The 545,043-nt window shown below is 34.4% G+C and overlaps 26 protein-coding genes, 4 long non-coding RNA genes and 1 other non-coding gene across 54 annotated transcripts in view; 16 read left to right on the top strand and 15 right to left on the bottom strand.

The window, feature by feature from the left end:
• The window catches only part of LOC115448365 (RING-box protein 2-like), a 35,113-nt gene extending 21,317 nt beyond the window's left edge, over nt 1–13,796 (bottom strand). Inside the window, exon 1 of the mRNA XM_037442615.1 lies at nt 13,541–13,796. Within this exon, the coding sequence (XP_037298512.1) occupies nt 13,541–13,694 (154 nt within the window). The 5' untranslated portion in view covers nt 13,695–13,796. The remainder of the gene's footprint in view (nt 1–13,540) is intronic.
• Nucleotides 840–10,340, top strand: LOC115446770 (facilitated trehalose transporter Tret1). 4 transcript variants are annotated; one of them, XM_030173553.2, is made up of 4 exons: nt 3,598–4,641; nt 4,975–5,020; nt 7,384–7,503; nt 7,589–10,340. In XM_030173553.2, the coding sequence occupies exons 3-4, from the start codon at nt 7,408–7,410 to the stop codon at nt 8,855–8,857; spliced, it is 1,365 nt and encodes a 454-aa protein (XP_030029413.1). In that variant the 5' UTR covers nt 3,598–4,641; nt 4,975–5,020; nt 7,384–7,407; the 3' UTR covers nt 8,858–10,340. The 4 variants fall into 4 exon arrangements, with proteins under 4 accessions (XP_037298511.1, XP_030029413.1, XP_030029412.1 ...); XM_037442614.1 differs by lacking the exons at nt 3,598–4,641; nt 4,975–5,020 and adding an exon at nt 840–1,068; XM_030173552.2 differs by lacking the exon at nt 4,975–5,020.
• Nucleotides 13,797–15,232: 1,436 nt separating the features above from the next.
• On the bottom strand, nt 15,233–26,122 carry LOC115446757. The gene is made up of 13 exons (XM_030173540.2): nt 25,841–26,122; nt 21,678–21,921; nt 21,155–21,332; nt 20,530–20,684; nt 20,159–20,457; nt 19,826–20,085; nt 19,535–19,733; nt 19,186–19,455; nt 18,907–19,101; nt 18,397–18,552; nt 17,679–17,904; nt 17,241–17,431; nt 15,233–16,809 (listed from the first exon to the last, which is right to left on the bottom strand). The coding sequence occupies exons 2-13, from the start codon at nt 21,911–21,913 to the stop codon at nt 16,667–16,669; spliced, it is 2,508 nt and encodes an 835-aa protein (XP_030029400.2). The 5' UTR covers nt 21,914–21,921; nt 25,841–26,122; the 3' UTR covers nt 15,233–16,666.
• Nucleotides 26,123–27,550: 1,428 nt separating this feature from the next.
• On the bottom strand, nt 27,551–27,632 carry Trnas-gcu. Its single transcript has one exon. It is a non-coding gene; the product is annotated as a tRNA-Ser (tRNA).
• A 19,083-nt stretch (nt 27,633–46,715) lies between these two features.
• LOC115446759 (GILT-like protein 2) lies at nt 46,716–49,673 on the top strand. 3 transcript variants are annotated; one of them, XM_030173541.2, is made up of 5 exons: nt 46,716–46,943; nt 47,232–47,299; nt 47,690–47,848; nt 48,534–48,704; nt 49,395–49,673. In XM_030173541.2, exons 1-5 carry the CDS (start codon nt 46,883–46,885, stop codon nt 49,611–49,613), a joined length of 678 nt encoding a protein of 225 aa, XP_030029401.1. In that variant the 5' UTR covers nt 46,716–46,882; the 3' UTR covers nt 49,614–49,673. The 3 variants fall into 3 exon arrangements, with proteins under 3 accessions (XP_030029401.1, XP_030029402.1, XP_037298509.1); XM_030173542.2 differs by lacking the exon at nt 47,232–47,299 and having other exon boundaries at nt 46,737–46,943; XM_037442612.1 differs by lacking the exons at nt 46,716–46,943; nt 47,232–47,299 and adding an exon at nt 47,339–47,383.
• A 2,970-nt stretch (nt 49,674–52,643) lies between these two features.
• On the top strand, nt 52,644–55,343 carry LOC115446774 (GILT-like protein 2). Its single transcript, XM_030173557.2, has 5 exons — nt 52,644–52,835; nt 53,132–53,205; nt 53,310–53,468; nt 53,859–54,029; nt 55,094–55,343. The coding sequence occupies exons 1-5, from the start codon at nt 52,775–52,777 to the stop codon at nt 55,337–55,339; spliced, it is 711 nt and encodes a 236-aa protein (XP_030029417.2). The 5' UTR covers nt 52,644–52,774; the 3' UTR covers nt 55,340–55,343.
• A 1,290-nt stretch (nt 55,344–56,633) lies between these two features.
• Nucleotides 56,634–60,568, top strand: LOC115446773 (GILT-like protein 2). Its single transcript, XM_030173556.2, has 5 exons — nt 56,634–56,804; nt 58,157–58,224; nt 58,952–59,110; nt 59,533–59,703; nt 59,830–60,568. Exons 1-5 carry the CDS (start codon nt 56,741–56,743, stop codon nt 60,085–60,087), a joined length of 720 nt encoding a protein of 239 aa, XP_030029416.2. The 5' UTR covers nt 56,634–56,740; the 3' UTR covers nt 60,088–60,568.
• A 114-nt stretch (nt 60,569–60,682) lies between these two features.
• Nucleotides 60,683–65,174, top strand: LOC115446771 (GILT-like protein 1). The gene is made up of 5 exons (XM_030173554.2): nt 60,683–61,380; nt 62,639–62,703; nt 63,301–63,471; nt 63,818–64,006; nt 64,250–65,174. The coding sequence occupies exons 1-5, from the start codon at nt 61,293–61,295 to the stop codon at nt 64,478–64,480; spliced, it is 744 nt and encodes a 247-aa protein (XP_030029414.2). The 5' UTR covers nt 60,683–61,292; the 3' UTR covers nt 64,481–65,174.
• A 9,343-nt stretch (nt 65,175–74,517) lies between these two features.
• Nucleotides 74,518–75,689, bottom strand: LOC115446779. Of its 2 annotated transcripts, none has more exons than XR_005113038.1 (3): nt 75,562–75,689; nt 74,744–74,963; nt 74,518–74,592 (listed from the first exon to the last, which is right to left on the bottom strand). It is a non-coding gene; the product is annotated as an uncharacterized LOC115446779 (long non-coding RNA). The 2 variants fall into 2 exon arrangements; XR_003938948.2 differs by lacking the exon at nt 75,562–75,689 and adding an exon at nt 75,094–75,464.
• Nucleotides 75,638–77,150, top strand: LOC115446778. The gene is made up of 2 exons (XM_030173560.2): nt 75,638–75,838; nt 76,587–77,150. The coding sequence occupies exons 1-2, from the start codon at nt 75,709–75,711 to the stop codon at nt 77,120–77,122; spliced, it is 666 nt and encodes a 221-aa protein (XP_030029420.2). The 5' UTR covers nt 75,638–75,708; the 3' UTR covers nt 77,123–77,150.
• Nucleotides 77,151–119,573: 42,423 nt separating this feature from the next.
• LOC115446760 (ras-related protein Rap-2c) lies at nt 119,574–121,462 on the bottom strand. The gene has a single exon (XM_030173543.2). It carries the CDS (start codon nt 121,108–121,110, stop codon nt 120,565–120,567), a length of 546 nt encoding a protein of 181 aa, XP_030029403.1. The 5' UTR covers nt 121,111–121,462; the 3' UTR covers nt 119,574–120,564.
• An 817-nt stretch (nt 121,463–122,279) lies between these two features.
• LOC115446783 (phospholipid scramblase 1) lies at nt 122,280–134,184 on the top strand. 4 transcript variants are annotated; one of them, XM_030173563.2, is made up of 6 exons: nt 122,280–122,410; nt 125,013–125,369; nt 129,128–129,393; nt 131,480–131,704; nt 131,925–132,086; nt 132,347–134,184. In XM_030173563.2, exons 2-6 carry the CDS (start codon nt 125,021–125,023, stop codon nt 132,404–132,406), a joined length of 1,062 nt encoding a protein of 353 aa, XP_030029423.2. In that variant the 5' UTR covers nt 122,280–122,410; nt 125,013–125,020; the 3' UTR covers nt 132,407–134,184. The 4 variants fall into 4 exon arrangements, with proteins under 4 accessions (XP_030029423.2, XP_030029427.2, XP_030029426.2 ...); XM_030173567.2 differs by lacking the exons at nt 122,280–122,410; nt 125,013–125,369 and adding an exon at nt 128,283–128,651; XM_030173566.2 differs by lacking the exons at nt 122,280–122,410; nt 125,013–125,369 and adding an exon at nt 128,283–128,716.
• Nucleotides 134,185–136,429: 2,245 nt separating this feature from the next.
• Nucleotides 136,430–141,983, bottom strand: LOC115446782. Its single transcript, XM_030173562.2, has 3 exons — nt 141,668–141,983; nt 139,349–140,246; nt 136,430–136,690 (listed from the first exon to the last, which is right to left on the bottom strand). The coding sequence occupies exons 1-3, from the start codon at nt 141,787–141,789 to the stop codon at nt 136,472–136,474; spliced, it is 1,239 nt and encodes a 412-aa protein (XP_030029422.2). The 5' UTR covers nt 141,790–141,983; the 3' UTR covers nt 136,430–136,471.
• A 409-nt stretch (nt 141,984–142,392) lies between these two features.
• On the bottom strand, nt 142,393–144,445 carry LOC115446784 (regulator of microtubule dynamics protein 1). Its single transcript, XM_030173568.2, has 4 exons — nt 144,151–144,445; nt 143,850–144,032; nt 142,986–143,240; nt 142,393–142,870 (listed from the first exon to the last, which is right to left on the bottom strand). Exons 1-4 carry the CDS (start codon nt 144,244–144,246, stop codon nt 142,520–142,522), a joined length of 885 nt encoding a protein of 294 aa, XP_030029428.2. The 5' UTR covers nt 144,247–144,445; the 3' UTR covers nt 142,393–142,519.
• Nucleotides 144,446–147,224: 2,779 nt separating this feature from the next.
• Nucleotides 147,225–194,489, top strand: LOC115446786 (septin-7). 8 transcript variants are annotated; one of them, XM_030173580.2, is made up of 11 exons: nt 147,225–147,362; nt 152,017–152,018; nt 176,777–177,109; nt 178,041–178,200; nt 178,448–178,658; nt 179,119–179,374; nt 180,350–180,545; nt 182,712–182,880; nt 186,463–186,541; nt 188,690–188,910; nt 191,779–194,489. In XM_030173580.2, exons 1-11 carry the CDS (start codon nt 147,350–147,352, stop codon nt 191,828–191,830), a joined length of 1,692 nt encoding a protein of 563 aa, XP_030029440.1. In that variant the 5' UTR covers nt 147,225–147,349; the 3' UTR covers nt 191,831–194,489. The 8 variants fall into 8 exon arrangements, with proteins under 8 accessions (XP_030029440.1, XP_030029438.1, XP_030029437.1 ...); XM_030173578.2 differs by having other exon boundaries at nt 147,236–147,284; XM_030173577.2 differs by lacking the exon at nt 147,225–147,362 and adding an exon at nt 151,081–151,435.
• Nucleotides 194,490–195,371: 882 nt separating this feature from the next.
• On the bottom strand, nt 195,372–271,213 carry LOC115446785 (alpha-catulin). 2 transcript variants are annotated; one of them, XM_030173569.2, is made up of 14 exons: nt 271,097–271,213; nt 261,310–261,490; nt 218,089–218,231; nt 217,245–217,454; nt 209,400–209,537; nt 205,314–205,343; nt 204,262–204,519; nt 203,717–203,891; nt 203,489–203,571; nt 203,113–203,391; nt 202,873–203,042; nt 202,562–202,715; nt 202,272–202,478; nt 200,520–200,660 (listed from the first exon to the last, which is right to left on the bottom strand). In XM_030173569.2, exons 1-14 carry the CDS (start codon nt 271,181–271,183, stop codon nt 200,520–200,522), a joined length of 2,256 nt encoding a protein of 751 aa, XP_030029429.2. In that variant the 5' UTR covers nt 271,184–271,213. The 2 variants fall into 2 exon arrangements, with proteins under 2 accessions (XP_030029430.2, XP_030029429.2); XM_030173570.2 differs by lacking the exon at nt 205,314–205,343 and having other exon boundaries at nt 195,372–200,660.
• Nucleotides 271,214–271,556: 343 nt separating this feature from the next.
• On the bottom strand, nt 271,557–315,139 carry LOC115446756 (myosin-IIIb). 4 transcript variants are annotated; one of them, XM_030173536.2, is made up of 23 exons: nt 314,903–315,139; nt 287,229–287,417; nt 286,097–286,252; nt 285,747–286,028; nt 285,264–285,566; nt 284,884–285,165; nt 284,461–284,649; nt 283,694–283,896; nt 283,029–283,209; nt 282,689–282,839; nt 282,350–282,560; nt 281,840–282,135; nt 281,482–281,768; nt 280,976–281,250; nt 280,264–280,429; nt 278,693–278,912; nt 276,818–276,952; nt 276,068–276,243; nt 275,555–275,733; nt 275,049–275,135; nt 273,946–274,053; nt 273,845–273,856; nt 271,557–273,432 (listed from the first exon to the last, which is right to left on the bottom strand). In XM_030173536.2, the coding sequence occupies exons 2-23, from the start codon at nt 287,391–287,393 to the stop codon at nt 273,078–273,080; spliced, it is 4,419 nt and encodes a 1,472-aa protein (XP_030029396.2). In that variant the 5' UTR covers nt 287,394–287,417; nt 314,903–315,139; the 3' UTR covers nt 271,557–273,077. The 4 variants fall into 4 exon arrangements, with proteins under 4 accessions (XP_030029396.2, XP_030029398.2, XP_030029399.2 ...); XM_030173538.2 differs by lacking the exon at nt 275,049–275,135 and having other exon boundaries at nt 314,903–315,138; XM_030173539.2 differs by lacking the exons at nt 273,845–273,856; nt 275,049–275,135 and having other exon boundaries at nt 314,903–315,138.
• An 11,117-nt stretch (nt 315,140–326,256) lies between these two features.
• Nucleotides 326,257–329,139, bottom strand: LOC115446777. Its single transcript, XM_037442915.1, has 3 exons — nt 328,626–329,139; nt 328,031–328,132; nt 326,257–326,427 (listed from the first exon to the last, which is right to left on the bottom strand). Exons 1-3 carry the CDS (start codon nt 328,818–328,820, stop codon nt 326,287–326,289), a joined length of 438 nt encoding a protein of 145 aa, XP_037298812.1. The 5' UTR covers nt 328,821–329,139; the 3' UTR covers nt 326,257–326,286.
• An 803-nt stretch (nt 329,140–329,942) lies between these two features.
• LOC115446781 lies at nt 329,943–332,388 on the bottom strand. The gene is made up of 4 exons (XM_030173561.2): nt 331,988–332,388; nt 331,466–331,520; nt 330,636–331,047; nt 329,943–330,110 (listed from the first exon to the last, which is right to left on the bottom strand). The coding sequence occupies exons 1-4, from the start codon at nt 332,002–332,004 to the stop codon at nt 330,025–330,027; spliced, it is 570 nt and encodes a 189-aa protein (XP_030029421.2). The 5' UTR covers nt 332,005–332,388; the 3' UTR covers nt 329,943–330,024.
• Nucleotides 332,389–333,809: 1,421 nt separating this feature from the next.
• On the top strand, nt 333,810–334,264 carry LOC115446775. Its single transcript, XR_003938947.1, has 2 exons — nt 333,810–333,947; nt 334,026–334,264. It is a non-coding gene; the product is annotated as an uncharacterized LOC115446775 (long non-coding RNA).
• A 1,034-nt stretch (nt 334,265–335,298) lies between these two features.
• On the top strand, nt 335,299–343,475 carry LOC115446765. 2 transcript variants are annotated; one of them, XR_003938944.2, is made up of 6 exons: nt 335,299–335,329; nt 335,842–336,073; nt 336,716–336,877; nt 338,766–338,811; nt 341,202–341,331; nt 343,274–343,475. It is a non-coding gene; the product is annotated as an uncharacterized LOC115446765 (long non-coding RNA). The 2 variants fall into 2 exon arrangements; XR_005113014.1 differs by lacking the exon at nt 335,299–335,329 and having other exon boundaries at nt 335,768–336,073.
• A 1,659-nt stretch (nt 343,476–345,134) lies between these two features.
• Nucleotides 345,135–346,846, bottom strand: LOC115446762 (proline-rich extensin-like protein EPR1). Its single transcript, XM_030173546.2, has 3 exons — nt 345,963–346,846; nt 345,578–345,883; nt 345,135–345,307 (listed from the first exon to the last, which is right to left on the bottom strand). Exons 1-3 carry the CDS (start codon nt 346,305–346,307, stop codon nt 345,260–345,262), a joined length of 699 nt encoding a protein of 232 aa, XP_030029406.2. The 5' UTR covers nt 346,308–346,846; the 3' UTR covers nt 345,135–345,259.
• On the top strand, nt 346,562–347,615 carry LOC115446763 (small proline-rich protein 2H-like). The gene is made up of 2 exons (XM_030173547.2): nt 346,562–346,829; nt 347,375–347,615. Exons 1-2 carry the CDS (start codon nt 346,596–346,598, stop codon nt 347,561–347,563), a joined length of 423 nt encoding a protein of 140 aa, XP_030029407.2. The 5' UTR covers nt 346,562–346,595; the 3' UTR covers nt 347,564–347,615.
• A 1,114-nt stretch (nt 347,616–348,729) lies between these two features.
• LOC115446764 lies at nt 348,730–349,667 on the top strand. Its single transcript, XM_030173548.2, has 3 exons — nt 348,730–348,881; nt 348,965–349,179; nt 349,368–349,667. Exons 2-3 carry the CDS (start codon nt 349,004–349,006, stop codon nt 349,561–349,563), a joined length of 372 nt encoding a protein of 123 aa, XP_030029408.2. The 5' UTR covers nt 348,730–348,881; nt 348,965–349,003; the 3' UTR covers nt 349,564–349,667.
• A 114-nt stretch (nt 349,668–349,781) lies between these two features.
• On the top strand, nt 349,782–359,329 carry LOC115446761. The gene is made up of 6 exons (XM_030173544.2): nt 349,782–349,990; nt 354,435–354,474; nt 354,956–355,344; nt 355,422–355,636; nt 357,910–358,111; nt 358,387–359,329. The coding sequence occupies exons 1-6, from the start codon at nt 349,951–349,953 to the stop codon at nt 358,596–358,598; spliced, it is 1,098 nt and encodes a 365-aa protein (XP_030029404.1). The 5' UTR covers nt 349,782–349,950; the 3' UTR covers nt 358,599–359,329.
• Nucleotides 359,330–361,298: 1,969 nt separating this feature from the next.
• LOC115446754 lies at nt 361,299–363,155 on the top strand. Its single transcript, XM_030173533.2, has 2 exons — nt 361,299–361,578; nt 361,831–363,155. Exons 1-2 carry the CDS (start codon nt 361,456–361,458, stop codon nt 363,004–363,006), a joined length of 1,299 nt encoding a protein of 432 aa, XP_030029393.1. The 5' UTR covers nt 361,299–361,455; the 3' UTR covers nt 363,007–363,155.
• A 1,017-nt stretch (nt 363,156–364,172) lies between these two features.
• Nucleotides 364,173–369,590, bottom strand: LOC115446755 (guanylate kinase). 2 transcript variants are annotated; one of them, XM_030173535.2, is made up of 5 exons: nt 369,398–369,590; nt 369,037–369,304; nt 368,315–368,538; nt 367,637–367,744; nt 364,173–364,477 (listed from the first exon to the last, which is right to left on the bottom strand). In XM_030173535.2, exons 2-5 carry the CDS (start codon nt 369,291–369,293, stop codon nt 364,461–364,463), a joined length of 606 nt encoding a protein of 201 aa, XP_030029395.1. In that variant the 5' UTR covers nt 369,294–369,304; nt 369,398–369,590; the 3' UTR covers nt 364,173–364,460. The 2 variants fall into 2 exon arrangements, with proteins under 2 accessions (XP_030029395.1, XP_030029394.1); XM_030173534.2 differs by having other exon boundaries at nt 364,174–367,428.
• A 488-nt stretch (nt 369,591–370,078) lies between these two features.
• Nucleotides 370,079–377,490, top strand: LOC115446753 (G2/mitotic-specific cyclin-B2). 2 transcript variants are annotated; one of them, XM_030173530.2, is made up of 8 exons: nt 370,079–370,334; nt 370,423–370,628; nt 371,327–371,462; nt 371,847–371,888; nt 373,807–374,238; nt 374,420–374,542; nt 374,916–375,136; nt 376,160–377,490. In XM_030173530.2, exons 1-8 carry the CDS (start codon nt 370,305–370,307, stop codon nt 376,542–376,544), a joined length of 1,575 nt encoding a protein of 524 aa, XP_030029390.1. In that variant the 5' UTR covers nt 370,079–370,304; the 3' UTR covers nt 376,545–377,490. The 2 variants fall into 2 exon arrangements, with proteins under 2 accessions (XP_030029390.1, XP_030029391.1); XM_030173531.2 differs by lacking the exon at nt 371,847–371,888.
• Nucleotides 377,491–443,824: 66,334 nt separating this feature from the next.
• Nucleotides 443,825–446,794, bottom strand: LOC115446766 (secretory phospholipase A2 receptor). Its single transcript, XM_030173549.2, has 5 exons — nt 446,669–446,794; nt 446,347–446,598; nt 445,669–445,869; nt 444,762–445,004; nt 443,825–444,067 (listed from the first exon to the last, which is right to left on the bottom strand). Exons 1-5 carry the CDS (start codon nt 446,778–446,780, stop codon nt 443,886–443,888), a joined length of 990 nt encoding a protein of 329 aa, XP_030029409.1. The 5' UTR covers nt 446,781–446,794; the 3' UTR covers nt 443,825–443,885.
• Nucleotides 446,782–451,249, top strand: LOC115446767. Its single transcript, XR_003938945.2, has 2 exons — nt 446,782–446,862; nt 450,985–451,249. It is a non-coding gene; the product is annotated as an uncharacterized LOC115446767 (long non-coding RNA).
• A 3,625-nt stretch (nt 451,250–454,874) lies between these two features.
• On the bottom strand, nt 454,875–522,998 carry LOC115446776 (lachesin). Its single transcript, XM_030173558.2, has 9 exons — nt 522,633–522,998; nt 505,804–505,995; nt 486,607–486,740; nt 483,248–483,433; nt 482,849–483,041; nt 472,794–472,922; nt 466,469–466,588; nt 456,748–456,918; nt 454,875–456,263 (listed from the first exon to the last, which is right to left on the bottom strand). The coding sequence occupies exons 2-9, from the start codon at nt 505,883–505,885 to the stop codon at nt 456,040–456,042; spliced, it is 1,239 nt and encodes a 412-aa protein (XP_030029418.1). The 5' UTR covers nt 505,886–505,995; nt 522,633–522,998; the 3' UTR covers nt 454,875–456,039.
• Nucleotides 522,999–545,043: the final 22,045 nt, after the last annotated feature.

The following is a 545,043-nucleotide window of genomic DNA, read 5'->3' as shown; positions in this document are numbered from 1 at the left end:
TTCATATAATTTAATTCTAGGAACATTGGTTCATGTTTTACGAGCTTATGGTATTGACCACAGAGTATCTTTCCACTGTGAACAAAACTTATTTGTAATGGCTCGTGTATTACATACATACATGGTTTCGTTAATTTCATAATGAATATGCCACTGAAATTTTTGATTCCGTGTATCTCCTCTTGTCTGTAACCAACACTATGTGACAAACCAACTAATAAGGATTATTTTGGTATTTAAAAAAAGACCTAATGTTTGATTTTTAAAGCTATGATTCATAAGTATTTACATATCCCCACCCGTAATTGGTGGCTCGCAAAGTGTGAAACGATTTGTTCAAGATCCTCATGTCCAAAGAACCCAAGAAGTCTAGGTTATTTCAAATTTTCGCATTATTTGATACTTCATTTCTTAATTTTATCTTGTCGCCATCATATCATCCTATTTATTGGTTTGTGTTAAAATATTATAATGTTCCAGAAACATTTGATTAAAAAAAAACTAATAAAAACAAGAGAGGTATGTTGACTACTAATTCTAAAAGGCAGGGGCCTTACCACCATCTTTTACAAAACCATCATATTGCAGGAACGTTTTGTTTCAAGCTTAAAGTAATATTACTCAGATTCGTACTATGACCTCATAAAAACAATATTGTTTTACTCCTGCGTAGGGATGGAAAAGAACGAATGATTGTTTATTCCCTGATTTAAAATGGCCAAACATTTTATGTACGTTCCAAGTCACGCATATACTAAACTGTTCAAATAAATATTAAAGTCAGAATAATATATTTCTATGTTAGTTTTATAAGTGCATTGTGAATAAAAATAAATAAGCTGTATAATTATAAAAAAATATCCCTGTGGTTTTAAGCAAACATTTTGGAAATCGGAAGTTTCGTCGGGTATGTATGCGGCGGGAACGGAACGGTTTTACTAATGTCATTAGACCCAAGTTCGCGGTCGCAGTTTAAATGTTTATTGTGGCAGTGGTGTAATAAAATATTATTTAATACATTTGTTTATAGTTTAAACTTGATAGTGTCGATATGATGTCAAGCAGCGAGTGAGTATAATATGCTTTAATACTTTATATGCTAAAACAATGAAGTAATTATTGCACAGCGATACTTCGAATACATTTTAAATAATAATTGCCATGAGAAATTTGGTTTAAAAACATTCAATAGGTAACATATTAATAAAAATACAATAAATATGACGAGATACTAGCGTATTATGCCTAGAAATTATATAAAAATCCTAATAGGACCAATATAAAACAAAGAAATCATAAATTCATGTGATTTCGACATTGGAATTTCAAGAGGTTTTTTTCATTAAAGTGGTTTGCATTTTTTTGCTACGGCAGAGTTCGGAGAGTTTCGGGGCGACAGCTACAGCTATTATGGGAATATTAATTACTAGCAGCATTGTCTTACTCTATAAATTCGAAGATTTCGTATTCATTGGCCATCTAAAATCACACCATATTCATAATAATTATGCTTTAAGGTTATAATAAGACTGTTATAAGAGATGGTGGTAAGGCCCCAGGTTGTTAAGTTTATTGTAATAAATTGACACAATATGCTATTTGTAGAGTTTAAAAAACGTTAATCAATGAATTCAATTTGAATTATTATGGTACATTAACTTCAAATGCAATAATTTTCATCATTTTACAATTTGTTTCACATCTCCACTCAAATTTAATTTAATAAATGACACGTTCATTCGTAATGCCAACAATAAAATGATGTTAATACATGGAATATAATAAATGATTTCTATCTTTTCAAGATTTTATTTAAATCATGCGAACTCACCCAGTTTTACACGTATGCAAAGATTAATCTTATAATTTCATCATAGTTACTTCCAAAAATTAAATTCAATTTTTATTTTCTACAAAATTGGCTATAAAACAATTCAACTAGGTTAAAAATGTTATCATTCTTTAATTGCTGCTAATTTAACTAAACAAAGTATATTTAGCATTAAGAAAATCGTACTAATTTTAGCTACCTCCCTCCACTTAATGTTGAACAGTAGAATGTAACGCAATTCTTTATTCCACAATGATTTTTGTAATTGATAATATGTATTTAGCGGTAAAATAAATAAATAAATTTGATTATTATTGTAACGCTTAAGATGTGACGCCTAAGCTGAGAATATTTAAATAACTAATAATTCGTCATTCAATTAACTTTCAAGTTACAGTCAAGCGTGGCCTATCATTATTTTTAGTCGTATCCTGAATATAGTTGTTACAGTGGTGAGTGGTGATACAAGACCTAGTATTACCCACTTTGCAAAACACCCATACTTTTTAAATGGCTGAATCCGTGGGTTTTGTTATTGTGTGGCGATTTTGCTGCCACTTAGCAAAGACAAGATACACTTTACAATCATCTCCATTTGTTCCACGCCGCTATATTATGAGCCCTTATTACACACATAGTAGTGCATCACACGTCGCATACAGGACGGCACCACATGGCACTGCTGTGTGTGTATAGAGGCCCACGGCAGGACATTAAATTCTTTAGCGAGAATGCAAGGAAAATTTTATTGCAACCCGCTGCCTCTGCCTTGACCTGTAACGTCTGGCAAAATCGAATAATTGATAATCGCACAATTTTGTACCGACTCTATGAATGTGCTCAGAAAAAACGGGATGGTAATATAGAATATAGTTAGTCAAGCTACAGGTAACAATTATTGTTTAGCCTCAATTTAACACGTAGGTATAAGGTGTAGGCATAACAGACTTATGAGACGACTGTACAACGTACGATTTATTGTTGATGCAGAGCCGGTCATCAAAACATCATATAACTGATTCACATTTGGATCTAACACATGGGTGATCGCTACAACAACTCTTTGTACCTACAGTTTACTAGAAATTGTTCGTATTATGTCGAGAGTCAAGACGTAGATTGATTTACTGAACCTGCTATGGGTTTCACAGAGTGAACTCAATATAGAGACGAGCGAGGTAAACAAGAAATTGCAAAATACGTGAATGATAAAGCAGCGACCTAAAATTTAGAACAACCATAATCGTGTTTTAGTCAAATTATAGTTGTTCAATGCCACAGAAAAAAGAGCCAAAGGTTTATGACAGATATTTTTTTTTCTGCCACTATAACAAATATTTTATCGTCGCATATTGTGGCCACTATTTGTTGTCATTACCATTGCAGGAAACCAAGGCTTTTACCACATGATTACATCATGCATACTATAATATTTATTTTTTGGTACGTACTTAGCGGTAAATTATGCGTGTTTAAATGCAAATAAATTTGAAACGAATATTATTTTTTATACATTTTCAAACTTTTAATTAATTCAATTCCAAAATATTCATATAAAATTTTTGGGAAGTAAAATTACATTTACATAATTAAATAAAATCTTTGATTATACTTGAACATAATTTCAAATACTAGCAGCATCTTGAAAAAGTGATATTATCTACTAATGGCTCTACAATCTTAAATTTAGATATTTATTTAAAGTTGAGTAATTACTATAGCAAAAATTTTTTTTACTATTGAATTTTAATAAGTGTGCTACTTTAAGGATTAACTAAATTTATTCTTGGTACTTATTCACCAGTCCTTATATTAAAATTATCATTTCTAATCGAACGGTTTGCTAGCGGTTTTATATATATATCTTGGTATAAATAACTTGAATGATTTTTATACGAATTTTACGTTAACCTTCGTTTTGAGTTTATTATTTACTGATATTCTAATTTAGGATAGCATGTAATTACTAAATTACACTTATAAGGCAAAATCTTTCATTAATGATAGATAAAGTTAAATATGGTTTATATAAACTTCAGTTGCCTTAGAAAAATTTTTTGTTTTTTAAAACGAAAAGGTAACGATAGCTAAACAGAGAGACTAAAAATCAGAGAAATTCTCCTTGAAATGAAAAAAATATTTGGTTGAAATGCTTTTTATCTGTGTTTCTTGGGGGTAAAAAGGTAAACCAATAAATTAAGATGAAATTTGGCATACTGTTAGATCACCCCTGGATTAACTTGGACCTTTTTATACTCGAAATGTGCACAGAAATTTTTATTCTAGGAAAAGTGTTTCTCGCGTGTAGGTCCGTAGAATAAGCTAACAGCAATTAAATATGATTACTATTTTTTTTAAAATACAAAGACTCAGTATTTCTGTTTTTTAGCAAAGAGCAAATAAATGAGAAAATATTGTCACTTTATGATTATACTATAGCTAAAAATAATTAGCTATACGGGCGCCACAGGCATAATAGTCTGTAAGTGGAATTAGTTTCCATTTACTAACTCTTGTGTGAAAGGGATAAGAATTAATAAAAGGAATGAACCGATATAATATAATTTAGTGTGAAACAAAAAGTAAAGAACAACAAAAAAATACGTAAAACGTTGCTGTAATTAAAGATTTCTATCTTTATATAGATTCTAAGTTTCTGAATTATTTTTTGTTATCTGTATAAAAAAATTAAAAAATATACCTTACAATATATTTCTAGTTGGCCAAGTAAAATTTACTAATGTCGATTATTTACAAACAAGGTAACAATTTTTTATTCCCATATGTCACGAGGGGTATCAGTTAATCAGGTAATTAAAATATGATTTTATGAACTTAATTCGTAAATTATTTAATGAATAGCAAAAATTGAAATTGACTTCAGGAAGTTTAAGCACATTGTTTTGAATCACAATATAACCTCGAACCAATGAGTTTTGTCAATCAATTGTGCCCATATAAATCGCACTGGCTGGACCGCGACATACTCATTTCTTGAGTAGCCAATGCTGGGTTGATACACTTTTCACGCGTTCGCAACATTACGGACATTAATGGTGTGGGACGTGGGGTATATCGTATGTGATAAGTGATTAAAAAATTTACAAAATGAAAATTTTGATGAGAGCTGACACTCATTACAGCATTGCGGTGAGGAGTGAATGTGAACCCAAGTACACATTTTCACAGGTAGGAAGAACGTGTTTGTTGTTATTTATTTGAATTATAAAAAATAATTATTTTTTGTGGTAATCAAATAATTAATGTTATTACTATTATGAAGTTGGAACTATGGTATTCGCTGATGACAATGCCGACCAATTGCGTTCAATTAAGTAAGTAAAAGACTGCCTAATTTATACAATCATATTCAATAGAATTGTAACGGCTTTACTCAGCAATTTCAGACGGCGCTTTTTGATAATATGGATATTATACAGTCTCATATTAGTTAAAGGAAATAACAGTTCAAAATGCATGTCCATGATATATTTATACGCTGACTTCATATTTTTTAGGAACCGTGTAAAAATTAACGTCGTTTATTACATTATAAATATGGAAAAATTAAATGCACTGACCGCTGTAACTACTTGTAACAATTATCATAATCAATACTAACAGGAAAGCCCCTCTTTACAGGCAAGAGGATGGTCTAATAACTCCAAATTCGGATTATTAGTATAGTGACGTAAAAACATAACGTAATGCGAAATAGAATGTCAGATATCTATTGCCTTCTATTAATGTCACAAAAAATCATTTAAGGAAGTGATAAAAACATTGTGTAAAAAGTTCAAAAAATATTATGTGAATGGTCAATTCATTGAATTTAATTATTACTTGAATTAAATAGCTTTGGTATACACAGCACGTATGTAATCACAATTTAAAATTCCGCAATTGATTTACCGTGTTGAAGTTTAAGTGGCTGCAATCAGGATCGATGATTGTTTAAATTAGTATCGTAGGCGTTTCGCATCACATCGGCGCACACACCTCCAAGTGAATAACGTCATGCATGTCTACAATTAGTTACGTGACCTGGTAACAATAGTGACGAATGTTTCATACATTTCAACTAAAATAATTTAAAATATGAACCGTGAATCTTTCCAACATTATCCGCACCTTTCAGGTTTTACAATTTTGCAATTTTTCTATAGCCACATAATAAATATTAAGTATATTTCACAATTATGTGTTCTAAGAGACGTAGCGCATGTTAAAATAGTTACTATATAATAATATAATAACTTATTTAGAATTTTATATTAATTTTTATTTCATTTTTATATAAGCCGACCAAAAATCTAGAGTTTTGCATAGCCCATGAGCGATGCATTTTATGTTTTTTTTTTGGGACTTTTCATGTAAGAGCGCCTTCATATTAACTTTGCGACTGTAACGTTGCAGTCGCACTGCAAGATCCATATGAAAAAAAATACTCGCAGTGGTTAAATTGGAAAAGCTCTTAGGTCTTCCATTTTAGCGTCGTTTATATTGTGTCAATTCAAATTAGCAGCCACAGCTCTGCAGCCGTTAATTTAAAGGCCCCCTTAGGGTTGTCTTAACAAAACTTAAAGTTGTCAAGATATATTTTTTTGGAATGTCTAGTATTACTCATTCCAGAGAACATTAAAGACTCCAAAATTTAAAGGGCTTAAGTGTTTACGGCCCTGGATTCGGACCTGAATATTCAATCGAAATTATAGCAGGTAGAAAGATAGGTATAAAGAGCTATTATCAATTACCTCGATAAATACTATGTAACAAGATATCCAAACAAACAAACCTTAACTCTTTTTTCAGGCTATATTAAAATACAAATAAGATAAAAATATAACAAATAATTTTGGCTCTTATTGCATAAAGAGCCCGTGAGTCAAATCAAAGAAATTGTAATTAATAACTTGTGAATGATGTACTTTTTATAGGTTATGACATATAGGAGCTAGCTGTAAGTTGGCATATTTTAAATTAAATTTCATGTTTTGTTATTAGTTTAGACGGCATGGCATGAGGCAGCAGTTTAATACCTAAGTTTTGAAATGAATGTCAGGACACAAGCATATTCAAATAAAACTCACCAGATTTATATAATATATCCGATGAAATCAACCTCAGGTCGATAATATTATCTCGAAATAAAGGACATTAAGTTGAAAATTTGCATAGACCTTCCTATTGACTTTCGAATAACTGGGTCAAAAGTCAAATTAAATCAAATAATGGATTCTCAAGGTATCCGCAGCAAAATATTGTCAAATAATTTTATTACGTTTATCTCATTTCCTTTGTGTTAAACAATGCAAATTATGTTATAATCGATAAGATGGCAGAATGTTAAATCGATTAGAGCAATACTCGTGGATGTAAAAAGTTACTGTGGGGAATATCATTAGAAGAAACTTCTTGCAATCCATAACATGTGAATTTAACAGTCACGACAGATTAAGACAGATTTGTACTCATTCGAAACCCTGACACAGTCAATAAGTTTGTGCACGAAATTATGCAAATTAAATCAAAGATACTTTTTACGAACACAGGTATTAGCTGCTGTAGCCGTATCGATGGGTTCCATGATCATCGGCTTTTCTTCAGCTTACACTTCGCCAGCTCTTGAAACAATGCAAAACAGCACTGTCATATCAGTATCAAAAGAACAGGTAATTTTCTTTAGTTTTTACACCTAAAATCTTATAAAGTATCCGTTGAAATGTTTATTTTAAATATATAATTTAAATGTTTCAGGCAAGTTGGATAGGCAGCCTTATGCCTTTGGCCGCACTCGCTGGTGGTGTCATTGGAGGTCCCCTAGTAGACTACATGGGTCGTCGAATGACAATATTGCTCATCGCTCCACCGTTTTTTATTGGGTGGATATTAATTGCCTCGGCGAGGATAGTACACATGGTGCTTGCTGGACGTGCATTATGCGGATTGTGTGTCGGAATAGGATCGCTTGCATTCCCTGTATATCTTGGTGAAACAATACAACCTGAAGTCCGAGGTACTTTAGGGCTATTCCCGACGGCTATAGGTAATATCGGTATCCTAATTTGTTACTTGGCGGGTAAATATCTAGACTGGTCCCAACTTGCGTACTTGGGAGCTGCTTTGAATATTCCATTTTTTGTTTTAATGCTTATAATACCGGAAACACCTCGTTGGTACATTTCCCGTGGCCGTACTGAAAATGCTCGTAAAGCATTACAATGGCTTAGAGGCAAAAATGCGAAAATTGATACTGAAATGCATGAGATTGCGTTATCAGATGCCGAAACCCAAAGTGATGATTCTAATCTAAGGGAACTGTTTACTATGAAATACATGAAAGCAATATTGATATCCCTCGGCCTAATGACATTTCAACAATTGTCAGGCATAAATGCAGTTATATTCTATACTGTTTCTATATTTCATTCATCTGGAAGCTCAGTTGACGAAAATTTATCAACTATAATAGTTGGTGTTGTTAACTTTGTATCTACTTTTATTGCTACTGCACTTATTGACAGGACTGGTCGCAAAGTATTATTGTACATTTCATCAGTAATAATGACGATCACTTTAATTGTTTTGGGTACATTCTTTTACGTAAGAAATCAATTACATCAGGATGTATCTAGTTTAGGATGGTTGCCTCTCATGTGTATCATGATATATTTGCTAGGTTTCTCTCTAGCCTTCGGTCCTATCCCTTGGCTCATGATGGGAGAAATATTGCCAGCAAAAATTAGAGGTAGCGCTGCTTCAATATGCACAGCATTTAATTGGTTGTGCACATTTGCCGTTACAAAATCGTTTCAGAATATTGTAGACGCTATTGAGGCATCGGGCACTTTCTGGCTGTTTGGATGTATATGTTTTGCAGGATTATTTTTCGTAGTAATCTGTGTACCAGAAACTCGAGGTAAAAGTCTCGAACAAATTGAAAACAAAATGACAGGACGACGGAGTGTTAGGACACGTAGAATGAGCTCGATTGCTAACATTAAACCATTGCCTAATGGTTGTTAGTCAATGTGTAATAATATGACTTTAGTATTGTTAACATTATAGTTACTTCGGTTGCAAAATAATGCGATAGTAGGCGTAAATTATATTAATAAAAAGAATTATGTAACACCACAGATATTAAATTATTTAAATACTATGTTTTATCTGCGGCTGAGTCCACTTTCAATAAAATATTAGTCTAAAAGTTATTTAAGGCCCTTCCCTGAGCAAACATCATACATTTTTGGCGCACAAGTTACGGATGGGAATATGCAAAGATTGATGAATAATTTAAGGTCCTTTAAAAAATTTTAGACTACCACAATTATATTCCTATTGAATAGTCGACCCAATAGTATTGGTTGCAAATAAAATTTAAGTGTACTTGATGATTAACAAATTTAATGACATTTTAATAATGAAATTAACAAACCGATATTAGAATTACAAAAAAAAATTTAACAACCAAAGTAAAGAAAACATATTTTACAAGTATGATGCTGAATTTATTTCTATATTTGTAACAAATTTCGAATAGATAGCTTCTAAACATAATGAAAGTGTGAGTTGTTATGCTCGGGGTCTGCCTTAAATCAATTACCCTTATTAGATGATATAGATGATTTTACCCTTTAAATTTACAAAATATTATTGGCTGGGCACACTAAAAGTGAACCACCATTATAGATTAAAACAAGCTGTGATGAGAAATTTATGTAGTACTTATTATGTTGTTTATAATTTAAGGAAAAACTTAAATCCTTATTTAAAAATTGTATGTTAAGAGATGCAAAAAATCTATAGATTTACCTGAAATCATAAATCATATTTTCTTATTTATAATTTAATTTTAAATTTTATTGGATTTTTCTATTATTTATAAAAAAATAACTACAGCTTTTAATCAATGTAATAAAATCACAGAAATTAAAGAATTATTTAAATGTTTTGTTCAATAAATTTTTGTAACATTGTAAGTAAATAATTGATCAATATAACTTTCTAATTAAATTATTATTTATTAGAATTAAGGAATAAAATAATCAATACCATGACGTGCCAATGTATACACTGTAGCATTCACTGAATAGTTTTACCCAAGCATGTATATGTATAGTATATTATGTATCTTTTTTAATTATATTTCATATTATGTTGTGTAATAAAGTCGCTAAGCGTACTTAATTTATTATACAATGTCATAATGTAATAAATGGCTACTTTGTATAAATATATGCATTTGTCACCTCTTTCTGGGTTATAAACTTCTATTTCAGTCCTGTACTTGAGATAATACTCAATCACCCTTCAAATTGGAACCCATTAGTGCTTGTAGTACAATGATATTTGGCGAGAGAAATAAACAATACAGTGGTACCTGCTACCTACGCAGCTACACTCTTGCATACAAGAAATGTCAGTCAGTAATCATCTAATATATTGATAACTGTTGATATTTTGTGAATACTTTATTCAAGGAATATATAATAAACTTTATACTGATTTCAGTTTTGATTACTAATAAATGAATACCAATCTGGATGCCATGCCACTCCACTTACCATGAGGTGCTGTGGAGTCACTTTTCCTTCCTACTAATGAAAAATATGGTAAATACTTAAATACCTATAAGAAGAATAGTATTAGTAGAAATTGCACCTACACACTGCTGATTTAAAATGAATACCTACATTGGCTGTATCATATAGATTACAGACACAAACAATAATTCTTCTTAATTAAAGAATAGAATGGATTGTTCTGTTTTGTTAAATCTACAATTATCAATGTTTGTGTATAAAGTGTGACAATAGGTCTAAATAATAACTGCTAATAATGATTTGTTTGTGTTAATAGAGATTTATTTTGAATAATACATAAATTGCGTATTGTGCCTGTATAAACTAAAAGAAAATTTCAGCACTTCTAATAAATTACTTATAATCTATAACCCATTCCTTAAATATAGTGAATTACATAAAAAGAATACTTGATAGGGTAATTCACAAAAGGTAGCTTTCAAATCATAAAATACATTCTTATATTATTAAGTAAGTTTTATGTCTCTCACAAAATTGCACTATATTAGTTGTTTCATTTTACACAGTTCAGGGTCAAGTAAATTTTACAAGATAAACATTACCTACACTATTCATTTAAAGTTCAGGGGCAAAATCATTTGATTTGAGCACTAGTAGAGCAATCTATATAAAGAAAAACACAGGATGTAATTACTTACATGCATTTCTTGTAACTGACTAGATTTATTTATAGCTTTTACATGCAACCACAATAGAATGGCAACACAAAATAATTGTTCACCAGGAAAAAATATTGAGATCTATCCGAAAATGGCTTTCAAAGTAAAATTTAAAAATGTGTTTAGGTATGAAGTAATTAAATATTAATAAAATAGCATTTTTATCCAATGTATAGTAGTCACACTCACCAATACGCTATAACAAAACTTCTATGTTAGTTACTCCTCAATAAAATCATAAAGCATAACATGCTGTTCAAATATTGTAGAAGCAAATTAATTTCAATTCACTATGTGATTATATATATTATATATAGTGGTGAATTAATATTTAGTCTAAAAATGTAAACACAAGTACACATACTTACATATTTTCAAAAGCAACCTGAGTTTTTTTTTTTATGTAGCAAAGAAGGTCAGACATATTAAAGCAAAGGAATGTGATGATACAACAAACATTCAAAGTAGTGTGGCAAATATTGTCATTACCTATAAAGATTGACTATACTACTGCCCCAACCAATAAAGAGTTTTCCTCATGCTGTTTGCCTAAAAATTTAGCAATTGTTGTTTGATTCTGATAATTTAAATTAAAAAGACATTGAATTCTTAAAAAAAATATGTAATTGGATTGTTGTATGTACACAAAATATATTGCACATACACTTTCATAGACAAAAACAATTAGAGAAATATATTGTAGCATAATATAGCATAAGTAAAAAGTCTCTTAAGGAAGAATGTATCCTGTTCACACCTATGATTATTGTCCCAGTTATAATTAATAGCTTTTGCCCGCAGCTCTGCCCCCGTTATACAGTTTTTCGGGCTAAAGCTTTCCGTTAGAAAAGTCACGCTATATATTTTCTCGGGAGCCTATGTTCTTCCCAGGGTCTCAAACTGTCTCCATACCAAATTTTATCCTAATATGTTGGGTAGTTTTTGAGTTTAACACGTTCAGGCAGACAGATGCAGCGGGATACTTTGTTTTATAATATATTTTTGTAGAACTTTTTAACAGGAACAATCCCGTCATACATTATTGTTGCATAACTTTAACTGTTTACGCAGCGCACGCAACAGAAGCTCTCAAAACTAATAAATTTTCTCCGTTTTTGCAACATGTTTCATTACTGCTCCGCTCCTATTGGTCATAGCGTGATGATATATAGCCTATAGCCTATAGTACTCCAGGAACAAAGGGCTATCCAACACATAAATATTTTTTCAGTTCGAACCGATATTTCCTGAGATTAGCCGTTACTGCTCCGCTCCTATTGGGTATAGCGTGATGATATAAGCCTATAGCACTCCACAAACAAAGGGCTATCTAACACAAAAAGAATTTCCCAGTTCGAACCGGTAGTTCCTGAGATTAGCCATTACTGCTCCGCTCCTATTGGGTATAGCTTGATGATATATAGCCTATAGCACTCCACGAAAAAGGACTATCTAACACAAAATGAATTTTTCAGTTTGAACCGGTAGTTCCTGAGATTAGCCATTACTGCTCCGCTCCTGTTGGGTATAGCATGATGATATATATCCTATAGCACTCCACGAATAAAGGGCTATCCAACACAAAAAGAATTTTTCAGTTCAAACCGGTAGTTCCTAAGATTAGCCATTACTACTCTGCTCCTATTGGGTATAGCGTGATGATATATAGCCTATAGCACTCCACGAACAAAGGGCTATCCAACACATAAAGAATTTTTCAATTTGAACCGGTAATTCCTGAGATTAGCGCGTTCAAACAAACAAACAAACAAACTCTTCAGCTTTATATAATAGTATAGATTATCACATTTACTAAGACTGGGACTAAGATTTATAACATTATAAAAGAAACATATCTTGGCATAGAAGCCCTAGCTTCTTTTAGAATTAGGGTTTGACAAACAAAAGCAGCCCAAACACCAGAAAACACAAGTCTAAAACTGGATTATTATTTCAATTAACAAATAAGAGTAGGTAACGAAATAGATAATGGAATTACAATTGAATTTCTAACAATAGTTGTCATTAGGTAGGAAAAGGTGTTTGATCTCTTGTATGCAGAAAACCATCTAGTTAGGTTGCATTTTACTAGGAACCAGATAAATGTGTGGTAGCACTATTGTGTTCCAGTTTGAAAGACTTCTACTTAATGTAATTACTGGGTTTCACGAGATTAACATCTTAAGTCTCTTGAAACCCAAAAGTTACACAAATAAGTATACCTACATCTTAAATTTATTACGATTAATCACTTATATCTAAATTTGTGGATTTTTGATATTATTTAATCATTTCGCTTGCAATTAGTCGAGCAACTAGCTCGTCTTGTCATTCATTTAGCCAGTTTAGGTGGTAAGTATATACTTATTTATCTCCTTGGAAAAGCAATAGAAAATATAACTATTGGTTATACTGTGACTCATATTACGGCAATATACACTTACCCATGACTTGAACGCGGCAAATTGCACAGGTATCGCACTCTACATCCCAGCTCCACATTGCAACAGCATTCCACTTTTTCAAAGTAAACATTTTATCCAGTTTCTGGCCATCATTGTCTACACGGTCGAGAGCATCACAATCTTCTCCAGACATCTTGAGATTCGTAGATAAACTTGGTAAAAAAATACTTTTTTCAACACAAAAGTTTGTTTACAATACACGGCTCAAGATATTTGACGTTGACACTGACATTGACAAGTGACAGATCATGGAACTTCGATTTATACTCTGAGACTAATACATTTGTATTAGAATTCAGACAGATTTCAGATAAAAAAAATTGAGGATTGCTCACACTTGTCTTAAAACTATGATGTATTTATTGTTTCTCCTATAGAAGTTGTATTATTCTAGAGGAATAAGATTGAGTGTTTCGTAACTATTATTTTAGTCTAGTAGGTATCTGTTATCCAGAATATAACAAAATTTTAAACTACCAATATAAAGACACCATGTTGTACTAATATTATGTTATAGTAGCTTTTGCCCGCGGCTCCGCCCGCGTTATAAAGTTTTTCGGGCTAAAGTTTTCCGTTATAAAAGTCACGCTGTATAATTTCCTGGGAGCCTATTTTCTTCCCAGGGTCTCAAACTGTCTCCATACCAAATGTCATCTTAATACGTTGGGTAGTTTTTGAGTTTAACACGTTCAGGCAGACAGATGCAGCGGGGGACTTTGGTTTATCATATATTTTTGTAGAACTTTTTAAGAGGAACAATCCCGTCATACATTATTGTTGCATTACTTTAACCGTTTACGCAGCGCACGCAACGGAAGCTCTCAAAACTAATTAAAAAAAAAAACCGTTTTTGCAACATGTTTCATTACTGCTACGCTCCTATTGGTCATAGCGTGATGATATATAGCCTATAGCACTCCAGGAACAAAGGGCTATCCAACACAAAAATATTTTTTCAGTTTTAACCGGTAGTTTCTGAGATTAGCTATTACTGCTCCGCTCCTATTAGTCATAGCGTGATGATATATAACTTAGAGCACTCCACAAACAAAGGGCTATTCAACACAAAATTATTTTTTCAATTCGAATCGGTAGTTCTTGAGATTAGCCATTACTGCTCCGCTCCTATTGGGTATAGCGTGATGATATATAGCCTATAGCACTCCACGAACAAAGGGCTATCCAACGCAAAAAGAATTTTTCAGTTTGGACCGGTAGTTCCTGAGATTAGCGCGTTCAAGCAAACAAACAAACAAACTCTTCAGCTTTATATAATAGTATAGAAAGTATAGATAAATGGCTTCTATATACACTTCGCGCGCCGTTTTGCTTTTGAGCTTATTAAATGGACTAGGGCTTATAGAAATACTTAGTACGTACCTACGTCATGTTTATATCCTGTATGTTAGGAATAGGTTTTTATAAGTCTAAGAATGGGTCAGTAGGTTAAAATCCATCACTTTGCTTGTACAAAATATCAAAAATTTAACATCGTGTTAAATTGCTTCTTTTAAATAAATTTTGTTCGTGGCTAAACGGTACTTATGTTAATGTAAATTCACATACAAAATACCAATCCACGTTATTTTCATGAAGATAACGTAACATGGCCGTGTTACGGGTTTACACTGTCATAGAGTCTGGGCCAATCCAAGGTAGGTAAAAAAGATGTTCAGGTAATTTATTTATTTATAAAAAAAACGACACATGTATACATAATAAACGTATTAGGTAATATTCTTGAAAGGTGGTACTTTTTCGTGAATTCGATTTTATGTTACCCTGTATGAGCGATAAATATGTTATTATACAATATAGATACGTAGATACCTACATACTTAAGTAATTCCTTTTTAAATACAAGTAGATAAGTACACGACAGTTTTTAAGTACCTTAATAGATAGATACTTCCTTTCCCTGAATGTAGTTAGTAGGTACTCAGTCTAAGGTTTACATCATTAATACTTATCAACCATTAAATTATTTCAAGAAACATTAAAAATTTAATCAATTGTCGTTTGCCAATGTGAAAAAAAAACCTCGGATTTTCATTCCCACGTCAATTCCGCAAGTGTTAACTCGCTTATGGAATTGCTAGATGACCGAATATTTCGAGTACCAATTCTTTTGTTTTTAATAACAAACCTACTTAAAGGTATAACTTTGTGTGATTTACAATTTTTATTGTTAAATAAATATTTTTATCCCGCTAATAATTACATATATGTATTCAATTATTTGAAACTCATAACCTTAGCCTAATTGCGTGTCTATGTATCTACCTAGGTACCTACATTTATACATATTATAAAACAATTACGTATAGATAGAGATGTAGATAGGTATTATTTTATTTATAAAAATATTTTTTTAAGATATTTTAATTATAATAACAATTTATAGGTAATTTACAAAATATTATTATCTAATAAAGTAGGTAGTCTCATAAGTAATGTCGTCATTTAAGTATTACTTAAAGTAGACCACGCCACGTTTTGAAAATATTAAGTTACCTATTTGTAACTTGTAGAGTCTTTATTTAAAACTTCAATAGAGTACCTAAATGAATGCTATCAATTACAAGACCTTTTGTGGATTCCATTATTGTACTCTAACTAAAAACGTATCGTGTGATTTGTCATCTGAGAGTATGACGCACAAATATCGGACCGATAACGAAGAGCAAAGATGCACACAGCCCATTTGGGTTTTAGAAATATTCATTTCGTCTTAACTGTGGCGCGACTATTTTTTTTATTTAATGCATCTCATAGTAATAATTTAAAAAAGAATAAAATCTTAATAAAAATAACGCGTAAATATGATGCATATTTTTCGTTTTCATAATTATTATAAATAGTTAATTAAGTGTTAATTTAATGACAACGAGGCTATAAAGTTATAAACCATTAAAAAAAGTGAAAACATAAGCTACCGAAATGAAAACGGAACCTTCAAACCGACATTATTTATTAGACACCCTTAAGACTATTATGGTAAGGCCATGATATTGTGTGTTTATGATTTTGTTACATCACACAGAATATATGAAATAAATACCAAATTTCTACGAACTAATCGGTAGGCTATGGTGTCTAACACCTCTACAATCTAAAAATACTAATAAATAGAGCAGCAAACATAAATATTACACTGGCTCTTATCGTTCCTGAGCCACTAAAGCATAAAAGTTCTTCAATTTGCACTTGGTACCGGATGTTGTAAGGAAATCTGCACACCGAAGGATCTGCAAAATACAAAAATCGTACTTAGTTATATTACATACCGAAATATACCTACTTATCGTAATTAATTTAGTCTTCACTATGATCTTTGGGTGCAGTTACTAATACAATGCTTTATGACTACTATTTATTTTTCACCCATGAACGGTTCCATTCGCTACAAATTTGCCCGGGATGGGCATCCGGTCATAATAAAGTCAAATGGTTTCCGAAACATGCGTGATAAGTAAAGTCTCTTAGTCAACACCGTATCCATGGAATAAAAGCAGGTGGAAGAGAATTGTTTATTTTAATGGTTATTTAATCAATGTTTTTAAATACCACACAATGATAGATGGTTTGAAGTCTCATCGAAATAATATAAGTAATCGCCAATGGACTATTTTAACTTGAAACACAATGTACCTACTGTTAACTGTATATTAAACTTTACCTGTGCATACAGCGCTTGATGCCGCGTTTCCACTTGTGTCCGACTGGACAGATAGGTAGAGCATAGGACACTGGCCTATTGTCCAATATGGGTCACAGGCACCTTGTAAACTAATTTCTACGTTACCACTGGATGCCAAGGTCTGACAAATAACAGCATTTTCCTCAAGGCCTACTATCGTTGCATTGCGTCTGCAAATATATAAAATAAGGATATTTTAGCGATCAGTTTTATTTGTAATGTAAACAAGCAGGTATATTTTTCTAACAAAAAAGGTAGCCTCTGCGTAATACCTACACATTTTAATTACCACTGCACTGCAATCTGTATAGTGATTGAATCTAATTATTATTAATTTATAGTTATTTACGAAATAAAAAAAAAATATTTTGGCCTTGGCAATTTAGTAATAATATATTATGGTTTTAAAAATACTACCTTGGATGAACAACGACGCGCGAATGGCAAATTATCAAGCTTCCTGTGCCGGCGCCGCTGCGAGCAATTCTTATTCTGCTGTTAGCGTTGTTGGTAAAGAAGTAATTGGGACTAACAGAATAAAAATTGATGTAGCCAGGTTCCACAAAATCATCAAACTGTCGCGTACCAGATGGACCCCCCGTAAAATGCGATCCGCATGTTGGATTTATAATTCTTCTTCCAACTGCAATAGTTTGTGTGATTAAATATAATACACTTAATATAAATTATATAATACTTAATAAATATGTCTTGAATTTTTATGGAGCGATATTTTAAATTTAATTTAAAAAAAAATATGGCCCTTGTAATGAAAGAGACCAGGCACGTTGAACGTTCTAGAATTCAGAAGCAATGCTAATAAACAAAAAATTGATTAAATCTTTGCAATTCGTAATCCGCATTCGACATTTAAGCTTATTTGAATCCGTAAAATGTTATACATTATTTAGATTCCGTCAATATTGGCTCTACCACCAGTTCGAAAAGCAGTTCTCATCAGAGAAGAACACGCAAAAAACTCTGGTGTTGCTCTTACAGAGACGGGTTTCGTAGTACCTACTATCCTAATATGGCGATAGATACGTCAATGCATGTATTTAAATATGTTAAATAATTATCGTGGCATCTATTCTCTTGGAGCGTCTGTACCACAATATGATATTTTATACTTCACCTGATTGTATTCTCTCCACAATTCCACTCATCGCTATTTCAACATTTATGCCTCCAGGTGATAAAGCTACCTGTCTGATGTCATTGTGCATGTCACGCACTAAATTCCACAAATTGTCGAATTGATTAGTGGATGTCGCAAATATAAGCCTTAAATCTGAAATAAAAATACAATTTTAATAGATATTTGAGCTTTTACAAAAACATGAAGATTAAATGATAGTGTATACTAAATTAAAAGTAATAGTTTTTGTGTGTTCTTTAGTTAACTTTTCTGACACAATAACAGATTATTGATAGTAGGTACGTTTGACCTAGTTAGACCTAGAATTATAACTTGTATAATGTTTTTATGTGCTTATTCACCTACGTTTTCTAGTTATCAATTAATTTTACAATACGCGCGGAAATTTTGAAATTAATGCAATGTATTAATTGTTTCATATTAAAAAAATAGGCAATGTGTTGTAAATACATGAAAGGCATGCGTAAAAAATATAAACTAACTTACCAGGCACAGTTTCATTAAGTAGGCGTGCTTGTTCAAATACTTGTTCATTGTTTTGCACGGGTCCTGAATTAAGCAAAAACAACACAACAGTGGAATTTCCGCCTACATAATTAACAAGACTTTCGTCTCCTAATCGTGCTTGCATCATTACCCTGATGTTTGTAAGTGTTGTGAGCAAGTTTACACCGGTCAACACTGAAATAATCACAAAAACAAAATATGAAGAGCCCTTCATAATAAAAACTTATAAATTTATTAATTGAATAGGTAGGTACTAACTGTTTTGATGAGCCGCCAATGTGTAGTTTGAATGGAACTCTGCAGGCGAAAATGTAGTGTTGACGACAGCGTTTCCGTTAAATGCGTTCAACAATGTTATACTAGATCCGTATTTTCCAACTTCTATAGCGTCCACCAAGTAAGATATAGCTGGATATACGGCATTGTATTCCCACATTGAATCAAGCACTATGTAAAGATTTGTTCTCAAGCGAAAATCAACACTTACTGCTTCAGTTGTAACACAACTCATGTCATTGAGATTGTTGCCTAAAATTAAGATATGGAACATGCATAATTACATTGATATATAATTAATTAATATAATTTTAACTTTACCAATACTTACTGGTATAAGACTGGAAGTTATTAACTGCACTATTCACAAGTTGTTCCAAACCCCCAATAATAGTTCCCCTCAGGGGCATATTCGTGTCCAATGCTGCGGCAAAAGCGAACGTTTCACTGGCTAAATTAGTACTCGTTATATATTGCTGGATTAAATCTCGACGATTACAGGCTCTAAGAACAGGATTAAATACACCATTCTGAAATGTAAAATATATAATAAACAATTTGCTTTCATGAATACATTATAGATTATAATTTAGTGTAAGTACTCAAAAAATAATAACATTACCCTTGCTGAATAAAACATATCCAGATACTGTGAAAGTCTCATCGTACTGAATGTTCCCAAAGCTGATGGAACAGCACTACCTAGAACGAAACCGTCAATATCACCACGGATTTCTGGATCTGTCATTTCGACATTCGTTCTACTGTGAAGCATGTAATGTCTGGGTGGTTGTGTACTATTCCAGTTCCCCGCTGTACCAATAGAAATTGCCGAGCTTCCTCTGTCCGTTCCTTGAATAAGAACTGCTTCAGCCAAGTCACCTGTGAAACAATAAATCAGTTAATTTTTTTTCAAAAAAATTACGCAATTCAACTAACTTTTAAGAAAACTAACCTGAGAGCGTGGCTGGAAACAGCGATGTTACTGTTTGTTGTACGTTATTGTAGTTAAGAACGGAACCTTTGGCAAGTTCTAAAACAGGCACTTGTTGCGGCTGAGCGCCTGCTGCCACACCTGCTATGAGGTGCCCGGCAGATATAGCCCCCCATTGAGAGAATACAGCTCCGCCTAATAACGGGCATTGGCTATCTCCAAGCAGTTGACGTGCTGACTTAACTCCATCATAGCTGGTAAATTCTACGTCATCGTTGGGGTTAAAATGGTTCATCTGGCCATTCTTTCCAGTAGATTTTCTATAGAAATATAAATACATAAAAAATAAGGAATAAAAAATTACTAAACCTAATGAGACCTGTGCAACTTACAGTACAGATTTGTCTATAATTTCAACATCGTCGCTTATTGATCTTGGAGATCTACCACTTCTCAGTGCTCTATATTGCGACAATTGGTTGCAACTGCTCTCATCACCTCGGAGTCTTGCATCCACAGTTGTTGACAACATATGGTGAAGGGTACACTATAATTAACCAGAATTAACACTTTTACACATTTATGTTTATTTTATTTATTTAACAGTGGAGGCTAATAAAACTATATCAGACACAATTACCTCGTATGCTGAGAATGCAGGTCAGTAATCTCAATCAATCTCTGGTTTATAAGTGGTACTTGAGATTAAATCTTACATATATCTTAGAGCGACGAGCGCAGTGGAGTGCCACGCAGTACTTTGTAATCCAAAGTTCTAGATGGTTACTTACACTACCATTAAATGAGCGGCATGTACGTCTCGTCATTGAATTGCATTAAAAAAATACAGTCTCGGAAAAAAATTACTCAAGTATGTACCTACGCCTCAAGAAATAAAACAAGTACCTACCTATTACCCACGGTATTACTGCAAAGTAAGTAGAGTTATGAATATATACTTACTAGGTATAATTTACGTACTTACTTTCTTTTTATATTACTTCAAACTGTACCCACCTTTAAAATTGAATTTACGGTATTATTTGCTAAGACTTGCAAGTTGCTTGGAATAAGTCTCGTGAGCAGCAGCCTGTGACGATGGAATGAATGGAACGTGGGTGCGAAAGGCAGCACCATAGAAGACGACACTAAGGTGGTTTCTGGTCTATGGAATTCTACGCCGTCTTGTCTGTACCTGATAAAACAGAATATAAAATATATTTAATTTATTGATGTGTAGGCGTATATATTCTAAAAAAGTTAACACACATATCATGTGATATGAATGGGGGCGAATTTATCGCCATATGAGGCAAAAATTTCAGACTCCTGGCTGATAAGACAGAAAATCTCAATATCATTTGCAATTGTACGACCAGAGATTGGAACCCGGGACCTCAGAGCGGTGTCATACCGCGTACGCAATACAACTACGCCACCAAGACAGTAAAAACATATATTTATCACAATATGTACTTCGATAACAAACTAAATAAAATAAAGAAATGTAAGTAGGTACAAGGAATACAATGCAACTTACGTGTGCAACAATAAAGCGGAGAGTTGCCGTAAATCCATGTTGACGTTAGGATTATCTTCAATCTTACGAATAATGTCGATCAGGATTGAAATAGTCATCGGCGGTAAATTATTTCTGTTTACGAGCATAGGGTCGATATAACATTCACGCAGTTCTGGTGCTATACTCGTTTGAGCTGTTAGTTGAGCTTGTGCGTCGCTCAAGGCGGCCACCACAAGCACAGCCGCCCACAACATGCTGTGTTCTAAAAAAAATAACAAACATCTTTTTACAAACATAAGTAAGTACAACAAACACACGATTATTAACACGTGACCTCATTTGTTTCTCGTTTTCAAGGGTAGGCAAATGTGTATCTCTCATTCATTTTGCCAGATATGTTACGTACAACTTAATATTGGCCATATAAAGCCGATAGCTATTTACTGGACCTAAAAAACCCAATATCAAAAACAATTATATCTAAATTTTGTTAATTATCGTAAAATTTCTAGAAGCTAAAGCGAAGTAGAGACATAATTATTGTATTCTTGTCTTCTCAGAAGTAAAATGACTTCTATTATTGAGTACCTGGTTTATTATAATTTATGTAACTAATTATTCATTCACAGTTAACAATAAATATATGATGAACGGAACATTTAACTCTAAGCCATGATTTATCCACGGAACATGAGATAAGTATGTAGTAGGTCGGTACGTATACAAAGTCTAATTACCGGTATACAAAATTTAAGTGCCAGGTGATGAAAATATATTGGTACTAGTATTAGAAAATATGAATTGATTGTATATATTTCATACAAATGTCTAGGTATAAAAATTCATACATTCTTTGTCTATTAAGTATACGTTTTATTCAAACCAATCTGTTATGAATACGCGTTATTATAATCGAATCATTTAAGGCCCCTGCCAAACCAAACATCCTTAAGCAATTTGTTCCATATTTAGCAGCGTGATGCACGAGTTACGGGTGGGAATGTGCAGATTTACAAATAATTTCTTTTGGAAATAAATTTTAAGTCTCTTTGAAAAAATTTAACTAACAAAGTATTCCGTATTAAATTGTCCATATAAAGTTTTCGTTGGAAATCAAAATGTGTGTACTTTCGGAAATGCACGGAATCAATCAATTAAGTGGCATTTTTATTATTTAAGTAATGAATCATTATGCACTTATTATAACTTTGGGTTGAGGGTTTGATAAAACATAGAGAATGGATTGTTTATTATTATCCAGCCGTTTTGGCATGTATGTAATGGAATGTATGATATACTTGGTGTCGTTCGCAGCTTCGTCTGCGTGAAAAGTACTTCCCGCTATAAAAATCTCCAAATCACTGTGGAAATCCACAGCGTCATTTGTATGACGCCAGGGCCATCTATTTCAAAATCAGAATTCAAATAACTCTGAGAGATCAAACTACTGGGATAAAAAGTAGCTTGCATGTTATTCCAAGACATGATCTATCCGCGCGACAAATTTCATCCAAATCTGTTCAGCGGTGTCTGTGTTTACTTCTAACAGACATCCGAACATACAACTATCAAAACATTTGCACAAATATTCGCATTTATAATATTTGTAAAATAAGATAATATTTTTAAGGCAAGTTGTTAACTACCGGAATCATGATTAAACAGTGAACTATGTGTAACTAACTACAGGATTTTTCAAGAATGATTGAAATGGTTCAGATAAAGAAAGATAAAATAATATCAATGACTAATCGCACATGCCGTTCAGTGATTACATACAACATTTATCAGTACAGGGAGCGGCCAAGTACATCCTTGTTCTAAAACCAAAGATTGCAATTATTTAATTTTGTAGCCCTAATAACTTAAGGTGGTAGCTCAAGGTCCATTTTCATACATTTTGTTTCGGCTTTAATCTGGGTAACTAAACAGTTGGCAGTAGAATTCACGTCTAGTTAGTGATTTCGCAGTTGAGAAAAATGTAAAATAATTAATAATCATGGATATTTCTGCCTTTAAAATTTCGTCATATTAAATTTTAAAGGCCGAAATATCCATGATTATTAATTATTTTTACGTTTTTCTTTCAACTGCGAGAACTAATCACTAACTAGACGTGAATTTAAATTCTTTACTTGCCAATACTTGTTTAGTTACCCAGATTAAAGCCGAAACAAAATGTATGAAAATGGACCTTGAGCTACCACCTTAAGGGACCACTTTTTTTGTGAATTAATTACCTACTCATATAAATTAGGCATTTTCGCTTTACTTATTATTTTCTAAAGTTGAAACCACCTTTCCACACCTCAACATTGACACTTCATAGTTAAATTCTTTTAATGTTTGAACCGCTATGGCATGAAGTTTACATGACTCACGTCTGATTACGTCTTATACTAATCCTATTTCTATAACGACATTCAATGCCCTTCTACATCATTCCAGATATGTCTGAAAATTACCTACAAGAAAGATATCAGAAAGCTATTTTCGGAAATGATATTTTTGTTTTACGCGCGCCTGACGATTTATAATAACTAGTTATATATGAATAACTCATTAATGTTATCAATTCCTATAAATAAGTCTACTGTCAGATTAATAAATCCATAAATTATTTAGTATCTTCATTAATTAAGATGATTTACGCTAAAGAAAATAAAAAAAGTAACTAGACTAACAAACAGTGCCATTTGGAAATATTCCAAAGGTTACGAAGTAAAGTAAAGCAACTAGAATGCACGGGTGCATAAACTGATGCGGGATAAAAGAATAAAAATTATAATAGCCATACCTTTTTAACCCCTAACGGAAAAATAAAGGGTGTTACAAGATTGAGGTAGCATCATAGCTCCCAAATGAATCAACCCATTTTGTTACGGTTTTTTCTTTTGTTTGTAAGCTGGTGTGATTGTCATCTATATAATTAAAATAAAGTTGTGTTAGTTACACTATTTATAACTCAAGAACGGCTGAACCGATTTGGCTGAAAATTAGTAGGGAGGTAACTTAAAACCAGGAGACAAACATAGGATACTTTTTATCTTGTTCCCACGGGAACGGGACGTGACATAAAACGTGGTATAACAAAAAGAAATTTGGAGTGGAGATATTTTAAGAACCTGGGAAAATTATAGGCTATCCCGGGAAAATATATAGTGGTAATTTTATCCCGGAAAACTCCTTCACGCGGCGAAGTCGCGAGCAAACGCTAGTATAATATAATGTAAACAGTTTTAATAAGCCTTGCTAGTTGTTAAAGTTGAATCGCAACTTGCTAGTCTAACGCAATTTAGTGACTGTAATACATCGACTGGTTGGAAGTAAGTACATCACCAGCCATTGTGTTATTACCTATACTAATAGCATAGATTTTGTGTCAGTAGATAGTTATTAATACCATTAACAAGCAAGTACCATTATCACTCAGATCACCGTCGTAGAGTGACAGATGGATGTGATTGCGTTGTCTTTTGGTAAGTTCGACTTTCAGAAGCCTAAATATCCAACTCTTTCGCCATTCCCCACCCCTAAAAGCTGGTAATAAGATTGATCATCAACATCAAGCAATCTACTTGCTCATTTACGGACTTATGTAATGAATGAGAAAAATAAGAGTACAGACGCCACGTGGTAGTGAATCTTAAAAATGTGCTAAAATAAAGGTACTCAGGATACAAAAAATATTGTGATGATAAAATATTTTTAAAGGTAAATGTAAAATGGCTTTTATGACTGCATTTGATTTAAGATCATCATGTTGTTGTTACGATTTTCGCATAAATTCAAATTTTAATGGTGCCTCATTTTTATTGAAGGTGAGATACTCAGTGTACGTATTTGAGTGCCCTAGTTAGTAATTACGATAAGGGCCAATGAACACTGGCATTAGATAGATATTATCTACCAATTGTTATAAATGTGAGTCAACGTGTAGTGCGTCCTATTTCCGAAATATTTTATATTTATATGGGTATGATTGAACTAAATATATAGTTATTTGATGCTTAATCTATCATTATATTATCGACTGCAAAAAAATCTTCATAGGAATCGCAAAAGGAAAAAAATATTCCCAACACAACGTTTTTTGCAACTACATACATAATTTAGCCACCTACATGTCCAACAACGCTTTTGAGTATTATAAATCATAGTACCTACTTTACTTTACTTACTTATTGTTTACTTCGATAAATAGATAGAAAAACCTGCAACACCACACACTTCCTTGGTCCGTTTAACACAAAAACACACAAACGTAATCACTTCAACATCAAAAGACTGCTCATCTGACCTTACTTCCAAAAAATAATTGAACTTCTAAGGAAATTTCTACAATATAATGGGCCTCAACCAGTTAAGGCGTGCCCAACTCATAACGAACTGTAAAATAAAGGGTGCCAGGTATATCCGATAAGATAATGAAAAGCAGGTCTAGATAAATTCGTAACGAATGATAGCCTCACACTGGTACCTGTGTCCGTATCTGTTTTCGCTGGCGATTACAATGATAACACCGATTACAGCCAGTGTGAGTATTGAGCCGCTCTAAATAAATAAAGATATGTTTGAATTCTTATGCATTTCCAATCTATTGTAAGTTTTATTGGTTCATAATAAAATTATACTTATCATATTTTTTTATGACATAAGTACCTAGTAATGGCTTGTTCCAGCTTCCCATGGACACTTTTTTCTTGAGACACCTTTCCCAAACATGCTTATTAATTTTATTTATTACAACTTTTGTAACTATTTATGTTGTTCGTTACACTTACTTTATATTGTCGGTAATTTATAAAATAAGTAGTTATTAAGTATATCACGTACTCTTTATGATTCGCATTTTTTAATTTATTTCCCGCAGTGTTATAAAGAACACATATCTTCTTATATACACATATAATTGCTAAAAGTTTATCTACACGTTGTTTTCTAAAAAATTCACTATTGGCATGTTAGCAATAATAATCCATACTTATTTAAAAAGAAAAAATAATAAAACATAGGTATAGCACTTTACCATTGCAATTTACAAAGCAGTTTAATAATTGAAAAAAAAAATATGTTTACGTTTAATTTATAGTAACTATTTTCGTTATAATTTTGTGCCACGTTTTCTTTGTGTGCTTAGTTTATTTATCGTAGATAACCCACAAAAGAGCAAGAAATTCGCCTAATCGTTAATGATCACTCTGACCATGAAAACTGATAAGTGATCGTTAGGTAATCCTAAACCGATCATGCATGAAATCCAGACATATTATGACCAAGCAGATTTAAGAAAATACAAAGATACCTACCTATATTATTGAAAACTCTTCAATGGTGTCTCTAGTATGACGTATCGGACGAAGCCTTTCCGCTTTTAGGAATATTTACAAATAGGTATTTTGTTTTTATTCCGTTAAAAGCGGAAACGCTGCCAGCTTTGCAAATAGATGATTCTGCGCTGTGCTGCCAAAGTTGGACGGGGTGGTATCTACGTCAAGGACATGTTATACGGCAGACATATTTCTATTTTATGCCCTACAGTATCTTACACATATATAGGTACTGCTAGATGATGGATTATAATGGATATAGATAAGAGATAAAGTTATAACTAATTTTGTTAGTTTGTTGTAAGTGTTAAAACATCAATCACTTAATGAGTGAATATTGGCTAGGCAATAATTGGCGACATTTCCCTTGGATAAAATGCTAAACTCGGATAATAATAATAATATGTATCAAGCATTATGAACATCAATATGTTATTATGGTAAAATCTAAGAAAAAAAGGAGTTTATTTATTTATAGCGTCAAATATAAATATTCGTACAATGAGAGCGCTAGTGATTAGTAGATAGGTCTTAAAAAAAGAGCAAAAAATCCAAAACATTCGACGAGGATGGGATTCGAACCCACGCGTGCAGAGCACATTGGATTAGCAGTCCAACGCCTTAACCACTCGGCCACCTCGTCGTATGACAGTGTGTTCGAATTTAGTGTTTGCAATATATAGATAATTTATATTACAAAGATTTGTCACTATAAAAGCAAATTTCAGTTTCTACTTTAATTTTAATTTCATTACTTTTTTATGTATTCCTTATTAAATTATTTTTTAATAGCGTCCTACTAATAAAATGTACGTAACTTTGACTTATAACGCCATCTAGTAGCACAATACATGACTACTTAGTTACGTTTAAATATTAATAAGTTTATCATACTAATATTTTTATAATGTTGAAATATAAAATAAATAAATAAAGCTTCATGAAACAATATGTCTTGCAAAATCTATACGCATAATAAATTAGTTTAGACTGCATTTTCATGCATGCATATTAAAAACAAAGCCCGCTAGATGCCGCTATATTCAATAATCCATATTAAAATAAATATTTATAATTACTTTAATTTATAATATTAGACATAAATAAGTATTTTGAGTATATTTATCTATAAAAATTACAGGTATATTTATAAACTACGTACACTAAATATACTAATTTACCTTAACCTAAAAAAACTAATATTTATATGGCAATAACATAGCGCATCTGTCAAAAACGGAAAACGTAATGAATTTGTGAAAAATGAAAATAGAACTCCAATTTTGGAATAACCAATGGTTAAAAATAATAGACGAGTAGTAATTATTCAATTAATTTAGTGTCCTTTGGTTTTGTGCGAACACATGGCCGGAATATGGCAAATACCCTATATATTGATATTACATACTACAGTACTTATAAACTAAAAGTATTGTTTTTAGAATTAGAAAAGAAAAATCATAGGCATAATTGTGGTTTATTGTAGGGGTTAATTTCCGGAATCTAAAATACCCCGGTGTCGGCACCTAAAAGTATACTTTTAAAGCTAAAGTTAAGATCATATTTTAGTTGTCAGCTAGTGTCTATTGTGGTGGTATAAAATGTTTATGTTGTTCTCTACATTTTATTCAGAACTGAACTCTGAAATAAAATTATTTAAACATAAATAAAACATTTTATTTTTGGCAAATATGATATGTCCAACTTAATATAATTTAATAACTTGTTATTGTTCTATTTAAAAAGTGTAAAGGATAACTTTAAACTTTATCTAAGGATAATTTGTATCCTTATTCTTTTAAATAGAAGTACTTTCATATTATTAACAGTTATTTTTGAGGTTTGATGTTGTTCTTAAGAAAATAAAATATTTTCTCCATAACAAAAACAATAGTTTGCTGGGTTTTGAACAATAATGTAGCAGGATACTTAACTGGATCTTAATATAATAAAATATATTTTAGTATTAAAAATTATCATTTAAAGTATTTATCTAAGATGTTGTTATTAAACGTCATTGGTACTTATATCTAACATCAAATTTACATTTAGCATTGTCTCCATTTTTCCTTCTCAACATCCATTGTCTGTTAATTAAATATAAATTATTTTAGTATTTTTTATCACTAAGTTCAAATGCCACATTTAAGTTGAGTAAAGGAAATAAATTAGTTTAATTACTTATTAATATACATCATTTTATGTACTTTTATAATTAAATAGTAGTTACTTACTTAAGGTCTGTTTGTAGGAGCTTTCATATTAGCATAAGGGGCATTCCACGTGAAGCGGGCACGAAAAAAAACTCGATGTCTCAGATTTTCGTAATATTTGATTATGTTATACCTGTATATGTCCTCGATCCAGATACAAAATATTATTAAAGTATAAAGCCTGGTAAGCGAGTTAAAGGACTTTTAAGTTTTGACTGGCCGGCTGGTACACGCCACTTCGAATCCAATTATCAAGTTTTTAAATGTTACAATAAAATAAATAAAGCAATGAAATAAATACTTCATTTATTGAGCTTTTTATTGTATTTTTGGAAATTGAAAAATGTTTTTTTTTCTTTGAAAAAAATATGTTTGAAAGTTTCAAACTTGAATTTCACAAAGTTGGCATATTTGTATTTTTTTTTATTTTTTTTTCTAAAAATAGCTACTATTGTATAGATAACCTCTGCGAAGTTTCATAATGGGCTGAGAAGTAGTTTAGGAGCTAGACCGATTACAGTGCCGAAGCGCGGCGGTCGCCAGAAAGAGCGAAGTAGTAAAAACTTTCAATTAAACTAAATACTTTCGATTAGACTATTTTATCATGTTTTGCATCGCTCTAACGATTCAATTACATCTAATTATAATATAAAAAATATATTTATATTACTGACGGTGCACAACAACATTTTAAAAAGATTTAATTGTATTAACTTGTTATATTTCAAACAGGATTGTGGTAAAGATGCAGAATTTCATTTTCGTGCCACTTCACATGGCAGAAGGGCAATTTGACGGTCTCAGTGGTAACCTAAAACGCCTGGAGACACAGGCTAGTTTACATAACGCATCAAACAAAAGCCTTCACGATACCCGACCGCTTATACATATAGGCTAGAACATCAATGCCACAAACTCATATTTATTATTACTACTACTATTTATTATTATTATTCATATATGTTTTAATGTTTCAAACTTGTATTTCACAAAGTTGGCATATTTATATAATAACGTTTTTCTACTAAAATAGCCAATATTGTATATAGATTATCCTTGCCAAGTTTCAAATGTTGTTGTACACCGTCAGTAATATAAATATATTTTTTTATATTATAATCAGATGTAATTGAATCGTTAGAGCGATGCAAAACATGATAAAATAGTCTAATCGAAAGTATTTAGTTTAATTGAAAGTTTTTACTACTTCGCTCTTTCTGGCGACCACCGCGCTTCGGCACTGTAATCGGTCTAGCTCCTAAACTACTTCTCAGCCCATTATGAAACTTCGCAGGAATTATCTATACAATAGGAGCTATTTTTAGAAAAAAATAAAAAATATAAATATGCCAACTTTGTGAAATTCAAGTTTGAAACTTTCAAACATATTTTTTCAAAGAAAAAACATTTTTCAATTTCCAAAAATACAATAAAAAGCTCATTAAATGAAGTATTTATTTCATTGCTTTATTTATTTTATTGTAACATTTAAAAACTTGATAATTGGATTCGAAGTGGCGTATACCAGCCGGCCAGTCAATACTTCAAAGTCCTTTAACTCGCTTACCAGGCTTTACACTTTAATAATATTTTGTATCTGGATCGAGGACATATACAGGTATAACATAATCAAATATTACGAAAATCTGAGACATCGAGTTTTTTTTCGTGCCCGCTTCACGTGGAATGCCCCATAAGCCAATGGGCAATGAAATTGCGCCATTTCTAATTTCTAAGAAGAATAGCAATCATGCTGCTTGTGACTGCAAATTTTTATGCAGGGTTAAATGAAAAATAAGAGGGGTACTTGTAAAATGTGTTCTAGGAGTTGGTATTTTGTATGTGAGATGATATTAGGGTAGGCAAAATTGCAAATTATATTTTAGTTATGTTTCCACCGTCAGAATGCATGCACTGCTGTGTTACAGTATAAACAATTGAAGAAGTTCTACAACGTTTAATGCCCCTCCGAAGCAAATGGCCTTGAGCAATTCTTTTCATATTTGGCAGCGTGTATGTTACGGCCAGGAATATGAAACGATTAACGAAAATATTTCCTATTAATCATGTAAGTAATAAAAATGGTGTGTACTTTAGGTGAACGAGGAGGTGCACGAAATCAAGAATTTTAGTAGAATTTTCACTATGAAATTAAGGAAAAAAAATCACATTATAATTAAATTAAATAATCAAAGTAAAGAAAACATATTGCAGAAATATGATCGTTTATTCTATATATGTTACAAATTTCGAATAAATAGCGTCTAAAAATACAGTTAGCGTGCTGTTAGGGGTGGGGCTTTTACGACACCAGGAATCGAACCGAGATAATACAGTTCATAACTACTATAGAAATGTATTAATTCAAAGCCATGTAGCCCTAGTATTATAGTAGAGTTTTAAACCTATAGCTACATGGCGTTGAGGTTATTTGAAATTATTAAACAAAACAAAATTATCTACAGCATATAAGTAGTACCTGTGCATTAATGCTATCAACTTTTTCTGTTAAGTACTTACGTATATTTATAACAACAGGAATAGAATATCGGCAAAATGCAACAGACAATTAAAAAGTAAAATGCACGAACGTGTATAAACTTAGAACTTACATTAGGCTCCAATACAGAACATACTTTTATTTAAGTCGGTTCCCTACACACAAATGTATTAATTAGCAATTAGGACTAAGTACATAATGATTTAAAGCCTTTTTCAATAAAAAATCACAATCTCAATCTTCAATCCGACTTCGAGAACGAACCAATTAAAATAAGTCATTTGTAAGTATATTAACATAAACTTTGTTCTGATTGATCCATTTTTAAGATAAGTATGTATATACATCGAAGAACCCGATTGGGATCCCAAATTGAAAATGACGGTTAAACGAATAATACAACATAGAATATTCATCCATTTTACTAAACAATAATTTTATTATCTATGAATCATCTTCATCGGTCTTTATCGAGAAATCGACAATTGTTTTATGTAGCATGGTTAAATAGGGTCTGAAATATACATGGCGAAAAAACTGTAACTTATTCTTCTTTCATTATTCCATACCAAGTCAACAAACAATATACATACCTACCAACTAAAATCACAAAAAAGCAAATAATATTTAGTATCTAATTGTAATATACCTGTTACTTACCTTGTAACATAGAAAATATGTATACTTTGTTTCTATCGAGTAATAGTTTCATTGATGTGACTACATTTTTATTTATTTGCGGGCTGCGGAAAACGAGTGGAGTGGTGAAACGCTCAGTCGCACAAATCAATGTTTTAAAGCGGCACCCTGTAAAGAGGCTAGACGATGCGATCTAAATGAGAAGTCCGTCTAGACGGAAGGATGCAACAAGCCTACCCCATAATAAAATCAATTTCACCTTAAATGGTCAATAAAACATAATATTTAATAAAAGATCTTATCTATTTGCTCTAGATAACTATATTATGAATATTATGAAGCTTAGGCAAATGATCGATCATTGTCGTCATTATATAGTTTATGAAAGTAGTTTGTCATTTTTTTTAGAATAAATTAGTAGATATTGAAGGTTATAAAATATGGAATTGTTCTGAAATAATTTAAACGATTACAATTTATTATTCAAAGGGCTACAGAAAAATAACTCTCGTGACAGTCGTGTGGTTCCAAGATTTAAGGTGGTAGCTCAAGGTCCATTTTCATACATTTTGTTTCGGCTTTAATCTGGGTAACTAAACAAGCAAGTAAAGAATTTAAATTCACGTCTAGTTAGTGATTAGTTCTCGCAGTTGAAAGAAAAATGTAAAAATAATTAATAATCATGCATATTTCTGCCTTTAAAATTTCGTCATATTAAATTTTAAAGGCCGAAATATCCATGATTATTAATTATTTTTACGTTTTTCTTTCAACTGCGAGAACTAATCACTAACTAGACGTGAATTTAAATTCTTTACTTGCCAATACTTGTTTAGTTACCCAGATTAAAGCCGAAACAAAATGTATGAAAATGGACCTTGAGGTATCGCCTTAATACAATTTTATAAGTACTTACTTATTGGGAAATTCAACGTTTATGACAGCCTAGCGCAACAAGGAACAAAAAATCTTTTGTATGGAATTGACATGGCATTTAATGGCGGATACTGCTATCTCTCTCTCTCAGTACAGTTTCTCTTTCTATTCCTCACCGCTATTATTATTGTTTGTTTATTTCCTGACGTTTTGGAATACATTTGTGTTTATTGATTTATGTTTGTATTATTTGTTATTCAAACAAGTAAAAATATACCAAAAGTGTTTTTGTTGGTGTAAGTGAATACGTTTTAAAGACATGCCACCAAAAAAACGTTTCATTACGTGTGAAATTTGCGGAGATCGAGCCAGTCGAATAAATCACAAAAGCAGAATGTATATGGCGAAATTTCCATTGGATGAGGTCAGGTAAGCATTAATTAGATGTTTTTAGTCATCGCGCAAATAAAGTAGCTTAGAAATAATAAAAATTCTCATTTTCTAATTACCATTATGTTACTAGTGATGTTGTTATGATTATCGATATCGATACCTGTTTAAATTTATTAATCAATTTGCCCTCCGTAGTTTCACCCATTTAGGCCCAGATTCTGTGGGAACATAGTCATAAAAAGTAGTAATTCTAACTATCTACATACCAAGTTTAATCGCAATCATTTTAGATTTTTTGCGGGTACGAATAATAAACATACAATTGCATGCACACGCTTTATAATATTAGTAAGACGACAGTGGCGAAGCGTCCATACAAGCCGATTCCCACCGGCTTCCCTTTTAGGTTTTCGGTAATACTAAACAAAATATTTAATAGGCAAATATAAATTTACAACATACCAGACAGTGGACAATAATTATAATAGCTTAACTTATTAATTAATGATCACTTAATAATGACATCTATCGGCGAATAGCCCATTGTTTGTTAATTTAATCGATATCGATTACCTATTTTAAATAACGTTAGATGGCGCACTTAGTATTTAGTTCCCCAGAAATTCCGTTACCAAAGTGAAATTGTGACGCCACTGGCACAAGGTAACCCGCTGTCAAGCGGCTTAATGTCGTAGTATGTTTTTTTAATATAGATGGCAGCACTTTGTATGACTTTCTATGCCAGTGTTTGTCGGAATCGCGCGGAAGATATGGGCAAAGGTAACCCGAGCATTTTCGGCTTCATGTTAACCGACTTTGTATAGTTGTCACTTTTTACGTCCATTAAACGTCATAATTTATTATGCTACTAAGTTGCGGTGTTTGTAAATTGTCATGTTCATTTTATTTTTTGATAGTTTTGTGATATTAAGTAACCAGCGCTTTGTTTATTTAGAAACTACAAGTAAATGTGTATTATAATGGAATTAACTACCTGTGATCAGTTTAATGTCTACCTTTACGTAAGTATATTATTAGTCTGTAATTTCACATATTAGTATTTAGATGGTTAAATATTAAAAGTAGATCTGAAAGTTTTTGATTTTAGACACAAAATGTGTGTTAGAAGAAAATAAGCACTTACTTATTATATTTTACTGAATTTAAAACGATAGAAGCAAAAGTTAACGTATAACCTTTCTTTATTATTTTAATTGATAATTATATACGTTTATCATGAAAGTATCTTTAAACTGTTGGTCTGTTTGACGATCGTGATACCTATTTCTATATGGGGTAATTACATTTAAAGTTTTATTTTGAAAAAAAATAACAGATATTTATTTGGAGGTAGTGTGGTTATAATTTTAATACTTACTTTGTTGCTTTTATAACAAATTAATAGGTAAGTACTTATGTTTGTGATTAATGGAAGGAGAATTATCTACATTTATTGTTCGATTTTATAAATTTTTCAATTATTTACGCATAATAGGTAATTTAGTAGGTATGTCAAAGTTAGACGATTTCGAAGCAAGACTAATGCGTTGTCTTAGTTTTTGTTTTCCCATAAATTGCTCCCGATATCTTAACTGACGCCAAATATTTCACACCGGGTTACCTTTTGAAAAATTTCACCCTTCGCCACTGTAAGACGATGACTGATCATCAGGACAAAAAATACTAAAATCGTGTATGTGTCGGTGTGTGTGTGTGTCTGGTGTGTGTGTGTACTTAAAAATGCGTTGAGCAATCAATGTGCCTGGTCACTGTTTATGATTTTAGGCTTAAATATAATTTAATAAGCAATTTATTTACAATTAAAAAAATATTTCCAGATGCCGAAAGTGAGTTCAGATTGTGGGAAAAGAAGATTTGATATATGTTCCCATAGAAAAGCTGCATACTTTGAAATATGTGTGTGGTTCTCACTTTAATAACAAAGATTTTAATAAAAAGAACAATCGCCTTAGGAAGTCAGCCATACCATCGAAAAATTTGAAAGCTGATCCACTTCCTGATGAAATGTTGTTTGAATTTCCGTGCCATGTTTTTATAAACAATTATTGCACAAATGATAATATCTTTCAAGAGAAGTGCGACAAAGAAGTGTCACCATCCTTTGACTTTATAATTAAATATTCTCATTGTACCTTGACCTATCATAAGTGCAACTATATTCGCCTACATGGTGAATAAAGGATTTTATTTTAAAATACAATTATTATTCAACATGTGAAAGCTTTTCATTTTATTTCGAGTCCTCATTTTAGTCCAGCCTTGTAATTATAGTGCTAAAATGTTCACTGTATATTGTGAGTTGGATTGATAATATGGACTCGAAAATACATTATATGAATTTTATCAAAGTAGCATTAGCGTCGATTGCCACCCAGTAGAATTTATCGATATCGATAAAAAGTGCTCACTACTATGTATTTTGTTCAGTTGGTAGTATTGTTATTTGACGTTCCTGTCGTATTCTTCCGTGATATTGGTATTGATACGCCATGTAAATTCGATTTTATTTCTTTGTATTAAGTCCTGTCTCTTAAAACGTAGTGATTATATTCTCTTTGGTTTATGAATGGAAAGCGTCTGTCGCGTCGACCAGTCTGAGAGGTTGCTAGGCAACGCACCCCTCCCCACTCACCGTTTGACCCTGGAGGTCGCTCATCCCGATGCCATTCCCCTGTAAGTAGACATGTTTATGTTTACGCGCCTAACTTTAATCAAAAACCGACGGTATTTCTTGGTATTTTTGGTTATTGGGCAACATAGTTAACGGGTATCGGTAACGCTTTTTACCATAATCATTATATATTAAATACAGGTAGTTATTATAAGTGACACCTGAGTGATATTTAATTTATATATTATACAGTTGTATTTATTACATTAATTAGTTTTTAGAATGTATGGTAGAGCAAGAAAAATATTTATTGTGATCACAATTCTAATTAGATGTCCCTTTTTAAAATCAGCATTTTTAATATCACAGAGATATTGGAACAAAAACAAGCAGCTGATGGACAGATTGACAACTATTATCTGGATTAGGGGTGTTAGAATTTCGTCAGTGTATAGCGCTTGTTGCTATAGATGACTGATAGGATCTATGGTGCGTAGAGTCGAGTGGAATACATTTCCTTTTGTTTATTGTACGACTCAATGAAATAACGCAACAACTCATTCATCACGTGGAACGGCCCGGTGCGGGTAATTGTCCTCGTACTGTCGTTGACGCTGAGGACGCCCTTTGGTGCGCAAGGGGGAGGCTCGTTCCCCCAAATAGAGAATAAGTACAGATCGCTAGACGGCGCAGCATCGCGTCTTAAAAAGAAAATTGCTGATATCACAGTATTAATTGAACCAGAAGCCAAAAACCATCCTCAACGTGCTGATGAGACTCACCTCGGTGTACCTATAAGGACTTCATAAGGAGTGTCTAGTGTTACGGAATTTTATCATTCATTTGTTATCTTCACTTGGGGTTTAATGCCAGTATCTAAAAACCGCTGAACCTAATTTATAACTGTCCAGACGCCCTTCGAGGCTGGGCAAATTGGTGTTACGTTCTTGTAGCCAAAAAAATAGTTTATTTAAAGAATACCATTTAACAGAAACGACACGACTCTATTTAGTATAAAATTACTATTTATATTTATTTTTACCTTACCTTAGTTTTAGCTATCGACGTGGTAGACTCTCCTTTTTATGCTTAATAAATAAATATTGGCTCCCTAATAGTAACAATCAACCTTTGATAGCAACAATTTGATGACAAAATTGAAATTGATAATGATATAGTTACATGAATAAGTGATTGCATGATTTTTTCTACCGAGACGTGTAGATATATTCGGCGTTATTCCCTGTGGATTAAGTTGCGTATTCCCTAATACGAAATCAATATTTATAACTCAATCACTGCTGCTTGAAATGTTTCCGCGGCGTAAAAGCTTAACTTATAGGTGTATCGCTGGCAAGCAATAACATTTAGGAAGGATTACTTATAGACGTGACTTTTATTATAGCTTAGATTTACAACGCCAAGAAAATTGTAATGCTCTTATATCGTAACGTCGAATAAATATTGTAAGAAAACATTTTTGTGATCGAATAGGTAAACTTAACTGCTACAGAGAAGCTGATTACAGTGATAGGTAACGTTATATACAATCTAATCCGAAAATGAATATAATTTTTTGAGGCAATAAAATATTGCCAGTTTATTGGAAATCAGCACCATTTTTGCTAAGAATGTCAACTATTTTACTAAATTGCTTCATAGTGTGATAGCGAAATATCCACCTTTGTTTTATTGTTTTTAGCTTGGCCGTAAATAAGCATTTCTAGCTGGTATATCTACCTTGCTTAATAATATTATGTCTTCGGCCCTTTTAAATTTAATAACTACGTCATAGGCAATACTATGTCGAACATTGCATTAGATTTTACTACCGGCACCTTTACTGCCAATAAATCTCTAAGAGATGAAATCCAAGGAAAATTATGTTAGAAATACTCGCCTGTTGTTGTCCCACCAGATAATTAAACCCCATATTCCCAAGTTGAGAGCTCATAGACGCCTCCTCAAGATTAAGGTATTATTTATGTTCCTTTTTTCGTAATCGGTCGGTCTTATAAATTAATACGTATACGAAATGGGCGCCTTGAAAGAAGTCGTAAAAATGCGACGGTCGGATTTGCAGAATAGACTGTGCAGGTCTTCATAATGAATGGTTTGCAACGGATTAGAATCGATGTATCTTATTTCTAAGGATATACTAAAACTTAAACTAAAAGTTTTAGTATTAATTATAGAACACTTTAGATTCTTTTGTTGTGAATATCAAAAAAGTAAAATTAGCAAATTTGAACAAAACTGAATTCTTGTAGATATGTATGCAATTGATCCCTAACCACTAAAAGCTTAAATGTATTTCACAATCAAAAGATCACGAGCCTCTTCAAGGATAGTTACCCCTTGCGGAGATATTGATATAGCTTTCGATAGACGTGCCTTTAACGATTTTATTATAGTGATAGGCATTCAACGGTGGTACGAAAACCTCTTATATTATATTTCAAAGGCGCACCGCAGAGACGAGGTCTGGCTGAAGGATTATCCACTTTGCCGAGATAGATTTTCCGCACAACTCCTTGCAAGGTTCAATATGAATTTAATTTTCGCTAGCGGATATATTGCAGGATATGTTAAAATTTTAAGGTTTATAAAATATATAAAACAAGTTTTTGTTAAGAGATTTTTCGTCCTCTTTAGTTTGTTTTTATTTTATTTTCGGATGCATTTGTAAGTAACGATTTGTTTTAACAGCGTGATTACTGTCCTTGCAAATACAATGTAGAGACAGATTACTTGCATATCTGATAGAAATTGTTCAAGGAAACAATAATAGTTTATAACTTGTAAGGACATGTTCACACGACTTCAGGTCTCTAAAACCCTAGCTTAAGTCCTCTGGCGTATCTGATTCCCGCTGAAACATTGGGAATATTAGTTTCAATGTTGGAAGCACCAAACGAGGACCAAAGCAAGGTTAATCTCTTTATACGTATCTGGCGATACCGCTATTGTTCCGTATCTTGGTGAACCTAGAAAGAATAGATTATCTTTCACAATGCAAAACATCAGGTAGCTAGTTAACAAATTAATAAAATCACAGTAGGAAATTGCCTGCCGTATAGGTTAACTACTAATATTATTTGTTTATTACTTAATTGGGTATTTAAAAAGATTTGCCTACGCAGCAGTAGATTATAGCTATTCAATCCATGAACTAGCAAATTGTTTGCAGAAAGGGCGGAAATGTGCGGTGAGGCGAGCAATAGACGGACGTCAGCCCACTCAGCCCACAGACAGGCGACCCCGCGACAAAGAAGCACAGACAATTGTCGATCAAATGTTGTCTTTAAAGCATTCTACATTTTTATTTCTGTGCAATCGAATATCTGTAACAGCCAGTTAAGGGAATAAAAGTCTTTAGCACTTTCAAATCAAACATTACCGACGTTTTAAGGAATTAAGGAAATTGTATCTATTTCATTTGATTTTCTGTTTAAAATGATTACAATAAAGAAACATTGTATTTTAGTACTAGTACAACCTGATAGGTGCTTACAGGTTATAAAATCAGTTTATTGATGGTTGTAGAAGTGTTAAAATAGCATTAACTAATATATTTAACTGATAAATCTTCCTAATAGTGCTGAACTTTCACTACTGATTGATTTATTCATCATACATCATTCTGTTATTAGGTACATCTACAATGTTCATTGGTGTAAGTTATTGGAAAAACTCACGAGGCTGTTGAAATTACATCCCAATGGACTGTATATATAACTATCAAATATTTAGTTAAGCACATTGAGTCTGAATAGATAAGACAATTAACCCTTCTAGTTTAATTTACGACATAGAGACAGCTGGCTTATTTCCACGTGAACTCCGCATTCAAGCTTTCACCAATTATAATATAAACTTATAATTTTACCACTCCTTTGTATTTTATATTGAAATGCTCACAATTAAAGGTGAAACTAAGTGGAAAAAATATTTATATACATCAACGACTTGTGAACACGCAAGTATAAATGTAAGGTCGATAATAATATATTTTTGGGCAATAACATAATTCATTAGTTGGTACCTAAGTATGTTTTTTAAAAACTAACTAATTTAATTTGTATAGTTTGATATAGGTATTTAAAGATGAAGATTATTTTTAAGAAAACAAATGACAACTCTCCACTTGAGAAAGTACCTATACAGAAAAGACAGTGACCCTCAATCTCACAGCCTAATAAAGTTAAAAAAATATGTGAACAACCTCACGACATTGGTCCCGGGAGTGCCGACCCAGGCGCAGGTCTTCGCCCCGGTGGCTTGTCCCTTCGCCCGTGACGTCGGATTCACAAGGACAAAGGTCCACTAACCGCTACTCGTATAGCGGGTCATGTCTGTTATTAATTATTTCACGCCATTTTTACTGTTTGAATTACACGACTATATATAATAAATTCTTTATTGATTCATACATGAAATACTACATATCTGATCGACAGGCAATAATGAAACCATATACAACATAAGTCACATAAATTAAGAGTAATGCTATTGACCATCAAATGTTATTTGATATGAGATTTCTACCTTATCTAACCTAGGCGTATTTAAAAGAGATATTAATTCATAGGTAGACCTATTAAAACACTATTAACAATATTTCCTCCAAAACGTATTAAATGTTTATGCTTACTTTATGTATTAACTAATGTATTTATAATTATATAAAATGTAAAGCAATAAGCTGCATTTACGACGCCCGCATAATAGAGAAACATGTGTATTCATAAACATTTCAGTTGGAAATAGTACGGGCTTACCTTTCACCATGGGAGTGTGAAAAGTCGTAAAACAGAAACGTTTTTTTCTCCTTTCGTTAGGCGAGACAACAGTTTCCGACGTTGAGCGAGATATACTAGCCCCGGGCCTTTGATAACTCATGAAAAATTCAAGTGCTCCTGACAATATTCCAAGTATGCGTCTACGTCGCCATAAAAATCGCCGCAATTTTCAATGCTAGTGAAAAGCGAAATAACATAACTAACTTTTGTAAGCAAAAGGGGTTGTTTTATGGAAATGCAGATATTTATAAATAAATCTATTCAGCTCTTAACAAGCTGTGGCGGAATGAAATATTGTTGAAAATTTTAAGAGCAACGAAACTGTTTTATGATTGAAATAGTATAATAATTATATTCTAAATAGTCTTTATCAATTACGTTCATTTTAAACTATCAGTGCCAGAAGGAATATCAGTTTCATTATCTACAGCCATATGTTTTAATTATAATACAAATTGCACAATACTATTCTCGCATGTATGTACTTAAAATACGAATAAATACAGTCAGGTGTTAGGTAATGTAAATTAATAATAATAAAAGCATATTTTACGTTCAAAAATACTAGATTTTTAAACGTACTATGAGTACCTGTATATGAGGAATTAATGCTAATTATTTTCTGCAGAACGTACCCATTTATAAGATTGCTAAAATGTATTTTGAAGCCATTAGTATTAGAAATACTAAAAAGGACATACTTTAGTGTCAGGTATTGCACATACCAGTTACAAATTATATTTTTAGGAAATAGATCATATACAAATAGCGAATATAGTATTTATATTTAAATTACGTGTTTTAATTATAAATTCAAATAGGTACTGCCCAACCCTGGCTACGCTTCATTACAACAAAACTTTTTAGCTAGGCATTCTGTTCTTATTTGGGGTCAAAAGCATAAAAATCATAAAAAATACATAATACGCACAAGTGATATTTATAAACATTAATTATCCTTGTTTACGTACATTTACAAAATCTCATTTTTCTCTCAGTTGAACGTAGGATGGTATAAAATATTATATAAACGAAACATTACCTATAAGTAATAAATTGGCTAAAAATATAAACCTCTCATACAACAAACTAATGCTTTCTTTACATTTCGTTTAAGATAAACACCGCCGAAAAGAATTATAGGTATTTTACGAGCACATAAGTTTGTTAATATGCCAAGGAAAAGGTATGATGATAGAATCTTCGTGGATTCGCATATTCAGCATATCCATAATGTAATCAAATATGTCGGATTGCGAATTGGAAAAGATCTTTATGTTAATCAAGGCTTGAGTAACACGATATTGGTTACATTCGAGGAAAAAAATATTATGTGGAGAAAATTTCATCGTTGTAGCAATTTCTTGTGTATTAAAAAAAACTGATTTGTTTTCATTCTCTATTTTCAAAGCATTATAACAATTCTATAAATTGATGTGCTGAATTTTAATCCATGTAATCTTTGATAATACTTATCCGAGATACAAGTATTCTCCATGACTCTCCACACGGGTGAAGCCATAAGCAAAGGCTAGTAGAAAATAAATATACACGAAAGAATAAAGTTTAAGTTCCAAGAACCTATTTGTAAAAACATTATCGTCTGTGCAGGAAACAAACAATATTAAAGATATAAGTACTGAAATTTATACCAACACAACACACAGCTATCACTTTAACCATTAAATTTTCCCACATTAAGAGATAAACAAAATGTATAGTAGTGTAGCAAAGACATTAATTATACTTTAAAATTGCTTGACGTCAAATGTATTTAAATAAATAGCCGACTACAGGTGTAGCGTAGTAACCAGTAATTAATTTGTCTGTTTCTGTTTCATTGGCCATCGGTTCAGCCGGCGTAAATAAGAGTGGATGTAAATCATGTCATTAGAAGCGGCTGCAATCGCGCCCCAGGTTGTTCCTAATTGAAAATAAATCTCATTAGGAGATAGGTTGGCAGAGGTACATTTTGCATTTAAATTTGCCTTTCATTAGCTTCCAGCATTGCAAATAAAACATAGGCACAATGTAGACAATGTAGTAGAATGTTCAAATTGAGCCGAATTAGTTGAATTATAGTTTGTACTTTTCAGTTTGTGACGAACTGTTTGCTTCGATAGTTAACAAAAATTTTAATGCAAAATTTTGTTTATTTCTAATACCAATAATGATATTATAAAAAGCAATCCTTTGTAATTAACTTCATAGTTCATAGAGCTGCTCTTTTAACTGCAAAGTCATTGACCAATGAAAATATTACCATGCTTCGTAATACTTGGATATATAAAAATTTCAGGGCAACGTTCTCTTTAATTTTTCATTTGACTGCAGATAAAACGAGTCGAGTCCGCACCGACGCGACCACCTGCTGGCGAGCTTTTCACTATGTTTATAATGGTTCACTTTCATTAAATTTCCACTAATGTCGGAATCCACATAGTCAGCTTTAGAACATTGAAAAATTCAAAACAATCCGGTAAAAGATATATTTAACATGAGCTAAATTATTGTGATTAAAGTTGAAAAGTTTAATAATTAGTAAGCAATTTTTGTTGAACATTCAATAGCTTTGTTCAATTATTTTTATGCTAATTAAATTGATCTCCACAAGCCGCGTTGAAATCAACTTAGTTTTTAGGTTTAATTAGTGATCACTGAACTCTGTCTTAATGCAATCAGAGGTTCAAAAGTTTCTAATAGCTATGATAAATAAGGGTATATGATAGGCATTATATGCGCTATTGTGTTTTGATTCGAAATGTTAACAATATATAATTATGATAAACATGCAAACACGCGAGCTGAAAACTTCCACCATTTTGTAAGTCAGTTAGAATAAAGATGAAATATTACCAGGTGAGTACACGCTACAAGACTATACCTACCTATGGATTGTCAATATCTCTACATGTGACGGGAAAATGATGAGGCAGCGCTAAACCTCGGCAGTTCACAAATCAAATTCAATTTTCTTTCTACTATTTGCTTACAGCGGCAAATATCGCACGATATAGACTTAAAGATAAATATGTTTTTGACGTTTAGAGTTTGTACGAAATTTAGTATTGTAATCATGTCAATTATTACCTATTAGTAGAGAAACTTACTTTGAAGTTGCAAATCAGAAAACATACTAAACAACTTAGTATTCACTCCTTCCTAAAACTTCATACGTCTTGCTCTTACTTCTGGAAAATAGTATTTGTATGTTTAGAAAACACATTTTACCAATGCCATTTATTCTACAGACGAATAACAATATCCTCCAGGGTGTGTTATATCGAGTATAACGTAAAGGTAACAAAACCGAGACAGCTTGCCGCAATGGCATTGTGAACGCTGCAGACTGCAGCACTCGGCGCCCGTCTGCCCTTCTCTTGTATCACAATAAACTCCTTATGCTTACATATACTTAGGTTCCTTTTATACTCTTTTCTTATAAGAGTTCTAACATCATAAATTAAATGCTAATATATGGAAAAGCGTTTTATTGCGCTAGACCGAGAAAAATACATTGAATGTTAAAACAAATACACGTTGAACGTGAGAAATGCAATGAGATTGATTAGGTCTAGAATATTTATGAGGATAGAAATTCTAAATATAAATATCGAAAACAAGTCCAAAGTGCACTTGGCCGTTTTGTATATAGGTATAGGCGGAACGTTACAAATTAGCCAAGCCGAACACGATAATATGCGTAGTATATTATGAATAATGTCACGGTATATATGAACAATGGTTACGGAAATATTCCTATTTCACGCTATCCATTTTCAAACTAAAACTTCAAAATAAATTGCAATATGGCAGGCATGCTGTGAATATCTATAGTGTCATATCGACCGTACATACAAGCTATTCAGCTAACAAACAAAACCAGAAAAAAAATATGCACACATTTTTTCGCAACTTTTCCATCAGTGCCAGGTGTTCAGTGTACTGTTCCGGGAAAAGATAAAATGTTTGCTATGGGTCGCAAAATGAATTTCATGTATTGTATAAACACAAAACTAGGGCCAACGAATGTGCATTGAACAATGGACGAAAAAGTAGACTAGAGTCGAATACCGTTTGCCTCTTGTGACATTGTGAATGCGCAATAATATTTCATACAAATTTATACACGGTAAATATAATAATATCAGCCCTGTATTATATACCACTGCAAGGCAGGGGCCTCCACCTCGCAGACTTTAAAATTCCTCAAAATTCCTATAGATAATTTCTCGGGTATGCAGATTTCCTCATGATGTTTTTCTTCACCGTTAAAGCAAGCGATAATTCACAAAGAATATACACATAATTTTAGAAACATTACAGATGTGTGCCTTTTTATTTCGAACCTGGGGATAAACATCTCGGCAGGCCTTTTCACATCCAACTAGGCTATTGCTGCTTCCACATGGTAAAGAATGTTATTAAATTCAGCAGTTTCGACATAAAGTTCGTGGGCGTGCGAAAAATATTATTAACGTGTGTAAATATTCTCAACATGAAGTTAAAATATCGTAAACTTTGTAGTTTTATGGTTATTGCAAATACAAATGTTCGTACTTACTAACAAATTACAAATAACTGGATTATCAAGGAAATAAAGATAATAAAACAATATTAATAGTCGGTGGTATGCTAATAAAATGTTTGTTATGTTATAAATTATACTTAATATACTGGGTTGAAATATTGGAAAAAAAAATCATTACACAACTACGACAATTCGATGCACAATGTATTGAGAAATAATGAAGTTAGTATACTTAGTTAACTTATTATGGATAAATATGAAAAAATATTCTATAAATGCGGTAGACTGATTTCTAGTCACCGTGCTGCCCATTCAAAATGACTACATGAGAACTGAATGAAATTTCACTATAAAGTACTATGATTTACCTACTACTGCTGCAGGATTCATAAACCTAAGATTGTAACTATAAAACTCGTACGACGCCTGCATGTGTCTAAGGCCATGATTTCAGAGCGGTATATACCCATTTCTTTGAGATACATTTTTTCCTACTTTAGGTCGTCTTATAATATTACAAATATTAAGGATATAATGTACACAAAGGTTGCAACTTGTACAATTGTGTTTGCTTTAATCGTTTTCCGTTTTCATTACACCAATTAGATTGCCTTTTTATGCAACTGCTGTCCATAAATATTAGTTAACTAATTATATATATTTTAATAATTTATTGATTGTAATTTTGACCTTTGTAACCTCATCTCACCCACTATCAGTTGAACATTGTAAATTCCAGTAATTTAAATATTTTAGGTATACACTATTGGTTCAATACACAACTTTTCACTTTGTTTCGTTATAGTTTGGGCACTATAGTATCTAATAATAACGTAAATAAACTTATTATAATTTTTATTTTAATGTACTATAATATAAAATTTTGCGCAATATGCTTGCAATCAAAGACAGTAACGTCATGTACTTAAGTACTACCTATTAAATTAAACAAGCTTAATTTTAATGATTGAAACTGTTTACTGAAACATTTATTTAAACAAAAATATGGTTTTAGTTGCAGACCAAAAAAATCCATCCAATAGGTATGCAGACGAAACTCATTTAGATTTACTTCATATTTTCTTAATTACATTCTAAATATACAACAACAAACAGATTTCATTTTATATTAGATATAAATAATAGGTACCTATATAAAAGGAAAACCATTTAGATACTTAATAGTCAATCGTTATCTTTAGTACAAACCTAGTGAATGAACATAATAAACAATTTATAATATATAAAGACTTATACTGCGAAGTCTAGATCGTTTAATATCGTGTAAACTGTGCTACTAAACTACAATGTATCTTGTCAATTTTTGTATAGCAATAAATATAATTTCTGCATTTGTGCAATGCGATGGTAAGTTAAAAAAAATAGCGTCTTAAATTATGTTATTAGAAATTGTTTCCTTTATAAATTATTTAAGCATTTAATGTTTGGAATTAGTTAACAAAAAAGACGGTTTTTTATTTTATAATTTCCCTTAGTGCTTATTCAGAAATCAGAACTGGTTTTATCTAATACTTTATCTTATTAACATACACTTCTTATTGTCAATCGCCTTTGGCTTTAAATTACCAAACATTAAAAACTACATACAAAAATAAGTGTAATAAAGAATATATATATATATATATTTTTTTATAGATATTACTAAACAAAGTGACCTCTCATCAACGATAAAATCAAATGATGAACACCAAATAACTAACGAGGTTGGTCAATTTAAATATACACATAATTAGATAAACATGTAGATACTTGTATCTATGCCCGGAAGAAAAAAAAATACAATACAGGCAAGATAATATTTAATAGTCGTATTAAAATAACTTTGAACAAAAAGTAAATGTTATTTTAGAACTATTCTCGGAATAGTGTTCAAAAATTAATAAAATATCACAATAAACAATTGCTGATTGTTATGTCACTTTACAGATACGTAAATATTTTTGTTAACTTTAAATGAATTAAAATAATAAATAAAAGAAAATGGACGAGTGATGTCCGTACTCGATAAGTCGAAGTATGCTACTTGAATTCAAAAATATTTTTGTTATTAGGCTCACATTGATGATGAAGATAATTTTACGTTTTTATTTCAGGATACAGACATGACTGCTGTAGAAAAAGTTAATGTAAAAATTTACTACGAAACTCTTTGTCCATATTGCATAAACTTTTTTGTTTATTATCTGCAACCAGAGATTGTCTCATTGCACAAGTATTTAAACATTCGACTTTATCCTTATGGAAATGCTGAAGTAAGTGTAATGATATTTTAATTATTATTTAATGATATTGTATTATCTTCAACTTGATCTTATGCAGGGAACTTAGGTTCTCAGACCAAAGTAATCACAAGTTCTACTCGCAACGCAGCCAAGTTTTTTTGTTGTTCTATTTGAGAGCCAGTTATCAATCACATAAAAGTTATTTGCCAAGCCATTGTATCTTGACGGAATATAATTAGATTATTGCAAACAATTGAACTAATTTATTTATTCAATTTATAAATTGAATTTCCTTATATTGTTTTTTATCTATCTTTATTTTAAAAGCGGCGATAGCCTAGTTGGTTTTGGAACGGACTGCCGTGACGAATGTCCGCAGGTTCAAATCCCAAGGGCACACACTTGACTCTGACTTTTCTAAAAAATTATGTGTGTATTCTTTATGAATTATCGCTTGTATTAACGGTGAAGGAAAACATCGTCAAAAAACCTATATACGTGAGAAATTCTCTATTAGGAATTTTCGAGGGTGTGTATCAATCCGCACTAGGACAGTGTGGTGGTCTAAGGCCTATTCCCTCTCAGTAATAGAGGAGGCCCGTGCCCATCAATGGGACAGTATATAAGACAGGGCTGATATTATATTATTATTTTATCTTTATTTTATGTTTAAAATGTAATGAGTGTTTTTCTTAAATATAATTCTCTTCGGCAGACCAAGGAAGAAGGTGACCACTACGAAATCACCTGTCAGCACGGAGAGAGCGAATGTTACGGGAACAAACTCCACGCATGTGCCATTGATATAATAAAAAATGTCACAAAATCAACCCTGTACAACTGTTGCCTTATGGGTAACCAGTCAGACGACAACGCTGCTACTGAGGTTAGCATACGTTTCCCACCTTGTTTTAAATATTTATTAAGTTCAGTTTACTTTTGAATAATATTTATTAGGTTCGTCACTTACACCATTTTTATTTTAAATCGACAGTTCCAGAAATGAATTGTAATGCGTTATTTTCTAGAACCTAATAATTATGTGGCTTTATTTGGTAACGCAATGTATAAGAAAGATAATTACTTACAAATCAACATATTTTTTTTATAATATTAATAAAATGATTCAGCTGTTTTTATTGTCCACCAGTTTACATGAAAATTAAACCCATACCTGCAACTCTGTAAAAAATTAAAGCTTAAAAATTAAAATGCTTGATATTTGACACTTGATAGGTTCCTCATAAAGTGTAGGGATCCGTTAAATTTTGGATGAAAGTAAACCGATGAACCGATTTTCTATACCTAATTGAGTGCAAAGGTAGCTTGAACTCCCAAAATAGATATTAAATACCTATTCATTTTTAAATCTGCCTGAGGAGATGATAAAAAATTAAAACAAAGCCCTAAGCGATGGAGCGATGTACGACGGCCTGGAGAACTTTAATAATCACTTTCCATCTGACCATGACATACTATCAGGCGGAAACGGGGACAAAAAGGATCAAGACTACGTGAAATCTTGTGTCAACTTTCAAAACAGTTATATATTATAATTAATGCTTTAATTTTTCAGTGTGGTGTTCAAATGAAAATTGATGCTGATCCAATAAAGGAGTGTGCAAAGAGCGATAAAGGGAATCAACTGTTGAAAGACTATGGCGAAAAAAGTATGTACGTGGGTTATCCCGGGGTACCGTTTATACTTGTGGACGGTAAGACCTCCTCCGCGGACGTCTTTAAAAAAGACATCTGTGAGGCTTTCATAGAGCCACCACCACCTTGTAAGACATGAAGACAATGTTTTAATAAGTGACAATAATTTGATGTAAATTATTAAATTGTAATAAATAAATATTTTGCATTACTTTAAATTTTATTTTCCTTGGTAATTTTATATATATGCAGAAGGATTTTTAAGTAGGTTTGAATGGTGAAATCCGAAACTAAGTTTTTCGCTGCTACGAATACAGAAAAATACTTACCAAAGGAAGCTCGGGGCCGATTTAAATATAAATCTTCATTAGATTTTTGAAAAATCGTTGGTTTTGACAAAAAATTAAACACACTGTATCAATACCTACACTACTCGACCTCATATGCGACAATGTCGCTATAAAGGATATAATTTAAGGAAATAATGACATACGACGAAAAGAGAAACCTCATTTACTTAAAACAAATATTTTTCTTATGTTGCCTATCTATATATAAATGTAGTAATATATACATTTTGAATTCCTAAAAAATAAGTGAGTAATGAAGTAGATATGTCATTCAAAACGGATTTAAGGAAAGAAGACCTGTAGTTCTGTGAATTTTTTAGAATAAAACTTGATTATGTCCCGTCATCTTATATGTATATATTATACAGAACGCAGCACAAAAATATTCTGTTTGCATATTTTTTGGTATATGCACAGCTGTACGCGATAGCAGGAACATTTAAACATTTGCCTACATCATAGTTAATAACATGAGACTGTTTACACAAAAAACGTAGCAGCCAGCTAAAAATGCAAATTATTTTAATATTTCATGTGCTCACGGTGAAACTCTAATGATAAAATACAAACAAAAGTAATGAGGAATAAAATAAAAACGTATAATATTTTAACAACTGTGAAAAGTAAGTGGAGTGACGACAGCAATAATTAAAACGTTTCATCCAGTAACACGTCGCTCTAGCTATATTTTTAATCGATTTAAAAAAAGGAGGAGGTTCTCAATTCGATATGTATTACTGTTATTACTTGTATGTTTGTCAACTCAGAATTCAATTATTTACTATTCGATTTAAAGATTTTTTTTCCTACTTTGATGAAAAGTACAATTTTAGTCCCCTGTACCTACGAGGAACAAAAGTGCCCGATTCTCTCCCGGCCAGACGATATTCATGCGCATGCATTACTTCCCAGTAACCTAGCAACCCTATGTTTATCAAAGCCTTCATAAAGGAAGATACACGAGATGAATTATTTTTTTATCAATCTTGATATAACGTTTAATTCCAATAGAAAATTAATTCAGATAACGCTTATAATAGTGAAAAGACGGAGAAGAAGTAGTAAGAAATTTAGAACAAGAAGGACATGCTAAATTACGAACGATTTGCTACTTTTCAAATCTAGAATTATTATGAAAGGTTTAGTTTTTATGTTTATAGATTTAATTTGAGAGTAACCTTAGCATGATAGGCATACCGGGTGCGCAATACACAAAGAGAATTATAATATATGTGGAAACAATACCACTACGCCACTGAAGAAATCTATTAACCCCAAAAAGCATAAAATAAAACCTTCTTAACAAAAATGACATCGCCACAAAAAAATTACCTATATATCGGTTACCATTACCAATTTTTAAATCGGTGCGTAATTAAAAAAAATGACTACTTTTTAGTGCGGAAAAAAATTAACACGAGCCAGTGGCTAACAACACATTGTTAATTACAAAAAAAATCGATAAGACTTGCGGACGAATCTGGGAACTACAGTATAGCTACAACCATTGTGACAAAGCACATGGCAGCGGCTTGTTTATTGTGTGTTGAATTGCTATATGTGACCGCACTCAATTTATTTAATGGAATATATCCATCGCAAACTGATTGTTAATTTAATTATTTTATGAGGTATTCCAATTTACTATAGACCACAGTCCAAATTGTAGCTAACATATACAAATACATCAGTCGCGAAGGGTCCATATAACCCGGTTCCTGCTGGCTTCCCTTTCGTAGTCTATGTAAAATCTAATTATCATTAGAATGATTTGCGGACCGCCTTTACGCATATTATTACCTATATGTTGTGTTGGGTTATCTTTCGGAAAACTTCCCCCTTCGTTACTGAAATACATGCCCTACTACTTATACATCTCGGTTGATGTATAAGGTAATGTGAATGAAGGATGCCCGGTCCCTAACATGGCCCAACTTCCATGTTTTTTTTAACATTCTACCATTTTTGTTAGTTCTTTTATCATTTAATTTTATAGTGATATGTTGCAATTTAATCAAAGGTATATCTTTATATTTTTTCATGAAACGATTATATAATGATTTTAAAATTATATGACCCTTCAATAGTTCTGTTACCTTATATTATATTATACGCAGGCTCAAAATTGACAATTCTAGATATAAATAGAGACAGCGATTATGTGGTCAATAACAATGATATAAAAAAAAACTTATCTTTGTAAAAAATAACATATTGATCTAAAATATGTTTTGTGTGTCAAATTGAAGTTTCCTGCATTTTATATAATACTATTCTATATCTTTATTTTGATCTTTCGCTTTTCCTTCCTTAATTCTTGCTTGTCCCCATTGTTTATTCTCCTATAACTATTACTAACCTACAAAAGTTTATCTTTACGTAGATAACAGATAAATTGAATATAATATTCTTATATCTCATTTATTAGGTTTTTCCTTTTTGTCGGAGATATATATTTTATCTTAATATTCTGTTTTATGCATGTTCTGTATACATATATTATTTCACACTGTTAAGTTTGTTTATCCTGTCTTCTTTACAAGTTAATACTCATTTAAATCGTCTTTTATTAAAATTAAAATAATTATCTTCAATAAATTTGTTTTAACATAATAATCAATAAAGTTAGTGAAGATATTTGGATATTTGTGGCGTAGATAAAGTAATTTCTGGATTGATAGATACGCTATTTCTGAACCTAACACAGAAGAACTTTTATTCAGCGGACGAAACCGCGCACAAAAAGTTATATTCCATATTTCATCATAATTATATACATAATATCTACATTTCTTAAGAATTACACACATATTTAAAAGCACAATTTTCGATCCACAATACATAATTATAATTTCATTAATCAAAAGTAGTCGTTTGGAAGCGGAAAAATTACTCATTTTACTATATTTTAAGTGACATATTCATCGATTAGTATTATTTAGACTTTACAATGGATTTATTATTTATTTTTACTGCACTTGTGACTATTTCTGTGGCTGTTCAGTGTGACAGTAAGTAAATGTCCTTTCTCTCTCGCTAGTTTAATATAATTATTAAGAATCTGCAGTACGTCTTTTCTTTGTTATTTCCATTATCAGTTTTATAACTTTTAAATATTTATTGTATACTCTGTTTGCACTCTTGTTGTCATTCATATATTCTAATACCAAGCCTACAAAATTAATGCTTACCATAATTTTTTAAGAGTTTTATTTAAGCCAGTTCTGTCATAGTAATTTCAGGCTAACTTCAACGAGAATAATATTTGTTACTTGATTTAAAAGTATAATACAAATTTTCATTACAGATCTTGCTCAATTGGCAGACGTATCTAACCAAAGAAGTATTAATGAACACGATAATGATCCGGTCACAAACGAGGTAAGCAATGACTGTACTTTATTAATTCAATCAAAATAACCCTGTATATTTAGTTTAAGTGTATGGTGAAGATTTGTGAATCAACTAATTATATTTTTTTTCAGACTATAAAAAACACTGAAACAGAAAAAGTTGTTGTAGATATATATTATGAAAGCCGTTGCCCAGTTTGCATAAATTTTTTTGTTAACAAATTAGAGCCGGAGATCCCTTCATTACACGAGTTCTTAGACATTCGGCTGTATCCATATGGAAACGCATACGTGAGTACCACTTTTTTAAATATGTAATCAAAATTGAATTACTTGATATTGCATCTAATTACGAAATTTAGTGAAATGCCATCTCCATGAGGAGTTATCATCTACAGCCATTATTAAAATCTACTAGTTATATCACTAAGTTTAACATACTATAGTGATTATGATCACGAATATTTATTTATACAAGCGGACAGATACAATCCTAGATCCGCCAGAGGCTACTCTATCCGTTATTTTTTTAATTTTTCTCTATCTACAGTAGGTTGTACTAGACATGCTATAGAATCTTATTTGATGTTCATATAGATTTTTATCAAAACAATATTTAATGCGACAAATATAAGAATGACGTTAATACGATGCTTCCATTCTTACTAACTCCTTCAACAGACTACCAAGAAAGGAGACCAGTACGAGGTCAGCTGCCAGCACGGGGAATCTGAATGTTATGGGAATAAGCTTCACGCATGCGCTATTGATATACTGAAAAATGTTACAAAGTCAACACTTTTCATTTCTTGCGCTAGTGATTGGTATTCAGACGACAAGGCCGTTGATGAGGTACCTTCAATTTTTATTCATCATATTTTTTTTAATTTTATTTTATTTCGTAAACGGATGAAACTAAATGTTCATATGAACTCCTGTCTCTCTCATCTGTTCTCCTCTAGGTATTCTGATCTCAGAATACCTAAAGGATATAAATGCCTGAGACTAGGCATTTTTGTGTGATTTTATTTGGAATCATGTCACTTGATCGAGATATATATTTCTTTCTCTTTATTTGTAATATAACTGTAAGCGGCTTGGGTATGAAATACTCTCTAACTGTCTACCTGCGGCGGCGTCGTGTGACCGGTCGGCCATTTCCCTACAATATGGTTGAGGAGGCCGATGGCTGGCACATGCGTCATACTCGTGAACGGGTGCTGCTTGTGTGGACTGTTCTGCCTATTTCGCTTACAATTTCTAATTTCTAATTGCTAGAGGTGCTGGGAGGAAATAATTATAAGAATAATAGAGAAATTTCATGATTCCTGAGAGGATTGTGCAGTCATATAAAAATTTAAACAATTTAATAGTTATTTCACGAGCCTATAAATGAACTGCTCTAAACTTTTTTTTTTCTCTTCTCACTTTATCATGTACTGTAGTCTTTACCCTAAACTGATTGAGCAACACCAGAGTTTCTTGCCCGTTCTTCTCTGGTGAAAACTGCTTTCCGAACTGGTGGTAGAGTTAATATTGACGGAATCTAAATAATGTATAACATTTTACAGATTCAAATAAATCATTTCATTTCTTTTCATTCAATTTTTATACTCAGAATGAAAGTCCAGCTGTGTACTTTTTCCTAGTAAAAAGTATGTTAAACTAGGATTTGTCAATCTATGTACTATACATTCAATTTCATGCTGGAGTTTCCGTTTTATTTATTTATAATTTTTTATTTAAATATTTACATATTTATTAGGTTTTCCAGCAGACTTAACACTACGATAAATATAAACAAACATCCAAACATGATCATTAAGCTTTTCATGTAAAATGAGTAAGATAATGATATGCTAGGTTTCAAAAATATTTATTTATTATAGGATTACTTTATGTTATTCTTTTTACAGTGCTCTAAATGGCTAAAATTTAACGGAGAACCAATAAAAAAGTGTGCCAAAAGTGACAAAGGACACCAGCTGTTAAAATACTATGGTGATGAAAGCAACAAAATATACTACCCAGGCGTTCCGCACGTACGCATCAATGGCATTCATGCTCCTTGGAATCATTTTAAAGAAAATGTCTGCACGGCCTTTAAAACCCCTCCACCACCATGTAGAGAAAATAGAAATAAAGAAATAATTTCTGAATAAAAAAGCTTTTTACTTATTTAAAAACCTTTAACAGGGACAAGTTACGATAAAAACATAGCATTTCTAAACTCGTATTTTAAATTGTTAAATATGGCTAAATAATTGCACCCGTAAGTGACCAAGAAAATGACTTTCTTGAAGTAAACAAGAAAACAAACACAAAACATTTCGTACGCAGTACGAGTTATAGGGTTGTGGTTTTCGGTTCGACCCCTGAGTCGGGCAAAGTGATATTACTCAGAGTCTAAGATAGTAGTCGGTAAATAGCAATTGCTATAGTTTAATTAGTGTATTATACCTCTACTACTGAAAAGACAAAAGGCATAATATTTGTTTTAAAGAAATTAATATCCAGACTAACCTTGAGGAAATTTCAGGAAATTATAAATTTTTTGTAAATTAAATTACAATCCATAACAATTATATATTTCGGTAAAACCTAGAATAGGTTTTGCATCACTGTAAATTCCAGTATCTGTTAAAATATAAATTAAATAATAACAATGAATGTTTATATTATGATATCGAATACGTTTTAACGTCACTGATATAAATACATAACTTATTCCTCGGTTTTACGTAAACGTTTCTTTAAAAGGCGACCTATTTATTGTCGTTATTATAACAGGCAATTTCATTACTTCCACTCTTAAATTCATCGTTAAGAAAGAAAAACTGATGAAGAAAACAAAAGTAGTGACTATATTAACATACGTACTCATCATCTTAAATTTTGGACCCGCTACGACTCAGGTAAACTAACAATATGGGAGTTAATAAATAAGTGTAATAGAATATTATCAAATAATATTATCAATGACATTCTAATCTTTATATTCTAGGTTGTATATTTATTTGTTTTTTTTTGTTTATTTGGTAAGTCATTAAATCTAACTTTATGTTAGTTGACTATCGTACCTAACATTATTAATTATGAAAAAATAATATAACCATTTTTCAAAATCTAATACAAATTTATCGAACTGCAAAGTTAAATTTGTCAATTTTGAATTTATAAACTTAAGTAGATGCCTCATCTATAACTTCGTACAGAACCATCAGTGCGCGAGTCAAACTCGCATTTGTCAAATGAGCAACCCTATAACATTTAACAAAATGTATCCGTGCTAGCAAATTTTCTTTTAACTTAATTCAACACAAAATTATATATATTAAATACATTTTAATTTAAAGGACAGAAATCTATCTGAACAGTTTAAACGTTCTATTAGATATCAATTGTTGCCGATACCTACTACACCGATATATAAAATATGAAATTACGATTACGCGCATAATTATTACTCAAACGTTGTCTGTTAAACAAACACAAACAGTGGATAGGCATAATAAATTATATTATTAAATTCTGCATCGTCTAATATTACTATTACTACAGCAATGTATTTCTTTAAGAATTTTACTGTACTAGTGGCTATTACTTTATATAATGTGCGTTGTGATGGTAAGTTAAATATCCTTTATATCGTATTTTAATTTATACTATCCGTGTTTCAAGTCTCATCTAATTCCATTTAGATATAATGCGTTTATTTCTCTCAAACATTCAAACTTCTAAAACATATACAACGTTGCATATTATAACATTATAAGAGTTTATAGTGAGATTATAATCACAGATAAAGCTATTTACATTAAACATTTCTGTGGTTAGAAAGCAAAATATTTTTATTATATTATATTTGATATCATCATAAGCCTATTGCAACAAAGTACTGTGCGCAAACGTGTCTAGAAAATCTAGTCTTTTATTGATTTAAAGGCGGCGTTTATCTACATCACAGTGATAAATCGAATAAAAATGGTGTCCCACAAATAATTTAGGTGCTAAAAATATATAATAAAAAACACTATTAATTTTATTCAAAATTTAATAGAAAATTATGTCGTAAAAATTTATATCCTTCGAATTCAAACTGTTTTATCCCCTACACTCTTTAAAACAAACTATAATTTTTTGGATTACAGCAAGCAACGTTTTTTGAATGATTACTCCCTTTCCTTGCTGGATATTTTCTTTTAAATCATCTAAGGTTGTAGTATTAATGCTGTAAACCCTTATGTGAGGTATTCCCTTAGGAGATAATCGATTAGCGTGGAGTCCGGGCTTCGTGGAGGGCATTTGATGTCAATTCTTCTGGATATCAATTTATTCGGAATCAAATCACAAACGACTGGAAAAGATGTGTTTGATATATGTGATGTTCCCCTCTTCCTAAAACTAAGACCTGTAATTGTGGCCAACGACATTTGGGCAGCAGAAATTAAGAAATTTTGATACATCAGACATTCACGCAAAGTCGCGCCAATGATATCGCGCTCCCAAATTGCAGCCCGATTAAGGAATTGCAGCGATTTCTCATATTTAATAATTTGAGTATTTGGGACTTCACTTGAAATATAAATGATAGTGTTTTCAACACTCACGTCGCACAGAACTCGCAGAACCATTATTTTTGTAATACGTAATCGCATACGCAGCACGCAAGATCCGTTCCTGTAAAACCCTCCATAGCGGTAAAATTTCAAACAACGTAACCTTCGTACGAATTTTGGAGTCGGTGACGTAATTAAAAATGTTAGGTAAGCAAGTATGCTAGTAGCTACATAAATTAAAAATGTATGAAGATAATGTTTAATTTTATTAGTCACCGACTCCGATATTGGTAACTACTTGTTATATTAAATTATTGTTTGGTTTTTAGTGGTTGTGGAAAACGGTTAAATTTTTTGTTAATGTGCAATAGACAAAACAAACGTGACTTTTTTAGGATACCTTGTGCTTAATAATTACAGGAGTCACAGATGTTGTAAATGAGAGTACCACGCCTCTACCAGACCTAAATGAAACGAACTCTATCGAGGTACTTTTAAAATTTACTTCTTACTAATCACCATCTAAAAAAAATATATCAACATGTAAATTGCTGAAAATTTGCACTGTCTATAATCTAAGAAATACATCCATCCAAATCCATTGATTCAAACATCTTCATGTACCTACTTTCGCGTTTATAATAATAAGGACTAAAGCTTTGGCTTGTACCCTTGAAAAAGTAGGCGGTGGTGACATTATTCGCATTCAATTAAAAAGACCGAACTTATAGGTATATAGAGTATGAATCCCACTCTCGATCATCTCAATTTTTTTTATCACCTTCACTATAGTCCGTGACGAAAGCGTAACCGGAATAATTTTTATAATACTCTACCTTCAGACTATCAAATTGCCCGTCTAATGTTAAGCGCTATGCCTGCCCATAAAAAGCAGCGCTATCCAGTAATTGAATAACAAATTATTGCATCACTTCACTGCACTCATCAATCATGTTGAGACAAGAGACATCATCCAAGCGCGATACCTACCACGGAGTAATGATGTTACCGGGATTTTTCATTAATCTTAACCTGACTGTATTAACACATTCGCATAAATATAACAGCGATATCAACTTATGCACGGGTGCTACAGAATTAAAAAATAAATAATGTTAATTAATTAAGCTAATATTGCATCTATTATTTATAAAGGTACATAAAGAATGGATATTTGTTTGAACGCAATATTAAAACCCGCGTTTCTTTTTTCAGACAAGTACAAGCAGCGAAATTGAGACGGTTAAAGTGGAGGTGTACTATGAGAGTCTCTGCCCATATTGCGAAAGATTTTTTGTCAACAAACTAGAGCCAGTAGTGCAGTCAATGCATCAATATCTAGACATCAAGCTATATCCTTTTGGAAATGCTGACGTAAGTTCGTATTGTTTTTAAAAAAGGCTGTGTGGAATACAAAATTTTTACAGTACCCAATAAGCGATACTCATATCAAATATGCCACACTAGATAATAAATACTTAGGCAATTGTGCTGAACTAAAGATCAATATCTTTAAAAAGTACAGTTAATACAATAATACTCTTTTGATAAGTAATGTTTATACGCCAAAGTGAAAGAAAGCACAATTAACCTTTACACTTGATTTACCTCCCCTTATAAGGTACAAACACTTTAAAATCATCTTATATAATTACTAGGTAATAAGCTTCAGGGATACCGCCGTATCTGACTAATTTTCATGTACAACGTGCATGACGTTGATGGTCTTAATACAGACCTTATGCCACTGCTGTTTAATGACGTTCATTAACAAATCTTGTGATATTTATTATCAGATCATAGAAGAAGATGACCATTACAGGTTCAGATGCCAGCACGGGAAACTTGAATGTTACGGGAACAAACTCCACGCGTGCGCCATAGACATACTAAAAAACGTCACAAAATCAACACTCTTTAACTGTTGTCTCTTTGAATTTTTTTCAGACGATGAAAGTGTTGACGAGGTACGGTTTTATTTTATTATGATTTTATTTCAAAACAAATTTTCAGATTACTGATTTTAGGCTAAATGACCAGTTTAAAGTTATTAGAGCAAATATGGTCTTATAAAACCTCTCTTCATATTTCAGTGTGCTACAAGGATGAAACTGAATGGTGATCCAATAAAAGAATGCGCCAAGGGTAGCAAAGGAAATGAGCTCTTAAAATATTATGGCGACGAAACTAACAAAATATATTTTCGAGGTGTTCCACACATTCGCCTTAATGGCATACCATATAGGAATTCTTCTAAGAAAATATTTAAAGACTATGTCTGCGCGGCTTTTAAAAACCCACCGCCACCGTGTAATACTGTAAGCACTACTAGTGCTTCTACAGATGAATAATTTAAATCGGTGGCGATAGTCCTGACAATTACAAATAAATTAACAATCGTAAACTTCTATAGACACTATTAGATCATAATATTGACAGTTAAATCGCATCGGTTCATACAGATCCCTGTACGATGTGTAATTTACATATATCAAGATTTGCTCTTCAGTGTATCGATCATCTTCTGTACTCATTATATTGAGTTTTAACATTAATATATTTTTATAAAATTATTTAAAACTAAGATATACATAGCGTGATTTCTGCATGCAGCCAACGACAGCCGAGGGGCGAGTGGAAGGATTGCCAAGATGGAGGTTGTGGATCCTTATCCCATCTTCTTGATTTCCATTTAAAATGGGATAGTAGAGATAACTTATATATTCATTTATAATTAAATTAATACGTGAAAAATAACTTTTTACCCCTTTTTGAGTACATTGCGCGCTCCGATGAATGTAAGATTTGGCAAAATTAAAGTTCATAAAAAGATGTGCAGTATTTATGTATAATATCCCTTACAAATATAATAAATTCGATGGTCGAATGTCAATTTAGAACAATCAGGCAACTCCAGTGGGGTCAACCTTAAGCATGTGAATCAATATTTGTTAACTACCTCTGGCTTTGGTAAGCAAAACACAGGAGGTGGCCATAATACATAAGTATTTTTTATAAGAAATTTGGATTTTCTAATATATACTAACTCATTCAAAAGTGTAAAAACGGGACCCCATAAATTTCTCGGTATAGATATGAGTTATTGTTTTTGTGCTTTAAACTCAAGCTGCTGAAGCTAGGGGAAAATGTACCTGCGCGGTTGTCCTTAATTAATGAATAAAAAAATACCTTCATTCGGATTTTAGAAACAAAAGTGAAGTAAACATGAAACCACAATTACAAATAAACTATCAAAATATATGTATTTCTACACGTTGGTACATGTCATATCTTTTTGGTCACATGTTTAATTTTAATTACGTAAATGTAAGCAACATATTATTTTTTATGATACATATATTGTCTACAGTTTTGAGGTATGTGGGTGAGTATGTAAAGATAATAAAATTATCTCGTTATATGAATTATCTCATAATATGGTCAGGCTATTGAGAGGCCAATGACCGTAAGTTAATAGTAAAATATACATTTTTACTGAGTTTACTTTATACTGTCTGCAAGATGGCTATTTTAGTCGCGAACTGACAGTGGTACTATGGATTTCAAAAAAATATTATTTTTATTAATAACTATTAGTGCTGCACTATCTAACCGAGTTAGCCACACACATCAAAAACGGCAATGTAAGTTTAAAATATATTCACTTGAATTAAAAAAATATTTCTTTGTGTACCTACTTTACTTATATATTTTAAAATAGTATACAGAGTCATTTAAACATTGCGTTACTAAATAAAACCTCTCCCCTACTACTACTACCCTCTTGTTACAAATGACACTTAACAATACTTTACTCGAACTCGTACACTTTAATTAAAGAAAAAATGTAAATTCTTAAAGAAATGAATATCACACACACACACATCATCACGCATTTATCCCCGAAGGGGTATGCAGAGGTGCAACCAAGGCACCCACTTTTCGCCGAGTGCGTTCCGTCCCAGGATGTGATAGGGGGCGAGCCTATCGCCATATCGGGCACAAATTCCAGACTCCGGGCTAGAAATGAATATCAATAAAAAGTAATTTTAATTTAACTGCGCCCTAATGCCATTACTACTACCACCACTGAAAAAAATGGCCGCAGAGGCAACATCACACTTTTAGTCAAACCATACATTCAGGCAGACGTCATATTCCTATTAACTTCAAAATGATTTTGAAAATCAGAGAGAACAGCCGGTATTTTTTGTGAAATAAACTGTTATTGATAGATGATTTTTGGCACAATGTTGGCAGAGGTAAAATCGAGTATGTGGTTTAATTTATTAACGCAATGTTAAAATAACCCTGTATGTATTAAACTATGTATTAAATTTATCACCTCATCGTTGTAGTGACAGCTCACTTAGGCTAAAACTATGAAATTCTGAATTCAGTCCCGCCATAGTTCATAATATCTCGTTTCGAAAACTCGGGTAATGGAGTGAGCACTGAGCCCACTTCAGGAATGCATTTCGGCAGTTAGTTCTTGGTATTGTTCAACGAGGTAATGACTCTGATGGTCTACCTTTAATTCGGAATGCATTTTGTTTTCTTTACCTTAATTGTAATATGAGCTATATACATTAAAAAAAAATTACATTAAAAAGAAATTCGTATAAGTTTTCCAATTCAGAATACAGATTTCCCTCGAATTCGATTCTTTTTCAATTTCCCAACGGACCAACACAATATTAATCATATGACAGAGAGTGAGATCGACAAACACACAGAACACAGGAATTCATATATTCTGTGGACAAAACCCGTGGACGCCTTACCCCACCACCACCACCACCACCACACGGTGGGATACGGCGGATACGAATAAGAACCAAAAACTATATAATTTTGGCATTTGTAACAAATTTTGTATTCATTTCCAAGCATTCTTCACAGGGAATGTCTACAACAAGAATATACATAAAAGGATACATTCAGACGACATCAATACAACTACAACAGTAAGAGTTTTACAAACGTTTTGCATTATTATTAGTCTTCATTATGAACACCCGCTTACTAGTTAATCAAACACAATTTACTTTGTGCCAATTGAAACAACTGCACTGAACCCTAAGCAACTGATAAAGCTCCTGTGACTCCCGACCCGAGTCTGCATGCTGCGATGCCGAAGATATCTAAATAAGTACTATATTATTACAAGTTATAAGGAAGTAAAGTAACAATCTTATATATAAATATAACATTTGTTCATATAGCATATATAATATAATATGCAAATGTTATTAGAAGGGTATTTCCGTCTCGATTAGGAAAATTAAAACAAAACAGGAATATAGAAGAACGACATTTGACATGAAATATAATAAATAATTAAATAATAAAACAGGGCATAAAAAATCTAGAAAAATGAAGAAGAATAACAAAGCATGTAAACTGTTGAATTTATAGTAAGTAATAAATATAGAGAAATATTAATGCAGCCATATAAAACAAAAAATGTCGCAGATATGAGTGTCCCATATATCGTCAACAAAATACGAGTGTCCTATATATCGTTATAAATCCATATTTAATTAAACAATCTTATACTTCAGGTTACATCAACAACAGCAAATACACCAATTGAAAATAAAGTAAAAATCACGGTTTATTACGAGACGTTGTGCCCGGCAAGCGTGAGGTTCCTCACGCACCAACTGAAACCGGTCGTGGAGAAACTTTCTTCATATTTGGACGTACAACTGGTGCCATATGGTCACGCAAGGGTATGCATTTTTTTTTTTGGTATAACTATTTTCAAAATGAAATTTAATCTGCGAACTCTACATTACAAAAGATTAACTTGAAACTGAGACTTAGAGAATCGGATTTCACAATACTACGTTAAAATCTGTTCTTGAAGGAAAACATATTACTATGTAGTTTTCCATGATACATGAAATAAACGGGTGCTGGCATTATAAAAATTCTACCAGGAGCTAAAAAGTAATTTAGAGTATACAGCTTGCAGGTAATCTTGTAAAATCAATAAAAAATAAAATAAGGTTTTCAAAATTGGAACATCCAGACACATTAATGTAACTTTAACTAATTTTCCACCTAATGTTCCAGACGTACAAATCGGGCGATCGTTACCTGTTCAGATGTCAGCACGGGCCTGCCGAGTGTTACGGCAACAAACTGCACGCGTGTGCAATAGACGCGCTGCAGAACAACACGCAGGCGGTGCTCTTCAACGCCTGTCTTATGCAGTACAGTTACAGGAGCTACAGAGTGGATTATATATCCGTGCTTAATTGGGTATATACTGTTATCAGTCTTTAGCTTAGATTCTAGGTTCCTTATAAAGTAACGTAATACGACGTATTTGGGGCAATACGCAATACAACTACGCCACTGAGTATTTCACGTACCATTGTATGTTGTCAGCACAGCCACGGATGAAGCATAAAAATCCTTAATCCCCAAAAACAGCTTGGAATCTAGCCTAGTTTTTTTTTAATAACATTTATGTAAAAATTAATAAAATTATTTTCTTTTCAGTGCGGGTACAAGCTGAACGCTCCAATCAATGGCATATGGGAGTGTGTCAATAGTGAACGCGGTTCTATAGTGCTTAAAAATTTCGGGGCACTAACTCATGCGCTGAGTCCTCGATACGTGCCTTATTTAGTCTTCGACGGATCCTTAGACAATCAAGCTCGAGCAAACTTAATGTCGGCAGTATGTCGAAGACTGCATCCTGCACCTCCGTCCTGTTATTACTACATATAGAAAATACCAGGAAATCGATAAGAATACCTACTCTATGCTAATATTTCTATTGAAGACTAGCTTATTCCCGTGGCTCCGCCAGTGTGTAAAAAAGTATAACATGAAGCCTATATTTTTAGTTAGACCTCTAGCTATACATCAGTAAAACTGCATATAATTACATACAATTTTATTATATGTAAAGCTTCATTATAAAAAGATACAGATAATGCTATTTTATAGAAACTTCATAAGTTACGCAACGAATATAGCAAATAGGAATTGTTTTCCGGCCATATGCGTACTTACGCCTCTGAAATAGAATCTACTCTCTCATGATATGGAAAGCTGCCTTCGTATTACAATGTACAATCTATCTTATACTGTATCCGACGTATCGAAACAAGGAGAAATCGATTCACATGATGCAGGCTTATTCCTGCACCACAGGGCAAAGTAATGTAGAAATTCTAAGGAGTTGAAATTGCTGCTCTATCGAATTATATAAGTTCATACAGAGTTTCATCTTAGCAATTCTGTGATCTCAAACTTTTTAGGCACTTTCTGAAAGTCCTCCGATAAAGTATGTAAATGTACTAGAACGCTAGTATTATGCAATTAATACCTTTATTATAATGTTGTATGTGCTAAAATGGTTATATTAATGTCACTTTTCAAAATAAACTAAAAATATATGTTAAAACAAAGAAATTCACGACTGCGTGCATTAATTATTTCCTGTTGGGATCGAAAAACAAAAGGAAGTACAATAAATTTAATTACCTTTTAGAAATGCAATATGAAATTGTAGGAATATCAATTAAAGTTACATATTCAACAATAACAATTATTCACAAACGAATTTTAAATATACATGAGGTGCGATCTCGCACTTTGCTCATAAGTTGCAATAAGGCGTTTCATTTACTGTTTTCTTTTAGTATGAACCGTTCTAATATAAGGTAATATACGCGGAAGCCTTGGAATGCAGTCGTGTATCGATGAACCATTTGGTAAGCATTCCAACAATCCGCGAGGTTATGACTAACTGCCTTACAAACATGGAACATATCAAATAGATTTGTTATTCTAAGAGGAAACGTCACGATGTAAATAACATTTGCTTTGTATAACTACCTATGATCTATAACTTAAACATTTTATATAATCTAAATATTATAATTATTCAAATAGAACATAATATAGACTTGAAAATATTTCACATGATATAAGCCTGCAATCCATATGTCCTAGTTAGCTCTATAAGCTCTAGAACTTTGCGTATAAATCCTACGATATTTTTCTTTTTATTGCTTTGAATGACGAGATGAGGTTGCCGGTCGCCTGATGTTGAGTGATACGACCGCCCATAACAATAGAAACACCATCCAACACCTTGAATTACTTTATATTGTTTGGTATTCCTTTGCGCTTGCCATCCTGAGACATGAGATGTTAAGTCTTATTATGTCCTGTAGCTACACTGGCTACAATGTCCTTCAAACCGGAACTCAACAGTGACTAAATACTGCTGCTTGACGGAAGAAATACTCATTGCGGTTTTGTCCAGTAGTAGTTAGTTGTGTTTTTACATTTTTTACTTTTGATTCTGTACTAATAATAGTCGAACGTGTTTATTACGGAAACGATGTATGGGCATCAAAATTTTGTTGCTGAATCCAAATCTCAGCGGGAGTCAAACTAATTAATGCTCTGAAAGTCTGGACCTTGTTCAAACATCGAAGTCTGTCTGGTTATATCGGATACCCTGAGGCCCCAATTATTTCACACAATGTAGTTACCTGGCAAAATTCGATAGGTACAATTTTCCTATTATGACATTAATTTTTTTGATAATCATACGCGTTTAATACCTAGAGTGTTATTTAGTTAACTAGTATGTTAACTAGTGTTGTTTAGTTAACTTTAGATGGCTCGAAATTCCTATTGCGGGAACGCGAATTATATATTGGCTTTATCCTGCGAAATAAGCAGAAAAAATATGCATTAAACCGTTTAATTTACCTTTGTTCTCTTAATTTCATAAAAGTATAAGTATCTGTTTTTTGTTTTGCACTTTCTAACTGTCTGTCAAGTATTTATGATTGTTTAAATCAACATAATCAAACTCAAACATATGTGAAGAAAAATATTCTAAGTTTTAATAGTAGCAACATTATAAACCATCGTGAAACATTGTAGTTCGCCTTTTGCAAAGTAAGTAATCTTAGAAATAGTGGCAGTTGTCTTAAATTTTATATTTCCTTAATACTAAAAACACTTCCGCTATAATTTTAATTTAACAACTAATAACTTCGCTATGTGAAGTTTAATTCAAGTGGTTTAACGGTGAGGGAAATTCCAATATGCTAGAATCTTAATAGCATGTTCTATAACCATGTAGGTTCAAACTATTTATCGTATAAAGCGTGCAGTAAAGCATACTTCACCTTACCCATCTTATTTTAATTTTAAAATGTTAATGTTATTTTAATACATACAACAAAAGCTCTGCCATATTGACATGTTAACCAACAATTGTCCTAGTTCATAATTTTTGTGACGATTTCCCTCGTGATAAGTCTATTTATGGAAATAATGAGGTTAATTTTTTTAACCATTGTTAATATTTTAATTACAAAAAGTATTTCTCTGCAAAATCACTTAGAAAATACTTAAGTGTACTACCTTGAAATCTAATATCATCTCCCCATAATATCTAACAAAATGCAGGAACATTACGAAATTAAATATAAAATCGCATTATTTGAGACAGTCCTGCGTACTCTGTATAAGTAATCGGCAAATGTACACGGTTGGATAAAGGTTCACATGTCAGAGTAGTTACACAGTTCCCGGCTCGTTTTTCCCTACGGCCCATATCATACCTATCGTAGAAAATGCTTCGAAGCCTACGCACCGTACGTGTACTTAGCCACAAGTACCGCTCGTGTATGGATTTTTCATTTCAAAGTTCGTGTCGGGCACGAGCACATTCATAACTATTATGAGCTTTGACAAGCCTTGCATGTTAATTAAAAACTAAAATATAATATTTCTACATTAAAACAACTAGGCCTCCCTTATTCATGATTACACTAATTAGGTTTCGTACTGTAAAATGTTGACTTTACAAAGAAATTTCCTTTTCCTTCATTTCAGTTCAGACCATAGAAGATGGGATGTATATTTAGACTGAGAAAATGTTATTTCTATTTTCATAATATTCTCTGTAGTGCGATGACTTTCTTTACTACAAAAACACCAAGAACTATGTTGACAAACACTGACTATCATCATCATCATTCATCAATCATCAGACTATTTTTAAGCATGTAAATACATGACAAAAGCATCAATTACGAAGCGCATTTTATTATTAAAATTTCAGACAGTATGGACAAACCATTTATACAACAATTTAGTTTACAATGACGTTTTATGAAAAAATAATCCCTTTTTTTTTTGTCGTAAAAAGGGTTGTAGCATAATCTCTTCATACATACATATGCATGTCTGTGCATCACAACGCAGCGACGAATAACGAATGGACCGTTTCAATTGCAGTTTTTTTATTTGCTCGCTGGTTTCATCGCTATGACATATGTTACCTTTGTGTATTCATAAAATGTAGACAGGAAAGGTAAATGTGATTAGCTTTATTTATTTATATGGCTTAAAGAATCAGCATTTAGCTTCTGGAATTTTGTGAAAGGCGGTGAATAAGTACTTTTAGTTCGATATAAATATATTTTGTGAAGCGGTTCTTTTATTGCTCTGTATACTATTGACACAATAATGATCAATAGATATTTCAAAGCCTGCTGATTGATATTTCAAACATTGCTATAAAACGGTAGTAAACGGCAGTTTCCTAACAGCCCGAATAAAATCCTTAACCCTATAATATAACGAAAGTATCTGAAATAACACTTGATTTTTAAAGTCCTTAATTAAAATATTTAGATAATTCAACTAGATTTTTGCACACCATAACCTATTTATTGACAACTATATTATGATCTTTTGTACATGCTCTATTTTTCAAGCCGTTCTTATAATAATTATTCATAAATCGCGGCAATGTCTCACTACAAACAAAACTCATTTAAAAGACTTCATTGTACCCATAATCTTTACAACTCGCTGCAATTGTTTGTTCGTTACAAGGACATTTTTCCGCCATTGAAATAGAACACTGCTACCGCAAAAACTGTGAAACTAAGAACAGCCATTCGATATCTGTTTGTTTGTTACATTGTGGAAAATGCAAATGGATAATTCTTATTTATGTTGATAGAATAATTATGAGGAAGTAAGTAATTCAACAACAATTAAACTAAAAAAAAAAAATTCATACGTTGTATATCTATTATATATTATATAGCAAGCGGTATTCAGTAGGTAACGGTCATTTATTCAAATTAGAAATCACCGTAGCTCGCTTGTCATGGCATTGAGAAGTGGCACGAAAAGGGCACGAATGATGACGTTCGTGGAGACGCATCGAAGGCCAAGGCCTGAGCTTTATTATGTTAATTATGGTGTTCCACGGCCATAGCTAATTACCGCTCTAATTAACAAACCGGTGATGAATGACGATTCGTTAACTCAAAGTCCTTGCGAACTTAGTCTTAAAATAGAGTTACATTCGATCTTTTACCATATTACCAAAGATACCATTTATAATCTAGTTTATAAATATTTTTTTCTAATTATAGTATATGTAAATTAAGTATATTTTCTAACTAAAGCAAACTTCAAACTCATGCGCTTAACTACACTATATCCGTTTGTTTTTAATCGTAATGATGATATTGTCTTTTTAATTACAACATAAATTTGATAATTTAAAAGTATTGTAATAACCTAACCAAGGTAAACGTTGTAAAACGTATACTTAACTATTTATAAAAAAGTAATTACTACTTTGCTATACCATATAATTTAAAGACAATACCCTAAATATGTACATATTCATGTGTGTTTTAACAGTTTTTATATGTTAGAATTCGAAGATAACTTCGAGATTATAAAATTTTGTTTGTCAAACACACATTACTTATAGATATCTATGGATAAGTATGTAGGGCAGGATTGTGTGATTTACCACACGCAAGGAAAAATTATTATTACGATACGTTACAAAAAGTTGTTGCAACTACAGGAAATGGCGTCGAACTCTGTTTACTACGTATAGTTTCCTTGAATTTGCGTGTGGTAAATTAAAGTACCCTGGCTTACATCAATCAATTAAGGATGTTACTTATTAATTTAACAGTAAACTATATTCAACAACAAAGCCTGAAATTATAACAATAATTTAACAATATAAGAACATCAATAAACAAATTAAATATAAATCGCGACGAAAATGAAAAATTAATTAGGAAACCAAACGCCCAGCCTCGGCATAGTAGGCATGAGTTTTATCGTAATGTCCTTGTTTGCTCGATTACTCGTAGAAAAAGTGGTTATTTTTCTTGCCTCATTTACGTCCTCTATTGTAGCCAATTCCTCACAAAATATAGTTTGTACATCATTATATTGCCTGTAGTGTAGTGTGTGTGCTATTCGTTCTGCATTGCATACATTTTACTTTTAGGGTATATCGTTTACTCTTGTAGATAATCAAATTACTTCCTATAAGTTTAACAGTATTCCAACAAAATCAATCTAGTAATTTAGCAAACAGCAAGCGAAAAACAATCCTTTGTCGCATTCATAATATTAGTAGGGATAAAGGGTAAAATTGTATCCCGAGCGTGACTGGCAGCCTGCCAACTCGTATGCCAACAGTCAACAGCCCGGCCCAGACGGATAATGAGCTTTCATACTGAACTTGTCATTTATCACCTGTTTTCCTGTTTAAAACCTACTATAATTATAAAATCATTACTGCAATTAAATAGACTTTTTTGTAACTACAGAAAAAGGCACCTGGAATACTGACATGGTTACAAATAAAGAGCCATGCAATGTGTTTTCTAATGTCTGTTTGTATAGGTTAGCAAAGGGATTTAGGTTAATTAATTTCTAGTACCTGTATTATATTGGGAATTATTCCAATCAGAAATACATATCTTGTCTGCGTTTTACTGAATAAAATTGGTATATGAATTGAACAACTTTACCACTGAGTCTATCTTTTGCACCAGATTGTACCGCTAAGTACCTTCGTTCGTACATTGCATCGATGCCATGCATGAAAACGCCGACTAGATATAAGTATTTTTCTCAATGCTTCCCCTGTTTCAGGAGATAATAATATTGCAAATGTGGTTCCGTGTCTACAAAATGTATTCGTTTGTATCAGACTCTACACGTTTTTTATGTACGGTATAGGTAGAATGCCCAGATGAAAATACTGGTAAGAAAAAAAATCTTCAATGCTATGATTACTTTAGGAAAGATTAATTTTTAATGAAAATGGGAAATGGAATTTCTCGTTTTAAAATCTATCACTTAATAAACACTAAATATAACATAATAATGTTTTTTAATCCGTACAAAGTCAACACTTATGAGGTCATGTAAGAGATAGATATTGCATAAATAACACAATTACTGAATTACAGAAGGGTTCTGTTCGAGAAGTAATTTTTGGAATGACTAATTAAGGGCTGATTTGTCAATAATCAGATATAAGTTGTTAGTAGAATATATTACGACACAAACGCTTAAAAAAATATTATTTTATGTAATAAAGTTGTCAATTTGTTCACAAAAGGTTATAATTAATTCGATGCATAACTTTTATCTGACGATTGAAAAATTTGCACTAAGTGTCAAGAACTTTAATCGCTCACTACACACATAAAATATGTCGGGACACGGTATCCTCATTATTATTTAGACTTATTTCACAGATTTTTACTAATTTTGATGCAAAATGAAACAAAACATAATTTCAATGATTTAGCACTTAAAATACATGCTTACTTATTTAGTTCTCATTAAAATACTGTGATATGATTTATTAATTTATACAACAATTACAATATATTCCATGAAATATATTTTGCTACATTTTTATGGAATCATTGTTAAGCAAATTTAGTATGAATTTAAAGCGATAAGTTCGCATTATTATGCAAAATATAAAACCAATGGAGGGTAGTCATTATATTTGTGAAGTGGTCTTATTGTGTACATACAATAAAGTGTATTACGTTGTGTGTTTATATTTTTAAGAAGAAAGAACAACTACTAAAACTACGTTATTACCTATTTCGTACCTAAATATCATAACCGTATTTAACATTACAAGTTATAAACAGGTACATTAAAAGAATAAAACAAAACATAACCTACGAAGTCTTATAACTTTCATAAATAAATATTTCTTACGAACACTCTACCTCTACCTTTTACTGCTGGTTGAAATAAACTGCGCTTAGGTACTCTTAATGCACTCCTGCGGCAAACGAGAGCCTTGTTTAGTATAAAATGTTTTACACCACGACCATTTCGTAATAGGCATTAAGAAATCATTTATGAGAATTAGGGCAGATATTTTTGTAAATCTCTCTAATCTCTGAAAACCATTTAGTTTAGCATTTGCTGAACTTAGTCAAATTTGACCGGACTTTTATAATTTCCATAAATTAGACGTTTGTTAGAACGTATACGTCCTGCAGCGATGTAAAGTGGGTTATTTCTGTCGAAAACTTTTAAACAATACGATGATACATAATGTTTTTTCACACCGCAATTAAGCAATATCTGGGTCGGACGCAGTGAGGTCAAATTTTCATTAACGATGTTATCATATCTACGATTTAGTCAAGGTTTTGAGGAAATCTCAATTTCATCAAGGTTCACAATTCTACAAAAATCATTTTTGCGCAATGATACTGCATAATATAGGAACATACGTAAATTACGTTTACTTTTCTGTGAATCATAGAGCTGATGTTATATCATTACGCAACGACTCGTATCATTTGATTGTTGTTATCACTCGTCTAATGGAGAATGATTTTACGGAACATGCTAACCGAATTTTACCGAATGGTAATATGTGTTCAATATAATTAGCGTACAGTCTGTGTTCTCGCCATTCTGCCTTATGTTATTGTTTAAGTTGATTTTTTGTTCCTCGTTCGCAGTAAATTAGAAATTTATATTGGAAATTATTTCTTGCTTCGTCACGCCGACATGGCTTCAAATGAGCAAAAAATTGTGTAAGTGCTCCTGTACTTACCCTAGAAAAAGTTGTATAAATTATACATTTTTAAAACCAAGACTATATTGATTGATACGCTGCATTACAATATTATATTTTTAGCTGTAAACAGATTACTAAAAGAAAAGTTTAGGTCATTCCTGAGAGCATTGATTATAGTGATCACAATATCACATTAAATAGTTGATGCTTTTAAATTGTTTCTTTTTTTAATACTCATCCAATTTAAAGCTGGTTATTTTTTATAAACGATGTACAATATCGGTCTATGTTAGCATAACCAACAAGACTAATTATTTTATTGCAAATCAAGTTAGACCAAATATAGACCGTACGTCTGATAAAATAAATATTTACATTCATGACCATAAGGCAATATCATAAGTAGCAGTAGTGTACCTGTTTTGTTCTTAACACAGTAAAGTGGAGTGCGCCTGATTACACCATATCATGACGCTACTGACATCCTCTTTGTCGACAAATATATATCGTAGAAGCAAATCTATAGCCAAGATAAGAGCTGAAAATACTTTTATTGCTTCAACGGTTGAAGCAAGAATTTTGTCGTTCGTTTCGTATTACTAAAAAAAGGGAATATGTAATCTAGATTTAGAAAAGAAAAAAAATTATAAGTTGCCTAGGTTCTTTTTATGCTTTTAAATGGTATGTGATCGTGTAAGTAGTTACAACGTTATATTATGTTATATATAAACCCAAACATACATACATAAACTCAAGCATTGATGCCCAATAAGTTAGGCAGAGGCGCAAACTTATACACCCACATTACGCTGTGTTTTTATCCCACATGACACTAACGTTACATCCAGCATAAGAATAACAAAATATTTTCGAATAGAAAATTTCTCAAATTTATATTATCTGGAATGTAAATCGAATCCAAAGCTTCCCGGTTTATGACAGTCCAAATACACTGTCCCCTTTCCAAATATAATATAGAGAATATCGAAACAGATATAGATTAGTAAGGATAGGCTAAAGGTCAGCCTGTTAACCAAAAGCTGCTCAAGCATGCTGAAACAATTTACTGTTGTACAATAAATGTGACTGTAAAATTGTAATAGAATTGAAAATAGCCTGCCAAAAATTGTTTTTTGCGAACGTCAGCGTACAGCCACGCAAGTGTTTCTTGAATACTATTTTCAGCTCTATTGAAGTAGCAAATAAGAATCTCACCAAGGCGATACAAGATGTATGACAATTTACTGGTAGCACGAAGACAATGCCGTGCTACGTTTCAGTAATCACTACCCACGGCGGCATCAGTAATTATACAAAAACATTGAACAAGTGTTGCAATATGCTGTTATTGTAGAGAAACTAGGCAATTAGACTTCGAGATATAATTTTAATACGCAATAAAACTGCCTTGAGTTTTTAAATCTTTTTTAACTTACTGATACCACGAATTAATGTTATTTATCTAAAGTACTGATTTCTTATGTTTACGCGAATGTTAGACATTGAAATTAGTTTCGTTTCAGTCCCCCCCGTGACCATGAAGGCTGCAAAGTCTTCGAAACGTCGGGAGAAAATAAAACACTAATACCGCGATAGAATCCGAAAATTAGTTTAATTTTAAAGTACTGATTACAGTAGTTCGCCGGCTAGGGACTTATTTAAATTACCTTCCGTTTATTTCTCATTCATATTCCCGGGATTTCCCAAAGCCAAACAATGTCTGTTTCCCACAATTTTCCAGGTCTAGGAACTTAAAAAAACCCCTACATGAAACTTTATAAACCATAAACTCCTTAAATTATGGAGAGTATTAAAGAGAGTTGAAAATAATCCGAAAATAAATAATATTGGTAGGTAGGTAGCTACTAGCTATAAAATAAAAGATAGGTATAATAATATTTTTTACTCATTACAATAACTATTGTTAAACATACTGTTTTGCCGCTTTCTCCCGTCGAATAATCTGAAAGTCAAAGATAACGCTGATTATTGTAATCATTGATTAAAATATTAATTGATAAAAGTCATCGGTTAGAATGTCATTGTTTCTTTTTGATGTCCTTAATAGACTGCTTTTCGACAAATATAAGACAAAATAAAAAAAAATGATGTACCTTTATGTGAAGAGCCATGATCGATGGAACGTTACAGAAGGTTGAAAAGAACACGCCTTCTGGATTACGTCACGGTGCGATAGCCAGCGCCTGCGACGCGCTCGCCGCTCCGCGCCGTTGATTCATTCATCCGCGTTTACGCCCGACATCGACCATAGCCGCAGACCGATGCGCTTACGCATTCAAAGAAAACCGTCTGCACTGTGTACTCTTGCCTGACCTTAATGATAAAAATAAATATTTTTCAATTCTAATTTGTTTGAAGGAGTATGTCAGTAAATACTACAACTGACCGTACATTATAAGCATTAAAACTTAAATATATATATTTGAATATACTTTATACATACATATTATAGGTATCCTTAGTATGGGGAACTAAGACTTCGTCATACATTGCCTAGTCTGTTACCGTCGTGCAGGGTAGATATCGAATCCACGGTCGCGACTCCTATCTCAGCATCTAATGCGCATCGGAAACTGACAGAATTACCCATTAAATTTATGTATACTCAGTTGATAATACTGAATGTTATCACCAAATATTTACTTATTCGTCTACTTACACTAATGTAATATAATGGGTTTTAATATTTGTACACTGCAGTTACATTTAACTCGAAATATTTGATAAGCCCAGAAACGTATCTACGTTCATTATCAATTGTAAATTGTATATGTGTGTAGTTTATCTGGGACAGAGTTTACTCTTTTAACAATAACTTGTTAGTAAGTTGGGACGATGGTGGCGCGACTTGCTGGGTAAAAGGTTGAATGACCCACGTATACTTAGATGTAGGTAAACGAACCGCACACACCTGGCGGCTAGCGGCTGGCCGCTGGCGCTGGCCGCATCGCGCCAAGCGAGCTCCCCTCGGCCCTCGCTAGTTACCAAGCGACTATCTAGGCGACACGTCATGTTTTGCGCCGCTCTGTTGTGAATATATTCATGTAATTTGCGAGGAATGGATAATTTGTTGATAGAAGCTGTTCACAGGAGGGACCCTCTATGGAACTCGTCCAATGAGCATCACAAAAATTCTAATATTCTAAAGAAACTTTGGGAGGAGGTAGCTGAAGAAGTCCAAGGAGATGGTTAGTGGCTATAACTAGTATATTTTATTTCCAATAATTTTGTAGTTCTAAGTATTCATGTAACTTAGATAATTAATTTGATTCAAAATATTTAAAGAAAGTCTACGTTGTTTTAATTGAAACATTTAAAATCATGTTTTACAAACTATGACTAAGACAGAACGCACTGTCAAATGATTGTTTACATTTTATCGCTTCAAACCCAGTGACACGCAGTTGGTGCCATATACAGTTCTATTCTAGTAAAATTATGATGAACGTACTAGAACATTGTATGATTTAGTCGCTAGGAGCCTTTAACCGCCATTGTCTTTCTGCTATGATATTTTAATAACAACGTCAACAGCTAACAAAACAATAACTTTTTTTAAAAGATGTTTTTCTGAAAATCCTTTCCCATTACGTTGGGTTCGGGGGTCATGATCACGTTATAAGGCATTTACTTTTTTAGTTTACTAAACAATTGCGTAAGTTTCGGGACAAATGTTACTAATAACTTGCATAAAACTACAAAAACACTTCATTCGTTTTGTATGAATAAAACTCCGCGCATAGTCACACGTTCGTTTACTTCACTAGCCGCTAGGCTACTAGTGAAGGCAGGGAGCGTCAAGCGTGCACAGCGGCCGGTTTCTAGAATGTTTATTTCAATTCGTTATACGTCAGATGACTCACTAGGCTCTTGGCACTAAGCAAGTCACCTTGTCAGTGCGGACGTAAGCTAACCAATTAATTGACTTTGTTACAGTTAAAACTTTAAAGACAAGATGGAGGAACTTAAGAGCTTATTATATCAAAGAATGTCAAAAAATAGAAAAGTCCCGAGGAAATAGCTCCAGCTCGTGGCAGTATTTTGATAAACTTCGATTCATCACGAATAATATGCCAATATCGAATATACTAAAGTATAATTGTGAAGAGAGTTATATGTCCATGAGTCAGAACTATTGCAATCCAGTTGAATTTCTAGAATCGCCGTCCCCAGTGCCGTCATCTTTGTCAGACTCGGGCACGTCTCCAGCAAGAAAAAACAAATCTGTGAACAAAACAAATTTGAATGCAAATGATACTATCGCAGATTTAAAGAGAAGGAAAATAGAAATATTGGAGAAAGAGGCCATCCGAAGATCTAATGATGATTTGCTGTTCTTCGAAAGTCTCCTACCATACTTAAGTGAAATTCCTCGGATACGTAAATTGCAACTTCGTTCAAAGATTCATGAATTAATTGTAAATGAATTAGTAGAACTCGAAGGGAGAGACACTTGCCAAACAGACACTTGAATGCATAATTAAATATATAAGAAATTTATTGGCATATTTATTTCGATACATCATCGGTGGGAAATTGTAAAATTCTAAAAGCAACTGTATTCAAAGCAGAGGTTTTCCTCTTTAAATTGATTATCTAAAAATGGCGGTCATTAAAAAACGTATTATTTGCGTTCTCAGTACCACTGACTAAAAGAATGCAACTGATTAATCGGAACCAAGTATGTCTCAAGCTGTCGGTACGTGGGAGGTGTCATGCCAGAGTGATATTATTGTTACTTATTAGCTTTTGTATTGACAATATAACTACTTTATATGCCTTTAAACACAAACTGTGTGGTAATATTTATGATAAAATTTGTAAAACGTAGCACGTACACATGTCTCCGGCTCGCATTCTTCTCAAGACCTTTACGGAGTCTGTCAAAAACAATATAATTTACTATAAAGCAGTTTACATGAAAAATGAATCCTGTATTATTTTGAGGAAATGTCTAACCACATTACTTATATGTTGGGACTTCATTAAAGTATAAAGATATTACAGTTCGTTAACCTTTGTTTTTGAATGCAACAAATAACAATAAAATCGTATCCTGTTCATTAATTAGGGCGTTATTTAAGTCGCACATCATTTCAAGTTGGCATTAATCAAAACATTGATAAGGAGTTCAGCATGTGTAGATATTAATTCCAGTAAATCACAGCGTCTGTTATTCTGATTACAAACTATATATCAATCATGCTTTATATAAATGCGTAAATTATAAACACGTCAATACAAACGGACAATATTTTAGGTGTTCTCATTTTTTTCAATATTACTTGAGTTGTGACGAATCCCAAAAGAAGTTGTTTGACATTCCATGCATAATAAAGGATTAACAAATTGGCAATACGTCGATATGAATCATGATTTTTAGTGTCTTTTTTATTACCAATATTGCAAAATGTTCTGTAAACCACTAGCAACACTATAAATGTTTTACCTCAACTAATTATTACTATTATCCAATATAATTTCCTCTTAATATTTTTCTCTAAAAGATCCCAATTTACTAGTAGCGTGAAGCGGCATTGACTGCTAGGGACGCGCAGTAGTGACTAGTGACTTGTGACTAGTGAACAGGGGTGAAGAACCTTCGGCGGCGTCGATAAGCCCAGCACTCTGGGCGATCATTATAAATCATACACGTAAACTCTGCAGTCTGACCCTCGTTAGCGTTTGACGATTTGCCCCGGCCTGCTCACTGGACCAGAAATAGAACGTAAACGTAAAAAAATATTTAATGGTACGTGATCCATCACTTGCGAAAAGTTTCTTGCCATTTTCATTGACCTCGGCATTTTCTTAATGTTATTGCGAAATTGTATAAAGATATAAATGTAGAATAGGGCTTCAAGTAAATACATAAAAGGCCTCTTATACCGATTTTTGTCATTTCTTTCTCTTGATCTTAATTATTTTTATTCAGCTGCTTAATGCTTTAATACCTTAAAACACTTTTATTCTAGATACAATTATGTTGACATCAAAACACATTTTTTTATTATATTACGTATGAGAACTTTGTAATAATTACATAGATTAGCTGCAGAGAATGAGTCATATAAATTGTTTGTCTAGTTTGTAAAAAGACTTATGCACACACGGCGGTCCTCTATTATTAAATTAGAAATATCCTTACAAAATTAAAAGAAGTCCATTTCAGTCAAACGAAGCGAATCTGAAAAGCATACATCAGCATTCACTGCCTTACACGATCCTCATACAAAATAGAGAAAACCAAATTTCCCGTGTCTGGAAACCAGATCGAAGCTATTTCACTTTCTATCTTTACGTGCATCTTTTTCTTTTAAGAAAGCCATTTATCTTCCTTAACATCGTCTATATGGAATCCTTCAAACCAACTAAAATGTTTTATCGGAATTCCAGCGATAATCCAATCTAAGCATTTAATCAAATTACATTTTCTTTATCACGTAAGAGACTAAGATAAGCGTTTTATCTTTTTATGTAACGAAAAAACACAAAATCAAAACGGTTTGTGAAGATAAAATATTTTTCATTTAAAATCTTTTATAAGTTTTTTTTTAAACGTCACGGATTGTGCCGCGATGACGTAAGTAAATAAACATTTACATTGCAACGAAATAAATAATCTTTCGTAAAACTCTACGGATAAAAGTGATTATTTGCTTCACAATAGTTATTTCAACAGCGCGTTATGTAAACACCAGCACACAATAATTGCTCATCAACGGACTTTATTTGCACAATTAATTATAAAAGCCTGTACCTAATGGCACTGGCGTTGACCAGAGTTTCCTGTGTGATAAAGCCGCTGTACGCTGCTCTGATAAACGCTTGTCGCACGATTTCCGTCTCGGGACGATGTCCCATATCACCGTGTACTCTTACTAAACATAATTACTAATGTTGGAAATGTTGCAACTTTTGAACCTACTATAAATTATTTATGTGTTAAACTCGTCTTCACTGCTATTTTGTCGCATGATTCGTATCTACCTATAGATTTCTCAATTATCTTTAAATATTTGAACTTGGAACAGTATAGTATGACGATTTGTATTTAGCGAAACAATGACTCCCACATTACGATGCGACGAAATTAACCTTCGTTCATCACACCTCTGCATATCACTGAGAATACACATGTGACTCTACATTATGTAATATTTTTGTTGCAATCATTTACAACAAAGGACCCACATTAAAAAAATATGTCATAAACTAAACAAAATGTAAACTAACATCTTTCTACTTGTGTTTAATTGGTGAAATAAATCATGTATGGCCTTTCGGATGCAAGTATCGTACTATCAAATTTAAAAACGTCTTTGGTGTAAGTGGCCCGGTCTAATGTTGAGTGGTGACAATATGTTGTCGGATATTAAGGTCAATTGCCGTGCTTGATGTGTTGGGCTAGTCTCCGATAACACTGTTTAAACTGGCGTTATTGACGATATTTTAAGTCATTGAAATTGGTTCATTACATAACTCGAGATAAACATTTCCAATGACGGTAACCATGTCAGTTTATGTAGTACATATAGGTACTGTTATAATGCAGGTATCTACATTCATAATGTATATGCAACGTCATATTGTAATTCGGCAATGACTGAGGAAAAAACTGCCTTTTTTATTTGGAACCGATAATTAGAAATTGCTCAAACAAGACTTGTTTATTTGCTTGAGTAGGTACAACCTCAAGTTTTAATAACGTTACTTGTAATCATCGCGGGAACGTGACGGCGTACCATTAGTGCTGTGGTGTAATAATTCATTTTTTCTCCATCCAATGGTGCTTCCTGCTTTGTATGATTTGATTGATATTAGATTTGGACAAAAACTCGTTCGTACCTGCTTTAACCACTACAAATAGAAGGGTGTTGAATCAATGTTGAATCCTTTCTTGTTTCTTTTTGTTTTGTAGGTAGGTACCCATTCTGATATCTGATGGATGAGTGTAATAATAACGTCTAGTTAGGTATATTATGTTGCACTAGTCGTGGCTTCACTCCGAACGTTGCAAGTGATTATTATGATTGATTCAACGTGGGCTACTTTTAATAGTTAAAGAAGTCCACTTCACAAGTGTCTGTTTATCTTTGTTACTAACTGATTTTAATGCCTGAAATTAATATTTGCAATAAATTAGTGTCTTGACAGCAGAAGCATTAACCGAAACAGACATTAATTAAAAATAAAAATTATAAATACACTGTACCTAAAGGTAAATAATTGTTCGGAACTTATTTGAATCATGCATATAACGTACCAATAAAAGGTAAGTATGTCTGAGTATTTTAATACAATATAAGAGAATATTGATTATATTTTGCCTAAGCTATTTCTTGATTATTTATCTTTAAGGTATAATTATTACATAACTTATTAGGTGTACTAATAATATTGAAAATACATAGCGCATATTTTATATTGTTCACACGGTAATGCGAAGTATGACATCCCCATTCAAATATTTGTGATTCACCTATTGATTGTATTGTGACGTGTCCTCGCTCGTTCCACTTTACTCGTGGTTTTAGCAGTCTTTTCAACAGCATATTATGCGAAAATGTGTCCATCGATTCATCTTAACAGTCAATGCGTTGGCGCTAAACTGTTGAGTTGTGATGTCATGGTCACGCGCGGTTGCGTCACAACCAACAACAGCCGACTGTCGAGTGAGAAGCGGATGATTAGCTTCGTACAATGTACCCGCGGCCTTACCATGCCGCGCCCGTCCCACTGGCCTGCCTAACCACTGATCTGACTACTATTAATCTGGGTTACGAGGACTCTAATCAGCCTGCCATTGATTTAAACAAAAACTTTTACGCTCACGACTTTGCTGTTTACTAATTTACTGATGTCTGTCAGTTATTAAATTATACGAATTTTGTAGAAATCATAAAAACTAAACAAAAAAGTAATAAATCATAATATAAGAGTGATAAAATTGATACAGCTATCATATATGACAGTCACATATAGAGGTATTTATTTTTAATAAACTTTCTTTGTAGACACGCCTGCGTCCAAAATAAGAATGTTCTGAGAAGAATAAATTAAAGGCACGACAAAATAAAACGCGCCAAATATGGACGAACAGGATTAAATTTAGTATACTATCGAAGTAGCGAAGTAACTCAGAATGCCTATTAATATTCAAGGCGATATTAATTTATACACACATTATCGGTAGCTGGAAGCACTAGCTATGGTAACTAATTGTAAATGGTCGGGAGGTTGCCTTTTTACATACTAAACGATTCATCAAAGGAAACACTGGGGCCTTTTATCACTGTCGTCTACATAAGTCACTTTACTGACGTGAAATAGCAGTGGAATTTTTCACATGAGTTTTTTAAAATAGTACTTAATTAAAATAATAAGACAGCATTTTTTAAATTACTTAGTTACTACTTACTAGCTTCTGAGCCGTAGAGGTTACAATCATTTTAAGTGAACCTGTCGTACCAGATTTCAATTCTACTTCTAGAGAATTTGTATATGTGATCATTATTTTAAAACTTTTCTTTATTATAATACAATATTTAACTATAAAACTTATAAATGTGTACAAGAATTGCTATAGTGTATTTGGGCCGGTCACGTGCGTTATCATAACAGTCATGCCATCAAACGAAAGCATGTGCTTCGTAGATTGGAGTCGTGGGAATTGAATTGAAATACATTGAATACAGACATTCGCGTATTCTAACAACCTAGTTAACTTACTCACGCTAGTATACCCGACGGGGAGGGTAGTAACGCAACTAGCATGCCATGACATTGGCCGAGTTGAGTTCCGTCACATGATATGACGAATCACATGATGCATCTGATTGATCCTATTGAAATAATATTGAATCTTTATCGATGTACTACAGTCTAGTCTAGACTATGATGCTAGCATCATAGTGCTATAAAATATGATGTTCCAAATGCGACGCAATAAATGAGACATTTCATCTGAATGAGGTTCAACAAATTCTTAAAACTAAGTGATATGATCTAATTTGTTTTATATATAGTGCACACTATAATAGTAGCTTTATCGCTGCCGTTGAGAAAGTTTGTTGGACTGAAAGGTTTAATCATTTTGCAAGTATTACAACTACCAAAACCGCTCCTATTTACATTTTACAACTTCCTCTCAGTAATTTACAAAATCCGGATAAAGCCAAGGTGTTCTTGCCAAAGTATTTGACAGACGTCTTGTTCAAGCTGTTATGTGATTGAACCAGCGTTGATAAGTGAGGTAGCTCCTCTGTTTATTATTGCATCATCTACGACGAAAACTAAGAATTCAGGGTTTATACTTCTAACAATACATAACTTTGTAAGCAGTTTGTAAGTACCAATAACTATTAAATAGTATTAAATTGGGGCTATTCTTAATTATTATTTTGTAAAAAATTACAGGAACGACCGAACACGTGAAAAAGTTTCTGCAGTATAAATATTTTTCCGGGATATAAAGTAGCCGTTAACACTCAGGAGTAATATAGCTTCCTATTAGTGAAAAAGAAAACAAAATCGGTTTAGTACTTCCTAGGATTAGCGCGTTCAAACAAATAATCTCACTTTTCAACTTTATATATTATTATAGATGATAATAAAGTTACGTTTATATGTGCCCCAAACAGTCATTAACTATTTGGTCATACATGTATTGAGATCATTGTAACCTGTATCACAGACAAGCCTATTGTTGGCAATAAACCTGATATGGTGCTAGATGAAAGATTAACACCCCTGGCAATGATCACCAGAATTGATCATGAAGATACCGTTAACGCCTAGATATAAAAAAAAACTATTTTTGCCACAAAAGCAACAATAGACTCCTCTAAAGACTCCTAGACAGGTCAGCCCTGGTCCTCAACCAGATGTCGAAATCTGCAATGTAGAGGAAAGGTGATAGGTAAAAGTAAATACTTACATTGTCTTAATCCATGATTCGTGCCATCCGGCATTTATTTTTAGTCAGCCAAAAAATTTGGACGCCACCATAAATTCCGACCCGCATATGGTTTTGTTTATATTTAAACAGTCTCATCCCCGTTTTAGTTTTATTAGGGCAGCCGATAACACAATAAAATTATTATTATAAAATTTAATCCAACAATAAGCAACGATGTCCATAATAAATGTAGCGCAAAACTATACCTAAAATAAAGCTTGGCATCAACGCTAATAATTTGCATTTGCGTTCATTTGTCTATTGCATTGTGGCCTTGGACTAAAACAGTATTCGAGAAGTGTTTTAATTAGTGTAGTTAGCGCGTCAGCTAGGAGTTAGGCAGCTGGTGGTAGGGCACACATGCAGGGGTTAGGTAGGGACAACGCGACAGTAATTATCGTGTTGTCGGCGCGCGGCGTGGCGACGACTCCCGGCAGAGCGTTCACCCCGAGGGTCGTACAATGCGCACAATACGCGACTGTCGCATGTCGGGACCGCGCCGCTATCACCGATATGGGACTTACCAGCGCGCTACACTGATTGACCAAATATATTTTTGTAATTAAATTTTGACAGCCTATAGGAAAATACTAACCATAGTTGCTTATTTTTATAAATTGTTATGCAAGTGCCTTAACTGCCTCTGAGTTTTAATATTACAAGTTAAACCTAACTTTTAAATTTAGCTACTTATTACGTTAGTTAAATATGCCGGTAACTAACACTTAATTGTGATTTAAGATATATGATCTGAGAATGCTAAATATGCGTAATAATAACTGACAAGCCCACGGACCCGAACAATAACTAGTAGGTGCGTAAGATTCATAAAGGCTGGCGAGTTAAGTAGAAATCATTAATACAATAATTAGTGTACTAGATAAGTGCAGTGTTGCAATAATAAAGCGCAAAGTTGTGAGTTGCTACCAGCCAGTGCCAAGAGTTGCCACTCGGCTGATCGTGCAAGCCGCCGCGCCGCTCACGGCCGACAGCCGCCCACTCGCCGGTTAAACCCATATAAAGTATTCGACTCTCAGCTTTACAATGATATTCATTTTTTATGCATCCGATTCTGGCAAACGCTAATTGGGAAACAAATGTATTTTTCTTGGTATCTGCGATGCTAACGAATGCTTTTTATTTTTTAATGTTCCCATGGCGTATTTAAATCCATAGTTCCAACATTAGAAAAATCGTTACGAAATTATTGTACGTAAATCATAATGCTAAAATAAGGTTATTGTAAATTATTTGGATTTAATTCATGCGCTTTTCTATTCCTTTTGTTAATATAAAATAAATATATAAATTATAATAAGTATATATAGTATATATGTGTTATCATAAACATTATGCGCAAAACCGTTAATGTGCTAATTAATGATCCATATAAATTAATGTACGGATATAGGTATTCTTGGAATATTATCTAGTTAATCTGTAAATTCAGCGCAATAACAAGCAAGTTCTGACAAATAAGTGTTTAAAATGACACTTGTACGACTATCGCCAACTGCCTGTTAGGAATGTGGACCCCTTTAGCGATATAATTATATTGTTTCAGAAGACAGCAGGGGTGAAAAAAAAAAACACTAGTAACCTCGCCATGTTCTTACACGCAAACCTTGTAGGATACAGTGAAAATAGCGCGGAAATGTGCGTTTTTTTTTTCTTTTTATCATAATATTTTCCATTAATAGGTTAGAAACGATAATCGGTAGATAGCGTATTTGATTTGCACGGTATACTTACATCAAATCACTTTTCGGAGCAACATAAGTACACAACATAAATAGGACGAGACGCATTATTAGAGCTAGGTGCAATTAATTTAAAAATAAGTTTTCTCCGTAATAATACTCGCACTGCTTTATTTTTCCATATTACTTATATTACTTAGAACAAGTACTCCAAGTGCAATTACTAGTTTTTGTAAAAGCCTCTTAGTTATTTTTAATAAACACAAACAAAAATATTCACAACTAGTTTTTAAAAGAACACTCCAACTGTTGTTACAAGAAATTACTGGTTGCAAAAGTTAAAAAAGGCTCAACAGGCGAATGGAACCAGTGTTTAGTACCTTTTAAGTAGATGTAAAATATCATTGTTCTAGCTAGTCTTCAAGTAGTCTATCAACATTCCTCATCGGGTGTCAGTAGTCAAGTTGTATTTGAGTGAACACTAAATCCGATAGCAAACTTGCTGCACATTTTAACGTAATAAGTTTCTTGGTAGGCAGCCAAGTTTATGAAACTAGATTTGTCACTTTACTTCCTCTGCGTGGATTACCTAGTTTATGCAGTGCCGACTGAGCGGGTAATCTATTAAGAACGAGATATCAATTTATGCAGAGTCACCAAAACAGTATATTATTTCAACATGATAATAAAGGAAGTAGCTTTATTCCTTCATATCGTTTTACTGCTAATCTGATGTACGGAAAGTTCAAAGACTTGCCTCAATTTTGCCATAAATACGGAGAAAACTATCACACATCGCAACAATACAGTTAATAAAACTGTTCAGTGGCTTTAAGTTGTATCGAGAACAGAACGGGAAAATGAAGTCGAAATACATTTTTACTAAGTAATTCAATTGTGAAATCCTGCAACTAATCTTATGTTTCAATATAATATTATTATATCTGATATTATTTAATTAAACACTAAGTAGGTAAATATTCGTATTGATTTTATTTTACAAAATATTTATGTAAACTTTAAAGTGTACTTATTTATTACAAATTCGACTTATTTGCACGCATTTATATAACTCACAATAATTATTTGTTTATTGCCATGCCATAAGTAGTAAGTATTTATAACATAAATGGTCATCGTGGTGGTACCATTTATCAAAGAAAACCGACGGGATGTTTAGCTGTTGCACTACGTGCAGTGAGTGACTCGCCGGCGAATCCCCGTTCTTGTCCTTAAAGGTCGACCACGCTCCCACGTTTCCTTTGGCATTGTGGATGTTCGTAGACAGTGGACATCGTCAAGCATCAATATTTTAGTTTTCTAATAGAGTACCTATACCTAAATAATAACGAATTTTATTAATTACTAGCTTTATTTATTATATTATCTCAAATTCAAATCCAATGGACGTAGGTTTTGGGACCGTAAACCTCCATACTTCTTATGAATAAGAATGTTCATAGGCATTCAATTAATTGTTACTGGTAAATTTCATGCCAAGTACAAAAGTCTGTATTTATGGACACGGCACGCCTTACACAGGAACCACCGTTTTCCTTGTGGATTCATCTGTAAATTACATTGAAATACTGTGATGTAAATTAAAATTATAATATGTAAGTAGGTAACGTTAATTATTTTCCAATAAAGTGTACTCGGTTCTCCTTGCCCCCTAATTGGATCTGTACACGCAATAGATTTATATTTAACGATACAACAAACGCGTATAATCAAGTTTAATTTAACGTGTATACTCGTAAGGTTGATTGTGTTCTAACAATACGTCATTTTGTGGACCGAATTCCCGCAAGTGCGTCAACAAACTATAAGTAATTACACAGCGTGTGCGGTGCACGACACTTCTGCCAGTGAAAGCTTCCGACACCACGTGAAATAGAAACCATTATTTCTCGTTTATTAGTTTATAATGATCTTTATCCTTTCGTTTATGCCGTTAGCATGTAACACTTTTTCAGAAATGTCGACATGTTTGCTAATCGCACGTGTTTTCTGCGAGTTAATCCTCGTATTTAGCTGGCATTGATGCGCAATGCTTGATGAGGAATATTGCATCAACTATTCGATTGTAAAAAATGAACATTACCTCAATAACACTGCTTCAAGTGCTTTATTATTATAATTTAATATTTGTCCTGATTCGTTGCAGATGAAGATTAAGATAAAGTGGTTGAAAAATATATATCACTTTTGTCAGCTTTAGTAACACTTATAGGTACCTAATTCTTAATCCAAACTTCAAACTTCACTTTATAACGATATTTCTATCCAGAATGATAAGCAGTTGTGAGTTGTGACAAATGATTGTCGCATCACAAACAAAAGCCCTTAAAATACGAGTGTCAACATTTCAAGTATCTTCTATCCTTCTCCGAACGCAGCTAACAGTTCAGTTATAATCATCCTTTCCACATTAACATGCTTTATGTATATTGTTTGTTTTTATTTCTATAATAATGACCACTATATAACAATAATACAAACGTCCGCGACATGGAGTCTAATTGTCTTTAAAATTTTTCTATAAGGAATAAATAACATGGACTTACGGATTATAAAACCGCCGCAAAATTGATGCACTAAATTGTAATATTGGAAGCGACTTATAAAAATAATTCGTATGGAATTTCGTACAAACGTCTTTATATTTCAAGAGCTCAAAAGCAATGAAAGTTTATTATTGTCAACTCTGCAAATACAGATCCTTTAATAAGTTAGCCATGTCTTCAAAACCAAGACTACGGATCGTTGAGGGTTTAATTTTTCAAGGTTCCATGGAAGGCGAATAGTTGTGTGATTAAAATTGTTTTTTGATCTATAACTTCAACCGGTTATTTTTATGTAGGTATGTGTTAGGTAATGAAGATATTTTTTTAGAACTAGCCTTAGATTGATCTAGTAATAACGTCTGACCGCGAGGTCGCGCTGGCGGAATTAGAGCGTCTGATTAGATTTAGCGAACGAGAGATTAGTCCTACGCGAATGGACCAGGCTGGCCTCGGCATCGACGAAACATGGACATAACTGATGGTAATTGGACTCAAAAACCAATAACTAATCTCCCACATTAAGAACATTACAGAGACAGTTTAAAAAATAGCATACCTAATAATGTTCGCGTTTCCCCCAAACTACATTATTCAGAACCTGACAAAATTATCTCCCCCTAATGAAGACTGAGTAAACGTCAAGAGACCTAGAAGGTTCAATCGCTGTAATGACCCTCGACGCTACTGGCTCCTTATCTATAGAAAAATTCTGAAAGATATATTATGGAGTTTCTGTTTTGTTTAGGTTATAGATGTGCATGTTTCCGTCTATAGCACTAAACGATTTTACGTAGCTTCTCAGTTTGCTCAAAATTCTGACAGTATAATTCTCACTTTCATTAATAGGACCGCGAGTCGTCTAAGGGAATGTAACTGAAATCGTTAGCAAATAAGCCGCGATCTGGACGCTTACAATCAAACTTTTATCGTGCGTTACTCGATCCACTATATAACTTCATACTTTCAATTCTTTGATAGTATCATGGATATATTTGCTCGCTAAGTAATCTTCTCCACAATTGTGCTAAGAGCACTGCCTTTACTTGTTCTTCTTTCGCTACTTAAGAATACGCTCCCTGCTACGCGTCAATGTAATTTTGATGGAGTGAGTGGTTCAATTTCCAAGGAATTCAATAAAAACTGTTAGGTCTGGAATCAAAATCATTTGTTTATTTACTGCACCATCAACAGTTGACTAAATGAGAATGTCTTTGGTAACATAATGCCTACTCTACAGTGGTAGAGTAGGCATTATGTTACGCATGTGTAAGTTACCTTTATCATGCAGACATGCCTATGGTAGTTAAATGAAAAATACATCAAGAGCACCATGTACAATATGTTTGTGGATTTACATGACTCAAAAACCATCCATGCAACCAAGTATGAAATTTCAAATAGCAAAAAATGGACTTAAACAACTAGTGTAAAAAATGGCGCCACAAAACACAGGCACTTTTCCTATAAATACAAAAAAACATAATTAAGACAAGGCTTCTACAATTTACACACTCATTTCACCGTACAGAGATTCATTTGATTCCCTTCGTTGCTTGGAGTTCTCCTCACTGTCGCCTGTAAACAAAAACTACCTCGCTCGCGAATAGATCCCACTTTATACACAGGTATATCAAATCGTAGTGTGTAAGCTATTTGTTTTTAAACAACATCTTCTCGTTTTTAGCATGTGTCTATGGGCTTCCAATGTTTAGAAACATTTTTGAATTCTGTAGTTATTTCTAGACATGAATCTCGATCATTCCACACGAATATTATTCCGCTATTTGATACTAGATGTCGCAAACAAACGTTTATTTGCGTAAACACCGTACGACATAACAATGCCATCGCCCGTGAATTCTTTGCGTCCTTGGTCCAGCATCAGTCCTAGTTTCATTATTTATTCTTTATAACAACTATCCAACGTAGTTCTATTTCTCTACTACTCATCAACGATATTACCAAAAGCAAATGGCACTTTATCCACACTAACTTACGAACTATTTATCCATGATAAAGTTCAAAATCTATGTTATCATATCATACCTGAATTGTTAAGGAGGGAGTTCTTTGTTTTGAAGTTCGACGACCTCGGTTGGCCTAATATTGCGCTAGTATTATAGCTACTACTATGTAAATATTTTTTGAATTTACGATATTATTGGTTAAGATACTACGGATGCCTTGAGCAAGGCTATAAATGAACCTTCGAAATGTTTTCTCTCTCTCTCATTCCATCATAAAACTTGTTTTCGCACGACAACGCTGAATGCCCTTGTGTGTATTTCCCCTCATCAGAAATTTACACGCGAGTTTCTTTTCATTACAGTTTTCCAATTTCATGCCCCTTTTAAAGCGCATGCAGAAATAATTTAATTGCATGGCTTCTAGGAAATGTGGAATACATAGTTACATTTCGCAACATTTATAATTAAACTAATGAATGAAACACTTAAAAGAAACTAAGTTATATAAAAAAAATATATTTTAATACCAAATGACAGTGGTTAAATAAGGTATGCAAATATTAATTACCTACAAATAATTATTATTACATAAGCGCTGATGTCATATCGTGGACCTACCACAGATACAGGTACAATACATTGACAGAGCGTAAACATGCTAAAAGTAATCAAACATGTTTGTGGTATATTGTTATATAGAATATAACTGTAGAATATCGAGCATATGCTTGCATATTGCAAGTGATACAGTACACAGTATACTGGCGTGTGTAGTGAGGCAGTGTTTGTTTGGGCGGGCGCCGTGCCGGTGCCGGGTGCGGCCGGCCGCGCTCGTCCCTGCTTAATAAATACAACTTTATAAACGAGTTAATTATTCATACAAAACATTGACTAATCTACCAATTACACTGATGTAATACCGCGCTTAATTTCACTAATAGATCCAAAACACTCATCCTAAACGGGTCTTAATTGTGAAAAATTATCTATTATTATGCGTTTGCATGGCCATTTCAATAAACAGTGAATCACAATGAATGTTATGATTCGTTAGGTATTCTTGTTGTAACATTCGATAGAGCAGGGCCATAGTTTCCTTACCCTATGTAGACTATAGTTTGTAACTACATACCTAACTATAATTATCTTTTGTGCACGTTGTATATCACATGAAGTCCATATTTACACTCTGTTCCAGATGTTTAGTAACCGTAACCGAATTCAGAAATTTCCATGGAGACCTATCTATAACACGATAAGGGCTCTAATTTTCTTATTGCTCATTCAAATTGATACAATATGATGGATATGAATACTTTTAATGATTATTCGTAAACTTGAAACAGTCCATTATGTTCTGTCAAGGAAAAAAAATCCGTCGAAAGGTCTTCATTGTTCAACAGATTAGTCACCAAAATTAGTTTGTTGCGGGTAATTTAAACAAGGGAACGGAAGGCGAGGGGCATGAGGCGTCGGGCGCGAAAGGAGTAGAACGAAAATAGCCACGTGACCCGGCCATTGACTCGGTTTATCCTAATCCGTCCCACTAGTCCAATTCAGCCTTCGATAAACGAGACAAATTGAACCGATCTTGCACAATGTTTACGAACATCTCACTGTCAATAACTAACAAACAATACATGTAGCTGTAGAAACAATGACATGTATTTCTGTCTCATAAAACTAATTTGAAGTTAACAGGTGGAAGTTACCTTACTCACACTTCTACTGAAATGAGGAAAAAACATGTAGTCTTTTATATTAAATGTTACGAGTGATCGTCTAGTAGTTGAAAATGGACCGTCGAATTTAATATATTTTTAATACATAACACATATTATAGATTTAATTATCCTTTATATGAACTATAATTATACTAAATCTCACACTCATACTTGCGCGCAATGTCCTTAAAAAGGGGGTATACAGTTCTTTTTTCACGTATATAGATTAAAACTTTGGCGTCATTAGATTTTTACATAAAAAGCCCTAATTTCACAAAGGCAGGTCTTTATAATAAAGATAAACAGATACGTGTAATATGTATGCATATTTACAAAGTGTTTGTAATTTGGTTTAATGCACCTGTTTACTAAATCTTTGCTTACCTTTACAGATTGCCCTAAATACATATTGTACTCATTCATTAAAAGAAAAAATAATTAAGACAAAAATCAAAAGAAAGGCGCGCAAGATGGCCCATGTTACAATATTATTATACGTAACAGATGTGAAATGCTAACTTCGCGGCCGCAGCTGAATGAAAATAAATATCTCCTCATGGTCTACGCAAACAAACACATCAACCTACTTTTGTATTAGATACATAGGATTTCAAACGGCTTTTATTTTTCATGGTTTATTACGATGTGCTCACATTTTGCGATGTACTAAGTACAACGTAATATTGTGAATTATATGTGTAAAAAAATATGCTTAGAGCCACGTTTTAGTCAGTTTCGGCTACAGCAGGAATGTGCTGAAATACATTCGCACAGAATAGATGCAGCTTTGTTATTTTAAGGAGGTTTTTTTTTCTTTTAACCTATACCTATTTTGTTTTCTCGGTACGATTTAATAAAATTTTTATTTAATAGATATTTAAATCGATCTTACCAATTTATACAACTTACAATATAAATCTGTATTATACATTCTAGTATTTCATATCGAAGTACTTATGTTTTAGGCAACCATACGAACTCAGTAAGTACTGCAACATTGGAAATCATAAGCCGATTTTGTGTAAGATATTTGAATATAATTATTTATATTGAGTTTCAAGATTTATTCGTTTAAAGTAAATCACTCGTCATCTTTAAATAGAGATATCCGGTTTTATATTTTGTTTCCAATTCCACGACTTTTGTCAAATGTTTCAATTAATTTCGTCACATTCGAATTTCAAAATCTTCGTATCTCTTCTTTATCGGACAGTATTCATAGGGGTCAAATTGACGGACCTGCTTTCCGTTACAACCTGTATAATGATCGTCTTTTTTCGAAAAAAAAGTGACGACACAACGGCTTTTTGAACGGATGTCGTGCCACTAATCTTAATAATTAGTTGGTGATAGACGACTCCTTGAGTTACTATTCTAACAAAACTATTTAAGTGTAGTTGTGATAGTTCTTTCCTCTGGATGCCCCGAAGCAGTTTCCTTTCTTTTCTTTTCACTTTGACATAATCTAGCAGCCAATGTTTAGATTTCTGCTTTATATAGTAGGAACGCGAAGCAGAAACAGAAACCATGTTAAAATACAGTTGTTACTGGATTCTTGTTGAATGTTGAGCGATACGCCTCGCCGTCAGACACACGCTTTCAACTTGGAAGTTCACACGCTTTGTTCGGATACAATGACTCTCTACGTTCTTTTTGTTTTCATTCAGACGACCTTTGTTGATAATAAACAATATCGCGACTAATGAAAGAAATCACGCGGCGTGAGATTTTTATAATATTTATTTTGCAATCGACACATTAGATTCTATTCTATTGTTGGGGTCCGCATGGGCAAGCGTTGGTTTCCACATCCGAATGTTCTAAGTTTTTTCATGAGCTCGTTAAACAATAAATTAAACTATATTGTATTTAATAATTTGGTCTGAATATTTTGAAACTGCTTCTTAATGCACCATAAAACTATTCAACAACAAACACAAGGATTTCGCTGTGCTTCCCACGTCCGCCGATTTGGTTTACGTCAGTGTGGCTATTACGCCCAAAATACACGCCACGCGAGCCCCAGCTCCGCTTTAAAAGCGTGTCAATCAATTTACTTTAGGCATACTATATACTCAGCGATATCTAGTCCAGAGTAACTAGTACCATATCTACGCGAGCATACGGAATGCTTTAAGAAATGAAACAGCTGCCAAACACATGTACCTACTAAGAACTTTACGTATCTAGGTACAGGTGAGTAACACAACAAATGTAATATTGCATGTTTATTCATCATGAGCAGACATGATACGCTGCGTCATAACGTACATGGAGTATATCCATCCATCATTGACTATATTCATCCAATACAGAGCATAAACTATTTCAAGGTTGCTCACTGATGGTTTTCCGCGCATCATTCCGCTTCCGCAACGTCAGGTCATCTAGCCAGTGAGCACAAGTCCGACCTACATTATGCTTGAATAGATTTAAACCGTCGATTTAAATAACATCCACAGGGTGTCCCATAAAATAATATATACCTAAAAATAAAAGGCCTTATAATCCCAATATCCAATTATAATTGGATGGTTTTGGATTAAATAAGCAACAATGAAAAAAAAGGTGGTAACCTAGTTTAGAGTAGAGCGGTCTGTCGAGATGAATGTCCGATTTAGAACCCAAATGTAAGCATCTCTGACTTCTGTAGTTATGTGTATATTCTTTTTTTTGAATTATCACTTCCTTTAACAGTGAAGGAAAACATCGCATGAGATCCGGAATACTTGAGAAGTTTTCTATAAGAATTTTGAGGTTTTTGAAGTCTGCCAATTCGCACTAGTCCTACTTGGTGGACTAAAGCCTAATCCCTCTCGATAGTAGAGGAGGCCCATGCCCAGCAGTGGAACAATATATAATATAGGGCTGATATTACTATTATAAATTTGACACTAAAACCATTTTATCTTGGCAAAATAAGCAGTGGGCTTTTATGCTGTAAAAGGACTTTCACATCGTCAAAATCGCGAGGAAAAGCTGATTAGGTACTCCAATATCAAGTAGATGCTGTAAAATATATTTTTTAGCCACATAGAGGCATGGTAGAGTCAACCTGTGACCAGTTTTATAATAAGTACAACTGACAACAAACTGATTCGATATAACAGGATTATGTTGATGGTCACACGGTCGATTCCGGAGTTCAATCCATCAGCCCCAATTCTTTTCTTAAATAAATGCTACGTCATCGCAACCCAAGCATACTCTAGTTTGTTTACTCAGCTACCAATATAAAAAATAATAAACTGCTTACACCCTCGCATTTACGATAGCATCCATATCAAAGAGGGAGGGCGGAAATTCCGCACTCCTAAAATTCAAATATAATCTTAACAACAAATTAAATTACTGCGCACGTAAAATGCACGCTATTCCTGATTCTAATGCTTTTAAAAGGAGGCAAATAAACTGTTCGTTATTGACCTGTTGTTTTGATGCTTCGAGTACCTGCTTAGACATTTATAGCATTATGATGTAACTATACATGTGTATTACATAGATATTTTTAGAAACAATATTAAATAAATGTAAACTAAAATCATTTTAAACACATTTAGCTTTTCAGGTGAGTTATAGAGTCATCTTATATACATGGTACTGAGAATACTCGAAGTTTAAAGGACATTCTGAATAATAAATGCCCGAAGTGTAAATAAGTCATTACTTATAAAATATTTAGCTGCGCATTCGCAGCTAAATATTTTAATAATATAATAATGCCTACAAAAACAACACTGTCCACATAATTAATACTCATTCTCTAATTGACTCCAATGTACCGGCAAGCAATGGAGTTTTCATTTTGCAAATTACGTGCAGCGAACCGAATAAATCTGCTCATATTTGTGTCTACGGTAAAACACATAACATAATTATATGCATTGATTTCACAAGAAACTGTGTTGCAGATTTGGTAATTGTACCATTGCATTGTAGAAAAAGGGTATGAGGTTGCAAATACAGGTTTGGCGACCGCAAAGTGCCAGCGGCAGTAACGAGGCCGCGATGACACATGTCTAACGGTAATTCGATTTTTACACGGGCTATACGCGTGCGCGCGTGATTTGCAGTAGGAAAATCATACAAGCAAACACAAAGACCTATTCTGCGATGGACTGTTGACGTAAAATATTAAATTAAATCAAGGTCATAATTTATTATAAATGTATATCACTTAAGAACGTCAATATAGCAACCAATGAATGAAGAAATTGCAAAAAATAAACGTTGTCTGACTGTGTGCTTACTTACAATATCAAACATGTACAAAATATGTCGATTTGTGTACCAAATCGCTCGACCGCTTATAACATCTCTATCAGTGCACATAGGGCACTGATATAATTAGCACGAGCTAGATTTATTCGACATCACTAGATACGTACATTTTGATAAATTAATGTATTAAATGTAAAGCATATTGGAGGTGATAAGCGTGGTGAATAGCGACCTATTTCGATATATTGCGATGACGTCTGGCGACGGAGCCTGATAATCTGTCATGTAACAGACTCGTCGGTTGGTGGTATGTTGCAAGCGATTGGGCCGCACAATAATATTATACATGCATGCCGTCGAGGGCTTTCAATTGATATATTTTCAAAACCGGTCTTCGTTTTCATAACACAGTCCATATGTTTCAAACTCGAACCTCTGCTGAACGAATTGCAATCGTTATAATTATACAATTTAATTTAAATAGATATTTTCACACTGGGTGGTAATTTCATAGTAGAGTCCTTTAAGGAAAAAATAATATTAAATGTTAACCCATATCTCTATGCGCCCATAATTACAATTAAGTGTTTTTCTGAACATACATCAAAATTGCGCCACCCTCTACCTCTAACTTCTTTTATTCTAATCCTACTCTTAAATGCGTGGTTGGGCAACACATTCTTACACGCATGTTGCAGTAACAATCCAGCTTATTTTATGCCTGATTTCACTTTGAGGATTTAATCCCAGCCAAATCGTATTGAAGAAACCCACACGAGCTTTACCAGACTTTGAAACTCTAGACCGAGAAAGCTATATTAAAACTACGACATCGGAAATTTGCTACACCACACTTATTGGTTTTATACATTATTTATGTTATCATAACATAAATAATGTATAAAATATATGTTTAAAATAACATATAAATAACTGATGTTAAAATAATACTAATGAGTATTACCATAAACATATAAATACGAAACGACAATTTAATAAATTCGTATGTTTGATTTACTACCATAAATTATCCAAATGAAACGGACTGAATGCAAGGAATTCCTGTGCATTGTTGTCAGTCACATTTCGAAGAATTTTATAATTTACTACTGAGTTAGGCGCATAACTGGACACCAATGAGTCAACTTAATGACGTTAAAACAGTAATGGACTTCCAAGGTAAACAGTCACCGTGATTCGAACTGCAGTCTACAGTTATCGTATGAAATATAAATAATGCAACGGTTTAAGCGATCTAATTGGCCATAGTCACCCAAAATCCACGTCTAAAAATAAAAAATAGTAGTACAATAGCGCAAACTGGAACTTGAACGTAAAGCCAGGGGCAAACAGGACCTTCCAGGCGCACTGAGTCACACGTGGTTATCTAATCTGACCGTTTCCTCTACTGCAATTACACATTGATATCGACGATGAATGCTTCTTAAAACAAATTTAACTTCACAGAAAATAAAATGAGTCAGCAGAGGACAACATTCATGACGTATGCACGTACTTTCGAGAAAGAAAAAAAAATGCCATGAATAAACTTTGACGTTCACTATTAACGTGCTAATTAACTCCAGTAGGAAAGTTTACCATAAATTTTGCTTTGAGTTTGATAGCATACGTTCAAGTATTTTGCTATTACCTACATGAATATCATAGTACCACCGAAACATAACTAATAAAATGTTTTAATATACGTAGATACTTACTATATATTTTTTGTTAAACTTTTCTTGCATTTAATTGTTACATTTTTGAGAATAGAAACACTTACGTGTGGTTGCTTAAGCATATCGCTGTAATAAAAATAATGACAGTATTCACAGCAGTGAACAAAATAATATACCTTCAAGTCGAACACAAAAGACATGTATAGATATGAACTCGAAGTATCCGAGCTGTAGACATTACTAGCTAAAATATTATGTATATTAAGTATGACAAGGTGTGTCTGTGTGAGTAATGTATTGTGTGATTTGATATGTTATGTATGAAGCGCTTATCGTTCGGCAGGAAGTGGCTTGGTTTATTATTCGTGTCGTGCGTTGTGCGGCTGCGTGCGCTCTGCGCTGCGCACTCGTTTGCGCTGCAGGATAAAATTGCTACGCGTCTATCCGACGAGATAATATTCAAAAGATTTATTAACACTCAACAATTATGTATCACACATACCCTCATACCTGTACCATGCATTCTTCATTAATGTGAAGTATTACTGTAATGACTAATGATTGATCTATAAGTTGTAGGTACAGTTATCTTATTACTGTTTCTTTTGTTATATCTTATAAGTTTAACGCTGCATCTCAACCCGTTATATGAAGTATGAACGATTGCTAATAAGGCAGACAGGTACAAACTACTAATGAGTTAAGCTAGGATTTACGTCTCAGTCTACAAAGCGAAAGGAGTCTACTCTATCCGGTAATCATGGTGCATCGACGATGGCGGGATATTTAAATGTTATGATATCTAATTAACTTGAAAACTAATATCTACATGACAACATCTAAGTGGGTGATATAAATATGTATTTTAAATACATAGTAAGTGCGCAGTAACTAGCCGGCTTGATCAATCAGAGTTAGCCGGGACGTTGAAATGTTGACTAGGAAATTGATCAGTAACTAACTGTCGTCAGATAACATTTCCTGACAAGATAAGTTCTAATCAGTTGTTTACGTTTCAAGTTTATCACTACCCTTAGATTTCTGAAAATAGAAATAAGATACAGATAACAAACCCAAATGGGCTGCGAAGCTGATCCCGGGAGAAACTTCCTCGGCACTTATTCAATGCGAGGAGTATTCGAAAAGTTTTATTTAGTTAGGATTGCAATAACGTGATGCCAAACTAAACACACATTGGGCTTTATCCTGATAAATGGAGGTTCGATTACTTATACATGTATGTTTATAACATATATGTATGTATGCGTTATAATTAAGAGATGAGTTATAAACAGAATGTTGTTCATAATCAACTATAAAAATAGCATGGAGCCAGAAACAAAGATAACATAAAAACATTGTTACGCTTTGAGCAGTATACTATCACTCACAACTAACAGTATACACAGTTGACATGTTTATTAATAAAATCGATTGTTTTGTTTATTGTTTTACAACGAGAGAACTGGAAGGTGTGCAGGAGAACCGGCACAAACCTGGACCGACTGGTTTGACTGCGGAGTGCAACTGCAGGTCAACAACTCACCTTACAGCCTTACTGATCCAAACACGTAGGCTGATCGGCGAAAATCCACCGCCCACGCCGTTTTACTTTCTGATCGGTATCAAGATGCTGTATAACTTCAATTGGCTTTAGACATTTAATTAACACCTACTAAGTAGTACCAGCGATTAGTTGCATAGACTTACTAGTAGATAAAAGGTGTTGGATTTAAAGCAAACGATGTGAAGACATGAAGATATTATGTAGCGCGTAATAAGTAAGTTCGTACTTGTGTATAATATATTTACTAACTACCCCAGCCCAACTTTGTCAACTCTACGAAGCAATTTTTTGAAACTGATAAGTGTACGAATACCTAAATAGATAATATATTTAATTTTTTTGACGTGAATACGTTTTCAAATTTGCTTTCATAGTGAAAAGAAATATAAATTATCAAATTTGTTGCTGCAGATAAATCTAGAGATCAAAATTAATACAGCTAAAATCTACACGGAAGAACGTATTGTTAACCTGTTACGGAAGCTTATAATAAAATATTCATATTTTAAATATTCCACAATTTTAGCGAAAAATACCTTCCATAGTTCATATAAGTCGGTATTATAAATCAATAACAGTTCCGTAATGAAATTTTACAATAATGTGTATTATTTCGGTACAATGTGGTAGAGTCCCCCTGTAGAAGGTTTTGTCTAAAGCATGAATGGGGCAGCTTGCTGGGGGTCATACCACTCACAAAAAAATGGCGTGAATCATCGCATTACTTTTGGGTTTCGTACGGTTAGTATGTTTGTCCGGAACCCAACTTCTCCCTTATCTACCTCTCCTTAAAAGTACATAATGGACCCGAAACATAATTCATGTAACAATTAGGTTATGGCGAGCGATTATGTTCGCTTCATCTGCTGGCCTTTGATAAGTTCGTAGATTTCACACAATTTGTATTTTACGACGCGTGTAAGTTACGATGAGTAGTGCAAGTATTGTTTTACAGAAATTAACTTCCAAGGAAAGTTACAAGAAGTTGAAAAAGCGTTTTTGAACTAGGTAAGTATATATAACATTCACAAACCTGAAACAGAGTTTCTCTTATGTTAAGTACATACATAATAAATAAATTGTTTCCTAGATATCGTTATCTTATTTGGGGAGATATGGGTACTGGTTATCAATAATTATAAATAATATTTGCTTATATTTTATAGAACTTTTGTTCCTGTCGGTTACCTATTTAGCTTTTAATCGAACTTGCCATTTAGGTATGTGAATCAAGCATCATAGATGCGCTTTATACGGGATGTTCACAAAAATCAACCACCAAGAGAATAGCTAAAGACGTAAAAATAAATATACTCGATTTCGCAATCTTGTAGAAATACTGGTAGGAAACTTTTCGATGCGTCATAGATATTCATTAGGGAGGATTATTCATAAAATCAACTTCAAGGCATTTGCGGTGTGATACAATATAAAAAACCTATACTTAAGGTATACAATATAAATGTAAAAAATGGGAATGAATTTCATAACTAACAAGGACACAAACATAACATTTGTAAAATATGATCACTGGAAGGTGTAATGTTCTACATGATACTTCCCACACGCCATAGACAATAATGCAACTAGCACACGCAGTTACATAAGTTTATGCCTTTAACCCCGAAGAGTTAGGCAAAAACGCAACTAGTAGATCCTCATGTCGCGGTGACATCCTGGGATGTTATGGGTGGCCACATGCCACCGACCGGACCTGAGCAGCACTATCAGGCATAGGTATTGAACAGTAAGAACGCTGCCATTTGGCAAATGAGCGTATGAGACGTTGAAAAATGTTATGTTTTAATTTTCCATGCCAACATAATATGTATTCACCTTGCTGTCCTTACACAAGTGAAAAATCTGAGAACTGTCTCATAGTAGATAATAATAATAGACACACATTAAAATCTTACATCAAAAGTGATAAGTGTGGAATCACGACCAGTACATTTAAGTGCGTTTATTTTTAATATTATAGGTCCGCTCGTAGGCTACGAGACCTTGTTCAAGTTAAATATAAAATAATAAACGTTTATTGCGTATACACTTAGTTTGACTTTACCGATATCTTTTGTACTCAAAAATATAAAAAATGGTACTGTAATAAATACCCAAGCATCTGGAACAAACTATCTTTGTAAACGAGACGAGAACCATTTGCATTTGCACTTAGTAGTGATGCAGGGAGCAAAAAACATAAAACAAATAAGTGAGGCAGTTACTCCGCCCGCAGCTAAGCCGGTGCGATGCGCCTGCGCAGTAAACACACCATTGACGCTCTAAAACCTCCCAGAATATATTATTATGATTTTGCGTTCGAAATAACAATAATATGCTTAAAAATAATGAAAATCGCATTGACGTTTCTTGTTATTAAGTAGACATGTATATTGTTTAACGCCGATAAATATTTACATACTAACAGCCGTGGTACAGTAGTTATTAAAACATAAAAAATAAACGTATGTCTAGTTAAAGAGTTGAGATGTCTGCAGGGAGCCGGATGAGCCAATCAGCGTTATGTGAGTCACACGCATTCAACGAAGAACTGCGCTCGGGCACCCGACCTACATGATATTATGATGAGCCCCCATTCTGTACACACTTACTTTATACACTCGACAGTCGACAGTGCTCTCTCTCACTCGCTCTGACGAGGCAAGCTGTAACACCAGCTAAAAGTAGTTTTAGTAGCTACGGACAAACAGATCAACATTACAAACCACCGCATTAGTAAGTTGTTTCTTGTCTTGTTATATGGCAAAATTAAATGTTCTGAAGAGTTGCTACTGTGTTTGCAGCGTCTTGATACACCGTGAATATCGCTTGGCATATCGTGGAGCCGTTTTGTTATACAATAATATTATGGTTATTATAAAATGATTTGAAATTATAATTAATATACATGTCATTTCAAAAGACAACTTCTAACAAAAATTTGAGTGAATTCTGAAACAACATTTGCAATAATACATCATCTCAATAAATTAGATTAGTCATAATAAGACACCAACCTAGATATGTAGGTGCCTATATGTAAATATACTAAGTACCTACTTCGCTGTTTGGATAATTAAAACCGAATAAGTAAAATAATGGAGACTTGAGATTACTCAATGTTGAAATGAATTAGGTAAAAAGCAATTAACGATTTCGCACACTCTGTCGTTTTTGCGTGGGCTAATTTCGTTTGCACAGTTTTTTGTTGTACATTTAGGTATGCAAAAACTTCGCAGTGTGGTCAATTTACAAGTGCATAAGTCGATAACAATGCTACATACATACGATAACTTACTTACATTGTACGTAAGTAATATTAATGAAACGGAACCGAAAATGTTACGTAATTGTTCTTGAAAATCGCTTTCTACCGGCGTCACCTTGTCGACACTGTGATAAGCGAACCTTTACTTACGTAAAACGAAATGATTGGGGATGAGGATTATTAACTCAGTAGTCAGAAGGTACCTTTATTGGCGCCACACAGACTTTTGTCCACTGTCTTAGATCCTGTTATATATAACGTAAAACGAACTTTGGGGATATTGATATTTACAAATATTTAACGGTTAGAACAAAAAAAAGACTTACAATTTTAAACTTTTCAGACCCATTAGATGATTTGGTACATTTGTTTTTCGGAAAATTCACACAAGGAGATAGCAGTTTTCCTCTTGCATTTAGCAAGAAGTAACGTCCTTCGGTGAGATATCCGAAGGCCGAAACACAAACCAATCATTTCCTAAAGTTCGGCATTGGAATCCATGGTTCCCCTAGCCATATGAGGTTCACGGGTAGTGATTATCAATTACCATTACGTGGCCCACTTGCCCATAATCCCGCGTACGGCTATCTGAGTTGATACATTGCATATATGTTGCACTGGTCGTTTTTGAAGTTTATATGGTGTAGGACGATTACCGCTTTTTGTGTTGTGTCTCTGCAATTACCAAAGGGTCCCTGCTAATGGGATACTGGCGTCTGCCTGATGTTAGCAATTGCAACGGATAGGTTCGCGACGAGTTTGAGCTGGTGTTCACGTGCACGCAAACACGTATAAGCGCTGGCGAACGCGTCTTCAACTATATTTACGCGAACTAGTTTGGGTCAGTCAGCAACAATATAGAAACTAACCAAAAAAGTGGTAAAACCGCGCTTATAAAGGTAAGCAAAATATGTAGACTATATGTCGTTTCTTTTTAATTTGTCTTCTAGCAGCATGTCGTGACCAATTTAACGAACTCTCTTGGGTCTATTTCGATAAGGGTAAATTTCTGTGCCGAACTTCCTGTTCCTTTTTCAAACTTTACAATACCTATGTAAATGGAATTTTCTTATTTTGTAGTGAACGGCTAACGAAGTGACTCATCAATAAATCAGGTATACCTTGGTTATATCACAGACGATACTTTGTCTTCGTCATAGGTAAGATAATTGCGGAGAAATGGGAGGGGTCAGTGACTGACGTCACTCAACTCTACGTGCGCCCGCGCCTGCGCTGCCAACCTTGCACCTACAATGCACATTCACTTTCTACCGACTTATCTTTGTGGATAGATACAACTTGTTACTTGCTAACTTCTAACGGTTTTAAACACTTCTGTGTGCAACTAACCTGGTAGTATAGTATTACAATTACTTAGTAGGTAAAATTACAATAAGCAAACAAAGGAAACATTACGTAGATATTAAAGAATACACTGTTTAAGCACTATAACATTGAATAAGATAGGTACTGATTACTTAGAATATTTTTGTCGGCTAATAAGATTTTATAATGTTTATGAAAGACCTCATTTTGTGGTTTACCTATTTTCATTGACAACACCGTCTGTGCCTACTACTCATAGCTCAATAACCTGTGTCCGGCACATTGGCGATGTGCCATTACAGCAATTATTGTGACTCAACCGTATAAACACACCCGATTCTCGCCTATGGTGAGACGCGTCTCGCATATTTCAATACAATTAACGACTTACAGATTTCTTTGCTACTAGACTAGTGTGAGAACACACGCGTGATTTCACCGCGAACGCTATATGATGATACCTTTAGCTCAATTGACGCCAGATACTGAACAGTAAAAACGAGCAGTGTGCTACTTCCCAATGACCTTTATTACAACTAAACTACCTGCTGGCAGCTGCTGGCTGCAACTGGGTGTGCGTATTGGCATAGATGTCGTTAGTTACTGAGAAATACAAACGACAAAGCACGATGTGAATCGGGAAAAATATGTTTTTACATCACTGAATGACAAGCCTACAAGGTCACTCGCTTCACCATAACAGTCGGGCCTATCCATAAATAATGTTTATTACCTGTCCAGAACTTTGAATTAGAAAGTATTTCGTGGCACTTTTACACGTCCGATGTTAATTCATTTTTACATACATACATAACATCACGCATTTATCCCCGAAGGGGTATGCAGAGGCGCAACTAGGGCACCCACTTTTCGCCAAGTATGTTCCGTCCCATGATGTGATAGGGGGCGAGCCTATCGCCATATCGCCATTAATTCATTTTTATATTGTCTTTAATGTCCTTCGAAGTGGAAAACAGCCTGCACTAGTGTGTAATGAATGGAGTAGTCTTCATGGTGATTAGTGGCAAATTTAAAATGCGGTACTTATCTATAGAAGTCACATAAAGGAGAACCGATAGTAACTGGGTAACTACCTACCCTTTTCGGCATAAAGATGTGATTGGTGTGTTGTTTTTATTGTTAACATTCGTGCATGTGTCGTGTTTGTTATTAAAACAACAAATATTCGCATCGTACACCCATGTTGACATTGAACTTATTGTTAAAGGCAGCTGTGCAAGGAAATTGGCAAAGAACCAAATGCTTAAATCGAGTCTTACGGAGGGATTTCTTTGTTGTTTTCGTTAACTCGCCACCGATATTGGTACCTATACAATATTTTGTACACATCTTTTAAATAGAATAAGGGAAATGTTCATCACAATCATTGTAATTTGTTGCTTGCGTAGGTACGTCTCACAGAAACTACGACTTATAATGATATCTTATTTTAAGCAACAACTGCAACGCCTTGTAATTTGCCAGTCTGTCGTTGGTCATAAGTACTATTTGACAAATATGTAGTTTAAAATGGATCGCTAGAATTAAGAGTTTGCAATACGAAATAATGTTTATAAAATATAAGGCAGTCCAACTGTTGCCCGTAAGCAATTAGTTTTAGGTATGCAGACTATTATCCACAATCCTAACACAATACGAACCCCTATATGGGTATAGATAAATAAATATTTATGTACGCCCGTTTTAAACGAATATGCAAACAATATGGATTTATATTCCTGTGTCATTTTCCTGTTAAATGATATTAGCCCTATATAAATTGATACGTTATAAATACTTCACATATCATTATAAATCGTAAACAATTTGTCATATCGAGTACGAAGGAAAGCATCAAATGTAAATGGTATAAGGAAAATTATGAAAAATAACAATAAGGTAAAAAAAGCATATTAAGTAAAATAACATAATCATTATTAATATATAGGGTACACTTCCTGTTCCCACTTACTTAGTAATATGTAACATTAAACAATGTTTTACATATTGTAAACTGTACAAGAGATAGCAAAAGAGATAGAAAGAGCATGTATTATAGTACCTAATATAAGAAAAAATATAAATGTTAAGTAATTTTATGAAATAACAACAATGTGAAATAATCTTGGCTTATTAATAATAATAATTACTTACTTGTCCTGTTCCCTATGTACTGCGTATTTTAAATGGGCTTTATTGTTGTTGGTGATACATATTAAAACAATAACGATGTGGGTATAACATTAATAGACGGAAAAGACGTACAATGATACAAATATAATAGAATTTTGTTGGTACGCGAGACGTACCGGACAACATTTATAAGTACTTGTCTGGATAACGACTACTGCACAAAAGGTGAAATCCTTCTAAAAATAAAAAAGGAAAGTAAAAAGCATATTTGTAAGAAGAGAACGCATACACCGCTAAATAGACTTGAATAAAATTAGACACACAGATAGATGTAATTTTCATGCGGGAAGAGTGCCCAATGGCATAATTCTGGCCATCATCGAAGGACAACATAACGGCGAGCATTGGTGTCTACTGTCGATATTAAGTATGAAGAATACTACACTCAAAATCAGATCCGGTGCAGCCCTTTCGCCGTGCCAGGATAAAATACTGATATTTTAGTGTGATTGTAATCTCGAACTGGCAATAAACCTAATGTTGTTTTTGTCGCATTCAAAATGCCTTATCAATTAGACCGCTACATATTTTATTTATCTACATTGGATAGTGTTACATACTAACTACATGAGGTGCTGATATGCGAATATCACAATACATAGGATTAAATTAACAACTAACGACCCCACAGTAGTTGCATGTAAACAGTAATTTATTTCCAGACGCTAATTAAGTAAGGAATGGCAATCTAGAAATAATTACGTTCCTAAGAAACTCAAGTTTAACAATTAACTTGAAGAATAGCGACGGCTCCAGTCCTCTTAGCCTTTTTTGTTTAGGTACTTATAAAAAATTATAAAAGTATATTTTCACTTTTCAAATCTCACCTTACATTTACTCAACTTCGACTTATTCGGTAGTGAAACATTCAATCGACATTGCATGTTGCACAGTACGACTAATTCGTGCACGCAATCTTATAATAACTACGAACTGAAACGACCGTTCGTGATATATGATTGGATATGGTTTCACTCCTTATGAATTTGCTGTAAGCAATACATTTGCCGTTACACTTTTTTATGCATTTTCAAGAAATTCAACCCCGCATAATGCATACAGTTTAGTACCAAAAGATCCATTTGAAAATCCTCACACGATACAGACAAAAAACTAAGAAGATACATATTTCGTTTTACCCTGTGATCCTAAAAGAACACAAAACATAGTTATATTCTTACCCAGAATATATTTGAAAGTTTAGAACAAAGAGCATCAAATAAATTTATAAAATTAAGTCAGTATCTGTAATCACGGTTTAAGCATTCCGTAAACGAAGTTAATTTACTAGATCATCATCGTAGCTATTTGCCTAATTTATTTCTCAAACGTAAAATGATAATTTGCGTAATAAATTTGATTAAATTTATAGGTCTAAATAGGTTCTGCTCCAGCTTCTTATTACATACTAGCTTCCGCCCGCAGCTTCGCCCGTGTGGATTTCGGACTTCAAAAATGGAGGAGGTGCTCAATTTGTCGGGATATTTTTTAATATATGGTGGTATGCAGGTGGTCCGATTGTCCGGTCAGGGTCTGATGATGGGATCCTGGTGAAATCGAAGGAAGCATATAGCATGATTCAGTATTCACGCGTGATAGCTTATTATTAGCGTATTTCATGTATAACTTTGGTGTTTCTATACCGATTTCTATGATTCTTTTTTATGGAATATTTAATAATGTTAACTCTTTTAATTAAGGATGACTGAGAGTGTTATAAACGTAAGAGTAGACAAATATAATGAGAAAGCTTCGAACTGCTAAGCTATCAGGAGTTACACGTGTTATTGTGAGTCAACCATAAAAGATAGACATATGCTGTCGTGGGATATTTCTTCTATAATTTTAGGAGAAAATTTCCGTCATACATGATTTCTGTGTAGCTTTTACCATTAAGGTTGCACACGCGACGGAAGCTTAAAAAATGGAGTAACTTCTCCCGTTTTCCCAACATTTCCCTTCACTGCTCTGCTCCTATTAATTGTAGCGTGATGAAAAGTATACTATAACCAGCTCAGGAGTATGAAAAATAATTGTACCAAGTTTCGTTAAAATCCGTCGAGTAGTTTTTGTTTCTATAACGGTTATACAGACAGACAGACAGACAGACAAAAATTTTACTAATTGCATTTTTGGCATCAGTATCGATCCCTAATCACCCCCTGATAGTTATTTTGGAAATATATTTCATGTACAGAATTGACCTCTCTACAGATTTATTATAAGTATAGATTGCCCACGTAAAATTCAGTTCTTGTATTAAAATTCATGTAAGTACTTACTTTCCTAAAACTCTTTTACTATTTTATTATAATTTTAGCGTAAATAAGTTGCAATTATATTAATCTAATCGAAGTCAATATCAGTTTATAGATAATGTGCTGACCAACATCAAACATTTTCACATTTTAATGATCTGAGTTAATAAAAAGAATATTATCGCATTATCATCAGTATCATTTTCAAATATCAATAAACATTTCAACATAGTGGCATATCATCTACGTTATATATTTCCAACGTTGTAACTGAGATTCCGGTGCGTCCTGAGCCCTGACCGGTTCCCGAATACCGCTTCACATCCCGTTGCCCCAATGAGACACCTAATCGTCAAACTATTGTGATAATGCCAACAATTTCATTTCACTTAAGTAGATATAGCATTATTTATTTTATTTTGCATTATATTATCGCATATATATCCGAATTAAGCAACATCGTAAGTACGTCGAAAGTTTTTGTATAGAGTCTTCTGAATATCACTACTTTTAATAACTTATCGCAAATTATAACATTGGGCCGATCAAAATGATTGACAGGACATTAAGTCAATCAACTAACGGGCACATTAAATTTTCATCTACTTTTAATGATTTTACAACCAGCGTTGGTCAGATTTAAGTAATAAGTAGGTACACCTAAATTATAAACCCAAATATTTTTATATCAACTGGGCAAATAAAGTACCTACATATTTAATAACTAAGTAATTGAATTTAGACATAATATTTATTTATTTTGTCTGATGCTAATATAGGTACGATACTAAATTTTAGCTATTATATAATATATTATACGGTAACGAATAGACAGTTGCACATACACAAATCAAAACAGTTTAATTTATAACCAGGCGCGGTCAATGTGCATCGACCTTCCAGAACGGAAACAGCCCGTCTGGTTGACGGCACTATCATCATGAAACACATTTTAAAATGCTTACACAGACCGTAGCCAAAGGGTAAAATTATTGACAATTGAAACTTTTAGTCGAGTATAAAATTAATAATAAGAGCGTCGGGACATGGTAGGTGTAGCCTTCCGTAAGAATCCGTTCGGAAAAAAAAAGACAAATCGTATTCTAGGTGTAGTAAGGCTTATTCCTATTTTTAAATTTAAATTCAGACTAGGTGCCCGTACTTAATCTATTCTATTATTATTTTTCAGATGTTCCGTCTATGTTGAATCCTGATATAGGTAGGCACCTATAGTATATAAAAGCTTCTGTCACGGAAAAGAATTTCAAATATACCCTTGGATGCGAAAATTGTTTTAAGCAAGATAATTTTAATTTTCAACGATACTTTAATCAAAATGTCCACACCTAAAATGTATCTAATATCTTTTTACATAGCAAAATTACGTGTGTGTACCAAGTATGAGCGAATGGGTAATTTTATAAAATGTAAGACAGCAGAAACACCTACCTTAAATACCCCAAAAATATCGAATCCATTATCATCATTGCTATACTACACGATAGACCACAATGCTGAGCAGCAGCCACATATCTTTGTGGTTTACACTGTAATTCTGCATACCGGTTTAATATTGTTTTGTGGATGAATGTTTGACTCATAGCCAAATTCTATTGTCAGAATCGCACATCATCGATTTATCAACTACCTCATCGGTGGAGAAGATAAATACTACAACTGCACCTAATGTCAGAGAGGTGCTGAATTGGATACTGGAGGACTTAAATTTAACTATGTCATTATTTTTAAATAGATTCCTGTGTAATATACCCAGGTAAGTACTTAAGGTATACTGGTTTAAAAGATTGTTATTGTTCAACAAAATAAAATAATTGTTGATACTTAATACTAATCCATCCATATTCCGTACTCAAGAAAATATATCCATAAATATGATTGTGTTAAAAAGTAGAAAAGTACAGACATTGCTTGATTCTTGAAAATTAACACAAGCACAAGACAGGCATTAAGTATGAATTATGAAGATGATGCAAATAAATAATATTTTGTGTAAGTAAGCTGGGCCTAAAGAATGAGAAGAATGTATTGACACTAAAGTAATATAAAGTTACACTATTAATTATATACCTACGCTTAACTTCTTACCCCCTTATTCATAAACGTTTTTTATCTAAGGACGAAGTAAAGTTGTGATAACAAACCTGTTTCTCATTGCCCAACGGCACTGAGAAATAGACATAAGGCCGTTGTGATTGGTTATTATTGTTGTATTTCAATATTAGCCAATCACAACGGCCCTACGTCTACGCACTGTGAAGACTGCCATGTCGTCAGCACTGAGAAACAGACTTGTTATCACAGCCTTACTCGGTCGTTAGATAAAAAATGTCTATGAATAAGGGGGTTAAACGATAAATAAATGGTATAAGCTATGACAAGTTTGTCATTACGTATATCTAACTACAGGTAAATGTTATATCACGATAAAAACGTCAGTCTGACTAATATACCTATATCTACATATACTCTTTGCACAAAAAGTGTATATTTAAGGACATAATTCATTCTAAAAGGAAATTACGAAGATGGAAGTTGTTAAAAACGTGGCAATATTGAGCAACGACAAAGGCCTAACATGTAAGGAACATTACACAATAGTCTCTTCTCATTTCGTTATTGTGACGAGCCGCCGGGCGGGCCGCGCCGCTCGGAAGCATAAGCACGTGTTCCACATCCCACCCGCTAACTCATGCACTTACTCTTACAAAACCATAATATTTTATTTACATAAGCCATAAAGTAACACACTAGTGATACCATAAAGTAAAAATTAAAGACGTCCCTCATAGACATTTAGATGAATACTCAAAGGTCTCCATAACTATCATTATTGCTAAATGACGTCAGTACTCGATGAGAAGTTAATTTGTCGTTGCTAAAACTGCAACAAGACGACCTAAGAATTAAAATAAAATCACCTTAAATGATAATTACCCCTGATTATTCGTGATTTTTGGCATCGCTTTCCAAAGACATACCGCTAGAGGCGAAGACTATAGGTAAACTTAAATAATTTTTCTTTGTTAATTCAGCCCATTACCAAAATCAGATTAAGAATTTGGCCTAAAAATTTGCAAGTAATTTTCGGCATGAAATGCACAAAAGTCAAAACCAATTAATAAACGTAATATACGTGTAAATTATTTTTAATACTTTTTAAAACCATAACCGCGGGTTAAATTCATATATCTATATGTTTAATATAATATAAAAATGAATCCCTATTCCCCTTGGTCACGCCATCACGCGTGAACGGCTGGACTGATTTCACATTTTTTTTTGTTGTGTTTGTTATTGTCAGAAGCAGGTTCTTATGAAAGAAAAAACTCAAAAAATTGCGCAGAAAATTAGAAATTTAAGAAACTTAACGATAATATTAATTTTATATAACTGTCAATTGTTTGAAATAATTCAGCGATTGATAGAATGCGCGCTGCAAATTCATAATTAAGACGGGACAACGTCTGTCGGGTCAGCTAGTGTATATATACATATAATAATATATACATAGCAAATCCAAAATCCCTGAATCCCTAGAACGAAACATGCAAGCTACTCATCCACTCTGCAGCGCGTTCTTCTCGATCTCCTATGATTACCGCACGAAATTACCCTCAAAATACACAGTTTTATAATCAACACTATTAAATAGAGAATTGAATAAGTAATATTATAGTGATTAAAATTTTCAAAAAGATATTAAATTTTTTTTTAAAGAAATGATTCGTAAATCTTTGGATATTCCTTCCCTCAATTCGTGCGCTGTAAATGTGTACAACGAATGCTCAAGGCCGTTCGGCCGAAGCCCTTAAGTCTGAAAGAATACAATAATATACTTTTATCTTAGATTTAGCATTACCACAATACTATTTGTTGACTACCCCGTTAATATTTATGGTAAGTATAGGACAATAGTAGCAAAATATTTTTATCAATTCATAACTATTTCGGCAGCGACTTTGTTAACTGTTTTACAATTTTAAGGTTTAACTCATCTGTTCCGTCTTTATGACTTCTGAGGTATCAAAAAGAATCACAAACATAATGTATAGCAGAAGTAACATCCCAGTACATAAAATATGATATTCCGATAAAAAATTGATAAAATGGTCTTGCTTTGTGCAACAAAAATAGTACGAAACTGAACAGTTTTGTTACACGTGCATCCTAATTTGTCGGTGCAACCATACGGTTGAAAATTAATCAATTTTGCAGAGCGTACTTGGCCTGCATAGAATTATTATATAAATGAAAATTGTAAATTAACTGATCACCCTTATAACGTATAGGCTAAAAGACAAAGAAATGATGAGTATAAATCATGAAAAATCATACAGACTGTTATATTATGCCATAGTATCAGTTAATGTTATTAAAATAAACACGAAGTGTAGCGTGTTGCGGTTATGCTTAGAAACCAACCATTTATATATCCATAATATATTATAATTAATAGATATTCAATTCAATCTCTGATAAATGATCAGAAGCGCTATCATTTTTAACCCAACATGGCACTGGCTTACGTCATAAGATAGTATAGTAGTATATTAAAATTATAAGTAACCGAACGGTTGCCGTAGGTACTACCCACTTATAGCCAAGTAAGTTAGCTATATTTTTACCAGACTGTCTCAAATGTAAAGTTATGAAAATTATTTTCATTAATCAAACTTGATCAAAAATATTGACCTACTCGTGCCGTAGGTATTTAAAAACGTAACGACTTACTTTCTTTATTTATTATTATCTAAATTAAAAGAGGCAGACAATGATCTTGTTAAGCAAGCTGCGCCGTGTAGTCTGGACCGTCTGCGTGATGACAAACGAACCATGTTAGGAATTCAGTCAAGGCAATCGCTTCCTACACGAATTGCAAAATACAAAATACTAAAATTTACATTTACATTATTACTTATACAAATACAAACAAAGGGTAAAAGTCCATCTTTATAATAATATTTCTTTACATTTATCCTCATTATAGTTTAATAATACATTAACAGGGCTTTCGAACAGATTGTGTTCAAACTATTGATACGTCTATTGTACAACAGGGAAACAATAATTTAATGTTAATTCATAACCATTCAATTTGTACAGTAGCACGCCCGTATATATTGTTTCCATGAGAATGTTTGGCATGAGAACTGAGGAGGGTACGATTCATACAGACGATAGAAACTGTGTAAGCAATTATTTTATGAAACTACTTAACTGTTCCGGTGTTTACCACATAAATACCCATTTCTCTTTGTGTCCTTAAGCCTGGTCGAAGAGTATAGAGAAAAGAGGTTATTTTATTTTTCATATTGTTGTTGGAAACAATAGAAAAGCATTTTATAGTATTCGTATCGAGTGGACTTATAACGAAAGTTATGTGTATTTATAGCCCCTCGGCCCACACGCAGCATTACCCGACGTGCGCGGGAGACTCATCGAGACGTTTCTATTACAAGCGGGACCTTGCACGCTCAGCGAAAATATTTCAAGTGGACAAATATCCTGTTCGATAAACCAAATCACCAATTAACCAACCTACATTACGTTATCATAATGCACATTGTATGAAAGCCATACATATGAACATAAACTATTACGCACATAAAACATTACAATATGATATATTGTATCAGACGTAAATGTAAACTGTTACGCATATTATTATACATTTATAGGCTACGGGTTATAAATTAATGTTAAATTTCATTGATAATAATTTGGCCAATTTAAAGAAGTTACGGCTTACTACGATTCTGTAATGAAGCGATAACCCAAAACTTAAGCATTTAACACTACGTATACTATAATTTATCTAAATATAATTGTTGTGAATAATTTAATACAATGTATAACCGTCAAACCGTGTGTGTATTCGGTAAAGCATATTTTATTCACGTACGTTGCTAGGAAACTTCGATGTATATTTGTATGGACGTTAGAACAAATTACAAAGTAATATTTACAAGGACGCACAACGATTCGTGGTCATCGTCCACGAAATAATTACATATATTGAGCGTTGTAGACCAACAACGGCATACGAATGTGAGAGCACAATGTGACTTGATTACATCTGAATGAATAAATAATGTTAGACATGACTGCACCTTATTATTGTGTATATTAGAGTCTTAATCGGTTCAGCAACATCGACCAATAGCTTTGTGACAAACAAAATATACGATTGAAGTATTCGTACCTGGGATTGTAAGTTAAAGGTCTTTACCTGTCCCGACGTACCATCGTATGTTAAATTATGTAAAAGCAATGAACGTTGTGCGTTACTGCACTATTGTGGTAAAAAATTTAAGTTAGGTACGAGAGAGTAAAATATGCATTTCTTATTCTTAGTTCAAAAAAGATAACCGAACTGCAATATAGCATCGCTCTTTTGGCAATTTGCATGTTTGATCACAAAACATTACACGGTCCGTCAAATAGCTACTTTTGAACTCCTAAAGGCACTACACACGTCTTGTAAGAACTATTGTGATAATTTAAACGATAATAAGCATTCGCACAAGTGCTATTACAAATATTATGAATTTACATTAAGCTTTGCGCCGAAAATGCACGTTGAATGTAGATTATAGATCATGTATTGATACAATCTAGACAGTGCCCGAAACGAACACGTTTTACTGCCTAGCACTTCACAAACATTTTTATAAATTCAAAGGAACCATTTATATTAATCTACGTAAACGAGATACAGACACGAACAAGGAATAAATCTTAGCGGCAGTGACACCTACGTATTTCCTCGAGCGTCAATTATGTCTCAAATGACGATGAACCATACTCCACTACAGTTGCACAAATTACTTATTAGTGAATTAGCTATTGTTTCCAAAAGGATTATTACAAAACTGAACAAAGGTTTTAGACGATTTCGCGAAATTATTTCTATACCAACCTACAAAAAGTCTTAAGTAAAAAATATGATGTATATCTAATGGTATTTTTATTTAAAACTAGCTTTTGCTCGCGGCTTCGCCCGCGTGAAGAGTTTTCCGGGATAAAAGTCCCACTATATATTTTTCCGAGATAGTAGCCTATAACTTTCCCAGGGTCTTATACTATCTCTATACCAAATTTTGCTTTCTTATACCACGTCTTATGTCACGTCCAACGGGACGTGAACATAGGATTCTTTTTATGATTAAAAGTATCCTATGTCCGTCTCCTGGTTCTAAGCTACCTCTCCACCAATTTTCAGCCAAATCGGTTCATTCGTTCTTGAGTTATAAATAATGTAACTAACACCACTTTCTTTTATATATATAGATATCTAATAAAGCAATTTAAAAAATAAATAGCAGCGATAGCCTAGCTGGGTGTCGAACGGACTGCTGATACGAATGTCCGCAGGTTCAAAGCCCAAGGACACATCTCCGGCTTTTCTAAAAAAATATATGTGTGTATTCTTTATGAATTATCGTTTGCTTTAACGGTGGAGGAAAACATCGTGAGGGAATCTGTATACCTGAGAAATTCTCTATAGGAAGTTTGAGGATGTGTGTATGTGATCTCTCTCAGTAGTAGAGGAGGCCCGTGCCCAGCAGTGGGTCAGTATATAATACAGGGCTGATATTATTATATAATACTATAATTATTAAAAATGAGAAGTTACCGTAAAATCTTATTGTTTGTAGGATCATTTTCACCCATCTCATGGCGAGTCCAAGTAGAGAACCAGTAGTTTCCGTTTGAAGAGAACACTAAAAATGTATCGTTTACAAATAATTAAGTGCTTATGATGTAAATCATGCATTTTTAAAAGACCTATCATCAACAAATATGTAAGAAATTGCCCATTACTTTATAGAAGCGTTGCTTTTATTGAAGTCCTGTTGTCTGTAAAACGAGTATGTGTAGGCATTTGTAAACACCATAATAAATACAATAATACTCACATCACTTTTCCTTCTAACCGGTGGTAACGTAGCATCGGAAAATCCAAAACAACTTATTCAATTTACAATATAAAGTTCCAGCACAAATAAGTACAAGTATATTCCCCTTAAATATATCATAAGATCAAAAATATAATACCTACAGTCTTTCTTCTTTCTGATGATCAGATCATACTAAGTATAACATCAACGGAAGACAGTGGTCTGAAACTAACGAATGCACAAGAAAGTAAACATGGTATTGCAACACCCTGCCGTCACTGTCCGAGTGAATTAGCTCTTATCTGGGCCACTAACGGCACCTAAACAGCATTGGCGCACGAAAACACGGCAATCGAAGCATGGCCTTAAACTCAATAACGTGCCGCCTTGCTGAAAGTTGCATCCTATTTACACAGGGCAGCATTATATTCCAGAAAAATGTTCACCTCGAAGTGACGCAAGTAATTAGATGCTTAGCAAATTGCTTTAGTTCGGTTAATATCGTTTGCGTATTGCGTGAACAATCATGATCGAACCCTTAGTTTCTTTTTATGGCTAGAGTATTACTATTATTTGGTAAAAAAACGGTGTCACTTTTTAGAGGTTTTTGCAGTTTATCGTGTTTGATATTTTATGACCTCATGTGGTATAAAACTAGAAAAGGATTCATTATTATAATATAAATTGAACGAAGTTTTTATTACCCTTTTTATCACATTTAATACCTACATAAACCGAAAAAGCACATTGTTTTTTGTGCGTCGGCAAGGTTTAAGAGATTTTTTAAAATCTATCATAACGCCCAATATTTCCATCGAAGGTCAACGATATAAGAAAACGTGTCAAGTACAAAATAAAAGACAACGAAACGATTTATTGTTTATATGTGTTGCACGTCGTGAAATCGGTTTATGCATGTTTTAAAAATATTGCAATAAAAACTTGGTTAGAAACAGTGGATGGTTGCGCACACAGTACGTCACGGTCCACCAGCTGGGTGCCGTTTACCAACACGCGCCTAGGCGTTTACCCGTGCCACGCTGCGATTGCCTCAAGGAACTGTCCCGTTATGTCCGCAACAATATATTTCTGATCAATAAATATTTGTACTGTAGTTGTATTTTTTTTATAATTGACCAAAATGCTTGCTTTTTAATGACCTACTTAGTTTGCCATTAAATAACACTGGCTATTATTAGACATATATTATGAAATACTTTTTTTAGACAATTATTTATTTTTTTAAAGGGGGATAATTGTTAATTAATTGTTCTAGTCTACAATCTTTTTTGTATTATGTTTCACTGTAATTAAAGATTTTGCAGACAGCGTTATGAATGTGCGTAATATGGTTCTATGTAATATAATGTTGTATTGTCTGAAAACCTTGATTTTGTCCATAGTAACTATTATATTAAAAAGTGCATTTTATTAACCCATAATGTTATTCAAACACCTCCAAAACGTTTTAACAACATATAATGGTTTATAGAGTTCCTGAATGATGTTAATTGTTTTGAGTGGAGCAGTAATATAAAAAAAACTTTATAAATGCGAGTTGAACTTACGCACCTAGAATTCCAAACTTATAGTTAAGGTGTCTAAGTATTATACATTTCAAATTTGACCACTTAACTTTGCCTTTCGGTTCGATTCGTTATTGCATCAATCATGAATAATACATTCTTTTTTTGCTATTAAAGTATGTATTTATAGTCACTAGATTTTTTCTTTGGCACATGCTGTAAAACATTGCTTCTTGCCAAATTTCATGATGCTTAGTCAACAGGAATTATCTATAGGTTTTGCTTAATTTGTCAAATATGCAACATAGACGGTTGTCCCTTTTGATCCTGTTGACTTTTAAGTTTTTTTATAGCTAAAAGAGACCCAAGTATTTGACATAAATTTCAATTTGATATGTCTACTCGTTCCTGAGTATAAAGGTTTAAATAAACAAATGAAAAACAAAGTCATCCTATAATAAATGTCCCTTTGTAGGTACAGGAATCCTAAAAATGAATGAATAATAACTATGAAATATTTATATAATATTATAGGCAACTATGATCAAAATGGTTTTTCAGTTTGTCTTGTACCCCTATACATAATAAATATTTACCTAAAAAAGAAAAAAAGTGCTATATTCCCTTTAAAGAACTTTTAAATACTTAACAGATTAGTTACGAGTACAAACATTTTTTATTGAACTCATTTGTGGGCATTTTACTTTCTAACTCCATTTCTTTTTTCAAATTTCAATTTTTAAAGGACATTAAAGCCTTCTTATTCTTCCACCATAAGGAAAAAATTGTGTTTCTACACACAGTTTTAGATGAAGAAAATAACATGTAATTTTGACTGGTTACGAATATGTATTTTTGTTGATTATAAAAAAATCTTAGATACATCTATTTCCTTATTGACAGCAGATTTATTGATAAATGCAATATGAGATTTAACATCTTGAACCCCAGGGAGCGAGCACAGTATAATGCAAAGCGGTGTGTTGTTTTAAAGTTCTGGATGGTTTGCCTATTGTTTAATTGCAGTTGTGTCATTTGTCATCATAATATGAGTTGCATGCTTGTCATTTTGTCATATGGTAAGTTTCCAATCAACTGTTTGGTATATTTAAATTTTAGACACAAAAGGAATTAATGATACTGGACAATCTAAATATAAAATGGAACTTAATATAGTAAAACAATACCGACCAGTGACAAGAACAAAACTGTGAAAACAAAAATACATATCAATAAAGAAAAACTAAAATATTAAGCATTGTTTGATATTTCATTCTATTTTTCCTTGATAGAAATATGTTATAGTAAGAAATATTGAGATCATATTGTACCTGGAAACAGATGTACATATAGTCCTATCATTATCAAAAATGTCAGTGTAATACCACATAATGCATAATGTCACGTCTGTAACCCCAAAAATAAGAGTGTAACCAGCTCTAATGTACCTGTTTTGTAAATTTCATTAGGTGCAGGTTCAATGCATATTGCAACCAACTGAATTCTAATATTGTTATGTATTTAGTGTTGTAGGAAAGTAATTACAAGGGATAACTATGTTTAAATTCCAAATTTCACTCAAAAAACACATAATTATAGATTTTTGGTTATACTGTATCCTTTAATATGCGACTTATTTCCATATGGTATACATCTTACCCCCATATAGTTTAATATAGAGTATATAAATGTTAGTTGGTAGGTCAACCATACATATAGAAAATTGTTTATGGAATTGCGGGTGTATTCATCCATGTAGAAGGAAAAAATATAATAGATATGTTTTAAAATAGTTTTTCATTACTATCAAAATATATTTACAATATTACAATATCCATATTAATGTTAATTAATGTACAATTTCACAACTGATTAACAAACTGTGTTTTTTGTAGTAAGGTTATGTTTAATGTGTTTTTCTAAAACTGTACTTGCAGAACCAAGGAAAGGCAAACATTAAGTAATGTCTACAAAAACTATTATTGTAAGAAACTTCTGTCAACTTAGTCACTGTGATGTGTGCACTTCAGTAGAATTTACTGATGTTTAAAATTAACAAAGCAATGCTATATGAATCAATTTATGAATTTGAATTCTTTTTAACACAGTGTATCAGAAAATAGAATTGGGCCATTGAAACATGTACAGATCTATTGCAGTACACAAAGCTTTGTTTGTAACAACTTGACAAATTATGTTGTTTACAAAACAATAACAAATCTACATTTAACAGTAAATGTGAAAAAATCAAATGAGTAAGAGCAAAAACTGAATGATTACCTTAACTGGCGCAGAATAAAACTTCACTTGTTAATCTCCCACTTAAAACTTTTATTATAGATACTTTGTTATATGTATTATCACAAATCCTGGTAGACTTTTAAAACACAATCACACAACTGACAAAACTTATGGTATTTCCTCGATTATTGAATTCTCATATAAACTTAATTTACAGTACACAATAAAACACAATTCACAGATTGACTTATGTGTAAACTCTTACGCATCCCACTCCTCTCTATACAATCATAATATTATTTTTATTGCATATTGGATGGCTTTTTATTCTCTAAAATAATCATCCTTGCCTCTTTAATCTCATGAAATTATATACAAAGTTGACTAATATTAGTTTATATTACATGCTTTCCTTTAGCCATATGCAACATCTGCATGCATTTCTTTGACAATAAACAAAATCAAGCTGATCATGATTCTTGTCTGCATTTGAGTATGTGTACAAAACGTTTTTGTTACTTTTATGCGATTATCATAACTGCGGGAGTATCTACCAGTACTAAAGTATGAAAATATAAGATAAAGCACCTCGATTGGACAATGGTATGTATCAAAGATATTAACAACGTGATATGACGCGCGTCGAGGCCGTCACAGGCCCAGCGGCCTGGGCCGGCGCGCCGCCGAGCGCCCCGCTGGAGACGAGCGGCCTTCGAGCCAAGGCGGGCAAACTCCCGCCACCCACCTCGTCCTTGCAGTCTTACGAGAAATAAATGCCACATTACACTCTAAATATTAAAGCACTGTACAACAACAATAAGGTTTCTTTTCATTTTCGGGACTAACGTTCATTTGGCGGACGATTTCGGCGAACACTTCGTTTACGTTGGTGCGGCTTTTGGCTGACGCCTCCATGAAAGGACAGCCCCAGACCTGGGCGAGCGCCGAGCCCTCCATGTGCGACACCTCGCGCTGGTGCTCGAGATCAGCCTTGTTGCCCACCAGGAGAATGGGCACGCGTTCTGAACCCTTCACGCGCGTTATCAATTCCTTCATAGGCTTGATGTCTTGGAACGTTTGGTGATTTGTTAATGAGTATACTACGACGAATCCTTGGCCATTTTTTATGTACAGGTCTCGCATTGAAGCAAACTGCTCCGTGCCGGCGGTGTCCAGTATTTCTAAAACACATGGTGAATTGTCTACTTCTATTTCTTTCCTATAGAAATCTTCTATTGTCGGATCATATTTCTCCATGAAACAACCAGACACAAATTGCACAGTCAATGCACTCTTCCCGACCCCACCCGAGCCCAGCACAACAACTTTGAATTCGCGCATTATTCTGCTCCGTAAATCACAATTGCGAGTCTTCCACACAACGTTTTAGAAACGTATTCACACTGTGTGCTATAAAAATGTCATTGCTATGTTGGTTTATGACTCACTCGGATGCGATCACTGAGTAACGTCCACATAAAGCCAGTTAATTGATAAACACCGACGCCATTTTAGTTAGATGAGTAGCAAAACAACTTTAATTGCATCGCGATGGTTACATCAAAGATACAAACACGGAAGCAAACATATATTCAACTGTGAACTGACTTGTCCCCGCTATCTAGAATCGGCAGGAGTAGCAGGTTGGACAATGCACCTTGTTGCAATGGTTTGATTGGTGAATGGAATATAGTCCTAACCGGATGTCAGAGTTGCCAATTTCTTTTAAAAACATCCACTATTACATTTCTTTATACACATTTTTTTATTGAACCTCATTTAAAGTCTAATTCATTTTTCATTGAAGTTATATAAATTTATAATCCTATCACGTTACCTATTAAGAAAGTTTTATATAATATTATAAATAATGAAACTTATGCCAAATATTTCGTTCAGTTAGTTCGTTTTACAAACTATTTTATGCATTTATTACTTTTCAAATTTTATATATTTTCATTCACCAACTATTTTTTTATAATTTTTAAATTGGCAAATAAGATTTTATGATAATATTATATTTATAATAAAATATTAAACAGCACCTTGCATTCTTTTTGGGTAAAATTTAGTAACTGGCAACATTTTACCGGAAATTTATTATCTGAATGTTGGTCGAATTGCTTTGTGTTTGATTGGAGTCAGAAAGAATACCATTCATAAAAAAACACTGTTTATATACACAATTCTAGTACGCATTTATGATATTTAAGTTATATTTCGAAAATTCTGCATTTATTTGTCTTTTTTTACAATTCGTGTGAAGCTCCATTAATGAACAGTCTGGCTGGATCTATACAGATTCAAGATAAACTCTGTGGACTAACTATGTTTTTTTGGGTACAGTTAGGCTTACTATTTCAGCAAGGTGAAGTCTGTCAAACAAAGATATTATGGATAAAAAAGGCAAGGCATACGGCTATTCAATATGAACGTATTGAAGAATATGAAGTTAACTTTGACTCGGCATCGTACCTTATAACCTTAGCCGGGTCCTTATACAGCAAATAAAAAAAAAGATTGTTGTCTGTTAAAAGTTATCATCTGTGGTCTGTCAAAAAAAAATAATTTTATTATTTTGTGTTGTGATGCAAAAAGGGAAAATATCGGCGTATTTTCTAATATTATACATCACTTGTTTGTAAGTTAACACAACTTCTATCTTTGTTATAATATTTCTTCGTATAAAATAACATATTGTGCATACTTATGGAAATTGGACTTAGAATCTTTTTCATGAAATACTATTTTGTTGTTATAAACTTTAAACTAAAATATGTAAAGTTTTAGGGCAACGACGATGTGTAAACTAACTGTTTCATAAATTAAACCTATTTTTATGTCCAGATTTCGTAAAGTAGAATAGTTGTTAAGATCATTATACAAAAGTCGTTTAGTTGCGCGACGCAATCTAAGATCAATTTTAATTATAATCTCACGAACCAGCAAATATAATAATTGAGTATTATTTATAGTTGTTTTCTTTTTGGTAAAATAATTTTCTTATGCATTATTATAACTATAAACGTAAACTATATAGATAAAACAAACCAGGTTCGTTACACTTTTTATAACCCAAAAGTGGCAGGATAGATTTTTATAATATTTAATTTGTTGCATCTGTCTTGCAACTACTGAGACATTAACAAGTTTACAAAAACTAAAATTATGTAAATACTTTTTTTTATACAATTTGTATGAATCAGCTTTTTTGATATCTCAAGAACAGATTGACTGTATTTCATGATTTTTTTATTTATTTCGGCTTTGAGTACTGAAATGACTATTTGGATTGGATTCCCTTGTGGCCAACTTTTATGCAATACAAAGCTGGATATAAAATGTTGCTATTTCAAAGGTATACAGACTATGTTAATAAGACAAACTTATTAGTGCAAATATGTCTCTCATTTTCATGTATTTGAAATAGGGATGTGCTACATTGTGAAAAATCAAGATTTGCAGATACAGACATGGCTACGGATAATTGGCATGAAGAGATCTTACGTTTTTTACCCTTTTGGTGTACAATTTACCATTACTTAATTTTTGTTATGACATATAACTTTTTAAGAGTTCTTAAAATTCTTTTTTATTTATGACTAGCTTCCGCCCGCAGCTTCGCCCGCGTGGATTTCGGGTTTCAAAAATGGAGAAGGTGCTCAATTTGTCGGGATGTTTTTTTAATTTATGGTGGTATGCAGGTGGTCCGATTGTCCGGTCAGGGTCTGATGATGGGATCCTGGTGAAATCGAAGGAACTTTTAACCATTAAGGTTGCACACGAATTGACGGAAGCTTAAAAATGGAGTAACTTCTCCCGTTTTCCCAACATTTTCCATCACTGCTATGCTCTTATTAATTGTAGCGTGATGAAAAGTATACTATAACCAGCTCAGGAGTATGAAAAATAATTCTACCAAGTTAAGTTAAAATCCGTCGAGTAGTTTTTGTTTCTATAACGGTTATACAGACAGACAGACAAAAATTTTACTAATTGCATTTTTGGCATCAGTGTCGATCCCTAATCACCCCCAGTTATTTTGGAAATATATTTCATGTACAGAATTGACCTCTCTACAGATTTATTATAAGTATAGATATGCAAAAGTAGCTCAAAAATTGTCCATAACGAAAACATGCATTTTAAAGTAAAACAAAAGAAATAATATCGTGAAGCCAAGCAAATAACTAATGATATATTAAATTTTGTGACTGTTCAATTTAGTCGGGTCTGCGATGTCACTTTTGTTGAGTTTCAGAACGTGACATTACATTATTATATTCTGTGCTCCAACACACACACCTTTGATGTTAGGAACACACCTACATTGCTTAGACAACAGTGAACTTTATACAATAGCAATAAAGCTCAAATTGACTCTACGTATTAGTTAGAAAACGTTTGTATGGGAAATAGAAAAATGCTGTTTTGAGGATTTTCCCGGCAATTATTCGAATTTTTCTCACCTTTTAAACCTTCCCTAGACCTCCACGAATAATTCAAGACCAAGATAAGATAAATCCGTTCAGCCGTTCTCGAGTTTTAGCAAGACTAACGAACAGCAATTCATTTTTATATATATAAATAATATTTAGCTGTACCCTGACAGTTTTTTAATTAGTATAGAACACTCAGAACAAGGAGAAACAATAAGAACTTCGAATTTTGAGATTTCTAATTATGTCGCATTTTTTATAACCCAAAGGATAATACAAATTATACGAATACTCTTGAATAAACGCTTTGCCTGAATAACCTGTAGCCGTCCCTAATGGCCTCTTCAGGATTTTGCTTGGTATGCAAGTGTAGCGTTTATTAGGGACTGAACCCAATAGGGACCTGATGTTAACCATATTTCCAGGTGTCTTAATGCTATATCTTATGACAACAGTCTTATTATACAGCATAGAGACCCCAACATAACTATTTGTTTAATGATTTCTTATGTTTATGCAAAGTTAGGCTATTAATAGTACAATTTAGAAATGTAGGTAGACTTTGAAACTTTGACAACCAACACCTCAATCCCCATTGTGATAATGAAGGCGGCAGTCTCGAAACAATGGGAAAAAATTATCAGATAATGAGCTGTGATAAAAAAAATAATTCCATAACTCTGTGTTGCCCCTTAAATAAATTATATTATGATTATTCCTTTTGCATAGCAACATAGACAATTGTTACTTTCATTTTTTTATAGATATTATTGTACATCAAAACATATAAATGATGATTTTCAGCTATCAAAATGTCGCACATGCCAACACCATATTCGCCAAACTTTCCAGCAAGCCAGGGATATGCACCACCGAATGAGACTCCCAAAAAGGAGGAAACATATCCATTGGTTCCTAGGAGTGGTTATCCAGGTCCTCCGCCCGGACCGGCTCCACCTCCTGGACCTATTCAACACCAGGGACCAACGCTACCACCTGGAGCTCAGCCATTACCTGGGATGCAGCATGGCTTCCAACCAGGTTTTCAACCTGGGTTTCAACCTGGCTACCAGCCTGGGTTTGCTGCAGGATACCCACATCCGCAGCCAGTCGGATATCCAATGCCAATTGTACAACAACCGACACCTCAACCAACTCCAGGTAAATAACTATTATTAGTTCAGTCATTTAAGCTTAAATTAGGTAAGAATCTCGGAATTCGAGATACCCAGCTGTAAGTCTGTAAATATTTGTAAATTGACACCCTAAAAGTTGTCTCAAAACCTACATATGGTAGGGTGTACGCAACTATTAAATTTAAAGGTGTTGTTAAGTAAATTAATACTGAATAAAAAGTGGATAGGTTTGGAAAAAAATAATAAAATGTAATATAATCATTGATTTATAGATAGTTCATCAACTATACTTAGTCTGGCCATAAATACTGTTACACTTAATTATAAAAAAATATTACATTTGAATTTCGAATCTGTCATTTTTATACGATTGTTCATTGTGTTTTCTCATTTTGGCGCCAATACATTGTAAAATATTTTGCGATATTAAAATGGTGTGGGGTGATAAAGAGAACCGAATCGCTGTGATAGCATTACACAAAGTAGGTATGGAGCCAAATGCAATTTTTAAAACTCTCCATACACTTGGTATTAGTAAAATGTTTGTGTACCGGGCTATTAATAGGTACAATGAGACCTCCTCTGTTTGTGACAGAAAAGATCTGGCCGTCCACGTAGTGTTCGTACGAAAAAGGTGGTCAAAGCAGTAAGGGAAAGAATTCGAAGAAATCCTGTCCGAAAGCAAAAGATTTTATCTCGGGAAATGAAGATAGCACCTAGAACCATGTCGCGTATTTTAAAAGATGACTTAGGACTTGCAGCCTATAAGAGACGCACTGGCCATTTCTTAACTGATAATTTAAAGAAGAATAGGGTGGTAAAATCGAAACAACTACTGAAGCGGTACGCAAAGGGAGGTCACAGAAAAATTTTGTTTACGGATGAGAAAATTTTTACAATTGAGCAACATTTTAACAAACAAAATGACTGTATTTATGCTCAAAGCTCTAAGGAAGCTTCCCAATTAGTCGACAGAGTGCAACGTGGACATTATCCGACTTCAGTGATGGTTTGGTGGGGTGTTAGCTATGAAGGAGTGACTGAGCCATATTTTTGTGAAAAAGGTATCAAAACATCGGCACAAGTGTATCAAGATACCATTCTTGAGAAGGTAGTTAAGCCCCTTAACATCACCATGTTCAATAACCAAGTATGGTCCTTCCAGCAAGACTCGGCGCCGGGTCATAAAGCTCGGTCCACGCAGTCTTGGTTGGAATCGAACGTTTCGGACTTCATCAGAGCTGAAGACTGGCCGTCGTCTAGTCCCGATCTTAATCCGCTGGATTATGATTTGTGGTCAGTTTTAGAGAGTACAGCTTGCTCTAAACGCCATGATAATTTGAGTCCCTAAAACAATCTATACGATTGGCAGTGAAGAATTTTCCCATGGAAAGAGTGCGTGCTTCTATTGATAACTGGCCTCATCGTTTAAAGGACTGTATTGCAGCCAATGGAGACCACTTCGAATAAGCTTTTTATATTTTTAATTGTTTTATATTTATGTATTAAACTGACACACTGTAAAAGTAATAAATGTTATTTGCAGTTAACAATTTTCTTTTTTCTTTATTACAATATTTATGGCAAGACTAGGTATATGGCGCGTTTTCGACCGGAGGCACCGGTTGACCTGAAGTGATCCTGTGACCGCACGCTCTCCGCCCTCTATCTCGAAAACGGTTCACCGTATAAAATTGTTCTTTAAACACAATTTGTAGAGAATTTTGTATTCTACAATATTGATAATAAATACAAATAGCAAAAAAGCCATAGGAAATGAGATATTTATAAAAAAAGGCGCAAAAAAAGGTTGTTTTTGTGACCTTTGACCTTGAAATTGAATAGTTGCGTACACCCTACTTTTAGGGTGTCAATATACAAGTATTTACAGACTTACAGCTGGGTATCTCGAATTCCGAGGTGAACTTACTATAATGACTGGACTATATCCCTATAATTTATTCTTCGCATGCACTGGGTAGGTACCTTTGCTAAAATACAAGATTCGAAAACTTTTCCTATATAAATTTATACTAAATGTATATGAATAAGTGTCAACCTACAAGCAACGGTCGAGGTTTTGTGCCAGCAGCGACGAGTGAGCGAGACAGTTTTACGGTTGAATAGGAAGGATACTTGACACAGAACAGTACAGATGGCGCCGTCTTGTTCTTAATGCATCATTGGCAGATTATTTTAGTCGAAATTATTTTTATGTACTACGGTTCTTTGCTCATTAGGTAAACAAGATTTTGTACAATTTATATTTTAAGATCTTGGCATAATAGTAAACACAATATTATGTTATAAATGCAAACTGCATTTCTCTGTAAAAGTAACATAAAAAAAACAATTGAATAACCTCTTACACATAAACCTCTAAAAAGTCGAACCCCGGGGGAGGAAGATCAAAATACTTCATATCAGTTTTAAATAAAAATTTCCAAATTTTTAAATAACTTATTTGTCCTTCGTGGGCCCCGGTTATCATCTAACCCCTATTCTTATGAGTCCAAAACACGCTATATCTGCTGTAAGTGTGTAACGAGTTGGGTATCTCACAAAATAATTGACGCTGCAGCATCAGCGCATGGATGCCATATTTTGACAGTAGAGTTCCTGGCTTGTCTAACGAGAACATTCAGCAGGACAGAGTCTTAATCAGAAGCTAGTATTACAAATACTGTTAATACTTCCTTGTAAAGAAATATCTGAAACTATAATCACCCAGAAAGCATGTATATCTTATCAAGCATTTACGTGTTACGATTTGATCTTATTACATAAATAACTAACGATAAATTACGTAGGTATTATAAAACAATATTAAACATGGTCCTTGTGGTGTTTGTATTGTCTCATTGAACATAAAGCTAATGACTTCTTACACTGATAACGGGTGTTTACTGTTGATATAGTCATGTCTTGTACTCTGTCTGAGTATCAATAGATGCTCATTTTGTATAATATACTTTGCTCAGTAGTGTACCGTCGATCGAGTGCTAATTTGACTCAAGTTTTTCTACAATAATAATATAATGGACGATAAAACGACAAATAAGTTACACGCACTTCATGAAGAATTATTTAGTCAAGATATCATTAAAACAATTCCAACGAAACGTTCAAAACTAAAGGCTTATTTCAACAAGAAGCGTTTTAATTTAGCAAATATTAAAGATAAACGTATATATTTTGATACATTAAGTGTTTCGAGTGTTAAGAGAAGTCTATACAGAGCATACAGACGCATATTCAAATCTACTCGTAAAGGCTACGTTGAATTTTTGACCGACGAAGAAAAGAGGTGTCAAATTATAAATATAGATAAATACAGTGTGGTGGAGGGAATTTACTAAGAAAAAATATTTTGTGCGTATTTATACTACTACTAATATTATACCAACATTAATTGTATGTATGAACCTATTGTTTTGTGGTTATGCTTACTGTGTTAATTTAAGCCATGTGCATAAAAAACTAATTAAAAACTACTCCAAAAATAAAGGTAATCTTTTTTTCTTTATTTAAATTGTAATTAATATTGACTGTCTTCGAGATTTTTGTTCTATCGGTCATACGGTAGGTAAACCCTTATATGGTGGCAGATTTTTGTTTCTGTTGTACTCTGCTTTGAAGGACATAGAATATAGTGTCATTACTGGAAAGTATACAAATGAACATAGCGACAACGACGGTGAACTGCAGTGATATTACTACTGCACGCTAACGAGCGTGATTTTGGCCTATTAGTTTAATTTGGTTATTTAAATTGTGTTTCAGGTGGTTGGATGACTATTCCGCAAGGACCCGCCAACTGTCCGCGCGGTTTGGAATACCTCACTTTGATTGATCAATTGCTGGTTCATCAGAAAGTTGAGTTGTTAGAAGCGTTTGTTGGATTCGAAACGAACAATAAGTACACTATAAAGAACAGCGTCGGTCAGAAGGTTTACTATGCTGTTGAGGATAATGATTGCTGCACAAGAAACTGCTGCGGTCCCATGCGCCCATTCGACATGAAAATAATGGATAATTTCACAAATGAGGTACCTACTCTTTCATTTTACACCCAGAATTTATAAATTTAAAGCACAGGACGACAAACAAACAAGTTAACTTATATTAAGTGATCATCACCTTACATAAGTTGAGTTGAATTATGAATTCGCTGGTAGCTTTTAAGGGGAATGACGGGAATTAGGAACCAGAGTGGGTTGTTTGGACCATCGTACAAAACTCAATAGCGGCGATAGCCTAGTTGGGTGTGGAACGGACTGCCAAGACGAATGTCCGCAGGATCAAATCCCAAGGGCACACACCTCTGACTTTTCTAAAATCATGTGTGTATTCTTTGTGAATTTATCGTTCGCTTTAACGGTGAAGGAAAACACCGTGAGGAAACCTGCACATCTGAGAAGTTCTCTATAGTAATTTCGAAGGTGTGTGAATTCTACCAACCCGCAGTAGGCCAGCGTGGTGGACTAAGGCCTAATCCCTCTCAGTAGTAGAGGAGGCCCGTGCTCAGCAGTGGGCAAGTATATAATACAGGGCTGATATTATTATATATTATATATACAAAACTCCAAAAAAAGCTGCCCTTTCACGTCGATCTTCATTAGCTCCTAATAAACCATGGCAACTGTTATTACTACGCGTCACTACGCGTGCCACTGTACTTAAGAATAAACCGTCAAAATAATTCACCTGTAAGCAAGTCAAATAAATGTATTCTGTTTGATCTATTTACTCTATGGATTCGATAGTAGTGGTTAAAATCATTTATAGGAATAGGCCGTTAAAGACAGCGGTAACTTAGCCACCTGGGTCGTGCCGCCACGCCGGTCCCTTTATGCTGAACAATAACAGAAAATATATAAATAGGCACATAATATAATCGAATGTTTATACTAAGAGGAATGTCAAATTGATAAGTTGCTATGTATGGTACAACAATGTTACTACAGTTCAACTTTATATTTATACCGTCATGCTTTGTCAATACGTACCTACAAACTCACAAGTGAGTATTAGTTATAATTATAATTAGAACGTTTTTAATATAGTATATAAAAATCAAGAAGTATTGTAGGAAGAAAAACATGATATCTACCTACGTAACTATTTAATAAATATGTACTTAACAATCAAATACCTAATAGAAGTGCGACTTATACGTACTCGAATAATCTTTATTTGCAGTTGTTATTTGTTTGTAAGAAATTGATATGTTATTCAACTATCTCTGTATCACTCCGTGCACATACAAATTCATATTTTGGATCTTTAATTATAATTCTGTTTTATGCGAATAATTCTTTAGTACTATGTACTTACTGACTTATATTATGTAAGTACATAACATACCTACTATACAAAGTATTTACGAAGCTGAGTTTTATTGCGACGAAGCAATTACTGCCATCATTTTTGAGGTCGTCATTATCTTCTTATTCATGTTGGTATGTTCTAGTTTATCACAGTACATTTTATATGTGAAAAATATTAATAGCCAGACAATGTAGATATTTATAATAGGTACTTGTTACAGTCACATTAAATGTCATTGAATTATAAAAAGCTTTCTTATTGTCTGCGCGGTAGTCGGTATAGTCAAATGATACGGTTAATCTAATAGGTGCATCCTACACCACCATATCCCGCTAATAAACTAAGTTATCTGATGTTGCAGATTTTTACTTCCTTATTCATAAACGATATTTATCTGAGGACGGAGCATTGCTGTGATAACAAGTCTGTTTCACAGTGCTGAAGGATGCCAGCTTTCGCAGTGCGTAGACATAGGGCCGTTTTGATTGGCTAATATTGAGATACAACTTTGATCTAGTAGGTTGTCAGATAATCAAACCTGAGCAAACAGCCAGCTGTCAGATAAACAAAGCTGAGAAACAGACTCTTTATCACAGCAATATTCCGTCCTTAGATAAACAACGTCTATTAATAAGGGGTCAAAATTTAAATAACACGCGTTTTTGACATTTGACAATCACACCTTCACTGACACAAACAAGTGTTATGTATATACGTCAATGGTTTTGTGTAACGTAACTTGATGAAATCACTGAATGACAATAATAAACAACATGGAGTCAAGATATTATCATCACATTACAGGTTATTCATCTCCATCGTCCGTTGGCGTGCGATTCTTGCTGGTGTCCGTGCTGGCTGCAAAGCATGGAGGTGTCCGCCCCACCGGGCACGGTCATCGGCTCCATAGAACAAGAGTGGTCGATCTGTAAGCCGAATTACGTCATCAAAGACGCGGTCGGTGACGTAGTCTTGAGAATCAAAGGACCTTGTTGCACTTTCTCAATCTGCGGTGACGTCGAATTTCATGTAAGTTTTAATTATAAAAAATAATTAAATTGTTTAGAGAATTCTTTATTTTATAAGTACTTATATAACATTATTATTATTATATCATTTACCTTGAATACACACAAAACCTTGGCTCATTAAATATCAGCATTATACTATTAAAAAAAACTTTTCTATGATAATTAAAAGGATTAACCCATGTTATGCGCTGGTAGTTCACTTTCATGTTATTTTTAAGGTATATTCAAAAGAAGGAGAAACTAAAGTTGGCAAAATAACAAAACAGTGGTCGGGTTTGGCGCGCGAGGCCTTTACGGATAGCGACTACTTCGGAATCTCTTTCCCCATCGATCTGGATGTCAAAATAAAAGCTGTTCTCTTAGGAGCATGCTTTCTCATTGTAAGTATTATAATATTATCACACTAAGTTTGGCTCCGTGTAAGGTTGATGACACGAAAGCGGTTAGGTGTAATTTTCAGTGATTTTAAGTGTTTGGGACTTTAAAGAACATTTTAAAGAAGCTATCGTAGTTCTCTCAAATCTAGGTTATGTTTGGGACGAGCAATTACCTATCTTATTTCAATTTCATTTCAACCAACTCGTTCATTTTTATTTCTAGGGTGGGTTTTCTCTTATTATTTTTGTGTTTTTATTTATAGGATTTCATGTTCTTCGAGAAAGGTGACAACCGATCCAACCAACGCACTCAACTTTTGTAAACGTAAAGATTTTATTTTAAACCTCGTACTATCTCTGAGATAAAGTTCAACATCAAAATATAACGCAACAACAAAATAAGTACGCCAAAATGATTATAGCGCTTCGTATAGTGCACAAGTTACACAAAAAGTGTTTGAATTTTGAGGAGAATATAAACTTCCGTAATTATTGTCCTATATATGAAATCATCAAAATGTGCCGTGTTATTCGCAGTTTCCAAAGTTTTAATTATATTTATATTAAGTACACACCTTTATATTAAAAAAGAATCTCACTAATTTTTTTTTTGTTATTATTATTGTATCACTTTTACTTTTATGATGAGATTATATACAATCATTATAGTGTATTTTAAACTTTACATTTATCGAGGTTGGTTTTTTATAATAATATATTTGCAAAGCTGGAGTTTAAACATCAAATGGCGTAACTCTAAAACTAAATCACTTTTGTAATATTTTTTTACTGTTAGAACCGTGCATTTAAAATACAATTATAGTACCTACAGGAATTATTTATTTACCACAAACTGTTATATTAACATTATTTGAAATGGGGTGTCCAATGAAAGACTTACAAAACAGGATTTTAAAGCATAAGCTATGTTCTGGTAAAAATGGACAATGGACGGAAATATCTAGCCCTCAAAGACTGTATTATGAATGCAACTATCCCTATCTAGTCCTGCCTATGTTTATGAAGTGATACAAAACGTGTATGATGTATTTACAAAATAACATAATATTTTATTTTATGAATTGAGTGTTTATGAATTTTTAACAATTTTATTGTTTGCATTTTTACTAACTTACTTTTGATGTTGTTTACATTTACTAATATAAGCACAAACTAATTTTTCTATGTAATTGACTATACTCGTAAATGTGGTGCTATGCGTTAATTTTATATTTATTTAATTGCAATTTATTTTTATAAAATTTTTAACCTTATCGATGAAATGTGTAGTTATCATCACCTCTTTGTTGCTGCTATTAAAAATAATCCAGGGCGGATTTAGGGGAGGGCCATAAATTTTGAAGCCCCTAGCTCGCAAATTACGTATAATTATAGCATTCATTTATCAAATAGTTAGTCCAAAAATAAAAAAGTTTAATAATAACCCCCTTATTCATATATGTTATTTATCCAAGGAGTGAGCATTGCTGTAATAACAAGTCTGCTTCTCAGTGCCGACAGCATGGCAGCCTTCACTATGCGTTGTGATTGGCTAATAATGAGATACAACTTGATTCTAGTTCGCTGTCAGATAAAGAAACCTGAAAAAACAGCAAACTGTCAGATAAACAAAGCTGAGAGACAGACTTTTTATCACAGCAATGCTCCGGTCCTTAGATAAATAACGTCTATGAATCAGGGGGTTGGAGAACAAATGCATTGTGACTTGAGTATTCATTGAGGCTATCGTGGGAGCAGGTATTTTAAAATATCCTACCTATTTTCAATTAGTGCTTTATTTGATATTGCCGCGCTACCAATGTAGGCTTTACCATAGTCTCTTACGTCACTTTGTTCCTACCTACTGATTATTTTAATCCATATCATGGTATGAATTGAGGTGAAATATAATATTCGTATCACGAAAAATGTGTTAGCTGCTATTAGTTTTAAGTCCATCTATTATAATTTACCTACGTTTTATTCAAACAGAGCTTCAAACATTTAAATCCAGCCCTGACGGCCCAGTTGTATTGTTATGAATTATTATTTTAGCATGTAATAAAATACTTATGATTTTTTTATGTTGTTTCTGTAAGTATTTGTGATGACTTTCAACTTAAATTTTTATTCATTTATTATATCGATATGACTAAAACTTCAAACTGGATAATCCATGATGAATTGTCATTAGTATCTCGAATGACAGTGGCAAAGGGTCCATATAGCCCGGTTCCTGCCAGCTCGGCAGTTATATTCGGGTTACATTTTGGAAAACTTCACTCTTCGCCACTGCGAAGTATAAAGAATTCTCTAAAGTTTGCAAAAATGTAGGAAATGTTATAGTCATAGGGAAGCAAGAATGGAGCTAAGCTTTTTTGTTATTTTCTGTCTTATTCCAAAAAGTTCCTTTGTATTCGTTCTATAACGGAATAAAATAGACATTCAGCAGTAAGCGCTATATCAGTCAGGCTCTAAAAATCATTAATTTTTTATACTTATCAAAATAGTGCTTCCCTTAGCTAAAAAGCAAACCAGCACTAACTCTAATAATAATTTGCTAAATTTGACGATTTCCTCTTGTCATGGATTGTTGATGATGATGATGGTGTCGTGTTTGAACCAGCTTATAGTCCCATAATACTGATATCCTTTTCAGTTTATTTTCTGTATTACGTACAAAGCTATATTTATAAAAACTATTATATTATAGTATTGCTTAGGTTCAAATAATGAAGCTTGACAGTCGTACTTTTGATAATAATCATGCTATACTCTGAATGCTGTCCTAAAGTTACCACATAGGTATATAGTATTAAGACTGTTTCTCCCTAGGTGTAGTCCAACAATGATCAGTTAAGGCGATTATCTGTGCAACGAGACATTCAGAATCATAATTAATAAGAGACATAAAAATATATAACGAAACCAAAATAAAGGCGATTACTTTCTAAAAATTCTGAATCGCTCGTTGTGAAGGTTAACACGAACTTTTACTACAATCATGTAACAAGACATCATAACAATGCAGTCCTTTTGCAAACTAATTATGTCGTATGTCTTAACTATAAGTGTGCGTATGAACTGAAGAACAATTTTTGTAATTGCACAGTCCTACGTGTATAAAAACCTAAGCGTTGTTTAACTTCAGAATTTTGATTCTTCCCAGGACCTTGCAATCCATAGCTGTTCATCGCCTTACCAAGAATTCGATAAAATATATAGTTTCTTCCTACCTATTCTGAATAAGGTCAGGTGGCCTTATATACTCTACGATGTGCTTCAGTATTTTTGCAATTACGGACTATCGAATTAGAAGATAGACTGATAACACCAAAGTTGAATTGTTTTTTTTTACTATTTTTACTATAAGTATGGTTCTATCAAAGCCGTCCAACTCACTATTTTTCCAGTTTTAATACAGACGTTTTTTGCTAGATGCTGCTTGTGTCTTCGCCTGCCTGATAAGCCTTTGTCGCTGCAAAGGTCCCCTAGCCTCCCATAGGAAATATTTTTCTTTCTCGAATTTATTAGTTGGATGATGCTAGCTTCGTACAAATAGCACTGTGAATCAGTACAGTGATTTATGAAATGAAATAAATATGTTATTTAGTTTCATTATATACGGATTTTAATATTCCATTTAAAGCAATTACCGGGATAATAAAACAGTATATATGCTAAACCAAGAAGTGTGTGCCAAATATCATAAACATTAATTTATCGGTTTATGCGTTTACTTCTAGCAAACATCCAATGATATTTATAATTTATAAAATTAGTAAGGATTCATAGATTACAACATGAAATTATTAGTTACTATTGATTGAATTGTGGCGGCGATTGCAACAGGCTAGGGAAACTAAATGTACCAATAAGTCTTGGCAACGAGCTTATATAATTACTTATCCAATTTCTTAGTTATTTTTTTTCAAAAATGCCTATTCAATCCATACGCACAGTAGATAAGTGTACGCGCAAGAACATTTAAACACCTATTTTAAGACAATACATATACCTAAATATTAATTTTATAATAAATATGTAACATAAGGGTATTTAAAAGATGTAATCATAATATTATATAAAATATGCATGTTAAAGTGTCAGAAGCATAATTAATGATATGGCGTTTATAATATTCTGCTTATAAAACTGCATTTTATTACATAGAACTTTTTGAGTAACTATTTATTATACTGTAATTATTATTATTGTAATAAATTTGAAATAAAATTCTATATTCAAATTTGAGTTTTACACTGAAATTAAATCACCAACTTTGTCAGGCGAAAACAAGTCAGTTTCTGGGATCCACCAGGTGCGTAACTTTTGAAAAACAAATATCATTATGACTTAACAATTATTTATTTTAAGTACATTTGAAATTATTTTTTATTTAATTTAAATGCTGTTTTTTGGGTGCAGACAGATACTTCGGCCTGTCGATACGGAAGATCAGCAAAACTCTCCTCCTGCATTAATGATCTCTTTGCTATATCCATTTGTCTATGGTTGTGTTTCATAATAACTGGCTTAGGCAAAGTAGATGTCATTTTCTTTACCCATTGACTTTGTGGTAATTTTTCTTCATCAGGTATTTCAATCTAAAAATGAAATACATATTAGAAATATTTAAAATATATTATGAATCCATACTCTTTCTAATAACGAATAATAATAATATATTTTGCTCGCCGCTCCGCCAGTGTGATAAGTTTTTCCTCGATGAGAGACCCGCTATACATATATTTTCCCGCGATTGGAAGTAGCCAACGTCTCCACCCAGGGTTTCTAACTATCTTCGTACCAAATTTAATCGAAATCCGTTGTATAGTTTTTGAGTTTATCGCGTTCAGACAGACTTTTGAATATATTTTTTAGAATTTAAAGTGAAACTTACGAAGCTCACGCAACGAAAACTCTCAAACGAAATAACATTTTCCTGTTTTTTCAACAATTTTTATTGATACACTAGCTTTTGCTCGTGGCTTCGCCCGCGTGAAGGTGTTTTCCAGGATAAAATTCCACTGTTTGATAAAAGTCTTGCTACATATTTTCCCGGTACTTATAGGTTCAAACTAATTTTATCCCCAATCTATAATTTCAGTTCAATCAGTCGAAAATCTAAGAACATTTATACAAACTTTCATCCCCTATTTTATCCCCTTAAGGGTAGAATTTATCAAAATCCTTTCTTAGGGGATGCCTACGTCATAGTAGCTTTATGCATGTAAAGTCTTAGCCCGATCCGTCCAATGGTTTGGGCTGTTCCTTTATAGATCACTGTCAGTCACCTTTGAGTTATATATTATATTAACAACTGAAGTTAGCTAAAATTGAGTTTCTCGAAGCCGACCACTATTTATGTACTATGTATTTTGAGACTATGCAATTTTGTCGCGTTCGCGATTCACTTTCACTTTTGTTGAGTTTCAGAACGCGATATTAGATCCTCCAACGCGCACGCGAATTTGAACTTTATGCAGCGGTATTAAATTACAAATTGACTCTCCATTTTATTTAGAAAATGTTTGTATTGGAAATATAAAAATGCTGTTTTGAGGATTTTCCCGGCAATTATTCGAATTTTTCTCACCTTTTAAACCTTCCCTAGACCTCCACGAATAATTCAAGACCAAGATAAGATAAATCCGTTCAGCCGTTCTCGAGTTTTAGCGAGACTAACGAACAGCAATTCATTTTTATATATATAGACTAGCTTCCGCCCGCAGCTTCGCCCGCGTGGATTTCGGGTTTCAAAAATGGAGAAGGTGCTCAATTTGTCGGGATGTTTTTTTAATTTATGGTGGTATGCAGGTGGTCCGATTGTCCGGTCAGGGTCTGATGATGGGATCCTGGTGAAATCGAAGGAACTTTTAACCATTAAGGTTGCACACGAAATGACGGAAGCTTAAAAATGGAGTAACTTCTCCCGTTTTCCCAACATTTTCCATCACTGCTATGCTCCTATTAATTGTAGCGTGATGAAAAGTATACTATAACCAGCTCAGGAGTATGAAAAATAATTGTACCAAGTTAAGTTAAAATCCGTCGAGTAGTTTTTGTTTCTATAACGGTTATACAGACAGGCAGACAAAAATTTTACTAATTGCATTTTTGGCATCAGTATCGATCCCTAATCACCCCCAGTTATTTTGGAAATATATTTCATGTACAGAATTGACCTCTCTACAGATTTATTATAAGTATAGATATGGAAAAGTAGCTCAAAAATTGTCCATAACGAAAACATGCATTTTAAAGTAAAACAAAAGAAATAATATCGTGAAGCCAACCAAATAACTAATGATATATTAAATTTTGTGACTGTTCAATTTAGTCGGGTCCGCGATATCACTTTTGTTGAGTTTCAGAACGCGACATTACATTATTATATTCTGTGCTCCAACGCACACTGCTTTGATGTTAGGAACACACCTACATTGCTTAGACAACAGTGAACTTTATACAATAGCAATAAAGCTCAAATTGACTCTACGTATTAGTTAGAAAACGTTTGTATGGGAAATAGAAAAATGCTGTTTTGAGGATTTTCCCGGCAATTATTCGAATTTTTCTCACCTTTTAAACCTTCCCTAGACCTCCACGAATAATTCAAGACCAAGATAAGATAAATCCGTTCAGCCGTTCTCGAGTTTTAGCGAGACTAACGAACAGCAATTCATTTTTATATATATAGATAGATTTGGACGTAGCTTATATTATAATGTATAGCTATTCGACACTAAAATAATTTTAAAATTCGAACCAGTAGTTCAAACGAATTTTTCAGCTTTATATAATAGTATAGATTATAAATTAACTTACTGATGCCGCAGTGCGACTCACCAAACAATACACACCTAGGTCTTGATCACCAATAGCACAGGTTTTTTTTTGTTATTTTGCCAGTTCCTACCAATACGTTTATGACTATTGAACCCTAACTACGAAGGAAGGTATGTGGCACAGCCATGTTACAAGATTACACTGTCATAGGGAATAAGGACCCACGCGTATTGTTCGTCAAAGGCATAGTGAGCTTTAACGTTAATCAACAACACACCCTACGTTACGTCTGCAAAAATTTGCGCCAGCAGCATGCGACCAACACAACATGTGACTACACAAAGGATGTGTATTGTCTACTTCTGCACCCTTATAATTCTGTTTAAACTCTCCTTGACTCACGCACATATGCACGCACGCACGCACACTAGTAGCCACCATTAACATACAGAAAAATGAAAATTATTACTCACCACTTTTGTTTTTTTTGCGCTCTTGTAAGCTACTGAAGGTAATAAGATATTTTCCTTATTTTTTTCTATAATGCCTTTTGTGAATTTAGGAATAGCAGAAGGTCCCGGCAATGGTTTCTTAGGGTGCACATCTTTCAGTAGAGGCACTTGCGGACAGTTCTTGATATATGATGCTACAGGACTACTGATGTGTTGATAAGAGTTTGGTTTAGCTGGAGTTTTCTTCACAGAAGTAGCTAATTGTTTCTTTTGTGACAGTAGTGCAGGAGTTTTAAAAACTGGTGTTTTGGATTTTAGATTTGTAGATGGTGTGGCAAAGACATCAAGCTTTACCTTAGTGGCAGATCGAGGTGTTTTCAAAATTTCAGTCTTTGATGGTGTTCTGAATTCATTTTTTATTGGAGTTACGTAAGGAGGGGAATCAGATTTGGTCTTGATTTCTTTATTTGCCTTAAATTCTGCGTGCCTCAATTTAGATGGGCTCAAAATAGTTTTTAAAGGCTTTATTGCAGTTTCTTCTCCAAGGCTTTGTGTATCAGTTGCTTCTTTCTCAACTTTTACAATGTCTTCTGTCTTAGATTCAGGTCCATTATTTAGAATATAGTCAATAACATCTAAAGTATTATTCAATTCTACCTTTGTGTCTACATTATTTGAAATACATAAATTATCAACCATATTTTCTATTTTGAGAAAACTATCTTCAGATGTCCTGGCACATGGTGATTGAAACTCTGTAGAAGTTCTATGTTGATTTTTAGGACTCCTTAGATTAGGCTCAGAGTGTGATTCTAGGATTTTAGCTCCATAATCATCAATCATATCATTTGATTCAATTTCTTTTTTGATATCCAAACTTTTATTGTGGTCCATTGGAATATGACATATGTTTTCAGGTCTGGAAGATTTAAAGCAGAACAAATTGAATTTATATCATAATGCTTAGTAAATTTTTATAAAGATACTAGATAGTAAAAATAATACTGATACTTATGTATCATATTTGTTTTTCTTTACCAAATTTTAAATGCCTGCTGAGACATTTTATTCCAGAGTTCAATTTATTTTCAAAGAACTACTAAGAATTATTTCATCTTTGTTTATAGTAAGTAAGTTATAGTGAAACACAAAAGTATCTGAACATTTTCAAAACACTACTAATTTAAACATTAAATTCAATAAAATATACTTTGTTCCCTATCTGAATTTAATTTAAATTATTTGCCTTAAAGTTATCAGCAAGGAATTCATCAATTGTATAATAGCACTTGTTTATTAATAAATTATGCAATTGTCTTTTGAATTGTATTATATTTAATTTTTTTATGTTCTATGGTAATTTATTATAAATCTTTGGAGCCATGCAGAGGACGCTTTTATGCAACAGAGTTTTAGACTCTCTTAAAGGAAAATTATATTGATAATTGGATCTTTGACTTATTTGACGTTGTTCTGATGCTTTTTTAAACATGTTGCTGTTTTTCTTTATAAACAGTGCGGTCTCATATATGTAAAGACAGGGTAAAGTACAGGAGGAATATTTATCCTGGAAAAACCTTTTCATGCAATCAGAGCCTCACGCAAATGCTAGCTTAAAATAAACTCTTTAAAAAATATTTTAGTGAAGAAAAAATTATTGGTTCACAATGACAAAAGATTTAAGGTAATTCAAAATTTTGAATTTGTTCAGCTATTTATGTGACTAATTGTACATGCCTTTTAAGTCTTCAAATGTACAACCAATATCTTGGATGATTAATATTGCCATTTCTTTTATTTCCAAACACATTGCTATAGACAGATTTCATGTCATGAATGAAGTTTGAAATACTCACTTGGATTGAAGTTTCTTTAGCTATATAATATTGAATAATAGGCACCAATAAAGCGATAGGCCATCCCCTGTCACATGGGGCAGAACACACATGGTGAAAAGTGGGTGACTACCCCTTCAGGGATAAATATGATAGACGTAATTTGTATGGTGTGTGTATATAATAGACATCAAAATAAATGCGAGAGTACAGAATGATAAAAAAAAATGATTATTTTACACTGTCAGCATTACACTACATGTATAATAATTGTAACCACTGATATGAAGATACATAACTGTGATTATAACTTATTTGAAGGAAGAGGAGTTTAAAATCTCAATTTTTTTGGCTGGTGTAATTAGTAAGTATCTGTAATGCTAATATGAACCTTTGTTCAAAAGTAACTAGTTTCTAAATATTAGATCTTGATCGATAAAGATGATTAAATGAGGTTTGAGTGCAGTAGCAAAGTTTAAAGATTATGAATTCAAAGCAAACTTACATCATACTGGAAGGCTTATAGTTCCACAAAATATGTTTTTTAAGTTCTTTGAGAGACAATTTTCCAAAAAAGACTTCGTCGTCACTTTGTTCCTGTAGATCTTCAGCGTGTGGCAGTTCCATTTCTAAAGTCTTTTAAGTAAATATTACGAAAGCAAAACCAAATATTTTTTAAAATTCCAAAACAGTTAAACCAAAGACTAAATAGTAAATACTTCTTAGTTTTTTATTCGTTCCATAAAGAACCGACTAAAGTAAGAGACCATACTGCCAAGTCATAAGACAAAACAATTTTCCTAAGGTCGCTTACACATTATAAAGGACTCTTAACGGTCCAACTATTTTGAGAACGAAAGATACGCAAACAAAGAGGGCTGGCAATGAGGGAATTGGTGAGGGGCAATTGTTTAGAAATAATAATAATTATTCTTATATCATAAGTGCAACTTTGTTCGCCTACGCGATAAACACAGTATTTTATTTATTTATTTATTTAAAATCAAGTTAGCTTACGTAAATTCACCACTTATAACACATTTACTAAAAATTTACATATATTAAAAAAGTGCCAATATGCAGAGTTCAGACGCATTTCAGAATAAATGTAATTCGATTTAGCGCATGTCAATTAGGTCTAGGCATTGCCAGCCTAGAGTGCTGTATTATATATGGGACACCTATATCTGTTTGTATCATTAATCTCTATGATGTATAATAAAAAAATAATTATTACATAATATAGTTGTTTAGTATAAAAGTAGAAAATAGGTACATTAATAATATTGAAATTATTACAATAAATACATGAGAGCTTAAAACTATGATTATGGATGATTTCTAGTTAATCTGTTTATCACTGTAATTTCTTTAATAATTCAGCAGCTTCTTTATTTGCAAGATGATCATCATTAGACTTAGCAGGATAGCTTGCAGCCAGCTTCAAATAATACTTGGCTTGATCTTCCTTCTCTAATTTCAAATAGCAGATGCCTAACCTAAGAAGATTTAAACTGTAAAATCTAGGTTGTACAGCTTCAGCTCTTAAGAAATATTCCAAAGCATCTTCATAGGTAGAGTGTGGAGGTGAAGCGAAAAACACTTCAGCTATTTTTCTTTGATGCCATGGTAGTTCAGTGATCTGATAACACCATTCACCCAGCATGTGTAATATTGTAGCATCGTTTGGATTCAATGTGACAGCTAGCTATAAAAACAATCTAAATTTAATTGTAACATAAAACAAATATATAGTTAATGGGAATTTTATTACATGGTTATTAAAAAAAAAAAAAATTTTTTGAACTGTATACAAAACTTACATCCATATGTTTTTTAACAGTTTCCAACTGCTTAATTCTCTCTTTAATGCCTTCATATGAGCTTTTAGAATCCAATAACAATGCATACCACTTCTGCACTGCAAAATTATCTTCATGGAAGTTTAGTTCATTAGCTATGATCTCATATGCTTGGAATACAAGCTCTTTTTTATATTTACTGTCATGCTTTGGCTCTTTGGACATATTGTACAGTGCTCTGCAGATTCTCCACTGTACTTCTACATTTTGACTGTCCTGAAATATAAAATATAATTTTCACCACCCATTGAACCACTTGAAATGTCCTCTCTGGCTAGAGCATTAAGGATCCACAAAATTTAATTTAATCAATATTTAACAGAGTCTACAAAGCCATGTTTGATTCATGTGTCAAAATTCCTTCCAATATTCATATAATTAATTAATGCGTTTAAAATATTAGTTAGAAATAAGATATATCTTTTGATCATAATGACTTCTGCTTGTTCTCTTTGTAATAAATTGTAGCAGAAACATCACACTGACTGCCTCGGTGGCGTAGTTGTATTGCACGTCCGGTACAATAGCGCTCTGAGGTCCTGGGTTCGAATCCCGGGTCGGGTAAAGTGATATTTGGGTTTTTCCGCTCAGTATCAGCCCGAGTCTGGAATTTGTGCCCGATATGGCGATAGGCTCGCCCCTATCACATCATGGGACGGAACATACTTGGCGAAAAGTGGGTGCCCTAGTTGCGCCTCTGCATACCCCTTCGGGGATAAAATGCGTGATGTTATGTATGTATGTAGAAACATCACAAAATTTTATAATAATTTGTATTATTATTGTTTCCCAAAAATAAATTTAAAAATTATTGTAAACACTTACACCAGTTTCTTTTAATAATTCATAACAATCTTTATAATGGCCATTTTCAAACATTTCATCTGCCTTTTCTAGTACAGATGTTGACTGTTTTGCAACAGGCCCAACTTGTTTGCTTATTGTTTTGATAGGCCACAGAAAAGCTAGCGCAGATGACATAAAGAATGCATGTTTGGTCTGAACAGCCTGCAAAAGTTGATGGATAAATAAAATTTTATGATAAGTAGGTAACAACATTTGTATCAACAAAATAAATAAAATTCAGTTGAATTGCTGACGACGGAAATTTTATTCAAATACCTACATTAATTTTCGCAGTGTTTTTGTAAAAAATTCTACAGTTTAGTGAAAGTTGAAATAACTTAAACACAATAGGATTAATTTTCTGACTCAAATTCATTGTTGAATATTCTATTATTTAAGTTTATCCAATCCAATTTATTTTGTTTGGTTGTAATGATTTAAGTTGATGTAAATATAAAACTCTATTGATCTTAGTTTTTCACAACTAGAAAACAACAATTAGACATCAATAATAAACAGAGCCAATAAACATCATAGACTAATATATAATAAATAAACATAATAAATAAATATGACATTTGAGATTTGACCTGAGTTACCAGTTGCGAATTGACAAATTCTCAGAGAATCTATTTAGTATTCTTCACAAAGTCCTGTTTCTTTACAAATACTGCACTGTTATGAAAAAGCAAATATTACATACTTACTACAAAATTATTATGTTTATTTATTTATAGTCGTTCATTATTATTCTTTCTTTGTTGTATTTTTGTGATGAGACTTAAATTTATTATATAAATATTATAAATTATTCTCATTATAGTATTAGTATAAAGACGATATCAAATTTAGACTTAAATCATATTCCAAAATAATAAAAAAGCAGCAGCTGCATAGACTTTAAATTCTGTACAATTTTTGTACGTATAAAATTATGTGCACATTTTTTTAAGGACACGCGTTGTAATAGAAATAAATTAATAAATCGTATTGCGCATGTACAGATTTTTGCACTTATCCTTTCCACTAGGTATATTGTTTTTTTTTGTCTTTATTCAGATTCCCACGTTTTAGAAATTTATTACAAATTGGCAACCCTGTATTTGACAAATATTTTTTTTCAGAAAGGCAAAGGGCAGTCTTGTACAGCTTTGCCTTCCAAGCACATTGGGTGTGTATCCAATTTCATGGGTGATATAATACCGCTTCGAAGTCCCTAGTTCAGATATCGGCCGGGCAAAGTGATTGGGTTTTTCTGGCCAGTTTTAACATGGACTCTGGAATTGCAATTAAACATTATTTTCGAACATTGATTTCGTATACTTGTTTGTAATTTACTTTAGCGGCGTTAGCTTAGTTGGGAGTGTAGTAGCTCCAAACCCTAGAGAACGACCTCTGACTTTTATAAAGTTATGTGTGCATTTTTCGTGAAATATAGTTTGCTTTAACGGTGAAGGAAAACATCACACGGAAACTTGCATACCTCAGGAGTTCTCTATAAGAATTCTGAGGGTATGTGAAGTCTGCCAATCCACACGGGGTCAACGTGGTGGACTAAGGCATAAACCCTCTCAGTAGCAAAGTTAGGCTCGTACCCAGCCGTGGATCACTATTACAATACATCCCCTGAAGCAATTCTTGTGCGCTCGGTCTCCACACCAAATGCACGCCCAAACATGAGGAGACTTTTGTCGCGGCCCTAGGCATATTGTTATGTGTGTTTACCTCATGGTTGCCAATTTATATTGAGGGCTATAAGGGTTTGCGAAGAATTCCTGGGCATCTTCCCTCTTCCCATCCTAAGATAGTTCTTTGTTCTTTCTCCCACATTTCCTTCCTAGCTTTTCTCCTCCCAACTTTCCTCCAGGGCCCTGCTGTCGCTAAGCCTGGGGAAACAGTATACCGTTCGCAGGTTTCCTTCGGTGTAGACTACGGGGCCCGATACACAAAAAAAAAAAATTCAATACAAACCTGATTTTATTATTTTATTGTATTATATATCTTAGCTAGCAAATTTACATTAGGCACCGATTCTAAAATATAATGTGCCTAATATAAACATAAAAACACGAACAGGAAAGAAAATCACATTGCTAGTTTTTTTATAATTTCTTATTAACACTTAAGTACATATATAAAATTTTAATATGTTTTTTGTTTTATACTAGGTTTGTTGTCGGTTTTAATTTTTGTATATAAGTTTTTATTGTTTCCTGTTTCGTTAGTTATTAAACCCATTTAATTAACCGATTACAAAAAGAATAATTCTCATCCTATTTTATTTTGAGGAGTCCATTGCTCCATCTTCGAATTTCAAGGCCAAACAACAATATTTTTTATTTTATAATAATTTGTTTAGACCATGAGAGCCCAAGACAAAAAAAATCGTCAAAATTCTATTTCATAGTTCAACGTTCTATTTATGTATACTATTTAAAATTGTGGGTCTTGTGGCATGGGGTCAAAAGAGACTCACGGGGCAAGTAGTTGGGGGCCGCCCGACTACAGCGATTCTGAGTTGAACGAAAATGTGAGTCGTAAATGCCAAAGGCGTCTTTCAGCTTGTAAGTAGAGCCATCTTAGCCCCTCCAGGAGGAGAAACAATGCGGTATCGCGCAGAGACGGTTCTGAGCAGCTATCTCAGTGCAACAAGATACCCCGGGACCATCTCGTATGCGCCGAAGAAGGCTATCTCGGATTTTGTTTGGTATGTCGATGTGGGGTATATAAAGGTTAAGGACTCGATCCAATACTCACTCGGATGATGCTATACTCCCGAGTATCGACATTGAACTGTAAGACCGGTGAAACCAACATAACCGTTCCACTCACCCCGCATGGAATGGTAGCGATAACGCATTTAAAAAAAAGTTGAGAGTCTCAGTGTGATTTTTGAAGTTAGGTGGGCCTCTGAAATGCATCATCGCCCGCAGGTTGAGTATAAATGTTCTAGAATTATCAGTTTAGGCCGTGCTTTGTTAGTTATACTGAACTTAACTTATACCCACGTTTATATTACATGAATAAAACGTGACGATCTCGATTCTATAAGAAGGTGACGTTCCGGCTTACACGTCATAGTCAAATATAATAATACAGCGCCATGGCCTTAAATGTTATTAACCAGCGCCGCCACACCACAGGGAGATAGAGTTATCAGCATGCATTTATAATTTACTAGAAATTTGTGTCGTAACTTGCAGACATTTCTTTTCACTAATTTAATTATTTTGTAACACTAATATAATAATCAATAATATTATAAATCAGATATTATCATGGAACTTCCAATAGAAATTGTGCTGTCTCTACTCTCTATTTCTATTTATTAGCGTTGGCAATGAAATTCAAAAATCAATTTCTACCCGGTCCAAGGGCGGATGAGACTGTTGAGTGTTGACAGTTTAGTTAAAAGTGAGTGAAATTCGTGTTCTGAGAAATGTTTTTAGTTTGAATATAATTTAATAAGCATTATCATTATGCAGAGATCAGGTAATACAATTCTACAAAGTAGTTATCTTAGTTTACACACATATATATTCTCTATTCTTTGGTAAATTCGCGCCAATTATATAAAATTTTACAGTTTGAAATGCTTCTTTATAGGAACATTTAATAAAAGTTAAAAAAACTGCAGAAATATACTCGTAATACAGAGTTTCAATTTGAGAACCATCAAACATTTTACCATTAATACAATAAACAAGCAATACACTATAAATTATGATCAGTTTAAGCATTTAGAGAAAACCGATTTGATTTTAACATTCAGGTTCAAAATGCAAAATGTGTATAACAACCGGCACCGGAATTCGACGCCAAGTGCTTAGGTCAAGGACGTTACATAAAAGAATAAAGCATACGAGAATCTGACCTAAATACTGTTGTAAATAGGTCTAGTGCTATATGTTACATGTAAGCTTGTAAATTATAATACCTACAGAAAATAAACATTTCAAAAACATCTTAAAGTACATGGGTTATGTAGGTAAATGTTTTAAATACTTTTTGATCTAGCTATGTTCATATTTTGAATAAAACTACTTGAAAAAATAATGTCAATTTTACAATAGTTATTATGTTTAGCCATTAAGGAATTGTGAATCGCATTCAAAATCTAATTAAACTAAAGCAATCCTATAAATGTGAATTGTACTATTGTTTTAAAAAAAAATTATATAATTTATTCACAAATTTAACCACAGATCTAACAATCAATTTATCATTGTGTCATAAAATTATTTATATTTCTTAAAAGCATCACACTTTAGCCAACAACACTTCTAGATTTAATATTTTAGGTTATTGCAGTTCACTCAATGGCCTACACCTTTTTATTAACATCATGCGGTTCCATTATTCAGTTACAGCTTTCTCTCCTTACATGTATAAAGTGTGTCTTTTTACACTTGGCTTTGTTGTGTGGGTATTGAACTATAGTAGTCTAGTCATTGGTAGTCAATAGATTGGTATAATTTAATATTTGAGTACATTTGTGGCATTTTGCATTATTGATCACCAATTTCAATTCTATTTCCAAAGCTATGAATAAATTGAAAATAATTAATTTACTATATTTTGGTAATGTTACTGTTGAGTATTATTTATTTGTTTCAGTATAAGTTGCAATTTGCAAATATTCCTGGTGTGCATGTATGAATGGGCTGATGTAATTCAAATTAAACAACATTTTAGATTACATGACAATTGCAAATCATATTTTAAAATTTTGTTTTTAATTAATTACTTGTAAAGTGTAATTTTGACTAAAGTGCCTAATATGTAAACAAATATCTATGCATATTTCAAATAGTTTTAATTGTTTAATATTTGTAAATTTTTCTTATGTAACTATGTATAATATAGTTTACATATATGTGGTTGTTTCTTAATTATACCAATTACCAAATAAAATTAAAATAATCGGTAGGTGGGTACATATTTGTGTACATTTCCGCTGAAAAACTGGTGATTACAGTGTAAATTGAGTCACCAGTTTTTAGATAACAATAAAACAGGGTTGTATAATATTTTTTGTTGGTTTTAAAAAATTATCAGAGGATAAAATGTATACATAATATGCGTCACATATTTTTGTGTATAAATCTTTAATGAAATCAAGTACATGATGAACATTTTCGATTATGGAAAATTTATCATAAAGTTGATGCAATAAAATCACAGGTATAAATTTAAAACTTTTTTGCATCATGTCTTCTTCTTTTTTTATTATGGCTGCCATTGTTTATGTATCGGTGATTTTGCAAATGTTGGGTAATAATAGCAGATACAAAACAAAAAGATACAAATAAATCAGGTAATAAAAAGAACTCCATTTTTCTTAATGTCTTTTGTATTATATTGATGCGTCTATGTCAAATATAACGTCTTGAAACTATAAGCTGCACATTGACACATCACACAATTTGTCACCCCATTTCATTTTAGCCCAGCAATAGAATTATAAAAAATATGTAATAATATATTGTAAAATTATTAGCCTTTAAATTCCACATATATCGAACATGATATAATATGATTATATTATGTCAGTCATGAAATTCTATTGGAAAGGCCTAGAATTAATGGAGATTTCAAATGATTATGGATGAAGATACTGTTATACCATTATGGTCTATGATTAGATTTCCCAGATCATTTATCTTATTTGAAGGGGCACTATCACTATCACTCACACTTAGAATGCATGACTAAATTATGGGACAATATTCTAAATGGAAACTGTTTTGTTTTTGTTTGTGGAAAACAGCTTTTCCACAAGAAATGGGAAATCTGGTCAGGCTATCTATAATGGAGGATGTTAGTGTTTATTGGCAAACACTTAATAGTATTTAATATTTCCAACTATTTTATAAACAAATGATTTTGTTGCAATAAAGAATTTTGCAATAAAATTAAGTATTTAGGTACTACTGAACTTAGTCACAGTAATTTTTCGGAACTTGTTTTAAATTGGAGTATGTATTTAAATATCCCAAATTGTAATTAGTATAATTTTTATTTTCGGATCACATAACTATTTGATGTAAGAAAAGTAACTAATGAATGTGGCATATGCATTGTATTATTTTTATAAATGTGTTTTTCAAGAATTGTATGTGCATAAAAAGAACTTATTATTACTACTTATATACCATTAATATATAATATTTTTTGATTTTGTTTATCATACGAGTATAAATTTTATTTAGCTTAGTAAAATTCATCACACATAATAGTCCCATAAATGCGTTGGCACGTCGTAAACGTATTGTGTCGTGCTCACGAAGCGTGTGACCTCATCCTAGGATAAGTGCCCTCACGCGGAAACTGACCACTCCAACGCCCTGCGTTGTAATCGACACCATTTCTTGCCTTGTGGACTGTGGTACAATGCAAATACCAGCTTTTACCGCGGTAAATAAATCCACAGAAAGTAATTATCTAAGCAAATTGTACATGACCATAGTCATACATAATGCATACGAGTATAATGAATGTGCAGTTTGTTAATTTTTCGCGCATTACGTAATAATGGCAGGATTGCTCTCGATGTAGATTTTACTATTGTGTTAAGAGAAACTCGTAATTAAAACGAACTTACATATATTATGTATTTTTATTACCTATATAAAATGTTGCAGTAATAAGATGGGGAGGACGAAATTCTTAATGCAAATAAAATTCCACACGGACAGTCACTGACACAGCAAATGTTAATACAATGCGCTTGCAATCAAATACCAGTATAATCGTTCTTAAACAACTTGACATCGTTCTTAAATGGTGGTATCGAGACGATATTAGTCTGATCAATTGTAATTATTAGAATTTATGAGTAAATTCAACTGCACACAATTTTAGTTCGTTAATGATTTCGACCTCTGATTGTTCATATTAATATCAAGCTCGTTACAACAATTGAAAAAGTATACTGAAAAATACATATTTTAATGTTTAAACGATTTATAGAACTTTATTGATCATTACGTATTAACGTTTATAGCATAAGACACGGTACGATTCCAAGTTTGTGATCGTGATTGGCAGACGTTTAGAAAGAAGATCTTTGAGAGTTCGCTGCGTTTGACGGCGGCCACCCAATGCAACGGTTTGGAATCCGTCGAGTTGCAGATTCCCTACACGTATTGAAATAGCTTGTAGTGCAATTGCACGCGCTTACCGCGTCTGCCTGTTCAGTACCCGCTGAGGAGCGCGCACACCGCCTGCTCTCCGACACTACCGCAAAACGCGTATTTAGCATCATACGTTCACACGTTAATCTGTAGCGACGAGTCGGGATCCTATCTCTCAACAAAACATATTGTAAACTTTGTCACACTGTCAATATTTACTGGTAACTCGGTCGAAAAAGGTATAGTCATTATTGACTCACCCGACAGTCGCCGAATTAGTTTAAAAGTGCTGTGTGATTGATTTTTCTTGTTATAAATGTATTTTTCACTAATTGCGCACATTTGTGTTTATTTTGATATGTAGTTGTAATATGGTTAGAGGCGAAAAAATTGCCGACATGGAAAATGTGGAGACATCATCTTTGTCGTGTAAGACAATTTTATCTAGTTTCATAAACTATATTTATTTATTATTTCCATTATCATTATGCTTAAAATACGTACAGACTGACAACACTATGCCTTTCAATTGCTGTTTGGTATTAAATTTAATTTCGACGTGATATCAATATTTAAGAGGTCGCGTCATTTGTTTAATTTATCCATCAATGTTGGCGTGATCGACATCATTGAAAAACAATCGGGATTTAAAAACAATGCCTAGCATACAGGTCTAGTGAATCATGTACGGCGCGTTGACTCAGTACCCACTGAGCGTATATAGTATGCTTTACTTTGCCGCATATTGCTTGTCGTTTGTGTTTGATTTTATATTATAAATAAACCATAATATAGTTTAAAAAAATTGTTAATGGATGTTGACTACGTGAGTGATAGTCTTGAGGATGTAGGGACATGTTGTCTTCCTTGTCTAGGTACGTGGAAAAAATTTAAAACACATTCCTCCGCTGTAGTGTGCCATAATGTATGAAGCCAATTTGTATCAATTTAAAATTAAAGTACATATTTTTTGTTTCATGTGCTGTTCCTCAACGTGTGAAAAAATTAAGCGGTAAGTCCATATGTGAATTAAAAAAAAATAATTCAAACAATAGTTTTTCATGCAGCAGTTTGTCTTAGTAATTCAAATGGATACAGTAATTAATTTATGTATTGATATCGTATGCAATATAGCGATATAAATTAGAAATTATTAGGTCACCAGGACCGTTTGTCTACTGTGCACGTATGCATAGCGTGCGTCGTTTGAATTACGAGTAGGAATTCGCGACCGCTATTCGGCCCAGGAGCGGCGGCAACCAACAACCACCATGACACCGATATCGCCGTCCCTCTGGTCACTGTTGTCATTGTACGACACTTGCACATCGATGGCGTATGAAGTGACGAACGCATTTGGGTATCACTGCGCGCGTATTGTTTTATTGTCAGTAAGCGAATTTGTAATCGCAGACCGGTCGTTGTTGTGCTTTTCATATCTCGTCGATATTAAAACCGATAAAAAGAAATTGTTTCTATAAATATACAAGTCATTTAGTCACGGTAACATCAGGTTGGCGTGGTGTATTTATCGCGCGTGTTCTCGTAAAAGCACTATATTTGAGTTTGTACCGCATTTAAACTTCGCTCAACGATTTACTATTTATGTTCTTGGAGCTGTAAATGGTAAAGCACGCAGAAATTTGCATTAATGCGACAATAATACTTATCTATATTAAAGGAGGTGTGTTATTCATATTTATTTGCGTCTTTCTTCTAATAGTATAAGAAATACAGAAATACATTTTGATTTCATTGTTATAAGTATCGAGTCGAGTGCATAAAATATTGTTATCAGTGATAGTTTTAGTCCAAGTTTTGTCGTAATCGGTTGAATCACTCGCGCGAGCTTCACAGAACGCTCCTCCGGATGTGATTTGTCGACGGAAAAATGTGGTATCGCGTATGTTCGTAGTCAGTGGTACTTACATAGTGCTGTAATTGTAACAGTATGTTTTCCTCCTGAACGGCCGATGGGTGTTATTTAAGAACGTTAATGTATTAATTAAAACGTATTGCAAAATCTGGTGTAGTGGCTATTTATCAGTGATAGACAATGAATTCGGTATCGGAATCACCTCTGAACAGGTCTAGGAACAGACCAGTACTAGCTCGTTACAAACCAAACGCTGGCTCTACCGATCAAGTAAGTGGTTGATTCATATCATAATACATTATAAATATTTAATTTGTACTTACAAAGAGGTATTCATCAGTATAATATGTAAAAATGCATTCACTATGACTGCTAACACGCAAATATGTTTTGTAAAATTCCAATGCACAGTGTCCTGTTTGTACCGTGGGCTACAATTATTGTGCAGCGTTTTCCTATTAGTATGATAAGTATTTAAGACGTACCATGCAAAATTTATGCAGAGTACGAAACCACTCTGAATTCGAATATTATTTTTTCGCCATACAGAGTATTCGGCTGTGTTTTCAGTTACGGTTTAAGGCTTTAAGGTGCAGCAGGGATTACCTTTTATAATATTAATCAAATGAAACTCTACAGAGAGTCGAGAAACAGGAAAAATGAATGAAATCACAACACGCAAAACATACATTTCGAGGAAAGTCATATATCTTTTAAAAGTTGCTACGAGTGACTAGTTGGTCATATAGATTCTACAAAATCATCAGAGCACTGCTATCCTAAATGATTTCCAACACTCGTTTTGTGTCTAAAAATGTATTATGGCAACATCAGTGTATTTCATCAGTAAACGTTAATTATAATTATAAGACATTGAAATACTTCACAACATTAATAAAATAACTAAAAAAGCAGGGAATTTACTAAAATATTTAAAATATTTCACCCTCAGTTACTGTTCTCAGTAATCCTAAATATGCAGACAAGTTTGTGTAATATTCAAAATATTCCATATAAGCATAATTGATATGGCAGGTACAGGCAAATTAGTACGATTAACCTTAAGATATAATGAAAAAAGGGAGCCAAGTTCGTTACAAACGAGCGACGCGACGCGGTTCGGGTTTGTCGGCGTCGCGTTGTCGCGTCGCCACGCCGCGCCGCGCCGCGCCGTTACGTTTTGAAGAGTTGAGATTTGGACATACACTGTACTTACATGTAAGTAAGATAGGTACATGTACTAACAGAAACTTAAAACAGAGGTAGATGTACGGTAAGAAAATTGTAAAGCGTACTTTCAATTATTATTTAATTCTTGAATAACGTCCTTTGATATGTCTCTTGTAGAATAGAAGAGTTTTTTACATTTCAATCATTTTATTTATATTAACGTTTGACTATTTATCTAAATGTTCTTCTTTCTATGTTCTACATATTGTTAAGAGTATGATTACTTTTGCTTTAGGTAATTAATATAACCACGCTAATAAGCTCAAACTGACCACCGCTAATTTGTAGCCGACACCTATCAACTGTTTCTCAATAACATGAATAGAAGTGACAGGTTACTAATAAGTAGGGATTGATAAAAATGTTATGACCTTGACAACTCAAAAACTATAATATAGTTATTAATTATATTTGGATTTTTTAGGCGTTCAAAAAGGGCTTTACCTTCTTGTAGTTTCTATTTATTAGGATGTCGAAATTGGTTCCTAGTAATGGTTCATAAAATTTTACACAACCTGTACGCACCCGATTTATTGAACTTGGTTCACACAGTAATGGTGTGCCTAGATTATGTACAAAATTCATATCATCATACGTATTTAAAACATGAAAAAAAATACTACATTCAGAAAATAACTAAGAAGCTGAAAGCATATTGGGTAATACTCGAGACATTTCTTAATTACGCATCTATTAATAGTTACAAATGATGAAATAGATCAGCTGTATCATAATGACATGCCACACCCATACGCGTACGCCTCAATTAGAACGTCCTGTTGAAAAGGATAAATTCATACATGTATATACTGTATATTCATTTTTATTCGTTCCTTATATTTAGTGAATTCAAGTATAGCTGACAATAAGGTATGATTCAAAGTGGGTGAAGTACTTAACAAGTAGTTCCTTTTATCGCTACGCAGTACACTAATGATGCAGAAGTGGACGCGATGCGTGTATACACGAGTGCCGGTTCCAAACTAAGATATGAATATTTATATTTTCTGCTGATTAATTTGGACTTTGCTATAGCACTAGCCCAATACTTAAAAACTTAAGTTCGTTTTACCATGTATTCAATAATAATTTATTCGTGATTACAAGACATTAACTTTTTTTTTTATATGTTAAGTAAAAGCAGGCACGTGCAAACTATGTTAAAAGAGTTTTTAGCGGCTTTTGTCGTTAAAGTGGTTGTTATCTTAATATAACCCCAAAGCGTCCCCTAATTCTTATAACTCGCAAGTAACATTCAGCAAGCTTACAAGCCAATTTTTTTTTGTATACGTTGCGAAAATCCCAGTCGACTTTATGTTTTTCTAAAATCTGTACACCTCGGTCAAAATATAATATATCAAATATTAGGCGTCTTTCTAAAAACGATTGCTTATAGTTACAGTGCTAAGTTAGTTGCTCTCATTGTCCATCTCAGAAATGTTTTTTTTGTCTTTTTATTGCTTTGAATGACGAGATAAGGTAAGTGATACATACGCCCATAAACAGTAAAAACACTATCCAACACCTTGAGTTACAAAGCATATACTAGTAAATATTGCTCACATTTCCATTCGGCGGCCTTATAATAATTCTTTTGTATTTGTTATAATTTATCGTAATTGAAAGTCATTATGAGTAAGCAAATAGGTAGTTAATTGTTTTCTACCAGGTAAGCAGGTTGCTCGTCTCGGTAATTCTGTTGTATAAGCAATCCGTGCATTTTGTTTTTTATATTGTTTAGATATTTTGGTTTTACTCCCACTTGCACTAAATTGACAAATTCGTTAATATTAAATGCCACTATAATTGTCAATAAAGGAGAATGCCCATTTTTGTATGAAAGTTGGGCTACGCTTGCGTCTGTACAAAACCTTCACTAATCTATAGGGAATATATCCTAAATCTTATATAAATTTAAAACAGTTGGATATTCGATGGGAGTTCTGAGTAATCAGAATTTTATTAACTTGGTTATTTTGAGGTTAAGTATGGACTGCAATAATGTACGGTAGAAAGTACCTACGTGCCTAATTAAGTTCAGTATTGCAGAACCTACTTGATATTGCTATAAACAATTATTGGACATTCTTTTCACTTAGCTTTAATCGCCCTTATAAGAAATTGATAGGTATTAACATATCTGATGAGACGAAGCTCCAATAAAACTTCTAAGATAGTATGGCGGAATATTATTTTTTCCACGGAGCATATACTACCCGCCCCTTTGTGTAAGTACATATTTTTCTGACTTATGACATATTCTATTACATGGATTAACTTAATCTTTATATTCACCTACCATTATCTCATTTCAATATGGCGTCAACACATATTGTAGAATAGATTCAGCTTAGTTTTTATGACCGGCCGCATGCCTGACGCCAACCCTCTTTGGACGATTCCGATTCCAGGCAAGTCATGTCAGAAACACCGAGATAAAATGTTGCTTGGCCTGGAAATCGAACAGGAACCCAGAAACTAACTTCACAGCCTGATTAGGCTAATAGTTACTTATCATAGGAAAAGAAAAATAAAACAAATACGAAATCTGATGTATATTTTTATACAGATGTGTAATTTGATAGATATGGCTATCCAGAAAACAGACAAGAACTTGATTTGGCCGCAACACGCTTATAATACAGCTGAAGTGAGTGAATGACTTCTTGCAGTGCTGGTCGGGTCATGTCATGTCGTTGTTGTCTGTGAAACTATTAACTGATCTGCAGCAGGCAGCACAAATTCGTTCCAGCCTTGAAACCTAAAATATAATGTAGAAGTTCAGTAAATATGTTCAGATTATTATTATTGTTAAACTGTGTTCTTTAGTTTTTGCAAGATTTTTCACACATTGTGGGTAGGTTAATAACAATCTACATAACTTACAAACTGGATAGCCTGTCTAAGAAATATACTTATCGTTGCTGTGGCATCGCAATGGTGCAGTTAATACACCGCCGGGATATGTCGTCTCGATTAACTGTCCTGGGTCTAGGTTCTAGACGACATTGTGTTGCTGCCTTCCGTCTCAAAGTTCGGAACACACACTATATACCTTGTTTCTTAACAGTGAATTTCTCGAGTCAACATTAAAATACATAAGAATAACACTCTGATCTTGAGTAAAATATTTTAATAATTAAATATTTTCACTGAGACAAATCTAAAGTGTCAAAATGTCATTAATTTCAGTTGCCAGTGTGCCATTTAATCTATACTATTATATAAAGCTGAAGAGTTTGTTTGTTTGTTTGTTTGTTTGAACGCGCTAATCTCAGGAACTACCGGTCCAAACCGAAAAATTCTTTTTACGTTGGATAGCCCTTTGTTCGTGGAGTGCTATAGGCTATATATCATCACGCTATACCCAATAGGAGCGGGGCAGTAATGGCTAATCTCAGGAACTACCGGTCCAAACTGAAAAATTCTTTTTGCGTTGGATAGCCCTTTGTTCGTGGAGTGCTATAGGCTATATATCATCACGCTATACCCAATAGGAGCGGGGCAGTAATGGCTAATCTCAGGAACTACCAGTCCAAACTGAAAAATTCTTTTTGCGTTGGATAGCCCTTTGTTCGTGGAGTGCTACAGGCTATATATCATCACGCTATACCCAATAGGAGCGGGGCAGTAATGGCTAATCTCAGGAACTACCGGTCCAAACTGAAAAAATATTTTTGCGTTGGATAGCCCTTTGTTCGTGGAGTGCTATAGGCTATATATCATCACGCTATACCAATAGGAGCGGAGCAGTAATGGCTAATCTCAGGAACTACCGGTCCAAACTGAAAAATTCTTTTTTGCGTTGGATAGCCTTTTGTTCGCGGAGTGCTATAGGCTACATATCATCACGCTATACCCAATAGGAGCGGGGCAGTAATGGCTAATCTCAGGAACTACCGGTCCAAACTGAAAAAATCTTTTTGTGTTGGATAGCCATTTGTTCCTGGATTGCTATAGACTATATATCATGACGCTATGACCAATAGGAGCGGAACAGTAATGACTAATCTCAGGAATTACCGGTTCGAAATGAAAAATTCTTTTTGTGTTGAATAGCCCTTTGTTGCTGGATTGCTATAGACTATATATCATCACGCTATGACCAATAGGAGCGGAGCAGTAATGAAACATGTTGCAAAAACGGGGAAAATTAATTAGTTTTGAGAGCTTCCGTTGCGTGCGCTGCGTAAACGGTTAAAGTTATGCAACAATGATATATGACAGGATCGTTCCTCTTAAAAAGTTCTACAAAAATATATTATAAAACAAAGTCCCCCGCTGCATCTGTCTGCCTGAACTTGTTAAACTCAAAAACTACCCAACGTATTAAGATGAAATTTGGTATGGAGCCAGTTTGAGAGCCTGGGAAGGACATAGGCTCCCGGAAAAATATATAGCGTGACTTTTATAACAGGAAACTTTAGCCCGAAAAACTTTATAATGCGAGCGGAGCCGCGGGCAAAAGCTAGTTAAAAATAAAGTCCAGACATGTTTTAGCTGACTTGAGTATTTCTGTCAATGCAAGTACAAGTCGCCATTTGTTTGTTTTTAGAATGATTAATATTTTATCTTTTTTACCAGCTATTTGGAGTTTGGTCATAATTATTAAGTAAAATATATTTTTTTATAACAATATTTTTGTTTAATGAATAATATATTTAATCTATATATTATAGATTCAAGTACAAGTACATTTATCGTGCATATTAACTTTTTTATTCCATTTAAAACGGGATTTTGTTATAAATTGGTATCAATTCGCCATATTGGCAGTAAATTATCCGGTGTTTGATTTGCAACAATTAAACAACTTTTTTTTTCATATCTTTAAAACCCCTATTTGCTCATGACTGAAATAAATACAAATGAAATAATAATTAAAATTATGATTTTACATGGTTATTTTGTTAAGACGCATGACTGACGCAAAGATAGCCTGGTTTTGGGCATTGTCCTTTAACATCTTAATCGTTTTTGAGTTGTATGATGCAAATTAATAAGAAATAATTTGAAAACACCTGTGTAACGTTTATGTCCATATTGCTTTAGATTATAAGATTAATCGTGCCCACAATATAATTACTGTAATATTTTCAATTATGCAGTAAACGCTGAACAATTAATATATTTTAATTATATCATATTTGTTGATTAATAAAACTGACTTCATATTCTAATAATTTTAAAAATTAAATCCATTAATTTATTTAAATAACAATACCCATGTATTATGTAATGCAGTTTCCGTTCAGGACCGGCTTCGCCGAATTATTTCAGTTGTTATTGACAACGTTCAAGTGTGTTCAGGTTTTGTTTTAGAAACACTGGCTGTTAGTGCGATCGCACGTGCCTGTTTGGTTTCGCGGCACGTTCAGTGTTAGTATTTTTGCAGTAAGTGATAAATCACGAAGTTTTTGGATCGTTATTGTTCCCATTATGGTTTCAAATAAATTTTACGATCCATTTCTGGATGTTTATAAGCTAACTACGGCAGCTTGTTGTGGTTACAAATAAATAATTTATTTTTGGAACAACCAGGACTATTTTAAAGTAATCTTTCTCATTACTTAACAAAATTGTAGTAAATACTATTAAATAGATATATCATGCTCGGTCGTGGCACCTTATAATAGACGCGCACACTTGTTCGGTAATTACTAACCTAAATAGTTTTATCTTGGTTAATGTCCACACGTAATATTGACTTGCCGGAAGGTCTTACTTATCGGTCCAAAGCACGTCGTGCACTCAGATAACTAATAACCTCGGTAAACATTATTATGACTCGGCTCGGACAATGGCTAAATATAAAATATAAACTTTTTCATTTCGAATAAAAAATATGTTGACTGAAACGGGGATCTGCCTTAACTAAGTATTTAAAGAGCGATAATAATTTATACTTTGAAAGGCGAATTCATTAGTGGGTTTCATGAGGATTGGTATTTACTGCACCCCAGGCACATTCCTCGATGTTCAGAAGTCGCTTATGACTTATTATTACACATTAAAATACTTATATATTATTATTAACAACTTATGTAGTAGCATCGTTATGAGTGTCACACTCGGTCACAAATGTTTCTAGACTTTAAAGTCGTATTAATCTCGCCATGATAATCTGTTAAGCCTGGTTCATGATTGGAAATTAACACGTAGATGCCCGCATTTCTGTGTGTATTCGAAGTAATGTTGCTTCTAAACATAGGTGTGATTACATGAGAGTTGTTTACGTTTGCTCCTGCGTTTACAAGCTATGCGTAGGTCCACATCTTTATAATATCTTTCAACATGTTTACAGTTCAACAGCCTTTCTTTATTACCTCAGCGAGAACGGCGAATTGTATGTTGCGCGATGAAACCGTTTTACTTTCTTTGCGTTTGTAATCTATACAGTTTCTATTGATGACACTACAGCGTAATAAGTACTCTACAGGTATCAATTTACAGAACGTTATTATTAAAATATAACCGTGAATATGATTAATAATGTTTTAAACACATTTTTTTCCTCGTGTAGTACTGCTCGCAAGCCTTTGCAAAATTATATATTGCCCCGTCCTGAAAATCGGAGTAGAATTGCGTATTACTCAGACGTTTGTTTAATATAATGTTCAAAATATAATTTTGGGCTAAATTGGAACAAATTCAAATAATTTCCCGTTAATTGAGAAATCCGATTTCAATTAAAGTTTGATTGAATCAAAACTATCAAAGTTGTGTAGCTTATTGGGCAAGGTAAAATATTATATTTTTGAGGTTATTTTCGGGAAAAATTTAAACCTACATAATATACTAACAAATATGTATAAGTTTGATTTTATATTGTAAGTAATATTCTGCAACAATGATATCCTCATGACCGATTTTTATTTTTCGCACATGATAACAATAATTTCGGACTTCACCTACCACTATATTACTCATGGTCTAGTATTTTTATTTGATTTTGTTTGTATGGAAGTGTATACTTTAGTTTAACGCCACCTAGCGGATCTGTTAATGTTTTTATAGTCATTCAAACACGTATGCCACTTAATGCCCTGCGTCAAAGCGATGTACGGTGGGCTGGTTCATTTGAATACTAACTACCATGCACCACGTTAGGTGGCGTCAATTACTATTTGTTACAAAGCGGTATTATAGTATTTACCTCCATCCCTTTAGTTTACCTTTTGAACAGTTAAAATTTAACAGAGAAAATCTAGTGACAGACTAGCTTGTGCTAAGTTAATAAATTTTAGATTTCTAATGTAACATTAGTACGTTTAAATATTCGTTCAGGAAGTACTATTTCGCTTTTATTAATAAAAGATGCATTGGCATAAACTTAAAAGTATGGATGATGCAAATTTGGTATGTCGGTAACACAGGTAGACAAGACCTGATAATCATGTTTTACTTTCTACTTGCAATGTGACCTAAAAATACGTAACCGTGTAGCCTGCAGTGTCAATACCTGACATTTTGTTGTTATGTAGACTGTAGCAGGAAGAGTCAGGATTTTTACAAGTTATATAATTGATAGTATTAGATTTGTTTGATAGATAGTTTATTATTTCGGACAGCTTTATGCTGTTTAAGTTAACTAGTTGTTCTTTGATTTGTAGTCCACGATCATGAATGCCCTAGAAAAAGATATGTTATTTTTTATTTCATTGAGAAATTTATTTACCTCTGCTGCCCAGCTTTCACGGAAGGCGACTGGACGGTTTTGTTGGCTTCGCCGACCTTACGATCCGGGCGGTCGGGATAAATGAAAATCGTTGGCAGGTTTAGTGCCAAACTCCGTAAAGCTTCCTTGAAATACTACCAGGCTGTCTTCGCTTACAGCTGAAGTCTGAACAGGTGCTGTTTTGATCGATGTAGGTGATCATGAGTTATCGTTATTTTGAGCAGCATCTATTGCTTAAATGTTATACATTCCGCAAAGAACTCTAATAGTTGTGAGAGCAAGTGTCTCCCTTCCTCCTTATTGGGGCGATAGGTTCTTATAGAGTCTTGACGGATGCTGTTACTATTTACAGTCATTGAACATCCTTGTAATATATGATTGTGTTACCTAGCATGGAAAGGCTTGTCGGCCCCTATCCACCATTGATATCAAAATCCTTTTTCGTCGTGCTAGTTTTATGAGCCCTTTCTTATCCGAAGACATAAAAATAAGAAATAGGTGACTTGTAACTGACGTTATTCTTTAGGTAACACTGTGCTTATTCATGTTAGGTCCTCAATTTTATATGGAATGTTTTTTTGTGTCGTGCTATTGAGTTCGTTTTCCTAATTGGATTTTTAATCCCAAATTCCATATGCAAGTATTTATGATTACCGCCATCGTTAAAGTAGTAATTAGACGCATAATATAGGAAATGTTTAAAGTGGATAATATCAGAGATGTTGTATTGTGTACTAATGGGTTGTGCAAGTCGTGGGAGTCGCAAATACAGCAACAATAATTTTTCATCAATGGTCGCTACTCGCAACATTGAGGGTGCCGCCACGCATGCGTACTTCTGCGGTCGATCCGCATGGCATGGTTGTCACATGCTGCTAACACGTGCTTCATAACAAGTTAAAATTGCTAAAAATAAATCTTGCTGCATAATTATATTTTATTTTATCCCAATTGGATACCGTTCTCTGGTGATTGTGGCGATACTATACTTTTTATAGTATTACAGTAACAGTCAGTACATGGATGTCAGTAACCTAACTATGCTCATTACTTACCTTAAACGTACTTCCGTTAATAGTTCCATAGTCGCCTCATTGATTCTCGGATTCAGGCCGATGAACTAGACGTCGTCACTTCCTTTTCATTAGCTGTGGCGAGAGTCGAGACGTTCTAGGTGTTTATTGTGCAGTGTGCTGTGCACTGGAAGTTGTTACGTAAGCTGAGAATCAGCTGAGACGTTGAACATGAGCTCAGTATACATTTTCTGTTGAAAGTGAAATTTTGACGCGCTCCCGTTGGAACAACATTTCTTTGTATTTTTTCTTGCTGTTGTTATACAGGGCTTTTTGCATCTGACGGCTGTGGTTTTATCTGGATTAAAATTGAACACAGTTGAGTTACTGTTTGCGCATTTTCACAGTATTTTGAGAGCCAGAATTGATTTTGCTCGTAGTTAGTACTTTCATTCGTAGGAAAACTGGTATGGCGATTAAGCCAAGTGGCTAGATCTCTTTAGTTAAGAGTCATGAAGCAATTATGTTCTTATATCCTTTCGTAAAGTAGTTGCATGGAATAATGTTTATGATATTAATTTACATAGATCTGTAAGAGTGACAGGTAACTTATTTTACCAATAAAAATTTCTTCAAAGTGAAAATCTGCTCTCGAATGTAAAATATAAATCGTTTCAAAAATATACTGTTTCTTGGTTATGCCTCTTGAGCAAACAATACTATTATTGCGTTCTGCATGTGCATTCCAACAGTCAATCATCTTTGAGATCATATTGTTAGCTAACCTGAATAAAAGTTAACTAGAGGTATTTCTTTACTATTTCAGAATTAAAAAAATTAAGAATGCAATGTCTGAATGTTGTGTAGCGCGCGTGGTTATGAGTGTGGATGTTGACCTTGACAGAGCGAGGAACAATGGATTTTCAACCCTCTGATCGGGCAGTCGTGTGGCAATAATCCTGAGCACTATTGGGGTCGACAGTGGCGGCGAGCGGTGACGACGGCGGCGGCGTCGAGCGCGGGGCGCCGTACGACTCCGCCCGCGCGCTCCTCGTCTGCATCGCTCGAGCTGTCAAACCGCCTCTGTCGGGCAGCCGGCTTGAACGCTCCTACCGCAATCGCTCGAACACGCGATCGTATCATAGTGACTGTGACTCAGTGTGTGATTTCGTAGTATTCGCATGTCGAAAAACAGATTTAAGCGATGAACGGGAGTACTACGACGTTGAATAGTGGTACCGTCAACGGATCCAGTGGTGCCATTAATGGAATCGGTACTGCACCGCGTACAGCCACACTTGGCACTCCGAGTAGCTATGCTTACACTTCTAGCGGTTCCTTACTGGGCCGCGGTGGATCTGCCAGGCCAGTGCCACCGCCGACTTTGCCGAAATACAGCGGCTCATTCAGTGCTGGCAGTACAACAGGGCTCAGGGAGCGCGACAGAGAAGGAGCAGGCGGGTCTCACCGCCTAGCCAGCCTCGAAAGACTAGCACTTCGTCAACGTATCATAGAACAAAGTTCTAACAACCAGGTGTCAAGTGTGTCTTCTCTGAATTCTTCCAATGGCGGGCCCACCTCTGCCACCGTCACCCTCACTGATACGGCCACGGTGAGTCCCCCGCGCATGTTGTGCACCCTCTCACTATTCCCCTAATCGTATTTAACGCACCCCGAAAGCGATGTACATATCGTTATTTTAGTGTGACAGGCCCTCTTGTTCTCGATTTACAACTGTATACAATTATATATTTTGTACGGAGAACAATATACAAAATTTACAATTTCTTGTAGTTTTAGCATAAAATTATTAAAACCCATGCAAACATTTCTTACTAGAATCGTTACAATAAACCAATTCAGTCAATGTTATATGTTTAGATTCTTCGTGTTATAATATAATCAAATATTTTCTTTAGTGTATAAGTTAACGCTGCACTCAGGCCGTTTGTTTACACTGAGTACACCGATGCCATAACCACATAGTTGTACCTATCAGGTGTTGTATTACATAAAACAGTACATCAAGCAGGTATCAACTATACCGGACTGTTCGCCTATTATTTACCTGATAGCCTTGGGGATAATTATATAATAGATCACAAACTTTGATTTAAAATTTGCCTTTTTTACGTTGCTATTAGGCATAAACTGTTTTAAATATTGATATTCTAAGGCTGATTAAGACGTAGGCATTTGTAATCGTATTTGATATTTACAAAGGAATGTTTAGTGATCAAGTTCCCGAGTTAAGTGGTCACGATTTGAATGCTTACTAAAAATTAAGAATAGTTTTGAAAGTAGGAGTAAATGGTTACTTTATTATATTTTAAGTGGGTTAAATTTTAAGTGGATATTGTTAGGTCACTTCACGTCAGATAAACCGTGAAGTTTTGATACTTGTGTGTTAAGTGATTTATAAAGGAGTTTTTGTCGTGGTTGACATTCACGATCGCATTATGCTTTGCTTTTTCGAGTTATTCAATTCTGAGTAAGGACATGGCTGAGCTTACCATATTCCCACGCAGTTCCTCAAGTGATAGGACTGGTTCGTGGTGCGGGAGGGGTGAGCGGGTGACTGACCCCATGTCTACAGGGTTAAAAATAACCACTGGCTGTGGCGGCCATTCTGCTTGCATGTGTCGAATTCACTAAACAGACATTAACTGTTTCACGGTCGCACCCTGACCTGCGCCTTCTCAGAACATTAAATACTTTTAGCTTCTCATCCAACACTCAAACTTTATAACTCATCATTTTTCTCTGAAAGTAGGTGCCAATAAATAGTGTATTACGTGAAAATAATTTTAAATTATTGAAAGTTTTCTACTTAAACTTGAATGATAAATTATATTTACATAATATAAACTTTACTTATCGCGTAAAAGGACAAAAAAAAAACAGACTTAAGTAAACGAACATAACACTGGTCTTTGTTCAATAGAATATTATTAACATGTACGATTTAAAATATTACAAAAAATGAATGTACAATCATTGTTCTATTATGTATGAATGATTCTTTATTCTGTGCATTAGACATTTATTTCTTGGTATTTCCGTTATCACTTGGATGTTATCTGGGTGGCTGCATTGAGAAAGTCGTAGATAACGGAGTTGTTCCATCTTTAGAAGTGTATTTCAACTGTGAATAATGTTTGCCTGATGAAATCACCGATTTTATGAACAAAACGAATTCGTTTTAAACTTTTTCACCAGCCGGCGAAGCGGTTGTGGCACGTTCTCATCTTGCGTTGCCCGGTTCGATAAACAAAAAGTTAACTGCATTTAAGTAACCACCTGTTTTCAACTTTGGTACAATCGAGTTAAGATTCATTTTTCTTTTTGTTATTCATTTAGTTTGCCTTCTTTGGAATATTCGTTCCCTGCTTTTGTGTGTCTGGTGGGTATGAGTGTGACAGGGTCCTTTTGCGTCTATATGTATATGTAGGCATAATTATCTTCGCCGTACCTGAGTAAATGTGTTCCGTTTTACACGTGGTGATTTTTTTAAAACTAATTGTTAAGTTTAAAAATAAGTTTGTTTTATTTTATATACGAAATTCTGCATTTTATATATTGTGATAGATATTTATGTGCAATAGCATTGAAATTAAGATTCCTTAATTATTATTTAAGTTAATGGAATGTAAATTATTAGCATGTCGCAAAAGGCGCCAAATCTTTTTTTTAATAATATGGTTGCAGGTTGCAACACAGGTGACATGAGTAAGTACTCTACGTTTTAAATGCTTACATACGATGTCTGCTTTTTAAGCATTCATATTTCTATACTGCAGTAATATAGGTGACTCATGCGCTAACATGATTAAAAGTGCGACGATAGACCCACGATAAAATAACATCTGCCGAAGTTTAGAAAAAAACTTTAAAGTTTTCGACCCGTGTGCAATGCCCCCGAACTATGCTTGTGTGCCGCACCAACCGGCAGCCGGTATCGCTTGTAACTTAACCTCAAACTGACACAGTCGTGAATGGTGCTTCATATTACAACGGTTTATCCGTTTTAAAATATTGCTGAAACGTGTAATTAACTCGAATGACAATATTTTGTTGTGTTTGTGAAATACTAGTAAACTATCCACTGTTTGCAACGAACAATAATTGCATAATGGTGTTAAATCAATATATTGAAGTGCATCGCGGACCGTAAACACGCGAAACTCGAAGGACTCCCACGGCTCTAGTGAAACTTGTGTGTTGTGTGCGATTTAAAATGCGCAACATGTTGTCGCGCTTATGTGTGTAAGAAACGTGCAATGTTTGTGAGCGTGCCTACATTTTGACTTTTATCAGTGTTTTTTTTTTTATTTTCGACGAGTCAGATTTGTATGTGTTCGGAATGGCTAACCGACCCCTGGCTAACGGCAATCAGACGAAATTAACAAGATGCTCGAGCAACGTGGCTGACTGCGCAGGTGATAAAGCAAAAGTGGGATGGACGAGTCCTCGCGATATCTGGAGGAATTTATCGTTGCGCAGGAAAGCAGAGGTAGTTAAACCTTCGCAATTTGCATACGCAGGCGGCCATTACAATTGACGTGGGGTTAGCGATCGAGTTGGGATCTAGTAGCGATGGCACCAGCCTGTTATTGATTCCGTCGCTATCTGGCAAAGTGCACGTTCACCAATGGAAACCTTGTTGGTTTGTCGCCTGTAGATAAACTGTATTTGATAAGGGAGTCTCTTAATATCCAGAATGAACTCGCTCTTTGCACATTCCTTCTTTTCGTTAGATACCTATGTAATATAATGTTATGAACATAAAATTTAAAAAGGTAACCAAAAAAAATATACAAGCATCGGCAATCTTTATATTGATCATGGAGCACATATTATATCATTTTTAATCCTCGTCAGTGGCGGGGTCGTTGACTCTTTTTGTAACATAGTAAGTCCCAAAGGCATTCAGAGCCTTAATTTGATGTACTATCTGTGAATTATGTCCCTCGTACAAATTTTGCTAAGCATTTTGATTATACACTTGGCGGTAAGTAATCATCGCTGTTCACACCAGTCTAAAGAATTTCTCTGTCCCTCAGGTTAGCCATTCTATAGTGAAAAACAATAGGGATTTACAAATGCAATTATTGATCCAATAGGTGTATCGTAAAACATAAAAACAAACAATACACATCAGGTCTTTATCCCTGAAGAGGTAGGTGCAACCAGGGCAATCACTTTTCGCTTGTCTGTTTCCCAAGATGTGGTAGGGGCCGAGCCTATCGCCATATCGGGCACAAATTCGAGACTCCGGGTTGATTGGTACTAAGTAGAAAAACCCAAACTCTGTCAAAGCTACACGCAATATAACAACGGCAGTCATATTGTATTGTAAATGAACATTGATAGAACTATTGAAATTTGTTTAGAACAAGAACATTTGAACAACCAATTTAGCGATTTTCGGTATGAAGGTCTTAAGTGTTAAAATAATTTTATACAGCATGTGTAGGTTATAAACCACACTGAAGGTGTAATATTTCTTTTAGAACACACTCAACAAATTACACTAAAGTTAAGTTGCGACAGTGAAGCTCGTGACTCGAATTAAACGTGACTTAATTTTGTTTTGGTGATTTTTTAACATCACATGCATTCTGGATCCATTCTCCATGGCCGAAAGGTATTTATTATTATTTATTTTTTTACTAAAAATTATACATAGCGGTGATTTTATTATATTTGTCATCTTATATGAATTAGTCATTGTCACAGTATCTGTGTAACAAAGTAAATGTGTTTCAATCTATTTGAACAGTTAGGAGTAAACGCTGTTTTTCTGTTAAATGGAGAAAACGATTGCATAGAAATATTTAAAGATATTTATTTTTTTCATTCTGTCACATAAATAGTTGCTTAACAAATCCCCGCACATACTAGATTCCAAATAGTCATAATTTATAAATCATTCTTCAGTTATCATTTTTGTTGCCCCTGAGTCTTATATTTATACAGTTTTTTTCAATAATTACATTCAGGCAGAAAACTCTGGTAGAGAGCTCCTGAAGTTTCGGGATCGTTGGTTATTTTCGATGTTTTTATTTCTTATTCAAGACTTCAATATCCTTAGTAGCTTATAGTTACACCGTTGTAAATGGCTCATGTAAATGCGTATTTTTTATTTGAGTCATCGAAATAGTTAATCTAGTTGACGCATACGTATTTGTCACCTATTGCAGCATGAAATTTGAAAAAAATTACATATTTATGGTGTACAGTTTTAAACCATAAAACAGGCGAGTTCAACTCATCCGTTCAGCCTCCTCCCTCTAGAGTTGGGTTGTGATTAACTCGATATTGCCACGAATAAAATATATTCACCCAATAAAATTTAAAACGAGGAATGTTCATGTTTCTTACTTTATATTAAATTCCAAACGTGATGCCAAAAAAATGTCCTATGAAGTTTACAGAATATAATATTGTGGTTCCTAAAATGCGCTGATACAATTACTAAGGTGATAATGTTGGTTGGAAGGGCGTCGTGTTTTATCTCAGCTATTTACGTCGTAATTTAAATACATTTAAACAAACCGAAACTATTTCCTACATAGAGTTGATTTGGGTATCTTTGGCGGTACCCTACCCCTGAACTTCCGCCTGAGATTATTTTCTAAGAAATCTGATTGAAATAGGGGTGCAAGTATAAATATTTTACTCAAATATGAAAATGTAGAAATAAGATTGTAAAACTAAACATATCATTGTTGATGAGTTGTGTTGAGTTTCTTTTACGATAGCTGTACGCATTAAATGTGCGTTGATTGAATTTTCCTGCATTAATGGTTTAATTTATGCAAGTTACAAGTTCACAGTGTTAATTTGAGCGACAATTAATTTAACCTCAATTAATAATATTCATGGCCAGCGGTCAGTCGTGTGTCGCGTAGCTCAAGTTATGGCTTTACTGAGGTGGAAATCGGTGAACGTTTGTGTATATTTAATGTAAAATTAAAACAATCATAAATAAAGTACGTTTTTGTAATATGAAAAAAATAAAGATTATAGAGTTAAAACATTGCTTACAATGAACTACACAGTTACTATTTTAATTATTTTAATGTTTTATTTAGCACCATTTTTGCTTTGTTTAAATCACGTGTAAACTTGAGATAGTAGACCGTGGAACTATTTAACAGAAGTAATTAAACATATACAATCATGTCAACTTTACTTAACCTCTCAGGCAGACCCTGCGACATGGTAAATGTGATAATCTCAATGATGTCCAGGTATATTAATGACTTCAATGCTGTTTGGCGGCAGAAATAGACGAATCTGTAGCCCCTACTCAGACGGACTCTCGCATATGAAAGATTAAGCACCTAGCATAAATATAGAATTTGTCATTGAACTCTATGTATCATGCAGCAGGGAAAGGGGAGGGGGGTGTTCCATGCATTCAATGTGTCGCCAGTGCGCGGGACAAGGAGAGCGCAACGTGCCCGTTTGTCCTTGTCCACATCCGAAAGAAACCAATCTATGTTTAAAACCAATCTAACGTCACGATTTGAGGTTCTATTACTTACTTTATACGAGAGGTCAGAATAATAAATTTCGCAACACATGACATTAATCACGAGTTTGCAGCATTTATAAAAATTTACACAATATTTTAAGGCGCTTATAAACTGGGCCATTATCCTATGAATTCTAAGAGTCTCCTCCTGTGATGAACCTTTGGTCCCTTAGATGGACCTACCCTTAATTCGGTCTAGTTTACAATATCTAGTATTTAGTCTATTTCCTACTCCATGCGGTATTTAAACTCTCAAATACAAAGTGCAGAATTATTAAGTTATTGGATGTAAAATAATAAACAGGTTAAATTTACTGGATTAGTTTTCCTTGCATCACGTACTAACAAGATTAATAAAAGTAATTATTCTACGAACGCTGTCGAGCGACACCAAAATACATTAGGGCAGACTTCTTCGTAAACAGCTACATGCTGTATATTGATGTTACAGTATGGCATGAGTACGAGTATGCCTGAATACGAACTTAGTATCTTGACTAGATTAATGTGTAGTCAGGGCTATAATAAAACCTGTCATATAGACTTATAATTTGAATTCTTAAAAAATGGGGCAAGTAGAAGAGTTAAGACATTTTAAATTTTCAATTTTGAGTTTTTCTTGATATCTAAATGATAAAGCTATGGCAAGTTCAAAATTGCATAATTCCAGCATAGAATAAATCATTTCACTAATAGTAATTTTCAAAAATAATTTATATGAGTAATAGACAAGTTAGCTTATCTATGTTACGATTGATTTACAAACCTGTTATTTTTGCGGTTCCGGTCGTGTTTTCTAGCATTTCTGGGATAAAAAGTTGTGTATAGCTAAATTCAAGGTAGTGAAGCTTCCGAGTAATGATGATATCTAGATATCTGAGCCTAAATTTCAGAGATTTGTGCATTAAAACAATCTGTTTAGATCTACAAAATAATATAAAGGGTATATAAATAAAATATTTATAAACAGTTGTTACATAAGTTATTTTAAGGATTAATAATAGTAGTAATAGAGGCTATGTACAGGAGTGGGCACATAGACGTATAAATAGTCGGTTTAGTCTTCACATCACACGACCGAATATGAATAATGCAGTAGCGTGTTGTGAATGCATTCTGTTCGATTGCAGGGAAATCAGCCTTTTAAAACCTGCCTGGTAAATAAAACCTTTACGCTTAATTCGTAGCAATTTATTAACTTTCACGAAAGTAACAGTAGAATTTAGTACGGTATTCAAGTATCACTGTAACATACGCATGTTTTATATAACTGTTCTATTACGTTCGTTACGAGTTACGTTTTTACTAACTTTTACTTTTTAGGTGTTGCTTGAGTGAAAATAAGTACTGATTATAATAATGCGGACGTTACTCTGAAATATCGTCACTATTAAAAGGTGCTATGTTAATTTTGTTTATGTGAGAAAAATGAGATTTAAATTGTTTTATTAGTAAAAATTAGACGATAACTCACGGTTTTTCTTTCGGAATTAGATTTTTTTTTTATTAATAAAAACATAAAATCATGTGATAATTATAATCCAATATGTGCAAAAAATGTAACAGAACTTTATTATGGTTACACAAGCCTTTATTTTGTAGTTTTATATGATGTTTGCTTCGTGTCCTCTTATGATGTACAGAATGCTGCATGAATTATCTGTGAAGAGCTCTATTCATTTACCTTAATTCCGGTTTGGCCCACGCGGGAGGATCCAACGCCTACTCTCTGTCACTGTACTTGTGCTGATCCAAACATTAATAAAATCGTAACTTCTGTAGGCCACGATGTGCTCACTATTTGATTGCGTAAATTCGCCAGTATGAATTGTACGGGTGCTCAATGCTCGTGCAACGCTTGCCGACATTTATTTGATTCTCTTTGAAATTCTCTACTTGTGCGTTCGTCAACCTTTGCGATACCCTATACAATAATACACCGCAGTGCATAGACACTTCAATTATTTAGTTTAATTAAGCACAGTTCTCATCGCGCAACATATACAAATCATCGAACAATATGTAGTTATTAGCTACATACTCAAACAAACCATCAATATTAAATAATAATACGTAGTAAAATAGAAAAATGTATGAATATAAAAACACTGAGAAATCAGTAAATACTGTTATTAGCTAGTTAATACATACTTACCGGGCTGTACAGAGAAAGTTCTATTATTATGAACAACTCTCCGAAATGATCGTCTTTGGATGTGCAGTGAAATCGGTGCAATTGAACTTGTTAAAGCAATTTTAATGCCCTTTATGTTGCTATAACCTTTAGTTTGTACCTACTGTTTTCATTGATATAGCTAGTCAGTACTGTGCATGTGCTGGTTTATGCTAATTAAGTTCATTAGCCTATCAGTTATAAATAAGTTAATTGGGACTTTTGAAATATTATTTTTTATGTTACACGGTGTTTGCATCATTTTCAAATGCATTGGATTGCCGGTTAAAAAGATAAAATAACCGGCATTAACCTGTGTTGCTTCCTCAAACATAATGTTATGTCAGGGATTTAAATAATAGGCTGGTAGACGAGCAAGTGCTATAGACAGTAATAAAATCGCTGGATAGGACCAAACACCGATATAATGATGTTACAAATAGTTCTTACATTAATTGGTTATAATTTATGTTTGTCACCGCCTGGAACGCTTTATATCTTTAAATTAAAAATATGGAGCTTCTTATTGCTAAGGGTTTACTGGTAATGAATTGCCTTAGGTGACAGTGTTATTACGATTTTCATAGTTAAGAAGTTCTTTCTTGCATTAAACATTGTACTTGAATATGCATAACAATTGACAACTTTATAACATCTTGACTGGATTAAACGTAATTCATTCCGCATGTGCCACAGCATACAGGAATATAATATAATTATAGCATATAAATTGCGATAATGGTCACACAGTGACAATGAGTCAGACAGGAAGAGTAATCGTGGTTTCTCGACGACGAATCATGTCTCAAGCCTGGCGCCGCGGGCGAAATATTGCAATTATATTGCCTCTGTGGAGCCTGTGAATGGCCAACAAAGCGTAGCTTCAGCCGAGGACGACAACACTTTGTAATGCTTTCTTTAAAAATATGCTATTCATAAATGCCAGAAGTTCTTTGTAAGATTATAATTATACCTACGGTTTGAATTGAGCACGTATCTGTTGATCATAATTGTATATATTGTATATACAACGATAAAACAGTTATTTGTTCTTATACACATTAACAAATGAACCGAGCCTCTGTATTCAATGTTTTCGGTTATTGTCGCTTGTTGATTCTGAGCACAATGAAGCATTGTCGCGATCCAATCACTCGTGTAATGACTGCCTCACTGTCGCTATTAACATTCGAAAACGTTTGATAAAATTTCAAGAAAGTCAGCTGTTTTAGGTGTGCCAGGACATTAAAACAATAACACCGTGTACAATCGCACTATACCTATATCTACTGATAAGCGATAATTATAATTAATGTATTACTGTACAAGTATACAGTTGTGTACGATTATTAATTTCGTTTAGCGTCGTGGTAATAGGTCCTCGCCTATATTAGTCATTTCAGTTTAACTGCTATGTGTCAGTGTGACGACATTCGCTGAACAATATAGTATTGAACATTTTTTAGTTATGTAAACGAGTCCACCGCGAAGGTTACTCAGTCAGTACAGAACGCTGTGTGATATAGACCTTGTTTATCCTGTTGTTGAAGAATATATTTCCTGTGTTGATTATTATATTCATTTTACTAAATTCGACAATACATGTGCTTTGTGCATACGAATGCAGTGTGTTCTTAGTATCAGTTATGTTTAATTCTCTTAAAAAGAGGCTAAGTTTGCGAAAACATAACAAGAAGATTTCTGTTCTGGATGAATATGATGATGATGTAAGTTGTTCATTTTTGCGATGCAGTTGCGTTTATCAGACTATTATTTAAATGAATAAAATGTTCAGTAACTTGATATTGTGAGCAGTGTACTATGTTGTTTACGGGTTTACTTTGTCAACAAACAAATTATTTGTAAATTTTAATTGCGTTTATGATTATTTACGTTACTCTACAATGTCCGTTCTCTTGTAAACATTTGCCGGATGACGTGCGCTGGACAGTACCGTAGCGCGCAGCGAGTCGTGGTTTTGTCGCAGGTTGAGTTGAATAAATGAAAAATCAATAAGTTTATATTTGTTGTCACCTCCACCGCATTTAATTCAATTAACCCTATAAGTTATCTAACTATTTACTTGACGAGTCTGTTGCATTGCGGCTGTAAGTATCCTTTACTGCTCTTTTATAATAATTATGTGGTTACGTTTAAATATATACATTATAAACGTTTAGCAATAGGCAGATATTAGAAAAATCGGTTATTTGTAGGATCGTAGTAGCAGAACCTGTATCTAAATTGGTCTTTTTTACTGGATGTGTGAACAGATTAAATTATTACAATAATTATAATTGTTGTTACAATATGTAAAGATTTGATCACCTCTGTAGCAGCCAACGAAGTTTTAGTTGTGTATCGAAAAGCGACGGGTATAAAATTTACAACTACATATTAAGGTAATTTTCAATGTTTAATTCCTTGTATGCACATAAAAATATCTTCTATTATTGTAGGGTTATGGCTATGTATGTGATTGTAAGGATTTATTATGTTATTTCCTGTCAGTGAAGCGGATAAGTTTAGATATTCTATGTTTATGCAGTAAATAGCAGGTGATAATTATGGTCTTGCAGAATATATTAATTTTGCTATATGCTTAGTATAAATTATGAAATTATTTGATTCTTGTTTTATTTACATTTGCGTATACAAGTTGAAGGTTAGCGCCGTTAGTTGAAATTAGTACATTGGTGATATAATTAGAACCTACCAACACGAGCAAACACTCGGTCGTCGCACTTCGCAAAACATTGCACGCGTGTATTTTGTGAGTTGTGACTTGTGCTTGTTTGATGTATTCAAATTGTCACTGTTTTTACTGTAATTAATTTCGGTTATGTACATAATGAATAAAAGGTACACGTAGTACATATCTACTCAGTTCTTTTGAAGTGCACTTTTATGTTTACTTGCTTTTAAAATGTCTTAAAGTTTCAGTTAAACTGTCTTTGTAAACTAGTTGACATTTGAATGGAGCGAAGAAATCTCGAATCGAAATATTTATGACTACATTCTTATGTGCATTGTCATCCGCTCCAGAATATCTGGCTTTGTGATTATAAGCCATAAAAGGGCCATGACTGTTAAATGATTTACAGTTTATTCGATCGTTCAGATTGATTATTCAGGTGGTGTCTACTCGCAATACATTAGTGCGTAACGATATTCTTTACGCTAGCTATTGACACTCATATAGTAATAATGTCATAGATTGATGATGATCCCAGTAATGTTGATTGAATTCCCGCGTGCGGTAATGATGGACCGTTCAGAGTTCCGTGACTCACCGCTTTCCTTTTTCGCACCTGCATAATTACTAGTTAATGGCAAGCCTGGTATACGTTCTGCTTTTATACGGTATGTTGACGGTGCGTGATTGCGCTCAAACTAGGTTTGCGTTCCTTTTCTTTATATATTCTGTTATAACTGTGTATCGCATATAACTCTTTATTTTAACAGAGATTTTTATGACTATTCCTTTATATGCTTGTGTTTTAGCTTCCGATCAATGTTAGTCATGTCCGACAAAGATGATATTTATGTGTATAAGTATTGCGGCAATCTTCAGACACGGTGCCTTTACCTATGAGTCATCCGACGCCAGAGCGTGTAGTCGGCTAGGCCGAGTTGTGTGTGTACACGGCCCTACCTACTTTGTGACTGTACAACCGCACGACTGTCGACGGTAAAGTATATCGTGTACAGAACGCCACGTGATATGGTGCTGCACTATAGAGAGCGAGTTTATGTTTCCGTGGCGAGGGCCTCATTAGCAGTGCCTCTTCGACACGGCTTTAAATTAATATTAACCAAAATAAACATTTATGAATGCTTTGTTACCATAATAACCACATATTGATATTTAGGTAATATCTATGGCTTCTTTTTGGGTATTTAACCCCTTGCCAGTTACTGGTAAACGTTTTTAATCAGTGTTGTAATAAATCAGTCATTATTATCTTGTAACTTTCTTCCTCATGTCAAATTAAGTATAATTTGAGAGTTAATTATATAAATTATAAAAGACTAATAAATTTAATCATCTATTAAAATGTTAATAACTGTGATTCTAGATCGAAACTCTATAAGTACTTCAGCATTAGAGCAGCTGCATAATATAAACACAATACCTACTCTGTTAAGTAACTACATTCTAGTTTAAATGATATCGACACGACGCTGGCTGATATTGTTTAAATATAACATGGTCTAACTTAAATATTAATAGTGTTTATTTTGTATTGTTTCCAGTTACAAAGTAAACGCGAGTTGTTCTTCAAGTCGGACACGGTGAGCGGCGGCGGCGTGAGCGCGTCGGTGCCGCCGGGCGCACCGCCCGCGCCGCCCTCCGCCCTCAAGGATGCACTCGCCAAGCGCGCCGCCACGCTGCCCGAACCCCACGAGAACAACCACCACGAACCCAATGGCACCGCGCCCAATAAACTCAGCAACAGCGTCTCTGTGGATGCCGCCAAACCCCCGAGCACGGCGCCCCCGCCGACGCCCGCCCCGCCCGTGCCCACCGTAGCACCGCCAGCAGCACCGATGCCCGCGCCGCTTAGGAGTACAGAAAATATTATGAAGGTAATATTTAATCTTCCGTTTTGGCTCCGCACTCTTATTATCGAGATTATTGTACACATTACCGATCTAGAAGTGGTGTTTTTTCAGGGTATACATTATTGACAATTGATATTTAAACAAGTTAGAAATCTTTGTCGGTGAAATAGTTAATTCTTTGTGTATTCTGTAAATTTATTTATAACATTTAATTTCACCACTTCGAACACTATAGGACTGCGCCACTGAATTTGTTAGTAAATTGATTTAGTGATAGTGATGACAATATTCTTTGAAACAATGTTGGTTGTGTGCCCTAATGGTTTTGTCGTAACATGGCATATTTAATTTAAAATATTCAATACTCATTCACGAGTGACTATTAGTTCTGTTGCATAAATACAAGTTCGTAATTGGAATTTCAGCATACTTTTGTAACACTCGTTTGATGAGCTTATTTGCATATTGCGTTCAGACGTTAATAATATCGCATGATTAGGTAAAATGAAACTTGCAATGCAAAAAAAATATGACGTATCACGTAGCTACACGTAGCTAGGCATAATGGTGCCGTGGTACAATGGTAGTCATTTGTGGCCATTTGATGACCATATTTACGTTGCAATTTATTTTACTGACACAGTTTTGAAGAATGTCTATTGATTATATTGTAAAACAATGTGTCAGTTAGAAATGACTAAACTCATTTTGAAGATACATTGTAATATTTTCTTCAATATTTGTTTCAGTAAATCAAAAACTAAGCGCTTATATGTTTTTTCTTGTAATATTTGAATAGAAATAATTATAACTGGATTTAATTTAACATAATAGACCAAAATTTACTACATTTATTATTATTATATACATTTTAAAGTATTTTACCGTTGATTTGGTCTATAATGTAAAATAAACAACAAAATATTTGGACTGTATTTTGATGTTATTATTTCAGAAACCTGACCACCCACCTGTTGCACCAAAACCGGAATTACCTAAAATAGAAAAGCCAAAAACCAAAGAATTAGACGGATACGTCGGATTTGCAAACCTACCAAACCAAGTCTATAGGAAGGCAGTAAAAAAAGGTTTCGAGTTCACGTTAATGGTTGTTGGTGAGCATTTTTTTTACTTTTTTTACAATTACTCTGATATCTGACATGCTTAACAAAGTAGCAAAATTTTCATGATATTTATAGAGTGGACTAAGATTCCTTTTTAGTGTAGTGAAAACTGTCATACTTTAAGATTTAATTGGTATAAGTTAAACTTTTCCTGATTTTGTGGGTACGTGTGTCATGATCTGCTAAAGTTAAGAAGACTTGATTTTATTTTAATTATCAAATTCTTATTAATTTTCAGGTGAGTCAGGTCTCGGCAAATCGACGTTAATAAACTCCTTGTTCTTGACCGAAGTGTACGACAAGGACAAACATCCGGGCCCTTCATTGAGGGTTAAAAAGACAGTGGGCGTGGAGACCAGCGTGGTGCTGCTCAAAGAGAACGGCGTCAACCTCACGCTAACGATCGTCGACACGCCCGGCTTCGGTGATGCCGTTGATAATAGCAATTGGTTAGTATTTACATAAATCACAAAGCAATGATAGCATTGCTTTGTGAAGTGGTGTTTCTTCCGATTACAAAAATAAATGATTTCATTTTATTATAAGTATTTTAATACTAGACTATTTCTTTATACCGGGAATGATTAGTGTAATAATCGGTCTTACGAATTTCCTCAGTAGATTTATTAACACCATTGCACAGTAGTGTATAAAAGCCGGAAAATATGAGCACGTACCATCATCCTGGTGCGCATCACCGGGTATCCAATATATCTGTCAGTTTTGCGGTCGTCGCTGTTGCTCCCACATCGGCCTTAATAGTCATTCTCAAGTGCCGCATTTCGTAAACAGATTCTGCTTGAATCAGATAGACGGAAATAGGACAGAAGAAGACCACGCGCTAGTGTGTTCAAGTTGGTCAGAGTTGACATTGGAGTGGTATCTCAATAATGATAATTTGTGTTGTAGTTGGCAACCGATCATCGACTTCGTGGAGTCGAAGTACGAGGAGTTCCTGAACGCGGAGTCGCGCGTGACGCGCAAGGCGGCGCCGCCCGACACGCGCGTGCACTGCTGCCTGTACTTCATCGCGCCCAGCGGACACGGACTCAAGCCGCTCGACGTCGAGTTCATGCAGCGCCTCGGCGACAAGGTCAACATCATCCCCGTCATCGCCAAGGCCGACACCATGACGCCCGAGGAGTGTAAAGACTTTAAGGAACAGGTGACACTAGCCACTAGCCACTAGCAATACCATAGTTACATATTATAGCGATAGAGAACAATTTAGTCGCCTATATTCAAATGTTTGTTCGATATGAATACTGTCCAAAATCGATATTTATGATAACATAAAGGTCAAAATAATGAATTTGGAGGTGATGAAATTTGCCTAGGAACGTTGTTAATTTTGTTATGATCTGTATTATTATAGATTACCTTAGATATTCGGTTTTCGCGGGTAAAAATATGTCGCTAATGTGACTAAGGTTCAAAATCTGTGAGATAAAATGTTATTGAAAACATAGTTTCAAAATAAAAAAGGATTTAAATGTTCTCAGATTTGAAATATGAATGAAAGAGTTTGGGGAGGTAACAAATATTTTTACTTATTTACGTTGTTACATCATTTTTAATAATTTATTCTCACACTGGTTGCATTACAATGCGTCCGTCAATAAGAACTTGGAATTGTAAATATTTTTACACAAGAATCACGTTGTATGGCGGCGAACAATAGGCTGTTTTTATGATTTATTTGTTTGTTAAATTATCTACAAACAAATATTAATTCTTATCAAACGAAGCTGCTCAAATAATATATAAATTAGTACAATTATTATGTGACACGATTCGGTATGATGATATGACTAGTAATGCGTACTGTCCTAATCTTCAATAATTTTCCTAGCAAGTCTGGGCGTGAAAAGTCGCATTGACTGAATGTTTATAGGCTTTTCAACAGTTGTTTATGGTGTTTATAAGTTTTAAATAAATATTTTTATTGCGACAATTAAAAATACAATATTAATTAAACTTTAATGTTAGTTGAATTTATTTTACGTTGACTTTACGCAGCATATTATAATATCTATATTACGACATTGAAATAAATCATCTTGCCCATTGTCGATCACATCAAATCGCTCGTCAGTTTCAGTTAATTCGTATGTATGTGTAAAGTGAGTTCCGTTTTCAGATAATGAAAGAGATCGGCCAGCACAAGATCAAGATCTACTCGTTCCCGGAGAGCGCGGGCGAGGAGGGCGAGGCCGCCGACGCGACGCGGGCGCTGCGCGCGCGCGTGCCCTTCGCCGTGGTCGGCGCCAACACCGTCATCGAGCAGGACGGGCGCCGCGTGCGCGGCCGCAAGTACCCCTGGGGCATCGCGGAGGGTCAGCACACCACACACTTATAGCCTTTACCTGCGTTCCACCCGCGAGAATGCGGGAATGATAATATATTAATATCAGCCCTGTATTATATACTTGCCCACTGCTGAGCACGGGCCTCCTCTACTACTGAGAGGGATTAGGCCTTAGTCCACCACGCTGGCCTAGTGCGGATTGGTAGACTTCATACACCTTAGAAATTCCTATACAGGAACTTCTCAGATGTGCAGGTTTCCTCACGATGTTTTCCTTCACCGTTAAAGCGAACGATAAATTAACAAAGAATACACACATGATTTTTTAGAACAATCAGAGGTGTGTGCCCTTGAGATTTGAACCTGCGGACATTCGTCTTGCCAGTCCGTTCCACACCCAACTAGGCTATCGCCGCTTGCGAATGCGGGAATGCCGAGATAAAATTTAGCCTAGAACACATTGGAGTAATGTAGCTTCCTCGTAGTGAAAAAATATAAAAATCGGTTTGGATATTCCTGAGATTAGCGCGTTCAAACAAACAATCTCGTCAGTTTTATGTATTAGCATAGTTATAACTAGTACACGTAGGAGTGGGCTCACGTGTCTTATTCGCGTCCATTTATTAACGAACTAGCTTTTGCCCGCGACTCCGCCCGCGTTATAAAGTTTTTCGGGCTAAAGTTTTCCGTTATAAAAGTCACGCTATATATTTTCCCGGGAGCCTATGTTCTTCCCAGGGTCTCAAACTGTCTCCATACCAAATTTTATCCTAATACGTTGGGTAGTTTTTGAGTTTAACACGTTCGGGCAGACCGATGCAGCGGGGGACTTTTGTTTTATGATATATTTTTGTAGAACTTTTTAAGAGGAACAATCCCGTCATACATTATTGTTGCATAACTTTAACCGTTTACGCAGCGCACGCAACAGAAGCTCTCAAAACTAATAAATTGTCCCCGTTTTTGCATCATGTTTCATTACTGCTCCGCTCCTATTGGGTATAGCGTGATGATATATAGCCTATAGCACTCCACGAACAAAAGGCTATCCAACGCAAAAAGAATTTTTCAGTTTGGACCGGTAGTTCCTGAGATTAGCCATTACTGCTCCGCTCCTATTGGGTATAGCGTGATGATATATATAGCCTATAGCATTCCAGGAACAAAGGGCTATCCAACACAAAAAGAATTATTCAGTTCAAACTCCTAGTTTCTGAGATTAGCCGTTACTGCTCTGCTCCTATTGGTCATAGTGTGATGATATATAGCCTATAGCACTTCACGAACAAAGGGCTATCCAATACAAAATGATTTTTTTTAGTTCGAACCGGTAGTTCCTGAGATTAGCCATTACTGCTCCGCTCCTATTGGGTATAGCGTGATGATATATAGCCTATAGCACTCCACGAACAAAAGGCTATCCAACGCAAAAAGAATTTTTCAGTTTGGACCGGTAGTTCCTGAGATTAGCCATTACTGCTCCGCTCCTATTGAGTATAGCGTGATGATATATAGCCTATAGCACTCCACGAACAAAGGGCTATCCAACGCAAAAAGATTTTTTCAGTTCGGACCGATAGCTCCTGAGATTAGGCATTACTGCTCCGCTCCTATTGGGTATAGCGTGATGATATATAGCCTATAGCACTCCACGAACATAGGGCTATCCAACGCAAAAAGAATTTTTCAGTTTGGACCAGTAGTTCCTGAGATTAGCGCGTTCAAACAAACAAACAAACAAACAAACAAACTCTTCAGCTTTATATAATAGTATAGATGATTTGGTTAAATTGTTATGATAAAAATAAAAATTGCTCGTAATGAATTATTAACCACCACTGTGAATAATATTATTCGATGTGGTCTTCCCCTATATAACTACAAACCCATTTACATGTGAATTGTGATTCATATAATGTTTACCAGGAAGTAAATACGCTGTTTTTATATTACTCATTAATGAATATTGAAGGAGTAAAATATATTTCTATTATGTTAATAATATGATACGATTCTATAAACTTTTATATAATATTTTGTATTCGTAGCTTTGCCCGCATGTAAAACAATTTTTAGAATGAAATTTCTACTGCACATTTTACCATAATTCAGCGAAACGTAAAATTTCAGCTAAATGCATATAGTGATTTCTGCGTGTCGTGTTATTAATTTATAATTGTTTACCAATTCGCAGTGGAAAATTTGGAACACTGCGACTTCTTAGCCCTTCGCAACATGGTCATAAGGACGCACCTGCAGGACTTGAAGGACGTCACGAGCTCTGTGCACTACGAGAACTACCGCTGCCGCAAGCTCGCCGGCCTCTCGCACGACGGCAAGCCGCACCGGATCAACTCCAACAAGTACGTTGTGTCTATAGCCTTGGTGTTGTACATTTTATATTCAACTCTTATACATGATAATCTAATTGAAATTTTTGGATTAATTATTATCATCCGGAACAGGCATGGTTAGATCTTAACAACCTAAGTAGACAGGGTTGGTAAACTAATATTTACTAATATGATAATACTCAAACTTATGGTCGTCACCGCATTCAAGGTGACCAGACTTACCATACCATACATTGTATCAAGTGAAATATGTCGATGAGTTCTCTTTGCTTTATCATTGCTGCATGTCTGGTCACCTTTTACACTATCTATATAGTACTGTATCTGTTGACTGTCGCGTTCGTAAGCTAAAGAAAAATTATTAGTTTTATTTATGTTTCTTACATTTAATAGCTCAGTGTAACATTCTTTTTATTTGAATGTTTTGTGCTTGGGCATGCAGAAATGAAATAATCATTGTTACAATTAGTCATTGTGTTTGTCGTGGATTTTGAGAAACAAATATATTTTACACGGAATCAGAAATATATTCTCAGACGCATTTTATATTTTATGTTATTGAATTAAAGCGCATCGTAATGACGCAAGAGTGTTGATAAAATCCATGACAAACATAGTTTAAATCATAACCGTTTACAGTTCATTCGCTTTCACAGTGGCATTTATAACAATTTATTGACAATTGTGTGCTGAGCGGCGATTTATCAACAGAGATAAATTGCGTGTGTCACACATTGTTGCACAGTGTGATCTCACTCGATTGTGTTTGAACACCGAAACAAAACCTCTGACGTACTTAACGGTTAATTAGATCATTAGTAACAGTATTAGATTGAGTAATAGTCGCCGTATTGACTATAATTATACTCACATTTGACGTGGAATCAGGAATTGTTCACACAAAACAATTTTATTACCAATTATATTAGAATGTTGGCATTATAGATTTTACTTGTGTCTTTGTGAATATCCCTTCGTTGTGAGGTTTTTTTTATATTGATTGCTGTTTTTCTGTTCGCTGGTTATATTTAAATAAACAAAATCTCAAATATATAACCTCTACATGACATTTATATTTTATTATTTAGATTAATGCAACTTGAAAGTTCGTTTAATTGGCCAGTTATAATAGTTGCTAGTAAATAGAATATTGGGGTGAAATAGGGTAATTTTTTTTTTTGTTATCCTGGTGAGAGTACATTTATGTTTTATAATGGTTTTAGAAGAAAGAACTTGTTTTTAAAGTTTAGCGAAATGAAATTGAAACTATAATATAAATAATAAATTAATTAAAAAACATTATGGCAAGAAAACTTCCATTTATAAATAAATGATGGCGATTTCAAAAAGTAAACACAATGCGAACTCGGTATTGTTTGATCACTACACAATAATACTAAGTGTGGAGAATCATTACATACATAGATATAAAATCATTTTTTCAAAATGTTACTTAACCCGAAACTCGAAATTACCGTCGGCAATTAAACCGAGGTTTTTCCTTCTGCTTTAATTTAAATTATGCGTAAACATATGTGTACAGTAATAATTATAATTTAAACAGATGTGACAAAAATAGTCGTGATAAAGAAACCGATAAAACCAGCCGAGACATACATATTTATTCTGATTTCCATATACAAACAATGAATAAATGCTTTTATTTTGCCACAGTCCCGTTGCCTTGTACTTTATATTAGGTCTTCCTGTCAAGTATTAGTTAAGCCTTCAACTTGCAATGAAAATAAGTATTATATATTTTCATTTTTGGAAGTTAACCTTAACTATATCGAATATGACTAAAACATAATATAAACAAAATCTAAAACTTGTAGCCAACGTAATGCCAGAGATATTGTATTAAATAATTTAGGGTTAAATAATATTGCACATATTCACTACTATTTGCATCATCTGACCCTAAATATTTGATCAAACACACTTGTACCGGGTTGAAGTTGGTAATGCCACTGTGTGTGTGATTGCGCGAGCACAGCTACTTGTGTCGTTAACTATGGTTGTGTTGGTGTTCAGTTTGTGCCCGCAAGGACTGATGAACAGTTTCATGACCGTATGGTAAGTTCCGTTGCGATCGTCATTATATTATACAGTTTTAGCACGGTATGTTATAGTTTGTGAGTTAGTTATCACCCCGCATCTGCGTCTTTCGTCAACTCTGTACAACGTTATTAGAGACTAAATAATTTTTAACTGGCAGTGTTATTAGTAAAGTATTAAATACAGGTTATATTTGAAAAGAGTGGAGATTGTCGTCGATGCGGGTTATTAGATTTTTTTTTTTTGTAAAACATTGTCGGTGGAGGGTTAACGCATGATCTTGTTTTGTTTTTATATTCATCGTGTTTGTGTGGAACATGTTCTTAGCTTAGTTTTAAGATATGGTATTATTTGGTGTTGTGATTTGTGAATAGCTGGGGATTCGTTATTAATAACATTGACACTTTAGTTCAAATATATAAGAAACACAGTTCATACTACATCGCAGATCTTTTTGGCTCCGTTGTTTGGAATTTTCCTCGTCATGAACGGACAGATTCGCTTGACGACTGAAATTTCATACTTAAAGGCTTAAAATGGAGGCCGATCTACCGCTCGGCTGATAATATCAAAAGTATTTTATTTGTCGTATCCTTTTTGAAATTAAGCAGATGATTTAGTAGTTCAGTTTTTACGAATTCGCGTTGGTTGTCCCCGAAGGGGTATGCAGAGGCGCAACTGGGGCACCCACTTTTCGCCAAGTATGTTCCGTCCCACGATGTGATAGGGGGCGAGCCTATCGCTATATCGGGCACAAATTCCAAACTTCGGGCTGATACTCAGCAGAAAAACCCAAATATCACTTTGCCCGACCCGGGATTCGAACCCAGGACTTCAGAGCGCTATTGTACCGGGCATGCAATACAACTACTCCACCGAGGCAGTCTAGGCAGTATAATCTGAAATGGCTTGCACAAATTAATTCTGGGCCCTGTTTGTTATTGATTAGTAGCCAAACCGTTAGACATTTTATTTATAAAGTAATTAAACTAGTAATTATTGTAGTACTTATTCCTTATCCAAGGTAAAAAGCGAAGCCAATATGTTATATCCTCAAATTTTCTTGAGTTTTACAATAATTGAAAAGTGTTGAATGAATTTATTGTTGTTATTGTTCCGTTTTTTGGTTTGTTTTATAATACATTTTTCATAAAGTTCGTATCCTGCATGCTCCATTTAATGTTTTTACATCTACTTTATTTATGCATGTTTTCGAAAATGCTTCGACGACAACACAAAAGTTTTTATGACAATGCTTTATACCATTTACAAAATGTTAATATCCGAATTTCGTATCCTTGAGACCCTGAACACTCAAATTTAAACTTGTACGTCACGATTTTTACTTAGTTTAATTACAATGTTGATTTAGTCGTATTTGATAACAAAATGTTATATTGAATACAATCGTGACAATGTTGAAAAGGTTTGTCTTGCATGGTTTTTTAAAAACCTAAGTTTGTGGACTACAAAAGAGCATTACAAGTTGCTGCCTTGTTGTTTTTATTTTTATAAATTGAACATTGTTCGCAGGAATCCGCTGGCGCAAATGGAGGAAGAAAAACGGGAACATGATCAGAAAATGAAAAAGATGGAGAGTGAAATGGAACAGGTATGTGCATTTTATGTATTTTTATTATAGTTTTTAGGGTTCCGTACGTCGAAAGCAAGTGGCGACTCCCCTTATAAGTTACTAGCTTTTGCCCGCGGCTCCGCCCGCGTTATAAAGTTTTTCGGGCTAAGGTTTCCTGTTACAAAAGTCACGCTATATATTTTTCCGGGAGCCTATGTTCTTCCCAGGGTCTCAAACTGTCTCCATACCAAATTTTATTCTAATATGTTGGGTAGTTTTTGAGTTTAACACGTTCGGGCAGACCGATGCAGCGGGGGACTTTGTTTTATGATATATTTTTGTAGAACTTTTTAATAGTAGCAATCCCGTCATACATTATTGTTGCATAACTTTAACCGTTTACGCAGCGCACGCAACAGAAGCTCTCAAAACTAATAAATTTTCCCCGTTTTTGCAACATGTTTCATTACTGCTCCGCTCCTATTGGTCATAGCGTGACGATATATAACCTATAGCACTCCAGGAACAAAGGGCTATCCAACACAAAAATATTTTTTCATTTCGAACTGATAGTTCCTGATATTAGCCATTACTGCTCCGCTCCTATTGGGCATAGCGTGATAATATATAGCCAATAGCACTCCACGAACAAAGGGCTATCCAACACAAAAAAAAACAGTTCGAACTGATAGTTCCTGAGATTAGCCATCACTGCTCCGCTTTTATTGGTAATAGCGTGATGATATATAGCCTATAGCACTCCACGAACAAAGGGATATCCAACACAAAAAGTATTTTTCAATTCGAACCGATAGTTCCTGAGATTAGCCATTACTGCTCCGCTCCTATTGGTCGTAGCGTGATGATATATAATCTATAGCACTCCACGAACAAAGGGCTATCCAACACAAAAATAATTTTTCAGTTTGATCCAGTAGTTCCTGAGATTAGCGCGTTCAAACAAACAAACAAACAAACAAACTCTTCAGCTTTATATAATAGTATAGATTATGGAAATAGGGGTGCGTGAGTTTACTCCTACTCGTCCGGCTTTTTGAGTGTAGGTATCCAAATATTTTGTTGTGATTCTTTGCTAGTAATATTCATTTTGTACAGGATTATATTTTGTGTTTGAACTAGGGGGTTGCTTAATAGTACTAGAAAAATCCTCTAAAAAGTAAAAAAATATAATTTGTTAATTTGTCGTTTAATTTTGTTATAAGTACCTAGTATTATATTTTTCTTATATTTTAGAGGTTTTTTTCATATGTCGGCTATTTAAATTGTTTATTGCAATGTTTTCAAATTACAATTTTATCCACCGCGCCGGGGCCTCGAGTCATCATTTATCTACTATTCTTATTGAGTCTATTCTTATAAGCCCAAACAGCCTGTATCCGCTATATCTACTGTAGGTTTGTCCGCTATATCTCTTTGTGAATTATCGCTTGCTTTAACGGTGAAGGAAAACATCGTGAGGAAACCTGCATACCTGAGAAGTTCTCTATAGGAATTTCGAGGGTGTGTGAAGTCTACCAATCCGCACTAGGCCAGCGTGGTGGACTAAGGCCTAATCCCTCTCAGTAGTAGAGGAGGCCCGTGCTCAGCAGTGGGCAAGTATATAATACAGGGCTGATATTATTATTATTATTATTACTGTAGGTTGCCGAGGAATAAGGTATTCTGTAGATTACGATTTAGCAGCCTTAGCTCAAGGTTACCATGTATTAAAAATACCACCGAAATAATTATACCAAATTTCAAATCAATCGAAATGTAAAAGAAGCAAATAAGCCGATGGTCTTTAAACATGTGACCAGATCTTTGTAAATTATAGTTATGAACCATTTCGATCACACTAGCTTTCAAAAAAAAACCATCAGTCAGTCCATTTATTTGTGAGCTACGATGTCACAGACAATTTTAAACTACATAAGTTATATCCTGGTACGTGATAAATGCCAGAGAAAATGTGGTCAGCTGATGCGCGCGCACGGGGTCAACGACCTTGCACGCATGGTGCGCGCCGCGCTGTGCGCCCTCTTCGATACATTAGTCAAATTTTATTATTGGGCGTGTTTTTTTTTCTTTTTATTTCAAGAATAATGAGTGCTATCTTCTGTCTTCTTATTTTTTAGTAGTTCCCTTCTAGTCAGTATAATGTATGTTGTGTGGTTGTGTGTGTAGGTGTTTGAAATGAAGGTGCGTGAGAAGCGTGCGAAGTTGAAAGAGTCGGAGGCGGAGCTGGCGCGGCGGCACGACGCAACGCGGCGCGCGCTGGAGGCGCAGGCGCGCGAGCTCGACGAGCGCCAGCGCGCGCTGCACGCCGAGCGCGCCGCCTGGGAGCGCGACACCGGCCTCTCGCTCGACGACCTGCGCCGCCGCTCGCTCGAGGCTAACAGCAAGGAGTGAGTACCCGCACACTGCACACTGCACACTGCACACTATACACTGAGGAGCTGGCGCCGCACGACGCCACGCGGCGCGCGCTGGAGGCGCAGGCGCGCGAGCTCGACGAGCGCCAGCGCGCGCGGCACGCCGAGCGCGCCGCCTGGGAGCGCGACACCGGCCTCTCGCTCGACGACCTGCGCCGCCGCTCGCTCGAGGCTAACAGCAAGGAGTGAGTACCCGCACACTGCACACTGCACACTGCACACTATACACTGAGGAGCTGGCGCCGCACGACGCCACGCGGCGCGCGCTGGAGGCGCAGGCGCGCGAGCTCGACGAGCGCCAGCGCGCGCTGCACGCCGAGCGCGCCGCCTGGGAGCGCGACACCGGCCTCTCGCTCGACGACCTGCGCCGCCGCTCGCTCGAGGCTAACAGCAAGGAGTGAGTACCCGCACACTGCACACTGCACACTGCACACTATACACTGAGGAGCTGGCGCCGCACGACGCCACGCGGCGCGCGCTGGAGGCGCAGGCGCGCGAGCTCGACGAGCGCCAGCGCGCGCGGCACGCCGAGCGCGCCGCCTGGGAGCGCGACACCGGCCTCTCGCTCGACGACCTGCGCCGCCGCTCGCTCGAGGCTAACAGCAAGGAGTGAGTACCCGCACACTGCACACTGCACACTGCACACTATACACTGAGGAGCTGGCGCCGCACGACGCCACGCGGCGCGCGCTGGAGGCGCAGGCGCGCGAGCTCGACGAGCGCCAGCGCGCGCTGCACGCCGAGCGCGCCGCCTGGGAGCGCGACACCGGCCTCTCGCTCGACGACCTGCGCCGCCGCTCGCTCGAGGCTAACAGCAAGGAGTGAGTACCCGCACACTGCACACTGCACACTGCACACTATACACTGAGGAGCTGGCGCCGCACGACGCCACGCGGCGCGCGCTGGAGGCGCAGGCGCGCGAGCTCGACGAGCGCCAGCGCGCGGCACGCCGAGCGCGCCGCCTGGGAGCGCGACACCGGCCTCTCGCTCGACGACCTGCGCCGCCGCTCGCTCGAGGCTAACAGCAAGGAGTGAGTACCCGCACACTGCACACTGCACACTGCACACTATACACTGAGGAGCTGGCGCCGCACGACGCCACGCGGCGCGCGCTGGAGGCGCAGGCGCGCGAGCTCGACGAGCGCCAGCGCGCGCTGCACGCCGAGCGCGCCGCCTGGGAGCGCGACACCGGCCTCTCGCTCGACGACCTGCGCCGCCGCTCGCTCGAGGCTAACAGCAAGGAGTGAGTACCCGCACACTGCACACTGCACACTGCACACTATACACTGAGGAGCTGGCGCCGCACGACGCCACGCGGCGCGCGCTGGAGGCGCAGGCGCGCGAGCTCGACGAGCGCCAGCGCGCGCTGCACGCCGAGCGCGCCGCCTGGGAGCGCGACACCGGCCTCTCGCTCGACGACCTGCGCCGCCGCTCGCTCGAGGCTAACAGCAAGGAGTGAGTACCCGCACACTGCACACTGCACACTGCACACTATACACTGAGGAGCTGGCGCCGCACGACGCCACGCGGCGCGCGCTGGAGGCGCAGGCGCGCGAGCTCGACGAGCGCCAGCGCGCGCTGCACGCCGAGCGCGCCGCCTGGGAGCGCGACACCGGCCTCTCGCTCGACGACCTGCGCCGCCGCTCGCTCGAGGCTAACAGCAAGGAGTGAGTACCCGCACACTGCACACTGCACACTGCACACTATACACTGAGGAGCTGGCGCCGCACGACGCCACGCGGCGCGCGCTGGAGGCGCAGGCGCGCGAGCTCGACGAGCGCCAGCGCGCGCTGCACGCCGAGCGCGCCGCCTGGGAGCGCGACACCGGCCTCTCGCTCGACGACCTGCGCCGCCGCTCGCTCGAGGCTAACAGCAAGGAGTGAGTACCCGCACACTGCACACTGCACACTGCACACTGCACACTATACACTGAGGAGCTGGCGCCGCACGACGCCACGCGGCGCGCGCTGGAGGCGCAGGCGCGCGAGCTCGACGAGCGCCAGCGCGCGCTGCACGCCGAGCGCGCCGCCTGGGAGCGCGACACCGGCCTCTCGCTCGACGACCTGCGCCGCCGCTCGCTCTCGAGGCTAACAGCAAGGAGTGAGTACCCGCACACTGCACACTGCACACTGCACACTGCACACTATACACTGAGGAGCTGGCGCCGCACGACGCCACGCGGCGCGCGCTGGAGGCGCAGGCGCGCGAGCTCGACGAGCGCCAGCGCGCGCTGCACGCCGAGCGCGCCGCCTGGGAGCGCGACACCGGCCTCTCGCTCGACGACCTGCGCCGCCGCTCGCTCGAGGCTAACAGCAAGGAGTGAGTACCCGCACACTGCACACTGCACACTGCACACTATACACTGAGGAGCTGGCGCCGCACGACGCCACGCGGCGCGCGCTGGAGGCGCAGGCGCGCGAGCTCGACGAGCGCCAGCGCGCGCGGCACGCCGAGCGCGCCGCCTGGGAGCGCGACACCGGCCTCTCGCTCGACGACCTGCGCCGCCGCTCGCTCGAGGCTAACAGCAAGGAGTGAGTACCCGCACACTGCACACTGCACACTGCACACTATACACTGAGGAGCTGGCGCCGCACGACGCCACGCGGCGCGCGCTGGAGGCGCAGGCGCGGAGGACTTCAAATATAATTTTATAGAATTTATTCGTAAATTTTTGCATATACCCCGCTAGTAAATCGTTCGCCAGTAAATGTATGGCATGAATGGTTCAAGCCGTTTGTTTGGCGGAGGGCCTTAATTCGTTACTTCCATAAATATTTATGTTTTCTAACTCTCGATGTCAATGTGAATCCCGGAATAAAACGTGCCATTTTCCCATTCCAGGACCGTTGACGGCAAAGACAAAAAAGACAAGAAGAAAAAAGGTTTGTTCTAAATTAGTATCCGATGGCTTCGCAACCACCGTGACTCACGCGTGACTAACTCTGTGTCGCCGCGGCGTGGGGATGGACAGCTCATGGTTCCCAAATGTGTGGTCTTATGGGTGATTAAATTATTTCGCCGAAAGAGAACAAATCCCCCTCACGACACAAGGTACTGATTGTAAAATCTTTTATCTACATTTAGATTCCGTTAGTATTACCATATCTTGATCAATCGACCTGCTTAAATGCTATACGCATCACATCGAATACGGACGAGGATTTGTTCGCTGTCGGCATAATATGTTGTGTATTTTAAAACTTCTAAAAGTAAAAGTGGTAGAAAAGCCTTCGAGACGAATACGCGTGAAATGTATGTCGGATGTTAAACGACTTCGGTCTTTAACATACATATTGAAATGTAAAGTTTACTCAAATGAAATTACCTTTATTATAATTAACTCTACTCAAACAAAAGTACCTTTGTCCAGAAACACCGTTTTAAATGTAATACGCAATTATTTAACTTATTATATTAATTTCTTGCACTTGATCTTAACCATGAGTTATAAGTTTATTGTGATTGTACATATCGTGTTAGAAATCGATTGGAAAGTAAAGTTTTCGATAATTGCTGATGTATGTTTCACTTGCGATAACTCTCCTGATGCAATATCCGATACGAGACTTAATGTGAAAATAATTCTGGGTACAGTGCCATTTCAATGTTGTGACGAGTATTGTTCTGTGTGTCAAGTGAAAATACCTTTGTCTAGTGTATGAATGTTGGACTAACTGGCGACGTCGATAATCGGTACATTGACGCTAATTTTTCTTACGCATGATATTGTAGTCACATTTTATTTTTGTACCTTTGTAAATATCAGTTTTGACACCATCCCATTACTCACAACACTATATAACTGTTGTTAGCAAAGTAATCTGCCGCGGTAGTACTCGTTGATCAGTTACTAATAATACCTAAACTAGTGTGTTGCTAATAGACTCCAATGTGTATGGTATTGTGCAGTCCGCTGAGATTCCTCTGTGATTTGCAGATTGGTCCTTTAAGAGTGTTGCGACCGGCATTGTAATCTAAAGAGGACTATCGATAAACATCACACATTGACAGTATAGACATTTCTAGTTGTAGCGTTAGTACGATGGAACAACGATTAAAGAGACTTGAAACGTTCGAACCAAGCTCAGATCCAACAATAGAGGAAATTAATCAAGTTACAGGAAATTACAATTACGTATATAAGACTTACTTCATGACAAAGCATTTATTTATTACATTAAGTGTGGCCTAATTTTTATGTGTTGTGTTTTCAAAAGGATTTTGTGAAACATCTTTTGTAGATTCATTTACATTTGGAATATTTTATTTAAATATATTAGCTGACAATAGAAACCATTGTAGCACAAATATGTTAACAGCTTATGACTAGACATTTACGTCCATGGAGATGCCAAATAGCTTGTAATAATTGTCTGCTAATGTAATACGAATGTCTAATTGTACGTCATTGTATTAAAATATATTATTATTCTATGCTGTTATCTATAGATCTAGATAATATAGACAACTAGACACAGCCACGTGATCATTTAAGCTCAAAATCTGGTTATCATTAAAGTTAAGCGTTAAAATTTTTACTGGTAAATATAGCATAATAAAATTATTAACAAAGCATTTTGGTCAAAAATTCATTTGCTTATTTTTTCATGTATGTAGAGATTGAGAGTGTGTGCTGTAGTTATTTGAAAATTAAGTATTAAATCATTCGAAATTATGAATTAGGTAAGAGATATTTTCTACTCGTGTAATATTAAAAATATCGGTAAAAATTTTCGGCTTAAATTATTGTGCAATCGAACAATACGGTGAGGTCTGCACTGCGTTTGTAACGATATACGTTTGGTATATTGTGCTTAGTGATATCAATAACGCTCATAGCTCAGAACAGAATCTAGCCCTAGCTAGCAAATAGCTTCTCTTTCTAATATTACGTAAAGAAACGGAGTGGTGATGATCTCTCAACAAACGGTATACTAGAATTTATGGAATCACGCGATTTCCATTATACTAATTCAACTTTCTCGGCAATTCCAATAAAGAGCAAGTATCCATATTTTAAATATGTTATATTTTAGTATAAGATGATTTTGACAATGTTGCATCATTGTTGAAGTTTTAACATTGTTCGAATGAAACAGGAAAGGGGACATAAACTGTCGCGTTGTAAATAAACTTACAAATAATGGTCAAAGGTATTCCTGGGATAGGTTCCTGTCAATAGATTCTTTTTCTAGTCGGTAAAACAATGTTGGAACTTGAACATTGATCGTTTGTGTAAATAATTTTCTTTAATCATTTATAATAAAAACGAAATGAATATACGCAAGTTATATTATTCAATTACTTCAGGTAATTTTGTATGTTTATTCTATTAAATTACCACAGATAATCTCAATTATTTCCTACACTACAGTATTGAGCTCTCCGTTTAAGTTAGCAGTGTTAGGTTGTAAGGTAATACTTAATTTTACCATAAACAATAATCGTTTACTCATTATACTCGAGATGTAACAGGTTGAGAGAGCAACGGAGTTCCGACGATGTAATATATTGTGTCTGATGAATATGAATAAATACGTAATATATAGGAATATGTTGTTTGATTTCGGATTTACTATACATTTTTTACACAAATTTTTTCTTGCTTATATATTATGCACCTGTGTGTCTGGCGACTTAGGGTTTTTAATTAAATTTAACTGGTTCTAAATATCTGCACTATTTCCCGTGATATATTGAAATATCTAGTGTAAAATAATTCAAACTTTGTATGATAGGATATTTTTCTTATCTTTAGGTTTTCATAATAAAGGATCAAAGGGCTAATCTAATTAGCTACGGACGAATATTTACTTACCTTTATTGTTTAGTAATATCTTTATTGTTTCATGTGCATAATATCTGGGCACTAGTGCGGTGACGGCCTAGTTGGGTGTGGAACAGAGTGCCGAGACGAATGTCCGCAGGTTCAAATCCGAAGGGCATACACCTCTGACTTTTTTTAAAATTATGTGTGTATTCGTTGTTAATTATACCTTGCTTTAACAGTGAAGGAAAACATCGCGATGGCTTGCATAACTGAGAAGTAGAAGTTTGATGGTGTGTGAAGCCTACTAATCCGAACTAGGCCACCGTGGTGGACTAAGCCTTTATCCTTCTCAGTAGTAGAGGAAGCCTGTGATATTTTTTATTATTATAAGTACTAAAAGTTTTTGTGAAACCATACTCCGTTAATAACATTATAGTAACCTCGTTCCTTACTTAGAAAAGTTGTATTAAACAGGTAGTAATTTTTGTAATGGCTAGTCCATATTATGAGTAGGTTGAGTCCTCAGACTTAATTTCTTTTTCAGTTTAAGAATCTAGACGTCTGCAGTACTTTACAGCCTTGAAATGGCATTTAACATTTCTATATCATTATTTACTGTGACCTTTGTGCAAGCAAGATTATAGGGTAAAATAAAAGTCAAATATTACTTGTATGAATTTCTTTTAATTTGGTGATGTATTAAATCACATACACAGTGTTATTACATTCGTCAACCACATTAAAATACACTCCATATATTCATGAACAACCTCAAAATATTACGTTATGTAAACAACATTACTACCTCTATATTATTAATATTTTTGGCAGCGCTATGGAAAATATATTTCTACTTAATTAAGGTATTGTAATGAAAATGCAACTTCAAATATAACAACCACAACAGTTTCCACCTTACAACGACGAGCACAAAGTATCCATTTTGACTATATATCCGACTACTACAATCCGCTCGATTAAATTCTATCAAAACTATTTACAGCAATTACTCGATCATCGGGGTTTTATTCCTTCAGGATTACAATCATTTACACAGTGTGTTCCAGTAAGGAGATTGCAGTAATAACAGCACATACGGAACGATGATTCGTGCTTACAAACCCCTAAAATACTACTGCTTGAGGACAAAAAAGTGTGATATTAATAGTATTTGCATATTTATTGCGATACCAAAAAAGTATTGTAATTGAAATAACCTTATGTATCTTAAATACGCATTAAAAAATGTCGTAGTGATCTTTTTACTTTTATTAACAGTTTTACGGATCAATGTAAATCACTAACAATTATAACGTGTAATACTTAACATTACAAAGTTTAATATTTGCGTATCTGAATGTTACTGGCAAGTTATCGAACACTTTCCCCGCACGTGTGGTTTTTACTGCACCCTTTCTGAATCACCTGTGTATTTGAGACTTACTTATTTATTACGCATACGTATTTGCACCTCAGCATATAGTAATTTTCATTTATAAGGCTATATATAGGTATTGTATTTTTGGTTCATTTTCTTCACGCTGCAATCGAATACTATCCTTATAAACACAATTTAGTTACAAATAATAGACTAGCCATTGCCATTAGATTTATTTTATAATGTATAAGCAACTAGAACTTGGCAATGCATGATTATGCATGTATTGCAAAAAATGTAACGAATCTTATGTTTAAATTTCCAAAAAGAAGTTTCGTTGGTGCGTAGATTGAGGCTTAACGTGCTTCTATAAAGATTTGCAAAAGATCTTTAGTATTAAGCTGAGTAAAAAGTTTAAGAAGACTAGACGAATAAATCAACAGTATAGACAAATTCCACCACTTTACTTTCCACAATTTCCCGTAATACTTAATTATTGAAATCCTTATAAGTAACTTATGTAAGTACATTAGTATTAATGGTAACTATTATTGGTGTTCTTTCGTGTCATTCTAAAGTTAATAATAACTATAAAAATGTTGAAATAAAAGGACGTTGTACTAAATCTCGATAAGTATATTATAATATCACAAATCACTGTATGTCTAATCTCTACCTACCTACGTACTAACCAATAAATATGCAATGGAAGTTCCTGATTTTGTATCTCCCTATTATTGTAGGTTGAAACCAAGATTTTGCTCTGAGTGTTATATAATATGTATTTTTATAATATTATGTACGTATGTTTTTAAAACTTTAATCCAATACTCTACGCAAGTAGGCACAATGGCACAGCTATTGTATTAAACTACTATATTTTTATTCTCCATATATAAATATCATTAACAATTAAAAAATAAATTGGCGTAGAAACGTGCTCGTATGGAAGCAAGGCTTTATGCATTTTTAAAATTGCGTCTTAAAAGTAGTGCGTGATTGTTGAATTTTCTTATTTGGCACAGTACAATAACTGAGTTTGTTTATTTTTTACGAATGAATTATTTTCTTATGCAGTATATAATTTGGGGGTCAGTCCAATTCAGTTCCAGGTCAGTACCTTTATGTGTTGCCCTAACAGTTAATTATGTGAATGTCGTATTGAAAAGATGTTCGCCAATGTATATTTTTACCATCTGATTATGCGATAAAATACGGCAACAGGCATTTACGAAGTCTTGCCAATTAGCTACATAAACTAATAATTATAACCTTACACTGAATTTACAGAAAACCTTAATAAACTTAATTGGTATTAACAGTCAAAGCATTTAAATTCTAATATTGAATCTAAACGTTAAGTGGCCACAAGTTCGATTCACAACACTTCATTATAAAGCTTTATCAAGCTCTTTACATTATTCGTAATTATATATTTTAAATTGTGAGTAACTATATTAAATTATTCGTATTACAATTGAAACTGACTTTCTTATGACTAATTATACGTTTGGATATAAATAATTAAGAAGGCAATGAATATACTAACAATTAGATACAAAGATAGAGTTACAAACAGATATATCGTAAAATCTAAAACCGAAAGTCGAATTCGTTAACGCAGTTACATTTATATATATTAAAGTAATGCTTGAGACAAGCGAAGTGTTATATAGACCGTTAGATGGAAACGTGAGGTCGAGCACAGACAGCAGGCATCGTCTTATCAACGACAAATAGCGGTGGTGTGAACTGTAAAGCGTTAGTCAGTATTTCAAGCAACCAGAGCAACTGTTCAACACTTTTACATATTATATTTAAACCAGAAACTATATTCTGTTTATGCGAAAACAGTGTCATTACAGGCATATATACTAAACGAGTGCATTACACATATAGAAAGTTGGAAGTGCGTTAGCAACATATATATGCGTACTTGCTAATGTTCCTACCTACTTGTCTAGCCTGGACTGGCCAGTAGTTTTCAATTTTAAATCAAAGATTATTTAAGTCTAGTAAGCTAATTCAGTAATAATTTAATTGATAAAAAGAAGTCAGATTAGCTTTTAATGTGACAACGTAACGTTAGGTAATATAATCAAAGTCGGTTACTTTTATACACTATCAGAAGTCATTAAAATATACATACATACATAAGTACATCCTTATATTCCCAAAGGGTTAGGCAGCGTTGCAATAATTGCCACCACGGTTCGCGAAGCTATATACGCTCCGAGCATTGAGATATATTTACACAAGTCTCTTTCACGATATCAACACGACCACCCACCATTCTGAGACATTTCATAAGTGTATATAAGTACTACACATTTTTAAACCCTATCCTAAGAATCAACCCTAGGATCTCAAAGGTTTTACAGTCTTAGCTGCAACCAGATCAAAGAAGCCATTAAATACAATCATCACTTAAAAACTAAATAACGACTTAGTCGTGGAACTGTAGACAGCAATAACAATAAATCTAATAGTATTGATATGTTCATTATTGCCGAAACGGATAGGTTTAATATAGCATTGCATTGCAGACATGCCGGGCGATATAAAATTTATGCTCACGAGCGAGACTTTTAGCCAGGCGATGAACAACATTTAACATGCATGTGTGTGCATTTCGCAGACGCCTGCCCGCAGTCTGTGTCGAGTGTGCACTCTGTAGTCTGCACTCGGTCGTATATAACACTGCGTTACTGGGCGATGTGGGAGTTGTCGTGACAACCACCAGAGTCAATTTCCCCCATTTTAACATTAAACATCCTCCGTCGGAAAGATGACGTACGACAGCCATAACGATAGTCACGTTAACACACATGCAACACACAGCTATTTGTTCCGTTTCACAATCATGCAATGTCCACTCGCCTCAAGGGCATTAAAAACGAATTTTAAATATTTAAATATTCACTATGATCGCATTCTAATGTATTTACACGAATTCGTTGAAAGAGTAAACGGCTAGTAGGTAATGCGAGAACATCGAATGCAGGAGTAACACTGTGTCGTTCAGAAGTAAAATGTGGTAGAATAGTATGTGAAAACATAATGACACATCAATGCTAAAGAAACAGAGTAAGCGTGCGTGCTAAACAAAAAACAATGTGCAACAGGACAACAGAGTGCAGGTGGGTGCATCGACAGATAGAATAGATTCGGTGGTAAACAATATCTCTCGAAGATAATACAGGTAACGTCTAAGGAATTCAACTATTTGTTATATACAGGTTTAAGAAAGGATAACTAAAAATACATAGTATCTGTGTTGTTTACGTATCAATTATGTAACAATGTGTAACATTATGTAAGTGTAACAAGTATTATTGTACGATTTCACTCTTCTCTTAATATTATTGATCACAAATTTGTCTATACGAGGCAACATTCCTAATATAGCTGAAAACACCTGTTCGTTTGCCTTCTAATCTAGTAAGCTAAGTACAGAAGATAAAGTTTTAAGTGATAAAGTATGATATTTAATTTAATCAAGTCATTTTTGTTTAGTATTTAAAGGCATACTAGTAACAAAATATGTTACATACGCAAATATATGAGTAAACATTAGACCCACAGCCATTGCGTCCGCACGCCTGCGATCTATCAATAACTAAGACGAGGCTTTGTGTGTCGCAAGTGCTCTCCAAACACTTACTTTGTATATCGTACTGTCAATCTATATTTATGTATTTATTTATCTGCAATCTATTTAATAGGGCCAATATGGTTGAGCACATTAAATAGATTGTCAGCTTCTGTGGTCGGTTTCATTTCAAGTAGCACACACGATCATTTAAGTACTTTTGTTCGAATTATTATATAAAAAGTCATTGCTGTTGTAAATGCATTGCGTGTGATACCCGGGGTCAACATCGATCTGGAAGTGCATAAAGCTGTTATGTGTAGTTACGTGTTTATAATAATGCGACGTAGAATCACTTCACTGTTGCAGTTAGTATAATTATTTGAAAAAGTGAACTTATAACTTGGTAGTTACTATTAACTTCTTTATGGAATTGGAATTGAAATCATTAATTAAAGACATTTGTACTGATCAGCAATCTGCGATTTGCAAGTCAGAAAATATTACTTATTAAAATATAAAAAAATCATACATGTCTAATTATAACTGGTCTCCTCTTTTTTGATGCAGTGAAAAATGTACGTATTCTGTAGATTCAAGAATATGTATACTATCAAAATATTTAAAACTCGTACAATGTAATATTTATTGATTAATGTCTTTTGTGATTACCTATTAGATAGAGTTATTAATGTATGTGTAGCTTTATGCAACTGATCGGATGGTGACCCTCCTCCCTTTAGGCGACGAGTTGTTTTAAGACGTTCAACCGTTTAAAACAAGAGGAAGCTGACCCTGGTCCGGCGCGCGTCGCCCTTGCCGCGCCGGCCCATGCCGTACTGTCACATGGCGGTGTCGGAGCTGCTCCCCCCCGGCTTGGCGTCGCCGCCGCCGCCGCCCCCCGCCTCCTCGTCGCGAGATGTGCCGCGGCCGCCGCCCGCCCCGGCTCCGCCCGCTGATAGGCCCGTGAAGTCCAATTTGTACTGCATCACGTTATATTTAGATTAGTAACCACACTTCAATATTGATCACAACACCGTCTGGGCACCTGAATTCACCAACAGTAGCTTTGAATATACTTAGCGCCTATTACACATAACAGAGTTGTATGAGACGTTTAGCGGTTTTTACACTATACTGTTGGTGAATTCCGGTAAGCCTACCGCTAATAATTTAGATGACGAGAAACACCATGCACGCGACATTTTTCATATAAGCTAGGTGCCTGTTCGGCACCGCCAGGCAACTTGACAGTTTTTCAATTACATATTTTTGAGGAAAATGTTTTAAATCCAATATCGAAATATTTGAGCCAGACATGTTCTAGCAAAAATACTGTAAACGTGAAAAACATTAGGCTTGCTTAAAGTTTATAATCGAGTTTATAAACTCTAAGACGAATAATATTAATACAATACCACACAGATTCTAATCTAGACAAATTATCATCGCAACACCACATCAACAACATCCAAAAATTAGCTATAGATAACACCACCAAACAAGAACACTACACTAATTGTAAGTTTCCAAAATATCACGATCAAGTAGTGTTAGTTTTTGACATTAATTTAGAGTTTTTTTTTACTTATAGGTACAAGCGGAGATTAGAACAGCAAATTTTCAATTCTGTATCCACATAATACCTACTTCAACCATTCAAAACACTATTTTCACTTTTATATATAGATGCTTTTTGTAAATTTGGTTTCCAATGCATGGGAACTCTCTGAGGCATACACAGGGAATACTGAAAACGCAAATAAAATACATAAAAGAAACGTAGAGAAACAAAAATAAATAAACAGATTTTAGATTTAGAGCGTATTCAATGTGTAATGAGTAATTTAGCACCAAATCAAAATGTCCTAGCATGATAGCCAGCACTGTAAAGTATGAAGAGATATCGTGTATTGAGCAAAACATTAACATCGATAATTTGTATGATCATGATTACACATAACATGCTTCTGTAACTACACACACAGAGTGTACATGAATACTTGAATGATGTTACATGATAGTGCAACAGAGAGACAGACCGAGTTGTCCCTTGCATTCGCTGAAGTTTTGTTTATCGCTTTGTCCAGTGGTATAAGACCCTGATGGATGTACCACCCGGTGATTAGCAAAACGAAAACAGAAACAATAACAAATAAAACAATTGTGAATTAAACGGGAACTTAATATATGTATATCACTTGTTCTATCGCTATACCAAACTAGTTTCTAATCAACTAAGAAGATTTATTCTTGATTATGTTTACTTATATTTTTTTTACTATAGAAAATGTTTATAATTAAACCAAGGATAAATCTTATAAATCTGATCACACTGTTTCACCCTTTTTCGAAAGTCTAACAATCATGTACGAAATATAATCTTTAAAGTACTTAACAGGTGCAACACTCTGGTGCCTTTTAACCACTCCCACACGGGCCTCCCACGGCAAAGGTACCTAAGGAACATTACGTTCCAATGCACTAAAATCTTTATATTTCCTATAAAACTAAAAATTTTAATATGTGCGATGTGTTCCTCTGTTTTATAGAAAACTGTAAAGCCATAATACTTAGAAGACAGGAGTTATCACCTTGTTAGCGCAGTCGAAGCACGTCGTGACCACCTTGCTTATGACGTTCATTAGGTGCTTCGTCTCTTGTATAACGTTATCTACTTTACTAAATGTCGCCGCGCGGCCCACTGTGGGCTCCTTTACAGTGAACTGAAGTTGTTGAACATAAGTGGGAACCTTATCTAAATGCTCTAGCAATTCTTTTTTCGTTGATCCAGCAGGCACCTTAAACAATTTTAAATGTATTAAGAAATCTTTATTCACCAATGTAATAGGAACTTATATTTTCTAAGTATATTATAGCTCACCTGATAAGAAAATTGTCTAACAATTTTGTATAATCTGTTCGCTTCTTCAGCGAAGTACTCTGCTTGTGTGAAGAGGTCTTGCGTAGTGTTTAAGCGGCCTTCACCTTTCGTGAACTGATACATTGCGAAGGCCATGGAAGACATATTCTTTGCCCTGAAAATTTTTATTAGGAATATATTTTTTATCTTTTTACTCTTAATTTCTTATATGTTATTCAATATAAGTGTCGGTAGGGCAAGTGCAATTACAATTATTAAAAAACTTTTAAAGAATTAAATTTTAATGTAGTATTTACATAGCACACTTATACCTCTTTACTATGTCGTTGTTTTCGTCGGCAGCAGCACCTTGCCACCTATCCGTCTCGGCGTCCATTTCCGACGACATCATTTTCATTTCCAAACCCGATTTCGCTATTTTTGCTTGCTCATCAGAATCAAGTCGTACTGCTTTAAGCGGTTTACTCGTTGTGCCATGTTTCTGTAAATATATTAATTTTGTTAATTATAAATAATAAAATAATTTTTAAATTTAACATGAAATAACTTACCCCAGGCCTAGGTAAACTACTGTATTGTTGCTTATCAGGCCGTTCGTCGGTGAGGTCGAGCAATTCTCTAGCTAATCGTGCCGCATCTGCAAGTAGCCACGCCCACATGTCGACAAACACGTCGAGGTTCTCCCTCGCCGCAGCACTACCGGGATGGGCGGCCAGCGTCCTCGCCGCTGTTACTACTTGAGGACCGTATATCCTCAGATTTATTTCTGCGAATTTCGCGCTCACTTGAAGGGTTTCGGACATTGCTATATGTCTGAGCAATTTACATACCTATAAAAGAAAGTGATGTTGAAGTAACTTGGTAATATTGAAATATTATCACAATTTTTCACTGTAGCTTCAGCTACTAATATAATGTGGTTATTACCTCTATAATATGATCTAATTGTTCATGGAGCTGGCTCGCAATGTTGTGCAGTCTCTCTGATTCTCTCTCACCACAGGAACTGGCTGTAAATGTGTGTCAATTTATCGTCAATTAAAGAAAAAAAAAAACTTTAAAAAAAGCATTACGTATATAGCGAAAATATTCTGTTTAAAATTTTTGAGAGTAGATGGCGTATTGATATGATAATTGCCGCTAGGCAAATGTTACCTATATGAGCAAGGTCGGAGGCGAGTTTCTTGGCGTCATCGGCGAGCGGAGTCAGGTCTCTCGCCTGGTCTCGCGCCGCTGCGACCAGCGCCCGCTCCAACTCCGACGCCGCGCCCGTCGCGCCCGTACATGCACTCTCTAACGCGGCACCGCTTCCCATAGAACCTTGCTCTTCCTTTATAATGTAAAAATGGTAAGTTACTTTCATACAAAATTGGTTATAGATTGCTTGGGAACATCGATTCTGAGTTAAGCTAACATACTTCAAAACTTTTATTACAAGAAAACTTTATAAAATAATCTCTTCTTCCTAGTAGGAATTAGGAAGAATGTTTTGCAACAATACAAGCTGGGAAGAACTGACCTCGTTTGTCTAATTGTGGCTGATGTTATAATAATATACACACTTCACGTCTATCCTGCCTTATCCCACTCCAATATGGAATCAGCGCGATAAACTTATCCAAGCATGTTACAGAAGTTATGTTATACCACATTTGGAGATAACATAATCTATTAATAGAAATCCAGTTCTCGCATCTTACCAAAGATACAGCCACCGCTACGAGCCGTTCAAGCTCGTACGCGATCCTCTCTGCCAGCGCCAGTATCCTCTGCCTATGCTCATGGGAGGTGTATGCGGAATCAGTGAAGTCATGCGTTCGTTCCACAAGAGCCCTCAATGTAGCAGCTAAGGCGCGTCTCCGAGCCGCGTCGGCGCCTCCCCGCGCCCTCGACGCCCTCACTTGTGCCGACAGACCCCTTAGCGCGCCAAGCGCTGTTCCCGCTTCCCACTGAGCAGCCTGTATATGAATAAATATATGTAACATGGAAGGATGACAATTTTATATTATAAATCGAATTATGTTTGATAAAAAATTAAAACTGCTTTAGGACTTGTAATTTTAAATGAAAAATATGTTTATTATTTTTTTTATGAAGGGGAGAATATTGAAGTAGGAGGTAGAAGAGGAAGTGAAGATAAAATTACTACTTATTTACTCTTACAAGCATAGATTTTAATAAATTATGATAAGGTCTAAAAGTCGAAGGGCTTACTTACATTACCTACCGTATACAGCGAATACCTTTTTACTCACCTTCAGTAAAATGCATCTAGGTTCTAGCAATGTTTAATTTTACAGTTCTTGTAGCGTAGCTTTAAGCTTGGCCATATTTTTGCAATTTCAAGCAAATTTGAGCGTGTATCTTAGCAATTATTCATTGTAGATTTTTCATTACAAATAATATAGTAATTAATATAATATATTAAGCATTTAAATGTATCCTATATTTTCTTTTAATAATTTCATATTTGTTATTAGACCTATGTGTTTTAACGATTTGCGCATGATTTCTCCTAACAGCTCACAAGCGTGGGAAAAAATATTATTTAAAAAATCTGTGATATTTAGTGAGGATACAGTGCATAAAATAATAAAATATTTAACTAATACATTACAATAAGTAAAGCTTGAGTTTTTATTAAAATCTAATTACTTTAGTGCGTATGGAAAATGTTAGGTATTAACTATTAAAGTATAATTTGCGACAAAGAAAAATTTTGGTCTTCTACCTGGATTTCATGAAATAATACCTGGTCATGACTATCCGAGAAAGGTTTCAACTACAGGAAAAGAAATAAAAGTATAAATGCATTAAATCAATAAGTATATTAGGGTAGGAAACACAGACTACAGAAGTTAGAAAAGTCAATTAAATAAAATCGTTCTTAGAAGTTTAGTGTATTTATAAAATTTATTACAGCCTATTTTATTGGGTACTCACCTATTAATATTCATCCCGGTAAATTATTTTGTTAAATTATTCAACAGAATTACGATAAGCTATTTAGGAAGGTTTCAAGACATAAAACAAAGTTGCTACGTTATACATATTTGTTAGTGTCAAAATTATAATATAAATCATACACATACAATGTATGTATAGGTTATAGATTGATGGAATATTTAAAATCATTTCCACATAGGCAATTAAAACAGGAAAGTTAGGTAAATAATTGCCTTTATTGAAGTTTGCTACTAAACAGATAGAATTACTTATATATTTAAAATATGTAGACTTTTCGTACGCCTATAATTTTTTTATAGTGCTAATAATATTCACTATACACATTTTTTATAAGTGGGACAATATATTTCGTTCTTGAAAACAAATTAGGCAGAGGTATCCATCGCTGCGTTAGAAATAAAAAAATATAATCAAAATCAATTCCGTAACTGTCAATTTCCATGACGCTCATGCTTTTATCTTAATTAAAAATTAAAAGGCAGTGCTCATCGGTTTTAAGGGCACATAATATTTTATTAAGCCAATATCTACAAGTATAATAAATATTTAAGTGTATTTTTAGTTTCATTTTTAAATTAGCGTGTAACTTTTTAAATCTTTTAAAGATAAGATACAATATTGTTAAACTATAAGTTTTCTTATTATAGAAATATTATACGCAGATGAGCTAAAGAGGCTGCCCATCGCGATAGAGCGATCTCTATCGCTCCCACGCTGACCTCATATATAGTTTTAATATTGCTCTCAATTTTGTAGTTTCTCCTTCTGTATCAGTTGATACTATATGTACAAATTGCAAGTGTTATATGTAGTTTTATAGTACCAATAGTTTCTTACTCTATATATTGTATATGTGTGTAATTTTTAGTGTTTTCGTAAAGTAACAAATATCATATTGTCACAATTTTATAATTTCTACACCAATATCGTTCAGAAAATCATAGACGCTTTGTAGAGACATGAAATATTTTTGCCAAGAAAGTTAATATACATTGCACTTAATATTTGAATGAAATTATAAATTACATCGATATGTTTACTTCATTCTTTTATTATAATCATTGTATTTCTTTTTGTCCATTATATTTTAGCAAATATTAGTATTGTTGCGGTATTCGACAACTTGCAAACTTTAATAACCGGTAGAATAGATGAGAAAGAATTACTTTTATGTATTCTGCTATTACTATTAATTTAACATTTATCTAATGTGACTTTATTAAAATATGAGAAAAGTGGTATCAAATACTTAATTATTATTACAATCGAGAATCTATACTATTATATAAAGCTGAAGAGTTTGTTTGTTTGTTTGTTTGTTTGTTTGTTTGTTTGAACGCGCTAATCTCAGGAACTACTGGTCCAAACTGAAAAATTCTTTTTGCGTTGGATAGCCCTATGTTCGTGGAGTGCTATAGGCTATATATCATCACGCTATACCCAATAGGAGCGGAGCAGTAATGCCTAATCTCAGGAACTGTCGGTCCGAACTGAAAAATTCTTTTGCGTTGGATAGCCCTTTGTTTGTGGAGTGCTATAGGCTATATATCATCACGCTATACCCAATAGGAGCGGAGCAGTAATGGCTAATCTCAGGAACTACCGGTCCAAACTGAAAAAATCTTTTTGCGTTGGATAGCCTTTTGTTCGTGGAGTGCTATAGGCTTTATCATCACGCTATACCCAATAGGAGCAGAGCAGTAATGGCTAATCTCAAGAACTACCGGTTCGAACTAAAAAATTCATTTTGTATTGGATAGCCCTTTGTTCGTGAAGTGCTATAGGCTATATATCATCACGCTATGACCAATAGGAGCAGAGCAGTAACGGCTAATCTCAGAAACTAGGAGTTTGAACTGAATAATTCTTTTTGTGTTGGATAGCCCTTTGTTCCTGGAGTGCTATAGGTTATATATCGTCACGCTATGACCAATAGGAGCGGAGCAGTAATGAAACATGATGCAAAAACGGGGACAATTTATTAGTTTTGAGAGCTTCTGTTGCGTGCGCTGCGTAAACGGATAAAGTTATGCAACAATAATGTATGACAGGATTGTTCCTCTTAAAAAGTTCTACAAAAATATATCATAAAACAAAGTCCCCCGCTGCATCTGTCTGTCTGAACGTGTTAAACTCAAAACTACCCAACGTATTAGGACAAAATTTGGTATGGAGACAGTTTGAGACCCTGGGAAGAACATAGGCTCCCGGGAAAATATATAGCGAGACTTTTATAACGGAAAACTTTAGCCCGAAAAACTTTATAACGCGGGCGGAGCCGCGGGCAAAAGCTAGTTTTCTTATAAAAAGAGTTTATGAAAATGAAGAAAAAATATCAAAGTGGCCATCGCCTTGCCTATGCAATGTTTTTACATTAATTTCAAAAACCTGCTGCGATGTTGCAACATACGACAATTTAGGCCAAGATTTCTTGCTCTTTTCTCTTTGTATGTATGGCTTTTTAATTGGTGTCATAGATGGGCTACACTCCATAACAATTAGGATTGCTGGCTAGCCAATGCATAAAGAAATACTTTCTGTTATCTATGTAAGTAGCTGGCCAAAAGGCGACAAGGGCGACATTAATTAAGTAATATGTAATCACAGCTTGTGTTCAAACGTACTCATAAAGTATGGAAACAAACGTACGTCATAACTTTCTTTCCGCATAAAAATAAGTATTCCGGTTGAGTGCTTGGATCCGCTTTCTTAATTAGTCCTTGTGATTTTACACCGGTAAAGTCCAAGAGACTACAGAAAAATTTTAAGTTGGTGTCAGTATCTTCCGAAGTGGGTAAACTTTAAAACATCACTCGTACCACTTGTAATATTTTGTGATATTTGTTTATTTAGTGATATTATAAGTTCCGCAGGGAAATTCATAAACTTAGCAATAAAATATAAATGTTTACTCCACGCCCGGCCCGGATAGCAATTCCATGTTTTACTGCAGCTACCTAAATTCTTGTAAAATTACTTTTTTCAATACCGTAGGATCTAAGTATATTTTCGCAATCCAGATTATTAAAAATCGTCGTGGGAAATGTATAATACCTAATAAATAATTGATCTAAATACAAAATCATATAACATTTTAATAGTAAGTACATAAAGTAATAAGTTTTTATAGATCCGATTGCTAAGGCAAGTACTTATGTTAATAAAATTAATAATTAAGTCAGGCAAGAAGTGCTGAATATTGCTTAGTAAAGAAGATTTACTATATACATTATATAACAACTGATCTAGCTACGTTTTGCTTTCAATTATTATTTTTAAGTAAGTTAATCGTAAATAATTTTATAGCTAGTAGAATAATTCTATTCAAGTTTAAACCATCAATTCCATCCCTTTGTGCTTATTTTAGCAAATCAAAGGAATTCGTACGTAAAATAAGAACACTTATGTTGACGAACATGTTTATTGTTGAATACGCTGAGAATAACTGCGGCGAGGCATGATATATTTTCAAAAATATCTTTGAAAATGCTTTCACAAAAGTTAAATAGCGACAAAGAGAGAGATTAGTTTGTGGCATTATAATGGTACCAAAGACAAGAATTAACCGAGATTATGCTGAACAAGACTAATTAAACACTACACATTTATAAACTTGATGTCTCTCGGCGTTGTCTTTTCATTTCTCCAAGAGTTATGACTTAACCCGAACGTGTCAGGATGTAAATTTGTATTCCTTTTTTAATATTTTATGAATATAATTTGTAATTTAATTCTTTTGTTCAGGAAAGTTGTGGTTAACATTGTGCACTTTGACAAACTATATGTATGAACTTGTCATGTTAAGTACGTTAGTTAATTAGGTATTGGTATATGACGAATAGTTATTAGTATAAATATGTTAAAAGCAAACCTCTTGCGCATGTTCCTCATGGCCCGGCAATCCGTCTCGCACCACGTAGTGTATAAGGTCCATGGCTCGTCTCATCTGGCAGAACACAGTGTCGCGGTTTTCGCGCGCCGATGCGCTGCCCGGATGCCGCAAACAAGTCTGAGTTATGTAACAATACGTCAGTTTCATATACTATTTTTGTGTTAGATAGTTTCAGTACTCATTCCTTAAATTCAAAGACTGACTGACAGTAGTAATTAGACAAGAATAATAACGTGCATTATATTTATTCGGCTACAGCTACTACCAGATAATAAATTAAAAACAGTCATAATTTAAAAACCATTCTATTAGCGTCAGTCTTTAAATTCATGGACCTCGTGATATTTGTCAAATGATAAAAGCGAATATTCCGAAAGCTGTTATCTGGTGAACTATTTGCCACAATTTGTGAATTCTATGAAAAAGGTTTGAAAACATTCTGTAGAGTAGATGCTACGTGAAAGGTATCGGCGCCGATCGCGGTCGGTCCGCCGCGCCGCGCCGCTCTCCTGGGAGCGCGGACAAATTGCGGGCTTTGCCGTTTGCACAGATTACTGCAATTGTTCACACATGTTACATGTCCTTTTTTATTTTTGTACAATTTAACTTTTACTAATCGTTTTCTACTATGAATAAACGACAAAGGGCTACGATTAAAAGTACATTTAAAAAGCACAATTTAGTTATGAGTAAGATGGAGAAGGTTAGCTAAATACTGTAAAGTTTTTGTTCTATAATTTGTCAAGACTAATGAATTTAAAAAGGTACTATAACCACTAAACTAAATAATAATAAATGAATACAACGTCCTAAAATATATCCTACTATAAATCTACGATCCTACTAGAAAAACTAATTATATATGTTAAGGACGTGAATTTTAGAACATAAATAATACACATTTTATTCCAATCAACTTATCTTTTGGTGGATCAAAATGATCAACAATAAAATACAATTTTATTATATCTTCATAATGCAATAGTTAAATAAACACCTTAATCATAGTCACAGTTGAATTAATGACATTATTATTTACGGTACTATTCCGGCACAGTTGCGCAGAGATCCGACTAACAGGAATTAACTGAGATTCGCAGACCAGGCTTAACGCTGAAACATATTTATTTGTTACAGTTGATCTCCAATTACGCGCTCAGTTGTGAAATGCTTTTGTATTTTACACGTTTCCTGTATTTTAACTGAACATTTAGAGCAATTCATCATGTATTCCGAAATGCTATTTGCATTTTGGATAAACAACCATTTTTGAAACTAAGTTTAATGAGTTTCGTTCTTCTCCTAATTTACTTTTTTTGACGCAATACATTGGTGATTTTCGACCGACGATCCCCATAATTAAAACAACCTGTCTTGCGAGATACACACTGGCTTACCTCGGAACTCACCAAAACCTGATGCTATGGTGGGTTTCCTACTATCTAAATGGTAGGCACTAGTCTAGTGGGTAGTCCCATTCGTGGCTAAAATATATCCGTCACCCTTCCACCACATAAACAGTAAATATCTAAAGTCTAAACATGTCTTAGTTTTTTTATGCTGTAACGATTATTATTAAAGTCTTCAATAGTATGAAATATCCCTTAGGAATAATCAGGTCTTAACATTTATGTAAGTGAAAAAATATTAGCCACAGATGGGTAACTGCCTACTTGGCAATTGGCATTATGCCATATAACTGTGGCTTGAAATAAATACAAATATTTATTTAAGCCGAAAAATTTCTTCTTTTTTAACTAAACCGATGACGCAAACTTTAGTTTACGAAGGCATTTAAGACGTTATTGCTTTCATTTCACTGTTATTAAAGTGTCATTATGGAGTTTAAGAATAAGCTCTGAGGGGCAAAAACCTTCTGGCATGGTGAAAAAGACGCCTGCAGTAAATGAGAAATAATAGCTACTCCTTTCAGTATTTAAATTATTATAGTTCTACACAGAAAAAAATGTTTTAGTTTCTGGTATTTCAGCAATTTAACACGAATAATTGTTTTTAATAGTGAGGTTTAAAATATGCTAGCAAGTTCTATATAATTTTAAGGGGAACCTTCTGAGTTTATTATTTCATGACTTCTGTGTGCATAAGATGTATGTTCTTCAATTACAATAAATATAATCTAAATTGGTTCGGTGGATAAAGATATATAATTAATCCAGAAGGGTGCAACGTTATTCTTTATAAAACGCATATTCTGACTTTGTCACTCTTGAACTCTGGTTGCAATTATTAATTAATACTAAATTCAGTTGTCCGTAATAATTATATTAGAGCTGACATATAATTTTTTGCGGCCTTAATCGGCAAACGGCTAATAATTTATTAAGTAAGCTGATGGAAACACTCGATTGACGCTTCAAATGACGCGTAACCTTGACATGACACGTACATAATGCCACGTCGTAAACAGAGGTGATGTTAATTACAATCGGAAAGGGCTTATTGTGTAGCGTGACTAAGTGTATATTTCTATAAATTAAATGGGAAACGGTAATAAATGTTGAATCACAAACAAATAATTACGGGCCCGAATTGGCGTGGTACTTTCATAATTGATAGAATTTGCGGGCGGGCGACAAGGCTAATTTACGTGAGCCACGAGAACCGACGGACACTCGGATTGAAAGTTTATTGCTTCCCATTTGTGTTAATAACAGTCCTTTGTGTGCTTGAAGTGTTATCTTTAACACATAATACTTGAACAGCTCTTTTAAGAGCGTTTACGTGCCGCGCGTGAAGTCAACTATAGGTAATTCTTCGCAAAATTCACTCACACAGAGCCGTTGCGTAGCTGTGTGCGTAGAGTTAGCGCGTCGGCTATCTTTATAGTCAGACCAACCAATTTTGATCTTTTCGCTTTAATTATCTAATTGGAATTTAACTTATGATTTATGAATTTATGATAAATGAAGAATTCTATTATTAAATATATAAGAAGTCATCATGAAATAGTTTATATGTATCATTTTGTAATTATAAAAAAAAATAAACATTTTTAAAAAAAATTAACGGCAATTTTACAAATTGTTATTTTTAATTTTTAAAGCATTTGCATTTAGAAAGTACCCTTTAGTAAAGTGGAGCTCATCATGAAGCCGAAAGATAGGCACCAGAACTCCGTAATCAGACAATAAATCAGGAAAATTACTGTGCTACGATGTTTATAATGGACCACATAATTACTCCATAGATCTGCAGTTTTTAATATTTAGCGTATTGAAAGTTTAAATTAAGTCATTAGAAATTACATATTGGAATTTATATTTTGAGTCAGAAGGTGTATGTAATGAGATGTCATTTTTAGGTGTATAACTAAAAAGTGAGAAATAAAAGACTTCTTTTTCGGAAGTTGGTTATATTTTTTGGATAGTTTTTTTAATAGGTATTGCTTCTCAGTGACATCGATCATCAATCGATCGATTGTACATCCATGTATAACAATTTACCAGCTTTATATCCATAGTTTTGCATAATATTTGCGACACACGACGAAGCAAAATAGTTGGTTCTGTACTTTTTGACCAACAGCAGTCATCTTTGACTGTAAGTATGGGAATACCGTCTTTTACATCGCCACAGGCAACATCTTTATCAGTTTGTTCCCTAGCGGCCTCTTGCATCCTGTCCTCTGCAGCTAATTTCAATCATTTAGCTAACTCGTCGTAACATTTCATGTAAACATTTTGCGTTAATATTGGTAAATCTATGGAAGCTAACTGTTCGTTTAAATTTGATCTACCAACTTCAGTCATCATAGCTCCATTCACAGTTCCACGATATACGTCCATACTATCAGTATATCTCTTAGCGCTTAAATAGCTTAAATTCCATATTGCACATATTACACTTCATTAAAAATGGTGACTGCAAGCAAACATTATTCTCTTTCAATAGTTGTAAATGTTCGATACTACAACCTGTTGCTCTGTTGTGGTTATTGAGTGTTTTAATTTGATCCAAAAAATATTGAAAATCTATAATTTTGCGGCTTTTAATAACTTTATTTATTTTGAGTGTAATATCAGGCTCGATTACCTAAAAATTAAAAAAAATATATAGGATATACTATTATTGTTATCGAAGTTTACGCAAACACTACATACTTAAGTAAAACTGCATATGGATCTAGACGCGTTTAATTTATACAAGTATAATAACGCCGAAATCTGCACAGGGTTAAACGTCAGGATAAAATAATATGTAAAATTGATGTGAGCGTGTAAACCTAAACTAGCCCAAATAGTTAAGAAGATAGGTATACTAACTCCTACTAGTAGTTTTATTCACTAGCTACATAAATTACCAAATCCCTTATTTCTAAGGTTCAAAGATATAGGATTCCGTCTCTCGTCACTTGATTTTCTTAACAGTGCGCATCAGTGAACACAAAAACCTTGTTATTTGAAAGTAAGCGTACCTATGCATTATGCAAAAAAATCAGCCAAGTGCGAGTGGGACTCGCGCACTGGGTATTTGGCGAGTTGTAAACGTTTTGACAACGGGACAGCAAAGTGATTCTATAAGGCTAAGAACTCACGAAGCGGTTTTTTACTCGCGCCCGCCGTGGTTGAGAAACGGCTGTTTTATTTCCAAACTCATGACGACCGGAGATCTGTGCGATTTGTAACCACCGCGGTCCCGATTATGTCCTGCAAACTTGGCGAGCGATTATCGCAAGGCGGGCGGTTACAAGATGGACAGTTAACGGTCAGTTGAGTTCCAGAACGCCATGGACACATATCAGAAACGATCACGATGGAGGAAAATGGCGTCAGATTTCTGTAACCACCCTCCCCTACCGACTACAGCAGTCGCCCACCTACTAACCACACAGCGCGCTGGTGCTACCGTGGCCCGCACGATTCTACTAGTTGGCCGCCAATACAGCGGGTACCGCATACAACCACGCACGCCGCGGGCGTAAAACGAGTTTTGAAATGTGCGTTTAGTCCATTGAAATGTTACAATTTAAGGACCGAATATTGCATTTCTTGGAGGACGCAATTTTATTTTTGGGCCTTGTGTGGGGGGTCAATAGAAGCTTAACCTCAAGTTTGTGGGGTCGCCACCCTTGTCCCCGGCCGCCATCTTGTAAAAAGGGGTGAAAACACTTTTTTCGCGATATCTCGGAAACTATATGTCTTACAAAAATTTTGTAAAGCCATAATTTGTATCAAATTGTTTTGCCTGCAAATATGTTTTTTTTTCTCCTTTATCCCGAAATGGTAACTCATACCTTTTCTACCTGCATAACATTCGATAAGTTAAATTTGGTAAGTTCTATGGCAAAGAAAAGAGTTAAGAATAAATAAGTAAAGTTGTACGAATTTAACAAAAAAAATGTAATAATATATTTACAATAAAAAAAATCAAAAATAAGTTAAACATTTTGTTTCGACCAGATTCTCATGAGCATTGACGAACCCGGTAAACTTTGGAGCGCTGTAACAGCGTTTTAAATGAATGAAATAAAAAATTATAGGGAACAATTTTCCTCAAAAGATCATTTACAAGTTAGTTTGAGGTAATTTTTTGTAAAATGTAAAAAAGTTATAGAGCAAAAAATAAAACTTTTATAAACATTTTCTCACATTTTTGCTTATAACTTCTTTAATTTTTAATTTAGGGCAAAAAGTTATATAAACTTATTTGTAGGCAAAACAATTTGCTACAAATTATGACTTTACAAAATTTATGTAAGACGCATAGTTTCCGAGATATCGCGAAAAAAGGGTTTTCACCCCTTTTTCCATGATGGCGGCCAGGGGACAAGGGGGGCGACCTCACAAACTTGAGATTAAGCTTCTATTGACACCCCACACATGTTCTAAAAATAAAATTGGGTCCTCTAAAAAATACAAAGCTCATGTAACATTTAAATGGGCTAATTGTTTTTAGCTTAAGGTTAAATTTTTTTCCTTCGAGTAACTATGCTCAAGTGTTTAATGAGTAAAAAAAGCAACAACCATAACTACAGACGCATGTTATAACATTAGTACATCAATCTTTTAGCTTTTGCTTTAGCCGAAGTTTCAGCGTTGTTACGTTTCCTTTTCTTGCCTAGAAATAGCTTTACTTCCCATTGTGTCTGAAACATAATAATATAATAATAATTTATAGTAACTACTAAATTTATTGTCAATCATTAAAGAAAAAATATTTTACTTACTAAAGTACTAAGATGTGGCAATCACTGTATACACGTGACTATTTTTCTACGCACAGCAAAGTCCAACTGGAGTCTCGCCGGAGCGACGAGCGATACGTCCTCTCTCTAGAAAGCCTCAAGGCGGACTAATTTGAAACGATTTGCGCGTTGCGTTTTATAGTGGTATTTAAAATATTTATAGAAAAATAACAGAACTAATTTTGTAGAATTTTTAAATTGTATGTTTTTAAGGAGATGTTCTTCTATTATAGTAATCCAATATTATATTCAATTAAGTAAGATATAGTGATAAAAAATCATTTAAATAACCAACATTTCTGAAATTTTCGAATTCTTTGAATTTTTATTTCTCATGAATTAAACATAAAAAGATATTTTTTCTCTACTAACTTTTTTCTTCAGGATCTTTTTAGTTAGATAAAAATAAGATATTGTTATGTTCCTAAGTGGTTTAAGATATTTTGAGCTTCGAAATAGACGTTCGAAGCGCAAATTTGAAAACCTCTGTTCAGTAATCATTAAACAATTTACAAATACTCAATAAATCTAAAAATTTTCTCTACTAACTTTTTAGACAACAAAATTTTCTATAATAATTACTAATTCATATGTTTTTAAAATAATGTTTTGATGGATATTATCTCCTTCGAAAAGTGCTGTTTTTGAGACATACGGCGCGCGGATGCGTAAACGCTCTTAATAAAGTTATGCGTTTCATCATTATATATTTTGGACTGTATTTTCAAATAATTACAAATTAAAATATAGTTTTGTTTGAATCGATATTACATATGCCACTTAGTTATTGGTGTTTCAGAATGCGGCAATTTATTTTTATTGCCTTTAGAAATAACTGTAAAGTTGTTAAAATTTTTAGATTTTCAAAATTCGAACGTCGAATTGAATACATTAGTAAAACATGGTATACATAATATATTATGTATTAACTTTATTTTTCTACACTCCTTTTTTTATTATGAATTTTACTCGTAATTAGATCAAATAGTACATTTCGCCGTGCGCGCAATGTGCTTAAAAAGGAGGACAAGTTTTTCTTTACGTATTAATTATAATATATAGATTATAACAACAGTATAATATTATATAGATTATACTGTTGTATCGAAATTGTATTAGGTAATCTGTATTTATTTTTTTATTGACAATGTACAATATTGTATAAAGCCGGCCTTAATACCAGAGACATTCTAGTTAACTTACCTTCAGAATTCTGATCATGCAGAGATAAGGTAATGCGCGAGTATAAAAACCCAGGAGAAGAATATACTGAACAAGAAATAAGTAAACAAGGTACTGATAAATAAATGTACATACTAAAACACTATCGAATACTCATTTAATAAAAATATGCATACCTATCAATATAAATTATATTAACGTAACAATACCGTTTGACTAGGCTGAAAGTGTTTTACATAGAATATTATAAGGAAATTCAAAGTTAAATATAAAGCAAAAAATATTGTAAAATTAATCATTGTTTAGCACGATTTAATTAATATTTATAAAAATAAGATCCAAAACCACAGTTAATTCAAAAAATGTTTAAAAGAAATTTACAAAAAGGACCATCTTATCCCGGTCATATGCTTACATAATTGCTATGGAAGTGTTACCTTTGATGAGGTAAGGAGCATGAGCGTGGATCGCTCAAGGACGTTCCTTGCGGCGGCGACTTGCGCTCTCCGCCGCTCGTCGCGCAGGTCGGCGCGGCGCTCGGCCGTCAGCCTGGCCAGCTCCACCATGCCTCCGCCGAACTCAGTGAATGCACGCACAAACTCTGCGAAGTTCGATACCGACTCTAGCCGGTCCAGCGACCGCGCCACCTGTCCAAATAGCCAACGTAATCAAAACACAACTTTAACTTCTTTTAAGTTAAGAAAACCCCTAAAACCAATACATATACGCTTTGACGCGATAACAAAATAGGTCGATGTCGCATTGCTTTGACATGAGTTTGCCGTTAGGTGAGCACTTAAACTAAGTACGATGGCTGAAAACGGGCAGAAGTAACAAGTTGGAACTAAAGTCTAAAACTTCCATTAAGCTACTGAAACTGTGTACGGAACTAGCACTTCCACGTGTATATTAAATTTCTACAATTCACATGAGGTCGAGATATGAAATCCCTATGAATATTCCCGGTCTATGTTATATCTAGAGGCTATCGAAATTTTATCGCTGGGACCGGATCGACATGGCGTCATATTATTTTTTCTTTTCTTCCGGCTAGGGGTGAAGGTTTTTATTAGGGTAAAATGTTGATAGAATGTGTTTGTTGGTGTTTTGATAAATCTTGCTCCATTCTCCGTGTTCAAAACGGGAAGGAAGTTTTCTGGGATATTTCCCTTAATTAAAACATTGTCCCGAAAGAATGATAGTATTGTTTTGGGAGCTATTGTTTGAAATGTTCCAGAAAATAACGAAGTTTATTAATAATTCAGTGCCGAATTATGGTACCTTGTCCTTAGCGAGTAGAAGTTGTCGCACTACAACCATGTCGGCGAGCAACAGGACCCTGGTGACGGCGGCGAGGAGGGCGCGCGCGGCCGAGACCATGCCAGCGCCGTCCGCGCCCGTGCACACCCGCTCTATAGCGCGACCTGATAAAACACACTACAACTTAAATATCGTAGTACTTATACCAATCAATAACTCATTTAAATAGTATTATACATATCGACGCTTGAAAGGCAATCATATCTAAGCGACAAATATACTGAAAATGTATTCTATAAACATTTAGAATCGCCATGTTTTTCGGTTATTTGATCTAGGTTTTGTAGTTCTAGGGCAATTTTAATATCATTAGGCTATATCTTTATAAATAAAAAGTTTAATTGTAATAAATTTTCATATTAAAATCGAAACTTTAAATCACTCTACTCAAAAATTTACTGATTGTCGTTTAGATATTATTGCCTTTCAAGCGTCGATATGTATATGTGTTATGATGATCAAGATATTATGCTTTGTTGTAATAATGTATGAATATCTATGTATCATGATTGATGCTCATTGCGAGCCATGAATGTATAATATAAATATTGTGTGTAATCTTCGGCAAATCATTTTTAATATGTTAAACTTTTTAGTGCACAAAAATGAACGAGTGTCTGACGTCAAATTGTCTAAGTAAGACGTTAATTGAAAAGCCAACGAAACTCTCTCGTATTCATTATCACGCTAACATTGCGTATTTTTTAAAATGATTTCCTTAAATAGGTATTAAGCCTATGTGAAGTTTCTGCGCATTAAATTTGGCTAAGAATTAAATAGTCATTTTCTAGATGAAGAACATCGCAAGGTTGAGTAATGGACAGTAAAACAAGTTTAGTCTCTCTCACTCTCTATAAACCGTAATAAAATAAAAATTTGCCGTAACATAATTGCCGACGCGATTAAAATTATTTTTAATGCGGTTTTAAAACACAGGTGCTGCAATGTTTATAAATGGGTAAATGAGCACTTTAAGTGTTGGGTCCGTAAACATATTAAATTAATATTTTAAAGGCTTGGACCGCATTGCAGTGTACCGCAGTCTGGTCGGAAAGACCGAGTTGCGCCATAGATTTGATTTTACGTAGCGATAGACTGCTTAGGACACACAAATGTGCTTAACACGTTATATAATTGCAGCTAATGTTAGGGTAATCTTGGTATAATGTTGTAGTAACACAAATGAATGTTCGGCATTTGTGCCAAGTTACGACGGAAGTAGAAGATTAGAAGCAAACGTCCCTTGGGCATTATCTTGAACATTGTTTGATCCCTGCATGTAAAAGCATTTATGGTTTATTTAAACCTAGGTTTCAATGATATTGAAAAAAACTAGGAGGCAAAAAATGAATAAAACCTATTTATGTTACATCCGGCGTGTATCAAGATTTGTTCGGATTGTTACCGAATGCTTTTTTGTTTCTAGTAGTGGGCCACGGACGGCCGACGTTGATTTGGATTGGAAAAAGCTAGCAATTTATTTGGAAATGTAAAGTTGGATGACGTTTATTATAACGTCAGAATTTTATATTCAGGGAGACATTTTAGTAGACTTTTAGATCAGGGTATAGGGAGATATGTCGTTAGTAATAGATTTTAAAAATAGAGGTATTCATCCCACATCAAGGTTCGTACCTGATCAATTTATGAAATAATAATATTAGCTTAGTACATAAACATTAAACACCCCGTTCCATTATCACCGGGTGCGAAACTCTTCTAATAGGCAATAGATAATAAAATGGTTACCAAAATACCGTAATACTCGTGTACCTTTCGTCTATCGCTACATGACGGCGATTGGCAGATTTCGCCTGTTATAAATTATAATAATAAGGAATTATTTCATTAGACAATATGTAATGAGTGATTTTTTCTCCAAAGTCAAAATAATATAAGTACGTAATTTGTATAATACATATTATCTTACTTCTTACTTATGAATGTGAAAGTTTGTGAAAATATTTTGATTTTGTTCGAAGTATACGCATAAACAGCAGAATGGATGTAATTCCTGTCCTGGACGAACACTTATATCCTGGTAATTTGATCCCACGGAAAAAAAATATTTTTTAATTATTTTAGATAGTTGACCAATGACGTGATATATGTGGTCGCAACAATTGTATTAATGTTAGGGACTTATGTAGCGGGAGAGGCTTTTCACGCGGGTTAAGTCGCGGGCAACGCCTAGTTATCCAGAAAAGCTACATTACAATACTTCTTAAGCTACATTTTTCTTAAGTTTTTAAAGCAACACATTTTTTTTGAAATGGTCAACAATAACCTTACTGGATGAAAAGCCCAAAGTATTCGACATTTTAGTAAAATCCAGTATCCACACTTAAAATATTTATTTATTTAAAAGACGTTCCTGTAACCGACTGGAATTCACAAATCCTGTGGAAATTTCTCACGGACGATTGGAAAGGTAATCAAGCTTGAATGAGATTAATAAACGAGGCTAACGGTGCGTAGTTTGTCCACCTCCAATAAATCAGTTTTATTCGAGTTTATACTTATAAATTATTACGGGTTTTGAATAGGAATGGTAATAATTATTATCCTATTGTATTTAAACGTTATGGTTCTAGACTTATAAATGCTATATAAAATTAATTTTGCATGTTTATTTTGTAAACGCACAAAAAATCTTGTATAAATACATAACTGTAATATAACATTTTTTATATCTACAAATTTCTTTACCTATAAAAACAATTTTATTTAATTATATTTTATTATTCGAGTAGCTCTACAGCTGAACCAATTCTACAAAATTAAATTAAACGTATTATTGGAAGATACTTTAAGTAGATTTCTTAGAGCTCTTACGATAATCGATTAGCTTCATCAAGCAAGTGGCGCCTAGGGCAAGGGCTAGTCGATTAGCCTAGCCAATATAGTTATATTTCTATAAAGCATTGAACATTTTACGAACATATTATGCACATAGGTATAATACCTATGTGCATATTATAATAAAATTGATAAAGATCTTTAACACTTTGTTTTCAAATGTATTCATATTTGTATGCTATGCAAGTCGATATAAAAAGTACATTTTCATTATGTAATCATTGCAAATATGTATCAGAGCATTAATGTGCCAATCATTTTGCATTAAAAAAATAAGCACTTTACTTTAAATTGATATACATTAAAGAATCAGTCTCTGCAATTATGTCAATGGTCCCAAATTAATGGTTGAAGCTATAGCGTCGTTGAACAATGGTTAGGGAAGTAATTTGAGTATTAATACGTCGTAATTTGACAATATAGAATATTCATTCGATTTCATACTATACCCATTAAGCAAAGGTAACTTGGTGAAGAAGTAACAATGTTCCGCATTAATAGTTAGTTATGTTTAGGTCCACAACTTATTATTCATTCAAATACAGTGAGGTTGAAATTTAGTCAAAAGTTTGATTGCAAACCTACTACTAACTCAAAATTTAACTATATCTTATAATTTCTATTAAAATAAAAGTGTTAACATGTATCAAACAAAAATGTTTAAAGTAAAAATTTTAAAAATAAATTATTGTAAAATTCCAATATTCTAGTTCCATTGTTGGAAGTGGACTGGAAATGGTTGTTGTGATTCGTGTTCACTTTGAACGACACGCAATGTTTGTTCAAATGGGTTAGTGGACTAATTGCGAGCCAACAAACCGCTTATTGCTAAATTGACTGGTGTGTGAGCTTGTGTAAATGATAAGCCTTTATGATAAATGAATTTTGTTTAAATGTATGAGCCACAATAACCTATTAATCTTCAGGGAGCTTCGATTAAAACGATTTAGGAACACGCATAAATGGGCCGGTCACGTCCATTGTACTCGTAAAATATGAAATGCCATTTAAAAAATAGCAGTGCGGAATTTTGATGGCCATTTGCAGGACAATGAAATATCTTTACATTACTTTTTAATAATATTTAATGGCTAAAAATATGAATGTGATTGTTATATATAACAATAATATCGTTGTGAATATATATCGTCCGAATTATGTTTGAATCAATACAATATATTTTGTTTTCATCAATCATCCCGTAATAATAACTTAGAATTTCAATTGAATAATAATTGTTACATTTCGCAAGCGCAAGTTTTGTTTTAATTAGTTTCAATCTATCTGTAATATGTATTATATCTAGATAAAAGTAATTTACTAACATTATAAACTTAGACTTGTAATACAACTAGCACACTGAAAATGTTGATAATGAACAATTTCTAAATAGAAGTTGGAATAGTTTGCAAACCAAGGATAAGTTTTAAGCCATCCAATATCCAATAAAATGTAATTCGTAAATTTACTGCTTAAAGTGGAATGAGGACCTTTTATATACTGATATTTATATTAATACTGATTAAAATTATAAGTAACGTGGCCTCTGAAATCGAACTGGAATCAAACATATCGATTTGTCATCTCTGTGGTTACTATCGATTAGGTCGAAAAGATAGCTTGGATTCTGTGCATGACTTCGACATCTGAATTATATTTCAGGCGATAAGGGTATGTGGGAAGGTTATATTACACGTCTACACGCTAATAAGATCAACCTCTTATCACTTATATTTAATAATAATATTATAAAAAAATGGACAATTGATGACAAAAAATAAATCCCGGAGTTTCTTTATGCCTTTCTTCTTCGGGTAGTCATCGCTTAGGTAGTTTGTGAAAGGCTGGTAGGTTAGCTAGGTTAGGGCTTTTATTGTCCTCACCGGTGAGGATCGTGACGCGTTTCTCCCTTATTGCTTATTTAAAAATACATATATACATCATTTAATTCCTTCTTCCCTGCCAGCCCGTGCTGGCTTCTTTGTTTAATAAGTATATTTTTCATTTATTTTATTTTCAATATAAATTGTGTTTGTTTATATAAGCTAATTTAATTAAGTAATAATTAAATATTCTGATGTACCTTCACTTATCATAAGTGCAACTATGTTCGCCTACGTGATGAATAAAGCATTTTTATTTTTTTTATTTTTTTACTGGAACATGATATTCGTAATCTGTTTAAATTTAATATTATCTAATTAATCTGTTTATCAGTGGTGAAGGGTCCATATAACCCGATTCCTGCCGGCTTCCCTTTCGTAATTTATATAAAATCTAATTATCATTATAATTATTGGCGGGCCGCATTTATTCATATTAGTACCTATTTTTTATACCTGTATTATGTTGTGTCGGGTAAAACTTCACCCTTCGCCACTGCTGTTTATTTAAAATTAGCTGCTTTCAAAATAGATAATATTCATCTAATTTTATGTTAGATTTACTTTGTTTGTAATAAAACCAACTATATGAAGATGGATTCTCTATACTAAAATATAATAATATTATGATATAGCTTACATAAGTCGTATACTTATATTTGTTATGGAATATAGTCACGTAGATTTTCTCGTTCAAACATTTTACGTCTATCGAATAGGCAGATCAATTTTAGATTACGCATTCCAAATGTTCTAAGTTATTCTTTCTTACTTGAGCTAATTTCTAATATTATATTTAGCTTCCAGGGTCCCTCTTACAATAAATGTATTTCTTACGTGTATTACACATCGATCTATTGCACATTCAAATGCAGATTGTCCTATAGAGAGTGTTAACATAAATAACGGAACAAGTCAGAGACACGTGCACAAAAATGTAAACAGTGTACGCGCCTACTTCGTGAATTACATTTAGTCTAAGCGACCTTGTGTTTATACGCAGAGTCGAAGAAGCCATAAACATAAATTTGCTCGTAAACCGTTAATCTCTTCAGAGACTTAATATACAGTTACGTATCTAACCTACCACGCCGTGAGGCGAAATTATCTATCTATTTAATGATATTATACAAATATAACATCTACATTAAGTCTAATGTAGCGTGTTTTATTCATAATTTACATATTAGCATAGAATTTGCACGACGCAGTGTTATATAAAGCTAAGTGTAAATTACCAGAATACACAAATAATATTAGATTTTAAAGAAATGAAAATAAAGCTGAATCTATCTATCTATCAAAATATGTTTCACTGTGCATAGATTCGATATTTTGTTTGCAATTCCCTGCTGTTGGTTGGCGTTTGCTCGTAGACCGGTGTGACCTACTGCATGAGATTAGGGTACAGAAGCAGATTTGCGTGGATAGGTTGTTTTCATGTTGTATTGAGTGGAAAATTAAAACAACCTCGACACACACAAGTTAATAATGTGATTTTACTATAGTAAAATCACATAATATAGGCTGGCTTCTCAGTCAACATTATAATGTTGACTGAGAAGCCAGCCTATATTATTTTAACTTAGGGATTTAATAGCATATACTATTTCTGTGTGGTATTTAAAAAGATACAGTGCAAGGTTGGACGATTTTAAAATAATTTTGCGATGCAAAATAATACGCTTACTTGTTGACTTATATATGATTTTCAAAGGAAATTTTAAACAGTAGCAATAATTAATATAATATAAACAGTTACGTGTGTTTTGAAGATGTAAAATAATTTTTCACCAAAACCGTTATGTACTCTCAGTTACCGGTCATGTAACATTACTTTGTTCGTAAAGCTTGCTACGCCCCCACCTTATTCCTGTTGAGAGGTCGCTTTATACCAGACGGAAAAAATCTTTGACACCGCGCTATAAATACATAACATAGCATCAAGGCTTTTCACTTTTAGGAGAAGGTGATTATCACATATATAATATTTTTAATTATTTCTATGTAAATAACTTAATATTTTTAATCATCAGAAAAAATGATGATTCACAATGGATCGAATCTGGTTGTAAATAGATTGAAACCATTAGTCATTAGAAACAAATCATTGATTTTAATTTGTTCTCTTAATAACAAAAGCTTCGAGTCAAAGAAAAATGAAAGTTAATTGAACGTGCATTGTGTGCAGATTCTATTAATTTATATATCAAGCATTGGACGCGGCAGTCTGTGAAATAAACTGATAGAGCAAAGAAACCAGGAATTGTACGCTGAAGTCCCGTTTAATCGCTGAGTTCTGTGGCCTTTGAACGTAACCTAAATGCGGATTGAAATTTATCGCCTTGTCTAATTTATGTTATTGCAAAACTCACTCTGAGTGTTATAAAATATTGTTATTACTAAAAAATATATTATTTGTATGCGTATCTGGTCACGAACGTAAACGAACAGACAGATGATGTGAATTACAGGGGCCTGCACCGCCATTTGCGAACGATATGGCAAATTCGTATAAACAAATTACGGTCTATTACAGGATGAGCACGTGCGGGATTTATACGTTTTAAAAACCTAGTATTATTTCTCTTTTGGTGCATAAATTTCAATTTATCACACACACACACAAAATCACGCATTTATCCCCCAAGGAATATGCAGAGGCGCAACCAGGGCACCCTTTTCGCCAAGTGTGTTCCATCCTATGATGTGATAGGCCTATCGCCATATCCGGCACAAATTCCAGACTCCTGGCTGATATTGAGCAAGAAACGGTAATATCACTTTGCCCGACCCGGGATTCGAACACAGGACCTCAGAACGTTACCGTACCGCGCATGCGGTACAACTACGCCATCGAAGTATTCCGTCTATTTATACTATATTATTTATATATTACTACTCGATATAATCCTGATAATCTTTAAATAAAAATATGCCGGTGGCATGTGTATTACCGGATGAACGACATGGTTAGATTATACGGATTCCTTGTCTTACTTGTTATTGTGGAACGTAACAAATGCATATATATAACAAATTAATTCAAAGATAGCGACCACACGATATCTATTTTTGAGAACCTCGTACATACATACATAACATCACGCATTTATCCCCGAAGGGGTATGCAGAGGCGCAACTAAGGCACCCACTTTTCGCCAAGTATGTTCCGTCCCATGATGTGATAGGGGGCGAGCCTATCGCCATATCGGGCACAAATTCCAGACTCCGGGCTGATACTGAGCAGAAAAACCCAAATATCACTTTGCCCGACCCGGGGTTCGAACCCAGGACCTCAGAGCGCTATTGTACCGGGCATGCAATACAACTACGCCACCGAGGCAGTCCTCGAGAACCGAGGACCGAGAGAGAACCTCGTATAATACGCTCAAATCTAGGAAAAGTCTTAAACGGCAATTTACCATAGTCGAACCGGCTAGCGCATTATAATATGTCCAATTTGGTGAAGTCTAAAGCCTTTTGAGTAATAAAGTTGATTTTATTGCAGGTCTTGGGTTTCGTCGCAGCACTCCTAACCGTAACAGTCGTGCTAAATTGTTATCCTTTTTTCCGACAATGTACAGCAATGGGCACATTTCTGGTGCATATACGTAAACATTGAGCTATATTACTTGTGCGTTATAACAGTGTTAAATATTTTTACATTCTGACAAAAGTAAAGTAAAATGTAAACTAATTTCTTTTGTACTACGTTCTACTATCAAGCTATCATTAGTAGCTGAAATAAAGTATTTGAATTTATTATTTCATTTTTACGTATAACATTAAGTCACGTTAAGCCTTACGTGGTAATGCATGCTCATACTTTGTTTAATTAATATACTTTTAAGCGTCTACTTAAAAATCGCATCTTATGAATTAAACTACAGCTACTTTATGCCGAATCTACCAAATTAAATGCAAATGTGCGGATTTAGAAAACATTTGAAATAAGCTTTCAGTCACGAGAGACGGAGAGCTTTCTGTAAAGCGTGTGTTCTTCTTGTTTGTATTCCAAATAAACCTCTCAAATTCAGGGTTCGCGTTAAGTAGCACTTTCTGTTTTCCGCTTATAAAGGTTAGGGTTTTTATTTTCATAGAATTTATGCTTTCTGAGAAAAATCTTTTTAAGGAATATCTTCGTGAATATACAATTTTATGGAATGAGGATGCATGACTTCAATTTGTAGTTAGCGTAGATCAAAGAAAAAGAAGCTTGAAAACTTAAATCTCGTTTAAAATTCAGCTGCATTGTAATATAAACATTTTAATTTCTAATTAGCAACGTCGTTATACGCTATACTAGAAATATTATATTAGCCGTGGCCAGGTTTATTTAATTTTTGTCACTGAAATTATTAACAAATTCGCTTCGACTTTCCGTAAGTTCCCATCACTAAACTTCGGGTACATGCAAATTTTGGATTCCTATTAAAAACCTTTGTCCACATTTCATAAAAGTACTTGAATATTTGTAATCTCGCTTATTAGCCTATCGCTAAAAAGCATTCACTCGTACCAATTAAACTCTGTGTATACTGTATTCGCTGTCTACTAAATTATTTGCAATGGCTTGGGAAATAGGTCGATGATAAATAACACAGCAAAGGTATTGTGGAAAGCTGTAAGTCGGGTGATAATAGACTTGCCTGCGATTGACGGTACAATAAATCGCATTTGATAATTTTTACCACGCCTGAATCTAGCGATATTATTGACTAGGGCTATTGTTTTGTCAATTATACGGAATAAAAATTTTATAATTTACTAGCTTTTGCTCGCGGCTCCGCCCGCGTTATAAAGTTTTTCAGGCTAAAGTTTTCCGTTATAAAAATAGTAGTTACCCGGGAGCCTATGTTCTTCCCAGGGTTTCAAACTGTCTCCATACCAAATTTTATCCTAATACGTTAGGTAGTTTTTGAGTTTAACACGTTAAGGCAGACAGATGCAGCGGGGGACTTTGTTATATTATTTAGAACTTTTTAAGTGAAACAATCCCGTCATACATCATTGTTGCATAACTTTAACCGTTTACGCAGCGCAGGCAACGGAAGCTCTCAAAACTCATAATTTTCCCCGTTTTTGCAACATGTTTCCTTACTGCTCCGCTCCTATTGGTTATAGCATGATGATATGCCTATAGCACTCCAGGAACAAAGGGCTATCCAACACAAAAAGATTTTTTCAGTTCAAACCGGTAGTTCCTGAGATTAGCCATTACTGCTCCGCTCCTATTGGTCATAGCGTGATGATATATAGCTTATAGCGGTCCACAAATAAAGGACTATTCAACACAAACATTTTTTTTCAGTTCGAATCGGTAGTTCCTGAGATTAGCTATTACTGCTCCGCTCCTATTGAATATAGCGTGATGATATATAGCCTATAGCTCTCCACTAACAAAGGGCTATCCAACGCAAAAAGAATTTTTCAGTTTGGACCGGTAGTTTCTGAGATTAGCCATTACTGCCCCGCTCCTATTGGGTATAGCGTGATGATATATAGCCTATAGCACTCCACGAATAAAGGGCTATCCAACGCAAAAAGAATTTTTCTGTTTGGACCGGTAGTTCCTGAGATTAGCCATTACTGCCCCGCTCCTATTGGGTATAGCGTGATGATATATAGCCTATAGCACTCCACGAACAAAGGGCTATCCAACGCAAAAAGAATTTTTCAGTTTGGACCGGTAGTTCCTGAGATTAGCCATTACTGCCCCGCTCCTATTGGGTATAGCGTGATGATATATAGCCTATAGCACTCCACGAACAAAGGGCTATCCAACGCAAAAAAGAATTTTTCAGTTTGGACCGGTAGTTCCTGAGATTAGCGCGTTCAAACAAACAAACAAACAAACAAACAAACAAACAAACAAACAAACAAACTCTTCAGCTTTATATAATAGTATAGATTTTAAAAAGTTATATTCACGCTCGAATACTCGCGTGGTCTGATTCAGAAACCTTATACAGTAAGATGTTTAAAAACAAATGAGGCAATATTGAGAATGCTGCGCGGCATGATTGTAACACAAACGTGATCTTATTACAATCGACCTGCGTTTTATAACACGAGTAACTCCTGCGCGGTAGACAATTTACCCCACACATCCCTACTTATTATCCTATTACGCGTATAAAATAATAAGGAACACGGTTTTACAACGCATTTAATGTACCCGGAGGTTGTGAGGCAAAAGTTATGGTTACAATCTAATTTAGAAGATGAAAATAGGTGTTTCGCTATAGGTACTTTCCTGTTTGTTTCATGTTTTGAGGCCTTAATACAATGTTAATGTTTGATCTAGCCTTTCTATACACAATTAATATCATTTAAATAACAAAACAATACGGTGTAGCTTCCTTTAGCATTGTTTACGGGCCTTATAATGTAGTAATTGATAGTCTATCGCATCAGATTCATGTTTTAAAAAATATAAACTCAGACTGCTTATAATGTTATGAATTCGTGTTATTATTGACGTGACTTATAAGATTTGGCGACAAAATTATTGCCCACTAGATATATTCTAGACTAGATATATTTAATTGGTGGTAGGTCTTTCATATGTGAGAGTCTGCCCGGGTAAGTATTACCAATGTCTATTTCTGCTGCCAAGCAGCAGTGTGTACTCACTGTTGTGTTCTGGTTTGAAGGATATTGTAGCCAGGGTAACTACTGGACATAAGATTCTCATGCCTCAGAATGGAGAGCGCAGTGGATACCAAACAATACTTTGTAGTTCAAGGTGTTGGATCGTGTTTTTTATGTATATGGGCGTTCGTATCGCTTGCCACCACGTGAGCGGCAGTAAAAAAAACTATATATCACCAACGACAAATTGTTAAATTCGACAAACATAGACACATCGGTGGCGCTACATTTATTTCTTCAAATGTTTAATCTTTGCAGATATAACACGCTGAAGCTTTAACATGTTATGGGTTGTAACGGCTGCTCTGTCAATAAATTGAATATTTTATTGCGCGAGTGTCTGCGAGTGGAGCCGAATTTACGGCGGTGTTGCCACTCCGGAAAAGAAATAAACGACGCAAAATTATTTATGATCACTGAGAATTGTGGTTTATACGATAAAAAATATAAAAACGCATCTTTTTTAATGACAAAATATGTCAAACAAAGGCTTGGCGAAGTAAGGAAATTAAGCAGAAAGAAAATTTGTACAATTTGGACTTCGTAGATAGTGTATAAAAACAATATGATTTTTTTCTCCACGCTCCTAATGTATAAGATTTACCCGATTGTGTAAAAGAGTATTTTACACGGCAAAAAATAAAGCCTTAAAGCAGCAACTGGTAGCAACTGTTGATTGTGTAATTCGATTTCGCGTGAAACAATGTATTTTCCGCAATCGATTATCTACTTTATTTATCACGCTTTTAATCTTATTATTTATCTATAATTGTATTTTCGTGTCTATATTATATAATTGCTTCGCTAAATGATCAATATCATGGCCTCAATAGTATTGTATGCAGAAACCTGAATTGTTCTAGCCACGTGAATAGCGTTTGACATGGGCTGGTGGTGATTGTCCTGGCGATAATAAATTTGATATATGATCAATTTCAACAAACACGGCATGTATGACAGAAATCGATTTGAAACGTACGCAAATTTGCATACGGGAAATTATTGAGGTTGTATTGAATATTTAACATTGTGTTGATCCATAGTATTGTTTCCTAGATCACGGAGTTTACGTTACTGGAAGTGTGCCTTTTAATTTGCGCCATTTATTGTTAGAATAAATACGTAAATGCAAAATGTATAAATATTATCTTTGTTATGAAGATTGTCACATGTTACGAAGTATATTGTTCTTAATCTGATCTTAATTTTATTGTTCCGGGAATATTTCGTGTTCATTATAACAATCTATTTTAATAAGGATTAATTAAAAACTTGAATAAAGAATCTAAACACCTACACACATATACACCATCATAAAGACTGCAATATTTGTCTAGTGCTACAGTTTATTAGAAAGTTCTAAAATGTGTAAATGTAAAGTTATAAAATGAACTATCGTTTGCAAATGAACTGCTTAAACAAAAAACGCCAACACTTTATCCTAAGTCATAAACATTAAGTGTACTAGATGTAATGACCTTTAAATGCAAGGCGAAAGAAAAATGAATTCAAATTGCAGTATTCGTTCCATTACGAGATGGAACTCGCAAATAGAATATTTTAACACCGGTGCATGAATTGCCGCAGCAAATGATCCAAACTAGCCGCAAATAACCCGCGCCGTGCTTGAGCAGTCTATTCGCGCTAATATTAAAAGCGCTCTAAATCTTAAAGCACCTTTCTTTTTCTCTTTAGGCGTAGGTTCAGCGGCCAAATAAACTTTCTTTTCTTTTTTTTACTTTATGAAGCAGAAAGGTGATCTGTTAGTGTCATTGTTTTTATGTGTTGCTTCGTTGTATTGTTTGCCGCAGTGTGCCAAGAAATTAAGAAGTGTACTAAATACTCTCGGAGATAAGGGAAAATATATACAAAGGTATACTGAATGTTACTTGAGTGCGGTTTGTTTTTTCGTAGTCGACCATTGCATGCTTGCGAGTGCTTTTTCGTGCGAGATAGCGAGGGATTAATGAACGCTTTGCGCTTTAGTTCTGCGATTATTTTTATGAGTAAAAGTTTCAAAGATATTTAGTAAAGTAATATATTTTTGCCATATAACACAAAATATTAAAAAACATTGATGTTGGGCCATCATTGGGCTATTATTGGTACTACCCAAATACATATATGAAAGAAGAAAGAACAAAGAAAGAGTATAAATATGCATTCAAAAATACGGGCACAAAGTAAGGACAGGTCCTTACCTACAGGTATCGCCCTGCATCCAATAGCCTGTCGCGTCAATAAGTTTACATTTTATTGCTCGTCACATTATCGTATAATGACGATAGTGTAACGTTGATTGTTATACTACCAACAGTTGCACCAAATAGTGTTCTGTCATGACCTGGACTGACCATTTATCAATAGTTAAAATTTATACATTTCTATAGCTAGAGCTTCTAGGAAATCGTTTACGGCTACAAATGGTTTGGAATAACCCATTCTTATGCATGTTTCACCACCGCACCGACGAGTAAGCAGGCGGCTATCGGCTATTTTCTCGCATGAAACTTACAACTGTCGTATAATTAGGTACAGCAGTAAAATTTGCATTTAAATGACACATTTGCTCCTTATCGGACACGGAATACCGAGCGTAAGGAGCGAGGAGTCAGTAGCTTTTAGTTCATATTATAAAATTAACACATACACGCCTTTTATCACATAGAGGTTTTTTTTTAAGTACAGACCCCGCAGTCAACACCGCGGGAAACCGGCAAACAGTATACTGGTTTCCCCTGGCTTAGCGATTGCGAGGCCCTAGAGGAAGAGAGGAAGAGCAGAAATAGGGGAGGAAAGAAGGGGAAGGAAGAGGAAGTGGTAGAACGGGCGGAGTGAAGTGGAGCGGAAATGTTCATGAGTCCCTCATTGGCCCAATATGAAATTACAGAATTGGAGGGGGGGGGGGTAACCCATACAGGTTAGCCAGGGCCGTAAATAGTGCACTGACTTCTTGCCACGTACTTTGTGGTACATAACATTTGTCGCATGACGTGATAGAAGGAGAGTCTATCGCCATATCGACTACAAATTCTGAAATCCCGGCCCATACTGAGAAGAATAACTCAATACCATTTCGCCCGACCCTAGTTTTGAACTCGAGACCTGAGAGTGTAAGTAGTATCGTGCATGTGTGTGCACTACGCCACCGAGGTAATTCTGTAGAATTCCAAAAATGTTATAACTTTGACAATATCACAAAAATGTATAATCTCATCATTAGCTTTGTAATAAGAAGTGGCTGGAGTTGAGTAGTTGCCTGTTTTGTACGCGAGCGCGGATTATAATGCATGATGTGTCGACCCGTTACTGTAATGACGCCAGAAATTAACCACTGTTGCATCAAAGAGAAAGGCAAATTTAGGAGATCATATTATCAAGAGTTGGTTGGTGAGTAGATTCTGTATTACAGTGGCAATAGACTTCGCATTACATGGGACCTACGTAGTTACTGAAGCGTGCGTGTGATGGATCCTCTGACTAGAATAAAAAATGGCTAAAGCCGTGACACTGGGCATATGAGTATAATATTCAGTGTTATTTTTTTCTTGTTATTTGTAAAATTGTAACCTGTAGATAGATATTGTAACTGACTTTCGGAGGACCAACACCTTAGCTCCCCGTGACCATGACGGCTGCAAAGTCTTGAAACGTCGGGAGAAAATTATAATATAAAATCATTCCAATACGAATTGTTTGCAGCAAAATCGATTGAGACCTACATTAAATCTCTTAATAATCGCTGATCTCTCACAGATTAAATAATTTACGAAGCTTTCAGTAACAGTTAGGGCATTGCAAATGTAATTAAGTTGTTATTGGATGTTGTCCTCTTTCCGGAACTTTAGAAATTATGTTTGAATTTATTTATTTGAAGTGGTATTACGAAATTTTAAAACTACGAAAGTACGGTCGGTGTCTGTGGAGAGGAAATCGAAGTTACGTAAGCGATTATGTAATAACCATTGACTGTGAAGTCAGGGCCTTATATGTGTTTGTATATAACACGTGCTCGACTAACCGTGTTTAAATGTGCGATCTATTCTAAGTCTACATATCAAAATCCACATTGAGGCAACTATACTTATGTTTAATATTTGTGAGGTCGTGTTACTTTTCTTTCCATTTGCCGCTTTCTTTTCGTATATTTTGTAAACAAATACGTCTGCTTAATGGAGCTATTTACGGGAGCCGCAGCGAGTGTAGCTCAGGGGGTCAAAAGCGAACTAAAAATAGACGACCGCCATAGTGGGGCAAGGCCGTGTACTGATGCCTTAACCCGACACGCCAGGTGAGGCTTAGCGACATCCTTGTGATTAATCCGCCCGTGTTTGCGACTCGAGTTTCGGATTTTCGGATTAATCAAATATAACGAAACGTTTTACGTCTCTGCTATTTCCTTATATTAAATATGGAACGTAAAATATATTTCAAACATGAATAAATACTTGACTATAAATCATATAAAAACGGAACGTAGAGATTGATAATTTGTTTTCTTACAGAAATAGATGTCTTTTTAAAACCTTGGCACAAGTCAACTCACAGAATATAATGAGCAAGGATGATGTTTATTAGTTATCGATTCATAATTTTACTAAAGTTTATTAAGGACGTCGCAATTGTCAGTTAATTATAGTTGGTGAAGGATGACGCGAACGCTTGGAGGGAGACCGCTTGAGACAATTCTTTTAATGACGCTCACTTTTTGTTATCCAACTCAAGATTAATGCGACGTTCAACCCTTTTTTAATTAAGTACCTTTCGTACTGAGATTGGTTGAATTTATTATACGTCGGCTAAGTTACGAAGCCCGTATTGTATTAAATTATCGTGTTGGAAATAAGTTTCTAACGTCCAAAAGCATGCAAACTAGTTTGGAGCTTTCGTGTGGTTCGCTTTGATAATGAAGCGATAAGCGACAGAGCTTAGAAATATTTCAAAGGGAAATTACTCATGCCTTGTACTGATTTAACAAATTACACGACATTTTAAGGTGAAATTGTTTCGTAATCGTACATAATAACCTTTGTGGTTTTTCTTTTTGTAACTTATTTCTATTAATGTCAGTCATCACTCACATATCTAATAATAATATCAGCCCTGTATTATATTCTTGCCCACTGCTGAGCACGGGCCTCCTCTACTACTGAGAGGGAATAGGCCTTAGTCCACCACGCTGGCCTAGTGCAGATTGGTAGACTTCACACACCTTCAAAATTCTTATAGAGAACTTCTCAGATGTGCAGGTTTACTCACGATGTTTTCCTTCACCGTTAAAGCGAACGATAAATTCACAAAGAATACACAAATGATTTTTTAGAAAAGTCAGAGGTGTGTGCCCTTGGTATTTGAACCTGCGGACATTCGTCTCGGTAGTCCGTTCCACACCCAGCTAGGCTATCGCCGCTTATACACGCTATATATCTACTCGCACAAATAAACATTTACCAAGACAATCGTATAATAGATATACCTTCTTTAAGGCATTATACTCTATGCACTCTGAAAAATATACAGACTGTGTTCATAAAAGCAAAAATATATTGATGAAGATGTGTTTCTTGGTATTGTTGAGTGCTATTTCGTTCATCCTCTAGATGGTGTCTGAGAGGTTGTGAATGCCGTTTTCGACGCGAGTTATGAAAAGGAAAAAGCGCTTTGCAAGCACCTGTATGTATTCATTCCTTTGTTCGTTCGAGAGCGGTCGAGAGCATGCGACGAGCTCACTCGCACGCGCGACCATACAATTTTCGGATGTAGCATGTATCCACCATCTTTTTTCCACCTTTAGCTTCTGTCAAGAATGTTAGGTGATAATTATTGAAGTTTTTTTAAGTACTAATGCCTGGTTCAATAAAAATATTTTTATTAATATCACAGTAATTAAGATAAATACCCTAGCTAATGTAATAAGTAGTACAAATTTGAGATGTTTTTATTTTTTAAGAAGTAACGCACAAATCACAAATCGCTTGATGGATTCGAATGATTTTTACATTCGATAAATGTATATAGGCTCCTTTTAATCAGAAAAGTGAACGGAGATACACACACGATATCACAGATATCACGAAATTTTACCTTGGATTTATTAATTAACTTGGATTTTGTTAAGAATTGATTCATTAAGCGCTTGGAATCTAACCTCAGTTATCAAATCAAAGTTATTCTTTACTAAAGTTTATGTAAGTCTATTATTACCACAATTGTGTATTGGGAAATTAAAAAAAATTACCAAGCAAAAAAAACAACCCTTTCCCCGCCACGAATTTGATCTTGGAACTTCAAAGCTACCCCTCCGACTACCTTAGTACAGCGGCCACAATACTGCTATGCCTTCGATGCATACAATACCTTTAACATAAATATGTTTTTGTCGTGGGCATTTGTTGATTGAGGTTTGTTTTATTGGCAGTGGTAAGTATAGTATATATACTGTTGAAGCAACTACACCATAGTTTTATTTAAATTTTAGACATTCATAAAAGGTACACTAGTTTAATGAAAGATAAACAATAACCGACGCGACGGCAGGGCCCTTATTCTGTATGATAGTGTAAACGCGTAACGAGGCCGTGTCATGTTATCTTCCAGAAATGTGTGTGGAATGGTATTCTGTAAGCCAAATTTCTGTAGTCCTAAACATGATGCGTTGTGTTACGTGCTTGTTACACACCGTCAAAATAACGTGCGGGATAGAGAATAAAGCCCCAGGAACAACGTCGAAACACTTTTAATAGTCAATCCCATAAACTTTATAATAAATGTCAAAATTTTGACCTCTTCGTAATCCTTTTTCTGTGTTTTAAATTTCTGGAACGCATCTTTATTTCTTCTGGAATTTAATCACTTCCTATCTGGTATTGTGTTGTTATACTGACTAGCTTTTGTTGGCGACTCCGACCGCGTGTAAAAGTTTTCTAGGATAAATATTTTCTTGAAATAATAGGTAAACGTTAACTTACTGCACTCAGGAGTAATGTAGTTCATAAGTATTAGTATCCGTATCCATTAGTGCATCAAAATCGGTTAAGTAGTTCTTGAAATTAGCATTCAATCAAATATACTCTTCAGCTTTATAATCTCAGTATATAGTCTATACTCAGTGTATATCTCAGTATATACATTCATTATAATAGACTTATATCCCGCCCTTCTATGGACTAAGTACGGAAAAAGGAGCCCCTCAACAGTTCAATAGATTTATGCACTTAATATAAGTGATTTATTTGCTCGTTTATCTGCATATCTTATTAAAATGCTTGTTTTAATTACGATACGATGAATGTGACAATACTATTGGCTTCTAAAAGTAGCTTGTTATTTTTTGTGGTTCTTAATATGAATAAACATACAAAATCCAACTGACTTGATAGAACTAACCGTTTGGCATCATGTTAAAACAGTCAAAGAAATCATGGAGCAATTTTTGATCAAAATAAGGTAAGTTTTACCTATATGCAAGATTTATAAGTACTGAAATTGAAACTTATGATTTACGGCATCAAATAAAAATCTGCGTTTATCCAGCAACGTTTTCCAGTATTTATGCATTAATTACGTGCGTTTGAACGCTACAGTAAGGTCATGGGTTCGCAGCACGCTGTATTAACGAGCAACATCCACTGCCGCCGACGCGGTAATGAGGCCTTCAGGCTACGTGGAATATGCAAACATCTTTTCCGCGCCATTTTCCACGAATTAAACTAAAACTGCTCACGTTAATATTTTTAATTTCGGTTATTTGATTTTGAATTTAATGTGAAGGAATTTGGTCAAACTCAATTTTAGAGAAAGCAATATATGGCTTGGAATGCGCTGTAGAGTACAGAACAAGAGTGCATTTAGACCGGATAAAATCCGATAAATTTAAACATGTAAGTTACTCAAGCTCATTACATATTGTACAACCGTCATAAAAACAAAATATATTATTATAATGAATACTTGTCGCTTACAGAGAAAATCACTGAAAGAAGACTTGGTAATAGTCGCGACTCGCGAAAAATATATCATTGCTTAAGAAGAAGCGGACGGTAAATATTTATTTTCTCACATATAAAATGCACAGACGTAGGTATTGACATGTTTTGAGAATGTGCTCGTATAAATATTCTCGAGAATGCTACGCCGTAGCACTCCGTAGCCAACCTTTTTCCCCTTTCTACGTAGCCAAGTTTTTATTTTACACTCGTGAAACGTTGGCGTAATTAGTTTCTACTGGATGTCCCATTTTAAAGTATTTTAGCATATCTTAATGTTATGTTGCTGGCTAGCTAATGTAAAATAAATATGCAGTGTATGATTATTTATATTCAGAACATGATTTGTTTCCCAGCAATTTCTTTAATATTAAATATAGATTGGGTTATTTTCCAATGTTTGTTATTTGCCAAACATATTTTAAAAATATTTGCCAAACACACACAAAGCAATAAACTCGTCGTTATTTTCCAAACGGACGTCCATGTGACGCACGATGATATATTTATTCAATATTATTTAGTAGAAGTCTGCAAAATCATTTGTCTTATGAGCGACATTAAAAAACACTCAGTTATTAGCGCGCTGTATGCGACTCGATAGCCGTATTGTTGTGGCAGTGTGCCAACGAACTGTCTTAAGGTACCTACAGATACGCTCGACTTTCGTCGATCTCTTTTGCCACAGGCTGCGTTTTCAATCAAACAGCTGTCAGTTTTGCTACAGACTTGCTTTGTCCGTCGTTACCCTGATTGATATCGACTTTAACTTTGTGAGATCGATTTCTATAATTAGATTTTGTTATAATAAATTCGACGTCTGTTTAATGCACTTCGTTTGTTGGTTAATTGATTGATCTGAAGAATATCTGTAGTGAAATCTTTACCCGATGTTGTTTGACGCATTTATTGACGAGCGAAACTTGAAAAAGTCTGTAGGGTCCTTAATCTTTTCGTTGGAGGATACAATTTTTTCCCTTTCCTTTGGGTGTTTGTGCGAGCGCGGCGGTCAGGGACATTTCACTTGGGATATCCATTATGTAGGTATTTCAAGTATTTCGAGACTTTCCTTCTTGGCTTCAAGTACTTGGTTTCAGAACGTACTTATACCAAAATATTTTCACATATACGTTACGATGTAAATAACAATACATTTCTGTATAAAAATAATTGTGAACAAAAAAAGGTTTTTTAATTAGTTGTGGTTTGCTTTTGTTATGAAAATATATGAAAGATCAAAGACGTTCAACAATATAGTTCGTTATAGAAACAAAAACACAACTAATCTTTATCTTCAACTCTTTATTCAAGATAAACATTTGTTTTTTGTAAAATTATTGTAACTTAGTAATTCAATTTATAAAATAGATCTTAATAATTAAATATACAAGTACGAAGCTTTATTACCATTACCATATTATCAGATTCATTTTTATAATAATAATAATTACGTATCACATTATTTATTTTTATTGCTTTGAATTACGAGACGAGCTTGCCCTTCGCCTGGTGGTAAGCGATACGACCGCCCATAAACAGTAGAAACACCATCCAACACCGTGAATTACACAGTATTGTTCGGTATTCCACTGCACTTGCCATTCTGAGATATGAGATGTTAAGTTTTATTATGTCCAGTAGTTACACTGGCTGCAAAGTCCTTCAAACCGGGAAACAATAATGACTACACACTGCTGCTTGGCGGCAGAAATAGACATTGCGGTGGTAGCTACCCAGGCGGACTCTCACATATGAGAGACTTACCACCTGTAAGTACATATTAGATATTGATTTCTATTTGCGTAAATGTCGTGACCGCTGGCTTTCAATTAACCATGAAATTATCTGTGTTTATAGCTATTACTGCCCAGTAATCAGAATTGCGACGTTTATTTATAATCACGAAGAAGTCTACGGCCGTATTCTATAATTTGGTAAGGAAACTCTTACTGCTTTGCGTGTCTATATTTTACACGTATTATGATAAAAACAGTGGTATTGTAAAGAAATTAACTTATCGTGCATGTCTCAAGACATTATCCGAAACCAATGAAACGTGAAATCTATAGCATAATACTCGTAAATTAGTCGAACAACGGCGTCGGTCGCGTTTTACGAGCGCGGCCCGCGGTGCGGTCGCATCCTTCCGCCATTTGTTTTAATATTTATTATAACCTATCCCGCGTGTGGTGTTGCGGTGTACCTAGTTGATGATTCTTCTTACTTTGTATAATTTGTACAATACTTTGTAGTGAAGTACTTTAAAATGTTATACGGGCAGCACCCCTTACAAAAACTTTATACAACTCACATCTTTACAAATTAGTTGACCTGCTGTAAGACTTGGCAGGGAAGAAGGTTATACAGCATAAACATATTAAACAATATCTTGAAAAATAGATATATTAATAAATAAGCCGTCACGATGAGTAGCAGCCGTTCAGTACAATCCACACGCATTCTATTATCCAAAGCATTGCCCTTGACAGGTCGGAATTGACTTCGAGAAACATTGCCTGTTTATAGCGAGTTAGAGAGGTACTATAAATACAAACAATGGTCGAGGAAGCCGCGCCGTCTCGTGAGTAATGTAAAGAAAACTTATCCAGTTAAAGTTTTGCAGCCATTTCGGTGCGGTTGTCCCATTTAATTTTTTTTTTGATATATTATTTGAGTTTATTTTGCATCTGCAAATAGAATTTCTGTTTGTCTTGGCCCTGATTATTATATCACCCCTGTGCATATTACTTTTATTTTTATTGGTTACTGACTCTTAAAATACTCAGTGATGACTAAAATGTAAAAAATATTCTTAAATTTATATTATTAAATAAATAATAGTGATATCGTATTCCGCATAAACATTAAACTAATTTGATACAATATAATCAATCAGAAAACGAAACGGTGTCAATAAGCCGACGGGCAATGATATTATTTATTCACGCATCGTAGATGTAGTGCGGTCGCTCGATGTACTACATAAAATATGGCGGCTAATACCTGGAGCCAGCGAAGGAAATTGCAAGTACGTGGTGCATACGGATGCGCCTCCAGCTATTTCCTACGGTTTATTTACGGCCCGCTACAGGTATACTTGTCACGTCCTTAAGTTTCTCACGTTTGCATTTTACGTGTCACAATTTGTTGAGAAAAATTTAAGATGTCTCATAAGATACGTACGTAATACCATAAATTCAATGTAGGCATAATTACTTGTGTTAAGAACTTCGAGGATTAAGGAAGGTCCTGCAACGTTAACATCTGTGTGTCTATATTTTGAATGTTCAAATATTATTGGTCGCAATCACGTACTGGCCCATAAAACAATTGGAGATCCAACCATACTGATATATTATTTCCGAAACGCATTTCACAGAAATGAGCCAATAATTTGAAATACTCTTGACTGCATGAAGTGTGATCTTGAATTATTTAAAATTGTTCTATTGACCTCTTGTGATTGTCATCCATAATCTATCGATCACCATACTTAGATAAAGCCGGAGCCATCTATGTAGACCGAGATGTCAAGACATTTGATTTATGGCTACCCTTTAGTTTTATATAACCGTGTATATTGATCGTCTATGCGCATCTGTTTGTATTCGATGACGAAGCACTAGTCGCCACAAACGTGACCACGTTTCCACAAGCTGACCCTTACGTTTGCTATTTCTTGTACGTCCCTACATTCTGCGTAAGTAATTTCTGCAAATATATTGAACGATTGATTTACCTAGCAGTATGTCATCTGAGATTTTTGAATAAAGGTAAAAATATATTAAAATTATATTTTTATTGGATTTCTTTTTAAATTTTCAGTTTTTTTAGATGATATAATGAACTTAGATTAGTATTGCCGAAGGGACAGATGAAGATTACACTAGTGCAAGAACTAATTTTTGTTCTAAGACGTAATAAAGGATAACTAATAATCACTATCAGACAATAGTTTAATCCTGCACATATGTTTATAGCATTTAAATGGAATTACAATAAATCATCACTTAAGTTATAAATAAGACTTCTTTTCAAATAGGAAATAGTACTCTCCATTCTCCTTATAAAAGTAAAGTACTAAACTAACTCATTTATAAGATCGTACTTTAATCTCCAAGGGCAAAGTTAGCAAGAGGGAAATACATAGGAATAGGCATAAAAGCGCTACCTAAGCGAATATACCTAGTTTAAGTGGCAAACTTTGCCATTGGAATGTCCTTCGCAGAATTCACCCGAAAATAGTAAAATAGTAATTGAAGTTGAACCCAGGCAATAAATTCGGGCCCGCATCCGCCGCTGGGGTTGCCGCCTCTCGGGAAATTATTGACGTTTCTCTTCCAACAAATTGCAATGTTGTTGAAAAGAAACTCTCGCTTTGAAATGTTTTAATGTGACATTTCACAAAGGAAACTCTAATAAATTAAATTGTTGAACTTTTATAAAATGACAAAATGTTTTGTACAATGTATTTTCAGGTAAACTGTCTGGATAAGAGTTTTATATATAGATATGTATATTAAGTAGTAGGTAACAATGGTAATTCGGGAAAAAGGGAATTCAACTTATTTAATATAAGGTGATAGTTGCTTGGATAGATGGTTACATTATTACTATAACAGATATTATATTACAAGTAGGGTACATCGTTATTTATAAAGTAAACTATCTTATTAGAAATCGGGTCTGTTTATATTATTAGGCAAAGAACACATACGATAATACCACCTAAAGTATATATACATATAATATCCATTGTTTAAGATATTAATTATTCATGCGCGGTTTTGTGTATAGGCGTTTTCGCGACCGCAGGAAATTGGGAACATTACATTCACCTGGTCCATAAGTTATTGCTATTTCAGAGCTCGAGCGTAAATTAAAGGTTAGTGTAGTGGAATGAACCATTCACAAGTCTCGATAACCGACTGTATTATGTGTCTTCGGCGAGTCTATCTTGCAAGGATTTCCGCAATTTATATTCTAGCTTCCGTTTGAGGAAAATAAGGGTTTTCTCAAAATATATGTTATGGTTCATAGTTTATTGAAAATATATTTTGTTTTTTCATTAGTATATTTCAATTAATAACATACGCTAGGCGGGTTAATGAATAATATAATGGCAAAATAGCAGCCTTGGTATAGTTATTAATTATATGTATTTTTTTATAAAATGAATTTATAGTTTATTCGAATAACACGTTCTTAATGCCTTTCAGAAACCTAATTGTTTCACACCTTTGTGTTAAAACGCGTTACATATACGATACTAACATTGTCACGCATTCCTGGGCCCTTATTCTGTATGATAGTGTAAACGCGTAACGCGGCCGTGTCATGTTATCTTCGAGAAATGTGCGTGGAATGGTATTCTGTAAGCCAAATTTCTATAGTCCGGAGCGACATAGTCGTGAAATAACGACCAAGCTCCTTAAATAAAGATTAAAAAAAAAAAAAAAAAACATGATGCGTTGTGTTACGTGCTTGTTACACACTGTCAAAATAACGTGCGGGATAGAGAATAAGGCCCCTGAAAAAGTAATAGTTACCGCGCGGTGAGAAACAAAGACCTTATTAAAAATATCTTTAGGTACACATTGAATATTGCGAATATTTATCATTAAGAGATATAGGAATTAAAGCGTTTATATTATTAACAGTTGATATAAATAATTGAACTTCCGTGAAAGTAGGGCGCACAATTAGCGCGGCATCGTTACACTGAAGTCACGCGAACCGCGTCAACATTTTCTAATGGGCCTGGGTGGCTATGCTGAAAACAGAACCGAAGAAACGAAGTTTAAAACGCAAAAACAGAAACTTGGAAAGAATACAGAGTAATCCTTATATGTTAACCTTGTTTTATGTTACTGTTAAATTTCTATTACTAAAAAAGGTTGGGTTAGTGTAAATACAGTTTACCAGCTTTAAATCCGCCTTTTGATGCATATCACTATGAGATCAGCTTATCCTCTACAGTCATGTAGTATGAAAAAGTATCTAAACAACTTTACTTTCTTTATTTTTTTTTCTTTTATTTCCGTTACAAAAGAATGAATAAACGTGAAAGTATGTTGCCTAGTGGTGAATTCTCCCCATGGACTATAAACAATCATAATATCAGCGGTATAATTGATGTTTCGGCGACCATAAAAGACAAATTTTATTTCATTTTCGTAGGTATTATTTATTGTATTATATCTCTGGTAGTATTAATAACGTCTAAACAATAAATATTATTACGATAGCTATTTCAAATTCGATTCGTTTTCGAATTTCGTTGGATCGTTTCGATTTTCGGCAAAGCATCCAGACGCGGTGAATTCTTTTGTTCACGATTCACTTTTGTCAAAGGACGTAGATTAATGCGGCTGGGGGATAGTCCATAACATTGATGGAAACAACTTTCCTTTTAGTGTCCCCTAATAACAGTAAAAAACGGAACACTAACGAAATCAACTCAGTGTTTGTCTCTGGCGGACAGAGAATTTATATCAAAGAATTTCTAACATATTGAAATTTGGCATGGTTTTCATATATCGTCACACAGACACGAAATTTTTCCAGTCTGTTTTCAGTTAACAGTCTTCTTTTGAGGCACTAGGGATGCTAAAAAAATAGCGGTTATTATGTGTAGTCAAAAAAGTATTAGAATAAGCATTCTAAAATTTAATACTTATATTATCATCTGATATTGGATTTTTAATTTCTGATTGCCAACTGTACTCAGGGTTTGCTTCTTATAACTGTTACGATAATATTAATGTTTACCGAACGACCTCTTCTAATTTGTCTCTTACATTTTGAAAGTTGTTTTTTAATTTTTTGTTGTATATCTTTAAAAACATTAATGCATATAAAAATATTTAAAAAATATTACTTACTTACTATTTACAAATTAAACTATATTATTTTGGCATAAACATCAATCATCTGCTTTATAACTATAGTTAATTGCTTATAATTACACGACAAGACAGATTCTATGCCGTGGGATGACGTCCACGTTAAACTCAACAGACAGTCCCTCTAAATCAAAGTCTATCTACACCCCATGTCACACATTCTAATTTGATAAACGTGTTCAAACTAGCGCACATGTCAATTCTGGTCAAGCTAATAAAATCTTGCGACCCACAATTTGCAATAGACCCTTCGAAAATTCAATTCCACTACAGTATTCGCAAACAGTAACCACCAACCAGGATTGAATGTTATTGGATATATTTGTCATTTGTACTTTCCGGAATCAGGCGTTTGTTGACATATCCCAGCGGTTTTTAACCACAAGGAAACCAACCTAAATTATTCCTCACCAAGATATTTATTAGCTAGCAATATCCAAAGTTTCGCAGTAAACATCCACCGCGTATTACTCAAAGTCCTATCGCTCCACTAACGTAGGAACGATAATAAATCACACGCAATCGCGACAGTTTTAAAACTTTTACGTAATTGTTACGCCATAGAAAATATGTTAACGCAATAAACTGTGACTTACTGTCATTTGACCCAGAAAGGACCGCCCGTGCTGATACAAAACTGCATAATGATAGTGGCTAGTGGCTAGTAGGAATGGTGGCATGATATCGACGGTACAGTAATGATTCAAAGGAGTTAGCAATTTGCCGTTGTGTTCAGTTTGTGTCAGTAGAATTGACCGCAATTACTGTAGCTGGACGTGGCGTGTCTTTTTCTGTTATTGATTGGTGTCTATGTAGCTGACAATGTAGTGTTTAAACTTGTAGTCCTAGTTTTGATCTATCACTAATATATGAAGCTGAAGTATGTTTTACTCTTAGGCACTACTAAAATGAATTTGATTTTTTTTACTAATAGGAAGCTTGATTACTATTGAGTGCTATAGGCATCTTTTTATCCTGGAGAAAATATTGATCACGCGGGCGGAGCCGAAGGCAAAAGTTAGTCATTAAAATTAGGTACATAAAAGATTGTTTTTTAAAATTATATTACACAAAATAAACACCAGGGCCCTTATTCTCTATCCCGCACGTTATTTTAACAGTGTGTAACAAGCACGTAACACAACGCATCATGTTTAGGACTATAGAAATTTGGCATACAGAATACCATTTCATGCACATTTCTCGAAGATAACATGACACGGCCGCGTTACGCGTTTACACTACCATACAGAATAAGGGTCCTGAATCGAAATTATAATTAATGAGCCTATAATAATTCTATTGTTAAATGAATAATTTCAAAATATTAAATTATATCATGAGGAATAATGCATATGTGGACATTAAAAGCAGTGAGTCATTCATTTGCCTAGTCTTTATGCATTTAAAGCGTCGATAACAGTAGCAACGGAATATTTTAGTCATATGCGTGTGGTAGCAGCGCATAGTAAAATAGACTTTTATGACATTCTCAATGGTTTCATACATTTTTGCACAAGTTTTAGTAACCACATGAAACATATTAGTTAATAAACAGGGCTACTTTAATATACCATGTTAACTATAATAATATAACCCCGTTTAAATATTCGTGATAAAAAGGACACATTCATTCCAGAATAGATTGTTATAAAAAAAAAATCGGAAATGTTGAATTTTCGTATTCCGAGTTATTTTGATACATATTGTTAGTAGCGTTTTGATAAACAAGGAAAAGGCTAACAAGTAGGCAGTGTTTGAAATACATCGCAATTTCTGTTTTCAAATAACGTAGCATGTAGCAGTCGTACAAAAAGTTTGTTTTGTAAAACATGTGTGTATTTCATTCTCATATTTTTTATTTGGAATCTTCAAAAATTAAGTAAATATAGAGGGGTTCCTATTGTGTTCTATTCATAATGACTTGCCTATTTGTTTTTTCTAGCTACGAGTTTTAAGGCAATATTTTCCGTAGTACAAAGTATCTTATTTTTAGCCATACACTAAGAAAGTTGTATCACATTCTGCAGTGTTTTAGCATGATGGGTAACTAAAAGACTTTTAAAGTTTAACCTGCTTTTTATTTCATTATTATTATTGATCTTCGTGTTTGAATCTGCACAGACTTTGGCGATAGACCAATGATGACCAATGTAAAGGTTATTTTAAGATGATGGTAAAGGGTGCATACTGGCTTTAATTAATATTTTCCACTTTTTCATACGGTTTATTACTAGATATAAACACCAGTAAGTCAATTTAAGGTGTCCCTATGCTTCTTGATGTTGGAAGTGATGTCAAAGATGTATGACTTATTTCATTAGTGACAAAAGACGCGCTTCCAGCACAGCGTTTATTATTCGATTGACGTACCGACAATATAATACTTAAATGTAACAATTAGTAAAGCTGCTTTAATCCATTCTCAAAAATCAACCCTGTAATGCAACAAGCATTGAAAATGCATTGAGAAAGGCCCGAAATGGTTTCTGTAAATGTATAGCGCATTTTCTGCGCGTAGATAAAATTAATACAACCATTTTTCCGCAGACGATTTATTAATTCAAATATATCCTATAAGTTATTACTTAATTTCCATAAAAGGTATCGAGCCAAATTATTATTTCGAGAGGCAGAGAGGTATATTAACTCGTTATATGCCATATCGTGGCGTTGAATATTTTATACACGAGGTTGAAATGGATTTTGCCACCTCTTCTCCCTCTGTATAACAATGCATATCTTTAATCCATTATTACCACTCAGTAACAAAGTGGAATAAATTATATTACAGCATTCAATATTATTGTGTAGTTCTCGATTATATAGGTTATCTTGTGGAAATGGGTTTATATTTACATTTCGTATATAAAAGACTAAGACAGTCACAGACAAGTGCACTCCAGAATTTGAGGATTATTTTATTCATCCTTACTCTTTATGACATTAAAATACGTGGTAGGTGTAGTAGTAGGTGTGTTTGTGTAGACCTTTATTACATTTTAAGAAAATCCATAATTAGTAAAGTATAAATTAGTCTAAGTAATTAGTTCAGTCTCATTTAAACTGCATCCAATTAGATCTTCACGTGGACTGGTCGTAAATAACAATAAAATATTGACATTGAGAGGTCTTTAATTTCTCATTATTGTATAAGATTGTACATGAATGTTTTTAAGTTGAAATTTTTTTAAAGTTCACTAATGACCAGCAATTTGGCAAGGTCAGGCATTTGGGACTAGTTTCCTGTTGAATTTTCAAACGGAGTTACAAATTGCGCGAACCTCCAATGAATTTCCGGCGGCCGGCTCCACATTTCCGGAAAATGACGAAGCGTTCACATGTGCCGGGAACATAAACGTACATAATAGAGCCTTCGTGATCACCTCACATTAGATTATCGCGATAGAGTTTTCTTCACTTTAATGTTATTTGACACCCTTCGAAACACAATAAATGTGCAACCGTGATTTGATTTGGATGTAATTGTAAATTACGAGTCATTACAAAATGTTTTTAACATAATACGATGAAATATTTCAATAAATAGTGGAATTGAAAAGTCAGTAAAAATTTATTACATCACTTAGTTTTTCTTAAAGGATAAGAACGTAAAGATGATTGTGGCAATTTAATAGAGCAGCGATCCGTTCCGAAGGAACTCAGACTGAAATTGTCGTGAGCTGGTGGTTACGAAAGATAAGTTTGGATATTTTGTGAAAGAAGGTCATGATATTATGTTTTTTTTTATATTATTATCTGCCTTATATATTTTCATAAGCGTAAGTCAGCTACAAAATGATATTTTTAGTGATTCGCAGCCGCCTTTATTATGATTGATTTAAATATTTTTCCTAGCATAGGTATTTCAAATACGAAGTATGTGTCTGCATCTGTAAATAGTGAAACGGTTTGGGCTCTATTGTTCTTATTCTGTAAAAATCCAGATTATGAGGACTGATTAAAAAACAGTAGATAATATATATGCATACTATATTAAACTGATCAATCTGTTTAGCCGCTTTAGTGTCATATAGAAATAAATTTATATAAAAAAAACATTGTATCTTTTGTATTATTTAGTTCAATGCATCGGAAATATATATCATTCTGTTAGATTTTTGTACCGACGACAAACACGCCTAAAATGTTGATGGGTTTTACGAACGTGTTGCAGCAAATTTATGATTGTAGAAGCGATATCTTATTTTCGTATTGGAACTTCCGTGAGTTGTGTTATAAATATGTCGACACGATACCTTTCGTTTGCGCAATAAATAATATATAATTTTATCGTTTGAAGTTAGTGATACATCGAAAATAATTTTGTGTTGTTACTTTTATTAAAAACATGTTTCACCGGCACGTAAATGGGTTGAACATTGACAAGTTTTAAAATTCTAACAAAGAAAAATGGCCGTTAATTTTACTGGAATTCTGCGTCCAGAATGTGCAATTTTGAGGATGGGTCACAGATGTTCTAACAACGCTAGTCTCGATCTCATATACTACAGATAGAGGGAGGCTAGAAACATGACAATTGAGTGACATCCATTTCCTTGCGTCTTCAAGTAATAGTATTTATTTTAGTGTATTTAGTATGTACATACGCAGGAAATGTTTGCGTTCATTCAATTTGCAGCGTGAAGCCCCTCGTGGCGGTAATCCAGAGCTTAGGCCTGTTGCGTCCCGCTTTTGATATTCCTTCGTGCAATGTATGCTTATCGAACGTTTTTGTCCACTGTTCCTTATTCTGCCGTAATGAGGCCGTCTTCCTACTTTCAACATTAACCCGCTGGCAATATAGTCAACTTTGGCTATTTCTGGCTTTAAGTACGACTGTATTACGGTCTGGTTTTCTTTATTCAAGATTATTATATAAGTTTATTTTGGTAGTGTTCACATTTATGTTTCACAGTTCCGCTTATTTAAGGTACAATCGCCGAAATATTTGGAGTGCGTTATCCGCGCATAAAAAATTACAATACATGTTAAAAATTTGTCAATGTAAAGTTTGGTAAGGAACAAAATGACAATTTTCTACCACATGGTTGTGGTATCCCAAGAGGCTAATCCAATTTAAATTAAGTGGAGCAAATGGTTGGCGTACTTTAGACTTAAATATATATCAGATATAAGCAATTTCCGTGAAGCAGTTCGTCCGCCTAACTTGAGTATGCTACGTGTCTGCGCTTACTAACACCGCATTCGCCCCTTAAAAGATTTATCTTAAGTAAACATCTTTAGAATATTCGGTAACACTCTTATCGTACGATGTGTGCAGAAAAACGTGAGGTGTTTCGTTAATACTTAATTTAATAATATATTATGGGGTGAGTTTATTACAGTTTGAGGCGATCAGCCCGTCCCCATAAAAACAGATGTTTGACAAGCATTTTTAAAACATTTTCTTTTTATATTCAAATATTTATAATTTACATGTTTACAGATTGAGTGCTTTCGCACGGAGCTATGTGGCAGTATGAAAAATCGTTCTTAGAAAACCATTATGTCATGTGAAACGTTGAAGGTACGTGGTTGTGACAAACTTTTGGCGCAGCAAAATGTAAGATAACGCAAGAAATAAGAAATGATTTTCGGGTTTATCCAATAGTTACTCAGAGATGCGAAATTATTTTAGCGTTTATTCCAATACTTGGACATTGAAAAACTAGAATACGCTTTGTGTATGTATAATTTCAACAGTCGAGATCTCTGAAAAAATAAAACTTATATAACTTGTTGTAAAATTTGTCTGTACCGTAAAATAATATTCAATTTTACACATGTGGCTTACAGCACCACGTACAACACCAAATACGACAGTATACGTAGACAACACATGACAAAAAGAACATAATATCTGAATCCACTATTATTAGTTGGCGTAGACTACAAAATCAGTGCTAATACTATTATATAAAATCGAATGGAAACTGTTAAATAATAACATAATTAAGATCCCAAAGATACTCTATATTCATACTAGACCTTGATAGGTATTGTATTTGTCGTTCAATTCAACGGCCATTGTGAACCGAACAGATCTCGTTGGCTGCATCACGAAGGTTTTTATGTAGTTGGCCAAAAATCATAAATAAGATAAAAACCAACCGGACCCAAATAGGGCAATAAATTTTAAAAGAGCAATACTTTAATACAAGCAGCAGAACATTAACCTATATAATTTAGAGCAATAAAAAATTATTAATTTATAAAACTTTTAAAGTTTTAAAGATCCATTTCTTTTGCTCTGACATAAATAATTACATATATTTGAAGTTAACACTCGAAATATAGTTCAACTACATATATATTAAATTTCAGAAAATACATAACACACGCAGAACGCGCAACAAACAACAATACCCGGCTAATGTATATGAAATTAGTTCAGTAAAACTTCGCAAATAAATGTACTAACGCAAAAATGTGCAGTTTTGTATATAGAAAATTAGATAAAGGACAGGCCAGCGGGTATAAAAAAGTTATTTGGCCGCGGTGCCTGTGCCTATAATCTACAGGGTGCGGGATCTAGGGCGCACTCAAAGAGCGCATTATCACGGTATTATGCTGATGCGTAGCTCAGTACTCGTCGTCCGTGACGTCACATTTATGGCGGATTTATGCCAATAATAGAGGGTTTCGCCTTGTCTCGAGAGGTCTTTACCGACAGATTAAATGATACTTGTCAGGGCGTGTGGTTAAAATGTTCATAAATAAAATAATAATATTTTTTTAAAACAATAAATTACTAAATATTTGTTTGTGCTCTTTTTCATGTGTCTTATTGTGCTCAAAGGAAAAGTTTTTAAAGTTAGTCTGTGTTATCGGCATCAGGAAGTCAAATGTTAAGTTTCCTGTTTGGATATACGTAACTTTGTATGGAAGTACGCCCTCGCAGTCATTGTTTATACATGAATAGAATAGGGAAGCAACGTAAACTAAGAATTCAATTCCTTTTAAACTCTTGAAGACTGAGCTCTCGAATGAGTTTCCGTAGTTACAATGCATGGATAGAAGAAACTAAAATATTTTAAAAATAAAACTGCAATATACGTATTTATAAAAGGTTATTTTTAAGTAACTAAAGCTCAAGGGAAATGGCCTTAAGATAAAATGTTCAATGAAAACATCGCTGTGCAAATGAGAGCCGTAAAATTTAATTGAAGTGGAAACTTATGGAATCTGTCTGCTCACTAACTATGTAGTTAGCTGAACTTTACGAGGCCTTTATATCTTTATTGAAATATTCTAGGGCGCTTTAAATGAAGTCGCACGTAGAAATGTCATTGTGTGGAAAGGTCAACTTCAGAAGTGATATTATATTGATGCCTCTCACCTTTATAGGCAAATTACCTTTAAATATTGAAACTAGCATTGTTGCATATTTAGTAAAAATATTGGAGAATAAAGATAAAGTGTGATTAAGCTTAATTTGTCAAATGTGCCATCTTGGTTGATGCAATCGTGTGTCAATGACACATAGTGGCGCGGATATAAATACGGGGTCTTTTATTGTGATAGATAGTAAGCGCATCATAATTATATCATCATAATTCGTTGAGACGCGTAGAAACCCTCACCATTATGGAGATTTGTCGCAAGCTATTGTCACGCAGGTACAATTTCTGGCAGTGTACTGGTTTTCTTCCAGTTTTTTCGGCTCACCGATACTCACCGTGGTACATAGCTTGCTGTTACAACATGCGTGTTACTGATCGGCTTACAAAAGTGGCAGTGGTAGATATGAGGTTTAAATAATTACATAGTAAGCTGATATCCTGTTCGCCCCGAGACCTCAAAAGATTTTAGTTACAATACCTGTGTAATAAATTTTGCCCAGGTACTTCGCGGTCGCCCGGATGACTCTATTGGTCCCGTGCGGCCCGACGCAACCGTTCTTTCCCCCGAGACTCAGCAGGAGGGATAATCACGATGTTCCCCGTAAAAACAAAAAAGACAGATAAAATGTTGAACTTTACACCGACGTCTCTATCTTTGCCTCACGCTTGGTTGGATTTCATTCAATAACAATGTGCACATTTTTCATAGTTAATGAAATGAAATTTCTTGTTAAGTTGGTTGGTGGCTATAAAGGTTGTTATGGATATTCTATAATAATTATAATACATTAAACTCTTATTAAGAAAACTAATATAGCCTCTATAAAGTAAACACGAAACAAGTTTCGTATTGTTTATAATTCAAAGAAAATAATATGACGCTTAAGGCGTAATTATCCATGTACCGTAGCATATATTATACAGTTTGAAACACAGATATAATTATAAAGCTCGTAATAAGATACGAATTAATAACAAACAAGAGCCGACCCGCAGCGAAATCTTTAGAGAAATGTAAAACTTTTCTGTGCCAAGTCGGCAAGTCAAATTTAAAAACAATGTAAGCGTGCCAGTTATCCAATAAACTTCTCACAACTTATTTTTACTGTCATCTGGGAGTACAGTTATACAACCTTAACTGTTACAACCCCTCTGTAACAATAAAATCGTGGTAAATGGCGCAACGGGAACCATATTTCATAAATATGGGCCAACATACCGTAAATGACACGCTGTGTGTTTGAGCGCGTGTGTGTGCGTGTGTGTATGTGTCATTATGCATGAAGACATCATTGGAAATGTCAATGGGACCCCTATAAATGGCTGAATGGCATCGAAATTTAGCCGATAAAGCTATAAAGCATAAGGCACAGGCCTCCTCTACTACGAAGAGGGTTTTAGGCGTTAGGCTAGTACGCGAATTGGCAGACTACACACCTTCAAAACTCTTATGGAGAACTTCTTAAGTACGCAGATGGAATGAAAAATGACAAATCTTTATTTAAATATAAGAAAGGTACCGAAAAAATTGCCAGAGGTTCTCAAATTAGGCTGAGCCTGTGTCTTGAGAAATCAATTAAAATTAAATGAAATGGTTTGTTAAGCGCGAGTTAGAGAGCGTCATGTAATGTAGTGGAGTTGTTTCTCTTTCTTTTTACCATTAATCTAAGCAAAAATTACACACAATTTTAGAAAAGTCAGAGGTGCTTGCCCTGGCTTTTGAACTTGCGGACCTTCGTCTCGACAGACCGTTCCATTCCCAACAAGGCTAGCGCGGTTTAAAAATAAGCAATAATTATCATTCTCATTAAATTTCATTTGGAAATAGTATTGTATAGAACCACTATAATTGTTACTAACCAAGGGCACATAAATTATAATAACCCTTTGAAACATGTTCCAAAATAACATTCAGAACAAAAATTTTACATGATAAGAAAGTTAACGATTTCATTAATATTAAACGTTTGATAGGGCCGTATTCATGAATAGAAGGGATAAAATTTTGTTGAGTTGATTTTACGAGCGTCGCGTGTAACGTACGTAGTAAACGTTTTAAAGGGTAGACAGGTAGGCTTATGGTAATTACCACTTCGAATATTTATAAAATTTACCATCGCATGTTTTGTATAGAAATACAAAGTAATACTGAATTTTCTGTTTTGACTTCTACATTTAAAATGCTGATGTGGATCCTTACAGAAATATGGTTAGCGTAGGAATAAATCGCGTCGAAACTGGAATTTGTGCCATCACATGTTGGATATAAATGAAATATTTGTTTGAAATGTATAGGGTCATTTTGTCATTGCGTTCCTAAATGAAACCACATACTCGTCTTCACCTTTGCTGACATTGTACCAAAAATGATCCATAAATAATTAATAGTTTCATGAAAAATATTGGTTTTCGTTTTTTGATTTTTTGATCATTTCGTAGTTTAATGCGAATATGACGTGTGCGTGTGTGGGTGTAGTCCTGACTGAAAGTATAATCTTGTCACTGCAACGAATTCTCTTAGAGTAGTAGTAGTAGTAGTGGCTTTAGGGCGCGTAAAACTAAAATTACTTTTTATTAATATTTATTTTGTTCGAAACTTACACTTTTTATTTTACATCTACGGCTCAAGTAACTTATTGTAAAGTGTTATTTCCAAGTATGTGGTTTCATTTAGTAACGCAATGTCAAAATGACACTGTATAAGTGTTCACTACATGTAATAGATAATGACACATTAAATATTCTAGATATAATATATCCATATCTGAGAGCATGCATGATGCCTCATTTTCACTGGTCGTTAACTCAGTCGTTATACCGAATACGGGATAATGACTAATGAAAATGGCTGCCCCACGGGCCTTAAGCGATGCTTAAACTGAAATCTCTCGTTTCCCGTATGAGGTCTCCATTGGCTGACGAAAACGATTACCACGTGGGGATCCTATGGCATGCGTGAATAGAAAATCTCCCGCACCCTGCATGCTTATTCTAACGACCATTAAAAATGAGATAGAGCACATCTAATCAAATTTCTTATAATAAGGATTCCATTACGCTTGAAGGTAACAAAAATTGGGCTAAAGCTAATGTTACTGGAATGACTGAAAAATGAAAGAATGTATAGCTAGAAGAGCGCAGTATTTTTTCGAGAAACTCGAACAAATTACGGCACTCAATTCGCATCACCGTTCCAAGCAATAATCGACGGGATTAGTAATTTAATTTAGAAATTTTACCGGCTTAAGTTATTTATTATTTAACCTGTACTTGATTTTAATAAGAAGCGAGATCTGGATAATATTAACCGGGGGCGGAGGATGAAATTTTCCAAAAGGAAATCGGCCTTACTTATACTAATAATATGCATAAATGTAGTCTGAAAATCGTTCTAGTGATACTTAGATTTTACGTAAATCACGAAAGGAAAACCGGCAGGAATCGGGTTATAAGGACCACTGATGTTAATCAATTCCCAAAAGCGGATTTAAATATAAATCGCTATTTATGGACAGTTATTTTAAACCTGGATTCTACAAACACGCACCGGTAATTAAGCTGATGGAATAAACAGATTGAACCCAATTACTAGAAGTTACCGTAAATGCCATTTAATGCTTAAACTAAAAATGATTTGCTTTTAATATTACGACATTCACTGCCAAAACTTTTGTGCTATAAATGTGTCGTGCCTCAAATATACTTTGTCACGTACAAATTTCGTTGACAATATTTTTATATAAAATACTGGAACAAAAAACATTTAATACATTTGAAATATTGTTTTGGGCTAAAATATCAAAAATTCACAAAATTGTGAGCACACTGCATAACGAAACGACGCATGTATGAACTGTCTCTAAAATCTATTACAGATTTGTATGGTGTCAGGAATAATCACTAAAAAATATTGCTATATATCATTTCTAAATTATATCTAGATATATAATATACCTATGATATACATAGTACATCGCTTGCTTATATAAACTAGTGAATGATTACGGAATTCATGAGATTGAATTTTTTAACTTATGAAAAGTAGGTGTGATGTAGAAGGCAGCCGTCGACACCTGTTATTTATTAGATTTGTTCCAATCCAGGATAATCTCGTTATTGAGCTAGTGCGCATGCTCCGCTCAGCGAATACGCGAATTTTTCGTTGAAATGGACGCCTGTAAAATATTGCAATGTGCCCTTTGTACTTCCGTTCCTTTACTTTTATGGATATCCTTTGTCTGTTTTGATGAAGTCGGTTGTATGTCTTGTAGTATTAGAATAGCTGTGGAGATTTATTCCTCAGTATATTTTCATTATTTTCAAAATGTTGGAAAGTATGTTTTTTTGGGTTAGTACGTACAATCGATTTATAGAAACTAATTGTCGTCCAGTGATCGAAATGAATTGAATATATTTGTAACTCATATTATACATAAAGTTTATTTTTTTGCACTTCTGTATACGAACTTTAATTATACTGAATCTTACAATCCAGTATTTTTACATTTATGTATTCTTCACATCTTAATAATGTATAGCTGTGTCAAATATTTGATTCCTTTAGTATAGCACTCTCATAACATTAATTTATTTTTTCAAAATTAGAAAATATCATTTTACCATACTATTGTACTTTCACTGTTTGAAAATCATATTGGGTTTTCATCAATGTACATAAACGCTACACGCACACACGCATCAATCTGCAATGGCTCTGTTTGACGGTGTGTGGCTTTTCATATCTAGCCTGTGTTTGCTTAAGCGCTAGTCAAACATTTTCCTGGGGCAGCTAGGGGGCGGGCGTCAAGTAAGCGAAACCTTTTTTCCTTTATCGCTTGGATTCTGTAAGGGAATATTAAGCTTTTAATCCCATATTTGATAGACTATATAGATTATCTTTGTGCCATGTTTCATCGAAACTTACTTAATAATAATAATATTAGCTCTGTATTATATACTGTCCCACTGTTGGGCACGAGCCTCCTCTACTACTGAGAGGGATTACGCCTTAGTACACCACGCTGGCCTAGTGCGGAATGGTAGTCTTCACACACCCTCGAAATCCCTATGGAGAACTTCTCAGGTATGGAGGTTTCCTCACGATGTTTTCCTTCACCGTTAAAGCAAGTGATAATTTACAAAAAATACACACATAATATTAAGAAAAGTCAGAGGTGTGTGCCTTTGAATTTCGAACCTGCGAACATTTGTCTCGGCAGTCCGCTCCACAACCATCTAGGCTATCGCCGCTACCAAACTTATTTGACGGTATTTAAACGTTAAATAAACATATAAAACATTTATACAAACTTTCACATTTATCTTATTGTAGTATCAAATTCCCCGTTTTCATTTCACTGGTGCTGAATTCTCTATTCAGAAATTTTATCTTTAATATTGCATTTCGTCGACAAGTTCTGGACAGATGTGAACGGAGTGAATTTAATTTCACTGCCGTTGTGATTGATGACTGCCGAGTGCCGGCATATCAATTATACGGGTTCGAATCATATCGATTATCATTGTTCGTTTTGTTGGTGTTGAAACAATGAATTTCGCTACTTAGTACTTATGACGTGTCTACATAATAAGAGGGTTATTTCAGTAGTTCAAAGGTACGTAGTACTTAATAATTCAATGATCAAACATTAGAGAAAAAGAGCAGGGCGTAAATTGAAAATCATATTATAAGAGTTTTAGAAGACGTTACAATTTGGAAGCAAATAAAAATTATATTTAGAAAAGTATAACAAATTAAATTAATTGCAGAAATATAGATTAGAAAGAAAATGGTGGAACTAATGAATATTGTTATAGTGAAATCTATACTGTATTACAGTTATTAAGACATATTGGTAAAAGCCAAGTCATCAAAAATGATCAAAGTCGTTTATGACTGATTGTTCGTTCGAATGTAACCTAGTTCTTTTACCAGTGTATTTATTACTCGTAAAGTGACCCCATAAAAATGGAGTAAAAGTGATTCATATCAAAGTAACGTTGATGTTATCGAAGTGTGCGGGGGCTAAGTATTCAGCTCAGACTTCGGGGAAATGGTAAAATATAACGGAAAATAGGATTGCATGTAAGATAAGAAAAAATACTTTGAATGAAAATAAGGCCAAAAAGTTATAACACATTACTTTTATATTCATTTTACTTAACGTTACCATTTGGGTTTTGTTTAGAGTTTATTTTTATAAGTTTTCTACAATTTTCTAATTATTTTCAAAGCTACTAGCTAAGCTAAGTACAAGACTAGTCATGGTGTATTGTATGTAGTATAACAATACATAACTCACTACGTCTAGTTGCGACTATAGGTAGAGCGATAGAACATAGTACATAGGTTTATATCTAAAAGTACTTATACAATATACATATTATACACAACCATTTTGTAAGGATTATACACTTGTATAGAATCATTTCTTTTTATAATATATTTCAACTTTAGAATCTCGTTTCTTTATTTAAAATTGCTGTGTTATTATTTAAAAAGGTTACATTAATGTAAAAGTGTACCTACTACCTACTCGCCTCATCAAAGAGAATCGTTCGTGGAAAATCAAATAATTCGCGATGTGAGCTATTGTCTACATAATATTATATATTATATAACATGAGAGCAACAATAGCGTCCCTGTCAAAAACTTCACCGAGTTCCCGATAGCGTACATTTCAAAATGGCGAATGTTTCAATGCAAATGATTTGGAATATAAAACAATGGCTACATTTGATGTGAGGTCTATACAGCTTTGTCAACATTCGCTTTATTTGTAAAACGTTCGATGTATCGTGTAGCATTAAGAGCTTTGGAGCAGGTTCGTATATAAGTAATATTTTTTTTCGACAAACAAAACTGCCAGTAGTAAGGTTAGCGCGGATATTAAATAAAATTGATTAGTGAAGCCGCGACCGCGGGCGGGGTTGGCTATTGTTTGCATCTTTTGTTTGTTGGCATGCTGGATCCGGTAATAACGTTCGAGCATTAACATTCGGGTCAGGCTGTTGACACAAATTTATGAAGCATTTAGGGAAGGGTAGCTAGATTGTACGTTAATGGGGGTATTTTAAGTCATAACAATTTTTACTAGATTGCTTTTCTTTTGAACTTTTTTCGTCTTGAAAACACGAACTCTTAAGGTTTTTAGTAGCATGTCTCTATTTATGTTTTCGTTCTATTTTGAGTCGAGCATTCCCTCGGTTATGCGAAAACGTTGTGTTAGGCTTTTAACTTTAAAAACACACGACGGAAGAGCTTGAAGTTTAACTATAAAACAATATTTTATTTTCGTTTATGCGTTCATTAGTATTTTTATAAAAATACAATAATAAAAAGTATAGTAAATAAAGGACTAATATTAAAGTTATCAGACCCTATTTCTAAGAAATTTTGTCTCTGAGGTTAGAGGTACCAAATTATCTTACGAAGCGATATGCGTCTAATGCATCGACGGTCTAATGTAATGTTAATATCTTTTAAATAGCATCTTTTATAAATATACATGTATCATACAATGAAACTGTATATAAGTTTATATAATACTAGGTTTTGATCAAATTGATCTTTTGTTGACTAAGCGATGACTATGACGATTTATTATATAATATTTTTATTCAAATATCAACAACAAATAAAAAGGGTTCTACTTGCTTATTTATTTAATTATGGCCTCCCATTAATAGCCTCATATAAATATAATATGGTGTTTGCTCGATACCCGTGTTTCAATTGCGGCAGACACCCAACACGTCAGTTTTCATTATTTTCATCATTTACGTAACCGGTTCAAAATGGTTAACCGGTTCACCACAGTTCACAAACCACGTGTAATTTTAGCCGTTGACTCGTAGTGTATTGCTATAAATACACTCGTATCTTTTCAATTCACTGAATATCTGCCTTAAGTACACAATAGAGATATCGGAGAGGTTTATAGGTCACGCAAGCCTTGATTAAAAAACCTTCTGAACGGCTACCTATAAGGGTGAGTTTAATTTGACGGTTATCTGTTTATTCCATTTTCTTGAATTAAAGGTTTTTTGTGAATGATTCTATGAATATTTTTCTTTACCACTGACTGATCACCTTATTTTGGTTGTATGAATCGTATAAAACCTCAAATACTTTTGCTATATATGTTAATTGTATAGTTTATGTATTCGAAATTTGATTGGAAGAATTAAAAGAATTCCAAAGTCTTATTGGAAACAAAAAAATGACGATATTTTTATAACAAATAAAAATTAAAACCTTGTGCTATATTGGAAAAGTTCTTCATAAGTAAGTTAACAGCCTTGAAAAAACATTAAATTAGTACTTCTATTGGCAATTAAAACTCATGGCCCGAGAGATGTCACTATTACTTTGTTTGTTTTAAATTGAACGGCCAAGGAACTCTCGACGTAATGGCGTACTGAACGCAAACTATCCCAAAAGTTGCTCACTTTATATGCAAATTTATGTCCGTTCTCTTGCCAGACAATAAAACCACTTGGAAGAACTATTAATAGCCAACTTTAATTAATGGTCAGGTGATGAAATTGCTTTTCTAACACAAATGCCACTTTCATAATCTCCTTGTTTGTTAACTCGTCTACTCTTTTGTAAAGCACGAATGGTTTAATTTGAATTTTTCAAATGTTTGTAGGTTGGTTTGTGTGTATTGTGCAGTCAGTCCAAAGTTGCAGAAGAGATACAAAAATCAAATTGCCTACATTATTTTGCCTTGTTAGCAAAAATTTTTTTTCACAAAATTGTGTTTACTGCAATAGAAAAAAATAAACATATTTATATCTCAAGTAACAAGTATAGATATGATTTAAGTTTTGAATTGGTTAGCTAACTTTAGTGGCTTACTGTTTACATTTGAAGATACCTTAAAGTAGTAGTGTTGTGAACTTAGGTGTACTTATGTGAGCTTAAATTATAAACAATAATTTTAATCCCGTGGTTTCGACGTTTTCACATAGAATTCACGTTTAAAAAGAAGATACTTATACTCCTATATTACCTATTTACCTCCTACTATTACCTATTTTGGTCTTATTTAGACAAGTTATGTTCTGTTAATTTTGTTTGGTTTAAACCTTCTACTGTCCACATAGTAAACTAGATAAAACTATGGATCCAGCCTGTCTCCAGTGTTCCTTCATTTCATTTTTGGTTAATTCAGAGACCCTTGTATGTTTTTTGATAAAACGGGCCATAGCCTTAATCTATCGCAAAACATGTTATGTAACGATTCGAAAACATCTCTGCATTCGACTGCGGAATTAAACTGGAACCTCGGAGCTATCACAATGTTTTCGCATATACCTACCTACCCCAAGAAAACGCATATATGTATAATGGCCGAATGCGACAACCTATCGTAACCGCTGACTAATCATTAATAGTAAGAATCTACCAATGAAAAGAACTCATCGATAAGCAGGTCGAACAAATTTTACTTTAATCCATGTTCTCCATGTCTCTTCTATACGTCGGTAACAGTTAAGCTTACGGGAATCGGTCATTAGAATTCTTATGTTGAGACTTACCGGCGGCTCTCGCCTCCTTGCAGGCGAGCACCATGCTGTGTCGCACGTCGGGGTTGTCGTCCGCGATAGTCTCTCCCACGGCTACGAACCGCTCCACGGCGCAGCAGACAGCGGCGCCCACGCGCTGCACCGCCGCGCCGCCCGCGGCCGCCTCGCCGCGCGTCGCAACCAGGCTGCTGATCTGTAAAAACGCTAATATATAGCACATGACATTTTTTTATTGTTTTACGGCCAATATCTTCACACACAGTAAAAGTCCAAGTTTTTTTGCCTTTTATTGTGTTGTGGTAAATTTTATGGATTTTGTTTTAAATGCTATTTTTAATTTTACAGCTCATGAAGACATTGGCCGTTAGTACGCAGGCGAGCGAGCGTTCCGCACGATGGTAAGCTGCTCTGCCTATGTACTTTACTAAAGCCAGACCCACAGCCGAGACATTGTCTAATTTTTAACGGTGTACAAAATGGCTTCTATATCTATTCAGACGGTGTTCCTTAGGTCGAATCTATTTTACGGAAGCATTACTAAACTGCGACCATTTTGTCCGTGACGTCTTAAATTCGAGTAAAGGAAAGCGAAAATATATGTGATTTATCGCTCCCTAATTTTGCCGGTTGTCCTCTTCGTATTCTTAACGCGCGGGACTGTATTTTCTACGATTAGATCCGTCCCTAGAACCCATCGCTAATTGGTCTATTTTTGTATTATACGCGTGCGGGAGGTCTATGGCAATACAATTGGGAACCATTAACTTTTGTCTATACATGCGGAAAGTTTATTACAATACAATACTTGTAACTTGATGTATCGCTAATTCTATTATACTGGGTTACTAAGATAAATAAAGTTGATTGTTGGCTGAATCTTATAATACTTTTCACTATAACCAAGTTTTTGTGTTGAAAAAGACTTTTAGTGGTAGGAATTTAAGTCTTGGTTTATTTTCACTACAGAGCAACACATTGTTTTCAACACAATTTAATATGTGTAAGACCATTTATAATATAAGTATACATAAAAAAATAAAAAAAGCCTTTTATTCCTTATTACTTAAACTAAAAAATATGATAAGATACTTAACTAATTTAACTTTTTATCTCTAACAATATTCTTATATATACTTAATTGATAACTAACTAATAAGAACCCTTCATTTCGAAGGTGAAGGCCTCCTCTAGAGTTTTCCATTTGTCCCTATCTTTCGCCATGTTCATCCAACTTTCACCCGCCACCTGCACTACATCATCTGCCCACCTGGCCGTTGGTCTACCTCTCTTTCTGGTGCCTGATGGTCCGGTCCAAGAAGTCAGTCTTTGAGTCCATCGATTGTCGGTCAACCTGGCTATGTGACCAGCCCAGCGCCACTTTAATTTCTTTGAGTGGCACAGTGCATCTATGACTTTCGTCTTTTCCCTTATATTTTTGTGAGGTATTTTCTGTAGTCTTTTTACTTTCGAAATACTCCTCTCCCTACTTCTTTGGCATGATCTAATTTTGTTCTCTATGCGCTTGGTAAATTTCCAAGTCTGACTGGCGTATGTCAGAGAAGGGAGAATGCAAGAATCCATGACCTTTTGTTTTATTCTTAATGACATATCACTTTTTAATACTTCTTTTAGGCTCCAAAATTTCTTCTACGCGTTTGTTACTCTCCTCTCTATTTCGTGTTCATTGCTCAGTTTATAAAATGAAATTTGCTTACCCAGGTAGATAAAGGAATCAGTATAGGATAGCTCTGTGTTTTCTAAGTACAAGGGAGTTTTGATGCTATTTGTCATAATAACGGTTTTGCTCCGGTTTATTTCTAGACCAACCTTTTTACTTGCTGTGTTAAGTGTGTTGACCATTAATTGTAGCTGTGTGGTATTCTCAGACATAAGGACAATATCATCAGCAAATCTTAAGTGGTTCATGAAATTAACATTTATATTTATACCGAATGTATCCCAATTTAGTTGATCAAAACTGATTGCAATACCGAAATAAAAATCGTTGGTGATATAGGATCTCCCTGTCTTACTCCTCTCTTAATATGTATAGGTGGTCCGGTTGATTCTAATTTAATTCTGCTCTGAGAATTGGTGTAGAGATGTTGCAGAACTTTTATATATGCCATTTCAATATTCTGTGTGTGAAGAGCTTCCCATATTGAATGGTGATATAAAGTATCAAAAGCTTTCTGATAGTCTATAAACAATAGGTAGAGTGGCTTGTGGTACTCTTGATATTTCTCAATAAGCATTTCAACTGAGTGGATATGATCCACAGTGGAAAAACCTCCTCAGAATCCAGCCTGTTCAAAAGGTTGATGTTTTTCAATTATTCTTCGTATTCTCTTCTCTAAAACTGCTGAAAATAATTTATAAAGTGAAGGAAGTAAACTAATCGGCCGATAGTTACTTATGTTATTTGGGTTTCCTTTTTTATAAATCAAAATTATATTTGACTCTGTCCATTGTTTCGGAGTCGTACCTGTTTTCAAAACCAAGTTGAAGAGCTGTGTTATGGGACTGACTAGGTAAGGGCATGCTTTTTTAGGGCTTCATTGGTTATTTTATTAGAACCTGGGCTTTTTCCTACCTTTAATGTAGCTATTATCTTTATTACCTCTGACTCTTGTATATCTGGTATTTCTGGCAAATAAGATGTTTCATTGGAAGGTAAATAAATGTCATGAATTTCTGAGTTATACAAGTTGGCGTAAAAATTTGATGCAATTTGCAGTATTTCGTTTCTGTTACAGGTACTTTTATTTGAGGCTTGGAGTCCCTCAATCCAAGTTTGTGAGATCTTAATTCTTTATTAGCTTTTTTTAGGCTTCCTGTTAGCATTACATGTTTTTCAATAATATTTGAACGATGATTTTTATAGTCGTAGCGAATATATTTGCTAATAAGTTTATAGAGAGCTTTTAATTCATTTTTCATACTTCTTGTTTTTGGTTTAGTCCTTTGTAACTGTTGTCTTCTCGTTTACATACGGGAACTTTATCATTGTAAAAGAATAAAATAAAAATTTATTAACCTTCTTATGTATAAAGGAACAAAACCTTTTAACTATTTGTTTATTTATTAACTCAATTTAAAGATAACGGATATATAGGTATTATATAGTTCCAATAAAACTTTAAGTTACAACAATAAATGGCATGAAATCATAAGGAAAAAAAAATACCAGACTCAACTTTTTTTAGCTCCCCAGTCTAGAAATAATGTTCTAAGCATCGATCGATAATTATCATCGATTTATGGTAAGGTTAAGTGTAACCGAAAGAAGCTAGTTCCTAATAAGGCCCACCATCCATGTTTATGGTATTTTTTGTGTTATAGTGCAAAAACGTACTACGATGTTTTCTTAGTGCTTTCATGTCGCATTTTAATTAATGTTATTTTTAACATTTTTATATGACATGACATTACTACATCATAGTGATAATCATGACAAAATAAAACGAATAATAGGAATATGGCGTCGACGCAGTATGTGTGGTAATACTTTTTAGGATATATAACATTAAAAACAAACCTGAGTTCTGTATTACATAATAGTAAACCCCATTCAATAGTTTTTTGAATGAATGTCATTCGTTAAAATAACATAAAAATCCTTTCTATATTCTACCTTCAAAAATAAGTCTTGAAGCGAGTTACGTATTTTTTTAATTCATTCTTACTCAAGGCTCGTATATCTGAATAGGCTGTCGTTGCATCTTGATGAATGAATGTCGAAATTCTTTTGAAGGCACGGTCTAATACAAAGTCCCTGTGCTATTTTAAAAGACTTTTTACAGCCTCGTCAGCCAGTTCATCATGTCAAAAGAGATTGCATGACATCCCAACACTTTTGCTCGAATGTTAAATACACGTTTTTCAAAATGAAAGGCTTATTTATGTGCAGTGGTTTGTTTGAAACATGTAAGTATGTAATATATATATATTGTGCACTATTATAGAACTGAAATCCACCTAAAAAGCAGTAATAAATACGAAATTTAAAATTTCTATTTATGTATGTAACTGAAACATTTTTTTTTGAGAATGTATCCAGATAATTGCCCAATATATTTTTATATTTCGCTTCACTAAATTAACAGATTTTATTTTATAAATAAATCTGCTATATGCTTTAAAAGATATAGTTTGTAGTTAGTGTACATAATATGTTTGCGGCCGTGAGTCGAGACATTTGCTTACAAAAAGTTTTCTGCCCCTCGACTGTTTCTTTAAGATCTCTTCAATTTTGCGCATGTCGGTACCTAAAATGTCAGAAAATTCGCAATAGCTTATTCTTTGCCGAAGTTACACTTTGTTCCATTGTGGTAGTTTTATATATTTCCGTGGATATGAAACTTCGAGGCGGAATACATTTTGAATTATTTAATTCACCGGTAAAGGATATCTGTTGGAAAGATTTCATTTTCCATTACATTTTAATGCTTGTATTCGTTTGTTTCGTATATTTCAGTCTATTGTGAACTTAGATTTGCACAAATACTGTTTATTTCAAGTACATGAACAATAATAACTTAGAAGATAGGATTCATAAGGTGGTTTATACTCAAATTAAGATTTTATATAAACTGTATGGTTCCGTCTGAAACATGGTTTATAATTTTAATATGCATGTTTATTTTTATATGGATTTTATTATTATAATGTGCATTATAGTTTAATAGTTTAATTAGATAATGTTAATTACACATCACTTATTCTTTTATTTCACTTTATAACTACTTATCACAACTGAAATAAGACCTAAAACCACCGCACGTTTTAGTTAACAACTCGTCAAGTGCCGATCACCATGAGCTGTTCTTCGTTGTCAGTACTGACAGAAATACGCAAATTTGAATTTAAATCGTCAACCAAGTGTTAGTAACAAACGCTGCATTGAACAAAACGAATTCACCTTTCCAATACAATTTGTTCATCTATTTGAATTTACAAAACGTGTTACCGGTAAATGAGATTTGTTCACAATAGTTTAATACAACTGTGTTCGCCATTCTCAGCGCAATGTACCATATTTAACTGTCACTTTAGTGCAGATTGGTTTATAAATTGGACAAACAAACCAAATAAACGAATCTGAATTCCATTCAGTGACAACCCGACTGTGTAAGCGCTTTTGTGGTGAATAACCAAAATCCCACGCTGTGTTTAGTTTCATTGTTTGTGTTTTTAGTGTAGGCTACTGCGTATGTTGCCTACTACTAAATGTAGGTATTTAGACTCGTGAATATTTTACATATGATATACATTTATTATAATTTTATTATAATTATGAGGCTCATTTCTTTTAACTTCCTGTCGATGCAAAGGTATTGACGCGACATTGTGAAAATGTGGACAAAGACTTTATTAGCCAGTGAAACCTTCCAAAAACCATTAAGCTATTAAAACCGAGCTCCGATATATACAAATAACTACAGGACGAGTGACAACGTAATACAAGGAATGTTTAGAAATGAAAAATTGACCCTCTCAATATATTTTTTTTATTTTATGTCGCCAAAAATGCGTAGTAGTTGACTATTGCGTTTACACTTTCTCTTAAAAGCCATAGGACCGTCAAGTGTAAACTTTATTTGCTTAAGCTCACAGATTTGTTCGATACGAACATGTCCCAAGTCCCAACCATGCTAGCAACCATGTTGGCAACGTAAGCTCAAAATTATGTCATGTAGTATGCAAATGTCATATAGCATATGTTATATGTATTTTGCGGAAACTATGCGGAATTTCCTGATTTTCGAACGCTTTACATCTAATAGATTTGATTTAAAGATAACATAACAACAAATTGACTAGGCTCTGTACAATTTCATGTTTTGGCCTCTTTAGTTTATAAAAGCCATACGCTTAAGCTTAAATGACCCCTTTAGCTTATTCTCTCTGCTTTGCTACGAGAGAATTGGATTACATTTTATTCAAACGTAAATTGTTTTAATTTTGTTGCGGTTTAAAAATAGTCATTCAAAGTCATTGAGGTTTGGAATAATTAAAACACGACCCAATGCCAATTCTGCAGTGGTACGGGCGTGGACGGGATAATCTCTGTTTATGAGCAGGTGCGGCGCTCCATCGGGTGAGCAACCTGCTCGACTCGATATATGGTTGAGTAAAATAAATACATTTAATTCACTTTGCTAAGTGCTGGGTCTGAGTTTCATTACTGCATGAAAATGTTATAAATTATAAATTAAATGTTAATAAGTGAAGATACACGACACACACGCATTTTGAAATAGTCGATGATCCATATACTTCAATAGGTCAACGTATTTTTAAATAGTTTATTACCCATTTCATAAGAAAATTTTATTAATTTGTTTCGCTTCGCGCCCGATGAGCCACACAATGGCGGGCAATTTGCATGAATTTATACCTGTTGTACTTTAAGAGAAAATGCCTGACATTTTTTTATAGAGGAATATTATACACTATATTGATTTCGATTCTGTTAAGGCTAGCGTCGACTAGAGCAGAATTGAAGCGAGTCGAATGGAATCGCATTTATTCCGCATGCGTTATAATTCGGCGCGTTCCCGAAGAATACAATTTCATAGTAAAAATAGTAGGCGAATTAATACTACGCGATTTGATTCAACACGATGAACGTAGTCGAAGCTATTAAATAAAAGCTACATCTCAATTTTACTCCATAGGTCGATTAGTTGCGAGTCTCTGATGACCAATAAATTATTTCAATAGTTCATAAATCTAACAGCAGATTATAAAACGATTAGCTAAAATTCGCTGCCACTTTTATAACGTACTTTATGCCGACATCATAGAGTAGGGCAAGAAAAGCAAATAAAGCCGTTGGTCTATATTTGCGCGCAGTATTGATTGCTCATAAATACTTAACCCGAATAGGTAAGCGTACAAATTAAAATAAGTTTAATTATAAATAAATAAAGTAGAAATTGTATTAAAATGTTTAACGTAGATCGTCTCGTATATAAAGTTCATTTACCTTGTCAAGATCCTAAGAAAACTCAGATTACCCTTTACGTAAGCGAAGACTTACTATTTTTTCTGCTTCAGATCAGAATAAATTGTGGCAAATAAGTATTCATATTATGCGACCATTGTGTGAGATATCTTTCATAAATATAAATATTATTAAAACTAAAACCGTTATGGATTTTCGTATATATTATACTATATTAGTCTCTGAATTCGTTAATAATTGAAGCGAGATGGTAAAGAAAATATGAGATTACGAATAAGACGTTAGATTATGAAAGAATAAATTTATTTTGGTCCGTTATGATTTAAGCGTTTTCATATACCTAAAGCGACACATGCGATATTGGCTTTTCAACATCTGAATATTATTTTAAATATTTCACGGTAACTTGTTCTTATAAATGAAATATTGTTAAAAATGTATTTCATTATATCATTCGAAGGGATTTTCACTACTAAAACAGGTAAAATAACAAACAATTACACAATAATGAGAAACCTTATTAGTCAGTTAAAAGACAAAAAATAAATCAAACCATATAAATTATATTGACAAAAAACAACCATTCTCGAATTTTCGATCTTTACTTCCAGTTTTCACTTTATAAAAACAGGTAAGAATAGTCATATTGCAGTTAATAGAATTTATTTCTTTCATTGAGACGTGCAATATTGACATTATCTTATTTTGTTGGTGTAGAATACCGAGCACCCCACACGTGGTGTGAAATTTACCATTGGAGTCGTTCAGGTGCTCACGATACGCTTAGCATATCAGCACTATTCTGTAGACTGTCATGGGATTTAATCACGTCCGTTGAAAGAAAGAAGAAGAGAGTTTTATTGTTGGCACAAAATGCAGTTATAAAAAATAAATATTTTTTTACAAACGTTAATGGATATAATTTAACTTCAGGTGTAGTTATGTTATTATAAACTTATAATTATGTAGAGTTTAAATAAAATAAATTAAAGTGAATCAGTGACCAATCGACAAAAATATTTACAAATCTTTTGAACACTAAATCACATGCTAAAGTTTCAAAGCGGAAATGATACGCTGTTGAATATTATGTCATAAGCAATAAAATTACATTTATCGTCTAGTTTTTGTACAAAAATACTCTTAAACCCTTTTCATACGGCTATTGTGTTCTAAAATGTGTGAATACAGAAATACGAGGCAAAACTCCGCGGCGAATGCGATGTTTTACCACGTTTGATATGACAATGTCGCTCTTTGTGCCTTTCTCACAGCGCTTCACCCACTACATGTTTGTATTTACAATCGCAGAATCTTCGTGATAATGTAATCATATTTAGGTATCATGTTTAAAGGCAGAGTGCTATTATAATTTTTATTTAAGTTTGGCTAGGTGTGCTCTTATGGTATATTTATATCATATTTATTCATATTTGAGGTGAGCTTCCCATAGAACTTATGTAAGAGTGACAATACTTCATCGAGTTTACCGTAACCTTCAAAAATAATTTATTTTGCGTCATAAACATACCGTATCGAGTTCTTGTTTTCGTTATAATGCTTCTTTATTTTTTTGTTACATTTTGTTTATGATCTTAGTTGGTTATCTGAGAGTAAAATACTATAAAATTGTATATTATACAATAAAAGTGGTAGCATATTTTATTAATAGGCGTTAAATAATTACTAAATACCATAAAATATTAAGAAAATTACGTTTTTAATGAATTTAATCATTAAATGATCTCGATTATCTGGCCCTTTCAAGTTCTTTTGTAATTACTGCGTTTACTCGCGTCAAGCATCACCTGTTCCATCGTTCGCCGGAAACCGGAGCCAGACCGCGCGGCGCGAGATTTAACTAAGGTCGTCATTGCACGCGAGCGTATTGTTAACCGCCACTACTTGTTGCTCTCCATGCTATGTACTGCGTGATCACCAGCGGTGGTGGTGAGGGGAGTCAGACAGGGTCAAGTGGTAGATTGTTATCCTCGTGCCGAACGAACCTACCTGCGGCTCCCGGCGCGCGAATTCATCGTCATCGGAGAGCGCGTCCATGTTGTAAGGGAATGCGCGTGGCGCGCGGGCGGTGGGCGCGCGCTCGGCGGCACGCAGTCCGCGGGCGCGCGCACGTGTTCCGTAACGCTGCCGTGTCGCCGCGGACCCGCTGCTCCACCACCTCCGCCCGCGTTCGCCGCGGCACTGACGGCTCGCCCCGCCGCCCGCCATCGCCCGCCGCCGCTGACGCCGCGCCGTCCGTCTCCGCCCGCCCGCCGCGCATCGATCCGGGCCTCCCGCCCACCCCGTGCGTCACGCTGGGACTCTTGCCTGGGCTCACGTGCTCGCCCTTGCCCAGACCTCGCTACCTACTTCAAACGCAACCTTTTTCGAGAACAAAGACGACTGAAAGCACATCGCGTTACCATTCGTCTAGGAATTGTCTCCATTTCGAACTTAATTTCGACCCTATAGCCGAAAACTTCTCACATCCGAAAAGTGAAAAACGTTGTTGTTTCGAATTTGGCGCCATAAGATCGTTCCACAGAGCGATTGCGCGGCGAGACGCAACAGTTTGTCGTCGCGGGCGGGAAATTCTAAAGTCGAACGTCAACCGACGACGCGCACGAAATCTCGCAAATCCGAAAATAAAAGTTCAATTTTAGACGAGGCACGTAAATTCGGAACATCGTCAAATCTCACAACGACGTCAGAGAAGCGCTTTCGACACGAATCAACCATGATTCGAAGACGTCACGGAGCCTCGGCGTGGAGGCGCAGCGAGCGAGGTGGTCGGTAGGGCGCCGGGGATGGCCCGGTGGCATATCGTACCTGTTTGATGAGGGGCAGGAGGGTTCTCTCGATGGAGCGCGTCTTTATCTGTGAGAAATCGAGTTCGGGCAGGCCGGCGGCCGCCATGGCTGGCGCGGGCGCGACTGCGCGGGTGCGCGCGCACGCGGCCGCCGCCGCCATTGGGCGCGCGCGGCCCATCACGTGGCGCGCCGCCGGGACCGCGCGCCCTCGCGCCCGCCGCCGTCTTCCGCCGCGCGCCGCACCGTACCGCTCGACATTTACTATTCCGTGCGCTTTTTACTTTTAACACGCTCTCGTAGCTTTCACAACTAAACCATTACGTTTATTAGTTTGTTTTGGTATCGGGCGCCAGCAGCTGGTGGTGTGTAGTGTGTGCGTACTGTACGTGCGCTCCCACGTTGGGAAGCACTTTTTGTTGCTTGTTGACGTTTAACGTTTCATGGGTCAAAAGTTTTGTGGAGTTATTGAAAGTCATGGATAAATTGCATAAACTTTATTTCATACGTTTTAACATCATCCGTGCAGACGACTGTTTACTTACATACGTAATCATTGGCACATTATCACAAAGACCCTCAATGATATTATAAATTCACAAATAATTCAATTCTCTGTGATGGCAATAACTTATGTGTGGAGAGATCTATTATCGTGATAGGTATCTACATAATATATTATAGTCACGCCAACGATGGCCCGGCGTGTTCCATATTTCTACAAATATTTTAAACAATACATTTCGTAACTAGACAAGTAAGTATATGTATTATTAAGAGCTACTTTATAATTTTGTAATAATACTGATGCCAATGGAAAATTGAAATTCAAATATCGTCACTACTTATTATAAATTGATAAGATCTTATTTTAATATTACGTGTAAGACTTTGGTAAATGTAGATTAGGTGGTTTATTTAGGTATGTATGTGGAGGGTGCAGCGATTTATACTTACATACCTAAACTAAATACTTATGAATGGTTAACATTTCAGATGTTTACGGAACAAATGAATACATTAGTATAACATGAATAATGCAGACAATCGTCAATCAACACCGTGATATAAAGCCTAGTTTTAAATGACAAGGTAGAGAGTAGACGCTATTAAAAATAAATAAGGAGTTGCATATGTAGATAAAGTAAGTACAAGTGCATTCTAACAATAATATATTAGTAGATTGTGTTTAGATGTCATTGTTTCAATGGACAGTAAGTAAATTTCGCGATAAGGTAAACTCCAACTATAGTTTAACCTCATTGTGATAATCAGATCAGAATCCATTCCCATTGTGAACAACTATTATATGAGTTTTGTAATAGTATTATGAACTACTATAATAGTGACATTAAGACTACAATTTGAAACAGATCTATCTATTATACATATTATAAACACTCCGTGGTGCGTAACCAAATTAAGTAAATAATGTTGTATTTTCATGTGTAGAGTAGATCTAGTAGCAACTTATAGAGACTATTAATGTTGAATTTTTTGTTTTAATTATTCATTGTTTATAGAAGAAGAGACTACTTGCAAGTATTAAAAGAATCATTGGAAGAGAATAATCAATAAATTCAAATGATTATTTTATAAAACAGATTTTAGCAGTTATCATAATCATATGTGGGTCCATTCAGTTAAGATATATCTAGAAAATGTGATGTCATGGCAAGAAATAATTTCCACTTTAGTTTTATACTTTAAAAACATCAAATAGTGTATAAAAAAATAAAAAAATAAATATAATAATTGTGGAATATTTACGATAATTTCTTTATAAGGTATTTAACGGAAGCGTATCTAATCTTGGCAAAATGATTTTACAGTACATTTAATGTACTAATAAAGTTAAGAGCATATTTCATATTCAACAGATTCTAAGAACACTATAATTTCGAGACATCGTCTTTATACGAGTCTAAATTCAAAATTCATTGGACACATTTCATCCTTCTCGTATCCGAAAAAACACATTTGTTAGTAATTAAATGCTTCAATTAATTGTAATACACTCCCATACTGATTTGTGGTCGTCGCTTATACATAGCTTGATTGGAACTCGTGCTGTCCTGCGAACTGTCCGACATCCATGGACTCTGGCCCGGAGAGTTGCGAACCTTTCTCTTTCTTAGACTTTCTGTTGGACCCAATGTTGGCCGAAGTAACTGTTTGAATCGGAATGGTCCCTCTGTATAATCATCGTCTGAACTGAACATAGGTGTGGCAAGGATTTCGGGGGAATTGCGAAGTATCTTCCGAAGAGTTGATTCGGGATCATGAGCTTGATTGTATACCGGTCTGGGAGGCAGCTCGGACTTCTGGGATTTCTTCACGAGCTCATTTATTTTATTACTGTTGAAAAGAATAATTCAGACATAAATAAATACATTTGCATTATAATTTGTTAATAAGACAATATGTAGTCAACATTGTAAAAAAAAACTGACTGCTTCGGTGGCGTAGTTGTATTACGGTACGATTGCAGTGCTTAAGGGCTTGAGTTCGATCCCCAAGCAAGACAAAGTGATGTTGGTTTTTCTACTCAATATCAGCTCGGAGTCTGAAACTTGTTCCCGATATGGAGATAGGCTCGCTCACATCAAGGGACGGCTAACGTACGGCGTAAAGTGGGTGCTCCATTTGCGCCTATGCCTACCTCTTCAGGAATAAAAGGTGTGAGTGTGGGTGATGTGTATATTATAAAAGTATATTTAATGCAATAAGCATAAAAATAAAACTAATAGTAATATTACGGTGCACGTACTTGTTAATCCCGCTGATTCCATTTGTAAGACATGCGATAGAAGTGTGATTAGTTAGTTGTATCAAGGCCAGTGCCGACAAACGTTATTGTCTGTATCGTACCTGACAAGCCCGCTGCACTGCCTGCTGCACGGCAGGTTCTGCCAGTTCTGATTGTGTTGTAGATGCGTCTCCTCTTGGTAATCATGACCGTTACTGGGCTGGTGGTATCTGTCAAACGCACAAGACTTATTAAAACCTGTAGATTTTGGGTTTTTCTGCCCAGTATCGTCCTGGAGTATGGAATACTGGTCGATATGGTGGTAGGCCAATTAATGGGATGGGATACACGTAGCGCAAAATGGATGAACTGGTTACCTTCTGGATATAAAACGCGTGTGTATTTGTCAATGAAAGATAATTAGTGTCAACACAATATATATTACATTCTAGATTTCTTACTTTAAAAGAACGTACAGATATACGTGAATAAGTGCGAGCTCAAATTCAGACTAAAACAGAATATATTCTCGTGATGTACGAGCTGTACGTGGGTGGAACAGGATTATCTCCGACGAATATTTGACTCGGTTATTTATTTTGGTTATTTATTATCTGTGATATATTAACGATGTCTTGCATTTATATCAAAATAATTGGGTATTTTGGTTATATTATTCTGTTAAAATCTATGTTATGTTGTGACATTATACGTATTTTCATAATCACTACCTAATTATAGATAATATAAATATCTAACTATATACATAGCAACATTACATGGTCTCTTGCTTGCGATATTCTGTCATGGGAATAAACATTCTTTAGTTAGATACGTATGGCAGAAACAAAGGCGGTGTTGCGTTCCGTGTTGATTACCTATATAATTATTAATCAGTTAAGTTTCTAGACATTATCAACTTCAATTAAGATAATGAATGTCGGTGTGGGGAGATCACGGCAGAGATACAATTGCGTTTTTTCGCATATCGAAGTATTGAATGCTGTTACTACTATTTTTGGGCAGGCGTGTCATCTACCAGATGAGCGATATGCAAGTCAATAAATTTATAAAAAAAATAATGTTCATGTCCAGATTCGATCTACTTAGGTACCTACTCTACAAAAAGTTTTTAAACCTACTTAACATACAAAGTCACAAATGAAATTAAAAAATACATTTTACGTAGCCATATTTACATTTCCATTATTCAATACATACTGACCTGGAAGGTTTGATCTCATAGTCTTTTTTAAACAGCAACGGCTGGTCCCACGGTCTAGCGGGACTTTCGAGAAACTCTGGCGATGGACTGTTCCCGTTTAACAGTTTATTATCCGTAGGAAAGCATGAATTGAATCAACAAACTGTGTTAGACTCCGATTAACGAGAAGCAAGAAATACAATCAATTATTTTATTAAATTTAAAAATATAAGTACAATTTTAAACTAATATCCACAAGAATGGACTTCGGATTCTATTTTTCACGAAAGGATAGAATATTTGTATAAATAATATTGCTTATATATCTAATCAAGACCTATGTATACCTATGTAAATGTTTACCCTAAAAACAACAGTAACTAAACAACAGTAAATCTATATATTGGTCTCAGTTTTTACAAATATGAAAACGCCGGATGTAGGTCGCCTTTGAGAGGTCCCCCTGTAAATCTTTTAAGGCGACGTATTTTGAGCAAAGAACTTCACGTGGCTGATGATAATATTACCTGGATAGTCGGCTAGCGTCCTGCTCCAGCTGCGAAGGTTGCCCCCGGACGAGAGCGGGCACGAGGGTGAATCCCGGCGGCTGTCTGTATTCATCAGGTGGCCTCTGCACCGACTGCAGTCTGATGCCGGGCTTGTTACGACGCAGATTCTTATGCACTTCTTGGTTTTTGTTGTGTACCTAAGATATTGAGAGATATATTTTCCGATTATAAACTTTTCCTAAGGAGTTGTGGTGGGATTAACAGAACTTTTACCTAAATCAAAACATGTGTAAGGCAATGAGCAAACGAACAGAACATTTAAGTAATTAATATGTTTTGTTTTCAAGATTCCAGCATTGAAGAAATGTTCAATCTCATTTAATTTATATTATGTAAGTTGACCGTAGCGAAATTACGTTACGATAAAGTTGAATTGAATGAATAATACTACTAATAATAATACTCTGTCAAATAAACAAATATTAAGCTTTTTCAATATGGAAACTAAAGCTAAATGTGTTATAAACTCACTTGTTCCGCGAAGGTCTGAAGCTGTGCACATCTCTCCTGTACGGAGTGCTGCTGCATTACTTGTTGCGGATCAATTCGTGCCGGGGGGTGCGCAGGCGCAGGCGGCGCAGGGTGTGCAGGCGGCGGAGGCGCACGGCCTTTCGCCCATTTACGTCGGGCCGTATACCCACGGAAATCTGGACACATAAATAATTTTTATATTACAAAATACTTGCATAACGTCTCGACTCCATAGAAATAGGTATTTCAATTATTATGAAAAACAATATAAAAAAAAATAAGAATATTACCTATAAACATATTGAATGTAAAGGCGTTTCGAATTTGATAAATCAGTTCAATACGCGTCAGTAAGGAAAGTTTCATAGCAATTTATTAAACTGTGCGGGTAATTGGCAAGCATTAGATTTAACAACACTTGGACCCTATCGGCGACGCCTAAATTCATACATAGTATGTCTACAAGTTGTGGTAACTAGTAACAACCGAACTTACTTGTCCGCAGAGGTTTGACCTATAATATGTAAATGTCCTACTTTGGATTACCATTTCCCTGCATAGTATACGTTATATCTACGGAGAACTATCTCTTGGCTGTAGTTAAACTAATTAATTGGCCATTTAAGATCAATGACGACAGTTGAAATTTACTTATTACTTGTTGCTAAAAGTCTTCTTTATTGTTAAAATTGTTTAATAGCTTCTATGATACATGTAACCAACTATAATGATTTAAATGAAACAACTTACGACTCTGTATGACAACAGCTGCTTTGTTGGTGTCCACGTTTTCTTTGTTCCCTGAACCTGAATCGATGCTGTCTTGTGACGTCATTCTTCTCAATATCTTCGCCTTTATCATTGCTTTATTCTTATTTGGAATACCTGATATGATAAATAAACGTTATTTTAAGATTTATCAGTCAAACATATTATAAAACTAAGTCCCCTGCCGCGTTTGTAATTCTGAGCGCGATCTCAAAAACTACCGAACGTATTTCGACGAAGTGAAATTTGGTAGATATTAAAATTCAACTATTTTTTGGATTTTATCGCGGTTTTTACATTTTAATTTTCTCCCGACGTTTCGAAGACTTTGCAGCCTTCTTAGTCACGGGTTAGAAAGATAAATTGCCATATAGTTTAAGACACTGGGTAGAACATAGACAACTTTTTTTCCGGAAAGTATATAGCGGAACTAATATTCCGGAAAAATCAATTACGTAGGCGAAGTCGCTAGCGAAAGCCAGTTTAATATATATTAATGATATTTGTAACCGTTCCGATGACGAATATCATACACCAGATGTAAAACCAGCTCTTGCCCACGTAAGTATAAAAAAGTACCAAGACCTTCCCAAAATACAAGTACCATTATGTTCTTTTTGTGATAGAAGTCTGTATGGTATCCAGAACATGTATCAGTTCCACGAATTTTGTCTTACTTAATCTATTCAACGTTTGCTGCATTTACGAACTTGCATCATTGAAACTTTCACATCGATATAGATAGGAAAAAGTAAAATTGTTACACCTATATTCGCATAATATTAAGTCGCATCAATAGCGATCGGCGCACGCCATGATACCGCGGTTAAAGCCGCCAATTCTCTCGCTATTGGTGCTAATCGAACGAGCCAAATCACACTGGAGCGTAGTGACGAGACTATTCGCGGTTTGGCCATAATAGGTCCATGTTTACTAACTGTGGAGCTTTAAAGCAGTGGCTTACCTGATCAGAAACAAGCTCTATATTATGATGGATCGCCGTTTAGAACCAAACTATATTTCGAAGATATTGAAAAATGGAATGTATAGGATTATGTTCATAAATTGTAACACGTTATAACTTTACTTAATATAAGTACCATCAGAAAAAAAATCCCTAATGTTATATAATCTTACTAATATTATAATCGTGCTTATCTTACTCATATTAAAAATGCCAAAGATTGTAAAAATGTTTGGATGTTTGTTAGAAGTAAATGCAAAAACAACTGAGCAGATTTAGATGTTATTTAACTTATGTGTAGACCACGTTCTGTTTTAACATATACGCTACTATTTACCCCGGTAGTTTGCTTCCATAGAAAATAATATAATTTTTAATCCAATTTTTTATATAAAGCGACGTTGACATCGTACATTTTAGGATCTTTTGTAGAGGAAAAGGCAGAAAAATAAAAGCCAGGAAAAAACAATGTTTCCACTTATACTAAATCCTCGTCTAAACCGGACCATTTAAGTAATCGAAAAGGCGACGAACCCATTCTTTTGGAAGAGTTTTATTAGTGGACGGTACTTAATGTCGTTTGGAAAGAGGTATTACTGGACATTTTTATTAAAGAATTTACATAATTGCATTTAAAAATATAACGTTGAATTTTTTATCGAAAACCATTCGGCCATGAAGACTGTCTTTCTCGTATTATGTTAACCTAGTACTTATTGAGGGAGCTTAACGCAATATGAAATTAAAATAGAAACGTTTGTTGCCATTAAATCTTTTATCATACACAACGATGGTTAACGAACCTTATAATGTGTTATAGGGACTCATCTAATTTATTTGTGAAGATCACTGCTATTCAATTCTGTCAATTTGTAGTTTACTGTTAAATTTACCAGGTTTCTGATGTTTTCGACTATCTTGCTCCATCTGTTCCCGCTGGAACTCCCTGGCGAGCTGCCGCTGCCGCTCCTGCAGGCGGCGCCGGGTGAGCCAGCCGCGCACGTGCCGCTGCAGCGTCAGCACCGAGATGGCCATCTGCGCCTTCAGCCGCTGGTAGTAGCGGCGAGCGAGCCACCGCCTCACGCATGCTTGCACCAGAATTATCTTTCGGATCTAAAAAACGAGTAATTAAATTATGAATTATTAGCGCGTTCAAAAAAACAAACAACCAAAAGAATAAACTCTTCAGCTTTACATAAAAGTATTGACGTGCATTCTTTGAAAAATAATTTTCAACCTTCAATTTCAAACATAATTTACTGTTTCCAGAGTTACTTTGTGAAGTTTGTCATTGCCAATTAATATGACGTATTTATTTTACTCATTGTGATATTTCTCAGTAATTTACTGTCATCAATTGAGTACAACTGGATTTTTATATCATAATATTAAGAAGTAGGTATTTTTAGAGTTTCACGGTTGAATGTTGCTAACGGAAACCTATTACAGGCCTATTACCATCACTGCACGTCGCTGCTACGTCTTTAGAACTCTATAGTTTTATACCTTAATAGGTAGTGAACCAAAAAATACGCAGAATGTGTTTTATTAAAATAGCGGATATACGAGAATTATTTATAAAGAAAAACTTTAAATTAAAATGTATAGTCTCTATGTAAAAACAAATTTAAAATATAAAAAGATTTCCGTAATGTTTTGGGATACGGCTTGGTAATATAGAATCTATTATAAAATAAAATGCTTTATTCATCACGTAGGCGAACATAGTTGTACTTATGATAAGTCAAGGTACATGACAATATTTAATTATTACTTAAAATCGCTTATATAACTAAACACTATTTATGTTGGACATACAATAAATAAAAACCAATAAAGTAAACAAAGAAGCCAACTCGGGCTGGCAGGAAAGAAGAAATAAAAAAGATATGTTAAGTATACAACAATTGCTAGAAGGGATAATTGTGTTGGCTGGCGAGGGATAATCACGTCATCAATCGACATTATATCTGGACCTGCTTACCATCAGGTGCAGGGTTGTCTCTTTACCGTGGCATTATACAACAGCATGAATTACTACCTTAAGAACATAAAAACACACAGACGTACAATAAATTACCGAATAATGTGAAAGACAGTGAAAGTGTAAATACTTTTAAAAATAAACTTAAGCTACATATTATGGCGACGAGTAACAGAGACTAACTAATATTCCTACTTTAAGTTATAAATTTATGTATCTCATCATAAGTGAAATGAATTATATTTCTTATGAGAATAAAGTTCCTTAAATCTAAAATAAATACCTATAATATTTAAAATAAATAATGTGTTACATATATGGTAGTGTTGAACACTCAAAACGCGACCTTATCGCAATTACTCGGTATTAAAATGGCATATCTTGCACAGATATTTGAAAGTCTAAGTTATAAAGTTTATTTTTTTATCACTGGCGGTCTTGCTTATATTGGGTATAACATATAATGTTACGTATAAGTACCTGCTCTTCATATATTCTCGCAAGTCGCTCAACGTGGTAGTACTTCAAGAACACTTTAGACTTGCCAAGTGCCCATCCGTCCATTTTTAACCTCAATAGCAAGAGCCTACATGTATCGCGGTTGGGCTTCACTTCTTCGTCGTAACTGAATGCTAGGAAACTGTATCTGTAAATAGAAAAGGGGTTTTAAATTCGTGGCAGATCTAAACGAGGATGGTTACGAATATCTTGCAATTTTAGTAAACTCGTACTGATGACTTCATGATATCAATGTAATATTGATATGTAATATTAAAAGCTTATATTATAATATTCCTAATTCCTATTAGTCCGAAATTTTAAGAAAAATATATTCATTCTATTTGCTATCACAATCAACTTTCGTAATCAGTTGCGACAACGGAAATATTTTTATATTTTAAAATAGATCGATGATATTTCAATAAATCTATTACGATATTAATAATAAATAATCGATAAATAGATTTTAATTTATTCACTGTCATTGACACTGCATTCATTCATTGTTTTTAGAAAATAGACTTGACTTGATGCATATTTAAATATTATTTAAATAAAATTTGTTTATATTATAATGATTTTGATTCATAAGCCACTATCATTTGTCATTTATCACTTCAATCATTTGTAAGTATATAACAGTTAAGAGCAACATAGTAAAGTTAAAATTTTTACTTTTGTCTAAACTCACCTTTTCAAAAATTCATCAAATGTCAATCTATGAGAGAATCCATTTTGTCTAATTCTGATAGTTTCAAGTACTCCAGTGTATCGAAGTTGTTTCAGTATCTTTGCCGAGTCGAAGTGTTTTGGAGACCTCGAGTCATTGGGTTTTAGACATCTGACGAATTGAGGAGTTCCGCTAACCATCTTCTGGAGGAGTTCCATCAGTGAATATCGGAAGTATGTGGATACTGTCTGCTGCGCTCGCGACTGTGACGCCAAACCACGGCTATTGAAGCGGTCCTGTAATATTAAACGACTTTACAGATCTGAAATATTATTTGTTACATAATTAACATTGAAATAGTGCAGTTATTGAAACACGTCAAATTTATCCATGAAAATTAAGCGCCACATTTCATAGTTGATACCATGCCATAAGTATATCAACTAGCTCACTCATTCAGTCTTTTGCTATTGCACTTCACAAATAGCTGTCATAACTAAACTCTATAGATATTTAACAATATTTACCCGTGAATCCTCTGATGGACTCTCCAGACTTCTATCCATATCTCCTTGCAATGGGGAGTATAGGTTCCCTGTCTTCGTGATTGGACATTGGAATAAAAACCTGATTATATCGTATTGGCTTTGTCGCATCAACTGCACCACTTCTGGGGGTAAGAAGTTGCGATTCTTCTCTAAAAACCCATCAGCTTGGTAAACTACGCGACCAGCAAAGTGATGAATCGCGAAGCATATAGCATCTGACTTTGGTCTGACGTAGTATTTACTTTTGACGTTGTTGTGGAACTTTTCTAAAAAATTAAAACAGTTATGAAAAAGGACGCCAAGGCAGTATTTCTATTATAATTGCAACAATAATTACCAATTAAAGTCCGATCGTTAGAACGAGGAAAACGACTCTCTTCATCAAGCAAAGCCAACAAGCCCATCGGCCTCGATAATAACATATCTAGAACAGGTCTATTATCAGAGAACTCAATGAGGTCTACCGGTACACCCTCCGCCATATATTCCTGTTGCTCCCAAGTAAATATGTGCTGGTTGAAATAGTATTGAATTTGCTCATTAGCGATGTTTATACAGAGTTGTTCGAACGAGTTCTTGTTAAAGTTCTCGAATCCGAAAATGTCCAGTATTCCAATAGAGAGTTGTTCGTGACTGCAAGAAAAGTTGTATCATTGGCCTGTTACAAAGTTGTTACAATGGAGTTAGACATCCATACATGTCATTAATATTTATACATTTGTTTCTGAAGCATTAATTGTTCATGTTTTATACATTGGATAGGTATAAATAGAAGCGGGAAACGATGATTTCCTCAATGCCTTTACTATTACTAAATTAAATATTATATAGATAGAGTTATACGTACGCATTTGGTCTATTTTGACATAGTAACGCGTTAATTCTCTCCACAATCCTGTCAAACGCTCTGGCGTATAAACCACGGGCGGTGGCATCTCTCGCGACGGCTGCTTCAGTAGGCGAGCTATGTCGAGCGATAGTTTCGCCCCTCGCTACCACGGTACTACTAGTCAAACATTCCCTTAGATCTCCTGTTTCAACTCCCAATAAACATGACGCTGCAAAAACAATGTTACGTATAAACACGGAAATAAAAGTAGTTATTGTGTTGCTTTCTTCAGTAATGATATCTACAACAAAGGACTTAATGCACATCATTATCGTGACATTAGTACGCCGAGCTCACCTCTGTGTAACGGCGCCGTGTCGATTATAGTTGCTTTATTGTCCGTGTTATCTTCACCGGCGGTCTCGCCGAATTCTATGTCCCCGAGATGGAGTATTGCTGCCAGCATTTTATATATGATTTGAACTTCCTCTTCTTGGAAGCCGACCACCTATATCCAATATCGAAATAGCATAGCAGTTATGATTCACATATTGTAATTACTAATAAAAGAAAACTTGCATTAATTTCTATATAGTATATATTTAATAAATATCAAAGAAAATCAGAGAAAAAGAACTTTGAAATTTGGAACAACTGCAATTCCGAAGAGTAATTTAATTAAATTTCATTATTTTACCTTGAAAGCTTGATTGAGTTGGCGCCAACGATGAACATTGTGCTCTCTGTGGACTACAGAAAGGGGTTGCAAATATCGATGTCGCGACTTCAATTGTTCGTCAAGATAAAACTTCCTCCAGCGGCCTTCGCTTTCCAGTCCGTCGTAAAGATAGTAGAAGACGTGGAAATTACTTTCACCTCTGAAAGTAATATTTTGACATCAGATATTTTAGTTTTATAAATTAATATCACAGTATAATCAATGGTCATCAAGGGCCATCCAGAAAATATATTTTTTATATTATTTCATAGTTTAGTCGAGTCCCAAATCAGCAGTACCGGTGTATCATTAGCCAGTACTGAATGACTTTAAGTTGCTGACTTTCTTAAAACATAAAGCTCGGGTATATAATCAGTATTCTACGACGTCTCTAAAGTATGAACAATAGTGTATATTATAAATTTCAACTAGCATTTATCTCCCGCAACTATATACAGCTCAATGAATGTGGAGATTCTATAATCTCCACCTACCTATACGTACCTATGTACGCAATACGCATATTTATAAGATAATCGAAGAAACTGAATGCAGTTTGAGCTCTCTGTAATGTAATTATCTCAAAAGCCGTTGTGGTAATCTAAAAAAAAATATTCAATGAAAGTATTTGAAAAATTACTTACACTGCTTGGTGGACCACCCTAGACTGTTCTAGAAGATATACGGATATCCTAGCTCCTGATATCCTCCCCACTCTCATCATTGACAAATCTAGATATTTTCCAAAACGAGAACTATTTGCATTTATCCCTGTTCGCGCGTTGCCAAACGATTCCATAATTGGATTTACTTGCAGAATCTTTTCTTCCAGGTTGCGATTTTGTGTCTGAAAATATATTTTATTAATAAATATTTACATGGTTTTATCTAAATCTGCTAAACACGCGCGCCGATAATGTACCTGTGTTTCTATGTACACGATCGTTGATATCTTATCTCTGCGTGGGTATTATTAAATTTCTTTATTAATAAGCTAGTATTAACACTAGAGATGATCGTTAATCTACGAGTAAACAGTTTCTCGCACGAGGTCAGGCGGCCTGCAGTCGCCGGGGTAAAAACTCCAACTTAAATACGAGGCGAAACAATTGAACAAGCCGGTCGGATAATTGCACCCACAGTGCAATCACTTGTTATTAGACAAGTTTAACACTTCAATAAAGTATTGATTGTTCCAAATTATCCACGCGTAACCCTTTTGAGGACTTATTAATTAAGCAATAAGCTTTAGTTTTGTAAAGCTATTTATTGTTATTTTTTTCTCCTCGTATTTGTTTGCTTACATATAACTAAAACGGGTAGCAATATCAGAGGAGTTTATCTTTATAACTAGCTTATGTAGTAATTGTTTAACCTACAATAAATTGAACTGTTTAATTGCTGTTATTACCTTTGATAAAAATACTAGCTGCTTTAATAAAAGATTTGCGGATTCAGTTTTGCCGGCGCCGCTTTCCCCTGATATAACAATGGCTTGGTGTTGTTTCTGGTGCATGAGCGCCTGGTGGGCCGCGTCCGCCACCGCGTAAATATGTGGCGGATTGTCTGATCTACACCGGCCTTGATATATTTGCTGTGTCTAAAATAATTTCATATATATTAAGTATATATTTATAGTTAAATATCCAACTTAAAGAGAAAGTTGTACATTAAAACAAATTAATAAGATATAAATGATTTCAATTAATGGTAAATATAAGGCAAGGCACGCATTTATTACGGCAGTGAAAGATTTCTAAGATTTCGAAATGAATAATTTATAAGAAGAAATTTATTAATAACGCAATAAAATAGCCACTATGCTCATGCACACCTTTGTCGTGTAAATTCCTACATCAGTAAAAGGATTTACAGCAACCAGAATATCTCCGATGTATGTATATATTTGATTCTGATTGTATCTTTTTTGCAGTTGTTCAACTATAGCGTCTTCAGTTAGAACTTCTAATGTTGCTAAATCATCTGTATACATTTTTTCCGGTTTTGCTTTTCGATGCGATTTCAGTTTGCCTCTTTTCGTTGTTGCTTCAGGAGCTCGACAACTTCGACCTTCGGCTCTCTGTCGTTTAATCTCTGCTTGGAGCTCCTTACGGATCTGAATATATATTACGATAGTTACAATATTTGTAAGGCACTAATTAGATAGAGCAATATTGATTCCAACTATGTCATTTGTAAAAATGTTGACAATACCTTGTCCTCAAAACTACTGACGGCGAGTAGCAGAGGATGTTCCAAAAGTTCTCTCGCAAACGGCCTTTGGTTCATGTCTTTTATCAAACAATCTGCGATGAAGTCTGTGAGTTGTGGTGAAAACATTTCTGGGTGGGTCAAACTAGGTGGAGGGTTACGTGGAATTTGGAACAAAGCCCTCATCGGATGCAGTCCTGACAATGGAGGTTCACCTTCGGCCAGCTCAATGGCCGTAATTCCCACCGACCACACATCACACCTACAGTCATACGATTCATCCAGCTGTTGTTCACATGCGATAACCTGAAATTGAATAGTGTAACCTTAAACCATATCATAATCACGAAATGAGATCAGTGTTACTTTCAAAATTCTGTTGACATTGTATTACGGTCACTGCAATAATACGCTTAATGTAGGACAGCAAATGAATACTTTGCGTTTATGATTGAATATTATATATAAAGTGAATTTGTAGTTTACCTCTGGAGCCATCCAATATGGCGTGCCCACTGAAGTGTTTCTCCTTGCCGCTGTGGCCGCCAAATGTGATGAGACACCAAAATCGACTAGTTTGACCTCGGCGTCTTCGGTCAAAAGAATGTTGTGTCCTTTGACGTCACGGTGCATGCATCGATGCGCGTGAAGATGTGTCAGCGCTCGCACAGTCCCTCGCAGTACGTACGCGAGCTGCGGCTCAGTTATATTACTGCCGCGAGCGCGCATGCCAGCACACAAATCTGTTACCGAGCCACCAGTGCACAGCTGCAATTTAAACACACATGAGGCTATTGTCACATTTACAAAACATATAAATATGAAATGTCACCGACCTCCATAACAAACCAAATTTGATCATCGTCAGAGCTGGCGCCGCGTTTTAAAAATAGACCAAAAAACTCAGGAATATTGGGATGACTAGACAAGTCACGAAATACGAGAAATTCCTCTTCAATTTCTTCTATATTCTCTGTGATGTTTTCCAATATCTGCAAATTAATATACATTTAAATTTCTTTCTTATAAGGTTTAATTTACGCAATATTATTATAGTATTCATAAAAAAGAAGCCTTTATATCTATACATTGTTACGTAGCCTTGACACCAATGCTAGAGTACGCTTGTGATAACATCCATGCAATCAATTACAAACGAAGTGTTAACAATACCACCATAAAACTCAGTGACCTATGCTTTATTTACTTGTTCACTCAGATGTGTCTATATACGCCAACATTCACGGCGTTTACTTTAATTACCTTCGTAATTCATCGTGCAAAGAAGAGGTTTTCATCAGACACTCATTAGTGCGTAATCTTTACATTTATTAAAATAAACTGCCGTTTATGAGTCTCGAACCATAACCATTTTATGGTTTATTATTTAGAGCATTTTAATAAGTAACAAAAGTTGCTACAGGTCGTTGTTTCTCTGCCATATCTCCATCATTGCTTATGAACGCGCTTTGAACCTTTTAAAGCTATGCGGCGTAGGTCACGTTTGTTTCGAAATTGGAATATCTAATGCCAAATAACGTCTTTGTTTTAAAATGTTGCACTATACATTGTAGAGCTGATATAACGTGCGCTGACGTCACGGCGTGTACCAGATAAGGTCAACAACTTTTCCTGTGACTAACTAGCGGATCTGTGGAGGAGTTGTAGCACGCGGACAATAATTTTATCAAGACAACATATTATACTTGACCACTTTTTATACAATAGGCTTAAATTTTATTCTGTAGATTAAAATGCGATAGTTCCTTACTACAGTTTATCGCGTTTCTTTTTATTGTTTCTGACAAGACCTTTTGTTGTATGACCTTTTCGTTTTACGACTCCAACAGAGGACTTACGATACTTTATTTCATTTTTAATAATGGAGCATTGGGAAGCTTGGTATTTACTAAATGCTTCATTTATAGAATCATTATGTATCGTTTGCTGTAATTTACCATTACCTACCTTAACAGCAACTCGTCTGCCGCTCTTCTTGTCTCTGGCGCAGTAAACCTCGCCGTAGGTGCCTTCGCCGATCAGCTCCTGCAGCGTGAACCGGTCCCGAGGATCTGCTGCCCGGTCCAGTTCCACGTGCTGGGACAGCCCGCGGTACGCCATGTCGCTCCGCATGGCTCACGGATTGTTAGTACGCATCTGCAAGCAATAATCAGATTTATTCTTCCGTAGTCTAATAAATAAAAACTAATTTCATGTTTTGGTGGCTAAGGCATCTCGCAGATGCTGTATACTTTTTGCCGTGGCATCGTCTGTACGGGGCCTATGCATATTGTCTGGGGATACTGCTAACTGCAAATCCCTGTTAGTCCTAATTATGAAAAGAAAGGCCTTTCTCTCTAGATACTTCTAAAGTAAAAGCTAATACTTATTTATGTTTTGCATTATATGATATAATAATATTTATTATATGTATAACTGTCAAAAAGGTTTAATAGTTGTTAGTATACTAGCAATGTACAAAACTGCCAACTAAATTCATTCGATTGGCTGCGGTGGAAAGAAATAATGAATGGAACGGTAATTAAATATTGAATAACAACTTTTCGATACTTGTATATCCGGATAGATAAGTTACATAATGCCCATTAATATGTTGATTAGTACCAAAATATGCCGAATATAGCGGTATAAGCCTCATTCCTGGTTTTTATTTGAAAAACTAGAAAGTGAAATTTATATTATCCATTTAATATAATAAAGTGACGAAATAAAAGTAGCAGATTAGGTATTAAAATGTATGGTAATAAATAAGTGATATGCAAATCACCGCATAATAGAATAGCTACCTGCTTGAAGTTAATTGACGGTAAGGTAAGTACTTGTTTAATAAGGTGTTCCTGTATTAGTCGCCAAGAAAGTACTCGGTATTTATAAATGCATCGAATAATTATTGTTTTTGGTATGCGTGTTTACACGAATGTTATTATGATACCGATATGCCATATCGGTATATACCTACCCACATTTGAACACGAATAATACAATAATCTCTTAAAAAATGAGAAATTATAAACAGTAGAAATCTAGAAAAAGTTATAACGCACTGTGAGTAATAAATAAATATATGCAGCTAAAGAAACTATAGATACATTTTCATTGTTGGTATGAAAGTGGTAATGGTCAGAACGGAGAGTTTTATATGTTATATTAATATTAATGATTTCATAAACGTTAACCGTTTACGTTGATCTTAATCTTAGAAATCTACATTCAATATTATGACCGATTGTTAAAATGTTATTTGCGTTAACAGAAACGCGTTCGCTTGATCTCATATTCAAAGTTTAGGTTACTGATTTGCGCTGTTTGATTCGATTGTTCCAAATGCGGTTACATTTCTAGAATTTCTGATTAATATAATTTCACGCATAATATCACCGCATAATCGCATTATTTGCATGTCCGAAATTTCCAATAGATTTTAGATATTATCGGTAATGATATTCTGCTACACGTCAAATAAATTTGATGCTTTATTGACTTGTTAGTATTGATGATTTAATTTTGTCGAGCTACTTTGATTCGCGTGTGGAATAAATTAGTTTTTAGGCGTAAAAATTTACATAATTAACCGAACATAAAAAAATATTGCATTAATAATTTGGACCGTCGTAAACTTATCGTCTTTTTCATTATGCAGGTCAGTAATTTAATTTATGCTACTTTTGTAACCATCATAAATATTATTTTATTTCCTTGTTATTCTACAATTCAGTTGCAATAACCACCTTTGCTGTGGTATTTATGTAAGAACAGCAGGAAGAATTTATTATTTAATTACTATATAAAAACATTATCCGGCGTAAATCGGAAACAAGGATTGTCGTTGTATTCAGTTTTTATAAGAATATTATAAAAAAGGACACTGATTACTAGTCAATTGTGGTTTAACCAATAAATAAGTCACTCATAATCAGTAATTGGCCTTATCCTTGTTGATGGTATGACAATTCATGTATATATTAGTGTCATGTGTATTATCATAAACATATATAATATAATAATAATATCAGCCCTGTATTATATACTTGCCCACTGCTGAGCACGGGCCTCCTCTACTACTGAGAGGGATTAGGCCTTAGTCCACCACGCTGGCCTAGTGCGGATTGGTAGACTTCACACACCTTCGAAATTCCTATAGAGGAACTTCTCAGATGTGCAGGTTTCCTCACGATGTTTTTCCTTCACCGTTAAAGCGAACGATAAATTCACAAAGAATACACACATGATGTGTGTGCCCTTGGGATTTGAACCTGCGGACATTCGTCTCGGCAGATCGTTCCATACCCAACTAGGCTATCGTCGCTTTTATCATAAACATTACCTAAGACTTTATTCATTACGCCTATTTGCCAAAATGCTGCTATCATTGTATACTTTACGGTTAATGTCATGGAGTAGTTGCACTACTTTTTAAAAAATAATTTATTAAAAATGTAAAAATTAACATCTCACGGATTTTTTTCCAAATCTATGCAGTAATAAGTTATAAAAGTTTGAAATTAGAATTATTAATTAGAAGGAGTAGCTGTCAAATAACAGTAATAGCAAACCGTGACGTACCTAGTGTCACCGGCCATGTTACTGCGTGCTTGAGGAAGAGATGGCGCGATAACTCTAGCACGTTGCCACCTATGCTCACAAAATATTTCGATTTTTCACCTAAGTTTGGTGGTGACTTCAAAGACGATTTACTTTTACGTATTTTTTTCGGTTATATAGATGAAATGATATACATAATTAAACATAGGAAACGATCCTATTGTAAAAAAGTTGTTTGATCAAACACTAGTTTCCGTTGCACATAACGTTTTCCACTCAGAAGAGTGTGTTACAATATCGATGTCAAATTTGAGGAGCCGCAGTGTCGTAACTTAGTGACGTGACAATATTTGCACAGTAAACACTTTATGTAAAATTTGCTATGTAACTTACTTTAAGGTGATTCCGCGGTTGCAACTTGCGAGTTTAATAATTGTACATGCCGGCATGTCTTAGCTAGTGTCACGCGAGTACGTATATTGTGACATACTTTTGATATATTAACTTTATATTTAATGAACTATTTCGTTTCTATATCACCCATTATAGCTCTATAATTAACTGCTTAACGTGTTTCTTGTTCGATGTATTTTTTAAGTAAAACAGGCACCTAAACCAGAGTCTTGAACATATTTATAAAACCATTCCATATTTAAATTCTTAAAATTTCTATTGTTATTGACTTAGCTTTATTCCGTTAGTATTTTATCATTAGTACCTAACAGGTCTTATATGTGGGAATGAGTTAATTATATTTCAATACCATGGGTGATGGTATACAATTGTGCATTGTATTTTTTGTATTTACAATGTTGTAAATTATGTATGTGGATGACTTTATGGACGTATTACGATTTATGGATGATCTACAAGATCAACTGAGAATAAATAAGGTCGGTGACATATTGTCATTTCTTTATTGTTGATGATTGTGGGTGGCGGTCATCAGTTACCATTAGGTGACACTTAGCGGTTAGCTTCTCCATTAGAAGTGATTAATTTCACCCACCAATATACCCACTATGTATGATGGTGCAAAATTAGAATGTGGTCCAATGAATGGCACTAAGTTTTTGACCCCGTAACCGATTCACGATTAGTTCCCACTGTCAATCATAACATTGCCTTTACCAAGTCTTTGCGCCACATCACCGTTAGCGATTCAACGGCAGATGGTGTAATTGAAACGTACACGGGTTATTTAATCTGTGTGCAATATTAACAATACTCTGTTAATAAGATACTTCCTAACCAACCTATTAACACACTTGTCATTTTACGCATAATTATGCATAAATATAAATAAACGTTTTAATCCTTTAGAAGAGGAATGATGTAATTTCAATGACTAATAAATATTTACAGTTCATTAAGTACACAAAAGAGATTTTTGATGGGTATCTTTAAAAGGAAACACGATTAGTTTGCTTTTGAATTTCCTGTATTATGCGATGTAACAAAACAGATTTTTTATTGTGCAACTAGAAACTAACCCCAGTTAGTTATCTGTATGGGTAAGATGATGAAGATTGCACTTCGTTTTAAAAGAGAATGTCCATTTTTCTATGGAACTTCGTTGCGCTACGAAGGATTTTATATGACAGTGAAATTAAAAGAGAAGTGACTGGAAACGGTAATTAGAATAATCATTTTATTAGGTGCTTAATTGTGTTAATTATAGTTTTGTTTATATTGTGGCAAAAGATGTGTGAAGACGGAGGTCAGAACTATTTTCATTTAATTATAATATGTCTTCAATGTTGCACAAAATTATTATTATTAAGGAAAATATTACTTTTTATGACACAAAAAAGTTGGAAAAAGATTAAGTGACAGGTGGAACACCTTGTCTAATTAAGTAATCATAAAATTAACTAATGGCGTTCGAATATTCAACGTACAGAAAGCCTTAGAAATTTTGAAGCCATAGGCAGGATGTCTTTCTACAATTCCTTAACGCTAATAAAAAACAAAAATGAAAATCACATATGCTGACAATCAATTTACCGCTAGGGTATGTCATTCCTACGGCCCCTGAATTTGGTATGAAACCAAAGAAAAGTGATTAGGAAGTGAATGCAGAAGGGTAGAACAATTGTTAATCCAACGTCACTTTGCTGTTATTTTGTCGTCATATAAAAGATGGGAAGCAAAAACAAGTAACACTTTTAATATCACATAATATAGGCAGTATCTATCGATCGTGTGCTCATTGGAGCGTCGAAGCAGACCGTAATCCATCATAATATAGACACCAGCAATTAGTCCGCACAATGCACCGCAAACACGGCCATTAAAATATTTTCATGCAAAAAGAGGTCTTGCTCTGTGTGACTGACGGACGGACGCGATGTCGCATCGGAGCGACACTTTCACTGTTTGTTTCTGTCACGAATCGCGCGGTGACAAATCGGCCATTTCTATAATTTACAATCGAAATGTTATAAAGAAAATTGATGCGCAATTTATTACCAATGTAATACCGTGGTTTAGGGCCTTAACTATTATATTTACTTTTCAATTTGTAGTTCATTATAATTATAGTATTTTATTTACATTTGTGTAAATAAAGCATATTTCGTGATATAATTGTTTTAAATATTTTACAACTTCATTTAAATACACATACACACATCATCACGCAGTTATCCTCGAAGGGGTATGCAGAGGTGCAACCAAGGCACCCACTTTTCGCCGAGTGCGTTCCGTCCCAGGATGTGATAGGGGGCGAGCCTATCGCCATATCGGGCACAAATTCCAGACTCCGGGCTAATATTGAACAGAAAAACCCAAATTTCACTTTGACATTTCATTTCTTTCATTTAAATATTTTAGTCTATTTTGAGACTTTGTGATCAAGTAGCTGTTGTATACGTAACACAAGTAATTAATAAATCTAACCTAAACTTAAACGTTGTATTGTGCGATTATGGTGATGAAATTTACATTGTATTTAGCATTCAATTTACTTTTAAACTTTTAACAACCTGTTTAAAGTTCAATGGCTTTTTAAACTTCTTTCAAAACAGAATAAAGAAGTAATTTAATAATACTTTAAATTGTATTATTGTGCCGGTATTTTGTTGACGCAACACGTAATGTTACAAAATGTTTTGCTGATTTCTGAAGACTTTAATTATATTTTATCATTCGATGTTGTTCGCGGGTTCATCTAGGGGAAAGATGTCCGGGATAAAAGTCCCGCTATATATTTTTTTCCCAAGATGTATAGTAGCTTATCTCCTTTCCGGGGTCTTAACTATCTCCATACCAAATTTCATCGTAATTCGTTCAGTTTTTTTTTGCGTTTATCGCGTTTAGACCAAGACGACGGGGGACTGTTTTATAATATGTAGAGATATTAGAAAATTAATATTAAGTTACTATAATCTTATATTTAACATCTCACTTGATAATAAGATGATTATTGCACAGGTGCACACCTACGTGAATATGACTGTTTCAGATAACTGTGTCAATTGAACTACATACTAAGATAGACCTGGTCTGAAAATACCCGATGCATGTATATTAGTTTTTAAGTAATACGGGTTCTAGCGTCTCGCAAAAAAGCAAGTTTATTTGGTGAATAAAACTTTAACGAAAAACCGTACAAGTAACTCGGTTAATCGATTACTGACACTTGCCAATGAACTGTGACGTCCTGTTTCTTGTTGTGTCTTTGTTTTTCGGCGCGGGCAAGATTCTAGGTCCCGATAATTTAGTTTAACTAATAAATAAATTGGCGAATGCAATACGCTTATGTATTACTTACGACTTAGCCTACGCTTCTAGGGATAAAATGCGTCAGTGTGTGCGTTAAAACATTGTAACCAGAGTAATTATTGGACATAATAAGGCTTAACATCTCATGTCTCACGATGGCGAGCGCAATGAAATACCAAACTATACTTTGTAATTCAATGCGTTGTATGGTGTTTATACTGTTTATGGACGGTCGTATCGCTTACCATCAGGCGAACGGCAATCTCGTCGCGCCATTCAAAGCCATCCAAAAACGTAGACTTGACATTATTACGTAACTTCGCCAAAAACATTTATAATATAATGTATGTTTATAGTTTATCACACATGCCTAGATTGTAATTAATGAAAACAAATTTAGTTTTGAAGATGTTTAATTTCCGTCAAGTTATGAGAGGGCAATGTGGTTTCACACACTATTTTAAACACAATGTTCAACAATCTTCCCATGTTCAGGCGGTCGTATTGTATTTTAATAATAGCAATTGAAATTTCCTGTTGAAGGTTAGGCGGTACTTTCCATTTGATATTCCATCGCGGAATAGTACAGTTTACCAGTTTGAAATAATAAATTTAAAAAGGGTTAAACCTTTGCAAATTTCGGCTAAGCTACATTTTTATTGTTTTCTTATTAGTACATGACGTAGGTTCTATATCACTGTTATAATAAAATTAATTTCCAAATGTGTATTGTGATCATGAATCAATCATCCGACAACAAATAATTTAATTTTACACAGTCGATCAAATTGCTACAAATTATTTTTCACCATGTTGTTATGATAAGCTATGGCCGCAAAACCGTTTAAAGACTATTAGATATGAAAACTTGTTAATTAAATTAAACATTGAAAATAAATATTTGTTTATCGCAATAATAAATTGTATGTCTATACAAACATAAAACTAAGAAACAACTAAGTTCACCATCGTTAAAATCATCTGGTTGATACCGTACGCGATCTAATAAAAGATATTGAAATAATGACGTGTGAAGATAATAATGACATCTACTCTGTTGCGGAGACCAGAACATTACCTTTCGGTTGGTTCGTGTTAGTTGATAGCCAATTTGAAATATCGACGTCAATAAGCGAGATAGTGAAGCCCATAGCCGTGAACGAACATTTCTTTTATGGTGTAAGTAATCAATTTGATACTTATAACGCGGCGAAAGCGTGAAGCAAAATACTAATATTTTGTCAACAAGCGGAGCCGTACTAAATAGTTGCAACTTTCTGTACTAACTAATCAGATTGGTCGACACAAAAACCTTCGAGCTCGTGTACTAAATGTAAGACAATGGATTTAGAAGCTTTGTTGATTCAATATTGTAGTACAACGAAGCCTTTGAGGTGCATAATGCAATCCCTTCACAGCATTATAGAGTATCTCATAATGCTTGACCACGGCCGTCGGAACAGTCTGTCTGACAGATGGCATTACGCACCCACATTGCCGTTCAAGCCTCTAAAGTGCTCGCTGCTCGGGGCTCTCTACCGAATACAAACTGCCACCAATAACATAGAAGAATTCTGCCGTACAAGTATGATAAAAAAAAAAAAAAGTGTATGTCTTAATCCATGAATTTCTTTTTTTTTCTCTTATATTACACACCCTCTCATAAATTTTATTTTGTAACACACCGTTAGTTCAGCATGCAGTAATAAATTTTGGCCGTAATTATAATTTAAAACATGATCTTTTATCAAGCTATGACAGCACGTTGTAAATGACCCGACAAAAACTTAGTGTATCTACAACGAAAGGTATGTATTATATAATATTATGTATGTCATTAGATTTGTTTTTATGCCACTGAATGACGAGTCAAACAGGTGAATCGTCTGATGTTCGATAGGCCTTTCCATTCAGAAGCAATACCACTTAGAAATTTTGTTCGGCACTGTAATGGGATTCGTACTCCGTGGAATTAGATATTGTCTAACGATAGATGATTGCTTGCTTGCTAGTAGAAATAGGCTTTAAGTCCGTATCAACTCAGTTTGGTGGTAGGTCTCTTGTATGCGAGAGGCCGTCTGGGTTGGTACCAAATAGTGTCTTTTTCTACTGCTGTGTTCCGGTTTGAAGGAAATTGTTTTGAACCTAATTGTAGTCGTTGTAAGACCTAAAATCTTAGGTCTCGGGTGATGAGCGTAGTAGAGTGCCACGCAGTACCTAAATTAAAACAGTATGGTGTTACACCAGTAAGCGATACGATTGCCAATAAACACCAGTTTATTGGCAATCGTATCGCTTACCATCAGGCGAGCGGCATGCTCGTCTCATTATTCACTGCATTAAAAAAAGTCTAGCTTTGAGGGATCGACCATGTAGTGTTTGACATAAACATGCATGGTATGTATTTAATCGTCTAACGGATTAATGTGAACCACGATGCGTGGTTGGATCAGAATGTAAGACTGTATCGGCGGAATAAGCCCTAATTGCTATAAATATACTGTTAGGATCATAGTAACATTGTTACAGGTAAGAGTAATAATTTTGTGTGGCGATGTTTTGTGCATATAGTAATAATGTTCAAGTAGACAGTTACTTATATCCGTCTAATTGTATTGTGTAACTCGCAATAAACCGAAACCAAAACTGGTCGAAACAAGTTCTTACGCTTCCTAGTCTGTCGACATACTGCCGTAATGCGAACCTAAAGAACGGATATCCACAGTATAATAATTACCATTAAAGAGAAATGGAGGCCTCAACGAATGTCATCTTTGTTGTTCTAGTGGGAAATGGCATGTCGGTCCCTATATTAAGATCTCTTAGTTGCGAACTGTTTTTCTGACTCTGTAGTCTAACCCCCTTATTCATAAACGTTTTTTTATCTAAAGACGGAGTAAAGCTGTGATAACAAGCCTGTTTCTCAGTGCCCAACGGATCTGAGAAATAGACATAGGGCCGTTGTGATTGGTTATTATTGTTGTATTTCAATATTAGCCAATCACAACGGCCCTACGTCTACGCACTGCGAAGACTGCCATGCCGTCAGCACTGAGAAACAGACTTGTTATCACAGCCTTACTCGGTCGTTCGATAAAAAACGTTTATGAATAAGGGGGTAAGAGGTTAGAATAGGGGAAGCAAGTATGGTTCTAAGTTGATTCTGATGTTTGGTATCTAGATAACTGTACCTGAGAAGTAAGATATGCGATCATGACGGCATGAGATGGGAATAAAGGGGATTTTTTCCAGTATTGCCTTCGTAGTATGTGTCTAAGGTCTCTTTATAAGGTATACCTTATATTTAACAAATCGATTATAAATGTTTGACTTTTTAACAGTATTTTTTTTACTTTACTTAAATATTTATATAATAACAAAGCAGGTAAGCACATAGTGTATGTGTGTTTAATGTTTTCGGAAATCCTTAATCTGTCTCAATATGAAAACGAAGTCAATGTCAAACAGCAAACGGCCTTGTTTTGGGCGACATCGGTGCGCATTTTGTTCGTGCCTTGCGGATACGTTAATTACCTTAATTCAATGACATTGATTTTGAGTATTGATAGGAAATCGAAACCTTGTGAAATATAAATAAGCAGTTGGCATCAGTACCTTACAGAAATTAGTAATTTTAATTGCTACTTGACTCCACTGTGGGCTTTTGTGACGATTAACAAGATGAGTATCACAGTTTTAGAAATCAAATGAACAAACAGAAGATAATACAACCATAAATATATTAATCTCTCGCAATTCACAGATAATGTAATACAATGTTAATGACTTTTTCATGCGTTTACATTTTTATTTGTAACTTATCCGGTTTATCTTATCGTGTGATTGCCTATAGCAAAGCATAGCCGTTGTAAATCGATCATTAGCAACGGTGAGCAGTGTCACGTTCTTTCGATGCTATGCCATTTGCATGCGACGTATAACATGCTTGTAAAACGTGCTACCTTGTTATAGGCAAGGACGTATTATCTATACTATTATATAAGGCTGAAGAGTTTGTTTGTTTGTTTGTTTGTTTGTTTGTTTGAACGCGCTAATCTCAGGAACTACCAGTCCAAACTGAAAAATTCTTTTTGCGTTGGATAGCCCTATGTTCGTGGAGTGCTATAGGCTATATATCATCACGCTATACCCAATAGGAGCGGAGCAGTAATGCCTAATCTCAGGAACTACCGGTCCGAACTGAAAAATTCTTTTTAACTACCGGTCCAAACTGAAAAATTCTTTTTGCGTTGGATAGCCTTATATTCGTGGAGTGCTTATAGGCTATATATCATCACGCTATACCCAATAGGAGCAGAGCAGTAATGGCTAATCTCAGGAACTACCGGTTCGAACTAAAAAAATCATTTTGTATTGGATAGCCCTTTGTTCGTGAAGTGCTATAGGCTATATACTTATATCATCACGCTATGCTCAATAGGAGCGGAGCAGTAATCGCTAATCTCAGGAACTACCGGTTCGAACTGAAAAAATATTTTTGTGTTGGATAGCCCTTTGTTCCTGGAGTGCTATAGGTTATATATCGTCAGGCTATGACCAATAGAAGCGGAGCAGTAATGAAACATGATGCAAAAACGGGGACAATTTATTAGTTTTGAGAGCTTCTGTTGCGTGCGCTGCGTAAACGGTTAAAGTTATGCAACTATAATGTATGACGGGATTGTTCCTCTTAAAAAGTTCTTCAATATTATATCATAAAACAAAAGTCCCCCGCTGCATCGGTCTGCCCGAACGTGTTAAACTCAAAAACTACCCAACGTATTAGGATAAAATTTGGTATGGAGACAGTTTGAGACCCTGGGAAGAACATAGGCTCCCGGGAAAATATATAGCGTGACTTTTATAACGGAAAACTTTAGCCCGACAAACTTTATAACGCGGGCGGAGCCGCGGGCAAAAGCTAGTTTATTCATATTTACGCACTGCATATTTCACTGCAATATGACGAAATTATTGTTAAACTTATGATCAATATGCATAATCGTTATCAATCTGCTATTTAACTTCATGCGAAACGTGCAATACGGTGCAAAAATTTACAATCTTATGGTATTATGATAATATAAACCAATTTTGAATGAAAATGTATACTCACACATAAAACTCTCACAATTATACATTCTATCGCAATGTTATTATTAAGTGTATTGCTAAATATTGTTGGTAATGATTTGACACACGCAGTCGAAATGCTAAGCCGTTTTTTAAATTATAGCTTGAAAGTATGAAATCTGGTGTAACGTATTGTTTTTCCGTGTAGTATGGAACACTGTTTGTGCAATATTTGTTTGTAATCGACTATCACGATTGCCATATAACAAAAAGCTGTTCCATTGTTAAATCTGATTCGACATCTAAAAACCTCCACGTGGGTTAATTTTAACTAACCAGAAATGTAGAAATTATCTCCATGTATCGTAAAGTATACACGCCGGTCCTTTCACAATTCTAATGTTATTTAGTATGTCGGAATGGAAACAAAATGCGAATGCAGAATAAGCCGCAGATTTATATTCACTTGAGTAAATTCAAGTTATTTAGATCGATCACAAAACTGGAATTATCCTTTGCGTTCACTTGCATTATAGCCGCTATAATGTTTACGAGGGCAGTTGTTAAAGCCAGAGTACATCTTGAATTAATTTCTCAATTTATGTAGGTTTATTGACAACTCGTGTTCATTTATGAAAGTAGTTTGGATATTTGGAATACGACCCAACAGTACTTGTGTAGTCTTTTGATTTCTAATAAATAAATAACCTAGAACATCTCGCAAATTACAAAAATAAATAACAATATTCTTCAATACAAAGACTCGCTGCAGAGTTATTTCAACAGCGAATTACAAAAAGGACTCGACAACTTCAGCCTTTGTTTCCACTTTATGACCCTAGGGCACTAAAGTCAGTTGCTACGTGAGGCTCTGTCGCTCCGATACTTTTTGTTAGAAACCAATATTTATTTATAACAAAGTATAAAGGGAGTGTCTATCCTACTTTCCAATGTTAATGTGATAGACTAATTTAAAACGCACGAACTATACAGCTAGTTCATTGATGCGCACTTCCTTTAGCAAGCGTGCTTTATTATGCAAAACTTAACCGTACTAATGGAGCGTGCGTTAGTGGCACTTAAATCGAGGCTGATGCACATTTGCAAACGGAAAATAAATATGTGTTAAGTAAACAAATTATTCGAACGTTGCCCCTTATAAAAACACGTTCGATGATTGACGATGATGCTGCTATTTCGTCAGGCCATTTGGTTGGAATCGCAAAAGGTAATGTAAAAATTAAAGTGATTATTTGGGTCAAATAAACTTCTCTAATAAAATATCATACCTAAGAATTGTGTGAAGGTATGTGAAGTTTATTATTTAGCACCAGACCAGTAGTGGACAAATACCCTCTTAGTATACGAGAAGTTTCGTTCAGATGAGTGAAATAGTATATATGGCATTATTAATTTTAATATGAAAAAATGAACTTTTATCACCTTATTAGTTCAGTAGCAAAGTAACTACTTGATTCAATTCGGTTTGATTGATAACTTTGTCATATTATTCGTAGATAAAAAATATAATTACAACATACCAAAACCATTTGAATATCGACCCGATCTACATCCTCAATGAGACCCGTTTACCAGACATTGTAACTGGTTACCGTCGAATAAAAAATGGATTATTAATAAATTGATAACATTTTTTACTCATTCAATAGAAAGAAAGAAATTTATAACTGGAAGAATAAAGCATACGGGAAACATAAACGCAAATCTTATATTATTTAACAAAAGCAATTATTGCAACAACAATGGACCTCCCATGGAAATAGAAAACAGTGTTACATTAATTTATTATTTATTTATTTTATGTGTCCATTATTTTGGTACAAATAATATTAAGAAGGCTACAGTCAAACACAGTCTAAAGGTTTATCTAATAAACATTGGTGCATATTTATTATTTACGAATAACTCGTGACTCTTTAATTGAAAAATTAAAATTGCATTTTGTGTTAATTTCGTAATTGCTCATGCATATTTATTATTCGTGATTATCTTATCCTTCGAAATAAGGACTTTATGTTTGTCAAAACATTCATAAATATTAATATTATGAAGTTGAAAAGCCATTACCGGGAGATGAATATCTAAGCATGACCACTTGTAATAGACGCTTGGCCATAAAGTGTTTAGTAAATAGCAACTCTTGTGTGAAAACATAGTTGCTAAATGTTTTATCTATAATTGTCGCATTGTCGGAAGACATTTTCAAATAAAGCTTTTGTTTTAAAGGTCAAAGTTGTTTGCAATGAAATAATGTTTTAATGATTGTAAATTTACATTTTTGACGGCTTTATTTACTTTCACCGGTGATAACTCAAACTAAAGGAAATAATATATTTCACAGGTGCTTACATGATGAAAATCTACGATGTAACTGGCAGCGGTGTTTGCGATCATCAGAAATGTCCATTTCTTTGTTAACAAACCCGCTTCTTCTAGTCTGTTATTATTCATCGATGGTGTTGATAAGGCACAAACTTCTTAATACTTTAAAATAGGTAATGTAGTAATCCATCATCAAGAAGGAATCGACATCTAATTAACTATTTACCGTTGCTCATTAAGACAATTTTATATGTATGAAGCCCATGGATTGGTACGCCATATTTGAATCTGTTTTATATTTTCATAATTTTAAAGCCAATTAATATACGAACTTAGTATTTATAGAATAAAAAATCCACAGCAAATACTATGAATTGAAACCGTCTCAAATCGACAAATCTTCATTAAAAATAATGGTTGTTCAAGAGCGACAATATTAGTTTCACAGACAGTTAAATCGGTATTCACACCCACTTGCAATTCTATTTGCTCGTCTGATCAAAGTGGGTAACACAAGCCAATTACGATAGAAGCGTTTAGGAAACACGCCACCATGCATAATCGAGTTATACGAGGAAAATTGACGATTTCTATTTGAGCAACTCGTTTCCCTGGGGAATCAAATGTCATCACTGATCGACTCTGATCGAGGGCTTACGAAATGTAAATGTTACGTTCAATTCCTATTTGAATAAAGCCGAGATTATATTTATAGCTATGAGCCCTTCACGAGAAACTAAAATTATTATTCAGAAATTATCCATATTTCAAGTTGCGGTTAGCATCATTTAGTATTCCATATTATTTAAGTTTTAAATAAAATGTTTCAATAACTGGCTAGTATTGGACGGTCAGACAATTGGAGAAGCCTTTGTTAATATACTTTGATAAAGGCTACAATAGGCTGATAAGGTCAAGTTAGAAGAATTAAATTCAATGTTATACGATTAAAATAAATACAATTATAGAAATAACTAAAACTATCGGTGTTTCAACAAACATTATAGGGGAGGCGGGTATTGAAATGGCTTCTCAATTAAGTCTACATTCATCTTCACGTGACGACCTCGGGCGAGTGGCAATGTCACGAGCAAGGCTAATTCTTCACTCACACGTGATCGAGGAAACCATAACGTTACATCTATCTATAGGATAACCGCTAATACCTTTTTGTTTACTATCTGAAGTAGGTCTTTCGACACCACACGCTTTCCGTACCAGCTAGATATATTGTTATGATTAACTCGCCTAAAGTTATATTTTTATTAAAGATCGGAGTTAGTAATCAAAAAATGTTATAGAATTACATGACTTAAATATCTGAAACAATTTCGCGTTAATTCGTACGTAGGAAGTTTAAAATATGTTTGGGATGCCGTGTTACACGATTATTAATTTCAGTGGAAAGTTATGGGTATGTTGGACAAGGTATAAATCATTTTGATAGGCATGTTAATTGTAAGAAGTCAATTAAGTTATAACATTAACATTTTTGTATGTTATATGTAGCGATCTATACAAATATGCATTACAAATTCATAAAACTATTAGTGTCGGTTTTTTATATTGCAAAAATGAACTAGTTAATTATCTACAAATTGATTTTTTATTGGAGAATCGATACATTTATATAAAGATATAATTGTATGCTTACATAAAAACAACGTAACTCTTAAACACAGTTTAGACTTACTGACATACTATCCTGCCGCTATTAGATCGTGAATAACTAAACCAATTAAATTTTAAAGACTGAACAATTATAAGATGTTAACCTAAAAACCAAGTTAAATGTAGAGTTTGTAACAAGATGACATTTTATGATTATTTTTGCATCCGCTATTACATAACTTTTTACATTCATAATAAAGAGGAAGTTTTTTAAGGTAACAAATAAACTGCGAGTAAATAAACGACATACACTCAGCAACCAACACGTTCTTAAAAAAACAATCTAGATTTAAAAAATATAGACAACAATAAACGAGTTTCTTTGTTTGGCAAAACACGAACTGGCGGCTTGCGTCAACTGCATTTCGCACACAGCCGATCAAATTGCTCTGCGTTGAAATTGTTTAGTGCACGAACAAGTACCCAGCCAATTTAACTTTTTAAGTAATAAAAGTTGTGCCTGCATGTAAAGTTTATTCCCATGTTAAATGGAATTCTTGTTTACAAACAAAACTACCGTTGGACAAGCGTACACGTCTAATACATCTTCTTTCTACCAATTGAGAGCAAGTAGTTCGCAGGGTAAAAGCATAATTAAACGTATAATCAAAAATAAATTGTTTTTTATCCATTTTAGGTACTTATTGTTGAACAGATATTGATAAGAGCAACAATAGACTTTCCTGTCCGTTCTTCTTTCATGAAAATTGCTTTCCTAACTTATGGTAGAGTAAATATTGACGGAATTTAAAAAATGTTTACCATTTTAGGGAGTCAAATAAATTATATTATTGCAAAAAATTGAAGCATCTGCTAATAAGTGATCACCATTTCAATTTATTAGGTGTTATGAGTTTGATGTTCTCATTGACAAACAAAATAAGGTTATTACTACGTCAGTCTTCTGAGCCAGCCTTCCTTCCATTGCGAGGTCCTCCAACTATATTTTTTACAACTTAACCGCGATTGACAAGAATTATAATATTAGTAACGATAATTCAATATTGATTAAAGTAACGAATCACTAATTATCTTAAATATATTTAGTCATTGTAATATAATGAAACTAACTCATTCTACTGAGACGGATTTTTTTTTTCAAAACTGTTCAAGTTACGTATATACAATGTTCTTGTCTGTTCATTAAAGTGAAATAGTAAGTTGATTATAATGACAAGTCTAAATCTCTATTGAAGAGTCTATATCAGAAGAAGTTGTTACAATGATCCATGCTAGAAGGCCAATTCACTTCAATATTTTATTAGCTTAAATTTAAGGTCAATCGAGAATTTTTACAGCTGATTCATTACTTTGCTAATAAGGCCAATCAATCATTAATCATTACTATTGTCAAACTAATAATCATTAGTCAGCAATGATGATATTTTTAAATTATGTGTCGTTTTGTATTTTAGTTGAGTAAATTTCATCTGATACACGTTTAACCTTTGGCATCGTGTTAAACCTTTATATGGAACGTGGAAGCGCATCATTTTAACACTTATTAATTACTTGTATACATTTTATTACAGCATTAATCTGCTTGACTGTCTTGGTGACCTAGTTTTACGGAACGACTGCACTGCTAAGATCTCGGGTTTAGTCCCTGTTTCAGGCAAAGTGATATTGGCTTTTCTACTCAGTATCAGCCCGAACTGTGGGATTTGTGCACAATATGGGGATAGGTTCGCCCCGTATCACATCATGGGACTAAAAACACAAGGCTGGAAGTGGGTGCCCCAGGTGCGCCTCTGCCTACCCCTTCGGGTAATAAACGGTCTGAGTATTCAAATATTGTTATTTTTTAAAAGACTACATTAAACCTAACCAGTATAGTCCAGTTCCACGGCCTAGTCTATCTATACTTTCAACTTTGATGTCTCACTATATTTTATAACTAAATAATTCAATCTCTAAGTCACGCTCTGATAACTGTTCCCGACAATATTGTGCCAGTTCCGGTACAGTGCGCTCTCTTTAAGGGCCTATTAGACATCTATGAAGATGAGTTTTACGAAAAGAGATCAGTTAGTTTTGTATGCTGTCTTGCTAATGTTGGCAAGAGCTTTAATATCATTACAACTAGAGTTGGGTAGCCATTGTTAGGTCTCTCTCGGCGTTTAACAGAAAACTGCTTCACAGTCTTGGTTTATATTCAAATCCCAAAAGCCGTCGAGTAATGGCATCTCTTGCACGTGCAATTTGGATTTTAAAGATAAATTGGCATCCAACCTATCAAAATTATTAAAAAAAAAACTTAAATAGTCTAGCTCAACTGCCTCCTTTCTCTGTCCCTAAATGAAAGACTATGTTTATAGCAGAATTTATTTATAGACATTTGCATTATTTTATGTGTTTGTCATGATAATAAGCGGAGAAAGCAAATATCAAGCGTTGGTGCGTTTCGATTATTTACATATTCCATATATGTCAAGTGGCTGAGTGAATCACCTGTGAAAGATCATTGGCTTTATTTTTACTCTCCGTACTCCAATTGAAGTTGTAATGTTACTTTTTATTAAGAATATTGTGTAGTTCATTTTTTTTTACTTTGCCAAAAATTGTTTTAACGATATAAAATTAGACCTTTATGTGGTAGATTAAATATAAGACCAGAGTTTTAAATTTACATATTTTATTTCTAATATCTAAATATAAATATTTATAAAAAAAACTTCTACATGTAAGACAATTAGACAACTTTATTTATATAATATTTATCAATGAGATCGTGTTGTGTTTTATTCTACCAATAACTCATATTGAATGCATGAAAAACTGCTCTTATACTTATTATAATACATAAATAAAATGAAAATATAACACAACTCTTGCGTAATTTTGTATTATACGATATAAATAAGGTAATGACTGCTAAGCCAATATTTTATTTGGCAATTCGTATGCGGCTACATAGTGCGCTGTACAGTCAGCAAAAAATGTCATACAATATTATGTCACGTAACCAGATGTTATAGCGTCATCATTTACAGAGATAGTTATTATTTATCCAAGTACCAATATATGTACATTGTATATATAAAACACATGAAAATATCGTCACTTACTTTATTTTGCAAAAAAACTAACGATCCTATTAGAAAATAAATAAAAAATGTTTACAATAATTGAGGTTCTTAAACTTACAAGTTAATAATCTTATTTAAACGAAAATACCACAGTACAGAATTATTTTTATTATTTTTAAATGTTTCTGAAGCCTCTAAGTAATTTCAACAGAACGAGAAAGTAAACGAATATGTAATACTTGTAGAGAAAACGGTATGAAACAAGTAGCTCCTGGCGTCTTTTAGGTTCATAAATCGTTTAACAATAACTATAAAACAATAGCTATGTTATCCGGCTGTCAAAATAATGAACAATAAAAATAGACTTTATTTCATGCCCATTAAAGTCGCTCTGAAAAGACTGCCGGCAGTCGCTTATCAGTTGACGCTCTATTAGGTATTGACAATTCAAAGCACTGTGTCTTTTGTCAAAAGTTGTTTAAAATGTTTAAGTTATTTGTTGTAATTCACTATATTCGTTAAAATTTTTCGTAAACTTTAATTACTTATATTATAATTAGATGCAGAATTAGATTTATTAACACAGAACAAACGGAAGTACTTAACATCGGTAAATTTGGAGTCACAATAATCATAGCGACAATGTATTAAACATATTATAGCATTGAATCCATAATATATTGGAAGACTTATATTAAGTATATTTCAATCATCCAAATGATTATAAAAAGTTAGGGGATTTTTTTTCTACTATTACTTCATGGTGACACTCGTATTACATTATTTATTAGAAAACGAGTCATGAATAGAAAATTTATTAAATCTTTTAATATGTTTCTTTGCAATCTTAAATTAGGAAATTCGGATATCATATTCTCGAGTTGTCTAGTAACAAAAACCCGGAAGACCTTTGCACAAACTACATTTTACTATTTCCTTGGTTTAAAACAGATTTATTAACACTATTTCTATATCTTTGTCAGTAAAATATTGTTTATGAGTGTGGTTCGTGTCAGGTTATACATCATTATTTACGAAGTAAAAAACCATATCAATGACGCTTCCGTCACATACCACATTAATCATGTGATATAATCATAGCATATTAATAGATTTAAAAAATATTTAATATGATTATTTGGAACCGAGGTTGAAATGACAGTTATAATAAATCAAGATGTTCATAACTTATACTGAAAAGTAACTTTCTAATATTACACAATATTACCTCCAAACAAATTAACAAACAATTACAACCTTTTTAAGACACTTTAAAACGAAGATCTTCGCCGTTCAGACGTAGACTGAACGAATTATTTATACGATATCATCTAATTATAAATTGTTTTTGTTTTATTTAAGAGCGCGTAAATCTATCGGCAGAATATTCAGAATTGACGATGGAATTTGAGATATGGGGGTAAAAAATCTTCAATTAATCAGCAAGTTCAGGCAATTATCTCAAGTTTGGATAGATATTAGGTAATAGTGGTGCTTTGACCATAACATGATTGATGGAATATAGTTTATTCTTAGAAATTAACGATTCTGAGTCGACAATTGCTGAACGTATTGGCAAATATTCCAATTGCTGGCAAATAACATACAAAATTCTACCACAATCTAAAAAATCTATATATTTTCTTTCACCTAATAAAGAAAATAAATATAATTTCTTATTGTATTTATAGTGGAATTAGATTCTTCGGATGTAATGATAATTTTCGCTCAAAATCGAAATACTATTTGTGTTACAATTAACTTTACCTAGTTATAAGTACTAACTGAAACAAATTTAGAAACGTATAGTATGCAAGAGTCATTAGAGTACATATAATAATTTATTTATTTATTTATTTATTTGAACAGCCTACAAAACATACACCTTACATAGTTTTTTTTTAAGAATTCGGTAAGTAATTTCTGCAGTGCTGTTTCAATTACAGGCTGTCACAGCATGAACATAATTGATAAAAATACGAAAGATGTTATATTTCAAGCTGTTGAATATATTTGAATCTGTATTATTTGCAATGCTTTCAAAATCAAACACTACCAAGCCATCAAAAAAAGAGCAGTGGCCTTCAAACTCTTAAGACCTTTATCTGGTTTGGTACCTTAATTTCCTCTGGAGAAACTTTAACTACTCTTTAGTTACGGTCATTATAGACAGATCAATCTTGTTAAACGTCAAATAACAATCGCTGTTCGTTACGTTAATATGTATGAGGAAACGATAAACTAACGAATAATCGTTAAATTTCCTATCTAAAGTTATGTCACTGCCCAAGCGCAGATAGTTCGTATTTTTCTAACATAAGTAATATGTGTGACTTAAGCTTATGGAAATATAAAAATCTGTTCAAATAATCTATAATGTGTACAATGACACAAATACATAGAAAAAGATACTTACTATAAAAATTCAAATGAGTAGTTTTTGCGACCGCAAAATATTGTAACATGCTTGACAAAATTGTACAGCTGACATAAAAATGAATGAAGCAGCGATAGCCTAGTTGGTTGTGGAACGGACTGCCGAGACAAATGTACGCAGGTTCAAATCCCAAGGGCACACACCTCTGATTTTTCTAAAAAATGATTCTATGTGAATTATCGTTTGCTTTATCGGTGAAGGAAAACATCGTGAGGAAACCTGCATACCTGAGAAGTTCTCTATAGGAATTTCGAGGGTGTGTGTAGTCTACCGATCCGCACTAGGCCAGCGTGGTGGACTAAGGCCTAATCCCTCTCAGTAGTTAGAGGAGGCCCGTGCTCAGCAGTGGGCAAGTATATAATACAGGGCTGATATTATTATTATTATATTCAAAAACATTTATGAAACAAAACAAGTCAAAAGTGATGTTTTAATTGACATTGATTACACCAAGCATCTGTAGCTAGTTTACTGTTCGCAACTGTCACATCGAAACACAACAAAATATAACCCAAAGTACGTCCACACCGTCGTACCACAAGTCTTAACCCTGTTAAAATATTTTAGAGATATATAAAGAGCACATACTTATTTATTTGTGTAGTGTTAGTATTATTACCTAGTTTATTATATATCATTGTGAACGTCAATGACATTTAAAAATTATGGATATCTTACGTGGGCCGTGACGCTATCTCATAAATGTGCTTAGAGCATCTCGTAGGCGCCAATTGCAGTCATATACAGGGAATGGCGAGCAATCAACTCGACGTGGCAAAATGTTGGATAAAAATATGTCTGAAATATGAACTATATCTAAATATTATTTTTGATGATATTAAAGATTATCAATACATAACTAATCCCATGATGGTTCTTATATTCACGGAAAGAGTACATGAAGTAAATTAATATGTAAATACAATAATTCGGTAGGTCAAATTATATTTAACACCATTGATTGAAGTTTTTTTTTTATCGTGTGTTATTACATTGGTAGGATTTGTTTTTTTTTTTGTATAAATTTTAGTTTCTATCTATTAGCATTTTATATTATCTATTCATCAGGTGTACGGCATGACCAAAGCAACAAGTTCCGTCTAGGTCTATGTTTAGCAAAGTTAAATACCTATTTTCAATTATAGACCTTGTCGGCTTTTTCTTCATCATCAAACACAATGACATATTACTATACTGACATGAAACTGATTTGTCATGGCTCGTATGTAACTGTGTTGGCGGCGAATTGTTTAATTCGAAGTTTTACAAACCGTCTTACATGCTTACAAACTTACCATTTGTTAAATACTTGCATTCCTAAAATTCTGAAGGTATTAAAAATTATGAAACTTTTAAAGCAAAATAGAAAACATGGACTGCAATTTTGACATGCCGGAGATTATAAAATACATTATAAAATATCGATGACAAAATAAATATTTTTCAATTTGATTCTGACATCCATAAATGTCTTTAAGTTAAAGTTAATTGTGGCTCTGATAATGCTAATGACAATATATTGGTTGAAAAAATCATCAAAATCTGTTTTGTCACAAAACTTAAAGAACTTAAACGTACCAGTGAAAGAAACAAGCTTACCGTAATAGCCGGTAAACGCTAAGGTCTACAACTTGTAAAAAAATAGATAGTTCATAAAATGACGACTTATACAATTTACCGACGACATAAATATGATGATACATCTAGAAGCCTTTTCGGTCATCAATTGTATAAGATACATTTGGGCATGAACCGTAAACAGCTCCCAAAAACGAATCGAATCTTATGAAAAGATAATGTATGGGTATCTACAGGAGTTTCTCCTTTAGAAATAATTAGATAAACTTTATTCCTAATCCCTATTCTGAGAAAAAACAACGAAGACATGTGTGCTTAGCCTTATGGAATAATACTGTAATGTTGTGGTATCCCACTTACTTATTGTCTGCTAATTGGTTCTGTAATAATTACTAACTCACGGAAGTTTTCAATTTGTTCTTGGGGTTGCGTCATATTTGTGGTCAATTGCTCTTAGACTTCTGGATGCGTCATAACTTTACCATTTTTAGTTTAACTTGTTTACAATTTATAGGGACTTTTCAAACTCTACATATATCTACTGACAAACAAGTTGGACAAATACCTTGGTGTACTTTGTTCAATTGTGAATTCAGGTAATCATAGTTAATGAACGATATTTTGAAAAAAAGTAGCCCCACAGATTTTCGACTCCAAGCATCCGCGCGTGCGCAGTCGCAAACAAACGTGCGGTATAATTGGATAATAAAACATATAATGATATGTCCTATAAATTCCGTCATGCTTCTTATGAAATGTCACGATTTTTCTAAAATTATAGCCTTAAAGACCGAATTATAGCGATACACGTGTAATTCCAGTGTTTTGAAAGAACAATGTACTAACATCCGAAACGTAACGTAAGACTGCGGCATGCAACGAATGTTTCGACAGCGAACGAATTGAAGTGTTACACTAATCTGTCTGGGCGTAGCTAGTAGAGAAATCTGTAAGAACGAGGCCGATATCGTGCAATTGTGAGCGCATCGGTCCATCCGCTCCGATTGACGCCGTGAAGTATTGTTGGAACACTTTCCGACCGCGACCGATGCCCGAATCAGCCGCAATGGGTATTATTATAATTGTAAGTAGGCTATAAAAGGTTTGGAGAGTGATACCGCAACAAATTTAATAGATTTTTTTGTGTAGGTTGGTAACAATGATTTTATGTATCAGCTTGGATGTATAAATATACTATAAGGTAACGGAACTATTGGTAACCCAATTAATTTTTAAATGTAGATTAAAACATTTCTTTAAAAAAAATATATATATATAAAAATATTTTTAATTGAATTGCAACATATACACTACATAATAATATAAAATTCAGTAACTAAATAATTAAAAATATTAATATATTTTGAACAATACAAAAAAATCATGTGGATGGTGGGCCATGTTAGAGACCGGTATATCTTAGGTAAATTCTGTGATATTTTGTAATTGATATAGATATTTTTTTTATTTATATACCGCATGGCTAGATTAAAAGATCAAATACTCGATAGTAAGTCGCCTCTCGACTACTATTAGCAAGCACTAACTACGTAGATATACTTTTCCATCTCAATACTTTATTATCGCCACCCTGAGATCTAAGATGTTAAGTCTCGTATGAGAGCGGCGATAGCCTAGTTGGGTGTGGAACGGACTGCCAAGACGAATGTCCGCAGGTTCAAATCCCAAGGGCACACACCTCTGACTTTTCTAAAAAATCATGTGTGTATTCTTTGTGAATTTATCGTGCGCTTTAACGGTGAAGGAAAACATCGTGAGGAAACCTGCACATCCGAGAAGTTCTCTATAGGAATTTCGAAGGTGTGTGAAGTCTACCAATCCGCACTAGGCCAGCGTGGTGGACTAAGGCCTAATCCCTCTCAGTAGTAGAGGAGACCCGTGCTCAGCAGTAGGCAAGTATATAATACAGGGCTGATATTATTATTATTATTATTAAGTCTCGTATTACCTGGTATTTTCATTAGCTAGTTCAATAAAGTGTCTCCGCAAGATCTGAGACTAAGTTTTAGCCCTATAAATGAAATGCAGCGGCGCACCGAGGTAGGGGGAAGGGCGAGGGTTGTATTGATGCCAACGAACCTTTTAATGAGGCAATAAAATGCGTAAAATAATACCTTTAATCTTCTTTTACTTTTGTTGCATGCATCAGTGATTAGGGGGGAGGAGGAGCGCCTATGACTCTTATTTCTTGAAATATTGGGCTGCAAATTTTGGTAATGCCTCGGGAGGCAAGAGCTAATACAAGAACTACGCCACTGATGAGATGATTTAATCAAGGTGTGATACCTGATTGCCCCTGATAATTAAGAACGGCGAGATGCTATGATAAAAAATTTAATAAATTTGATCGAGTATAATACAAACCAGAAAGAGCCTGAATAAAAGGGAATTAACTTAGCACGAAATAACTGATGTCGCTTACAATTACATCCGGAAGAGTCTCGCCCGGAGGCCACCGTTCGTTTCTAATGCACGCTGCGTTTGTTTACCAAATCCACTGGCGGTATGTAAATATAAAAGAAAGCATTTGGTTTTTATTTAAATTTGACATTACTTGACCATTAATTAGCATAATATGTATATTCGATATTTTTATAAGAATGTTACGTACTGGCGTTGAGTTATATTATTCGTAAATTGTTTCAAGTATTAAAATAACAACATATAAAATATTATTTTAAATTCTTAGTTCCAAACAACTATCGCTCAGCTTTGACTTTGCTGGCTTATCAGCGATCAAGTTATTTTTGACAAATGATATGATGTGACCGGCCTTGGCTTTAAGAGTTTAAATAGGAAATTCAAGACTACATATTCTTGGAAATAAGAGTTAGTAATATGAACCAAATAGAATCTCATTATGTCAACAGGTTTTTTTTCATAACATGTGTCATGCTAAAGTAAGGAGGAAAAGCCCTAAATCAAAATATTAAAAACATAAAATAATCTTTCCACCAAGATATATACGACAATCCTGTGAAGGAAAAAATCATCTCATGTTTTGGCAATTATCAGTTACCAATGTTATTTAAAGTAGCTTGTTACGATATATCCGTCAGTGTACAAAACATCCAATATTTGCAATATACATACATTGTTATACCTTGCGGTGTAGCAAATTGTCATCTATATGTTCGTAAGTATGTTCATTTCATATGAAATGTCCCCATTACACTGATCCGGCATAACGGTACACGCATGTAGTTTGAGTAAAACCGTGGGTGCGCTATAGGAAATCATGTGAACATCCAGAACAATCCATGGTACTCCCATCGTAACAATGCGAATGCTAGGCAGTAAAAACTATGAGGATTCAATTATATTTAAATATCAAATGAATGATCGTGACTCGTTCATGCGTTATGCTAGAAAAGAAATAGGGTTGTATTCTGTAGTTAATTACTTCTTAGACGAAAATAATTAGGCCTTGGGTAACTAAATCTTTTTGGTTATTAAAAGAACATTCATTTATTTTTAAAAGTTAAGCATTTTGGTACATCCAGTGACGAGGAAATTACCGTTTTAAACAATACATACTTAATTAACTATTTTTAAAACATTCTGACAACGCCATCACGATGTTGACCAACACTCAGAATTCAGCTTTTATGAACAATCAGTTACAATCATAGAATTTGCAACAGTGAAAATATCTCCAGAGTCGTGAACCACATATCATGCATAAACGTAAGCTGTTGGGTTTATTTTAAGTATCCAGAAATATATTGCTTATTGAACTGCCTCCTTGGCACAGTTATGTTGTGTGCTCGATACGACACCGCTCTGAGGTCCTGGGTTCGAATTCCGGGTGGGCCTAAACGATATTAAGTTTCTCTGCCCACAATCAATCCAGAATTTGGAATTTGTGCCTGTTATGGTGTTAAGCTTGCCCCTATCACATGATACGATGGAGCACACATGCGAAAAGAGAGTGCCCTGGTTGCATCACTGCCTACCTTTTTGGGGATAAAGGCGTGATGTGTATTTATTTGTTTAGGTACATATTCGAAAAAGGGAAGTTTAGTAGTAAGTGATCCGATATAATGCTAGCTTCATCACTATTCGCAACCAAAGACATTAAGCGTGGGAGCCGTTGGTGCTATAATGTACAGTGGATATATCGAATATTATAAATGCTATACAAACTACAGTGCTATAAGTACAAAGGTCAATGAGTGTTAGGTCTAGTGCAAAACATATGCCCTTAATGCTTTTCTGCGAACACGTCAATTTTTCTTATAGAATATTTCTTATAACTAATATGCGGCTGATTTTAAAATAATTCGGCTTAAACAATATTTTTTATATCTATAAAAATCATAAGCAAATTTCCTAAATCCTTATAAAGATGTTTAAATGTTGTTGTGTTCTTAAATGTTGCAGATTTTTTTCTATTTAAAAAGTGGACGACCGTCAACGAAGTCTTATATATACTTAATTGTAGATTATTAGTAAATAAAAAAGTGTAAACCCTGCGACCGATACACACCAATGCAACTCCTATAACGGACATTCGTCTTTACGCAAGTCGTATCGTTTGTGCTCATGCGCTGTAAACAGAGGCGCCAAGTTATCACTAATTGTTATTTAATTCGAAGTTGGTTTTGTAAGTAAAACTTCACCAAATAGACTTTTCTCTAATATAAATGAACGATCTTTAATCTCGTTATGAAGACGAAAGTTGTAATAAATAAAAAATATCTATTAAGTTACATAAAAAACTTGTAAATTACTCATCGGATATAAAATTCGCGAACATTTCCTCCCATTTGATTTTTATTGCATTTAATATTGATTGAACGATTTGATGGTTTAAAATAATTTTGATGAATGTAGTAAGAACAGGTTTCAATTTGAGCTCATGTTTACGATTCTTTTGAACAATTTCAAATTTTGTTTGTTTGTAAAATGTTCGGTGAAAATTTATGAACTACCTGCAATTAGTTGTATATAAACTTTGGAATATTCCACCAACAGATAAATAAGTATTATATTGCCATAAAATAAAAATATGAATTTTAAAAATATAAGTATGTTTTTCAAAATATCATTATATTGCTTTAGCGTACAGTAATAATACATACTTAATTAGATCTAACATACGTTCACCATAATATTGTATTTAATACCAAAAAATAGAATGTATTATAATAATATGCTACGATAATATTATACCAAATTTTATAAAATTATAATCTTACCCGCAATCAAAACTGAATTGTTGCCAAAGTGCAGCAAGATATTCCGTATATGGTTAATTCTCTTGGCGAATACGATACAATTAATCAGCACATACACATTTCATTGGTATTGTTTAGTAACAGTGCCGGCTAAGTTACCGGCATTTTCACAACAGAGCACTAGGCGAGCGCGCGGCGCCGCGGTCAGACGTCAGCCACATGTGAAATCAGCTGTGGCTTCGCGCCGCGCCGCGCCGTGCGGCTGCCGGCTAACGGAACGCGACCCCCCCACCCACCACCCGCCACCCTGAGCTTGACGCATTCTGCAGATAAACACCCAGATAACATTATCACCTTGTTTATTTACGGATAAATAGATCAAAACTGCGAACGTGTGAAAAAATTGCCAGTTCTACCGTGTCGCAATTTCCATCGGACTATCTCAATTTTCGACATTTTTATCGTACATGCGTGACTCGGTTGTGAAACCATGGCTATTAGGTGCGTTTAACTGCGAAAAGAAAGGTTTATTCACCTCGATAACATATTAATTTGGTATGTGTGCTAAAGATAAAATACTGTGATATGACACATATCGAATAAAACTCTATATACCTAATCTAACAGGCTCAGCAGACGATTAAGGTAGTGACTCCGCTAATTTGTCCTCCAAACACGAAATTGTAAATCGTTATCTCCTAAACTAAAGTTGAATCACCTACAATAAAGTAAGATCAGAAAAGTCGCGGTAGTCTACATCGTGTTTTTTTGTTAAGTTGTTGATGCTATTTTTTTTATCATTCAGTTATAATATTATGGAGATAAAAGAAAAGACAGACATGTTTAGGATAAAATCAGAATTATGAAGAGCATATTGCCATGGATACACGTTCTTGTGATGCCCATGAACCTGTCTTATAGTAAAATTAGCAATTATTTTAATTAGTTGTTGAGAAACTAAACAATTTCTTCTATGGTATTGGTTATAAATTGTTTATATTATTTTAAACAATTTGCGATCTATTTTCCTTTTTATTTGATTTATGCACTGAATTTATTATTATCTACGTACGCAACAAATCTTATCTTTGGTTGCACTGGAGATATAAAAAAATATTATCTCAATATAAAATTTATCTGAATCAATATTGCTAAAACCTTGTGCAGTCGACCTTCTTTATCGTTTCCACGTCAAATCAGAATACAACACGCTGTTAATAAAAAACAATGAAGACAAACAGATTGGACGTTTGTTTTTTATAACTTCATTATGAGACGTGTAGGTCGCTCGCCGGTTGCTGGGTCCCGCGTCTAGAATAAACATCGTACCAACACGCTTTGAACCTGAGGCAGCAAAGTCACTAACCAATCTGTTTGGAAATTTAGTTGAAGTAACTGTTAGTTTCACTAAAATTTCATTAAAACCAATTATTGGCTGTTCGTTGACGCCATTGAATCTGGTGAAACAAGTTGAGAGCGTCTGTATAGCATGTAAATTACGAAGCACAGCATAAGCAACCGACCGAGGTAAAAACATAACTAAAAACTTCATAAGAAAGCAAAGTTCGCAATTTCGTGTACTTGGACGACATAATTATTCCAGTTATTTTAGTTTTAAAACCAAACTGACGTGATTTTGAAAAAAAAAACATCTATGAGACCAATCTGGAGATAGGTATATGCTTTCGAATAAAAACAAATTAATCCAAATTTATTCATAAATGACCGAGTTCTGCGGTACCAAACATTAACAAAAAACATGGCGAATTCCTCCTTTTTTAAATCGGTTAAAACATTGAGAGTTTACCATTTTAAAATATCTCACCTGTATAGAAAGGGTAAATCTGTGGAAATTAGAATGAGTAGAATAGGTATCTCCATGCCTGGTCCTGCTTGTTCTTATTTCCCCAAAAATGTACGCAATACATCAATAATATATACCATTGTATATTATTAAATTATTGTTGTAGAATTCCAAGAAACATGGAAATAATATTCTGAGTTTGTTCTTCTGAATCCATTTATTTACAAACTGACATTTCTTTAAAACAAAACATTATATCAAGAAAAACGTACCAGCCAGTACACTACAATTGTATCTGTCTAAGTATCAGTATAAGATGTAGATCCACCAGTGAGTTTTAGATGTGCTGACCTTAGCAATTTGTGAAGGGAATTCGTGACTATAGTCACTGCTATCACAGTAACAACCTATAATGTGGCGCTAGATATCGGTTGCGTGCTGTATATAAACTCTAACATAATTTAATATACTGGACCTATTTCGGATTGGTAGACTACACACGCCCTCAAAATTTGTATAGAAAACTTCCAAGGTATGCATGGTATTCCTCTACCGTTAAGGCAAGCAATAATTCACAAAGAATACACACATAATTTTAGAAAATTCGGAGTTGTGTGCTCTTGGGATTTGAACCTGCGGACACTCGTCTCGGTAGTCCGTTTCACACCCAATTGGGCTATAGCCGCTTAATATTAGATACTCGTCAAATATAAACAAGCTAAAATAAATAGCACATTGTTAATTATATTTCAAAATAAATTGTAATTGAATGAGTACTATCTAGATTGCCTGTCTAATAACTAATAACTTAAATATTGCGAAATTAAGCTTTCGTCTATTGCATAAAAACAAATTCAAGAGATGCAACAGATCTGTGATCTCCATTTTCTTATCAGCACTCTATCATCCGTGATTGATGATTTAAGTTCAATTCCCTTTGCATACGGATATGTAAATTGAGATAATTCATGACTCATGTGTATAAATAATTTAATTTTTTTTATTGAAAATAATAAGGTGTCTTGCTCTTTAATTTTAATATTGTAGAGAAATTACATAATAATATATGTTATAGTGATAGGCTAACATCCATACTTTAAAAATGCTAAAGCAACTCTATTTCTGTCTGTTATGCTTTTATGGTTGAAACACTAAACCAATTTCGATGAAATTTGGTATAGATATAGTTTGAGGATTTTTATCTCGTGGAAATATATATAGTAGGCACTTTATCCCTGAAAATCTTTGTTACGCTGGCTGAGCCGCAAGCAAAACCTAATATGATATAAATGCAAAATCGTTTGCAACGTTTCCCCCAAAATGAAAGTCGCAATGTTTTTTATTTTCCGTACAAAGAACATGCAACCTGCCAGCTTAAATCCTATCTTTAGAAACAATAAATGTCATTTTTTGCTGCGTAAAATACTAATAAACACACTTTCACGTTTATAATAATAGCAAGGAAGTAAGGTACCACATGGATGATAAATATATCGAGGAAGTGTAATATAAGGCGTAAGGTGAAACCCTTTACAATATCACTTGAAGTGCTTACTATCACTTCCCAAGTGAAGTCGTGGAGATGAAATAACGCTAGATGCTCTTAAGTAAATGAATACCTTATTATTTACTAGCATATGGAAATATACTAAATGCAAATTCGTAAAACCAATTTCATGATATATCTTATTAACATAATACCATAGCTTAAAGTGGATAATCGCTACTACAAAATTATGCATACGGTTAGTTTCCATTTATAGATATATTGGATTATTCTCTCTTCCGGACACTCTTTGGGCAGAATAAATTCTTCAAACTAAAAGGAAGCTTAAAATTTTACAAAAACGTTAGAAAAGAAGCAATACATTTGAATGAAGTCTTAAAAAAAATTCGCGGCACTCTTATTCCTCACAATACATTGTAGTTTGTCAGATAAGGAGGGAGAGCGAAGCACATGCTGCGAATTACGATGAAACTTTTTTTTATTCGAAAGACATTCACGTGACAGTGAAACGATGTAAGACCAGCAACTGGCACTTTGCAGAAAACTTATTGCAGTGTAAGCCTCCCAGATATATAAAAACAATTATAAATAAAGTCCAGTTTAAATTAAATATGGATAATAGTTATGTCACAATTGATAATCTATACTTATAATAAATCTGTAGAGAAGTCAATTCTGTACATGAAATATATTTCAAAAATAACTATCAGGGGGTGATTAGGGATCGATACTGATGCCAAAAATGCAATTAGTAAAATTTTTGTCTGTCTGTCTGTCTGTCTGTCTGTCTGTATAACCGTTATAGAAACAAAAACTACTCGACGGATTTTAACGAAACTTGGTACAATTATTTTTCATACTCCTGTGCTGGTTATAGTATACTTTTCATCACGCTACAATTAATAGGAGCAGAGCAGTGAAGGGAAATGTTGGGAAAACGGGAGAAGTTACTCCATTTTTTAAGCTTCCGTCGCGTGTGCAACCTTAATGGTTAAAGCTACATAGAAATCATGTATGACGGAAATGTTCTCCTTAAAATTATGTAAAAAATATCCCACGACAGCATATGTCTATCTTTTATGGTTGACTCACAATGACACGTGTAACTTCCGATAGCTTAGCAGTTCGAAGCTTTCTCATTATATTTGTTTACTAATCTTAGGAACTATCGGTCCAAACTGAAAAATTCTTTTGCGTTGGATAGCCCTTTATTTGTGGATTGCTATAGGCTATATATCATCACGCTATACCCAATAGGAGCGGAGCAGCAATGGCTAATCTCTGGAACTACCGGTCCAAACTGAAAAATTATTTTTGTGTTGGATAGCCCTTTATTTGTGGGGTGCTATAGGCTGTATATCATCACGCTATGACCAATAGGAGCGGAGCAGTAATGAAACATGTTACAAATACGGGGACAATTTATTAGTTTTGAGAGCTTCCGTTGCGTGCGCTGCGTAAACGGTTAAAGTTATGCAACAATGATGTATGTCGGGATTATTCCTCTTAAAAAGTTCTAAAAAAATATATTATAAAACAAAGTCCATGCAGCAGGGCATCCGTTTGCCTGAACGTCTTAAACTCAAAAACTACCCAACGTATTAAGATAAAATTTGGTATGGAGACAGTTTGAAACCCTGGGAAGAACATAGGCTCCCGGGAAACTACTACTTTTATAATGGAAAACTTTAGCCTGAAAAACTTTATAACGCGGGCGGAGCCGCGAGCAAAAGCTAGTCTCTAATAACCTCTAAAGATCCTTAAATACAATGAAAAAATTACACTCTCAATTTGGCATTGTACTTTTATTTCATCATCAGTGAAATTCATTTGGCATTGTAGCTCAGTGCAGTGATTACGGCCGAGAAGACAGCTCCGTTTTTACCGGATTCACCAGTGTTATGACCCAGCTGACATTAGGGTAGGCTGCAGATCCCTAAGCATTAGCAATTTTGTTTCGCCAGCTCAATAAACGTACGCGCGTGTAGAGTTTTCTCCAGGGCCTCTGAATAAGTTTACTTTACAGTCGCAACTGCCTCTGCACAACTCTGTTTAAACCTCGTCTTCATTTGGTAATGGAATCCCCGTAAGAATATAAATTCAGAAGCATCTATGGCAGCACTATTTATTTCATTGATATCATGTCGTCTCGATCTTTGAGGCGTATCATTAAATGTACTTACATTAAGTTCTAAGGTCGCGTACTCCCCGCTGCGTGTCCGCGACCCGTGGTGGCCCCTTTTAGTGGCCTCTTATGATAGGCAGTTGAGAGGTCATCCTTGCCTACTGTCAAGCTAATTCTTAGTCAGTTAAACTAGAAAAAAAAGAAATGAAAAGTAAATTTACCTTTCTCGTTACCATCTTTTCTCCTGCATTCTATAATACACTACTTTCTGTGTCGCCTTTAGAATATTGATTGAAAAAGCTCATATAAAGTGATTGTAAATTCAGTAGACACAAAGAAATCTCAAGTCTCAAGATCGCTTGTATCTTGACAAAAGGTGTTCGTGATTTGAATGCCAGTAGATAAAGGCAGAATGCATTCTTTTTATAAAGAGGTTTTTGAGTTCCGTATTTTTTGAGTAACGAATTTATTCATGTTTTTGTACCTGAAGGTCAGCAACAGTGTAATTGATCACAGTTCATGATCCCAGATGCTGAATATTGTATGAATCTAAGATGTTTTTATTACAGTATGAATTGTTCTTTTAAGAAAAGAGATGGATATTTAGCTTTTCTTTAATCTTACTAGATAAGGAAAATATAACAGAGCTTCAAGATGGTTTTCTATCAAACAGTGTTAGACCTTCTCTGAGCTTTTTCTTGCTTCAAATTAACCTATTGGCTTTGCTGTCTGGAACTAATCGCGAGTCAAGCCTCTTTATAGAGATATCATATTGAATAAATATTATGATCTCATGACGTTTATTCAATATGATACCTCTATAAAGGTGCGAATCGTCAAGGTTCGCCATGTGGTTATTAAACATTTCGTGTCTAACAATAGACAGCACTTCAAAACATATTGAATTTAATTTATTCATGAATCACAAGTTTCAAATCTTCCACGAATTTATTACGTGAATCGCCGTACAATTCTATTAATATAGAATAGTAATTATGTAGAAATCTTACCTATGTAACGTAATAGGAAACATGAGGAATACTCAGAGCGCGAATCCGCGACATACATTGGTTAGTTATATGTATACAACTATTTAAACACTGTTAATTTGTTGATTAATATAATGCGCATGCTCCTGGCTTTCATCCTAAAAAGCGTAGGCAGAGACGCAATTAGGACACTCATTTTCGCCATGTGTCTTCCGTCCCATGATACGATATGAAACTCGACAAAATATAATTTAAAACAAATTTTAACTTTTTTTGTATATTTAAAAAGAAGCACACCTTTAGATATATAACGGCGTACGCGACGTGCATGGCAAAGATGATCTCATTCAATGGCATCACAAGACATTCTCTCCTAAACTTAACATGACTCACGTGGACAGAATCGAATTTGGTACTTTTCCTTTGAAAGTGAAAGAAGTTCAGATAGTTATATCCAATTTGTATTCCGTTCGATCTTATTATGCGCCAATGGAAATTAAATATATCAATATTTTTGGTTATATAATAAACATAATTTAATTATGTTTGGTTTAAAAAAGTAAAACTAATATTAATTTTGAAACGTATATAACTCATAATAGGCTACTAATTAAGGCCTAGCTTGAATCAACTTATCAAGCATATGTATAGCTGTGTAAAGTAACCTTGACATTTTGACGCGATTGTTAGTGGAACAAAATTCTTGACCTCTGTTGCGGTTTCGTTTTCTTTTAGGAACTGCTACGTATGGTAAGTTATTTCTTTTATTGGAAACTATCATCAGTAAACACACCGGAAGTATAACCAATATCCTATGATTACCACATCATTTCATTAAAAGAAAACATCGAAAGGAGAGACGAAGTACCTAATTTATTTGTTGTCTAGTACTGTTGGAGAAAACAAGTCTGTCCCTAGCATATAATTTTGTTGAAAGGCGGCTCTAGAAATCTGCAGTTAATAATAATGGCAGGTTGTATTTTCACCACAAATAGCTTCTCTTGGTCAAATTATAAAGCCCGTGTCCCGTGCGCTAGTATTCGACTACAGAACTGTTTCACATTGCTATGCATTTATTAGTATATATTATATTATAGCATTCATGTATTATTTGTTTAAAAGTGTTACAAAATGCTAAGCAAACATTATGCAGTTCTAGTTCACAGAAACTAATAATTGGTTAAGAAATGCCATTATGTTTATTTATTTCTTGAATCATGGTACATATGTCACAAAATTTAAATCTGAGCCAAGTCGTTCACCTTATGTTTGCCAAAATATACAAATTCAATACTACCCAGAAATTTATATTGCTCTAGGTGTTGCTCGCGGCTTTTCTGTGTGAAAAGCCTTTCCCACTTCAAAACTCTGTAAGACACCAACATCATGTATTTAAAAATCAGATTAAAGATTCCATTATTTCTTATGGGAGCAAAATACCAAGATAAAAATAGCCTATGTGTTAATTTCATCTAAATCCAATCAGTTCTTCCTGTCTTTACTTCTTACAAATATGTATAAAAATATCCAGAAGTTACGGCGTCCTTACGTTAAGTACATTATTAGATGGCCACTGAAAACCAGTGCCGTGTTTTGGTTGTCTTGACATAGCTTATGCTAAGATGGCCACCTAGTTGTCACCCTTGGGACATGAAATATATTTTAAGCACTTTGTTTTTATTTTTTAATATACTCATATCACGTGTACCGCGACAGTAAATTATTCTTTCTTTCTTTTTTAATTTTCACTAACTTTCGCATTTATTATATTAGTAAGATAAGACAAAATTGCATGACACTACACTGTGCTCATGACCCCAAAACTTTAGATGTTAAATCTTATAATACCCAGTAATTACCTTAACTTTAATATCCTTCAAACCGTAACAGCAGTTGCACACAGCTCTACTCAAGAGATATACAAATACGCGTCAAAGTAGATTTTCCGTGCTTGGAGTGCCTAACTTATATCGTACACCTTTTAACTATAAACTCTTGCAGTGATGGCCCTCTTCCAAGTAACCGGCCTTGAGCTTCTTTCTTTAAATTTATGGCGTAGGTATTAGTTACGGGCGGGAATATGCAGACTTAAAAATAATTTCTTTAAAAAAATATTTTAGCTCTTTTTGAAAAAAAATATACTAAATGTTCCTTATTAAGTTGTCTATGTAATAGTATTAGTTGTAATGATTTATGCTTTAGGAGGAGAACTTCGGAATCAATAATTTAGTAACATTTTCATAATCAAATTAAAATATAATTATCATTCTATATGCCAATTGTACTCTATTAATTGTAAGTGAATATACTACGTATTTTTCCTCTTGTACAAGTGTATAATAAAGAACTAAATAAATAAAATAAGTAAACATATGTTCTATAAAGTTTGAGTAGATAATTTCTAATAATATGTTTAGCGCGCCGTATTGCTGGATGCATCACATAAATTATAGGTACATATCACTTATGCCTCTCAACTGCTTTGTGTAAGAAATAGAGTAGCTCAAACTTTACTATTTTCTTAAGATCCTGATGAACAACAATTTGAATTCTACTATGTTTGATAACAATAAAAATAAAGAGCAATTATTAAAATACATTTCCAGCTGGCAGATATAATCCTCTCAAAAGACAGCAACCCGACGCTGCAATGAGCCGCATGTTCGACTCTATGCATGTATGTAATTAGCAACAATAATATTTTGTGCTTTAATTTTTTTAACCAATCAACTCAATCAACATGTTTTCAGACGTAACCTATGAATGAATCAAAATATATTAACAAGTTAATACATATTTTTTGTGAATAGTAAGTCAATATTAAGATATTAAATATATTAAAAGTGTTAAAGACACGTTTTAAGCTGATGATCCAGCGCGATTAGAATAGTGCGAGCGGGGAATTGGGAAGCACACGATCAGTGTTCATTCTTCATAAGTGGTAGTGATCATGTACCATTAGCTACCGTATCTGGTTATTTTCTACGTTTTCTATAAAAATAGTATTATTCTAGTGGATTTTGTGTTCGAAATGGCGATAAGTGAGCACCCGGCTGCTCTCTTGCTACCCTCTTCGAGAATAGGGGCCTGATGTGAATTTTTTATTTTTATTTTAATGATCTTTCTTTGCCGCCTATTAACTTCTTGTATATTATTGTTCTTTTTTACTTCATTAGGGCCACTCGATTTTTCGTATTCGCCTTGATACGTGCCTTGATGCAACTGGTCATATAAATTATTATAATTCGTTTTTGATAGTGCCACCTAATAAACAAGGTTGTCAAAAGGTCATAATGAACCTGCAATATAATATGGGTTTTTGAACATTTAAATATTATGTTTTGATCATGCATGCCATTGATCTAAAATTTAATATTGTCATAACTTCTAGCGCCATCTCGGAATATGCGTGCGAACTTCATTATACCAAAGGAAACCTAAATTGAGTAATAAAGTTTGAGTAAAATATTTTCGTATCGTTTCATAGATGGCATTGATTTGTTTATAGACCCCCGATAAAGATACTTGCCGAGTACAGGCGTATACGAATATGAAAACAGCTAATTCGAGTGTATTCATTGGTCATCACTCATAGTCATATTTATTCACCCAGTTGTTGGCCATTATTGTAATTGAAGCGACAAAATATCAAAATATAATGCGTTATGGACGAGAACAACGTCCCGTCTTAACTTTATTGGACGCCCCCCCCGAGGTAATTCTTGTGCGCTCGGTCTTCACACCGAATGCACGCCCATGCACGGGGGGACATTATGTCGCGGACCTAGGCACACTATAGGTGATGCCTACACCCCCATGGTAGCAAGTGCACATGGGGGGTCTGACAGGGACTCGTAGAACAGTTCACCTCCCTTTCCTCTCCGCCCATCCTATTACTTCCTCTTCCTTCCCCCACACTTCTCTTCCATTCTTCCTTTTCCCCTTTTCCTCCTGGCCCCCGCAGTCGTTAAGCCGGGAGGAACCAGTATACCGTTCGCAGGTTCCTTCCGGTGTTGAATGCGGGATCAGCCGCCTTTAAAAAAAAAACCTAATTGGACGTAGAAGTGAGAAAGAGAGTCTGTGCCCCCTCACCAATATAACCATAAAATAAAAATTTTATATTTATTTTTTACAAGGGTCGAGCAAAAAAATTTAGGCCTCTTGTTCCAGCGGCCTTTGTTTATGTCAAAACGGGGTCACTTTGCCGCGCCGGTATAAAAAAAAATTGTTGACAAAAGCTGTATGTTTTATGACTTTTCAGTTAGAACCTGTAGTGCCCCCCACAGCTCTCGGCGCCTTCCCTAGGGTCCAACGGGCAAACGGCTTATGCTCTTTGAGTCCCTGCACCTCTGTATCATGCACCCCTTGAACCCCTGGGTAAAGACGATGTTGTACGAGAATAAATTATCGAATTAGGAATTTAAGTTAAAAAAATATTATTTTATATAATATGTAATACGTATTTTATAGTTAGGTTTATAAAAGATTCATGGAAGCAAAATAATATTTAAATATATATAAAAAAAAAATTACAGCGATCTTAATGATTTTATGTCTGTCTTTTTGACATTTTAAAGTTCATCTTAAGGCGATACCTCAAGGTCCATTTTCATACATTTTGTTTCACCTTTAATCTGGGTAACTAAACAAGCATTGGCAAGTAAAGAATTTAAATTCACGTCTAGTTAGTGATTAGTTCTCGCAGTTGAAAGAAAAACGTAAAAATAATTAATAATCATGGATATTTCGGCCTTTAAAATTTAATATGACGAAATTTTAAAGGCAGAAATATCCATGATTATTAATTATTTTACGTTTTTCTTTCAACTGCGAGAACTAATCACTAACTAGACGTGAATTTAAATTCTTTACTTGCCAATGCTTGTTTAGTTACCCAGATTAAAGGTGAAACAAAATGTATGAAAATGGACCTTGAGGTATCGCCTTAAGTATAATATTGTATTACAGGAAAACAATTTGCTATGGTTTTCTTCCCGTGTTAGCACTAGGCCTTCGGACCGCTCGTAGAATCAAATGCATATCGTAGTAAGTCATGTGTTGATACGAGAAATATTCTGGACATTGGTACATCCCACATTTATCAGCACCTTTTCCGAGTATCTGAAGCAAGAATATATTTTACATAAAATAATAAAGCTATCACGAGACTATCACTGCTTACAATTACATAGAATGAGCCACATATCATCTCATTATCTGTGTTACTAATAGAAGTAGCATTTAATTTTGTTTCAGAAATATTGATGGAGGACTCGACTCTGGTATGTTGTAAAAGTAGATTCCGGGTTTGTTTCATTGAACCGTAACTATATGGCTGCAGGCAGGAAAAAGTGTTTGTAAACTTACCACTCTTATATCTATACTATTATATAAAGCTGAAGAGTTTGTTTGTTTGTTTGAACGCGCTAATCTCAGGAACTACCAGTCCAAACTGAAAAATTCTTTTTGCGTTGGATAGCCCTTTGTTCGTGGTGTGCTATAGGCTATATATCATCACGCTATACCCAATAGGAGCGGAGCAATAATGGCTAATCTCAGGAACTACCGGTCCAAAATGAAAAAATATTTTTGCGTTGGATAGCCCTTTGTTCGTGTAGTGCTATAGGCCATATATCATCACGCTATACCCAATAGGAGCGGAGCAGTAATGGCTAATCTCAGGAACTACCGGTCCAAACTGAAAAATTCTTTTTGCGTTGGATAGCCCTTTGTTCGTGGATTGCTATAGGCTATATAAATCATCACGCTATACCCAATAGGAGCGGAGCAGTAATAGCTAATCTCAGGAACTACCGATTCGAACTGAAAAATTCGTTTTGTGTTGGATAGCCCTTTATTTGTGGGGTGCTATAGGCTGTATATCATCACGCTATGACCAATAGGAGCGGAGCAGTAATGAAACATGTTGCAAATACGGGGACAATTTATTAGTTTTGAGAGCTTCCGTTGCGTGCGTTGCGTAAACGGTTAAAGTTATGCAACAATGATGTATGACGGGATTGTTCCTCTTAAAAAGTTCTAAAAAATATATTATAAAACAAAGTCCCCCGCTGCATCCGTCTGCCTAAACGTCTTAAACTCAAAAACTACCCAACGTATTAAGATGAAATTTGGTATGGAGACAGTTTGAAACCCTGGGAAGAACATAGGCTCCCGGGAAACTAATACTTTTATAATGGAAAACTTTAGCATGAAAAACTTTATAACGCGGGCGGAGCCGCGAGCAAAAGCTAGTCTTTTTATAAACTTTTAGTTGTGCATTAGACAGTGTAGATAAATGCGCATAATTTCAAAATAGACTTTCAAGGTACGATTCTATTTCAAACAAGAATGTAAATGTACACAACGGCCAAAATTGGATTTTGATTCTAAACAACAAGTACTTATATTACTTATGACTAGCAAAAGTGGAAGATATAAACGAGCATGTTTATATAAAAAGAAAAAAAATATATACTAAAAAAATCTGTAATAAAGTTTACGAATTAACAGTTGATTTCAACAAAAGATCCCAATCGTTGCCTTTGGATCGATCCAACAAATAGATCTATCAGAATAAAGTTAATTTGACAGGCTTATAGATTACTTCATTTGATTGGTTAATTATTGGGTTGAATCCGAGATTATCGATTGGAATCGTTTATCGAAACCAGCCATTAGTTTTAAAATATATTTAAAACTTGTAAAATTAAAAGCAACATACCTCTCCGGCCGTGCATCTGAATATTCCTGTAGGCACGTTTGGTATAGGATCGAAGGGAGGCATGACATCATTTGAAGGTAGAGAGTGTCCGTATTTTCGACTCTAAAAATAAATTACTCGCATAGACATTTTGCAATACGAAAAGAATGGTAAAACATTCTAGGAGTATAGGAGTAATACGTCCAAGTGGCATTACAGTGTTAAATGCGGTATTTGGTAATATTGCTATTGTATAAAGGCAGGCGTAGAGAGATATACATACCTATATATGGCATAATAGAAAACAATATCTACGATTGTTTCGTAAAACAATGTTGTATAAACAACACAAAAAGAGCTTTGATGTTACAGTATTGACATTGCAGAGATGAAATACTCGATAAGTATTCTAGTAGGCATTACAGTTAGTTTAGTCTAGGTACTAGTTTAAATATTTCTTATCAATATTATTTCCCTTTAAGAAATTTTAACTAGATTTCTTTGAACTCGCTGTCAGACACTATACTTATCTTTTGCAGTCAGTTTGCGAAACACTGTTGCAATTATAGTGTCTCATCTAAAGCAAATTCAAAGAAAATAAACATAATATATTTACGTTATAGATTGTCGGAGTGGATGGATTGTAATCACTTGGACATGCGCAACACGGACAGATTATGCTGAGTTCATCGCCTTTCTTCCCATCACCAGACCCAGAAGATGCACTTGTTTTCGCCCGGCGTGTCATCACGATTCCTTGTTTGTACAACGGAGTAAACGTTGCACGGACTATTTTCCAGTTTGAAAACATATTAATGTTCGCTATGTTTTTAAGCTTTAGTATATTTTGTTGAATTATACATAATAATGTTACTATATTATGGCATTTTTCCTAAAATGTCGTGGAGTTTTTAGCGATACTACATTATGGATTTTTCTTAAAATGTCGAGGAATATGTAATGATATTAAATTATTATTGTCATTTCGATAGGTACCGTAAATTATGTCAATATTATGTCATATGCCCTCCGTAGTATTATGCCGGCGACACACACAGACAGATATTTGAACAAAGATTTTGCCACACATTTGAACACAGTTACAGATACTGACCAAATTTCAATTTTTATGGCCTTTACTTTTAGGTTTCCATATAATCGGTTTTCCTTCAAGCAACTCGATAACTTAGAACGCTTTGATGTGTGGTCGAAAATCCGATACCGAATGGTAAATACGCAAACATTTAAACAAACTTTGCACAAATACGCAAATACCCGTGCCACACATGAGTTCAAACAAGTGTTCAAATATTTATGCTATGTGTGGTGCCGGCATTATAATCTCAGAATTATAAGTGGTCATATGCCAAAAGGAAGTTCATCAAAGAGTATTATAATACTACGGAAGAAGTCCATAATGGCTTTACCGAGGCTTTAACAATAGTACAGAAGAGATTTTATGACATTCTATAAATTATTACTTTTGATCACATGACATAGCACTTTTGATAAACGGTGGAATACTAAAAAAGAAGAAGAAGATTACAGTATACCACGTCTGTGACCAACTTGTATATAACGTTTCCAGCACGGTGATTGGCAAGACGTTGCAGGAAGCCCGGCACAAGTCATATTTAATCTGACTGCGTGCCAATCAGCATGGTAGCGACATTATCACAAATACCTATAATTCTATTGGAATCGAAGCCAGATCCTCACGTTACTCAGCCAAAGTATAGAGTACTCTATAAGCAACACAAAATACCTCTTGGACAAAGGATCCCCTCTTTTCAAGAGGTGTGCGATCTTTTCTACGCATGCCCGAAGATCCTATTCAAACTACTTGCCACCGCCCATGGCAAGGTCTTCAGGAAATTATAAATAGATTCGAAATGAAATTGTTAATTACTAAAACCAAATAAAAATAAAACACTTAAAACAAAAACTATTTATTGCCGTGTTATTAGATGTTTTACACTTTTTCTTAGGGTTTTTTTTATATAAAGAGTTACACCTTAGCAGAGCTTCATAACCAATACTGGTAGTCCCGCTGCAGGGTTATCACTCGTCGAGGCACCGCCTTCATTCGGTGCGCGGCAACCTGTACAACATTCAGGGGTCAACAGTTTCATTTTATCTTTAGGTTTCTGTACAGGAGTACCTATAGATGCCACAGTTCCACCAGGAGATCCTTCTCGAACACAGGAGCCGCCGGCGCCTGTTAGTGGGTTACGGCCCGGCTGGATTCCTGGATGAGCCTCGAAACAATCCGCTTTACATGGCGCATCCCACAAGCATGGCGGCGGCGGCTTCCAATGTACGCAACCGGGTCTTGTGCAAGGTTCTTCCTTCACCACAGGCTTTGCCGTTTTTTGGCTACGATTATAAGGTTGCGAACCTACTTTAGTTGCTACTTCCTTTTCATCAAATCTTTTAAGTATTGTCTTAATAGTTTGCTCATCGAATACAAATAAAGTACGTTCCGTATTCGTTGAAGGATTACTTGCACAAGCGCAATTTGTACTACGCGGCAAAGCGTTAGAAGTTGTGGGAATAGATATGTAATCACTTATATTACCAGCCGTTTTATTTTGAATAGAGACGTCATGTAGAATGGGACACTTACAACATTTTCCTGATTTATCAACAGACACATCCGGGACGACGCCTTTCAGCTCACAGACAATGAACCTTTTCCCGCCGCTAGAACCCGCTTCAGCAGCACCAGCCGTGCCACCCCCACCTTGTGCGTGCATGTGAGCAGCAAGCGGGGCAGGGTCTGCAAGACCGCGGGCACGTGCGAGCTGACTCGGTGCACATACAGGATCTGGCATTGTCAAACATGCCGGCTCGCCACCGCACCCTGTGCGACGACAGTCATGCTGCAAACCATTTCGTTTGATGCAATGACAACTATAGTACATTATTCCGCCACGCAACTCTCGACTCTTGGTTCTCTTTAATTGGTTTTCTTTATCGTCCTCTTTTTCTACCCCAACCTCCTCCGCCCTTGTACCTCCATCAGTTGGTTTGGCTTTCTGTGAACAATGTTTTTGGGTTTATATATTGGTGTTAATGATATCGCTCTGCCCGCCGTGAAAGATACGAACTGTATTTACCCAGGCTAGAGGACGACATCACACTACCATTGTGACATCAAGTCGAAGTCGCTGAAGCGCGTGACGTAGGTTTTTCCGGGTGGGGGGCGACGCACGCACGGCGGACAGGGCGGCGGGCACGGCTTTGGACAAGGACCTGCCCGGCACAGATACCGGATCGATCCCTGCTGGAAAAACTGGCAGTCCTGCAAGCCGTTTCGCTTGAACGCAGATCGCGGCAAACACTGCAGCTGAACAAACAAAACCCTTTGTAAGTGAACAGGCTAACGCACTGGTATGATTTTTTTTATCATTAACCCCAAACACTTCCATCTATATCATTTGTCCCTGTACTAACCGGAGGACCACAGTCTTCGTATTTGTAGCATACCATAGGTCCACAAGGTGAGCACCTGCGAACAAAGATTCAAAAGTGATCATTTTGTTGTATTTGATATAATTAACTATATTAAGTTGGTTACAACTCGCACAGAGACGAGTTACCAACATGCCGTACGGCCAGTGAGTAATGAGTATACTGGCCTGAAGAAGCATAGCAACAGTCCGCTCAATCTCTTAGTTTTAATATAGAATTATATTATTAGAGTGGTATATTTTGAAGCCGGTATCGCTTAGTGAGCGGCTACTTTATAAAGCCCATTTTGGGAAGCCTGCTTTCACAGTGTACAGGCAATCAGAACGCACCAAGTTGCTAGACTTGTTCCCCGCTTCAAAGTGAAACGAAATAAGTCTACCTACCCCTGATACGAACATCAATCTGTAACCTCATGTTTCTGCGCCATAGCAATAGTACCGCGCAGAAACATGAATCTGTAAAATAAAAGCTTTCATTACATTACATTAACATACATATACTTACATTTTGATATTTTTCATAGAAAATATAAGAAAATTGACTTAAACAAGGAGGTGTTTTTTTTTATATTATATAATATTATTCAAAAGAAAGTTGTATTTAAGCTACATTAACACGAAAATTTATAAATTTCATAAAAATTTTATACAAAAATACGTCTATTCTGAACGGGCCTAGAAAAATTCTGCGTCAATCCACATTTTTATTGTCTTCTTTTCTTTGTCGTATTCTATATTTGAAAAAATCAAGAATTTTGTATAGCCAGTACTATTGTATCAGCTTATTAAAAAGGCGGATGCACATTAATTACATTTTTATCATTGCTCATGCGATTTTTTTGATTATTTGCCATCCACTGTGAATCAGGCCAAATTGTTTTTTATGCATTTGCCCCAATTATTTTTTCACCATGGCTGCATCCTGCATATCGCTCTCAAAGATTCTGCATGAGGATTAAGGTAGTGGCTGTAACAGGCTACGCGAGACGGTTCGCAGATGGGAGCTGGTAACACCTGGCATAGAGGAGAGGACTGACATCCACTCCTACGACAGTCGTATTGAAGTCCATTTCTACGAAGACAGTAGCAGTCAGTGTACAATATACCACCTCGCAGTTCACGACTTCGACAAGGACGAATAGGAATGCACGGTTTGCATTTCACCATGTTTATCCTGAAATAGAGTAATAAAGTATTTAATTTATGATGCATCCACTCATTTTTCCGACGTCATAAAATATATGAAATATAAAGAAAATCTACTTATTACTTAATTTATACAAAAAAAGTGCCAGCGTCTATACTTACTGTTTTTTGTCTTATTTATTAAATTACTTGAAATTTGGTTTTTGATTATTTTGAATTTTTTATAACAATTTACATTTGGGAGGCAACTCGGAAAATTTTGTTTTTATATTGAAGGGAATTTCTAAAAGAATCATGTTGGCCATGATTTAATAGGGTTGCTATTCGCCTCAATTTCTCTTTGGGTTTCATAATACCGAAGTTCATTCACCAGGAGACTTTACGATTAAACGAAGTTTTTAACTCCGAAAACGATATTTAGGTACCTACATATTCTTTAAAATAAAAGATGAAATAAATCAAAAGTTTTAATTATGATTAAAAGTGCCTAGTACATGATTTAAATCTATGTCTATTACAATACACATCTCCGGTGTTCACAAAACACATAAAAATATAACGGTTATTTTTTATTATATCAGTTATTAGGCAGAATTATTTATTAATTGTAGTTATATCTTAACTCCTTATTCTTATTAAACTATTTACTAAAATTTTAAGCTGCATTCGAGTGAAACAATTCATTCAATATTAATCATCGAATCTGGGAAGGTTCGCCGACTAAATATGCTGCCAATAGACCATTATCATCCATCATCATCACCCTCATAAAGTCCACTGCTGAACACAGGGTTCCTGCGACTTTTATTAAGTCGTCTGTCATTATTATCCAATCCATTAAAATCCAATTAATTACACTTTTTGAAGGAATAGACGTAATATCAAATGACTATTAACTATGAAATGATTTAGGGAGGCAGGAAAAATGTTTCAAATCTACGTAATGTTTGCCAAATTTAAAATCATGACAATTTTTTTCCTATTTTGCTAACTTGTCCAACGAGCACGCCAAATTTACATATCAGCCGAGCGTGAATACTATGCTTAAATTAAATTTACAATTTAATAATACTGGCATAAAAAGAAAGAATATTTGCAATTATTGAAATATTCTTCTAGATTTGACTTGAAGCGAGGTGTTGTTAATACTACAAATGCAGCTATAGGTCAGTACAATCAAATCATTCGAGTGATAAACATTAAAAAGCCCTAAAAAAAGTACAAGAACTTTGAAAAAGCTTAGAAAAACCGCTTTGCAGCTCAAGATTCTTCGGATTTTATTTTAGACCTTCGTACTCCTAAAAACCTATAAGCAAGATGTAAGTGCAGAACTTAGGTGTCAGTATTAAGTACTTCTCCTTGTTTCCTTCGAGCTAATAACCCATTTTTTTTCTCAGGTGCGGACCCTGCGGTGGTTGTTGCGGCGGATGCTGCGGCCCATGCTGCCCCTGCATCACGATCTACACTTGCTGCACTAAGATTTGCTAGTGTACAGTGCGGATGCCGGCGCTCGCCAGTCGCTACGGCGAACCATGGCGTCTGCAGCGGAGTGGTCGAGTGTAGCGGTCCATAGGATTTCCATGTTTGTTCTTAGTGCAATAGTGCCGTCATGTGCAAATAAACTACTATAAGCGTATTCTGTCTTTTCATTTTATTAAGGCTGACATTGTGCCTAAGATGTGTGTCCAATTCTGTTTTGGTTTGCGAGTAATGGTAAATTTGGACTAAGCAATGATCCTTCAGAGCAAAGACTTGCAGGTTAATAATCAAAAGTGTACAATACACCGCTGCCATAGCCCATGCGCAGAAGTAAGATAGTATTATAGACTTAGGGCATGTTGTTGTTGCGCTTCCATCAACCTTTATTCTACCTATATTTGTCTAGATCTAATACCATACCGGTAGCCAATGCACTAGTTTCCCTCAACGTGAACTGTATAATGTGGAGATCACACAACTGCACCATATTCCAGCACAGGCCTTAGAGTGACGGCATACTACTAACGTTTTTAAATGTGCTGATTTAGGCTCTGTCCCCTAGATCGGAATAGCTGGTGGAGCGGTGAGGTAAATCGCGGTATCGATAGTATTGCAAAAACCATTAGGATTTCTTAGGTATAAGCTTTTTAGTTTTTACCAAAAGCTATCTATATAGGTAGCTTTTGTATTGACAATCTAAAAAAATCTGGCCATCGATAGTGCTGTCTCTGATGTCTATTGTATCGATAGTATCAATACTATCAAAGCTAATACTTTCGATACTATCAATACTATATTTGTATATCAATACCATGGCCCTGTATCATATTTTCGATACTATCGATAATATCGGTTGGGGTCCTAAACAGATGTTTTGGCAGATGCCAATACTCATCCCTCTATATCTATCTAATTCCCTTCTTGAGTTTGATCGTTGACTATCGATACTATTGGTATGACGTCAACTATCGATACACTATCGATAGTTTAGCGATAGTCGACTATCGATAAGCAACTCTAATGAAAAGTGATTTGGTTGTTTTGCCAGAAATGGTAAAACATTTTGTTACGCGCCGCTATCCTAGCCGATGACATCGGACGTTTCCGGAAGTATTCGGCTGCGCGGGCAGGCTGGCAGAAGAGAAGATATGTCACGCGACGACTATTCTATTATTATTCTCTCTGGTTGGACGTTGTCAAAAAATGTCTAAAATTGTATTCTGTAATTATTTTGCTAATATAATGTTTATTGTAAAAAGAGCGTTTAACAATTTGCTTACTACTTTCATTATCGTTTAGAAGTATACTCAAGTCATTCTGTAAACGCAAGGATTATCATTAGATGCAACTTTTTTTGTTATTCCATATTAGCAATGGCTGGGCGAAGATACCGTACACACAATCCCTTATACGTTCATAGCACAGTCATGATCCGGTTGTGTGGTCGGACTTCTTTACCGGTTAAAATGATATTTTGTGAAGGTCTTTGTTTGGTTCCGTTGTAATTATTTATTTTGGTTGATTGTGTTTTAGATCCTGTAAGAGACGCTGTTGTTGAGATGTAAAAAGTTGAAACGTAATTTTCATGAAATGCCGTCTATGTAGAAGGCGGTCCCTTGCAAGCTCAGAACAATAACACTCTCATTGTTCTGAGGTTGCAAGCTCAGTATGGGGCTCACTTGAGGGCTCACTAGTAAAAAGTTCTTGTACTTCTTTCATACAAACGTCTAAAAGAGAAACAATAAATGTCAGGAATAATGTCAATTCAGTCATTTTTAAAAACGAAGTAAAAGTCTCAATCACTAAATAATAAAAAATAATAGGAAAAATTTTAAGTGCATAATACCCATTCGTTTTCTTAATTAAATAATAAAACACATACGATAGGATCAAAATGTGTAGCCCAATACAGAATTTGCCAAGTTACAAGGAGCCGCCGGAATTCATCCCCTGCCTGCCCGTCCAGGTACATAACCTCAAAAATCGTGTAGGACCATCGATACAATATTTATGTACTAAGTACGTACTAAATTTGGCGTTCTGAACATTCACTGTGTTCAAATGATTTGAACTGATATCCATTCAAAGTGACTTTAGTGTGGTCAATATTGATAGCTTGTGGTTGTATACATAGTGGCGCTCATGATATAAAAGCTCGAGTCTAAGTGTAAACCTGGATTTGCATAAAAATATTAGTCAAATAAGGAAAATTATTTGTTGTCCAACTGAATAAATTGGTTATAAGAGCGACGTTATGGTTGCCATTTTAGTTCAGATTTTGAACAAATAAGTAGTTTATATGGACGTTCGTGGCTATAGAATATTCGTCAATGTGTAGACCATTTATTGAGTTTAATCCCAAAAAAAATATGAAGAAATATATAGGTTGAATGGTACTGTAATTGTTACAATTAACACAATAGAAATAAGCTGGTCTCTCAATCAACTAAATTCGAAAACTTCTCATAAAAGATAAATGACCATCACGCCAAGGCTCGTAATAGGTATTTAATGGGGTAAAAATTGCAACCAAGAGCACTCGCTCTTGTTAGTTATGGTAGATACCAAAAAAATTTAGATGCTATGACTAAAGTTTGGTTCCATCTAGGGTCCGAGATGCCTCCCATGCGGTATGGACCCGGTAACTCTGCGCCGGCCGCTAATAGTTCACGACAGTACCTTTGACTACAGGCCAACAAGCTGGCCAGGGATGGTGCTGAACAACCAAGACAAAAAAGTTCGATACCAACTTATCAACTATGAACGTCCTGTGAGTATCTTCTATCATTTAAAGTGGTGGTGTTTTAACATCATTTAGATAAATTAAAACGATATCCAATAGGTACTAAATATCTGCTACAATTTTCCCATCGGATCAGTATTTTTATCATCAATATTGGTAGGTACTAAAGTTTACCCGTTGTTGAATTTTTTTTATTTAACATTTTATTATATCCCTTCTATTCGAATTGCGATTATTTATAATTTAATTGGTAATTCAGAATCAGATAAATATTATGAAAAATGTCTTTACACAAATCTCCGCGTTGAAATACATAAATATTTAGCTTGTTTTCTACGATGTATCGATAAACAAGCTAGTTTCTTGTGCAATATGCGGATCATAATATATTTGCAGATTAAAATCAATCCTTTGTTTGTTTGATGGATAGCAGGCTAGTGATTTAACACTGTGCTGCGTGTTATTACTGATAGCTCGTGTCATGCTTTAGGAATTTACACGATGACGCCGTTATTGTTTTCCAGATATTGTCTAACTATGGAATACTAGGTACACAGCTACGCCCGCTTTAAAGAGCTTTCCAGGTATAGAAACTACCACAGTGAACTTCTGGGATAAAAAGTAACTTATATAAGGATCGAGGATATGGTCGATTTGTGTGCTAGGTTTAAGGCGGTGTCGCTAGTTTGGTGGAAAGTTGGGGCCACGCACCAGTTGCGTCTGTTTAGCCGTTCGGGGGTAAAAGGCGCGAGAGTGCTTTAATCGTACCTATTGCATATACCTATATCTCTTTGCATATTCCCGCCTGTAGCTCGTGCGCCATAAATCAATCGAAAGTTCAACACCGTTTGGTCAAGGGAGGGCCTTAATGGAAATCCGTTTATCGGTTTCTACGATTAGTGGGTCTCTGCCGAGTCATTTGATCGAAAAAAGATATTATAATTCTTTTTTACCTATGTTAATAACCTATGCCGAGGAAATATCAATGAGGAAATGAAGCGTGCGTAAAATTATATTATAACAAGCATCATAAAATCTTATGGATAGATTTGCATAAATACCCCAAGTCAACAGTAATACCTATTTATATGTAATAGTCTGAACCTATATCATTTCCATAGTTGTTAGTATCTAGTATCTACTAATTGTTGTTCAAAAATATAAATGTTTCCGCATTTTCATATGGTATGATTTATACAACTTGTCTTAAAAAATTTAGAAGTCAACATTCTTTTTTCTTTTATAGCAACAAAATTTTAATACCGTACCAACAAAAGTCTGTCTGTCTTTTGTTCTTATAATTCAGAAAAAAAAACTGAATAATAGATATTTTAATATTTGTAATGGCCTCTGTGGTCGGTTACATTTAAAAAGGAAAAGTGTTCTTGAGTCTATCACTGGAATCAGTGTTTTATTGTTCTCATCATTGATATATATATGTACTACTACGTACTAGATCTGGAGTTCCACTGATGTGGAACTCACTGTGTTCAGTTGAAATGTACTGCAATTCGTTATTGGTTGGCCTTTTACTTATACTCTATTAAATCGCTTTAGCACTGCATGTTTAAAAAGTTTGCTTGGTAGTTTAATTTAAATGTCCAACATTCGCGTAAACATAAGAAATCATTTAGTTTGGTTGGACAACGACTGATGTTTAACGCTGTAGCGAACTTTAGTTCTTACTAAAGATTGTGAAAAAATAGTTTATATGGACGTTCGTGTCAATGTTTCTTTTAGTTTAATACCACGTAACGAATATACTGATTTTACTCAACTAATAAAGTCTGTATAAATCTCACACAATCTTAATTTATTTTTAACCGTAATCCAATACAACCTGTAATCCTTGCAACTATACCAAGGAGGGGAAATACTATAAGGCCATCACTTAACACTGAGTTATTGTTTGCAGGTAAAATCTCATTATCCTTCGTGTGCACATTCGTATAATTATTAAAGTAAGTACCTACCTATATTATTCAAAAATAATTTATATTATAATTGAAGTATTATTCAATAATAGATTTTATATGGTTTGTAAGGAAAATAATAACCTCTATAAATTAGGAAAATAATAATTATAATTAATCGCGGTTTTCACTAAACTATCTCAATCGCTTTTTTCGATCTATCGCGAAATTGACCAATCAGAACAAAGTTTATTATTGACATGGTTACTTATTTTAATTTGTTTATTCTCGAGATCGTATCGAAAAGAAAAATTGGGATCGTTAATTGAAAACGGCTGTGTATACATCTATTTATTATTTCGGACGTCCACTCAGGAGGTGGACGTCCGAAATAATAAATAGATGTATACACAGCTGTTGCAGATGACTTCATAAAAGTCGCAGGCGGTTGCTGGATGCGGGCCGCTTCCAATAGGTCGATTTCAAAATCTTTGTGGGAGGCCCATGTTCAGCAGTGGACATCCTGCGGCTGATGATGATACATCTATTGTTTTATATACTTGGCTACGGACAGTTGACTTTTTTCAACTATGATTTCGTCATATAACTGTACCAGGTGCAAATTTCTAAAATACATGGAAATATATTTTAAATTACGTTTTGATTTCACCCGTTAATGTGTGCTTGTTTTCAACACTGGTTTTCAAACAGACAATGCAATCAATCTTTAATAATTTACACTCAAAATCAGGCATCAATGTGTGCTTCGTAACATTATGACAAATATTAGGTTGTATGTTACGAATTATTTCGTCAAATACATAACAATAAGTACTACATAAACATACTATGTTCATATATAGTTCATAATATATAATCCTAAGCCTTTGTATGATGCAGTATGAAAACATAGAGTCCAGTTGAATTAAATAAATTTACAATTTTATCCAGAAAGTATAATTGTCCATGATAATAATTTTACTCCCATACATTTTATTTATTTATATCATCATCATTTGTACAATATCTTTAGTGATACTTTAAACCTAATACAACATTGTCGCTACTAATTATAGTAACTATTAAATACTACAATATTAAAACATATAATACCAAATACATGTATTTTTGTATACGCTTAACATTTCTAAACTGTGAAATATGTAATATCTTATATATTTATCCAGTATAACAAATTCAGACTTAAAACATTACTCTACAGACGGTGCAGAACCTCAGAAACCATGGCATAGCCGCGATGGAGTACTAGGTGGTCTATTTGGATGTTTTACAATCAATTGAGCTCAATCACAGTTCATCCACAAAAAGACTTCAATGAGTAATTGCGGTCAAGTTAAAGATGCATAGTTAGGTCATGGTCTCTACATAATATGATTCATCAAAATCTATTATTTGTGCCTAAACCCGAGAGATTGATGAGCTATAAAGTTAGTTCATGTTGTATGGTAAGACTGCCTCGGTGGCGTAGTTATATTACAATGTGACTGTACAGCTGAAATGCTGGGTTCGAATTCCGAATCTGAAACATTCATAAATTGGGTTCTTCTCCTCAGTTTCAGCCCAGAGTCTGGCGTTTGTGCCCCGTAAGATATAGGCTCAACCCTGTTACATCTTGGGACAAAATACACACGGTGAAAAGTGGATGCATTTGTTGCACCTCTATCTACCCCTTCAGGGATAAAAGGCGTAAGAGTTTGTGTGTGTGTATGTGTGTGTGTGTGTGTGTGTATATGGACCTGGTTTTTATATAGAGAGATACAATTCCTAGAAACGCATAATTTATAATGTTATATCTATTGTTTCAATATTTCCTTTTTGTCAAGTTTCATATTATACAAACTATAGTTCTATAAATGCCTATAGTTTTGAAATACGAAACACATTTTAAATAAATCATAACTGTCAATTATTGACACAAGTAGTCAAAATTCTCAATCGACAAAGCATCTAAATCTCTGGTGTAATGTTTGGATTTTAAACTATTAAAATAAATGACAATGTGTAATCGTGCAAGTATAATAGGTCAACTACAAGGAATTATGTCCGCTATTCAGTAAGTGACTATACTGTAAACTGTTACGGGCACAAAAATCCATTTCATACTTATGATATTTAGAAAAGCAAAGGGATTACCCCTATGGTGCTGGAGCATATTATTTAACAACCTTTAATGGAAAACTAAGACTAAATACAGGTCGCGAGAACTGGCTGTATGTGATCACCATAACAAGTCTTCTAGAATCCTTTAGGGAAGGTATAGGCCTTCCGTAAAGAAGATAGCTCCAGCAGAGGATTTTCTGTGGCTGATGATGAGTGTTTTATCAAGGCAGCCTTTGGAAGATCAGTAGACGAGAAACAAAATCTCATTGGCAACAGTCCTTTATCAAGCCATCTTCCTTCATCTTCGTTTCTTTCAGTGGTGGAAGCGGTGGTTGCGCGCCATGCTGCGGCTCATGTCACCCGCCATGCTGCAGCGGCGCCTCCCTCGTCACAGTATACAGTCAAGTAGCACATATCCAGTGACGGCTTGCGCATCGTGTTGCATAAGTCATTTATTGTCACTTTCATTAATTTAGAGTACACCTAAACAAATGAGTCAAACATTACACAAATATTTTTATCACTTTTTATGTAAGTAGCGATTTTCGCGATACACAACGAATAATTGGTTGAGCAATGCTAGTCGGCTTATTTGATTGGAAGACTTCAGCAATTCACTTTGACAAATAACTCCTTTTAGCAAATTGTACATTATAAAAATGAATAAGAATTTAATAAAACCCGGGTGATTTCTGGAAAAATATTTGATATAAATAGACCGGAAAAACATGTATGTACTCTTTCTATTTTTAATGGGCTTTAAAACGTATATGCTCTGATGTTACATGGTACGATAAGACGCTGGAATATGATATAATCTGGCACCCAGTTCAAACATTATTTTATTTTAAGTAAAATATTATCATAAATAGATTTGATAACTATTAATGGTCTCTGATTTCCCTTCAAAATGCACAAATCTTATGCGTTTATTTGTTTTAAAAAATTGCCTTACCGTGCATTATTGTCAACTATAAAACTATTTTTTTTAGTATTTAATAAAGTTGAATTCAACAAGAGCGGGAAATGTGCAATGTGTTGTAAATCACAATAATTTTATAGTAATTTGGAACTAGATAGAATCGATCAAATTTATTGTGATCCGCCTGATTAATGTATGTCCTAAAACTGAGATCTCCCCCTTTATTGTTGGCACATAATGTCGGATACCATAATTCACTGACCTACAGAAATATGGGTTAACGGGTGTTTTTTTATGCTAAACAGTATAAAACTTCCCGTTGGCCTGGAAGCATTAACAGTAGGTAACAGTTTAGTTGACCATGATATATGGCCTTTATTGACAAAAACAGTCGGCTGCCGTTAAATTAACCTAAATTATGACGTTCGTGTTGTGGCAACCCTTGTGGCTTTTATTTTAACGAGGTTTATATTCTGGCATTACTTTGGGCTTTTACTCGTAACTGTAAATATTACAATTGTAACTCATAAAAAATCTGATTCTAATAAGCAAAAAATAGAAAGTCAAAAAATTATAAATTGTTTATATTATTTTTCAATTTAAGATCGACACTAGTACCTACACTTTGGCACACACTTCTTCCACTCGACCTGATTCCGATACCAGTGGAATGCACTTTTTCAAGCATCTTGCAGAACGGATTTGCCTTCATTTTTAGTACCGGCTGTCTGTCTAAATTAATTTGGGAACACAAGCCTAGGTTGATCTTGTTTAAAAAACCCACTCGGTGTTGGTCCATCTGGGCATCAAACTCTGGACCTCCAAGTCCGTACTTGTGCGACGATACCAAATAAATTACATAATATTATACCTATGCTGCCACGAGGCCAAAGAGTTGACACACACTAGCAGGCATCGAATTTTTTTAAACGTAATAAAAAATATTTTACAGTCCCATAACTATTTTATCATCATCATAATTTTGGAGGACATTCAAATGTAATACATTCCTTTATTATTATGATATGAAGCCATATTTTGTCATAAGTATATTTTTTACGAATAACGCGTAAGCCAATGTCAAACTATTTTTGAACGATATATTATCTGAAGAAAAACGATGTAATGAATATAATATAATAAAATGATTCAAATTGCATCACAGTATATGTCTATAGGAGCAATAAGCTTTTATGAGGTACCTAGACCCACCATATGTTTTTGAATAATTAGTACTATTATTTCATTTTGAAATAATCTCGGCCGGCCTAGGAAAACTTATTGGTACACTTATCAGTATTTCCCGGCGTCATGACAATATAAGCATGTGTCATACAGAGTATATATCAATGATCAGCACACGTATGCATTATACTTACATGTCGACGGTTTAGATTAGCTGAAGGACTATTTAGCTATAATGCTAAATGCCTACTTAAAGTATTGATTATAATATTTTCCAAACAGATGCAGTGCTCGCTGTTGGTCAACCTCCTCGTCCGGTGGCCGCCTTCGATAAAGCTGTGATTGCTCTTGGACATCATGGCTGAAAACTATCCCACTGGAGGAACAAATAAGAAATCTTGTAGTGTAGTTAATAATTTGGTGAAAGTGAATGCTGTCAAGATTACGTTTATGTGAAAATGTTAAATAAATATGTGACTTATGATGCCGTGTTTTGTTAATAAAATACCTGCACTATAGAGCACCAGAAACATAGTATAGACGGGACATCCTATCAGGCTGTGAAGTCAATGCAAACAGAGAAGTATAGCTGAGGAGGGAGTGCCTCGATAAACGGTCTTCGCAATGAATAACAATATAATACCAGTCTTGTATTAGGTATACACTGCCTAATACTGGGCACGGTCGTCGTTATTAGAATAATAACTTTGGTTTAGTTATTATTCCGAGACTACTTCTGCTATTACGAAGGTTTCGGCTTTACACCCATTCATAAACTATACTAGGAGGAGGCATATTGCGCCTGGACGTACAGTATTGGGCTTTTCATAGTTTTCTTTCGACTGTGTGCAGTTTTGTTTATCTTTTTTTCAAATAGGCTATCGCGTTGTTTTAGGTAATGAATACGAACTTAGTAGCGACACGCCTTTTCCCTTTTAAGGGGTAGATATTTTCCTTTTTTACAGTGTGTGCTCTGTAGTTTGTATTAGGAATGGAACATTATATAGAAATAAAAAATTATAATATCAGTTATTAGTCTACATTTGAATAGAGGTGGACAGATCAGTTCAGTGCTAGAAATAACCAAATATATTCAATCAATGACACTGATTTTTCATAACCACACTGATTTAGCTTACAAGCTACCTTGATAGACATACTAGATTTACAAACAAAATCTATTAGGCACGCTACGGTTATAAATAGGCCTGGAACCCCCACACACATCTCACTTCAGCAAAAACCGTACATACATAACCTTTGAAATTTCCAAGTATAAATTATAACTCAACATGGGTGTTTGTCCTCCGCCTTGCTTTCCGGCTCCGTGCATGCCTCCTCCCTGCGCACCACCGTGTGGACCTGCGATGCCTCTCGTGTGCCAGAACAGTGTGCCTCCAGTGAATCGGTGCTATCCAGTGAATCCTTGCATCAACATCTACAGTTGTCATACGCAAATATTGTGAGAACGTGCTATCGAATTGTGAACGAAATATGAATACAGTGTAATTATATCGTTTGAAATCTTGTATTTGTTTTATTTGAAGCTTTTGCTTGGTCTAATATGGATTAATGTAAATCATGCGACGGAATCTAGATGATCTATTTAGGATGGATTTAGAATGGTCTAGGACTATATTTTTTTTATTCCAACCGTACACCTGCAATTGTAGCTCTTGTGGTTTTAATTTCTCAAAACCAAGCAATAACATTTATCAAGTATTTGATAAGTGGTTTAAAAAGTTGTTAACACCCAATGTTAACACCTATAATTATTATTAGACAAATACTTTTCCACAATGTCTGCAACAAATCTATGAGACAACGTAAAAATATCCATGCATAAGATAAGATTTTATTATAAATATTCTACTAGACCAGATTTTATGTAGGCCCAGATTTTTGCATAACACACTAGGTTATCTAACGGAGTCAATAGAAGCTTTTAGCTGTTTATCACTGCTTGTGTAATTTGAATTTAGGCTAAATGAATTTTCACGACTTTTTTATAGTTCTTGAATGTATGTCGAAATTATGCAGCTTTCTTTTTAGTCTGATGTAACTTGTAAGCATTTAGAAACTGTAGAGATCTAGTATCAATTTTAAAAAGAGTTCATTGATCAGTTAAGTAAAAAAAAATACATATGCAAAAAAAGTATTTATTTTGAACTTCATATAAAACATTATGTTTCCATATTTAGAACATTTCTATTTAACAAATTCTAAACGTTACAATATTCACGTGCACAAACGAACTGAATCGTAATGCTACCTCAAAGGAACTGGCACAGGGTAAAAGCAGCCGGCTTGTGGACCCTGTTAAAGAAGACATATTATTAAACCTGACGAATAATTGGAAAATACTAGTTATATTCGCCAATTTGGATTAGGCAGAGGACGCAGCTATTATAGCCTTGATTCGCCGAAATTATTTTGCGTCAAATGTAAAAATGCTCATTTTATACGACTCACTTATTTAGAACCCAGAACCCTACATTTTTACATTTTAAGTACGCTGCTATTATACTAACGAATGAAAGGGACTTATTATAACAAAACAATTAATAGATATAAATAATAAATTACTTGTCGCACGTAGTTTGAGACGCTATACCGCACGTTGGGGTTACGTCGAGTAAAGCATTCCGCTGGATATCCCGAAGGTCTGTTCTGGAACACGCTGTCATGGACGATCAGTGGCCTTCGTCGTGTTACTGGATCCAACTCGCAGTCTAAACAACAGCTCCGACAAACAGGTAAGCAAGGGTACGGAGCTGGGGGTGCTCTGGGACATATTGGACGTTGTTTTGGAAGTATCGGCGGAGGACATTGTGGATTACAACAAGGTAATACTGGCTGATAACATGGTGTCGGCTCTGGACAAGGTTGAATCTAAAAACAATAAGATAATAAAAGTAAGTAGCGTATAAATCCAAAATACCATAAAATAAATGAATTAAGAAATACTTACTGGTGGCGGATCGCATGGTTCAGGTGGAGGACAGCAAGGCAATATTGGTGGACAACACACTGGACATGGTGGTGGATGCGGCGGAGGATCACATGGAGGTGCGCGACGAGGCTTGCAAGGCGGCAGCATAGGCACGATCGGAGGGACCAAGTCCGGTATGACAGGCGCTGGACATTGTCGAAACACTGGTCGACAGTTACACGGCGGGCATGGAGTGCAGGGTACCGGCGGTGGACAACACGGTTGACAGCACGCAGGAGGTGGTGGACACGTAAACCGACATGGTCCAGTACCACACGGAAGAATAGCTGGACAAGTCGGACAAAAACACGGACAAGAGCACATAATTTTAATACACTTAATAATTTATAATTTTAATTTTGTGATTTTTTGAGATTTTGCTTTCAAGTCATTATGACAATTGTTTTAGGTGATTGACAATTTTTGTGACAGAAGATTTATTTCAGCCAGCTCCAAAAATTCAAAGACCGAACATAAAAAAGTAGTAAGTCATTTGATAATCATTTTTATTTGTCAAAAACCTGTGTTCTCTGAAGTCTGTACATATTTAGCAAATTTTTGTATTTTTTTTTTTATAAAAAATTTATTACATTAAAAACAGCAAAAGGCAAAATGAGTGCTCCTTTCTACAGTTTTGACCCTTGTGTTTGCACAGGGCTTCCTTGCGGGGCTTGCTATCCATACTCTACGAAACCCTGCGCCGCGTCCCGCAACGACCTGGGGATATGCTCCGTGTGTCCTGGTGGGGGCTGCTCGCCTTGTCCGGCTCCAGTGAGACCATGTCCAGAACCGTGTCCTGCCCCACCTATACTGCCATGCCTGCCACCATGTCCGCCTTGCGACAAGGTTAGAATTGTAACAAATCGTATCCATCAAACTCATAATCCTCCAGTAATTAATAAATTTGTTTAGACTGAATAGATAAATAATTTTATTATAAATTTTCAATAATCAAATTTTCATAAAAATAAGTAAGTAAATAGCCTTAAAAACAAATATGTACAGGTACAATATATTCAATTAGATACTAAGTATATAAATTAATAAACACAGTGGTTCCTCTTCCTTGTAAATACCTAACTAATATGAATATAATTATTTTATGTGCGACGGAGCATCTAAAGAATATGTGTACCTATATTCATTGCTATGACCTATTTGCAAGTTTTTCTTTATTAATATATTTTTACACCTATTCCTCTTTGCCAGAGGCGAAACATAACTATAACGAACATACCAGTGGGTGTTAGAATTGCAATCACAAACTATTTTCGAAGTGTAGTGAATTTCGCCACCCATTCAAAGAGCAGTTAGGTTTTGGCACATTGTCAATTGATGTACATTCTGAAAGTTATCCTTGACACTGCGTAAACATTTCTGGTTTCCCTCAGCCCGCCACGCCGGTACCAGCTCCTGTTCCGCTATGCGATTCTGCAGCTATACCGTTCTGTCGACCTAATCGGTGCAAGCCTTGCCCTTGTTACTCCTGCACTGAACCAGCCATCTGTTCACCGAAGCGGTGCAGTTACCCAGGGGTACCCGTGTGCTCAGGGTGCGGGCCTTGCATGCCTGTGTGGTAAACAAATGTAAAGGTGTCCTGTTTTGTAGTGATAATACACTTGAAGTACTAAATGTGTTTTTTTCATAGAATCTGTTAAAGGATCTTTGTTTTGAATAAGACCTAACACATGTAGTTTGATGGACAATTTATCGTGTTGTTTTACATTGCTTCCCTAAAAGTACAGACGTTGTAAATGCGCCCCATTTGAAATACATCGATACATACAAATTATATCATTTATATTAATGACCACAGACAAGATGCGGGCTCATTTAGATGCGTCGCGAGTGGTCGCGAATATTAATATGTGCATCGATATTCAAATTCGTCAATTCAATTTTTTTAACATCCTTATTTAAAACTATGGAAATATGCATAACTATCAAAAAGAGCCACTCTACAATACCACAGCCTATAATGGGTAGTAACTTGTGAGACGTAGTAACATCAACATTTATAAGTAACCAGAAGATGTATGGTGGAATCCTAGGGGGAAGATGTCAAAGGTTTTAGAGACTTCTCCGCTTCCGTCTTCTACCTGTCTATATTTCTCACTCGATAGTGAATACAACTCATTTTTATCAAGGACTAAGTGTTATTCGCGAAATCGCTTAAAAGAAAATCTGTCCCAGAATAAAAGTCTCATTACACTTTTATTAAACGGATTCGACAAAGGTGCCCACTGCATCTGATGATCAGTGGAGTAGGTTCAAGATAGAATGTTGACTGAGAACAGATGATTTCTTTCGCCAGTTGACATAATGCTGGCCTCTTTGGAGCCGGATATACACAGGCTGTTTCTTGTTGTTTACGTGGGCCTCGATGGGAGTTTAATTCTTTATATATGAAGGTCCCTATCCGGGGGATTCAAATATCTTACCACCAAAAACTAAGTAAAAGTAGCCTAATTCCTTTCTTATAGTTCAAGCTTTAGTAATGAAGTGGTAGTGGTAATAAGGATCAAAAACTACAGGACTCTTCAGACCACTTCATAAAAAGAGGAATATTAACTCTTTTGTTATATTCTGTTAAAATTCTTCTGGACTTTAGATACAACATTCAAAGCAAGCATTATATTTTATGTAGTGGATTATCTATTTTCTTCGCTATGGCTGAGATTGTTTTTGTTATACAATTTAATAGATACAATTACTAGAACATAAATAAATACTTTTTGAAAATATTATGTCTGGTTGCTAGAAGAAAACAAAAAAACAAGTTATCAAGCGTAATGTCATTGTCATAAAACATTTTTTTCTAGAGAAACTAAAATAACATCATAAAAATCTAAAAACCTTAAATTTTACAAAAAATTGAAAAATATTCAAAAGCTATTGGTAAGTAATTTTATTTATTGATAATTTAATAACTCTTGAGTATTCGTGAAGTATAACTAGATTTTAATTATTATTACTTTCAGCACACAAAGAGCCAGCATACACAGTGACGGTTTACAATAATGTCTGTATTACCACGGGGATATGAGACTTTTCGGCCTTGTGCAAGGTACGGATATGTCAAGGGCGAATACAGTATCTACTACAAGAGGCCTCGATATGGACAGCCCAGGCCTCAGCCTTTCCAGAGAGAGTCCACGGCCATTTGCTTGGGGCCTTCTAATGCAACTGTAGAAAGGTATGACTTGAAAATCATTCTGATGTATAATTATACGTTCTTTAATTCATTATCTACGCATTTTTGGTTATTATTTACCATTGTAAATTTTGTGTTGCTACCGGTACTCAGACAACATAGTATCTTTATTGTACCTATTCTTTAATTATAAAAAACATAATTATGAAGCTACAATGTCTTATTTCCAGACCTTGCTGTTACGACTATCCATGTAGAGCTCATTGTTTCAACCACGGCGCTTCCACAAGGCCAAGTGGGAGATACGCTCGCACCGTTTGGTACCCAGGGGAATGCTGCCCCGTGGTATCCCCGTGCCAGGCATTCACTTGTCCCAACCCACCTTACCATCCCTGCTGCTACCACACTTGTAACAAACTCGTCTAAAATCGAAAAACATTGTATCTACTGTGATTATCCTGAGTTATACTAATGGTATTTGTTTGTAAATCGTCGCTCGTGTTGTCTAATAAAAACAAGAGTACCTATTAGTTTTTGTATTACATTGAGCCATCAGTCACTTGAGTAGAAACATCTGAGTATTCAATAACATGTAGTATATTATTCTGGCAACTATGAGTATTCCTCCCACGTTGCATGCTACGGTGAGCTGCAGATCGTAGTCGATTTCGCGCTCTTTTCGTGATCAGTTGCCATTGCCGGCCTTAGTAGCTGTTCGCAACAAACGTTTCGTACTTAAATACGGTGCGATATTTTTTCAAATTTCAAATTTCGATTGTCTTACTTTTGTGTATTACGAATGGTTGAGCCAGGATGTATATCGTGTGTGCAATTATAATTCTTAGTGCATTTGGTAAGAATATCAAATAAAACACTAACATATTTTCATGATTTGTATGCTAGTTTCAACTTCCGAATTTATGGTCCACATAACATTTTTTAACAACAATCAATCGATCAATTACAACTTCCGAATATATATCCGTTTAGGTAACAGGCTGGCTTCATATAGGAATAAAATTAGCTTTATCAACAATAAACGTCCTGGATGCATATATCCTTGTTCCTCCCGTAAACACAAGCCTACGTTGTCATAATATGTTAGTCAAAGAAAAATATGCCTTAAAATATTGTACAGTAAAAACTAGGTGTCTTAATAGATATAAAAGTACTTACGGTTAAATCAACTCAAAACTTTAGTTTTGTTTTTCATCGCTTTAATACTTAATTAACATAATACGTTAGTTTTACTACAAATAAATTGATAATAATAATCTTAACCCAAGTATTGTATTTGCAATATTGGAAAATAAATATTTATGCGTCACGTTTAATTTGATTTTCTGTACAATTAACACGTGTCATATTGTTTATTAACAACATACGCATAATTATTCATAATAAGAACCGGTTTATATTAATATGTCTAATATTTTAATTTATGATTCAACATTCACAACCAGTAACTTACAATGTAATTGAATTAATTATCTCAAACGCATCTTTAACATGATGTAGACAAACAGTAGATAAGAATGAGTGATTGCAGGATTTTGTGTGTCCAAGAAATAAAATAGTCAGACTTGTGCCTAATATTATTTATGGTTTTATGGTTTTTGTAACGCCAATCACCATTCTAATTATCACGGCAGAGTCGTCACACTGCCCAATTTTGAATTTAGAACAACACAGAGCGTAAACAATGCTGCGTTTAAAAGTAAAAAAAGAAGAGTGATTGTGAAGAGAGGAAATTGTGAAAACTAAATACGATCTTTGAAATACGCCCTTTTAATTATGACTTTATTTAAATTGTAGTGTATTGGGACCACAGTTTTAATTCCTACAAATTATGAAAGTTATTAAGCACACTAGTATTATATGATACTATGCAAAACTCTGAAAAACGAAATGTACCAAGGGCCTATGTATGGTACTTGTACTTGACTCCGTAGGAAGGGATGGATAGCAGTATTACCACTGTATGAACCTTTGATAAATAATCAAACGTATAAACCATAATATTAAATAAGTACAGCTTCTTTGCGCGTCGTGATGCGATTCTTGTAATATCCAAGAAATTTTAATTGCTCTAGACACACTACTGCCTTATTTCAATTTAATTGTAAACAATATCATCATATTATTTATTCAAGGAAATACACACGTTCATATTTCTAATGCCTTAAGGGAAAATAACAAACGGGAATTTTTATAATTACGGAAAGGAAAATAATAATAAAAATATATTAAGTACTTTCCGAAATATTACGAGTTTTAAACTCAGTGTACGTGACTACATGAACAAATCCGTGAGATCGTTACCGTAAAACTTCGTTATGACAGATCAATTATTGATAGTAATAATTGTACCCAATTATAGCTCATAAAAGGTACCCCGTCTTTTCATTTCATACGTCTATACCCCGCCTGAACGTGCGAAATGGCGAGGCAATCCTCCTCTGTGTTGAAATTATACGAGAATTTGGACAGTTATTAAAAAAGCCACACCACTAGCCGAGCAACTATATATAAAAAAAAAAAAACAATATTGATAATTTAGATACAGTTAATTTAGATAGTACAAGTAAACTAAACTACAGGATACAAAATTTAGGGCCACCATCGAATTCCGTTTATCATTTCCAAAATTCATTTTTCTATCTCTATTACAGAAACCAATAATAATTTCAAAATCTGCGATATATCAGCAAAGATGTATTCTTATGCCCATACATAAATAATTATCTGCAGGTAGATACCAGGAAATTCATTTTCTTATACAATTATCATAATACTTAATATATAAATGGTGAGATTATTTATCATTATTTTATGTGCAATCAAAGTTTTTCCTTCTAACACATTATGGAACTCTTACGCTTTCATGCCTCGAAAGGTATGCACAACTAATACACCGACATATTGCTGATTTTGTATTGTAGCTAAGCTGTAATAAGCGGCGAGAAAATCGCAAAAAAAATTTAGGGAACACGCACATTTCAATTGCCTGGCCTGGAAATCGAATCGAGACCCATACAGTTCATAACCCATTTACTATGCCACTAGTGACTAGTGAGATCTAGATAGATTTAGATCTATCAGATGATTGGATAATGTGATATGACAAATTATATTATAATATTCGTTTTTTTCATGACTATTACTTGTAAAACACCTGCGGGTATTGTACAGATATTCGCAGCATGTTAAAATACACCTTCAACACAACCTGAACCTACATACTTAATTCGAAATTTAAAAGAAAATTAGAAGAAATCAGTAAACGAATACGTACATATATATCAAAATTAAAATTATATGTATATTTTTCATCACTAAGATAATAAAATCATGACTGTCGGGCTTTATAATTAGATAGGGTTTGCAAATAGCAAGATTATAATGTAAATAAAGTGAAAATTAAAAAATATTTTTTTTATCAACTTTTGGCAATTTTATGAAAATGTGTGTCTATGTATATAAATTTTGATATCTTATGATCATCAGTTTTTATCCTTTTATTAATGGTAGGCGTTAAATTGGTGAGTAATAAAATAATAATTAGGAACTTCACCGATTCTAGCGTAAGCGTGGGAATTTACAAAGGACTCGGGAATTATGGGCCTCTGATAATCATACTGGCCGCTCGAAATGCAACATCAAACCTGCCCGTTGATGCTGACATAGGTATATTTCAAACAGAAAACAAAATAATATTATTGTAAAATTATTCCATTATATATATTTTCATTTTGTATTAAATCGAACTAAAGTTGTAATCATTCAGTGTTATCGTTTACATTTTAATCATAAATATTCTTGCATATTACCGTATTTCTGATACTATGCAATGTCATATCATATAGGAAATGTCATATAGGAATCATCATCATCATCATCATGTCATATAGGAAATTATCTTAGATCCTAGAAATAGAAATCGTTGTTATTCGCCACTCCTGATGTAATTAAATAGATTTAAGTCTTATTTATTAATAATTTGCTTCCTATTTTGAATAAATAACAAAACATGTGTGACCACTTGCAGAGCAAGACAAGATAATATTGAAATACTTAGGTCAAGTGTCATCATGGTTTTAGTCATCGTATATTATATCAACTATGACATCATTTATACTGCGTTTCCAGCGTCATTTCATGTGTATTTGTATTAATATTGCCTTTACTATACTCAAACAAATTAAATACAATCACAGATACTTACCAGTTGACAGCAATGATGTTGCGTTTTACGTTCATAAATTGTACGTATTATTTTATTTTCGTCGAAACAGAGAATGCGTTACGGTTACCGACGATTACGACATTCCTTACAATTTCTGTAATACCTGCTTGAAAAATCTCTATTATTTGGATCATTCGTTTTTCTTCATCGAATAATAATAATAATAATAATATCAGCCCTGTATTATATACTTGCCCACTGCTGAGCACGGGCCTCCTCTACTACTCAGAGGGATTAGGCCTTAGTCCACCACGCTAGCCTAGTGCGGATTGGTAGACTTCACACACCTTCAAAATTCCTATAGAGAACTTCTCAGATGTGTTTCCTCACGATGTTTTCCTTCACCGTTAAAGCGAACGATATATGCACAAAGAATACACACATGATTTTAGAAAAGTCAGAGGTGTGTGCCCTTGGGATTTGAACCTGCGGACATTCGTCACGGCAGTCCGTTCCACATCCAACTAGGCTATCGTCGCAATCGTTATTATTATTTGGATCCTTCGTTTTTCTTCATCGAATATAAGTATAAATGTATATTTTAATACTATTATTAGCATATCATTTCGTTTAATTACTAAATAACATTCAATATTTTTTAAAAATTTATCTAGGTTTTCATGTGAACTATTAAGCTTAAATTGGCTACATAACATAAACAAATACGTAGTGCTTATGCTACGAGTAACCAAAAAGAGCCAAAGAGAATTATAATATATATGGAAAAAAAAGAGCTAGTCTTGGTCCACTGATAGGCTAGGGCCTATAGTGTTTACTTGAACATACTCTAAATCTGATTTATACTCTTTTAATTTTTCTGTTTTTGTCAGATTTCAATAACCTCTGTACATTATAAATCACCATTCTTAAAAATACAGTAAACATTGGCACAGAAATTAAGCACAAGTCAAAAACTAATTTATTATGTTGTGACGCGCTGTCATTTCATAACCCTCAGAGCGAATTCAAGTTCGCGACTAACACACACACATGTTTGGACATTCTTTTTAGAGTATTACCAAAAATAATTGTTGTTTCAACATTATAACAGGAACTCTCGATGCCCGCCTGCCGGACATAGATATCAACAGGTTAGTGTACTGACGCACAATATTTGGCACGGCATCGCATATCTACCAAAACCACCATTTCTCTAAATAACATATTTTTATTTTGTTTTACTAACTCAGTTGACCGTGTATAAGTGAGCCGCGTAAACGTGTACTGCGCTCCAGTGTTTGGCTTTCTTATTCGAAATATTGGCGCATTCCATTGGACCATACTGTGCGTATCAAAATGTTACATTAATTTTCCAGCCAATTATTTGGTACTAAATAACGAATCTCAGTCACTTGCATTTAAACATCGCCATATTTTCAAAATCAACAATCCGAAAGTGTACTACGCGCTTGCTTTCAGATTTCTTGTTTTGAAAATATTCTGCTGACCTTCGAAATGTTTACGTTCATGAAAATTTTCCACATGTGCTTTATTATAACCTCGCTTCAACACTAATGGTTTGCACGTTTTGGGAATGAAACCAACATTTAGTATTATTTTGACTTATTTCAGAGTTCGACTTTTACAAACGGAGAGAGGTCGTCATATCTCTCTCAACAATAACCACAGTCGTCGTTCCATTGTAGGCGCCAGGAGATACAACAGAAACAATGATCATGACTATCATAGCGGCGGGTTCCTCCAACTACGCGCGCCGCTGCAATTTTTACACAATACCACGTCGTCTTCAGAAACGAAGACGACCGGCAAATTCCACCAACCAAGAGAAGACCCCAAGCTCTTCTATCAATCTGCTTCATATATTGAAGAAACTAATAGGAAAAATATAAACCCTGAAGTAATGTCAATATATCCTGGTAGAGAGGTGATTAAAGCCGGTGATGACCACTACAGATCTACGTTGCATCGCGTGAAAAAACATGAGCTGTATGACGTAGAAGGTAATAATGTTCATTGTTAATGAATGCGACGTTACATTGTTCTATTATTCTAATTAATTAAAAATGCCTTATTGCAGGTTTAAATTCTTGTATAAAATGTCCACAAGACAGAACTTTGATTGCAAAAGTAGGGGCAAACAGAGTTATGTTGCAGTATCCACGTTTGACGACCTGTTCTGGAAGAAACGCTCCTAAAATTTTCCACTTTGAGCATATGTACGGACCGAAATTTGGCTCGTTATTAGAACCAGGTTCTCATACAATCATAGGAAGAGTTACATTTAAACACCAAGTGAGTTAAGAATATCAATCAATTTAATTTTACTCCTAAGCTATCAACAAAATTTTGTACCCCTTGGAATAGCAACCACATCTATACTTCTATACTATTATATAAAGCTGAAGAGTTTGTTTGTTTGTTTGTTTGTTTGAACGCGCTAATCTCAGGAACTACCGGTCCAAACTGAAAAATTCTTTTTGCGTTGGATAGCCCTTTATTCGTGGAGTGCTATAGGCTATATATCATCACGCTATATCCAATAGGAGCGGAGCAGTAATGGCTAATCTCAGGAACTACCAGTCCAAATTGAAAAATTCTTTTTGCGTTGGATAGCCCTTTGTTCGTGGAGTGCTCTAGGTTATATATCATCACGCTATACCCAATAGGAGCGGAGCAGTAATGGCTAATCTCAGGAACTACCGGTCCAAACTGAAAAATTCTTTTTGCGTTGGATAGCCCTTTGTTCGTGGAGTGCTCTAGGTTATATATCATCACGCTATACCCAATAGGAGCGGAGCAGTAATGGCTAATCTCAGGAACTACCGGTCCAAACTGAAAAATTATTTTTGCGTTGGATAGCCCTTTGTTCGTGGAGTGCTATAGGCTATATATCATCACGCTATGACCAATAGGAGCGGAGCAGTAATAGCTAATCTCAGGAACTACCGGTTCGGACTGAAAAAATATTTTTGTGTTGGATAGCTCTTTAATCGTGTAGTGCCATAGGCTATATATCATCACGCTATGACCAATAGGAGCGGAGCAGTAATAGCTAATCTCAGGAACTACCGGTTCGGACTGAAAAATTATTTTTGTGTTGGATAGCTCTTTAATCGTGTAGTGCTATAGACTATACATCATCACGCTATGACCAATAGGAGCGGAGCAGTAATGGCTAATCTCAGGAACTACCGGTTCAAACTGAAAAATTATTTTTGTGTTGGATAGCTCTTTGTTCCTGGAGGCCTATAGGCTATATATCATCAAGCTATGACCAATAGGAGCGGAGCAGTAATGAAACATGTTGCAAAAACGGGGAAAAATTATTAGTTTTGAGAGCTTCCGTTGCGCGCGCTGCGTAAACAGTTAAAGTTATGCAACAATAATGTATGACGGGATTGTTCCTCTTAAAAAGTTCTACAAAAATATATTATAAAACAAAGTCCCCCGCTGCATCCGACTGCCTGAACGTGTTAAACTCAAAAACTACCCAACATATTAAGATGAAATTTGGTATGGAGACAGTTTGAGACCCTGGGAAGAACATAGGCTCCCGGGAAAATATATAGCGTGACTTTTATAACGGAATACTTTAGCCCGAAAAACTTTGTAACGCGGGCGGAGCCGCGGGCAAAAGCTAGTCATAGTATAAACTCGCCAAGGTCATAGTGACGCAATCCGCGAATCACGCTTCGGACTATAATAGTAATATGTCTATCATTTTTTTTTAATGATCGACTTAGCGTTTAGTTATTAAAACCAATGATAGTCACATTTTGGTAGAGTAGGTACTATTGCTGTAATCGCCGCTGTCAAACTTCGCATGCAGATATTTTTTTTGTACATTATTATTATATGTGAGATAATTAATAATTATTGTATCAAAACCGAATGGCAGATTTGTTTGTTAAATACATATTACATTAATAATGAACTGATAATGCCTTACCCCCTTATTCATAAACGTTTTTTATCTAACGACCGAGTAAGGCTGTGATAACAAGTCTGTTTCTCAGTGCTGACGGCATGGCAGCCTTCGCAGTGCGTAGACGTAGGGCCGTTGTGATTGGCTCATATTGAAATACAACAATAATAACCAATCACAACGGCCCTATGTCTATTTCTCAGTGCCGTTGGGCACTGAGAAACAGGATTGTTATCACAGCTTTACTCCGTCCTTAGATAAAAAACGTTTATGAATAAGGGGGTTAGTCGTTAACGTGGTTTCACTTAATCGACTCCTTAGTTTTAGCATTATTAGCTCTTGTCAGATACCCATAATTCATAATGAAAACTCCATCCAATAGTTGTCTGGTAGAGATAGCCTCGAGTGATAAGACCGCCATTTGTACCACCAATGTATTCTTTTCCACCGTCTGTATGCAAATTTGTCTTCATTTTTTTTTACATTTTTGGTGTACAAAAAAGTTTTAAATAAATAAATAATAAAATTCATTCGTTTACAGAGCTGCGGCTTAAGAAGCAATCTTTACATTTGTTTTGTAATAGACGATTTTAAGAGCAAATCATAAAAATATTTATTCATGTTTTTTTTTTCTTTTTAGATTCTACAGACATGCAAAATGCAAATTAACGTCCTTATACAGTTTTGTCCCATACCGCACTATTTAATAGCACATTGCGAAAAGGAACAAAACAAAAAGTGTAGCTTCACATGTCGAGATCCCAAAATGGAAATACAAGGAAGTTCATTATTAACATGTGGAGATGACATGAAGTGGTTGGGCCGTCTGCCTGCATGTGGTGGTATGTATTAACAAGCAAAAACTATATACTTATCTAATGATATTTTTTTTTTGTTAGTTAAGAACGTCGTAACACAGTCACAAGTTACAACTCATTAAACAATTTAAATATCCAATATTTATTCCAAACTAGCTTTTGTTTTTGCTTTTATAGAATAGGCCGTCAAGAGAACAATTCACCTAATGTTGGGACAGAAGTAAATGCTAGATCATTTCACCGTCCTTAAATAAAAATATCAAAGCTTCAACCTTTAACCAGAGTACTGTGTTTTTCAGTTCGCACCTGGTGCTACCCTTTACCACCACCTGAGCACGGGCGAATTTCTTGCAAAGGTTCAACGGCGGAGAATGGATGGGGCTTACAAGAAGGTTCAAGCTGCCGATTAAAATGTCCAAGAGGCTGGCGATGGGCGTCCCGAAGAGCCGCTGTGTGTCATCGCGGAATATGGAACCGAGACCTAGTGTGTCAACCGAAAAAATCAAAATAATATCAGTGTATTATTAAAATATTAATTATATGAACATTAAGTATTAGAAATCTAAATATGACATAAATAAGACATAACTCACACATAGAAACTGCTATATATGTATGCTATTCGAAAATGTAACCAGAATTTTATTTTCGTACCGAGATAGTTAATTATTATTATAAGTATCTAGTTGAAACCCGGTCAGCAACAATACAGTTAGTTCTATCCAAATCATTTATTAATGAATGGGAAGCACCGCTTTTGATTATTGTGGTTTTTGTCTCGTAAAAGTACTTATGGTTTGAGGTTATGGTTATAAGAAAATAAAATTGTAGGTGTGTGTGAGCTAAGCCCAAGTACTAGCTTGTCACGGAGAATAACAGAAATCCTATTCATTTACTGTTTAGATTTTAAGAATGTATAATAAGATAATGTCTATTAATTACTTAGTTTATTATAAAAACAAAGTGATATTACGATAAACACATAGTCCATATTATATTTTATAAAATATATCAATATTTTGATATATTTGACTGACTGCCTGACTTTAAAATGGGCATCAGCCCATTTTAAAGTCAGGTATCTATGCCATTTATTGTTTATATATCGAGATTATCTTTTAATTTATTTCGAATTATCATCATAATCTAATAAATTATATTTAACGGAATTGAAAACCTTAAATAATCAAAATATAGCATTCAAGATACTTATTACTACTAAAATAAATCGATAACACGAAATATTCATTTTTTATCCTATCCTTCACTTTATACGCTCGACATACTTTTTTTACGAACAAAAATAAGAACGAGTAAGTATATCTGCTATCTTGTCCAGCTCGGAAAACGAAATTACATAACATCCCCGATCACGTGATCAGATCTCTTTTTACGCTCTACACATCAAAACCAGTGGCATAATTCGGCGCATCTCTTTATTGCAAGTCAATAAAAAATCTCAGATGTAGATTCAACATACATTCATCACTGGTCAAAATGAGCAGCCTACGCAGGTTTAAGCTTTACGATTTCCTGCATGTCATTATAAAAGGGCAGTAATTTCAAATTGGCCATTGCCGGATTTGTCAATAGGCCGTATACCGTTTTAGGCCATGGCCTAGAGGCGGCAGCGATATAGTTGCAACTGGGGACGTACACGATGTACAAGTTTTGCAGAACATGCAGAGTTATACAAACTGAGTGGCCTGTATTTAAGGAAAGTGTAAACACTTGAACTACCTTATTCGTGAACTCATCAAGTGTTAGACCTGTGTGTAATCGCGCTCATTTGAAGTGTATGTGTGTAGACTACCTAGTCTACACACATACACTTCAAATGTAGGTAGGTACATAGATCTCTAGCCTTGTTCCAAAAAGTCTATATCTTATCAGTTACCAATGATGAGTTTTGTATATTTTGATGTAACTCTGTGAAGGCGTGTATTTCCACCTACAACCTTAATAACGCCTGCGTAGTTATGGAGGGTAGAATAAATACCTACTAATACATACATTTGAGCTGGCAAATATTATGTACTGGCTGATCCGACACACGTCCTTAGCTATGAATATTCAATTCTATCTGTGGCTTCTCGTTTAGTCTCTACTATTTTGCGATATTTGGATTTTTATAAAATATGTAAAGAAAATTAAACATCATATATTATAAAAAGTTAAAACCTACAAAATGACCAAATTTCTTTTTTATATAAACTTATTCGTAAATATGTATTTGCACCTTATCGCCATATTATCTATCTCGTGTGCAGAAAATGTATGCAACGAAAGCTTAAGTCAAGTTTGCTCGGAGGGTCTTAGGAGACTTTCCCTGAATGGAAGTCCTCCAGTGTATGTATGTACTACGTTCACAGGCTAGAAGACTTACCTACACCGAACTAAAATTCATCACCAGATGGATTGGCAAACAGTTAGTTTTGAATTCACTTATAATGTTACGTATCCAATAACCATCATGAATTTAATTTTCGAATTCAATACAACACGAATGTCAAACAAAATTAGACCTAAATGGGGTCATGACTATATTCATTTGTCGAGTTTGTATTACAGTGCGCCTCGGTCCGTGGCTTTTTGCTACATCGAACTACTAAGGCGCACACGGTGTTGTACGTAGCTATGTCGAATTGCCCATAAAAGTAAAAAAAATAGTAAATTCTTATTGATTCCGTTACATTAAAATGTCCAAGGCCCACAATTAAAGGGTCAAAATTTTACGTGGACTTGTTTACGACTGAAATTAAAAAAAAAGTGTAATTAAAATATCCCTTTTATTATTAATTTTAGGCCAGTTCAAAGGCTAACATTCTCTGTCGTCTTACCAACTATCAAACCTCATTCCCACCATAGGCTTATCAAGATTTGTCAGATTTAGTATCAAGTAAACACTGCTTTTTAAAATTAATTTTAACTTGTACTAAGTCGTCATAACTATATAGTCTCCACAGTTATTTTTCCTTCTTATATTTTTTATTATCTATATCCGTACCTAATATCTGTTCAAAGAATGAGATACAAGATTCAAGCTAGATAGTATTATTCACATAATATAAATTATCCTAAAAATATTATTACGAAATACTTATACATACGTCTTCCTATTTTTACGTAAAATAGTTCTTAAAATATAATGCAACATAGACATCGAATTTAGATTTCTGAACGAACAAAATTTGAAAACAGAAACTAGTTTGACATTAGCGACCGTTAATATTTTTAGTTTTTGTTTGAACGGACGGTCGTCAAAATATACGCAGTTTGGTTTGTTTATAGTAAAAAAGGAGATTATAATGTGCAGTTTGTTATAATAGACGAAGACTTTTGTTTTGTAGTATATTTTTGTAATAATCATGGGAAGTAACGCGAGTAAAACAACTATCGAGACAGCTGTTGTGCAAAAAAATGAAGCAGACATTATTAATAATCCGGACCCTCGGTCACCAACCCCTGAAATAACACGGACACCGTTACAAGTACGTATACGTAAATAGATTTTCTCATCACAGACAAATGCGACTTGAACTCACACAAATACCTACAAATTTCTCCTTATACCCAGTGCCTGCTAATGAGTACTTAACCGTTTTCATTGCATTAATATTTTCATTTTTGTAACTCTGACGCCTTATAAGGTGCTATAGTAACTTATAGGTAATTTTTTACGTATAAAGTAGGGAAAGCACCGAAAATAGATGTAACTTACATATTGTTTCGTTTTTTTTCAGGGCAAAACTGGTGGCAAACACAACATAACAAAAAATGTTGATTTGAGGAAGACCTTCGAATGCGCAAAAGGTGAAGAGAAGCTTATACATAACAACCCTATCCTCTCTGCAGTAATTAAAAACCATTTACAGTCATATGACCCACGCTCCCCCACGCAAGACTTTGAACGCACTCCTATTATTATTGCGTCCAATATAGACATCGTTGCAAATGACAAGAAGCAACTTGAGAATGTAAATTGTGCAAGTCCCCAATTACCTGAGGATGTTGACAATGATGATGATATTTGCAGAGAAAACAATAATGTGAGCTTAGACTTAATGGTTCCTAAAAATCTTTGTAATGGTTTTTATGACATGACATTAAATGACACACTTAAAGAAAATGAAGAACCTTTAGGCTCTTCCACAGTATCTAAAGAAGCCATAGAAGACAACATATCCAACACAAATACAGAAAACAAACCAACAACACTGTTAGAAACAAATTTTGATTATGTTGAATTTGATAATAATAAATTGGATGAAACGGAAAAGACAGCACAATCTTTACATGATTTTGAAACAACTCAAGATGATATTAAGTGTATTCCAGTATTCAAAATTTTAGATCATGACCCTCGTTCACCATCCATTGGTATAGACAGAACACCTATAGTGGTTCCTAAAAATGACGAGCATAGTTCCAGTGAAAATGTTGAGGAGATGTCAGATGACACATTGATCAAGGTTTTACAAACCACCAATGCAGAACTTCGCCAAACAATGACCAAACCACAGAACACAAACACAGATGGCTTACTCATTTATGAAGATGAGTCTACAAGTTTGAGCGATACTCCCAAGAAAGTAAAACAAACTAATAACAACAATGGATCCAGGACTCCACTGTCTTGTATGAAAAATAAAGCTGATGTGGGACATGCCAGATCAAAATCAGCTAACACTTTATTTGACCCTAAGAACCAGAAATTAGTACAATCAAAAATACCCAAACGAATATCTCATATCCCGAGATTAAAGACATTGTCAAAACAAGCACAACTATTACCATCAGGCAGTAGCATCTCCTTGAAAAACATGTCAAAATCAGTCATAGCGAGTGGTGATTGTGAGAACACACCACCCCATTCACACCGTGACCGGTGGGATAAAGATAATAGTATTGTTCTGTGAATGTAGACATTTTTAATATGTATTTACTATTTTGAAAGTAATGATTTCCCACGGTACTATTTTATAATTTGACATGCTCATTAGGCATAAATTGTCTACAATAATTAGTGCTTTGACTCTAAATAAATAAAATACTTAATATTTTGTCATTTTTGTTTAATTTAGAAATAGTTTGTACTAGATAATTGTTACACATTAGCTCTCGTTCGCGGTTTCGCCTGCGTTGAAGTTTATGCCCCCAGCAAAACTGTGTGCTAACCGATTTTTCTATAGCTATGTATTCGAAATTTTATATATTTATCGGGAAAAAAAACAATATCTACAATATGTTATCTTTACATTGTTTAATTTTTTTATGAATTGTAAGTATATAATTTCATAATGAATATACTTGTTAAATTGTAGATTTATAAAGATTTTTTTGTAATTTGCATATGCCTGTAACTTGTGTATGGTAAATGTATGGAACAAATGCAGTTCGCTTGAGGGACTATATCCAAAATACGAACTCATAGACTAATGTACGAACTACAAATATTTATATAGGCCCATAGCTTTCATAGAGAGCCACCTACGATCTTCTGTTTCAGTGATAATGCAATAATTAAGAAATCTTATCATTCGCCATCGAATTCCCATAAAAGGGTTTAATTCATATTAGGTAATACCAAAGTATATAAGATTTCTTCTGAGGTAGTGATCGCGCTGTAAGATGTTTGTGAAACTATTAACCATCCAAACTATCGCACTCTTCATGAAAATAATGACTTATTTTAAAATTGTCAATTTGTGGACTGCCACAATTGAATACACAACATAGCAAACAAAAATTAATTTTCCGAAAACCAACCTATTTTTTTTAAGTTGTTATAAAATTTAGTTTATTAAATGAAACCTATAGCATGACAAAAAGGGAAAAAACTCAGGTCGCAAACAAAAATTGCTTGTTTGACGGTTCCCCCAAATTATAAATTTTGGAATGGGTCATTATTTTATTAAGAGTGCGCTATATTCATAATTTATATAGTATCAGCCCTGTATTATATAGTCCTACTGCTGGGAAGAGGCCTCTACTGCTGAGACGGATTAGACCTTAATCCATCACGCTGGCCTAATGCGATTGGTGTACAGGTACTTCAAACACCCTCAAAATTAAAATTCATAAATTATACAGCGTTATAATTTTAATAATTTTATTTTACACAAACATTAAATATATATTCTTGAATGCGTAACAACTCATTTTGCACATAAACACAATATTATCATAATAAGTCAATATTTAGATATACATATATGCAAATCACAATAATTATACACTGCAGCTTGGCTAGCTTTCATGGAATGGTTTTGAAATTGAACACCGATATGGAGGTGATTTATATTGTTATAAAGCTCAACACCTATGACGTCATATTATGTTAGTAAAACAAACTCTTCCGTGTCGCACTGCGTCACAGCCCACGAAGAACTAAAATCCAAATGCACAAATTTATTTTAAATGATTATTTGATAACATATATAAGTACATTTTCTAAGAACTACAAGAACATAAATTTTAACAATGTGTAATATTATGAAATTATTAATGTCAATAATAATAAAACTAAAACTTCATTGGGTTTTACTGCAGCTTTAAAACATAACACTGGCTCTTGAACTAGGTTTTCCTACAAGCTACAAGAATCACACCTGTGAGTAGTCACTATACTTTACATACAAGATGGAAACAAGATCTTTCTTCCTAAAATTACCTTGGTTTTATGCAAATCTGAGTCAAAAAAACTTTGAGGCGGTCCTATCAGCTTGATATATTTAAATATATATTTTAGTATTTATTCTTAAAAGGTACCTTTTTATGCTTCATAAATTAAGAACTGTTTTAGAGCATTTAACTTTAGTTACTTTATAAACATATATATCACCGGGTTTTTTGTAGAAAGATATTTTTTTTTCTATATAAAAATGCATACTAAGTAAATTAATTTCTGGATTATTTTTTGAATACAAGCAATGTTAATAATATGTGCCTGACAGTTTCTACCCTGTAAATATAACCAAAATAATTTTTAATTACATATAAACATACTTAGAGCAAATATTTGGGGTTTCTACAGGGTTACAGGGTGTTTAACCATTCATTTAAATATCTTGTTTTGATTGCAAATATGGATAAGCCACTATAAATTTTATTAAGTTTAATGATATTAATTAATGAGTTTAAGATAAGTGCCATAAAAATTATAACATAAATTTAATTATGAATGATGTTATAAAATACCGCACAAAACCGCTAGCCGCCATGCTGATTTGATTCGTGAACTCAGTCAATGTCCAAAAATATAATTTGTGAAATATCAACAATATTCACAATGAAACCATTTCAAGTCTATTTATAAAAAGCTATTTCTCATTCTTAATAAAATAATGACCCTTTCCAAAATTGCCAATTTGTGGGAATTGTCAAACAATCAATTTCTATGCGACCTTTTAGTTTTCCCCCCTTTTATTCATGCTATAAGTTTCATTTTTTACCTATCTTTAATAAGCTCAATTTTATAGCGACTTAAAAAAAGGTAGCAAGCAAAAATTAGTTTTTCGACGACTACCACAAACTAACAATTTTGAAATAGGCCGTTATTTTATTAAGAGTGGGATTTGACAAATTGCTAATCAAAACAAAAGAATGTATTGTAAACAACATGTTAACTATCTATTGATGTCACGTTAACGGTGATCGTTTCCTGCTTTTGTAGAGATAAAAAAAATGCGAAGTTAAATTGAATAGAAATGACATCTTTATGAATCAAAATTTTAATATTTGTAAGAAGTAAGTACCTTATTTATGCATTTTATCATTTTTTGCAAAGTAAGATTCTCTATTACATGCCGAACATTTTATAAATTCCATATTATATTAATTCTTTTTTATGTTCTTCCTTTAATTTACATGGCGACTATAATTTATGACGATATTCTTTAGTATTTTGATATTGCAAATATATAAAGAATAGAAAGTTATATAAATTCTAAAATAGTTATTAATGTATAAATATCAACAAAAGTTTAACGGAACTATAAACAATTCCTTTATTCCTTTTGGATACACCACATACAACAGTGGGCACTAATGGTGAAATTTGGCACTGAAAAATGCGCAAAATTATACAGAAACCAATAAATTCGGATTATTATCATATCTATTCAATTATTAAATTAATTATTATATTCATGCTCCATAGAGGTTAAAAACCCTTTCACAATATTAAGATTTCATTATTAACTATGAAATATTTTGGAATTTTAAGTAATATTAAACTCTAATAAAATATCCGCGATATCTGTGATAGGTATCTATCAGACTCATAAGTATTATGCCTTAACAATTTAAATAACCTAAAATGAAAAAAAAAAAAAACTTATATTACACAGTTTTCAGAAAAGTCCTGTATCAGTTATTTTAGCCGTACGCAAAAATGAGAAGTGTTCTTAAATCTAAGAATTCTTGTAATGGTACAGTGCTTATTAAAATGGCACAATTTTATTATAATACATTAGAGCAGTGCAGCCCTCTATATACCATCATAAGAATTTCAACAAGGGACAGTGAATAAACCAATCTAAATTCAAAAATCTTCAAAGTTCTACAATCAAATTATAACATTATGCTGATAACAGTAAAAAAACATTTTTTTTTTCAGCAGATATCTAAATGGCTTATACAGAAAGATCTAATAATTTTCAACATTTCTCACCATAAAAAGTTAGGATAGTTACTATACAGGGCCCTGCTAAAAACTTTGTTGTAAATCAAATTAGTACACTGTATAAATATTTTAGATTTATTATGAAAAAATATTATTGAAGATAATAATTATTATAATTTACCATAACATATCTACAAATAAATAGATTGAAAATCTTGACTCCATGAATTAAATACACAAATAAGTGGAATGGCTTGTAGTACTTTCAATATTTATCACAACATAACAAGAAACAACTGTGTAAAGATGTAATCACAAACAAATTCAGCCAAACAAAATCTCTTTAGTATTTTAGGTTTCAGGGAGTAGTCACTATGTGCTACATATAAGAGGTAGATTCACACTTTCCTTATAAATTATTGCATTTAATGACATGCTAATCATTTTGGGGCATCATTGGGTCTCATTAATTTAATATGTGATTTTTTGGCAGGATTTGTGATTTTCTAAATATAACATTTTTATCAGTTACACTGATTTAATATTTATAATTTCCACTACATTCTAAAAGCCTGCAAATAAATTCACATAGTAAAATAATTTCTAAGTTTAATTCTAAACACACACCTAATATCAATTTATTATAAACATGATTGAAACAAAGCTTCATGCAATGTTGTTCACTTTTCATTTGTGTCTTTTTCTGTCTTGTCATCTGCAAATAATGTTAGTATGAATGTTATTAAAACATAAACATGCAAAAAATGTTAGATAACACTAGAAAAACAATGATGAAATAATTACTGTTGCTATAATGATTAACTGATGATATAATAAGTACTGTCATATTAATCAAACATGAAGAGGAACATTATTATATGAAGGTAGATAAATTATTGCAAATAGTTCAGAGATAAAATTACCTTGTTCTTTGTCCTCAATGTTCTGTGAAATAAACTCACGTAAATCAGAGTAAGCCTTGTCCAAGTTGTCATTTAAGATTGTGATGTGAAAGTTTCCTGGCTCCTCACCTGGAAGATTAAAATGCATTATTACTAAGTGAAAGTCTTATCCACTTCAGGCTGATTTTTCAATAGTGCGATAAAAATACTAAATGTAAATAATACGGTATTTCACTTATATTTTTTATTAAGTGGATCTAAAATGTATGTGATTTACAACCCAACACTAAAAGCACAATCAGAATGTTAAAAAAATAATAACAACATGAGTTTTTGAAGCTGACAGAAGGGCTAAATATCAACAAACAAATAAGGATGCAATGATATCTAGTGTTGTCCTCAGACATTATGAAGCACTTGAAAGAAAGAGTTAGCTCTCAATGCTCACTTCATGTAAATTGTAATATTTGCAATTTGAATTGCTACCACATTTCTTAATCAATTTTATGCAGATTTCAAAAGATGTTTTTTTTTTGCATTATTGACCTATAGATAAATTATTAAAATCAACCATAGTAGAATACCCTGTTAAGTGTAATTCTAAAATCGAAAAGCTCAATAAATTATTTCATTGGTATAAAAGATCTGTTTCATAGTTGAGCTATAAGTAATTGCTAATTATGATTTGATAAATATTACCAAATGAGATTTCCCTTCGAGCAGTATCCAGCCTTTTCTTCAAGGTATCCTCATTTTCTGTGTTGCGGGCCCGAAGCCGTCTCTCCAATTCATTAACCGACGGTGGCATCACAAACACAAGTAGCGGGTCAAGGTCAGTATGCTTGATTTGCTTCACACCTTCAATGTCAATGTCTAATACACAAATTTTACCAGTGCGTCTCACATCATTGACAGCTTGCTTGCTGAAATGTGAAAAAAAATCTATGTTAATTTTATTCATTATTATTCTTAAACTAATCAATATTTAATAAATACAGTGTTCTGTCAGAGTTGGAATGGCCTGACATACTGCATAATATTTATGTCAGCTGACTCCAGGGCCCATAACATACATTTTTAAAACAGCCATGGATGGTCTTTCTTTATATGTTCTTAGTTGGGTGAAAATATAATCAATTAACAAAATAATGAGTTTGGCTTGAATAATATGTCCCAAACTCCAACAAACACAATAATTGGTTTACATCAAGTTGTTTTTGTTATATTTATAGCATTTTATGTTTATAAGGGTGAGTAGTGGTCCACAATACCAAAAATAATCGTCTGAAAGAAGCAAGTAAACAATGTGTCAATGACTGAATGAACCAGAACACATAAATTTTGGCATTTTGCCAATTGTGCTCAAAACAACGAGCACATGGTCAAATTTGATTAGTAAAAATTAAGCATGGTTTCCTTACCTCGTCCCATACATGTTTCCACTGAATGTGGCAGATTCTATAAATTCTCCTCTTTCTATAGCGGCAGTCATGTCAGTTTTATTAGTAAAATGGTAGTGCACACCGTCTTTTTCTCCTGGGCGAGGGCCCCTCGTTGTGTGAGATACGCTGAATCCAAATTTATCGGGAAATTCTTTCAGCAAACGCTTGAGCAGTGTACTTTTTCCTGACCCTGAAGGTCCACAAAGTACAAGAGGACGAGGTCCTTTTTGCACCATTTTCGCAAATACTGTGGACAGAAATGTACTAACGAAATATAAACCGGCACGAAGGTTACGATTATCAACTTTGATTATTAAATTTAATACAAAAGTGACATTACATTTTAATAAAAACGTGGCGGTATTTTTATAAGAACCCTGTATCAGAAGCGGAACACCTCACACTCAAAGAATAATGAAACACTGTTGTAAAAGAAGGGCCTCACGGAAAGAAAACGATCAATGTGGCCAAAGATTAAATCTATATGCGGGAAAATATTGTATTTAGCACGAATTTCGCACTAGTATCAAATACCAACATAACAATAAAAATTTACAGATTATATCAGGACGCAGCTGAGGCTGCCAAGTGTAATAGTAACAAGTTTTAAAATTAGTTATAAAAAATACTTAAAAAAGATTTCCGATTAAGATAATCTATATCTTCATTGAACATTTTGGTACGTTTTTCCTTCTATCCGCAATGTTTTTTTCGTATATACGAATACTTTACTGTTGTCTTTTTCATTTGTTATCTGTGAATACAGATGTATTTAAAACGAACATACACATTAATAATAAGTCATTTTTGAATTTAATTTCTTTCCTATCCTACAGAAACAAATAAAATGTATTATTTTATGCGAAATACATTACAAAATAATGTAATTTGTTTTTTCTATATAACAAATATTTAGAAAAATCTAGTAAATAATAACATAAAAATATTAAAGGCAGGGTGTTTGACTATTTCCTTTTTTGGTTTAACCAATCACAGACTAGAGAATTGGCCAATCATATGACTGTACTTACAAACTCAATTTTGACCGTTATTTTGGTGTTCGCCACAGCCGATAAAGCAATCCATATATATTATAATTCTCTTTGAAGCAATCAAAACCAAACGAGAATTAGCCAGCTACGCGGGACGGCAGTTATCGTGTTTGAATGTAAATTTATTTACATTCAACGTACGGGTCTGCCGTTGATTGATTTGTGGTGCTAAAGTATTTCATTAAGTTTCCAATAATGGAGATCCAGGTCAGAAGGCACAGACCGGTAAGTGTATCAGTTATTAGATCTCGGTATAGTTTTGTGTGCGTGTAATTTTTTTAATATTTCATACTTCTCTTTGTCTAAATTGTAGATTCAAGATTCAGAAAATTTGTACGTAATAAAGGGGAAAGGTAATGTTAATTTACCTACCAAGCGTCAAGGTTTGACTGTACGTGGGGCATTAGGCGATTTGACGAACGCTAATGCCCTAGCCCAGCGTGAAGTCGTTGGTAAAGTTGCAGTCGCAGCTGCAGAATACGAAAAGAAGACCAGCCAGAGCCGAAGTGTCGTTCGTAGGTGAGATATATTATAAATATTTAATTTCAATGAAACAGCTGATCCATCTACCCGCAACTTTACACCATTCCTTAGCAGGGTATATATTTTGCTATTTGCATATATGTGTATGTAATTATTAGCAATTGAGGCTTTTAGAGTTCTATGTATTAATTTTGAGCCAATTTGCGGTTGTATAATTTTGAAGGATGGTGCAATAAAAGCCAATCTAAAAGTAGGTACTTTATGTATAGTGAACACCATCGCCAGTACATTTTGTACATGGGTAGTCAGGTTATCAAGCGGTCTTTGTTTGAGATGTGTATTTTGGTTTCATGCACACTTGTTCCAGCTTTTTATATCATTTACTTGTCATAAATGTTCTATTTTTTAAAATACCTAGTGCTGGTATTCAAAATTAAGTTGGCTATTGATACTCTATAAAACACCAAAAATTCTATTGTTTTAGTTTGTTACAATATAAATTATAATTTCTGAAAATGTTAACGTGTATTTTTAGGCCACAGGTTGCATTTTATAATTAACTGTAAATTGTAAATGTCAATGGACCATGTTAATCTTATAGGCGGCATGAAGTTACTTAGCACCTGTAAACAATATATTTTAGTGTTCATGAACTTCAAGCCGGATATAAGTTGGTGATAGCTGCACCATTCTTCCTGTCAGACTTATCATATCTCAAAACTCATTATTTACAGCAACTACAGTCATGTCCAGTCGAAAATTGACACAGGGTTGGCTAGCAAGCCTACCATTCAGCCAACTTCAAGGCCGCCACTGAGACGTGAAGAGAGCACAGCAGGACTTGCGGCAAGGGCAGTGGCCAGGACTAGAGTAAGAATATTACTAAAATAATTGAGAATTTAAGAATTGTTTTTAACCACAGACAAGGATTCTGAATTAATTTCACTCTTTTATACTACATGGTAACACATGGTTTTGTCATTATAGGGATAGGTAGGGATGCAATGAGTTCAATTGGTTTTTTGTCAGTCTTCAATAGAAGGTTTTCTAAATTAATGTATGTGTAATGAACTTTGCAATTAGTGGTAACAGTTATAGTTGCAGTATGGTGATTGAACTTTTTGCAATAAGTTTGGAATTATTTGTTTTTAAATGAATTATACCTTACAATGAAATGCATTTTTTACCAGAAATGCATTTTTCATCCATAATATCAATACTGAAATATATTAGCTTTATCTATGTTTTTTTTAGCTTGCTGCTGAACATATTAATAACACAGAGACTAGAGTTATGGTTAATATTGTTTATTTGAAATAATGTGTGGTAGTGTTTTATATTAATTAGTTCTCATTTCTTATATTTTGTAAAATAGTTACCCACTTATTAATTCCATTACAGGAGATTAGTGTTAATGCTGGTTAGTAATTCATGTAATAAAGTGTACCACTTTTCTAAGGTTTGGTTTTATACAAAACTTATGTAGGATTGACAATTTTTTTTTAAAACATAAATATGATTGGTAGAATTGATTAAGGCTATTTAAGGGTATGTTAAAATACAATCCTTGGGGTATCATAATATATTTAGAAGATAGTAAGCTGAATGGATTTATACATAATTTCTTTGACCAAATTTTTCTGTGGGACTTGGTAATTGATTACATGTATTAAGTTTCTCATTATGTGGCAATAAGTTTTATACCCAACTTCATACATATGAATATAAATTTATAGATCATCCATTATGTTTTAAAAGCAAAGTTGTTTTTTTATTCAAACTGTCAAAGTTCAAATTTTTGCCATTTCCAAACAAAAAACAACATATTTTCAGTAAATAATCTTAGTAGTATAGACAAAATAAGTAGACACCAGAGAGTATAGTTTTAATGTAACTTCTCATTCTCAGGAATTGTAAGGAAATGTAAGGAATTGTATTAGAACTCGCATAACTGCTATGTCAACAAATAAGTATAATTACAAAAATATTAATAAATGAAAAGGGCCTCTAAAAACACAGCATCCCACTAATTCTCTTAAAATTAGGGGGAAAACCACTATGTTTAGAACTCTAGTTTTTACTTTTGAGTAATCGTTATGCGCCAGAGACGAAAAAGATTGCAATATTTGATGCGAGCTTAAAAGTTCTGCTAAATTACGCTAGATGTCGGAAAAATAAAATAACTTATTTTATATACATTTTACCTAACATATTATGGATAATTAATATTACCAGCAATGTGGTAGGTTTTCGTTTACTGGCGTTTGCGTAGATATGTAATATATAATATAGGTATGTAATACGTATTTCTTTCTGCAGTACCTACTTTTTAGTGTTGTGGTGTCCGAAAGATATTGGGCAGTGTAGTTATTAAACTAGGACATTAGCCCTAGTTTACTAAAGTTGTAGGTGGGCCGGTTAGGGGTGCCGAGTATCACCAAGCTCGCGATATAACTATGTAGTATAGATGTTATTCGGTAGAATTCAAAAGCCATTTATATTTTGTTTTCTGAGTATAATTAAATGCTTGTAATTAAAAATTACGCCTCCAGTACTAGCAGTTCCTATAACATTAAAAACTTTTACTTTATAAATAATTGTGTAATTCAATATCTTTACTTGTGAAAGATCCTTTTATAATAATAAAATCATACAATTATATACTTAATCATAAAAATCTAATTAATCTGTATAAATCAATTAAATTACTATTATCACCGCGGGAAGCGAACTCACGACCTCTGCTTTACGGGCTTTAGCTGACAAGTCGCCCGCCTTCTATACGTCGATCAAGTTGCTGTGTTCTATGCTTGCTATGACGTGTTATATAATAATTGCAGTAAAGTGTAGATCTACTTTTGTTGGCATTGCAATGTGGATATTATTTAGTGAATAGAATTTCATTATTGTATACTTAATATATCGAGACTCATGGTGCTAGACATAAAACAAACATTTAGAAAACCATATGCAATAGTTTAAATATGTATTATAAAAAAGTATAAACACTTTTTTCATTACACACTAACTTTAGCACTTAATATGTATATTATTACAAATGTAATATATTGCACTACAGAAACATCATTATTAGGTGAATTGTAGAATGAAAAATATATAATTTGTATGATTTCGTTTAAACTATACTTGCTTATATCATTCACTTCAAAATATCGTGTTCAGCTTTTAAAAAAGCATGTGTATTAATTTTCAGGCTGCACTAAAAGAGAGCCAAAATAAGCAAAGTGAACTCAAAGAGACTGTTAATATTTGTATACAAGCTAAAAAATGCCAAGATACAAAGAAGTCGAAGTTGCCCACAGTGAAAGAGCACAAAGAGACCAAATCGCAAAAGCCAGTTGTCAAAGACCCAGTAGAATCTCTGGGAAAATTGAAATTGGTAGAAACTAAATCAGAACAAAATACAGTTATCAACCAATCTGAATTCACAAATAAACAAGCAACTGTCCAAGAGTCTTTGGGTCATGATATATCGGAACCTTACTTACCAGATGACATTGAAGACATTGATGCCAGAGACAACAACAGTCCACTGCTTATGTCCATTTATATTAAGGAAATCTATAAATATTTGACCGAGTTGGAGGAGAAATATCCCATTGAAGAAGACCATTTAAGGAAACAGGTAACACATTTTTTTATTTTGGATGAGGTCCTATAATTCTATGTACTTATGTATGCAATGAATAAGTTCTCGAAAAACAACTTTGTTATTTTGTTTTAACAGTACAAAAACTTTAGACTAAGGATGACTCTAAATATATTTCTTAGTGTTTTTAAAGTTTTAACAATTTTTATAATTTCAGACTGTGATCACTGGCAAGATGAGAGCGACTCTTATTGACTGGCTTGTGGAGGTTCAACGTCAATTCTCTTTAGTTCTTGAAACATTCCATCTCACTGTTGGTATTATTGATCGGTATTTGCAGGTAATAATCTTTAATCTAATCTGTACTAAAATTGTAAAGAGACAAAGTTTGTTAGTTTGGTCATAGAATGTATCTTTAGAATAATTATTGTTCAGCTGAAAAGTTTGGTATTTAGTTTATTGCGGAGACATATGGATTGTTGGATTTCATATATATTCTAATTTCTTTTGGAGAATAATAATTTGGTTCTGCACAATGTTATACTTCACCTATTAAGGTAAGCCATCACATAGACATTTACAGGATCACTTTAGAAAGTTAACAGGTTCTTCCTTAAGATTCAAACCGGGACCTTTAACTAGGTATCTTATTAATTTCCTGTTTGTTATTATCAAGTTATTATGCAACATAGTATATATTCATATTATTACAGGTGGTGCCGAACGTCCAGCGCAACCAGCTTCAACTGGTCGGCGTTACAGCGATGTTTATAGCGAGCAAGTACGAGGAGATCTATGCGCCGGACGTCGGTGACTTTGTATATGTGACTGACAACGCGTACACCAAATCGGATGTTTTCCACTGCGAACGCGACATCATGTCCAAGTTGGGTTTCTGTCTCGCGCGACCAATTCCCCTTAGTTTCCTCAGAAGGTAAGTGAGGTCTTCAAATAACACAAATATCTCACTAATATTATAAAGGCGAATGTTTGAGAAAAAAAATGTATGTTTGTTTGTTACAAGTGAACAAGGAAAAGGCTGAACGGATTTAGATGATATTTGGCATACATGTAGACCATGTTCTGGATTAAACACTTAGGCTACTTTTGTTCCATGTGAAATAATGATTTTTTTTAACATGCATGTGGAACCGTTGGTTATTCATGCGGGTGAAGCCACGACAAACACCTAGTTGTAAATAAATCCATGTGTGGACGGCGTTATTAGATTAGTGTTTTGATTCCATTTAAATCTTCTTTTGTATTATATTTATTTAGATAATATACATTGATAATGATTTTTTCATGCACTTCCAATGTACCATGATTTTTTTCATATTTGGAAAATTTTTGCAATTGATTTGCATAATGATTTCTTAAGTTTACGCGAATGTTAGACATTTAAATTAAACTATTTAACGAAATTTATCGCGGTTTTAATATTTTACTTTTCTACCGACGTTTCGAAGACTGCAGCCTTCATGGTCGCTGAACACTCTGAAGGAGGCTCCAACCATTATCTGCGACTAGACAAGCCACAAATCCTTGTCAAAGAACACCGATTCCTACCTAGGATGATCCGCGAAGCTATTGAAATTAAAAAACATCCTAATTTAAATAGGGAAGATGGTTGAAAGCTTGCACAAGCCTGGGATCCAGTTCTAAATTTAATTAAATCGGAACCCAAAAGACCGGCTGCCAGACTTCAAGACACTGTGAGCTCATTCTGCTTAGATCGGACCACTAACAGCTAATAAATTTTTAAAAGTTGTATATTTATAAAATGTAGGTAGATATTGTAACTCTGACTTTGCGGATGAACAACACCTCAGTCCCCCCCGTGACCATGAAGGCTGCAGAGTCTTCGAAACGTCGAGAGAAAAGTAAAATATTAAAACCGCGATAAAATTCGTAAAATAGTTTAATTAAAATTTTTGTAATTCCTTATTTTTTATAGGTTTGTCAAGGCTGCCCACGGAACATCAAAGAATCATCACTTAGCGAAATATTTCGTAGATCTGTGCCTGGTAGAATATTCCATGGCGCACTACAGACCTTCGGAACTTGCAGCAGCAGCCATCTGCCTCTCTCTTCACTTACTGTCTAACAAACGGCTTGAGGATGTCTGGACACCCACTCTGTTTTATTATTCAGGCTATTCTCTAGAACACATTGATCCTATTATCAGGAAATTAGCAAAGATTGTAATTAATGTTGAGAATTCAAAATACAAAGCTGTTTATAACAAATACCAGGATGTGACACTGGCAAAGGTCTCGAGTTTGCCTCAGTTGAAAGGTGAAAGTATCTACGAGTTAGCTAAAATATCTTCAAACTATTAAGTATTGGTATGTCATATTGATGGATCTTGTTAAGCTGTGCTAAGTGATATAATATTGTGTTTGCTAAGGTTTGTAGTTTTACAATGATATGGACTGAGATTTGTATAAGGTTTGTTTTAGGTACCTGGCTTTGTTTCTTTAGTATTAATTTAGAAATAGTTTAATTTTAGACATTACTTTGTGTGACAGTTTTTCCATTTATAATTCCACATAATTTATATTATTTGTACTGTTTTAACTCATTAATTTAACTCGAGACATTATTACCGTTTTTTTATGATCTTATAATTTGTGACTATGATGTTATGTTATTTATTTATGTATATTTATCAAATATTATTTATGAGGTTTCGAAAACCCCGTTCATTTTCTTAATTGTACTCAATGACAACAAATTATGACTGGAATAAAAATTATTCTAAAAATGTTTTATAGGAACATTATCATTTTGACGCACATCGGTATTTTTAATAATACAGTAGTTGGTATGTATAAAACTGACGGTTCATAATTATTTTCTAAGCTATATTGTGCATAAATTATTATTAAGTTGCGGTGAATGCAGAATACGTATATTCGCTGCAGTTACTGCATAGTTTATTTTAAAATTTGGGGTATATTTTGTATGGTATGCGCAAAACGTGAATCATTGTGTTTGTGCGATATTTCGTTCCAGTGCATTTTGTGGCGCACAATAAGAAACCCCGGTGTGCTTTGTACCAGCTATGAAAATGACTTGTGGCATAGCGATCTTCGTGTTGGGACCATTTGCGTGAACCCTCGACTGTTCACTATAGTTTAGAACCAAATAAATAACAAGTTTGTATTATATTTCTAAGACAAATTGTAAATTTAGATAACTACCTACTTAATAAACTGTTTTTATTGTGATTAAATTGTAACGTCGACTTTGTTGTATAAATAATATTGTATGTTTATAATATATTTGTTGTTTTATTTCTTAGATTATTTGTACATAAATGAATTTATTTTGATAGGTAATGTTATAATTTTCAGTACCGAAGGGTCCATATAACCCAATTCTTCCTGGCTTCCCTTCCGTAATTTATGTAAGAATCCATTCCGTAAATTATCGTTAGTACAATTTGCAGACTACGTTTATGCACATTAGTACCTAAATATATCTCGTGTCAGGATACCTTTCAGAAAACTTCACCCTTCGCCACTAATAATTTTCCTTTTTACAGTGAAGTATAAAAATGCATTTGTCAGGGATAGTACAATATTTCGTATCTAGCATTAATTGTATATTTACGTAAGTATCGACTACAATTTTTTTAATAGAGTTAAACTGAATACTGTGTCATAAGAGCATTTACTTTGGTTTTTATGCATAAATCTCATGTTACGTGCCGCTATCCTAGCCGATGACATCGGGCGTTTCCGGAAGTAATCGGCTGCGCGGGCAGGCTGGCAGAAGAGAAGATATGTCACGCGGCGACTATTCTATTATTATTCTCTCTGGCTGGACGTTGTCAAAAGAATGTTTAAAATTGTATTCTGTAATTATTTTGCTAATATAATGTTTACTGTAAAAAGAGCGTTTTACATTCAGAAGTGGGATTACACGAATGCATAATTTGAAGTTACATTGAATTCGAATGTGAAGAGAACTATCGGAATAAATCTGTGATGAATCATTGAATGCCAAAATTAAAATTACCAGAATCTCTGATTTTAGTTACCATGGCAAACGTCTACGTCTGTTGAAGTAAATATGTCGGGAATGCCTATGGAATTGATGTCTGTACATTACTACGATTCACGACATTCATAAGAAAAACTTGGTTATGCCTGCTGCTTGGCTCACTGAAGAGGCTGTTTTTTTTTAGAAACTAAATCATTGGAGACAGGAATGATTGGAGTCATGTGTAGTCAAATCGGTGGCGCAACACTTTAGGCTGACAATGCGAACGTGCGTAACTATTTAATTTATTTAATCTGATCTGTCTGTGGCCGTGAGCCTTTTGATCATATTCTGTCTGTAGCCATGACCATTCTGATCATATTCTTTCTGTAGTCATGAGCATTCTGATCATATTTTGTCTGTAATCATGAGCATTCTGATCATATTCTGTCTGTAGTCATGAGCATTCTGATCATATTCTGTGTGCAGACATGAGCATTCTGATTTGTGTTGCTGGGCCCTATTTGTTTAAAATATAGGTACCCAATTCAGTTCTACTTTCTCAAATTTATTTTTGTGAATACCTTACGGTATTCACTTTGCAGGATGGCCGATGTTACGTGCCGCTATCCTAGCCGATGACATCGGGCGTTTCCGGAAGTATTCGGCTGCGCGGGCAGGCTGGCAGAAGAGAAGATATGTCACGCGGCGACTATTCTATTATTATTTTCTCTGGCTGGACGTTGTCAAAAGAATGTTTAAAATTGTATTCTGTAATTATTTTGCTAATATAATGTTTACTGTAAAAAGAGCGTTTTACACTCAATTTAGCTATTATCGACACTTCGCAGTATTTATGAGTTACTTACGAGGTATGTACTACTACTATAGCTCACGATTTACCTTGCCATTTTTATAGTCTTAATATACTAATTACCTACATGAAATTTAGGAAAATATATATATCTACCTAATGGCACTAAGGGCTTATTATCTACAAATATATAAAAAAATCTTTTCAATAGACCATGACAACGGGAACAATAATTAATTTTATGAATACACATATAAACATTTACTTTATTAGTTTATCTCTATTAATTTAAAATTGTTTGAAATAGTTCGTTGGCATCGCTGTCCTGTGCCAGCCATTCTACTCCGGTTTGCGTTTTCCACACTGTTCTGTCCGCAAATTCGAAGAATTTATTAACGTTCGGCGGTTCGCCGAATGGATGTGTTTTTTTTGTTGGTAGCACTAACACTAGCACCAGTGTGCAAAGGAATTCTTTGGTTTTTGTAAAACTAGTAATAATTTTATGAAAGATATTCAAGTCCCTTTGTTTTCTGAATTATTAGACTTTTGTAGAGATGTTGAGCCTGGCTGTTGTAAGTGTAAAAAAAATTACTGGATATTTTTTCGTATTTTGCATCACCCATGGCCATAAAGGTAGTTTATAAAATACGAATATAATTTACCTATATCTAACTAACGTAATAATATTGAATTATCGACCTTATTCATTATTTAATTAATTTTAAACTCCGTAGTAACCTAGTATATATTAAATAAGAAAAGAATTTCACGTTCGTTGAAGAATGTACTTTCCTGTTGAGTTATAGCTTGGAAGTTAACGTTTCAAATTTTTATTATGTAAATATAGCTGCGTGAATAGCCGGAATAATTATAGCTGCGTGTGGGAACACTATCTATTTTGCAGTTTATATGTAGTTAATGCAAAAGCCAGTTCCCGCCCATGTTGCATTTTTGCAACAAGCGCGTCGCAATGTATGCACAGTAGTCGTTGTAATGCCGCGAGAACCTGTCTCGTAAATATTTCGCGTACGCAATTTACAGCTTTGGGAATCCTCTTAACGGAATACAGGGGCAGTTAGTGCGCCTCCAGCATATTTATAATTTTAATGACGACCACAAAACCGCTATTGTTCTCTAGATTACTTCTGAATTTACCCGTCGTTTTATTATTTTTCAATGTCAAGGTTCACCTCATGAACACTAACTGCTGGGGCTTTATAGCTTTTTGAACCACTAAGTCGATTATTATTTTCTTTATCTGTTGTTTCGAGAAAAATTGTTTTTATTGATACGTGAATATCTATATCTAATATAGTGTATTGTACATTGCATTTGCTTTTTCCGTTGTAAAACCTTTGACACCACAACAGCAATCGTAAGAATAATAAAGTCAGTGAACAGCTTAAATCCACCCAAGTTAGTTTTGTCTGACAACAAATTGTTTCATATTATTGTCGTGTTATACTTTTCTACTTAACGTCGGCAGTCGCAAGTGTCTCCGAAGTAACGGTGCTTCCGTTGTTTCACCAACTTTTAACGAGTTTGTTGGACACGGGCGGCAGTAGCTGAAGTGCCAACGACCGACGCGCCGAGACTTCTTACTGCACATATGTTACACCACTATGTAACGTGATCTCGCTTTCCACAATATTTGTAAGTCTGTTCAGGAATTGGAGACGTGTTTAGCTCGGTCAATATTTGTTTTCATACTTCATAATTACAGTAGGGCGCTATCGTTAAATGAGTTAGTTTAGATGCAAATAATGTTTAGTTAACTAACCATAAGTAAAGGAGATGTATTTAACAAGTCTATAAAATGTTGTAATTGCTGGTAAAGGGAATGTTAAGTCATTTTGCTTAGTTAACTTGCTTCTAAAATTTAGTAATTCGAAGGATAACCGTGCCAACAACGAAATTTTAATAAGTCTCCTATACAAAAAACAAAGGAATTGTAACTACTTTATAACATACTTTATACACAAACTCATAAGTCCTCACGCACCATAGGAGTCAGGACGCCCTTAGGTTCTGTCAGCACACGGTTATCCAAGCGCACTTCCCTTTATTTTGGGGTCTAGCATTGAGAATGATTTAAAATTTCTGCACACGACGTAGCAGTCCCCACTGCGCGTCTGATTCCGGATGGCCCCTTTCGGAGACAGGAAGAAGTCTCCTCCAATGACTGCAGTGGGAACGGACTATAACTCGTCCCAGTCTGCGCATTTTCTAAAATATAAACGTTGTCAAGTATTGTTGTGCGGATAGTTCTAATAATGGCCACACGGGTGACCACTCCTTACCATGTGATGGATCGGCAGAAAACTGAACGAATATTTTTTGGATACTATTGTCGCACGATTTAGGTAATCTTTCTGAACGAATTTCCAAAAATGTCTTAGTGCCCACCTATGATGTATGAGGAGCCTCTGTATAAAATTCCTGCTTCATGCTTCTAGAGCCACCGGCTTAGACTATGCATTGTCTATCGATTAATGTTAAGAACGATACTATAAATAAAAAATAGTAAATTGGCTTAATCATATTTTGTTTATACATGCTAAAAAGGTCTTTCTTTAGTGTTTTAAATTGTAAAGTATTGTCCAAACAATATCGGAGTTAGATTAGGCAACTAACAAATCCTTGTCAAAGAACACCGATTCCTACCTAGAATGAATGATTCGTGAGGCTATTGAAATTATAAAAAGAAACATTCAAATTTTAATACAGCAGTTTGTTAGAAGCTTGTATAAAACTAGGATCTAATTATAAATTTAATAAAATTAAATTGAAATTTAAAAGAATAACTGTCAGAGCTTAAAACACGGTGAGCTCATTCTGCGTAGATCGAACCGTCAACAACCAATATCGTAGTTGTTTTCAAAATCATAGATTGGATACATTTTCTCTTAATTCCTTTACGGATGACGAACTCATCAATCGGTCCGGTGACCATGCAGGCTCCAAAGCCTTCGAAACATCATCAGTAAAGTAAAAACCCCGAAAATCTCCGAAAACTAGTTTATTTTTGATATCTATATAAACGTAAAAAAAAACTATGTTCGCTGTCCGCTTATGCCTTGTGGATATATGAGAGCGATCAGCAATCCGGGCTGGACCGCCATGGCGTGGGTAGCACTTAAAACTGTCGTTAAAAGGGGCACATTCAAAAGAGGCATATAAATAACGCAGCCAACATTTACCTTGCCGGTGATATTTTCCAATATTCATTTACCAATAACAAAGCATGTGAGTTGTGACGTTTGTTATTAGTTTAGTGAGACTGTAATTAATATAAATAATTCTAGTGGAGTGATTTTTGCCATTACTAGTACAAAAGTAGTAATAATATGTTAGTGAGCATAGTGTGTTTTTATGCACATTCTGGAAAGTAGCAAGTCCTAGAAATAAATGATCACCACTAGATAAGTTAATATATCCTTAACTACATACAAAAAATAAATCAATTACATACTTACGTAAGAAAATATCAATATCATAGTTGTTGCTAATACAAAATCGGCTTAGCGCTTAAATAAAACCGGCAAAATTTTGCATTTCAATCGCATGTTAAAACGTTGCGTGGCCTAGCGAGCGTCGAGGTACATCCCGTATGGTACTATGCAATATGCAAAGTTGCAGACACAAATGTGCGGGTGGAATTTGCGATTGTTGTCGTTGTTGAAGGGTCGCACGAATGAGTGGATGCCGTAAAAACGCGCCTCAAATGGGGTGAAAACTGTATTCTCCTGATCCCGGCATTCCCGTGCTAGTGATGCGGCGCACAAAGCCCTACGGTTTCATTTCATATCGATGTACAAACGATGCATGCCTTTGATACGTTTACTTCCACTAAATTAGAACTACATGTATCATGACTGATAAGTAGTTATTTGGCAAAACATTTTAATCTGAGGGTAAGTAATTAGTTGGTAAAAGGATGAATTATTGTAGGTGATTTTATTATAGACATGTTGACTGTTGGTCCAAGGTAGTTGTAACAAGTTCTGAAAATCGAGTAAAAATTATATTATATAAAACTTAGAGTTAAGGTGACTGTACTTAGGTTAATGAATACTAATAAACCATAAGATTTGAAAAATAGTTTCAACTATTTCATTGGCTTACTGTTACAAGGTTTAATGTAAATCTTTATTTGTGTTGGAAAAAAATTAAAATTCCTATAGAGAATTTCTCAGGCATGCAGGTTTCCTCACGATGCTTTCCTTCACCGTTAAAGCAAGTGATAATACACAAAGAATACACACATAATTTTAGAAAATCAGTGGTGCGTGCCTTGGGATTTGAACCTGCGGCATTCGTCTCGGCAGTTCGTTACACACCTAACTAGGCTACCGTTTTCATCAGGACTGATTTAATAGAAATGTCATAGATGGCAGTACAATCGCCGCAGCTCATTACTGAATATGAGCCACATCTTGAATTATATACTGTACAATATGACTGTAGCGAATAAAAGAAAATAAATTATCGACATCGAAGCACTCTAGTATAGCGGTACACGGAACACTTATTAGGCAGCTTATTCTATTAGCTACGACGGCTTTAAATCAGCTTGTTGGAGACAGGTGGCGCAATCGTCACCCTCTACACGTCCGTCGATAAATCACCTTTCATTTGATTTGTTCTCGTATAGAGCGAGATTAGAGTCCCGATACGTGCTGAAGTGAAATTCTATTTGTGTTTAGTGGTATTACGTACTGAACCCAATTGGTAATTACGATCAGCCGAATCCTTTTCCTACTATAAAATATAAAGGGCAGATTTACAGGGTGTGATAAATAAATTCCGTTGTTGGGGAGAAACGCGGTGTTTGCGTCAGCAGCGACCCAGGGTGGGAGTGATTGCTCCATCTATCAGTATGGGCTAGTCGTGAAAATAAAATAAGAGGCAAATTATCGCCGTCTCTGCAAAAGGTGTTTTATGTACTTATGAAATATGGAACGTTTGAACGTTATTCGTGAAACAAAATAAGTGCTTATAAATTATTAAATTAGTCAGTACTTCAATCGTGTTATTAGGATTACATTTAAGGAATTTGATTTGCATATATTTTTGCAATAAGCTTTGCTTAAGATTACATTCCATTCCGCTGAGTAAAATAGTTTTGTACATTTCGAGTTCCCCCCATTTGGACCGGTAAGCGTTTTAAAAATAAGGCATGAGCTGCGGCTTTAAGAGCAGCTATAAAATTGCCTATTGTCGATGCAAGTAAAGCCAGCATTAAACAGAAAACGATTCGAATGCGTTGCGACTTAAAGTATTGCAGTCCTATGATTCCTTGTTTTATTTTTTCCTCTCCCTCGTGTACTTGTTTTAAATGCATTTGCCATCAATCGTGTTGAAAAATTTGTGAATGGTCTATTGTATAACCAATAAGTTTCAAACATCTGTTAATTGCTTTGCGTATGTAATTCTAAATCAATAAAATTGTATTTGCCACATTTTTTTATCTGGATTGTGCTTTATTTTTCTATAAGTATCAAGTAGACTGATAGGCTCAGTCACGAGGAAGGGATTGTCTCGTTTTTTTCTAATATTCTCCATTCACAGCTTTCTTTGTCAGGTAAAATAATAAGTTCTGTAAATACAGTTTAATACAATAGTCACATGCTATAATAACGATTAATGCATTAAGAAATATGTGCGTATAATGCAAAACAGACCTTACAGAATTAGTATTATTTTTACTACACCTATCCGCAATACCGCAACTGGAATGAGCTCGGAAAATTGCACAAGAAAAAACGCGTTGAAAACCTTTACAAACGGGCTATTAAGCATAAATAAATTTAATTAGCTCGCGCACTCGTTGAATTCTTATTTTTTTATTGGTAAAGGGAGAATCTCATAAAAATACGAGCGTAATCAGAAAGCAGTGCAGGCTCTGCGGGATGTCAGCGTCAATTGCTGAATCCCTTCCGCTTCCGGCGCGCTTCAGCAGTCAACTACCGGTTTAGATTCATAACTTCCCCGCTTAGAACACACTTCACTTTGCCACTGAAAAATACGCTCGTCTCCGACCGATATTTATGTGGGGCCGTAAATTTTATTTGAGTTGTGTTTGATTATCTCTTTGTTTAAAGTTTTGTTTTTTGTTTATGTATTTCACTTTACGTATAAGCTATACTTACATTATGTGGATTTGTTAAACAATAACAGCTTGACTAATAAGGATAATAGACAATGTATCATCTTTATCTGTATAATATATCGATCTTGGTGTCATCGGGTTTCGGATTATCCATAATACTAAATAGTTCGAAAAATAGTTAGAGGTGTTCCTGAGCGATTTCAAGATATTTCATTTCACCTTGTTTAACAGATTTATGTAGACAAACTAATTTTAAAAATTATAAAAAAAAATATGATATTGTTATTCATAATGTGTCAATTAAAATAAAATTTCAAAGGGAGATACCTATTTTGTTTAGACGAAATAATATGGAGTTCGCTGTTGAACTACTTAAAACTTCCATTGCAAATGAAGTGTTACAAAAATGAACACCCCTACGGGCCCTATTTGAAGCTAAGTCATAACTGTATATTTTCGAAAGCGAATATAAAGTTGACATTTACTTTTTTATATTATCATGGCTTTTTATTACGTTAATTTATTCATTGAAAGTTTTGCCCTCAGAACAATGACAAGCAGTTTTGCCTATACAATATTTAAAACTGTTCAGTTACGACTGTGCGTCATTATTTCAATTATCACTTATTTAGTAGTTTCTTATATACAAAACTAATCGCAAACATTTACGACTTACACATGGGTGATGGGATAGAAACTACGAAATCGGTAAAAGTGATTACAAGTGTGGCAAGCTTGATGCGGTGTAATCGGCGCTGAAATGTCGCGAGTGACTAACCGGGAGCCCGTTAACTCCTCCACCGACCGAGCTGAGCCGCATTCGATCGCAGAAGTCACTTTTAAGCCATTACTTACTCGCTTGTTTTCGATTTGTTTTTTCCGACGAAAAAAGACAGCGTGAATACAACCGGGACTAACTTTGGGGCAATCAGCAGGCCCAACTTCGGCAGGGGTTAAATCAAAGGGTTCCGGTTTTATGAAGACTTATTTCAGACTTACCTTCAAGTTGAAATTAGATTTAATCTGGCTCGAAGCTTTAGGATTGAATTTTGTAAACAATTTCGAATACCTCTACAACTTCCAGGCTTTGTTGGAATACCATTGGGAACTCGGGATCCTGTTGTTTAGAAATTCCTTTGAAATGAATTCGTACTTACATGAGGTCGAGTTTTGTAAATACGCGGCCGGTTCGCGTTCAATAGCCACGGCGTGTGTAATGCTTATTTAATTGAGTTTATTTTTCAGTTATTTTGTACGCGGGTTGTGATTGTGTGTTTATCAAAGTATCTACTATGAACTTTTTTAAACAATACAAACATGTCTGGCTTTTATAATAACGTTTATTCAATTCACAATGTATTGTAATGGTATTTATAACTTATCAAGTGTATACAGGAGTTATGTTTTTAAATTGTTTTTTTATTTCTGCCATTCTGTTGTAACAATAGTACTTACATCATAGAATATGCGCTTAATAGTAATGGCTACGTACCTAAGGCACAGTAACGAGATTAAATATTTTAAATGTATGCACTTATCAATCATAAAATTAATTTTAGTTACATAGAGAAAGACGGATTAATATTTTGTAATATAATCTGTGTATTGTTATAGACCTCGCTAGATCCTTAAATTGAATTTAATGTGTCTCCCTATTTTTTAATAGTTGTTCCTCGCGGCTTCGCCCGCATGTAAAGGGTTTCCCGCTACAAAAACCTTATGACCGATGACTATAGTGGTCCATAGTAGTATCTGCACGACGTCAGCGCCATCTCTTTTAAAAATCAGATAAAATTTTAAATATTTCCCACAGAAGCCAATTACCGGGATAAAAAGTCTATAACATGGTAATTTAGGATATGGTCAATCTGTGTGCCAAATTTCGTACAAATCCGTTCAGCAATTGTAGCGTTTAGTTCCTTACATTCAAAATTTTTCACAAACTTTCGAATTTAAATTATAAGATTTATTTCTTACTTTTGTGGGATCAATATTATCATATGACTCCCAGTACCCATAATATATTCTACGTAACGATACTGGCTGGCCTCAATAATCCGAATCTTTAAACTATACGAATTAAAAAGCATGCGGTAGCATTCAAATACTATAGGCTCGCTCAACACGAGATACACACATCAGCATAAGTCGCAGGATGACCACAGGTGAGAGTGGTTTCCACACATACACACATACATATAAAAATAGTTTTTGCATAGCAAGGTAAGTGGTGAGATCGGATCGGCACTCAGCATGTCGCGGGGAGCGATGTTTCTTAGGCAACAATAGCCACAAGACCGGATGTATGTTTCCCTTTGTACCGAGGCTTTTAAGTTTCGCCGCTTATAACACGATTGGCACTGATTGAAAAAAAATATTGATAATATGAAGGTTTTATTTCGATGAATAGAGGCCTAGTAGGAAAAGGTGAGTTGTCTGATATTAAATTAGTTTATACTTAAACACGTATAAAACATTATGGATGGTTGAACCTATTGATGAGAATTCATTATTTTCAACCTCTATTAATCTGAGTGATACAAATAATGAAAACTTATAAATATATTAAAAAATCACGTATTTCTGTAAGATAGCTTTACAGTCTGGGTCCACGTATGACATTTAATTGTATTCTCTAGAATATATTAAGATGAAAAACTTATTGAAATAAAACTATCTTGCAGATTTCATCCCAATTGACCATGAAGGCTGCAGTCTTCGAAAGTCGGGAGAAAATTATAATATAAAAACTGCGATACGATACTTTCGCGTAAACATAAGAAATCATTATAAAAAAATTACTTGTGCGTGGCTATTAAAAATAGTTGTATGCCTGTATATATTGTTCGATATAATTTAATGGTAATTGCTAGAGTGATGACTACATTTAGCTTATGCTAGGTAATCAAAGCTCTAGCCACACATTAGTTGTTACCACAGAGCATAAATGATAATATTCTGTGGCTGCAACATAAAATGTATAAGATACTAACCTAGTATATTCTGTTCACAACTTTAGCTAACAAATTTGTCAATTTTTTAGTTTTTATTTCTTTGCGGACAGTACGCAACGAAAAGGCCAGTGTGAGTTTCATGGCATCGAGATTTTTGAACGGCAGGTATGCGGTCCCTTTGTGTGCACACCACAGGCCCACACTCTTTCTTTCATTGTATCTACAGATTGGCACTCGGGGGGAAATCGATGACGTGTGCTGAACGCGAGTGTGGTTACTGCTTGTAGTGATGTTCAATATTTTTCTTTAATAATATACGCGTTATTCTAAACATGTATTTATACTTGCCTAATTTTATTATATATATTATATATTACAAGCCTTTATTCATGGCTTCGCCCACGTAGTAGTCCTTTTTCCACAGGAACCGTGCATCATTATTTTAAAAATAGCGTTGCTCTCTAGACTCCAGTCATAAACTATCTCTCTGCCAATAAAAAGTCCTAACACAATCGGATTTTGTCCAAAATTTTAATGATATTTTGTTTTGTTTACTGTATTTACCTGTCTATGAAAATTCCGTGAAACTGGTTCCGTCGTTTTGGAGATTAATCGAAATATACATAAATAAAATATAGGTTAATAAACAGAAGAAATTTTTTATATACATAGGTACACTATTTGGGTATCTTGCAAATAATGATAAATAAATTCGGGAAATAATACTGCACTGATACATTTTATTTTATTATATTTTATTAAAGTTATAATAAAATAATACGACATATTAGCCAATATACAGGACTACTTTTTAAATGCCAAAAAATGCTTGATCTGCCGCTGTCACTGAACACACATTCGGAGAAAAACAAATGCCTTGTCATCAAATTATCCCTAGAATGAGTTAATTATTGGTCAAAAGTTACGTTCATTTATGAATCAAATAATGTAATCACTCTGGTTTATTAGCGACCATTATTCAATTCTTACAACTTGATAATTTAATAAATAATCGTCTCTTACGCATACCTAGTATTTATTGGTGAACTTCAATCTGACGTGTGATTTACATTGTATGAGTTACTTAGTACGTGTTGTGACCATACATTTATCGAGGATTGATGAAAATTTTAACTCGACACAGGGTCGACATTTACATGTAAACAAAAATTCTGACTGTACATTTATAATATTTCACCTCTTTAACATAACTTTTTTTTGGTAATTAAAAACTATTGGTGTATAATATCCTCAACCGTATAACATTTAAGCCGCGCAGCCGTATCTCAATCGGCGCTATATTTCTTCAATATAAAAATACAAGTAGGTTGAGGTAAAAGCTAATTATCCCATCGAAGTCCCGAGAGTTCAGCCATCAAATCGCATGGATCGCTCGATTATATTTATAGGGGGAATACGGCAACGACGTGCTGAATTAAGCTAACGTTTTTTCTAAGTGGGCATAAACGGGCTGCTTTCACGCGTTTACCTTTACTGTGAAGTGTCGTATATTTTACGACCCATTTCGCCTGAGGGTATTTTGAAGCAGGAAGCATTTGACATGGATATCCGTACTGAGTGGACGTTATTATTCATGTTACACACGTTATTCATTCTATTTCTTTGACAGAATTGCTAGGCCTTCGGAACAATAACTGAAGGTATGATCAGCGAGATAGATTTTATTTTATAAGTTTATAGATACATGCTCAATAAATTAAACGAAAAGTTACTAATATATCCAATCATTGCCTTAATGTTATACTTCTATAGTTTAATTAATATGAACATTTTTGTGCTCAGTACATTTTATTCACAAATTACGAAGCTACCAAGCTGTCCCAACTTCTAAGTGGTTGTAATTCCCTTTCATGTTTTATCGGCGACTAATGGACTAGCTAGTAGCTTCATTTAGTACTAAAAAATACAACGAAAAGGTGCAATAATCCTTCGAAAACAATTCATAAATTGTATAGGCAGCTATACAATTTAAAATCAAAATAAATTACTCATAATTCAGACAAAATAGGCTCTTTACGAAAGCGCTTTTGTTTTGTGTCAAACGTGTGTACACTGGCCACAGTCCGTTAATTTAAATAATACGGAGGGTATTCACGAGATGGGACGTTTCTTCAGCGGACATGCAAACAATTAATTACCCGGGTTATTAATGCCAGGCATTAGTTACCAGTGGGTTGCGTCAGTGGTCTTTCGGACTCGCGGTGCGCGGCTTATTCCCAAGTTTTAAACTATCTTTTAATATAAATTAAATCATGTATTACGCTGGTGAGCGAAACCTCAATGTGGCAACTATTCTCTACTGTATTTTAGCCAATTGTTATTAAACAAGTTTGTACATCATAAATATACGTATATGAACGAGGCTTACTTGTAAAATAGGAGTTTCACTTTGACAGGATTTAGATGGATTTAGGCACCTAATTAAAAAAATGTTAAAAAGTATATTACTATGATCAGGAAGCCTCTGTCCTCAGCCGGAGTGAAAGGAAACGGGCGAAATTGGGCTTGACCGTACACTTATGAAACGTATATCAATATTCTTGTTCTATTTTTATATTAGCCATTAAAAAATATTACATTGTCTTACAATAAGAAAATAAAATATTTTTTTATTATGAATAAGTAACTGACTTCCTGTATCGGGAATATCTATAATAATTATTAATGTATATTATTGTTATTCGCTTTCTGTACTTCGTTTTTGGTTTGATGTTTTTATTTTAACGACTACGGCTTTTCGAGAATATTTTGACGATTACTGCTTTAATGAACTACCCACGCTTATTCAACAACGGACTTTGATTTCTTGCTTGTTCGACTGATTTTTCTTGTTCTACCGGATTTCGAAAAGTTTCGATGAACCATTAACACAATTGTGTTAAATGTGGCATAGCTACATGGCGTTGTAATACTAAAGGAATTCGCCTAATTGAAAACGAAATAGTTCTTTCAATAATATAAAAACAGTATAAACTCATGCCTGATTCCATGAAGGAGTGGATAAAAGAAGAAATGCAATCTACACTGAGTTTCATCTTGCGATAAGTACCTTTATATCGGTCCTCGTCGATCCCATGCGATAATATCAATTTTGGTTATTATCTAAGCCAGCTGCTCATTAGTCAATAAGGCAATCCAATGGCCAATGATTAAGTGTAGTGAACATCTTGTGCTAACGGGTAAATACGAAGTTATTCACAGAAAAGTGTTTTTTTACGCTGTATTCTTTTTTTTTATATTCTATAGCGATTATTTCTTTACTCCCATTGTAGAGACATGTTTTTTTTCTAATTTGGAAATGGTTCTATTATTCCTATAAAATAATGCAACATACACTGTAACACCAAGCCCAAGGTTCTACGAAGTTTCGCCCGTCTCCTTTACAATATAAGCACGCCAAAGCAGTGGTATCATTTCTCCAATTGACCTGAGCGGGTAAGGTATGGTACATTACGGCTAGTAATCTGTAATACTAAATCTTATTAAAAAATATATGATTGTGAATACGATAGTACTATAACTGTAATAATTTCAGGCACTTTAAGAAAGTTTAAATAACAGATTTCCAATGTCTTTTGAATAGGTTTTGTTTTATTTATTTTTAATCAATTTCAAAGGAGTTTACTCAGTTGTATTTTTTACGTTTGTTTAGCAATAATTTCAATTGTTAGCTACTATAAGTAACGAACAAATATAGGTACATACGAAAATAATGTTGAACTTAAATTATAATGATTCAAAAAAATATATTTTATGTGCAGATACAGGTTGTCCCAGAAAATAGTGTCAAGCGTAGGTCCAGAGACAGAGCAAACCTATATATGGACATAAAAATAACAAATGAAAAGGTGACAATACTAAATTTTAAATAATTTTTTATCAATCCGTACATACATTTGAATTATTTTGCGATTTGTAGGTAGTGGTTTTTGAAGTCGGTTTTATTTTTTGTTTTTATATCAATCTCTCTACTTTTTGTAGGTCAAAAGTGGGATCGGATATCAAAGGAACATAATCGAGCGAGCAAAAAAAAAAAAAACGAAAACAGCGCGGCGTGGCTTTTATTTCTTTATGTATTTTTGATTTAAGAGAGATGTGTATCAGTATAGGTGCAACAACTTTTTTCCTATTTCCTTTGTAGGTAAATGTTTTTGTATGAGAAATATAAACCGAAATCGATGATCTTGCATTATCGGGAACTTCATATTTATTATCTGTTTGTTCCTGATATATTTATTACGTACCCTTAAAAGTATATTACTTGCCAACAGTAGGTAATTCCTTCCTACGATGTAGAAGAGCGACGTTACCGCAATAGCTAGTACAATTCTAATCTTGACTATAACTGTGGGTTTCGCGAATCAACACAAAAAAATGTTTGTCTTCGCGGTTGAGTGCAGGTTATAACTTAAATAGGTATAAAAAAAGCAAATTGCGTTAAAATTGTCGATTACTATAAAAATATATTTCAGTAAGACGATGAAAGACACAGAAAATATTATGATAATTATTTTTAAAATTAATCTTATTTCAATAGCAGATATCTACTCAAATAAATTTTGTTGTTAGTAACATACTTGGGTATTTATGGATTGTCGTGTACCAATCAAGGACCGCACGAAGAGTCCGCCTGAGGGTTAATTTACCTACGGCAGAACAAAGTTGCCCGTCTAAAATTCAACATTCGACGTTGGGTTCCTGGCCGAGTGAAATGTGTAGGCGTGCCTTAATTACTAATAAATTTGGTATCGTTGGCATTAGTATGAAACTCAAATTGATGGCATTTGCTGTAATCGACTTTGGATGAGATATTGAGAAAGAATAATGTTTATAAAAAGAATTAATAGTGTAGGCAATAAAATTCTAACATGGATTGATACATTTATTGATCAACTAATTAATTAGACGGTTTACGAGCGAGTGCCGTTATTTTCTGTTCTGCACATTTATATGAGGACCACCACATACACCCTTTTCTAAATAATAAATACATAAAAAAAACATATATAAATAAGTGTATACAGACAAAAAATCATTAATGTTTAACCAACAATCAATTTGTAATTTTCTAACTAAGATAGATAGGTACAATAAAATTTACACAATTACGAATAAACAATTCAATGAAACAATCAATTATAATAATTGCGTTAGTGTGTAACTAAGTGACACATACACCCACACTTATATTAAGAGCCGAATTGCGTCTTGAGATATATTAAAATATTTGGTGAATTATGATATATGAATATGGTTTAGCTGTGGGTAAATCTACATTAAAAACTGAATCGTAAATTAACATTCGAATCAATTTGCATTCTCTGTATAACTTTAAAAAAAAACAAGTTAACCCTCCATCGACTACGCTTTTTACAACGTTCTCTATGATATCAATAAATATATTTTTTAAAGCAATGGAACTAGTTTTATCAAATGAACACCATAACTCATTAATGAGCTCTTGTGGAAGTGCTGATCTGAAATGATTTGCAGTAAAGCTGATTTCTAATTGAGTAAGTATTTAGTATCGTCATTTATTTATGAGATTTCTTCGATTTCTTAGTGCTAGTGTGGTTTAATGTTTAGGAAGGTAGTGTGAAATTTTACACCTGATGTTTAAATGGGCTGAGCGTATGCAGAGACTTGCATGCTGAGACTTAGGTGGTAGGATATTTGTATTCGTCCGGATAGCGACCATCGTACATAAGGTGTACCTGCCTTAGAAGCCCACACCAGTGTATTACGTTCCAGGCTCAACCTGCGTATATCTGGTTTTTAATATATCGGCATGATGTCGACTAATGATGGATCTTCTCTTTTCAGTAGACGGTTTATCTTGACCTCACTTCGCTTACCATCAAACAACTAGTATGTTATAAATTTTGAATATGTAGCTTCTACATATAAGGTAAGAGCGCCATTTTGCTGAAAGTACCGTCTTAAGGTTATAGCTTAAGGTCCATTTTCATACATTTTGTTTCACCTTTAATCTGGGTAACTAAACAAGTATTGACAAATAAAGAATTTAAATTCACGTCTAGTTAGTGATTAGTTCTCGCAGTTGAAAGAAAAACGTAAAAATAAGTAATATGCATGGATATTTCGGCCTTTAAAATTTAATACGACGAAATTTTTTTTTACTTGCCAATACTTGTTTAGTTACCCAGATTAAAGGTGAAACAAAATGTATGAAAAATGGACCTTAAGCTATAACCTTAACATAGAGGTATATCGAAACGGTAATCATTTCAAGTTAAAACTTCGTAACCTTCAAGTCCAAAATATAAACAGCGAGGAAATGTTATCATTTCCTATGTCGGAAAAGCTTGTGAGCTGGAGGCAACTAATATTACTGTTATTATACTTACAATAATATTAAGATAAGTAGTATTACCTGGAGGGAAATTTCTTAATCACTTATTTACCTTTGTAAGAGTGTTTAAAGGAGTAACAAACTGAAAATAGATTTATAAAGAAATACTATAATATTATATTTTGCTATAACAAAACAATAATATAATTAGTATATAGTTTAGTATACTTATGCTGCTAGTGTGTGCTAGCAGCTTATAAGGAATAGATAAGTTATAACGTTTGAGAATCTTGAGTTTATTTCAATTACTAGGCCAGCGTAGCGGACCATGGCTTAATCCCTCTTAGAAATAGAGGAGGCCCGAGCCCAACAGTGGGACAGTATTAATACAGGGCTGATACTATTACTTTTTAGGAAATTAGCTTCGTAGTTTGATGGCTCGACTCATTTTGTTGGTAGGACTGGTGGCTTATAGTAATTGTTGTTGATTACTTAAGCATTTGAGGTGCAGATAACCACTTTCATAGTTACTATATAGTAATTAGGTGTCCGTGTTAGGATATGTTTTATATCCGTCCGGATAGCGAGTACCCTACATAAAGTTGTAAAACCCGCCATAAGGGCTCACGAAAGTGTGTTCCGGGATCAGCCGGTGTATATTCGGTTTCCACAAGTCGGCATAATTGTGTCGACTGCCGAAGGGTAATTACTAATCATCTCTTGTCAGTCGACATTCCATGTACCGTCAGATGCAGTGGGATCTTTATAGTGTCGGTATAAAAAATAATTAAAAACGAAATATAGGCTTTTCTCGATACTAATATTACACAAATCTTATTCACGTGTCTCGTGCATGCGTGCAACATTTTTTCGCATTTCGTATTCCTTAATGCGAAAGAAAATGTTACATAATCAAGTACTTAAATGCAAATACAAATTGCTGCACATAGGAAATATAAATAATTAGCATGGTTGAACCATAAGACAGCTTTCGGTCGAATGGCGTGTTCCGAACATGCCCACGGGGAGGGTTGAACATCTAAATTGTTACGGTCGAACAGGCCCTACAGTTATCATTATCCACCCTTGTACGGGGTGTTAATTAACAATCGACAGGCCAGAAGCCTTGAACGAGTGTGCACGGCCAATGTTGATAACGTACGTGTAATCCGATAAAATATACCTATTGCGCGGCCGGCTCGTTATTTGTAATTATTTCTGTACCTACAAGTTTTTATGATGTGCGGGATTTTCCTTCATAAGTTTATCTTTAATATTATTAAGTGGCTACTGTTGAAAACAGTAACTAAATTGTTGCTTAGTTTGATATTATTATAAAATATATCTAAATTTGTTCCGGTACAACTGTAGTGCTTTTGTATTCGATCCCCGGTTCGGGCTAGTGATAATGGATTTTTTACGTAGTAAAAAGCCTAGGGTCTGAAATTTGTGCCCGATATATACGCTATACTGCTATCACATCATGGGACGGAATACACACACCGGAGGATAGGTGCACTAGTTGCGCCTCTGTCCTACACCATCGGGGCTAAACGGCGTGAGAGTGTATGACATATTATTAAGGGATATTTAATAAATAAACAGAACGCAGATCCTTTTTATCTATTTTGTAAATCTGTCGAGAAATGTTTCTAAATACACAGAATTTAATTAGCACCGAGGAATAGTAGTTTGTTGCAAAAGTAAACTTAATGAACCAAAAATTTGTATGGATCCGTCCGAAAATAGAAATGACTCGGAGTCAGTGGCCCGAAATAAACAATATTAAACTAAAAATTTAGCTGAGAATGTTTCTAATTTGTCATAAATTGATATTTCTCACATTATATACTCTTTACAAAATTCCGTCACCAATCACTTTAGCAAGTCCTGAGAATAAAAAAAATATCGTTACTTTCTTACTACTTATTAAGATCAGAATCATGGTTTAAAAAAAGATAGACCCCAATCAATATAAAGAGTTTTCAAAAACCCAGTTGTTTCGAAATCAAAGAAGCACAAAATATTTTTATCACAAATTGTAAAGATGTCAATGATTATCCCGCATACAACGGTCGACGATGTTTGAGGTTGGATCCCAATTGGCAAATAAATGTCGACCGTTTTGGTCCGGTCACCCGACTATATCCCACCCTACGTCTCACCTAAACGTATTACCTTACTTATATGCCAAGACGTATGTTACCTTTATAAAGTCAATTATGTTTATTTGTGTCATGTTCCTTTGTTTTTAAAATAGTGTAAAATATAGAAAAGGGGAAGTGACCCATTCAATCACGATTTTTTTCATAATACTTAACTTGGCGTCCATTTGAGATTTTTTTTCTATTAATTTAATAATGTGATGAAGATAAGATTTATATTGCGTCATTAGGATGTCATTTACCCAATTCTTAAACGTAGGAACATGATTATAAGTACTCATTATCCCCTAGAAATAAAAAAGGAATCATTGTAATCTCATATGTTTTTCATACCAAATAAATTAAAAGTCAAAGAATTATAATTCATTATAAACATTTTTCAGAATCTAACTATTCTTTTATCTTATATAAATTCTAAAAATTATAAATTCGAAAGTTTGTGAAAATGTTTGCATGTTAAAAGTAAATTCATAAATGCCCGAATGGATTTGGACGAAATTTGGAACACGGATAGATCATGTTCTAAAACACATAGGCTACTTTTTATGCTAGTAATTTGCTCTCAAATTATTGGATTTTTAATCAGATGCATTTAGCTAGCATCGTTCAAATGAAGCTCTGGAAAGCGTCCGCGAAACGTTTTTCGCATGGACAAAGCCGCGACTAACACCTAATTATAAATATTTTAACCTTCATTTACAAAAATAACTTGTTGCCGGATACCATGTATTAATTGTTCATCTATTAACTGTTGAATTATGCTAATTGCTTATTGTTGTTAATGCGGCGCACTACTCTTTATTGGCCGAAACGCGTTTCCATTAATGCGATAACATCTATAATGCTTTGATCCGAGATTGCAATCATCGGCCGCGTCCTGTGAATGACTGATTTGTCGCTATTATCAGTTTGTATTGACCAGAATAAACAGACTGTTTTTGTTGTTTAATAATAATAATAATATCAGCCCTGTATTATATACTTGCCCACTGCTGAGCACGGGCCTCCTCTACTAATGAGAGGGATTAGGCCTTAGTCCACCACGCTGGCCTAGTGCGGATTGGTAGACTTCACTCACCTTTCAAATTCCTATAGAGAACTTCTCAGATGTGCAGGTTTCCTCACGATGTTTTCCTTCACCGTTAAAGCGAACGATAATTCACAAAGAATACACACATGATTTTAGAAAAGTCAGAGGTGTGTGCCATTGGGATTTGAACCTGCGGACATTCGTCTCGGCAGTCCGTTCCACACCCAACTAGGCTATCGCCGCTCATCATCATCATCATCATCATCATCTCTTTGTTGTTTATGTACAAATAAAGCAGATGGCATAGGCTTTGGATTATTGATTAAATAATTTAGAAATTACTTTGGTCAAATAAGTTTTTGTATGGTTAAATTGTTACCATAAAAATAAAATATGTAGATCCTTTATTAAGATACAGATGGTTCTTTAAAAACGATTCCTACTTAATTACAAGTATCAAGATTTTTTAACATTATTGAGAACAAAACAATTCTAGTTTACATCACATTAAAAAAAATCAAACTCATTCAAGTATGGTCCTGTTTTTGTTAAAAGTTTACTTAAGATATAAAATCCAAAAAAAGTTGCAATCAAGTTTATTATTATTAACAATTGCGGAAATATTTCTAATAACTTGAATAGTTTTGTAACAGGGAGTATGAAAGCCGAATACTAGCGCCTGCTTTGACTCGCGGCTTCAATTTCATTCCGTTTGATGTGTTTAATTACTTTGTTCTTGTTGATGCCTGCTGCGGTCGTCCTAAGTCGAAAACGCTTCCAAAACTGTTAGTGTTCCCAAATTAAATGTAACCCACGTCAAACTAACTAAATAGTTTTATACACAACGAAATCATTTAACGGCGTACCAAAGCTGGCATGCCACGTGCCGATACATAGTGATTTTGGTTATGGACAGTTTGGTTTGGGTCTTATTAGGGTACTGTCACACTTGCGACCGGCAGCGAAGAGTATCGCTCGAAGCAATGAGTTGGTTAGCGACAAGAATCGTATCTGAGGTTAGTTTGATTCCGATCAATCTGGAAATATCTCCAAAACCATCTGGAGTATGCAGTAGTGTGAGATAAGGATGATGGGTTACTTTTGCCCTTGAAGTTCCAAAATAAGTACGTAAAGCATCAAGGTTTTTGGTAGAAAAAGAATATAATGGAAAAAAATATAGGTATCTCTGTGAAAAATTTATTGTACTAAGCAAGTGCCACTCAGAGGGTAAACTTACGTCTAAGCGAGCATCGTCTAGCAATCACTTTCGTAGCTTTTGTACCTGCAACAAACTAGAGATTTCCTAAGAATACAAAACCACTCCTTGTTCTAGAATGTATTAAATTTAGACTATACAAGACGGCAACAGTGTAGACATTTTCTTGTGTTAAGATAAAAAGAAGTTATCGTTGGTGAACATGCTATTTTACTTTATTAAATTTTATATATGACGTATGGACATAAGGCCGGAATTAATAGCTAAGGCAATCTTTGCCAGTCGATCCTGAACCCAATTATCATTTTTTATTATGTTGTTATGCAAAATTATACGGCAGAGGTAGATATATTTCTGTTTATTAATGATGGTCAGTCACCAGATATAACTCACCCCCATTAATTTTCTTTTTATATTTTTAATACTACACAATAATTACGTTTAGTGATGAATAAGATGTGGAATAATTAATGAGTATAATATGAATATTTTTTACTGTAAAATCTATCATATGAAAATTGCAAGTGAGCCTCGATTATAGAGAATTCATATTATTTCGATAATTAATTTACTGGCAGGAATAAAAGACAACTTTATAAATATATTGGCACTTTTTACATATAAATCAAGAAGGCAATAGCAGAAAATGTAGTGGAGTTGTACAGATATTTGCTATTGTACCAAAATATTTTGGCAGAAAAAATTACATATACTTAGAAATTAATTCAATAAGTCCAGGTCGATATTGTTACTAGCTATTTCTTAATCGTAATATTTGACGAACCGTTTGGTTATGATAGTAATGTCAAAGTTCAGAGTGCGGATTACCTAAAGCAAATTATAATTACAAAACGGGTTAATTTTAAAGTAACGGATGGGCCGCGCGTTCCAAGGACGAACCTTGGGTCCACAATATATCTTGTGGGCAGGCAACCGCGATTTGACTGACGGCGTACTCTGAAAGGACATTTATCAGTCTCACTAGCGGGTTAAACTAAACCAAACAACAATGAATTCTCATTGACAAATTATCTAGTATTTCTGGTAGTACTGCCGTTTCTTTTGACTAATTTATCCTATGGCTATACATAAATAAAATAGTATTTAAAGTTCGAATAATTAACTTACATTCTAATTTTAAAAAAAATCTCGTATAAATATATTGCATAACTTAATAATTCATACCAAATGCATTCGAAGGATTCTGTAAAATCTTAGAAAACGTTATTTATATCAGAGCGGAGTCTCACGAAGAGGATCTAACCGCATCCGGTGAATGTAAGCCACTTATGAAAATGAATGTAAAACGCGGATAAACCAAAGCCTATTTTCCGCGCGAAGTACACCGGGCGGTTACAAATTGCTTTGGGCAAAGCGTAAATTTTAATTTTATCTCTAATACCCAAATGAGTACCGTGACTCGACATAATAAATGTACTTTTCCCACGTTAGCGCTGCGGTCGATTTCTGTACACCAAGTTTGCACTCCACCATAATGCATTCTATGAACTACATAATACAAACGAAAATATACAAACGTTGCAATTTTGAACGTTCATTTAATTAGTGAGTATTAAATTCCTTCCTAACTCGATTTCAATTTAAACAAACGTCAAAAATGTGACGCTTATTCCTGATATCGCAGTCGATCTGTGTGCCAGTCACGATGGGACAGTTTATTTGAACTTCTCAACTTTTCCGGGAGCGTTCGAATGGGGCATAATTTTCATAAGGAACGCGCTGTTGCGCCCCGACGCAAAAATTAGATTCATCAGTCTCTCAGACACATTTGCTCGAAACATTCTCCTAGCTGCCAATTCGATTGGACTTCGTAACGAATGCGTGAACAATGTGAATTTAACTCATGCTATTTTGTATTCGTCTTTCAAAGCTAATAATTGTTCATATACGTGTGTTCATGACAAATTACGCTTAGGCTGTTAGTCACACACGTTTTTACGTTGTATTAAGTACCTATCTATCCAACCATAGGTTAGGCAAATGACCTATCAGCAGTATATCTAAAGGTCAATTAGGAAGAATAAAAAGAATAGGATAACCATAAAACTCGGAGGGTTCATTGAGTCGGAATATTCTACTTTATTTCACGTGCGCGTAATTTTATTCAAGCGATATTTCTTCGAATTAGATTTTGGCGAATTGTTAAGAGTATCTTATGGAAAATGCATGCAATATTTTTATGAGTATTGTACACAATATCAGAGTTACCAAGCATTTTAAATATTTATTACATTCACTTTCGAGTAAATCTTTTAGCTAACCATTGATTTATAATTTAGGTAATAAAAGTAAATCATATTTCATTTCTGGAAAATGATATTAATCCCTATAATCCACCTTAATTTTTTGTGAGGAAATCTAACCATCTATAATATACAAGATATTACAGTTCATAATTAGAATATTCAGTTCCTCGCATAAATTTATTCCAATGGCGAAGTTGTAATACTTTTTAATCACAAATAATGTGAAATTGAGAAGGTAATTTTAGCGGTAGTTCGGGAACACTGGGGAATGTTATTTATACTGTCGAACAGAATCGTGGCACGAGAAACATTGAATACAAGGTGGCGTTCGGGACGCAAACATAATTTACTTATCTCACGCGAGACCAGAAAGTTTCGCTCAAACAAATAATATAGGTTTCCATCGGTGCGGGGAGCACCTGGGCGGCACTACGATCGGTGTGTCCCAGGGGAAATAAAAACTTTGTCGCACGTATCGCTTGTCCTAAAGCCTTCTCAGTCGCCCAGCTCCGCGACACGTTCACCGATTTGCTATCGACGTTCAGTTTATAGCTTTGATTCTCAACGACACACTACGTTTACGATATTGTTTGACATTACTACCGACTCCACGTAAGGCATGAGTATAGAACGACGCACCAAAATACTTAAGTTTAATGTTCGTCTTAACAATATTTATTTAAATTAACTAAGTATCTATGAACTTTACACGAGTATTTTAATTAAAATTAAAAGTGTCAACTACAGAATTAAAGTCTGCCACTCTCGGTACCAACATAGGTATTTCTCCAAAATAACTTCGCTAATATTACTAGTGTTGAAAGTTTTCGACGGCCCAAGTTCGATAACTGCTCGGATCTCTAGGAATTTTTAAATTAATTCAAAGGAAAAATAAAATTAAGGAAGTTCGTGAAGATTAAATTACACTCGCAGTAATGTGTAAAGAAAGTTCAGATTTAGATCGCAGCGTCATGTTTTTAGTTGATAATTTTGGATAGAGGGGTCAAGAGAAAAAAAAAAACAACTTGAGGAAGTAACTTCACACAAAATGGTGTACCAATATTATCAATGATAACTTATCAGTCCATCTATCTATTAAGCTTTGTTAGGATTTTTAATAACTGAATTCTTAGTAGTAATATGATATTGAGGGAGTTATGTTGTTAAAGCGTGTTCTGGAGTGGAGACCGCGTTTTGGCAAACGTAGCGTGGGACGCACTCTGGCCAGATGGGATGACTTACACAAGAGGGCCGGCAACAACTGGTTGCATAAAGCAGCATACCGGCATGTAGCGTACCTTGGGAGAGGCCTATGTCCAGCTGTGGATTGCAACGGGCTGATAATGATGATGATAATGATGAGGGAGCTGTATTGGTTGACCAATTTTTGGTGCAGTCTATGGATATTAATAGGAACATAAGGGTATAGAATATTGATTTTGTAACTATTAAAGCAAGGACAATAATTTGGTTAGGAACGGAACGGTCTGTCGAGATTAAGGTCTGTAAGTTCAAAAACCCAAGGCACACAACACTGACTTTAGGAAGTTATATGTGTATTGTTTATCAATTATCGTTCGTTTTAACGGTGAAGGAGAACATGATGAGGAAACCTGCATTCCTAAGAATTCCATATTAAAATTTGAAGGTATGTGAAGTATGCTAACCTGTACTAGACCAGCGTGGTGGACTAAGGCGTTATCCCTCTCGGTAAACGAGGCCTATACCCAGCAGTCGCACAGTATATAATATATCTAGGGTAGGAATTATATATACTTAAATTATATAACTCTTAAAGAATGAAATAAAAATTGAATAAACCATTACGAAATTTTTGCGATCAAATGAGGTAATAATATAAAAGTATGAAACTCTTCAATCGACTTGAGCCATTTTTTAAGAAACCTTAAGGGTAGGAAACCAATTAACTGAAATTGAACTGATACAAAAAAAATCTGATAAGCAAAAATTAAAATAACATTTTGAATGTAAACAAACCTTTCAATAAAATCTAAAAAAAATTGAGGTTGTGCCATTAATATTTTTTTTTAAATCAGTCTCACCGGATTTTCTAATTTAAGAGCAAATTTTCTTCTAATCTATGTAAATGATTATTATCATCATCATCAGCCGCAGGATGTGTACTGCTGAACATGGGCCTCCACCAAAGATTTCCAGATCGACCTATTGTAAGCCGCCCACATTCAGACGACCTTCTGCGACTTTTACGAGGTTATCTGTCCACCTTACGTCCGACGCTGCGCTTGCCAGTTCGTGGCTTCCACTCTAGAATCTTCTAGCCCCACCGGCCATCACTTCTGCGAGCTATGTGCCCTGCCCACTGTCACTTCAGCATGCTAATCCGATGTAAACGGTATGCATACCCTATTAAATAAAACAGAATCTACCATATAAATATAATAGATATATTTATGAAAGGTTTGATGTCACTTCAACAGTAATTGTTACCCCAAACGTACAAGTGCCTCCACACAACTGAGTGGTGTACGAACTTCCTTCTCATCTCCCTTTCTCACTACACAATCTATAAAATCTTTGAATAAACATTTGCCTTCTTTGCCCTTTTGCACTCGTAAAAGGGGTCTGTGAAACTCCCCTAAACTTATTTAAACTTTTACTTTAGGAAATCCTTTTCGCTAGCAGTTTAAATGTGAAATAGAATATGTATTAGAGAATAGGGAAAGGTGGCTGGTAGTCGGTTTGGCAGGTAAACAATTGTTCGATAAGCATTCGAGTACATATTTATTTAGGTAAGGGCTTTTCATTTTATTTAATATATCTGGCTTAAGACAAATTCCTCGAGGAATTTAATATTTAAGGTTGGGAAATGCTTGGATAGAAGAGTTAAGAAAAGCACCAATAGCTAAATTAGTCTTAATATCTCGAAAAATCTGGACAAAAATACCTCTAAAATGTCTTATCTTGTTTACTCAGCCTTGATATAGAAGTGCTGCTGTATTATTTTCAGGTGCTTTCAAAAACAAAATATACGCAACAAAACTGATCCTCTCACATTTTGTAAATAATTTCCTCATAACAGAAACCTTCCAGCATATTCAGTACATGTGTCATAAAAGACGAAAATACTTTGTGAAAATATATTGATAAGGGTGAGCATTAAACACTTTTCAATAAAGCCTATCGTGTAGAAGGGCTTTGAAAACTCCAAGGGACCAAAGTTAAAGTTTGCCTCAAGGTATGTCTTAGATCATCAAGGAGGTTTTCTAATTTGAACTTCGCTTCAACCGAGTAGGTAGCGATTTTTGAATTATTTTGCTTTGGCGGGCTCATCAAAATTTGTTTATCTTTCAAAGGCTTCTTAGCACTTCACTTTTTGTTTTTGGGACTCGCGATTAAAAGTTTGGACGTTGAGTCTATAAATCGTTGTACTCACCGCTTTACTGTCAGTTAGTCAGATGGTTTTTTATATCTTAGATTATAAATTGTGCATTATACACGGTATAGTATTATTATTATAGAAATTAAAATTATAATAGAAAACTAATATGATTCAGGCAAAGTATAATTCTAGTGCATCTGATGGTACATATTATAGTGCAAACTAAATATAATACCACTTGCTACAAGGTTTCTTGGCAAAGAAACCAACATAGTTTAAGCCGTCCGTCACGTTACATTTTTAGAATATATTTGATCCGTTATATTTACTGCATATTTTTGAAGATACTGTATTTTCAATTGCTTACTTAAATATTTAAAGTTCATGGCTAACAAGCAAGTTTTCCTGCTCTAGACTGTGTGCCAGACAATCGTAAAAAACATTTTACACCACCAATTTGCATCCGAGCATAGCTTTGCAACATAAAATAGTGTCGGTAATAATCCTTTGAACGGGGAGCAAAAGAGAAAATTTTACAACCATTTTGAATTACATTTTTGTTCAATATTGATTGTAAATAAGTGTAGGTTATGTATAAAATAATTTATTAATGAAAATGAGAACCGATTTTCGTTGGATCAAACATGAAATCATCAAACGCTCATCGTACTAATTTTATTGTTTTTTATTGTTTTGAATGATGAGAAGAGCTTGCTGTTCGCCTGATGGTAAACGATACGACCGCCCATAAACAGCAGAAACACAATCTAACACCTTGATTTACAAAATATTGTTTGGTATTTCATTGCGCTCGTCATCCTGAGATATGAGATGTTAAGTCTTATTATGACCAGTAGTTACACTGGCTACAATGTCTTTCAAACCGGAACACAACAGTGACTATACACTGCTGCTTGGTGGCAGAAATAGACATTGCGGTGGTACAGTCAGCAACAAAAGTCGTTGAACATAATTTGTTTCCAATATTTTCTAATCATTATCATTTACCATAAGTTACTGATTAATTTAAATACAAAACAACTTGTCATAATTGAACTACAAAAGTAGCTGAACGCTGTCAAACCATTCACTGCTAAAAATTACTAGCGACAATTATTTATGATCTGTAATAAATACAAATGTGGCTGAAATTAGCAAATTCTTTTGTTTTGTTTTATATACAAGCTTTTTTTCCAACAGTCCAGAATTTCAATTAAATTGTTATTTTATAACATACTTTGCTTTGGCTCGCTACTCCGCCTACGTGAAAAAGATTTTCAAGGACTAAAGTCTTGCTTTATATTTACCCGGGATAGAAAGTAGCCTATAGCGCTTAAGAGTAATGTAGCTTCCTATTAGTGAAATATTTTCAAAATCAGTTAAGCAGTTCCTGAGTATAGCGCATTCAAACAAACAAACTCTTCAGGTTTATATAATAGTATATATTGAAGTTAATAACCAGACTTATAAATTTTTAAGTATGGACAAAATATCATAATTCTTTAGTAAGTAATATTATAACATTAATAGGAATCGGTTAGTTACATTTTAAACATCCTATTTTATAGAGAACTGGCCGGTTTAAGGAACAAATGTGTAAATTCAAAATTATTCTGGCAGGAGATTCTCTTCGAAGGATTCAACGTAAACGTCAGTTTCTTTTTCATATTTTTTTCAGCCAATCCTTTACTTTGGTATCCATACTGAAATGATAACCTTAATCTGTACTCTTCTTTGGTAACTGATTTATGATCCGTTTCAATGTTCAGGTGTTTTGTAAATTAGTATCTGTTCATCGACTTTTGTTGCTGATCGTACCTACCCAGGCGGACTCTCAAAAATGAGAGACCTACCACCAGTAAAAACTAGTAACTAAGTATTAAATGAAAAACGTCACTAACGAGTTTTTATTAGTCCTTTATTGTTTTAAAATGATTCGTATACATAATGATTTCTTATATTTACGCGAATGTTAGACATTGAAATAAAATATTTTTTTCGGATTTTATCGCTGTTTTATATATGAAATTTTATTTTCAATTGTAATATATATTTCAATCATACAAAAAAATCGCGATAAAATCTGAAAAAAATATTTTTATTTCAATAACTTTAATTATGAAATGTTGGTGAAATTGTAACGGAAATATAAAACTGCAAAACGAAATGCTGTTAGTAAGAGTGAGTTGGCGCCAAGACTCGTGTTTAATATTTCCACAATTATTCAGAAAGTTGATTGTTTTTTTAAATTTGGTTTTCATCGTTGTTTCTGTGTAAAACTAAAGAAATATTATAAAATTTTCCTATAATCACAGTCGTTCTATAATAATGAATCGAAGAAGATTTGTTATAGTATAATTGGATAATTTTTAGAAATTGTTGATCGACGACTGCCTATTTTAAATTAATTTCGGATGATAGCATAAAGACAAATAAACGAGTGCTATCACTCGTCTCTATAGATTAGAACTAGGTAAATACATTTTTATCCCATTTTAAGTTAAAGTATTAAAGCGAGAAAAATCATTTTAATTTATTATTTCACCTTTAAAAGTGTTCTTTAACCATAACCAATATCCTGTACGGACGATTTTAATATTATAATGGAGAATAGTAATAGTTTAAATATAGTTATTTAAACATTTTATTTTACGTAATTTTGTGCCGTGTGCCATTGTTTAGAGATCTCGGGAACGTTGCCGGAGTCAATATGCGGAACATTTCCTATTACACGCCCACTTCTTTCCGTGACCTGTTGGATTTGTAAAGAGCAGATACTACTTATTTTATAAATTTTTTATACAGGTTGTTTTAAAAAATAGAGCCAAGCCAATATTCAAGATAGAGAACCCTTGGAATAACCTACGCGTTTTTCACAATAGTTCATTATTTTTGCAATAAATTAATTATGTTTAGAACACCATAATATATTTTCAGGATTTCAAGGAGACTTTTATTCGCATAAGATGATAATTATTGTGATTAAATAATATTTCCTTAAGGTATCTATTCGTGGATTAATTTTATGAATGAGGCACTAATTTATTTCATCTCTTAGCTCATTTTTATTGATTGAACCCTGTTATATCTCTATAAAACTCTTGGAAAATATAGACAAATTAATTAGGAAATTTATATATACTTCTTAAAGTTAATGAATTTAAATATAAATATGCAGTTCAGGGAACTAAATACGCATTGATTGAAATATTCTTCATTTACTTCAAGCGAACTATGGCGAAAAAAATGTTGTCTATTTAAAAGTTTTATTAAAACTGAAGAAATAATTACCGATTATTCACCCCCAACATTAAAATTATATCAATAATAATAAACCATAACCAAACAAGATCCTACATAGGAATGTGTGTTAACTAAAACTTCGAACCAACAACTCAATATAATTTCGACCATATTTTTATTCCAACACAATTTGTAATGGAAGCGACACGCGGAGACAAGAGAGCAAGCTAGGGCGGGCGGCGGTCGAAGCAGCGGGGTTGGGACGGGCGGCGAAATTACTTGCAAATTCCATTTACGAAGTCGGTGGCCACGCGTCAAAAGAAACTGCTTGCTGTCTGCCATTCGGCTACGATCTAGACTGGCTGTTTTGTTTTTTTTTTAAATATGGAATTAGGCGGTTCTATAATTAAAATGGGCTGTAAATATTACCATCGCAGCAATTTTATCCATAATATCACAATTAGTCCATTGAAAAGTTACATTTGGGGTTGCGTTTTTTAGAGGACGCAATTTTATTTTTTTGAAGTGTAGGGGGGGTCAGTGTAAATCTAAAACCAAGTTTGTGGGGCCGCCACCCTTGTCCCACGGCCGCCATCTTGAAAATAGGGGTTGAAATGGTTTTTACGATGTATCTCTTAAACTATTTATCTGACAAAAAATTGTATGAACATTTTTTGTTGCAAATTAAATTCTCTACAACTTTGGTCTAGTAACTTATGTCGTAGGACTATAAATAAAAAAGTTATAAGCGAAAATGTTAAGAAATTCAATGTTAAGCAATGTCCATTGCAACGTCATCAGAACGTGTGTTTATAAGGTTCATAATATTTTTTTTTGTACTCTCATTAATACCCAAATACCCAAGGGACCATTAGGGAACAAAAGATCATCTGCCTGCTATTATTATTATTATTTCTAACCTCTCTTATTGTAAGAATAGCTGATAATATTGTGTTGAAGTTGTCGTAAGTAGGTTATTTATTAGCATTTTGACTTTTAAAAGTCTTTTAAAAGTCAAAATGCTAATAAAAAGTAGATTTTACTAAAGTTAAAATCGTGTCTAAAATCATTCGAAATCGTCTTCACAATTAAAAACAGAATAAAATACATCCGCACGTACAGAAATATGTAGCACAACTAAAAGATATAAGTTGAACGACAACTTCAACACAATATTATAAGCTATTCTTACAATAAGAGAGGTTAGAAATAATAATAATAATAGCAGGCAGATGATCTTTTGTTCCCTAATGGTCCCTTGGGTATTTGGGTATTAATGAGAGTACAAAAAAAGTATTATGAACCTTATAAACACACGTTCTGATGACGTTGCAATGGACATTGCTTAACATTGAATTTCTTAACATTTTCGCTTATAACTTTTTTATTTATAGTTCTACGACAAAAGTTACTAGACCAAAGTTGTAGAGAATTTAATTTGCAACAAAAAATGTTCATACATTTTTTTTTGGCAGATAAATAGTTTAAGAGATACATCGTAAAAACTAATTCAACCCCTATTTTCAAGATGGCGGCCGTGGGACAAGGGTGGCGACCCCACAAACTTGGTTTTAGCTTTAGATTGACCCCCCCTACACTTCAAAAAAATAAAATTGCGTCCTCTAAAAAACGCAAGGTAAGGCCTAAAAAATGTAACATTTCAATGGACTAAATACATATTTGAAAATGCTTAGTATTTGTTTTTATTGTTCCCTATTAGCCCTAAAATATTGTTTTATTCCATACTAGCTTTTGCCCGCGGCTCCGCCCGCGTTTTAAAGTTTTTCAGGCTAAAGTTTTCCGATATAAAGGTAGTAGTTTCCCGGGAGCCCGATGTTCTTCCCAGGGTCTAAAACTGTCTCCATACCAAATTTCATCTTAATACGTTAGGTAGTTTTTGAGTTTAACACGTTCAGGCAGACAGATGCAGTGGAGGACTTTGTTTTATAATATATTTTTTAGAACTTTTTAAGAGGAACAATCCCGTCATACATCATTGTTGCATAACTTTAAACTTTTGTTGAGTTTCAGAACGCGATATTAGATCCTCCAACGCGCACGCGAATTTGAACTTTATGCAGCGGTAATAAATTACAAATTGACTCTCCATTTTATTTAGAAAACGTTTGTATGGGAAATAGAAAAATGCTGTTTTGAGGATTTTCCCGGCAATTATTCGAATTTTTCTCACCTTTTAAACCTTCCCTAGACCTCCACGAATAATTCAAGACCAAGATAAGATAAATCCGTTCAGCCGTTCTCGAGTTTTAGCGAGACTAACGAACAGCAATTCATTTTTATATATATAGATTTAACCTTTCTTAAATAATATATGCTAATTCACGGCATATTTATAAATTAAATATCGACAAGAGTACTTACCTTACAAAAAAACTTTTGAAAATAGTGAAATACTTATATAAAAATCTGTATATTTTCGTACATCATAAAAAGTTTGATTATTAAATTGTACGTGCAAATAACCTTAAAATCCCAAAACATGATCAGAAGTTTGTTTTGATGTTTGTGGCATGATTACCAATAGGAGCCGGACCACCGATTGGTATGTAAGTTACGAGGCGTTACGGCGAACTTAGCTCATTACCAGGATACGCTACTAGAATGACAATGGAGGGAATTTTTACTTCATTCTCGTCTACGCTTATTAGGTGCTCAGAGACGTGTAGTGGCGAGAGACTCGAGACCGTTTCCCAACCGGCATATTGAATTCGCCTCTTCTCCGCGCCTTTCTTTGAGTTTTTTGCTGTAAAAAGTTAGATTTTAATTCTTTAATACTAGCTCATATATTGTATTACGTTGGTTTTTGTACCTGCTTATATATTTAATTATAACGGAAAGAAATGGAAAATATTATATAGTCAAGAATTCAAGATTTTATAGATGTTTGGTGTGAAGAAAGTAGTGTATTGGGTGAAGAGATATATTATTGACTTACATTATTAAAAGCCATATAAAACCTAGACGCAGCTCAACCGCTGCATTTTACTTAAAATTTATCGCGTTGTATTGATTCGCAGGAGCATATAACAATGTCAAACTTATATCTATTATTGGCAGTATCTATTTTGAGACGTGTCACAAACCTCAGCCTATGAATAATTTACGCGAGTGTCGCGACCGCAAAGTGTTTATTGTGATAGCGCCTGGCTTCACAGCCGCACTCTCATGTGAAATAAAGCACCTAGATTTTTCCTCTCAATCTCCGGGAGGTATATCTGTCGAAATTACTTAATCCAAAAGGTCATATGTGTTGCAAGTCTACTCCGAGAAATGTGTTATATTTCTGGGGAATGAAGTCCGAATGTGAGAACTTTAAACAAACTGCTTCCGGAGTACCTTTGCGAATGCGGAACGCTGAATGTAGAGAGTCATGCCGGTGGATTAGAATACGGCATTGAGTGTCGAATGTGGTGGTAATAAGGTTGATAATTATTTGCGGTGGCGGCTACCCTTTGGCGAGACTCGGAATCGACGGAAGTCGGCAGTAAATAACAAGCAAGATCGGATTATTTCGATAAGATCGTAAAATGAAACAAGGCGCGCCTCGGCGAGACGTTTTCTTTAGGAATATATAACACGTTAGCCGGCACATTGCCCACGTACGAATGTAAAATGTAATAGTTTGAGTTGGCTCATTTTACACAGTCTGACCGTTGCACTTTTGGTATATCTTAATATACACATGGCTTTGTAAATTGTGTATTTTAAACGTTTCCACTGCATTGCTTACTTTAGTGATTTTATTAAACTATATCATTATCATCATCGTGTTCCACATGGGAATTGCTGAACATAGGCTTCCCTTAATGATTTCTAGACGGGCCTAATCAAAGCCTGAATTCATTTAGTATCGCATTATCTCAGAAAGTTTCGCTAATATCGCAACACATGATAAATAATCTATTAAGTCGTTTTAAGGTGTTTAGTGGTGTTCTTAATACATTTAAGATTCGTGCAGTTTCGCCTTATGACATTTGCATTCGCGGCAGTGTGTTAGCGGCGGGCGGCGGGCGCTATGTAACCTGCAAGTGAGAGTCGAGCTGGGGTATCGGGAAGCACGCGCGACGGGTCGGACGCGTCCGGTTGCAATCTTATTTTTCCGGGCGGCTCGCTGGCTCCCTGCCGGCGGCTTATTGCCTACGTGCCAGCGAGCCGGTCGCGCGCCCGTCATATTATTCTATCGAGCGGCTATCGGCTGTGCCCACACGGACGATATTAGTATACCCGCCGCTGCCTTCTTCAGATATTGGTCCGCATCGTAAATAAAACTGGCACAGCGGTAAAGTATCCGCACGCCTAAAGTACGCTACTTATCACCTTAAGAAGACTTAGAGCTCGTTTTGATGTTGTGGGTAAATTGGCGGGGATTTTGATACATGAACTAGGGGAGCTGTGTTTTTTTATCTCGTTTTATTTATGTTATCCAGTTTTCTGGTTGACTTAGTGTATCAATATGGATTATATATTGTAACTTGAGGAACTGGTGTCGTGATATTTACAACGTATATTAACAAATATTTTCAGTAAAAAATCTTTATTCAAATAAAAAACGCCAGACGAATAAAAATTAATCGCAAGAACAATGTAATGTAATAAGCGGCCTTAGTACGTTACTGTCGAGGTAAATGTCGCCGCAGAGGGTTGTCAACGAAAGTGAAAGTTTTTATCTGAGCTCGGTCCCAGGCTGGCCGTTCCCGATTCTCGAGGCACCTCTTGATCCCAATCGTCCGCGGCAAGGTTCAGTTGTACACTAACCGCCGGATAATTGCTGATCTCCTGATACGCCTGTTGCCGATACAGGTGGATAGCAAGCGATGTGGAATTTGATTTACTGGAACGTGCAGATAGGTGGCTGGGTTGTGGAATATAGAATTATTTTGACTTTTTGGGGAACGTAATTTAATAATTAGGTAATCTACGTAGTCCCTATTAGGACTCGTTCTAAGGGCAAGCTATTGATTCGAGCGGTTCACAGCTTTTCGTAAATTATTTTGTAATCGGAAATTATGATTTATTAAACATTAGGTCATTTCTAAATATAAGTATCATATTAAGTTGCGTAACGAATTGTGACAAAAGCGTAACATACAAATTGTACCACTAAAATTTGTTAGATTAACTACAGAAAAACTAAATGAATGTATATTATGTGTCCATCAGATATACTGAAAGAAAGCTTATTGTAGTGTATAATAGCATCACGTTAGCGGTTTGGGCGGGCGTCGGCACGGACCCCTAATAAAATGAGCTGAGGTAACGTTGTGTTTGTGACGCCGAGATGATAGATACAGCACGCCGCGCGCCGCGCCCGGTATCGTTCTTCTAAACCAACACGGTGACTAGCCTCTACGTTCTAAAACATTTTAATGGGGTTAAATTATAGAAAATACTATGTATTATGTATGTTTTTAATTATCTTTCTTGTAATTTGTGTAACTGATACGTTAGAAAGAAGATCTGTAGAACGAAAGTTGTCAACATAGCTTAGCGGATTGGCTAACGTTGGAGTGGGCAGAGCACATAGCTCGTAGAATTGACAACAGATGATGATTGGAGACTAGATTTTGTTCGTCACTTCGCGCGCGTGTTAAAATTTTTCTGGGATAAATGTCCCGCTTTATATGTATTTTTCCGGGATAAAAAGCCTATAGCACTCAGGAGTAATGTAGTTTCGTATTAGTGATATCAAAAGTGGGTTAGTCGTTCCTGAGATTAGCGCGTTCAAATAAACTCTTCAGCTTCATATATAAGTATATATTTTTACGGTAGCAAATTAAAATGAGGTGTGTTTTAGGAAAAGATGCACGACGTCAACAATTTTAATGGCATTTTAGTCTGGCAATTAACGAAACAATATCCACATTATAAAAAAATAAACAATAAAAGTACAGATAGCATTGCAAACATACGCCGTCTTATTACAAAAAGCGAAATAAACCTTAGCCTAAACCTGTACTAACAAAACCAGGCTTATCTGGGAAACCATGGTTTAAATTTGTCCGTATTACAAAACTCATAAAAACCCTAGACTTCTTAGTACCGCCATTTGAACCATGGCCTACATATAAACCACAGACAAATACAAACAACATTCGTTCAATACGACATCATTTAATCGCAACGTTCCATATACCCAAAAAAGAAAACGTTTGCATACAATGTTAATGATTAAATAATGTTTAGGAGTACCTATTAAAAATATTAAGCCTTGGTTATTTTGCTCCAAGATCAACAATAGTTGTAACTTCGATTGCAGATTTGTTTAGGTTTCAAGTTTTGACTAATGTTGTATTAGCTGGTAATACATCAAAATGCGTGTTACGAAACGTAAGCTTCCCGCGCGTTATATGAAACCATAACATTAAACAAAACTATTGCGGTGACTATTGCAAATAGCTTTGAAATTTATTATCAGTGTCTTATTGTATAGAACAATTGACTCTTTGTAATATTGTGATGAATCAACGAAAAAAAAAATGATCTGAAAATTGGAGTACTGAGTCGAGTCTATTGAGTCGGCGTGGCGTTTCCAGTAGCTCAACGGCTTCAATATCCTCAATATCGACTGAATCTACCACGTTAATATCCATTCTCGATAAAAAATAACACAAGACAATGAAACAGACGCCAATTTAAGAGATAGTCTGACAAATGATTTGAAATGTGATTTGACATTTACGATTTAGACAATCGTCAAACCAGGGGTCGCCGAGGTTTAGCATTAGACCATCAAATCGATGGGTCCTATGTATATGGGCCAAAATGCAAAATTATAACTTTACAGGAGAGGCTTCCAAAGTTAAAATTTACTATAACTTTAGATTTATAAATCCGAAGTTAATGAAATTTTGCTTGTTAGCTATGACAATTATCCTCCTCATTTATATTATAGTATTTTATATATACATTTACCGGTTTTTTTTTTGTACTTCACATTGGCCCTTCTACGATAGTTTTTGTTAAAATTATTTTTTTTCAAAAACACCCTAAAAGGGCCAATGTGCCATATTGGCCATTATACGCGTATTACGGTAATCAGCATAAATTACATATTTTTTTTATTTTCCACCCATAAAATCAACTAACAATTGAAGAAGTTAATAATTTATTCATAAAAATAAAAGATATTAGGATATTTAGTTATTTATGTCACATTGACACTTATACGTTGTAAAATCTGCTAACCTATTAACTGAGTTTTCAGATAGATCATAAAAACACACATTAATTTTATTCATTTATTTAAATAAAAATTGAATTAGCCTTATAAGAACACATATGGACCCGTATTCAGTCTTTTTGGTATTTTAATGATAAAAATTACCAACAAAAAAAACATAAGAAGGAAACTGTTATTGAAGATCTTAGTTTGATTAACAAAACTATGTACTTCACGTTATTATTTTCTTAATAAAATTACAAAAAAAAAATAACAAAAATAAAACCTTTCTGATGTAAACAAAAGAAATATCTCTGTAAGTAGTATAATCAAGTAATAAAATTATCAAAATCAACGTTTATGGTAAAATTTACTAGTAATTCTTAATAAGTGCTTATTAAAATGTCACCGGCATTATCATACGGTATCGAGACGTGGCCTCTCATTATGGGCCTCATTAGGAGGCTCAAGGTCACTCAACGAGCTATGGAGAGGGCTATGCTTGGTATTTCCCTACGAGATCGAATCAAAAATGAGGAGATGTGTAGGAGAACAAGGGTTACCGACATAGCCCATAGGATTAGCAAGTTGAAGTGGCAGTGGGCCGGGCACATAGCTCGAAGAACCGATGGCCGTTGGGGTCGAAAGGTTCTAGAGTGGAGGCCACGTACAGGCAAGAGAAATGTCGGACGCCCGCCTACAAGATGGAAGGACGACCTGGCTAAGGTCGCAGGAAGTCGCTGGATGCAGGCCGCTTCCAACAGGTCGACGTGGAGATCCTTGGGGGAGGCCTATGTTCAGCAGTGGACTTCCTGTGGCTGAGATAATGATGATGATGATTAAAATGTCTTCATTATCGCTTTCATTAATAGTCACAATGTCATTAGATGCTATTAAACTTTAATAATAACTATGGTATACCGGTGGGATAATATTTTTTCGACATAAATCAAGCAAGTCTTTCTTCTTGGAAGGTTGTATTGGTAATAATAGTTGATTGTAACAGTTGCAGAGGAATATCAGTTGGTCTATCGGAAATTTGTCTTCTTGTTCGTACTGGGTGATCTAAGATATTAATATGATTTTCAATAGCATATTCACTACCCAAATTATATTTATAGTATAAAACGTACGGTTCGTCTCGGCTTACACGAATTTGTTTTATTTTAGACCAAAGAATTTTTTGTCCTTCTGAGTTTTTAGTCCAGTTAAACTGAGTATTTGTCTGCATCTTTTGAAGACATAAATCATATTTTGAACTACGTCTATGACGTTATAAGGACTTCCTTTTGATTTCGCCCATCGAATCAATGAGCCCCACTCAGAGGGTGTATAAATATTCTTATATTTTGAAGCTCTTTCAATGGTGGCGTGTATGGAGTCGCCTTCATTCTGCGTGTGGCCTACTTCAAGAAAAGTGTGCTTTACATTCAAATTAAACTGTTTAGCAGCGTATAGATACATAAAAAACATAATCCTATTTCGGTTTTGGTCAGTGCAATTGTCTGACCAAAATCTGAAATCGTTACAACCTTCTTGACTATTCAATGTAATAATATAAAAATACAGCTCGCTATTTCGTTCGATCCCTTCATTGCAATTTGTTCATTCCATAAGTAACAGGTACCAATTAACTTACTAATATCGAAAACTGATAAGTTATGTACTTTAAACCTTTTGCTGTAATAAAATAGACTAACTTCACCACTTGGGGACAACAACACTTTTTGCAAATCAAAAGTAGCGCAGAATATTTTCGTATCATTTTGTGAATCACGTTTATCCTTTTCCTTTAAAGATCTAACCTGATTTTTGCTAATTATATGATTATTATAAAATATTTTATTCTCAGGAGTCACAGGACCGTTTTTAAAAGAATGAAAAATTTGGCATTGGTCATTTTTGGCTGGTGAAATGATAAATTAATATTTTTATTTACTATATTCCTGTATTGCCGCAACGACTCACATTTACTACCATATTTAGTTGAATCATACCATTATTTGTATAACATGAACATTCGGATAAAACTTAAAGAGCCATCTAAATAAAGTTTATTACTGTCTTTACGACAATAATGTGAATCAACCGGTTCATAGATCTTGATGTAGTCCAGCACACTTTTGATCATTTCTGCATCAATGCCAAATTCACAAAATTCCGACTTCAACTCAACTTAACACGATAATTGGATGCCAGCTTTTACTTATTAAACTAAATTGTAACGCAAAAACACAACAATTAGATTTGTATTCATCACAGTGCGGCCGTTCCGTTCAACGTATAAGTGTCAAACCAGCTGATTGGTCCCAACCGTAAACAAACGCGCGGGAACTCCCCGCGTATAAGTCTCTAACTACTCTTAGGACCTTGTACGTTTAAATTTATGTTACATATGCCGTTATACTGTAATAAAAAATCGTGTTTCTATGCAAAAATCTATTTTTTTTAATAGCTCACTTGATTCATTATATCGATAAAATGCGTTTACCATAAAAAAGTCAAAATGGCCAAATTGTTAGTTTGGCCCATATACATAGGACCCATCGAAATAGTCCATGGTTTATCGTTAAACCACTTTTTGTAATACCATTTTTATATAAACCGTAATTTGCATAAGTTTAAACCAGAGTTTTTAGTTAAACCTCGTTTTATAATAAGACGGACGATGTTTAACTTCTTTTTCTATATGCATTACAAATGTCGAATAGCTCGAATAGATAGATTCTTAAAATACGATTAACGCGCCGTTTTCCAAGGGGTGAGGTTTTAATATAAAAATTTATAGATACAGCCTGACCAAGAAAAACATCCTCGCCATTTTGTGATAACATATGGAACAAATTTCTTGTATTTACTGACAACGTCAATTTTAACATAAAAAGTAAAAGTGACGCCTCCATAGCAGATTTTTTATTTCATGAGTCAGGTTATATAATATATTTTGTATTCTATAGGATATTAAGTAATCCACAAAAATCTCTTCACCCTCGCTGTGAATAAATCAACAGTTTAATATAAAACGCCTGCGTCCAAATAAGTTTAAAACTTTCCCCGTTTAATTCGCTCATAAGAGATTTTAATTTAGCGTGAAACAGTTTCCTGGAACTTGTTATAATGTATTCATTTACGAAATACCAACCTTCAAGTTCACAAGGAGGATTTAAAAATCATTCTTTTCAGTTTGAAATAGGATTGTAGTTAAACCAACGTGTGACTGTGGTCGTGTACTCGTACTATATTATAAAAATCTTTACATAGTATAAAACAAATTCTCCCATCGCATCTAGATAGATGCGGTAGGTAGATACCTACCTGGACGCGATAAACTCAAAAAGTAAGGAACGGATTTCAATGATATTTGATATGGATATAGTCACGTTTTAGTCATAGCTTTTTTATAATATGTATATATTATAATATACTTTACATTCTATTGGACAACGTTGTGGTTGACACATTAGCTAATACAATTTATATGTTATACAGTTAAAGTATATCATATTGTAACGTTTATTCCCAAATATATAAATTAAGATATTTTTTTAAATCACTCCTAAGGGCATAAAATGAGTCAAGCTAAATTAAACTCACAGAGTAAAACGTAAAGCAACAAATTAATTTACTTTACAATCTTCAGTTTATTATTGAAAAGTAGCCAATTTAAAAACGGCGCTAATAACAAGTTATTAAAGTGCAATAACACCAGTTTTTTTAGCTGAATGGTAGAATTTTTATTCTACCATTTAGCTCAAAAATAAGGGCATAACATAAAGCACATGTTACGGAACTATAAATCTTATTCTATTAAATATATAATTATATGTATGTACATTACCTACCATCTAACCAATAATGTGGTTAGTATTGTAATCGAAATCTTGCATATAAAAAAGTTAATTGTCTCAAAGTGAGTATTAACACGTTAGTATATAGTAAAAGTGTTTAATCTAATTCTGTAGAAAAGAAAATTGCAGTAAAAGTTTTCTTTATGAATACCCTCGTCTATTTTTATTAATTCGTGCGTCCAGCCCCGAATAAAAAGTAATTGTTTTAATACAGAAATATTCAAGATACTTAGTATGGCAAAAAAAAACTTATTAATACGTTGTAATTTATATAATTTTTTTATAGTCCTTAATATTATTGTCTGCCTTGGTACCATAGTTATGTTTGTTCCCGGTACAACTATCGATCTGATGTCTCGGGTTAGATAAAAACAGCTTACAAATACAATCTATAACTTTGATTTGAATTTTTTTTTCTTTATTATTTACAGAAAGCTTTTGCTCGCGGCTTCGCCCGCGTGAAGGAGTTTTCCGCGATAAAAGTTCCGCTACATATTTTCCCGAAGTAAAAGGTAGCCTATAACCACCCCAGGGTCTAAAACAATCTCCATATCAAATTTCATAAAAAACCGTTCGTAGATTTAGCGAAAATTGATAATATTTAAGATTACGCTGTACAAAATTTCACCAAAATCCATTTAACCATGAAAGCGTAACAGACAGACTTATTTTTCCATTTTCAAATATAACTCTACAATTTACTGCATCAACAATACAAAACTTTGATCAAATAATACATTTTTAAAATAGTTGCAAATTCAGTGGTTTAAGAAGTATTTTCTTTGCTTTTCTCTGAAATCCCACTCTCAGACGGAGATAAACAGTAATAAAATATTAAAGAATATGTAATTTAATAAACGTCATCTGCGTGCTTGCAGTCTGTCGGATTTTGTATAAATATCACGTGAAATTCAAGAGAATTGTAACTCCATTCTATTTTAATAAAATGCAGAAAAAAGCTAAACATACCTTTTATTATACTACATCAAAAACAATTTAAATTCACATGTTTTATTCTAAATTTTACGTCTATCTTTTTAAACAATATAGTGCCCCGGTGGCGTAGTTGTATTGCACGTCCGGTACAATAGCGCTCTGAGGTCCTGGGTTCGAATGCCGGGTCGGGCAAAGTGATATTTGGGTTTTTCTGCTCAGTATCAGCCCGGAGTCTGGAATTTGTGCCCGATATGGCGATAGGCTCGCCCCCTATCACATCATGGGACGGAACATACTTGGCGAAAAGTGGGTGCCCTAGTTGCGCCTCTGCATACCCCTTCGGGGATAAAATGCGTGATGTTATGTATGTATGTATGTATGTAGTGCCATTTTCCATAAACGATCCCAATAGTTTATTTCGACCTATCCCCAAAATGACCAATCACCAATCACTTTTTTTTTTTCGATCACGGCTAAGTCACCTCACTGCACTTGACGGTAAGTGGAGTGGAGTCCAATAGAACATCGGGTGACGACATTGTATTGGACATTATTTTTGACATACTTACAAATGACTCATTTTCATTGGTTCATCATGGAATTGGATTGAAGATAGAGATTGGGATCTTTTGATGAAAATTTCTAAGAGACATTAGATTTGTTGCATTTTGTGCAACTTCGGTTGAAGTACAAACCGAGGTATAGATCATAATTCTATTTACATTATGTCGAAAAATTAAAGGAAATGATTAAGGATCTCTCCTTAGGCAATCTCCTCAGATTGCATATTTTTTCATTGGAATCATAAGTCGTGATCGAAAACTCCGAGTTATGGAATACCTTAGCGAGAGGGGGTGCAAGTTGATAATTACTTGATTAAACAGGAACATCATCCAGAGGGGTGACAAGAAGCATTTCTGTGCACGCAGAGTCTTTGTACGTGAGAGAGGTGTGAACATTTTAATAAGATTTACTGTATGGACGTATAAGTAATATCCATTGATAATGTCTTATGTTCACGCGAATTTTAGACATTGAACAAGTTACTGTTACCTTTGTCACAATAATGACGTTTATGTTGTGGAAATTTACAACTTTTATTTTAGTTGATAATTAAAGGTTTCCAGCTCATGTAGAAACTGATTGTTAAACGGCAATAGTTTTTTCTTTATAATACCTACAGTATGGTTGAAGCAACAAATAATCCAAAAAATCCTTTTTATACCGTCTAAAGTATGACTTAATATAGTTCTGCTGGTTTAAAGTTCAATTGCAATATTTTGTAACATACGTTTCCAAGTAGTAATGCCATTGGACTTCATTATTATTAGTTTGCCAACAAAGTATTTATGCAGCTTCCAAATGCTGCGCGGCTACTGAGTCGTAACTTTTACTTTTTTATGAATACGCGTGTCCTATTTTAATTAAAATTTCTACGGAGTGCTGAATATTAACAGCTTCTTTAGCTTTGTATTTCTTCCTCTGAAGAAATTACTTTGTATAAACATGCATGAAGGGTTATGTTGGCAGTTTTCCCGTTGTATTAAGTACTTTTCTTCGATGGGGTTCGGCACAAAAATTTGTAACGGAAGAGGAGCTGAATCGACAACTTAATGACTCATTCAAGAAGTCATAAAGTTGGCGGCGTCCCACTGCTTAATATAGCTGCGTTGCAAGAAACAATTAAACAAGCGGCACAATCATCCCTGAGGACTCCGTAGATATTCGAACGCCATGGTTTGGATGTGGCACAGTTTTATTGCTAAGTAAGAAACTTTTTAAGTTACCAAAAAAATATAATTAGTCAGAACATTTAAACACGACGAGTACAGGAGACAAGATACTAATAAAAAAATAATGCCTATGAATGTTATTGTTTGTAAAAGTTGATGTAGTCGTTTGTGATCACGTTGTTCCTAACCAACTACATTCATGAACAAAGTTACTTTTCATTTGATATGTACAACAGTGTTGACAAATGAATTCGCAGCTCATATTCGTAGGTCTGTGTGAAACGTGGCAAGTGTCGAATGGCGTGTAATACGAGGGGTATAAATCGCGGAGACACGGTGACGGTCGGAGGCGCACTTACACGCGGAATGAGAGACATCTACGCCATGTGTGATGTGCGCCGCGCCCGGGAACTCGCTGAAATTTCCTTTTAATTGTTTCACTGAACGTACGACGTTCGGCATATGAACCGTTTAGGTAACATTCGCGCTGTTCCAATATTAATTAACGTTTTTGCGTCGTTAACACAACTTTTATTGGTACTTTGTATTTAAACCGTGTCTGTTACGAGTATATCGCCGGATAACAGTCCACTTGCACAATATTCAAATGAAATTGCATCTTTGCCAAAACTAGCGGGAGAACGGCGTCGCTTACATTAATATACAATAGCGTTCTGACCCTCCTTGTGTCGCGGTCGCCCCTTTGTTTTTATAGGCTGTTGAATAAGCATTATCTAAATAATTTTTGAGTCAGATGTGAATTGTTTTGTCGTTAAAATTCAAGTTTAGAAAAGTGAATCTACCTTTAATAACACAAAGCATAATCATATTGACTACTTATTTACAATTACCCACAACATAAGCTTAAAACACGTTCAATAGAATTTTGTTACGCTGATTTGTTAACAAAACGTATCGTTATTCACATATCTGTTTAATCAACAGCTAAATTATGATATGCGAATATGAAACCATCCTATCAATCTAATCGAATTTAATCAGCGTTTACCTGCATTTCGAATCAAATATAAATACGGTTGAGCGAAATTGTACTACTAATAGTTGATATGTGATGGCAGGGGCCGGAGCGGGCATATCCAGTGGCCCACTAGTGGGTAGGCCTGCATCAATAGCAAATGCAATTAGTTGGAGTGCACCGTTTTTGATGTAGTATAGAGTGCCGACAGAGGCTCGTGCGGTTCGAGGGCTGTCCGATATAAATAATCCAACGGTTAATAGTGAACGAACTGGGTTTATATAAAACTATATGAAGACCGAATTAGCGGTTACACACTCTATACGCTGTGTGATTAATTTCGCGGTTAACGAAACTTTCGTGATATTCTCGAAGGTTAATTAGGGTTGAATAAAATTATTTTTTGTATTTTAGTTTTATTTTTCTCTACAGCAATTGCGGACTTCGTTATTTGAAATTTAGAAGAAGGAAAGCATACAAATTTCAATAGAGAAAATGGTTGGAAGCTTATACGCGTCTGGGATCCGGTTATACATTTAAATAAATTGGAACCCTAAAGATCAACTAACAGCCTTCAACACACAGTAAGCTCCGTCTGCGAAGATCGGATCGCCAACAACAAATTTTTATTTTGTATAATTTTAATTGAAGTAGCCCGATAAGGACGGGAAAAACTTATCGAAAAGTGGATGCAGGCCGCAAAACTTGAGATTTCATATTGAGATCATATTTGAACTATGAAACTAAACCTTGTTTATAGAAGACTTCGGCGTCTGCCACTATGTTTCACGTGTGGTGTTTTAAGAAACTCATAACGGTAACGTTGATGCAGCCCCAAAACTGTCTTTTAAACAATATCAGTTACGTTGCGTAAAATTTTTGAATAAAAATGTTGATTTTATGTGGTTATAGAGAATTGGTTAAAGGCAAATTTAACCCGATGAATGATATACATCGCAATAATATTACTTGATTGTATATAAAGTATTGTTATATTGTATATCTACTATAAATTAAATTAACCTGTGATTAGTCTGTCTGTAAAGTGGTTGGAAAATGTATGCCTAATGATAATAATACTAACGAAAAATCGCAGCAACCATCGTCTTAGTTCGCGAATATTTAAAAGTTTAAAAATATATTCAAAAAGTAACAATTGAAATAAATGTACCTAGCATCGATTTTTTTTTTTTTTATATATCATTCTATGCCTGCGAGCACAAACACTTCTTTCTACTGATTTAATACAGTTCAACCCAATAATATAAAAAAATCCGATATTTGAATTTCGTTACTCTTTTACGATAAATTAAAATTAACTAAATACGTAAAATACGTTCATATTGCGCTTTACGTTCACCAATTCGGAACGTTAACAGCCTAAGAGCAGTCAATGATTTAACAGTGGCTGAAACGGATTGAAATATCGAAAAAAGGTCTCACGGATAATTGGCACACTGTTGAGCCGTTCATTAAGTCTGGTTTTAATTTTATTAATTAACAAGGCGCCTGTCGAGTCGGAAATAATGTTGAAAAACATAATATTTACATGCTGAAAATCTGTCGATGTATGTTCAACATTGTTGATTTACGATTTCATTAGTTGCGTGCAGCGCGATGTGACAGAAACAACACGTATACCGTATACGTACCCACGTACTGATTGCGCCGCCATTGTGTACCTTTACGTTGTTCTGTGTGGGGTGGACAGATATGAATCTTCGTTACAATCAGTTTTGCTTATCTAAAACTTGCTGAAGATTTACTCTGCAAGGTCTGATATTGAATTTCGAGAACGTCCCTCGCTCATAATTTTTGATCTAGTACCTCCGTTGAAGTAGATAGGACATTGGGTTTGACTTCCTTACGACGTTATTGTGTACTGTTTATTCGGTCAAGTGTAGTCATGTCCCAGCAGACAATATACAGTCGTGTGAACTAGACAGTCATCGTGTACACGAAATATGGAAGCTCTGTTGTTGGTCCACTTGAGAGCATTTGCGTTTGAGTACTCACAACAGCACGCATGCAGTTTTTTAGGCACCAGTCTATGATTGATTAGGCTTCTTTAATAATTTGGTCCTGTGACCTTTGACTTACGCATTTCGATCTCTGAGTTTTGAACATAGACCTCGGACATGTGATAGCCCAAATCATGCATCCGACACCCAAAATTTTAACCGTGAACTTTGATACCCGATTTCGATAAGTAAGGAACGCAGTAATATGTTTAATACCATTGACATTTCGTACATACGCATACATCACTGTCTTCTGAAATAGTTTTGAACAATGCGTTTTTATATTCATAACTAGTTTTGCTCGCGGGTCCGCCTGCTTGAAAAATATTACCGGGATAAAAGACCTGATTTATATTTTCACGGAATAAAATGGACGCTATAGTTTAAATTAGAGATTTAATAACTTATCGGTGAAAACTGCATTCAATTTCACTTAGTAGGTTTCGCGAGATGCGTGTACAAACATAAAAACATATAAAAATTCTAGAAACTGTTGTTTTGGCTTCTGTTGTAGAATAAGAAAAACTAAGACTTTAATAGGGATTAAAAACCTGTTTTTTTCAATGTCTATAATGTAGGTCTACATACATGTGGACTGTTACAATTTTGTTATATGTAAAGATTCAGCAAGCAATACGCTCACAGAACTTTATGACATTAAAAAAATAATTCAATTTTATAACGAATAATAAATCCTCGTCATTTTATGTCACACATCCATTCCGCGTTTGTTCAAATATTACTGTTGTAAACTTATAACCAAAAATATAAATTTTATAAAAATGCATACATAATTTATACATACGGACAATATTTTTAAAATATTAAAACAAATCGTAAAGAAAGACACAAGACATGGCTGTTTCTACCATTTATTAGCTCTAGTACGCTAAAATATGATCTCTGAATTCAAATAATGTTATTGTTTATCGTTGTGTTACCTCTTTTGGAGAGCATCCAAAGGAGTAATAACTTAGACGTAATGTTAGCAGGGCGTAATTTTATTCGTACAAATGTGTTATTAAAATAGGAGACATAGCAAGTAACTTCAACATTAGAAATGTGAGGCTCATAGATTAACATGAAGTGTTGGTAATTACACAATTCCTAAGCACAAGCTTAGGAATGAAATTCATATAAACATCAGTAAGGCATTCACAAGAATGCCTTACTGATGTTTATATGAATAGGAATCGAAGGTGTTATTGTGCCTCTGAATAACCTTACGCAAACAATGAAAAGTTGCGCTTCTATGTTCTGTAAGGCAATGGTAAGAACCCGTTCGAATTGGTGTTGTGGACCACGTTGTTGACAAATATAATGTTTAAAGCGCAAGCCCATAATTGCATTCTCTAAATGAATTAGATTTTTCACTTAGAGAAACGACTATTTTATTGATATCATCCCCACGTATCGGTGGTGGACATCCATGTAGATTGATTGCTTTTTCCACAAGCGTCATCGCATAGAAAATATTGCGAATGGGTAATTGGATATACGCTATGCGTCGCTCGCACTCGACGCTTGTCGGCGACGCCTGCTGGTGACGGCTCGCTGACAAATAATATGACGGACTATGAATACTTACACCCATCGGTTTCAATGCGAATTCGCATTAAGCACATGCCAGTATTAATTTTACAATTATGTTAATTACTTCTTGAATGTAATCAGAGACTTACCTTTAATCATACAGTATACTATAACATGTAATTACATAAAAAATCGCAAGTATTTCTGTTTAGTGCATAGTGAAGAATAAACCTAGAAAAAATAAAAGCAGAAGATTTATTCTTGCAATTTCCCATTGCTTGTTCGCTGTACCGCTTCGATCGTCTTATAAGACAAATATGGTTGCACACGCGAGATAAAAATAGATCAAATACAGCTTCCTAACAGAACTCTACTCTAGCAGCTAACTTATGTTATTGTGTTCTCGGCAAACTCAAGCTATTCAGTAGAATAGTAAATCTTTGCATGTTTGACGCTGTTTGATGTGTAAGTGTTGGAATACTTTTGAATAAATTAATCGTAATTTATATTAATTTGCTTTAAGTTATAATTCATAAGACGCACCGCTGGCTTCTTTATGGTTATTGGTATGCATTTATGTATTATTTATTATATATTTTAGAAATAAATTCTTATTTCTTTCATTTATAATAACCAACTTTCTATACAGCTTCATGTATGGAATGGTATGAAATAAAATCTGTATATCAATAAATACTATTTCAATAACGCTATAAATAATTATAATTAGTTTTACGATAAGTAACAACAGTTCTATTGAACATATAAGTTACTTACCTTGTTTTTCTAGCCGTGTTTACTTCACCTATCGCAAATCTTCGCGGCGTAACAAAGGAATATTTCGCCTTCTGCTAGTTTAGATACAGACCTCTCTAAGGAACAATTTGTCTGTACTGCTGGCCGTTATAATCGTATTAAATGAGAAAATTTTATCTCATTGTGGTCCCAAATGATGTGTAATTTTAAATATTAATTTCGTGGATAATTAATGTTATCAAAATTGAGTTTAATTTAATGATTATTAGAGTTTAAACTGAGATTTTTATAGGTACTTTATCTCGTTTTGATAACAAATGATTTATTGTTCTATCGTAGTTTCGTGCGTAAATTATACACAATATGCATTATTTATTATTGTTAAACTTTTGGGAATAAAAGAAAAAAATATAATATTACATTACAAATTAATATTTTAAATGAAAAAATATTCTGGAGGACAAGATTGAGGTTGTTAAAATTGTTGTAATTTTCTCAATGAACTAGTAAAATTCATTACCTATGTAACCTAATCAGGAGCATGTCGGAGCATGTTGCGTATCCATAGAGGAGATGAAAGGGTGGGCCGGGTTGGCTGCAAACCTTACTAGAAACAAAATTATTCACTTTACAAGAGGTCCCTGCGCCGCGCTATGCCGATAGCACCGAAAATTGTACCACAGAATTGATTATAGTATTACGGGTAGGTAGTTCTTGAGTGAAGACCACGGCTCGGCAAACGTAGTGTAGGACGCCCTCCAGCTAGGTGGAGTGACGATCTGCGAAAGGTCGCTGGTAAGAACTGGATGCGACAGGCCGAAGACAGGGTAAAATGACGCATATTGGAGGAGGCCTGTGTCCAGCAGTGGACAAAGATATAGGCTGATGATGATGGTGATGGGTAGGTAGTCTTTAGAAATTAGATAGGGAGGAATTACTTGGTTGATTATACATCAATTTTTTCTACATTAGAGTCCAAATATTCCACTTTAAAAAAAAAACAGTATTCCATAGTGACAAAAGATATTTACTTACGACACGTTAGCGGATAGCAAGCAAATTCCACTCACACTTCCCTTGAGGCAAATGATATAAAAATATTTTCTAAAACGATAATACTTATCTAACAGTCTATTAAATAGATTATGAGACCAACTAATTATCTTTATGTTATCAGGTACCTTATAAAATATTTATTCTTGAATCCCAACGTGATTTTTGTCCCGTATTCACGAAAACAAGAATGCTGGTATTTCGTTCAATCGTATTCCCAGCTTCTACCGTTACGAAAATAGTTCTCTCACACTTAAGTCGAGGTGAGGTGGGGACAATTGAATCGAATATTCGCGAGTTGCGGAAATGCGACCCGATTCATTCGTGAGATTTCCGACTCGATTCTGGTAACCCGTTTCAATGGATAATATAGGCTTTGCTTTGCCGGTATGTATTTTTAACTTAAATTGCACTTCGTTTAAAACTGGAGACTGTCTGTTGCAGAAAAAAACCTGTGGTGCTGTTTTATAATTTCTGTGGCAGAAAAATAAATGGTATAGAAAATATGCGCTCGGAAATTTAGGGATTTTTCGGCAGGGGATTTAATTTAATAATGGAAGATGGGATTAAGTTCCGTTTTAAGTACGAATAGTTATCAAGAATGAATCTTAAGCGGTTAAAATTCCATTTTAAGTAGTTTTAAACAAATAATATCCATTTAAAGAAAAAATTAACAAGTATAAATAATATCACCAGAATAAAAATGGGAAATGTAGTACCTATATAATTAATTTCACGAAAAAATATAAAATAAATACTTTGATTAAATTGTAAAATATCACTACACGTTATTATAAAATTTAATAATAAAAGAACAATAAAAAAAAACGTAGCTTGTTACAAACAATACCAAAAAGAACGATGACCCTTACTTACTAGGAAACAGTCTTTCTTTAGGCACATTTAATTGTGATTTTTTACGCGAATGTTATATATTAAAATAAAACTTGTTTTTCGGATATTGTCCTGTCCTGGTTTTTATATATTATAATTTTCTCCCGACGTTTCGAAGACTTTGCAGCCTTTATAGTCACGGGGGGACTCATACTTAATTTTATTATAATTAAGCATATGAATTAGTCATAAATAAAGATATACCTGTCGAGCTAATGCAACTTAAACATGAATACTTGTGAATTTTAATCATTGCCAGCAAATACGTCTTTCTGTATTCTTAGCGAATAATAAATAATGACATTGTACATTACATTACGACTCCTGGTTGATTGTAAAACAAATAAAATTTAAAAGGTAGCTAAGGAAATAAAACTTATCAACCGAGTACGAAAATACCTCTGATAGTGTACAAACTGACAACGCGAATTCGGCTCGCGGTTTACGTAAGCGAATTTATTTTTTTTGCAAGGCCCTTTTCACAGACACTTTACCTACCACAGCGTAGTTGAATAGTGCTTCAAGGTTTTATTTTTCAAGCTCGCAGTAAAATGTTTTGAAAGGACCGATTTCACTTTGCGCCGGTACCCGCGCCCGCATGTCTCCACCGACGACTATTGTAAAAGCAACTACAATCGCACATTATTGTTTCGACGACGACGTACCTAGTTCATTTTATCCCGGTTTTCATGCAACCGTATCTTTACACGGCTGAGTTATGGTGATGAAATTAAAACTCAGCTTTTAGTCGAACGTTTTGTTTTCGACGCAGCGGCAAACATGAACAAGGTTTTATCGTACTTTTATTTTTAAGTAATTTGAAGATTAATATAATTTTTTGGGTTTTCGAAGTTATTTTCAAACAATGTTAAAGATTATGTTCCTTATTTATAACTGTTAAGCTGTTATTTATAATACAGTTTTTTTTTCATACAGGTAAGTCAAAGTAATCCCACTGTATCATGATTACCCCTCGGCAGTCGACACAATTATGCCAGCTTGTTGGAACTGGATATACACAGGTTGATCCCGGAACGCGACACTCTCACGTGGCCCACTATGACGGGTTTTAACTTCGGTGTGTTTGTGTACGGTGGTCGCGGTCCGGGCGGATATAAAATTTATCCTACAGCAAATATTGTTCCACAAGTGTGGGAATCGTTTTGAATCGACAGGCATTTACTGACAAGAAGCTGCTGTGGTATAAACATTGAATGTTGTGACTTCATACAATACAATTTATCGACTATAATCTATACATGGACAGACCCGGTAGCGTAGTTGTATTGCGTACGCAGTACGTGCACCGCGCTAAAGCGTCGGTTGAGTTCCTGGTCGAAGTGATATTGAATTTTTTTGCTTAGTATCATCTTGGACTCTAAAACTATGCTTGACAAATGATAAAGACTCCTATTTTATGGGACTTATGATACTATCAACTATGCATGTATAGCTACGAATTAATACACAGTGTCCACGCATACAGTCATAGTTCATACAATAGATGTAGTTGTAATGACCTGATAAAACCAAAGCGCACCGCATTAGGTACAACTTATTGATTTAGTCTGATTAGGGGATATTGTCACAGTAGCCTGTATCATAATCGGTGTTTAACTGACAAAAATATCCAGGGTAATTTTGACATTGTGTTAGTAAATGAAACCATATACTTGTTTTCTTGAAAATAACAATTTAGAACAAGTTACTTGCACTGTACATGTGAGATAAAGAAGTGTTAATTTAGAATAAAATATATATCAATCTAAAAGTAATTTTGATTCACACTCCTAATGACAATACTATAATTCTAAGAAAATTTGTCGCACCGGTAACATTACTCTTTCAGTGATAAATACACTCACGCATACACCATATTGGCGTTAAACCACAAAACGAAAAATAATCAGAAAATTATAACTGGGATTTATGTGAAAATATTCGTAGTTCATAAATGATTTTTGGCACAATATTAGCTGAGATATACACAAGTATGAGTTTTCATTTATTAACGCAAAATCGTAAAGACTGTACTCTACACATTTTTTATTGTTTTCATTTCTTTACACTATGTGACCCGGTGTCTTTTATAGTAATAATTTATGAAAACAATGCTGCATTTATTGACAACGTACAACTAGTACCGGAACTACCGAAACAGCTTCCAGCAGTTATAGTATAGAGTTTGTATCAATTAAAGAACGTTCTCATGGTGCATATTAAGTAAAAGCGAGCCTGCGTGAAGCGGGTCCGGCCAGCTACACTGCAAATCATTAGCAGGATAGAGACGGCTGCGGCGGACCGCACTCGCTGTTTGCATTTGTAATTAATACACTGTTTGCGCTTCTGATTTACGATAGCGTCCGTTGTGCACTACTAATGTGTTAATAGCTCGGATCGTAAGTAAGATTACGAATTACTAACAGCCAATCTAAATAAAAGATCCAAATTTTAATCTTTTTTCCGATCTCGGGAACTAAACAAACAAAATACAGTAATATATTCTGATTGATTTATTTTCTCGATTGATTGAAAAATATTGGTTGGGATGGTTTATTGATAGTAAGAAAATTTACGCTTTCATGTATATCTTTACATAAAATAGCACCATGACTGAGCTTCAGGGGTAAGCAGAAGTGAAGAGATAATACAAAACAGAAAAATCTAATATCACTTTACATGGGAACTGAACCGAATCTTCAGCGCGGCAGACGTGCGTGCGCAAAACTACGCCACTGAGTTTGTCGTTGTTATTATTTTTGTATAGATTATAGTCCATAAATTGTATTGTATGAATTTACGAAATTCAATGTTTATAAGATTATACATAACTTATTTATATTCTACATTAGCGCTTGGTCTGGCAACAGATTCCCCGGAGGAAAACCTGCAACAAGAACGGTTTCCAAAGCGGTTCGCAAAAATAGTAAATGTAAAGAGCTAATACATTTACGTTTCGACGAAACCAGTTTAGAGTACTCTCTTTCAAAGGAAAGTAATAAATGAGAAAGTATTAAATATTCTTTTCATAGCATTTGTCGTTAAAATATAATTTAACGAAAAATTTAAAAACTTTCATGAACATTCACCGAATGTAAATAAATAATAAAAATACATTACAAGAGTTATCTACAATTCATCAGAGAGCTGTTTTAATAAATATATGACTGGTGATTTAATAACCTTAAATTATAATGAATAGTGAAGAACCTCTAATGAACAAAGGCAGTATACTAATCATTAAATTCGGTTTATTCTGCTAAATCGTGCTTATGCCAGTTATATTCCACAATATATTATTCCTATTTCTACGTATGCGTAACGTATATTGAATGTCTAGATAAATCAATTTTAAATAAATACAACAATATTGAACTACTTACATAATTCGAATTTCGAATACTACGCAAGGCAATAAGACAACTAAGACATAAAAAAGTTTCGACGAGAATGCACGTTTAACATAGTATAAAATCTAGAACACTTTCCACACAAATAACTGTTGACATTTCTTTCTCTAAAGGAATATAAAATTAAATTCATAAACTAATTTCCCCAGATTAAATATGTTACCTGAAAGATGAGGATCTGACAAAAATGTTGTGTAATGAAATACTGACAACACTGTCGCCAACGCACTAAACGAGTCCTAGGGGTGTGTCTTGCTCATTTTGGTTTCGTGAAAAATTGTGGCCTTGTTGCTCCCCCACCCCCTTCAGGTCCCTAAGTCAGCTCGGCACGACCCGTGGAGGGCGTGGTGTCAGTTCGACGAAGAATTTGCATTTTTAGCGAAAGTACATAGACGCACGTCCAAAACAGACGGATTGAGCGCGAAGACGAATGATGCTGCGACGCGGATCTACACGACTCGTGTTCTTGATGTTTATTTGGAAAGCGATGTTGCATCGAAGTTTTGCAATTAAACATAACTTATAAAATGAATTAGGGAAGTAACTCTTTGAGAACTGTATTTGTTTCGTAATGGCTAACTGGTGTCTTGAATGACGGGCCTGTAATAGCACGTTGATCTTACAACGTCATATCTATTGTCATTACATATGTTTACGATGTAAACCACTCACGCGAACTATACAATACATTCACCAAACTTTTATCAGACACTGATCTTATCAAATTGCCAAGCAAACAAACCTTAGCAGTATACTTATATTAATATAATACCACCCTGCGTTGTTTAAAAGCAATAAAAATCCGAAAACTTACTTTCACAAGATAAGTTCAGCTTTGCTTTGAGCTTGAGCGGAGTGAAGTAGAACGCTACCGAAGCCTTACAAGGAATAGGCGTGTGCGGAATGCATAATAAAGTAGGAGATTAAAAACTACAAAATCTTGTCAATAACAGTTGCGATGCTTAATGTTATCAATCTACTTTCCATCGTTTTATCGAACGCGTTAGTTTTTGTTTTGGGTAGGTTAGGAGATCGTAATGTGCTATGGTGTGCAACGGGCCGTAGTGTAGTTGACGATATGCGATAGTTTAAAGTCTCAGGTTATGTAGAGCATCAGAGAAAACGATGGTGATTCGCTTTCTAGGGTTAGACCAAATTAGGATCCAAGCCAAGTCGATATAACTTTTTTTTATGGCTTTGAATGATGAGACGAGCTTGCCATTTGTCTGATGGTAAGCGATACGACCGCCCATAAACAGTACAAACACCATCCAACACCTTGAATTACAAAGTATTGATAGGTATTTAACTGTGCTCGCCATCCTGAGACGTGAGATGGTAAGTCACATTATGTCCAGTAGTTACACTGGCTACAATGTTCTTCAAACCACAACACACAGCTGGTTCGCAGCAGAAAATGACATTGCGGATTTGTTGATTTTTTGATCAATCTCTACACTCTCCTCGCCTCGCCCAATATATATATATATATATATATATTGGGCGAGGTACATTCATTGATGTCAACACATGATGTTCAATTACTGAGAGGTTATATTTATGAAAAAACAAAACAAGAGTTCCAATTACTCTAACATTGGAATAAAGAAATTTGTCTCCAGCAAGTAAAAATACTACATCGAATTAAATGTGACATAGCCTCTAAAGGATAACATTAATATCGTTTCGGGACGGTCGCTGCAAAAACTCGTCTTGGACTTTATGACCGTATGAATTTTTAATCTGCCCACCGTCAAAAAACGGAGGATAAAGATAGACGTTCCAGTTTGGAAACTATTACTGTAAGAGCATAGTTCGACTTCAAGTATTGATCTCCTTCGTCGATTTTAGACGATACATTATTATGTAGTCTTCGTGTGTATCACTTGACTGGATGTGTGCTGTTATGGATTGTACAATCGCTTCTTTTATTTTGTGAGGTGAATAGGTCCATCGCTAGAATATTTTCTTATTTCAGTGCCTATAGATTTATAAGCTTGTAGTTCTGAATGAAAAAAGGTTTAAGGATACTTAAGCTGTAATATATGCGAAAGATTTTATTTTGCCTTGCCGAATTGAATCTCTCAGGGCGAAATTACAACATATAATATTAGCATAAAATATAATGTCTAAACTCGGATATGATTTTCTGATACTTTTTAAACGGTTTAAAGAAACTGTTTTTGTTTCGGACGCATGCTAGTTTTATTCGCTAAACAACTGTTGTTTGAGCTCACTCAGACAGTTTAGGGAACTGTCAGTATCATAGTAATTGTATTGGAATTAAATGATACCTAGCTGTTGCCAGTGTCGTGATTCAAAAAGTTGGCACCGTTTGTGCAGAAACTAAGACATTTTGAAAGTAGAAATTATTTTCCCTAACACATAACACAATATTTCTTAGTAATAAGTTATATTTATTATGTAATTTGATCGTTATCGATATTTATCACGAGTGCCAAGTACTTGTAATATGTACGTACACTTATTTACTGGAGAGCAATATAATAAGCATTTTTCAAGCGAGACACGACGTCCCAGGTGTTGGCCCGCATCTGAATATTGAAACGAGTGTGATCAGAATCGAGATGCAGTTTTATTGTCACTCCATACGAGTAAAGCAATGAAATTTTATTACTTTCTTTAAAAAATTCAAGGTAGTTTTCATACGTTCAGACTCCTAGTTCATGCAACTATCGAATTGGTTTGAAGTTTTCAATGCTTTTTGCGCTACACTGTATGTAGTACAAAATGGGAGTTTTTTCCAAAATTTTATGTTTACATTTACGTGCGAAGCTGATGTGAAAACTGAAGGACTACGAAGACGAATATCTCGGGATCTGTTCTGTACCTGTGTCTGATTGTTTATAGTTAATTCTAAAATCATTGGCGATAATTATTATAGTATGCTTTAACGGAATAAAAACAAATTTCATAATATTAAAAGTATGTGATTAGCCGCAACTCGCATGAATCCCTTCGAGCAGGTGAAGACTTGTATATTTTTATTCTTGTTTTAGACTGCTTGGCATGTGCTTAGTTGGACCTTGCCGATTGAATATAATGCTATCTAAAACTTTAAATTATAAAGCCTTTTATGGCATGACAAGGTGTCTTTTACCTCATATTAGATGTTATGTTTGATGTTGCTTATTAATTGAACCAGCTAGCGTCATTCAGATTAAAACACGACAAAGCTTGAACATAATATGCTTGGCGACAGATAGAGACAAAGCGTTGGTACCTAAACAAACAAACTCGCATACGAAAATCATTTCTAGCACACCTAGCAATTTCAGAAAACTTTTCTCCGTACAATGTTGGGAAAATATTACGAACATTTTAAAGTGAAGAAACAATTCACGCTACATTGTTTACAGATCAGCCCACTTTGTTACTGGTTTATTCATCTTCAAACAACTTATATTTGCATACTTATTGCCCACAAATCAACTTTCATAAGTAATGTAACAACATTAGATATTAGTGTCGCGTTTCGTGTTTAACCCGTCGATGTAAGAGGAAATGAGCGTCTGTATCTAAGGATTCACACGCGAATAAGCTACGGTACAGATTGTTAGGAAATGTGGCGTCACTAATGTAGCTAATGTTGTATGAAAGGGGCGCTATTGCTTTATCTGACTCGCGACGTGTAGCGCCGGCGAGGCTCGCTGGAATGATTAGTGGTATTAATTCATGACGTATGATTTAGTGTGCTAGAAAATATTCATATTTATTCTATTCAAATCAACACACGTATTTACGATGATGATTTATTTTGTTGTTGATTTTTAACCGACTTCAAAAAAGGTGGAGGTTCTTAATTCAACTGTATGTTTTTTATTGTGTTTGTTACGCGATTACTCCGCCATTTGTGGTCCGATTTTTAATTTTGACTCCAAAATTGGAAACCAGTATATGGGTAATGTTAAATTATTATTTGGTTTTTAATGGTTTTTGATGGCGCTTTTATTTTTTGTTAATAAGTTTTTTATTTTGCCTACTGAATGAAAATACCGAATTACCATGCCGGGACTTGTCTTTCCTAAGTAATATTTCTGGCGATCCAAAATTCCTTTCCTCTCCACAGTTTTTTTTTTCCTTTAACTCTAGCAACGCATCGACTATTCTTCTGTGTAGTTAAGTGTATTTATCACCAGATGACCTCCTTACATTTGGTCCATGCTATATAAGTTTCATTAGATCACAAAGTGAAATAAAATGACAATAGAATGCGTGGATGTCTTTGTACTTTTGGCGAATACGTAAATGAGTAAGTTTGAGTTTGGCACTTGATATTTCGGCTATAATCTTCGGTAACATAATAACCTGTGTATATAGTTTACACGAGCTTATTAACTAATGCTTAACTTATCATTGACACTAATATTGTACAAGTAAACATACTGGATTAGTATCTAGCGTTATTGAAACAATTCCCACTTAGCAGTATAATGGAAGGATGATATATAGTGTTGAGACGTGTTGTTGGTTTTTGGCTCTTTATTTGACTGCACTTAATATACTGATTTAATACTATACATTACATGACTTATATACTAACTACACACACACAGCAGGATAGTATTAAAAATAATATAGTATTAGAAACTAAGGTTGTTTTTATTAAATAAAAAGAATTATCACTGACTCCAGATAAACTTCACGAATATCACACAAACTAAACGACCCGTACGAATGTCAATGACCAATACCTCGGTCTATCAAACGCTCAGTGTGTTTATAGTAAAAAGTATCGCAAATATCCTTACAAAAATATTTTTATTCTAACAGTATAATCATATTATATCATATATATCATATTATGTTAGGTAATGTTCACGTCACAATTCTGCCAGTCTTGAACTAAGCTTGCATATTCAGACTTACAATTATTAAAATTATATTTAGTATATAGGAATATCAGGAGACGATGCACAGCAACAATGCAATCAAAAAAAGAAGCATACATTATCTAAATTCTGTGCTCCTCGAGGAGGCAATCACAACTTACATGCTCTAGCTTACGCCGCTATAAATGGTTTACAACAATGTTTATAAATCAAACAAATATAGCAACGACAAACTTCAAGCATTGTGTTGGCTTGGAATTTACTAAAGTTTAATAAAAAAATATTCAATTTAAATGACTCAACTAGCCGTCTATTAATTTTAAAATTTATTTATGATATAGCCCATTATATTTGTATAGAAAAACGTGGTAGTTATATAATTTAGCTATTATCAATTCATACCCTTAAAGTTTGTGAAGTTACGGGATAATTTTCTGCATGGACTGCTAAATACACCTGACGTATATCGTAATACCCACTTGTCTATTAAACTTATGAACTGAAAATGTTGAACTTAGTATCTATTGGACCGTTCAAGTATTACGTAACGCAATTTGGAAGGGGGGGGGGGGGGTTGCAAAACGTTACGATACGTTACAGGCGCGGGAGGGGGGATCGTACGACACGTTATGTAACATTGGATTTAGTCAAAAACAACACGGTTTTACTCACGTATACAAAAAGTAGTCGGAATCGCCGACCAGTTTGATCGAGAGGCCTCCGCGACGCGACGTCCTCTTAGCACTCGCCCCTGAGGATGACCTACTTAATAGGTCGAAACTGGTCGGCGATTCCGACTACTTTTTGTATACGTGAGTAAAACCGTGTTGTTTTTGACTAATTTAATATGTCTCGCGTATGTTTTAATAATATTATTAACATTGGATTTATTATTTTAAAACAATAACAAAGGTATTTTATTTAAATTAAACTATTTTACGAATTTTATCGCGGTTTTCATATTTTACTTTTCTCCCGACGTTTCGAAGACTTTGCAGCCTTCGTGTTCACGGGGGGGACTGAGGTATTTTAGCGATTTGCCGGTACTTTGCGAAAAAAAAATTATTTTAGTTACATAATTTTTTGAGAGGGGGGGGGGCGTACAGGTAAACGTTACAGCGCGTTATATGGGGGGGGGGGGGGAGGCTCAAAAATCTTCAAAAATTGCGTTACGTAATACTTGAAAAGCCCCTATATTATATAAAGTGTTAGTTTGTGTGACCTAATCTCAGGAATCTCAACTACTGGTTTGAATTGAAAAAATAATTTAGTGTTGCATAGTCCATTTACCGAGAAACGTTATAAGGCTATATAACATCAACAAAATATATATATATAATAATATAATAAAATAAAGTCCTCCACCGCATGTGTCTGTCTGTCTGAACGCGATAAACCTATAAACTATCCAACAGGTTTCGATGAAATTTGGTATGGAGATAGTATGAGGCCCTGGGAAGGTCATAATCTACTTTTTATCCGGGGAAAAATTTCACGCGGGCGCAGCCGCAAGCAAAAGCTAGTAATTTATAAAATTATTTAGTTTACGGAAATGTTTAACTAATCAATGTTACCATTTTGAATTTTAGTTGTCTTTATGTAGTTGTGTTTTAGTCATTATGAAGAATTGCTAATGTTTTGCAAATTATTGATGCTGTGACCGCCTTCAACAGGTATTACATTGAATTTTTTTTTTGGTAAACACATTAAATACACAAAATACTACTATTGACTATGCTATAATAAACAATAAAAATAAATATTATCTAGATTTATAATAAGACAAGCCCACTGCTGGACACGACCCAGGAGGGTTTTGTGCTTAGTCCACAACTCTGACCTAGTATGGATAAGCAGGTTTTACCTTCTTTCTACAATAATTTAGGTGTTTTTTTTTTAAGTATAATAGTATCTTTCACGGCATTTCCGCCCGCCTAAAATCTTATTTCCAGTTATCTTCACATGTGTCTTCACATTATTTTAAGTTTTTATACCCTTATATTTCTTGATGTTTTACTAAATCTATCTTCTATACTTATAATAAATCTGTAGAGAGGTCAATTCTGTACATGAAATATATTTCCAAAATAACTATCAGGGGGTGATTAGGGATCGATACTGATGCCAAAAATGCAATTAGTAAAATTTTTGTCTGTCTGTCTGTCTGTCTGTCTGTCTGTATAACCGTTATAGAAACAAAAACTACTCGACGGATTTTAACGAAACTTGGTACAATAATTTGTCATACTCCTGTGCTGGTTATAGTATACTTTTCATCACGCTACAATTAATAGGAGCAGAGCAGTGAAGGGAAATGTTGAGAAAACGGGAGAAGTTACTCCATTTCTTAAGCTTCCATCGCGTGTGCAACCTTAATGGTTAAAGCTACACAGAAATCATGTATGACGGAAATGTTCTCCTTAAAATTATGTAAAAAATATCCTACGACAGCATATGTCTATCTTTTATGGTTGACTCACAATAACACGTGTAACTCCCGATAGCATAGCAGTTCGAAGCTTTCTCATTATATTTGTCTACTCTTACGTTTATAACACTCTCAGTCATCCCTAATTAAAAAAGTTCACATTATTGAATATTCCATAAAAAATAATCATAGAAATCGGTATAGAAACATCAAAGTTATACATGAGATACGCTAATAATAAGCCTTCATACGTGAATACTGAATCATGCTATAAGGATTATTTTTGTATATATATAAGGTTGCGAACGCACAGGCAGGCGGCTTGCTTGGCACCTAGAGGCTAGCGAATCACCTCGCGAGTAGCTTCGTAAAACGAACATTCTCGAACGTTCGACGACCGGCTCCATTTTTGAAGTCCGAAATCCACGCGGGCGAAGCTGCGGGCGGAAGCTAGTATGTAAATAAAACGCAATTTTATTCGTTCAGCAGCTTTACATGACGTGTGAACTGATAGGTTTTAATGTTTTCCTGTCTTAAATATTAAACAAATTTTAAAAAATGCACAGCTTCTAAATTTAAAACAAAAATCTTCATTCTGCCAATTTTCCTCGAGGAATAAAAGTCTTTATAAGATAAAATTATATTTTTAGCAACATCAAGTATGCAACCTGAAAAATTAATAAAGAAATATAAAAACACCAGTTGTTTCTGTGTGCATCAATTACGTAATCTTTGACCGTGGAGCGGCCCGCGACGGCAATACATCAATCAGCCCGTCGGCGTGACGTGAGCCTCGCAATCAAATAAAATTTAACACAAAAGCCTACGTCCACCGTTCATATATCTATAAAGTATTGTTATTTTTATTAAACAATCTAGTATATGCTTTGTGATTTTTATCTAAACTTAGAAAGGAATAATAATTTGTTACGGTAATACGTCAATGAAGAATTTTTAACAAGATGCAATTACGGAATTTTAAGTCATAAACTGTCTGTATTATCACAAATCCTAATTTACGCAAGAAATCTACGTAACGTTACAAAGAATTGACTTATTAGCAACTGTTTTTGAATGCGAACCTAGAGGAATGCATTCATCTGGCCATAGAGAATTAAAAAAACACACAGAATTACCGCCCAGCCACCACAAGTCACAATGTGACAAAAAACAATAAACGTATTTTCTCTGTCGTATTTCGGAACCTGCTATTCTCTGCATTAAATATAAATTTTTAATAACCCATTGCTTTCATTAATGCTCAAGTTTGGACATGTAAATACATTTTTAATGACGATGTTCAAATTTGTTTAAACATAAAGCGTCTATAGACGTCGACGACGTATAGTTACGTTGACGTATTGATACGCAGTGTAAATATAAACGTATAAAGATTTGTACATTTTATCTATTAGCCTGGTTTAGTTAGAGACTACTCATTTAGGAGGTTAATTTGTTTGAAACAATATGGTGAAATAGCCGCGGGCGAGGTCGGTGCACATCCCTCTAATCATCGACCACCTTGCGTCTAACTCTCTTAATTGCTACCTACGAGTACACAGTGTCTGTACCCCATTAGGCTACAATACTCAAAGTTATTACTCACAAAGTTACAATATAGGGAACGAAATGTTGTATGTCATTTTAAAATTCATTGGTGGTAGGTCTCTCATATGTGAGAGTCCGCCAATACCACGTACATGTACCACCGCAATGTTCATTCTGCCGCCAAGCAGCAGTGTGTAGTCATTGTTGTGTTCCGGTTGGAAGAATATTGTAGCCAGTGTAACTACCGGACATAATAAGACCTAACATCTCAAGTCTCAAGATGGCGAACGCAGTGGAATACCAAACAATACTTGTAGTTGAGTTGAACAACACTTGAAGGTGTTTCAACTATTTATGGGCACTCGTATCGTTACCATCAAGCGAACGGCAGGCTCGTCCCGTCATTCAAAGCAATAAAAAAATGAAGTATTTCGGTTGAAAAATACAATCAGTTGAATGTCGGAATATGCGTCTAGTATTTTTCATTTATTTTCCTCGTATGGTTTTGATATCTGTATATGAAATTTTAAAATCTTTGTAGATATGTGATTGATATTCCTTATACTTTGGTATAAATTGTCTAGACTTCGACTTTTGGATTTCTTGGAAAACATAAAATTTAATTCAATCAGCCTGATCCATAAACTTCTACCTAATACAAATATTAGTTCTACTTAGTAATACTAGTAAAACATACTTTCTAAGCCTCGTTATTTCCAATTTAATACACCACTAGTTCATAAATCTAATCTCAGAGTAAAATACTCATTAACATACAAAATAAAAAGCTGAACATGGCCAGCGGTCATAATACATAAACAATACAATCGACATACAAAACAAACAATCCTTCTAAGTCCTTGAAACAAGCTTATCAAAACATTTTAAATTCATTAAACACACAAGAGAAACACAATCGGGATATTTCACGCCTATTAACTTCGTTCAATTTGTGTCTGTAATCGACAAAGTCGCAATACATTGATTCGCGCGCACCGTTGGTTTTAAATGTAATGCTTGCCGTATTATCGTCATGTGTCACTTGGTTGTCGGCAACACGACTCCGTGCTTCATGACAGCTTATATCGAGTGACGTTAACCGCTAATGTGGGCCTTCATGTCATATCATAGGTGTCCGTTATAAATTATCGTAGGCTATTGTTTCAATATTCAGGTCTGTCATGCCAAGGTGGAAGAGGAAATTCTTTTTGGAATTAAATATTTTCTGTTATCTTCTTGTTGAATCGAATTTAATTTGTGTTAGTAAAATTGATTATTTTTTGGAATAAACAAGCTAATCTTAACCTTTGTAGATTATCTTGTCGAAGGAAATAAATTATTCAGAAGTTAAACTTTATCGACTGATAATCCAATAAAAGTTTTCTGTCTGTCGTCACATAATTTGTTCGACATCAGTGAATTTAGTTCTTCGCTCAAGGAAGTTGCGAAAAGGACGCTATACCCAAGAAATAATGTAATTTTGATATCGTCAGTTTTGCAAGCGTCGTGAACATAAACAAAAGAAACGCCAACTTTCGTACAAGATGATCTTAAGACGGAATATGGAGACGTTTCAAGCATATTATATTATTTATTTATTATGAGTCATTTATTAAGAACTGTGTATATTTTCTTATTTAAGCCGTATAGGACTACAATGTGATGTCAGCGTAACACACGTTCGTTTTTAAGACAGGCCGCTTGATAGCCGTACATGTCATCTAGGCTCTAAGGAATGCAATCGTGGATCAGTTCATTAATGAAAACCCACAGTGTGTATTCAATCTGAGAATCAAACAGACTCGGTCCCTGATCACAGTTATATTTCCGTCCGCGTGAATTGTTTCATTTAGACTATTGGCGAATAGTTCGGCAAATAACTTGGTGAATGATTGGTGCACGGATATGAAAATGAATTATCGTATCCCTGACTGTTTTTTTTTTATATTGGCCCGGGAAAGTGACCCCACTGCCCCTGATGGTAAGTGGAGTGGTGGTCAAATAGAATGTAGACTGACAAGAGATGATTACCCCTCGGCAGTCGGCACCATTATGCCGGCCTGTAAGAACCGGATATACACAGGCTGATCCTGGAACGCGATATTCTTACGTAGGCCACTTTGGCGGGTTTCTACCCTTGTGTACGGTGGTTGCTATCCGGGTATAAAGTATATTCTTTCACCAGCAGGACTTCTGTACTCAGTAAGTAACTAAATTAGGGGTAAAGTTTTAGCTCGAATAAGAGTTAACTTTCTTCTGGATGCTAAATGTCATCCAATTACATAAAGCATTGAATTATAATTTATATACATCTTAAAAACCTTTACAAACTTACGTATAAATAAGAAAAAATATAGTCCATAAAAATTTATGAAATATAAAAACAGCAAAATTTTGTCAATAATGAGTATTAATATAATGAACAAATAGAATGAAAGCATGCAGACGTTTGCTTTATGAAGAGATATTAATATTTTTGTAGGTTTTGAAATATTTGCAAGCAAAATGATTGAACCATTTTTTAATCAGGTTGAAATGGATTCGCGTATTTACAGTGGCGTATAACAGCATGTATGTGCAGATGTGTAGTGCTTAACGTTCAGCATAAATTGAAAGTGAAAAGTACGCGAAATTACGAATTCTTTATTGAATTACGAAGTATTAAATAATGACAAATGAAATATTCTGTGAGCTAATTAGTGCCAGTTTTTAATCTCAGTTAATTGCTTCCAACAGTATTCAGTCCTGCCGAAGCTGAATCCATTACTACATATCCGTAGTACTGATACTTCTACAATTAAAAAGGAATTGATGTGATTTTAAAAAAGTATAATATACTCCACATTGGGATGATCTCTAAAATAATTTAAACATATTAAAATTATTTAAAATTATATTTTATTTATATTTTATGACATAATTAATTGCTGGTACAATTTTTTTATATCGTGTAAATACTATATAATGATTCAAAAATAATTAATTGCATCTAACATAACTATTGACAACTTTACCGCCATTGACACTATTAATGTTTATTTTCGTTTTTGGCAAGTCGTCTTTCACAAAGGAACATGGCGGGTCGATCACACCACGTGACTTGCAGGAATCCAGTTCTTGAAATAGCGCCGCACCGCTTTGATTCCATTTCCGGCGGCTCCTCGTGTATGTGGCTCCACGAAGAGTAGCCAGCTTCTTCCAGTGATTGGCCTGTATAAAAGAAATACGTTACTATTTTGCCATGGAACTTGCAGAAACGTTTCTTTTTTAGTTTTTTATCGAAAAGTGAAGATGTGTTTGCGTTTTATACTTTTGTTACTATTCTGTTGAGGGGTTGTTTTTTTTTGGATAGATGTATTTGTCACCGTTTTACTACATATTACTTGATTTACTAGAAGACTTAATATTTGTCATCTCAGGATGGTGAACGCAGTGTAATGCCATGCAGTAATTTGGTAGCATTCTTTTTGGTGTTTATGGGTAATTGTGTGCTTACTATCAGACGAGCAGTTAGCATACCCCGTTACTCATTTTTCTAATAAAAACATATGGTTATTTCGTAAAACAAACCGTATTTAACAATGTGGGAAGATGATCGAGTTTTCATAATTATTTGAAGGACGGGACGAATATTCATCCTTCTTATGTTAGGCCTAGGTTCACTCTATAGTTGTTTTGTTATGTTTTTTTACTATGTTGTCTTGTAATATGAGCTATTTAATTACTTATGTGATTAATAAACGAATTTAATTTCGTTTTTTTACCAACTTGTATTCAAAACCTAACAATGAATTGAGTGTCATATTAGAAAAGATTTTTTTTCTGCTTATTTGAAAAGAAATCAAATATTCGACCTTTTCTTTTTACATAAAACGTCGATTTATTTATGACCTCAATATCTTACCTTCTAAAGTCCTGTACTGATATGGAAACAAGAGATCACTGAATCCTATATACAAAATATTAGGATCCGGAACACTGTCGTGTAAATGTTCGCTTAAAAAACTTGTTATGAGCGTGGCTTCTTCCGGTGAGTTTATTATAGCCAGGCTTCCCTCCTCCGACTTGCACGTTAAATACGCATCATGCCACGACAATGGTTCTACGTGAAACTTATAGCATTTGCCGTTGTTTTCCGGAGCATAACCTACACAAGTTTAAAATTACAATTTTGACATTCTTACATTATTTTGTTATAGAAATTTGGCACATATAAAAAAAATTAAAATTTTATTTAATGAATAGAGTAAATAATAAATTCTTGTAGCTCTATTAAAAAATGTATATTCGTGCCCCCATTTAATAACAATGTGAACTGTAACAGATATGTTTTTATTTAATAAAATAACTCTCATATTTTCTTATAACACGTCTTTGTAGTGCGAGCAACTTTTAAACTTTTCGAAACGTCTAGAGTCGCGTCTAATGTTACGTAAGTCGCGTCGGCACTGAGTTGAATACGAGATTCAATCAAATATTTACATAATAATAATAATATCTACCCTGTATTATATACTGTCCCATTGCTGGGCACGGGCCTCCTGTACTACTGAGAGGGATTAGGCTTTATCCACCACGCTGGCCTAGTGCGGATTGGTAGACTTCACACACCCTCGAAATTCCTATAGAGAACTTCTCAGTTTTCCTCGTGATGTTTTCCTTCCCCGTAAAAGAAAGCGATAATTTACAAAGTATTTACATGTTAAGTTCTAATATGGACCTCTAAGCAATTCTTATTCGCCAGTTTAAATATATTTTTTATTAATATTCAATTAAAGCGATCAAAATTTTGACATAAATAAAAAAGGTACCTAAATCAAAGTTGTTGCACTTCTCGTTATATTTAGTGTCGTTTCCAAATATTTTGCAAATGAACGGGTAAATGTCGTCGCACGGCCGGTCGTCGAACAGTCCTTCTCTCGTCATCACGACGCAGTGTTCTGTGCCGTTAATATTGTCAGGTGTCCCTTGGCTCCAAAGCAGTTCTAACATTGTTTCAGCGATTGATTCTCCTGCGACGTACAGTACCGTAAACCATGGCTTCAGAATTGGTGAAGGTAATAAAATAATCCGAGAATAACTATTATAGTAAAGCGACGATATGAGTTTCAAAAAAAAAATATAAGGGAAATTAAAATAATGATTTCTTATGTTCACGCGAATATCAGACATTGAAATAACACTATTTTTCGAAATTCCCCGCGGTATCGTAGCCAAAAAAATTAAAAAGTTGTAAAAGGTAGGTAGACATTGTAAATATGACTTTTCTGACAATTTACACCTCAGTTCCCCCTCTAAACAAGAAAGCTGTAAAGTTTTTGAAATGCCGAGAGAAAAATATAATATATAGAAAGTGCGGTAAATTAGCAAACAATTTTATTTCTAAAAAGTAAAATAATGGGAAAGCAAATATTATTTAACAATTTCTTGTCGATATACTAATATTTATGCAATTAGGCAGCACTTTAAATAGAATGTTCTGTTATTACCTTTAAGTGTAACATAGTCTCCATTAGAAAATTTGTCATGTAATCCAATAAAGATGGCCGTGTAATGAGCTTTCATATTGCTCATAAGTAACTTGAGGTTTTCCATTTCATCGAGTGAGTCGGGTACGAGGAGCGCCGTGCCTTCTGCTTCACAGATTTGTCTGGCTTGATTCCAGTTCGTTGCTAAGTCGTGAAGGCGGTAGTAAGTTTTGAACGCCTGAGCCCACATGTAATCCATGCGAAATTTCTGCGCTAAGAAGTCGACTCGATTAATTTAATTACGATACTAATCATTCATATTATTATAAATTTTGTTACTTACCCGTTACAAAATTTATATTGTATAATTGAAATTGATATATCAAAGATAACATTATCGTAATCTTGCATTTTTCATAAATATAATTTCTTTGATTTGTCATTTTTGTAAGCATAATGAAATGTTATAATTCAATCAAATCCAACGTTTTATTACATCAGAAACTAATCGAATATTGATTCGAAACAAGGCAACATGTAAGTTGAATGATTCAATAGATATCGTACACACTTAGGTGACATTCAAATTGAATTGGGCCGCATCGGTTTCGCTCGATCGCGCGCTCAGATCTCTCGGTATCAGTTTTTCTCGTGATCGGAGCCGCGCCGACCGCCCACCCTAGTCGGTCCTTCCTGTACGCTTATTTGAATCTCCTTTCTAAGCAACTTCCTTTTCTGTGAGTGTCAGGTAATTATCTGTGTGGCATTCCAATTTTACGATCGAACGGTTAATTCAGTTTAAATCTCTTCGTGTAATATGTAGGCAGAGGAGCTAATCCTAGATTCTCGGAGCCAACTCGCGAACGAGCGAGGCTCGTCCCGCTAAATATGGAGTGGGTTCCTTTTTTAGCGTTACGCAAATTGTTCACGTGCTTTTATGACCTGCATATTTTTAAAAGTCTAATTTAAATTTTAAATCAAATTTGGCTTTGGACGCGTAGAAATTTTGATGCACCATTTTGGAGGCACTTCCTTTGTTTCTTAATTTAACGTGTGAAATTCATGATGAGAATTAAAAAAATACGTAATTTAAATATGGGAAGATTTTTCTCCAATATGGAATCTTGTTCGTATCAGTAAATAAAGTTGTGTGCCGACTCATCGGACGCACTGGGCTAGGATCTGATAAAAGTTGTCAAGAACTTTCTTTTACGTTATCGCCACCTTGGTCATGTAAATTGGACAAGTTGCTGTGCGGCTGGATTAAGCATATTTCATTGGTAAATATGCTTATGATATTTTTAATTTGTAGAAAATTCTCGAAGAACCAATATTACTATATTTCTTTATCTCACCACTCTACATAATGTTATGTGATACATTATACGTACTTATAAAAAAACGTTTATTGAGTATTAAGTCGATACAGTTTGATTTAATGAACTAACACACACTTTAGTTAAGTCCTTAAATATCTGTCAGTTAAATATTTCAAATTTTCCTTTGCTTTCATTATATTTCGGAAAATTATATGTTAAATAAGTTTATAAAATAATAGGACAAAAATATTTAGCTTAAATACATTTGTATTAAAGTTAAGATAGAATAGATGGTATTATTTTATATTCACGTACCTAACTCAATGAGCGAAAGTGTTACACGTTCCAATACAAAAAAGGTTATGTTCAAAGCTCGATTGCTTAAGGATAGAAAGTTTTTATTGAAACGGAGCAGATCCAAAGTGTAAGCAACTGCCGATACTTTTATCCTTTTCAACCCGGTTAACCCGTAAACCATCTCAGTTTAAGGAGGCATTAAATCGCAACTCAAACAAGAACCGTTACACTGAAGTTAACTCACATATTGCTTTGTGTCACGAACGTTAAAGCGAACCGAGTATAGTTGAAGAGATGCTAAGTTGGAGTGAGATGGGGGATGTTAGATGAGAGAATGGGTGTGGAGGGCGTAAAAGGAGAAAAACTACATCGCTAAAAGTGAATGCGGTCGAAAGCCGCGCTTATTTTCAGCGTTAAGTGCATGGATTTTTTCAAGTGAAACTATGAGTACCGGCGGCGAGGTAGCGGTGGGTAGATAGTGCGACGTCTCGGCTCCGTCGTCGCCATTCACTCGTATGCGATTAAGTTGCACTAATACTGGTGTGGGTTACACGTGCTTGATTAAATTCAGGAGATAGTGTAATTTAAACGTACGTTCTTCATTAATGGTAATAGATAGAAATAAAAATGGGCAATTTAAGAGAATTTGTTCTACTATAGTAGTAAAGTTGATATTTTATTAAATGTTTTATTGAAAAGAAATAGAGTGACTTTTGTATTGTCACTAAAATGTGAAATATTTTTTTAATTATTAATATGAGTTGTCTTACGGTTGTATTTTCAATACTACAACAATTGTCCGTCTACAAGCGGCGATAGCCCAGTTGGGAGTGCAACGGAATGCCGAGACGAAAGGCCGCAAATTTAAAACCCAAGGGCACGCACCTCTGACTTTTCTAAAGTTATGTTAGTATTTTTTGTAAAATATTACTCAAAATGTAAAAAAGCATTGTGAGGCTTGCATACCTACACTAGCCCAGCGTGGTGTACTAAGGCCTGAATTCTCTCAGTAGTAGAGGAGGCATATACCCAGCAGTGAGATACAGAGCAGATATTTTATTGTCAATTCTCTTTATTTTAAAGTTTTTATTTACATTTTTAGATATTTATTCTTAAAAAAACATGCTTTTAAAAATATAAAAAAATACTGACCCTCCGACGGCGAAGCTCAAGACCCAAGAGATACAGAGCGGATATTATTATATATTATAACAATTGTCAACAGCGTAAACTGATTTAACATTTTTGTACGATAAAAATACGCGAAAACGGCTATTGTTCTCTCATTGTCCTCAAGCTTATCAATATCAACGTTGTCAAGGGACATCAAAAAGCCATCAACGTTGTTATTATAAAATGAAAAAAATTGCGCACTGACGTATTTAAAGTAGCCATAAATTAAATTCAAGTTTACACGGCAACAGGTTAATTACGCAAATGCATGATGCGGTCCGATACCCGTGACGGTAGATAATTAGGCTTTTAAACTTGGATCAGACAAATTGATCAGTCGTTAAAGTGCGTGGCTTTTGCCAGAAATTATGGCTTATCGTGCCGGTTATGCATTGAATTGATGGGTCGATACTTCATGCTGTATGGACATTGGATAGATATGACTATCTTTACGTTCAACGCATATTGTTGTTATATATTTTTAACAGGTCAACAACGCGTTTGATGAAGTCTTATTATATGCCATAAGATATAGTAGTGACTGTTGACAGTTTGGTCTTCGATCAGCTCGACAAGTTTTATTTATGAAACAAAACTACAATTTGAAAAAAAAAATATTTTTACGTTCTCCTTTATAGGATAATATTTATACCCAAAAACCGTTTCTTATGTTACGTTTTCTAAAAACTCAGCAATATCTCTAGTATTGCACCTCTGTATGGGCGGCGATCACCTACCAATTCCTTTCCAAATTCTGAGAAAATACTCCTGCTATCCTGTTTCGAAATCTGAGACAGTGTAAGGGTATATCAAATACACGCTGGAAATGCTTTGACCAAAATTTCGTGACAATATGGCACGTTCGTAAAGAACGACTGAGGCCACGAGAGCCGACGGTCTCTGCATTCGGCGTACGGTCCCTCTCAAAGTGAACACCAATTAGCATAAAAGCATATTCGGTTCTGTCTAAAATGAATGGTACGAAAGGGAAATAGACTATTGTTTTCGTTACTGCAAATGTAATAATTTTTCTTATGGCTTAAGTGGTATCACGCCTCCTTTTTTAACCGACTTAAAGAAAAGAGGTTATCAATTCAACGTGTATTTTTTTACATGTTTGTTACCTCAAAACTCGGCCATTTATTAGCAATATGTACAAAGTCATAGCCCCTTATTCATAGACATTATTTATCTAAGGACTGAGCATTGCTGTGATAACAAGTCTGTTTCTCAGTGCTGACGGCATGGCAGCCCTCACAGTGCGTAGACATCTGTAGGGCCGTGGGGATTAGCTAATATTGAGATACAACTTGAATCTAATTGGCTGTCAGATAAACAAAGCTGAAAAAATATTCTTGTTTTTATGATGTCAATTTGTTGCCGAGGAATACTACACTACCATGAAAATTATAATAGTGTGGGCGCAGTCTAATGTTATGACGTCAGATTACTAGAGTAGGTATTACGGTACTGCATTTGGCAGTCCATTATTAATTACATTTATGAGGTTTCTATAACATCGGAATACAATCACAAGATGAGTTCACTTATCTATTTTTTTAATCAAATATTTGTTCAGGCACTTTCTATAAATTTTAAATTGCCTCAATCACATAATTAGGATACAAAAAATTAGGTACCACACTGTTAAAATTTAAAAATGAATGACCTGTTTAAATTGGCGCGAAAAGATAATTAGACGAGGGAGAACGGATAACTTAAATTTGTTTTTAGAATTTGGGAAGCGCCAAAAAAGTCGTTAACTTAACCCAAGATGTAATTCAGATTTTTCTTAATCTTAATCGTAAATGTCTGTCTTATTTTGTATGTTTTAATGATTATTTTTGTTTATTTACAATATTTTTTTTAGGTACATTGGATTATGACAATCTGATGAAGGTTATATCGCCAAAAAGGAAAGGATGAACAAATATCATGGTTTAATAATTCCATAATATTCCATAACTTTTGGAATATTATGGAATTATTAAACCATCACATAATGTTTATCAAAACCTGTATTTATAATGGACCTGAATAAAAACTCACGTCTTACCGGCCAAGTACATTATCAGTCTACTGGAGCGGCATATTAGTATTTTCAATAAAAAGACAGAAATAAAACGATCATGGTACGTGCGTTGTTTACTATTGAACCACTTTATCGGTCGTAACAATACAATTCATCGTTTAAGGTAAATAAAAATAACGTGTTTTTGACATTCATAACGTTATTGTAGAGAATGTATAAGGCCGGGCCGCACCTGGGCCCCGACGCACTCACAATGGGCGCGCACAATACGCCCGCGAAGTAAACTGAATAACTTTATTTAAGAACACAATAAACCACTTTTTACTAGAAAGGTCTATATTGTGTAATGCTACCTCGGTGGGGAGGAGGTAAAATAGAAAACAATTTTTGTTATCCCGTTTCACTTAGATAACCTAAACCTATTTTTACAGGATTAAGTTTTAGCTAAATTATATTCTATTCCATAATACATGTAATGATACATTGTAAATAATCGAGAAAGTTTCTAATATGAATATTAGTGTTTCTTACTCAGTTGCATGAAGGTAAAAGGGCTAAAAGTTGAAACAGTCTGGTAATATTTTTTTGTTTTATTAGAATGTGAGAAAGTTTGAGAATTTGCAGGTGCTGTAATATAAACCATTTTTGGCACTTATAAATAAAAAAAAATCATTACACTAATAAAAAAGAATGGATATTAAAAATACACTTTAATGGAATGATCACAAAATGTTTCCACCATGAAAGTCAACCAGTCGCGTCATCACTCGTTGTTACGTGGTCTGTTTGAAACTACAGAGTGCTTTATTTAAATAAAATGTAGCTTGTTTCCATTCGATCTCAGTCCGTAACTGCTCAATGATAACCAGGCCAGCATATTGTTGGCGGGAAATGGCAATATGCACAAAATGTTTAATTAAATGAATTCATACATGATTATATTTATGTGTGAATTGTGCGTGTATTATGAACCCAGCGAGTGGTGATTTTCCTGTAATCTATTGTATTTAAATTTATTGTTTAAGTAAACGGCTAAACAGCTGGATAAGTTGATGTGGTTACAATCAGATCGATTAGATATTTAAATCCCAAAGTTCTTGGAATTTCCAAAATCTGTGTATGAATTATTCAATGTTATAAATATAATTCTGGGTATCTACTGGAGAAAGGTCCTAGAAGTGAATCGAGCAAACATGTTTATACTAAACAAAACTAAAACCATGCTGTCATTGCCTATTTTTTTGTAAATGAGTCTACATAACCGATTTTAATTTATCGGTAATTTTGTCCCTGTGTTTCACAACTGGAATGCCTACTTTACTTAATTGTAATCTCAAAAATTAATTACTAAACTCGACTGAACTCTCGTATACGTCGCCCCAATGTTAAGGTTAAACAGATTAAGCGTGCACATAACTGGCTGTAGACAAAGCATCGTGTCATCTTCCCAAAGCTTCGTCCACTTCATTAAGACATGAATTATGAATAGAGGAGCATTAGCATCCATCTGGAGAGCGAGCAACTATGGAGTACTATTGTTATGCAGATTGTAACCGGACGACCCCGCACGGCTATTGCTTCGTATACGATCTTTGTAAACAATATAATATCGATGTTGGCTGCTTTAATTATTTTATCTGGCGTGAAGAACTTTGAAGACAATTCTAGCTTGTAAAATGATTATGTTATCTTGAAACTTTACTCGCTTTCTACTAAACGTTGTGTGGATTAAATCTATTGTAAACATTTAAACCTTGTTTTTATCACATTCAAAACACATAGTTTTATTGTAGGTAATAAATGTGCTTCTATATATATACACCAATACTTTAGAATTGGCAAAAACAAAAATAGATATGTAGAAGAGCTAATTAAAATTGTGTAATCAGAGTTTTGTCTATATGTAAATGACTAAGCTATAACGGGTTAAAATGTTCATAAACTCTGCATAAAATTATAGACAACACGTGGTAAGTACATACAATGTCGATAACTCGACAAATTGATGTTCATCGATGACTAAATGTTCGTAGGAGACGTTTATTTATAAAAGACAATAAACATACTAAACACTATCAAGTTGTATGAGTTGACCAATAGATGTTAGAAAACCAGAATTATTAATCAATGTAACTTTGGGTCAAAAGTTTCCTTTTTGGGTAAGTATAAGAAGATGACATACATTTTTATTTCTTCCTTGTTTAAATATATTGCGTACTGTAACACAAGTTTAGTTTTATTTGCTCTCATAAACTGAATATTAGGAGACATTTCTTACCTACAATACTGAGTGTTGAGGGTAAGCTTCATAATGCTGACTACAATGTATTTAAACTAGAATACAACAGTTTCTGGATATTGTGACTGGACGGCAGAATAACGTAGTGTCCAATTAAACGAGTAAGAATTGATACTGAGCGGAAGACCCCAACTCCATTATCAGTAGACCCGGGTTTTTTTTTATTGCTTTGAATAATGAGACAACCTTGCTGTTCGCCTGATGGTAGGAGATACAACCACCCATTAACAGTAGAAACACCATCCAACACCTTGAATTCCAAGTATGGTTTGGTATTTCACTGCGCTCGCCATCCTGAGACATGAGATGTTAAGTCTTATTATATCCAGATCGAACCTATGACTGGTAGTTCTGCACGCCACCGGTGCATACCTAACACATCTACCAAGGAGGTCATCATTTTATAATGTGTTAAACCGCCAAAGGCAACTACAGTGCCGCTAGTTAAGTATTGTTCCGGATTCGTACTGCAATCATCTCTGTTCATGCTTTGGTGAGCACTTAAGATGCAAACAGTGTCAACCAAACGGCAATACTCATGGGGCATTTGTGTGTACATACGCCTATATTGGGTTAGAGCCACTATTCCCAACAAAGATGGCTGAATCTCCACACGTTTGGAATATCCTCCTTTGACAGAACGTACAAAGACTTCAAAGGCATGTTTTATGGGCTGTACCATTAGTAAAATAACGTAACACTTTGTTTTTGCAACGGTATTGTGTTAATTTACAGGGTTTGAGTTTTTATTTTTCATTTCAAAATATAAGTCTGTTGTGAAAATTAGAGTACAGTTACCTAAACGTAATTTGGTGTTCTGGAATATTCTGCTTTGAGTATACACAAACTGGCAAATTCATACTGTTGCTTAACGGCAGATATAGACAAAACGACACAACCATCATAAATCTACCATAGCATACATGATTCTAACCTTCTAACCAAATAACAAAACTTGTAATTTTTTTTGATGCAACCCTATTGACCATACAGAAAAAAATAATTCCTAAGCAGACACCTTTGACAACAAAACTTGCACTAAAAACATATTCCACAGGGTTGTCGCAATGAAAATAATAAAGCTCGAGGTAATTTCGCTAATGCAAGTGGTTACACCCTATCTTCATCACACTTACCCACGTTTCGCAAAGGTACCTATTAAAAGGGTCCACGCAAGATATTGTGAGACCTCCCTCGAAATTGTCTATTTTGACTAAGTGTTGAATTAAGGTGAGACCCTTATTGTAGTGGGACGTGATATTCGTATTAGACATTTTATTATGGTTTGAGTTTAATTATCTTTAAGGAAGTTATGTGTGACTAACCATGTGAAAGTTATAAGTATTATTCTTTCTCTTTATTATGTTATTTAATGGATTTGAAGATAATAAAAATACCGAATAAATGTACTTCGTTTATATATTTTGTTTCGCAGGCAATAATATACATTTATGCAAGGCCGATACGTTAGGGTTGGCAGTTACATAGTTACAAAGGTTACTACCATTTCCTAAACAAAATGGCGGAGTAACAAAATTCGTTTCGTTTTTATATAACCGTAACAACGAAACATCGATTACACTTACAATATACAGTTTACGAAATAATTTCTCATATTAAATCCAACAATTTAACAAATGATAACAATTTACAAAACTTTCTATAAATTTAACCGTAATTTCAAATTTACATTTGATAATGGCATTAAAGTAACCAATATTACCGACCTCTATAGCAAATATTAAAATAACAGGTTACACTCGACATCATATATTTACATTGAAACTTTAAGATTTATTTAAACAGAAAACAAATAATATAACGAACTTAACACGATGCAAAAAGTTAGAATTCATTCATATTCATAACAAAAAAACAGTAGTGTTAATTTATGGCAACACAAATTAATTATATCTATTATACATATATTACTAACATAAAAACCATAAGCAACAACTTAATACTATAGTTTAATGAGTATCCCTTCCTGTTATAATCTTAAATCAACTATGCAACACCATGCATATTACTATTCAACTATTCACAAAAACATTTATCGTTTAAGTTTATTGTATTACATAAGCATTTACATTTATTTTTAAGCTTCACAATTGATTATAATATATTTTTCACTTATACAGTGTCCTTGTATCAGTTCAAATGGTTACAAAACGTACGAATCTCCTTGAGAGGTATCATATCTTATCGTAGTTATGATGCCATGCACAACATTAAAACGAAATATTTTGTATTGCATTATCAAAATAAAGTTTACAATCTTAAGGATCAATTTTACTTTACTTATAAATTCGTCATGAAAATCCTTAAGATGTTGGTAAATGCGAATCCTAAAAAATAACTATTTACATTATTCATAAACGATATTACTACATAAATACAACCATCTAAGCAGATGATCAAAGTCATAATCTAAAACAGAAATATTGTACTGTTTTTGTTTAACATTTTATGCTTCATTTCATTAATAGCCCATATTATATAATTCTGAACATATAAAAAAACCCTTTAACAAAAAAAAATAACAACAAAAGCAACAAAACTGCTTAATTTGTACATGGCTACGACAAGAAGGTTTAGCATGCGACAAGAAATAACACCGACATTAATATCGCGTATGAGGCGGCTTGGTTCGCCGTATTTCGGAATGGTCCTCCACCATCTAAAAACCCAGGGTCCTCAGCCCGGGTGCCACCTTCTCGAAGTGGACCCTGAAGGCTGGAGCGGACGTCATTAGTCTCTTCCGAAGCGAAGTCGCGATCTTCTTCATCGGATGACTTTCGATTGGGTAGTTCCATTTCTATAAATATATTACCTTTGAGTAACTATGTATTCAAATAGTTCTACACACCGAAAGATCTTTGTTCCACGAATATTTGTTTAAAGAGCTTGTCATATTTTTATCGTTAAATTTCTATGACAATATAGTATTTTTTTTAACACGGGGAAACCATTTACTAAGTTTAGCCGGACTAGCCGCTATAAACCGTCCTACCGACTAATAAACTAAGATTAGTAAAAAAAAGACACAATATCTGAAATATTTTATTGCACATTATATTTTATATCATCTGAGTGAAGCTCGATAATAATATATAGTACAGTTACTGTAAAACTGTGTATTTGCTTATTTGTTAATTTAAAAATGGTACAGGAAACAAATTTCGATAAAGGTTCCGCGTCATACTATGATCTCATGGAACAATGTAGTTACATTCTCAAAGTCATCGAACTACTAGACATGATAAATGATGATAATTTAGAATGGTTGATTAAACACTGACCGTACAGCCTGCTGGTGCCCTCGGCGTCGCCGATGGAGTTTTTGGAAATACATTTGTACCCGCCGATATCGTTGTTTTGTATATTGCGGACCACAAGCCGCATCTGCACGCTGTACGCGGAGCGCGCCAACTCACTCATTTGGTATTTTTCATTGGATATTATCATTTCACCTGGAAACAATGTACATATTATATACTACGTACTGGGACGTAGTAATAGTAGTTTTTAGAAAGCTGGCTTTTTTGTAGTCGAGAAATATTTTAGAGGATCATTTTATTAGTCGTGTGAAGCCACGGTTGGTTTAACGAAATTAGGCATATTCTATCATAAGTTGATTAATTGAATTAGTCATATGAATATACCATGGGTATTGTAACACTTTGTCAGTAAAATTGGAAGTGGTTAAAATTGTACTTTTGTCGTAATAAGCGAAAGATGATTATCATACAGGATTGTGTCGCGTAAACTGAGCGGTTTACATAATCATACCAAATTTCATTTCGGTAGCGCAGTGTGTCATTCTCGTTAGTGTGACGAAGCAATCAGTAGATGTTTTAGGCTTTAAACGATTAAAATATGTGTTCGTTTTAGCGCATATAATAAAAAGGTATGTAATTATAGACATGGGTATGAAAAGAAAAATCTATACAATTGTTTCTCATCACTTTTGTACACTGCTCAGTATCTTCACGTAGCAACGCTTTGTTTTGATATTGATTTTAGGACAGATACTGTCAGGGTATTTTTTTCTTTAAACATTCATTCGTCCTGTTGTACATTTTTCTTAGAAAAGACGGTTAGAACCGCGTTCAATCTGCCTGGAATTTGCAGACGCTACAACAAAAACGCTCTACTCGTGATAATCGGATATTTTTACGCCATATAAAAATATGTTTAAAACCCAAATCGGAAATATTATTGCGCTATTATTGAACTAAAATAAAAAATAGACAATTGCAACACTAGTTGCAGTGTAATACATATTTCGTAATGGAACTGGGAGCACTTTAAATCTTCTTTGTACGGCGCTACGTTCATTTGTTTCAGCGCCCTTTATTCGATAGGCGCAAGCCTTTCCGTCCATTTATATTCGGTGACTTCCTACCATTGTCCGGCCGATATCGAATTGAAATATTGTTTCGACATGTCGTGTGCGGAACAATACACTGTGCTCACATTATGTACTTTTTGATGTATCCATATACGATGAAACACTAAAATAATATTCCAATTTAGTCCGTATTGTAATGTCAACAACGCTGTTGATTTTGAGGGCAAGTGTTAACATATTTTGCTCCCGTTTAATTTGTCAGTCGGCCTAATGCGCTTCACGAAACAATAGTAATTACTGACGATAAACTAACGCCGCTTTGCGATTGGAACTTGTTATATGAACGCATATATCGTGTTGTGGAACATCAATGTGTTTATAGTGTCAAATCTCATTAAACTAAAGTAGTTTAAAAGTCGTTCGCCAAAATTGAACACCTACGAACTGAAATTTAAAATAGAATTCTCGACTATAAAGTCGGTAATGTTTAAATAATGCGCTTGGCAGGAATCAAGTTCTATCGCAACGTAATTGATCTTTAGAAGCGGTTGATATATTAGCCTAAAATATTATCCAGTAGGCATTTTTTATTAAAAGAATCCGTTTAGAATGTCTGGGGGTTAGGCTTCAGCGATTCTGTTGAATATTTGTCGTTAGCTACATTATTACCGCGGCCGGGGCCCGCTGCTTTCTGCTCAGTCTACATTAAAAATTGCTTGCATTCTTCTTGCTTCGCTTTATTTTGCGGGTGGGGTTTTATATATTTTTTATTTTACCAGTCACCGCGACTTACGAAGACATTAAATTGAAATATTTTGGATTTAATATACGTTGTATGCGGGTAATTATTTCGAATTAAATTATTTCGAACGTCATTTATAAATATATTTGACTTAAGATTCTCTATCTTTACATATTATTACGGAAGAAAGTTCCCCCTGTCTATATATCAAGTCTGAAGAAATATGATGTAGAGATAGTTTGAGATCCTATTTTTTATTATCCGGCAAAACATATAGTAGGCTATTTATCACTAAAAAAACTCTTTCATGCAGTCGAAGCTATGAGCAAAGCTAGTTATTATTATTAATTAACTACTTAATAAAAATACTATCTATACTTACAAAAAATTAGAAAGGAATGTATTATATATTGAACCTGAACGTAATTTGTTATGTGGTGTCCCTCTTAGTTTAATATTCGTTGTGGTCGGTCCAAAGACATCAAAGCTTGACGACTGATGTTAGCGTGGAGCTTGACCCGTGAATTGACCACAAATCTGTGGTCCGTTCGTTGCAACTGACACCTCGATGGCGGTCACGAGTCACGGCTACGCCCTCTTTTGTTTATTACTAGACGATCCCGTTAATTAATTAATTATGACTATTCAATTTCATACAATTATTCAACCAGACGGTGAAGACCACAAATTAATTTCCTTTCTTCAAACTGAATGTTGAAGTTATAACCGTTGGTAATTTAATCATTTATACCATTGTATTGTTGGTTTGAATTGTTTATACTGGAAATAGATTAGTTTGCTATTTCGTACAGGCTAATCTGAAGGGTTGCAATTGTATTTATTCCTAAATGAATACAAGAAGAGATCTACGAATATATTACTAAAGATAACGTCAGAAAATATAACATTAGGATAGGAGAAATATGCACCCAGAACAGGATAGTTTTTAAGCTAGATTCGTATTACCTACCTAGATAATAGACCAAGTCATACACCCATTTAATTGACGACGCGGCACTCAATAACTTGCCTTATATTTGAAAGAAGACACACTTAATCAAAAAGGAACTCCATTCGTTTTAAAATTGAAATAGGCACAAAACCTGGCGAATTACAGCCGTTCTCAATAAACGATCCTAATCTCAATCTTCAATCCGATTCCGAGAATGATCCAATAAAAATAATTCATTTATAAGCATGTAAAAAAACTTTGTTCTGATCGGCCTATGTTTGATATAGATCGAAAAAAGTGGTTGAGATCGTTTGATAAAAATGGCGGTTAATGACATCATTTAAATAGTTTAAAAATTCAAATTAAGAACAAAAATCGTCTGTTCGCTCAGGCCGTGACTGGGTGCGAGAGTTGGACACACCCATTCCATGTCCGGCCGGCTTGCCGCTTGTCCCATCTCGTCACTCCCGTGTATTACCTAATTTAATTTGTAGTCCGCGCAATTTATGGGCCACAGAAGAGCCGTCAGCCTCCCTATTTGTTAGTAATGTCTGCCCACGCAGATACATTTCACGCGACAAGTTTTTTATTGGACGAATATTTGTATGTTTCATTGTGCCAGAGTTGTTAAGAAGCTCATTGATGTTATAAAAACAAGAACTCACTTGTTATTTTATTAACTATGAAATGTTAGAACATTTTTTTTATGAGTTCTTACTTATAAATGATATTCATTATATATTGTGAAAATGTTACATTTATAACATAAAATTTGATTACATAAAGTAATGTAATTAACTATAACATTACCCACACTCGTTTTAATAAAAGAAATGTATGCGCCCACAACCAATACAGAACACCCGCCAAAAACATCTAAATAGCATATGCGACGTGTCATAACATTTCACAACTGCACGAGTAATATTTGAAATTGAATTTATATGTCTACGAATATTGTGGTAGGTATGTGAAAGTAAATATTGTGACTGTAGCCTAAAGCAATTTGAAACGGGCGGGCCAGCGGTCTTTGTTGCATATCGGGCGGTAATAGAATTTGGTCCGCTTTTTGCGCGGTCGGGCGGGCCGGCCGCGTAATAGCGGGCTCGGTTGCCTTTGTAACTGCGTCTAAATCTGCCTGCGCTATGTATCCCCTGGTTATGGTATAACCAATTATTGCATAACGACATCCCGACGCTGGCAACATTATTAATTAGCAGGGCTTAGGTTTCGTGTTATGAATTAGCTTTTAATGTAATATTTATAAAGGTGGCTATTGTTTGGCGTGTGTCGTATACTATGGTATCGGTTATTTACCAGAATATATTAGCTTCGACTTAAGATGGTATCTAAATGATAATACTTAATTCTTACAAAGATAAACGAAAATATTATGGATGGATTGCCTTACCCATCTGCTTAAAGTAGGCAATTGTATTCCAATAAAAAATATTATGTATTCGAAAAAACACGTAGGTTGCCAGAAATGGTGCTCCTTATAAGCTGGTTTCCCAATGAGACAATGGGACTAAACTATACCGGAAAACCAGCGATAGAACCAACACTGCCTACCCATCCATGACTCCGCAAAACTTATGTTTGAAATACAGTGTCAGCGTAACAATCAAATCAAATATGGCTGGATAGCGTGGTCTGCATCCAGGCGTATTTGATAACATTGTGGTGTGCGGCATACAATACGTTGAAAACGCTATCAAAGTGATGTGAACTCGTTTTGGACAAGCCAGTGTAGATCAAATTATTTTGTAGATTGGAATGATATGGCAGACGCGGGTCACATTTTAATATTTTTTTTTTAAGTACACTAAAGTCTTATTAAATAAAGATAAACGTAGTTTTTATCGGTGACAAATAAATACTCAGTGTTATTCGGGGTTTCGCCCACGAGAAACTAATTTCTATGAGTAAAAGTACTATTACAGGCTTTTTCGGGATAATAAAAATAATTTAATCCGGAGATTAAATATCTGTGTGTTAAATTTTATCAAAATCCGTTTAGAAGATTTTGCTTTACCTTTAACATTTCTGTACCAATTTTCATAACTTACTGTAGGAACAGAAATAAAATTTGTTCTCGGGTTTTGTCGTGGTTTTTAATATTATAATTTTTTCCCGACGTTTCGAAGATTTTGCAGCTTTCGCGCTGGATTGAGGTGTAGGTTGTCCGAAAAGACAACGTTACAATATCTACTTTACAATTATTATAGTACGATGTACTTACAGAATTTTAATCGACTGCAGTTAAAAACAGCAACATAAGACGTGATTAAATTGAAAAAAATATAGACCATATCCACGGCGTATTGACTTAATCTAAATCTCTACCAACCGCATAAAATGTTCGATTAGACCGACAAAAAATAAGTAAAGTCCGCAATGCGAAAAAGTTCTCCTCGTTTTATTGGGGCTCAGGCCCGTTCGCATGGGGTGCACCTTGCTCTGTGCAGTGCGTAGCGTCGACTCGGCCGTCCCAACCCGTAAATCCATTCCTAACTCGAATTTAGTGGCCGAACGATGTCGCTGCTCCGCTGCGGTTGCCGTTTGTTACACCGTATTATCCAGTTTAGATTTTATTTTAAACACTATTCGTGAAGCTTATGTATAAGCACATTTATTTTGGATTAGTTTGAAATTTGTTTAGGTTTGTTTTGCTGTTGAAATGTAATTAATTATGAGTTTTGTTGTATTGTAGAATTGATCAGTGTTCCATGAGAGTTTAATTAGTATTATAATAGCATGTATTTTCTGTCAATTATCAAGAATAAAACTGGAGTAATTGTAATTTTAAAATGTGTTAATATAATATAATATTTTATTATAACATATATATTACGTACATTGCCTATCTGTCCCCGAAATATATATTATATTTGTATCTCCGTATATTCCGGCTAACCACCAAAATATGTGGGGTAGTTTTTATGGAAATAATTTTGAGGGAGTCTATCAAACCATAAAAAAAATCTTTGAAATTTGGACAAAATTTGGTTTTGAAGATATTTGAAATTTGCGTAAGCCTATCTAGGAGAAAACTCACAGTATCTATGGAACATCCGTTAATGAAAGATTTTTTTGGCATGGAAACGCGAGTTAAACCTGTTTCGTATTGAAAAAAATATTTTTATTACCGACGTAAAAAAACATTTAAAACGCAATTCTACGAAATTTCAGAACTGGTGATAAGTAAATCTCAGACAGAAAATTCCCATGACTCTGAATTATACAATACTATACTAATATTTTTTAGTCTTCATATCAAAACTAAGCAGACTTTATCTACTCTTTAAATTAATCAAATAGACTGCATTAGCCATAATATTAAATATTACAATTATCAAGTTGCAATTTATGTCACAAGCCTCTAAAAATGTATCTTTTTGTATGTTAGTGAAATGTCGTATAAAGATAATATTAAGCTTATCCCGTCATTGCCCTTCACAGTAGAAGTGCTTTTGTTCATCTGTCACATGACACTAAATAAGCATATCCTGAGGGAGGCGTTTTAATGAAAAGTAATGAAGACCCACCTCTCTAATGTTTTGTTAGGTAAGAGCGTTATTTGTATTAGTTAGGGCTTATTTTCACATGTCCTACACATGTTTCACATGTCCTGCTTTTTATATCCGCTATTAGTAAATACAATTAAATTGTATTTAATTCAGAATAACGTGGAAACAGGATTACAATATCAATGCAGCATAAATGGTTTTACGATAATATAAACTACATGGTAATCATGTTGTCATTATTTTAATAATGCTGGCATGAATTCATTGTGAGCTGCGTATTAATATTATTTCCAAAGGTTTTTCGGAAATATACAGCTCGGGGGCGACCGATATTGTTACAAGGTACATAATTATAAAATATATAACAATATTTTGTTATTGTGAATTTAACATTTCATTAATATGTATGTATTATTTACATATACATTTTAAATTAGTACATTAATTAATATATGTATGTACATATTAAATAAGTATTTTGTATAAATGACATCAAAATGTAAATATACATGTTATTATAATATAATATTTGACAAATTATGGGATCACGGTAAATACAAAGCAAAATTAAGTTGCATTAAAAATATGCATTTGTCTTAAATATTTATATAGAAATCGCAATGATATTGAAAGGAAAATGTAGCTTGTGAAGCAATAATTTTCGATTTAAATCTCTTTCAATGAGACGCGATAAACTATTGCTAAAATGCTATTCGAATAAATTATCTTTATTTTCTTGAAGTGTAGATCAAAATTGTTCTCTTTTTATTAAATTAAATCAATTCATCAACGTAAATGCTCAAATCCATGGATTTATTCAATAAATAAAATGACTTGTGCCATAATAGATATTTCATATCTAACTCATTATCTGATTTCGTAAGTTTCTTGAACATTAAACTTATTTTTGAATATAAATGGCGTTGTCATCTTTATTACATATAATTCAAATGAATCGCATTAGAGATTATACGACTAATAAATTTGTATTTTCAAACAACTGTGATTAGATCGAAATTCATTTATTAATATCTGGCGTGGCAATATTTTACGCTGTCATCGTCCTTATAATTATGAGGCCGTTAATAAGCCGTGGCGTAGGCGCCATATAATCAAAGTGAAAATAAATCTTTTGAAAATGAAAAACGGACATGGAATAAGCGCATATTTCTTTCTTTTTAATACATCCATAAAAACGGTAATCTATAAGCAAGAACCCCACGGTCCGTCAGAGGATACTACTGACGTGGATAACGGTTCGTTTAATGAGTGCTTTAACGCGTTCAATGTGCTTTATGAATAATGAAATTAGTTGCTTATTCCGTTCTCGAGGTTCGTGCTTGGGACTTAATAAGGTTTATGAGTTACGAGTCGCTCGTAAACGTCTCTGGTACGCAATCAAACATTTTAATAATTACTGTTTCGTTATCTGATTTTGTGGTTTCTTTTAGTTTTCTGTTATATATTTTTATATATGTTATATTTATTGAAAATATATTTGGTTTAAGAGCAACGTCAATATGATCCGATAATGTCCGCTACAAATATACTGATTTTCCACATATTTGCCAACAGTGGTAAAATTCGTTTTTAGAGGTAATTTTTACTAATTTGTGAGTTCAGGAATTAAATTCCTACCTTGGTGTTCCTTTGTTATGCCTTGTCTTTCTTCAAACGAGGTTTAAAAGATTTATACGGTAGGCAGCGGCTTGGCTGCACTCCTGCTATTGTCGAAATCCATGGACGACGCCGACCATTTTTTATTAGGCAGCTCGTCTGCCTTCAGAGCCAATAAAAATATACACCACAGCTATAAAATTGACAGTTGCTGTTAAAGTTGCTGAAGCAATAGTTGTCAATTTCTTAGTAGGGTAGTGTCTCGGTAACAAGTTGGTAGCGTCGAAGCAACGCCTAAAGTTAAATAGTAAAAATACTTAAGGCCCTGGTCCGAGCAAATGGCTTTGAACAGTCATTCCATATATTTACGGCGCACGAGTTACGGACGAGAATATGCAAGGATTTACGTGTAGATTTCTTTTTAATAAATATTAGGCCTTTTTTTAAAATTTAACTACCTATCAAAGTGTTCCTCATTAAATTGGCTATTTAATAGTATTATTGCATTGCATTGGCTATTTAATAGTATTATGGCATTTTTATTAGGAAATTAATGAAACAATATCCACATTATAAAAAAAAATAAACAAAATAAAGATATCATAGAAATATGATGGTTATTTTTTTTTCTAAGTGTAGTTTAAATAAATACATAGCTTCTAAAAAAACGGTAAATTTGAAAAAATTGCGCCGTATTGCTTATAACATAGGTACTAGATTTGAAAATGTTACCCCCTTATTCATAGACGTTTTTTATCTAACGACCGAGTAAGGCTGTGATAACAAGTCTGTTTCTCAGTGCTGACGGCATGGCAGTCTTCTTAGTGCGTAGACGTAGGGCCGTTGTGATTGGCTAATATTGACATACAATAATAATAACCAATCACAACGGCCCTATCTATTTCTCAGTGCCGTTGGGCACTGAGAAACAGGCTTGTTATCACAGCTTTACTCCATCCTTAGATAAAAAACGTTTATGAATAAGGGGGTTAATCTCTACCGCCTAATTATATCAAATGTAATTTGGATTATCTTCAATTTATTATAATTTACGCGTTAATGTCGATGAACTCCTATAAACATACATCTGAAATAAGATTAAATAAATATACTTTGTATCTACAATACTTATATCAAAGGTAAAGTTGAAATAGTTTTTCATTTAAGTATTCCATTTGTAAAAGTACAATTTGCGTATATTTAGGTATGAAATGGGCACTTCATTTTTATTTAAAGCCAATTTTACTGTAAGGCCACGCTTACGTTCACAATGTCTGGGTTCAAACGTAATAAAATAAGTTGTATTATGTCGCTTGATCTTAAACCTAAAATATATTTTTTTACCTAAATTTTAAATACTTATTAGATTCACATAAATAAATAAAATAGATGGGATATTAAATTGAAACAATTATAAATAAGATTTTATTAGGTCCACTGAAGTATCATGACCATCAGGGTAATATCCAATCATTGATGTCCACAGCGTAGTTACATTGGCTAGCGAGGCAGCAATACGTAATTAAATGACCATTATCTATTGGGATATCAATAATTTGAATTAATTGAAAGAATTTTAACATTTTTGGAGGGAAAGGTAGCCTAACTAACATTACAGAGTTAGGCTCTCTCAATATAATTCCCTAAACTCGTCCACATTATTTGGAGGTTAACTGGAATATACAGAGACAGTCTGGTATAATTGTGTCAGTATATACTCTAGTTAGAACCATTAAAATTACGTTCAGGTCCAGTGACGCCAATAGGTTGTGTCCGACAAAAAAATTGGTAAAGCCAACTATATCAACTTTAATATAAAAATGTTTACCGTTCTCTCTTGTCCAGTAGTTGATCGCTTTGGGCGAAGCTTCAACATGGCACTGCAGAGTGACGTCGGTGCCCAGCGGTGCACCTACCAGCTGGTTAGGCACTTGAACTAATGGGTGGACTGTAACAAAAATGCGCTTGATAATTTACTACTCAATTAGTATAATATTAAGATTCCTTATTCACTGCATCCATTCCTTCGATCTTAAAGAATATAATTATATAGAATCGTTAATTCCTCCATCAATACGTCTCCAAAGTGTTGAATTATTTTAATATGACAGTTCATTCGCAATGCAATTATAAAAGCAATTTGTCAAAAAAAACTTAACCCAAAAAATCCGTAAATAACTTACTAAGATAACTTTTAAACCAAGCAACGCGTTATTCAATTTCGAAAAATATGCACGTTAACAGTTTTACTAGTTCAAATATGTAGAGAAAATTGTGTAATGCGGTAGGCGCGCCGCCTAAAGTGGCCTAAGCGGTTGCAGCCTCGTTTTTGTTTACATAACTTTCCATTTGCACCTTCTGTTTATGTGAAGGCACGTAAGCTTTTTGTATATAGCATTATACGCATATTATCTTACAGTCATATTTTACTGGTTCCGTAATATTACATTTTCGCTGTGGTTTTTGGAATTGAGACTCTAATATCATTTTGTAGAATTAAATGTTGCATTTTTAAGTAAAATTGGCTTGAAATTGTAATTATAATGCATTGTCATTTTCATAAATGTTACATAATCATTATGAATATGTTTAAAAATATATATTAATAAACACACGTACTGTACGTCAAGACTACATACATCAAAAAACCGCCATTTTATTCAGTGCGATATTAACAAACTGACGATTAATAAAACTAAATAAAGCTAAGATACCACACTTGTCGGTAACCCATGCAAATATTGACTAAGATTTGTAACATGAATTCGAGTTGGCAAGCTTTCACATTAGTGCATAGCACAGTTTGTTTGCGAATTCACTTCGCTACTTTGGCGATAAAACTCCTTTGCGTCTGTCAGGTGTTTACGTAGAATATCATCCCGAACCACCAGAGCCGCTGCAGTTATATTTGTATTAACTTTGTTTGCCGAGTTAGTTCTAAACTCATAATTAATGATTTTAACGCTAGCGCCTTAAGCGATGCGTGTGATAATGGAATCGTAGATCTATGGTAGATTTGTTTTAGAGAGGATTAGTTTTGTATTTGGTGTTATGTGATCATTGTTTAGCAGATTGTTTAGAATAATATTTTATTTCTAGTAATTTTGTATTTAAGTATTACTTTTGTTTTTCTTTATCATTATTACTTGTATAAGTTTAGTGTAAGTTTTAGGTTATAATTATGTTTAAAAAACTCATTTCTAGATTATGTATTTGTATATTTGTAAAGTATGTATTATGATTGTAATCGATTTTGTGTGTAAAATAAAATAAAATAAAAGATCAAGTAGTTTAAAAATTCTTTATAATCTCGGAATAATATGACTACCCACGTCATTTTGTCAATTTATAACTAAATACGTAATTGCTAAGTGCACATTATTGGGCCTTTTTGATCTTGACTCATAAAAACATAATTGTTGAAAGAACAGGAGTTTACGATGTGAATTCTTATAACGATTTTTAAAAAATACATCTTTGTAATAATGTATTAAACATGATATAATCTGACCCACATTATAAATGTGAAACTTTGTAAAGATGTCGAATTTTTATTATCCTAATTATCACACATAAATAATTCAAGTGAAATTACGTCCTATTACGTAATAAACTAAATCATAAACAAATATGTTATAGAATACTTTTTACTCCGGTGATGCGCACTATGGATCTTTTACATAGGAAAGTGTATATTATGTGAGCAAAGCCGCAAACCAAAGCTTGTCATAAAAGCCCTATTTAAAATTATCGATTGGTACAATATCATCAAAAAAATTGACCAAATATTTAATTTATCAGTAAAATCAGAAGTTATTTCAGTAATGTAAACAATTGCACCCCGAAACTCTATTTAGGGTGAATTAAGGAAAACGGAATTTTCTTCCAGGACCTTAGATCGGAGCTTATTTGCGGTTATTCTCTTTGACCGTCGTTAAGTTCCTTTGGACGGCTTTTACGAGTTTGAGTGGCCAATTTAGCGAACAAAATCTGAACGATCAGAATTTTTGTTCTAATTAATAATTCTAAAGGCCAACGAGGCTCGCGTTTGCTTCTTATTAAAGGAATAATACGACATTCATTAATCCTATTACGGATGAAAGTTATAGTCAAAGTCATAAAAATGTTTAAATTCTATCTCAGTTTCGTGAATCTGTTGGAATAACTTAAAGAACGCGATTAAGTAATCCGTAGATATATAGCATAGTATATCCTCAACAGCAATCAAAAGTTACGGGGAGTTTTCTCGGGAAGGATTCCACGCGGAATTCTTGAAGTGACAGTTTGATTAACCGAGCGGCGCACACGCTTTCCTCGTTTTCGGATTTCATGGCGTTTTATAGTTAGTACCTGCGATAAATGACTTTGGAATTTATTTAGAAACACTACTCACGCGTGCCAACTTTACCCATATCACAAGTTTTTTGATCTATTTACAAATATTTGTTGCCTTAAAACTCGTCATACTGTTCCTCCTAAAATTAATTACCGCTACCTGTAACATTTATTTTGCAAGATCGTGATTTGCAAAGGATTTGTTCACCTCGGTCGCGATGTTTCTTTTTCTTTAAACTCAATTTGCGACTCCTGGCTCCAGTGAATCAAGTAAGAAACTCACCGCGTTACGAAGCACTTACAGCAACAAATGAATTGCTTCACTTCTGTCGCGCCTAAAAAACTCTTTTTATGTCCGCCCACCGCGGCCGCAACACCTCCCTGCCCACTGTTATCATTCGTTTTCGGAGGAGGAAATTTAAATTAAATATTTGAGAGCGTTAATTTTGTCTCCTCATCGAGCGAACGCGACGCATTCTTTGTGAAGTAATTAAACTGAGTGGAAGGGTTCAGACGACAGTAGTTTGTTTGTTCGCTTGAAATTGCGTTTTCTATGGAGTGAATTTGCGTTTGTCGTCAAGTGCGACTTTGAATCTTATTTGTTTAGTATGAATTTGAATATACCACGGCTTATTCAACTAGATGGCATAAAACATTATTGTGTGACATTGGCGTTCGAATTATGCGAGGCTATTGAATTTGTATAAACATATACGCGTCTATAGGTATACTATCCAATCAGACGAGTGTTTACATCTAAACTGCCAATAACAGAATGCAAATACCTAGCCGACAAAGCGCTCGTCCAGCAGTCCTGCAATGAAAAACTTTTACACAATATTGAACTAAAATATCGGAGTAGAGCTAGACATTGAATTTGGAGTGTAATTAAACGGCCTGCCATTAATATCTATTAGTATGCATAATTAAGAGAAAATTTGAAACAAGATTTTTTTTATAGTTTTCAATAAAAATAGTAATAATATTAAGTTAAAACGTAGCAATAGTAATGTTAAAATTTCAAAATAATTTATCGAAAATTAGTTTTATTTTACTTGGCTGTCGTTAGTTGTTACTGACTTTAATTTCGTGACTTAATGCCAAATATCTCGCGCACAATATAATGATAGATAGCTTTCGAATTTCAGAATATAAAATTAATTTATCTAACGGATGCCAGTTACCTTGGAGTGTGGACGCAGAAGGTAAACGTGTCATATCATGATTGAAAGGGTTTTTAAAAAACACTGTATTACCAAAACCCTTTGGCTGATGTATCGAGCGTCAGAATGTAATAATATTTTATGTAAATGAATAAAAATTACAAAATCGGACGCGTTGTTTAAAATTAAATTACAAAATCGAATGTTGTTTACGAATGTACTGACAATGTCATCAGGTTTCTGATTCATGAAATGATCAACGTCAATTCCCTACAGTCTGATGCTATACGCCAGATGGTAATGTATAGTGTATGTGTACTATGATTTGTGCAGTGATTTCGCGATCGCTGTGAAAGCGACCGGTCGATCACGGCACATAAGAGATTAATTTGTCTGAGTGCTGAAACTCGCCTATCTAGAAGAATCTTTGTATGCATTGTAATTTCGGTGATTAGCTGTCATTGGTTTGGATATCGGCGTTAGTTTTAAATTATGAAAAAGAAAATGCGTAATTTTTTTTTATTACTGTAGTATATATAGGCGAATGACAATGAGAATAATTTTGTACGTAGCTTGTAGATTCATAAATTCTACGAATTATGTTGAAACAAATCTATATAAACTAATGATCCCTTCTAAATTTTGATCGATTCACTGAATTGATATGCTTTAGAGTAATATTGTAAACGAATTAAATTACAATGTAAAGTAAAAATAGTCGTTTTTTAATATATATTTGTGTACAGCGTAGCATTTATGTTAACATTGCTTACGTATATTCAGATAAAAACGAGAATAAAACAGCAAGACGTTAAAAGTAATTTATAAAGCATTTGTGACTTGGGTACGACAGAGCGGTTGGCTATCTAGTTCAGAACTAAGGTCGACCTCAATCTATACGTATGTTGTATACTTCGCAAAAACTGGTGTATCTTAGCTTCAGTATAATTACACGTTCTTTGCAAGTTAACCAAGTTGGTTTTATGCACTTGTCGAGTTCACGCTCTGTTTTGAAGTTGATTATGACTTTATGTTGTCTCGTGTTACAAAGTTAACCGTTTTCTTTAAAATTTGTTTAAACGGGATACTGTCAGGATGTGTTTTAATATTTTTATTATGATACAAGATGAGAAAGGTTATAAAAATGCGTTAAAGTTCTTATTTATTAAAAATACTTGAAAGGATAGCCATTCTTTAATATTGTTTTGTACCAGTTTTGTATTACATATATACTATTTTACTGCTGGAAATGGGCATTATCAATTTACAGTGTAATTGATTTATAATTTATAAAATAAATTACCAGGAAAAAGTTAGTAACCGACATAGAATGCCTAAATGTTAACCTGGGACATGGTGTATCCCTGTGCCATATATCATCCAAATCAGTTCAACTGTTTCTGCGTTTACTTTTAACAAACATCTAAACATGCAAAAGTTCAAAAATATTTGCATTTATGATATTAATAAGTGTATGTATTTCATGACTGCCTCGGTGGCGTAGTTGTACTGCATGCGCGGTACGGCCCGCATCCCGGGTCGGGCAAAGTGATATTTGGGTTTTTCTGCTTAATATTAGCCCGGAGTCTGGAATTTGTGCCCGATATGGCGATAGGCTCGCCCCCTATCACATCCTGGGACGGAACACACTCGGCGAAAAGTGGGTGCCTTGGTTGCACCTCTGCATACCCCTTCGGGGATAAATGCGTGATGATGTGCGTGTGTGTATGTATTTCATAAAATACCTACTGCATAAAACACTTTTCATTTTTCAAATATTAAATTTCAAATGCAATCTACAATCATCACAACATAACTTCTAACGCTGCATAAATCTACCCTCTATACATAACTTTCACTATTTTAATAAGTGTACATACTTATTTCATAAAATACCTACTCCGTAAATCACTTCATTTTTCAAATATTAACTTTCAAATGCAATCTACAATCATCACAACATAATTTTAAACGCTGCATAAACCTACCCTCTATACATAACTTTCACTAAACGCCCTGTCGACTCCAGTAATTCAGATGCAAGACACGCACCGAAGATGATACGTGATAACATGAAAATCTCCCAATTGCTTACGTGTTCCCGGGAGCGTAGGTTCCTGACTAACCGAGCATTGAATAACTCCGGGTTATAAATTAGCCTTCGAGATCTGATAAGAGGTACGGCTTTTGGTTTAAGGTGAAGTAGACTTTATGGATGATTGAATTGATACATGATGTGAATGTGTAATGTGTTTGCTTTGGCATGTGGTTGTTATTTGTGATGTACGGTTGCATTGTTGTAAGATGTCTACTATTGATATTAAAGAGGAAAATTTTTGAGTGTACATATAAGCGAAAATTTTCGAATTTACTCTTTCGATTTTCAAAATTATTCTAGTTAACCTACTTTAGTAGTGAAAATACAGTTTTTATAACATATACTGATTATTAATTGTACCAGTAATTATACTCACAATATATATGAAATGTACTATTTTTATTAAAGAGGCAAGTTTTTGAGTGTACATATAAGCGAAAATTTTCGAATTTTCTCTTTCGAATTTTCAAAATTATTCCAGTTAACCTTCTTTAGTAGTTCAAATACAGTTTTTACAAAATGGACTGATAATGAATTATACCAGTTTTTATACTCACAATGTACATGAAGCATTATCCTTTTGCTGACGGATGGCGGCACGCCGTTCGCGGCGATGCACAGGTAAGCGCCCATCTCAGAACGCGTTACCTTTGTCAGGTTTACCACTTCACCTTCGAGCGATGTCACTAAAAACACATACTAAAATAAGTACTGTGAATAGGTTGTTTGGGCATGCAGGGGTGAATGGGAACAGCAATGGCTATGATGCATCGGTTAAATTCGTTTATATTTAAGTCTTATTTGATTGATATATAAATATTTAGTGTTAAATTTAAGCTGTTTTCTATAATAATATAAAGGGTCATTTTGACATAGTTCATTTTTTTTATCACCTCTGTCATTGTACGAAAAATTCATCAATGAATAACGAATATTTTTACCAAAAATACGGTTTTACTTTTACATTTTTTTGGCCATTTTGTAGTTAAGTGCGAATAGGGTGTGTGCGTGAGTGTATTCTGACTGCTTTATATTGTGATGATGACATGTTAGTATATCTACTAGTAGTAGCATTATTTATTTTGTTCGACGCCTATACTTTCTTATTTTATATCTTCGGTTCAAGCAGCTTATTGTTATTTTTAAGAAGACAACTACGTGGTTTCATTTAGTCTTCTTATATATATATATATATATATATATATATATATATATATATATATATATATATATATATATATATATATATATATATATATATATATATATATATATATATATATATATATATATATAATGAATGTGTCTAATGTCTATGTATGTCCCTATGTATTCCACGAATGGAGCGATTTAAATTGTTTTATTTTTGTCTCAGATCTTCAGGTTGGCCCAGTTGGTAATCTTGTAAAGTTTAGTAGCTATGTGATCATTAAAAAAAAACATAATAGATAATAGTGCTACGGGACGCTAGTCAAATATAATATTAATTGGTAAAAAAACGAAAGTTTCAAAAACAAACTAAAGGGAGTGTTTACCGTCAAACCTCCGAGGAGAATTGACGTCGAATAGATAGTTGTAAAACTAATATTGTCGGTGTTTACGACACGAAGTTAAGTAGTTTGATGTACTAGACAAGTTAACCTTAATATCGATTACGCTGCAGTTACGCGCGCCATGCTTGTGCGCGGCAAAACGGGCATTAGATTTTTTATATAGAGCGCGGTGACGAATTCGGATCAACAAATTTTTAATTATCTATAGTTGAGATTTGGAATAAGTTTGGTCTAAGATTTATGGTCACCAAAGTTTTCTATAGTTTCTGAAAATGGAATCTTCTATAACTCTTTTTTGGGAAATAATGGTACCTGCACATTTTATGTAAAATATTATGTAACATAATTTATGATAACATAAAAATATCCTTCTAGTAAAATCTATAAGAACATACGTATTTTTAATACACATGCACACGATGCGTGATAGACGGCCATGCACATTCCAACGTTATGGTTTTCCAATGCAATTGGAATATGCAACTATTTGTTTTTATTAAACGAACATCCTGTCGCCGGCCGCTGATATTTTTGCCGTGTGAATAACAATCCTGAATCTACGACGCCATTTACAAATATAATATGAAGCTTGTGTTTGGTATTAGTTAGATATTTTGTCTTTCGATGTTTGAAATAAAACGCATCGAGCCTTTATCTCCGAAGGGGTACGCAGAGGTGCAACCAGGGCAAATACTTTTCGCCATAGTGTTCCGTTCCATAATGTGATGGCGTGCGAGCCTATCGTTATATTGGGCACAAATTCCAAACGCCGAGCTGATACCGAGGGATGTTACGATGTTGTAGCTTTATTTATTTAAAGTTTTTTTTTTTATAGGCGGACATAATGTTGAAGGCATTCTCTATCAGGCACTTTAGGGGATGCAAATAATTTTTGTTTCGTATACAAGGAAAGGCAAACGCCACTTACGGTTTGGGCACATTTGTATTCCTCTTGAGGAATAGGAGGCATTTTGGCGTATTAGGGCACAAATTCCAGTTTCAGGTAAAAGGCGTATTTCTTTGGACATTTCATTTGAAAAATATGTGTCCTATATATTTTAATTAACGTTAATGATTACCAAATTATCATTGAATTACAAATATTTAATTCGGTCAATTCAGTTGTTACTGTTAGGTTAGGTAGTATTTAATCAATTCACTGAATAATACCATTTAGTTGCTATTGTGGCTCATTATTTTCACAGCTACTAATTTATTTAACAAGTTGGTTTGTTACAATAATTTCACCCAACTCGTGTAGCCGTCGGTAAGTTTATATTACTAAAGTCAAGAGTCGGTAAAATCGTTCAACTTCCATCCTTTCTAGTGCTTACTTTACATTTCGCCAATAACTGGAAAACACTTCGAACCTCCAAAAGTTGACGGGCTGGGTAAACAAGTGCCGTTAGTGGTTTGAACTCGAGCTGTTTTCCTGACACCTTGCTCAAATGGCACTCTAGTACGTTTACAGCCATTATTCAAACAAGAGGATAAAAAGCTGAGGCAATATTTTCCAAAGGAGCCGTAGGGCGTTGATGGTTTAAAAGTGTAGAGCTCTCGGTCTCGACCGAACGACGGTTCGTTAGCAAACAATGCCAGAATAACGAAAACTATTGAGTAGGCTCTTCGTCGAAAAATAGTTTTTTTGGCAAATTGTTTGCTGGTAACCGCTATACTTAACCATAAAGATTATCAATCGATCTAGTATTATGAATTACAAAATTCCGTGGTGTATTTGTTCATTCATTTCAAATATGTTAGCTTGACAATACTCAGTAATTTAATTGGTGTAAGTAATTGCGTTGAATATGAATAAAATATTACATCCGTAACATAAATAGCGCTACGAGTACTTCGTAGAAAATAAATGTCAACTCACAGATGTCAGTTACGCCGAATTCGCAATAACTAAAAATTCTCTATCTAACTCCTATTCCGCATGCAAACTTGACGCTTTTGGATTTTTTGGAATGAAAACTACTTAACATCATGTAACCTCCACTTGCTACCAATAAAAAAAAAACTTAATTTTTTTCTGGTATGAAAATATTTTGACTTTTGTTTTTATTTCAAAGCTTCTTTCGTAGAACATGTGGGAACCAATAAATAAAAATAATTATAGATATTTACATTTAAATAAATTTAAAATTATTCATTGCTGGAGCTACTCTATTGTTTTTGGAGCTGTCTTCGGTGCGGGCCGTTGAATAAACTTGGCCTGTCGATGTGTCATAAGTCAAGTGACGCTCGACTTCCACGGACCCTAGTGGTTTTTCCACAGATACAAGAAATTTATAAAAGGAGCTACATCAAAATTAATACCATTATTATTGGTAAACAGTAATTAATGAAATACCTTATTCACATATTTGCTAATGTAACAATATGCATATTATGAATTTGTATTAATTCGATATTATAAATATGGTTAGAAAGGTTAAGAAACGTGAAATTAATTTATTGATATAAAATAAATATTCTCTTCATGTATTATAGAATAGTCAATAAACTAAACGTAAGACATTTTTTAAATAAATAATATATTATAATAAAATGTACCCATAAGAATTTATAATTGTAACATATTAAAAATCTTTTCCCTCGCCCAATTGCAGTAGACAACAAAGCAACTTTTCCTTGAAAGTATAAAGTTACGTGTCGTGTCGTCTTTACGGTCTGTGAAAAGTCAACGAAACTCCACAAGCAATACTCCTGTAACGTTCTCAAGTAAAATGGAAAAGCAACATTTATTCCCATCACCGTTCTTTGTTCTGAACTTATATTTTTAATTAATAATTTGAAACGTGTCACTGAGTAACTATTATTTTTCGTCACTTTCCTTCCTTGCTGAGCTTTCATGAAAACTTTACCAGTCATCGAAATTGATATGTCCTAATGGATTTTCTTTAATTGGATCGACCGTGAACACATTTTATCTGATACTTTCGTTCTTTATCGTTCGTCAAATCATAAATTAAGTATTCAGAGTAAGTCAATAATGGGGATTAACGGCCCCCACTCGTATCTGTTACAAACTTCCCGGAGTAGATCAAAAGCATTGAAGGGAAGGATGCCGGAGTTAATTTGCATCAGTCTACGACTAAGTTTCCACCATTCATTCGCTTATCTACATAATTTGGTGTAGAACATGAAACAAATAGGCACGCGACACGCTGTTGTCACCGGGAACATGTTTTGTGCGAAACAATAAAGGGCAAATTTTGAATAATAACCCTTTTGTTATTCTACTGTTTTCTGTCGCCCTTACAAATATTATTACTAATTATAATATCTATCTCTGGTAGACCACTTGCGAGAAGCTTTATGTATTGTTATGTTATGGCACGTTTTCGTGGTCTGAGCAGTATTTTTTTTTTGAATCGGTGAACCATAATAAGCTATACTAATGAAATTATCTATGTCGAAATGATTCTTCATGCAACCCTAAAATGACAGTCAACAATGTTTTCAAAATAAGTTCGTAAAAAACATTACAATCATAACATCATTCTACTATAGTTGGAATGCTGATTAAAGTTATAGTTAAGCAAATTTACTAAAGTGGTATTGGCTTTTTGTATAGTACCTTAAGATTATCATAAAATTATGGTTGTATTATATTACATTTATAACCAAAGTTTTATCGTCAATATATCACAGGTCTCAGTAATTTCTACCATGTATCTTGACATGCGCCAAGACTAACTGCACGTGATCTTCACTATGTCTGTTTCGTAATACTTATCACCTTGTACTATGTTACGTGTGCGTAACTCTTGGTATTTTACATGCTTTCATGCCGATAATCTAAACAATTCGTATTCTGATTACTAAAATATTCATTATAATTCTATTAATAACTAAAAAAAAAGCAATTGTGACAACTGCCTAAACGATTAGATGCATTAAAAAACTATTTGAACAGCCGCCCTTCGAACTTTACTCATTGGAATAATTCTGAAGAAACATTGGCCTTCGTAATGAATAGCTTGTATTGTTTCCTACTCAGATTTATGGAGGTAACTTGTAACGGCTTCTTTAATTAGACTTCTTCACTCAAATTGATGATTGTTATTGATGTCAGTAATTTAAAATTGGTCGAGGTGGGGTTTCATGGGCCTCGCTAAATTATACATAATTTGGATAGTAGCTATTTGAGAGTGTTGTTTTACTAGGGTTCGAATTAATGTTATTTCCTCGATCGTTACTGTATGGTGAATATTGAAGTTAATGTATAGAAGTGAAAGCGTAGTGCGCTCTAATCTTAGCTGTAGTATTGAACTGAGCTCGTTGCAAAAGTCATTACCGGCAGTACTTTGTTAGCTTAATGAATTGACTGATGGGAAGAGAAGGCCTGAACATTGGTAGGGTTAAGTGCGACCTGCTGATTAATCACCCTGTCAGTAGGTACAGTTTCCAATTGCCTCCCGTCACGGATTCCCTTCTATAATTTTTATGCTGAATCGTATGATTTTGAGTTGAGTATTTGTTTTCAGATTAATAAATGAAAACCAATTTATGAATATTTGTAATTATGTATGTTTAGGAAATATTATGATGGTATTAAGATCTATTTTATTGTATATATTTATGTATTTTCAAACATTAAGAAATGCTAATATTTGTGTTTTAAATAGGTTTAGTTGCTTTACTGTATATACATACATAGTTTACACTAACATACTACATATCGGATTAAAACTAGGTGCATTTAAATTATGGTTTGGATTATTTAAATTATCGCTTGTAGGTTCGAAGTCGTATAAGTAAAAGCGTTATTATAATGGCATGCGACTACAACTATGCCCTGAACATCACTTTACTTATTACAAAATATGATTTCATATAGGAATATATTCATGCTTTTGAATTCGTTGTTAGACTTTTGTAATATTAGAAGTGTATAATTAAATAAAAATGGATATTTGATGTACGATATGAGCAATGATAATTTAAGGACTTTAATGAGAATAGTGAATTTTAATATACATGTATAAATATTATATCACCCAAATCATAACATTCTAATTTGTGTCGATCTAAAAACATTATTGTTCAAAATTGATTACAGACAACCTATATCGAACACTTTATTTGGTATACGGAGACGAGTAAGTAATTATTCCCGGAACGTCTCGAGATAGTAATCCTTGGGGATTAGGAAGGGCGGTGTGAATGGTAATAGGAGTCCCCGAGGTGCGATGTGATTTACTGCTAAGATTCAATAGTGAATATTTTAAGCTGTGATTCATTTGTACGTTTCTTGTGGTTTTCAAATGTTTTTTTCTTGTTGTTCGATAACAGATTATGTTGTTTTAAGTTGAGTTATTTACAATTTGTTAAGGGTTAGATATATTGACGAAACGAGTGCGGTTGATTACATTAAAGTATAGTAAGGGACTTGCTATACGTAAAATTAGTTAGCTAATGTTAATAGGAAAAGATTAAAGAAGTTACTTATGTATGTCCCACAATTTGTGGGAATCGTCAAACAAGCAATTTCTGTTTGCGACCTTTAATTTTTTTTCCATTTTTCATGCTGTAGGTTTCATTATTTACCTATCTTTAATAAGTTCAATTTTATAGCAACTTCAAAAAAAGGTAGCAAACAAAAATTAGTTTTCCGACGACTGCCATAAATGAACAATTTTTAAATAGGTCATTGTTTTATTAAGAATGCGATATACTTACAACGTAAAAATAAATTGTAAATTGTGTAAATAAAAAAAATAAACTGTTATATGTATGTGGCTATATTGTTTCAGTACCCACGGAAACTGGGTTAGACTTGTATAGTTTTAGAACTCTGCAGTTGAGAAGGGTTACCCGTGCAAGTTATATGAATCTTCACTTTGCGAGATGCATATTTGAACATAATTACAATATGAGCGATATTACATTTTATTATTAAAATATAAAATAATTGCAATTACAGCAAGATTTTATTTACAATATAAGAAACTGAAGTATAGAAAACTTAGGCTAAATATGTGGCAGATACTAAAAATTATTAAAACATTCCATGCTGCAGGAAAAATAAAGAAAACACACGTGATTTTTCCATACAAAACGCTTTAACCAAACGAATGAAAGTATTCTAGTCACGTTCTTGGTTGTATGAGCTAACACACCTTTGCCTCTGAACAAGAAAATGATTTGTCGAACTTCGACCGTAGGCGATACTAGTTGATATAATAATATAATCACACGTTCATTAATTATCTTATAATCACTTATTGAACCACTGTTGCATTCATAGTAATATAAAAAAATAATTTATGTATTTATCACGTAACGGTTTGGCAGACATATGCTGAAGTATAAATGCACAATATATTCATACTTTGCTGAGCTTATATTATATATGAAGCCGGATGCTAAGCATATAAGTAGAGATTATTTATTGCATGTGAATAAAATCTAGTATAAAAAAAAATGTTCTAAGTTCTAAGTTCTTTTGGGTATCATAATAAAAAGAATGGCGTTTTTAGTCTGATGGCTAATGTTTTCGACAATAATTATTAAAAAAACAATTTGAATGTTTATTGGTTTAGTTTAGAAAATTATAATATATATAAGCTTATTTGTCTATCTACAAGTCAATATATTTTTTAATCATTTGGTATATTGTGTCACGACAATTTTCCAAATGTTGATTGTATTTTGTAAATAATTGTAAATAAATTTATTTACAGAGTGAATAACCGAGACCTTTGCCGCATATAAGACTAAGCGCAGAAGCATTGGCAGATCTAAAAAATATCCTCCATGTTCCCAAAACTTATACCATTTACATATTTTAACCCGACTTGAATATACTTTAAAAACCACTAAACGCACAAGAGAAAATACTCACAAAAGCGTAACAAATGTGATGTTTATAAGATAAATTAAGTAGAAAAAATTATGGTGGTTAAAGTGGTGGTTTATGTTGCGCCCACATTCAAGTAAATAATTCGCGGGCAGCACGCAAACCTTAATGACCTTAGTGTTACATAAAATTTGCATGATTTTACAGCCGTTTAACGTTTGTTTAAATATCATTATTTATTGGCCAAATCGTACAGCGAAATTATTTATGATAGCTTAATACCAATGGCTTTGCCCGAATGTGCTATAATTGTGCATGCTTTTGTAAAAATATTTGTGTAAAATGTATGATTTTAACAGATATGGGTATTCTATTATACTGCAGCATCCCATTGTATGTACTGCATTTTTTATTAGAAACCTCGAGGGCCAGCTTTAGTATCCAAATCGTGATATATGACAATATTTTATTTAGAATAACTCAATAAAATAAAGTTATCTACTTTGATAATGTAGATGAGGAAGTTAATTTTCTTAGTTTTATATAAGAAATAGTTAATGTCTATTACCATTGAATCGATTTTCAAATGTTTTCATTCATAGAATGCTGTTCTGTATTTTAAAATATATTTATATTGTATTACTTTTTAATTCCGTGAAAGCATTGTGATAGCTATAGCATAGCTTAAACCATTTAAAACAATTCCGTGTTACATTACGTACAAGACAAAATTAAATGTAAAACAGAGAATGCGTTAGCACGTGGTGAATATAATAGTTAGTAGCTAATATTACGGCACGAGCATTGGTACAGTTTCGCTGCATTAAATATAAGTACAAAAAGCGTAGAATAAATGTTATCGTCGAGTACAGAGTACTTTGTGCCGTTAGTAAAATCAACTTCGGCTACAAAGCGAGACTCGACATATTATGCCACGTATATGTTCAGTTTGGTGAATTAAGAGTTTTTTTTGGTTGTCTTGGTGGCTTAATTGTACGACTGCCATACTGAAGCCTGGGGTTTGATCCTTGAGTTGTGTGATCGTTTTGTGTTGGAGTTGTACGTGGAAATACGTTCGCCCGATATTCATGGGATCTAATATAGCTGGCGAAAGGCATATTCGATAAATATACGCCTACCACTTGATAGAAATTTACTTATATTTCATAAATATAATTTATATTTCGTATGAGGCATTACATTATTATATCAAACTTCACCTTTATGAAGGATCAATAGAGTGGATTCTAGTGTGGGAACAAGCGAATAGAATTATACTTGAATTAGAATGGCATTCCAATAAAAAGCTTTGATTTGCCTACTTCGAGTTATTTATTTCTATACTGAACCCATCCAAAATAAAATATTCCGGTAAATTTTACTTTGTATTAGAAATTAATGACGTTTCCTGTGGGTCACAATGGTAATTAATAAATAATAATGTAATTGGAAACCTAGGCGGTAAGAAAGCCAAGCAGTAATAGACCGGGAAATAAGTAATTTATAATAATAATTACAGCGTGAACGACGGCATGATTCATGGTTCAAAATGTACTCTGTCTTTATAATTTTAAGATATTATTTTTTTTATCACCATGGAGGCATATCACAACAACAGACAGCAATTCTACGATAAACTGCATTACAAGATTATGGAGAGCAGAGCTTTCTTATCAAATTCAAACAAATTCATTGGAAATTAATAGCTGTAAATGGAAACAGTAGACTAACGATATGAGCAGGTTGTCACTAATAATATGTGCCGCGCCGAACTATAAATAGTATTTACGGCAAATAGAGCTTCTAATTAAAAATGACTTTTATGGTCATCGCATTAAGACTTCAAATGTTAATTTCTTATTTAAAATGTAAATATCATAATTGGTTCATACAGGAAATTAAACTCTTCTTTAAAGCGCAAAAAATAATGATCGAATTTGTATCAATAGACTCTTGAATATAAGATTCCTGTCTCTTAAGGGACTGCTCATGGCTTTTGTGAGTATGGAGATTTCTTCAAATCAGCTGAACCATACGATCGATTACCGTTTTATATAATAATAATTCTAACTATCAACTACAGTTGCAAATGTGGCCATCAACAATAATAATATTACTAGATTAAGAGTCGAGTATCTTTAGTGCAGATAAATAATCAAGGGGCAGATTCGTAGTACATAATGCTTTTAGCACTAAGTATGTGTACATATTTGTATATTAAGTAAATAAATAATCTGTATAACCTTACCTTTGGTCTTGCCTTGAGGTCCACCTCTAGATATAATGTCACCGCCGTCCTCACGTCGCCACACTATCTTTGGTGGAGGATAACCTCTCGCTTTGCAGACTAGTTTTGCTGACCCGCCTTCGGGCACCATCATGTCTCCAGACGTTTCTTCGTAAATTATGTCTGGAGGTATTACCACTTCCAAAAATGCTGTCTGTAAGGGTAACATATCTTTTAATAGCGGCTACGTATCATACATTTTTTTATGACAATAAATATGTTATGTAATGTATGCACACTAAACATATTATGTATGAAATTAAATTAACTATATTACTAACTTCATTATCGATTTCATAGTCGAAGTAGCTTGTCTTGAAAATATATAATTATCTACGCTGTTATATCTAAACATCTCACCTGCATTTTCATAGGGTCGGTGTTAACTTGGCACATGTATTGTCCCCTATCTTCTCTCTTAACGCCTCGGATGTTGAGCGTCCACGTGTTGTAGTCGTTGTGCGTGACGCTCAGCCTCGCATTATTTGTGATCACGTGTTCGTGAATCGCGAGAATCGCCTTCGTATCTGCCTTAATCCAAGCTACCTGTCCCGCAACGATGTACCAAAAAAAAGTCGTAAACTAATTACAGACTGCACCACAATTCCAATTCAAATATGATACGAAATTTGTAAATAATTGAGACTTTAGAACGAATAAGTCTAATTACAAGCGAATGTTTCCCAAGAGGCAGTCACGCCAACGATCCTCGAGCTCTCGCAACACTATCTTGTTGTGAGCGCCGCGCAAAATGCTCTCGGAATTTTTAATTACATTTTCGTTTGGTCGCCGCTATGAGGGAACTGCGGGCGCGCTGAAAACGCCCTCGTTTCACCCGCTTTACCAAAAGCGTCGACATCGCAATAGAAGCTAATTTCCTGCATAGCGCGTAACAAAAAAACGAACGGGAATATGCCGTTTACACAACTGTATGGCACGCTCGAGGTCCGTATTAAACTTTATTGTTAATAAAAATTGTCAAATAAATGTCGATGTTCCATCGTAATTATGCGTTGTAAATTGAACATTACGCTTATTTATAGTGACATTATATTTTCGTTGGAAATATAGGTTTGTAGATATAAGGTGCGAGACAGAGTGCACTAAATAGAAGAGAGACAGTACCACTACACATTTAGTTCGATAGTGCTGGTGCATCAACGCTAATTGTAGTGCTAATCAGGTGCTTGTATAGTGAAATATGACTACGCTTTGAGCAACAACCATTACAATTTCCAGTGGTTCGTTCTCTGCAATAGTTTGTTGCGATCGTTTACAATCATTTCTTGTCTCATTTCTTTTTTATGTTGTATTACAATTAACGTTTTTTTGTTTTTTACGAAAATAGAAATGATTATAAATAACTTAAGTTATAATGCAACTTCAGTAAACTTGTATTCTTGTTTTACTGAAATTGCATCGTGCGTTTTCACAATACATAAAACATGAAACCAAAATATATTTACCAATTAAACTCATCCATACCAGCGGTGCATATCGAAGTTTTAGTAAATACGTTAGTTATTTGTGTATTTTGTATTTGCGTTTTGGTGTAATTTTGAAAAAAATGTGTTCTGTAATAACCGACAGCCAATACTAATTATGTTCGATCACTGGGGATTTCAACACGTGGTTAGTTATTAATCTGTAGTAATTACTCAGATCTATACAGTCGGAAAATTATGTGACGGTACACCGATTGCGTAGGCATGGTGAGGAAATCGAGTGACCGATACTGACGGCCCCGAGGAGACTATTATCGGACCTTGTTTCTTTCAGCGAACGCGTTCCCGAATCGAATACTTTTATACTTTATCTGTAATTCTAGATGTTCCCTTGAGGTTTACAATGGGTTGATGGTTTTACGCTTCTTATATAGTAAAGTCATTATCCTTTTGAAACAATTTGATTTCGATTTACGATCAAATCTCTACGCAAAGCTACCTACGAAAGATGTAACCTAGAGCAGATCATTATAGAAAAAAATAATAACATAAAATCTCATCGTACTATGGATTCAAATCCACAATATATCAGCCTATAGCCACATACAATATTGACAAAAGAACTGATATTAATTAGGTATATCTTTATTTAGTTATTGTAACATTAATATGTATTGCAAAGTGCAAACGTATCATACGCATATTTTTTAAGTAATTTATCTGCTATATATAACTTTATAATTTTCGAAGGCCGCATTCGATAGTTTATCGAAAATCAAAGAGATAGTATCCAAGAATAACTCTCAGGACAGTTTGAGAGTTGCCTCTCGAAATGATTGAACAGGGACCAAGGGGTTTTGCCCCGGCTTTATTTTAATTTCGTAAAGTGACGGTTTTGCAACGTAAATTCCTGGTTCGAATTAAATATCCTCATCCTAGTGGGCTTTGCGGTTTTTGTGACAATGATTGACTTACTCAACGCCGCGATTAAACAAAGAACAAAAATAAATTTTCGACAAACACAAAGTGCAAGAGCATGCGAAGTTTCATTTTGATAAACGAAACAGTGCAAGTTAAGCAAAACCCAAGAATGGAACAGGACAAAGTTCTGTTATATTTTTATTGTATTCTTGGGTCTTAATTCTATGTGCAGTGTACAAGTGTGTATATAAGTGGTGCGGGGTTGGCTAACTCTACTGCTATTGTGGACGAAGTTACAGTTTATTAGTGCATATAGTTAAAGTGTACACTCTATTTTAGATAGAGATAGGTACTAGGTGCCAGTGAGTCTGAAAGTGCTCAAGAAGTGCATTGAAGGTTGTGTGCTAGAAGTGTGGAAGTTAGTGCAGAGATCTAGCCGTTGAGATCTATAACTACGTATCTATCGATGAAAATTATGTTGATGATAAATATTAAAAAATATGTTAATAAAATTGTATATATTTAACAGTGAAACAGCTACTATAATTTCAAAGATAACTTATGCAGCTATTATTTGAGACAGGTTAAAAATTAAATAAAAATATAATTATAAAAAAATACTAATATTAATTTAAAACTTTTTTATTAATACGCCTAAATGTGACACACGTATGTAAGAACCTGGATTCATAAGAACAAGTCTTCAATATCAATAATTACACTGGATTTTCAGTCACTTAACTGATAGACTTTAAATAATTATTTGTGTGTTAATTATTTTGGTGCAAGGATCGAACCTGTAGCCCCACACAATCACAGCCATATATTCACTTACGCCACGGATAGTAAATTCCATTGGACTGATATGTTAAACTATGTTGGCTCACTAATACGAAATTAATAAATAAAGTATCTTAGGGAAATGATTTAAGGCGTCTCCCGGAGCAAACGGCATTGAGCGATTCGTTCCATGCTTTACGTTGCGCGATTAAGGGCAGGAATATGGAAATATATACGAACTACCTCTTGAAAAAAAAATTGACGTCGTCAAAATTATGTGTATTTTAGAATATGGACGGAATCAACAATTTGAGAGGCATTTTTATCATAAAATTAACGTAATTATATCCACATGATAAAAAAAAAATAACCAAAGTGAAGATAGCATTGTAGAAATATGTTGATTATTCTACATGGATTATAAATTTACAATTTCTAAAAATACGGTTAGCGTGCCATTATACTGCGGGAAGCGCCTTAATCATGCGGAAAACGTTATAGATCTCAACGCGAAAGTGCCGAGTGAGGGTGCTCCTCTATGCTCTACCTGTAACGAGTCAGTTTGATACACACCCTGGCTGTGGCGGAGTCGCCACTCACCCTGTAACCACCCAGGTTATTCACCACGCACGTGAACATCGCGTCGCGACCTTGAGCGATCGTCACGTTCTCCAATGGGTATAGGAAGTCCGGCTCCAGACCTAGTGCTGAAACAAACGATTCTGTTAGTATATTTACCCTGGCACACTATTAACTGGAATTATTATTACTCTGGAACTGATGTTAAGTGCTGGGTAGTCCAAATTCTACTATAAAAGACATTAAGTTCTTTGACGATCTTCGCCTTATCAAACAACGTTTGTACACACAGGTGTTAATGCACCTAGTTACATATTGGTATGATATACCTTCGGTTGAATCATAATATGGTTCTATAAATAAATAAAGCATCAATAATTAAACCATTCAAAATATTTCTGAATATGAGGCTAGTTTATTATTCTTATTAAAATTACTGCACGAAAGGTTCACTCGCATTAGACTAGTTACCCACAACCTAGTTAGAAGGTCCTCCGCAATTGAATTAAGTATATTAAATAATTGTGCCCGCAGAGAGCTGTCTAGGGTCGCTGTTCGTAGGGACTAGAGATACAAATTGACGTTATATATGGTTGAGTGCGATATTCTAGTTGGGAGTGAAACGGACTGCAAAGACTATGGCCCACAGGTACAAAAGGAAGGAACGAATTTTATAGAAGAATTTCTAAAGTGTGTGTAGTCTACAAGTACCCATTTGCAATAGGCATGCGTGAACTAAATCCTTTGAGTTCATTATTATCCCGTGGCCAGCGATGAGACAATACATATAAATGGACTGGTATTAATATTATGTTCATATTATATTCAGTCCATACCATATCATTTAACAGATAGCAACGTTCCTATTTCAGGAAATCTCATTTTGGGTTTAATGCTACGTTGACTACGTAACTATTACGCGATTAACAGTCGACATCTCGCCGCAGCGCCCGTTACATCTTAGCGACGTGGTACATCGAAATTCTATATGATTTCAGAGTTATTCTGAATATCGTTTATTTAAATCATTTAATTAAGACTTCATATACAAATGAATAGAGGCGGCCTTAATGCAGTGGGCATTCTCTTACAGTAAACTATAGGGTGGTAAGAAATATACGTGGTAAATGGTTTGATGGTTTCAAAAGTTTTTTAAAACATGTTTAGTCTTCTTCAGGTTTCTTTGTTTGTATATCAAGGGACGATATTGCACAATGGGCTATCTAGTCCCTATTAGTTGAAGTTTTTTTTAAAATTATAGTTGGCCATGGGCGCCGCCAATATTAATTTTAGGGAGGTGCATCTACACCTACGCACTATACTACGTAATATCATTATGTTTCTTTATTTCAAATTCAAATCGCGCGGGTTTTTGAAAATGCTTTATTCTAAAAACCTGTGATTTTCCATTGTTGCAGATGTATTCTGTGTACTCATATTTTTTGTGATTTATTCCTCGGCAGCGGGGTGTCCGTGCACATACTTGTACCCCTCTGTCAGCGCCTGTATAGTTGCCATTCCAAATAGAAAAGAAAATAAAGCCAAAGTTTGCTTAAATATCAGGTTACATATTTCATCAAAACGTGGTGAAACCACCGCTATTAGACTTAATATGGGTTGTTGTGTCAACAATGCCGATATAAGGATACATTACTATTACCCACTAACGACTCGGGTGTTTCCTGTATATGTTTCTCCTATTACAAGAAATTCCATTTTGTAGAGGTGGCTTTTGATAAATATTATTATGACATCAGTGTTTTCTATCTTTTGATAGATTCTATATCGGTCCTTTCCTTATTACATCACTTTTAGCGAATATAGCGCCCATCGAAACCTAGTTTCCCTGAAATTAAATATTTTCTTCCATTCAATTGCTCAAAAATCGATTTACTTATTTTGTTCTCATTTCGATGATTACTCCGTGACAATATTTTGTCCACCCTATCACTATGTCATTCTTGTTCTATGTCTGTCACCCTAATTCTATGTCATTCTTGGTCTTCACATTGCGGTATCTGATATCTAATGTTATATTGTGTTTGTTTTTATCTATTGCCTTACGCGGGATAATTTATTTTTAATTTTGTCACCACAACTAGTGTGTTTTAAGTGAGTGTTATATTTATGCTTCTGAATTATATCACACTCTGATTCTATGTGTCGAGTAATAACTTTCTTTCGACTGTCCCTGCTTCATGGACAAAGTTTTAAAAATTTACGCAGTCCACCACATCTTCTATAACTTCCCGTAGAACGCTGTCATGTCCCATTTTCAAAATAATATTTCTCGTCAATTCTCGTTTTAAAATGTGTCCAGTGTTGTGACTCGATAAAAAATCCTATTTTTCAAATGTTCAGAATGATATACATAAGTTCTATATAAAAATGTCCCCCTTGGCAGCAAATGTAGGTATTGTCCCCTGCGAGTGGATGGCTGGAGGCGTCAATATTCTACGTGACCAACTACTTGTGTCGCGTCCACGGAAACATGTGTCGGAAGTGAGGACTATCTATTTGCCCATAGAATGGCGATCACAGTGCTGATTTATTCGTATATGTGATTCGAGATGCTGGTAGATCACATTTATTTACTCGTTGGATACATAACGCAGTATCTATACCTTAATTAATTATTATAAACATTCGATTATCAAAAAAGAAAACTACTCAGACAAAATTCCAATTACTTAAATTGTATCAACCCAAATGAATTTTCTCTAGACGTGAAATATTGTCAACTTACCTAGACATGAAAGAAAACAGGAAAAGAGCTATTAACAAATGCCTTTTGATTAAAAAAATTGGATTTTGGAGTGAAAGCAAACACGAGACGGAATTTGTCCATATTTGATGACGGCCATGTGTGTCGAGCTGAGTGGGTCAATTGAAACACCAGTGCAAATGTCGCCGAACTAAATGCCACCGATATATTATACTGGCTTACATTCTGTATTGGTATCGTCCAAAATGTCGATTCTTGTTTGGCAACCGTGTCAACGGACAGATTTTAAAATGAGTATTTAAATTGTAATTGAAATGCGTGGCCATTTGGGTTTAAAGTGAGCGATTTATAATTCGTTAAATAAATACGCTTTTTTGAATCAATTTTTTTTTGCAGGTTTTATTCCTTTTTATATTTTAAACGAGTGCATATGCTTTGGTAAAGTGTGAATTCAAAAAGCGAATGGATATTTATTCAGAAATCATCAATACTTCCATTAAATTTATTTGTAAGCGTAGTTGTGTAACAAACAAATATAGTTCACAATGTATTAGATGTAAGGAATCTTCTAGTGGCAAAACTCGTATTCCCGCTTGACTGGTTTAAAGCTCATAACTTATCTTGAATTATATAAATTCTTCAGATATTGGTTTTTATAACAAATGAGCGCTGTCTATATGCATTCGGAATCTAAGAAGTCATCTTTCAGATGCACGTTGAATATAAAGTATTCAAATCGTGTGAAGCACGAACTGCTAACGTATTACGTATAGATTTGTATAGGCCGAATGATCGGACCGACGATAACTAGCCAATAGACTCCATGATTTGCTGAAATTGTAAGCACCGGGGAACTGTTTTCGAGATCCAGATATTTGTAAACTAGATCCGGGAGTTTACGATTGGCTAGTTTCTATATTGGTACAGTTTTCAATCAATAATTGGTTTCCTCGATATGTTATGTATAATTTTTACGTATCTTTATTTATAATTTCTTTATTAATTCACTTAAGCGCTTTTCAAGCATTCATCAGTTGGATGTATATTACTTACATATACACCAAAAACTAATTTATTGTTCCCTTTCGTATATGTTATAGAGTTATATCTATAAATATTAGTTTAATATTTCATGCAGATCAATGCTTAGCTTTATCAATAGTATTTAGCAAACAGTTATCAGTTGTATATTCTTGATATATTAAAGGTTTTCTTAAGATTTATTAATTTGTTACGTGATGACATTATAACTATAATATCAGCGTCATATTATATACTGTCCCTCTGCTGGGCACGGACCTCTTCTACTAATGAGAGGGATTGGGCCTAAGTCCAACATACTGGCCTAGTACGGATTGACCTAGACTTCACACTCAAGATTCCTATAGAGACCCTTTGAGGTATGCAGGTTTACTTACGATTTTTTCCTTCACTGTTAAAGTAAGCGATAATTTACAAAGAATAAACCCATAATTTTAGAAAAGTTAGACGTGTGTCCTTAGGTTTTGAATTCGCGTACATTCGTCTCGGCAGTCTGTTCAACAACCAACTAGATTATTGCCGCTGTTAGTACGTAAGTAATTGGAAATTATAGAAAAGTAATTAAACCATTAGTACCATATGCAGTTATGTTTACATTTGCAGACTATTGCAAACAAACATGTTCTATAACGTGTATGTTTAGATACATTAAGCAATGGAGTCTCAACTATGGTCAGTATGAGACATTGGACGACAAACAATTTGCTAACACGATTTAGTACTTCCAGAGATAGATCGGAAGTCAGTACACCTAACAACTCTTTCCCAAAGTGCTGCAAACTAATTTGTTGGATTTATATCTGTATATACCTGTCCATATTGGGAGGAAATTATGTTATGAACCACAAAGTGATTACTGTAATACCTAGGAGCATATTGTTGGTAGCCAGTACGATGTCACTTAGTGGTCCGGAATTCATATTAGAGTTTTGGGCTATAGTTCAGGTTAGCACAAAGCGCCGCATTCCACAGGGGCAGTGGATATTCGTTTTTAACTTTAGTTCAGAACGTGCGAAACTGTACGTGAGTTTCCCAAGAGCTTTCATGGGTTGGAGATTTGCCTTCAATAGTAGCCTGAGACTTATAACGATAAGTATATTTATTTTGTATGATGGCAGCAAGACGTTTCTAACACAAACATATTGCAAAATTATTATCACGGTTAAGACGCTGAAGTTCAGAAAATCGTTATCACAGTTAACACGCTTTTATAAACATGTTTCTTGTGTCTTTATTCATTATATTTTATGTATAAAATACATTTTATTGTGAGTTTCACTATTTTCTTATAGACTATAGTAAAAGATATGGAAAATAAATTAGGTCTTAAACTACAAAGCTATGAGAGATTTGTTTTCAATACGTCTTCAACCTGTACACAGATCAAGGTTTATTCTCAGTAAGGTAATAAAACCACATAATTTGCACAGTGCAAATGAGAACGTAGAATACATTGTGTTTTGTTTTCTTTTCATTACCAATATTAGAGCTGGTTTTTCAATTGTCAGATTAATTAAAATTATCTTTTAAACCAATTATAGCCTCATGACTATAAAACTGAGAGAATTAAATAATATATTGCCACAACTGTCACTTTTAATATGTTCGTGTTGCGTTTTATACTACGAATTTACTTTTACCGTATTGCAAAAATAACACCCACAAAACACAAACACAACACCTTTAATAAATCAATCTATTCAAAAGATAAACTCGTACATTAAAGGCGAAAGATCAGTTCGCATTACTCGAGTTGGGCCAGCGCTTCATTTGCAATTTGGTCCAGTGATTTCGTTCGACCTCTCGACCGAGGGAGCCGAGCAGATCGGAGCCTCCGACTGAATTATGCCCATTGTTGTTCCGAACTCAACATGCATCAATGTACACCGGCAAGCATAGGAAATAAGTTAATTCGAAGAACTATTCGCTCGTTAATTTAATTTTGTTAGTTGATAACGATTGTTTATACAGGGTCATTTTGACATTGCGTTACTAAATGAAACCACATACTCATCTTCACCTTTGTTGACATTGTGCCAAAAATCATCCATTAATAACTAATATATCCACGAAAAATCCTGGTTTTGGTTTTCTGATTTTTTTATCATTTTGTAGTTTAATACGAATATGGTGTGTGCGTGGGTGAATTACTGATTGAAAGTATGATGTTGCCACTGCAACGAATTCTCTTAGAGTAGTAGTAGTAGTAGTAGCAGTGGCATTAGAGCGCGTAAAATTAAAATTACTTTTTATTAATATTTATTTGTTCGAAACAACAAACAACACTTTTTTATTTTACATCTAAGACTCGAGTAACTTATTGTAAAGTGTTATTTCCAGATAGATAAGTATGTAGTTTCATTTAGCAACGCGATGTCAAAATGACCCTGTATACATTTTGTTTATCAGATAAAAATGATTTGTGATATTGATTTCATTGTACATGTCCTGGCACGAAGAGATAAAATATATCATTTTGATTTATTTTGGGTATAGAATACCTTACTTCCTATTTCTTGGTATGATGTTTTTGAAGAAATTCGATATGAATTTTGTTATAAAATAAACAGGTTTTACGTTTGAATTTCATATTTGACGACGATCATCTTGCGAATACGATGAAATTTTTTAAAACGAGTATTCTAGTAATTTGATTTTTTCGAGTCCAAGAATTTGATAAGGCTTGGTAACAAATAGAAGAAATGTATTAGGGCAAGATTTTAAAGGGTTTGAAGTATATTTTGGGATACAAGATCTAATATTATTCAAAAAGTAAACATATAAATGGATGTGATATCAAAGTGATAAACGATTGTGACTCCGCTGAGGGTCACGGTACTTGCGCTTGTAGTCTCCCAATCAGAGGTTATCCGACAACTTGTTCCGTACAGATAGCAAATACGTTTACCATACTTTTTATGTAGAGAATCCTATGAGATGGTATTCAAAATTTTCGCTTCAAACTTGATTGGGAATTATCATTGTTATTTCTACGCTGTTTGATAGAATTGTTAGTATTTATTTAAGCTCTTTATTGTACATCAAGTCTTACAGAAAAGTAAATAATGGCGGGCTTTTCGCAAATGTGCGATTTTATCCAGACAACCTTTAGATGAATTTAAATAACTAGGAACGAAACGAGTGGTCAGTCCTTATCAAGTAAGAAAAATTGGAAATTCGATGATGTAATGTATGGTGTTTAGCTATACGCAGCGGTTTTGCCCTTATCCTTAACGTGGTTAACGTTATGCGTTATAGTGACTACTTCCCATTTGCTTGACCGTAAACTTGTCGGTCATTGTACGCAAAAAAAAAAAAAAAACATCTCAAACGCGAGATCATAACTGGGGTAGCGTAAATACTGCAAATGTTTCTTATTCTAATGTGTTTCAAAGTGTATAAAAGTTTATATGACAAGCGTGGTTCAGGTCTCGTAAAGTCGCATCGCGGTGTGCAAAACCAATATTTTCCTAGACGTTTTTGAAGTCGTTACGAACAAGTTAGACTGGGACGGTCCACGAGTCGGCTGCAGTTCGCGCCACTACACTCGCGCTCTGGATTTGTTTGCTCCAACTAGTTAAATGTTGGTCCAAACTTTATTTCGGCCGTCGAGTCTTGAGATGTTGTACCGCTCGTTATTGTTGTCTCGGAACATTTAGAGTGGTTCGAAATAAACTACTTTCGCCAATTATTTGTCGCAAGTAAATATTAGTAAATTACCCGAAGTATATAGATAGACATTTACAATGTAGAGATACGCTGTACAATTAGTTTTGATCGAAAGGGTTCAACCTGACTGGCACAATTGTAACATTGCTGTGTGTATGTGGTCAGTGAAATTGACAGAGAACGATTCCTGCAACTTCTAGTCCTTGCGTTATATGTTCGTATGCCTCCACATCTCCCCTGACATTTGGTTTTTCTCAACAGAAGTTTTCTCTGGTTCACTAGGCTTTAAAAAAAACTCCTCTGGTCTAGCCACCTAAAGTGGACCTTGGGCTCCGAAACGAGAGTTCTCGACATGTCCTGGTGTAAAAAAAAAAGTTTAATTAAGAATTATTTTTTGTAAAATTAAACATCAAAAATCTTCAAATACTTACATCTTCGTCTTATCAAAATGAAATACAATAAATATTTCGTAGAATGCAAAAAATCTAATATCGTATACCACAAAAAAGATCGACCAAGTAATAACCGTGAAACAATGTTGAACGAAACCAAGAATTCTGGCTTGGGGTCTGAGAAAGCTAAGTTGAAGTAAGGAAATTCTTTAACAACATTGTTTCTAAATTAAAACAATCTCATAATAGCACATTCTCTAACTTGTTTGATGCAGTGTAGGTATCTTTTGTGGGGAGGAGTGTGGCCGAACACTGCAGAGTGGAAGGCGTAAGTTTTGAGGCAAAGTTAAGCCGATTAAGTGTCATTTCCGCCGCGGAACTAGCACTGTTCATTAAATATTTCGAGTGATTTAATTGTTGGGGTCGGGCGTCTCCAAGTTTTGATGTGAACAGATTCATCCTGTCCCGCTTGTCTACACGGGAAGGGTTTTATGTTATTGTTTAATGTACACAAGTTTTATTTAGCTTTTGGTATTATGTAAGTTTTATGCGTGTTTGCCGCGTGTACGCTCATACAATACGCAGTAGGCGATTAGTGTTTTCCTTTCTTATCTGTAATTGTTTTGTGTTTTCTTTGTTAGTATATCGTTTGTTTTACGAGTATGAAAACTAAGTATCAAGACATATAACTAATTATTGTTATTTATTTGTCTAAATATTTTCTCTGTGAATAAAGGCAATAAATAATCGTAAATATGTGCGGAAAGTCAGCTTTAGAATACAGCTCGCGTTTACAGTTATTAGATAAAAATCTCACTATTGGAGTTATGCTCTCTCCAGATATTTTTTATCCATTATCCCACTTACTCGCTATCTGTTGCATCCATCAATTACCTACATGTCTAATTTAACCAGCTTTAAGACTACTACGCACATATATTCCGACTGCTAAACTAATCAACACCCGAATCATCATCAGATGTCCACTGCCGAACATAAGCCTCACCCAAACGCACATGAATGCTTAATTACATCTGTTATTGACAAAACGAACGCTCTACGTAAACATGGGAAAATATGGGTTACAATCATGCGGACACAAAGTCCATTACCGTCAATTCGTCTAGACGTTGGCACGTGTTGAAACTATTCTCACGGGTAAACGAATTACCTGCGTTGCGTAAATAAAACAAACTGCTGGCCGGGATAAACAGTATAACAATTAAGGCGAACCTTTTATGTTAGCGAATGTTCTGGAATGTTCAGTTCATGAGTCGGAATTCTGATGTATTGACTCGCAGATTCATAGATAATCCTTTTAATAGTGACTGACATATATATTTGATTTTGCTTTGTTTGTATTAATTAAATTTCTGGGATCTAATATATATTAGTTTTACTGTTTATAAATATATGCGGTTATAAGTAAGTTATATAAGTATATGCGGTTCATAAGAAAACTATAGAGTAATATGTATATCATTAAAAAAATCTATGATTTTTGAGTCGTAAATATTAAGTCAAACTTTCTGATCTAGACGGATATACTAACAAAACACGCGCACTAAGTATATTGTTCAGTGCTCAAATTATAGCCCTAGTTTACAAATCCCATACTGGCAAGTCGTGAACAAATCAATAACAATATTTCTAATGCTATTTAACATCTAGCAGGGTTTAAGCCCTCACGTCAGTCGGTAATATAGAAATTTTTCGAGTACTCAAATAAATCCTTCTTGGCTTGAAGTAAAACGGGGTTAATCGCACTCAAGGGGAGAAGGATCGAAACTTAGATTTATGCAAATCGAGTTAAGAGTAATTTAGTAAGAAATATTTAAACACTCTTCAGAAATATTAAGTTTTACATTACTTATATTATAATTAGTATTTATATAATATAAACTTAAACATAGTAGTTTAAATGATTGTTTCAAAACACTTTTTTATGTATGCCATTTAAATAATTATAATCTTTTTCATATTTCTTTTTGAATTTAGTTCTACGTTATTATTTTTTTTAGGTAAAAAAACGAAAAAAAATATATTATCAGCCTGCGGTGCGAAAATAATTTATTCGTAATTTTTTTTACTAAGACTACGAATCGGTTTTACCGATTGTACTCTGCGATGCATAGTCACTAAATCTTTACATATTACAAAAAAAATCCTCGCCACGTCTGTCTGACTGTCTGAAGGCGATAAATTAAAAAAACTACCAAACGGAATTCGATTGTGTGTAGATAGTTTGAGACCCAGGGAAGGAGATAGGCCACTATTTATTCCAGAAAAACTCTATAACGCTGACGGAGCCGTGAACAAATCTCGAAAAATAATCTTTTTAAACCCTATTAACGCCAGAAAATTTAAATTACGCCTTTGCATTGGAATTTGTAAAATTATGATCGCATTATTATTTTTGCCAGTAGGTATATATCTTTCAACTACTAGTATTACAACACTAAATTAATTAATTTTACAAACTAGACATAAATATAACATCAGTCCCGTATAATTTACTATTCCATTGTTTGACATAGGCCTCCATTTCTAAGAATATTTTTTTAAAATAAAATCTGTATAATGCCAGACGGTCAGATATTGTAAGGTGACAATATAAAATTCTTTAACAGATCTGAACAGTAATCGTGATTCGAACTCGGGATTGTTCTACGTGACCCGTGTCTGCAAACCACTTATCGAAAGTGCCTACGTATTGGTCGATAAAAAACTAATTTGCTAACTTTTATTGGATTAGTGGCAACTCATTCGTTCCTAACGTTTAGAAAACCTCGTGCTTCAGCGGAGACAGTAATAGCATTAGGTTAAATGTAACACGATTTTAGACCACTGTACAAATTATATTAGATGTATTTTCTATTAATTACATTTATTAGATGAATAAATAAATGGGGTTTAATTAGTTTAAATCTTCTAGAAGATTTTAAAACTCACATCACGTCTTTATCCTCGAAGGCTAAGGCTGTGGCGTAACCAGATCACCTACTTTTCGCCTGTATATTCCGTCCCATGATGTGATAGGGGGACGAGCCTATCGCCATAACAGGCATAAATTCCAGACTCCAAAACTTCAAGACTTCCAGAAAATTTTAATAGTTAATAGATATCGAATATCAATCAACAATGAAAATTATTAATAATGTAAATCACGGAAATCACTGCTCAATAATAACGCGATACATCAATATGTGTTTAACCGCAAACCAGAGATAAAAAAAATGCTTTATAGATCAATAATGTAGGTACATACATGTGGTGATCGGCGTGGCTCACTTTTTCAATATCCCGAACCTAATGGCCGCCAGATGGCAAGTTGGGCAAAGTGATGCTATCAAAAAGCGATAGGCCGCGGTTTCGCCGGTTATCGGAGCACTTTGCGCTTCCCCTGACGTGGGTTAACTTACATGCTGTACACGGGTTTACACAATTCCAATAGATACCGTTTGGAAAATTGATACGACATTTGTGGCGATAGAAATTAAGTTTGTTTTCGAAATGTTTAATGGTTTCGAAATATTGGTTTATTGTAATTATTAAAATATATATAGATTACTAATTGGATGGTTGTTAGGTCACTCATTAATTATAAGAAACAGTATGCCCCAGTACTATTATTGTTTTCAGTTTAAGACTTGGTATCTTATGTTATCAGTGGGCTTTTTAAGTGTTAATATCTTTTGTGTGTAGGTTACGCTCAAACAAAATTGTACCTAATTAGTAAGACATCTATTGTTCTGTATGGTTTTTATGCAAAATAATTTACTTTACTTATAAGGATTTCTTATGTTTACGCGAATGTTAGACATTAAAATAAAATAATTTTCTAAATTTTATCGCGGTTTTTTATACTATAATTTTCTACTGACGTTTAGAATACTTTGCACCTTGCTTCAAATATTTTCACTGAAAAATAACATTAATATGTCATATTGACGGCCTTTTAACTAAATACAGTCTTACACTTGTTATTGAACGAACCTAGGAAAAATATTGAATATTTAAAAACTTTCAATGCTCTAATATAACCACAACCCTGCACCTGTATACAACGCGTACGTAACGTCATTAACTAAATTTTTTCAATATGCAAAAGTAGCGTTTCGGAGTAGGGCATTGTTATTCAGCGAGCGAAGTCGACGCCGCGCACGCTCGACAGCTTATCGGCGGCCCCCAGCCGCTGTAAATTAAATAAATATACACATAATGAGCGGAAATACAATGCATGACTAAGCTAAATTATTGCTTCATCTTTATTCCACGATTATTTCCTTTGCCGAATAAACAAGCGGACGCAAATTTATTCCGATTCAAAAATTCTCCTCTCAATTTTTCAACTTTTAATGTATGCGCGAACTATAATTTAGTGTTGTCCTGTTTTATAGTCCCGGTCGAAATCAGATAAGAATGTTGAAGTACGATAGAGGGTGGAATTGTGCAATTTGAGTTCTTTTGCATGAATTACTTAAGATTTATAGTGAAGATAAAACGACTGTGATGCGAGTTATTCTTTGCCTTTCACGATATGTGGACAACGGAATTGTTTTATTTAACAGTGTCCACCATAACTTCCTTGGATATTTTATTACGGTATTTTAATTTTATTAATATGAGACGAACATATAGTATTACATTGTAAACACCTATTATTTTGAAACTGTAAATTAAAAATCCAAACAGCCATCTTTACATTTGGAAACTTTATTAAAGATTTGTAAATATACTTTAAAAACAAAACACCATAGACACAATAGGATTATTCTCGTATGCGTGAAGGAAACCTAAATCCATTCCAATGTTGTATTTAAAGCTTAACGTGTTGCGTCTTATTTTATTTCAACAAAGCGTCCGTTTGTACAGAGAGTGCTTGATAAAACGCCCTATAGGATAAGAAAGGATGAGTTTTGCGCCAAGTGTCCATGATAGTATACGAAAGAAGAGCTCTCTTACCCTTGTACATTGATCTGAGTGGGAACGTACGGCTTGTTTCATTTGAACACATCCTTTGATGCGGTCTGGTAGACGACTCTTTGAAAGCTCTAAAGGTGCATTTTGATAGCACCCGCCGATTTCAACAGTGAATAGATTTTTACTTTATTTCCTTTATATTGAACGTTGAGTGAATGAATGGTTTCACAAAAAGAATATTTCTAGAATCTATTTAAAAAACATTCGAAATATAAAAAATATTAAATGAATAGTCACGCCATTGGCCATTTACGAAAATATACGGATGTTGAAAATTATAAGTGTTGTAGTATATATCATCAATTTACAAAAGAAATTATCGCTGATAAAAATATTATAAGAACAAAACATCATAGACAAGGTGGTGAATGATATTCCTCTCAAAGAAAAATGATATTTGATCACATTAATCGAACATTCAAAGTATTTGTCTTTTGGCTCTGACCCCGTCCCACTTGCGAAGGGAGACTGTTCGAGAATTTCAATTTAGGAGAAGAATGTGCCGACATAACGTGTGGCCCGAGATATTTTGATAGGACATGTTCGCCGTGAATAAATTTCTTTCCACATATTAAAACTTTTTAAGTGGTTTTATTTATTATCAATCTACGGCGAAATATTTCCGAACATAAATCGAATTTATATTTTAAATTTAAATTTTGCGGACGGTGAAATTTAGACGACGGTAAAAGTAATAGACGACGAAAATTGTTTTATTATTACTATGGGCGGTTGTAACTAAGTGTTTTAGTACAAATAAAATTAATTACGGGCAATTTGTAAGTTCAATTTGATCGCGGAATGCAGCCGCGTTGCGAATAGTTGTTCACAAAGGAAATTTGTTGCGATTTGCAATTCGCTTGTAAAGGAAGTATGTATAGATTGCCTTTAAATAATTATGTTGTTGACTTTACACTAGATAACATAACATACTATGTGGTGATCAGTCTAATAAGTATATTAATATTGTTTTGCATAAAATGAACACATTAACTTTGACATGAAATCTATATTAAATACAAAGTTAAAGAGTTTGTTTGTTCGTGTGAACGCGCTAATCTCATGAACTACTGAACCGATTTTGAAAATATTTTCACTAATAGGAAGCTACATTATTTTTAAGTGCTAATTTGAAGGCTCAGAAACTAGAGTTTCATAAACAGACAGATACTTTGAAGGTAAAAAGAAGAATGATACGGTGAAAAATTTACCATATTTTGAACAAAAATATTTCTATAATATCCGGCCAAAACCGCGTCAATACTCATTTATTTTTGATTCCTAACCTTGTGACGCACAGTCTATCAGATTTGCTATAACTGAATTTGTACATAACATCTAATTTAAAAATGAACTTACGGTATAGCGGATAGGGAAGATAAGCCTATTTTCATAAGCCATATCAAATTCATTACGACAATAAACTCCCAAATGTATTTACAAGGGATCACGTCATGAATAAATTTCGTCAACAGAAAGTTTGATGCGTAAAATAGCTGTGGCAAGTTAGACAAAGCTTAGTGTACACCGGCGAAAAATCTTTTAATTAATTTTAGTGCGGCTTTTCTTTGCACAGTCTATAGCGAGATTATATCTTATGTAATAGAAAAAATATATATAGCTTAGGGGCTTTTTACGACTGACAAACAAATAGTTAATAAAACAGCCCCCTAGACGATATTTATAAGTCTAAGAACGGCCCTTACTGCGCTCTTACACATAACAATTTAACATCGCATAAACTAGTCATATTCTCTATTATAAAAGCGATACATATAATAAAATAATACATAGAATTAGAGATGAAACATTGAAGTTTTGTTTTAATAGATAAACAAAGCTTATGGGGAGAGGGTGTCGGGTAGATAATACCCTTATGAGTGTTTAGAGGACAAGTGACGACGGTCACGTTTTTAATTACCGACTCTCATCCGTAACGTGTCACTAGGGGAGTTCGGCTAGGAACGTGTATTAGGCTACCTTGAAGCTTCATTGGAAGTTTATTTTATTGTAAAAGTCACTTCGTTAGTTGCTCCCAACGTTCTTAATGTGCTAGTTACTTTGAGTTAGAATTAAAACAGTGGTCTTATTCGTTTTGTTTTATAAAATGTTTATCATTTTTTATTAATGTGTTAATATTTCTATTGAAAACTTTTCTAGTCGTTTGATGCTTTCTTTTTTCTTCTCATAAAAAATAAAGATTTGTGTTTTATAATAAGATAGTTACTATAAAAATATTTTTTGTTTAATATAGTGACAGTTATACGGATGTGTATTATATCTATATATATATAAAAGAAAGTCGTGTTAGTTACACTATTTATAACTCAAGAACGGATGAACCGATTTGGCTGAAAATTGGTGGAGAGGTAGCTTAGAACCGGGAGACGGACATAGGATTCTTTTTATATATTTATTTATATTATGTGACATAAGACATGGTATAAGAAAGCAAAATTTGGTAAGGAGATAGTATAAGACCTTGGGAAGGTTATAGGCTACTATCCTTGGAAAATATATAGCGGGACTTTTATCCCGCAAAACTCCTTCACGCGGGCAAAGCCGCGAGCAAAAGCTAGTTTAACATAAATATTGATCATACATATTTAACATAAATATTGATCATACTTATGGACATTGCATATTGTTATGTTAATCTTGGCATGAAAAATAGCCACTTGAGATATTCCGTATGCGTGTGACTTTTATTTATTGTATTCTCCCCTTTATGTAGCGTTGAAATTAGATACAGTCCACTAGTATTACCATATGCGATTTTTTTGTCTCGTTCAGTTAAGGTATATGTACACCACCATAATATTATTTAGCCAGGTCTCTCAGATACAAGAGGCTGGGTAGGTACTGCAATGTTCTACTACTGTCTATAGGCGACTTGTAGCTTTCTTTTAGGCGAATGGCTTGTTGATTATATTATTAACAAGTTTTTTTTTATAATTTTCCACCTCAAATTTTATCTAGCGGTGTGACAAGTTCAAGCCTTCACCGCACTTTCACCCACTCAACTCAGAAATAGGGGCGAAGGCATATCTCATTTCGACAGCATTGACAATCGTGACGCGCCAAGTCAAGAGGGTAATAAATAAAACAGCTCGCCGTTCCCCCGACCTAACATAAAAACGCGCCTCATCCGAAATCTGCATGTTTATGAGTAAATATTCTATAAACAAGTTGGAAGCTGCTGTCGGTGGTGGAGACAGCAATACACCGAATTGCATGCAAATAAGATAACGGCAATAAATATAAGCTGGTCTTTCGCTTTTTTACTTCACATTTTCTTTTTGCTGTAGCGTCGTTTAAGTAATTCTTTGAGTGCAATTCACAATAATAAAAATGCATATTTTGCTTGCCTCTATGCTAAATATTATGCGCCAAATATGAATTTCACGGTTTTCCCGCCTGTCACTAAATCGCTAGGGAAGGATTATTCATCGGCGGTGTCCAAACAAAACGGCTCATTGACTCGCTGATTAATTGCAAGGACAGCCGCGGTGACATTCCGATGCGGAAAATTACTAAAAAAATATTATAAACCTTAATGACCCAAATTAATGGCGGCATATTTTTTACATTGCCTTTTTGCTACAAATTGGGGCAGAGTATCAGATTGTTTTAAGATAATTAAATTACTCCGCTTCTATCTTCACAAAATGTATAAAGTAATGAAGACATAAAATGATTTTTCATCATTTTATGTTAACACGTATTTGTCATTCCGAGTAGCCCTCTGAGTGTGCCGTGTTTCACATAAGTAGGGATTTCGCAAAAAGGTTGTAATAAGGTATGCAAGCCCTCTTTCCTTTGTCGGCCACTCGTTCGCAACGTGACGGGAATCTCCGCGTGAGATTTGCTAACTCCCTACGAAGTAACCAGGAGGTGAAATGTAGACGACACAATTCGTGAAAGTGTTTACTCATTCAGACATTTCAAGCGCAAGCTTTTCGGATACCGGGCGTTGATGGCGCGCTACTTCGTCGGAATCCAAATAGACTTACAGTTGCATGTACCAAGACACAGTTCTATTCGTGAATTATGCCGAGTTAGAGCATGCTCATTTATTATACAAACCGAAATTTGTATCATAGCGTAAAGGTAAAAGCTGGGTGAACACGGGTGGGGTCGAACGGCCGCATCATTGTGCGGGCGAGCCGCGGGTGCGCGATTACAATGCCTTCACTGTGACATTTTCGCTAATGGTTCCAGGGCAGGCACAATAAAACGACAATACGACGGGAGATAAGGTGGCAAGTGAAAATTTTAGATTAATTCTACTCCTTGCTCTTGGATTCCAGAGGCGGGCCGCTGACCTAAGTCAGTTGGCGTGGTTCAGACATGTGTTTATGTCTATTCCATAGCATTTAATAGTAGTGATTATGAGATGAGTTGTATGATGATAGGCAGAGCAGATCGAACCTCCCTTTAATTGATTAAAGGTAAACGTGTGAAATCTACATATTGGTTATTACATAGGTTAGTAAACGGTCAATTAAGTTATCTGAGGGTAAGACAAAAACGTACGCGGTTGCATGAAGGATAAATAAATTAAAATGTACGTTATTTATGTTATATTGGAAATTCATAATAAATTCTTTATTGGTACTGCGTTAGTCAAGTGCTAGATACTCTGATCCATTCAAATAACTAACCATTAGAATATATCGCCCTACATATAAAAACCCGCATTAAGAATCCCAGACAACATTGCGTGTTCTGTTACGCGGTGATATTTTGATCCTGTCCGTTTTCAAAGCGGATGCCGACTCTTTGAACTAAAAGGGTTTCCTACTTCACTTTTTACATTTTCATCGATTTCCTTTGACGTGTACCTTAAACGTTTATAGATTTTTGTTATGTACATTCTTATATTAAGTCTTAACACAGACTAAGAACTGAGCTAATTTGGAGTAGTTTTGTACAAAGTAGTACGTAATAGGTGGGTGTCATGAAACGCGATTCACGCAAACGCTGTGAAAGCTTGCACTTTGTGAAATGAGAGCGAGTGCGAAACAAAGCCGCTGTGGACACAGACCGAGCACAACTGTCGTAAATGTGCGACAACATGTAAGGCACCGCATGAGGGGCTGCGATCATTAAAATTGTACTCGTTTATAGAAATATGGACGGTATTTACTTTTTGAAATGGCATTTGGCTAATTGGCATGCTAAGAAGTTGATGCGGTTGATAGATTTGAATTGTAAAGATGCTGTTTTATTTTGACATTTTTTTGTCGTTTAAATTGAAATTCCAACCGTGATAATACTTTAGATTGTACATATTTTAAATTTTATTCTCTATAGAACACTTAAAATTCAACATCTATAGAAATAACTTTGTATGTATATATCTTGCGGTTTCGTTAGAATGTGGTCATCCTTATGCTGACTTTAGCCTTTGATAGACCCTACAGCGTCCTAGATAAACATCCTACCTCAATTTACTTTATCTGATGACATAGATGTACTATAATTGTTTTGTGTGAACAATATTAAAGAAACCACCAGCATTTTTTGATGATTCGATAGATAATTTAAACTCTTCCAAAATCAATTCCTACCTACATTGTAAAATAACTTTCAAATTACACCTTAACTATTGAATTTCATAAACTTAAGAAAGACAATAGAGACATAGTATTTAGAATTGAAAAATTGTGTATTATTTTCATCATGAAATTATTTTTGAATCGAAAAACCACACAAGTGATATCCTGACGAATGTTTCATCAAATAAATCCACAAAGAAAAAGTCCTTGAGAATTTTGCCTTACTCGAAAATTTCAACAATTGTTAAGAACAATAATGGAGTTAAAACACAAAAAGTGTATGCGGCGGCGCGTTCGTAGCGGGAGGAACATCCGTTTTCTGCGACGGGCCGTGTAATTGTGAAAACCTATTCAGAAACAAAGAGAAGCATTTTATAATTAAACCTGTACAAATAAACAATTTGCCTGCAGTTTCCAAAGCGATTTTTAAGGTAACCGGTTGAAATGTGGGTTGCCTCGGCATCTCTCTAGTTGTGGCGTAGAATCATTCCTCGTGTTGTGGGGGGAATTCTTTACGAAGGCATTTTTATTGAGGTCGGTAAGGTATGTTAGGATTTCTAGTGTTGAATCATTGTTAGTGCTTAAGAATATAGATTGAATAAAAATACTTTACTGTGGTTGAGTGAAGAGTAACGTTTTTTGTAACCTCCAATTATAATAATTGATGGATCGAATCAAGGTCGCAGATAAAGCTAACATGAATAAGATACTTTTCGTTCAGTTTCTCTAGACAGGCATATCTTTTATGAGCCATACGTAGCGAATTATTGTGAGGTAAGGAGATATTAAAATTTGGGATTGCTATACACAATATACTTACCAACAAAATTGACGTGTAATACGGCCAGAACTAGAAGGCGCGCGAGGGGTCCGCCGATTTTTGCGTGCGCGCCGGCCGCCATGTTGGTTCAACGCGTAACTGCACGGTGCTGCCGTCTGCCAGTCCTCAACTGCCCGACGTCGCCTAGTTTCCTCATCCTTACACTTTCTTCAACATCGAACCTCATGGGATCTGTGGGTGGGAACGTAACATTAGTATGAGGAAATACGTTTTTAGGTAAACAAATTTTTATATTATAAATCAGACCATTTTTAGTTACGTACTGATTATTATTCTTCCAATATTATTATTGACTGATCTAATGTTGATGTCTTAAGTAATTAAAAGGCTATGAATGTATAAAGATAATTCATTTTAGCACATTGGCATAAATTTCGTAAAAAAGCGAAATAATTCATATTTTTATTCACGATTCACTTGCTCCACAGTAACAGTCGAACGTTATCTAAAATATGAGCGAATGTGGAGGCGGCTACGTGCGGTCTGTTCTAAAAGAATTTGATATCAAAGATTCGCTCCAAGCAGCATAAACAGTATGCCTAAAGCGTTACAAATTAAAGTAAGCTTTATGTTATCCACATTAGCATCAGCTCTGAGTGAAATGAAAAAATGTTTTAACGATGCCAAAAGAGAGAATCTGAAAGTATATATTACCATACATTTTGTAATATAGTGGCCACGCGCGGAGCGGCATTGAGCTTTGCTTTCTATTTTTGCAATATGTGTTTTCAGTTAAAGGAAATATGGATATTAATTCTAGTTATATGCACAGAGTATGTCTTGATATAATAAAACAAGAACGTGCAATCTAATAATAGAACGCGGTTCTAGTTTGTGAATATCTTTTAGTCTTTTCTGTTGTGAAATGCGATGTGCATTCATTCGATGTGGTTCCATTTTGGCTAATGGAAATTTTTATGTATAGAGATGCGATAAGGGTTCCTTTTCCGCGTTTTTTGATGGAACATCTACTTATTTATGTATCTATATTATCATTACAATGGAGCTGTGTTACTCGTTCATTTTGGTAGTACACTTATATTCGGAGACGGTTAAGTAATAAATATTACTATTTTGGAATTTAGCATCGAAACCATGTATTTTAGTTTTCTGTTCCAAGCTACACAAAAAGTATATTTGAGAATCCCAATTCATTTCTCTCAAAAGCAGCAAAACAATTTCAAAATTTCAAATCGTCCTCAAACTTTGGTATCCTCATTAATAATAGTTTATTCTTCACTAAAATCAAACAAGGTTAACGTTATTTTAGATAAGGAAATAATATTTCGATTATAGTTAATGTATAGAAGCATTTTTAAGTTTTTAATTTGTAAACTTAGGTACTTTTGTGACTGAATGCACTTTCTTATACTTTTAGCATTAATTCATCACGACTTGCTAAATTAAATCTAATTTCTTAACTTCACACAATGTAATGGTAACTAAAGCCAGCAAAAAAATATAGTGTATTTTGTTTAAGAACTACACGCATAGCTAATGTGTTGGTTGGCAATGACAAATTGTTCCCAAACGCAAAGCGGTATTCGCATGAAGGTGCGATAACAACGTGATCGCCATCGGAAGTTGTAATTAATGCCGGCACCGCATTATGCGTTTCCTTTCCGGCTATATGCATGCACAATTGTGGGTAGTTAGTTGGCCACAAATGTTGGCGTGTTTGCCCTTACACTATCTGTATATACAATGATACATATTACAAAACAAAGTCCCCTTTTCTGTCTGTCTGTATGTTATCGATTTTCTCGAAATGCTTTGAACAGATTTTTATGAAATTTGGTATGGAAATAGTTGAAGACCCTGGGAAGGTTATTGAATATCCCGGGAAGATATATAGTGGGACTTTTATCCCGGAAAACTTAATCATGCGGGCGTAGCTGCGAGCAAAAGCTAGTGTTGTCTAAATGCCTTGATGCTGACAAATAAAATTTATTTAAGTATATAGGCTAGATGTGTATTTGCAAATTTATGATGAAATCTGGTCGTTGTCAAGTGCATTAGGCTCAATGGTTGTACATACCTTCTTTAGTATTAATGTCCCTATTGACTGCTATATATACTACTGTATATCTTTAATGGATTTTTACTCAATTTAGTAATTTGATGATAATATTATAAACTATTTTATTTAACATCAGCTATCTTTGTCACACAAAATCAATCTGCACACTAAATCTGGCTATCCAATATCCGACTAAGTTACAAAAGAAACAAATTTGCTGAATTTTAAATTACAATAAAAGACCCGGAATAAGTACAATATATTACTAACAGACTATACGTGGCGGCGTATATACTAGATCATTGTGTGCATTCATAAGTAAAGGTTTAAAGTTATGCGCCGGGACTGGTTGAATTATTTCAATTTGCGACTGCTAGAAATAGTTTTTGTGTCGTGAACTTTTTAAGATTGTTTTCCATGACTGGCTTTTGTATGCGAATTTACGTGGTATGGTAACGTTTCGCTTTTATTTGTCCTTTTAAATAAAATGGTTTACGGGTAAGTAATGGAATATGTTGAGGTGTTTTTTCCATTTGAATGACGACATGAGTATGCCAGTGAGCTGTAAACATACCCATAAACAGTAGCCATATTAGACATAACTTTGGATTACAAAGTACTGCGTGGCACTCCACTGCGCTCCTCATTCTGAGAAATATGTAGAGTCTCATAATGCCCAGTATGCTGGCTACAATTTCCTTTAAACAGGAACACAACAGTACATGCCCACTGCTGCTTGGCTATAGAAATATACATTGGGATGTTACCAAACCAGACGGCCCCTCGCATACGGACCACTTACGACCAGTAAAAAGGATAATTCAATAGTTATTTAAAATATAACTAAAAATATCGGCCCTGTATTCTTTATTGATACAGTTGGGCACGGGTATCTACTACTAGTGAGAGGGTTTAGGTTAGGCATTTGACCATCACGTTGGTCTCGTGTAGGCTGGCATATCTATGGATTAATATATTATAGATTCATAAATTATCCCGGATTTTTAAAGTCATCCCTGTTTGATGTCTTATCTTGATTCTTAAATTAATGATTTTTTCTTCAAAAATAGTAAATATTAGTATACCACTTATTATGTACAAATACCTTTGTTACAGGCAGAAAGAAAAACACTGCAGTTAATATTTTCCTTCATATCCCTTAATACAATGAAACGTATTAACCATTTAAATATTAATTCAAAAGAAAACTCATAACAGAACCATTTCTAATACATCAACTGTAGATTAAAGTTTGCTGCTCCCCGTAGCATATTCGTTACTTCTGAAATAACAGTTTCATTTTAATTTAAATGTACACTTTTAATCGTAAACATTTACCGACAATCTACAAGATTAAAACTGAATAAAAGGGTCACCGCGCCAGCCGTCCTATATCAACCGACCACGACTCTGTATTAATGTGACTATAAATCGTTGAGTATTGTTGCAGTATTTTGTCTTATTTGATGGAAGCGTAATTACGCTGAACATAGGCGTCCCCCAAGAATCTCCACGTCGACCTGTTGGAAGCGGCCCGCATTCAGCGACTTTCTGCAACCTTAGCCAGGTCGTCCGTCCACCTTGTAGATTTAATCAACTGATTAAATATCATCATCATTATCAGCCGCAGAATGTCCACTGCTGAATATGAGCTTCCCTCAAAGATTTCCAGATTGACCTATTGGAAGTGGCCCGCATCCAGCGATCTCCTGCAACTTTTACGAGGTCATCTGTCCACTTCTTGGGTGGACGTCCAACGCTGCGCTTTCTTGAAGAAAGACAAGTTTTCTTGATTAAATATGCTGTAACTAAATATTATATAACACCCCAAGTCCCTAATTGCCAACCTTCCCTGCACGTAGTAAACCTTGTTGGCTAACGGTTGAGGCTCTGACGGCCGTCATGTGGCGGTGTAACCACGAATATGTTGTCGTGTTGGTCAGGTTTCCGGGAATCAAATCGCACTGTCCGTTTTTATCCTTGATTTTTCTTTATGTCTGTATTTTTTGTATTCTGTGTTTACTTTTAATTGTTGTGCTACTTATTTTAAAACAGCGTGTATGTTTTATAGTTTTGTAAAATTGTTATAACTGTAAGTAATCCTAAATAATTAAATAAATAAGTGCCTGAAATTCCCGTGCCATTAGCGGACAGCAGCATCTACAGTAGAAACATTTCAGCTACTGCGGTTACCAACCCGCCTGCCAAGCATAGTGACAAGGCCATATCCCCCAATGTTAATATCTTTAAGGTAAAAAAATTATAAGTGCCTTAAAAGCATTAAATTTTATCAAACACTAGGATTTGCCTGTGGATCCACACGCCTGGAATTTTTTTTCCAGAATAAAAAGTACCAGGACTCAGGAGTAAAGTAACTTCGTATTAATGACCACATATTAAAAATTGTTTTAGTATTTCCTTAAATTAGCGCGTTCAAACAAACAAACTCTTGAGTTATATATTAGTAGATATAAATACTGCCAATTTAAAGTTTAGGAACGATACTAAAATACTATAGTTTCCCTTATATCTGTTAAGTATAACGTCATTACTCTAGTTTTAAATTCTAATATAAATGGATATTAAATTTTGATCAAAATAATATGGTAAAACACACAAAGGAAACATAACAAATGAAACAAAGTGTCCAATGCGAACAGTAGTGCGAAATAAATTAAAATCATAAGCGAAATGTTGTAATTTCAGATTAATCAGGAAAATGTCAGGGATTGCACAATATACTCAAATTAATGAATGATCGAGTGAAAACATTTCGTCGAATAGGCAGTTCAGGCTCATTTGTAAGAGCGGCAATTATAAACCAAGCGTAATCAGGCCGCGGGCAGTGCGGTCGTGGTCCCTGATTCAGCACTAGATGTTAGTGATTAGTACAACAGATCGTGGCCTCTGTTTATTACATACAATAAGCGAAAGATTGTAATTTTTAGGATTCCATGCTCCAAAAGAAACCTAGGATCACTTTGTTGTCCATCTGCCTTTGTCAAGATCTTTTATCTCAGGAACGCGGTTCCATGTTGGAATGTAATAAATACTCGGATCTACGGCTTGTTTCAGCTGTGAGAAAATCACATTGGTAACTCAACGCGATTAAAGGATATGACCATTTATGTCACATATTTTGTGATTTTACAAGGGAAGCAAAAACTATAGGGTATTTATCGTTGACCTGGAATCATGAAATTTCGAAAGATGCAATGTTTTGCAACACAATGAAGGAAAAATTTTGAAACCGTATATGTATTTTTATAACAAATAACGGATTTACTATTACAAACTTATTTTTTGCTATTCGTGCAATAAATGATACTTAGATACTTTATTTACAAGGTTTTACAGAATGCGAGTGCAACTCGCACTTGTCCGGTTTTATTTCAAAAGTAATGGGTTAAGCCGTATACACATAAGCTAAATTGTTGTTGTTGGCAAAAGGTTTGTACGAATGATGCCTATAGTTTTTACGCTTGTCTATGTTTGTAATAAGTATTTCGTTTTGGAAGTCTTCACTTTAGTACTACAAGTTTAGTAATACAAGTTGTACACGTCAAAAAACAGTACTTAGGAGGACAATGTCGTGTCCGAACAGTGCATATGATCAGTTCAATTTCCACGCTGACTTCAAGCTTATGCGTATTTATTAGATACATACCCCCTTATTCATAAACGTTTTTTATCTAACGACCGAGTAAGGCTGTGATAACAAGTCTGTTTCTCAGTGCTGACGGCATGGCAGTCTTCGCAGTGCGTAGACGTAGGGCCGTTGTGATAGGCTAATATTGAAATACAACAATAATAACCAATCACAACGGCCCTATGTCTATTTCTCAGTGCCGTTGGGCACTGAGAAACAGGCTTGTTATCACAGCTTTACTCCGTCCTTAGATAAAAAACGTTTATGAATAAGGGGGTTAGAATCATCACGAATGGTAACAAGAAAATAAATAGTATTAGGAATAGGCGAATACATTCCTTAGAGCCAAAAATTCCTAAATCCAACATGTAATTTTAATAGTTTTTGCAAGTAGACGTGTGAATAGGAATTAGAGAACTTCTAGTGATTCATTCAAAGCGTAGAAACTCTTGAATATTGAATGACATTTTGAACTCTTTCTATACCCAGACCGGACAAAACAAACGAAAAACCTTTACATACCTTTATGGCCTAGGAGTATTTGCATGTCATTCGTCAGAGGCATCCTGTAATTAATGCGGACACGGACAGCATCGGGGGCCTAATGAATGGCGGGTGTAACGTGTCGCGCAAAAACTTGCTCGTCATACGACACGCAACATCGCCCGCGGTTTCACTGACAGCGTGTTCACTACTGTACAAATATATTTAAATTTCAGATCGCCTTTTGGTCTATTGACAATCAGCTGAAATTCTGGTGAAGTGGTATGACTATTGATTTATAAGTTCATTACATATTGCGCATTTACATATTGGGCGCCGGGAGGGGGTGCAAGTAGGTGCACATGCACACACTTGCCCAAAAATAAATCACAAAACACATAAGTCACTAAATACATCTGCAACTATGGGTACTATCGACCACAGAGGTTTATTATAATAAAGCATTTTCAAAAATCCGAACGATTTGAATTTGGAAAAAAAATCTTAATGATATTAGTTGTATAGTGCGTAGGTGAAGATGCACCTCCCTACAACTAAACTCGGCGGCGCCCATGTATTGCATATAATATATGTATAATATCTTTGGTAATGTGCAAACACATCAGAAGTTTACTTGCGACGGTTTAAGGAATGCCTTTAGTAAGACGGGCGTTAGTGAATGGTCGTTCACTAGTTCATAGGTTTCATGGAGACGACTCATTTCCTGCGATGTCTATACAAAACTTAGTTTTTGTGACATTCGTTTAATGTTCCGTATCACTCAAGTCTCAGTCAAAACTGTCAAGTTTGTTAGATGCTGAATGTCCTTTTAAATATGAACCACTGTCAATCTCTATGGGCTTTACAATAGTGTCTATATGTGAGATAGTCTCTAGTGTATCATCGGTAAAATGTTTGGCTCTAACGTCATTTAAATGACTCCAATGTAAAACCAGTGTAGAGCACATCCGTATTGATGGATTTGGGAGAAGTTGATATATAGTTTTGTTAGTGTTTGACGTGAACTTTGTATAGGGAATCTTTAAAGCTAATAAAAAAAATATTTCAAATATGTAATGTTTATTAATATAATAATGTTTATTAATATAAACATTACATATTTGAAATATATTTTTTTCACTTTATGTGTTAATACACATAAAGAGAAAAAGTCTAAGAGTTAGTGCAGATCAAGTGGAAAACTGCTAGAGCATGACCATGAATATTTTAAAATTTATCAGAAAAAATCATCGTAATTATTATGTAAAGTATATTACTAAGTATGTATATTACTAGGAGGCCAAGGTTTATTACCTTATTATGTGTTGTGTTTTTTTTTAATAATATGTTTGCGTAATGCTGAAATGAGGTTTAGTGATTTGCGCGAGTTGTTTGACCCGTAGCTTATTAGAATTAAATTCATTGAGTCATATGACATATTTATATTACAATTCCAAATCCGTAAACTGATATTAGTAGAATAATAGTTTTATATATAATAATTACAACCACCATACATTTCTGTAACAGCTATGGCAACAAAAATAATAATCTTTCACGTGAAAACAAATGTTGGCCATACGCCATATTCAATGTACTCCTGAAATTGGCAGTTTTTCTCTGCCAGATTTTTATTCTACGTGCATTACTTTACCATCTGGGAAACATAGTTATTTATTAAACGCCACCGGTATTTTTAATGTTTCTGATATCGTCCTACAGGTTTTTTTAACTAGACTAAATAAAATACTTAATTACTAAGAAGTTGATACTATTTTCTGTGCAGTTGGTGACTGTTGTTGATTGTAATCAACCGTCTCTGATAGATGTTCTAACTAAAAGGATATTAAAGAGGTTTCGTGTGCGTATCTGACACGCAAATTTTTATGTTTGTGGCATCATTATGAGTAATTTATATAGTCATGCGAGCACCTATAGAAGTTTCATTAATAAACGTCCTCAATAAACACATATTTATTTATGAAAAACGCTAACCGCTCATGGTTTAGTCCATATCTAGCCGGTAGCTATAAGCCGCGTACGAAATTCTAGATGTTAAAATGATAGCCGCATATTGCCCGGTTATTGATTTTAGCCGGACTGTGACGGAGGCGGTAAAATATTTATGGAATAATTAATTTTAACATATCAAGTTTTTTTTTTTATATTAATTATTTTCCCATGTGATTACACTGTCATTTATGCGTAAATTCATTTAAAGATAGATTACTGTGGAGGACTTGTTTGATAGAGTTTTGATGACTTTTCCATACTATGATAAGGGGTGAGCCATTTCCTAATATACACATAGAATTAAAAGTCTTATACCAATAATATATAACTCATCGGTCAATAAGTCCCGAGCCTAATATATAAATTGCGCTGTTACGGATAAATACTACCGACTTTCAAAAATTACTGACCTCTATGTAACACATGTCAAAATTTCATAAACTTTTAACAATTTGTAAAAAAGTTACAGTGATTTTAGTGATGTTACTTTGAGTATGTCTAAAACAATGGAAGAAAAAGAATTTCGAGTGTTGTTTAAACATCGTTTTCAATGGAAAAAAATACCGTTGAAACAAAAGTTTGGCTCGATAAATGTTATGAGAACCCTGCTCCATCAAAAGCAACAGTTAAACGTTGGTTTGCTGAATTTAAACGTGGGCATACAGACACCAAAGATGTTGAACGCTCAGGACGTCCAAATGAGGTTGTGATTCCAAATAACATAAAAAGTATACAAAATCGTTTTCGAAGATCGTAAAGTGATGTTACAGGAGATAGCTGACATTCTAAAGATATCAAAAGGCAATGCATTTGTCATTTTGCAAGAACATTTGTCTATGAGAAAGCTCTGTTCAAAGTGAGTACCGCGTTTGCTCACCGTTGACCAAAAGCATCAACGTGTTGAAGCCTTAGAGTGCCGTTTGGAGCTTTTAAGGCGAAATAAAACGGATTTTTTCTTGCAATATGTGATAACGGACGAAACCTGGATCCACCACTACATTCCAGAGTCAAAACAGCAGTCAATTGAATGGACGGCAATCGATGAAAGGCGTCCAAAGCGACCAGAAACACAAATGTCAGCTGGCAAGGTTATGGCTTCCGTGTTTTGGCATGCGCAAGTTATAATATTCATTGATTATCTTCTAGAAGGGAGAAAGGATCAATAGCGAATATTATATGGCATAACTGGTGCGTCTGAAGCATAAAATCGCGAAAAAACGGCCTCAAATGCAAAAGTCAAAAGTGCTTTTCCATCAAGACAATGTCGGGTCACACAGCGGTCGCCATAATGGCAAAACTGCATGAATTAAAGTTTGAGTTGAGGTCTCACCCACCATATTCTCTAGTTTTGGCTCCCAGCTTCTATTACCTGTTTGCTAAACTGAAAAAAATGCTTTCCGGAAAAAAAATTGGCCCAAAAATTTGAAAGATGGGCTGGATTGATTGTATCACTTTTGAAGGAGACTATCTTGATGAATAAAAACGAATTATGTCAAAAAAAAATTTTTTTTCTTACCTAGGCTCGGGACTTATTGACCGATGTAATAGTTTCTAATCTTAACTTTTCGGTCAGATTCGGAGTATTTAGTGATTTTAGTAAAAAATTTCTGTGTCACAATCGAGACTAAAAAAATTATCTTTTTTTGATACGTGCATGACAAAGTGACCCCACTGCACCCGATGGTACGTGGAGTGGGGAACAATAGAAAGTCGACTAACGAGAGATGATTACCCCTCGACAGTCGACACAATTATGCCGGCCTGTTGGAACAAGATATACATAGGCTGATCCGAGATCGCGACACACTTACGTGGGACACTATGGCGGGTTTTAACATTCTGTGTGTCGCTATCCGGGCGGATATAAAATATACTTATCCTACCACCAGCAAATGACCATCAAATGAGCTCGTATCTTAGCTCTTCGTACTCAGATGTTAGAATTTATGTTTAAAAATATATAATACACCCACTACAGTGTACAAAACAGTTCTTGCACAGAAAACATTGCTGTGAACACTCGTCCAAAAATCAACTCTATTGGTACCTCTAGTTGGTTTTGCACATCAGAAACTAACCAAATGTTTATTTACTCGAAAAAATCTACTAAACTTTTGAGTTGATTTTGATTGAAGTTTTTGTGGTAAGTAGAACAATTTTCGGAGACGTAATTCGTCTACTTTTATCCCGTATACATATTTCTATGCAGTCGAGGCCAAAATAAGTGCTGTTTAAATTGTTAGGTTAATGATTATTGTAATAATTAATTAGAGTTATTATAATTACTTTTAAAAAGAATATGGGGACATGCTTTTAATATGTTGACACGAACAAAAGCCTTATTAATTTACAATCACAAGAATGTATAATATGTTGTTTCAAAGATAATAACAAAGTTTTCACATAAGCGTCGAAAGATGCTTTATGTTCACTTTGAATGTCTAACTTTATTCATAATGAGAAATACGTAGGGATTTTTCCGTGTAGGAGCTAAATGAAAATAAAACCTGACATTATGTGATGAACTTAAGATAATGCATTATTATTTTATAACAAATAAATAATATAATTTCTTGAAGGAATTAATATGAGCTCAAGGAATCGTAGATGCATCATAGTTGCGTCTCTATATTCTTTCGGAGCTAAAGTTCTGAGCTTAAGGTACCTTAAGTTTTATATTATAATATCCTGATATTTAGAAAATAGGAACAGTATTTCTCAAGCCTTACTTTGACAGAAATTAAACTGCGATCACAGCACAAGAAAAATATTATATAAAATGAGCTGACTAGAATATGATAAATTGTTAGTTAATAAATTAAAAACTCGTATTCATCTCGTGTAAAAGCGAGACTGGTCGGTGGCTATGTGATAAATCTAGGTCTCTGTGGGGCCCGTAATTTTTATTACACCAACATCGCCTATTAAACCGGTGACGTGCGTGAAAAATGTTCTACGTGCCTGAATACAGTCGTGATATACCGGGGCTATGCGCGTATTATTCACCGATGTAAAGCTATTTTTAGTTCATTCTTTCATGGATTTTGCTGTTGCCAGGCCCGCGGTCGCTGCACGTTTATTATGCACAATTTACAGCTCAATATAAATCAGGGAATAAGTATTCCCGCTTATAATTTATGGCACACTTGTACCCCGTTGTTGGGTAATGGACGCGCCCACAGATATCAGCGGTGTAGCAGTCTTTAAATTACTCACTGTTCAGGAAGCCAGACCTCACTCGCGACTACAAATCCATTTAAACTGTGTTTCTCACACTATTTAGATAAGGGCCTGCTGATAAAAATTAGCTTTACCGCCGTTTAAGGGTTAATTAATTTTTATTACTTCCTAGAGTTGTGTTCTAGTTTTTACCGCGGTTAAAATTATGTATATTGTGAGCTTATTTTTGCGTGTTTTATAGGCTTGGATGTCATATTGTGAGGTAATTTTGATGAACGTTAAGCGTCACTGTTTGGGCTATGTCTGACACATACATATAATGCTCGAATTTTTCACGGAATATAGCATTTATCTTTGGCAAATGAAACTGTTTGAGGTGAGTTAAATATGAAATCATCTGTGGTATACGAAGTCGTAAGTCATCTAGATAAGACAGCTTCAAGTCGTCACCATTAAAACTTTCTAGTAGAGAAAAACATTTCTTGTAGTTCTTAAGTCATACTTGCACGGTATTTGAAATCGTTTACTAGTTAAACGTTAAATATCGCATTTTAGGAATTTAACTACTTTAACTTGATTTTCATTTGTGTTTAACCCTATAGTATCAAATGGTTTTGCTAATTTTAGGCTCCGCGTAGACGCTGTTAACTTCTTGCCATGAAACACGACTCTACTATGAAACATAAGCCAGCTGAATAGATAGAGAATATGGTTGAGTGAATAGCAAATTATTACAGTACAATACTAACTATACCAATGTAAACAGATTTGGTAGACTAAAGTGGAATATAGTAGTACACTTGTTAACTGTACTGTTTACCCGTTTCCAATGAGCTAAACAGTTGATAAAGTTACTGAAGCAACTGTCAGTTTCGCAGTGGGGTTAATGAATTCCATCTGTGTATTCACACTTGATACTGAGTCATAACTCACAAGATTTTGGTATGGGATTCAGCAAAGGTGATAATTACGCATTTTACTATGTAAAACTACGTTATTTTTACGAACTGTGAACCTATTGCGAAATTCCCACGAACCCAAGATTAAGAAACAGTCTAAATAGGTGATAAAAATAAATGTTAGTGTATACAATTCTGAGACCTCCACCCATTCAGTAGCGAATGGTTCTAAATTAAAGCAGACGAGTTTTAATTAAACATGCTAATCTCTAGAACTATTTGCACTGATTTTAAAAATTCTTTACTACTAGGAATCTAGATTGTCCCTATAGGTCATGAGCAAACTTTTGTGCGAAAAACGAACTATACAGCAGGTAAAGCCACCGGAAAATAATTGATAAAAATATTTTTCTGTCTTAAATTTTGAGATCATATCCATACGGAAGCTAATAACGGTATGATTAAGGAATGCTTAAATATTAATTCGGCATAAATTAAACTATACAAACGGAATATTCACATATTAAAACCACAGAGTTCAACTTGAAAATGATCAAAATTATAAAGACCGATGATATAAATAATTTATTTACCTACGACATATTGTATTATATAAATTACTTAGATAATAAAAAAAAATCTGTGAAAAATTATATTTATTTATAACATTGTTTTTATTAATGAATAAGGTTGGGATATATTAGATCACGTAACCTATAAGTACTATTTCAATATTTAAAAAGTAAAATTTGTGTAAAAAATATTAATCAAAATGATACAAATACCCTTACAGCCTATTGCAGAGTTCCCCATTCATACAATATTATATTCTTTATACAAAATAGATAAAATTTTTGCATGCGGTGTTGAAAATAACATTACGTTATGGTGCGTGATATTCTAGAAAGTCGGACTTTCTGTTTTGACTTTTTTTCTGTTTCGCAAAGAGCCGGGTCTATGTCAATAAACATGCCTGAAAGGCCGACTTAAAGACCAACATTCAAAGAGACCGCTGCAGTGCTAAAAGACAATGTAGAGTCAAACATTCCTTTAAATGAGGTTTAGTTTTTTTCCAGATAGTCACTTTTAATAAAAAGGAATTGAAATAAAGTCCATTTTTGTTAAGTTAAAATACTGGGATACATTTCCGATAGGTATTATTGATTAGTTTATAAAATAAAATTTAGTTTAAATGCAGATCATACTATTTATTATGGGAAGGCCTGTATTTATGGCGATTAGATAGTTAAATATGCAGATTTTTTTTCAAAATACATAAACTTATATTATAGCTATACATTGCGGTTTTGGAAACCAAAATCGTACATTTTTCCGTAAATAAAAAATAAATCCAAAAACCATATTCCTTTTGTTACCATTCCTAAGCTGCAAACATTAGCCTTTTTAAATTCATACAGGAAATATTTTTAATTATAGAATTATATGATATTCATACCCTGTAGCATTAAGTTCACTTGTGTTCCCTACAGATAACAATTTTAAGTGTTTTTTAAGACTTCCTTTGAATGTTTCATTTTATTATGCCTTTTTTTAATATTAAGTATCTTTATTATTTAAATTAATTTGTTGGTCAGTTAGTTAGCTTTAGTATTTGATAAGATTATTTTTTTTTACAAAAATCACCAGATAATTCCAAAAGCGTTAATGTCTATGTCCTTATAAAAAATTACAAGTGCTTGCAGCATAAAATTTGTCATTTTTAAAGCACAAGACTTTTTTGTCTACGTACTCGATATGTTAATAGATCGATTAAGACATTATTTTAATTATGACGATCTTATTATAAAGTTAATAAAACTGAAATTTCTTCAACGACAATATAATATCTAAGCCCTGTGACAGAATAATCCTTACTAATAAGTTATTTTTGGGCAAAGTCTATTAGTTCCCTTCTAATTAAGTAGTAGACAAATCTAATAAATATTATAACATCTCAAATGAAACATTTAATTTTATTCATTTTCTCTTGTATAGGGTATGTCGTAGTTACTTCACGCTATCCATACTGACGTTGGTTGCCTTTCTGATAGTCAACATAACGACTGCGAGTATAAATGACTGCAGTTAGGCAATTTATAACTGTTGTAAATCATAGATTATTTTACAAATAACTAACCAGTAAATGTAAGGTGATTTTTTATGTATCATAAAAATCTGAAGATATTGAAATGATATTTTAAACCTGTAAAGCAAATAAAATATTTTAACAAATATTTTTAATGAAAAAATCTTTGTGTTTATAATTATAATATTGATCAAACACACCTAGGCAGCTTCAAAGTTCAATATCGACCAATTTACTACCTATATTTCATCATAATCATACAAAAATAAATGTTTTCATGAAACGACTGCATTCGCTAACCGGGCCAGACTGGCTTCAAATATTTTAAGTGGCAAAAAACCTTAGGTTTGGTTTCGTTGTCGGGACTGGCATTTTTAACTGGCTCCTATTTTTGGACTTCAATATTATTTAAAGTCGGTAGGCATAGCTGTCGTTTCCATTAGAATTGTTATTCACATCGCATGCATACAAAATATTATTTATCGTAATATATATTTACAAATATATTACTTTGCTGCTCTATTACTCACGCCACTTATAAGAACCCTAGAACCCCTTTGTATTATTAAAACTCATTACCTAGGACGAATTTTTGAAAGACTCATAAACAAGAAGCGACTTTGTCAAAATTATGTTATACGAAAAAACAAATTTTCATCCAGGTAAAGAAAAAAGATTTAAAAAACATACAGCACTTTTTTATCAAAGCTCTTAAAAAATTCCGTACACAGAAATTCATACAGAAAATGAATAGAATATTAAATTATGTTGGTCCGCATTTTGTAAAACTGATGAAGCTTCTTGTTAAGCTTTCAAGAAGCTTTTAAGTTAATGAACATCTTATTAAAAAAAATTATTGACTCTTTATTCCGGGTGTTAGACAAATTAATATTGTGATAAAATATACATAAAAATATTTTCACGTGCTACTGTGAGGTTTTCATTTCAGTAATGAATGTGTTTTTAAAAATTGATATTGATGTGTGGGTTTTTTTTCTAAACAAATTTGCGTTGTGTGATCTTTGACTTTTAATAACAGTTCTTGAAATAGTAACAGGTAATTGTAAAGTCAATACCGGCGTAGCGATGTAATTTTTTTTATATGTGGTATTGTTTTAACTTTGAGGACTTTTATTTTTTGTTTTGTACACAGAACTCAACATATTAATTTCAGTACGAGTTGGGTTTTTAGATGGCCTTTTGGGAGTAGTATATAATATAATGACTAATGAGACGTTTATTTTCCTTTAACAGTAAGTACTTATTTTTTTTGACGTTACAATAATATTCTTAGACTGCATCGGTGGCGTAGTTGTATTATGGTACGATAGAAGTGTTGAAGTTTCGGGTTCAGTCCCCGGGTCGGGTAAAATGATATTGGGTTCTTTTACTCAGTATCAGCCTGAAGTCGGGAATTTGAGTCCGATGTGGCGATAAATTGGCCCACTGTCACATCATGGGACGGAATACACACGGCGGACAGTGGTACACTAGTTGTGCCTCTGCTTACCCTTTCAGGAATAAAAAGAGTGCGACGGTGTGTGTGTGTGTGTTATTATTATAATTACTTGTTGCATCTACGCTAAACCTACTATTATTTATAAAATTTTATATGAAAAAAATTGGTAATTATTGAATTGGAAAATAATGTTATTTATATGAATTTAATTTAATGTCATTTTATATAAATTCGTAAATTAATTAATATACTATTAAAAATAATTTTAAATGAGTCATGACTGTCCATAGATTGATAAATTAATTTGCGATTAGAAATGACGAAGGTGGTAACAAAACAAAAAAAAGTAAAAGTTTACTTTCTAACTGATTCTATGTATTTTTTTAGTATAGTAAAATAAATTCCATCTTATGTAATATAAAACATTTTTAGAAGTTATTATGTTTATTTTTTGGAAACCATTAAAATTCGCATAATTTGTTACGCAATTTTTTTTGTTTATAATAAAATCCGCTTCCTCGCAATGGTTTGTGGTGGTCGAATGTGTGTAGTGTCAAGTTATAAATATCTTTTGAAAAATACTGGAAAGTCGGATCAGTCACAGAAAGAGGTTCACAAAAACTTTTTACAAAAAAGTCTGTATGGAAATTTCAGCCTGTATGTATTTTCGTCTGCAGTTAGCTATGCGACGTCATTCGTGATTTTTTTAGGAGCCACTTGCATCTTTTAGTGGAATATATTTACAAAGGGTTTAAAATATATAGGGATTATTTGGAGAACGCGGGTAATATCGGACTGTCAGAATACCCGCAAACATAAAAGGAAGAGTGATCGCACTGAAACTATGATAGCACCTCAATTACGACATAAAGAAGAAATCAAAAGTACTCTAAAACAACTAGAATTCTTTATGAAGGGTATGAATGCAATCAGATGTTAAAGTGGTGCAATGTGGAAGTCCATAGTATTCCTATCCTTGGGGATTTGGGATACTATGGATGAGGGACTTGCATACTCACGTTTTCCATATACACAGATAACTGCTATCAATAATATAATAGTTCTCTGTTTATATATACCAGCTCCATACAAATGTTTATTTCACATACACTTAACTGGATCCCACAAACCAATATCCATTGATAATCATCAGTTTAATTAATAGTTTACAGTCATTATTTCATCAGACTTCAAGTTTATCCGGTGAAGTTATATGAAATTGGGCGAAGTCAAACACAAAAGTTTGTCGTACATTCGCGTCGCGTCTGAAGCAACAAATAATTCCGGGAACTAAACTCGTGGAGAGCGCGAAGTTGAAAGTTGCGGAATATGGGGAGCGCGGGCCGCGCGGATCACCACGGCCGTGGCACAGCTCGGGTCGCACTGGCTTGTGCCCGCGCGACACACGCCGCGACCGAGCGACTTGAGAGCGATATTACTGCGATTCATGCGCGGATCACTGGGTAGGAGGAGTCTTCCGTACAAAACCACGCCTACCAAGAAGCTACACATTTCTTTTTCAATATGTGTAATTCAATTTCGCTTATGTCTTCGCTGGGAAAGTTGATGCCCCGTTGTCGTTGAACACGATGTTTTTATGTAAACTGTAATGTAGTTCGCGAACCGAGTTGGCCCGTGATGCTACGCTCCATGTGATTTTCTCTTTTCTTTTTTGTTGCCAATTTCACGTGCTGTTGCTTGTTCATATCTACTGGAATAATAAACTATACGGAAACTTTGAATGACAAATGAGCACCGCACTCACGTGGTGGCTATCTTATATTTCATTTTATTTCTACTATAAGATATTATTCTAATTACCCAACTATATCTAAACTCTAGTTATACTAAGAACAATAACCAACAACAAATTTAGAGCAAGTTATTAGTTGAATCACTTTTAATCCATATTAAGGCATACGTACGTACATACATCGCAGAGGATTATATCAATGCAGAAACTATAGTTCCAAGCCCCTACACGTTTTAGACCGTAAAGGAATTCACTAAATTATAACAGTAAATTAAGCGCTAGTTTCATTTGCGTTACAAAGTGAATTATGTGTTAATGTCTTAGTTCTGTCACCACCTAAGTTACTACGGTTCAAAATTAATACAGTGCCATAAGCCAGCGCTAATACTCTGCGTTCTCGCACTCCTATTTACTGTATCAAATTTTAACAAAATATGCAAATCAAAAGGGATCTTAACTTTGAAGCAATAAAGCCCAATTCTCATTGCAAATGCGAGAGGTAGATTGGGTTCAAGGTACACGCGTAATAATTATTAAGTGTTACACCTATTTGTTTGGTGTCTTATGTAACTGGAACCTAATGACGACTGACATCTATGAATTAGATTGCTCCTAGCTATTTGTATGCGTTGATGATCATAGACATATTGTTTCTCGCTATTACTAAACGTTTTCATTGATGACCAAATTTGCATGATATTCAATTGATTAGGCTGTTCTTTACTTAGAGTGAACGTTTTTTTTATTTATTTTTTATTACCGGAGTTACAATAAACCCCAGACTCCCCTCCCTTGCAATCCTGAATACTTTTTTAAGAGTAACCGTCTTATCTATAATACCTCTAATATTGCAGATGTTAAAATCTGCAGCTAAGTCATCATTCATCATCAGGCGACGCACTTCTAGTCCTTTTGGTATAAGTAAAAAAATTGCAAAAGTATGCAGCAAAGGTAATGTTATGAAAAAAATTATACAAATTTTATTTTCAGTCGTATTTTACTAATACACATAAAGCTGGAATAATATATCGATAACTATAAACTTTATATCCAAGCTACTGAAAGTCGAGACTATTAATCTTTTTTTTTACACGGGAATGCCAAAGTAAATTAAAATTACATGAAAATTTACCTTATTTATGTCTAGCAATGTCAACACTAACCGTTCCCGTAAGTTTATTGATTACGTACCTGATATTACGAAACATGGTTATTAATACATTCTGATACTACCTCTCTTAATACTTAATAATTCCACTGACATTGATTTACTTCAGACCAAAGACTAGTGTTTGCAAACTGCTTGTTGGACGCAAAAAAGCGGTAGTTCATACGAGGCCTATGAATTTGTAAAGAATAAAAATAGAAAAATCGTTTTTGTTGTTTATACACAGCTGTAGCAAAAAGAAACTAAAGGTGAGGATTTTTTTATAAATAAAGCTTCACCCCTCTCTAAGGAAGTTGTTAAAGCAAGAGTTTCGCAATACAAACCATTGAAACATTTTCAACATTATAGTAAAAATCTAAAAAAGAACACAATCGATTTCAAAATACTTATGATTTCATGTATTTATGTTTGACAAACACCTGTATGCAAAGAAATAATACATAAAAAAGAAAATGAATTTTCCATCAAAGTAGCTAGTTTTAAAATGACGGTAGCGCTTGAAAGCTTTACAAAAAATGCAACAACACTTTAACGGTTCAAGTTTTTCATACAGCCGTAAGAGGGTAAGTCCACTGTAATCCTGGCAAGTTTGCAGCTAGATCGGCTAAGTTAAAGAAAGCAAAAGGAGGCCGATAGCCTGGCTCCCCGGGGCCTCGTTTGGACGAAAGCGATTTTCGCGGCTCGTTCTTATGATTAAGTCAATTCTTGGGGGATTCGGAATCGAGACTGCGACTGCTACCTTCAACTATTCTGATATTTACAAATAAATTCTTTGAACTGCTCAATTTAAATGCAAAAGATTTAATATTTGAATAGTTTTTGCTGAAGTGTACGTTTGGGATATAATAATCGTATTGTTTTACTTGTAGAGAAATCTGTAATTTACATAATATTTATTTACAAACTGTATTCTCTATTGTTTAGAAATATTTATAATGCCTTTAGAATAAATATTCTTATTTTTTTTTATGCAAATAAACTGTAGACTAGATACGTGCCAATATTTGGAATAAGAATTGTCAAAAATTAAACTAAGTAACCATAGTTCAAATATATAACCTAATTAATTAATCAACGTCACAAATGAAACGAAATGAATAAATATTTTAAAAGAAAGACAAATAAATTGAATGTTTCATGCGAGCCTAATGAAATGAATATAAATAAACGTTATTATTGAGAGAACAAGGAAATACGGTAAAGGGGAGAGCATTTCAATGGAACGGAAAGTTGTTGTATTAGGCAAATGTTCTTTATTTAGCTATAGAGAGGAAACTTCACTCGGGATCCTCAATATGTTAAATGTTTTATGTTTGTTATTATTGTCATTGGGTTTGAAAGTTTAAAGAAAGCAATTTTAAATATTATAGAATTAGGTTTAGAAGTTATTCAATTATTATTATTTTTTATTGGAACTAAATGACGAATCAAGTAATGCTGCTCGCTTGATGGTAAGCGATATGACCGACCATATACAGTAGCAACACCATACAGAGCTTTGAATTAAAAGTATAGCGTGGCATTTAATTGAGCTCATTCATGAAGAGACATAAAGAGATATATTAGACTAATAATTAAATATAAGGAAACCTTGCAAATATTAAATCTTGCTTAGTAATTTGGAAAATTACAAATCATAAGATAAGCGTGTTCAGAAATCGTGAAAACATTATCTTATGCTTAACTAATCCTTTTTATTATTATTTCCTTGAAGTTCGATGTACTATTGCTGAACTTTTGTGTTCCATTCGATACGAATACGATAGTTTAATTAAAAACAGACCCGTTGATATGGTACGGTGCAAATAAATATCTGGTTACGACATAGGGCACAATTTCACTTGAACGAACATGGATCACAAAAACGATTATAATGAAAAAAGTACACACACTCACGCATTTTTCTTGAAGGTGTAGACAGAGACGTAACTAGAAGAGCCACTATTCTCGTGTGTATACCATCTCATGAGATAGAGGGTGAGCCTATCGCCATGTCAGGTATAAATTCCCAACTGCGACATGATATGAAGCCGAAAAAAGCAATATCTCTTTTCCTGACTTGGGATTCGAGCTGGAGACCTCAGAGCGGCAATCGGTGAACAACAACACCGAGGCAGTAAATTTAAAAAAAAATGGTGTCTCACATATGTCACATCTATAATTTTACTTCTTACGAATATAATAAAAATAAATGATAAAAGCGGCGATAGCCTAGTTGGGTGTGGAACGGACTGCCGAAACGAAATTCTGCAGGTTCAAATCCCACGGGCACACAACTCTGAAAATTTGATTTGGATGAAATTTCGCACTCGGGTGGACCATGGTCTAACGTGCATACTCTAGACTAATGCATATGCAACGTTTTTCCAGTAATTTTCTTCCATGCAAAAAATGGAATTATTTAATCTAATCTTTAAATGGCGTTCGTGTTTTGCAGATGTGGCTATGTATCTCTTCAATGTTTTTAGATGATGTTTTAAGTTCTTGTAACAGGAAAGGCTTTCATCTGGGAAAAGTCGCGAGCAACACCTAGGATAATATAAAAATCACACTTTTAGGGATTAAAAGTAGGATTTATCTTAAGTCCGAAAAAGTCCTAAAATTCATAAAAGAAAAGTCTATCTGTATTCAAAATTTCATCCAATTCCATCCAAGAGTTCCTTTGTTTATTTTTAAAAAAAAACATCCTAAATTTTTACAAATTTTCGCCTTATCATATTAGTAAGATTAATTAGAAAATCATGTCAATATAGTTTATTACCGTAAGTCCATTCCAGACAGATAAGATTTCGCATGCGAAGGAATGGCAGGCAAGAATAAGTCTCAACTATTCCGTGTCGAACTCAAATGTTTGCTTCGGGACAAACTTCTAACAAGGGTTTATGAATTACGAGATTAAATGGAAATCTTTTTATACTAAAAAATATCTCGCCATCGTAGATTTTTGAGGGGATTATTTATAGACCTTTTGTTAATTTTGTTAGAATCAACTAATAAGTCTAGAGGCCATTATTTACAAGGATTTTTTGGTCTTTTAAATACAGTTAAATTTACTTACTAACCTAACATAATTAAAAATTAGTTACGAGTATTAAAATGTCGGCTTAAAGAATAATAAGCCTTTGTTCATCCATCGATCTGAGAAAAAGATCAAAGTCGAAATAGTCATTAAAAATTAAATATAGAAATGAATTACCATTCAACTCAATAAATTTCTTGGAGTTCTTCTAGTTGAATGTACATTGAATTGAAAGCCAACTGAAATGTTACTTCTTATTAATATTATAAATGCAAAAGTTTGTGAAAATATTTGGATGTTTGTGAGAAGTAGTTGCAGAAAGATCTGAACAGATTTCAACGAAATTTGACACACGGGTAAACCATGTTCTGGATAAACATATAGGTTAATTTTCATCCCGGTAATTTGCTCCCCGTGGGAGTTATTTAATTTGATTTTTAAAAAGATGGCGCTGGAGTCGTACCGGACGCGCTATAAATTGCTGCAGTGTTTTAGAAGATTTTGTAGCGAGAAAGGCTTTTCATGCAAAAAGCAGCGAGCAACACCTAGTACTAGATAATTTTATGAAACATCGTGTACCTTTTGTAATCAAGCAAAATATTTTCTTTTAAAACGATAAAGTTTTATTTTTCTTAACCTATTTTAATAACATCGGTGTGGTTGTCGTACTTGGGTACCATCTCTTTAGATGTAGGCGATATTTTCGTATCAACCTGTAGGACTATTATTTTTCCTCTTTCCTGAAAAGTTACCAATACTTAGAATTTTTAAGTGATACCTATGAGGAAACAAGTTATTAATATAAAAATTGCATTACTTTGTAATTTATTTGGGTCGAGTTTATATAAAATATTATAATACTTATATATTAATTAAATTTACTTATTAGGTTTTAAAGCGGGGATTTTTTTATACATTTTTGAATTTGATACTATTAAATATTTTAGTATCAAGACAGTTTTAGAATAATCCAGATAAGTGTTCTAAGATTATACCTATAGTTGAAATTCTTTAGTCTTGGTATGTAAAATATATATTTCAAAATTTAAACCTCGAAGTATTCATGAGAATTATTTAATATTTTAAAAAAGTGAGGAGATCGCAGTCACTACACACTGAACTGTTCACACGATGCCAAATTTTTTGTACCCGATTGAATGGACATCACCAAACAATATACCATGGAGAAAAACCTTTTAGAGTTACTATTGACGCTCGACATTATAAATACAACTGCTTTACAGCATGTACGACAGGCCCAGCCGGCATAATTCTATAAATTCACCCAAAAGTCAAGAAATGCAATTGCTTTATATTCGTAACTATACTATATAAAGATTTATTTAGGTATGTGTAGTCACTTGGCACATGATATAAAATTAAAAGGGAAATTAACACGAAGTTCAATGAATACAAATCTAACTTCTTATAGTCAGTAGATAAGTTCAGTCTACGATAGCATTGTATAATTCTACAATGTCTGCCGTTTAATAGTGGCTTTGATAAACTAAGCTGATAAAAGTGTCTGAGGCGTTGCTTTAATTCAACGAACAACAGTATTCAGGTAACATTTCTCTTTGTCGAATAATGTATTTATTTAAAATAAGAGAGATGAGTAATTGTTAAAAAAGTTTGTAACTTCTGTATAGTACAGTCAGCCACAAAAGCAGCTGTACAAATTGAAAATTTCAAACCACCTTTAAAGTTTTGTGTTTGTATGAACAATCCGTTTTTCTTTAATAAATTAAACCTCGTAGGGTTTTACTTAGTTTAAGATAAAAAATGAAGTTATTATGTAAAAGCGATTTGAAGTTTTAAGTTTGTTCAGTTACTTTTGTGGCTAACTGTACATTGTGACCGATGTTTACAAATTTCTGTATTGAAAAATGTATCAAGATTACTTTCTTTGTATTCTGTGTTAGAAACATTCGGAGTCTTACCCCCTTATTCATAGACGTTATTTATCTAAGGACCGAGTATCGCTGTGATAACTGTTTCTCAGTGCTGATGGCATGGCAGCCTTCGCAGTGCATAGACATAGGGCCGTTGTGATTAGCTAATATTGACATACAACTTTAATCTAGTTGGGTGTCAGATAAACAAACTTGAACAGCCAGCAAACTGTCAGATAAACAAAGTTGAGAAACAGAGTTGCTATCACAACAATAGTCCGTCCTTAGATAAATAACGTCTATGTATAAGGGGGTTAGTATAGTCGTTATATAGTATAGTCATTGAAAAAATTAATAACGATATTTGTTTTAAAAGGCAGCTTAATGTGTCAGAAATTCGTTCGTTCGACTAACTCTTATATGTAGATAATTTTATGTCATAATCAGATTACTTAAGGAAATGAAATATCGTCTACTGAAATGACGTCTTTATTATAATGTCTGAGAACTTCAACCATTAAACAATTTTATTAATCTATGGAAAAAAAATAGTTGAATCTTGGAGACATTCTTCGTTAAATTAGCTTTTGGTTGACTTGTTAATTTCTTGTTTGATCTTGTATCTGGATATATTACTACAAAAAAATCATAAATTTAGTAACTTAGTATAATAATACTAATTTATCGTGAAATATCGTATAATTTTCAGTTCAATAAAAGTTACATTAGGATATATCCTAATGTAACATTTATTGAACTGTAATTCCATCAACAAATCATGCGTACTAGCTATAGCTAGACCCTAATTTATAGCTACCATTAAAAGAATATTATAGTAAAAATTACCCCAGCAGATTCCCGAAGACAGGGGAATTTTTAAATAAAACCGTTGCGTGTTCCTATGGCGCAGTAACCATAGCACTGAATAAGTAAATGCCTCAAATAAATCAAGTTAATTGCACCGGAACACCTCCTCGTATGAGCTGGCAGCCTTCGACTACACTTTTCGATGTGGCCCGCCGTAGTATCGCCTTCCGAACCTTTTTATTTTAGCTGCCTTTCGATAAATTGTATTTATGCATTCTCATATGCGCGGTCCATTGTTTATTGATCTGTGTGAATGTTAATATTGTTTTTAAAAGGTTTGTGAAAACAAAAAAATTATCGAGTACTGCAGTATTGTTTGGGATTCAAATATTAGTAAAGGCATACATTTCATTGCTTTCACGGGACAAAGCCAAATCTAAGTTTTCCACTCATCAAGATCCTAATATAGTTTATACACACGTTCTCTTTCGTTATTTCATAATTTCCTCTTTATTGTTCTGAATGGTAAGGGTATGGTTGGCTTCATTATAGCTAAATGCTTGGGTAAAACTCCGTACGGTATTCTCGCATGAATAATATTGATGCTTAAATTGTATGTACTCCTTTGTATTGATTGCTTAATATGTCTAAGCAAGTATACGGATATACAAAAATACCACACATCTCCACTTAATCAATTGTAATTCACCCTGATGCTCAGTGAACAAGAAAGGGTTGTTCAGATCCGCGATTAAAACTTTAGATTAGTGAAACCTACACTTCAAATAAAAACCCATAACAAAATTAAAGTATGCGTTTAATTTCGGCGAACGTAACCGAGCCGAAAATACTAAACTTGCGGAGTTGAAAACTAATAATGCAACAACTAAACAGTTGAAAGAGCTCGCAACAAAAACCGGCTCGCCTCAACTGCGACGGCTTCAATCCTTTAAACCAACGTTATATACCAACTTGCTTTGTGATATGTTAGTCTAGTGGTGTATAGTTTGTACACTCGTGTTTGTGAATTGCGTTTTAGAATGAGTCAAATTTGGCACTGTATTACCTCGTTTTATTCGTAGGGTAATTATACCAGCCCTACTTTTTGAAATTGATCTGCGATTTGAAGACGATTAATATTAACAAAAATAATTTAATATATCTTAATAGAACAGTCATTGAATGTCCTACTTTTTGAAATTGATCTGCGATTTGAAGACGAATAATATTATCAAAAATAATTTAATATATCTTAATAGAACCGTCGTTGAACGTCAAACCTGTAACTGAAAAAAAAAATTTAGATAAAAATAACCAAAAAGTATATAAACTCTAATAAAAGGGTAAAGTACGTCTACGGTAAAATTGCCCCATGGGCTTTTTAGCAAGAGGGTAAATGCTTTGAATTATTTTTCATGTATTTAGTTGTATGTAGTTTTATTACAAATTTAACAATTGAACTTTAAAACATTTCACGTTGATGAATTATACTTGCATAATTAGATTCACCAAAACCTCACCCAACCAATAGATTGGTAGTCTACAGTCTACACTGGTCACGTCTTCTCCTATATAGCCACGTATCAACATAAGAAACATAAAAAACGCCCACACTACGTGCTTGGTAGCGGCAAATAAATTTATGAGATGAATGAGAGCAAAATGCAAGTTGATTTTAATATTTGTACGTATTCGCAAAGATCGCAATTTTGTGCGCAAAAAATGCTGGCATGCTTTCCAGAGCTTGAAATTACATGAAAAAGAAAAGCAATACATTTTCATTACAAAACACATTCGTGTTTAATATTTATTTAAAAGGGTAAACTGTGACCGCAGAACGCGATGCAAAATATTAGTTGGATGTTTTCGAGGTTAATAAAACTATAACATTTATAATTATTAACTGTAGCGAATATGGCACATATAACATATAGACTGTGTATGATTGTACTTAGTCTGGCCATAAATACTGTTACACTTAATTATAAAAAAATATTACATTTGAATTTCGAATCTGTCATTTTTATACGATTGTTCATTGTGTTTTCTCATTTTGGCGCCAATACATTGTAAAATATTTTGCGATATTAAAAATGGTGTGGGGGTGATAAAGAGAACCGAATCGCTGTGATAGCATTACACAAAGTAGGTATGGAGCCAAATGCAATTTTTAAAACTCTCCATACACTTGGTATTAGTAAAATGTTTGTGTACCGGGCTATTAATAGGTACAATGAGACCTCCTCTGTTTGTGACAGAAAAAGATCTGGCCGTCCACGTAGTGTTCGTACGAAAAAGGTGGTCAAAGCAGTAAGGGAAAGAATTCGAAGAAATCCTGTCCGAAAGCAAAAGATTTTATCTCGGGAAATGAAGATAGCACCTAGAACCATGTCGCGTATTTTAAAAGATGACTTAGGACTTGCAGCCTATAAGAGACGCACTGGCCATTTCTTAACTGATAATTTAAAGAAGAATAGGGTGGTAAAATCGAAACAACTACTGAAGCGGTACGCAAAGGGAGGTCACAGAAAAATTTTGTTTACGGATGAGAAAATTTTTACAATTGAGCAACATTTTAACAAACAAAATGACCGTATTTATGCTCAAAGCTCTAAGGAAGCTTCCCAATTAGTCGACAGAGTGCAACGTGGACATTATCCGACTTCAGTGATGGTTTGGTGGGGTGTTAGCTATGAAGGAGTGACTGAGCCATATTTTTGTGAAAAAGGTATCAAAACATCGGCACAAGTGTATCAAGATACCATTCTTGAGAAGGTAGTTAAGCCCCTTAACATCACCATGTTCAATAACCAAGTATGGTCCTTCCAGCAAGACTCGGCGCCGGGTCATAAAGCTCGGTCCACGCAGTCTTGGTTGGAATCGAACGTTTCGGACTTCATCAGAGCTGAAGACTGGCCGTCGTCTAGTCCCGATCTTAATCCGCTGGATTATGATTTGTGGTCAGTTTTAGAGAGTACAGCTTGCTCTAAACGCCATGATAATTTGGAGTCCCTAAAACAATCTATACGATTGGCAGTGAAGAATTTTCCCATGGAAAGAGTGCGTGCTTCTATTGATAACTGGCCTCATCGTTTAAAGGACTGTATTGCAGCCAATGGAGACCACTTCGAATAAGCTTTTTATATTTTTAATTGTTTTATATTTATGTATTAAACTGACACACTGTAAAAGTAATAAATGTTATTTGCAGTTAACAATTTTCTTTTTTCTTTATTACAATATTTATGGCAAGACTAGGTATATTGTATTTAATTTATGTGTTAAATAATATGCGTTGATTTACCTTTTCTGTATAATGATTTCTTATGTTTACGCGAATGTTAGACATTGAAATTAAACTAATTTTCGGATTCTATCGCGGTGCTAGTATTTTATTTTCTCCCGACGTTTCGAAGACTTTGCAGCCTTCATGGTCACGGGGGGGACTGAGGTGTCGTTCATCCGTAAAGTCAAAGTTACAATATCTACCTACATTTTACAATTATACAACTTTTTTTAATTTTTTTAAATTTTAGCTGTTGGTGGTCCGATCTACGCAGAATGAGCTCACAGTGTCTTGAAGTCTGGCAGCCGGTCTTTTGGGTTCCGATTTAATTAAATGTAGAACTGGATCCCAGGCTTGTGCAAGCTTCCAACCATCTTCCCTATTGAAATTAGGATGTTTTTAATTTCAATAGCCTCGCGAATCATCCTAGGCAGGAATCGGTGTTCTTTGGCGAGGATTTGTGGCTTGTCTAGTCGCAGATAATGATTGGCGCCTCCCTCAGAGTGTTCGGCGACTGCAGACTTCGTCGAGCGTCGGTGTTTCACGTCAGCTATATGTTCTTTTACGCGGGTCCCTATATTTCTTTTTGTTTGCCCGATATAAGAGAGGCCACAGTTGCAATCTATTTTGTATACTCCCGGTTCTTGTAGAGGTATGTGACACTTGACAGGTGGTAAAATTGACTAATCTTCTTAGGCGGCTTAAAATAAGTTTTTATGGAAGCACGCTTCAGGATGTAGCCAATCTTGTCGGTGACTCCTCTTACATATGGTAATACAACCGGAACACGTTCAACTGTGGCTGGTTTCACTCGGTTTCTGTGACGGCGGCGTGGAATTTGGAGCTTGTTGTCTCGCAGTACTTGCTTGACATGTTGCAGCTCAGCGGCCAGGTGTTTCTCGTCACAGATTCCTTGTGCTCTCTGAAACAAAGATTTGCCCACGGTAGCTAACTGTTTTGGGTGGTGATGAGATTCACCGTTCAGATATTTATCAGTATGGGTCTGTTTCCGATATACAGTATGACTTAAGGTCTGATTAGGATTACGGATGATTAAAACATCTAAGAAAGCAAGAGATTTATTGTGTTCTAACTCCATAGTAAATTGGATTTTATTGTTGATGGAGTTAAGGTGATTTAAAAATGCAGTTACTTTATCAGATGGTAAAATTGTGAAAGTATCGTCTACGTACCGTTTATAAAACCTTGGAGTGACCGGGGCTGTACTCAGGGCTGTCTCCTCGAAGTCCTCCATAAATATATCGGCGACTACCGGAGATACAGGGAGCCCATCGCTACCCCTCAACTTGTACATAGAACTGATTATTCCACAACATATAGCCAGATGTAAGGCAATGTTGGAGTAGTTCTGCATATTCCACAGGAATGTTATTCTCTGCTAACTTCTTAGATACAATTCTGATGCAATCTTGTACTGGTAAGCTCGTAAAGAGAGACTGGACATCAAAACTGACCATAGTTTCATTGTCAGCTAATTTTAGGTCTTTAATATCGCTGACAAATTGGTATGAATCCTTCACAGACGCTCTAGTGTTTCCTCTAAGTGGTGAAAGCACTTTTGCTACGTGCTGAGCCAATCTGTAGGTTGGTGTGTCGATTTGACTCACTATGGGACGTAGCGGAGCATTTAATTTGTGTATTTTCGGCAACCCATACAGTTTAGGCGGTTTTGCACACGAAGGAACGAGCAAGTTTACGTCAAGATTTAACTTATCGGAGTAATCTTTTATTAAAGAGCTAGTAGCCTTTAATACTTTAGTAGTCGGGTCTGATTTGACTATTTTATACGTACTTACATCCGATAAAAGTTGTTCCATTTTATTATTGTAGTCTGACGTATCCATTACTACTGTCGCATTTCCTTTATCTGCACGGAGAATGGTAAGGTCCTTCATCGATCGCAAGTTCTTTAAAGCGATATATTCGTGTTTTGGAAGATTTGGTTTCGGCACTTTCTTTTGACGCAAAATTGACGAAATGTCTTGGCGTATCGCCTCCGAATCTTCCTGTTTCAAGTTATTTTTGAAGAGACTATTCTCAACATTGCAAATAATGTCTTCATACGGTATCCTTCGTGGAGTAACAGCAAAATTTAAGCCTTTCCTTAAGCCTTAATTAAGGAATTGTATCTAAGAAGTTAGCAGAGAATAACATTCCTGTGGAATATGCAGAACTACTCCAACATTGCCTTACATCTGGCTATATGTTGTGGAATAATCAGTTCTATGTACAAGTTGAGGGGTAGCGATGGGCTCCCCTGTATCTCCGGTAGTCGCCGATATATTTATGGAGGACTTCGAGGAGACAGCCCTGAGTACAGCCCCGGTCACTCCAAGGTTTTATAAACGGTACGTAGACGATACTTTCACAATTTTACCATCTGATAAAGTAACTGCATTTTTAAATCACCTTAACTCCATCAACAATAAAATCCAATTTACTATGGAGTTAGAACACAATAAATCTCTTGCTTTCTTAGATGTTTTAATCATCCGTAATCCTAATCAGACCTTAAGTCATACTGTATATCGGAAACAGACCCATACTGATAAATATCTGAACGGTGAATCTCATCACCACCCAAAACAGTTAGCTACCGTGGGCAAATCTTTGTTTCAGAGAGCACAAGGAATCTGTGACGAGAAACACCTGGCCGCTGAGCTGCAACATGTCAAGCAAGTACTGCGAGACAACAAGCTCCAAATTCCACGCCGCCGTCACAGAAACCGAGTGAAACCAGCCACAGTTGAACGTGTTCCGGTTGTATTACCATATGTAAGAGGAGTCACCGACAAGATTGGCTACATCCTGAAGCGTGCTTCCATAAAAACTTATTTTAAGCCGCCTAAGAAGATTAGTCAATTTTACCACCTGTCAAGTGTCACATACCTCTACAAGAACCGGGAGTATACAAAATAGATTGCAACTGTGGCCTCTCTTATATCGGGCAAACAAAAAGAAATATAGGGACCCGCGTAAAAGAACATATAGCTGACGTGAAACACCGACTCTCGACGAAGTCTGCAGTCGCTGAACACTCTGAGGGAGGCGCCAATCATTATCTGCGACTAGACAAGCCACAAATCCTCGCCAAAGAACACCGATTCCTGCCTAGGATGATTCGCGAGGCTATTGAAATTAAAAAACATCCTAATTTCAATAGGGAAGATGGTTGGAAGCTTGCACAAGCCTAGGATCCAGTTCTACATTTAATTAAATCGGAACCCAAAAGACCGGCTGCCAGACTTCAAGACACTGTGAGCTCATTCTGCGTAGATCGGACCACCAACAGCTAAAATTTAAAAATTAAAAAGTTGTATAATTGTAAAATGTAGGTAGATATTGTAACTTTGACTTTACGGATGAACAACACCTCAGTCCCCCCGTGACCATGAAGGCTGCAAAGTCTTCGAAACGTCGGGAGAAAATAAAATACTAGCACCGCGATAGAATCCGAAAATTAGTTTAATTTCAATGTCTAACATTCGCGTAAACATAAGAAATCATTATGCAAACCAGTACGGACTGGAACTTGCCAACAAAATACGCCGGTTGGAGAATTTGAAAACCAAGCGCGCAAGATTCTGCACATCATTGAATTTCTTGAAGAGATGTCGTGACCACAATCTCATCCCTACGTGTGTCAAGCTATCACCTAAGAAATACATACGAGGGAGCGCTAAAATTCTTAACCAGGCGAGTACAAAACTGTTACGAGCTACCATACACGAAACACGATCCGACCTCCAGTACATAAATAATTGTGTTGAGATTATATCCAATGAATTGAAGACAGAGTTATCAGCATTTGATTTTAAAATTGCATCGAGACCTTAAATAAGCGCGAAACCTCAAAATATAATGAATGCAAAATAAACATATAATAAAATACAACAAATTACTATCAAAATTAAATGTCGATAATCTTAAAACACCGAGTGTAGGAATGGAACGTGCGCGACCATAGATAAGATACACTCCCGCGCAAACCATGGACAACGCGCAGTAATAAATCTGTCAAAACAAACATTGGACGAAAACACAATTCAGGTTTTATCGAAAGGCTTAAATTTTGCTGTTACTCCACGAAGGATACCGTATGAAGACATTATTTGCAATGTTGAGAATAGTCTCTTCAAAAATAACTTGAAACAGGAAGATTCGGAGGCGATACGCCAAGACATTTCGTCAATTTTGCGTCAAAAGAAAGTGCCGAAACCAAATCTTCCAAAACACGAATATATCGCTTTAAAGAACTTGCGATCGATGAAGGACCTTACCATTCTCCGTGCAGATAAAGGAAATGCGACAGTAGTAATGGATACGTCAGACTACAATAATAAAATGGAACAACTTTTATCGGATGTAAGTACGTATAAAATAGTCAAATCAGACCCGACTACTAAAGTATTAAAGGCTACTAGCTCTTTAATAAAGATTACTCCGATAAGTTAAATCTTGACGTAAACTTGCTCGTTCCTTCGTGTGCAAAACCGCCTAAACTGTATGGGTTGCCGAAAATACACAAATTAAATGCTCCGCTACGTCCCATAGTGAGTCAAATCGACACACCAACCTACAGATTGGCTCAGCACGTAGCAAAAGTGCTTTCACCACTTAGAGGAAACACTAGAGCGTCTGTGAAGGATTCATACCAATTTGTCAGCGATATTAAAGACCTAAAATTAGCTGACAATGAAACTATGGTCAGTTTTGATGTCCAGTCTCTCTTTACGAGCTTACCAGTACAAGATTGCATCAGAATTGTATCTAAGAAGTTAGCAGAGAATAACATTCCTGTGGAATATGCAGAACTACTCCAACATTGCCTTACATCTGGCTATATGTTGTGGAATAATCAGTTCTATGTACAAGTTGAGGGGTAGCGATGGGCTCCCTGTATCTCCGGTAGTCGCCGATATATTTATGGAGGACTTCGAGGAGACAGCCCTGAGTACAGCCCCGGTCACTCCAAGGTTTTATAAACGGTACGTAGACGATACTTTCACAATTTTACCATCTGATAAAGTAACTGCATTTTTAAATCACCTTAACTCCATCAACAATAAAATCCAATTTACTATGGAGTTAGAACACAATAAATCTCTTGCTTTCTTAGATGTTTTAATCATCCGTAATCCTAATCAGACCTTAAGTCATACTGTATATCGGAAACAGACCCATACTGATAAATATCTGAACGGTGAATCTCATCACCACCCAAAACAGTTAGCTACCGTGGGCAAATCTTTGTTTCAGAGAGCACAAGGAATCTGTGACGAGAAACACCTGGCCGCTGAGCTGCAACATGTCAAGCAAGTACTGCGAGACAACAAGCTCCAAATTCCACGCCGCCGTCACAGAAACCGAGTGAAACCAGCCACAGTTGAACGTGTTCCGGTTGTATTACCATATGTAAGAGGAGTCACCGACAAGATTGGCTACATCCTGAAGCGTGCTTCCATAAAAACTTATTTTAAGCCGCCTAAGAAGATTAGTCAATTTTTACCACCTGTCAAGTGTCACATACCTCTACAAAGAACCGGGAGTATACAAAATAGATTGCAACTGTGGCCTCTCTTATATCGGGCAAACAAAAGAAATATAGGGACCCGCCGTGAAAAGAACATATAGCTGACGTGAAACACCGACGCTCGACGAAGTCTGCAGTCGCTGAACACTCTGAGGGAGGCGCCAATCATTATCTGCGACTAGACAAGCCACAAATCCCTCGCCAAAGAACACCGATTCCTGCCTAGGATGATTCGCGAGGCTATTGAAATTAAAAACATCCTAATTTCAATAGGGAAGATGGTTGGAAGCTTGCACAAGCCTGGGATCCAGTTCTACATTTAATTAAATCGGAACCCAAAAGACCGGCTGCCAGACTTCAAGACACTGTGAGCTCATTCTGCGTAGATCGGACCACCAACAGCTAAAATTTTAAAAATTAAAAAGTTGTATAATTGTAAAATGTAGGTAGATATTGTAACTTTGACTTTACGGATGAACAACACCTCAGTCCCCCGTGACCATGAAGGCTGCAAAGTCTTCGAAACGTCGGGAGAAAATAAAATACTAGCACCGCGATAGAATCCGAAAATTAGTTTAATTTCAATGTCTAACATTCGCGTAAACAGAAATCATTATGCAAACCAGTACGGACTGGAACTTGCCAACAAAATACGCCGGTTGGAGAATTTGAAAACCAAGCGCGCAAGATTCTGCACATCATTGAATTTCTTGAAGAGATGTCGTGACCACAATCTCATCCCTACGTGTGTCAAGCTATCACCTAAAAATACATACGGGGAGCGCTAAAATTCTTAACCAGGCGAGTACAAACTGTTACGAGCTACCATACACGAAACACGATCCGACCTCCAGTACATAAATAATTGTGTTGAGATTATATCCAATGAATTGAAGACAGAGTTATCAGCATTTGATTTTAAAAATTGCATCGAGACCTTAAATAAGCGCGAAACCTCAAAATATAATGAATGCAAAATAAACATATAATAAAATACAACAAATTACTATCAAAATTAAATGTCGATAATCTTAAAAACACCGAGTGTAGGAATGGAACGTGCGCGACCATAGATAAGATACACTCCCGCGCAAACCATGGACAACGCGCAGTAATAAATCTGTCAAAACAAACATTGGACGAAAACACAATTCAGGTTTTATCGAAAGGCTTAAATTTTGCTGTTACTCCACGAAGGATACCGTATGAAGACATTATTTGCAATGTTGAGAATAGTCTCTTCAAAATAACTTGAAACAGGAAGATTCGGAGGCGATACGCCAAGACATTTCGTCAATTTTGCGTCAAAAGAAAGTGCCGAAACCAAATCTTCCAAAACACGAATATATCGCTTTAAAGAACTTGCGATCGATGAAGGACCTTACCATTCTCCGTGCAGATAAAGGAAATGCGACAGTAGTAATGGATACGTCAGACTACAATAATAAAATGGAACAACTTTTATCGGATGTAAGTACGTATATAAAATAGTCAAATCAGACCCGACTACTAAAGTATTAAAGGCTACTAGCTCTTTAATAAAGATTACTCCGATAAGTTAAATCTTGACGTAAACTTGCTCGTTCCTTCGTGTGCAAAACCGCCTAAACTGTATGGGTTGCCGAAAATACACAAATTAAATGCTCCGCTACGTCCCATAGTGAGTCAAATCGACACACCAACCTACAGATTGGCTCAGCACGTAGCAAAAGTGCTTTCACCACTTAGAGGAAACACTAGAGCGTCTGTGAAGGATTCATACCAATTTGTCAGCGATATTAAAGACCTAAAATTAGCTGACAATGAAACTATGGTCAGTTTTGATGTCCAGTCTCTCTTTACGAGCTTACCAGTACAAGATTGCATCAGAATTGTATCTAAGAAGTTAGCAGAGAATAACATTCCTGTGGAATATGCAGAACTACTCCAACATTGCCTTACATCTGGCTATATGTTGTGGAATAATCAGTTCTATGTACAAGTTGAGGGGTAGCGATGGGCTCCCTGTATCTCCGGTAGTCGCCGATATATTTATGGAGGACTTCGAGGAGACAGCCCTGATACAGCCCGGTCACTCCAAGGTTTTATAAACGGTACGTAGACGATACTTTCACAATTTTACCATCTGATAAAGTAACTGCATTTTTAAATCACCTTAACTCCATCAACAATAAAATCCAATTTACTATGGGTTAGAACACAATAAATCTCTTGCTTTCTTAGATGTTTTAATCATCCGTAATCCTAATCAGACCTTAAGTCATACTGTATATCGGAAACAGACCCATACTGATAAATATCTGAACGGTGAATCTCATCACCATCCAAAACAGTTAGCTACCGTGGGCAAATCTTTGTTTCAGAGAGCACAAGGAATCTGTGACGAGAAACACCTGGCCGCTGAGCTGCAACATGTCAAGCAAGTACTGCGAGACAACAAGCTCCAAATTCCACGCCGCCGTCACAGAAACCGAGTGAAACCAGCCACAGTTGAACGTGTTCCGGTTGTATTACCATATGTAAGAGGAGTCACCGACAAGATTGGCTACATCCTGAAGCGTGCTTCCATAAAACGTTATTTTAAGCCGCCTAAGAAGATTAGTCAATTTTTACCTGTCAAGTGTCACATACCTCTACAAGAACCGGGAGTATACAAAATAGATTGCAACTGTGGCCTCTCTTATATCCAGACGGAAACAAAAATATAGGGACCCGCGTAAAAGAACATATAGCTGACGTGAAACACCGACGCTCGACGAAGTCTGCAGTCGCTAGAACACCCCTCTGAGGGGAGGCGCCAATCATTATCTGCGACTAGACAAGCCACAAATCCTCGCCAAAGAACACCGATTCCTGCCTAGGATGATTCGCGAGGCTATTGAAATTAAAAACATCCTAATTTCAATAGGGAAGATGGTTGGAAGCTTGCACAAGCCTGGGATCCAGTTCTACATTTAATTAAATCGGAACCCAAAGACCGGCTGCCAGACTTCAAGACACTGTGAGCTCATTCTGCGTAGATCGGACCACCAACAGCTAAAATTTAAAAAATTAAAAAGTATAATTGTAAAATGTAGGTAGATATTGTAACTTTGACTTTACGGATGAACAACACCTCAGTCCCCGTGACCATGAAGGCTGCAAAGTCTTCGAAACGTCGGGAGAAAAATAAAAATACTAGCACCGCGATAGAATCCGAAAATTAGTTTAATTTCAATGTCTAACATTCGCGTAAACATAAGAAATCATTATGCAAACCAGTACGGACTGGAACTTGCCAACAAAATACGCCGGTTGGAGAATTTGAAAACCAAGCGCGCAAGATTCTGCACATCATTGAATTTCTTGAAGAGATGTCGTGACCACAATCTCATCCCTACGTGTGTCAAGCTATCACCTAAGAAATACATACGAGGGAGCGCTAAAATTCTTAACCAGGCGAGTACAAAACTGTTACGAGCTACCATACACGAACACGATCCGACCTCCAGTACATAAATAATTGTGTTGAGATTATATCCAATGAATTGAAGACAGAGTTATCAGCATTTGATTTTAAAATTGCATCGAGACCTTAAATAAGCGCGAAACCTCAAAATATAATGAATGCAAAATAAACATATAATAAAATATAATAAATTACTATCAAAATTAATGTCGATAATCTTAAAACACCGAGTGTAGGAGATGGAACGTGCGCGACCATAGATAAGATACACTCCCGCGCAAACCATAGACAACGCGCAGTAATAAATCTGTCAAAAAAAACATTGGACGAAAACACAATTCAGGTTTTATCTAAAGGCTTAAATTATGCTGTTACTCCACGAAGGATACCGTATGAAGACATTATTTTCAATGTTGAGAATAGTCTCTTCAAAAGATAACTTGAAACAGGAAGATTCGGAGGCGTACGCCAAGACATTTCGTCAATTTTGCGTCAAAGAAAGTGCCGAAACTAAATCTTCCAAAACACGAATATATCGCTTTAAGAACTTGCGATCGATGAAGGACCTTACCATTCTCCGTGCAGATAAAGGAAATGCGACAGTAGTAATGGATACGTCAGACTACAATAATAAAATGGAACAACTTTTATCGGATGTAAGTACGTATAAAATAGTCAAATCAGACCCGACTACTAAAGTATTAAAGGCTACTAGCTCTTTAATAAAAGATTACTCCGATAAGTTAAATCTTGACGTAAACTTACTCGTTCCTTCGTGTGCAAAACCGCCTAAACTGTATGGGTTGCCGAAAATACACAAATTAAATGCTCCACTACGTCCCATAGTGAGTCAGATCGACACACCAACCTACAGATTGGCTCAGCACGTAGCAAAAGTGCTTTCACCACTTAGAGGAAACACTAGAGCGTCTGTGAAGGATTCATACCAATTTGTCAGCGATATTAAAGACCTAAAATTAGCTGACAATGAAACTATGGTCAGTTTTGATGTCAGTCTCTCTTTACGAGCTTACCAGTACAAGATTGCATCAGAATTGTATCTAAGAAGTTAGCAGAGAATAACATTCCTGTGGAATATGCAGAACTACTCCAACATTGCCTTACATCTGGCTATATGTTGTGGAATAATCAGTTCTATGTACAAGTTGAGGGTAGCGATGGGCTCCCTGTATCTCCGTAGTCGCCGATATATTTATGGAGGACTTCGAGGAGACAGCCCTGAGTACAGCCCGGTCACTCCAAGGTTTTCAAAGCGATACGTAGACGATACTTTCACAATTTTACCATCTGATAAAGTAACTGCATTTTAAATCACCTTAACTCCATCAACAATAAAATCCAATTTACTATGGAGTTAGAACACAATAAATCTCTTGCTTTCTTAGATGTTTTAATCATCCGTAATCCTAATCAGACCTTAAGTCATACTGTATATCGGAAACAGACCCATACTGATAAATATCTGAACGGTGAATCTCATCACCACCCAAAACAGTTAGCTACCGTGGGCAAATCTTTGTTTCAGAGAGCACAAGGAATCTGTGACGAGAAACACCTGGCCGCTGAGCTGCAACATGTCAAGCAAGTACTGCGAGACAACAAGCTCCAAATTCCACGCCGCCGTCACAGAAACCGAGTGAAACCAGCCACAGTTGAACGTGTTCCGGTTGTATTACCATATGTAAGAGGAGTCACCGACAAGATTGGCTACATCCTGAAGCGTGCTTCCATAAAACTTATTTTAAGCCGCCTAAGAAGATTAGTCAATTTTACCACCTGTCAAGTGTCATATACCTCTACAAGAACCGGGAGTATACAAAATAGATTGCAACTGTGGCCTCTCTTATATGGGCAAACAAAAGAAATATAGGGACCCGCGTAAAAGAACATATAGCTGACGTGAAACACCGACGCTCGACGAAGTCTGCAGTCGCTGAACACTCTGAAGGAGGCGCCAATCATTATCTGCGACTAGACAAGCCACAAATCCTCGCCAAAGAACACCGATTCCTGCCTAGGATGATTCGCGAGGCTATTGAAATTAAAAAGATCCTAATTTCAATAGGGAAGATGGTTGGAAGCTTGCACAAGCCTGGGATCCAGTTCTACATTTAATTAAATCGGAACCCAAAAGACCGGCTGCCAGACTTCAAGACACTGTGAGCTCATTCTGCGTAGATCGGACCACCAACAGCTAAAAATTTAAAAAATTCAAAAAAGTTGTATAATTGTAAAATGTAGGTAGATATTGTAACTTTGACTTTACGGATGAACAACACCTCAGTCCCCGTGACCATGAAGGCTGCAAAGTCTTCGAAACGTCGGGAGAAAATAAAAATACTAAAACCGCGATAGAATCCGAAAATTAGTTTAATTTCAATACAACACTTTCTGTATTTCATAGTCAATGAATATACTTGTTTCTAAATTATATAAAATTTTCCACCAGAATGTATATTTAAATAGCGCAATATACATCTAG

The sequence above is a fragment of the Manduca sexta genome, chromosome 25 (assembly GCF_014839805.1).
Source record: "Manduca sexta isolate Smith_Timp_Sample1 chromosome 25, JHU_Msex_v1.0, whole genome shotgun sequence".
NCBI classification, from domain to species: domain Eukaryota; kingdom Metazoa; phylum Arthropoda; class Insecta; order Lepidoptera; family Sphingidae; genus Manduca; species Manduca sexta.
The sequence above is the reverse complement of the archived record's forward strand: the minus strand, read 5'-3'. Positions and strand labels throughout refer to the sequence as shown.

Excerpts from the sequence above, each read along its gene's own strand:
- LOC115446774 (XM_030173557.2), top strand. The coding sequence starts at position 52,775 with ATGGATTTATTATTTATTTTTACTGCACTTGTGACTATTTCTGTGGCT. Across the intron at positions 52,836-53,131 it reads TGTGGCTGTTCAGTGTGACA|ATCTTGCTCAATTGGCAGAC; the intron begins GTAAGTAAATGT and ends TTTTCATTACAG. Across the intron at positions 54,030-55,093 it reads ACGACAAGGCCGTTGATGAG|TGCTCTAAATGGCTAAAATT; the intron begins GTACCTTCAATT and ends TTCTTTTTACAG.
- LOC115446766 (XM_030173549.2), bottom strand. The coding sequence starts at position 446,780 with ATGCTTACAAAAATGACAAATCAAAGAAATTATATTTATGAAAAATGC. Across the intron at positions 445,870-446,346 it reads AGACTATGTTACACTTAAAG|GAGAATCAATCGCTGAAACA; the intron begins GTAATAACAGAA and ends TGTACGTCGCAG. Across the intron at positions 444,068-444,761 it reads TCAGTACAGGACTTTAGAAG|GCCAATCACTGGAAGAAGCT; the intron begins GTAAGATATTGA and ends TCTTTTATACAG.
- LOC115446778 (XM_030173560.2), top strand. The coding sequence starts at position 75,709 with ATGGATAATTTGTTGATAGAAGCTGTTCACAGGAGGGACCCTCTATGG. Across the intron at positions 75,839-76,586 it reads TGAAGAAGTCCAAGGAGATG|TTAAAACTTTAAAGACAAGA; the intron begins GTTAGTGGCTAT and ends ACTTTGTTACAG.
- LOC115446782 (XM_030173562.2), bottom strand. The coding sequence starts at position 141,789 with ATGGAACTGCCACACGCTGAAGATCTACAGGAACAAAGTGACGACGAA. Across the intron at positions 140,247-141,667 it reads TATAAGCCTTCCAGTATGAT|ACCTGAAAACATATGTCATA; the intron begins GTAAGTTTGCTT and ends TAAATCTTCCAG. Across the intron at positions 136,691-139,348 it reads GCGCAAAAAAAACAAAAGTG|ATTGAAATACCTGATGAAGA; the intron begins GTGAGTAATAAT and ends TTTCATTTTTAG.
- LOC115446785 (XM_030173569.2), bottom strand. The coding sequence starts at position 271,183 with ATGGCGGCCGCCGGCCTGCCCGAACTCGATTTCTCACAGATAAAGACG. Across the intron at positions 205,344-209,399 it reads ATGAGGAACATGCGCAAGAG|TTGAAACCTTTCTCGGATAG; the intron begins GTTTGCTTTTAA and ends CTTTTCCTGTAG. Across the intron at positions 200,661-202,271 it reads GCTTCGACTGCGCTAACAAG|TACAAATTGGACTTCACGGG; the intron begins GTGATAACTCCT and ends AACGTGATGCAG.
- LOC115446784 (XM_030173568.2), bottom strand. The coding sequence starts at position 144,246 with ATGAATTTGAGTCAGAAAATTAATCCTATTGTGTTTAAGTTATTTCAA. Across the intron at positions 144,033-144,150 it reads AAAACACTGCGAAAATTAAT|GCTGTTCAGACCAAACATGC; the intron begins GTAGGTATTTGA and ends CAACTTTTGCAG. Across the intron at positions 143,241-143,849 it reads AATTATTAAAAGAAACTGGT|GACAGTCAAAATGTAGAAGT; the intron begins GTAAGTGTTTAC and ends TTTATATTTCAG.
- LOC115446762 (XM_030173546.2), bottom strand. The coding sequence starts at position 346,307 with ATGTGCTCTTGTCCGTGTTTTTGTCCGACTTGTCCAGCTATTCTTCCG. Across the intron at positions 345,884-345,962 it reads AACCATGCGATCCGCCACCA|ATTCAACCTTGTCCAGAGCC; the intron begins GTAAGTATTTCT and ends TATTGTTTTTAG. Across the intron at positions 345,308-345,577 it reads TCTCAAACTACGTGCGACAA|GGTCCACAAGCCGGCTGCTT; the intron begins GTAATTTATTAT and ends CTTCTTTAACAG.
- LOC115446771 (XM_030173554.2), top strand. The coding sequence starts at position 61,293 with ATGGATTTCAAAAAAATATTATTTTTATTAATAACTATTAGTGCTGCA. Across the intron at positions 61,381-62,638 it reads CACACATCAAAAACGGCAAT|GGAATGTCTACAACAAGAAT; the intron begins GTAAGTTTAAAA and ends CATTCTTCACAG. Across the intron at positions 63,472-63,817 it reads TGCCATATGGTCACGCAAGG|ACGTACAAATCGGGCGATCG; the intron begins GTATGCATTTTT and ends CTAATGTTCCAG.
- LOC115446759 (XM_030173541.2), top strand. The coding sequence starts at position 46,883 with ATGTATCTTGTCAATTTTTGTATAGCAATAAATATAATTTCTGCATTT. Across the intron at positions 46,944-47,231 it reads TGCATTTGTGCAATGCGATG|ATATTACTAAACAAAGTGAC; the intron begins GTAAGTTAAAAA and ends ATTTTTTTATAG. Across the intron at positions 47,849-48,533 it reads ATCCTTATGGAAATGCTGAA|ACCAAGGAAGAAGGTGACCA; the intron begins GTAAGTGTAATG and ends TCTCTTCGGCAG.
- LOC115446755 (XM_030173534.2), bottom strand. The coding sequence starts at position 369,293 with ATGGTGCAAAAAGGACCTCGTCCTCTTGTACTTTGTGGACCTTCAGGG. Across the intron at positions 368,539-369,036 it reads GGAAACATGTATGGGACGAG|CAAGCAAGCTGTCAATGATG; the intron begins GTAAGGAAACCA and ends TTCACATTTCAG. Across the intron at positions 367,745-368,314 it reads TCGAAGGGAAATCTCATTTG|GTGAGGAGCCAGGAAACTTT; the intron begins GTAATATTTATC and ends TTAATCTTCCAG.
- LOC115446783 (XM_030173563.2), top strand. The coding sequence starts at position 125,021 with ATGTCGCACATGCCAACACCATATTCGCCAAACTTTCCAGCAAGCCAG. Across the intron at positions 131,705-131,924 it reads GCGGTGACGTCGAATTTCAT|GTATATTCAAAAGAAGGAGA; the intron begins GTAAGTTTTAAT and ends GTTATTTTTAAG. Across the intron at positions 132,087-132,346 it reads TAGGAGCATGCTTTCTCATT|GATTTCATGTTCTTCGAGAA; the intron begins GTAAGTATTATA and ends TTTTATTTATAG.
- LOC115446757 (XM_030173540.2), bottom strand. The coding sequence starts at position 21,913 with ATGTTGTGGGCGGCTGTGCTTGTGGTGGCCGCCTTGAGCGACGCACAA. Across the intron at positions 20,086-20,158 it reads GTTTCCAGCCACGCTCTCAG|GTGACTTGGCTGAAGCAGTT; the intron begins GTTAGTTTTCTT and ends ATTGTTTCACAG. Across the intron at positions 18,553-18,906 it reads ACTTAATGAAACTGTGCCTG|ATTTAAGGCTTATATTTGCG; the intron begins GTAAGTTAGTTT and ends TTTTTATTTCAG.
- LOC115446753 (XM_030173530.2), top strand. The coding sequence starts at position 370,305 with ATGGAGATCCAGGTCAGAAGGCACAGACCG. Across the intron at positions 374,239-374,419 it reads AAGACCATTTAAGGAAACAG|ACTGTGATCACTGGCAAGAT; the intron begins GTAACACATTTT and ends TTATAATTTCAG. Across the intron at positions 375,137-376,159 it reads CCCCTTAGTTTCCTCAGAAG|GTTTGTCAAGGCTGCCCACG; the intron begins GTAAGTGAGGTC and ends TATTTTTTATAG.
- LOC115446761 (XM_030173544.2), top strand. The coding sequence starts at position 349,951 with ATGTATATCGTGTGTGCAATTATAATTCTTAGTGCATTTG. Across the intron at positions 349,991-354,434 it reads TATAATTCTTAGTGCATTTG|GAACTCTCGATGCCCGCCTG; the intron begins GTAAGAATATCA and ends ACATTATAACAG. Across the intron at positions 355,345-355,421 it reads TGAGCTGTATGACGTAGAAG|GTTTAAATTCTTGTATAAAA; the intron begins GTAATAATGTTC and ends GCCTTATTGCAG.
- LOC115446776 (XM_030173558.2), bottom strand. The coding sequence starts at position 505,885 with ATGGCGGCCGGCGCGCACGCAAAAATCGGCGGACCCCTCGCGCGCCTT. Across the intron at positions 466,589-472,793 it reads GATAATGCTTCATGTACATT|TCCACCCATTAGTTCAAGTG; the intron begins GTGAGTATAAAA and ends TTTTTGTTACAG. Across the intron at positions 456,919-466,468 it reads CTACTGGACAAGAGAGAACG|GTGAAATGATAATATCCAAT; the intron begins GTAAACATTTTT and ends CATTGTTTCCAG.
- LOC115446770 (XM_030173551.2), top strand. The coding sequence starts at position 4,940 with ATGAAAATTTTGATGAGAGCTGACACTCATTACAGCATTGCGGTGAGG. Across the intron at positions 5,021-7,383 it reads CCAAGTACACATTTTCACAG|GTATTAGCTGCTGTAGCCGT; the intron begins GTAGGAAGAACG and ends TTACGAACACAG. Across the intron at positions 7,504-7,588 it reads TATCAGTATCAAAAGAACAG|GCAAGTTGGATAGGCAGCCT; the intron begins GTAATTTTCTTT and ends TAAATGTTTCAG.
- LOC115446760 (XM_030173543.2), bottom strand. The coding sequence starts at position 121,110 with ATGCGCGAATTCAAAGTTGTTGTGCTGGGCTCGGGTGGGGTCGGGAAG.
- LOC115446773 (XM_030173556.2), top strand. The coding sequence starts at position 56,741 with ATGTATTTCTTTAAGAATTTTACTGTACTAGTGGCTATTACTTTATAT. Across the intron at positions 58,225-58,951 it reads ATGAAACGAACTCTATCGAG|ACAAGTACAAGCAGCGAAAT; the intron begins GTACTTTTAAAA and ends TTCTTTTTTCAG. Across the intron at positions 59,704-59,829 it reads ACGATGAAAGTGTTGACGAG|TGTGCTACAAGGATGAAACT; the intron begins GTACGGTTTTAT and ends TTCATATTTCAG.
- LOC115446763 (XM_030173547.2), top strand. The coding sequence starts at position 346,596 with ATGAGTGCTCCTTTCTACAGTTTTGACCCTTGTGTTTGCACAGGGCTT. Across the intron at positions 346,830-347,374 it reads CATGTCCGCCTTGCGACAAG|CCCGCCACGCCGGTACCAGC; the intron begins GTTAGAATTGTA and ends GGTTTCCCTCAG.
- LOC115446756 (XM_030173536.2), bottom strand. The coding sequence starts at position 287,393 with ATGCGGAGCGACATGGCGTACCGCGGGCTGTCCCAGCACGTGGAACTG. Across the intron at positions 280,430-280,975 it reads TTTGATGAATTTTTGAAAAG|ATACAGTTTCCTAGCATTCA; the intron begins GTGAGTTTAGAC and ends TTCTATTTACAG. Across the intron at positions 278,913-280,263 it reads CGAGAATATATGAAGAGCAG|ATCCGAAAGATAATTCTGGT; the intron begins GTACTTATACGT and ends CTCGTTTTTTAG.
- LOC115446764 (XM_030173548.2), top strand. The coding sequence starts at position 349,004 with ATGTCTGTATTACCACGGGGATATGAGACTTTTCGGCCTTGTGCAAGG. Across the intron at positions 349,180-349,367 it reads TCTAATGCAACTGTAGAAAG|ACCTTGCTGTTACGACTATC; the intron begins GTATGACTTGAA and ends TCTTATTTCCAG.
- LOC115446754 (XM_030173533.2), top strand. The coding sequence starts at position 361,456 with ATGGGAAGTAACGCGAGTAAAACAACTATCGAGACAGCTGTTGTGCAA. Across the intron at positions 361,579-361,830 it reads TAACACGGACACCGTTACAA|GGCAAAACTGGTGGCAAACA; the intron begins GTACGTATACGT and ends GTTTTTTTTCAG.
- LOC115446777 (XM_037442915.1), bottom strand. The coding sequence starts at position 328,820 with ATGTTTTCAAACTGGAAAATAGTCCGTGCAACGTTTACTCCGTTGTAC. Across the intron at positions 328,133-328,625 it reads CCACTCCGACAATCTATAAC|AGTCGAAAATACGGACACTC; the intron begins GTAAATATATTA and ends ATTTATTTTTAG. Across the intron at positions 326,428-328,030 it reads TCAGATGCACGGCCGGAGAG|ATACTCGGAAAAGGTGCTGA; the intron begins GTATGTTGCTTT and ends TTCTTGCTTCAG.
- LOC115446781 (XM_030173561.2), bottom strand. Across the intron at positions 331,048-331,465 it reads ACGAAGACTGTGGTCCTCCG|AAAGCCAAACCAACTGATGG; the intron begins GTTAGTACAGGG and ends CATTGTTCACAG. Across the intron at positions 330,111-330,635 it reads TGATAAATCAGGAAAATGTT|GTTGCCGCGCACCGAATGAA; the intron begins GTAAGTGTCCCA and ends AATGTTGTACAG.
- LOC115446786 (XM_030173571.2), top strand. The coding sequence starts at position 164,008 with ATGAACGGGAGTACTACGACGTTGAATAGTGGTACCGTCAACGGATCC. Across the intron at positions 178,659-179,118 it reads GCCGTTGATAATAGCAATTG|TTGGCAACCGATCATCGACT; the intron begins GTTAGTATTTAC and ends TTTGTGTTGTAG. Across the intron at positions 182,881-186,462 it reads CACCGGATCAACTCCAACAA|GAATCCGCTGGCGCAAATGG; the intron begins GTACGTTGTGTC and ends CATTGTTCGCAG.